The sequence below is a fragment of the Rhinolophus sinicus genome, linkage group LG05 (assembly GCF_036562045.2).
Source record: "Rhinolophus sinicus isolate RSC01 linkage group LG05, ASM3656204v1, whole genome shotgun sequence".
NCBI lineage: Eukaryota > Metazoa > Chordata > Mammalia > Chiroptera > Rhinolophidae > Rhinolophus > Rhinolophus sinicus.
Window position 1 is genome coordinate 75,007,864 of NC_133755.1, and position 575,486 is coordinate 75,583,349.

General features: G+C 46.7%; 6 protein-coding genes, 4 long non-coding RNA genes and 1 pseudogene across 30 annotated transcripts; 7 read left to right on the plus strand and 4 right to left on the minus strand.

Moving 5' to 3' along the window:
• Positions 1 to 53,661: 53,661 nt before the first annotated feature.
• On the minus strand, positions 53,662 to 92,901 carry BCL2L11 (BCL2 like 11). Of its 17 annotated transcripts, XR_012496463.1 has the most exons (6): positions 91,064 to 91,736; positions 89,879 to 90,273; positions 67,920 to 68,029; positions 59,159 to 59,938; positions 58,496 to 59,065; positions 53,662 to 57,789 (listed from the first exon to the last, which is right to left on the minus strand). XR_012496463.1 is itself a non-coding variant. In XM_019717574.2 (5 exons), the coding sequence occupies exons 2-5, from the start codon at positions 90,258 to 90,260 to the stop codon at positions 57,691 to 57,693; spliced, it is 423 nt and encodes a 140-aa protein (XP_019573133.1). In that variant the 5' UTR covers positions 90,261 to 90,273; positions 92,652 to 92,895; the 3' UTR covers positions 53,662 to 57,690. The 17 variants fall into 17 exon arrangements, 13 of the variants coding, with proteins under 13 accessions (XP_019573133.1, XP_074188598.1, XP_074188607.1 ...); XR_012496465.1 differs by lacking the exon at positions 58,496 to 59,065 and having other exon boundaries at positions 90,137 to 90,273; XR_012496462.1 differs by lacking the exon at positions 58,496 to 59,065.
• On the plus strand, positions 92,762 to 95,032 carry LOC141571780 (uncharacterized). The gene is made up of 3 exons (XM_074333922.1): positions 92,762 to 92,777; positions 92,846 to 93,598; positions 94,321 to 95,032. Exons 1-3 carry the CDS (start codon positions 92,762 to 92,764, stop codon positions 94,497 to 94,499), a joined length of 948 nt encoding a protein of 315 aa, XP_074190023.1. The 3' UTR covers positions 94,500 to 95,032.
• A 403-nt stretch (positions 95,033 to 95,435) lies between these two features.
• On the minus strand, positions 95,436 to 384,100 carry ACOXL (acyl-CoA oxidase like). Its single transcript, XM_074333923.1, has 18 exons — positions 383,962 to 384,100; positions 372,056 to 372,152; positions 359,530 to 359,613; positions 354,505 to 354,591; positions 354,073 to 354,171; positions 350,132 to 350,246; positions 349,766 to 349,852; positions 346,865 to 347,172; positions 301,224 to 301,258; positions 256,370 to 256,486; positions 240,510 to 240,663; positions 219,166 to 219,255; positions 201,105 to 201,214; positions 186,261 to 186,372; positions 149,283 to 149,370; positions 133,038 to 133,108; positions 114,904 to 115,005; positions 95,436 to 95,796 (listed from the first exon to the last, which is right to left on the minus strand). Exons 1-18 carry the CDS (start codon positions 384,084 to 384,086, stop codon positions 95,596 to 95,598), a joined length of 2,082 nt encoding a protein of 693 aa, XP_074190024.1. The 5' UTR covers positions 384,087 to 384,100; the 3' UTR covers positions 95,436 to 95,595.
• On the plus strand, positions 256,903 to 273,237 carry LOC141571756 (lysine--tRNA ligase-like; annotated as a pseudogene).
• Positions 384,101 to 384,544: 444 nt separating the features above from the next.
• On the minus strand, positions 384,545 to 394,638 carry LOC109444463 (uncharacterized). The gene is made up of 3 exons (XR_002136864.2): positions 394,357 to 394,638; positions 391,400 to 391,547; positions 384,545 to 386,061 (listed from the first exon to the last, which is right to left on the minus strand). It is a non-coding gene; the product is annotated as an uncharacterized LOC109444463 (long non-coding RNA).
• A 126-nt stretch (positions 394,639 to 394,764) lies between these two features.
• BUB1 (BUB1 mitotic checkpoint serine/threonine kinase) lies at positions 394,765 to 445,475 on the plus strand. Of its 3 annotated transcripts, XM_019725844.2 has the most exons (25): positions 394,765 to 394,907; positions 398,363 to 398,422; positions 398,502 to 398,640; positions 399,452 to 399,648; positions 407,919 to 407,962; positions 408,630 to 408,730; positions 410,226 to 410,278; positions 410,371 to 410,555; positions 413,086 to 413,237; positions 419,245 to 419,492; positions 421,240 to 421,298; positions 422,501 to 422,629; positions 422,724 to 422,834; positions 423,611 to 423,710; positions 424,488 to 424,569; positions 426,770 to 426,944; positions 428,715 to 428,799; positions 433,029 to 433,267; positions 434,315 to 434,458; positions 441,576 to 441,691; positions 442,005 to 442,166; positions 442,342 to 442,499; positions 442,596 to 442,770; positions 443,321 to 443,427; positions 444,887 to 445,475. In XM_019725844.2, exons 1-25 carry the CDS (start codon positions 394,882 to 394,884, stop codon positions 445,080 to 445,082), a joined length of 3,243 nt encoding a protein of 1,080 aa, XP_019581403.2. In that variant the 5' UTR covers positions 394,765 to 394,881; the 3' UTR covers positions 445,083 to 445,475. The 3 variants fall into 3 exon arrangements, with proteins under 3 accessions (XP_019581403.2, XP_074188608.1, XP_019581405.2); XM_074332507.1 differs by lacking the exon at positions 398,363 to 398,422; XM_019725846.2 differs by lacking the exons at positions 394,765 to 394,907; positions 398,363 to 398,422; positions 398,502 to 398,640 and adding an exon at positions 399,108 to 399,242.
• Positions 445,476 to 449,401: 3,926 nt separating this feature from the next.
• LOC109444462 (uncharacterized) lies at positions 449,402 to 456,608 on the minus strand. 2 transcript variants are annotated; one of them, XR_002136863.2, is made up of 3 exons: positions 456,473 to 456,593; positions 453,981 to 455,200; positions 449,402 to 453,763 (listed from the first exon to the last, which is right to left on the minus strand). It is a non-coding gene; the product is annotated as an uncharacterized LOC109444462 (long non-coding RNA). The 2 variants fall into 2 exon arrangements; XR_012496467.1 differs by lacking the exon at positions 453,981 to 455,200 and having other exon boundaries at positions 456,473 to 456,608.
• On the plus strand, positions 454,006 to 454,974 carry LOC109444461 (mitoregulin). The gene is made up of 2 exons (XR_002136862.2): positions 454,006 to 454,304; positions 454,880 to 454,974. It is a non-coding gene; the product is annotated as a mitoregulin (long non-coding RNA).
• Positions 456,609 to 456,687: 79 nt separating the features above from the next.
• Positions 456,688 to 478,628, plus strand: LOC109444556 (uncharacterized). Its single transcript, XR_012496466.1, has 4 exons — positions 456,688 to 456,824; positions 458,416 to 458,516; positions 474,713 to 474,813; positions 475,677 to 478,628. It is a non-coding gene; the product is annotated as an uncharacterized LOC109444556 (long non-coding RNA).
• A 34,493-nt stretch (positions 478,629 to 513,121) lies between these two features.
• LOC109444464 (mal, T cell differentiation protein like) lies at positions 513,122 to 536,767 on the plus strand. The gene is made up of 4 exons (XM_019725850.2): positions 513,122 to 513,394; positions 530,734 to 530,901; positions 533,186 to 533,308; positions 535,359 to 536,767. The coding sequence occupies exons 1-4, from the start codon at positions 513,287 to 513,289 to the stop codon at positions 535,419 to 535,421; spliced, it is 462 nt and encodes a 153-aa protein (XP_019581409.1). The 5' UTR covers positions 513,122 to 513,286; the 3' UTR covers positions 535,422 to 536,767.
• A 10,782-nt stretch (positions 536,768 to 547,549) lies between these two features.
• Positions 547,550 to 568,658, plus strand: MAL (mal, T cell differentiation protein (MAL blood group)). Of its 2 annotated transcripts, XM_019725852.2 has the most exons (4): positions 547,572 to 547,827; positions 563,300 to 563,467; positions 564,324 to 564,449; positions 568,066 to 568,658. In XM_019725852.2, exons 1-4 carry the CDS (start codon positions 547,735 to 547,737, stop codon positions 568,138 to 568,140), a joined length of 462 nt encoding a protein of 153 aa, XP_019581411.1. In that variant the 5' UTR covers positions 547,572 to 547,734; the 3' UTR covers positions 568,141 to 568,658. The 2 variants fall into 2 exon arrangements, with proteins under 2 accessions (XP_074188610.1, XP_019581411.1); XM_074332509.1 differs by lacking the exon at positions 563,300 to 563,467 and having other exon boundaries at positions 547,550 to 547,827.
• Positions 568,659 to 575,486: the final 6,828 nt, after the last annotated feature.

Here is a 575,486-nt window from a genome sequence, read left to right on the forward strand (position 1 = left end):
AGGACAGAGAGCACCGACTTTACAGAATGACATCAGAAAAGTCACTAAACAAACAAACAACAAGCAGCAACACCAATAAGCCCTGGAGAGTGGAGAGGAGAATCTGATTTCCAGAGTTGCCACATTATGCTACTTTAAGTGTCCAGTGTTAAAGAAAAGTGAAAACAAATCCTCGACAAACTCTTCAAAAAATGGAAGAGGTGGGACTATTTCTCAAATTATTCTATGAGACCAGTATCACCAGTAAAAGCAGGCAAAGATGTCACAAGAAAACTACAGACTAAGATCCCTATAAATAAACATGCAGAAATCCTCAACCAAATATTAGCAAACTGAATCCGGAAACAAATAAAAAAGATGACACACTGTGCCAAATGGGATTTATTCCTGGAATGCAAGGATGATTCAATATCTGAGACTCAATCAATGTAATACACCAGATTAACAGAATAAAGGACAAAACCCACATGATTATTTCAATAGGCCAGAAAAGCATTTGACAATATCTAACACCCCTTCATGATTAAAACACTCAACAATTTAGGAGTAGAAGGGAAGTCTCTTAACCTGATAAAGGACACCTAGGAAAAGCTGACAACTAACATCAGACTTAATGATGGAAAACTGAAAGCTTTCTGCCTTTCTGAGATCAGAGATAAGACAAAAACAGCCACACTCACTATTTCTATTCAACTTTGAGTAAGGTTCTCAGCAAGAGCATTTATACAAGAAAAAGAAATAAAAGTCATCCATACTGAAAACAAAGAAGTAAAATTACCTCCAATCTTGTATATAGAAAATCCCAAGGAATCCACTAAAGAAACCTATTAGAGCTAATAAAGGAGTTCAGCAAGATTGCCAGATACAAGATCAATACAAAAAAATCAATTGTATTTCTATGCATTAGCAATGAACAATGCAAGAACTAAGAAAATAATTCAATTTACAATAGTATCACAAAAAATAAAATACTTAGAAATAAATTTAATTAAGAAGTGCAAAACTTAATCTGTAAAGTGCAAAACATGTTGAAAGAAATTAAAAATGGCCCAAATAAATGGAAAAACATTCTTTGTTTGTGGATTATAAAACAATCGTTTTAAGATGGCAATACTCTCCAAACTGATCAACAAATTAACACAATCCCTACCTAAATCCAGCTGCCTCTTTGGAGAAATTGACAGGTCATCTCTAAAGTTCATATGGAAATACAAGGAACTCAGAAAAGTCAAAATAATCTTGAAAAGAACAAAGTTAAGGAACTTGGACTTGATGATTTTCAAACTTCCTACTACTTAGTAATCAAGACTGTGTGGTATTGCATAAGGATAGATGTACAGATCAGTGGAATAGAATTGACAGTCTAAAACTAAACAGAAGTGATAGTCTAAAAATAAACCCAAATATTTATGGTCAATTGATACTCAAAGAGTTCCAAGACAATTAAATGTGAAAAGAATAGTGTTTTTAACAAATGGTGCTAAGACAACTGGATAGCCACATGAGGAAGGATGAATGTGACCTCATCCTCACATCATGCACAAAAATTAACTGCAAATCGACAAAAGACCAAATGTAAGAGCTAAAACGATAAAATGTTTAGGAAAAAAAGCGTTAAGTCCTTACGACGGCGGATTAGGCAATGATTTCTAAGCTGTAACACCAAAAGCACAAGCAACTAAAGAAAAGAAATTTGATACATTTAACTTTGTAAAATCTAAATGAAAGGACATTATCAAGAAAGTGAAAAGACAGCTCACAGTATGGGGAAAAGACTTACAAACCATTTATTTGACAAGAGCCTGGTATCCAGAATACATGAAGAATTATTACAATGCAACAATAAAATGACAAATATCCCAGTTTAAAAATGGATGAGGGATATGAACAGACGCTTCTGCAAAGAAGTATATAAATAGCTGATAATAAAATTAAAAGAGGCTCAACATCACTGGTCAGTAGATAAGTGCAAATCACAACCACAGTGAAATGCCACTTTACATCCACTCGGATGATTACAATCACAAAAGATAAGCAGATGTTGTCAACCCCTCAGCACACTGACGGTGGGAGTGCAAAATTAGTGCCATCTCTCTGAAAAAGAGTTCAGCAGTTCAAAATGCTAGGCAGACAGTTCTCAGATGGCCCAGCCACGCCATTCCTTAGATACATACAGGTCCAAAGGAATTGCAAACATGTCCACACAAAAATTCGTACAGGACTGTTCCGAGCTGCATTATTTAGAATAGCCAAAAGGTGTGGCAACCCAAATGTCCCTCACATGATAAATGAAAATACACAGTGAAATATTACTCCTCTATAAAAAGGAATGAAGGGCTGACGCGCATGAAAACATGACTGAACCTTGAAAACACTGCTAAGTGAAGAAGCCAGTCTCAAAAGGCCACAAAATTTATGGTTCTGTTTATATGAAATGCCGAGGTCCATACACACAGAAAGTAGATTCATGGTTGTCAGGAGTTGGAGGAGAGGGGACAGGGGAGTGATGGCTACAGGGTGTCAGGTTTTTCTGGGGGGTGGTGCAAACACCCCAGAATTATTTAGAGACCATGAATTCACTAAAAACCTTGCATTGTACACTCCAAAGGGGTAGATTGGATGGCATGTGAACTGTAACTCAATTTTCTAAAAGAGGTGATGCAGTTTAATGGTTCAAAACTCAAGACAGAAGAGTCAGCCATAAAAAGATATCAGAGATAGCAGCCACCCGTTGCTCCTGAAGCCCTTGTGAAGCTGCAGGAATCAGAGCTCTCATCTTCAATGCAGTGGTTCTGTGCACATACTGTCCCTTTTTATTCTGCACACACACGCTGTCCTTTTTTATACTGCACACACACGCACATACTGTCCCTTTTTATAAATTAAAGTTTATTGGAGTGACAATTGTTAGTAAAGTTACATAGATTTCACGTATACAATTCTGTATTACATCATCTATAAATCCCATTGTGTGTTCACCACCCAGAGTCAGTTCTCCTTCCATCACCATATATTTGATCCACTTTACCCTCATCTACCACCCCCCTCCCCCCTTACCCTCTGGTAACCACTAAACTATTGTCTATGTCTATATGTTTTTGTTTCTTTATTTGTTTGTCATGTTCCTTTGTTGCTTTCAGTTTTATATCCCACATATCAGTGAAGTCACATGGTTCTCGACTTTTCTGTCTTATTTCACTTAGCATAATAATCTCAAGATCCATCCATGTTGTCACAAATGGCACTATTTCATTTTTTCTTATAGCAGAGTAGTATTCCATTGTGTATATATACCACAACTTCTTTATCCAATCATCTATCAAAGGACACTTTGGTTGTTTCCATGTCTTGGCCACCGTAAACAAAGCTACAGTGAACATTGGAGCACACGTGTCTTTATGTATAAATGTTTTCAGATTTTTTGGGTAGATGCCCAGGAGAGGGATTGCTGGGTCATATGGTAATTCTATTCGTAATTTTTTGAGGAACCTCCACACTGCCTTCCATAACGGCTGCACCAGTCTGCATTCCCACCAACAGTGTGTGAGGGTTCCTTTTTCTCCACAGCCTCTCCAACACTTGTTACTATCTGTCTTGTTGATGATAGCCATTCTGACTGGGGTGAGGTGATATCTCATTGTGGTTTTTATTTGCATCTCTCTGATGATGAGTGATGTTGAGTATCTTTTCATATGTCTATTGGCCATTTGTTATGCCCTCTTTTATACTGCACACACACACACTGTCCCTCTTTTATTGCACACACACGCACGCACAATATCCCTTTTTAACTGCACACACACACACACACACACACACGCACACACACACATACATTGTCCCTTTTTGTACTGCACACACTGCTTTGCATTTTGCTGTCTCCTTAGGAAATATTCTGGACTCGAGTCTGTGAGTCCCACCCTGGGACCATCCACTGCAGAGGACCTTCTGCTGTCCATCAATAATCTGTGTGCTGAGGTCTGGTCCTGCGGTGTAATGGTCACCTGTGAGTGGTCCTTATCCAGCCCAGTGTAGATCAAGGAGCCTGCATTTAGTTTGGGACCCCCGAGTGTTGGCAGGGTGTTGATTTTAGTAGAGTTTTGGCTCTAGGGTTCCTGGTGAAGATGTGCACAGCCAGGTGACAAATCCCTCTCCGAACATGTCTGTTTCTGCAAAATTCTGAGGGAACCCTTAACTTGGTTATGGAGGTCCAGGGACAGACTGTTCTGCCTTGGCCCATAGCAGCCGGAATCCAAGCCCCTTATCCTGGGGCCCAGCAGAGACGCCCGCAGACCTCATGGATTCTGAGTTGGAGCTGGAAGTAGCAGCAGGGAACCCCTGCTCCTCTCCCAGGAGCAGGTCACTGACACAATGCTGGACTCCTTAAATCGTACACAGCTGACGTCCTGGGGCCTGCTTTGTTGGTTGGTTGGTAGGATAAAAGTCGCTATATAAACAAACCATGAAAAAGGGAGCTGCCATGGGTCCAGCTCTCCTCCCTGCAGTGTCGCTGTCACTGTTCCTGCTGGTGCTACTCCCAGAAGGGTCTCCAAAGTTCTTCTTTGATTATGAAGTTAGTGAGGCAGGTAGCCTGAGCGCTGGTCTCATCAGCTTTATCATCAGTCCCCAGTGATGGGCCCTCTAAGCCCTGACACGACTGCCAGGAGCACGCAGGGTGGCAGGCTGCTCTTCCAAGCAGAATTGCTCAGCCCTGCAGGAGAAGACTGGAGGAGGTCTCCACGTGCCCGGACAGGAGGCTATGGAAGGGGATGGAGTCAGCGATGCTGTGGGTTTTTAAGCTGGGGAGGCAGAGCCAAGTGGGGTGCTCTGCATATTAACAGAGCCCTCTCATGCTTTGCGCACAGGATCAAATGAAATCATGTAGTCATGTACCAAACATGCTTAGAATAGCTGCTGCTCAAGAAATGTTGGCCCCAGCAATGAAACGGCGGAACAACATGGCTGTTTGCACAGACAACGCCCGTTGAGGAAATTTTTGCAGAAAACGTAGGGACCATCTGGCTTTGGATTAAGGGCCTGGTGAGTGGTTGGGCTACTGGGAATGCAACAGGGGGTCCACTGGGAAGAGACAGCAGCTTGGCAGCTGCAAGAAGGGCTTGCTTGAGGGGGCGGCTGGTTAGCTCAGTTGGTTAGAGCACGATGTTCGATGTTCGTAACACCAGGGTCGCCGGTTTGATCCCTGCATGGGCCAGCGTGAGCTGCACCCTCCACAACTGGATTGAACCAACTACTTGGCTTGGGGCTGATGGGTCCTGGAAAAACACACTTACAATAAATAAAAGTTTTTTTTTTTTTTTTTTTTTTTTTAAAAGAAGGGCCTGCTTGAGGTCAGTGGACACAGTGGAGTGGACACTGTCTGATGGCCAGTGACTCAGAACTCTAGTGTTCTCGCCCACTCAGTGGGAGTGAATGTATTCTCTAACTCAGAAGACCGTTGCATTGATATCTGTCAATGCCAAGTGCTTTGCGTGACACAACATGAGCGCTGGATAAATGGGGGGTAATGGAGGTTGCTGAGAGGAAGATTTCATGGCAACTCAGCTGGTTGGGCAGGTGTTTCGAGAGTCTTCCTTAGGTAAGAGCCAGAGGCCAGGCACCTGGGCTGCAGAGGCATGGAGGAACGACTTTATGGAAGAGAGTAGAGACTTAATTTTCCTGGGTGAGGATGGAAATTCTGGAAGGTGAAAGGTCAGGGATGAGGTCTCAAAAGAGAAAGAATTTTGGAAAATAAGAAAATTATGAAATAGGGCTTTTTTTTTTTTTTGGCATTGGCGTATTCACGGTTAACCATGTCCTCAGTCTCCTCCCTGTCACCTGTGAAGTCCACGCTTCTCACAAACAGTTTTGGAAAACAGGACACTTCTTGGTTATCTTAAAGCGAGTTTGAGTCCTGTGTTGCGTTCGGCATGTGATGAAAACCAGAGGGACCTCATGGATGCAGGATCCAGAACACAGGGCACTGCTAACCTCTGGGACATATTATTATTATTGCTATGATCACAGTGAGCCTGGAAAAGGGGTTGCTGGTGGGGCACAGGAGCTGTGGGTGCGGGCTAAGTGGAGGAAAGAAGTTCGTGACTGCGTTCCCTGGACAAACCTCTGAGGGAGTCGTATCAGGAAGAAAGGACCGACCGTGGAGGAACAAGTGAAGCCAAACAGAGGCAGACAGAACACTGCACCCAGGGAGGCGCATGGCGGCCGCGCCTGAGAAGCCTGGTCTTGGGTCAGGACACCACACCACGAGTGTGCACTGGGAGACTTTTTATGGTGGTCTTGGACGGGGGGCCACATCTCGAAGCTCCAGCGACGGACGTGTTCCTGCACTCTCGTGACATAAAGTAAGTTGACTCTCACGTCTGAAGTGTCCACTGGAGAAACGTAGAGGTTAAGAAAGAGCTCTGGGCTAAGAGGAGCTGGCAAGGCCTTTTTATTCAGGCTTGGAGTTCAGCACAAGAAGTATTTATCAAGGGCCTACTGTGTGTTTAGCTCTGTACCCTTGTTTCCAAACTGGAAATGCCGGACCCCCTTCCTCCAATCAGCGAACATGATTAAAGCACCCACTGTATGTAGTTTTAGGTTCCACACATGGGAAACTGCCTGAGACTCCTGGCATGTTCTCCTTCCCTTTACCTTCTCGTAACTCCCCTGGCTATCAAGACCCATTTATAATTCCCTCAGCATCCCCTGAGCCAAAACCAACATGAGACTGCATATACTTTCATCAGTCTGAGAGTGGAAAATCAAAATGTGACTTCTTATGATCTATGACATCGTCCCAGCCTGGTCCCATGGGCCCATGAAGAAGAGAGTCTGGTGACCATTTTTCCTCAGTGGTGCCATGAGGCCGTAATCTGAAGTACAGCCAATACAGGTGATAGGATTTGTTTAAATTACATTGTCTTTCACTTTGTTTTATCCAGGAGGCTGTGAAATCATCGACTTGGTCTTGTCTTTTCATCTGCAAAGTGAAGCCTGTGCTCTTGTAGATGGTCTGTAATGGCTACTGGGGCTTTCATGTTTGAGCTTCTATAAGGGGCAGGTGTCCTTTACATGCCGCTTACTGGTACGACTTTAATGAGATGTATTTTATGGCCTAGCCTATGGCATATCCTGACGAAAGCTCCACCTGCACCTGAAGACAGTGTATATTCCGCTGTTGTGGGGCAGTGTTCCGTAATGACCCACTAGTCAAGGTGGTGATGGTTTTGTATAGGTTTTCTATGACTCTACTGTTAGGCCTTGTCTTTTTCCCAACGACAGAGAACAAAAGGTGTTAACATCCCCAGCTGTCTGCTTCTCCTTTTGTTTCAGATACTTTGAAACAAAATATTGTTATTAGGCCCAAACACCTTTGTAATGATGTCTTTGGGATGAATTGACGCTTTGCATTAGGACGCGCCCCTCTCTAGGTCTGTAGCTCTCTGTATCTTGATGTTGACTCCATCTGATATTGATACAGCTACCCCAGCACTGTTATGCTTACTGTTTTCATGGTGTTTTTTCCCCCATTCAGTCTCTCAATATATCTGTTTATTTCTGTTTATAGTGTGTTTCTCATAAAAAGCTTTTTTCATTCATTTTCACTTTTTCTGCTTTTAATTGGTGTTTTTAGTCCATTAGCATTTAATGTAATTACTGATATATTTGGAGATAGGGCTCCCATTTTGCTATTTGTTTGCTGTTTATAGCCTGTAATTTCTGTTCCTCTGTACTTCTAAACTATATTGAAATATTTCCTGCTTTCTTTTTAAAATATTTCAATATAGTTTAGAATTACTTCTTAATTTACCTCTTGGTTCTTTGGCTATACTTTGCATTTTTTATTGGTTGCCTACAGATTACAATGCATTTTCTTTCTCTTTTACAATCTATGACAGTTAAGATTGTGGCATGTCACGTAAAATGTAGAAATCTTACAATCGCATAGATCCATTTACCCCAAAACATTCTTTCCACTATAATTTTCATATGCATTACATCTACACAGTTACAAACCCCACAAAGACAGCATTACAAATGTTGCTTTAAACAATCATATGCATTTTAAATAAGTTAAGAGAAAACATAGTCTTTCACATTTATCCTGAAATTCACCATTTCCAATGGGATCATTTTTCTTCAGCCTGAAGAACTTCCTGTTTTTTCTTACAGTACAGAGCTACTGGTGATGAATTCTCTTAGTATCTGAAATGTCTTTATTTTGCCTTCATTCCTGAAGGATGTTTTCTCTGTATATAAAATTCTGGGCTGACAATTTTTTTCCTCATGGCATTCTAAAGATGTTTCACTACCTTCTGGTCAATTTGTTTCTGAAGAGAACTCAGCAGACATTGGTCCTGTGTTTAATGTAATTCAGCAGTGATGGCCCTAGGTGTGGTCTTCTGTGTATTTATTCTGCTTGGGGTTTGATGAGCTTCTTGAATCTCAAATTTTGTATCTTTCATCATGTTTGAGACCTTTTTTCTTGCCCCATTCCCTCTGTTCTCCTTTAAAATTGCAGTTACTCATATGTTAGACATTTGTATATTTTCACACCAGTCTTTGGAACCGTTCATTTTTCTCACTCATGTTTTCCTCTTTGTTGTTTAGATTGGATGACTGTATTTGATCTATTTTCAAGTTCAGTGACTCCCCTATGTCAACTGCATTCTGCTATTAAGCCTAGGATGATTTCTTATTTCAAATATTTTATTTTTTAGTGTAGAAATTTTTTTTTATAGCTTCTATTTCTCTGATGAGATTTCCTAACTTTTCATTCATTGGGAACACCTTTTCTTTTACACAATTGAGCATAGTTAAAATCCATACCTGCTGCCTCCAACACCTGGGTCATCTGATCTCCCCGCTCAACTGTTGACTCTCCTCCAGAATCTGCCTGTTTTATTCATTCCCCAGTGCCTTTAGGCAGTTGTCCTTCCCACAACCAGGGCACGTGGTTGCTATATGCACAAGGGTGCTCTGGTGAGAGTTCACTCTTTCATATCAGACATGAAGATCTTGACAACTTCATTTCCACTAAATGAGAATTTAAAAAAGAATTTCATTTTTAAGTGCGAATTTTTCTCATTTGGATACAAATTCTCATTTAGTCAATTACAAATAAAGTAGCCATGTTTCAGTTGGGTAGAGGATGCATATAAAAGTACTGATAAACAGTAAGGTGCTTTACAAATATTAGCTGTTATTCTTATTTACATGAGTATTCACATATGTAAACACACATTTATATAAATATTCTGCCAACTCCCTCTATCACTTATTCTTTTCCTTCTGTTACGTGTACTAAGCCACCTTCAATTCTTTCTGGGGATGAAATAGTTTTTTATGTTACTTAGTTTTAGCTCTTGAATGGGATCACATTTTCACAGTGCTTATGTTATTTTTATATCTGTGGTTCAGAGCATTTAAAATTAAATTCTACAGATCAAGAAAATATATCATATGGAGGGCAGTATCTGACAACAGCATACTTGGACAGTTTCACAGATATGAGATCTGAAAATTATGTTTGAGAACTCATCCTAGAAAAAGTGCTACATATTTCATTGCTGAGTATCATTATGGTCACCTTCAAAGTACTCCCGTTGGGAAGTTATGCACCAATGCCAATGCCTAGTCCATCCTTCAAAGCAATTTTGGAACTCTCTTTCTGGAATGGCCATCAGAGATGTCATTGTATTACCCTTGATGTCCTGAATGTCATCAAAATGTCTTCCTTTCAATATATCCTTTATCTTTGGGTAAAGAAAAAGATAAGTCATTGGGGGCCACATCAGATGAGTAGGTAGGGTGTTCCAATACAGTTATTTGTTTACTGGCTAAAAACTCCCTCACAGACAGTGCTGTGTGAGCTGGTGCATTGTCATGATGGGAGAGCCATGAATTGTTGCCAAAAAGTTCAGGTTATTTTCATTTAGCTTTTTCATGCAGCCTTTTCAGCACTTCCAAATAGTAAACTTGGTTAACTGTTTGTCCAATTGGTACAAATTCATAATGAATAATCCCTCTGATATCAAAAAGGGTTAGGAATATCATTTTGACTCTTGATTTGGACTGACGGAATTTTTTGGTTGTGGAGAATTGGCTGACTTCCATTGTGCATTTTGATGCTTTGTTTCAGCGTCCTATTGGTACACCCATGTTTCATCACCAGTGATAACACGGCCCAAAACATCGTCTTGCCTCTCCAAAAGGTCTTGGCAAACTTCATCTCTCCTTTGCTTTTGTTCATCAGTGAGCTCCTTTGGGACCATTTTTGCACACACCTTTCTCATGCCAAGATGTTCAGTTAAGATTTTCCTGTTTCCCTATCAATGTTTACTTAGTCTGCTATGCTTTTCACAGTCAGCTGGTGATTTTGACGCACAATTCGACAAATTTTTGCAATGTTTTCATCAGTTCTGCTCGTTATTGGCCGCCCTGACCTCTCTTCATCAGTGACATGTTCTCTCCCCTCAGAAAAACGTTTAATCCATTTGTACACTGCCATTTTCTTCATGGCATTATCCCCATAAACTTGGATTAAGAAGTCCCTGATTTCACTTTCACTCTTGCCAAATTTAACAAGAAATTTAATGCTTGTTCATTGCTCTAATTCAAGCTCAGACATTCTCGTGACATCACACAAAAACATGCAACAATAATGAACACCACTCAGCAAGACACTGCCACATGTAGACACGAACACAGCTGTGAGACACTGATATACCAAGGTTATGAAACATTACCGAGCTGTTTGTACAGTGCTGCCAAGGTAAGCGCATGGTGGCAAGTTCGTGAACTTAATTGTTAGACCTTGTACATCCAATCTCATGTTTCTGGAGCTCAGCTATTTAGTCAAGTCAGTACTAAAATCATTTAGTAGCTGGGGTCCCAGATCAGCTTTAGAACTTGAGATTTCTTTGGGTACTAAATGTACTTCTTATCATTACGCTTTCTGGATGATTTTAGCTCCCAAATCTAAAACAAAAGACACAGTCTAAAGAACAAAAGAATCTGCTGGCCATTATCTTGACTCTTCTGAGGAAGTTCTTGGTTTTAATGTCCTTAGCAAGAAGATTTGTTTATATTATTTTTTGAATTAATGATTCACCCCACAAATAGAATTCTGAGCATTTTAACTTGTTTTTATAAAGATGTTATTCAGACTAAAATCTAAATATGCATGTGTGTGGTGTGTATGTATATTTTCAAACTCTGAAATTTCTCAGGAGTCAATGATGGCTAACCTAAGGGTGGGAGCTTTGAAAAGAGAAAGTAAAAATGTTCGCTCTGCTAGTTTTACCCACGGAGCTGCAGAAGTTTGGCACCATCGTCTCCTGGAGGCCTTGTGTGCAGACAGACGTAGCACTCACATACGGGGGACGAGCCCACCATCTCTGCTGACGGTGACATGCAGCATGTAAAATCTCTCTAGTCAGACCCAGTGCCTGAAAAAGTTGGACCTGACCTTCCTTTGGCCCAGTGAGGACCTTGGTTGGAAATTACAGTTCATAGCCCAGAGCTATCTTCCAAAGGTCTTTAATGCTCATCAACAATGACAGTGATGACAATAATGATAATCACAGTGACATCGTCACCAATAGCTGCTGCGACCTACTGACTGCGTATCTGTGGTCATACATGTTACTACCTTCATCCTTACAACCCACTTCATAGATGAAGAAACTGAGACTCAATGAGTGTTGATCACTTCTCGGGACTACAGGGGCCAGGTACAGTCCATGTGGTCCTAGGGCCCCTTTCTTCCACTGAACCACAAAATCACCCTGGGCCGGGATGCCACCACCTCAGACGGTGACCACATGGTGATAGCCCAATAGCCATTTCCTCAAATGGGCCTGAGGATTCCTTCCTTCCTTTCAGACGGGGGTTATTTCCCCACCTCAGAAGTGGAGAAAGGGTTTGTTTTGTGAGTCCGAGGCCCTGTGCTGCCCTTCTAGGGGTGGGTCTGGAAGAAAACGGTCTCCACTTAAAGGTGGCCTAGACAGCCCCCTTCTCTCTCATCTCCAGAGCTCAGCTTCCAGGCGAGAGCTCTGTTCTCAGATCACAGCTGTGGCACTGGGAACAAGGGGACAGAACGTCAAGGAAAGAGGGATGGGCCAAGATACGAGGTTTTGAGGTGAGCAGTAGTTAGTCCATGTGACTGGATATGGGGACGTGACACATGGGCCCACAGGGCTCAGCTGAAACCCTGACCGTGCTGGAAGTGTCCCACTCACAGTGGCCTCCAGGTCTGACTGAAAGAGGAGACTCAGTAAACATGGTCACCAGGGCGCTGGCTCATTCTTGGAAAAGGGATTTCCAGAGAGTTCTCAGAGTACATAAATAGCAGGACCATAGGCACAAAAGTGACCATTCAAGGAATGGAGAAGTATATTCTCAACAGTGACGTCCCAAGCCCATGCTGTGGTTCAGAGTGGGGGTTTTACGTTGCTGTTGTTGTTTCACTTTGGGCCTCAGAGAGGATGTGCTGCTGGGCTATGAACAGTGTCCCAGCAGCAGGCAGGGGCCTTCACAGGGGACAGACATCAAGGCCCTGGCACAGACAGAGAAATGCTGAGGACCCTCCAGAGCAAGTCTTGGGATGCCTTCAAAACAGCCCTGACTCAAGAGAGGGGCATCTTTTGAGAGGCAAGCATCTAGGAGCCGTTGCAAGGGACGGTGTAGTGATGGCAGTGCAGCTTGCCCCTGGCCTCCTGCAGCGGGTGCTGTGCCTGACGGGCTGAGAGCCCAAGTCTGAGCTGAATCCACACACACTGAGCGCAGTCCTGCCAGGGCACCTGGGGCCTCAGAGCCCACCACGCCCACGGCCGCAGCCTTGGACTCCTGGGTTAGTCTCACACCTCGTCAGTGGCCTCCCCCATGACTCCCTCAGTGACACGTTGACAGGAATTGTTAATGGGAGCCCATGTCAGAAAAGCAATGGACAGAAGGGTCCGTCAAATGTATTACAATAGGGGCTTATCTCTGGGGACCCGGATGTGGGAGAAAAATGAGATGTGATCTGTGAGGAGCCTGCTGGTCTGCTCAGCAGCCTCGGAGCCAGAAAATGTGCCTGCAGGGAAAGTCTCGTTTGGGGAAGTTCTGAGGCCAAAGTTCTTTATTTTGAAAATAGAGAACCACCTCCTCACAACCCTGTCCCCCTTTCTCCTTTCCCCCCTGATGAGAAGAGCCAGTCAAATTTCAGGGACAACTGGGTGACAGTGAAGCAACAGCTGGAGGGCAAACTTTGTCCCATGAGCTGTGGGTCTCGGCACCTGAGGGACAGCTGTTTCCCAGGACAGATACCGGGTTTTCCTCACCCACTCACCACCCAACATGCCCGAGGGCCTGGAGTCCTTTATGGATGGACGCCAGCCCTGAGGCAGGAGGAAGAGGACAGAAAGGACCCGCATGCGTGTTGCCATTCCCTGTTGCCGGGCACTTTGGGGACAGCCAGCCTGTCTTCCTTCCACCACCTCCAATCTCACATGCACCTGCACTCGGGCCCAGGGCCCCTGGGTGGCATCAGTCTGACAGGCCATCTTGCGTCTGGTGCTCATAAACCTGTCACCACATCGTCTGGATATCCTGCCACAAGAACAGTAGGGACAGGCAGCTGATGACAGGGCGGGGGCCACTCTGAAGTGTGGTGCCCTGAGGTCTGGGCCCAGGGCTGGCGGGGCTCTGGCGGCTGTGCATGTGGGTGGTCGCCTTCTGGGCAGCTGCTCATCTGGGGGGTCCCAGGGAGGTCCACACGGAGTGCCTAACCAGACGTCTTGGTCCTCTGCTAGACCCAACAGTATAGCATACGCTGACTTTAAGATTCACTCTGTACATGACTGTCTTAATCAGAAATTTTTAAAGCAACATTTCAACCAACATTTAGGAATGTACAGAGGACAAATATTTACTTAACTAGTGCTACAGTGGCACGTACATATTTGAAATGATATATGGGTTTGGCAATGTCACTTGTGTATGCACATTCCTGACAGCACCACTATCTTTATCATCTCCAGGTCCCATTTTGCTTATGTCACAGTCTGTCCACAAACAGCTCACTTTAGCTGCACCGTTTCAGTCACTGTGACTCAGAGTCTGAGGGACACACCTCAGAAGAACCGAGTGGCACAGACACTGACAGAGCGGAGCACAGGGTGACACTGCAGTGGTTACCAGCAGGGTGACAACACCTTGCAGCACGGCTTCAAAGGATCCTGCAAAGGCTGGGTGACCCCATTTGACCCTTTAAATGCCAGGCTGGGTGTGACAGTGATAGCTGCCTGCTTTCATGACCCCATCTACATCTAAAACACCTCTTTGAGGATGTGGCAGCCAGAGGTTGTTTCCCAGACACGACTTTGTGCTTCAATAGGAATTGTTCAAAATCACCCGTGCTCTGTAATCTGAGGAGTTTTATGAGGATTTGACTCCACAGTGACTTCCTCTCTCCTGCAGGGACAGTTCAGGAAGCAAGGCCAGCCTTCTGAAGGTTTGGGGACATTTCAGAAACAGTGTGTGTGGGGGAGTGGGTGGCTCGATGCTGATAAGTCACTGGGAAGGCGGCAGTGCCTTACAAGCCCACGCCCCAGAAGCCAGACCTCTTAAGCCCAGAAGAGCCAACTGGGCTGGGCCGGTCCGGCTGCCAGTCACAGGCACAAGGCACAGATGGCTGCCTGAGGCTGGAGAGCAGAGGACCACCAGGCTCAACCCAGGCCTCCTGACTCAGCCTTTTCCCAGCTTGCCCTGCCCCCTAAGTCATGTGACCCAAACTGTCACCAGATCTCAGGAAAGCACTGGCTTTGTCTGGGACAAACACCAACCCCATAGCACACCCAGTCATTACAGGTCGGCCGTTTTTGTCCCACTCTTGGCAGCTTTCTCAGGTGTCTCTCTCCTAAATGTTCCCCTTCGCTTTGATTATACTGACGCAAACATTCTGCCTAAGAGCCCCAGTGCTCTCCCACACATCACTCGGGGTGCCCACCTGGGTTCCCCTCAGTAGTACCTGTCAGCTACTGTCTGGGGTCCATGCCCAGCTGCTCCAGCCTGTCCTGGCTCCACCTTCTCATCTTTCTCCTTCCCCTCTCCGCCCCTGGGAAGGTCCAGCTGAGGGTCCTGAAGGAGGAGACCTGAGGTTCTTCACTTGGGTCAACAGGGCTGGCTGGTTGGTATAATCCTTTGCCATCATAAAAAACAACCATGTGGCTCTTGGGTCCCTCGGCTGCCTCCCTCGGCTGCCTCAGGGCACCGAGTGGAAGGCCAGGGGGACCAACTCCCACAAAGAGGCCTGCAGAGCCTCTGGGAGCTGCTGCCTGCTCCCCGAGTCGAGGCCTCTGGCCTTCCGAGCCCTGAAGCTCTGAAACAGGCCCCCAACACCTGCCAGTGCTTCGTCACACACTGCTTCCTGCTGCTGACTTCCCCTTCCACTCCTTGAATGTTTTGACTGATGACTTAACCTTCTAATGTCACAGGGTAGGTCGCTGCTGCTCAAGAAAGGGCAGGTGTGTGGAAGGCTGAACACCTATCGTTTGGGATCATTTTATCAAAGTAATTGAGGTTTTTTGTTTGTTTGTTTGTTTGTTTAAGGAGGGCACAGCTCACAGTGGCCCATACGGGGATCTAACCGGCAACTGTGGTGTTATCAGCACCACGTTCTAACCAACTGAGCTAACCGGTCAACCCTGGGCTCATTTTAAAGAAAAGTGAGCTATCTTGAAGAAAAATGGATGAAACACTGAAGGGTGCTGAATTTACAAAACTTCAGGGGGAAAAGCCCAAACGTCCCTCGGGTGTGGAATGGATCAGCAGATCCTGGGACCTTCACGCAGCTGGAACAGTGCTCCGCAGCCTAATGAACGAGCTACACACAGACACAAAGACACGCTGAGTCCACCAGATGCCATGTGTGAACGAACCCTGATCAAGGAGCACACGCTCTGTGGTTGCCTTTCTGTCACATTCTAGAGCAGACTGGACAGTCCAGGCTGCTGGGGGGCAGAGACTGGCCGAGAAAGAACACAAGGGACTTTGGAAACACTGCCTATGTCCCTCAGGGAGATGGTATCGAATACACACGTGTGTCAAACTCCATCAAGCTCTACCCCCAACAATCATCTACTTCACTGTGTGCTTGCCAAAGCCACACAACAATTTATAAGATCTCATAGTTCTTTGTAAGTTCTATATATGAGTCCTTTATTGCAAAATATTGGAACTATTTAGACATCTTTTCTTCTAATCTATAGCTTGTCTTTTCATTCCTTTAACAGGATACTTCACCAACAAATGTTCTTAGTTTTCACAAACTCCAACTAAACAATTTTTATTTTATGAAACATGCTTTTAGTGTCAAGTCTAGCCCAGCGCTAGGTTCTAAAGATTTGCTCCTAAGTTGTTTTTCTAAAAATTTTATGGTTTTATATATATGTTTAAGTCTGTGATCCATTTTAATTTTTTTACAATGTAGGAGGTATAGATTTAGGTTTCTTTTGCCTGTGGATAACTAGTTACTCCAGCACTTTTGCTTGAAATGGCTCCTGTCCTTCATCTACTGAATTCCTTTTGCACCTCAGTCAAAAATCAGTTAGTTGGTCATATTTTTGTGGGTCTATTTTTGGATTCTCTGTTCTAGTCCATTAATCTATGCTTCTGTCGCTCTGCCACCATCACACTGTCTTGATTACTGTTACTATATAGGATGCCTTCACTTTGGGGAAAGTCATTCTTACTTTATTCTTCTCATTCAGAACTGTTTTAGTTACCTTAGTTCCTTCAATTTTCCCTATAAATGTTACCATAAGCTTCTCTGAAGCTACAGAAAATGTTGCTGCCAATTTTATACAAATTTATTACGCCGATATAACAATTTAGGGAAAACTGACATCTTTACTATGTTCAATGTTCCAATCCATGAATGGAATATTTGATTTCTTTGATCAGCATTGTGTAGGCTTTAGCATACAAGTTCTGTACACGCGTCCCTAGATTTGCACCTAAGTTTTTCTTTTTTCGTGATTATAAGTGGTATTGTGTTTTTAAATTAGGTTTCCATGTGTTGTTAGTGTATAGACATATAACTGATTTTTGTTATGTTAATCCTGTGACCTTGCTGAACTCACTCATTAGTTCTGAGTCTTTTGGTAAACTCCTTGGAATTTTCAATACATACCTTTACATAATCTGCAAACGGGGACAGTTTTATTTCTTCCCTTCTGATATGCACGTCTTCTATTTCCCTTTCTTGCTTTATTGCACTGGCTAGAATTTCCAGTGCTAGGTGAATTTGCCTTGCCTTGTCCATGGTCTTGGGGAAAAGCATTAAATTTTTCTTTGCTGAGTATCATGTTAGCTGTAAGTTTTCTGTAAATGTTTTTATCAAGTCAAGGAAGCTTCCCTTTATTCCTATTTTCTGAGTTTTTATCAAGAATAGGTATTGGATGTTGTGTTAATCTTATCTGTATCACTGAAGTGACTGGGTGAATTTTCTTCATGTCTGTTAATGTGGGGGATTACATTGATTGATTCTAGAATATTGCACCAGTTCTGTGTCCCTGGGATAAAACCCACTGGACTGTGGAGTATTATTCTTTTCTATAGTGCTGAATTCTACTTGCTAATATTTTCTTAAGAATTTTTGTCTATATTCATGAGAGGTATTAGACTGTAATTTTTTTGTACTGTCTTTGTTTGGTTTTAGTATCAGGGTCCTACTGGCCATATAAAATGAATTAAGCAGTGTTCCTTCCTTTCTCTACAATTTTCTGAATGACACTGTGTAAAATTAGTGTTAATTCTTCTTTAAACATTTGGTAGAATTCTCCAATAAAACCCTCTGAGCCTGGAAATTTCTTTTATGGAGTTTTTAAATAATGAATTGAATTTTCTTAATACTCACAAAGCTGTTCAAACGATCTACGCGTATTTCATGTTGATGAGTTGTGGTAGTCTGTGCTTTTCAACCAATGGGTCCATATCATATAAGTTGCCAATTTATATATGCAGTTATTCATAGTATTTTCCAACCTTTTGATGTCTGCAGCATCTGTAGTGATGACCCCTGTTTCTTGATAATTTGTGTCTTCTGTCCCTTTTATTTGGTAAGTCTTGCTCAAGGTTTGTCAATTTTATTGACCTTTTCAAGGACCAGCTTTTGTTACATAGATTTTTCTCCATAGTTTTTTTTTTTTAGATTATCATTGTTTTCTGTTTATATATGTTTTTCTTCTTCCTCCCACTTGCTTTGAGGTTATGTTGCTCTTCTTTTTCCAGTTTCCTGTGGTGAGAGTTTAGATTATTGATTTGAAACTTTTTCCTGTTGTCTAATGAAAACATCAGTGGCATAAATTTGCCTGTTAGCACTGCAAATCACAGATGTTGATTTTCATTCAATTCTGTCTCTGTTTCCCTTGAGACTCCCTCTTTGATCCATGGCTTAGTTAGTGGGTTGTTTAGTTTCTAATATTTGTGATCTCCCTGCTATATTTCTGCTCCTGACTTCTACTTTGATTTTACTGTAGTCAGACAACACACTCTGAATGATTTAAATTCTTGTACATTTGCTAAAGTTTGTTTTATGGCCCAAGATCTGATACACCCTGGTGTATGATGTGTGGGCATGTGAAAACAATGTCTATTCTGTAGGTCTGGGGTAGTGCGTTCTGTAAATGCCAATTAAATCCTGTTGGGTGATACTGTTGAGTTGCATGTCATTGCTGACTTTCTGTCTGGTTTTCTATCAGTTGTAGAGAGAGCAGTTCTGAAGTATCCCACTATAATTGTGAACTTGTCTGTTTCTTTTTGTGGGGTTCTTAGTTTTGATTCACAAATTTTGGATGTCCGAGCTCCCCCATGTGTTCTCCTCATACAATGCTGGGCGGGAGGGCAGCACCTCGGACTGTCCTGCCAGGATGAAACCTCAGTCCTCTCTCTCCCTTTGGCCTCCCTGACACCACCCCAGTGGGGGTGGATTGTGGGGTGCTAAAGTCCCAGTCTGCCTTCTTCTCTGTTCCTTTCAGAGTCTTCTTATGCTTGTTTTATGTGATGCCCAGGGCTTCTGTTGTACTTAGTGGGAAGAATAAGGAAAAGTACATCCACCATCTTCCCAGAGGCAGAAGTCTCAGGGTTGCAGTTTTAAAACCCCTACTTCAGTCAGTTTTATGGTGCTAGACTTGAGTGGTGAACAGGGCTGCTGTGTCCCCACCTCTCAGAGGCAGCAGACTGAAGAGGAGGTGTATGGTAAATAATTGATTGCCGTAGAGTGTGGTGTGTCTGGATGGCAGGCTGGACTCTGGGCCCTGAGGTGTGAGAAGTGTTAGCTGGGCTGGTGGTGGTGGGGGTGGCATGGCGGGAGGGGGTGAGGGTACAAGGTGCTGAAAACCACTCAGCTTCCTGCAGGCCTGGAGCTGCACTCCTTAGGACTGTGGTCCTGACTGGGGAGCAGCAGCTGCCAAATCCCTGAGACCTGCTGGGCTCTGGGTGGCACCTGGCCTTCAGAGTGACAACAGAACCTACGGATCATAGCAGGTGAAGATCAGGTAGAAACATCACTGACCTGTTAGTGCCGTACCCCCAGATTGCACAAAGCAGGAGGAGCTGGGAGTTGGGTGTTCAGTGCTGTCCTAAGGCTTCACCCCTTCAGATGTCATATTAGCATTTTAATAGGACTTTCCCCGTCTCCACCCCGGGAGGCATCATGCGCTGTGGCTGAGATCAGAGAAGGGAGGATATGGAGCTGCAGTCAGAGGCTCCCCAGAGGCAGTGTCACCTGCAGGGGCTGATGCTGCCTCCAGGGCAGATGGAGAGTGAGAGCTGGAAAGGAACTCGAGGTGTGTGGGGCGTGGGGGTGCTGTCCCCCAGGACTGAGAAGGAAGACAGACGAGGCGGCACTAAGACAGAAATAGATTAATTTTATTCTTCTCTCATGGATGAATGGCTCTGTGTGCCCGGAAAGAGAGGAGAGTTCCAGAGTTGTGACTGTGTTAATTGCCATCCAGGCAGGGACACGGAGGAAGGACACAAGGATGGGGACACAGAGGGGGAGCCAAGGGATAGTGTGCACAAGCCTGTTAACTATGGGAAAAGAGCTGGTGGTGGTGATGGTGGTGGTGGTGTGTGTGTGTGTGTGTACGTGAATGTGTGCGTGCGTGTGTGTGTGCATGCGTGCATGCATGTACGTGTGTGTGTGTGTGTGTGTGTGTGTGTGTAGGAGCGGTGGAGCTGGGCCTGCAAATGGCACTAAGTATTCCTTCATGTCCTTAACCTTGGCAACTTCAGAGTCTGTGTGGTGGACTCAGCCAACGCCACGGCCTCCCGTGCCCCTAAGCCTAAGTTCCAGGCCCCACCCCAACCCCACCCCATCCTTGCCCCAGTTCCCCCAAGGCCACAGGAGACCCTTGTGCCCCCAGTGCAGGTCCACCTGGCAAGTCTGAGCCCCTTTGTCACTTTTCTCACCCACTGTCCTTGTCCCCAGCCATTCCTGCACTCACTCCCAGCAGACCTGCCCTGCCCGGCCTAGAGACCTTGGGCCTAGCCGCCATGTCCTCCCACAGGCTTGGCCCCTTCTGTGCTCATGACCATCCTGACCCCCAAGGCTTGTCATTTAGTCCTAGTGCATCACCACTCAGCCATGAACTTCTTGTCTTCCCATAGCACCTGCCCAGAAAAACCCCAACGCCTAGAGCAACCCATCTGGTCACTCCCAGGGTGTGGAGTGCTGTGAGGAACATGACACTGGTGTGTGGCCAAAGGTCACAGGCTTGGCCCCAGCTGGACCAGTGCCCGGTGCCAGCGGCTGCTTCCTCATGGCCCCAGCATGCCACCTCCCAGGCCGTCCTCAGCCCTCTCGTTAAGGGCGCTGCTCTCCGCACCTCTGGGACTGTCCTCTCATGCCACCTCTGTGCATGTCTTTACCTCCTCCTTCCCCTCCTTTACAGCAGAATCGAATTCTTCGGATAACACCCCCATCCCCTCCCAGAGCCAGCCAATCTCTCCATCAGCCTCTCTCTCCCTCCTTCGGAAACAGAGCAGTTTGCTGAAAGACAACTTGCCAAACACCAAACCCCACAGTGACTAAAAGCCGTTGTGTGAAACATCAATTTGCCAAGTGACCAACTCCACAGATTGCCAAACCCCCAAACTGAGTTCTGTTTACCAAAAGTGTGATGATGTGCTGCATAGGGAGCTCAAAGCCATTAATGGTGTTTGTCAGCATCACGGCCTTGGCTTTTCCTCTCGTCTAGAAGTTTTACTTGGTTCTCCAGCTCTGTTTTCTCTTGAGTGTGTGGGCACGTGATTCCCATTTCTGAAGCTGACTGTTTCTCCAAAGGTACTTAACAAAGGTTTTAGTAATGCGTGGGCCTTTTGTAATTTTAACCTTCGGTTGGCCAAAACGATGATCTTGCTCTTCAAGTGTAACTTTACACCCATTTGCATCTTCTCTATTTTTTCAGAGCGGTTTAGCAGTTGGCCAAATGCAAGTCTCTTCTGCATGTTCATTGCCACATATTCATGACAATTTCCCAATGGCAAAATCGCAGTTTGGGAGCCAGAGTCCTACTTAGGCACAAGTGTTTCACATGGAGTTAACACTAAATGCACTTGAGGGTAAACCTTTTCATTGGAGCAAATATATATATATCGGAGATATATATCTTGGGGATGCCAAAAAATGTATACACATTTTAAGAAAGAAAAACTATTAAAATTGTAATACTCAATATATACTGATAACAAAAGATAAATACAAGTCACGTTTGACTTCCGTAATTACAAGAGGCGCTCAAAGTGGTTACCATCAGCGTCCAGACACTTCTGATTACGGCGAACTACTGCTTGAGCAACATTGACCAAAGTGTCCACTTGTGTACATTGCACTCAAGAAGTGACCCGATCCTAAAATATGGAAACCCCTATAAAACTGACCTTTACCAGAGCTGGACTGAGAAATCCAGAGAAAGATGTCTGGTAAAAATAGCCCCGACAGTTTGTAAACCAAACTAAACAGCTCAACGCAGGTGAAATAGAAAACCAAACCTACAGGAAACTTTCAGACTTTAGGAACCACAGCACACAAAATGTTGTAACTTTTAAAGTAATTCGTCAAAATAACCTGTGAGTGAGTTCCTGGGATCACCTATCGGGAAACTGGTTCTTTAGCAAATTGATTTCAGCTAATTGGCTCTTCGTAAATGGTCATTGGTTATTTGGCAAATTGACCTATTTCTTCAACCTCTCCATCCTCCTGGGTCTTTCCCTCTGTGAGTTATGCGTCAGGCACCTGGGGCTTCCAAACCTGCCCGCTGCAGTGAGATGGGCTGGACCCTCCCCACCATCAGCAGCACTTTTCTGGTGACACACCTGTCACTCTGTCCTGCTCTTTACTTCCACACACATGGGAGAAATGCACTTGCCAGAGTCAAGCAGGCTTCAGAAGGTGCTGAGCCAAGCAAAAGAAACCACGAAACTCCCTTGCAAGTCAGAAAAGACAGCAGCGTTTCTCTAAGTTCTCAAAGGAGAACAGTTTCCAGGCTCTTGGCCTCACGTGGAAAGGTGCTGGCTTGGGTAGTAGATGGCCATCAGTTGTGATTAATTAGCCATCAGCTGTTACAGGTGAGCCATTAGCCACTGATATAACTGCTGTGGCTAAGCTAGCAAGCGCGGATTGCAGTTAGCAAGCGGGGTCGGTTGGCAGAGAAGCAGACAGCAGATTGCGGATCGTGTGGCTCCTGCTTCTTGTGTCTCCAACCCAGCTGTCAGGGAGACTATCGTAGTATGACCCCCCTATCTATGGCTCCGTGGGTGTTCCTTTTTGGCCTCACCATATCCTGCGTTTTTACATGGGGAGGGGGACCAGAGACCCCGCATGAGTCCCTGCATGACACATGGCACAGCGAGCAGGGTACAGCGCCGGCAAGAATGCCCGGAGGGGTAATGGAGCAGTTTATATGTGTGAAAGCTCCGCTTCGGGAGGTCCGTGAGGAGCGGCACTGGGAATGGGAGGCACGGTCGGCCTGGGAGACTCGAGCCTCCAGCTGGCACACCACCCTTTTGGCCATAGAAGGTGTGGGGACAGAGTCCCAGAGAGCAGTTTCCAGGCTCTCGGCCTCACATGGAAAGGTGCTGGCTCAGGTAGTAGATGGCCATCAGCTGTTACCGGTTACCCATTAGCCACTGATATAACAGCCATGGCTAAGTTAGTAAGCACGGATTGCAGTTAGCAAGGAATTGGTTGGCTGTCAGAGAAGCGGATGGCAGGCTGCGGGTCGTGTGAATCCTGCTTCCTGTGTCTCTAACCCAGCCGCCAGTGAGAATACAGTAGTATGACTCCCTTATCTGTGGCTCCGTGGGTGTTCCTTTTTGGCCTCACCACATCCTGTGTTCTTACGTGGGGAGTGGGACCAGAGACCCCGCATGACACCCTGTGTGACAGAAGGTGTCGCCTTCCTTTTGGTAATCTGCTGCTGCTGTAGGCTCTGAGGGTTGTGGACATCTTGCACCGAGGCCACCACCCACTCAGACACCTGGCACGGCGAGCAGGATTCCGACCAGGTAGGAATGGAGTCTGACTCTGGGCAGGAGGATGTGTGGCCCCCACACAGTGTGTGGTACCCGGTAGCCACTGTTCTCAGGAGTTGGACCCCCGAGGAGGGGTGGGAGGAGATGGACGGCTCTCCGGCCAGTGTGGAGAGGGCCCTGCAGGCTCTGGCTGAGCGGTTGCCAGAGGAGAAGGCTACAGCCGGCCGTGTGGGCTGGATGTTCCTCACCACGTTGTGTCGTAACACGGAAAACGCGTTTAATGACATATCTCAGGTGCGGGACCAGCAGCCCCGTGGGGAGGCACTGGAAGCTCAGGTCCGCCTGTTAGAGCATGAGCCCCACAGTGGAGACTCTGAGGCAGAGGCGGACGGACGACTTGAGTGGAGACAAATGTAGCTCCCAACCCCCAAGCCTGGCCACTCTTGAAGCAAAGGGTAAAACATGAGCAACCTTTGGGAACAGGTGGCATTGCTGCCGGCAACCCAGCTGTGACTGAGTTCACGACCTACACCCCTTACACTTCCACTGAGTTGCAGGAGCTGGGGAGGCGGTACCGACAGCGCCCTGGAGAGCCAGTCTCGGCTTGGCTACTGCGTTTATGGGATGAGGGAGCAGACAACATTCTCTGCTCCCCAGGCAAGATGGAAAAGCTAGCCTTCGTGACAGCACATCCGTCCCTGCGACAAAGGTTACAGAACTGCCATAGGTTGGCCCAAAACCAGGGCAACCACTCTCTAATGCAGTGGCTCACTGCTGCGGTACGCACAGTATGGGGACAGGCTGTCGAGCTGCCAGACACTGTGAGTCAATGGCAGTCATATACAGAACTTACACAAATCACCGTGAAATGGGTATGAGACATGCTATGTTCAACCTGGATGACGAACGTTTTACAGCCAACATGAGAGATCTGGTTTTGGATACTGCACCTGCAAGTGCTTTTGGATCCTTGGTTGCCATTCTTACGCCCTATGTGGGGCAGTGGATCCATGAAATTACAATTGCCATGGCCACCCTAGGGGATGTTGAAAGCCGGAGGCAAAGGAAGTTAAGACAGGAGGTCCGCACAGTTGAGACCTGGAAGCCCAAACCAAAGGTAAAGGGGCGAGGTCGCGGGCCTCAGAGAGTAACACGTGCACAGATGTGGCGTGATCTCGTGGCAGCAGGGCTCGATAGGAAGAAAATAGACCAACAACCTAATGCACTCCTGCTGGAACTTTGGAAACAGTTGCGTCCGGAACAACAATTCCGGAGAATAAAGGAGGAGTCTGGGAAAGCGTGACCCGTGTCCCTCCAGGACTTCATGCAGCCGCTTGAGGCCGACTCCTTGCAGCTTGATTAGTGGTGGGGCCAAGGTACCCGGTCAGAGGGGACGAGCAGGGACCGGAGGCCCCATGTGGAACTGTCCACACATTGGTCCCCTTCTAACGTGCAGAGGGTTTAGGCCCTAGTTGACACTGGCACCGACTGTAGTCTCATTTATGAGAATCCAGAACTGTTCCCTGGACCAGCAATCTGCATTGATGGCTACGGGGGAAAGACTGTGACTGTGAAAGCCGTTTCCTTACCACTGGGTATAGGAAGGCTTCCTCCTCGTACCTACAAGGTTTATGTCTCCCCCGTTACGGAGTATATTCTAGGGGTGGTCGTGCTACATGGCCTCAGCTTACAGACGTCAGTAGGAGAGTTCCGTCTCCGGATCCGGGTGGTGAAAGTGGTGACACGCGGGCATGCTCACCACCCTCCTCAAGTGTTGCCACAGCCCTGGCGCGTGGTTACAGTGCGACAGTACCGCCTGCCAGGAGGGCAGGAGGAGATTGGTCGTACAATATTGGAATTGGAGAAGGCACATATTGTGAGGCCAACGCACAGTCCCTTTAACTCCCCAGTATGGCCCGTCAAGAAGCCAGATGGGACCTGGCGAATGACTGTGGTATGTGGAGGTCCCGATACCGGGATAATTTTGCAGGGAAACTATGTGCTCTTGCTATGGCCTATTATGGGGTCCCCTGTTCTGTTACATGTTGAAACTACACAAGGGACTGCAAGCACTGCCATGAAGGTCTGGTATCACAAACCTGGAAAGGTGCCGGTGGCAGCGACCCTCCTTTCCCAGGACAAAAAGTTAGCATGTGTCCTCCCAGATGGAAGGGAGTTGCCATTGTTGGTTCCTAAGACTACTATTTCTTTCCGCCCATAGGTTCCTATAGGCTAATACTGCACAGGGCCCCTCGCAGAAGATGCTTGTCACGTAGATTGTGAGGCGAGACCCTGGGGGGTGGAGTGTGGGGACAGAGCCCTAGAGAGCAGTTTCCAGGCTTTCGGCCTCATGTGGAACGGTGCTGGCTTGGGTAGTAGGTGGCCATCAGCTGTGACTAGTTGGCCATCAGCTGTTACCGTTCAGCCATTAGCCACTGATATAACTGCCACTGCTGAGCTAGCAAGCGCGGATTGCAGTTAGCAAGTGGGATTGGTTGGCAGAGAAGCAGACCACAGATTGCAGATCGTGTGGCTCCTGCTTCCTGTGCCTCCAACCCAGCCACCAGTGAGACTATAGTGATGTGACTCCCCTACCTATGGCTCCGTGGCTGTTCCTTTTTGGCCTCACCATATCCTGCATTCTTATGTGGGGAGCAGGAGCAGAGACCCCGCATGACACCCTGCATGACAGTCCCTGTCATCCTGACTTCTTTTCACGGCCACACTTCCTGAACAAGCTACTGATACTCACTGTTTCTCCTTTGTCCCAATCAGTAGACCTGCCTGATCTTTTTCTTACCTAACCTCCTTGCAACATTTGACCCAGTAGACACCTCTTTCCAAAAACTCTTTTTTGTCCAAGCACTGTGGCCAGGGCTTCTCAATCTCTTTTGCAGTGTCCTTTTCTCCTGTTACCATCTGAGAGGCCAGTGACCCCAGCTCTGGCCTTGGGACTCACCTCTCCCGTAAGCAGGATGCACTTGGTCCCATCCACCACCCATTTAACCGCCTCTTATATGCTTCTGTGGAGGCTGAAGTCACTGTTCTGAGCTTTGAGCCCCTCAGGAGAAACTTAGATGTCTCCTCAGTGCCCAGAATTCAACACTTACAAAACTGAACTCTTCTTCCCCGCAAATGTGAGTCCATTGCCTAAGCCAGGAAGCTCCGTTTCCCAGCGCCACCAGATCCGAGGTGGGCAGCACCTCCTCTTCAACGCCTCTCAAAGCCACTCTGTCCTTCCTGCCCCGCTGCTCTTGCTTGGGCACAGGACTCAGCACTTCTCCCTGGGGGTAAGACCACTGCTGTTGGCCTTCCCATCTTCTCATCTATACCCAACACAGCGGCCAAAGAGATCTTTCCTAAATGCAATTAACCACACCTCCCTGCCCGGCTTGCCTCGAATCTTTCAAGAGACTCGGAACGTTCAAGATAACATTTCAAGCATGCAGGGCCTTTTGTCATTTAACATCATCTCTCGCCAGCTCCAAAGTCCAGCTTCTGCTCCATGTCTTCTGGGAAACTTGCTGGACCCCTGCTGCCGTCCCGTGTCTGACTGGGAGAACAGTCTGCCACATGGCTATGATCACGGGCTCCGCTGTCTGAGTTCCTGGAGGGCAGGCCAGCTCTAACCTGGCGTCATCTCTCTGCAATCTGGTGCATGGCAGGCATTCAATAAAGCCTGATTAAGAGGGCAGGGACATCTCAGACGTCTTGGCTCATGATGTCCCAGTACGGACCTTGACAGTATGTGGGAGGGAGAGGCAGGGAGCCCTTCAAGGAAGCCAGTGTGGCCGAGTGACTTCTGAGGGCAGAGGCTATTGGGGAGTGGGAAGTACAGCCTGTCCTCCTAATTTGGGAAGATGTGATTTGCTTGGCTCTGTCTCTCCAGGACTCTGCCCAAGGAGGCTGCTGCCTGCAAGTGAAGGTACATCCATGGGCAGGGTCTGTCCTGCCATGGGCATCACCAGCAGGTACTCAGACAGCATGAAGTTGCCACAAACATCTGTCAGTCGCACAGAGAATGCATTTGGCTCTGCCTTGAGGCAAGGGCCAGGAGTTTCCCTTCAGCACCATCATGCTTGAGTTAAGGAGACTCTGGCCCCCTCTTGACTTACCTTCTCAGCGGAGGGGCCTAGCATGGTGCTGTGGTGGCAGCTGAAGGAGACAGGGTTTTAGAATCTTTGGTGAGGCCACCAGCCCTCTCACTGCTGGGCCACTCCTTACATGCCACCAATGTGACATGTAGATCAAATGCTCTCCAAATGCTCTGCCCAAATGCCCTTGGGCACTCCAGGTATAGATGTCACCAAGAGGGCACCTTCCCTAGTCCAATCCAACAGGCCGATTCCTCAAGACAAGGGACATGGGTGCCTAATTTACCACAACAGGACAGAACCCTTGCCAAGTTCCCATTGAGAGAGGGGAGGCCACTTCAAAACCAAAATAAAGCTGTGTCTACAAGACATGGCATGACGAGCCTGCCATGGCTCTATGCAGCATCGACGCTAGCGATGATAAGCTTGCAAAAGTTCTGTGAAAAACAGCTTTTAAAGGTATAGAAACCAAAGGGAAAGACAGCCTGGCACTACTGGCTTAGCCGCAGTGACTTGACTAGTCTACAGAGTCATTTAACATTCACACTGGTAATCAAATTGAAAAATCAATGAAGAACCACACTTTGGCCTTATACATTAACAAAAATTAACATTTTAGCGACAACTTGCAATGTTGGCAAGGACATGGTAAAACTGCTATCTCCACCCATTGTTCTTGACAGTTTATATTTGTACGATCTCCCACAGAGGGCAATTTATCATTATGTGTCAAGAATTGCAAGAGTTCATGACCCTCTCTCCAAAGAAAATAATCCAGGATGTGGGGAATGTTTCATCAGAGTGTTCACTGTCATTTTGATAGACGTATCAAGTGCTCAAATTATAGTTGATGACAATGTTTTAATATTGTGTTACATACTGAGATGACGACGGTGAGAACAATGCAGCAACGTGGAGGGGTGCTTGTGACACCAACAGGACACAGCACTGTGGGTATATAAGGATGACAAGTGAGTGCAATGACCTCATCAGGAGAGGGGAGCCCGAGTAAATCCACCAAAATGATAACTGTGGTTGTGTCTGGGTGTGGGGGAGGAGGGGCTTATTTTTCACTTTCAAATTTAGTATAATGTGACAATAAAAAATATATTTTTTAGAGACTTGAGGGTTCCCAGGTGGAAATGAAAAGGGCAACTGGGACTCCTCCCAGGTGAGTGGCCTAACCTCCTAGGGCCTGGATTCTGCTCTGCTTTCTGGACACAGAAGCAAGGACAGGCCTGCACTACAGCATTTTCCTGGGATCCTAAGAAGTGGGGCAGTGATAAGGTGACCTTAAGTGGGGAAGGGCTGGAGACTTCCCAAAAGGCCTCTTTGGGAAGTCTTCTGGCTCTGAAATGAGTGACCTTTTGACTGCATCTGGAATGAGCACCTAGGAGTCCCAAGGGGAATCTGAGGAGGTCCTGGCATCAACTCTGAAGAGGCTCTGAGGCGCTGGGGAGGGAAGAGGCTCGAGAGAACGGGGTGTGGCGGGCTTTGAGGCCGTCATGGGCCGTGACAGTCACAGTGCCTGGGCTTGGGGACCTGAACAAGGCATTCCAGTTCTGAGGCAGCACGAAGATGGAGCATGGTTTTGAGATGTGTTCACAACTGTATCTTCAGAGGACAGACTCATGTTCAAGGGGTCACTGGACCAGGAATATAGGGCACATGTGTAGTCAGAAGGTTGTATAGTAAGAATTAGTGAATAAATGGATGTATGGATGGAGGGAGGGAGGGAGGGATGGATACGTGAATGCATGCATGAGGCTTTACGCCAAACACTGTGGTACAATTACATGGTCTCAACTGGACCTGACACTGTCCCATCAGAACTCACTGTTCACCAAGCGTCACTGCAACTAGCTCTTAGAAAATGAAGACATTTTTCCTACTGAGCAAATCCATCACTCAACCAGAAAGCACAAATGGATGTGCTTAGAACTCCTTAGAGCTAAGCCTGCTGGGATGCAAAAGAAGCTGAGGCAGCTGTGCTCCAAGGGGTGCCCCAGCTACTCCCATCCTCCCACCAACGGGCTTCTCCTGGGGTCTTGTCCCTACTCTATCACAGCCAGTGCTACAAAATCAGGGGCATCAGATTCGAAATGGGCATGAGCAATAATCTGTTGGGCAACAGAGACGGGTCCATCTACCAGTGAGAAACACGTCTGAATGGAAATCAGGTGAAGGCAAGTATCTTTTCAGGTGAAGAGCAGATAAGAAAATATGCAAAATCAAGGGGAAACGATTTCACCTCCCTGACACATGGTCTATACTCCCCTCTGCCCTGGGACAGACTTTAACTCACCAGTTTATTTGCATAGGGATAAAGAGGAACCCAAAGCATTTTCATCATCTTAAAAGAGCAATTGGTCAGCTGAAAAGAATGTTCTTCCAGAAAGCAATTCATGTGGTCAGCTGCCTCTAAGTTCCCAAGTTATTCTGGGCTGGGGTTCCAGCTTAGCCCCTCCAAGGAGCCCAGCCACTGCCCTGGGCTCACCCAGGCCCAGGGCCAGACCTCCCTGAGGGGGCTGTTTCATGGCTTTCAGTTTTTGTTTTTTGTCCTTAAATAAATAGTATAATATTTATGTAAAAGTACGTATTTAGGTAAAAACCCTTTTTAAAGATCATGTCAGATCTTAAAACATGGAAAAAACTGGCATAATCTTGGAACCCAAAGAGAAAGGACATTCCTTTTTATATGGTTTTAACTTCTGCTTCTAAATAGCTGCTTATTCTGTTTTATAAAGATCTCCAAGTAGAATGCTTAAGTACCAAAGAGGAAGCAGACGAGTAGGTGTACTATAAAGCCAGTCTTGTCCACATACACACACACACACAAATCTGAAGGGCTTACTAAACCCTGAAGGCAGTGATCTCTAGGGCTGTGACTATGAACTCATTTCCTAAATTTTGCTTACCTCCAATGTGCGATCATTTGCCATTGGGGTTTTTTTACTTTTGCAACTGAAACCAATAAAGATCAAATGTTAAAGACAATTAGGAACCCGAAAATGCCCGTTGTGTGGGAGGTTTTCCTAGTGATGCAATCTTCCTAGTCAAGCCATAGCCGCTCTCTGTCGCAGCAAGTTACTCTCTTTTTCTCCTTGTTTTTGTTTTAAATGAAGACAATGGTCAGCACCCTCTCTAGGTCAGAGGGACTATGTGTGTGTTTCCACCTTTTACTGTGAAAATTTCAAACATACACAGTGAACAGCAGAGTCTAATGAACCCTGTGTACCTTTCACCAGCTTCCATAATTATCCAGTTTCTGCCATTCTGCTTTTATCTTTACTTCACCTACTTCCTACCCCCACCTCAACCCAATTAATTTATATACATTTCTTTTTGGTTTTGAGGTAAAATGTAGAGATCATGAAATACACAAATCTTAACATTAAATTTTTGAAAAAAAGATATGCCTGTGTAACCCACACTCCATCAGGATACAAAAAAATTCCTATCATCCAAAAAAAGTGTCCTGGTGCCCTTTGCAGCATCTCACTTCTCCTGAGGCAACCACTGTTCTGACTTTTCACCACAGTTAATTTAGTTGCCTGTCCTAGAACTTGTGTTTACTGTCTCTTTAATATAATATTTTATTAGGTTCGTGCAAAAGTAATTGCGGTTTTTGAAATTATTTTTAACTTTTTAAATGCAATTACTTTTGTACCAACCTAATAAAATTATTTCCATTATAAAAGCTGTACATGTTAGAAAAAATAAATCTACAAAAATAGAAAGAAAGTGGGTAATTAATAGTCCCACCATATAAAGGGAAAAGAGTTAAAATTTCATTTCCTTTTGGTCTCTTTCTAGGTATAAATATTGGTTGTTTTACATATCTGTGATTGTTTATTAAATTCTGTAGCATACTTTTATCTTCACATTGACCCCATGATAATTTCTTATGATAAGCATATCTCCTATATTTTCAAAGGAAAAATAAATCTGTCAACCTAGAATTTAACCTAGAATTTAATAACAGAATTTAATATCCCCCCCCAAAATCTCTAAAAAACGCAGAGGAAATAAAGACTTTTGCAGACATATAAAAGTTGAAAGAATTCTTCAGCAGCAGATTCACACAAGAAATGGTAAAAGAAGTCCTCCAGGCCGAAGGAAAATGACATCAGGTGGAACCATGGATCTGCACAGAGAAAAAAAAGAGCACCGGAAATGGTAACCACTCGAGTAGATACACAGGAATTTTACCTTATTATTTAATATCTTTGAAAAATCATTGCGGACTTCCAGTTCCAGCTGACAAGGAGCAGCCCCATCCCTCCCAGGTCTTGTCTTCTTACAACTAAAAATCCCTGCACAGCAAACAGGAAGACTTGGGAAGGGATAAAGAATAAAGCCAACTGCCTAGACCGCAGACTTGAAGAACAACATGATAAGTTCTCTGTTTGATTTTTTTTTTTTAATTTTGTTTGTTTGTGTCATCTCCTCCACATCACAGATGGGGTACCTGTAACCCAAAACTGTCAACAGACACAGAGAAAAAAAACTCCAAGGGAAGCCTGCTTCCCCAGCAAAGAATCAGTAAAAGGTGACATAACTACAGAAACTCATTTGATCACACTTGCCCTACTCAGCCAAAATGGATCCCATGAGAGTTTCTTCTCCCTTGGGAGTTTTTGTTCCCAGATGTGATCATCTTGACTTGCTTCCCTGTCTTTCCAATTTGTGGGGCAGTGGTTTGCCCTGTGACCTCACCTCTCTGACAGATCTCAGAAGAGTTGTTTATTTTTCAGTTTGTTCAGCTTTTTGCTTGCTGTTAGGACAGAGTAATAACATCCAAGTTCCTTATATGACAGACTGGAAGCAAGAAGTCAAATTATTCTTTAGGAATAAAGGATAGGCATTCTCAGATGAAGGGAAACTAAGAGAATATGTTACCAGAAGGCCTGCTCTCAAGGAATGATTAAAGGAACTGCTCTAAGCAGAAAGGAATGATAACAGAAGACTTCAGCACCTCAGGAAGAAATAAGGAAAAGTAGGCATGACTATAAAACATGATGTTTAAACAAAAATAATAATTATGGAGAATGATGTTTATAACATGTGCATAAGTACAATGAATGACAACAATATCAATGCCAGGAGAAGAGCCATGGAAATGTACTGTTGTAAGCTTCTTATACTATATGTGAGGTACAATACCACTGGAAAGTAGGCTGTGATAAGTTAAAGATGTATTCTGTAATCCGAAAGAAATATTAAAATAACACAACAAAGAGTTATAGCAAATAAGGCAACAAAAGAGATCAAGTTTAGTTATAAAAATACTCAATCCAAAATAAGGCAAAGAAGAGAAAAAGGGGTGCAAAGAACAGATGGGATAATTTTTTTAAAAAAAGTAAGAGGACAGGATTAACTCTAATTATAGCAATAACTACACTAAATGTAAAGGGTGTATAAACACCTCCAATAAAAGGCAGAGTTTGTCAAATTGGATTTTTTTTAAAAAAGCAGTTCCAACCACATGCTACTTATAAGAAATGTACTTTAAATATAAAGACAAAAATGGGTTAAAAGAAAAAAAATAGTATATATACAATGTGAACATTAATAAAAAGAATGGAACATTAATTCCAGAATGGCTATAGGAATATAAAAGCAGATTTCAAGCAAAGAATATCATCAAGGATAAAGAAGGAAATTTCAAATGACAAAGATTCAGTTTATCAACAGAACATAAAAATCCTAAATATTTATGCATCTAATAACAGAGCTTCAAAACTCTGAAGCAGAAATTGATAGAACTGTAAGGAGAAATACACAGAGACATTTGTAGTTTTCAATACCTCTCTCTGAATAATTGATAGAACAAGTAAACAGAAAATCAGCAAGTATGTAGAAGACTTAAATAACACTATTAACAAAATTCACCTACTTGGCATTTATAGAACACTTCACCCAGAAAGAGGAGAATACACATTTTTTTTCACAAAGGCACTTAGGACATTTTCCAAGATGAAATATATTCTGAACCATAAAACAATGCTTAATAAAATTTAAGGAATTCAAGTTATACAGAGGATATTTTCTGAACAAATTGCAATTAAAATAGAAATCATTAACAAAAATGTATCTGAAAAATTCCCAAAAATTTGGAAAATTAAGTAATTAATTTCTCAACAACCCAAATAAGAAATCAAAGGTTAAAAAAACTTATTTTGAACATAATGAAAATGAGAACACATGATATCAACATTTGTAAGATGCCACTATAGAAATCTTAGCAGAAAATTTATAGCACTAAATGTCTAAAAAAAAAAAAAGGAAAGATCTTTAGTTGATGACCTCAACTTACACTGAAACAAGTAGAAAAAGAAGAGCAAATTAAAGCCGACTAAGCATTAGAAGAAAAATAATAAAAATTAAAGTGAAAAATCAATGAAATAGAAAACAATAAATCAATACAGAAAAATCAACAAACCAAAAGCTAGTTCTTTAAGTAGGTCAATAAAATTTTAAAACTTCTAGACAGACTGATCAGGAAACATTACTGAAGACACAAATTAATATCAGGAATGACAGAGCTGATATCACTCAGATTCTACAGATATTAAAAGGATAATAAAATATTACAAACAACTTTATTCTTATAAATTTAGAAAACTTAGATGAAATGGACAAATTCCTTTATTTGCATTTCTCTGATGCTTAGTGATGTTGAACATTTTTTCATATGTCTATTTGCCATTTGTTTGTCCTCTTTGGAGAAATGTCTCTTCAGGTCCTCTGCCCATTTTTCAATTGGGTTGTTTGTTTTTTTGGTGTTGAGTTGCATGAGTTCCTTGTATATTTTGGATATTAGCCCCTTATCGGAGGTATTGTTTGCAAAAATCTTCTCCCATTCAGTTGATTGCCTCTTTATTTTGTCGATGGTTTCTTTTGCTGTGCAGAAGCTTTTAAGTTTCATATAGTCTCATTTGTTTATTTTAGCTTTTACTTCCCTTGCCTTTGGAGTCAAATTCATAAAATGCTCTTTGAACCCAAGGTCCATAAGTTTAGTACCTATGTTTCCTTCTATGCAGTTTGTTGTGTCAGGTCTTATGCTTAAGTCTTTGATCTGACAAATTCGTTTAAAGACACAAACTACCAGAGCTCACTCAAAAAGAAGTAACCTGAATATCCCTCTATCTATGGAATAATTTGAATCTGTAGTTATAATGTACTCATAATGAAAACTGCAGGCTGATATGGCTTTACTTGTGAACTCTACCAAACATTAGAGAAGAGGAATAACGATTCTCAAAAACTCTTCAGAAAACTGAAGAGAATAGTTCTAACCCATTTTATGAGACTAGCATTGCCCTGATTCCAAAGCCAGATAAAACTATAGACTAATAACTTTAATGACCAAAAATGCAACATTTCTAAAGAAAATTTAGCAAATCAAATTCAACTATATATGAAAATAATAAAATCATGACCAAATGGGTTTTATCCCAGTAACACAAGGTTGATTTGATATGCAAAACCCAATCAATGTAAGTCACTAAGTTAATTTACAAAAGAAAAACCATGTGACCATCTCAATAGACGTAGGTAAAACTTGGCAAAATCTAACATCCATTCCTGATTAAAAACTCTTAGAAAACTAGGACTAGAAGAGCACTTCTCATCCTATTTAAGGGCAGCTATGAAAACCCTACAGTTAATATCATATTTCATGGTAAAAGATAGAATCTTCTCACCCTAAGATCATGAACAAGGTAAGAACATCTGTTCTCATTCAATGTAGTACTGGAAGTGCTAGCCAGCACAATAAGTCAAGAAAAAGAAATAAATGGCATAGACTGGAAGAATCACAGCTGGCAAAACCATGTATGTATAAAATTGTCAGGAATCTACAAATAAAATACTAAAACATAAATTAAAAAGTGAATTTAGCAAGGTTGCAGGACACAAGAAAATATAAAATATTATTGTACCTGACACTTGAAATACACACACACACACACACACACACACACACACACACACACTAATTTGGACAGCTTATTTTTGACAAAGGTGCAAAGCAGTTCAATGGAGGAGAAACAGCCTTTTCAACGAATGGCCCTGGAAAAATTGAATGTGTATGTGCCAAAAAATCAACTTGAGCCCATAACTTGTATCATATTTAAAAAATAATTCAGGATGGATTATAGCTCTCTATATAAAATCTGAAAATATAAACCTCTAGAGGAAATCACAGGAGAAAATCTCTGTGATCCTGGTTTACACAAAGAGTTTTTAGCTATGACACCAAATCCATAGATAATAAATTGATAAACTGGATTTTATCATAATTAAAAACTTCTGCTCTTTGAAAGACACTATTAAGGAAATGAAAAGATAAATCACAGATTGGGAGAAATTTTTGCCAAGCACATATCTGATAATGCATTTATCTCTAGAATATATAATGAACTCTCAAAACTCAATAATAAGAAAACAGACAGCCCAACTAAAAATAAAATGGACAAAAGATTTAAACAGACATTTTCCTAAAGAAGATATGTGGAAGCCAATAAGCACATGAAAGCATGTTCAACATCTTTAGTCATTGGAAAATGCAAATTAAAATCACGAGATTCCACTACACATATTTTAGAATGGCTAAAATTAAAAAGACTGAGCATAGCAAGTGTTGACAAGAATGTGGAGGAACTGGAACCCTCATACACTGCTGGTGGGGATGCAAAGTGATGTAACCACTCTGGGAAAACAGCTTAGAGCTCCTCAAAAAGTTAAACATGCACCTACCACATGCCCTACATATTCAATTACAAGACAAAAGGAAGTAAGTGTCTCCACAAAGACTTCAGTTCCAACGTCCATTATGCCATAACTCACAATGACCAATCAGTGGAAACAGACCAAATGTCCACCCACAGATGAATGGAAAAACAAACTGGCATATCCATTCAACAAACTACTACTCAGGAAAAAAAGAAAGAAAGAAATTATTTATTCATACACACAATATGAATGAATCTCTGAAATAATTACACTGAGTGAAAGAAGTCAGACAAAAGAAGACTACACATTGAATATCCCCTTTAGAAATGAAAATATAGTGATGTGAAGCAAATAATTAGGGATGGAGGGAAAAAAAGGGATACCTGGGAGAGATTATAAAGGTGCATGAGGGAACTTTTAGAGGAGGGATGGAGACATCCACTGTATTGGCTGATGTGACTGTTTTGTCGACCTATGCATACGTGAAAACTTGTATACTTTAAGTGTGGCTTTTCTTTTTTCTTTTCTTTTTTTTTTTTCAACAAGAGAAAATAACCAAATTTAATTACATACATATGTATGGGAACCCCACATACATAAGCAAGTCAGACACCCCTCATACAGGAGAGGTTCAGAGACAGAAAGTTAAAATAAGGTACAGATGACATTCTGAGCTAATGATGAGGTAAGGCACCTTGGGGCTTCAGAGGGGAGAAGGTCATTTGCAGGAGTACAAGAGCAGATGTTCCGTAATTAGAAGTTTGCCCTGCCATACAGATAAATCATAAAAGTTATTTCTAGTAATAACTCTTATTATGGGAGTAGGTATGGCTTTTTCACATGTCAATTCTACTGTGATAAAGCTACTTTAGAAAAATAAGGAAGGCAGTGGAAGGTGTCAGGACTTTCCTTTCAAGTAACTGTTCTCTCTCTGGCCTCAAACAGTGCGCAGAAAGTCTACACACTTACCTGGCCTGCCGGGCAGCAGCCTGCAACATTATAGCCATCACCGTGTGCGAGCACATCGGAATGCAGCCGCTCCCCACCCGTCTCTTATTCTTCAGATCCGGGCTGCCTGTAGCATGCAGCCACCAGTTAAACCAACTTGGGGCTTTTCTCTTGGCTTTAGAGACTGGAACAGAGTTCTCCCAGAGTCATGTCCCTGTGGTGGTTCACGGGCGGAAAGTACCTCAGGCTGCCCACAGACCAGAGTTCCCTCCGACGACCTTGGTATCAGAACCAACTGCTGTGTCCTGGGTTGTTTGCTTCAGAAAATCCCATTGTCTTCATTTTGATCACTTTGAAGTACTCTATACAACATATTTTTTTTTTCTGTTTGGGTAATTTCCTAACGTTTAAGGCTTTTTTTTTGTCACCCTGTGGGAGATCTTGGTCTTACCAGAGAATGACTCCAACAGTCTACTCAGTGTCTCCTTCCCCGTTCTGATTCCCTCAGCAGACCTGCCAACCCAGCTGCTGTGAAGGGGCTCCGATTGCAGGGCTGCTGTTGGCACCCCAAATGTGCTAGTCATTGTCGCTGAGGCGGCCCCGCCTAGGTACAGCCACCTAAAGCAGCAGTCTACTTGTTGTCAGAAAATCTGTGCCTGTGCAAAGCCTCTTCCAGAATTAACTACATCATGGGAGGAGGACAGAGCACCCGCAGGCCAGTTTCTAGAAGTGCTCATCAGCTAGGCACCTCACCCCTGTCTGTGACACCCATGGGGGAAGCCCTGGATGCTGTATCTGAAGGAGAGGGGAAGAATATCACTGCCGGCCTGCCCCGTGCTAAGAGGGTGCTCTCAGAGGAACACTGCAACCAACTTCTAAGGTCACTGTCACTCCATGTTACAGATGAAGCTCAGGCCCTGGCAGCTCATGTGTCCCAGGTCTCAATAGGATGGGGCAGAGCACACATGTGGACGTAGGTCACCCTAGCCAGAGGACCCACATGCTCTCCTCAACTCAGCGTGCTGCCTCACCACGGCCACCAGGTCACCGCCACTCACCACGACTGCCAGAGTGGGCTGTCCACTCAGGCCAGGGATTAAGGACAATCCAACCTGCATGTAGGTAGGGTGGAGGCATGGCCATCCTAGGCAGACACATCCTTTGGTGTCACCTGCAAATGGGGTCTCAGAGAAGCCTATTCTGTGCTAGGCTGTAGGAATTAAGGTGTGTGTGGAAAGTGTCCCAACACCCAAACCTTGCTGTTATCCAATTACACAGTTAGTTGCTGGAGAACAGACAAAATGCGACCGCTCACTTGAAGATGACTTCTCAGGGGTGGGATTTGGGTCTGTTTTGTTCACCGCTGTCTTGCAGTGGCTGGCACAGAATGGGCACCTAATGACTATTTTCATCATTGGATGAATGAATGAATGAATGAATGAACAAACGAACTTGCTCCTAATCCAAGAAATGCACACAACAATGTGGCATTCTTTTGTGGATTAAGCTGCTAAAAAATAGCTCAACAAGAAATACCCTATCCCAGTGGAATGTTGCCCATAACAGTGGCAACATGTTAATGTAACTCTTTCAAGAAACAGTTTGGTAATAAGAGCCTTTTAAAAGTTCTTACTTGCTAATTCCACTTTGATAAATTTATGTTAAATGAATAATCTAGGAAAAAAAGCAACATGCATGAAATATTCCTTAACATGTAATTTATAACAATGAAGGGCCAGAGGCCGTCGGAGTGGCTAGCAAGAGTGGGTGGTCAGATAAGCTGTGGTTATCCCGCCCGAGTAGCAGTGAGGCCGAGTGGTTCAAGTTAAAAAGAGCTGGGTGCCCAAGTGTCTGTTTACAACAAGGCGACCATAAATACATTTGGGGAAAAAGCCTGTACGAATGGATAGTTTACGGATTTCCCCCCCTCTAACTTTTGTATCAAAACCTTTTTATCCAAAGAGAGCTCAACCAAATGAGACCTGCCTACAGTACCCCACGCACCAGTAAGCACGCACGTGGCAACTGGCCCAGGATTCACCCGCTTCGCGTCTTCCCAGGACAGTGGTCCGCCATCCCCGCTGCCCTCCTGGCTTGGCTGGACCCCCAGCCCCCAAGGTCAGCACACTGGACGGGGGAGCCAGGGAGGTTTCGAGGCAGTGTGTCGGGGTCAGTTGCCCGCCAAGCAGGTGCAGCTGTGGGAACAGCATTCTTTAGCACCATCTGATCACAGACTGCACGACGTTTGCCAGAAGCAGGTATTGAGCTGTACTTTCTGGTGGGGGTGAAACAAGCATCCCAGCTGCGTTTCGATGGCAAAACCACGCAGGCGTCAAGACTCACTTCCCTTCCAGCTGCGGGAGGCAGGCGGCCGCCCGCACACAAGGGTGTCAGCTGGTTAAAATGTCAGGAGGTGACGCTGATCTGGCTGATTCGGCAACAGGTGTGGTTCTCAGCCTCCCGGCACTTAGGACTTCCCTGCAAAGCTTTCAGAGTCCTTGCTTCCCCGCTGCTTCTTCCAGGGATCTCGACTGAGTTGGTTTGGTGAAGCGTCCCGGGCACTGGGCTGTAAAACTCCCGTGTGGTCCATATGAGCAGCCAGGTGATATCCACCGTCTGTGGTTTCAGTGGTCGCAATCCACACGGTACACACTGACACCGAGCGCAGAGAGGGGCTTGCTGTCAGCGCAGGCCGGCAAGAACCCACGGCGCGCTTGGCAGAGATGCCCTGTGCTCCGAGCTTCTCTGGGAGCGGAGCCCCTGTCCGGCGCCCCTAGGGTGGAGGCTTAGAGACCCACCGGCTGGGTGCAAACTGTGACTCCGTCACCTACCATCTCTGCAGCCTGTGGGCCTCCAAGTCCAGCCTGCAAAGGGGATGCTGGTCATCATGCCGTCCTTCCAATGGGAAGAGCCAGTCCAGGCGAAGGTAGATTCCTCAGGAAACTGGAGCGCACTTGTGGCAAACAGGGCGGGTACCACACGCATTCACTGGAATGTGCCTGCGTCTTGTCAGTGCGTCCTGAACCCATTGGAGAGCCTCATACGTGCGGCTTACCTGTTAAGTGAATTAGAAACCTCGTGAATCAGTGGGCCGGGAACTTGTAGGAAATAGGAAATAGGGAGAGTGGAAATCGGGCAGACGTGGGTGTGAACTACTCCCAAAATCACCACCATCGCAGTTAGTTCAAATACATTTAGCAAGAGTCACGGCCTACCCTCGAAGAGAACCCAACCCATGTAAGAGCAAACAGCTCTCTTTAGAGCACAGAGGCAGCATAACATTTCTGGGACTCATCCAAGGGCAGAGCTCCGACTCCACACAATGACGGGAAACCCCAGGGGCCAGGAAGCTGGCTCTGGTATATTCCTGAATCTGCATGTGTCCTAATAATGAGATAAAACGTCCTTAAATCCTCTGACATTGGAGGAAGCACACCAAGGACTGACACTCCGAGGAGCATGGAGCCAGCCCCACGGGGAGCTCCTTGCTGACGCTCAGCCCTGACGTGCACCCTCCAGAGAGTGGGTTCACCGACAGGAATCGCTCTTCCTTCGGTCACTTAAATTGAAGAGCAAAGAAGTAAACATGGTACATTTTAGGAACCTTGTGAAGGCCGCTGGCCACACAGATGCTAATTTCTTCGCCATCACTGAAGCTGGGCTGAGGGTCACAGCTGACTCAAATGAATAGGAGAACCACAGCCTGTCTCTGGTGTGGCCTCTGGCACTGTGGCTGACAACCACTGCCTGAGGCCTCCTGCTTCCTGGTTCAACCGTGGAAGTGGCTGCAAGTCAAGGCCACGTTGAGGGGACTGTGGTGGGCAGCCGCCCTGCTGTGGCTTCCAGCCTCTTTGCCTCCCTGCCTCCCTGTGGCTAGTGGACTGCAACCAATCTTTAGGCTGTGTTTGCTTCTGTCTTGTCTTTTAAAACCAAAACAGAAAAAAAAAATCTTTTTTTTAAGTGTGTGTGTAGTAACCATGGAAACCCTCGGTGTGTGCACTTGTATCTGTCTGGGCTCCCAGGGGAAAGGCTGTGTCTCAGAGAGGAGTCTGACAGAGGCGCCTGCCTTCCCCACACAGGTGGGGCCAAGGTTCCAGCTTCACTATCTCAGGGAACCCAAAGTAGGTAGACAAAACTAAAGACAACCCTCCCCCCCTCCCCCCCAACTAACCCTGCTTTGGAGGACGTTTGTGGTAAGCCGAGGCTTTGATGCAGCCAGTCATTTCATCATGTGACAACACTCTGATGGCCCTCCATCATGATCTCCATTTTACAGATAATAAAATTGAGGCACAGGGGTCCAAGTAACACATCAAGGTGCCACAACTACTAAAGGTGCAGAAGCAGATGGAAACCCAGGCCGCGGAACGTCAGAGCCCAGGGTCATACCCACTCTGCCAGGCTGCTGCGCTCCTATGCTGGGTGGACCTAGGGTCCCTGGGAGATTTGACATGTAGATGTCCACCCTCATTCCTCACCCCCACACACACCTGCTGAGTCAGCTTCTTGCAGGGTTTTGGGCCCACAGGTCTGCACTTTAATTCTCTAGGTGATTCAGCATTGGCAGGACCCCAGAAAGATATCCAGCTTCTCGAGGACCTACTACCTGGTCCCACTTCTCCTGGACACAGACTCGCTCCTGAGAAGACTGGGTATAAAGCTGCTGTGCCCGGGGAAGCGAAGTCTGAACTGCAGTGTTTCCAGTCCAGCTGGTTCTGGAGAGCTCGGGCCCGGAGGCTGTCACTTCCATCAGCACACTTGGCAGAGCCTTCCCGGGAGCAGGCAAATAGCAGGTCCTGCTCCATGAGCAGAAAAGGCAGCTCCTTGGCTGGGCATGGCGCTCTGGGCACAGTGCCCAGCGCAGGGAACTGCTGACGGGACAGCCAGTGGCCTGGCCGAGTCCTGGCTTTCCTCGTGCGTGAGATGCAGGTGTTGATAACCACAATGCCGGCCTGGTCTGCTTTGCAAAGCAGCAGGGAGATGGGCCCATTCTGCCATCATCATTAGACCTTTTCACTTTGCCTGCTCGGTGATCCTGAGGCCAGAGGTCCCCATGTCCATGGTATGGAGAAGGCAGCTGAGGGTGAGCGCAGAGCTGTGGTCACACCTGAGTGTGCAGTGCACAGCATTTTCACTGTGCTGTTCCAGGTGGGACAGTAATGCTGATGGTGATGGGGTTGGGGCCTGCCCGAGGCGGGAGGTGTAGGTCTGTGGACTCTGGGTTGAGGCCCCTGGGGCTGGGGTGCAGAGGGGTCAGAGCAGGGTGTGTATTTCTCATTTCCAGTGAGTAAGGAAGAGAGAATACAATGTACAAAGGAGCCCCACATACACACACATTTTTGTTAGTGTGTGTTGCGCAAGTGAGCTGATGGTGGGGTCAACAGGCCACCCTGGCCAGACCCTGCTACCTGCTTTCTCCCTGGCTCCCCGTTTCTTCCAGGCTGGGGACCCCGCCGGGGCACAAGCCACAGAGCTGCCCTCACCGGCCCTGTTCTCAGCAGCTCCAGGCTTCCCTCCACTGTCCGGACAGCAAAGGCCATACGAGGTCCTGGGCACCGTGGGCCCACTTTCTCCCTTTCTTGGTCTCTTCCTGTCTTGGTCCCCGCTTTGTCCTCCTGCCTTCTTTCTTTGCCCTGTCTCTCCCTCTCTCCGTTTTGGGACAAATTTTTGGAAGACATGGGCACATCCTCACTGTCTTGACTTCTCATCCCCCTATCCTTTTGCCCACATGCTTTTCATTAGTTCACAGCTGCCTGTGCTCTCATCCTGCGTGTGTCTGACGTGGAGAGGAGGGCATGTCAGCAACACTAGGCAATGAGCAACCAGTCTGCTAAATAAGTGGAAATGAGAATGACGCCAGCATGGGAGAAAGGTGCCTCAGTTTGGTTTGTGTGGGGGCTCCTCCCTCCAAAGCTTGTCCACTGAGAGCTGGGCAGGGGATGCGTGGCTGCGTGGGGCAGGGTAGGGCGTCCCACCCTGAGAGCTGCCCTAGCTGAACTGTCGGGGAGGGAGCAGCCCGGGCTGCATGGCGAGGCCAAGAGCAGGACCTCCTGCCAACCTTTCCATGCAAGACTCTGGTGGGGGCGGGGGTGGTGTCTGTTGGTGTCTGTATATTAGGGGGCCAGAGGAACTGAAAGAGCCTTTGGCTGGATTTATCTGAGGCTTAAACAGAAAATGTCAGTCTGGTTAATCCCTTCTCACCCACCAAGAGCCCGAGGCCATGCAGAACCCCTTCCTTGTACTCAGCTCTAGGGCATTCTGGCCAGAGGGCTCTGACTACTTGTTCTAGGCTTCTGTACCCACCCCAGCCCAGCCCTGAGACACACGCACACACACACACACACGCTGGGTGGTGTCCAACTGCAGAGGCCCCCCATGCTGGTCACACTCAGACACCTTAATGAGGGTGGTCAGCTCTGTCAGGAGCGAGGGCAGACCCTGAGGGGCCCCGGGCTCTACCAGGCCAAGGGCAGAACTTCCCGGTGGGCTCTCCCCTCCAGTTCTGCAGGGGACAAGGTTATACATAGACAGACCCCAACATTCCCTTGACACCATAGGCCTCTATTGTTGACACACACACCTCTGCACAGGGCACACGGGGACGGGATGTCCTGACTCTGCCTGGCTGGGCATGTCACCATGCTAGGTGCCAGCCTTGCCCAGGCCTGGCTCAGAGGGGAACGGAGGGGACCTGTGCTCTGTTCCTCCACAGATTTTCTCTCCAAGCAAGCCAGCCAGCCCGTGTGAAGCCTGAAGGACCTCGAGCCCAGCTTTCTCTCCTGCATTGAGGAAAGGACTCCCAGAAGGCTCATGGCGGGTGGAATGGCTCAGTGATCCCAGGAACCAGCCTGCTGTTTTGGGGTCTTTGCCTTGAGCGTAGCCTGGGCCTTGGGGCCAAAGTCAGGAGAAGACCAGCCTGGGCCTGAAGGCGATAAGAGGAAATGCCATTGGGAGGGAGAGAGTTAGTGTTCACAGTGGGGCTGCAGTGAGCCACTATTTCACTCAGCTCACAGTGTCATTGATGAGCCACACTCTGGAGACGAGGAGATGGCAGCTCCGGGAGGCCACACGTCCAGTCACCCAACTGAGAGGGGACTGATTGGACCCCTGTCTGCTCCTCTACACCACTAATGCCTGGCACATGGCAGGCATTTCATGCACATGGTTGACGATATAAATGAATAAGTGAATGAACAAATGAATGAATGAACTGACTAACTACATGTTCTTAAACTGGGCTTTAAGTGGACAGGGAGGGCAATTGAGTGCATCCCCTGCTGGGCACATGAGAAGCAGTACGCAGAACTGTGCCAGGCTGGAGGGAACAGTGCTGGCCAGCAGAGTGCCAAGGGGTGCCTCAGGCTGGGGAGCTGTGCCGAGCAGAGTCTGCCTCAGTGGGATCCTGGGAGGGTCATCCCCCAGCAACCCTGCCTAGGGGCTCTCTCTTAGGCTGCGGCTTCACAATGCTCCCTGGGGAGGAAATGGGACTGACTGGGGAAGGGGTTACATATACTCACCTAGTGCCTTTCCCCTGCACGTGAACCCACTCCTCCCCTGTGGCTGGGCTGCCAAGGAAGGCATGGGCTTCAGTGAGCCTGAGAACGGGGCGCTAACCAGCAAAGAATGTAGGGCCATCAGGCATCAGCACCACCCCCACCACCCCACCATCCCCACCATCTTTGTCATCACCACCATCTCTCGCACCCATGTCTGGTATTTTCACTGTAAGCATGTTTGCTGTGAACATCTTTGCCATAAGCACTTTCACAAAACAACTAACTAATTGGCTGAAAGGCAATTTCTCCATAAAAGATAAAAGAACAAAAAGTAGAAGAGGGACATTAAAAAGAACATACTGAAACCTGAAAAATTAATAATAAAATTTAAGACTTTATTGCAAAAATTAAAAAGCATTGTCTTCAAAGTCTTTCGTTTATAGTATTATGCATTTTTTTTTTTTTTTTTTTTGCTTGTTGGTTTGTCTCTTTGTTCAGCATTGCACTTTTTCTTTTTCACAGCAGTTTCCTCCCTCATGAAGAGCAGTATCAGCTTCCAAGGAAAGGGTCGATATTAATGCTCTTGAAGACGATTGTGAATTAGTAGTTGCCTCCTTCATATTTGCATAGCTCGGTGAACTTGGTGTTGAAAGGTAGGAGGGAGGCTGTGCTCGCGAAGGGTCTGCAAACTGAGATGGGATTGTTGTGTTGCAGAGGCTGCAACCTGGCATCACATGTCACTTTGCAGTCTACTTCATAGGCACTTGATGTCATCCATGATTTCACACCATCATGCCTGCTTGTAACTGTATAGAGCACTAATAATATAAAAGTGGGGGTACTGCGAGGACCTCATCAATGGAGAAATGAAACCATACTGACAAAATACATGAAGTCTGCCAAATGTAAATTGAACTGTCAACCAGTCATTTTATCTTTTATAGCAAAATGGCCACACAGCCACTTAGCCATGCAGCGAAAACGCTTGTGGCAGAGATGTTCACGGCAAACATGCGTATGGTGAAAACTCCGAGACCCTCCACATTATCCTCATCACCACCCCACCGCGCAGCTTGGTGGCTCAGTTTGGCCCGGGAAATTTCGCTGGGCCTCCAGCTGTCACTAACTGAGCTCGAGCACATTTTTTAACTTGCCTAAGCCTCGCTTTCCTGATGTATGAAATGGGATAAGTCAAGAAGAGACTACATGACATTCTTAGCATTTTGTCTGGCACTCGATGTCAGTACAACTTAGCTATAGTTATCATTTTTCTCTTTATTGTGAATCAGCCTTCTAAGTGGGTCGTTACCCAGTCTGATTTACAGAGTGGAAATGAGTCCTCCCCACACTTTTCAGATGACAAAGGGAAGCTCTAAGAAGCAAAGGCCGTCATCCAGGTCGCCTCGCTGGGGGGCCTGGGCAGCGGGTGGGACAATCTGCGCAGCCACTCCCTCCGTGTCTGCCTTTTTCAGTCTCCCTTTGGCACAGACCCAGGACACTGACACTTTATCGTTGGTCTGTTTACTCCTAAAGACATAGATGCAAGCTTATCAAACAAAAGTCACACTTAGCCCTGATGTCTCGAGCGGTAAGTTTCACCATTATCTGTGCTCTTCAGCCCCCACAAAGAACACAGTTCCCACAGAGCTGGTGACATGCTTCGAGGTTGACCTTTGGCATTACCAGCCTAGGCAACATCACAAGGCAGGTGGGGTGGGAGTCGGACAGGTGGGGACAAGCCCAGAGGTCCTGTCCACCAGCTGCACATCTCAGGTCAGTGTTTAAACATCTCTGGCCTCAATGTCCTCATCTGTAAAAATGGACATAATGATAGGGCTCCTTACCTGCTAGTGACAAGAATTAATCAAATGACATGACAAAGCACTTAAGCCAGTGCCTCGCCTCTGAGAAGGGCTCAACATATTATAACCAAAGAAAGGTGCTATTGGGTGTGTGTCCTCTGGGTCAGGCAGGAGACTGTCCAGCCCGTGCATGTGACATGGCACAGCCAGAGCTGGCCCAGGCTCGAGAGACACCAGGCTGGAGGTGGCAGGGCAGGTGGGGTGGCAGGCACTAAGAAGGAGGGAAATGGGGTCTGTGGCAAAGAAGCAGAGCTCACACAGTATTCAGCTCCCATAAACTGTATCCCAAACTCCTCTAGAGGCTCAGCTCTCCTGACAGCTGCAGCCAGACCACTCACACCCCAGGACCCATTCTCGAGGACAGGGAGATGGTTTCTGGGTCTGGACATGGGGCACTTGGTCATCCAACAGCTGGGCCCAAGCTTTAGGCTGCACTTCAGGGAGGAGAAAGTGTGAGGTGACAAAAGCCCCTGGCCTTTTGAAACTGTGGCTTACCTGGGGTGGTGGCCCTGAGGGGTAGTCACCGCTGCCAGGCTCCTGCCCACTGCAGGACTAGACGTCCTTCTCCCCAGGTTAGGTGTGACCAGGGCCTCACTTCAGTCTGTCAGATGGAAGCAGGAGGAAGCAGGAGGGACACATAGCACCTCTGTGTGTACACTTAAAGGGCCGATGCCACATGCCCTTCCACCACCCGAATGCCTGGCAACACTCCCATGAGACGATGGCCAGTTTCCCACCAACCATGGCTGACTTCAGTATGAGGCCTGTCCTTTGCCTGCAATGTCCCCTGCTCAGTGTTAAGCCACTGAGCCTAGGGCTTTATTGGTTCCTGTAGCACAACCGAACCCACCCTGACAAGCTACTGAGCCAAAGCCAGTGTGTGGGAGACAAGTAGAGATAGTAGACGGTAGGACATGCCTGAGCAGCTAGGAACCCCGCAAAGGACTGGGGAAGCAGTCCTGGAGAGGGCATGGGTGTAGGACTGAGGTGTCTCAAAATATGGAGCGTTGTCATGATGGAGGATGATTTACGGCACACTTTAAAACATACTTTCTCTCAACCATGGCTCACACCCAACTTGCACCCAACAAGTTGAAACTTGTCACACACTGTTACTAAGGTTCAACGTGCCACTTCCTATATTGAAGATCCTTGCCTTTCCGTTGGATGGCACTTGGCAGCAGCGTGCACTGTAGTTTTGATCACACCTCAGACAGACAGCATTTTGATGGTTGCGAGATGGGGGTGGGTGAAAAGGGGAAGGAATTAAGAAGTACAAATTGGTTGTTACACAGTAGTCACGGGGATGCAGAGTACAGCATAGGACTATAGTCAATAACAATATGGTAGCAAGACTATGTGTGGTGCCAGGTGGGCACTAGCTTCACCGGGGGGATCACTTCATAAGCTATACAAATGTGTAACCACTATGCTGTACACCTGAAACTAACATAATTTTGAATGTAAACTGTAATTGAAAACCAAATTTTAAAAAATACATTTAAAAACAGAAGGAAAAAGAGAAATACTGCTAGGAACAATCAGATGTGCAAATGGCACAAGTGCACACGCACACGAAATGACAGACAACATCCACACCAAGAGCAGCCCCCAGCATCACCAGGTGATGCCAGAAAGGAGAGGACGCGTGTCCTCAACCTGCGTCCACAGTGAGGACAATGGGGAGAGAGGCCCTGTCCAGTGTTAATAACTGGACAAGTGGGGGCTGCAGGCGGTGTGATGAAGGAACGCAGGTCAGCACGCAGTGGGCACTGCTGTGCTGCCCCCGTCATTTCAGTCCCTCTCTGAATCACGGGAAGTCGGGCTCCTGCACCAAGTCTGCTCACACTGGGCAAGCGTCCTTCCATTTCGGGTGTTTTCAACTGGAAATCGTGGCAAGCTCAAGGAAAGTAACTTTCACAGAAAGCATAAAAAACGGAGTTCCTGGCATTTGGGAACATGGGTAAAGGATTCTGTTTGCCTGAAATGGGTTGGATGCGATGTTCCTTGGAAAGAAACACTTGACTTACTTTGTGGAGTCCTTCAGCCCTTCAAAGGGTTCAAAATTAGATGGAAAAAAGCATAGTCCTCCCCCCTCCCAAAATGATGCTCCATCTCACACTCCATTTCCTTCCTCCTCACAAGGTGTATTTATAAACTCCGAAAAGTAATTTCAGGGGGAAAATGTGACCTTCGTCCAGTTTCATTAACAATGAAAGTACTCTGCTCCTGCCTTGACGATGGATGACTTTTAAGTCGGTGTGGTGTTATTTGCACAGGCTGACATACACGACTCGTGGAGGCCAGAGACCCTCAGATGTCACATGGGCTTCTTGGTGTGGATGCTCCAAGAAAGGGGCTTGCTGGCTGGGGACAATGTCCAGTTACTCCATCAGGGCTCCTGTCCGCTGTCGCCCACCCAGGTGTTAGACCCTACCTGTGCCTGCCCTCCCTGGCAGCATACACCGGGTTTCAGCTATGGGGGGCAAGCGCCCTCTCCCACCTCAGCCTGTCTGCCTGTCTAAACTTTCCCAGTCCCGCTCAGTAGGGCAGTCCCATGGGCTGGATCCAGGCAGAGGCAGAAGGGCTGTGACCTGTGAGGGTGGCACAGGTGGCACAGAGCTCAGTCCTTCTGATGCTGTGAGAATAGCGCCCAGAGGCCTCTTGGCAGCCGCCTCAGGTAAGAGACGCAGTGCCCAGGGCTGCCCTGCCCGTCTGATGGCTGAGGATTTTAAGCCTGATTTCTGCTGGAAGAGAAACTTCTGCCTGGGCGCACCCATCTGTGCGTAGTAGGGCCCCATATGCCAGGTCTCACAAATGGATGCTGTTGGGGTCTGCAGTGGATGGGGAGCCTCCTCTCAGAACTTGTCCAGGTGCGAGGCGTGACCCAGCCTTGTGCATGAACTATGTAATCCCAACCATGTTCCTTGAGCACCTACTAGGTGCTGATGCTGGGGATAAAGGAATGGGGTCACATAGCCCTTGCTCTCACGGAGCATATGGTCCAGGCCTCCCCAATCACTGAGCCTGGGATTAGGACCTGAGTCCTTCCGATGGAAAGGGGACAGCAAGGCCACCATGCGGGACTGTTCCGGAAAACGCCCACACTGTTGGATTTATTTCCCCAAAGGGTCCTTTTCTGAGCACTAAGGAAGACAGCAGCTCACTTGCCCAAAATGCATGTGCCACCAAGTGGCAGAAGGCTGCCCCACCAAGGCATTCACAGCCACTGGTCCTCTAGGGGAACCTCCCCCTCCGGACCCGGCCAGCACCAGGCTCTGGGCAGAGGCTGTTCAAGGAAGGGCCACGGGGCCCGAGCAGGTGGGGTGTGGAAGGACGAAGGGGCCACCAAGAAGCAACGGAGGGGCCCTCAGAAGGAGAACCATCTGCGCAAGGCTGGACCTGCCTGCTTAGATAGACGTCTGTAATTTGGATAGGCCCCGTGTTCTCACTACTCATTCCTAAGTGGCAATAAGGACAAATCATGGTCAAAGAGCCAAGCACAGACTTGGGTTTTCTTAACAGGTGATTTGCCATGAATCCTAATCAGACATTTAACTGCAGCCACCTACCCCTCGGTCATGTATTGATGGCCTACTAAGTGCCAGGCACAAGGCTGGACGCTGCTGAACCAGAGGGATGTTGCCTTGACCCTTGTAGTTCGGAGGCCAGAGAGACACAACTTCAGATGTAGTTACTAAAACCCCCTAGCAGGGGGGAACATTTACCTGCAAGCCAACGGGAGGCCAGCCCCAGGCTCGGTGACAGGCAGCCCGAACGGCTGGGTGTCCTGCACTGGGAAGGGCTGACACAGAAGCAGGTCATGACTGTTCAATAATTTTGCCGTCCTGAGTCCCTTTCAGTAATGCACGTAAATAGTATGTGGTAACAGGCCTAGAAAGCAGTGCCTTCTACATTCTAATAGATTATATCTTCTCCTTGGTGACAAATTCTTCTAAGGACCTAGAACTTGCCTCAGGAAAGATAGTTTCCAGAGGAAAGAGATGCAGTGGCAGAAGTTACCCAAATGAAGACTAGAGACCATTATCTTGCCTCGTCACTTTCCATCTTCTCAAAGCCCATCAGGGAATTTGAACAATCATCCAAGACCATCACCTCACATCTTCTCAGTTGGGATTGTTTACAGAGAATTTTTATTCAGTCCTTCCTGACAGGTAGGAAAGAAGTCAGGCTGACGGCTGCTAGCAACAGAAATCCTCTCTGGCTAACACAGCACAAGAAGTAGCTGAGAGGTGGGCAGCTACTGAGCCCACAGAACAAACAGGAAGCTGGGGCACCAGTAGGCCCCCCCAGTCTCAAGGCCTCCTGGCAGCCCGCACGCCCCCCTTGCTCCAGACCCCAAGTGCTGGGTAGAGCGCTGGACAAGCCAAGCATGAGCCATGGGTCGGCTTGGGGCACCAGGAGCAGGAAAGGTCAAAGGCAGGAGGTGGCAGAGGGTGGCAGGCATACGAAGGCGACTGTGGTGGGAATAAGAATGGGCTGCATGCTGGGTAATCCCCACCCCTCCCTAGAGAAAAGTTCACATGAAATGTGCGGGATCCATGGGAAGAAAAGACAAGTGCGATGAAGGAACAAAAACTCATAGACACAGACAATAGTTCAGGGGTTACCAGAGGGCAAGGGGGGAGGGAGGCTCTAGAAGAGGTAAACGGGATCTAATATATGGTGATAGAAAGAGAACTGACTCTGGGTGGTGAACGCACAATGGGATTTATAGATGATGTAATACAGAATTGTACACCTGAAATCTATGTAACTTTACTAACAATTGTCACCCCAATAAACTTTAATTGAAAAAAAGAAGTGTACTAAAAGCATCAAAACACAAGCCTAATAGATGGATAAAAATACTGCCCACCTCAGAAAACATCTTGGAAAAATGGCAATGCCTCCCTTACATTAATAGAGTCACTATCATCCTAAGCGAGACCCCCGAAGAGATTTTCAAGAAAACTGATTCAAAAGTTCACATGAAAGACAAAATGTAGAATGGTCCTGACAATCTTGAAAAATAAGGACAAGAAATTCAAAACGATGGTAACTAGAGTAACAGGTTAAACAAAAAGATCCACAGCAAAGGGAAGAGCTGAGAAACAGAACCACATGAGTGAGAATTCAGTGCCCAGGGGCCACTGCAGGTGGAGGACAGACCACAGTCTCAGCTGGGTTCAGGGGAAAGAAAACAAACTTAAGAGTCATACTGCATACCACTGAAAAATGAAATTCAGGAGGAATAAAGATTAAAAACAAAAACTGTAGGGTTCCCATGCATAAAATGTAAAAAAATATACTTAAAACTTTGGCTTAGGGAAGGGCTCTAAATATACGAAATACAGAAACCTAAGAATGATCGCTTAGAGGAAGCAACAGCTACGCGTGAACAGCAGCAGCCAGAAGACCCGCAGCGAAACAAGACACATTGACCAAGACGCATCCATGGACCCAAGGATATTCGGATATTCACGGCAGCTTCGCTCACCCCATCCCCCGTGGTGAGAGCTTAGGCGTTTGTTCGTTGAGACAACTTGTAGTGTGCTGTTCATAAGACGGATACAACTTGGCATAAAAAGGAAATTATGTATCATTTTGACATGGTTCTCCAAAAAAAGAAACCACATGGGACACCACCCCCGCCATGATCCCAAATGATCCATAAAAATCCACTCTATGGAGGTTAAAAATCAGAACAGAGGTCACCCCTGGGGGCAGGCGGGGAGGTAAAAGACTGAGGGAACTTTCTGAAGCAATGGGGGTTTAGGTGACAGCTGTATCCTTGGTCAAAACTTAGCAAATGCACTTAGGATTTGTATGTTTTATTGTATGTAAATTTCATCTAAAAATAAATTTAAAAAACGAAATGAACTCTAAACAATATGCATGCTGCAGTATTTAGAGTAGGATGCTGACGACTATGATTTACTTTGAAATGCATCATCGCAAAGTAAGATGGATTAATGGGAGGGGCGGCAGGTGACACAGCAGGTACCCTGAAATGTGACAGGTAGTCCGGGCAGAGGGTGAGTTGTGCTTTCTGTAAAATCCTGCAACTTTTCTGTATGTTTGCAAATCTTCATATGAAAATGTTGGGGGAGGGAAGATAAGCAACAGACTGATGGAGAACTATTTCCAACATGTGAGGTATTTTTTTACCCAGAATATATACAGAACCACCTGTCAACAGAAAAACTGAAAACCCCAATTGAAAATAATTGAAACCTCTGTACAAGTAAACAACCCCCCCGCCCCGCCCACCCCAGAGACAAGTCTGGAAAAATCCTATCTCCTGCCTTGGAGAGGAAGTAGGCTGGGAGCCGGACCACCTAAAGTAGGGTTTGAAATAAGAAATGTATACACACACACGTGTGTTTAATTGCATCCATGTATGACTCGACTAACTCGAGAGAGCAGAGCTCAGCTCGTGTTCTTTCCCCGCACTCACCTGAGAAGTGGTGACCCACGTGCTCACTCACTCACTAGGGTTCTGCAGCCGGAACCCGTGCCAGCCTTGAATTTGTCCCCGCGCACAGCAGCGGCCGGCACTCGGTGGCCTGCTCCCACGCAGGGTGGCAGCCCCGGGGCTCTGAGCAGGTGCTGTGGACAAGTTCTTGCTAGAGCCAAGCGGACTGCCCACTTCTGGGCTTTCCTGCGGCGATGAGCGGGTGACATGGCAGGGTCTCGGCCTTTGTCACTGATCAGCAGTTCGGAGCTGGCTCCCCACGCCCCACCGGGTGCCGAGTCCTATCTGGTCTTCTGGGTGGACACTCTGCCTGGGCCGAGCCAGCCACTGCAAACCTCTCAAGAGTGGAGTTCTTTCTATGCCACACAGGGCCGTCTCAGGGTGAGAACTCAAGAGAACCTGCTTGGGGCGTCACCCACGCTGTGACCAACCCAGAGCGGACAGACATGGGCGCGTACAAATTGGAACACGATTGTCAGCTGTTCCACCACCATCTTGTGAAACAAATCAAACAGCTCACCAAAACTAGTTGAAAGTTTTATTTATATAAAATTCATTAAGAACATAAAAGATTGAGTTTCTTAAAAATCTGCAGGTATTTACAGCAGTATTGCACAATAAAGTGGCAATTACCCTGTCAAAATTCATCAGTGCAAAACACAAGTCAGCCAGGGGAATCGCAATACAAATGCTACATATGCTGGGTCCTCGGGACAGGGTGACAAGTCAGCACACACGGGTCAGTGCTCGTTCTGGTGAGTACCTGATGCGTTCCGATACAGTAACTAGTGGTCACAGGACCTGGACACAGACTGAGGGGCTTCAAAGGCTGGACATGCCCAGTGCAAGCGGTCAAGTTACTATGCCGGGAGCACGGATGTGCTCCTTGCACACAAGCCACCCAGCTGGTTTGCATCACGTGGGGACACATCCCCGCATAGGCACCAGGCTAAATCAGTATTGACGACAGAACCACATGCCCGGGACCACAGGAAGTCTCTCTAAGGCGTCCACGTCTTAATACCCACCCCAGTGGGGCCCCCAGCCTCTCGTAGGTGATGGACAAACAAGCAGGACACCAACTTGAACAAGCTGACAAGTGGTTTGGGGCCTGAGGGCCTGGACAATTAGCTCCTGAAGACAATTTAGTCCACTCCTCAAGGCATAGGAAGCCACACAGCAGATGGGGAAATGCCACCGAGGGGTCAGTGGCGGGGCGGGGGGTATCCTAGAAGCAGGAGCAGCCGCTCCCACCTGCCCCCTGCCCTCAAAGGTCCCAGGCAGCTCCTCCAGCACAGGCATGATTTTATTTCTCTCAACACGGACTCATCAGGGGTAAATTTTCAATGGAAACATCTGCCCCAACTGCCGATAATGCTTTTTGTAAAGACATGGCCTAGAGTTCCTGGGACATGCTTCCACGAGAAGCTAGCTGTTTGGGAACAAAGTCACTGGGTGTTTGCTGCAGAATTTTGTAGCCTGCCAGATTTATGGTCTCTCATTGGTGTCTAAACACGGGCTTCCTCATTAGGACAGCAAGCCTCAAGAATCGAAGGCCACTTGACCAGAAATACCAAAACCAGGGCTGGAGGGCCACCCCCGGAAGACGGCACGGCACGGCCTGCAGAGGGTTGAGGGTCACCACCTCAGAGTTAAAGCAACTGACAGGGGATGGCAGGGGTGGGGAGTGTCAGGGAGGTGAACACTTTCCAGAACTTAAGACATTAAATAAGCAGGAAATAAATATACAATATTTCTACAAGTTACAGCACTATGAACCAGTAGGACACATTACACAGAAAAACAATCTACAATATTTACAATTCTTAATTCTGAAAAAGTTTAGTAAAAACAGTGATTGTTTTCCTCATTCATACTGTACAAAATTTTACAAGAAAGGTAAAGGAAACACAATTGCACACAGACATTTGGCTCAGTTGATAAGGAAAATATGATCTCCTAATCTAATAAATAGTCAAAATATATACAATATTAAGACGGGGAAGCAGGAGAAAGTTGTATTGGACTGTGTACATTTTTTGTTTAATCAGAAGGAATTTTCACCTGGTTTCTCAACAACCAAAAAACAATAACAATAATCTTCATGAACTCATGTCTAGGCAGGAGTACAGGTAACTTGAAGAATCACTCATGAAGTTATTTTGGGTGTGTTTATTGCATTTCTGTGATAATCACAGGACACTTTCTATAAACCTCATGTGAGAAGAGGTGGTCAAGGCACAAAACCCGCATTTCATACGTCTTCCAAGAGGGAGCTAGTCATTATTTTCTACAAGAAAATAAAAGCAGTAACAAATAAAAAGCCGAAGGTATACCCCAGGAGGCACCCTTCCTGCAGGAGGCATTTTGATAAACAGACACGTACAGTGCAGAGACATCCGGTCATCTCAAGTCCTGGAGTAACACCCTGTTCTGAGGACAGACAGCCCAGAATCCCCTACTTCCTCACGAGCCGCGGCAGCCAGCAGCGAAGCCAGAGGTAAACTGGCGGGTGGCGCACCCCAAGCCCCAGAAGCAGGTAAAGTGCTCCAGTCCAAGGGACTGGCACGTGAGCACGGAGACCCTGGGAGGGGCGGGCCCAGAACCAAATACGTCTTTGGCGTGTGTGTCCAGCAGGCCCACGGCTGCAATTCTACCGTGACCTTACAACCGTGTGGCCTCTGTGACCTGGCAAGGGGTTCCAGACCTGTCAAGAACACAAGCTGAGACTCAACACAGCTTTAAAGATATTCAAGACCCCAAAAACATATTCGGGGAAAAGGAGATTTAATAAAAGAATATTTGGGCTCACCTCTACCTAAAGGAAGAAGTGTATATACACACATACATATATATGTATACACATATATTTATGTGAAATTATGAAGATACACACGAATTAATTTTCCACTTCATTTTAGCCTTCAAGGGCCAAAAACAAATACAACAGTTGTTGGTACTGCTGACACCTTTGAAAAATCATTTATTTCTTTTGAAAAGCTGCTTCCTGATCTGAAGTTTCCAAAACTGCCGGACGTACGGGGCTCACAGAATGGGCTGCACCTCCCCCCGGCCTCGCTCCCTAACTTGTCTCTCTTAGCTCTCCCCAGTTGTTGAACTGCCTCCAGATGGCCCGCCACCCACGGCTGGGACGGAGGAAGAAGTGGATGCACAAAGGGGGGGCCTGACAGACAAACCCAACTGTCCTAAGAGAAACGAACGAGTGAAACAGACATCTGCCAGAAGGGACTGTCTCCGACTTGTGCCAGTGGAGGTCTGGATGCCAGGGCTGAAAGCAGAATGGAGCCTGTATTTCAAAGTGGATATGAGAGAGGTTGCCAAAGGCCAGAGGAACTCTGAGTTGGACAAAAAGCCAGGATGCCCAAGAAACAGCTGCCTAAAGCCCCACCCAGGGCCTGTGCCATTCCCTCCCCCCCACCAGGGCTCAAGCCTGGACACCTGCAGCTCAACGCAGCTGCAGGTGGGCACGTGGGCCACCTGGGCCTCCTGCTGAGTGCATCCTGTGATGGGGGGAAAGCCTCAACTGGAAGAGCCAACAGCACCCAGGGGCCTAACACTGTGCTATTACGGCTATTACCCCCTCAGAACATTTGTGAAATCAAGCCCACCAAACCCCATGGAAACCAGCACCAAGCACTTCCCAGCTAGTAAACGACCAACGCAGTGACTGAGCTGTGGATGACACAGGCCAGTGCTAAGCCACATCCTGACCCAGTCACACTTTATCATGAAGATACACTGGACCCAACTGCATCGGCCTCCAGACGGATGAGAGGAACGTCACTAAAGGAGATCAGGAAAAACACACAGAAAGAGACCAAAATTTTGCCACAGAAGCAACTGAATTTAAGGCGGAAGTAAATATTTACAAAACGGGAGCGGCGTATTAATACAGGCTGACAAAGGACCCCTGCCCCTTTCGTCAGTTCCCTTTCATAAGAACTTTTTGGTATTAATAGTAATGATTAAAAAAAAAAAACAGGTGGAAGAGGCAATGGCAGGGAGGGGCCGTATCATACCTCTCCCGTTGAAAAATTCTGTACAGTAGCCTCTAAAAATAAACTAAGGCAGCTTTACAAATTAGCTGGCTCAGTTTCCACTGCCGTTTACATAATCCTCTGAGAATAGGCAATAGGTTTTTAAAATTTTAGTACAAAAATCATTCACAAGTTGGTTAAAAATTTCCATTTCCTTTTTGAAAAAAACCTGTTCTTATTAAAGAAGGTGGAAAAAACACACACCACATGTAAACACCATTCTTGCATAAAATCCTGCTCCAGAAAGCCACGGTTTGTATACGTTTTGAGCTCCTCTCGTTTACATTCACAACAAACTGCATCCGAGACTCCCGTGTGGTGAGCAACAGACATGGCCAAGTCCGCACGCAGTGCCTGCCGCCCGCCGGGGCGTCAGCCGGCCCCTCGGGAAAGAACCGTGGGCTGCGTGGCAACGGTGGCAATGGGGCCGGGAGGCTTGTTGGCTTGAACACGTGAAATGTCTGCACACACCTCTGCGTCGTGGGGACCCCGCCGTCACTGCATCCTCCACAACAGACGGAGGATGTAACGCAACAGCCGTAGGACCGCCATCCGCGGGTGGGCTCCCGCTGCTCGGTAATTATTCAGGAAGACCTGAAACGACACAAGGAAAGCGCCTTACTTTCTGGCCCTCACCAACGTGCACAACCACCCCTCTCGCAGCCACGGCAGGCACCGCTGGCAAGCACCACACCACCGAGCACTGCGCAGCTGGGGCCCATTCTCCCTGGGACGGGGGCGAAGGGCAGGCCTTCCCGTGTCCCCTGCAAAGGACAGTGTCACTCCGTAAAGGGCAGGTACGCCCAGTGACCTCCTCCCCTTTCCAAGATGCCGCACCATTTCAACAGCAACCAAAAGATTGTTTGGAAAACTGAGAGAGAATCCCCGCGGCGCTGTGGCCCCTCTGAAAATCACATGTCCTTGTCACAGACCATGCCATCACTGGCCTTCAGCCACCAGGAAAGCAGCAGACCACCAGCTCCGTGCTGGAGAAACGTCACCCCAGCCACTGGAGCGGGAGTCCCGTGAAAGGGGCGGGGTACAGGGAACAGAGAGGAAGTTGGGAACTTGTAGAGGCACTAAGTATGTTGCAGACCCCCAGGGGTATAGTTCCAGGGGCTGTGATTTGCTTGAGGAACCAGTGATTTGGGGTAATTTGCACCAGGAAGCTAAATAAAGTGGTGCCCTGATGCATCACTGAGCCTTGGCTGCTGGCACGTGCCCTCACTAGATAAACACTGTGACTGGCACCATGCCCTCAGTCACAGACACAGGCAAGTCCCCCCAGCCACCCCCGCACCTGCTGTGGAGAGCAGCTTGGACAGGCCCCTCCATCAGGCGAGCCCCATGTTTACGACACACTGAGAAATTATGCAGAAGGGAGTTGCCAGGTTGACAGGTCTGAGGCCACAGGTCTTCCTGAGGGGCTCACTCCCTCCAGTTCTAATCCACTTTGCAGGAAGTTCAAGGTGTAAATTTGAGTAGCCAGGGTGCTAACGGACCACATCCGCCTCCACCCGTGTCCCCCATCAGCTCGGCAGGCCACCTGGTTGGCTCCTTAATAGGAGCCAGCAAGGAGAGCTGCTCCCAACGCCCCCTGAGCACAGGCTCGTCAGCCCCCACACCGCCCACAGACAGTGGCTGCCAGTACAGCTCCCTTCGAGACTGTTTCCACAAGCTCGATCGCCTGTAGGACACACAGGCCGTGGTACGACCAAGGCACTTCCCTTCTCCTTCCAGAACAGACCGGAGGAAACCAGCTCTCTGTCAGCGATTCCTGCAGCGGCTGTGACCACAGCCTGTGATTTTATCGCTGTCACACACCAGATTGCTTTGTTTTGATTTAACTTTCAAAATTACTTTGCTGCTTCTGTGTGAGGAGAATTTAGGGGAAGGTTAATTTTAGTTTAGACTAACACTAATACGTTGAAAGAGGCTTATTCAAAATAAAACCACGACTTACTAAAATGAAGAAAGGGTGTCCAGTGCCGGACTCGGCAATCACTTCGAGGTGGGAAATCTCATGTCAACCAGGTGTCACTGTGGCCTCAGCAGGACCAGAGAACAGGGTCAAAAAGACACCAATCAGGGGATGGGTCACATCAGGGACCAACCCCAACCACTCCCTTAGCCAATTTTATGTTCCAGAACCAGCAGCATCTGAGACATTTTCCACCCCCCATTGAGGACAGCAGGCGGAAGACAGTGGCTGTGATGGTGGAGAAGGAAAAGTCACCTCATGAAAGAGGTCTGTCCCAGGGTGTAGAGTTCTGCTTCCATCTCAAATGTAAAGGGCATGGGAGGTGTCCACGGCAGGCTGGGGAGGGGACACGGGTTGTGGCAGATGGGGCACCCACCCAAACCCTGACAGGTGAGAAGATGCCGCACCATTTCAGCAGGGACACAGGGGTGCCCGCCCTCTTAGAGGACACAGGTGACAACACAGCATGTGCTTTTCGGCCAGCAAACGATTGCTTTTGGACAATATTCAGCGGAAGAAGCCATTACCACCAAGTCCAAGAGCCGTGCCAGCCCAGAGGAGCCCCGACGGACACCTGTGCACACAGGCCTGCTGCCTTCTGTGGGCACGGCCAGGCGCAGCCACGGCCCCTGCTGGCACGCGATCTCAGCCTTCTGGCCTCCAGGACTGTGGGGACACACTCCTGGTGTTTGGGCCCCCTCGGGGATGACAGTCCGAGCTGACTCACACGCCCTCTCATTTAACTATCGCTCCAGGTCCTTCCTGTAAGTGAAAAATAGCACTTCTTAGGCCAGAGGTGCACAACACAGCTTTTGTCTAAATCACAAAAGTGCTTCAGAAAGATCTATCATGATGATTCATTTGGGCAAAGGAGGTTCTCACTGGAAGAGCTAAATAAGTGACTAAGCGCAAGGACTGTGCATCACGGTTCCTTCCGTCGCTCACGCGTGGGCACGGGTGCCTGAGTGCGGGGCCCCAGCCTGCGGGCCGTTTCATCTCCGTGGTCTAGGTCAGGGGCTGTTACGTCGGGAAGCTGACTATGGCCAACCCATGTGTCCACAGCAGACCCCTTCACCATACAGCTTGTGTGTCCCTCCAGGAACCCGTCCCTGCCCCGTGTTCCTCCTGCAGGGTGGGGGCTCCTGCAGGCCTGGGCCTGCCTGGGGTGGGTGGGGGAGTGGGGGGGCAGCTGCATCTCAGAAGCGCAGGCCTGCCCCACTAGGTCTGATGGCAGATAATACCTGTGTCACCACAACGACGCTCTGCCCATCCTAAGGGCACCTGCGATGCTGCCATCAGCGGGAATGGCTGTAGGAAGCCACTGCCGCTCCCCGTGTTGGGAACCAGGAGGAAGCCTGTGCAAGTTCCCATCTCGAGGACAGAAAAAGTCTACCCATTCCAGAGAAATACGGGCCGACGGCAAGATGGAGTCAGGACTTGGAGGCTCCTTCCTGTCAAAGGAGAAACGCAACAGCACCTCCAAGAACAGGTGAGGGACAGAGCCAAACAAACAAGATCTGAAGAAGGCAGCAGAGGGAAATCAGATAGCTGGGGGGGATGCATGGCCAAAGGCGGGCTGGGGCCCAGGGCCAGTCCCTACGCTGCATCCCCAAGGAGAAGAATCACTCAGAAATCATCCTTGGAGGAGGCGGGGTGAGTGGGGGCAGGACGGCCACGGAGCCCTGCACTGGGGGGGCAGACATCGCAGTCAAAACCATTTTAGATGGAGCAGTATTTGATTTCTCATAATAAACCACATGGAAAACATGCCAAATTCAGGGTGTTCACTCCAACAGCAGTCCCATAAAAGTAGGAAGACGGGGGCTGTGGGCTCCACGTTTCCCTGGGACAGACATGAAAAGTGCCCTGGGAAACAGAGCCAGGAGTACAAGGCAGGGATGGCCACGACCCCAGAGACACAGCCCACCTGGGGGGGGGGCACACGCTGGAGTGGGTCCATGCTGACTCACCAGGGGCTGGGTGCAGCCGGCCAGGGGGGCCACCACAGCCCCACACCCTGCGTGCAGCAGCCAGGAGGCAGGGGGTGGGGGACTGCACAGAGTGACCCCACTACTGAGGCTTCAGCACCAGGGCCACCAAGTTGTACCCGAGTAATATGTCCCCATTTACACTAGACAACCAAATGCTAGGGAACTTCATTACATGTTAATGCCAAAACAAGCACCCCAAACATGCCCTCTTGCCCAACCCAGGGAAGCAGGTGTGCAGGAAACCAGAGGCCATGACCCAAGGCTGCCTGGGGATTGGTCGGCCGGCCATTGCACACCTGTCAGGACATATCCCGGGAACCAGCGTCGGGATCTATCACAGTCCAGGGGAGAGCTTCCTGGCAGTCAAGGTAACGAGAGGAACAGGACACTGTATCCATCAGCACAGCCGAGGGAGCTCAGTCCCGGCTTCTGACGACCCAAACAGCAGGGCACACGCACCCAAAGAAGCCTAAGACTGGGGACTTTTTGACCCGTTCAAATCTCCTTTGCTACAGAATTTCAACTCTGAATGCCCCAGATATCCTACACTTTTTTTTAATAAATAGTTGTGTCTTTAAGTGGTGATGTCACAGAGACTGAATTCTGACGGTGAGACCAAAAGAAAACTGACAAAGAGGGGACGCAGCAAGTAAGATGCGGTGTCTGTGTCTGGTGTTTGCTCCCCTGGGGCTGTCATGGCATTTTCTGGGACAGGGCTGAGCGCTGTTGCCATAATCAGAGGTGACAAGGTGGGGCAGGGGACAGACTGCGACCCCAGTGGTCCTGATGGGAGACCACCGCTCCTCTACCCACTCAGAACCCATCAATCTCAACACCAAGTGAGTGAGAGGTGGGAGGACCAGGGCCCCATGTGACGAGCACAGCGTGGGGACCTCTGGTCTGCCTCCCGGAATCTCAGACTTTACACGGCTGCTGCCCACTGCTGTCCTCAGGAGTCAGGCCCATGCTGCTGCAAAGAGCTCAAACACCAAGTTCACTTCCCACTTGTCACCCAGGCCACATGGCATTTGCATAATTGTGCCCCATAGCTGTCACAGGCTCTGCCATCAGCACAGCTGTGGACAGAGTGCGGGAGCCCCTGTGCCGGATGCGGGCTCCCAAGGACGCCAGGATGGAGCGTGCCCAGTGCCCACGGGACTCCCGCACCCGCAGCTGACCTGCCACAGCAGCCGTGTGACGTGCAGGTGTCAGAGCTAAACATTTGCATGAATGCCACTTTCCTCCCGTTTTCAATGCATCGTTCAGAGACACTATTATAGTCAGGACCTTTTGCAGGATAATCACCCCTCCAGTCACCTCCAGTCGAGGCTGCCAGGCACTGGGCTTCGTTCCTGTTACACCCGTGTCCACCTGCAGGTCACCGTCAGCCCCAGTCCCAGCCCACGCAGCTGGAGGGAAAGGTCTGGCCGTCACAGAACGAGGGCCAATGGGGATGGCCCCGGCATGCCCAGTGTGGGCGCCACGGGACAAAGCAGGACATGCAGGGCAGGGAGAGTGCCCCCAGACGCCCAGCCTCAGGGAACGCGGACGGGATGCACTTAACCACAGCCCCCCCTCTGGGAGGTCTGCGAGGGCCCTGCCGCTCGCTCGGTGCGTCATTTCCTCCCCCAGATATTAAACCCCAGGAGACCTCTCTGAATCCCCTCGGGGCACCTGCCTCTCCTAATGGCTACGTGTTCATGACCCACATCCCCCAAAAGCAAGGCGGCCGTGCAGGTGTCCCCACCTGGCTGGCTGAAGGAGCACTCAGACGGTCACCAGCATGCCACCACCCAGGTGTTCAGCATGCACCAGTGCTCAGCCTGTCGCACTGGCTCACCAGATGGACAGCAGGGGAGAGCGTACAGTGTGTCTACAGGTAGAGAACGTAAAGAAGAGATGGGGGAACAGTTACTGGCATCTGAAGACCAACTGAAACGTTTAAATTCCAGTTCAAAGTGACAGAAAACCATGCCAGGGACAGCTGGTGACAGCGTCTTCTAGCCCCATGTCTAAATGCTTTCTTTAGTTCAGCCTTCACTACTCTTGCCCTTCAGCAGTGTCCCCTCTTTGTCACTTCTCTTTTGGTCTCACTGTCAGAATTCAGTCTCTATGACATCACCACTTAAAGACACAGCTATTTATTTAAAAAGTGTAGAACATCTGGGGCATTCAGTGTTGAAATTCTGTGACAAAGGAATTTGTGAATGAGTTAAAAGTTGCCCTGAGTGACAGGGCTGCCCTGAGGGACCGAGTGACAAGGGGGCTCCCAGTGAGCTAAGGGAGTCAGGGTGCAGGTGTGACCCAAGGTCCCTGTACTTGGCCCTGAGCTGTGTTTTCCTACAAGGTCACACTTCCTCCCCAATGCGTCACAGAGACCCTCACTCAGAAAACGTGCGATCTGCTGTCTGCATCACCCTCAAAGGTCCAACCCCAAGGAAGACACTTGAACCCGGGTGCCCAGTCTGGGTCCACGGGAGCGAAGTGCGGGACAACTGGTCTCCGGAGGCAGACAGACGTCTCCTTCCTCTCATCTCGGTAAGAACGCAGCTCATGTGGTTGGGCTCCACCACGCTGGGTTATGTCCTTTGTGCTGGCCGCACAGGCTGCGTACAGCACGACCCCTGCACATCACCTACAGGAGAGTATTGTTTATAAAACAGGAATCAGGCAGCACGGAAAGATGTCAGGGTCACACGGAGCACATGAAAATGCGAACGTGGGAACAAGCCAGCCAGAACCGCAGTGTGAGCCCTTCTTCTCCGCTTCAGTTCCAGGCACTTCTGTGTGGGACCCAAGTACGAAGTGAGCCTGGGGAAGGGAAGACACTCTGTTTCTCGTGATCACACAACGGAAGCGCCGTTACCCCGTGTCTGGCCCCCGCAGAGTCTGTCACAGCTCCGTGTACTGCCGTCCACTGCAGTCCGACACCAGGACACCCGAGTCACCGTCACCAAGAGCAGGTGGCCTGGCAGTTACTCAGGCTGGACAGCCCTGCCCAGCCCACGAGCCATCCGTGCTGGCGGGACACCACGTGGGTGGGTCACTCAGCAACACGTCCCAGAGATCCACCCCCTGTACGGTCCTGACACGCTGTCCATGGGCCACTACCCAGGCAGGTATGCTTAGGGATAGGCTGCAAATGCAGGGACAGCTGGCCCGGGCCCAGCGGGGACAACCTGAGCATCAAAGTAGGTACGAGTGATGCAGAATAACCCACGACTTAAGCTGATGAATGAAACCCACACTGGGGACAGAGGAAAGCTCGGCTCCTTCCCACCCCACAGCCCCCGTCACCAACGGCAAGGTGTCGATTGACCCAAGGATACCACCTTCAACCAGAGTCCCAGCAATGGGCCACACCGACACCTGCGCATGCTGACGAGATGCACTGAGGAGAACATGGTGTCACACTGTTGGGACAATCGGTAACCTGTGACTAAGGTACAGATTACACAACACAACTGTGCCAGTGTTTGTTTCTGACTCTGAGGTTCAGGCTTGGGCTACAACAGTGCTCTCGTCCTCAGGAGACACGCGCGGCGTGTGTCAGAGTAAAGGAGTGTCACTGGCACGCCTGTAGTTCATTCCCAAATCATTCAGAAAAGAACGTGCACACATGTGTAAAGAGGGAAAGCTGGAGCAAATGCGGCGGAATGGTGCCAGTGGGAGTGGCAGTGGCAGGTACAAGAGGGGTCTCCGTACCTTTCTCACAACTTCTGTGTAAGCCTGAAATTATTTCCAAAGCAGAAAGTTATAAAAACACCCTCAACGTGGAGTGATGAGGCTACTGTCAGATGGGGGTCATTCCACCCTGACGGGTTGTCTGGGGCAGTTACAGCGAGTCAGGGGAAGGGGACATGCCGTGAGCTCAGGCTCACCTGGGCCTCCTGCCCTGCGTCCAGGATCCAGAGTCCAGCCCCGTCTCGTATGCTGCCCCATGACAACTACACGACAACTTCCTCTACTGCCCGAACTGGAAAAAACGGGAGTATATCTGGTCGGGCTGCATCAGGCTCATGGCAATCAAAGACCAGCACTTCAGAAAGGGTACTTTCTGGCATCACACTAAATATTTACAGCGCTAAAACCCGTCATAAAGCAGTGCAGGTGGCAAGGCACACACTCACCGAGGTGACAGCTCCTGTGTGGGGCCAGCGCGTCACTGAAGGGAGGCATGACTTCCTGGTTTCCTGCCAGATGTCCACCCCAGCAGTCAGCTATGGACCGTCAGTCTGACTGCAGACAAGGGACTGTCTAACCTAACAACTGGCAATGCCTGTGACTTCGGGTCATTGTGTCACTACCCTGAGTCTCAGTCTGATGTTTTGAATTGGCTACTTATAAAATCTGGAGAACATATTTAGCTCCATTTTAGAACAATCAGTTTATAACCTGGAATCTGTCCCTACGTCCCTCCTGCCCCACAATATTCCAGTGACTTAGAACATGAGTCCCTTAAATTATTAGCAGTTGCATTTTCACACGGGTTCATTTTTTAAAGAGATGCAAAGTAAGGTTTACAATTAGAAAATATAGCAAAATACTGCAATGAGACTTACAGTTCCTCTACCGAGAACAAACAGATTACATTTCCTCTGAAAAGGCAGAGCTGACTGACAGTGGTTACCCCAGATCAGCACTGGGAGGAAGGCGGACGCTGTCACGTCCCCTTCAGTGGAGAGGCGAGTGAGGCAGACAACCCAATGGCCCAAGTCTCATCTGCACGTGACAACTGCTTGCCACCTCGACAGCCTAAATGAGAGGATGGCTGTCTGTGCTCCAACCCCCATGCCACCCCTGGCCCGTGTCCTGTCACTGACCATGTAAAGCCCCATGGAGGGGCGTCAAGCAGACCCGTGTGGGCAGGCTCAGGGGAACACCTGGGAGAGCCATTGATACTTCACGTGAGGTTAGAGAAAAACATTTACAGAATGTCCTTAAACACACCCAGCTCTGTGGGCAAAGGCTCTGATCCGTCCCTGGGAACGGAGCTGTGCAGACCTGAAGGCACCCGGGCAGTTCCACCCACGTCATATCTGACCCCGGGGCCATCGACAAAGCCCCTTGAGCCGGGGCAGGAGGCAGGCCCAGCCTGGCAGTCAGTTCATTACCTAGACTCACCCTGAGAAGCCCCCTGCCCACCAGTGACCTCTGCATGCAGGATTATGAGCACGATCCCAGGCCCAGGTCTCGGATATATTCAGCTCCCCCCTTGAACGGACGTGTGGCCCCACCTCAGCATGGGGACCGACACTACCTATCTTGGGGCCCTGTCGCTGATGAGTCCCTCCTAGTCCAACCACACACATAACACTGAAACCCCTTCAGAAAAACCAAGGCACAGGAACTGGGGGAAACGGTGACTTCAGCGGCACGTTACGAAACCATCAACCTTGCAAAACACAAGTGCCTTTCAGATCTAGGCCGAGAAGGAAGTCATGTTCTGTGAACTGGTCCGTGTCAGGTGTAGGCTGCCAGGCAGTCTGCCAACTGAAGACAGTATAACAAATCCCTAAGCCCATTCAACAAACTGTCCACATAACATTTCCCATCAAATGCCCACACCCCCGCCCCACTGAAGGTATAAAGAGGATCCAATGTGATTTTCTGGAAGTCCCCAACCCAATGGAGATTCTGCACTGAAGAAATGATACACTGTGCAATGGGGAACTGCCTGTGTGTAAGAAAAGATTGGAAGGCATTGTAGATGCACAGGAAAAAAAGAACGACTGAAAGCAATTAGCCATTTCCTTAGCGACAGCACGGACACTAGTGCAGCAGGGTAGCACTATGCGGGTGTCCTAAGCACGACCTCCTTCCAGAAGCAAAAAGAGATTAAAACAGTATCTGTAAGAGCCACTTAGAGGAAACAACAGTGTGCGGAAAGAAAGGGGCCAGAAGGGAAGGGACACAATAAGAAAGACTGATATGAACAGTTACTTTCTACAAAATAAGATTTAAGTGTCTTCCTTTGGATAATCAAGAGAATTGTCTTTGTACATGGTTTACTGAAAAAATGTAAACCAGCCAGAATTGCACGGTGTCACAATGGCTAGTGCGCCCCTCCCAGCAAGGCATCACACTTGCTCAAGTTCAAGCCCACACATTTTAAATGTCTTTGTGGGAAAAAAGGTGTCTGAATAGCAATATACCAACACCGGGCAAAACACACCATGTCTACAGAACAAGACATGGGGCTGAATTAAAACCATCCGTAGCACGCCCCAGTCATTCAGGTCGCAGTCCATGTGGGGTGTCAGTTTCAGGCTGTTAATAAGTGGCCTCTGGATACATTTCAATAACTGAAATGTCCCGGGGCAGCCGTGGGGCCGAGGGACAAGTCCCTGCTCGGATCCAGGAGCAGGCACATCGCCACACGCCCTCAGAGTTGGTGCCAGTGTCGCTCCCTCTGATGAGCGGAAGTTAAACATTTCTCGAACCTGGACCCAAACTGCCCAAGAGGGTGCAGACGCGCCCCACAGGGACCAAGAACCACGCTCACAGTCACGCAGGACAGCTGTGAGGCATAGCAACAGCCCGCTTTCCACACGATGGCTTACGGCTTGTGCTCACGACCCCTGGGGCCACCTCACAGTGGGTCCTGCTCACTGGCCATGACTTCCATTCAGCCATAAAGCAGATGGGAAGCGGGAAGGGAGCAGGAAAGTCACCCGGGCAGGACCCGTCACGGTCTCTATGCTCGGGAGCGGGAGGGCAGGCGGGCAGGGGTAGGTGAGAAAACCTCATACCCTCCGTGGGTAACAGGCGTTGAACTCGTCCCCGATCCGCCGAAGCTCCTGTGCGATCCAGATCTCCGGGCGCAGGTCCGCGGGGAGGGCCTGGGGCTGCCGCCGGGAGGCTGCACCAGAACAGACAGACACAGTCACCGCCATTCCAGGGACTGCTTGGCCACAGGCAGCAAGCCCCCCACAAGCCCAGGCCTGCCGTCTGCACCTCGGAGGTGGTGGCAGGCTGCTGCCTCCCTTGGCCTTAAGCCGGGGGTGCGGGGTCATTTCCCTTCCCATGCTGGACACTCGGAGCCGCAGAATTCAAAGGCATCCTGGCCGAGTCATCACAGGCACACATACAAATGGTGCCCTGGCCGGTTACTCGAACACACAACGTAGAAAATGAGGTTGTCGGTGGAGTAACTGATCATATGAGGTCAAATTCCCAGGGAAATTCCAGTATCACAGAGGACCATGGGATGAAATACTCATCCCATTCAAAGCAAAACAGGCAAAAACCCTGTGAAATGAGCACGGACAACGTGAGTGACTTCGATTCTATGCAAGTGGGAGCAGTGACACAGGGTCCTCAGGAGTGCCCACAGGACCCAATTAAAGCGTGACTGCACGTGGTCTCAATAGTAATGCAGCCAACGAGGACAGGTTCAAGTCTGCACCCTGTCCAGACAAGCAAAGGCACTTTCATTAAGGTGTCTCCAATGTTCACACCCACTCAGTAGAAGCCATGAAAGCCGTGTGACAGCCAAAAATGAGGGGGAACAAAAGCGAGTTATCGAACCCCCCACCACGCATAGGAAGAGGCTGTGCACTCAGGGAGCAGCAGACACGTGCGTGGCCCAGGAAGCGCTGAGGCTCGTGGGCTGCAAAGGCCCTCACGCATGACACGGCCACTCACTGTTCAGCCCGGCATGCTGAGCTCGTGACTCAGCTCGCGCCTCCCACTCTGGCCACTGCAGAGTATTTAAACACCTACCATAGTTGGGTCTCGCAACACGTGAATGTCACTTTCTGTTTTGTATTTCTGTTGAAAGGGTTTTGGTTTTTTGTATTGTATTTATTGTTATAAATAAAAGTGATGTCAAGTCATAGCTTCTATGAAAGAACTTGAAAGGGAACTCTTGGAAGAGTTTTTATCAAAGTCTTCTCAGAACTCCTGCCCCATCTTCTCCACCCTCAGCCACCACCCAAGGGAATTCCACCATGGCCCCAGAAATACAGCACCCAGAGGGGGAGGGCAACCTGTGTGGGGTGAGCACTGGGACATGTGAACTAGGACGACACATGGACCCTTTCCAGAAGTGTCTGTACTCTGACTGAGCCAGAGGCATGGTGGACAACACAAAGGCTGGTGTGGGGATACTTTTAGGATAAGTCAGGCTTGTGACCTGAACACACATCTGACCATATAAAAATTGCTTTGACCAAACCAAAGCGATTTGTCATGCAAACATTTCTAGCATTACTCTGTAAAAGTCTATTCAATTTCCATTTTAAGTGCCTAAGCTGACAGGACAGAAAAGTGCAGGGCAGCTGTGACGGCAGGTGGCAATGTGCTGCCCGGGTACTTCTGCCCAGGTCCGCAGCTCTGAGGAGCAACCTCATCAGTCACAGGCACGAGTCGCAATGTTCTTTTTACACCGTCAGCCTGAGATCAGGCGCTGTCCTGACTCCAGGAGCTTTTCAAGGGAACTCAACTCATCCCAAGGAATGGTAGCATCTTCTCTCAGAAGGCCCAGACGCACCACAGCCTGCAGACTGCGTCCCACATGGTACCTCGCAACTCTGCTGAGGACCTCGCAGGGACGCACCTGCCCCCAAGTGCAGGTGACCAGGCCAGCCAGCAGATGCCCCTCGGCCGCTCAGAGCCACCCCCCACCACCTCTCCAGAGGAACTTGCTTCCAAGCTTAGACTCAAAAACAAAGAAAATGCCAGTGATCCAAAGAAAACTGGAAAATACAAAGGTGTCAGGCTGGCGGGAACCACTGCCTGGCACCTGGTGCGACATGAGTGAAGCACCCCCGGCTGGCCCGGTGATGACAGGCACCCGTGTGCAGGCATCGCTGTGGGGGCCCGGGCACAGCCCAGGGACCACCCCTGGCCCACGGAGCTTGCATTCCTGTGAATTAAAAGCTACATTTTAACTAAATGTTGGGTTTCTCCTGGACAAGGATATTTATAAGTACAACTGACTTGTAAAGAAACGAAACTGTTCCACTGGGTCCCTTCCCCAGAGGCAGTGGAAACCTCCCGTATCTCATCAACACTCCAACATGGCCACGTGAGTCGTAGGGATTCTGGCTCACGCTGGGGCTGGCAACCAGTGTACCATCAAGGGAGCCAGTCCAGGCGGAAGTCAGCTTGTCAAGACTAGCATCCAGGGAACACGTCATCCTCGCCAAATCATGGAAGCTTGGTGGCCAGATTCAACCGATCCTCTTAGAGATAAGGGCCCAGCTGTTTTGGGGGAAGGAGGTGAAGGAGATAAAGCAGACGTGTCTTCTACAGGAAAGAAAAGTTCAGAAGACTAAATAAGCTCCATTATCATAAATAAACATACAGAAACACATCCCCGAAGTGAAGCAGGGTGACATGAAGGGGTTTCTGTGGGAGGCCCAGAGCTGCACTGGACAAGCTCCCAGGGCAGCCCAGTACAGACGGTCCCCAGACCACACCTTGCGAAATACTGAGAGGGGCAGAGGTCCTGGAGCCAGACGTGTGTCTCACAGGACGTTTAGGCCGGAGAGTCGTGGTGACCAGGGATGGCGGGTCAGACAGGCCGAGCGCGTGCTAACTGCCCAGTCCCAGGTCAGGAAGAGGCCGTCAAGTGTCCTCAGGTGACTGAAGCTGATACAGAACAGTGACATACAGTGTAAGTCAACTCTGCAAAGGGGACTGACCTGTCCGAGCTACTCTAACAGCACCCATCACCGCTTGGCTTTTTAAAGAACTGGGTTTATGTTTTGGAGAGGCAAATACTGTTGTTGTTCCTTGAATCTGTAAACCTAGAATTAACCACCAACAGTCACCCTGCAATAAAACCTAGTGAGTATGGGCCAGAAATGTGGTTATAAAATAAGAGTGTAACACAAAAATTGTTTTGAGTATTTCAAACGGCCTCCTATTCCTGTATTTTAAAAGGGTCGTCTCAATCTCAGTTAATGAATACAGGGCATTTTTCAACATAAAGTTCAAAGACTATTTAGAAAGCGACAAAAGACCTTGTGTTTTTCAGGGTGGGGGAAGGTTTTCCTTAACTTCACCACGAGTTTAATCTTAGTGACTGTCCTATTTGGCTCACATCACTTGAGAACACACCAGAACAAAAGACGGATGCTAGAGAGTAGAGTGTCAGCCCCACGGAGGTACTGGTCAGACCAGAACTGAGCTTGCTCACGTCTGTCCCACCATCAGGGACCATGATGGTATGTATTTCCGGAGGTGTGCCCAGCACCAGTGGGGTCCACCCCCACCCCCCAAATCCTATCTATAGTCCACGTGTCAAGGAGAGAACTTCTGTTTCCATTTCTAGCCTGTAGGAAAGCCAGGTATCCAATCCAGCATAATCGTTTTCCTTATTTATCTGCAAGGTGCCCGGTGATCAAAAATGCTGATCAATAAAACAGGTCTTTATTTGAAACAAAAGCTCTTATTTCTATGTAGGAAGATCAAATTTTTAACTTCTAAGGCAATTTTAGGTGGACACAAAATCTTCATCAAAGGAGAAGTTCTGATGACTGTCTTTACCCACAGAAAATGCAGTTTCTGCATTTAAGAAAGCATTTTATTCCGTAAACCTGGCACCGCTAACAAAAACAACAAAAAAAAGGTACGATGAAATATGAACCGATCTTAATGTAAAGTCACCCAGGGGCTGTCACCTGAAGTCCACACAAGGCTGGCTCCGTGGGGTGCTGTGAAAAGCTACCTAGCAGGGCATGCCACGTCACACCTGCAGCCTCGTCTGAGGAACGGGACCAGGGCACCTCTCACTGCCGATGGGCGGCAGGGTTCCTAGCACGTCCCTGCTGGCGTGTCAAGTGCGGAACCAGAAACCAAATTAAGATTCACGGAAACACCCCAGATGCTCAATAATCTACAAATGCTGGGCTAGACTCAAGATTAGATTTTAGAGGAATCAACATGGATTAAGCTGCAAATCAACACAACTCAGAACGGAGACAGGCTTTCTGTCCCCAAAGAGACATGGACTGTAGGGCTTGGAAGATTTTAAACACACAGCAGACAGAAGGCACTTGGGGCGAGGAAGTGCACTCACAGCAGGTACTGAGGGGCTGCCCACCTTCACCCCTGAGCAGAGTCGGGTTTGCCCAAAGCCGTGGAGGACTCTCTAGGGACCAGCTTTGCAGGTCCGGAAAGAAGACAGTGCTAAGCCAATCTTAAAGGAACTACTCTAAAAGCATTTGGAGGAAACGCTACCTCTGCAGTTCATGTAGAGAGGCACCAATCCTGGGGTGTCTGTTCCACCCGACAGCCTACGTACTTAGGTGACGGAAACCTTCAGAAACATCTATCTATTCAGAGCTATAGACAGCTTACAAATGACCAGCCAGCCCCTTCCATGGCCCTTGGGAAACTCTCCAAAAGGTCTGGGCCGTGTCGCCAGCCCTATCCCAGGAAGTTTTGCTGCAGAGAAGCCCCGAGCAGCCAGGTTTCAAGGACCCCGTGAGCAAGGACCCCGTTTCACACATATACTTTCCTCCCTTTGGGTCTAATTCTCACTGTGTTCTTTTATTTTTGGATAAATCCTCTATCAAGCCCACCAAGCTAATGGATGAAAACAGAAGCAACTAGAAGTGAAATAAAGCGACGGCAGTTATCACAGGTGCCCACGTTTTCCCCAGTACATGGGGTCAGGTCTAGGCAGTCCATGAGCTCAGACAGCGCGTGACAGCTGCAAGGATGGAACCGCACAACAAGGGTCTGACACAACGCCATGGTCTCTACACCTAACTCCTGTGACAGGCTCACTCATTGCCTTTATGTGGGCAGGAGTTAGACAGTGAAAACACGAGGCTCTGATCAATTTCCAGGCTGCCCACTGGGAAAATGCCAGCAAAGCCAAGCCCCAGTGTAGGACAGAAGCCTGGAACTGAGCATGTGGGTGTCCCCCTCCCACTGCCATCTGTCTCCTGCAAGAATCCAGAGGCATCACCACCAAGGTGCTCACCTGGTACTCAGTGGAAGAAGACCTAGGTATCTACTTCTCCTGCATGGCCCCCACACACGTGACGTACGTGCTAGAAGCCAGTGACGTGCCAGGAGCAAACCCAGACCCCGAGGACATACCTGGCTAAGTCCCGGTCACAGTAGGAGACCAGCATCTCACCTGCCCCCACCCGCCACCCCTGCAGGAGCCTCTGCGCCCCGACACATGGTGGCCTGGCCTAGGTGCCCACTTCCTGGGACGGGCACACTTCTTCCTGAAGCACCAAAGTCCTTGCTAAAGGGTATCAGGTACCACAGAGTTCTTCCTTGCAAGGGATGGAATCATTCCCTTCTGACCCCTGGGGCTACAAAGAAGCCTAGAATCTCTCTCAATCGTTATTCCTCTTTTCAGTCAATGAAGGGGCCACTGCAAACCTCTCCTTCCATGTGCCCTTCACGACGAGCTGTGGGAAGACCCCTCCGCATGCTGTCCCCTAGGGGAGCTCCAGAAGCGCGCTGCTCCAGACGGCGCGTCAGGGACACAGGACGCAACTCTGTTCTCGCCTTCCCCACTGACCGGTCCCACTGGGTTCCCAGGACAGCTGCCTTTCTACTCCTATAGTCTCCGATTCCTGTCACAGGCCTACAGAGGACCTGACCACTGTCCCACCTGATTTTAAAAAATAAAAATAACCGCAGTCAAATGAAGACCAACCTGAACTTGCTTTAACACATAAACCCCACCCCTTCTACTGCCAGTGCAAGTCCTATCAGAGAACTCACTCACTTCACACTCACTCCAGCAAAACTGCAAAAACGAAGGCTTTGTAGCCACCTCGTAAAGAAACATGCAGCTCCACACATTAGCTCATTTAAGTCCACTCCTTGGAAATAAAGTGTTAAAACATTGGAAGCTACTAGCTTTTGGTAACTGTACGCTGCTGACAGCCAAAAAAGCAGGTCTTAGGGAGGAAACGAGAATTTAAAACTACAAATGTCAAAATTCCTGACTACAGAACAAGTGTGGCTTCCGCTACGAAATGCAACACCGGCAGTAGGAAAACAGGTGACAAAAAGCTCTCCTAGATTCACACTAAGGTCTTCTCACACGTGAATGTACTTCGTCTCAGTGACAGTGAGGACAAAGGTATGGGGCACACACAGAACCCTCAAAAGCTATGCCACGAACAGGTTTTAAATTACGTCAACGTCTACCCAATCTATTTGTGCAGAACGTGAGGCACTCGTGTGTGAGGACATGCGTGGTCAGCACCTGTTAGTAACACACCGGCAGGATGAGACGTAGCAAAGTCTTCCCTCTTAAACACTTACAACTGGACAAACCCACTGCCTCTCTTTTTACCCCAAATTGAAGAAAAGAGAAACTTTACACCTCAATTCCAGGCAGAATCACAAAGACATAATCATCTTTCTGTTTGGACACTCAATGGTTTAAATGTTTGTCCCAAAGGCATATGTCAGGCCCATCTAGCTGTCTGGCCTGGGGCAGGGGAGTGGGAGGAACAGACGGAAGACCCGGCAGACCGCAGACCTTAGGCTCCTGCTTGCCCACAGGTGCCGGAGCCCCCACTCTTTCCGTGTGGCGGACGGGGCACCGTCACATACATGACATTTTGCGGTCTGCAGACTGGGCCTAGGATCCTCCCAGAGACCTGCCACCCCGAGCGGAGGTTAGACAGTGGCCTCGCTGTGGGCACGGGCTGCTCAGTGGTGTTAGGACCTGGGCCTCAGGCACCCTCGTGGTCGACCTTCTAGGGAACCACCCAGGTGTTGTTCTGTGGTGGCTTCCTGTTTCCCCTTTTCTTACGACTGTGTTCCCTGGGTTTCCCTTGGTCCCCACTTTCAGCATAACTATGCTCCATCAGGACGCACAAGCTTTGCAAGTATTCTAGGAGCCAGACAGCCCCACGGGGACAAGGGGCTGCTGGCCCAGCTCATACTGGGCCAAGAGGACCGAGGAGCCCACTATGCAAACAGATGAGATGGGCTGTTTCCCTACAGTGCTCTGACCACGACAGAATCAGGTCAGGACACTGGGCCCCAGCCGGGTGGAGGGACTTGCCCCCAGAGTCTAACCGGTCACTGGAAGGACCAAGAGTAGACAGGGTGACCTGCTGGAACTTTCCAAGCCCACAATCGCACCAAGGCACCAGGGGAGGGGCTGGAGAGAAGGCTGAGCCGGGCTACTGTGTGCACCAGGCTTTCCTCACAGAGAAGACCCAGCTCCATGAGCACATGCCAAAAGCCAGTGCAGGGATGGGTTGTGGGTACTCGGGCTGCCTTAGATGTCACCCCAATTCTCATTAAACTTACAAAGGTCTGTGCTCCTGCCAAGGACCAAACCAGTCTCTCAAGCTGGTGAGCTACTGTGACGAGCTTAGAAGAACAGGGGCTGAGGGCCAGTAAAACTGACATCTCCATTCAAATGCAGCCCCACGGAGCACATCTCATAGCGCAGTGTAAACCCAGAGCCGCACTTTGTGTGGAGAAACTTCTCAAGGGATGAGAAACAGACAGATAAACAAAAGAAACCTCTTGGTCTTTTCTCCAGCACTCTTCTCCCACAGACAAATAACTCAGTCAGCAAACAGGAGGTCAAGTGTGGCTCACACGAAACCCTTTCACACACACATTCGTGAGAGAAACAGGACTCCACTTAAGCAAGCTTCTTTCACAAAATCTCAAACTATTCATCCAATCTACACATTGCTTATGTTCAAGTGTTTTAGGAACTAGAATGGGCAGCATGCTCTGGTCAGAAATGTGACATATTTTCGGGGGGGGGGGGGAGGTCCCAGAGTGACTCAGATCGTCCACAATGTTGTAGAATCTGTCAGTGTTAACACACACCCCCTCAGACTGAAACAGTAGATTCCATTTTTTTGTTTTTAAATTTCAGCTACCAAACCATCTTCCCTCCTGAGGAAGGGCTACAAAGCCCGAGCCAAAGCACTATGGTCTGTGCAGAGCGAACAAGGGCCCATCAAGTCCCACTGCAACACCAGCCGTAGGCCATTTGCACCAGGTTGTTTCCTCACCCCGACAGTGGCACAAAGCCCCCACTCTCAGGTTTGCAGCTACACCCTGTGCAGTCTACTGGCCTGTGCCCACAGTGACAGAAGTCGGAGGAAGGGGACACGCTGACCAGCAGCCCTCACCCTCAGCCCGGTGCTCAGGGCTGGCTCCCATCACCACCAAGCCAAGACTGCTCATGAACCACGCATGTGATCCAGGGCAGAGAGGGAAATAGAGTGAACCTGGTTTTCCCACGGGAAACAGAAGACGCCAACTCATCCTAAGCAAATACTTCAAGCCACAAAGGCCCCGCCACTTACAAACGGGGGGTTAGCTTGCCCACAGGTAATGGCATCAGTACTGACAGGGGACACCCTCCAGTCGTGTGATGAAAAGTTCCCAGGAAGGATGTGAGATCCACTCACCCAGAAGTAAAAACCATAATTTAAGTTACCGATGGCCAGAGTATAACTCCCTCAGGGAAAAGCTGTTTTTAAATTCTTGACTCTATTCAGGCAAAGACTGTTTCTAATGTAAAATTCGCAGCGACAATCTGCCTCAATTATGGAAGTAGCTGCATTTCTTTTGATGGCAGGAAAAAGCAGTTCAGCTTGTGTCTGAAGTCTCCAGACCTCTCCTTCAAATACAAGTCTTGAACTGGAGTCAAGTTTCTGCCAGGTCAAGTGGGCCGAGGTGCCCCACTGGGGCCCCACAAGGTGCCCCCCTGGAACACCCCACAAGTGCCCTGCCATGACACTCCACAGGCGCCCCAACAGGGGCTGAATGCAGACAGGCGGGTGGGGTGCAAATTTCCACGTGCCTCCAGGGCCTGCAATTTCCCACTGGAGCCAAGGTTCTGCTCAGGGTCACTGGCAGATCAGGGGTGATTGGGACCCCCTCTCCCCACCAGCCCAGTTTCTAGAGAAGACTTTTTCCTTCGTTTTTGCTTTTTGTTTTGGGACCTGAAGGTTAGAATAATGGTAGCATTTCCAGACAAATTCCCTTCCCCACGGGCCTCCTGTACTCCTGGCACAACAGCTCCTTCCAGTGGGAAGCAGGAGAGAACAATCCATCAGTGTCACACGGCCTGACCCACTATGGCTGGGACAGGTCAAGAGCAAGGAGAGATGAGTCACTGAGCTCCTACCTGACCCTTTGCATCCATCAGCTCATGCGAAAGCTCCCCGTGCCCCTCAGAGGTGGGCACTAGTGCCCTCGCTTGGTGGAGGTGGACACGGGGGCTCAGACACTAGCATATCTACCCGGGTGGCTCGCCAGGCTGCAGGGACGGCCGGGATCCCATCCAGACCCTGCTCCGGACCAGCCACAGCCCCGGTGCTGAATCCACCTGGGACCCCTGTCGAATGGAGGGGATTCTGTAAAACGTCCACTCTGCTAAAATAAAAACAGACCCCCAAAGAGGAGATCAAGGGCCAATGTCCATCTGGAATACTGGTAATGGGCCCCAAAACTGGACCTCACCAGGGTGAAATCTCTACCGACATAAAGGCTGTGGCAGTTAATACTGAGTCACACAAATGAGACATAGGTACCATACTGACCCCACTGGGCATGTCACGAGAGAGCAATGAAAAGCAAAAATTAAATAGGCCATTTTTATTAATTTGTTCTATTATAAATGCTACTTATGACAATTTTGCAAATACAAAAAGGCACACTGAAAAAATCACCTATAACTCGAAAGCAAAAAGATCCACTATTAACAGTGTCATATATTTTCCTTCTAATCTTTTTGTTAGGCTCATGAACTTACTGAACACCAAGTAGTTACAGACTAGATGTCTATGCCCCCACTAAACTCCTAGGATGACATGAGGAGGTGGGGCCTTTGGGGTGATCAGGTCATGAGGATGGGGCCCCCATGAGGGGTTAGCGCCGTGACAAGACGTGATTGGAGAGCTAGCCTGCTCTTTCCATCCTGAGGACACAGTGAGAAGGCGGCGGCTGTCACCAGAACCTGACATGGTGGCACTCAGACCTCAGACTCCAGCTTACAGACGTGTGGGGCAGACGCTGTCTAAGCCTCCAGTATATAGTAATTTTGTTATAGCATAAATGGACTAAGACCTAGGTCTCGACAACTTTGAAACCTTTTAAAGTAACATTATACCAAAAGCATTTCCCGGTCACTATTCTCTTTAACAGCATTAAGAAGATGGCACCAGTCTGTCAAAGCAGGAGTAGTAATTTAGAGGTTTTCCTAGACCAGGAGGGCTGTCAATAGTTGTTTGGCTGGTACAGTCCCCGCCAGGATGACACAGATGCCACCATTTTCTGCAGAAGGGCCATCAGGCCTGTGCTCTGTGCCCGCAGAGCAGGTCTGAGGGCAGTGGGGCACGATGCCTACAGCCCAGGACCCGGTATGCGAGGGACCCCCCCCCCCCGCAGAAAAGGGATGTAAGCGCTTTGGTCACGTGCCCGAGCCCAGGTCTCACCAGGGAGGAAGCACAATGACCAGAGGACAGAAATCAGAGGAGACAAGGGCTGGACATTTTGTCACATGAAGATTATGTCAAGAAACTGAGGCTGACCGAACAAAGAATGGAGACGTCCAAGTCCTGGTGGGGGGGGGGGGGGCAGCGGCAGGGAGGGGGGTGGTCCACGGGGAGTCGTGGCCTGCACAGGTACCGTGACACACACCAGGGCACGAGGAGACTCTGGTCCCAGGTGATAGCGCCAATCCTGGGGCTTTAAAGGTGGGCAGGGGGCAGGGCTGCAGGGAGCAGGCAGCAGGGGGCAGGGCGGCAGGGGGCAGGGCGACAGAGGGCAGGCGGCAGGCTAGCAATCACCTCCACGTGCATGTCCTCAAGTCTAACTCCACATGTCCCTACGCAGAAAACTACAGACCCAGGGGTGTGCAGGCCAATCACACAGAAGCACGGGACCTACTGTTCTCTTTAGTAAGATGTCCCCACACGCGGGCGCTAGCATGAGCTACCCAGACGTTTTCAGGGGCTGTTTGTGAGCAGCTCAGCGCATGGCCCAGGGGCCACACACAGGGTTACACACAGCTCACCGGGGTAGGTGCTGCCGTCAGCAGCTGTAAAGGGCGCCCAGATGATGGCTGCAGCTCTTCCCAATGTTAGGAACACATTATTCCTAACACAGAGTAAAAACAGGGTGAAAGAGGTGAGCCTAAAATTCTGGGCAGTGGACTGCAGCCAGAGCCACTGCCAGTCATAAAGGCCCCCTTATAAGAAAATGGAAATTTTTCATTGAACTCAACACCCCCTTACTACTAAAGCCCCCCCTTACTACTAAAACCCTGGCCCGAACACAAGAAACAAGAAACAATGACAGGGCAATGAGGACAGCGGGCTGCTGGGGACCCAGGGCTGGGCCCCTGGTGTCCTTATCACCAGCCACATGGCCGGGATAGGGCTGTGGAGGCCTCGACTGAGAGCCCCAACGGGCGGCCGAGGGGTAGCCTGCTCTTCCAGCAGAAGGACCAGGGGAAGGTGTCCATTCTGGGCAGACACTCCTGACTCCAGAATCCTACACCTGCGGCTCCTGCGTGGTGAGTGGGCGGCTGACCTTCCAGCGGCTCCCAGCCCAGGGCCCAGGACTCTGACCCCACGGCCAGGTCGTCAGCAGGCTAAGCAGGATGCGGGTTTCCCAGCCCTGCCAGAGAAGTGCTGGGGGTTGCTGCTCTCCATCCCCAGCCAGGGGCGCAATGATGCCCCAATTCCCCCTCCAGGGTTGCAGGAGTGGGCCCCCCCCCGACCCCAGCACCACCCTAAGCCTATACCCCGACCGGCATTAAGGAGACTGGAGAAGCCCCACCCAGCATCAGTGAAGGGAATAGGGTGCTGGGAGGGGGGCCGACTGCTGTAAACAGGGAGCAGAGGGGAGTCAAGTGTGCACCCCAGTTGGACGATGAAGCCACGTGTGTCGGTGCCTGCCTTTTGCTGGGAAGGACCAGCAAAGCCTGGGGCCATGGGGTGGGGAGGTCTGAACCTCTACCTCACCTGGCAGAAGCAGGCACAAGTTTTAGAATTGAAAAGTACAATTAAAAGAAGGAAACCTCACTGGATGTGCTAAGAGTGGGCGTGTCCTGAAGGCAGACTGATGGGATTTACTCCGTCGGAAGAGACTGAAAATACAATGAAAATGAGCAGAATCCTGGGGCCTGCAAGATTTTTAAAAAGTCTCCAAAGAGAAAGGAAGGGACCGAAAAGTGTTCAAAGACACAAAGGCTGAAAACTTCCCAAATTCAGCACAAAACATAAAACTACAGATTCAAGAAGCTGAGTGAACCTCGAAAAGGATAAGCCCAAAAGAAATCCAACACAAGACATGCATCATAATTACACTTCTGGAAACTAAAACACAAAGAAAATAATTTGAAAGCAGCTGGAAAGAAATGACATTATTATAGGGGAGCAACTGGAAAAACAGCAGATTCTTATCTGAAACCCTGAAGGTTAGACGAAGTGACATGTTTCTCCAGCACTGCAAAAACAAACAAACAAACAGCCAATGATGAATTCTATATCCAGTGAAAATATCCTCTGGAACAAAGGAGAAATGAAGACATTCTCACAAACGAGAACTAAGAGGGTTGCTGCCAGCAAGCCTGTCACTAAAAAAATGACCAAAGAAAGTTCTCCAAGCAGAAATGGTGACAGAAGGCTTAGGACTCCAGAAAGGAAAGAATACTGGAATGGAGAAAAAAGGGAGTAAACAGATACAACAAACTAGCCTACTTCTCATGTAAGATGGTGGAAGCAAAACAATGTACCACCAGCTGACATGGTGGCTCAACGTATTTGGAGAAAATATTTAAGGCAACTGTATTTGAGAAGTGAGGCAGGTAAGAGGTCCTGGTGGAAAGTGTGGTGACTACACTGAGAGGAATTCCTAAAATACTGACATCATTCATTCTGGTGGACTACAGTAAGTGACATCTGCATATTGTAATACCTGGAACGACCACCAAAAAAGCTATAAAGAGCAATACATTAAAAATACTATAAATAAAGATGGTATCCTAGAAATTGTTCAAATAAAAATAAAAGCAGAAACATATCAACAATTACCTTAAATATAAATGGTCTAAATACACCATTTAAAATACAAATTTGGCGGAGTAAATAAAGAATGTCATCCGATGATACACTGCTACAAAAACTTACTTCAAATATAGGTTGGAAGTGAAAGGATGCAAAAAGACACACCCACGTAAACATTACACTAATTTTGTTTTACAGAAAGCAAGCGCGGCTATATTACTATCAGATAAAACGGACTTTACAGCAACGATAAAAGGATCAATCCAACAGGAAGACAGAACAATTCTAAGCACCAAACAACAGTGTCTCAAAAAACATGAAGCACAATCTGACAGATTTTACAGGGAAAACAGACCAAGGCACCGTCACAGTTGGGGATTTCAACTCCACATTGTCAGCAATTGACAGACCTGCCAGAACAAGTCAGCAAGGAAGGGCTGGGCTGGATGCAGAAGGAGAAGTGAAAACGGGTGGAAGAAATATCAATAACTGACACCAATTCACTGCAGAAAGTTGCAAGGATCTGAGGTAACTTCTGATGAAAGGGGAGAAAGAAAGGGCCAAAGCAGGGCTGCATGTGAACATCAAGAGGACAAGAATGATGATTAGAGAAGAAACACACGGCTTTATCAGGCAAAGAAGATACTGCAATTGTTAAAGATTTTACTGGTTCTGTCACCGATTCCATCAGATGCAGCCAAGAAGTCACGTGGAGGCCGAGACTGGGAAGGGCAGCAATGGAAGAACTAGCAAAGGTCACCAAGAGCACAGATGTGTCATTAGGACCAAGGCCGAGACCAGCCACCCCCTCGTGCTCCCAATTCCTCTGCACGGAATTTCGTGAAAGCTGGACAGTGCAGAGGCTGAGAGGAATAAAATGATTCATTTGAAATTCGCGCTGGGGGAGAGCTCTGCGGACCCCCTGGACCCCCAGAAAGACGCACCAGTGGGTCAGAGCAAACAAACTAAGCCTGGAACACCACTGGAGGCAAAGGGACAAGATGAAGCTGTCCTACTTCGGACACATCGTGACAAGGCCAGGTTCTCCGGGAAAGACAAGAATGCTGGGAAAATGGGAGGCAGAGGGGAGACGAAGGCCAAACGTGAGATGGACTAACTCCATAAAAGAAGCCAGAGGCTGAGACTCCAAGAGCTGAGCGGGGCTGTTGGGGACAGGACACTGTGGATGTCACTCATTCGTGGGGTCACCAGGAGGCACAGCCGACTCAATGGCACGTCACACACACACACACACACACACACACACACACACACACACAATGTGTGAAAAGAATTACCCTCTGACCAAGCAGGACTTATCCGAGGCACGTGAGGTGATAACACTGAAAAACCCATGCATGTACCAGCTTAACCAACAGGCTCGTGTTAACTCACGTGACTGTATCAGTTCACGTCGAATAAACATTTTGTAAAATCTAACACCCCTTCCATCCACGATAACAACTCTCAGCAATGCAGAAATAAAGAGAAACTACATCTTTTTAAAGAGTATCTACAAAATACCTAGAGCTGACGTGCTTACTAATGGTTCAAGACAGAAAGCTTTCCCCCACAACTGGGAAGACTGGCAAGGACGTCTGCCTTCACCACCCTCACTCAACACAGCACTAGAAGCTCCAACTAGTGAAATAGGGCAAAAAAAAGAAAATGCACACTGATCAGAAAGGAAGAAATAAAATCGTCCCTGTTTGCAGACTACACGACTGTCTGGACTGAACTCCCAAGGAATTTACAAAACACTTGAGAATTAATGAGTTCATCAAGGATGCAGGATACAAGACCAACAGGCAAGAATGAACTGCATTTCTATGTAGTAAAGATGAACACATGGAAATGGAAATTAGACATACAATCCTATTGACAATTGCTCCAAAGTAAATGACATCTAGCAAAAAACAGGTATAATATCTGTGTGCTGAAAGTCACCAAAATGTAAAGATGTAAACACTCGAAGAGACCTATCTATTTATGGAACGGAGGACACACCAGTGAAGATGCATCTTCCCCTCCCAGTTGGCCTATAGGTTTAATACTATTCTTATAAAAGTCCCAAGAGGGTGTTTTTTTTTTTTTTTTGAAGGCACAGACAAGCTTATTCTAAAATTCCCATGAAAAGGCACAGGGCGAGGCTAAAACAACTTTGAAAAAAACAAAAAGCATAAGGTCTGGAATCACTGCATCCACTATCACAGCCTGGCATACAACCAGTCAGGTTGGCAGTGTGGTGTTGGCAGAGGGGCAGACACCTAGTACAGGGGGACACAAAATGGAACCGGAAATAGACCCAAACATGCCCACTGATTTTTGACCAAAGTATCAAAAGCAGTTACCTGGGACACCTTTTCAACAGGTGGTACTGGAAAGAATAAACACTGATCTGAACCTCACCCATTACACACAAATGAACAGTGTGAATCACAGATCTCACGTCACACGCAAATCTGTACAACTTTTAGAAGGAAAAAAGAGGCGAAAGTCTCTGGGACCTACGGCTTAATGGAGACACTAAACATGTGATCCAGAAAAGGAAAAACGCACAAACTAGACTTCATCCAAAGTGAAAAATTCTGCTCTATGAAGAGGATGCAAAGACAAGCTACAGACTGGGGGGGAATATGACAAAGGCATCGACTCTAGAATACACAAAAGCTCTCAAAACTTAAGAGTGAAAAATCCAAACAACCCAATCAAACGATGAGCAACAGGCATGAATGGCCATTTCACCGAGGAGGGGGTACAGATTCAAACGCATGAAAAATAGTCACCGTTAGCCATGGGGAAGTGCAAATTAAAACTACAACCGATGCCACTCCTGTGTGCCGGAATGGCTCCCATAAACACTGGTGGTGACACCCAGGGCTGGTTGTGGAGAAGCTGATGTCGCACACTGATGGGAATACGAACGGGACAGCCACGTTGGCAAACACCTCAGCAGTTTATTCAAGAACGCGTCACCCTATGACCCAACAATCACAATTCTGGGTATCTATCCCAAAGAAGCGACAATGCGTACTCACACAACAGGCCTATTCACACATCAGCTCAGTGCCCTGGTGAATCCATGGTGGCCGGTCACCGATGGGGGGGCCTCACAAGGGAAGTCTGCTCTCGGCCTCGACTGACTGGCAGCTGCCCGAAGACAGAGCAGGAGCCAACAGGTGACATGCAGCGAGGGCCGGCTGTACAGGTCTCTGCCAGAGCCCGCAAGCAATCCAGATGTCCTTTGACGGGTCAACAGTGACACCATGGTGCAGCCGCGTGCAGTGGTACTCAGCAATAAGCACCGTGCAACTCCTGGCACACACACGCCACGGGTGGTTCACCAAAAATCATGCTGAGTGAACACAGCCAACCCCAAAAGGTCACGCATGGTCCGATGCTACTTGTCCAGTGAGCATGAAACAAGTGTAACAGTACAACCAGAGATGCTGTCAGGGGTCACAGTGGCTGTAAAGAGGCAGCGTGAGACATGCTCCGGACGGGGCTCTCCTGTTTGACTATGTGGTGGCGACACAGACCTGTGCACGTGGCAAACAGCACAGAAGGAAACACACACACGTGTGTGCACATGAAGTGAGCGTGGAACTGGTGAAATCTGAAGAAGGGAGGTGGACACTATCAACACCGTTTGCTGATTGTGACACTACACTGCTCTGCACGGTGCTGTGACAGTGGGAAATTGGGTAGAAGGTACACAGCACCTGTGCACTGTTCTTACAAATGCACGTGAGTGTGTACTCAGCTCAATATAGTGTTTGGTGAAAAGATACAAAATTAAAACAGTCTAGACAGCTGTCGGTCACTGAAGTTTGTTTGGAACCAGTGAAGAAAATGTCCTTTTTCTTGTCACTCCCTATCCTCACTCAGGACCTACAAGGTGACTGGACTGCCCTGGTGTCCACACTAGTGATGGCCAGGGTCCTCACCAACGACAATGGGGTGGCCTCGAGGCGTCCGAGGCAGCACACCACCCGCCCTCCACCTTTTCAAGGCCGTGTGTGCCCAGAGATTAAAGAGGTGAGACAACACTGAGTCTCACACTTGTCTGGAGAACGCGGCCCCCACATAGCTGGCAGGTGTTGGCTGCTCGGACGTTCACTCCCCAAGTCAACCATAGCAACCAAAGGACTAAGTTCCACGGAAATGGTGTGTTTTGAGGAGGAAGAATCAGGTCTGGCTGCTAAACAACGCCAGCAACAAACCTCATTTGACATTTTTCTAGTAGCCACACTTAAAAAAGTAGAAATAAACAGGTACAATTAACAGCAAAAACACATGTGATTTAACGGCCGACACACACGTGGAAAGGTAAGGCACACAACGATCACCGGGGAAACGCCTGTCGGAAACAGGGAGATGCACCCCACACCCACCAGGTGGCTGCTGCCGAACAAGAAAACACACCGCGCTGGTGAGGACGTGGAGAAAAGGGAACCCCCGTGCAGTGTTGGTGGGAATGTAAACTGGATGTGGCCTCTGCGGTGAATAGAATGGAGGGGCCTCAGAAAACTAAAAGTACAACCATGACAGGATCCAGCAATCCCACTGCCGAGTTATGCACCCAAGAGAAACGAAGCAGGATCTCACAGACATCTGCACCCCCACGTTCATAGACAGCGGCGTAATGCACGATGGCCACGAGATGAATGCAACCCAAGTGCCCAACGACAGATGAGTGGCTAAAGAAGTGGTCTATACACAGTGGGATATCATTCAGCCTTGAAAAAGGACATTCCAACACCTGGATGGACCTCGAGGACATTGTGCTCAGTGAAATAAGCCGGGCACAAAGGACAAATACTACAGGATTCCATTTCTGAGGTCCCCAGAACAGTCAAAATCTCAGACACAGATTAACTGCCAGGACCTGGGGGAGCAGCTACGGGGAGCTGCTGCCTGATAGGGTATAGTTTGGGTTTTAGGAGATGAGAAAGTTTGGAAATCGGCTGCACAACGATGTGAGTGTACTTCACACCACGGAAATGTGCACTTAGAAATGGTTAAGATGGTCAATCTTATGTTACAAATTTTTTTTTACCATAATAAAAAAAATGTATCTTTATTTTAACTACCCCAACATATAATCAGTATGAAAATGACCAGCAGGACACTTACACTCTTCTTCCTGGACTAAGGCTTCGATTCCCATATGAACTGGCACTGACAGCACATCTGTGTTAGATGAGTCCCACCTGAAGGCTCAATGACACCTGTGACTTCCCTACAAAGCCTGTGCTCAGCTAGACCTGACCTGTCACCCCTACGTGACAAACATCATAGCTAGATCCAAATAACAAACTAGTAGGGGAGGGTCTTTTTCTGGCTACCAGACATTTTTGGAAATGTGTCCTCAGGCAGCTCTCTGGAAGTCTCTGGAAGGGCTAATGGGCAGAGCTCCCAGCGTCAGGTCCTCATGGGGATTTGCAGGACATCCCCTTAGAGAGCTGACAACCTAAGGACCAGCTCCAAGGGGAGCAACGCGGGAGACAGGGAGGGACACGGAGAACACTATTAACTCCAACCTGGGAATTCCCATGTGCCAAGCACAGGTATAAAGTTCAACTCACTCACCGAAGTGACACATGGGAGTAAACAATGAGCATGCACCCACCCTGACCTTCCTCAACCCCTACTCGCAATGGCCTCGACTGCACCTTCAAATGAGACTTTGCACAGCGTTTCATGCAGTTTCTTTAAAAACACACCCGACGTAAGCACCTCACCAGAAAAGGCACTCAGCCAACCAACTCCCATGTGATCTCGATGACAATCACCAGGTCTTCACTGAGAGAACATTCGTCCACTCCATCCTCCCAGGAGCAAGGGCGCTGACGCCTGGTCACGTGGACAGATGCGCACGTCTCACTGACACACACAACATCCCTGAGCACATCAGCACAGAAGTCGGGGGTGTGGAGGAAAAGAGAAGGCGTTCTAGTGGGACACCCAGCTGCTGTGACTCCCACACAGGACGACTTTCTCAGCAGGACAAAGATGTCGGACGATACTGACATACGCTGTTCTCTACCGCGAGTCGCGGGGCAGGATGTTTGTGGACAAAGGTGCTCCTAGGTTAAGGGGAACCCCTTCCAAACCTCACATCTGCGCCCCATTGCTGGGAACCCATCACAAAGACTGCTTTGTGAAAAGCGAATTCTGCAATAAATTATCAAAAGCTTCATTGACGATCTTAATGGATGTGGTTGAGTAAGGAACACTGAACACGGCCAAAAAGAGAACAGAACCAAATCTGCCAAGCAAGCACATTTCAAGGGCCTTCAGGCACCGAGCTATTGTCACGTCAACCAGGGAGAACGGGATGGACCACAAAGTCTCCAAACTTCCTCTCCTCCCCACGCCCACATCTGACTATCCTGTCCCCACCAGCCTGCCTGGGGGCCCCACCCCAGCACAGCCCCTCCCCACCAATTTCCCAAGAACTAATCCTGAAACTTAACTTGGTGTGTTAACTTCAGACACACTCCTCACACAACTTATCATTTAATCCAACATGCTCAGTTATCACACCCACCCACTGAAACATACTTAACGCGATAAAAATCACACCTCGGAACCCATCACTGTACTTTGCAGGCACAACCATAACTGTGCCTAATAATTTACATTGTGATCTCTAAAGCTCTTCATCTGTTGTCTCAAGTAACGGTGCTTACACCTTATAATTAGCTGGTTACAGAGTATGTCACCTGCCCTTCCATTAGAAAACACTCTACCTCAAGCACTGCTCTAGTCACAGGGCAGGAGGGGCCATTTCTGTGCGGTAAGCCACCACCTACAGAGAACAGCTCATTGGCCGGCAGTGGAAAAACACGCTTCCGAAGGCCCCTTAGACATTTGGTTTACACAGACCGTTAACACTGAGCCCTGCCAACACACTTAGGGAGCAAGACCAGTGTGGGTTTACACACTCGGTGGCATTTGCACGGGCAGAGAAACGTACTTCTAAGGCACCAGGGAGTTCCAAGGCTGAACTGAGTGCAGGAGCAGCGCCAACAGCAACAACTAAGGTCATCATACTGGTAACACCTCCAGCGCCTTTCCCTAAGGGGGGACCCCAGTAAAGCGCAGTTGCAGCTCCGTGTCCTGGAGAATTGGTTCCAGGACCCCCACGGACACCCAAATCAGCGGTGCTCAAGTCTCTTCTATAAAATGGTACGGAACCTGTACTTGCACACAGGTGACAGCAGGGCGTGCCTGCATGTCACCTCATGTGCATGGACCCCGCTCAGGGCTCGGCACGTGGCAAGTTCAAGCTTTGCTTTTGGGAACTTTTTGTTTTACCCCCAAATATTTTTGATCCACAGGTGGTTCATCCCTCGGATGCAAAAGCTATGAATACGGAGGCTGACTGCATCTCTCAGCCTTTAGTAGGAGACGCACAGCCAACATATGCAGATGTTGCTGTTTTCGTCACAGGTGCCTACCATGTCCCAGGTGTGCCCAGCCTCTGACAAGTGACCAACCCTCTGAGGTTCTCTCTCTCTGTGACACAGGGACAGACCTGCAATGGCTGTCATCTCACTGAAGGTTATGGAGACAGAGCCCTACAGAATTTGCAAATGCAAGATTTGTCATTGTGTTCCGGCAGCTAGGTGTCTCCTTGGTGACTCTGTGTCACCTACAATTTAATAGAATCGATACTGGATTTCTTAATCGATAATGCTGCCTGTCCACTTGCTGTTATCTTGTTCACACAGGAGGTGCTGGTCTGGACCAGTGGAGAATGAGAACCTGGTGGGTCCTGATGAAGACACGGACTTTCCAATTAGGTGAGAACGGCGACTTGACCCGCATGCTTACCCTTTCACTGCCCGTACTCAGTCACATGCAGAAGGTCAAGCGTCTAATGGAGACAGCAGATGTTTTTATCTGGCTTGCAGTGTTTTCAAATTTCTAAGTCAGTTGCCAATGTTTAAACATCAGGACTTTTGGCACCAGAATCTGCATTTTTGGATTATCTTGCAATATAAGAAAACCTAGCACTGAGCCCACATACCCTCAGGACCACCCTGGGGGCCGCCCTAACTCAGGCAAATGCTCTGCAGTGCACCCCAATCCCACCAGGTCAGCCCTCTCGCTGATAGCACTGCCAGGTTTTTCTGAGCACTGACTTTTGCCACTTCTGGTTCATTCAGACCCCAAAACTGCCTTTAATCCCTGAAATAAAAACCTACAATCTGATCTCATTAGGACTATGCCCAAACTGTCTAACAAAATAAACCCAAAGATGAATCTGAATAGAAAACAAATCATGTTCATGGTTCTCTGCCAGCACTGCCTGTATGAATGAGTTCACTTTTTTAAAATGTCATTTTTTTAAATTGATTAACTTGTCTCATCTCCACACTTTTGGTTATGCTGTCTGCTGTAACTGACCGATGCCCTTCCTGGTGGAATGTCATCAATAAGCAAGAACGCGCCATGTCATACTCTTACAAGGCAGCAGGTTCCAGCTCTGCAGCCCAACAACCTGATGCTTGGACCTCACCTCATCGTTTCCACAAAACGTGGTAATTTTTTTAAAAATGGGGGTTTGATGTTTTATTGGACACAATCTCCATTCCTATCAAAACATGGACTACAGCAGAACAATTTTAAAGGGTGTATAAATGCTACATGCAGCCTTTCAGCAGAGATTCAAACAACCACACGTCCACAGTCCCTTATCCAGAGGGGCTTACCCATTGCACTGAGATAATGGTTGAAGGCCTGGCAAGGAGGACTCGGCGTTTGTGTTGATTTGTCACAACTCATGGGTGCTGGGCTCCTGTCTGTGTCAAAAGAGAAATACCCACTGGAGGAGCGGGACAGCAGGGAGGATCTTCTCACAAAGATGAAGAGCGGGGATCTGGTGGCAAAAGGCCCGGGGCTGGCAGGCGGGGCCAGCGGGCCCTGAGGGCTGCCGTGGGGGCAGCGGTCCCCTTCACCTTCAGGATTACCTTGCCGCTCTATCTGTACAGAGGTCGGAGCCCCGGGCCTGAGCTGAGGAGGTCTCTCAGCAGGCTGCAATTGTCCACCTTCTCTGTTACACTCAGAACTTGCATCGGAAGGTTGCTTTGCCATTTGGTCTTTTTTTCTGCAAGTAAAATAAAACTAAGATTACCTTAAGCAAAATAATAATCACGAGTAACTCAATTAGTGACCTTTCACCTACTCGTTAAAAATGAATACCAAACACCTTAACTTCGTTAAAGTAACTTCATTACTTCGCATATGTCTGACAATCCTCTAAATAAGAATAAAAATACACCAAAAATAACAAAGGCATCATTTTCTGTGTTGGGGGTGGGAGAGCTAAACTTCTGGCTACCAAACAAAACAGCGAGAACGTCAATGACTTGTGGAACTGCTGCTGGAACACACACACGTTGTAAGGCAGGTAGCGTGTCCGAAGTCAATCCCAGGGCTCTGCTCCGAATGGCTGGACTACGCCAGAAGCCCGGCGGGCGGGTTCCCGGGGCCAGAAGCTGCGCTGGGGCTCAGGAGCGCGCGCAGAGGCAGCGACTGCAGGCGGCTGGCCGCGTTCCCCGCTCCGGCCCCATTGTTCTGCCGAAAGTGCTGAGGGCAGCAAGTCTGGGGAGGTTTGGCAAGGGCCGTCCGTCGTAGTAAGTGCGTCACAATAGTTTGTAACTCCGAGCCCGCCCGGCCCGCTCCCGCCCGCGATCCCTCCAGCGGGGGCAGCGCGGCGCACACCCCGGCAAAACTTCCCCCAAGTCCACCGCACTGTTATCTGCACACCTCCAAATACGGATCCCCGAAACCGGCCCGGGCGCCCCTGTAAGTTCACGGTAACCCCGCGCGATAGGCGACCCCGAGCGGGCGTCCTCTTCACCCCGTAGACCCTCCCTCTGCAGGCCGAAACTCACGTCCGCCCCTTCACTTCCGAGCGTCGCGTCCGGGCCCGGGCCCCGCGGCGTCCGGCCCGCGCCTTTCGCCGAACCGGAGCCCCCAGACCGTCACCGCGAAGGCGGTTCGCAAGACAAAGCCCGGGACCCGCGCTCAGAGCCCGCGGGGCGGCGCAGAGCCCGCAGCTGGCCGCGCGCCCGCCGCCGCGCTCCGCCGGGCCGCCCAGGGCTCCGCGCGCCGGGAACATCCTCCCTCCGCCGCTCCTCCCCTCGCGCTGTGCGCCCGCCGCCGCCGCCGGCTCCGCCGCCTCCCAGCGCCTCTGGCGCCGGTGCCTTCGCTCCCGATTGGCCCGTGCGCGCTCGCTCCCCACCCCAGCCAATCGCCGACCACGGAGGGGGCGGCGCCTACCGGCCAGGCCGCCAGAGGCGACGCGATTGTTGACAAACTCGACTCCGAGCGCCGCGCGGCCAGTGGCAGCGGCGGCATCGGGGCCTCCGGGCCCGGGCGGCTCAGCCACCTCTCCTGCCCCTCGGCCCATCCCGACTCCGCGCGCGCCTCGGCGGCTCCGGCCGCCGGGAGGAGCCGGTCAACTTGAAACAAAGCAGGAGCCGCAGGCCGACTTCAGACCCCAGTCCTTGTCGCCTGCCGCCGCCCCCTGCCCAGGCCCTCCGCAGAAAGCGCACTAGAGGCCTCCCTTCCCCAGTTGCAGCACCCATCCTTCCCAACTTCCTCCCTCTACGTTCCCGTGTGCCGCGGTCACGCACCAAAGCCGAGCGGCCACCGCCGGCCCCGGGCGCGCATATTCACGCGCACCGTGACCACAGCAGACAACCAGCACATCCACACCCCCAAGCCCGGCGTCCCAGCGCCAACCCCGAGGGGTCGCACCGCCATCAGCCCCGGTCATCAGCAAACGATCGGGCTGCGCTCGGGCACGCCCAGGGCGCTAAAACCGCCGGGCCCCACGAACGAAGCAGGTCCACGCTCGTCCACCGCGTGGCCCCGGCGGTAGAGGAATCCCTTGGTCCCTCGCTGTCCGTGACTCGTGCGCTCGGCATCGTCGCAGGGCGCCTACGGACGAGACGTCCCCAGGACACGTCCGAGAGGTTGGACGCAGCGGCTGCCTGGACCCCCCCTCGGCCTGCATGTGCACAAGGTAAAGCCGAGTCTCGTCAGCGAATCCCCAGCAATTCCGCAAATCCTCCGCACTCAGCCCGCACACCCGAGACCGGCTCGTACCGCGCGACCGGTGAGACTCCGCGGCCGGGCGCGCAGCTCACAAGGGAGAGTGGCCTCAGCTCCCGGGCCGACGCCGAGAGCACGCGCTGCCTTTCCAGCGGCCCGAGACGCTGCACCACCCCACGCGCCTCATCCCGGCCCGCGCCGCACATCCACTAAGAGCTTACGGCCTCTGGGAGCACGACTCCTCCCCAAGTAGACCTGCCTGGGGAGGGAGGGACCCGACCCGCTCCGATCGCCGCCTCCCGCCGGTAGACAAGCGGGACGGGGACGAGTGTCTAGCCCAGCACGTGCGCGGGAAGCGGGCAGAAGGTGCAGCGTGTGGCTCCAGCGCGTCTTCCACCCGTCCCGGATCCGGAGATATTTTACCTTGCGTTTCTCAGTCCGAGAGTCAGAGTCAGACATTGGGGGAGCGCGGTCCAGGGGAAGGCGCCAAGGCGGTGGCGGCGGAAGCGGAGCGAACCGAGCAGCCCGAGGCGATGCTGACCGCAGTGGGCAGGACGCGCCCGGCAGCTGCGAGGACCCGGCGGCGGCGGCGACACGGGCCGGAGCGATCTGAAGAGCACGAGACCTGGAGACTGCGCGGAGCGAAGTGAAACCCGCGACCCTGCAGCCCAGCTCCAGCCCGCGGCCCCGCGCCGGCGCCCAATCACCGTGGGCCCCGCCCCCGCCAAGGCCCGCCCCGCGCTGGTACCCCGCCCCTCCTTGGCGCTGCGGCCCCGGCGCGTGCGGGCCGCAGCAGGTAAAGGCGGGGCGGCGTGTAGGGTTCCCGCTGCGCGCGCCGCCCGCCCTGCCCTGCCCGGCGTGTTTACCGAGTGACTTAGGCTGCTGGCAGCGGTGTGCGCGCCCATCCCCCACCCCAATATGCAACCTCGCCTCTCCCCCAGCCAGCAGCGGCGACCGCCGCGGCAAGCGCGTGGAACAGAGGGGGCCTCAGGAGGCGCCGCTGAGCTCTGGACCGGCTGCGGGAGTTTCTGTCAGCCGCCCTGGGGCAGACGCAAGGACCGTTGGTCCCCAAGAACGCGCGGTTAAACAGTATAGCAGGGGGCCTCTGCGCAATCTCCCCTCCCAGAGTCCGGGTTCCCGGCCGGACTCGATCTGCAGGCTGCTCATCTTCCTCGCCCTAGCCCCCGCGGCTCTCTGGGGCGCCCTCCTCATGGCACTCGCAAGGGCACCCAGCTTTTTTCCCCCGCGCCGAACCTCCGCTAAGCGGCGGAGCCCTTACGGGGAAGAGACCAAAATAGGGCGCGGAGCAACCCCCAAGGCCTCTTTCTGCGGTTCGGGTGTAAGGCGGAAAGCGAGCGCGCACGGAGCAGGTAAAATAGGGAAATGAAAAATGAACTCGGGAAAAAAAATACTTTTAAGAAAAAAAAGAAAAGACCGAGAAGAGCCGCTGCCTCCAGGTGGGGGAGAGGGTGGTGCGTCCGCTGGATGGGATCCTCGAGGTTTGTTGGGCTCAGAGACCCGCCCAGGAACCATCCCTCGGCGTGCTGGGGCCGGTACAGGCAGCTCGGGGTTCGGGCCCGCGTGGAGAGCGCTGTGGTGGTGCAGGTACGCCCCACCTCTCCACCGGGTCTTCTATCTCCCTCCTTCTCGAGATCCGCACCCCCACCTGTCCTCCCAGTGCGCGTCCTGCGATGCCCGGGCTCTGAGATACTGTGGTGCCGGAGTTGGGGCGAGGCCAGTGGGGAGATGGGACATTTTGTCGCGGGGGAGCCCAGGCTGGACAGCTTAAAGAAACTCAATTTAGGTACCGCCCTAATCGGCACCCCGAAACAGAGAAGGAAAGGTACCCAGTGTTGTCCCGCCGTCTGGCCACCTTGGTCAGTTTTTGTTTGTAACCAAATACAGGGCAGTGTGATAGCACAGCCCGATTGGTCTCAGCGCGTCCTCCCGCGAGTCCTGAGAGAGCGGCCAGGGGTTCCTGGAGGGCATTTCGCTGCAGGAGCGAAAGGACGGGGCCATGCATGCGACCGGGTGTATGCAGAGGCCGGAGGGCTATCCTGACGCGGCTTCGGGCGTTCGCCCGTGACCACAGGTGGCGGCTGCAGGCGAACTCTGCTCGGTAGCCGCCCAGCATGGCACCCGGAACCAGCCACGGAACCGACTGCACCTGCTGGGAGCCCCAACCCGCCGCGCTCCATGGTGCTCGGCGCTCTCCGTGGGGCTGGGCGAGGCAGGCAGGGGCCGGAACAGAAACGCGCCCTGGCGGTGTAGTCTGCTCCGGTGCTGCTCTGTCGCCCCCGCGCCGCCCGCTCTAGCGACCCGCTGAACACCAGAAAACACAGGCGTCGGCGAAGCAAGCGGTTAAGCGCTCTTACCCGTTCACGCCACACAGACTGTGCTGCGGAGCTTGGGCCTAGCGCCCGCACCGTTGACCGCGAGCCCTTCCCGCCCTGTCCCAGGAGCCTTCCCGCAGCGTCGGGAGGTCCTCCCGAAACCGGGCCCGGAGCCTAGAGGTAGGGGCAGCGTAAGAAGGGCAACAGGCATCAGGTCTCCGCTCCGGTCCCAGATGGCGCCTTTGCGGACACCAGCGGAGCGGAGCGGAGCCCCCTCCACGACAAGTGGAGCGGGGGCACTGAAGATGGCTGGGACCAAAAGGGCCACCGGGACCTGAGGCAAGGAAAGTCCGCGGCCCTCGCCCAGCGCACGGGCGTCGCCGGGTGATGTCTCCCCGCCCTCGGCAAACCGCTGGAGCGCCTTCGCGTAGCGTCATTTCTTTATTAAACGTGGTGTCTGCGCTCTGCTCGAGAACAGTATAATTGCGCTTGGTAAAGACGTTTCTCGCGCGCTGTCCTGCGACCGGGAAGTCCAGCCGAGCTGGCGCCGTGCGGAGCCGGCCCCGGCGCAGGCTCCCGACGGGTCGCGCGCTTCCTCGCAGAGCCGGGGAGGTTGTGACTCACCATAGCCATGTCGATCGCTGAGCTGAACCTCTGCCTGCGGGGGTTGATTTCTGTGCTTTGATTTTTTTTTTCACTCAACACCACAGTTTTTCAAAATCACTGGGAATCTGAGTCACCTCTGCCAGTGGGAGACCTTGGGTGGCACGGGGCCGTACGCTCGCAGGGGCCCCATTCTGTGGAGGGGGTCCCGCCGAAGCCAGAGAGGTGGCGCCGGCGGGAGGGTTACAGCGAGAGGGCGCAGCACCGCAAGCACTCCCTTCCCGACAGCCCCGCGCGCACCTCGAGAGCCTCGGCGGGACCCCCACATTACAGCCACGCGCGCCCCAGCAGGGCCTCAGCCCCAGCTCGGGTCGCCAGAGAAGCGACTTGGTGGCAGCTGTGGGCGGGCCACCACCCTGCTGCCATGCCCTCTATAACTTGGCTCCAGGTTTGGCCCGCGGAGAGCGCGCCCCTTCCCCGGCCCCGGGCTGCAGCGGCGCTGGGTAGAAGGCCCAGGCGGCCAGCGGGTTGCTGATCCCCGCAATCGGCGCGTGTAGGAAGGTGTGCGGAATGTTAAAGGCGGAGGTCACCCGCAGGGCATCGTTCTTCACCGAGTCACACAAATCCAGCAACTGTAAAACATGACGCAAAGGGACGGTCAGATGCCATATCACTCACAGGGGCTGGACGCCCACCCCCAGGCACGCGCACACCCAGAGGCTGGATTTCCTGGGACCAGGAGGGTAGAGGCCGTTGTTCATGAATAACCCTAGCAAGCCTTTTTCATCTTAGAAATTCCTGGGTCTGTGACACTTAGCCTGGCAGGAGCCCGCTTATTCCGGAAAGAGGTGGGTGGGCTCCAAATCCGCTGTGAGCTCCAGACCTGAGCCTGAGAAGCGATCGGCTCCCCACCCCTTGCAGTGCTCTCCCTCCCGCCTCTCCCCTTCGAATGCCTGGGGTGCCACCCTCTGGCGCTCACAGGCAAGTGACCCGGCAGAGCGTCGGAGCAGGTGGACAGCGGGACCTGCCCGGTGCCGGGTTCTCCCGGACCAGTGACCGCAGCAAGCCACGTCAGTCGTGGGACTGGGTGGGGGCCAGGGATCGACACCTTTGTGCACCTTCCACCTGGCTGCTGCAGGAAGTCACCTGCAGTTAACACCAAAGAACCCCACCCCCCCACACGCACCCCAGCCCTACCTGTTCTGATGACCATTGGAAAGCAGGATAAAGCATCTGGCAGAAGTGAGGGGGAGATGCATCCAGTGATTTTGGAGGTGCTGCATTGGGTATATTTTATTTCATTTTCCATGGTTTAGGTGCCAGTGCATTGTTTTTTGTTTGTTTTTGTTTTTTAGTCCCAGGAAGAAAAAGCTAGCAAAAATAATAGATTGTTTTTCTAAAACCCAGCAAGGACTGGGCAGAGGGACTGCTGTCCTTTGCAATAACCAACTACACACTATATTCCCCCGTTTTTCAAGTTTTCAGTCAGCCATAAATTTCATCCACTCACAAGTTACAGTTAGCCCCAGGTTTTCATGGTTTATGTTTATAGTTTTTAAACATATCACTTAACCAGCCCTACCTTTCCCCTCATGGGGATGGTCATCCCTGGGCTACACTAAAATGCTGTTGAGACCACAGTCCCTTTGCAGAGGTCCAAAATGCCATTTCAGGTGTTCAGAGACAGTGTGTGTGTGTGGGGGGGGTCCCCAAGAAAGGGGCAGGGGTACCGTGGGCAAAAAGCAAGAATTTTAATATTCCAACAATATCGCCTCCTTTCAAATGTGTTCTATTACATCAGAATTTCTAATGAAAACCTTCATTCTTTATGCACTGTGGTTAAGCATCATCAAATCAGTACTGAAAAGACTTTGATCATATTGCAAGATGCACTGTGATGAACTTTCACCAACCAAGATTTCAAAGTTTGTAACTAATACTCTTGACAAATTCCTGAGTAATCTGTCAACCGTCAGAGTCTAACCACAACCCCGAGCCCCGAGGTGGTGTACGGGGCCTCTACTGTAGCATCCTCATTCGAGGTCATTTTTCCTCTGGGTTTGTGTTAGGAAACACATTCATCTTTGTCAGACATTCAACAATGGGGGAAATTCCATTATTTGAATGAGTGTTGTGTGGACGAGAGTATGGGTTTGGTGCCAAACACAGAAGAAGCAGCCAAGGAAAAAGTTACAGGAGGCAGATTTCTATTCAGTATTTTTACAACTTTAAAAGTAAGAATCAAATAGCCTTAAAAAAAGAAGGAATCAGACGGCTGGTACAGAGGAGGGCTTCCTTTCTGACATGTCTCCTGGGAGTGACCCTGCAATGGCACTCTGAAGAGGAATGACCTGTTGACTGGAAGGCCAGATGTTGACAGCTAAGATTCTTTCTACATCTAAATTGTGGGGCTGTCTAAAATACTCCTCCTCTGGCTTTCCCCTTTTGTCGCAGATGGCAACAGGTACTCCGAAACGAGTAGGGTCTAGATAGATGGAGCAGGCTTCATTCCTCTTACACCATCTTTGACTCTGATCCCAGGTATTTTCCCACCTCTGCTTGCGTGATAACGAGAATGACCATCCTTTCACTTACAAGTATGCACTGGGGTCCACACTGCGTTAGGGATGGAGCCGGGCGCTGGAGGCTTCGTGGTGTGCACTGGGGGACTTTTCACAAATATATTAATACAAAATAAACTGAAGTCACTGATGGAGCACAGCCTATTATACAGTTACAGCAGTTTGTATTACCAGGGAGCCCTTGAGGGCTAAGCAAAGTACTACAAAAGTTTACTTTCCTTACCAAACATACGCTTCTATATTATAAGCATAAACATGGAACATATGGGGCCCCCTGTCCTTCTGGTATGTGACCCACTGTCTCTTTACAAAGAAAATTATTCACCAGCTTTTGAAAACAAGTCAACAAAGAGGTACCCTTTCAAAATAAAAGAACATGAACAAGTTATAAATTCTTGCAGAAAATTTTTAAAAGGACAGTCCCAAAGCAGGGGCAGCATTGCTCTACAAACAGTAAGAACATAAGAGATACTGGAACTTTGTTTCCAGGGAGTGGGTTTGAGAATATCTACTTTAAACAAAGCAAAAACACTCAGCCCACAGAGGGCACTACTGGACATGTTAATACTATATTTTCCCGGGGTGGGGATGGGGGTATTATCATTTCAGTTTGGCTTCCCATTCCTACTGAGTTGCAGGAGGTTCTTTTCCTCCTCTATTTGGCTCTCCCTGCGTTTTCCTTGTTCTGGTGGGGAGAATAGGATGGCCCAGGATGGGTGATGACTAAGCTTGGCAGCCATCTAAGCAAATCCTACTTCTCCACGGTGCCAGTGTAAATGACACAGCAGATGCTTAGGGCACACTTGCAGCAACACCCCGCTATTCCTAGGACTCTGACACAGGTCTCCCTCCTTCCATACCCTCTCCCCCATTCTGTTTGTGTAAAGTCCCTTTCCCCAACTTGAAATGGCCCCCAATCAGCCCTTTCTTGTTCAGGCACTGGGATAGTCTTTTCTCCACCCCCTGCTGCCTGTGACTTGCCTCGACCAATAGAATGTGGGGAAAGCAACCCTGTGCGAGTTCCAAAGATGGGATCTTCAGAAGCCCTGCAACAGACACCTCGCTCTCCTGTGACCCCGAGACCCCTTGCTGGACAGAAGCCTGGTCCAGCCTGCGGGAGGATGACAGGCCATCTGGAGATGGACTGAGGGCCTCAGCCAACAGCCAGGCCCACTGCCAGATAGGTCAGTGAAGTCATCATTTTGGCCCCCCAGTTGTGTTGAACTCAAACGACCACAGCCACAGTGTAACCACGCAACCTGGTCCTATCCTGTTTCTAGCATGACCTGGAACCAGTTTCAACATTGGCTACACCACTCACGAGCAGCACTTATGAAACACCACTCACAGGTAACACGTGTGAACCCCTTAAAACCCTGCCCTGAATCCTGGAGCAGGAGAGACACCTGAGCCTTGCCTCCTGGGTCCTTGTAAGTCGACTCCCAAATAGAGCTCCTTTCTCCCCTCAAAAGCTGGTGTCAGGCTAGTATGTGAATTGGGCAGTGGACCCTTGTTCGCTAACAGGAGTGATCCAACCTAAGACCAGCCAGAGAACTGCAACACATAAACAATAGTTACTCGGTGCCACTAAGTTTCAGGGCACTATGTGCCAGCAATCGGTGACTGAAACGGATGGTACCACACGATGCTACCTTCAAATTGCTATCAGTGGGGCCATCGTCAGCTGTGTTCTACCTCTTAATTATCTGAGGACAATTCTATAATCACAGAACTAAAGCAGTTGATAGTGAAGGGTAGCTGACAGGCTTAACTGTAAGACAGAATATGGCTTTTATAAAGCCAAATGAGAGTCCGGTTGGTGGGGGACTTGGGAGAGAACCTCAGCACAGGCTGGAAGTCCCTCTGCAGGCCACTTTTCATCCCACTTCCCTAATGTGATCGAGAAGGCAAATCACAGGGCTTGCCCTGCAGCCGTTTGCCAGTCCTGTGGTCTCTGTGGGGCTTTAATCTCCAACAAAAACACTCAGTGAAAACCAAGTAACAAGGATGGGAAAGAAAGCAGAAAGTGCTTGTACCCAGTGATGGAGTCTGGCAAATGCTTAGGTTCTCCTGACCGTTAGTGGCCCCACCAGAGCCAGCTGGTATGATGAATGGGCTCACACCTCTTTGTCACCTGACTTCATGGGACTGCAGTGTTTCCCTACACCCAGGGATTTCATAAACAAGGGTAGCCAATAGGGGTTCATCTCCAAGGCCTGGGGTCTGTCTGCTGTACCATGTGGGTAAGAAGTGGTGGGTCAGAGGTGGTTTGGGAGGGTGGAGACGTAATTATGTAAAGGCCACACTGTAAACTACAAAAGGTAGCAAAATGAAGCATTGTCAACTCATTTTCCCCAAAATACCATCATCAAGGCCTTAAAAGGTTCCCAAGAAACTCATATCCAGTAAGTTCCTCCATGAATCAGGGTGTTTACACAGAAACTTGGGGGTCAGTGTGACGGGATGTGGAGGCAAGCACGCGTATGTACATGGGTGTGACTTGCCACTTCTATCCAGTTGAATATTCTTACTATTCTATGACACAAAGGTATTTCTCATTTAAAACAGCTGCGAGGAGCGTCCTCCTTAAGGAGAAGGTACAGGACACATGACCACACACGCCCTCATCAGCTGAGCTGGGGGCCTCTGCCTGCGATGCAATGGCAGCCTGAAAATGACACCAGGGACCAAGTAGCAAAACCCTCCTCATTTGATGGCCAGACGCTTCTATGTGTCTGAAACCTTTCACAATGACTGTGTGTGAATGCCGCCTTCTCCATCTGGTTGCTAATCAATGGTGTCAGATAAAAGGACCACCTGCCTCTGTCACTCGGGCATATGGTTCACAGTCCTCCTCAAGAGGAAGGTTGATGTGTCACACTTTGTCAAGGAAACACACTTGAACTTAGTGTTTCCACAGCACTGGACTGATGGGGTGGCCGTCACCAGGGCCTCGTCCACCACTCGGCACAAGCTGCTTGTCCATGGGGGCCAAGGAATGCATGCTGCCATCACGTGATAGAGTCCCCATATTTGTCATGCTCCCTCACTCGACACTGTAACTGAATCAGCTTTCTTCCAAGCTTTCAGGGCTTGGTTACGGGTTTACTACACCCCCCCCCCCCCCTGAAAGCCATCGCAAAGTAGTCCCAGTGAAAGAATACAGGCAGGTCACTGAGCTTTCCTAAGCCTCCGTGCCTTCATCTGTGGAAAGGGGATGTTCTCTCTCTTAGGGTTTTGTCAGGATTAAATGAAATAATAAATGTGTAACAATACGTTCATGCTATGTGATAAGTGTAACACTAACAAAGCATTTAGCACTCCCGACCTTGTGTCCGAGTCAATACTTGCTACATCTTGCGCCTATTTGTTCTCCCTATCACTTTTCTTTTTCCTGAACTCCAGTTCCTATCTGTATATCTATATATAACTATTCTGTTTATATAAATGTATATATGTATGTATATTTTTTCAGTTTGAAAATTTCCATTTGGCTCCGCATTATAGTTTCAGTTTCTTTGCTGAGACTTCCTATTTTTTTATTTGTTTCGCGTGTGTTCCTATTTGCTCACTGAAGCACTTTTATGGTGGCCATTTTAAAATCACCAAATAATTTGAAGATCTTTCACCTCAGTATTATCTACTGATTCTCCTTTTCACTCAGTTTGAGATGTCCCTCATTCTTGCTCTGAAGACTTGCAGTGACTTGCGCTGGAAACCTGGACCTTTGGGGGTGTTACGTTATGAGACTGGTTCTTAGTTAAATCTTGGGTCAGCTGACCTCCAGTGCTCGCCTGTTTTGGACAGAAAAAGAATGTATCTCTCCAGGTGCTTTTTAAGCACCTCCAAGCTCTCTCTTGGGTCCATAGGGCGATGTCAGGCCACAGGAGAACACGCTATCTTGGGAGGTGGCATGTCACCGTTCGGGCTGCTGCACTGCCTGCCAAGGGACAGCAATGGCAGAGCGCCTGCACTTGAGACCTTCTGGCTTTGGCTGCCTGAAGGTGCCACCCATCACCTTTACCCACAGTCTGAGGGTGGCCTCCTGTGTCTAAGCTGTCCTTGGGGAGAGGACAAACTGCCTGACAAAAAGGTGCTAAACCCACTGGGAAAATAGTAATTTTAAAGAGTGAGATTTTGGAGCACATCATTCAGGGGGTCCCAATTGGATCAAATAAAAGCATAATACCTGCTCTTCCGTATCCACACGCCATGGTACCACACAGGTGCCCCTCAGGTAAGTCCCTCCAATGGCAGAGCCAGGCACACAGGTCAGCATGTACTGTGGGGGTGACAGAGGAAACGTCCCCATGGAGCTGACCCCTGGGTGCCTGGGAAGCCAGGGGTGCAGAGGGCTCCCTCACAGACGCTCCCCAGGGAGCCAGGCTGGGGCTGTGGCCAGCACCCTTCCCCCACCTGTTCCTTCCATGTGCAGGGACAGAATGTGTGTCCCAGGCGAGTGTGCCCTGCCTGGTCGTCATCACGATGGCTGCTTCACGCACAGAAATGAAGACTTTGTGGCTAGAAACGCTCTAAGACCTGAATTACGCCTAATGTTTCGGAGGAATCTGTGTGGCCGACTTACTTTCCAAGGGATATTAACGTTGGTGGCTAGTCCTGCAATTTTCTGCCCATTCTTATCCAACTGACTTAATTTTGGATTAACTAGATATTGAGCCAGAAACTTTAAAAGAAGGAGAGCCTTAAAACAACCAACAGATAGTTTTTCATCTGAAAGCTGTGATGAGGGGATAAGATTGAAGTGACTGGTGAAATGAGGTTTTGTATTCCTTATGGCTGTCATGCCTGGCTTTCTGTGACAGGTAACAAAGTTTGCCAGGTACCTCAGCCACCTCTGCCTGTCTTTATCCCCCCTCCCCCATCCCTGTGTTATTCCATGCTTGTGTTGGCCAACTCTAGCACTCAGTGGTCGTGTCATAGATTGGTCCCCCAGCCAATAATCTGTCTCTCCCATGCAGTGTCTGTCTGTGCCACCACAGCCTGTCCCAGATGGTGGGGCATGAAAAGGCCACAAGGTATGAAGGGAACCACTGGGCTGCCTGGTCTGGCCGCCGACCTGCAAGCCCCAGCATCTTTATCGCTGCATCATGCAGCAACATACGGGCCTTTACACACGTCACTCAGGCTCTCTGTGCCCTGCTCCCTGCTGCCCGGGAGTGCCCTTCGCTGCACACCCACTGTGTGCCAGGTGACAGAGGAGATCTTTATGTTAATCGCCTCACACAGTCCTCACAACTCCATCAGGTGTCACCCCGTTTTACAGATGAGCAAGACAAGGCTGCAGCAACCGGTGGGCCTGGTGCTCCCCCTAAGTCAAATGAACGTCCCGTGTGTGCTGGTATGGAGAACGAGGGTCTACCCAGCCACACAGACCCTCCAGGAGGACTAGGGCAGCAGTGGGGTCCCAGGGAGCCCCTAGGATGTGGCTATAGAAGGGAGGGGCCGAGGACTCCGGCTTCAGAACCAGCTACCATGATGCGGAAGGGCCAGCCTGACACTCTGGCCCTTCCGGAGGGTCAGATAGGAGGGTATTCAAGGGACAACAGACTCTGCCCTGTGGCTGGAAGGCCACTCACCCACACACTCCCCTTCGGGAGGTAGATGAGCCCTCCTGCCCAATCCTCCAGTCCACACCTTAAGTCACCAAACAATTCAGATCCCTTCCAAAGATCAATGTGCTGTCACATAATGGTTGGTGACAACAGCCACGATCAAGCAATTTACCTGCTGCTATCACTACTTCTTGTGAAGACTGCCAAATTCACTGCACACACAGATTTCATATTACTTCTCTCCCACCCACCAGCTCCCCCAAAGGTTTTGCTACCTCTGCACACACTCATTCTCTAAGGGGTCAGAGTGGCAGGTCTGTAACAGCTAATTAGCCCCCAATGTCTGGCTGGTGGTCAACAGAGAAAAACACACCGGAAACAGTCCCATGAGGCACGACTGCACTCTGTCTGCTGTCATTCTAGCTCTCTTCGTTTACCCAGCAAGCACCGGGGAAGGGCGCCCTGCTCCTGGATTACTGAGCACAAAGCAGGGCCAGACAGTAGTTTGTTGGGCCTCCTGGTCCCAAGAACACATACATTCTCACAGTTTCTACAGCCAAGTTTCATTAGCATGCAGTGCAACTCCAGGGTTCTGTTAAATCAGGACTCCAGCTCCATATTTTCTCTTAACTGGCATAAGTTACATTTTATGTGGATTAGCTCTTCAGCTGATAAAAATATTTAGCATAATCTGAGACGTTAGAATGGAGAAATGTCCTTCTTTACCAAATAACAAACACTTTCATTTAGCCTAATAAGTGAGTTTATTTTGAGAAGAGACAAATTTGCCTTCAAAGTGTTCTTCCTATTGCCATTTTTAAACACACACACACAATTCTGTTGTTTGCTAAGTATTACTAAAAATGCCCATTTAACTAAAGGAGTGGGACCTTGAACCTTGATGTCACCTCCAAGCCATTATATCTTCCTCACCTCTAAAACGTAAGGATTAAATGCGTTTGACACAGAGTATTTATAAATATTATTATCGTGTGTTCTTCAGTTAGTAATGAAAATAATTTCTTTATAAGTCTGGTATTTTCCATTACAAAGTCTGCTTAGTCATCATCACCTAAAACAAAAATGCTGAGACAGAGGCCTCCATTTAACCACTTAATAAGAACTTCTGACATGTATTCACACTGCTACTGATTCATAAGAGGAGAAGTTTAAAAAGACGACGAGGGCATATAGCCTTCCCTTTAGAATACAGGAAACCATATAAAAGTATTGGCAATGGAATTAAAGTAACCACAATGCCGCTCTTGGTAGCATTTTGTACAAAGACATTGACATGAAACGAGACAGAATGTGAAATTAGGTGTCGGCAATAAAGCTTCTTGATTAGCTTCATATCTTTTCATACAAAAGAATATGGTCTTTTCATCAACTGGTAGTTCAGTCTTGTAAGTACAGACTCAAAGAAATATGAAAATACCCAAGAAGGGATCATTTTCAGTCAATTTATTTTCTTTTTTTTTTTCCAGACATTGTGCATAACAGATTTTGTACAGAAGAAGCAGAAGCCCCACATATGCCAGAACTAAATATACAGTAAGAGTCCAAAGTTATTCTGGAGAAATTCTGCGTCACTGCATCCAGCCATTTTGAATTTCATGGACCCAAATGATTTCAAAATTTGAAAGGACTTCTACTTGTAGTTAGGATGTAGAAAGGTTTGAGAGAACCTTGTTCCCATGATAATAACCAGACGTTGAACCCAAAGATGAACCAAAGATTTCTGAGACTCTAGTCCAACATCTTCCCAGTTCAACTGCTGAGAGGACCAGAAAAGCAGAATGGGAGTGGGGGTGGGGCTGAGCTTAGTGCCCTGAGCTCAGTCTAATTAAAGCAATCTCCAGTCAATTTGACTCGGGTGGAATCTTAACTCTCAGCCCCTCACCCTAACCACAGACAAAAGAGAATGTAATAAACAAAACAAAATAAAATCTGTTATGCACAATGTCTGGAGTACAATAAAAACTTATGATATCAGCAAAGCAGGAAAATGTCACCCAAAAGTGTCACCACAATGGGGAAAGCACAATCGGAAAAGCAGACTTACAGATGACCAGCTATTAGAATTAATAGATAAGGATTTTAAAACCATTATTAGCAATGTATTCAAGAATTTGTAAGAAAAAAAAAGGACTATAATGGATTAAAATGGGATAATTCATGAGATAAACATAACCTCTAAAAAAAATGAAAGGAAAATTCTAGAACTGAAAAATGGAATATTTGAGATAAAAATTCACTGATGGATTTAACAGCAGAATGGACATTGTAGAACAAAGATCAGTGAACTTGAAAACAGAAAAGTAGAGATTATTTTAAGTGGGGCAGAGAGAAAAAAGAAAAACGAAAAGAGCGTCAGGCCCTGTGAGATTCCATTGGCAACCTTACTTCCATGCAGTTGGAATTCCAGAAGTCAGAGCAAATAAAAAACAAAATTCTAGGAGACGTAATGGTTGAAATACTCCCAAATTTGATATAAAACATCCTCTACATGACAAAAAATTTGGATTGATAAACTGGACTTCATCAAAGCTAAGAACTTTCACTCTCTAAAGCACTGTATTGAGAGGATGAAAGGACTGGCTACAGCCTGGGGGAAAATATTTGCAAACTCTGTAGTCACAAAGGACTAATATCTAGAGTATACGAAGAACTCTAAATATTCAACATTAAAAGAACAATCCAATTACAACATGGGCAAAAATGAACAGATATTTCACCAATGAGAACACATAGATGGCACACAAACATGTGAAAAGATGGTCAACATTACTAGCAATTAGGGAAACGAAAATTAAAACCACAGTGAAATATTACTACATACCTATCAGAGCGGCTAACACAGAAAATAGTGACACCACCAAATGCTGGTGGGGTGTAAAATGGTACACCACTCTGAGAAATGGTTTGGCAGTTTCAACATGCACCCACCATATGACCCAGCAATGATATTTCTGGATATTCAGTCTAGAGAAATTCCTGCACATGAGTGTTTATAACAGCTTTATTCCTAATAGTCAAAAACTGGAAGAAAACCAGATGTCTTATAATGAGTGAATGGCTAAACTGTGGCACTACTCAGCAATGAAAAAGAAACAGACTGTGAAACAAGCTGGGAAAATCCCCCCAAAATTCTGCTGAGTGGAAAAAGCCAGTCCCCAGAGTTGCGTATTGTGTGATCCCCTTTACATAACATTCTTGAAATGACAAAATTACACAAATAAAGCCTACATTAGAGGCTGCTAAGGATTAAAGGGGAGGTGGGGGCGGGGAAGGGTGTGGCTATATAAAGAGCCACAAGAGGACGCCTGTGGTGATGAAGAATCTCTGTGCCCACTGTGTCCACCGGGAAATGCTGCAGTGACGTCCTGCTACAGCTGTGCAGATGCTACCACCGGAGAAAAGCGGTAGGTAAAAGGAGGTGAAAAAGGGATACAAAGTCTCTGTTTCTTACAACCGCACATGGCTCTGTGATTCTCTCCAAAGGAACAGGGTGACTTACCATCAGAAAAAAGAAAAGCAACTACAAACACATTTTGTGTACATAAAAAATTTGATTTCTAGCTAGAATATTAATTTCTACCAAAACGGATGGAGTATGGATCGTTTCTGCTTCAACCTCCACAATTCACTTAAATTTTATTATTATGGAATCATAATAAAACCCACCTTGCCCTTAACTGTGACTCGAGTCTGACCTGTCTGCTTGGACATAGCTGAATTTCATCACCTGAGAGGTTGTGGTTGTGTATGTAACACAGCTACTCTTAGGAACAAATGCCACCAGTGGGAAATTCTCACCAAGCGTCCTGGAGAAGGGGACGAACTCCAGACTCTTGTGGAGGATGCCCCAGGGCAGAACAGCTGCCAGGAGAACGGGGCTGGAGCTCAGCACAGCAGGCGCTCTCTCCTGAGCTTGGAATGAGAGTTATCCTTGAGTGAGTGGGTGCGTGCCCCATGTACACAAAGCCGCACTATGGGGCAAAGCCCAGGGGTCGACCAGGTGGCTGCCACGCGGAAACCAGCACTGGAGGGGTGGTGACCTTCGGGTCTCTTTTACTGATCAAACTGAAGAAACCAAGCCCCACTTGTATTTTCTTAACCTCACTTGAATGGCCTGCATTTATAGGTTCAATCATGTATTTTACGACACTGAGAGCAGGGGAGAAGGGGGGAAGGGAGAAGCGATCCCCCCTCCAAGGGCGACAATCTGTCTGTACTGATCCTTTCCTGCCTCTGGTGGGTCCCTGGCTCAGGGAAGAGAAGGTGGACCAGGGTACATTCATATTCCAGATGGTGCCTGCTGTCTCCTGGAGGTATGGGAGGGGTCCCACAGAAGTGACAGGAGGAGGAACCCACTTCTGGGGGTGCTTTCAAATCAAAGATTTTAAAATTCCACTCAGCTGCGTCCCCTGGGTGACCACTCCATTGCAATGTCTTTTCAGTAATACTCCTAGCCTCCTGTCCCTGGACGAGCGAGCAGATGTCTGCCCTGCCCCACCCCCCACCCCCATGGGAGGGTGCCTATGCTTGCACCTCACAGCAGCTTGCCCACTCAGCCTGCAGGACACAGCCACGTTCTCACAATGTCACCACTTGCTCGTAGCCAAGCCAGACCGGGGTGGGGGCGGGGGTGGAGGCTCTTTTCTCGAATTCCTTACAGAGACAAAACTAGCAAGTGTGTGTGGGTAGTAGGCGAGGCCAAGGGACGAGAAACCCCACGTCTCTTCCCCAGTGCACTGAGTGTTGTCAACATCCTGTGCCCAAAACATTAGTTCACGTGCCTTTTGATTTCGGCATCTGAATGTCTGCTAAGCTGCCACCGTCCAGGTGGTTGGGGGAAGGGAGCTAGAAGGTTGGGAAATCAGAGTGTCCACTTCCCTCAGCATGGGAAACAGCCATCGTTGCCCCTGCGGGAAGTGAAGGGCCCCGTTCCAAAGCCTCACGGGTACAGGTATGGGCTGTGTGTTCCTGAAGTGAAGATGTGAGGAGAAGAGGCTAACGTCCCAGCACCACCTTTCCGGCTTGGAATGCTTCCCTCCGCTCCCCCTGTTGTGTTTCTTCCACCCCAAAGGCAATGACTGCACTTATATTCTACACTTAGTTTGAAATAGTAAATGAGTGTAATTCACCTTCTAAATTTGAGGCAGCCAACTAGTGTCCTGGCTTTTGGGGTCTGGAGTCTCCACACTTCTGCACATCCTTACTCCAAGCCATATTTCCTAAGAATAAACCACTGTGTCAGGGGCCATGGCTGCTTGCACGGCCCACCCCACAGTGGGCTTGCCCGCGTTCCCCTCAATGACTCCACCATTTGACTGACAACTGACAGCAAAACCCAAACCTTAGTGGTTATTTTAGATTTCAACAGATACAGCCTACGAGACAAAGTCACTTGCCATTGACAGGCTCCCATGGCCTCCTGGCGGCAGCTGGGTCCCTGAGCGGCCCCCACTCAGGGAGAAAAGGGACTGTCCCTTTCTAGGTGCCCTCTTGCCGGCAAGGGTGCAAACAGACCTTGGGTTGCGCTGGCGGACCTGGCTTCACACTGACATGAACCCAGCCTCAGAGGCATGGGGGGCACAACTCAGGGGGATGACACAGCCGTCACCTGCTGCTCCAACAGAAACAGCACTCAGGAAGAAACTGACAGGTCACTATGACACAAACCACAGGACAACGTGTGGGGGAAGGGATAACAGGTGTGGGTTTAAAGTGACCACATATCAGAGGGATGTCAAGACAGCTTGGATGTGGTCGTGATCCGTGCTCATTTTCTCTCCTCCTGAGTGAGTTTTCCTTTTTTTAACACTGTTACTCTTACGGGCAGTCCCACCACCCGAGGGAGGAGGAGCGGTGAGCCCTCCCGGTTGCTGCTGGCTGGCTCACACAGCCCCCACCTCCCCTCCCTGCAGGACCTTTACAAGCTGCCTTCTCACGCAGTTCCATTATTTGGGTTCTGGGCAGGAAGTAGAACCTGATTCAGGATTTCGCTAAGTATTATTTCTACCACACTGAAGAGGGTCTTTTTTGATCTACAACCCACAGCTGGGCTGTGGTTCTTTCAACATATAGACTGAAAAGCTCCCTTCTGTGCTGAGTTCTTAGTGTGAGCTGACCACACGTCCACATGAATTTGCTGCTTCTCTACACGTCGCCAGGAGCCACTGTCGCAAGATGGGCGCTGACAGAGCCGGACAGCTGTGCCCAGGAATTCAGGAAGCAAGCACGCCGACGAGAAAAAATGAGGCTACTCTATTTAAAATTTAAGTTTACTTTAAGAGCTGGTGTGAAATACAGTAGAGGACTTGGGGCAAATATTCACTGGCATTAAAATATGCCATTTTAAGAAGCTGCAATACTTGTTTCGTCTTTTTTTAAAGCAAAACAAAGTTGATTTTCGTGGAGATGCACAATTGTTAACTGTTAGGTTATTTTGAAAGGCTTTCCTCCCTCAAAAGAGCCTCAGTTGATTATTACTCCCTAATGCTGGTAATTACCTAAAGTCAAATAAACACAAATGTCCAGGTTAATGAAGAGTGAAACAGGATAATGCCTGGACACTCAATTTTCCAGGAACAAAGCACGCAATTGTTCTGTACGGCCCTGCAAAGGTCTTAATGGGAAGGGCAGAGCTGGTATGATGGAGGGGGTGGGGAGGGGGCACCGCCACCAGACCGCCTTGGAACCAGGATCCTCCAGCGAGGACAATCCAGGCCTGGGGACAGGAAAACGGCGGGAACCGGAGCACAGGAGCCCCACCTCCAGCACTCAGAAATCAGCAGCTTCCAACTCCACAAAGTGGATTAGCAGCTATTCACACACAGGGTACTCAGTGTGGACCAGCTCTGTCAACACTGAAGTTCAGACAAAAGAGTTAGTTATCACAGCCAAGAAAGAAGGGCTGGCTCTGGGGGATTGGCTTGAATTGAAAAAAGAAACAAAACCCAGCCCAAGCCCCTCTCTTGTGGGCCTCAGTTGGACCACTGGGCACTCCCGCTGCTTCCTGGATACGTGGGATGGTTTCACCCACTCTGGGATGGCAGGTGGGCCTTCGTGAAGCTTTGGAACCCAGGCCTTCCGCACGCCAGGACCCATGCAGACAGGTAGGGCCACAAATGGAGCTGCCTTCTCTGAATCCACCTCCATCTGGGATTAGTTCTGGTTTCTGGGCTCAGCTAGAATCCTGGGCAGTCGTGTAACTTCCCTCTTTCTTACTTTTACTCATTTGTTGCATGGGGATTACTCGGCCTCACTGTCCTTGAAGAGCTCTTTGAGAATGAAACGAGATGTTTTTTAAGTGTAAATATGTGCATTGCTAACTGTCATTGGACTGTACATAACTGCTTGGCGTTCCAAAACATTTTATTGTCTAGAATCAGCCCAGGCTGATAGCTATTTTCGGATTCTGACTTTTTATTTTTTTTAAATAAATTTCTTTTTTTTTGAATACTTTGAGATTTACAGAAAAGTTCCAACAGAAAGCTCTCATTTGCCTTCACCCAGTTTCTCCTAATGTCAACATCTTATTTACCTATGATCTGTTGTAAAACCTAAGAAGCCAATGTTGGTACATTCATGTTAACAAACTACAGACCATTCAGATTTTCCCAGTTTATCTGGTAATGTCCTATTTCTGTTCCAGGACTCAACCCAGGACACCACATTGCATTCAGTCACCACGTCACCCTGCTGTCCTTAGGTTTGCAGTGGGCCCTCAGCCTTTCCTTATCTTTCATTCATTGACAGTTTGAGGCCAGGGATTATGTAGACCATCCCTCAGTTTGGTTTTGTCTGACATTTTTTCTCATGAGTGGACTGGGCTGTGGGTTTTGAGGAAGAGTGAAGTGCTGTTCTCAACACATCGGACCCGATCAACATGACTTATTACTGATGATATTAACCTTAATCACTTGGTGACAATGGGATCGACCAGATTTGTCCACTGTGAAGTGACTATCTTCCCTTTCCATACTCTATTCTTTAAAATACAAGGAGGTCACCAAGTCCAACCCACACCCAAGGGAAGGGGACTTGAGCTTGAGCTGCTGAAGGGGGCGTATCTACATCTATTATTTGGAATTCTTCTGTAAGACAGACTTGTCTCCATCACTCTATTTATTTACCTACTTAATCATTTATTTATATCATTAAGGACTTGTGTTTATTTTATACTTGGGGTTATAATTCAATACTACGTTATTTATCTTCTTGCTCAAATCATTCTGGCTTTGGCCATTAGAATTCCTTCTTTCAGTTACTCCTTCCAGTGTCCCCTTGACATGCCCTCATAACTGTTGTGGGTTTTTTGTTGTTGTTGTTGCTTGTTTGTTTATTTTGAGCACTTTCTGACTTCCTGGTTCTATAAGATGCTCCAGGTTCATCTTAGATATTCATTGTCCCAGCCCTAGAATCAGTCATTTCTCCAAGGACCCTGGTTCCTTTTACTGGAAAACGGTATGAGAAACCAAGAACTGGGCACTGGGTGTGCTTGTTGTTACTGACTGATGGTGCTTTTTATCCAAGTAAGTGAAATATTCAGTGTTAGAGAGGTATAGGTTTTTACTAGCTGTGTTACTTTGGGCAAGTTACTCCATCCTGTTGGGTCTATTTCCTCATTCATGTGTAAGGATAATGAAAATCACTCAAAGGGTTGTTGTGGGGTCTGGAGGGACAATATTGAAGGAACTTTCTGTTTCTGATATTAGAGGGCTAGATTTTTTTTTTTTTTTTTTACATCTTCAAAGCATCAGTGACCTGACAAAACAATAACATCAAAAATGATAGAAAAATGGGAACCAAGAGAAATAAACAAGTAAGAAGATTGCATTTGCCCTGAAGGCGTTTGCTGTTTCCAGCAAATCTGAATTTTCATTTTGAGAGCCTCATGAAGGTTGAGGTGGGGTAGGGAGTGAGGATAGTCAAAACCAGGGCCAGCACTAGGCAAGAAATCTACCAGACAATAATCTGGATGCCAAACAGCTATAACCCTGGGGCACTCTCCTCGTCTTCCATGAAACCTCAAGCCTTGAATTTAGTCTAAGGTGTGTCTCAAACTGACAGCATCTTCAGATGCTTTGCAAGGGGAAGGACAAGGTGCCTTCCATTTGGCCTTTATATACATCTTACAAATCATTTTTCAATAACAATGACTAGCACACATTAAAAGATTAACTAGACACATAGCAGGAGCAATGGAAAACAGTAGACCTGTAAAGACTTATAATACTGGAATTATTAGCTACAGACTATAAAACAACTATGCTTCAATGCATAAAGAAATTAAAGACAAAATTGAACATATCTTTGGGGAACAGAAAACTGAAAAGTGACATGGATGATATGAAAAAGAAAACCAAAAAAAATTTTTTTAATAAAAATCTTAACAAGTGGGATTTAAAAATTATTATGGGATGAACTAAGAAGCACATTACATGCACCTAAAGAAAGAATTAGTGAACTTGAAGCATTACCATGTGAAAGCATCCAGTTTCAGTAATATAAGTCATCCTGGCACCTTTTCACCCCTTCACAAGCGCACTCCTATTTAGCACCTCTGATTGACCCAGGGTCCCAGGCATTTTAGTGAAGAGAAGCTGCTAATAATATTTCTGAAACCTTGAGATTCTTGCAAAGGGGTGTGGTAAAATGGGAAAGGAAGCATCTGTGCCAGCTACATGACCCTCTTCTAGGAATTCCAGGAATGGCCAGAGGAGGGGGAGTGCTCATGGCTGGCTGCTCAGTCTGCAGAAGGAGGCCTCAGGATGTCACACAGGCCTGAGCAGCCCAGATTAGCCCCACAGAGGAAGCTTGTTCCCAAGTGGCTGGCTGCTCCTTGCTCTCCTCCCAGGCGACTATGAAGATCCAGAAATGAAACGTGTAGAAAGCATGTTGCGCTCTAAGAATACAAAAGCACTACAATGCTTTACGTAAAAGCTGGTTTCTTTTACTCATCATTCTTCTGATGTATTACTTATCTAATTCAATATCACTGAAATATGGTCTCATGGATTTAAGGTCTTCCCTTGTGTCTTTTTTTTTTTTTTTTTTTTAATATTAAGAAGTATTCTGTCCTCTTTCCAAAGTGGGCATTCTCTTTGTGGAGGGTGTTCTCCAAAGATAGCTGCCAACGATTCTTTCCTTCCCTAGATGTCCATGCTGTTCCTCACAGTGACAGGTGAGCTCTCCCTGCAGCCAGAGTCTGTGCTGGCCTGGTGACTTCCTCTGGCTGACGGAATGCAGCTGACCTTTCTGGGCCCAGCCTTTACAATGACTGGCATCTCCCACTTTCTCCGTGGATGCCAGCCATCGTGGGAAACATTTGGCCACCATGAGCCTACCATGCTGTGAGGAAGCCCATGCTAGGCCACACAGAGGACAGTGGCCCAGCAGCCCCAGCTGTGCCTGCTGCCCCAGCTGAGGAGACCGCCATGAGAGTGAAGATGCCATCCTGAGCACACAGACCCCGCCGACCCCACATGGAGCAGAAAAGCCATCTGGCTGAGCCTGTCCAGACCGCAGAATCATGTGAAATAATAAATGGTTTGTGCTTTAAGCTACTAATTTTGGGGGTCATTTATTATGTAGCATAAATAACTGGACATCTTTACATACCCTTTTCATTAGTCTCTGTTCTCTTGAAAAGGAAAAAGATTCTTCAAGGTTCCTGAGGGCCCGTGATTGCCTAGCTCCTGCAGACCCCTCAGGTTTTTCTGTCACTAGACTTCAGTTATTTAGTGTGTATGTCCTACGTGTTCCCATTTCTATGATTCTGCTCATGTCACCAACACTGTCTGAGGGCTCAGCTGCATCGCCCCCTTCTCAACGGAACCACCACCTCCTCTTTGAATTGTCCCCCTTCAAGGTCTAGTACAAGAATCACATTCACTCCTAAGTGACATCTGTCCTGTGAGCTCTGAGCTTATTCTTGTGGCCCAGGTCTGCTCCCTCATGTTGTCCTTTGTGTTTTGGAAGTCAGTTTTGTGTCCCCAAAGACACTGAGCTCCCTTGAGTGCAGAGGCTGAGTGTACAGCGCTGTGTGTCAGCCTCTCAGAGGCCGAGAGGGTGTCCTCAGAGCGTCACAGATGATTATGCCATTTTACAGTCTCTCTCTATAGAGCAGCATTTTGGTGGCGATTCACAGGACCCACCGTCATTTTCAGGTGCCCTATGACTGTCATTGAATTCCTGTTGCTACCACTGACATAAAAATACCACAAGTCTTTTTTTTTAATGTGAAGAATGACTTAATAGGTTTTGGTAAGAAGTAGGAAAATGAAAATCACTTGACACTTTTTTTCTTTTTTTGCCAAGACAAGGAAAACACTTTTGATTCCCTCCTCTTCTTCTCATGTCAGAAAGTTCACGCACAGTGAATCATTTCTTTGTCACTTAAACTCTGACGTGTAATATGATCATTCCAGGCAACGAAAACACATATGTAAGTCTCAGAGGCATAAAAACCTATGGGTGGAAACTGAAAAAAGATTGGCAGGCCTGTTTTCTAAGAAAGCCAAGCGCTGACAGCTCGTCCACAAAAGTTCCTTCTGCACATCAGACCACTTACCTGAGTCCTCATCCTCGTGCTGGCCTCAGGAGTCAAATATTTATGTTCCAGATACCAGGCTCGCTCCTCGAACACCAGTTTGGTTCCATACAGCAGACAAAACTAAGGGTGGGGGAGAGGAGAGACACAGACACATCGCAACATATTAGAAAATGCAGACTCTACGGGGGTGAAGGAGAAAGCACGTTGTTACAGTCCACACAATCATAAAAGCTGATACTTCTGTGATGTTGTACATCACAGTTTGGTCCCATTTTGGACTTGCAGTATGTGTTTTATTTTTTTAAATCTTCCTATGGAAAATTGAAAACATATATACAAGTAGAAGAAAAGCACAGCCAACTCCCCATGTCTCCATCCTCCCAATTCAGCACATAGTAACTCATGGCCAGTCTTGTTTCATCTGTAACCTCACTTAGTTCCCCACACCCCGACGGGTTATTTAAAAGCAAAGTCCACCCATAAGGTATTTGAAAACATAAATTAGTATTTCTCTTTGCTTTCCTTCTCAGTTCAAGATGGTAATATTCGGAAAGTGCATTTAGAAGATAGTTTCATGAATGAAAAGGCAGGCAAACATTTGAGCACGTTTTCATTAAACTTTCATAAAAATAGTATCTCATTTACATTTTGTTTTAACATGTTTTTCCTATGACAGCTCTGAAAGCTACACACCGAACTCCTTTGTGACCTCCTCAGTGGCATCAGGCAATACTACAGGAGTTTTCCTGGATCAACCAGTAACTCAGAAACTAAGTATCCATTTAGCATTTAATAGTTAATAATTCCGAAATGACACAAAAGTAGAGGGGATGGTATAATGTACCTCCAAGGCTTCAAAGGCCATCACCTCGTGGCCAGTCTTGTTTTGTTTCTACTCCCCCCTGTTGCCCTCTGTGTTATCGTGAAGCACAGCTCAGTCATACGTGTCATTTCATGCACGCGCATTTCCACATGTCACTGTGTATCTCTAAAAGATAATGACTCTGTAGAAGTAAGGTGATCTCAAGGTCAACCCAGGCCACTGCAACAAATTCCTCTTATTCAGAGTCACATGGAGATGGTCGCCACATCAGAAGAAAGACCCTATGTCCTCTGTGGGTCCCCAGACTCAGAAATTACACAGCTTGTAATCATGCAGACAATTCAGGCACTTCTTTCCTTTCCCGAGGTTCTGGGACATCCTGGAAAAAGCATCATTATGAAGACCCTGAACTCTTCAGTCTTCCCCGAAAGGGTCACAGTGTCGGTTAGCAGCTTGTCTACGAAGTATATTTAAGATTAATTACAGCCCATTTCTGACCTTGCCCAAGTTCTGGGCAGCAGTTGCTTGGCCAACGTAAGGGTCCTTTGGCTCTTTTCTATAACAAAGGTGTTAGCATGAAAGATGTGAGCTGACCCTGCAGACCTGGTGAGAGCCGCTGTAAGACCGCAGCACATCCTGCAAACAGGCATCGGATAAAAGTAACACAGTGAGAGTACATGGTGAAACTGAATCACAAGTCTCTGATGAACTTCCTACAAAAATCTTTACTGTGGATTCCTAGGTGCAGAAAGCTAATCCTCATTCCTCTGGGATATACAACAGAAAGGTCAATGACAAGGAATCCAGAGCCACACAAGTACAAGTAAGCTTTTCTTCCCTTAAAAATCATCTAGTTCACCTTCTGCTCAATACAGACTCCTGTATCCGCCAAGGTCCAACCAAGGAATGGATGGCACATTCACATTGGGATGATTCCAGAAGAGCTTAGTAATTATTTTATTACGGTGTTGGAGAGCCATGCAGAGCTAGCGACTCTGCACCTGCTACCACCTCTAGGTTTGGAATGAGGGGCAGGGAGTGGCCCCTGGACCTGGAAGAGAGCTGTGTAGACAGGGACAGTTTAAGACAGCTGTGACCTTCAGCCCAGGAACACAGAAACCCAAGGTGATCCCACAGGAAGGCAGGCAGGGGGCAGGGAGATCACACCTCACTCTCCTCCCCTCTCCAATTTCTAGCTGGAGCTTCTTGTTCAGAATCCAACTGGATCCAGAGGGCAAGGATTCCACTGATGCAAGTATGTGAGTCAACTTCCTGGGCCCAGAGCAGGGTAGAGAAGGGTGGAGAGTAGAGCTGGAGAGACAGGGAGAGGATGTCCTGCACAATCCCATCTCAAACATTAGGGACAAACGGTCATCTGGCTTTTACAGTCCATCTGACTCAAGCCCAAGCCCACTTGACCCCACAGAGCTCCCAAGGAGCCCCTGACCACTGATACCATTTCCAGGCTTTGTTCCCAACTGCTGGCTGTAACCAGGCTTATGCAATTTACAATGGGCAAAAGATTTAACAGACTTCATTCATTACAGAGCATATACAGATGGCAAAGAAGCATGTGAAAAGATGTTTCAATATCGGTAGCCATTAGGGAAACGCAAATTAAAACCATGATGAGACACCCTTCCTACATCCCTCTTGGAAGAGCAAAAAATAAAAAATACTGACAGCACCAAGTATTGGTGAGGATACTGGATCTCTCAGACACTGGGAATGTAGAGTTTCTGATAAGGTTAAACTCACATTTACCATGTGACACAGTAAATTCACTCATAGGCATTTACCCCAGAGCAGTGGTTCTCAGTTGTGGATTTGTGTCCCTCAACAGACACTAGCAATGTCTGCAGGCGTCTGGTTTGTCGTGACTGGGAGAATTCTGTGGGCATCTAGTAAGCAGAGGCCAGGGATATAGCTAAAAACACCCTACAAACCACAAGGCAGCCCAATAATGAAGTAGCTGGGCCAAAATGCCAACAGTGCCAGCTGAGAAACACCCTAGAGAAAGAAAACTTATGTTTCCATAATACAATAACCTGTGTGTGCATATGTATAGCAGCTGTCCTCACAATCACCATAAACTGGAAACCACCTGACTCTCCTTCAGTGGTGAGGGGATAAACAGATGTGGCCCGCTCACCGCAGGGAGCACTCCTCAGCGTGAGGAGGAATCGCTGCTGGTGTGTGCGACAACGTGGCCAGATCTCAAAGACGCGAGTAGAGGCTGTTAACATCCAAAGATTCCTTACTGTATGAACCCATTTGTAAACATTCTCAAAAAGACAAAGCTATAGTGATGGACAAGTTACTGGTTGCCAGGGATTCCTGGAAGGGGGAGAGGATGGTTCTAAGGAACAATTTTAGGATGGTCAAATTGTTCTGTATCTTGACTGGGGTGGTGGTTACAGGATCCTATTCATGTGCAAAAATTCATAGAACTGTAGACACCTACACGAGGTCATTTTGCTGTGTAACAATGAAAATGTATCGTCTTGCTGTGTCCACACTCCACCTTTTTGGTCCTAGCAAATTCCAGCTGAAATGGTTACATTCCCTCAGGGTTCCTGGAATTGAAACCTTGTCCACGGAACCGCTCCCTCATCTCCCACTGAAAGTTGCCCCTAACCTTCCTGGCTTCCCAATGCAGCGTGCGTTTCTCCCTGTGACATGTTCTGCCTCTTGGTGTAATTATGTGTCCACGTGACCTTCTCTCTGGCCACCGTGTGCTCAGGAAGGAAGGACCTGTGGCTCGTGCACTCTGGAATGCCTATAGTGCCCAGCCGGCATCAGAGATCAAGGTGCCTTTGTGGGACTGAGTTGCTCAGAGGCCTGGGTTCCCAGGAGCAGAAGCCCACTGGGACCAAGAACAGACAAAAGGGACGTTGCCAGCGATTTATGACAAGTAGGCAGCCCATACGTGGTCCAGGCTGCATAATAAGCAAGGAACGGAAGCAAAAGGACCGAGTTGGACCTCTAGTGTCAGACAAGATGAACAAAGCTTATTAATGCAGGGGAAGACCAGCGTGATATCGGAACAGCTTCCCCAGCAACAACCCAGTTCTCTCACTGTGATGAAGTGCTCTGCCTTCGGCCTCAGACGTTAGCCCCGTGGGATCTGCATTACTGCCTGGGAAAATTGATGGGCAGTGGCATCATCTCTTAGTTTAAGGAAATTCTGCCAACATTAGCAAAAAGCATTGGCTGTGCAATTTCTAAGGGCATCTCTTGCAGTAGGAAAGCAATGAAAAATAGGACCAGACAGGCACGCTGCCCATCCCTAATGCATATAACTCACCTGCCCAGTCTCCTCCAGGTGTGAGCTCATCACCTTCCACAGGTGAGGAACTCTTATTTATGCTTCACTGGACAAGTATAGTGTCCTTTTCTTTGTTCACCCAAGGAAGTCATTCGGGCGTTCGGGTCGGTCTTTTTTCCTTCCAAACTGCCTGAGATGTTAATTTTTTTTTTTTCCCCAACCTGCTCAATATTTCTTTAGGCTCCTTAAAAGCCTCTCTTCTTGAGAAAGGTGACAGGCGTGGCAGCTGGCTCTTTCTGGTGGCTCTGAGTGCTCTCGGAAGGGACAGTCAGGATGAAGATGACCAGAGCTTGGACACTGAGGGGTCTTCATGCCACATCCTGTGGCAGAGGAACCTCTTTTCATGGGGGCTGAGTATCCCAGCGAAGTGATGGTGGGGCTCGTGCTGGTGTCATGGCAGATCAAAGTGGAGGGCATGGTAGGCGGCAGGGATGGGCCACAGAGATGGCCAGACCCAAGGCACGTCCTATTTTATGCCACATTGGAAAAGCCTAGACATACCTACTCATAGATCCTGGCCTCCCCAGATGTCAGGAAATAAAACATGCAGAAAATTCATCTGCAGAAAACAAAAGTTCAGCAAGTCGAAAAGGAGACCGAAGGGAGCTCTGCAGGAGGTAGCCTGAGACATCCTTTAGAAGCCTGCTGGATGCACAGGAGGGAGGGGAGACCAGAGCTCGCTGCTTCTGAATCCTGAGGGCAGACCAACAGGGAAACGCTTTCCCTTCTATCTGGGGATGACAGCTGGTTGCAGAACCCAAGCTTTCCTGCGATCCCGTACTCTGGCAAACCCACCTTCTGTCTGCTGGTGTTGCAGGGCATTGGTCAGCCCATGTCCCGCGGGAGGGCGTTCAGAAAGCACAGCTTTGCAGGCAGAGACAGGCTCTTCCCTCCTTACACAATCCACTCAGCAGACTTGCTCTGAGCACAACCCACTTTATGCAGGCAGCCTAGGCAGCTTGTTAGGAACCATTCTGCTAGTGCTAGGTTGTCTCTCTGACTTGTTTTAACCCAGAATCGACCCCAACTTCCTACCACTCCCAAGTTCCCACCTGCCTTTGGCTTTGCAACCATCACCACCAGCCATCTCCAGAACTTTCCTCATCTTGCAAAAATTAAACTCTGTACCCATTCACTAACTTCCCATTCTCCCCTTTCCCAGGTCCCTGGCACACCCATTCTAATTTCTGTCTCTATGAATTTGATAACTCTGCATACTTCATATAAGTGGAGTCGTAGAGTATTTGTCCTTTTGTGACTGGCTTATGTCACTTAGCATAATGTCTTCAAGGTTCATCCATGCTGTAGCATGTGTCAGAATTTTCTTCCTTTTTAAGGTTGAATAATATTTCATTGTACATGTACACCACATTTTGTTTATCCATTCATCCGTCAATGGACACTTGGGTTGCTTCCACGTTTGGGAAATTGTGAATAGTGCTGCTATGAACATGGGTCTGCAGATAACTGTTTGACTTCCTGCTTTCATTCTTTGGGATATATTCCCAGCAGTGGGGTTGCTGTATCACATGGTAATTCTATGTTTAATTTTTTCAGGAATCAGCCTTCTGTTCACCACAGTGGCTACATCATTTCCCATTCCCACCAACAGCATTCCAAGTTCCAGTTTCTCCACATCCTCTCCAACACTTGCTGGTTGTTGTTTTTTTGTTTTTTTGTTTTTTGATAGCAGTCATCCCAATGGGTGTGAAGTGCTATTTCCTTGTGGTTTTGATCTGCATTTCTCTAATGATGAGTGATGTTGAGCATATTTTCATGTGCTTATTGGCCATTTGTAGATCTTCTTTGGAGAAATATTTATTTAAGTTCTTTGCCTATTTTTGAACCTGGTTTTTTGTTTTTGTTGTTGAGTTTTAGGAGTTCTCTATATATTCTGGATGTTAATCTCTTATCAGATTTGTGATGGGTCAATATTTTCTCTCATTCTGAGGGTTGCCTTTTTAATGGTATCATTTGATGCACAAAAGTTTTAAATTTTGATGAATTCCAATGTGTTTGTTTTTGTTGTTGCCTGTGCTTTTGATGTCATATTAAGAACTCATTGGAAACCAATGTCATGAGGATTCCCCCCATGTCTTCTTCTAAAAGTTTTGTAGTTTTAGCTCTTATATGTAAGTCTTTGGTCTATTGTGAGTTAAATTTTTTATATCATTTTAGGTAAGGGTCCAACGTCATTCTTTTGCAGGTGGAGATCCAGTTTTCCCAGCACCGTTTGATGCAAAGCACCATTGAATGACTGACCTTGGTGCCCTTGTCCAAACTCATTGCCCACATATGCAAGCGTTTATTTCTGGGCTCTGGATTCTATGCCATCAGTTTATACGTCTGTCTTTATGCCACTACCACACTGTCTTGATCACTTTAGCTTTGTAATAAATCAAATCAGAAAGTATGAGACCTCCAACTTTTCTTCTTTTTTTCAAGATTGTTTTGGCTATTCAGGGACCCTTGAGATTCCATATGAATTTTAGGATGGATTTATCTATTTCTGAAAAAAGAAAAAAGTCATTGGTATTTTGAAAGAGATTACATTGAAACTGTAGATTGCTTTAGGTAATATGGACATCTTAAAAACATTGTCTTTCAATCCATGAACACATAATTTCTTTCCATTTATTTATGTCTTCTTTAATTTCTTTCAGCAGCATTGTATAGTTTTCAGGGTACAAGTCTTTCACCTCCTTGGTTAAGTTCATTTCTAAGTATGTTATTGTTTTTAATGCTATTGTAAATGGACTTGTTTTCTTTCCTTTTTTTAACTTTTATTTATTTGTGTTTTTCCAGGACCCATCAGCTCCAAGTCAAGTAGTTGTTTCAATCTAGTTGTGGAGGGTGCAGCTCACAGTGCCCATGTGGAGATCGAACCGGCAACATTGTTGTTAAGAGCACCGCACTCTAACCAACTGAGCTAACTGGGTGCTCCTGGAATTGTCTTCTTAATTTCCTTTTTGGATTGTTCATCATCAGTGTATAAAAATGCAACTGATTTCTGCATGTTGATTTTTGTATCCTATAATTTGAATTAACCAGTTTATTAGTTAAGTGTGTGTGTATGTAAGTTTTAGAGTCTTTATATATAAGATCACATCATCTGTGAATAGAGAGAACTTTACCTCTTCCTTTCCAGTTTGGATGCCTTTTATTTCTTTTTCTTGCCTAATTACTCTGGCTATACCTTCTAATACTATATTAAATAAAGTGGCTATAACTTCTAATACTATATTGAATAAAAGTGGTGAAAGTTTTGTTTCTGATACAGGGAAAACTTTCATTATTTCACCATTGAGTGTAATGTTAGTAGTGGGGTTTTCATATATGGCATTTATTATTCTGATGTAGTTTTCTTCTATTCCTAGTTTGCTGAGTGGTTTTTGTTGTTGTTGTTGTTATTGTTGTTGTTGTTGTTTTTAACATGAGTAATGGTGCTGAATTTTGTCAAATGCTGTTTCTGCATCAATTGAGATGATCATGTGTTTTTCTTCCCCTTCATTCTATTAATGTGGTATATAATATTGACCAATTTTTGTTTGTTGACCTATCCTCGCATTCTAGGAATAAAACCTACTTGGTCATGGTGTATAATCCTTTCAATATGCTGAATTTGGCTTGCTAGTATTTTGTTGAGGATTAGCATTTTCTATAATAATTTTAAGCATACAAGTCCTATACATGTTTTGTTAGATGTATACATACCTAAGCATTTGTTTTTGAGAAATTGTACATGATGTTAATTTAATTTTTTTCTTTCCAAGTGTATAGAGAAATTAATTAAAAAATTTTTTTTTCTGTCCAGGCTAGTATATAGAAATTCAGTTAAGTTTTGTATGTTGATCTTGTATCTTATGACCTTGCTGAACTAATTTCGTAGTTCTAGGAGGGTTTTTTGCTTGTTAGTTTGTTGTTTGTTTTGTAGATTCCTTGGGATTTTCTAAATAAACAATCATTCCATCTATAAATAGGAACTGTTTTATTTCTTCCTTTCGGATCTGAAAGGATATGCCTTTTATTTCCATTTCTTGCTTGATTGCACTGGCTAGAACTTCTAGTATTATGTTGAATAAGAATGATGAGACCAAACATTCTTGCCTTATTTCTGATTTTAGGGGAAAACATTCATTCTTTCACCACTATGCATGCTGTTAGCTGTAAGATTTTTGTATAAAGTTAAGGAAGTTCCAGTCTCTTCCTATTTGTCTAAGAGTTGTTATGAATTGGTGTTAAATTTTGTCAAATGCTTTTTCTGCATTAATTGACATAATCATGTGTTTTTTTCCCCTCTAGATAATTAATATGGATAATTGATTTTTGAATATTGAACAACTCTTGCATCCTTGGAGTAAATCACACTTGATCATGGTGTATAATTTTTTTATATATTGCTGAATTTAATTTCCTAAAACTTTTGTGTCTATATTCATAAGGAAAGGTGGTCTGTAACTTTCACTTTTTGTTCTATCTCCAATGTGGTATTAGGGGAAAACTAGCATCATAAAATTAATGGTAAGCACTTCTTCCTCTTGCACTTTCTGGAAGTGATTGTATAGAATTGTAGTTAATTCTTTAAATGTTTAATAGAATTCTCCAGTGAATTCTGGAGGCTGTAGTTTTTTTAATAGAATTTAAAATTACAAATTCAATTTTCTTAATAGTTATAGGGCTATTCAAATGATGTATTTCATGTTGAGTATGGTAATTTGTGTTTTTAACGGATTAGTCCATTTCATATAAGTTGTCAAATTTGTGTGTGTAGAGTTTTCGTAGTAGTCCCTTATCATTTTGATATCTGCAGGGTATGTACTGACATCATCTGTTTCATTCCTAATATTAGCAATTTTTGTCTTCTCTTTGTTAGTCTTGTGAGTGGGTTGTCAATTTTATTGATCTTTTCAAAGATCCAACTCTTTTCTTCACTGTTTTTCTCCATTTTTTTTGTTTGTTTGTTTTTAATTGTACTGATTCTTGCGCTTGTATTTACTATTTCCTTCTTTCTGCTTTCTTGGGTTTATTTTGCTCATCATTTTTTTAAGCTCTTGAGGTGGGGTTATTGATTTAAGACTTTCTCCCCTATTTAATGTAAGCTATAAATTCCTCTTTCAGTGCTGTTTTAGCTGTGTTCCACAAATTTGAAATATCGCACTTTTATTTTCATCCAATTCAATGCATTTTTTAAATTTCCTTTGAAACGAGAAATTTTTGAGATTTACTTTGTGTTCAAGTTGAGTCTATCTTGGTTTATGTTCCATGAACACTTGAAAGTAATGTAATCTACTGTTGTTGGGTGGAGTGTCTTATAAATGTCTATTAGATCCTCTTTGTCAACGGTGTTGAGTTTTTCTATATGTTCTAGTTTTCTGTCTCATTGTTCTATCAATTGCTGAGAGAGGGGTGTTGAAATCTCCAACTATAATTATGTATTTGTGTTTACTTTCAGTTCTATCAGTTTTTGCTTCACATATTTTATAGCTCTGATATTTGCTGTGTGAACATTTAACAAGTCTACTTTATCGTGTGTGTGTGTGTGTGTGTATTATGCCACTTTTGCTTTCACAGAAAGGCAAGGAAAACAGAAATGAAAAACAGAGAGAACAAACAGAAAACAAAAATAAAATGGAAGTCTTAAGTCTTAGTGTATCAATAATTACATTAAATGTAAATGTTCTACATGCAACAATTAAAGACAGAGATTGGCAGAGTGGATTTAAAAAACGTGAACCATCTATGTGCTATCTACAAAATCACATACATATGTGTATATATAAAGTAAAAGGGTGGAAAACCATTTCCAGTTCTCAATCTGGGCACAGGTGTGGCTGGCTGTGGGCAGGGAGCTGCCTGAGTGTGAGTGCTGAGTGGCCTTGGTCAGCCCCATCCAGCATAGTTCCCACGTGACCTCAGTGCTCACGTACCCTTACTGTGTGTAGGGGAATCTGCTATCCCTCCACCACTCGGTAATATCTGGTAGCCTGGATTCATGTCACTGAAACTCCCAGCTAGAATTTCTCCAATTCCAGGTAAGTCACTCAAGAAAAGTCTCCTGGGCACATCAGCATCTTGACAGCCAGGCCTTCCTCTCTTCTCCCATTAACATCAGCCCCTTAGGGCCACGGATTGCGCTCAGTTTCCCACACATGGCTTTCACCAAATCCTTCTAATTTTCTTATTCATCTCAACTAATTTCCTCTCCTGCTCTGCCCTGTCTTCTAGAACAGCCTGAAATGAAATCTGCTCCCTAGAGCTGTGTGCAGAGGAAAGAGCAGGCAGAGTTTGGGGAGGGAGCCTCTCCACGTGACCTGTGCCAGGCCTGCAGGGCTGGGCACTCCACAGCGTGTGCCTCCATGCTCTGGGAGGCTCACTATTGTCTGAACACTGGGATTTCCACTCCCCACTGGGTTCTCCACTTAGATACTCATTCAGATGCTTGATGAGGACGTGTCAAGGCCAGTGCAGCTGTAATGTTCTCACAAGTCCTGACATCCATTCGTGTGACTGTGTGCACAGGTGACCAGACACAGATAGAGCTTGCGCCTGATGGAGTTTGGTCCAGTTCCCCTGACAGGAGAGCTTTGTGAAGGTCATGGATGAAGTTCGGACTCTCAAAGAGCAGAGCAGGAATCCTTCTGCCTTTCTCTTCCTGATCCCCACCACCCATCTCACTCGCTGTCCCTGGCCCCTGGACTGGGGACCACACTTGCACAACAATTCTAGACCAACTATTAGCTGATGATGGCTTCTGCTGGCTTCCTCTCAGACATGCTTTGACGTTAACCTCGAGAAGTCAAGGAAGTCTTCCAAGCTTCCAAGGGAGGGAAAGTGGAATGCTCTCATTGCAAGATAGCTATAGCGTGCTGGGGAACTGTGCACAGCACAGCAAGAAGGGAAGCTCTGGGACCCCACCCCTAGAGAGACAATTGTCTGTATGTCCTGCCTTGGCCGCCAGCTCTCAGGGCACGCACCAGTGCACCTGAAACATGCTATAAATGGAACATAGCTTCTCACGATGACCCACCGGTAAGCACAGTGCAGCCCACACAATTGGCTAATTTTGTTTCCTGCAAAGACTTAGAAACTTCACTCAAATGCCATTTCCTCTGGCAAGGCTGCCGTAAACCCATGTTGAGTAAGGCATCCAGGTGAGTGCTCCGTTAGCAACCCTGATTCCCCATCTCAGTACCTAGCCCACTGTGGCGTGCTTGCTTACTGCGGTGCAGTGAAGTAACTGTCTTACCTACTAGTCAGGGAGCTGCCTGAGGATGAGGGCAGGGTTTACTGACATTAGCACCCAGGGCCTGGCACAAGGCCTGGCACAGAGTAGGCACTCATCAGTGTTTCTGAAGAGGCACTGTGGCACATACGAGCAGACAGCCACCAAAATAACCCTTCTGTTGACTTACGATGGAACCTAAAATTCTACCATTAAGTATTTATTTCTTTGACTTAAAAAGTCAGTCCTGGGGGCTGGCCCGGTGGCTCAGTCAGTTAGAGCTCCATGCTCCTAACTCCGAAGGCTGCCAGTTCGATTCCCACATGGGCCAGTGGGCTCTCAACCACAAGGTTGCTGGTTCAACTCCTCAAGTCCCGCAAGGGATGGTGGGCAGTACCCCTACAACTAAAATTGAACATGGCACCTTGAGCTGAGCTGTCGCTGAGCTCCTGGATGGCTCAGTTGGTTGGAGCGCGTCCTCCCAACCACAAGGTTGGCGGTTTGACTCCCGCAAGGGATGGTGGGCTGTGCCCCCTGCAACTAGCAATGGCAACTGGACCTGGAGCTGAGCTGTGCCCTCCACAACTAAGACTAAAAGGACAACTTGAAGCTGAACGGCACCCTCCATAACTAAGATTGAAAGGACAACAATTTGACTTGGAAAAAAAGGCCTGGAAGTACACACTGTTCCCCAATAAAGTCCTGTTCCCCTTCCCCAATAAAATCTTAAAAAAAAAAAAAAGTCAGTCCTATGCACCAACAATTCCTTTCCACAAACTACATTTCATTGAGGGGGATAACTGTCATGGAGATTTTGGGGGGCTGATTTGAGATGAGCCCTGCACAGCCTTAGCACAGGCTTGGAACTTGTGAGGAGAGTACCAGAATGAAGGGAGGCAGGCATTCTAGGGTCCCAATGGCACAGAGATACAGGAATGAGAGAAAACCATTTGGTGCTAGAAGACTAGGTGTGAAACTTGATTTCTAAGTCACTCGTAGCTCTTTTCCCTTGTTAAGAGTAAAAAAATTGGAAGATGTTCTTCAAATGAGCCAAGTACTAGACAAACATTGCCTGGTACATAATAGGCGCTCAGTAAACATGTATGGGATGATTCATCTCAGGGGCACTGCCAGCACATGCTCACTGCTCTCTGTGGGGCTCTAGCTTGCAAGGAGCAGAGAAGGTGGCAGGAAAAGAACGGGGGCAGGGACGGCACTTGACCACCACGGACCTGCCACCTTCCTGAGCTGAGCGATGGAACCCACAAATGGGACGGCACTACTCGTCCTGACTGGTTTAGAAACGCAGTCACACCCAAGATGAGGACCCTCTTCTTCTGTGTGGGAGGCCGATCCCATGACCAGCCCCAGATGGCTGAGAGGTGGCTATGGGCACGCACAGTGCACACACAGGATGTCGGCTCCTGCCTGCTGCTCAGGGGCCCAGGACACTGACAGGCAAGGTAGGGGCCCACGATGGGGTCTGTGGGTATGAAAAGGGCCACCTGCGGAAATGGGACATCACAGTCCTCCCATCCCAGGAGGGGCGGTGCTTGTAACTAAGTACGGGCTGCTAGGTTTGGGGCTTGAACTGGCTACCACCCACACATGGTGAGAAAAGGAAGAAAGAGCACTTAGAGTGCAGGAAAGAGGGGAAAACCCACCTCGCCCACTTGACAGGCGCAAACTGCCACTGCCAGCCACTGTGAGAGGGGACAGTCCCCTGCAATGCCCTGCTTCGGCGCTGGGTCCATCAGGCTGAAGGAGCCGAGGCCTCCTCTACAGCAGAACCAGAACCCCCATGAGGGTATGCAGGCCCGTTCTGGGCCCAGCTACTCAGAGGGAGTGGGTGCTGAGGGGGACAGTAGGACCTGTGAAGCGGAAAGAGTCTTTGTGACAGTGACAATTTAAGGAATGCTAGATAATCAGCCTGTGGGGTTTTTCTAAAACTTCTAGGGGAGGTGAACCAGTGGAGCAGTCATGGGAAGAAAACCTTTTCTCCTCAAACTCAGCTATTCCCAGGCTGGGGTAAAGCTGCCTTTTTCTTGTGAAAAACAAGCAGGATTCTAACAGGTGGGATTCCATGCGGCTAGGAGGAAATACCTGCTTCTTAGAAGAAGTTGTATGTCATAAACTTGGAGAACTGAAGGGCTGTGACACATTGTTCACTGGGGACTTTTGGTTTCAAGGAGGACTCAAGTGTGTCCAATTTCCTAGGACATCGTGAAACAGAGAAAGGACTCGGTCCGGCCAGACTGGTGGGGAGGGGACCTGGGGGGAGCAAGGCCTGGGCCCCTGCTGCCCACATCTACCCAGCGTCCCCTGCGCTTGGGGCAGCATTTCCATGGCGGCTGGTCAGGAATGCTCTGGAAGCTTCTGGCAGCACCCCAGCCCTGCTCCACAGTCTGCAGGGACTTCCTGGGGGCTGTCTGCAGCTTGCCTCCACCTGGATCTCAGCACCTGGCACTGGGCCCACCAGCTCCGACCCAACGGGCCCTGCACGTGCCAGCTGGGCAGACAGCAGATGCAGAGCTGCTCTCAGACCCGCCCCAGACAGTCGCTCCTCTGCCATCGCCACGGGCTGGGGCATTGTCACTGTACGGCTGTGACAGCTCTGCTGAAGTCTGCAGTTTAGGCAGCACAGATTCAAGACAGGGCGGCCCGGATCTTGGATCTCAGGCGTGATACTGGGTCCCACACACAGACGGATGGCCTTGAGCATCACATGGTGTCTCCAGCAGAGGCCTCGGGCCGTGGGGCCTGCCCTGGGGCTGCAGCTTGTGGAACGCTCCGGGCACTCGCTCAGCATCCCTGCAGTGGGGAAGCTTTGCTCTGAGCCAAGCCTGGCCTTGCTGTCCTGCTCTAATTCTAACACATCAGCCAGAGCTCCTCCAACTAGCTCTTGTCTGCTGCCCTGGGACTGTACCCCTGCCCCCTGCCTCCGACTTGCTTTTCTAAGGGAGGCAGGGAGGTCTAGCAAGTGCCGGCCTCGGGAGGCTCATGGCAGCAGTGGTCCTGCTTGGGCAGCTACCTCCCACCCAGATGGGACACAGCAGCCACCACATGTGTGACAAACTCCCTGAGAACAAAATAAGGAAGCTGATCACTTCTATTTGGTTAGAAAATGATGGTCAAGATGCAGACTGGCAACGAGAGGCCTGTCTTGCTGACAACTTTCATCACATGACTTTGAAGAGGAGGCAATTCTGGTGGGGGTGGGGGCAGGGACGGGGAGCCCGTAGGCAAGGCAATGCCGTCTGTTGGAGGAAGGGGTTTGGACGTGACTCCAAACCAGGCTAACTGGACGCCCTGCCCTGGTTTGCCTCCAGTCAGGAGTCCTGCCTGCCATCCAAGCTCCATTTGTAATCATGCCCCCTTTCACTCAAAAAAGTGCAGGTTTGGATGACAAGTTCTGTGACCACCAGTCATACAGGAGACAGGAGTTATGGCTGGAAACTAATGCAGAGAGTGGCACACAGAACTCCGGGCTTCGAGTAGGTTAATTTGGAGAAGGACAGAACAGGCAGCTGAGGGCCAGGTTGGTGCTCTCCCGGGTCGTCAGCCATGTCCAGGCATGGACTTTGCTTTGCAGAGTGTGGATGCTGGAAGGGTCTTCCGAGTAATCGAATTTACCTCCTCTTTTAGCAGAAAAGGACACTGAGCTAAAACAGAGGACAGTGACCTGCCCATAGCCACAACAGGTGCCTGGCAGAGTAGGAACAGGACATACTGCTGAGGATCAGGTGCTTTTTTCTGGGACAGAGGAAAAGGCATGACTCTGAAAGATGCTACAAGGATAAACAGGTAGATGTCCAGATCTGGTGTGGCAGCCCCAGGACAGGAGACAGTCCCAGGCTGTACTGTGGCTGAAGAGGGAGGGCAGAGGCGGGGACCGCTGAGCATGCCTGGGTGTGGGCAGAGCTTAGATCTGGAGTCACCACAGAGTGGTCAGCTGGCTCTGCAGGGCAGTGACAGCAAGGGACCTAAGAGATTAATTGTCCATTAGAAGTAAGCACGAGTGAAGAAACAGGGAAGTGTGGAGATGAAAAGTAAATGGGGTCAAATAAGCAACTGACAGAATCTAAATCTTTTCTACGGTTCAGGTAATGGTGAAATTTCGCTAAAAGGGAAATCCATGGCCCACCTGAATTGTCTCCTCTTAAAAATTATGTGATGGAAATTGTTTGCAAGACAGCTGTCTCAGCCCTCGGTACCTCTTTCCTAGTCCCTTAACAGGGATGCAGGGGGAGAACCTCAAGAAGTCAGTAGTGGCCTTGGCCTCTACTTGGTAAGTGGAGAAACTGAGTCGTGGAGAAGGGAGCGCCTTTCTGTCCACAGCATCTGTGCCAACGGGCTGTGACTGACAGCGAGCTATGACTGACTCCACGAGCCAGCCACAGTGGTACCTCTGAGTTTTCACCATCTTCATAGTCTTCCCGCCCGGGGGGCTCTGATGTGGCAGGGAGCAGGGAGGACCTGGTCACCTGGGTGCAGGTCCCAGGAGCAAGACCAGCCTGGGCGTCCCGAGACACGCTGGCCCCAGGCCCACGGACAGCTAACCTGCGGTGCTCTTCCCGGTTGTCGTCGTCAGAGGCTCCTGCCTCTGTTATCTCCAGAGTCTCAGACTGTGGGTCCAGTTTTCCAGCGGTGTCTGACCTGGCTCGATGGCAGGCACAGATGGCCTCGTCCACTGGTCCGAGTGAATACACTGGTCCTCAGGTCTCACTTAGCTGTGACAAGGCAGGGATGCAGCAGTTGGCTGCAAAACGTCATCTTTCAAACCATCACATTGACTCCAGATTAGCCCTTTTGCCTGCAACCACTTTTCACCCAGCGAGGCTGAGTTAAATAGTTACGTTGGCTGCAGAGAGTCTGCAAAGTGAATCGCTCACAGAGCAAACAAACACATGGCTGCAGGCTGATCGTGGCCACCATGTCCTGCTGTCATCCTGAGCACGTTCTCCCACATAACAGCTACAGAAGTCCTGCACACCACTGTCACACCCACATGGCACTCTCTGATATGTGACATTAAAAAAACCTCAATCTCCTGAGAAAAATCACCAAATAGTTTCAGTATATGTGAACTGAGCACACGTTTTTGTTCACTGAAACTTCTTTGATGGTGCCTGTTCAAATATCTGTGAATACAGAGAAAACGCCCACAGACACCATCCTCGGTGGCTACAGTGTCACAGTCTGCAGAAACCAACAATGGGGACATAAATACTGATGTCACTGCAGAGGGTTCAGTGCAGGACTGGAGGCCTGGTCCCACGACACCAGCTCCAGGCTCTACCCTCTCCACCCCACGCGGCCCCCAAGACGCCCAGACCGTCCAGGTGGGCTCCACGGCCACCCAAGCACCACTCGGGAGTGTGCTCAGCATACACAGGCGCTGTGGAGACGGGAGGATGGGGAGAGACGGGCAAGAGGAGGAGACAAGAGAGAAGCAAGAGGGGCAGATGGCAGGAGGCAGTGCTGGCCAGAACAGGAAGGAAGCGCCAAAGGCTGTGTGCTCCCGTCATCTGGGGTAAAGAGGTGAGCATCTGGAGCCCACGGCCACTTCAAGGCCACTGGAATACAGCCTAAACCTGGCCGGTAAGGTCCTTGGGGAACGGACCCCAGGGCAGGGAACTGAGAGTTAAGTATGGAAAACCTCAAAATACCGAGAAAAGCTTATGTGCCAGAATTTATGCCAATCAAAGTGGGTGTGTTGTACCCAGGACCCTGGCAGACCAGGTCTCTCAGACGATCCCGGCAGATTTGGTATCAGCACTCCTTTATTACACAGTAACATAATTGAAAGCTAAAAGCAAGGGGAAAAAAAAAAAGACAGACCAGAAATATCACACCTTATGCAAATGAGTTGAATTTCCCTTGGAGTAACGCCCTGTATTTTCCACCCATTTCTAAAGTTAGAGGACACCTGGCACGGTGTTTAGGCAAAGAAACGGAATTCCTGGTACACACGGTTTCCCTAGGGTGCAGCCCTGAGGTGACATCATAGCAACGTGTGCCTGCTTCCAGGTGGGTCTAAGTACAGATTCTAGGAGGAAATGGGAGTCTTGGTCATGGGTGGGAAAGCACGTGTACCTTTATGATTTGTTGGCACCTACTGTTTTCTGCCTCCGAGACCACATTTTACTGCAATGCATGCTGGCCGCTGGCAGGTTCCCCGCACTTTGGCTCACCTGGGTGTTACAGCTCAAAGGCAGGTTCCACCCCACCTGTGCTCCTTGGTGATCCAGAAGGAAGTGAAACGATTGTTCCCAAGCAAACATGAGCTCTGTCTTCCACTGAAGGTCAGGGAATCTATGGCCTAAGACACCCTTTCCAGGGGTGAGGACGAGCAGTATCATTTGTGTAGCATTCCCCAGGTGACATACGTGAGGCTGCGGCAGACATAGGGCCTAGGGAATCCTTTGTCTTAATTAACAAGAACAGGGAGAGTCATGGAATTTGGCCAAGCCTCATAAATCTGCTGGAAGAATCAAGACTCTGTCAGAGAAGCTTAACTGGAACCACTGAGCCCCTGGGAGGATTAGTACATCCCTGCCAGTGGCTGACACCCACTCTCCTGTCACTCGGCGTTGCTCTACGGCCGCGCCTGTGCTCATTAGCCAGCAGCCCTCCTACCGGCCGGTGACAAGTTTATCCCCGCTGAGCACAAAATTCAGACATGATAAATTTACTCCCGCTTGTACAAATGAAGCTGTCCTCGGGGCAGCGCAAATGCTGCGGCCTTTACGGAAACAGGACTTTGTGGGACAACCTACCTTCATTAACAGAGCCCGATCGTCGCGGTCGGGACAGCACCTCACTGCCAGGGAGAACTGCTCGAAGGTGACTGGAAGGCAAGAAGCAGAGACGGTGAGTGGCCGCCCGGAGACCTGAGCACGTCTGCTATGGAGGAGAACGTAGTGGTCCTTCCTGGGTCGCACGACAGAGCTCCCGCCTGCCCTAAGTGCGGTGGGGCCACCATTGTCAGCTGCTGCAATTACATCAGCACACTTGGCCGTGATCCTACACTCATCCTACACGGTAGGATGCAAAGCTCTGTCCTACACTGTCGGGGAGTCCTGGCTTCACTGTCATATGGCCCTTCCTGTCCCCCAAAGGCCACACACCATCCCCACACCCTGTAACCTCCAGCTAGAGGACCCACCTGTCCTCGTAAATAGGGCCATGCTACATTTTCTATCTCAGTCTTCCATCACAATTCCCATAGCTTTAAATCTTCTCTTGGTGTGAACATGATATGGCCCCCAGTGTTGACGCAAGCAAACCCCATAAACTCCCCCGAATATTTAAGTCGTGTTTCCCCAGCCACCCTTCTCCCACAGCATGGCAGAGAGAAACACAGGAAGGCTTACCAAGAAAAAAAAATGCTAATGATCCATTTAAATTGGCCATAAAGCTCTAGTAATATTAACCTAAACGACCAACACAAATTACACGCTTCTTTGTATAGTGTCCTGCTACTATCAAAGGCCCACTCATGTGAGCACCCTTCATCTGGGCCTAAGGAAGCCCCAAATTGCAGACACTTCCTGCACCGTGTTGCCCTCGAAAATGCTCCCATGAGACCCTGCCACCCTCAGAGTTAAATCTCCTCCTCTCCACAGGCATCAAAGACTTTGACTTGGTCGACCGTTAGACAAGCCTCTTACTTCTACACTCAAGGCTGCGATCCTGCTTTCCCTGTCACAACCCTTCACTGCTGTCTGCTGGGCACTGCCCTGCCTCTCACCTTCAGGCACCGCGGACCTCGCCGCTGCCTGGACGCCCATCAGACCACTCAAAGCCCTTGACCGCTGGGGGTCCAGCCCAGCTCCAGGGGCCCACAAAGGCGGGAAGAGCTACATCCAGCTTTGTGACAGAGGGACATTCCAAGTTCACTGTTCTGAACCCAAAGGTCTGGATGTCATGTTTACAAACGCAGATATTTTCATGAGATTATATCAGTGGTAATGAATTTTCATCAAGTAAGCACTGTCTGAGTCATTTTCGTGTGTGGTTTTCAGTGTTACCTATAAAACACATTTCTTTAGACAGTTTTCATCTGCAATTAAATTATGCTGTGCAGTCTTAACTGTTGTCAGTTGTATCTTGTGTAGTTGTTTCTTCCAAGTTTACACAGACACGTACAGTTTTTAAAAAAGTAAAAACTTTGAAAAGAGTTGAGAACTGAAGCACGATACTGTGCCCACAAAAGGGGTGCAGCAGAAACTTGCTGCATGAGATGACAGCCCGAGGTCTGCTGAGTGGTCCTCACCCACGAGAACACAGCAGCCTGTGCCACACCCTGGAAGTGACAGTCCCCTCTCCCGGGACACCACCACCAGCTCTGCTTTGGGCTTCTGCTGTGACATCATTTAGTGAAGGTCTGTGCTGTGAGCGGCCATAGAAATGTAAGCGCTTGCTTCATGCCTGCTCCGACGGCGGCTGCCTTCTCGCCCTCCCCGCGCCCGTCGGTGGCGACCCCACCTCCACGCTGCTGCTTGTGACTGGACTCCACTGTGACAGTTCTAGCTCACGATGTGGCACCCAGTCGAGCAGCTGTTACCTTGAACGCTGTGCCTCCCACCCAAACCTGTGGGCCTCCATGCCTCGCCCACTCTTTCCCGAGTTGTCCCCTTCCTGCCGTGCTGCCACTCACCAGCCACAGGTCTGCATCTTCAATTCTTCCCTCGCGTCCCCATGCCTGCTGGCTTTGCTTGCACCCTGTCTTTCAGATGGCCCCTTCCCCAGACACAGGTGCCACTCTAAGTCCTGCGGGACACTTCTAACCTGATGTGCAGCCTCGAAGCCCCGCCCTCCTCTCCGTCGCCCATGCTGCCCCCGAGGGAGGCCTGGCCCACCAGGACCCGGCTGGCCTCTCCTTGCCCCGCCTCCCTGGTGCAAACCACCTTGTCCCACGGCTCCTCGTATCACCAATCAGTCCTCGGCCCACGCGATCCCTCCGTCACCTTCCTATCTGTTCAAATCCTGCCCTTCTCCTGGGCCAGTGGGTGAGTATTCACCAGCACAGGCCTAGTGTCAGAGGGCCCAGGCTTGAAATCACCACTCTGCCGCCGTGAGGCGCGTGTGCTTGTGGCTGGTGACAAGTTACACCCTCTGGCTGAGCCTCAGCTTCCTCATCTGTCCCATGTGGGGACCAGGGCCTGTCTCCGGGATGGGCATGAGGCTGAATGCGGTGCAGGGTGGGCAGCGAGCCACGACTGGCATGGAGCTGGGACCCCGTGCACCTTTAAGAAGCTTTCTCTGACTCTTCCTACCATGCTGACTGGTTCCCATCGATGTCTTGGTGTGACATGTACACACTGGCTTTTCCTTTATAAATCGTTCTTTGGTTTCTAGGTGCAGAGGCTGGCCTGTCTCAGGGGTGAGACTGTGGGCTCCAGAAGACAGCCTGCGTCCTGGCCCGACTCTGCCCTGCGCCCGTCGCGTCCAGCGTGCCCACAGTCGTGGCCGGTTTTGTGGAACCAAACTGTACTGTGCTGTGGGGGTCAGGCCCGCAGGTGGCGCTTCCCTTCACTGGCTAGCTGAGGTTTGGGGTGCACCTGCCACTCATCCTGCATGCATAACCGAAGCCAGCCGGACGCCAAGCAGAGGCAGGGCAGCCAGACGCGGGGTTCTCCCCTCGCCTCGGATGTCCGTGAGGCCAGCAGAGGTAAACCTCACAGCCACCCGCTCTGGTCCCCATGGAGCCCCGAAACGGGGAGGGCACAGACACAGTCGGTGCCCACTCTGCCTCACTCCCCACGACAAGGCTGACATCTCACTGCCTGTTCCCTCTTCCCTCCCTGACTTGAGCGGGGAAAACCCTCAGAATGAAAGCCTCTGTGGTATGTGATCGGCCTTTGCTGGCTGCCTGGTGAGAGCAGGGGGCCGGCCCCAGGCCTGGGACACGCTTCTCCTTAACGCTCTGTCCTGATGCAATGTGATGGTTCCTGCTGCTCTTAAGTGTCCCAGGGCCCCTCATCAGTAGGGGACGCAGGGGCTTCCACCTGTGTGACAAAAAGACTGTCCTGACAACAGAGGGAAAAGGCAGGTGTGTAGACAAGTGGCTCTGAGGTGGGGGGAGGTGGCGGTAGGGGTAGGGGAGCACAGAAATAAATGCCTGATTGAAGTAAATAAAACATGATAGTTTCGGTGAAAAAAATTACAGGCCAGCATGAAAGGCACGGTCCCTTTCTAACATGAGCTGCGATGGCTGGTACCCGGGATATACAACAGCCCCCATGCTGTAGCCACTCTGGGAGGGACCCAGGACTTTGTACCATGGGAGCAGCGTACCACTGGCCATGGCTGTACCACAAAGGCCTTCATTGTGACACTGATGCAAACAAGGGGACAGTCAGACAAACCAGATGCCCCACGTGCTTATCTTCTCTTTGAAAGGTGGTTGGTGACGTTGGGAAACTACCATGGTTTGCAGGCAGAGCTGACCTTGAGATATGGCACAGGGGGTTGGATTGTTCAGAAATCCTGTCCCAGAATATTTTTTCTGCTTCTCTCTCAATCCCTATGACAGGGTCCTGCCCAGGTGCCAAGCTTCAGAGAGCCCTGCCCTGGCATTCCTCTGGCTGCAGCCTTCCCGGTAGGTCACCGGCAACGCCCACCTGGAGCCCACACCCCACTTCTCCTGGCTGCCAGGGCCCACTGGGGCATGCATCCCCTGCGTCCTCCACACAAACAGCTCAAGCCTCTTCCCTGGGGACACGGTTCTCCTGGGTGGCCATGTGGCAGCTGTTGGTGAAGAGCAGGCAGACCTTGGGCATCTACACGGGAGGACACACTAGGCATGGGGTGACGCCGCGGTGGGCGGGGAGGGTTGTCTCCCTGCTGCAGAGCCTGCACACTTCCGCCAGTTGGAGAACTCTCGATTGGAACCTGGCGTCCCGGGTGGACAAAGCCACATGTACCTGGGCAGGTGGGCAGAGCGTGGTCGTGAGCACTCCGTAAGCTCGTCCTGGCCTCTGGCCATGGGCCCCACTGAGCAGGGCAGGCTCCCGCTGGAGAAAGAAGGCCCGCTGCTGAAACACAGGCTTGCCCAAACCCCTTCACAGCCAGGCCCTCCATTGGTCCATCCCTGGAAAGGGCGCTCTCCCGGGCGAACGTGCAGTCTGGCAGGACAGCGAGGAAGTCACCTCACACCTGCAGTGAAAGTGAGGAGCCAGCAGCAACTTGGAGGCCGACACCTGCCCCGAGACCAAAGGTTCCACCTGGAGGAGCCAACCGGCTGAGCTCTGGGGACTGTGTCCTGCTTTGCTGAGGCTTTCCTGGCACCAGCACAGCAGGTCCCACGTCCCTCTGGGAGCCCCGAGGCTCCTGGCCGGCCGGGGCCGTTGCTTACTCTGGAAAACAAGGTGGAATTGGGCGGCCACTGGCCCTGATCCCTCTGCCCTCCCCTGTGTGTGACAGAGGTACTCTCAGCTCACTTTGCAGAACTGTCACTCTAGGCTTCTGAAGTCCCCCACCCACCTCCTCAACAACAGGGAGACGTTGAAAGAGCAGGTGACAGAAGGGCCTCATCTTAGCAGGAAGAAGCCTGGCTTTGTTTTCAGAAGCACCACAGGAGCAGCAGGGGCTGGTAGCTTCTTGGCAACTGGCAGTTGTGGGGCTCTAGCCTCCTGCCCATCGCAGTGCCATGGTAGGTGAGGAGCTGGCCCTCGGGCCTCCTCGCCAGGCCAGGGCTGAGGCCCCATTCCTGCTGTCTCCACCATGGCCGCTGGCTACCTCCTGGCTCCAGCTCACACAAGCCATTGCAGAGAGCAGGCAGAACACGTGTGGGCCACACGGCCCTTCGCCGGGACCATGTCTGGGAGCACCGAGGGGGCTCAGAGGGCACCTTTTCTCTGCAGACACATCTGGTCCTCTGGAACTAAGTCTGTCTGCCTGAGTACTGGGCCCTCAGCACTTCCAAAGGGCCAGCTGCCCCCAGGATGGGGAGGGGACCCTGCTTTTGTCGTGCAGACCCTCCTTTCAATCCCCACCATCACCAGCTCTGTGCAGGTCTTTGTCCTCTCTGGTGATCACACTGTCTTGTGTGGTCTGCCCCCTCTACCCACCCCACCCAGGGTTTCTTTCTTGAAGGCATTATGGCCCAGGGCCAGGAGGATCTCCGTCAGTGAGCCTGGGTGTGAGGTCACTGTCCAGCTCAGTCCCTTCACAGCTTCCTGCTGTCGACCAGCAAAGGCCACGCTCCCAAACGAGGGGTCCAGCACACCCACCCCCCGCCCAGCCCGCCCTCCCGAACTTCACTATTGTTTCCCGCCTCTCCCCAAACGTTCCATCTGGTGGAACAGGCCAGAACAAGCCCTTCACTTGGTCACCTTCCCCTTTGTCCACACTGCAGCTCCTCTGAGAATGCACTTCACATTTCCACCTCTGGGATCCTAGTCATACTACAAGTCAGTCCCAAGGGACATTCTGTGAAGTCATCTCAGAGTCCTGTGAGGTCTGCAGGTTCCTGTACCACTCATGGGCTCATCACCACTCACGTACGTGGGCACTCACACTCATCTTATTCCCGCTGCGACACTGAAAAGCATCCTGTGTCCTCCTAGCCCAAAGTCGTGCAGATAGGAGGCACTGAAAACTTTGTGAGCAAATAAATATTTTCCCCACTCCTTTGCCCCCTGTAAGGACTCTGCCCACAGAGAGAAGAGTGTGGATGAGCAGGGACCCGTTTGGCCAGGACCTGGGATGGAGCAGCCACAGGGTCTCACTGCCATCCTGGAAGCCTCAGCCCTTATCTGAGCCATGGCAGTGAGATGTGGATGACCGGCTACCAAATTCCAGCGTGAGCCGCTCCCGCGGTGGTGGTGGTGGTGGTGGTGGGCGGGGGGCGGGGGGAACAGTGTGGGAGGGGCCGGACCCTGTCCCAGCTTCTGGGCCTCAGGACAACAGTGTCTTCTCGCGGCTGCACATTGCATGCCCATCCCAACCCATCCCCACAGCTCTTTTCTACAAAGCTGGCTCCAAAGGGGACCCATCTGTGGTCTTTGGCTCAGGTCAAGCATGACCCACGAGAGAGCACAGGCGTCCCTGACTCCCCGCTAGACGCCTCTCAGCCCAGGGCCAATGTGGCCATTCACTCCACAGGACATAGGCGCAGCTGCCCTGGGCTCTCTCTCTGGCCCAGAAGGTGGGGCGCCCCAGCACTCACTCCACAGGTCCCGCTCAGCATGGCCACTGGGCTCTGGATCAGGAGGCAGAGCGAGAGGCAGCCATCAGCGGTGACCACCGCGGCCACATCTTCTCCCGCAGAGACTCCCCACCAGCCTGTCCCACCACCTGCCTGCAGAGACAACTCCGAGAATGACGCTCAGCTGGCGGTCCCGATCCACCAAGAGAACAGGAGTTGGCCAATTCTGGAAAACCATGACCGGGTCCGTCATTTAAGTCAGGTGGGTCACAGACAGGACGGCTGTTCCCGACACAGGAGATATTCAATGCTGATGGATGAGGGTGGCTGATAGTGTTCTACTCACACGTTGTGTGTATCTGAAGGACACAGGCAATGCTGGGCTGACTGGGTAGAGTGGTCTGACGCGACACCTGGACCCCATTCCTTCCAACCCACGCGCTTGCATGTCCCTTGCATGAAGAAAAGACCAGATGCATGGAGCTACAGTCACAGCCACGACTGGTTCTGGGCCACAGGGACACGGGCACTTCTGATGTTTGGGACACACGTTGAATGTCTCCTTCATCATGTGTTGGAAAAAGCTTTTGGTAACAATTACCAGAAAAACTCAGCTGCATGCCCGTGGCCGGGATGGGTTTGCATCAAATGTAGTTTCTTAAACTTCCAGGAATGAAGGATTATAAAATATTCACAAGCAAGGAACTCTTTAATATTGACTCCATCAAGAAACTGCATTCTATATGAAAAAACAGCTATTTTAAACATTTCCAATGGGCCATTTTTCCTGCCATGTCTTCTTGACCAACTTACTTTTTTGGCTCCTGAACTTTTATCTCCAGATCACAGAAGTCAGAGGTTAGCCGCCGTCTGTACTAAACTCCTTCCTGCTGCACTGCTGGACACAGAGTAATTTTCACCTCTAATTATAGAAATCTATGGGCCTGTTTATGTTTTTCCAGGCCGCTAATTAAGAGAGAATTACTGAGTGATTTTTCAGGGGTGCGGGGGGAGGGGGGGGAACCACAACACAATAAATAGCTTCATCAATCTTTACTTACACTGATGTTAAGTGAAATTTCCCTGCCGAGTTTTCAGTATCCACTGTGATGCATGAGACCAGGGGTGCCCCGTGTCAGAAAGGAGGGGACACTGATGAGAACTTGCTTTTCATTACCTTGCGATCACTTGGCCATGTACCCCCCCGGGCCACTTTAAGCATATCTCCAAGCTTGCTAAACGATTACCTCTCAGGGGCTTCAATGCTTCTCTTTTTCTTTGCTGTTCTCACGTTTCTGAGTAAAAGCCATCATTTTCAAGTTAATAGAGCATTATGTTTTCTCTGCAAATAAACTCCCATAACTCATAAGCAGAGAGAGAGGCAAATTCACCAACAGGAGACACAGCACTATTTTTCCTCCTGACATTTGGGATCTACGATAGGTTAAAAATGATGTTTTTATCTCTGGTGATTTATCAAACTCCAGATTTCATAAAAGATAAACAGATGCACCGAAGAAAGAATATATCATCTTAATGCTTCATGTTGACACTTTTGGTATCTAAAAAGCATGTGTATCAAAGTTCTCCCCTCCCAAAACTCAATAGTTCCCATGGTTTACACACTTAATCCTTGTTTTTAAAACACACTGAAGTGAGGACATTCCAGGAGGCACCTTTAGAGAAAATGGTCACATTTGAAACATACAGATTATTTATAGACAAAAAACTCAAAAGAACCGAAAGAAAATCTGGTTGTCAACAGACAGTTGCTTTTTCTGTGTTTTTCTGTCCTTCGTTTTGGTTTTTGCGTGGGTGGCTCATGTGAACTCAAAGGTTATTTTGTGAGATCAGAACATGTTGTCCTTTCAAACCTAAATGTAAGCATATGCTTATTGCAAATACGTTTAACTTTGTGATATGGGGTGTGGGACCATACCTTTTATATAAAATCATACCTGGAATTGCTGATAGATGAGAGTTCTTACGCTTCTGTTGTTAGTCACAGTTTAGGTCTTATTATAACCATATTTGTAACAGAAAACTCACTATATAAGCTACGCAGCACAAACTGTTTCTTACTCTGTGTTACTGTTGCCTGCCTACCTGGGCGCTGATTAACCTTGTTTTGAAACTACCGTATTTCCCTGAAAACAAGAGCGAACTGGAAAATAAGCCCTAGCATGATTTTTCAGGATACTCGTAATATAAACCCTACCCCAAAAATAAGCCCCAGTTAAGATCGTCAGCCAGACGGATGCATTTAGTACATCCGTTGCAACACACGACAGAAGTATTGAATATAAAATAATATTAATATATAATTAAATATAAATAAATAATATTATTCACATTAATACTTAAATGATAATATAAATATAATTAAGTATTTGTAAATACCCAAGCGGGCACCTTTAGATGACAGGTAAATGCCTATGTAAACAGATGAACTCGAGACTTATTGCCGAATGACCGATTGGAGTACAGACACAACACACGAATAACGTGCACACTTGATAACGAACGGACGTGGTTGTGTCCAATGTGAATCTTCATAATTCAATATATCGTATGTTGTAACGGACGTACATTAATGCACTCATGTGAAATAAAGAAACGTTTTCTGAATTTTGGTGCCTGCAATTTTTCGTCGCTTCTGTGTGGACCATCATTCTTTTTTTTTAAAGATTTTATTGGGGAAGGGGAACAGGACTTTATTGGGGAACAATGTGTACTTCCAGGCCTTTTTTCCAAGTCAAGTTGTTGTCCTTTCAGTCTTAGTTGTGGAGGGCGCAGCTCAGCTCCAGGTCCAGTTGCCGTTGCTAGTTGCAGGGCGTGCAGCCCACCATCCCTTGCGGGACTCGATTGAACCGGCAACCTTGTGGTTGAGAGCCCACTGGCCCATGTGGGAATCGAACCGGCAGCCTTCGGAGTTAGGAGCACGGACCTCCAACTGCCTGAGCCACCGGGCCGGCCCCGGACCATCATTCTTAACTGTCATCATTTTTGTTGCCACTCCTGTCTTGTAAGTCTTCAATTAACACTTGATTTAATGGCAGATTTAAAGGGAATAATATTTTGACCCCCAGACAAGATGAGTGCAAAAAGAAAGAGTTATTCCATCGAGTACAAGAAAGGAAATGTGGAGGACTCCCGGGGCAAGAATCTTAGGCTTTCTGCAAAGAAAAGAAGTGGGATCTCCAAATGGTCCAAAAATGGCGAGCAGAGTACGATAACCTCAGTTAACAGCTGGATGAGGGAAGTGCTAAGAAGCGCAAGTGTGGATCAGGTCAGCAACCATTATTTCCTGAGCAGAAAAACATCATCTGTGAATGGATTGCTGACAGGAGAGCAAAGGCTTTGGTTGTGCGCAGGGCTGATATTCAAGCATTTGCCCTTGCAATGGCACCACAGTTAGAAATATCCCAGAAGAATTCAAAGCATCACAACACTGGCTGGATGGCTTCCTTCAGCGATATGAACTGTCTCTAAGATCGACAACATTGTTCAAGCTGGAAGATACTGAACTTATTAAACGTGCATTTGCATTCAAGTCCTTTGTTGACGGCATCAACTTTTCTAAATACCAACTCTCCAACGTGATTGCTATGGATGAAACTGCAGTGTTTATGGGCCAAGGATCTCAAACAACAATTGATCAGAGGGGTGCCTCATCAATCTACATTCCCTCCACTGGTTACAAAAGTGCATGTGTTACCTGTATTTTGGCAATTCATCTGGATGGAAAGAAAGCTCACCTCTAATCATCACTAAGGGCAAGAAAGATAAGGTTGAATGTGTCTCAGGTATTTATGTTCTTGAAACCGAAAAAGCCTGGTGCACAAAAGCAGTTATAAGGAAGTGGGTCAATTTATGCTGCCACTTGTTTTGCAGGGTGGTCAAAGAGGTCCGCTAGTCTGGGATTCAGCCAGCACTCACCGCACTAAAGACATGAAGAATTTCCTTGCAGAGAGAAGAATAGATCAAATAATGATTCCCACAGGAATGACTGCCTATCTCCAGACTCTCAATATTGCAATAAACAAGCCATTCAGGGACCATTTGCACATGGAAATCAATGACTACATTGAAAATAGAATGGAGAGAAATCAGCGTGGAGCCTAGCCTGCAAGGGGTCCTGACTTGGGTGAAGAATTCATGGGATAAAATCACTGACAGCTGTGTTGCCAATGCACTACGAGCAGGCTACATGGACAAGAAGGGCTCATTTAAGGAGAGCTCTATTGCTGGACATGAGAGATTGGAGCCAATGCTTCTACAGGAAATGGAAGCGCAAGAAATTCAAGCTGGAATTCGGGGTTTGGAGAATTATGACGATGTTCTGGAAGAAGATGACATGACTGTATTTGAATAAATGTAGATTTTTGTACATGAATAAATGAATAAATGTAGATTGTTGTACATGAATAAATGTAGATTTTTATACATGAAAAAATAAGACATCCCCTGAAAATAAACCCTAATGCATCTTTTGGAGCAAAAATTAATATAAGACCCGGTGTTATTTTCGGGGAAATCTGGTATGTAGGTTCCAGAAGTCAGCATGGACTGTACAGATCCTCCACAGGGAGAGTGTTCAACCACACAGTGGGAAACCAAGGAGTGAAAAACACGTTTGCAGAATAGAGAGGGCTGATTTTTCTCACCTCCCTGGCCATGCTGAGCTACCAGATGGGGACCCACAAGTACTTAGCAGCCTAATGGGCAGAGGGCCTCCTGCCTCTGCTGGGGTGTGCATTTCCTCCTGCTGTGTGACCCTGGGAACTCACTTAACCTCTCTGTGCCTGGGCTTCCTCAGATGGGTGGCGACCCCCTCCTTGTTGCCTTGGTGAGGAAGAAGGGGGTGGTCCGTCCCTTACATCTTGCTCAGGGCTGTGTGTTACTGTCCCATGGTTCTAAGGCCGTAGTGCGTCCGCAGATGGTTTTTCATTTGGTGCTCACAGAAAGCCGTGAGATAGAAGAAACAAGAAGCATTACTCAGAGACAAGAAGAAGAGTCCTGAAAGGCAGTACATGCCCACTTTAATATAGGAAAGTATGTGTTAAATAAATACACAAAGGAAAACCTCCAAAAGCTCGGGAACACCAGAATTCCCGTTCTTCTGTGCTCATGGATGAGAAGGAAGCCCTGGGGAGCTGGGGACGGGCAGGCTCCACTCAACCCTGAGGCCTCAGAGGCTTGTGAGCACAGCTTTGGGCTCACCGGCCTCGTATGGGGCCAGGGCCGTCCTGCACCCCTAAGCCTCCGTTTCCTCAAAAGGTGCTGAGAGGTTATGGAGATTAAAGAAATGACGAGCCATGCGCTCAGCAATGGGGCTGCAGCCATCATCACAGCGGCCGCTGTCCTGGGCCTGAATGGTGAGTGACATCTTATTAGCACCTGGGCCAGGCGCAGTGGGGTGCTGGGCAGCCTGCCTTCCAGAACGTCCTCTTTTCCTGTGTCCACATCCACATGCTGATGGGGCACAGTGGCAGGCTGTCCCAAGGCTCACACGCAGCAAAGCCTGGGCTCGGTCGACTTCCTTGTTTTCAGAGCCGCCTCCTGTGTGGGCACGAAGGCACCCCACACCCTCCGAGGCCACCGCCCCTCACCGGGCGCCTCCCCAGACTCCCACCGCCCCACCCTGGGCTCTCCCTGCAGGGTCCTGCCGGTGCAGGCGGAAGCAGTTCTCACTTCCTGGTCTCCCTCATGTTGCCACCTCCTGGGTTCCTAAAGGGCTCCTGTCCGTGGTCCCCAGTGTGGGCACGAGTGTCCCCACTCCTACAGAGCACTCACTGTGGCCATTGTGCACCTGAAATGGAGACTGTCAACCCCGGACTCCGGAGCCCAGGGCTCTGAGGCTCGGCCATGTGACCAAGACAGAGGAAACGAAGCCGAGCAGCACGTTCCCTCTCCTCCCCAACGGGGGGCCTCCGAGATGTTGATTCATGGGACCCATTTTTGGCCTGCCAGACCCCCTCACCTGCTCATGTCACCCACAAATTCAAGGGGTGCAGACCAGCAGTAGGGACAGCTGACTCTCAGACCACCTTCTCAGGGCACTGGGACTGCTCTAAAGATCGTCCGCCCCCTGCAGAGGGTGCCCACGGGAAAGGAAGGCACAGGGGTATCACAGCCAGCACAGTAGGTGTGGTCCCCACCTGCCAGGGCTCCTCATCCAGCAGTGACAACAAAGCACTGCAGACCCATTACTCAAAGAATAAGGCGCATGGATTTGTGACTTCTGGTTCCACCAAGAGGTCAGGTTCGCCTGTCAGGCTGGGGGACACAGGTCTCTGGGGCTTCTGCACCTGAGTGTAAGACAACAGGTACCTAAGCTCAGGTGGGACTTGCAATAAAGTCAGGTTTTATTTTTCTGAGCTCACATGATGTAATGCACATTCCGGGAGGTGGTAAGTATATGCCCATAATTGCCCAGAAGACCATTACCAAAGCTGAAACAAAATCAGGGTGAATAATGTTACCAACGGGGAGGGAGGTGCTGGTCCCGTGAAAAACACTGGAACAAGCCCTCGTGGATTGCATACAGAAGTGACGCTCTAATAACGCCAGAGATCACATTTTTATTAGCAGAGGAAGTCCTGTTTGCAAACAAAACATCCCTGAGAGGGGTCTAAAACTAATCCTCCAACAGGCAGAAATCCACACTCTTTCTTCATTTGAATTATAATTACAACCTGCTTGTAGCATGAACATTCTAAATTATTAGTCCCTTTATTACGAACCAAAAAAAGGGACTTCCTGCAGCATAATGAGAAGTCATCAGAGGTTTCAAGCAGGAAAAACCAAGAGACAGTTGTGCATGAGCTGGAGGACGGCGGGTGTAATTTATCAAATAAAAGTGCTCAGCTGAGAGGCTGGTGCACCCTTAGGGGTTCAGAGAGCTGCACGCGTCAGGACGGCTCTTTCTAGGGCAAGATAAAAACGTGTAGCGTAGGCAAATAATGTATCACTGTAACGGTCACATCCACTCCAGAAACCACTAGAGACTGCTTAACATTTTTATTTCAAACATGGTTTTCTCGAGGCCTCCAGTGACACCCGTGTACTGATGCCAGAAGGCTTTTTCCCATTTGTTCCCGAGAAAAGTGCCGAGACCCTGAGCTCGTCTGCACCAGGATGGCGTGAAGGTCTGCGTGTTCGCACACTGACCCTTCCCTCCCCTCTGTTCTGTGCTCCCCCCCTCAAACGGGTCCAAAGGCACTGCCGGGCTGTCGCCCAAGGCGGAGGCTCCTGTGCCCCCACACCCCCCAGGCTTCTGCCAGGGGCCACGTGCCATTTGAATGCAATGACGTGCTGACCACATTCTTCGGGCAGCCTGTGCTCAGCGCTCGGTCCCGGAGCCCATTCTGCGCCTACCAGGCCTCCTCCTTATCAATGCATTTCTGTTTCAAAACGCTCCCAGGGTTTGCAAATGCTGCCATCAAACTAATTCTGATTATTTTTCTCCTGTTACTTTACCGGCCAAGTCCTCTTCATCTGACAGTGAACCTGAGGCCAATTTCCCGAAAATAATCCCCTTTGCTACTGTGGTTATTACCCAGCCCGAGGCCGGGAGTTCTGTGCTGTGGCAGCTTCAAGTCCCTGCTGTTTCTTCCCGGTGTTAAGACTTCATCCGTTGGAACCTCACCTGTTGAACTTTTCTCTTTTCCTGCATCTTAAGCAGCAAGGATCTGAAAATCTCTCTGGGTTGGGGAACTAAGGTTTTTGCAGAGTCGTAACTAACAGGCATAAAACACTTTCACTGAACACTAACTAACACTTTCAAGTTATCTTTTCAATAGACCTACAAGGTGAGTACCACATTAGCTACATTTTATAAGAGACTAAAGCTCAGAGAGGTTGATTAGCTCACCGAGGGTCACAAAGCGGGGTGTGCGGGGTCGTAAATACAGCCTCCGAATTCAGAGAGCCTGACTGGAGCCAGTTCTCCACCCACACACTGAGCTGAACTTGACACGTGGGATGATTAGCTCCACATGGGATGGCCAGTCCTCTAAGGTGAAGGGTGACAGCTGTGGTCAGTACCCAGGGCCTAGGGGGAGGGGCCCGGGAGTCAGGGCCACAGCCCGAAAACAGCCGTAAAAGTCTACACAGCGTGGACGAGGAGGCCTGTGACATCTCGAATGCTGGTTCATATCCCACAGAAGTTTCAGCCTGATCAATAAATCTGGAAGCATAACCCACTGACAGAAGAGGGGAGGTTTACACAAACGTCCAGGGGATGAGGCTGTGCTGGGCAGCAGGATGGTCCGGGAGGCAGACCCCTGGGCTCCAGCGTGCAGCCTCCCGGCCGGCTGGCCAGCGAGAGCCCTCAGACAGCCCACCAAGAACTGTGGGGACAGTGTGAGCCTCAGTCCTGGGATCACGGATGGATCCCACATAGAGATCTCCTACAGAGAGGATGGAGCAGCTATGTGTCATCCATAGCTGGGTTTCGATTTGTGGTGAAGACACCGGCACTCCATTTTGTACGTTTGCCACACGGGGTTGCGTAAGGCGAGACGTCCCGAGCCTCACACACAGTGGGCCGCGGGCAAATGAAAGATTGTGGGTCTGCAAACAGGGGAGCCTCATCCTGTTCCTGAAAGGCCCATAGGAGGGACTGGTGGCCCAGGGAGCAGGAGGTGGGAGTCAACCCAAGTCAGGGACGCAGCGAGGCGCAGTGTTACAGGTGTGTCGTTGTATAAAACGGCAGCCCCCGACCCCATGAGGAGCCTGTGCTCTTGGCACACTCTCACTCTGGTCCTAACTCGGTGTCCTGAGCCCACCGAGGTCCCACGCACTGGGAGAGGGACAAGCAGCCTGCGCCTACTCTGCTCCTGCAGTCAGCCCTGGTCAGCTCTGCGGGAGGGTCCTGGGCATGCCCTGGGGAGGGGTGTCGGCAACCTGCCTGGCAGGCGCTCATTCCTGTGTCGCTGGCTTGACTCTTGACAGAGTCCCTCAAGGAAGTCTGCTCCCGAGACAGTGCCCAGGGCACAAGGCCTGGAAGCCATGACCACACCGGCCTACGTTCCAGGCCCAGCAGTGACCTGGGTGATGGGGACCCCCACACAGCAAATACATTGGGCACGCCCCTCTCTCTCATACTCCTCACAGGATCCAGCCATGATGAGGAACCAGCCAATGAGTCTTGAGAGTACACAATACTTTCAAGAATAATTTGCCATATCTTCACGGACCCTACTCTATTTTCAAGGTTTTGTTTTATGTGATTCTGGTCTTTCGAGGTCACAATGAACATTCCGGCTTTCTCACCCACAGCAGGACTAGCATGTGGGACGGGCCCACCCTTGGGCTGCAGGGTGCTTCAAGGGAATGCTGGCCTCCACCCACTAGCATCCCCTGCTCAGTTGTGACAACCAAAAATGTCCCTGAACAGCACTGCATGTCCCCTGCAGGGGGACACACAGCTTTAAAAGGCCAAACCAGTTTCTCGGTGCTTTGGGGATTAGGTTTCATTTCGCTAGCTCTGACGCTTGACATTCTCCAGGCAGCGATCCTATTAAAACACTCTCCCTTTATCTGTGCACACCCCACCCGTTTGTTTATTTGGGAACGCAGCCACAGCTGGGCAGACGGCCCCTGCTGTGGGCCAGGCTGCCAGCTGGCTCCTGCCAGGTGCGGTTGGCGACTGTGGGCATGTGAAGCACCCTGCTCCTGGGGTTCAGCGTGGGCCTCTGTGGGTGTCGTTAAGTCAGGGTTGCTAGTAAGCTGGGAGTTATTGGGGTGGCCTCAATTCAACACAAGGCTCAGACTAGTGTGGGGACTGCCCTCCTCTTCAGAGTCCCATTGCCAGGTAACCTTTGAGTCACTCAATTATGAATATTCAAGCAGAGCCACTGACCTCTGTGAATGTGTGCCAGTGACAGGGAGGTGACGTGATGCAGACACGAGTTCCAGGCACTGAAAAAGTCCTCCTTCTTGGTCACCACCTGTCATATGGGCAGAAGAAAAGGAACCACCGATGACGTTCTGAGATCATGGCACTTAGGAGCAAGGCAGGGGGCAAATGCACACACTTTCAACACACCCTTATGCAGTGTGTCTCAGGGCCAGTCGCTGTGACCTGCAGATGCCGCGCGGTAGCTGAGGCAACGCCCTGGCGCACTGTGTGACCAGCTTATGGCATGTGACTTCCTCACACATGCTGACGTGGCCATTACCAGTTGCCAATTTCAGAGATGTAATGGGCGTTCAAGAAACAATTTGAAGGCAGAGTGCATGCACGGACAGAGCGAGATGGTAAATCGTCACTGGCTGCCTGAGGAGTCCGAAAAGCCAGAGCCGTCAGGAACGTGTAACCAGCAGAAAGGCAGTGCCCCGTCGCCCTCCTCACTTCCACTGTAGTCAGATGCTTCCACTTGTTTGCCAGTTGTCACTTCACCCACCGCCTGTCACAGCTCCGGAGTTGGCATTTGGTGGCAGCCTGTTTGCTGTGGGGTAGGAATTCACCGTAAACACGGAACCTGTGGAGGTACGTTGATGTCATGTGCTCATCTAATGAATGCGGGTCGCTGCCGGTCACTCTAACCAATGGAGGGGTTTTGTTTTCATGGGTTCTTTTGCTTGGTTTTGGTTTCCAGATGGAGGGAAGTGAGGAAATATAACTGGAATAAAATACAAACGATGAAAATACACGGAGAAGAGAAAGATGCCAAATCACAGAGCTGACAGTCACGCAGGTGAAGTGAAAGGCAGATTCTTATCTGACCAGAGTGTTAAATTTGGCACTTCTGACTTGTCTGTTTCTTCCTGCCCTTCTGTGTTTTGAAACCTAACAGTTTGATAAGTTAAGCTTTTAACACTGCGTTTTGTTTTGTCGTTTTTTGTACATAGAAGTCACATTCAGATTGAAGATTGGACTGGTATTATCTGCTTCCCATTGGTTGTGAGTGCAGCCTGGGTCCTGTTGGTAGGTAACCCACCTCCTGCCACTCCCCGTCCATTCCCCAGGCCAAGGTTCCGCCTGTGACCTGGGCTTTGTGCACCAGTGCAGAGTCGGTGCGTGGATAACAGCAGTCAGCTGGGGCAGCAGGTACAGTTTGGAGGAGCCTGTCACATGTGCCTTGGAGTCCCACCCAATGGGGACATGTCAGGACAGTGGAGGGACAGGATAATGCCTGTCCCCCGATCGGTCTCTCTCTGCATTTGTGTCACAGTTACAGTTGAAAAGGCTGGAGATTTGCAACTCACAAGGGATAGCCTGCAGGACACCTCTGGCAGAGGTGAGGGCAAGAGCTGGCCCAACATTTTATCCCGAAACTCTCCCAGGGCACCAGAGAGGAACAGGCCGGTAGTCATGCCAGCATCTGGGGACAGGCCCTCTGCACTGCGTCAGCTGGCCCAGCACTGCATGGGGAGGAGACAGGAGGAGGGGAGGGCAAAATACTGTGCAGATGTGTCTAAGGAGGATCCAGGCACTGCTAATGGTTTTAAACACTACTGTGCACTTTCACTGTCCTGGTCTAGAGACAGGCAGGCAGACACAGCTGGCTGGACTGTGTAGAACCTGCCAGAGAAGGGACTCAGGTAGGGAGACCTTGTAGAGGGCCCCTTGTAAAGCCTGCTGTGACTGCACGCCTCAAAGAGTGTGAGCAAAAAGAGAAAAGCAAGTCCAAGTTCAGGGGAACGCCCCTTGAAGGCTGCCAGCCAGCTCTGAAGAGCTTTTCCTTCTCTGTCAACCTCACAGTGCTGCTGTGGACCAGCTCAAGCAGCTCAGAGAGAACTCCCTGCTGGCAAGTGTCCCTGTCATCCCCTACTCCACAAGCAGGAAGGCTGGCACGACTTCCCAATCACCGCAGGATGGCACCCAGGACTTGGGACACACTGAGAGAAAGGCAGCTCTGCGGTCTTGTGCCCAGGACAGCGACTGGCCGAGAAGCCTCTGTCCCCTGAATTCAAGTTTATTGGCAGTAAATAATAGACTGACGCCAACTGGAGGCTGCACAGGGGTCCACATGTCCCGGCGTGGTGGCCCCGGAGCCGTGTGTGGGGTTGCATGCCATCCCACCATCACGTGGTCAAAACAGGCAGATCAGAGGGTCCAAGTGGTTCAGCCTCCAGGTGCAGACTCAGCACGAACTCCAGAGTGTGTGCCCACCACCGAGACCCAGCTTTACTGCCTGTGCACAGCACATTACACAGCACTGGGCTGCTGCACAGACAACACTGTGGAGCAGCAGAAACCAAACATGCAACCCGCCCACCTTACTTACAGAATCTTACCACGAGGTTTCAGGAGAGGACTTTTCAGTGCTTTGGCTGTTCTTCACTTCAAGCCAGAAACCAGCTACTGAAAACGTGCATGTGGAATAGCCTTATGCAAAGCAAATCCTTCTTAAAGCATACCAGACAGCTGACCCTGTTCTGACCCCTTTATTGCATTCCCTCTCCTAGTCTCCAGAATTCATGAAAGCAGGTGCTATTGTGCGATTAATACCTTAGATGTCTTCACTGTGCAGGTGGAAAGTGGTGACACAGAAAGGTTGAGGAAGCTGCCCACGGTTGCAGGGCAGGGTTTGAACTGGGCGCCCAGGTTTCTGAGCCTGTGCTCCTAACTGCGGGCTGCAGTGCCTCCCGATGGTCTAACGGGGAGTTAGTTCCTGGCAACACCTGTCCCTCCCAAGCACACACAGTGGGCGTGAATGCACGCATGCAAGCCACACCCCGCACTTACAGCCTCTAAGGAAAATAAATGCTTACTTCCTAACGCATCATACATGGCAAAGACAGAGCTGAACTCATAAAGAAACCCCTGCCAGTCTCGCCTTTGGGGGCTGCCCACATCCGTCTCCCCTTCGTTTTTTCTAGAAAAACCCAAAGAGCTTTGCGCAGCAATACAGCCAGTTAATAATACTCACCTCTCTCAAAGGACCTACAGAAAACCTCAGCTGATGCCCTATTTAAGTAAAAGCCTGGGTGCTTTTCCTCCATGACTGGGAAGAGGGCAAGGCTGTCATCCCTGCATTTCTGTTCAACACTGTCCTGCAGGTTCCAGCCAGGGCAATAAGGCAAGAAAAAGAAATTCAAGGTGTAGACATTGGAAAGGAGTAACTAAAAGTGTCTTCATCCCAAAAGATATGATTTTCTATGTAGAAAAGCCTAAGGAATGTATAAGCTTCTAGAACTAATAAGCAAATTAAGCAGAGGCACAAGACAAGATTTCAGTATACAAAAATCACTTCTATTTCTATATTCTAGCAATGAGTAACAGTGACTTGAAATAAAAGTGCCACTGCAATGGCACAAAAGCATGAAATACAGATACATTTTACAAAACACTGCAATAGCTGTTCACGAAATCTAAAAGACATCGCAGAAGGAAATCTGAAAGGAGCAGGCAAAGGGAGAGAGATGCTGTATTCCTGGGGCAGAAAACTCTGTCTTGTGAAGATGTCAGTTTGTGTCACACTGATCTACAGATTCAACAGAATGCCAGTCAAAAACCCAGCAGACTTCTTTTTGTTAGAAATTAACAAGCTGACTGTAAATTTATGTGGACATACACGGGAGCTAGAATAGTCAAAAATTTTTGAGAAAACCGGATGATTCACACTGATTTCAAGGCTTAGGAGAAAGCCATAGCAAGCACAGCAGGATTATACTGGGATAAAGATAGAAATACAGATGAATAAAAAAAGGTAGAGAGTCCCCAGATAGGGTGACACATGTATGCTCAACGGATGTTCGACAAAAGTACCACGGTAACACACCAGGGAGAAAAGTCTTTTCAACAAATGGTGTGGGAAATGAACACCCACATGCAAAACAAACAAACAAACAAACAAATGAACCTCGATCCTTACTCCACCCCATTTACAAAAGTGAACTCAAAGTGGATCCGTGAACCTGAATATAAGAGGTAAATCTACAAAATTTCTAGAAGAAACCATGGGAGAAAATTTTAGTGACGTTGAGTTAGGCAAAGATACTGTGAGCTAAGACAAAAAAAGGTTGAATTTCATCAAAATTAAAATTCTTCTCTTTAAAGACACTATGAAGAAAATGAAAAGGCAGGTAACGGGTTAAGGAGAAAATATCTGCCCCCAGAGAGGGCTGTGTCCCGGCTTTGGGGCCTGTGGGGTTCGTGTCTGGTCTCAGGGCCTGGGTCCGTTTAAATCAAGGCCCTTTGTGTCCCAGCTCTGCCCCAGGAACCCCTTCCCTTAGAAGGGACAGATGGCAGCACAGTGGGCCCAGCAATGACTAGGCCTTGCTGGGGAGATGAGCCCTGGATACAGGGCTGCGACTCCTGGAGATGCATGGCCTAAGAACAACGAGTGACGTGACCGCGTGAAGGGGCTCCGCCATGAGGACACGTTCCTGTGTGGAGAAGACACTAACTTTACAGAGAGTCTCAGGAAAGGTGGTAACAGTTCCTGGGTCATACACTGGAACAGACATCTGCCAGGGGGCCTCCTGCCGGCCCTCCTCATCCCCAGCCCCCAAAGGAGCATGGACACAGCCCACGGCCCTCCTGGCTCACACAGGGGCCTCCCAAGCAGACAGCCTGGCCCAAGACAGCAGTGTGCATGTTCTTGGTATGCGTGCATTCAGACACACGCACAGGGTACACACATGGCCCCCCCGGCCCTGAGCTACGTCCAGACCTAGCACACATACCCTCTCCTGCTTCCCACACTAGCACATGTAGCTCTCCCCACCTGCCTTCTGCCTCCTCCTGGTTTCAAGAAGCCCCCTGACAGCTCCCCCTTCCCTGTGTAGCCTAGGTGCCCTCCTCGGGGCTCCCACCCAGTGGGCACGTCCCCCCATGGAAGCCCCTGCCGCACTGCAGTATGGGCGCTGCTCTGACCTGGGCAGGGTCAATGCCCACAGGAAGGAACCCCTTCACCAAGATGGGAGCGACAGTACACACAGACACATGGGGGGAGTAGAAAGGAAACGACTCGGGGCAGAGGAATCAGGAGAGGAACTCAGCAGAAAGGGACCCGGTCAGTGTCTCACTGCCAGGGCCAGGGTCTCAGTGACCTCTTCTCTCACCTTTACTGTCGTCCAAGCTCTGGCCTGGGGCCTGGCAGTATGAGCAGACCCCAGGACACAGTCCATTCCCAGCCCCAACCTGACTCTTTGTGTCACACACACACACATGAGCTCCAGGAGTGGGGGGCCCACGTGTTTGATCTGACCCATTCCTGAATCTTTTCCCCGCTAAGGCCTAACCTAAATTGTCAGAACATGAAATCAATAGAGTCTTGGCAAAGGGCTCCTGTAATTGAATATATTACTTCCTAATTTCTCCTCCTTTCCCCTTTTCAAGCCAAACGGACAGTCTGCTTTTCATTACTAGCCTTTCAGAATAGAAAATGATTGTGGGGTGATTCTCTCTCTTTGGTCCTTTAGTGTTCATTGGAACCCATGCTCCTGAAATCAACATTGATAATTTTCAACAATAGATACATAAATAAACAAATGTTTGATAGCATCTCCCTTCCTTAACAGCTTCCTCATTTTAAACGTTCCTCCTAACTGTTCTGGTGGATGGGGGAAGGGAAGGGGGGACCCGGGAGGCCCTAAATAGACTTTGCAGGCACCAACCGTGCAGCTGGAGCATGGTCAGCTGGAGGGATCTTGTTTCAATCACAGATCTTTGCGTGTAGCTGAAGACTGTGCTATGGAACCTGACTGCCCTAGCGACAGCTCCGTGCTGACATAAGGCAGAGTGACATGCATTTAATATGTGAGAGAAATGAGCCTAGTTCTGTTTCCCGAGTCTTGAGGCTGCTCAGCTGGTGCTCTGCCCATGAGATGCTGGAGGAGGCTTTCTGGGGGCTGAGTGAAAGGCAGTAGGTTTGGCACACAGCCCATGGGGGTTCGGACTGAACCCAACTAACAGGCGATCGGGATGGAGGGCAGGGAGCCCAGTGCCATTTGGGATCCGCCGGGGCTCTGCGTTTCCGCGCCCACGAATGGCATCCTATCTTCCCAGTGCATGAGCTGGAGTGTGGGGTCATCCTTGACTCCACCTTTAGGGTTCTCCCCATCCAACTGTCCCAAGTCTCACCAAACGCCCCCACGCTCATGGCCACGACCCCACAGCTCAGGCTGTCTCCTAAGTCTTCCAGGGCTGTGGGTCCCATGGCCTTCCACGGGGTGACTCCAGAATGATCTTTCTGATGCCACGTGCTCGGGGCATGGCCCCCATCACCTGCAGGGAAGGTGGAAGGCTGCCCAAGGCTCACCACAGTGAGGACCCACCAGCCGTTGCAGTCATCCTGTCACCAGCCTCGTTAACCGGGACCTGGATGTCGACTGGCTTGATGCTCAGCCAGAACATGCCAGGCACTTGCTCACATCCATGCTCTACCTCGAAGGGCCTGTCCCCAAATGGCACACTCTGCCACTTATCACACAAGACTCAGCTCAAGGAAACTGCTCCTTGTGCCATCTCCCTCTGCTCAGTCCCCCCTGACCCGTGTCATGACTGCCCAGCCCTCCCGTCTGAGAGTCCATGGAGGACGGCCATCGTGTCTATCACCATTACAGCCCCAGAACTCAGGGAGTGTCAGGCACGCTATGTCACTGGGAGTGAACCAGTCAGTAAGAATAAAAATGGTTACACGTCTTCTTTCTGCTTCTCTATTGTGCATTTAAATATATATCTGAGGCTCCAACAAAGTGTTTTTATTTCACTATCGCTAAGAAACTTAATTTTCAGCTAAGCTTTGAGGCATTCTAAAACAGCCCACATTTCAGAACATGAGGCAATCTCTGTGAGGTCTGCATGCTCGTCAGGGACAGGGTGTGAGTTACTGGTGAGTAAGGGGAGAATAACATTGGGGATGAACAAACAACAACAAAATAGCCTATTCAAACTGGGAAGGAAGGGCGGTCACCAAGACCTGCCACATGGATTCAAGGTCAATAAGTGACCCCAGCACCAAGCCACTAAGCTGGCAGGCAGTGGAGGACTTAAGTACTACGTTAGCGGAGAGGCCAAGCAGGGAGGTGTTAAGCTCTTTGTGGAGACGTATGTGACTCCCTCCTTTGCATTTTGCTATTTCCCAATGTCATCTGCCAGCCACCCTGTGCTTTGTCCCAAGTGCCTCATCCTGCCGGAGGCTCCTGCAGTCTGACAACTTCGCTGTTTCCCTCGTAGTCCTGCCGTCAGGTTGATGGCTATATGGCAGAGTGCTGGGCCCTGGGCTGCGCCTCATTACAGCAGGAACACAGATGTCCTTGATCCCAGCTGACTGTGAGGGGCTGCACACTGGCCTTGTGGACAGGCGGAATTAAATAGAATGATAGGCTTATTCCTGTTTACCCCAATACTGCAGTCTGCAGCGGCATCAAGCCCCAGGACGAGCCTACCCCCTAATCACAGAGAACTTTAAGAAACTGTCATTCAAGCCCACAGCTAAAAGCATACTCAACAGTGAAAAGCTGAAACCTTTTCCTGTAGGATCAGGAACAAGACAAGGGTGCCTACTGTTCCCACTCCTATTTAACATAGCCCTGGGAGTCCTGGCCAAAACACTCAGGCAAGGAAAAGAAATAAGAGGCATCAGAATTGTAAAGGAACAAGTAAATTTGTATCTATTTGCAGATGATATGATCTTATATAGAGAAAATCCTAAAGACTCCATCAAAAAACCATTAGAACTAATAAACGAATTCAGTAAAGTTGCAGGATACAAAATCAACATACAGAAATCAGTTGCTTTTCTATATACTAACAAAAAATATCTGAAAAAGAAATAAAAATAATCCCATTTACAATAGCATCAAAAACCAATAAACTTCTCAGGAATAAATTTAACCAAATAGGTGAAAGGTTGAACACTGAAAACCATAAGACAATGATGAAAGAAATGAAGGAAAACACAAATAAATGAAGACATATCCATGTTCATGGATCAGAAGAATTAATATTGTTAAAATGTTATATCTATAGATCAATGCAACCCTTATCAAAATTTCAATGGCATTTTCCCCAGAAATAGATAAAACACTCCTAAAATTTATATGGAACCACAAATAACCCCAAATAACCAAAACAATTGTGAAAAAAAAAAAAAGCTGGGTATATCGCACTTTCTGATTTCAAACTACATTCTAAAGCCACAGTAATCAAAACAGGGTGGTATTGGCATAAAAATAGACACATATCAATAGAACAGAATTGAGAGCCCAGAAATAAACCCACACATATACAGTCAACTAACATTTGACAAGGGAGCCAAAAACACTCAATGGGGAATAGACAGTCTCATCAGTAAGTGATGCTAGGAAAATTAGAAAACCACATGTGGGAGCATGAAACTGGACTCTTATCTTACACAAACTACAAAATTAACTCAAAATGGATTAAAAACTTAAATATCAGATCGGAAACCGGTCATCAAAATGGTGGCGTGAGGTGAGACTGGAAATCTCCCCTGGAATGTACAACAAATTGAAAAATTATAACTCCACAAGGACTCCCTGCACAGCAGACAAGCAAGACGAAGATGCCCACTACTGAATTCACCAAAAGGAGGGCAAATTGCGCAAGCAGGGGAGGAGGGAAGGAAGAAGTGCAGGGACAGAGCCCCGCTTGTACAGACGAAGACCTAGCTCAGTGCTCCTAGCTCGTTGCATCCTGGAACTACTGCAGCTGTGGAAGAGGGAAAAACTCGAACTGCTAGGGCTCCATTTATGGCCCACAGGGCTGAGGGGACAGCACATAACACGGCTGAACCCAACGCTCACGGCAGAGACCTTGGAACAAAGACTGAGGGAAGAAGGCTGAAAACTGTGGTTTAAGTCCTCACTGCCACAGAGAACGGAAGCCGTAGGCACTGAGACTAGCCGTCCCCTCCCTACCCTCCCAGAGCTCGCCCTGCCCCCACCTGCCCAGTGCTAGAAGTGGAACAGTAGCAGTGTCAGATCAAAAGAACAGAATATTTGCTGTTCTGAGAACTGTGGTCCACAGACACAGATTCGCAGCCCAACTAATTCCTACAAAAGGAAGGGAGCTGTGGAAGCAGGACCGGCTGTGGTGGTGATCGCCACCATTGATCTGGGCCAATTCTCACAACTCACCCCACCCCTGTCCTCACTTATCTGGGCAAATCCCTGCAGGAGTAAACAGAACTGCTGAAGCATACGGGCTCTGAATCTGGTGCAGGAAGAGCTTTGGAACTTCAAAAGCTCTCGGCATCCCCACAGTAACCCGGTGCCCTACAACCCAGGCAAAATATTAACAGAGGAGAAGCCCACCTTCCAGGGAATCCCCTCATTGTCTGAGAAGATGGAATAGTGCAGAAAAAACATAACACTACAGTGTAAGAGAGAAAAAAAGGCTGCAGTCAGAGAGAAAATAAAACAGTCTACCAACACGTACTGGAAAACAAAAGAAAGACCTCTTCCTATCAACCTCTTGCAGAACCCACTCCTGTAGATGTCTAGGAAGAGAAATAATAAATCACTAATTGCCAGGAATAACCAAGGCAAAAAACAGCTCAGAAAGAAAGTGAAAAGTCTCCAGAAAATGAACTTAAAGATATGGAAATATGTGACTTAAATGACAGAGAATTCAAGATGGCAGTTCTGGAAAAACTCAATGAGACGCAAGAAAACACAGAAAGGCAGTTTGATGAACTCAGAAACACAATCAAAGCACAACATGAACATTTTACCAAAGAGATTGAAATTTTAAAAAAGAACCAAATAGAATTGCTGGAGATTAAGAACTCAATAGAAGAAATGAAGAATGAAATAGCCAGCTTAGGTAGTAAAGCTGACCAGATGGAAGAAAGAATCGAAGACATCGAAGATAGAAACCTGGAAATGCCACAGACGGAAGAAAAAAGAGATTTGAGACTTAAAAGAAATGAAAGAACTCTACAAAAACACTCTGACTCCATCAGAAAGAGCAATATAAGAATAATGGGCATATTATTATGGGCAGAAGGAGAAGAAAGAGAGAAGGGAACAGAGAGTATATTCAAACAAATAATGGATGAGAACTTCCCAAACTTGTGGAAAGAACTGGATCCTCGAATCCAAGAAGCAAATAGAACACCTAATTACCTCAACCCCAACAGGCCTTCTCCAAGGCACATTGTATTGAAGCTGTCTAAAATCAACGACAAAGAAAGAATCCTCAAGGCAGCCAGGGAAAAGAAGACGGTAACCTACAAAGGAAAGCCCATTAGATTATCATCAGATTTCTCAGCAGAAACTCTACAAGCCAGGAGGGAGTGGAACCAAATATTCAAACTATTGAAAGAGAGAAATTATGAGCCAAGAATAATATACCCAGCAAAGATATCCTTTAGATATGAAGGAGGAATAAAGACCTTACCAGACATATGGAAGCTGAGAGAATTTTCTAATACATGAACTGCACTACAAGAAATACTAAAGGAGGGTATTCGACCACCATCAACAGGGACAATTTGTGGCAACTGAAACATAAAAAGGGAGAGAGTAAAGGCCTGAACCGGAATATGGGAAGGGAGAAAGTAAGCATGCTGAAGAAAATGGAATACTCTCAATATGAAACTTTCTTTTACATAAACTTAAGGGTAACCACTCAAAAAAAATCCAGAACTGAAATATATACTGTAATAAAAGAAGAAACAGAGGGAAACGTCATAGAATACCAGCACACAGAAGTAATAGACAGCAACAGAAAGGCAAAGAAACAATGGAGACACAGCCTTACCAGAAAACTAAAGATAGGATGATAGGACATCCTCACATATCAATAATCACCCTAAATGTAAATGGACTGAACTCACCAATAAAAAGGCACAGAGTAGCAGATTGGATCAAAAAACTCAACCCAACCATATGCTGTCTCCAAGAGACACATCTCAGCTACAAGGACAAGCATAGAATCAAAGTGAAAGGGTGGAAATTGACACTCCAAGCAAGTGGTATCCAGAGAAAATCAGGTGTAGCTAGACTGATATCAGATGAAACAGACTTCAGGGTGAAAAAGGTAACAGGAGACAATGATGGACATATTCTCTGACTAAAGGCTTTGAAATTGGATATCAACTGCAAAAAGAGAGCAGGAAAAACCACACATACACGGAGATTAAACAACATACTTTTAAAGAACGACCGGGTCAAAGAAGAAATTAAACAAATTACAATGAAAATACATCCTACCAAAATTTTGGGGATGCAGCCAAAGCAGTTTTAAGAGGGAAATTTATATCATTACAGGCCTATCTCAAGATACAAGAAAAATCCCAAATAAATAACCTCACATTACACCTTAAAGAACTAGAAAAAGAAGAACAAATGAAACCCAAGGTCAGCAGAAGAAAGGAAATAACAAAAATCAGAGCAGAACTAAGTGAAAGAGAACAAAAAGACAATAGAAAAAATTAATGTGACAAAGAGCTGGTTCTTTGAAAAGATTAACAAAATTGACAAACCCTTGGCTAGGCTCACTAAGATAAATAGAGAGAAGACACTAATAAACTAAATCAGAAATGAAAAGGGGAAGTTATCATGGATGCCACAGAAATACAAAGGATCATCCAAGAATACTATGAAGGACTATATGCCACCAAATTCAATAACCTAGAAGAAATGGACAAGTTCTGAGAAACATATAGCCTTCCAAGGCTGAACCATGAAGAACTGGAAAACCTAAACAGACCGATCACCAGTAACAAAATTGAATCAGTCATCCAAAACCTTCCCAAAAGCAAAAGTCCGGGACCAGATGGCTTCACTAGTGAATTCTACCAGACCTTCAAAGAGGATCTAATACCAATCCTGCTCAAACTCTTCCAAAAAATTGAAGAAGAGACACTACTCCCTAACTCATTTTATGAGGCCAACATTACCCTGATACCAAAACCTGGTAAGGACAACACAAAAAAAGAGAACTACAGACCAATATCACTGATGAATACAGATGCAAAAATCCTGAACAAAATTCTAGTAAATCAAATGCAACAATGCATTAAAAAGATTATTCATCATGACCAAGTGGGGTTCATCCCGGGGGCACAAGGATGGTTCAACATACGCAAATCCATCAATGTGATACATCACATAAACAGAATAAAGGACAAAGACCATATGATTATATCAATTGATGCAGAAAAAGCATTTGGCAAGATACAACATTCATTTATGATTAAAACACTTTATAAAATAGGTATAGAAGGAAAATACCTTAACATAATGAAGGCCATATATGACACACCCTCAGCTAATCTCATAATTAACGGTGAAAAACTGAAGCCCTTTGCTCTACGTTCAGGATCACGACAGGGCTGTCCCCTATCACCTCTGCTTTTGAACATAGTGTCGGAAGTCCTCGCCAGAGCAATCAGGCAAGAGAAAGAAATAAAAGGCATCCAAATCGGGAATTAAGTAGTTAAATTGTCACTCTTTGCAGATGACATGATGCTGTATATAGAAAACCCTAAAGACTCCACCAAAAAGCTATTAGAAACAATCAACGAATACAGTAAAGTTGCTGGCTACAAAATCAACGTACAAAAGTCCATTCATTGCATTCCTATATACTAACATGAAATCTCAGAAAAAGAAATTAAAAAAACAATTCCTTTTGCCATTGCAGCAGAAAGAATAAAATGCCTAGGAATAAACTTAACCAAGGATGTGAAAGACCTATATGCTGAAACCTATAAGACATTTTTAAAAGAAATTGAAGAAGACACAAAGAAATGGAAAGACATTCCGTGCTCATGGATTGGAAGAATCAACATTGTTATAATGGCCATATTACTCAAAGCAATATACAGATTTAATGCAATCCCCATCAAAATCCCAATGGCATTTTTTAAAGCAATAGAACAAAAAATCTTCAGATTTGTTTGGAAGCACAAAAGACACCGAATAGCCCAAGCAATCTTAAGAAAAAAGAACAGTGCTGGAGGTATCACACTCCCTGACGTTAACTTGTACTACAGGGCAACAGTAATCAAAACAGCATTGTGCTGGCAAAAAAAACCCCAGACACGTAGACCAATGGAATAGAATTGAGAACTCAGAAATAAAACCACATATATATGGACAGATAATTTTTGACAAAGAAGCAAAAAACATACAATGGAGAAAAGACAGCCTCTTCAATAAATGGTGCTGGCAGAGTTGGAAAGCCACGTGCAAAAGAATGAAACTGGACTGCTATCTGTCACCATGTACCAAAATTAATTCAAAATGGATCAAAGACTTAAGCAAAAGACCTGAAACAATAAAGTGCATAGAAGAAAACATAGGTACTAAACTTATGGACCTTGGGTTCAAAGAGCATTTTATGAATTTGACTCCAAAGGCAAGGGATGTAAAAGCTGAAATAAATGAGTGGGACTATATCAAACTAAAAAGCTTCTGTGCAGCAAAAGAAACCATCAACAAAATAAAGAGGCAACCAACTAATTGGGAGAAGATTTTTGCTAACAGTGCCTCCGATAAGGGGCTAATATCCAAAATATACAAGGAACTCATGCAACTCAACAACAAAAAAACAATCAACCCAATTGAAAAATGGACAGAGGATCTGAAGAGACATTTCTCCAAAGAATACATACAAATGGCAAATAGACATGAAAAAATGCTCAACATCACTAATCATCAGAGAAATGCAAATCAAAACCACAATGAGATATCACCTCACCCCAGTCAGAATGGCTATCATCAACAAGACAGATAGTAACAAGTGTTGGAGAGGCTGTGGAGAAAAAGGAACCCTCATACACTGTAGGTGGGAATGCACAGTGGTGCAGCCGCTATGGAAGGCAGTGTGGAGGTTCCTCAAAAAATTACGAATAGAATTACCATATGACCCAGCAATCCCACTCCTAGATATCTACCCAAAAAATCTGAAAACATTTATCCATAAAGACATGTGTGCTCCAATGTTCATTGCAGCTTTATTTACAGTGGCCAAGACAAGGAAACAACCAAAATGTCCCTCGATAGATGAATGGATAAAGAAGTTGTGGTATATATACACAATGGAATACTATTCGACGGTAAGAAAAGATGATATAGGAACATTTGTGACAACATGGATGGATGTTGAGAGTATGATGCTAACCGAAATAAGTCTGACAGAAAGAGCAGAGAACCATATGATTTCACTGATATGTGGTATATAAACCAAAAACAACGAAAGAACAAGACAAACAAATGAGAAACAAAAATTCATAGACACAGACAATAGTTTAGTGGTTACCAGAGGGTAAGGGGGGAGGGGGGTGGTACATGAGGGTAAAGTGGATCAAATATATGGTGATGGAAGGAGAACTGACTCTGGGTGGTGAACACACAATGGGATTTATAGATGATGTAATACAGAATTGTATACGTGAAATCTATGTAACTTTACTAACAATTGTCACCCCAATAAACTTTAATTTTAAAAAAAAGACCGGAAACCATAACTCTCCTAGAAGGAAACATAATGGAAAAAGCTCCGAGGCATTGGTCTCAGCAACAATTTTTTTTTTGGATATGACACCAAAAGCACAAGCAACAGAAGCAAAAACAAACAAACAAAAAACAACAAAAAACACAAATGGGACTATATCAAATTCAAAAGCTTCTGCACAGCAAAAGAAATAATCAGTAAAATGAAAAGGTAACCTATCAATGGGAGAAAATGTTTGCAGAGCACCTGTGTGATAGAGATTAATATCTAAAATATGTATGGAACTCATACAAATGAATAGTAAAAAGGAAATTCAACGTAAAAATGGGCAGAGGATCTGAATAGACATTTTTCCAAAGAAGAAATACAAATTGCCAACAGGTAGATGAAAAGATGGTCAACATCACCAATAATCAAGGAAATGCAAATCATAACCTCAATGAGATGTCATCTCACACCTGTTTGAATGGCCATCATCCAAAAGAGATAACAAATGTTGGCAAGGACGTGGAGAATAGAGAAGTGTCATGCACTGCTGGTGGGAATGTAAATTGGTGTAGCTGCTATGGAAAACAGTGTGGAGGTTCCTCAAAAAATTAAAAATAGAATTACCTTATGACCCAGTAATCCGACTTCTGGGTATTTATCTGAAGGAAATGAAATCACTATTTAAAATATTTGAAAGAGATATCTGTTCATTGCCATGTTATTAATAATAGTCAAGATATGGAAGCAATCTAAGTGTCCATCTATGTATAAGTGGATAAAAAAAAATGTGTGTATATACACAGAGGAATATTATTCAGCCAGGAAAAAGAAGGAAATCCTGCCATCTGCGACAATATGGATGGGCCTAGAGGGCAGTATGCTAAGTGAAATAAGTCAGACAGAAAAAGAAAAATACAGTACGAGCTCACTTATACGTGGAATCTGAAAAAGCTACAGTCACAGAAACAGGCTGCTGGGGGCTGGGGGTGGGTGAGTGGGGAGATGTTGGTCAAAGGGTACAAACTTCCAGCTATAAGAGAGTAAGTTCTGAGGATCTAAGGTACAGCATGGTGACTATGTTAACGATACTGCATTGTGAACTTCGAAGTTGCTAAGAGAGTGGATCTTAAATGTCTCAGCCGTCACCCTCAAAAAAGATAATGATGTGAGGTGATGGAAGTGTTATTTTACTATAAGACCCGGTCTTTATAATATAATATAATATAATATAATATAATATAATATAATATAATATAATATAATATAATATAATATAATATAATATAATATAATATATATAATATAATAATATAATATAATATAAATATTGGGTTTTATATTAATTTTTGCTCCAAAAGACGCATTAGAGCTGATGGTCTGGCTAGGTCTTATTTTCAGGGAAACACAGTGTCAAAGCTGAGGCCTCCTGCTGGAAAGTCCTTAAGTTTCCAATTTGCTATGTGTAAAGATGATGAAGTGCCTGTCATACAAACAACGTGTTGGAACGCTGTGAGGCGCTACTTAAGTTATAACACTAAGTGTTCTAATGGATACAGTCAGATGTGTCACATGCACAGATCTCAAGTTTACAGTGTGGTGCTGTTTTACGTGTGTGTACCCATGTGACCACCTAGACCTAGGCAGAGATTCCCACACCCAGAATACGCCCTCCCTCACCCAGTCAATACCACACTCTCCCCCTCTGCGACCCCCAAGTCACCATCCCCTAACTTCACCTCTTCTTCAGTGAATGTCCTATAAATGGGATCATAGATTATTAACTCTTCTGTGTCAGGTTTCTGTCACTAAAGGTAACGTCTATAAAATTCACTTGTGCTGTTGCTTCTAATGGTAGTTTATCCTTTTTTATTGCTGAGTAGAATGCCATTGTATGAATATAGTCTAATTGGTTTTTCTAATCTCCAGTTGTTGAACATTTGGGTTGTTTCGGTTTGGGGCTAACGCTGATACAAGTCTCCTGGGGAGCATGAGTTCACGCTGGTCAGAAGGTAGGTATATATTTAACCTGATGAAAAACCGCCAAACTGTTTTCCAGAGTGGTTATTACCACTTGACACTACCAACAGCAATTATGAAAGTTCTCCTTGCTCCATACTGTTACCCGATCGAGTGCCATCAGTCGTTTTCGTTTAAACCACTTCAGTGGGTGTGTTGTGGTATTTCATTGTGGTTTTAATTTCTATTTCCCTGATGACTAATAAGATTGTGCAAAGTTTCATGTGCTCGTTACCTTTCTTTTATCTTCTTTTGTGAAGTGTCTTTTCAAGTCTTTTGTGTAATTTTTCTTGAATTGTGTCTTTTTATTATTGAATTGTAGTTCTTTATATATTTTGGATAAAAGTCTTTTGTCAGATACATGCATGAAAATAATTTCTCCAAGGTTATGCTTTGCTTTTTTGTTTTTTTACTGGTGTTTTTTGGAGAACAAAAATTTTTTTAATTTTGAAAAAAAATCCAGTCAATCAATATTTAATTTAATGGTTAGTGCTTTTTATCTCCTTCCTAAAAAAAAAAAAATCATAGATTATCCAACTCCACAAAGATATTCTCCTGGGCTTTCTTCTGAAAGGTTTAGAGTTTTCACTTTCACTTTAAGTCTATGATTAATCTCAAATTAATTTTTGTGTATTATATGGGGACTAGGTCAAGGTTCATTGTTTTCCATTCAAATATCTAGTTGTTTCCTGCACAATTTGTTGAGAAAGTGATCTTTTCATCATTTCATTTTCTTGGTACCTTTGCCAAAAATCAAATGAACATACATGACAAGTCAATCTCTGGACTCTATAGTGGTCCATGGTACTTGTTTATCTGAATCCCAGTCCCAAACTGTCTGCATTATTGGAGCATCAGCAGAAACCTTAAGCCAGGTAGTGCGAAGCCTGCACATTTCTTCAACTGTCTTCACAGTTGTTTTGGTTGTTTTAGACCATTTGCATTCCCCTATGAGTTGTCAAATCAGCTTGTAAGTTTCCACAAAAACTCCTGCTGACATTCTGATGGTAAATTCTTTCATATTTTCTATGCAAATGATTATTTCATCCACAAACTAAGACAGACTTATTTCTTCCTTTACGATCTTTATGTCTCTTATTTCTTTTTGTCCTACCTTGTCACACATCTAGGACCCCCAGTGTAACGACAAATACAGATGGAGAAAACGTACATTCTTGCCTTGCTTTCTATCTTAAGGCGGAAAGTGTGCACTGTTTCTTCATTAGATATGATGTTAACTATAGATTGATTTTAGATGTGCTCTTTCAAAATTGAGGAAATTACTTTTATTCCTACTTTTCCAAGATTTTTTAACCATGAACTGCTGTTAAATGTTGTCAAAAAAATTTTTTTGCATTATAGAATCATATCATTTTCTCCTTTATTTTGTTAATGTTGTACATTTCACTGACTAATATTTGAATGTTAGATCAATCTTGCATTCCTGGAATAAACACCACCTAGTGATGTATTTTCCTTTTTATATGTTGTTGGATTCGATCATTAATATTTTATGATACATTTCTACCTATAGTCATGAAGAATATTGGTTTATATTTTTTCTTTGTAATATACTTATTAGTTCTTGGTATCAGTCTTACGCTGGTTTTTGACAGAGTTTTGTGTAAGTTGATATTATTTTGTCTTTAAATGTTTGATAGTACTCAACAGAAAAGCCGTCTGGACTTGGAGCTTTCCTTGTGGCATGTTTCATTACAAACTAAATTCATTTAATAGATATTTTTAGATTTTTTTTGCTTGCTTTTGAAAATTGCGGTGTTTTTCTTTTTGAAAGGAATTTGTTCTAAGGTCTTGAATTTATTTGCATAAAGTTGTTCATAATATTCCCTTGTATTTTTAATGTCTATACTATATGTTATGATGTCCTCTTTCATTTTTTATATTGTTAGTACTTTATTTTTTGCTTGATCAGCGTTGGTAGGGATCAATCAATTTATTAATGATTTCATAGAACAAACTTTTAGGTTTGTTGATTTTCTCTATCGTTTCTCTTCAACTTTATTGATTTCTCTTTAAATTTATTATTACCTTTATTCTACTTGCTCTGTTCTTCTTTTTCAAGCTTCTTAAGGTGGAGGCTTACATCATTTATTTGAAACCTTTTTTTATTTTCTAAGGTAAGCATTTCAAGCTATAAATTTCCCTCTGAAGACTCCTTTCACTATAGCTCACAAAATTTGATATGTTATGTTTTCATTATTACTCAGTTTGAAATATTTTCTAATTCCTTTAGTGATTCCTTCTTTGATTCACAGATTATTTAGACATGTGTTGCTTAATATTCATATATTTGGGAGATTTCCCAGATAACTTTTTCTTATTGATCTGTAATTTAATTCCACTATCAATGGAGAATATATTCTATATTGTTTTGGTCTTTTAAAAAAATTTTGAGGTTTGTTTTATGGACAGCACAGCATTTCTGGGTATAGTTTTCAATAAATGTCTATAAATGTTAACTAGGTTGAGTTAGGTGATAGTGTTGTTCATATTTTTATTGCCATATGGAATTTTTATCTACTTGTTCCATTAATTACTGGATTTGTCTGGTTTCTTCCTTTGCTCTGTCAGTTTCTGCTTCATGTATTTTAGATGTCTGTTAGGCTGCACACCTATTTTACATTATTCTGTCTTCTTGATGCAATGACGTTTTACCCATCATGAAATGACCTTCTTTATCCTTGGTAATACTCCTTGTCTTAAAGTTTGCTTTATCCAATATTAAAATAGGCTCTCTTATGTTCTAGTTGCACACTTCATCTTTTTCTTGTCTGTGTCTTTAACTCTAAAGAATACAGATGGGAATTGCTTGTTTTTAACCCTCTATGACAATGTCTGCATTTTAATTGGAAAGTTCAGTCCATTTACATTTAATGTAATTATTGATAGTGTTTGGTTAGAGTATACTATACTGCTACTTGCAGTCTGTCTTCTTAGGGCTTTAATTTTTGTTCCTCCTTCCATGACTTCCTCTGGATTAACTAAAGATTTTTAATTTGTCTCAGTCTACCTTCCCTTTCTCTCTCTCTCTCTCTCTCTCTCTCTCTCTCTCTATATATATATATATATATATATATACAGTCTGCTGCTAATTAATAACACTTCATGTATAATATAAGATCCTCATAATAGAATAATTCCATGTACATTACATCCCATCTTTTGTGCTATTGTTGCCATATATTTTGATTCTATTTATTATCAACCCGAAGTAATTATTTTTGCTTTAAATAGCCAATTGAATACTAAAAGGGTTAAGACAAGAAGTAAAAGTGTCAATATTTACCCACACATTTTGCAATTTCAGGGTTTATCTTTACTTTAGAGTTGAATTTCCATGTGATTTGACTTTGTTCAGCTTGAACAACTTTCCTTAACATTTCTTGTAGTACAGGTCTGCTGATTACAGAGTTTCTCAGCTTTCCTTTACCTGAAAATGCCTTTAATTCATTTTTTTAAATTAAAGTTTATTGGGGTGACAATTGTTAGTAAAATTACATAGATTTCAGGAGTACAATTCTGTATTACATCATCTATAAATCCCATTGTGTGTTCACCACCCAGAGTCAGTTCTCCTTCCAACACCATATATTTGATCCACTTTACCCTCATCTCCCACCCCCCACCCCCCGCCCCCCTTACCCTCTGGTAACCACTAAACTATTGTCTGTGTCTATGAGTTTCTGTTTCTCATTTGTTTGTCTTGTTCTTTTGTTGTTTTTGGTTTATATACCACATATCAGTGAAATCACATGGTTCTCTGCTTTTTCTGCTTGACTTATTTCGCTCAGCATTACACTCTCAAGATCCATCCATGTTGTCACAAATGTTCCTATATCATCTTTTCTTACCGCCGAATAGTATTCCATTGTGTATATACACCACAACTTCTTTATCCATTCATCTATCGAGGGACATTTTGGTTGTTTCCTTGTCTTGGCCACTGTAAATAAAGCTGCAATGAACATTGGAGCACACATGTCTTTATGGATAAATGTTTTCAGATTTTTTGGGTAGATATCTAGGAGTGGGATTGCTGGGTCATATGATAATGCTATTCGTAATTTTTTGAGGAACCTCCACACTGCTTTCCATAGCGGCTGCACCAGTCTGCATTCCCACCTACAGTGTATGAGGGTTCCTTTTTCTCCACAGCCTCTCCAACACTTGTTACTATCTGTCTTGTTGATGATAGCCATTCTGACTGGGGTGAGGTGATATCTCATTGTGGTTTTGATTTGCATTTCTCTGATGATTAGTGATGTTGAGCATTTTTTCATATGTCTATTTGCCATTTGTATATCTTCTTTGGAGAAATGTCTCTTCAGGTCCTCTGCCCATTTTTCAATTGGGTTTTTTGTTTTTTGTTGTTGTTGTTGTTGAGTTGCATGAGTTCCTTGTATATTTTGGATATTAGCCCCTTATCGGAGGCACTGTTAGCAAAAATCTTCTCCCATTCAGTTGGTGGCCTCTTTCTTTTCTCGATGGTTTCTTTTGCTGTGCAGAACTGTTAAGTTTGATATAGTCCCATTCATTTATTTCAGCTTTTACTTCCATTGCCTTTGGAGTCAAATTCATAAAATGCTCTTTGAACCCAAGGTCCATAAGTTTAGTACCTATGTTTTCTTCTATGCACTTTATTGTTTCAGGTCTTTTGCTTAAGTCTTTGATCCATTTTGAATTAATCTTGGTACATGGTGACAGATAGCAGTCCAGTTTCATTCTTTTGCACGTGGCTTTCCAACTCTGCCAGCACCATTTATTGAAGAGGCTGTCTTTTCTCCATTGTATGTTTTTTGCTTCTTTGTCAAAAATTATCTGCCCATATATATGTGGTTTTATTTCTGAGTTCTCAATTCTATTCCATTGGTCTACGTGTCTGTTTTTTTGCCAGTACAATGCTGTTTTGATTACTGTTGCCCTGTAGTACAAGCTAACGTCAGGGAGTGTGATACCTCCAGCACTGTTCTTTTTTCTTAAGATTGCTTGGGCTATTCGGTGTCTTTTGTGCTTCCAAACAAATCTGAAGATTTTTTGTTCTATTGCTTTAAAAAATGCCATTGGGATTTTGATGGGGATTGCATTAAATCTGTATATTGCTTTGAGTAATATGGCCATTATAACAATGTTGATTCTTCCAATCCATGAGCACGGAATGTCTTTCCATTTCTTTGTGTCTTCTTCAATTTCTTTTAAAAATGTCTTATAGGTTTCAGCATATAGGTCTTTCACATCCTTGGTTAAGTTTATTCCTAGGTATTTTATTCTTTTTGCTGCAATTGCAAAAGGAATTGTTTTTTAATTTCTTTTTCTGAGATTTCATTGTTAGTATATAGGAATGCAATGAATGGACTTTTGTACGTTGATTTTGTAGCCAGCAACTTTACTGTATTCGTTGATTGTTTCTAATAGCTTTTTGGTGGAGTCTTTAGGGTTTTCTATATACAGCATCATGTCATCTGCAAAGAGTGACAATTTAACTTCTTCATTCCCAATTTGGATGCCTTTTATTTCTTTCTCTTGCCTGATTGCTCTGGCGAGGACTTCCAACACTATGTTGAAAAGCAGAGGTGATAGGGGACAGCCCTGTCGTGTTCCTGAACGTAGAGCAAAGGGCTTCAGTTTTTCACCATTAATTATGAGATTAGCTGAGGGTTTGTCATATATGGCCTTTATTATGTTAAGGTATTTTCCTTCTATACCTATTTTATTAAGTGTTTTAATCATAAATGGATGTTGTATCTTGTCAAATGCTTTTTCTGCATCAATTGATATAATCATATGATTTTGTCCTTTATTTTGTTTATGTGATGTATCACATTGATGGATTTGTGTATGTTGAAACATCCTTGTGCCCCAGGGATGAGCCCCACTTGGTCGTGATGAATAATCTTTTTAATGCATTGTTGCATTTGATTTACTAGAATTTTGTTCAGGATTTTTGCATCTGTATTCATCAGTGATATTGGTCTGTAGTTCTCTTTTTTTGTGTTGTCCTTACCAGGTTTTGGTATCAGGGTAATGTTGGCCTCATAAAATGAGTTAGGGAGTAGTGTCTCTTCTTCAATTTTTTGGAAGAGTTTGAGCAGGATTGGTATTAGATCCTCTTTGAAGGTCTGGTAGAATTCACTAGTGAAGCCATCTGGTCCTGGACTTTTGCTTTTGGGAAGGTTTTGGATGACTGATTCAATTTTGTTACTGGTGATCGGTCTGTTTAGGTTTTCCAGTTCTTCATGGTTCAGCCTTGGAAGGCTATATGTTTCTAAGAACTTGTCCATTTCTTCTAGGTTATTGAATTTGGTGGCATATAGTCCTTCATAGTATTCTTGGATGATCCTTTGTATTTCTGTGGCATCCATGATAACTTCCCCTTTTCATTTCTGATTTAGTTTATTAGTGTCTTCTCTCTTTTTATCTTAGTGAGCCTAGCCAAGGGTTTGTCAATTTTGTTAATCTTTTCAAAGAACCAGCTCTTTGTCACATTAATTTTTTCTATTGTCTTTTTGTTCTCTTTCACTTAGTTCTGCTCTGATTTTTGTTATTTCCTTTCTTCTGCTGACCTTGGGTTTCATTTGTTCTTCTTTTTCTAGTTCTTTAAGGTGTAATGTGAGGTTATTTATTTGGGATTTTTCTTGTATCTTGAGATAGGCCTGTAATGATATAAATTTCCCTCTTAAAACTGCTTTGGCTGCATCCCCAAAATTTTGGTAGGATGTATTTTCATTGTAATTTGTTTAATTTCTTCTTTGACCCGGTCGTTCTTTAAAAGTATGTTGTTTAATCTCCGTGTATGTGTGGTTTTTCCTGCTCTCTTTTTGCAGTTGATATCCAATTTCAAAGCCTTTAGTCAGAGAATATGTCCATCATTGTCTCCTGTTACCTTTTTCACCCTGAAGTCTGTTTCATCTGATATCAGTCTAGCTACACCTGATTTTCTCTGGATACCACTTGCTTGGAGTGTCAATTTCCACCCTTTCACTTTGATTCTATGCTTGTCCTTGTAGCTGAGATGTGTCTCTTGGAGACAGCATATGGTTGGGTTGAGTTTTTTGATCCAATCTGCTACTCTGTGCCTTTTTATTGGTGAGTTCAGTCCATTTACATTTAGGGTGATTATTGATATGTGAGGATGTCCTATCATCCTATCTTTAGTTTTCTGGTAAGGCTGTGTCTCCATTGTTTCTTTGCCTTTCTGTTGCTGTCTATTACTTCTGTGTGCTGGTATTCTATGACGTTTCCCTCTGTTTCTTCTTTTATTACAGTATATATTTCAGTTCTGGATTTTTTTTGAGTGGTTACCCTTAAGTTTATGTAAAAGAAAGTTTCATATTGAGAGTATTCCATTTTCTTCAGCATGCTTACTTTCTCCCTTCCCATATTCCCGTTCAGGCCTTTACTCTCCCCCTTTTTATGTTTCAGTTGCCACAAATTGTCCCTGTTGATGGTGGTCGAATACCCTCCTTTAGTATTTCTTGTAGTGCAGTTCATGTATTAGAAAATTCTCTCAGCTTCCATATGTCTGGTAAGGTCTTTATTCCTCCTTCATATCTAAAGGATATCTTTGCTGGGTATATTATTCTTGGCTCATAATTTCTCTCTTTCAATAGTTTGAATATTTGGTTCCACTCCCTCCTGGCTTGTAGAGTTTCTGCTGAGAAATCTGAAGATAATCTAATGGGCTTTCCTTTGTAGGTTACCGTCTTCTTTTCCCTGGCTGCCTTGAGGATTCTTTCTTTGTCGTTGATTTTAGACAGCTTCAATACAATGTGCCTTGGAGAAGGCCTGTTGGGGTTGAGGTAATTAGGTGTTCTATTTGCTTCTTGGATTCGAGGATCCAGTTCTTTCCACAAGTTTGGGAAGTTCTCATCCATTATTTGTTTGAATATACTCTCTGTTCCCTTCTCTCTTTCTTCTCCTTCTGCCCATAATAATATGCCCATTATTCTTATATTGCTCTTTCTGATGGAGTCAGAGTGTTTTTGTAGAGTTCTTTCATTTCTTTTAAGTCTCAAATCTCTTTTTTCTTCCGTCTGTGGCATTTCCAGGTTTCTATCTTCGATGTCACTGATTCTTTCCTCCATCTGGTCAACTCTACTACCTAAGCTGGCTATTTCATTCTTCATTTCTTCTATTGAGTTCTTAATCTCCAGAAATTCTATTTGGTTCTCTTTTGAAATTTCAATCTCTTTGGTAAAATGTTCATGTTGTTCTTTGATTGTGTTTCTGAGTTCATTAAACTGCCTTTCTGTGTTTTCTTGCATCTCATTGAGTTTTTCCAGAACTGCCATCTTGAATTCTCTGTCATTTAAGTCACATATTTCCATATCTTTAAGTTCATTTTCTGGAGACTTTTCACTTTCTTTCTGAGCTGTTTTTTGCCTTGGTTATTCCTGGCAATTAGTGATTTATTATTTCTCTTCCTAGACATCTACAGGAGTGGGTTCTGCAAGAGGTTGATAGGAAGAGGTCTTTCTTTTGTTTTCCAGTACGTGTTGGTAGACTGTTTTATTTTCTCTCTGACTGCAGCCTTTTTTTCTCTCTTACACTGTAGTGTTATGTTTTCTCTGCACTATTCCAGCTTCTCAGACAATGAGGGGATTCCCTGGAAGGTGGGCTTCTCCTCTGTTAACATTTTGCCTGGGTTGTAGGGCACTGGGTTACTGTGGGGATGCCGAGAGCTTTTGAAGTTCCAAAGCTCTTCCTGCACCAGATTCAGAGCCTGTATGTTTCAGCAGTTCTGTTTACTCCTGCAGGGATCCACCCAGATAGGTGGGGCCAGGGTCAGGGTGAGTTGTGAGAGGTGGCCCAGAGCAATGGCGGCGACCACCACCACAGCCTGTCCTGCTTCCACAGCTCCCTCCCCTTTGCCGGAACTAGTTGGGCTGGGAATCTGTGTCTGCAGACCACAGTTCTCAGAACTGCAAATATTCTGTGCTTTTGATCTACCACTACTGTTCCACTTCTAGCACTGGGCAGGTGGGGACGGGCAAGCTCTGGGAGGGTAGAGAGGGGGTGGCTAGTCTCAGTGCCTAAGGTTTCTGCTCTTTGGCATTGAGGGCTTAAACCACCATTTTCAGCCTTCTTCCGTCAGTCTTTGCTCTGAGGTCTCTGCCATGACCGTTGGGTTCAGCCGTGTTACATGCTGTCCACTCAGCCCTGTGGGCCATAAATGGAGCCCTAGCAGTCCGAGTTCTTCCCTCTCCTGCAGCTGCGGTAGTTCTGGGATACAGCGATCCTGGAGCACTGAGCTAGGTCTGCGTCCTGTGCCCTCGCATCCCCGTCTCCGCACTTCTCCATTCTCTCCTTCCCTGCTTGTGCAATTTGCCCACCTTTAGGTGAATTCAGTAGTTAGACTTTTCGTCCTGCCTGTCTGCTGTACAGGGAGTCCTTTTGGAGTTATAGTTGTTCAATTTGTTGTAAATTCCAGAGGAGATTTCCAGAGGCTCACCTCACACCGCCATTTTGATGACATCTGCCTTTTATTCATTTTGATATGTATCTTTGCTGGGTCTTGAATTCTAGATAGACAGTTTTGTGGGGGTTTCTTGTTTGTTTGTTTTCTTCCAGCTGCCCTTTAGACATATCTTTTTCACTGTCTTCTGGCTCTACATTTTCTAACAAAAGTCAACCATCATTCTTATCATTGCTTCTCAGCTTCTAATATTTTTTCTTCTCTGGCTACTTTTAAAATTTATTCTTTATCTTTGGTTTCCAGCAGTTTAACTATGATGTGCTCCTGTTCTTGCATTTGTTTGTGTGTTGTTAATGCTCTCTGTTTGAATCTTGTTGAACTTCCGGAAATTGTGTACTGTGATTGAAAAAAAAATGGCTAATACTTTTTCTGTTCCATTTTCTCATCTTTTTTTGAAACTCCAATTAGATGTATATTCAAATGTGTGGCCTTGTCCCATGGGTCACTGAGGCTCTGGTCATTTAATCATTGTTTTTTTCACTCTGTGCTTTAGTTCAAATTATTTCTATTGCTCTATCTTCATGTTCACTGGCCCTTTCCTCTCTTGTGTCTAATCTGTGGTTAACCCCATTCTGTTAATTTTTTTTTACTTACAGTATTGTATTTTTCAGTTCAATCTTATTTGATTCCCCTTTTTTTACAGCTTCTAAAAGTCTCCTGAAATTTTAATGTATTATATCCTGTTCACTCTTTAGTAAAGCTGTCGTAATTATAAAAAGCCCTTGTCTTCAGATTTCAATATCTGGGTCATATTTTTGGTCTTTTTCTATTGATTGATTTTTATCTTATCATGGATTGCATGTTCTTATTTGTTCACAGGTCTGGTAATATTTTATTGTATATTGGACACTGAATAGTACTCATTCTAAATCCTGTTATCTTCCTCTAAAAAGTGTTGTTTTATCCCAGCATGCAATTAAATCTAGCAGATAAACTTGAATTTGTGGAGGCTTTGTTTTATGCTTTGTCAGGGATAATCTTTTCAGTTTTGTCTTTAGTGTTGTTTAATTTTACCTTTAGTCCCTAGGCAAATTCCTTTTCCTGAGGACATAGTTTTATACCTAAGGCATAGTCCTTCAGGGTTTCAATGGTAAACCTAGTGACATTACCATACCACTCTAACTTGGCAGGATTCAAACTACAAATTCTGCTTCCTATGTGGTAGGAAAGAGTTGAATCCTCTGCTCAGCTCTTTAAGTCTTCCAGATTAAAGATGCCTTGAGCTCTTGGGAGTCTTGTACACACATGCATATTTCAGAGCTCAGTTAAGGATCTGACTGGTGTTCATACATATGGTTTGAAGTTTCCCCCTCTGTGGTTCTCTTCTCCTTCTCCTTCCTCTCCTTCTCCTTCCTCTCCTTCTCCTTCTTCTTCTTCTTCTTCTTCTTCTTCTTCTTCTTCTTCTTCTTCTTCTTTTTATTTTCCTCCTCAATTTTCAGTCTTTCTGACAGTTCCAAAGTCTATCTGCTGACTCATCAGGATATTAAGATTAAGATTTCCATGTGGTAACATCCTCTTTAACCTAAATGTAGGAACACACTTTCTAACTGTCAGTTAAAATCCAGAGGCAATAAAAGAAAATATTACTACATTTGAGCACATAAAAGTTCAAAAAAAAATTTTATGCATGGCAAAAATCACCATGAACAAAGTCAAAAGACAAATGACAAACTGGTAGAAAAATTCTACAACATGACAAAAAGCTAAGATCTTTAATATAGAAACTATACTTAAAAATTCATGGACAAAATACCAAATCTTAAGGGAAAATGATATGAACCAATAATACATAAAAATATGTTAAAATGGCCCTCACACAGATGAAAAAGTTCAAACTCACTCTTACTTAGAGAAATGTAAATTAAAGCAACACAGAGATAGCATTCTTCACCCACCAAATTGGCAAAAATAAAAAAAGTATGAGAACACATTCTGTTAATGACACTGTGAGGAAACAAACTTTGCTGCAGGAAATGCAAATTAGTACAATCCTCCCAAAGGAGAATTTAACAATATCTAACCAAATTACATATGTACCTACCTTTGGACCCAGCAAACACATTTTTAGAAATCTGCCCTGAAGATACACCTTAAGCAATACTAAAATTCATATGCAACAGGTTATTCATTGTAGCATTATTTCTGATTGAAAAATACTAGGAAAAAAATTAATGCACATGTATTAGAGAGGGTTGAGTAAGGTACAGTATACCCACAAAACGTAGTATTCTTTTGCTATTTTTTTAAAAAGAGGTAGATCTCTATGAACTGATACAGAGTGATTTCCAAGACACAGTTAAATGGAACGAAAGCACAGAGTATCTATAGTATGCTACCCTTCGTGTAAGACAGAAAGCAACGTAAGAAAACACACGTGCTTCTGTTTTGTTTTGTTTTGTTTTTTGTATAAAAGGAATACAGGAAAGATAACCCCCCAGATTAAAAATACTGGATATCTATAGGAGGTGTGTGGGGAAACAGGAAGGAATAGAAATGAGGTGCATGGGTGAGGAGGGGTATATCTTTGAGTCCTAGAAACTTAGTAACATTTCTCAAAGCTAAAACAGGAAGGACTAAAATCAACCAGGAAGGAGGGGATCCCAAAATAGAAGACAAATAGGAACAAGGAAACCTAACTGTGTTGCAAATGAATAAAATAACCCCTGAAGAGTGTAGAGAAGGAAAAATGAATCAAAGTTGAAAATACTTCAGAATTAGAATTTTGATTAGATGCTGGAAGCTGGATTCACAAACAAAACCACTGTATTCTAGTTAATAAATGTGTTTCTCAGGGAGTATGGTTAGCATTCCTGACACGACTAATGTGTGTACTTGGGAAGGTCAAATAAGTGAACACATCGTAGACAGTGAAAGTCAACGTTCTCACTTTTTCAGAGAAAGAAGTTACAAATGGGAGAGAAGGGGGACTTGCCATTTGGAATTGGAATCAGAGCTCCCAGTATGAACTCGTGGTTTCTAATAAACATGCAGATCTGTGGGAGAACGTGTGTGTGAGTTAGGAAACACACATCTTCTCTCGCTCAAAGCAGGCCTAGATGCAGTGACGCCCCAGTAGGAATTAGCACACCAAGAAACCAGATATTGGCTCTTAAATACCTTTTTCCGGTAAAAGGAACCAGAGGTTCTTGGAGAAATGGTTGATTAAAGGTCTGGCAGGGAAAATGCAAGATGCACCTGGAACATTTTGTGGTACCAGAAAATAAGGATATGCTAAGAAAAGGCGTGGGGACATAGCCAAGGGACATAGGGGTTAACCTGAAGGAGCTCTCAATGGCCAAAGATGGAACAATTTGAGAAAGAAAATAAATAATGATAGCATTGGATTGTAGTCAAAATATAGAATAACTATCTGTGAACCCACACTGATATAAATGGAATAAATAGGTAACTAGAGGAGAAGGGACAGTTCTTGTTTCTGTAATTAATAAGTGTAGTAGAAATAAGGGACACAGAAAGTCCCCACCAGGCAAACACCACAGAAGTAATTGTTTCCAGGAAGATCCATAGATGGATACAAAAAACAGTGGGCAAAGTGGGAGGATAACCAGGATATTTGCACAATCAAATAGCAGTCTCATCTTCATTCTTGGTGACTGTGTGACCTTGATGAAACCACTAACCTACCTGGTCCTCAGGTTGTCTTCCTGTAAGTGGGGGGGTTGACTAGATCACCTCGAGGGACCCTTCCAGCTCTCCACTCCAAAGAAATGACTGCAGCTCCTTGCGGTTATCAGCAATAAAACTTCCTTTGCCTTTCCCTTCTCTTCTCTTCACTTCCCTTTCCTTCTTTCTTTTCCATTCCTTACCCATAATAGGCTTCACTAGAAAGAGAACTAGGGTGCTCTCTAAGATAGAAAGATGGAGAGAGTTAGAAGTGAGGGATAAGAGATAATGCAACTCCTAATATTAACGGGGTTGCTAATATTAATATTAATATTAAGGGGGATGGAAAGGAAAATATCACAGAATGGAAACATGTCCCGCAACCAGCCAACAAGAGGGAAGCGCCAAGCTAAGGCTTGGGGACACCACACACCAGGAGGCGGGCATCTCAGCCTTAGGGCTTCCTGCCTGTCTGCTCTGGGGTCTCTCCAGACCTCCATCTGCCCCTTCCTCCAGCACCACGCAGAGCTTCCAGTGAGGTACAGCCAGGCATTGCCCTCCTCTCTCTGCAGCTTCCCGAGTTCAAGCCTTACCTCTCGCTGAGGGATGGGATCATGTTCCCCACTAAAGGCATTTCGAGCACCAGGCAGCAGAGAGGGGGACACAGTAGCCTTTGCTCAGGCAGCACCCACGCTCTGAAGATACAAAGTCCCCGTCCCCCACCCAATCAGGTTTTCCCGGTCTTCTGGTCATCCGTCTTCCCAACCCCAGTTGACCACAGGAGTCAGAAGATGTATGAAGATCAAGGTGAACTATGAACTCAGGAAATTTGGTTTCTAATCCTGCTTCCTGGCTTTGATGATCTGCCTCTGGAACAAAGCTCTTCATATTTCTGTGCCAGGAGATTTTCAGTAAAACATCTGCCGATCAGGCCACTGTGTTAGCTTTAAAAAATGTAACAGACACAACCCAGCTGCCGTTAACTCTCTGTGCCTGTCCCCACCCTCAGACTCTCAGAGGCTCTGTACCAGCAAATCAGCACCAGATTTCTTCTCTGGTTTCAGGACAATGGCCTTTGCTAGCTCCTCTCTGCTCTATCAGCTCCCATGGGGCCAAAGCCATCAGGACCCGTGCCTGATGGGGACTATGACAGCCTTCTCTCCAGCATGTGCCATGTGTGTGCCACCAATCTGCCCACATAGGCAGCTCATACTTTCCCGATAAGAACTCAGATAAGATTCCAAACCCCAACACGGTGACCTGAGCGAAGACGCTGTCAGCCTGTAACAAACAGAATAACTGCGTCGTCTGTTACAAAGACAGCATTTACAGAAGCACTATGGTCGTACGGTGTTTGAAAGATCTAAATTAGGAGCTTTGAAGTACATACACACAAGAGTCTTCAGATTGCACACTGACCACAACAATAAAAATTGGAGGTGACAGTAAGTTTTCTAACAGAAAGCTCTAGAAAGTTACATCTCTGGTAACCTTATTTCCAGCCTCTACCAATTCTTTCCCATCCAAATCTCAAATTCTGAAAAAGGGAAAGTAACTTAGGGGAGCTGTTTCCAGGCTTGCTTGCTGGCCCTGGATTTTGAGCGTGATTCATGACATCTACTTGCAAAGTGCCTCCCTTTGCCTTGAGACTCAGCCTACAGTGTGGTGGAGGAGAGCCCCACACCTGCACGTGGGGGAACACGTGTGGTGGGAGTCAGAGCACCAGTCAACTCCCGGGTAACTACACGATTTTCATGCCACTGTATTCTCATCCCTCACCTGCCCAATTTTTGTGACACACATTTGAAAATAGTCATTTGTTAAACAAATTGATTACTGAGGGTCTATATTTTTCTCCACAGATTTTTTCCATAAAACAATAGAAATCCTTAATAGAAGATTCTCAAAGTCGCAGAAGATTCTCAAAGTGGTGAGCCAGTGTTTGTTTTTTCTTCCCACTAATGAGGAAGTGATGCGGCCACCGTGATGACTGACGTTTGCAACACGATTATGGAAAATTGGGGAGGAGGAGGTTCCAAAGGAGCTATGGGGCTGGGCTCCCTTCAAGACCACTCACACACCGAAGGCCATTTCCTGGCCCCATTTTGAGTTTAACTTTGGCTACACTGAAGAGGGGAAGGCATGTTATTTCACGAGGACTAGCCCTGGCTGTGAGCTGCCAGCCCTTAGCACTCACTCCCGTGTAAGAGACAGGTGGACCACCTAGTCTGCACGGAAGGGTCAGCCAAGCATCTCCAAAATAAAATGTGCTTTTGAAGAAAACTAAAGAGCCTTACTGAAAAGCTGAGAAGAAAAGCAGATTTCTAAAGCCCGCTCATGTTTTTGCCTCTTTAAAGATTCTCAACCGAATCACATGGTTATTTTTATAAGATCTTGGCACTCTAGATGAAATCACCCACCTTTGGACACTGTCCAAAGACTCTTGTCCAGACTCTGTTTGGGTCAGATGTTCAGTGTGCTGAACAGACCATTTTATTTCAAGATACACAAAATTAATGTAGGCAGACATAAGCCAACATACAGCTAGCTGAACAAAAAAGCTGAGCCAAAATACAAACTCAAATATAGAAGAAGTCAATATCCTTTCCTCTAAGCTTGTAGGTTTTGTCATAATGTAGCACTTATCTCATTTTTCCTTGGGCTGAAGCTAGTGGGCTTATCCAAAGGCAGGAGCGTATCTTAATAATCTTGGGGGTCCCCGCATGCTTAGCCCTAGAAAACTGGATTGCTTAATGAATATTTAATTGAATCAACTATTAAAATGCTTACTTAATGGTAGTAACTAAGACAGTTAACATGAGTGCAAAGTTTGCCATTTTTGAAAATGCCTCGTAAAAAAACACATTCTAGCTTATTCGGTCTTTGCAACACATTTGTATTGTGCCTACTTTTACTATCCCAAATTTATAGACACAGATGCAGAGGCTAAGAAGTGGTCAAATGTAACTATCTGATTCTAAAACCCTGTATTTCTTTGCCACACCACCTGCCTAAATTTTTTCGTATGTTCAAAAAACACACTCGTGTGTGTGTGTGTGTGTGTGTGTGTGTGTGTGTAAAGGCTTTCTTTTTCTCAAAATCAGAGAACAATTTGTTCTCTGGCAGAGAACAATTATAAGCAGAAAATCATTCTGAATATTTAATAAGTACCAGACAGCATCGAATATCATGCTGAAAATGGAATTAAAAGTAAATATTTTACCATGGACCTAGGCTTCTAATGTTAATAAAATATGAAAAGAAGATGACAGACTCCCAAATCTTGAAGATAAGAAGTGAGAAAGTTGGAGAAATAAAGTGATAGGAAAATGAGTGTGCAGAAATGTGGCCCTAGGGAAGTACAATTTGGTTCAGCACTTGTAGAGAACAACCTGGCAGCAGGTCAAGTCTAAAACCTGCATACTGTCAGGCTGTTCGCTGCGCACTGTCTATAATCACTGAAAAACTAGAAGCATCGGGACATTGTGAGGTCATGTTCTTACTGACATAGAAAGAACGCCACCTTGTATTATTACATAGAAATATTGGTGAAAACCTTATAATCTCCTTTTAGTATTTTGTTTACAAAATGTGTGTATCAAGGCTAACACTTCTGAACAAATTTTGCTTTCAGAGGCTATATTCATTATCCGTTGTTGTGCAACAACTTATCTCCAAATTTAACATCTGAAAAAAAAAGAACTTTTATTCTCTGACATGGTTTCTGAGGGTTAGGAATCTGGCCATGCCTCCACTGGGTGCTTCTGGCTCAGTCTCTTTCAGGAGTTCACCGTCAAGTTGTAGACTGCCCCAGTCCTTGCCACCCCCGAAGACACAAGCAGGGCTGGAGGAAACACTTCCACACTCATTTCTGCAGCTTTTGGCAAGAAGGTACAGTTCCTTGCCACATGCGCTGCTCATGATATGGCTTCTCCCAGAGTGAAGAATGGGGGAGGGAGGGAGGGACGAAGAGAGAGAGAGAGAGAGAGAGAGAGAGAGAGAGAGAGAGAGAGGCTAACGCACAGAAGCCTCTTAGAAGACATGTACTATCTTCTGCTGTACTCTGCTGGCTACACAGACCAGCCCTGGTACCATGTGGGGAGTGGGGACTTTACTAAAGGCTGTGACTACCCAGAGGCAGGCGGTGGGCCTCACAGAAGTCCATCTTGGACCCTGCCTACCGCAGCCCATCCTCACCCCGTCCAAGGCCCACAGAAGTCTCATCCCAGTACAGCACTCATCTGAATTCCAGAACCTCATCATCTAACCCAGTCTAGGTGCAGAGAAGGTGCCTCAGATGCCATTCCTTAAATACAGTTCCTCTTGATTTGATGGCTGTTAAAGGAAGAGACAAGTCACCTGTCCCTTAACTGCCAACATACAGCAGTGGGACAGCACTAGAATACCCAGCACACACTCTTGCTCAGAAAGGAAGGACATGGGGGGTCTACAGGGCCAGTGACCCTTAGCAGTTCTGAGATCCAGCTGAGCAAATGCCAGGACTTCCGTGACAGGGTGCATCCTCCCCATGCCCAGGACTTTGCATTATCCACGGCTCTGGGCCACATCCTCTGAGCTTGTGGTTCTGCCCTCTAGGACGTCCGGCCTCCGGAACTGTGAAAATATAACTTTCTGTTGTTTAAGCCCCAATCTCTGGTATTTTGTTACAGTGGCTCAGGTACACTAACACATCAGTCTTCCAAAAGACATCCGAAAATGGCCTGCTGTTGCCCAATCCGTATTTACTCTTTGTTTTATATATCCTTTTGTTTGATGTATATAAGTACACATCACTGTATATAATTAGATTTGTGTCTACACAAAATGTGTACTATTACTTTTGTTTCTAAGCTAATCTGACAGCCTATGCTTTCACTAGGAGACCTGAAACCTCCTTCATTTCATGTTATAGCCCATTTCACACGTAACCCTTCACCTTCTAGAGGTGGAAGCTGAAGGGATTTACAGCTCTGGGTCCATAGGATGCAAATGTGTCAGAAGAGGCCTCTGCATGGCTTCCTGTGAATTGAATTTAGGGATCCTGTTGTAATGGAAAAGTTGTGTTCCAGGAATCACCAGATCGGTGCCTTTCAAGATCAAATCATCCCTCTTCCAAGGCATGGGAAGGGGACTTGCACTTAACCACATTAGACAAGGGACAAAGGGCATATCACAATGCATGGGAACCAAGTTTGAGGACACATCCCCAGGGAAATTCTCAAAGCAAGGAGCAAGTGGCAGTGGGACCCTACAACAGCCCCAGGCTCGGTGTGGGTCCAGCAGGAGCGGCCTGGGGTCTCCCAGGCCTCCGAGAGTGCCAGCTGACACATTCTTCATTGCTCTCCCTCTGATCACACAAACTTCCGCTCACTTATCTTCACTGTGTCTTCTGCAGTGATCTGGATAACAAGTGTCCTGTGTTTAGAACTCACAGTAACGTTCGATTTAGTGAAACATATATTTTAATCAATGTTTCTCTGATGATCAGTCAGAGCAAAACAATGTCTTCTCCCTACCCTGCAATCAAAGTAAGAAACCGAGCATGCTTTTCGGTCAATCTCACCTTAAGATGTATCTCAAACCCAATCTATTACAGAACCAATTAGTCAAGGTTATTTTTAAATTCATGTTCCCCCCAACCCACACCCCTAAAAAACACATTTTTAGCTCTGAATGCATTGGTTGGCTTCACAGGGACCATCGATAGGAAGTTTCAACTTCCTTATTTTTTGACTTAATAACTTTGATTCTTTTTAAAGTCCTATGGAGTAGGCCTTTGAATAACTTTGAATAAGGAAGGCCAGATGTCATTCACTGACTTCGGATTCTTAGCTCTCTGAAAGCATCTTTCCACTGCCTATAGTTTGAATTAAATTTGGCTTGGGAAAATATGCTTAAATCATGAAATTTTTTCTGTAGAGAAGCAGGTATCACCCCATTTGCAGCTGGTGAATAAAAATGGAAGCTAGCTTCCCCCCCCCCCTTTGTGGGTAAACTATTATTTTTTGTCTGGTTGCTTATATGATAATCTCTTTTCTCTAGATTTGCAGGCAACATCCGGTTATGGGCATTTTTTTCACCATCAAAATCTTGATTTCTTTTTTCTATACTGAGGAAAATACTTTTCTAGCATGTCTGTGATTATTATTTCTGATCCGTTTGCTTCAGTATTTTCAGGAATATTTGTTACCCACAGGTTAGACCTTTACTCCTCTTGCTCTAGATCCATTATGATCTCTTGCCATTCCATCTTCAGACTTCACAATCTTGGGAAGCACGTTCACAGATGACATTTTACCCACTGCTGATTGCGCTTGCTGGTGCAGCTGTACCATTTTCACCTTTGATTGCATCCTTCTTTCATTTTGGCCGGCTCCATGTTTGATTAGGGCAGGGAACGTGGAGTGACTTGGTGTCTAGCAGGGCCTCACCTCAGATCTGCACGTGGGAGGCATGGCCTGATTTGCACCACCCTGACCCAGCTCACAGCAGATACTGTCTCTGCTCCAGAAGGGTAGATCATGACCATGTTCTGCTCCTAGGGCCACTGTGCTTCCAGAGCATTTCCTAAGGGAATACCTGTCCCCACGTGCCACTCATCCCTCCCTCTAGTGCTCTGTGCTATACTGGGAGATGTGATCTTGGAATCAGTATGAAGACTCAAGGAGAGTTGCCCAGGGCCCAGTTTTGTCATGCAGCAGGGAGCAGTGCTCTGATTTCAGGCTGTGGAAGCCCGGAGCCCCTGAGCCTGGCAGAGAGTCGGGTAAGCAAAGCCTTCTCTGGGGGTCTTGCTGTCTCATCCATGTTGGGATTAGAAGAGAAAATAGGTGTTCTGAGGTGGAGGCTGCTTCCTCAAGCCAACCCCACAGGCACTGTAGTCGGAAATTCCCTTTAGATTTCTAGGTTTTGTGTCTTTGCAGAGTGTCAACAGGTATTTTAATAGGAAAGAGAGTGCATCTCAGGCTAGTCCAATGGTTAATTTTTACACATTCCTGGTGTACTACCCTCCCCCAAAGAGAACAATGTATTCATTATACATTCAGACAAAGATATTTCCCATAAGGGCTAAAAATTACCCCACTCATCAACCCCATGGCAGCCAAATGATGCCTTTGGGTGGAATTCCAAAAGACGGATGCAGAAGAATTACACAGTAGCATCTGGGTCTCCAAAGTAGACAAGGCGGCCATGCAAAGTGGCCTGTAGGACTCTAGCCATTTCCAGAAGCTTATGATGGCGCTGACTTATCCTCTTGTCCATTTAGCAAATAGTACACAAGCAAAAATACACCATAAACACATCAAGAGGAAAAATATAACACTATGTGTCCTTACCTTATAATAAATTCGGGCCACCAAACTCCGCTGAAGAGCCCTTTCACGGAAATTCACTGCTTTCAACAGAAAGGTGAGATTACTGACTGTGTCCATGTTAAATGCCAGGAAACTGAAGGAAAAGCAGAGTGACCATCATTACTATTTTGTCCTCACCAAATTTCATTTGAAAGAAACAGACAGGGTTTGTTTTTTTCCAAAACAATTTTCTTGACCTAGAAAAGTACTGTCAGTACACATAACCGGCCCTCACACATCTAACATTGATTGGTGTTTCCTTCAGTACTTGTTTTATGAACGTTTGGCTCTGGTTTTCCTACATGGTGGTCCTTGTAATAGAAAGATAATTTGGGCTCCTGGCCTTTCCACTTATAACTGTATTATAAGTAGTGTTCAATCATTTATATTAGGTTGGTGCAAAAGTAACTGCAGTTTAAAAGGTTAAAAATAATTGCAAAAATCACAATCACTTTTGCACCAACCTAATATATATAATTGCCATCAAGTGGGTTTATCATAATTTACTCAGCCATTGGTGAGCATATGTTCCCATAATGATGGTAAGTGAATATTAGTGATCCAATATATCTGTCACAAAGTATTTGTCAATGGATCCTATTTCTTAGATACATTACGTATGAGGAACTGTGCTAATTATTGCTGTGGACTTTTCAATGATCTCCATAATTCTATGATGAAGATACTATAATTATCCAACGCACAGTTTGAGAGTCTGAGGCTCAGCAAGATGCAGTAACCTACTCCAGGTCCTCCAGGCAGAACACGTGCAAGCTCGAGTGTTTGTTAGGGGACACTCATATTCCGAGGAGGAGCTGAAGGGCAGCGATAGGGGTGCGGGCAAGCACAGGGGAGGGTATGCCACGGAGATGGAGACTTTCTTCAGCAGATAGAAATTTCCATCTTCCCCATCTGGCAAAGGAGGAAACTGAGGTGCAGCGGCGTTAAGAAAGTTAGGCACAAACAGACTCAAAACACCCAAGTCGCCTTCCAGCCTTGTGGCTTTTTCATCCTGCAACTCTGCCTTTTGTGCTAATCTGCCCTCCCTCCCTCACATGAAACTTCCATCTTTACAACTGAGCAATCAATTCACACTTAAGGGCCCCCACAGCTTGGCCACCCCTTTGCCCATGTCCTTGGGAAGTAAGTTATTATAAGACCCAAGTCATTAATTAATTAAAATAAAAAGCCATTGCTGCTTAATCAGAAGCCACGAGAGAAACACAAAGAAGCAACTGATACAGTGCTTTTGAAACAGGAAAGGTGGGGGGTTATTTACCACATGCCAATTTCCATGAAACTTAAATTCTATCAATCCTCATTCTGATTCTGGTCTTTAGAAGGTTGAGTCTCTGTCTCAGTCTATGTAACAACAGGTGTAAAGAGCATTCATATTTTATTGAAAAGTATGTTTCAGTCATTCCAGGGACGGTGCCCATGAAACCTGGAGACTGAATATTGTTATCAGAAATGACCTTTCTTGGGGTGTTTATTGTAGAACATTGTCCACCTGAGGCTTGTGAACTGCTTGTGCTACAGGAAGTGGACTTCATCCACCCATGAGTGACATGACTCTATGAGTCACAAGCCAAACATGCCCACACCACAGAGCTCTAGAAATCCATCCAGCACAGACTCTCAAAGAAAGGAATACCGCTAAAGGCAACCTCTTTGTATTTCACAAGGTCAAAATGACTATAACTTTAAATTAAATTGGAAGGCACATGATTATTCATCAGGGAAATGCCAATGAGAACCACATGAGGCAGCATTATATGCCTACCAGAATGACTAAAAGGAAATACACTGACAACATCAAATGCTGACAAAGACATGGAGCATCTAGAACTCACGTACTTGTTGACAGAATGTAACATGGCAAAACTGCTTTGGCAAAAGGTGTCATAAAACTAAACAAACACATACATCATGACCCCCATGATTCCACTTCTACTATTGGCCTTAGATAAATAAAAATATATATTCACAAAAAGGCATATAGCTGAATGTTCATAGCAGTTCTGCTCAGAGGAGTGAAAAACTGGAAGCACTCCAGGATTCTGTCCATCAATATGAGAATGGAAAACAAATCCTACTACAGCCATCAAGTAGACTACTACTCAGCAATAAAAAGGAACAAACTAACACACAGGACAAGATGAATGCATCTCAGAAAGCATTGTAGAGAGTTAGTAAGGCAGCTCAAAAAGAGGACATACAGCATGGTTTCACTTAGATGGAGTTCTCAGACAGGAAAACTAACCTGTGGGAGAAAACTATCAGAAAAGTAGCTGCATCTGGGGTGGTGGCCATAGGGATTGACTGAGAAGGGACATAGTAGAACTTTCTGGAGTGATGTTGATGGCCTTTAACTTATAAGAGTTTTGGACACACAGGTGTATGCATTTGTCAAAACTCAGTGAATGCACTTGTAAGACTTGTGCATTGCATTGTATTCAAATTCTGCATAAGAAGAAAAAACTGTAACCAAATATGGAGCTCTAGTTAACGACGTAGCCAGTACAGTGATGTCAATAGTAGAATCTTGATGGTAGGCACTCGAATGTTCACCAAAATTCTTTCAATGTTGCTGAATATTTGAAAACGTCCATAATGTAATATGACAAAGCATTCAAGTGCAATGCATAACCTTGACTTTCCCCGGCCCACAGCCTCCTCCCTAGGAAGAGGATCCAGGGTGAATGAGAGCCTGAGGGCTCAGTGGCAGCCCCTTGGGGAAAGGGAAATGGAGGGGGAGAGGGAGGAAGCACTCACCAGCCGAGAGCGGGCTGAATGGAGCTGTTGGCAGAGCCAGGTGCAGCTCACCTCAGAGCCACGCTCGCCCTCCTCACTTAGTCTCATGGGCCTTTCAGGGCGATGCCTGAACCTCCCACAGTCCACGTGAGGGGAGCCCCTGGGAGTCCACACAATGGCTACAAGTCGGAGAGACTTCAGGGCAGCAGGAAGTTCCCAGGCAATCTTTCCTCACGTTTCTATCTTCTCATGTACATTGTCACTGTGACTGCTGTCCAACTGCCCTACTAGAGTGTAAGCTCCACACGGCTGAGACCCCCGCCAGTCACCGCAGTCAATGCCCAGAGAAGTACCCAGGACACAGTATGGGTGACAAAGGCTTGTCTTACTGTACATAAAAACCAGAGCAATAAGGTTTTAGGTCTTAAGTAGATAAACACAGACAGACTGAATCAGTAAACCTGGATGTGTGGGAGAGAGATGTGTACTGTTTTGGAGGTTAATAACCGAGACAAAAATAAATGGACTGGAACTTTCCAAATATTTACAATTGGAATACTGCCTTTGGCGCCTCTCAAGTCTGTCCTGGAAAATTTGCTGGGAGCAGACATTTGCATGTGAGTGAGAGTCTGTTATGCTTTCTGAGTGACAGGACAAGCCCCTCTCTGCCATCTGGAAAAGAAATGAAAGGGCAGATGTGCATGGCTAGTTTGGGGAACAAGGCCCCTGAATGGATGGAACTAACTGATTTTGATGGGAACTATACTGTTCTTTCAACTTATGTGTTGGAAAGTTTCCAAACTAACAAGTTGGGGGGAAAGCTATTGGAATCATAAAATACCCACTCAGGGCAAGAAATATTAAAAGATGCACTGACTACATAGTGTGCTGGGACAGGTTGAGACATTAAAACTAAGAAAAACAGTCGGAGGTCATGGGAGCTGATAAGACACTGCAGTCGGAGGAAACAGGAACCTGAGCAGTAGTAAAAATTGGGGGGAATAAAGGACAAAGTGTAGCTCCTTAATTCCCTTCATACCGACAGACATGAAAAGCCCTTACTATCATTTATGTGTTTCCCATGTTTTTAATCAGGATTGTAAATGATGTTTCCTAATTAACAGTTCCCTTGGAAATTAGCTCAGTATGTTTGGGTTATAGAGACAAATAATCTGCCTCCAAATAAAAATAATAATAATAAAATACACAAAAGGGAAAAAGTATAATAAGCTCCTTAGAAGTAGAATAAAGGAAACTACACACTTACGAGCATAAATCAATGAAGCAGGAAATAGAGGTATGACCGAGAAGATCCATAAAGGGAAAAGCTGGGTGTCTGAGAAAAAAAAATAAGCCAGATAAAATCTGCTGATATTAAACAACAATACAGAAGAAAGAAGGCACAGAAATAATTTTAAGCATGACAAATGGGACATTCGTCCACAAATGGGACATTTGAACTACAGATTTAGCGGAAGTGAAAAAGATACTTAGAGAATAGTATGAAATATCTTACACCAATAAATTCAGAACCACATGGATAAAGTCCTAGAAAAATACCGTTTACCAAAACTGACGTGAGAAAGTCTAAGCGCTCTTAAAACAATTAAACTAATTGAATCAGTAATTTATATTCCCCCAGGCCCAGATAGTGTTCAAATAACATCAAATTCTTCCACAGAACAAGACACTACTCCCAACGTGACTTTATGAGACCAGTAAAACTTGATATAAATCCAAATCAGGGAAGTACAAGAAAGGAAAACAATATGTCAGTGAGGATACAACATGTGCCCCGCCACCCCGCCCCACGGCCCCAATACAAGCCAGCCAAACCCAGGAAAATAGAAACATGATAACACAGGATAACAAAATTGAGTGTTCCTCAAGCACGCAAGGGTAGTTTAACATCAAAATATTCATAACGGTTATTTATCATATTAGCAGGCTCAAGAAGAAATATCATACGATCGCTTCAATAGATGCAAGAAAATTGTTTGCAGTAAAGTCAATAAGATGTATCATCTAGTAGTGACAAAAATATGTTAAAATAAAAATAAATGGAGCTTTGTTAGGGTTAAAGTCCATCTATTAAAAAGTTCAGCAAATACCATTCTTAATAGTGAAATATTAAACTAATTCTTTTTAAAACCAGGAACAAGACAAAAGATCACCTTCTACACAAAAAAGAATAAAAGGAATAACAACTGGAAAGGAATAAATAGTAAATCATTATTTGCAGATGGTATGATTATCTATGGAAAAAACCCACAAAGAATATATAGATACATTTAGAATAATTTTTTATCGACAGATTTACATACAAAAGTCGAATGCTTTTATAATAAACCAGCAACCACAAAATACATAGTTAAATATATTGTTTTTACTACAACAACAACAACAAAATGATAAGCGCCTAACAACTCTATCAAAGTATGTACTATATATGCAGAAAATTATTGAAAGCTGGAAGAAAATTCTGAGATTAAAATATTTGAGAGGAAGATCATTTTGTCAATATGTCAACTTTTCTGCAAATCTATAGATTTAATACACTTTCAAAGAAAATCTCACCAGATTTTTTAATTTGTGGTAAAATATACATAAAAGCTACCATTGTAATCATTTTTAAGTGTCCAGTTCAGTGACATTAAGCACATTCAAAGTACTGGGCAGCCACACCCACCGTCCATCTCCCGAACCTGCCCATCTTCCCAAACAGAAACTCTGTCTTCATGAAACAGTAACTCGCCATTCTCCCCTCTCCCTGTCCCCAGGCATGGCAACCACCATCCTACTTTCTTTTTTTTTTTTTCTTTTAATTTATTTTTTAAATTTATTGGGGTGACAATTGTTAGTAAAATTACATAGATTTCAGGTGTACAATTCTGTATTACATCATCTATAAATCCCATTGTGTGTTCACCACCCAGAGTCAGTTCTCCTTCCATCACCATATATTTGATCCCCCTTACCCTCATCTCCCACCCCCCACACCCCTTACCCTCTGGTAACCACTAAACTATTGTCTATGTCCATGAGTTTCTGTTTCTCATTTGTTTGTCTTGTTCTTTTGTTGTTTTTGGTTTATATACCACATATCAGTGAAATCACATGGTTCTCTGCTTTTTCTGTCTGACTTATTTCGCTCAGCATTACACTCTCAAGATCCATCCATGTTGTCACAAATGTTCCTATATCATCTTTTCTTACTGCCGAATAGTATTCCATTGTGTACATATACCACAACTTCTTTATCCATTCATCTATTGAAGGACATTTTGGTTGTTTCCATGTCTTGGCCACCGTAAACAAAGCTGCAGTGAACATAGGAGCACACGTGTCTTTATCTATAAATGTTTTCAGATTTTTTGGGTAGATACCCAGGAGAGGGATTGCTGGGTCATATGGTAATTCTATTCGTAATTTTTGAGGAACCTCCACACTGCCTTCCATAACGGCTGCACCAGTCTGCATTCCCACCAACAGTGTATGAGGGTTCCTTTTACCCACAGCCTCTCCAAACATTGTTACTATTTGTCTTGTTGATGATAGCCATTCTGACTGGGGTGAGGTGATATCTCATTGTGGTTTTGATTTGCATTTCTCTGATGATTAGTGATGTTGAGCATTTTTCATATGTCTATTTGCCATTTGTATGTCCTCTTTGGAGAAATGTCTCTTCAAGTCCTCTGCCCATTTTTCAATTGGGTTGTTTGTTTTTTGTTGTTGAGTTGCATGAGTTCCTTGTATATTCTGGATACTAGCCCCTTATCGGAGGCACTGTTTGCAAAAATCTTCTCCCATTCAGTTGGTAGCCTCTTTATTTTGTCAATGGTTTCTTTTGCTGTGCAGAAGCTTTTAAGTTTCATATAGTCCCATTCGTTTATTTTAGCTTTTACTTCCATTGCCTTTGGAGTCAAGTTCATAAAATGCTCTTTGAACCCAAGGTCCATAAGTTTAGTACCTATGTTTTCTTCTATGCAGTTTATTGTGTCAGGTCTTATGCTTAAGTCTTTGATCCATTTTGAATTAACTTTGGTACATGGTGACAAATAGCAGTCCAGTTTCATTCTTTTGCACGTGGTTATCCAATTCTCCCAGCACCATTTATTGAAGAGGCTGTTTTTCCTCCATTGTATGTTTTTAGCTTCTTTGTCAAAAATTATCTGTCCATATTTATGTGGTTTTATTTCTGGGTTCTCAATTCTATTCCATTGGTCTATGTGTCTGTTTTTCTGCCAATACCATGCTGTTTTGATTATTGTAGCCCTGTAGTACAAGCCAAAGTCAGGAAGTGTGATACCTCCAGTATTGTTCTGTTTTCTTAAGATTGCTTTGGCTATTCAGGGTCTTTTGTGGTTCCAAACAAATCTGATAATTTTTTGTTCTATTTCTTTAAAATATGCCATTGGGATTTTGATGGGGATTGCATTGAATCTGTATATTGCTTTGGGTAATATGGCCATTTTAACTATGTTGATTCTTCCAATCCATGAGCACGGAATGTCTTTCCATTTCTTTGTGTCTTCTTCAATTTCTTTAAAAAATGTCTTATAGTTTTCAGCATATAGGTCCTTCACATCCTTGGTTAAGTTTATTCCTAGGTATTTTATTCTTTTTCCTGCAATTGCAAAAGGAATTGTTTTTTGTATTTCTTTTTCTGAGATTTCATTGTTAGTATAGGAATGCAATGGACTTTTGTACGTTGATTTTGTAGCCAGCAAGTTTACTGTATTCGTTGATTGTTTCCAATAGCTTTTTGGTGGAGTCTTTAGGGTTTTCTATATATAGCATCACGTCATCTGCAAAGAGTGATAATTTAACTTCTTCATTCCCAATTTAGATGCCTTTTATTTCTTTATCTTGCATGATTGCTCTGGCAAGGACTTCCAACACTGTGTTGAAAAGCAGAGGTGATAGGGTCAGCCCTGTTGTGTTCCTGAACGTAGAGCAAAGGGCTTCAGTTTCTCACCATTAATTATGAGATTAGCAGAGGGCTTCTCATATATGGTCTTTATTATGGTAAGGTATTTTCCTTCTATATCTGTTTTATTAAGATTTTTAATCAAATGGATATTGCATCTTGTCAAATGCTTTTTCTACATCAATTGATATAATCATATAATTTTTGTCCTTTATTTTGTTTATGTGATGTATCACATTGATGGATTTGCGGATGTTGAACCATCCTTGTGCCCCGGGGATGAACCCCACTTGGTCATGATGAATAATCTTTTTAATGCATTGTTGTATTCGATTTGCTAGAATTTTATTTAGGATTTTTGCATCGGTATTCATCAGAGATATTGGTCTGTAGTTTTCTTTTTTTGTGCTGTCCTTACCAGGTTTTGGTATCAGGGTAATGTTGGCCTCATAAAATGAGTTAGGGAGTACTGTCTCTTCTTCAATTTTTTGGAAGAGTTTGAGCAGGATTGGTATTAGATCCTCTTTGAAGGTTTGGTAGAATTCACTAGTGAAGCCATCTGGTCCCGGACTTTTGCTTTTGGGAAGGTTTTGGATGACTGATTCAATTTTGTTACTGGTGATCGGTCTGTTTAAATTTTCCAGTTATTCATGGTTCAGCTTTGGAAGGCTATATGTTTCTAAGAACTTGTCCATTTCTTCTAGATTGTTGAATTTTGTGGCATATAGTCCTTTATAGTATTCTTGGATGATCCTTTGTATTTCTGTGGTGTCCGTGATAACTTCCCCTCTTTCGTTTCTGATTTTGTTAATTAGTGTCTTCTCTCTTTTATCTTAGTAAGTCTAGCCAAGGTTTTGTCAATCTGGTTAAGCTTTTCAAAGAACCAGCTCTTTGTCACATTAGTTTTTGCTATTGTGTTTTTGTTCTCTATTTCATTTAGTTCTGCTCTAATTTTTGTTATTTCCTTTCTTCTGCTGACCTTGGGTTTTACTTGTTGTTCTTTTTCTAGTTCTTTAAGGTGTAACATGAGGTTATTTATTTGGGAGTTTTCTTGTTTCTTGAGATAGGCCTGTAATGAGATAAATTTCCCTCTTAAAACTGCTTTCGCTGCATCCCAAAAATTTTGGTAGGATGTATTTTCATTGTCATTTGTTTCTATGTATCTTTTGATCTCTCCTCTAATTTCTTCTTTGACCCAGTCCTTCTTTAAAAGTATGTTGTTTAATCTCCATGTATTTGTGTTTTTCCGCTTTCTTTTTCAGTTGATATCCAATTTCAAAGCCTTGTGATCAGAGAATATGCATGGTATGATTTCAATCTTCTTAAATTTGTTGAGACTGATTTTATGTCCCAATATATGGTCTATCCTTGAGAATGTTCCATGTACACTAGAAAAGAATGTATAGTCTGATGTTTTAGGATGAAGTGCTCTATAAATGTCAATTATGTCCATTTCATCTAATGTGTCATTTAGGGCTACTATTTCGTTATTTATTTTCTGTTTGGATGATCTATCCATAGCTGTCAATGATGTATTTAAGTCCCCTAGTATAATTGTGTTTTGGTCAATTTCTCCCTTTAGTTCTGTTAGTAGTTGCTTGGTGTATTTCGGTGCTCCCTGATTGGGGGCATAAATATTGATGACTGTTATGTCTTCTTGTTGTACAGTCCACTTCACCATTATGAAATGTCCATCTTTGTCTCTTGTTATCTTTTTCACCTTGAAGTCTGTTTCATCTGATATCATTATGGCTACACCTGATTTTCTCTGGGTACCATTTGCTTGGAGTGTCAATTTCCACCCTTTCACTTTGAGTCTATGCTTGTCCTTGTAGCTGAGATGTGTCTCTTGGAGACAGCATATGGTTGGGTTTAGTTTTTGATCCAATCTGCTACTCTGTGCCTTTTTATTGGTGAGTTCAGTCCATTTACATTTAGGGTGATTATTGATATGTGAGGATTTCCTGTCATTCTATCTAGTTTTCTGGTAAGGCTGTGTCTCCATTGTTTCTTTGCCTTTTTGTTGTTGTCTATTATTTCTGTGTGGTGGTATTCTATGATGTTTCCCTCTGTTTCTTCTCTTATTTCAGTATATATTTCAGTTCTGGATTTTTTTTGAGTGGTTACCCTTAAGTTTATGTAAAAGAAAGTTTCATATTGAGAGTATTCCATTTTCTTCAGCACGCTTACTTTCTCCCTTCCCATTATCCGGTTCAGGCCTTTACTCTCCCCCTTTTTGAGTTCTGGTTGCCACAAATTGTCCCTGTTGATGGTGGTCGAATACCCTCCTTTAGTATTTCTTGTAGTGCAGGTCGTGTATTAGAAAATTCCCTCAGCTTCTGTATGTTTGGAAAGGTCTTTATTCCTCCTTCATATCTAAAGGATATCTTTGCTGGATATATTATTCTTGGCTCAAGATTTCTCTCTTTCAATAGTTTGAATATTTGGTTCCACTCCCTCCTGGCTTGTAGAGTTTCTGCTGAAAAATCTGATGATAATCTAATGGGCTTTCCTTTGTAAGTTACCGTCTTCTTTTCCCTGGCTGCCTTGAGGATTCTTTCTTTGTCGTTGATTTTAGACAGCTTCAATACAATGTGCCTTGGAGAAGGCCTGTTGGGATTGAGGTAACTAGGTGTTCTATTTGCTTCTTGGATTCGAGGGTCCAGTTCTGTCCACAAGTTTGGGAAGTTCTCATCGACAATTTGTTTGAATATATTCTCTGTTCCCTTCTCTCTTTCTTCTCCTTCTGGTATGCCCATTATTCTTATATTGCTCTTTCTGATGGAGTCAGAAAGTTCTTGTAGAGTTCTTTCATTTCTTTTAAGTCTCAAGTCTCTTTCTTCTTCTATCTGTGTCATTTCCAGGTTTCTATCTTCGATGTCACTGATTCTTTCCTCCATCTGGTCAACTCTACTACCTAAGCTTGTTATTTCATTCTTGATTTCTTATATTGAGTTCTTAGTCTCCAGAAATTCTATTTGGTTCTTTTTAAAATTTTAATCTCTTTCGTAAAATGCTCATGCTGTTCTTTGATTGTGTTTCTGAGTTCATTTAACTGCCTATCTGTGTTGTCTTGCATCTCGTTGAGTTTTTTCAGAACTGCAATCTTGAATTCTCTGTCATTTAAGTCACATATTTCTGTATCTTTAAGTGCCTTTCTGGAAATTTTTCACTTTTTTTCTGAGCTGTCTTGTTGCCTTGGTTATTCATGGCAATTACTCGTTTACTATTTCTCTTCCTAGACATCTACAGGAGTGGCTTCTGCAACAGGGTGATAGGAAGAGGTCTTTCTTTTCTTTTCCAGTACTTGTTGGTAGAATGTTTTATTTTTTCTCCAACTGCAGCTTATTTTTCTTCTCCCACACGGTAGTGCTATGTTTTCTCTGCACTATTCCAGCTTCTCACACAATGGGGGGATTCCCTGGGAGACGGGCTTCTCCTCTGTTAATAGTTCGTCTAGGTCACAGGGCGCAGTGTCCCGGTGGGTATGCGGAGAGCTTTTGATGTTCCAAAGCTCTTCCAGCTCCTGATTCAGAGCCCGTATGTTTCAGCAGTTCTGTTTACTCCTGCAGGGATCCGCCCAGATAGGTGGGGTCAGGGGCGGGGTGAGTTGTGAGAGGTGGCCCAGAGCAATGGCGGTGACCACCACCACAGCCGGTCCTGCTTCCACAGCTCCCTCCCCTTTGCCGGAACTAGTTGGGCTGCGAATTTGTGTCTGCGGTCACAGTTCTCAAAACAGCAAATTTTCTGTTGTTTTGATCTGACACTGCTACTGTTCCGCTTCTAGCACCGGGCAGGTGGGGGCGGGGCGAGCTCTGGGAGGGGAGGGAGGGGGCGGCTAGTCTCAGTGCCTAAGGCTCCGTTCTCTGCTCAGCAGTGCGGGCTTAAATGCCGTTTTCAGCCGTCTTCCCTCAGTCTTTTCTCCGAGGTCTCTGCCGTGAGCGTTGGGTTCAGCCGTGTTATATGCTGTCCCCTCAGCCCTGTGGAGCCCTGGCGGAGCCCTAGCAGTCCGATCTCCCGCAGCTGCGGTAGTTCCGGGAAGCAGCGAGCTCGGAGCACTGAGCTAGGTCTGCGTCCTGCGCCCGCGCGGCTCGGTCTCCGCACATCTCCCTTCCCTCCTCCTCCCCTGGCTCGCGCGAATCTCCCACCTGTAGGTGATTTCAGTCGGTAGTGGGCCTCTTTGTCTTGCCTGTCTGCTGTGCAAGGAGTCCTTTGTGGAGTTTTTGTTGTTCGATTCATTGTAAATTCCAGGGGAGCTTTACAGAGGCTCACCTCACGCCGCCATTTTTCCTCCGGTATTCACCATCCTACTTTCTGTCTATGAATTTGACTCTTCTAGATACCTGATCTAAGCAGATTGTTGTTGTTGTTGTTGTTCTTATTGTTGTTTTCCTGAGGAACTCAACAAACTGATTCCAAAACTTACATGGAAGTGCAGAAGACCCAGAAGAGTCGACACAATTCTGATTTATATTTCAGATATTATAATATAATACGAGGTCAGACAATTAAGTTCACAAACTCATCCTAGAAAAAGTGCTACACACCTCAGTGCTGAAATCACTACAGTCACCTTCGAGGTACTCCCCTTGGGAAGCTATGCACTGACACCAGCACCTAGTCCACCCTTCAAAGCAATTTTGGAAGTCTTTTTCTGGAATGGCCATCAGAGCTGTAATCATATTACCCTGATGTCCTGAATGTCATCAAAATGCCTTCCTTTCAATATTTCCTTTATCTTTGGGTAAAGAAAGAAGTCATTGGGGGCCAGATCAGGTGAGTAGGGAGGGTGTTCCAATACAGTTATTTGTTTACTGGCTAAAAACTCCCTCATAGGCAGTGCTGTGTGAGCTGGTGCATTGTCGTGATGGGAGAGCCATGAATTGTGGGAGAAAAGTTCAGGTCGTCTAACTTGTTCATGCAGCCTTTTTAGCACTTCCAAATAGTAAACTTGATTAAATGTTTGTCCAGTTGTTACAAATTCGTAATGAATAATCCCTCTGATATCAAAATAGGTTAGCAACCTCATTGCAGCAAGTTCACAAACTTATTTGTCAGAGCTCATTGATATAATATAATGTAATATAATATAGTATAATATAATATTATATATGATATATGATAATATTATACTATTATAAACCTAGTGTAATTGTAACAGTGTATTGTTGGATTAAGGATATACAAACAGACTAGGAACAAAATAGCCCCAAAATGGACTTCTACAAATACAGAATTTAATAAAGTCCAGAGGGGGCACTGCCGATCCCTGGGAAGAGACAGTTGCTTCAGGAAATGGTGCTGGAACATTGGACAATCCCTACGGGAGGAAAAAATAAAGTAGATCCCTTCCTCACACCACAGATAAAAATTTCTAGTGAATTCAAGAATGAAATGTGAAAGGTGAAACACTCAAACTTTTTTTAAAAAGTATATTTCAATATCTCAAAGTAAAAAAGGCACAGAAAGTGTGGCATATAAATGATGAGTAAATTCAATCGTAATTTAAGAATTTATGTTGATCAAAAGACACCATGAAGAAAATATAAGAGAAGCCACAAACTTGGCCAAGATAATTGTAACATCTATGCCAACAAAGGATAAAGAACCCCTAAAAGTGAGTAAGAATAAGACCAAAAAAAGAAAAAAAGGAAAACTGGCAAAACACATGAACAGACATTTCACATATGAAGAAATGTGAATGGCCAGTCAACAAGTGGAAGCAGGCTCTACCTGAACTGTAATAGGGAAAATACAATTTAAGTCAGTGAGGGGGGTGGGGGGGGTGGGGGGTGGGAGATGAGGGTAAGGGGGATCGAATATATGGTGATGGAAGGAGAACTGACTCTGGGTGATGAACACACATGGGATTTATAGATGATGTAATACAGAATTGTACACCTGAAATCTATGTAATTTTACTAATAATTGTCACCCCAATAAATTTAATAAAATACAATTTTAAAAAAAAAGAGAGAGATCTTTTTCTTATACTGTATTGATGAAAATTAAGTCTGCTAATACCAAATGCTGGAAGGATATGGTTCCACAGAATCCGTGCGGCTGGCGGGGTATGTTTTGTACAATCACGTTGGAAAACAACCTGGCACTTTCCAGTAAATGTGGATACCCACAACACAGCAGTTTCACTCCTAGGTGATCTGCACTATTCAGGAGTGGTTTTCAAACAGATTGCAAATCACTAATGAGTCATGAAATCAACTTAAAGAATTGAGATCAGAATTTTTTTTAAATTTAAATATCAGAGAACATATGAGTAAAAGGATAAGCAGCGTTTCATGAAACGGGCACTTCAGTTGTGCCTCTTGGGTGGGATGCTTGATGACGTGTAGGGATGTAAACTTTATTTCTTACTCTGAGTCATGGTAACTCAATTTGAAAGCCCTATAGAAACGCTCACACATATTCCCCTGAAAACACGTACCAGACTTCTCATATAAAAGCTTTGTGCTGAATATCAGAAACACAGCCCAAATGCCCACTGATACTGGAGATTAGAATGGATGAGTGAACTGTGCCACGCACACGGAAAGTGTCATGGCAAGGAGGACAGCTCTCCAGTTCACGTAAGAAGTGGGATGAATCTTAGGAACTAAATACTGAGTGATAACAGGAAACTACAGAATACCACATACATCACACTTTATTTTCAAGCTTCAAGTCAATAAAAACAACCACAACATGATTCTGAAGCCAGACTATCTGTTCAAATCCTAGCTCTGTCACTCATTTGCCCTAATGTCAGACAAAACACTTCACCTCTGTGCCTCAGTTTCCTCATCCATGAAGTGGAAATAACAGCCTACCCCATGGGGTTTTTATAATTAAAACCTGCAAGGTAAAAACAAAACAAAACAAAAAAAACCCTGCAAGGTGCTTGGAACAGTGAACATGCAATAAAGAAGGAACACAAGAAAGGACAGAATTAGCATGTTTTAGCTATAAATTGGGGGAGTGGGTGCGCGAGCATTAGTTTTACATAGTCGTGTATTTTTATGTATGTATCAAATATTAAGCTTTGGAAACAAGAGAGAGCTGTGCCGGGACAAAGCTCTACACTCTCGGGCTCAGTAACAGGACACTGAGGACCACGGCTGCTGACAGCCTGAGCAGTTACGTACCTGGTTCTCAGCTTGTCGCCCCCAGACTCAGCCCAGCTCTGGAGCAGGCCAACAAGCGGTCTTTCTTCATACTGTTTGGCGTGTTGAGCCAGCAGTTCCCGAGCTACAACCTGTGCACAGAGTTTACCATTCGTCAGTCATTTGTCAAAAACACAGAAAATGCCTGAGTGTCTTCAATGCTGCAGCCAGACAAGGTCAAGCAGCTTCTAGGAAACTCCTTGGAAGGAACCAAACTCCTTGGAAAGATCTCTTCCTTTCAGGGGCCCTGACTTCCCCGCAGCAAACCGGTGGCACATCCCCTCCACTCTCAGTCCCTTCCCCGTGGTCAGCAGGAGTGGCCAACAAGCTAGTGACATATTGCTCCCTCTCCCCCTTGAGACACCAGCTTCGAATACCGGTCCCGGGATCAGCTAAGTCAGCTGACAGTTCACATGAAACCAACTTGCCTTCTCTGGACCAGACAGATGTCTGGTCTGTTTTCTTCTTTGCCTCTGATAGCCTGTGGTTGATTGGGCCTTTGGGGAATATCATTCAAATACACGTGGAAAACCATCCCCATCAATCTCCTCCCTCAGCAGCTTTCAAGTTATACTTTGGGCCAAAAACTCAGCGTGCTTTTCCAGGTTGGTTAAAAGATTCCCATGGCCAGCCTGCTGCAGGGAGGGGTCTGCTGATGGCAGCAGGAGCCAGATACGAGTGAGACCACCTCTGCCCAACCTGCCTGCCAGCCTCCGGCTGACTGCAAGCCCAATCCAAACTGCCAACCCACAGAACCACCAGCTAACGACTGCATGTTGTTTTAAGCTACAAGATTTTGGGGTGGTTGGTTACACAGCAATAAACAGCTGATTCATTGCCCTACCAAACCAACTTAGAATATTTCCTTCTTTGTTTGGTATACATTCATGTCTTTATAAAGATTGTATAAAATGCACATGCTTTTAATCAACAGCGTATCATAAGTGGTCTTTCCAGTTCACATCGCTGTTTCAGATTCTGTTTTTCTGCTTGGTGGCTGTATAGTGTCTTTTATTTGGAAAAATCATAGGTAAATCAACATTTCCGTTCATTTAGATGTTTAGGTTGTTTCCAATTTTACAGTGTCACCAATAACCTTAATATCAGATACTCAGACAAATAGCACTATCCTCCTTTTGCTTATTACCTGAGAATAAACCCATGAGCCCACTGCTGCAGAGGTTTTTATAAAGGCTGCCCTGCCTACATGAGGGATTCTGGAGATGCTTGAGACCTGTGTGCCCGGGGGAGGGGGCACAGCCAGGCGTACAATGCAGGGGGCATAGTCACATCCAGTGTTCGGCCGAATGCCACGTGGCCAAATGCAAGCTGCCGACTGACGGCCCAGAGCCTCACTCAGTTACACCGCAGCTCTGAGGCCCTCCAGCCCCCGGCCTGTGGGAGGACTACACTCACTGTCCCCTTGAGCTCAGAGGCGGCCAGTGGCACACACACTGTGCGATGTCCGCAGCTGTGACTGGCCCGTGACTCTGGGCTTCAGTCTGCGTCGGGGCTGCCAGATGCAGTACTGCGAGAGCCGGCCATGTCGTTACATTCATTATACATTACACTCCTTTTGTTTCTTTGAACTATTGTCCTGACTTCTTGAAATTCGGCTTCTACATAAGTTATTTCATCTATGATTTCATTTACAGATAACAAAGGGCTGTGGCGAAAGACTGTTTTATAGAAAAGATGGCATTCGAAGCAATGTTTACGAATCACTACAGTATGGGTCCAAGGATGTGAACATTTTTCTGGCTGCTGCTACCCAAAATGAGTGTGGAAATCAAAACACCTCCAGTGGCGGAAAACATGGGGGGAGCCACTAGCTTTAACTAGAATGTCAATTGAAATGCTACAGCACTCAGGCCCGTTTCTCCCCACAGCACAAGGATTAACGTTTGCATTCTTCCTTTTGCTCATCTGTGAAGCTTATGATGGTGGTCACTCTGGCTTGCTCTTGTTGCAAGAGTGATATCATCCCAGGAATTAAAAATTGCCATTCCTGCCCCTCTGTCCATGCCTTCCCTTCATACCATTTCTTCAGCACCATTTACTGATGACACAGAGCACAGCTTGTTTACTGCTCTCCTGTCTTTCTACTGCCTGGAAGGTAAGTGCTGAGAGGTGAGCCCATCCACTCTGCACCATCTGAACCAAGCGACACCCAGCTGGAAGCTTTCCTGAATGAGTGAATGCACAAACAAAACCCTTCCTGTTTTCAACACTCACCCAACCTGTTCAATTCCTTAACAACTTCCTTCAATTTATTCACTACTCCCTCCTTTCCCAGTTGAGCAACTTAAATTGGGCAAATTAACTCATTCTAACTAGAATTAAAGTTAGAATGAAATAACCATCCTGTTAGGTTGCTAACCATAAGCAGAAAGACACACAATTGGGCCCTGGCTAATATCACAAAAACAGATTTGTTTTTGCTCCTTTTTTCTTCCCTTTTTGCTCCTTGCTTTTGGCATCTTTCCTCCTTTTCTAGGTCATGAGTTAAGAAAACATGATTTAAAAAATGAGTTTATTCTCTGCTGTTGATGCCCCCTTGGTGGAAGACACAATGGTGGACGCCATCAGCTGCCGTGGGGATCGGGCGCTACAGTGTCTAAACCCAGTATTTCATTTGATGAATGACCAGGGAGAGGCACAGGTAGGTCAGTCACCATCCCGATGGGCGCGCAATGAACATGAGCTGGTTTCACGCCATCGCCGTGACCCTGACGCATTACAATATACTGTGTGTGTATACTAGGTACTAATATATACTATATACTGTACACACACATATACTGGGGTGCCAAAAATGTATACACATGACTTGTATTCATCTTTTGTTGTCAGTATATATTGAATATTACAATTTTAATACAGTGTTTTCCTTTCTTAAAATGTGTATACATTTTTTTGGCACCCTCTGTATATAAATTTTTTAACTTTCTATTTCAAAATAATTATTGACCCACAAAAGCTTGAAAAGTTAAAATAGTACAGAGGGCTTTCATCTGTTTTTGTCTTTGTCTAGTCATCACCAAGCTTCCCCCAAAGTGGTCTCTTACATAGTAATCATCGAAACCAGGAAATTTAATAAAACTTTTATACATTGAACCTTTCAGTTGTGGTAGAGATGCCATTATTTAAAAACGAACCCAGCTGTAGGTCATTCTGCAAAGTGAAATATCGTTTTTGCAGAACAAGTAATTACATCCTTCTCTAAGTCTAGGGTTGTGAATACTTACACCAAAGTTTCCTAAGACAACATTTGACGTTCTTTCTTTCCAGGTGGTAGTTTCTGTGGCCATAGCTCTCCGGGCCACAGAGGCACACTTCTGACCTTCCTATACACACACTCGATGGTGCCGAGTGGGCCTGAGTGCGCCTGCCCACAAGCACTTCCTTCAGGGAACTCTGGGGACTGAAGTCAGAACAGCGACATCCTCCCCTCAGGGAAAAGGTCCATCTGCAGGCGGAGTCAAGCTAATCTGCAGCCAACGTTTGGACACTGGGTCTAAGCAGTTGTGCAGAAAAATGGCACAAGAAACACACATCCATAATGGCTATCATGTGGCGCAGGCAACATCGACTAGGTAACGTCCATAACAGGTAGTTTTTAGGTCAAATGGCTTTTCAAGGCATCTAGGAGGCACCTAGCATTTCTATACACAAAGTACCTCACTGATTTATGCCAGGTGCGGTGGACTTGGACTAAGCCTAAGTAGTGCCTGTTGCCAAGGCAGAGATACTCAGAGCAAATTAGAATAGAAAACACGGTATCCAAGGAAAAGCCACCAGACGTCACCCATTCTACATCAAGGACGAGCCAAGCCGTGGGGCCACACTCAGTTTAGTGCCATGCAGGTTGAGGGAGTCTCTCAAAGTGGCAGTACTCATGGCATTAGGGTCCCAAACCACGGCCTGGCAGGACCGGCTATGTAACCTGGGGCCAGTGCAAAATGAAAATGCAGGGCTCTGGTTCCAAAATCATTTAGGACTTCAGAATGGTGAGAGCAGAGCATTAAAGCAAGCATGGCCTTTCTGAGCACGAGGTACGCACCACTGTCTAGCATTCACTCCACGAAACTGGCCCTGGCCCTCAGGGTCCCAGTGGGACCGCCAGACACAAATGCACCTGCACACCCTGGATTCTCATTACATCCACATGTGGCCACCTTAGGTTCCTGAGGACAGCTCAAGTGCCACCAGGTGTAAGGTTGAAGAAAAGACCAAGTGGGCATGATTCTTCACTAAGTCTCCTAACTTTTCACCTGCTTAGAGGCTGAACATCCCATCTAGGTAAATTCCTTCCAGGAGAATCTTTAAAGAGTTCCAGCTAGAAGAAATGAATGTGGAGGGAGAAGGGAGAGAGAAGGAGGGATAAAAGAAGGGAGGGAGGGAGGAGTGGGGACGTAGAGAGAGAGAGAAGGAGAGAAAGAGTGAGGGAGACAGGGAGGGAGGGAAACAGAGAAGAAGAGAGGGAGAAAAAAGAGAGCTGAGGAGCAAGAACCACTTTAAACTAACCCATCAACCAACGTGCGCAATGCTCTGCGTCATGGCTGGACCTTGAATGTGGACTTGTATTTTGTATTTAGCAGGGTGGATGGTCCAAGTGATTTAAGCCCAGGAAAGATTTATGCTCAGCTGAACTTAGGAGTGGTTAATTTTTTGTTTGTGTGTTTTTTGAGTTAGATCTGGACCAAATTTAAATTTTTCCCCAGTGTCTCTTCCCTACAGAACCTGAAGTCACCTTGGGGTTCTCCTCCTTCGTTCCACCCATGCTATGGAGCAGCTCCTATGTACAAGGCGTTACTGTCTATACTGAGTGCAGCTTGGATAAAACACTGAATAAGAAACCTCTGTCCCTCTGGGGCTTCCAGGCGGATAGGAGAGGTCAGCCCAGGCACAAACACTGCAGGCGGGCATCTGTCAGGGCTCGACAGGCAGGGAACACCACCGGCCAGAGGAGACACTTTTCCATGAGTATCAGGGAAGGCTGCTCTGTCCCCCTCCCCCTCCCCCTCCCCCTCCCCCTCCCCCTCCCCCTCCCCCTCCCTCTCCCTCTGTATCTGCTCACTGACCTGTCTCAAAGGTACCTTTGAATGATCAGGCGACCACCACCCCACGCACTGGGACCACGTGGAATCAGACATCCTCCAGCCATGGACGTGGCCTTGGCCCTGGCTGTTGGGCCGGCCCCAGGTGCACACAGCCCCCTCCCGACCCTTCTCTCCTTCCAAGATTCCACTCAAGCCTCTGCTCTGGTGCTGGGCACAACCTGACACTTTCTGCCTCCTTCCTGGCCCACATTCTGCTTCTGGAAACGCTGCCCACAGCTGCAGGGAAAGGCCCTGGCGTGGTCCAGGCCAAGCCGACATCCACCGTGCTTCTGCTGAGCACCTGTCACGTGCCCTACAGGACACAGCAACAGGTGCCCACAACTGCGCTGTGCATCACGTGTACAGGCTCGCCTCATAGACACTGAGCGCTGGGGTCCAGGCGCCGTGAGGCGAGGGCCACAGTCCCGCGAGTCGTAATCTTGCTGTGGATGGTCTTGTCTTCAATGTGTAAAACACGCAACATTTGAGAAGTGCAATAAAGGGAAGCTCAATAAAACTGATACCTGTGCTCAGCACTGGGCCTGTGTCCCTCCCTTAGCCCTGAGGACATCTCGGAAGAGTGCACAGAGCCACTTCTCACACCATTTAGGGGCCTCGGAGAGAGAAGGAACCCTTCTGGCTGTCGCACGGGGTAGTGGGACGGAGCCGGCGCCTGGAAATCAGACCATCACAGCATACACCCCAGAGCGGTACCGGGTCTGGGGACTGGGACAGCGGACATGCCAACGAGGGAGCTCAGAATGGACGGAGAATCAGCCACAACAGAATGCAGCTCTGAGTGTGGCCTCACTGTGTGCCCAGCGCACCATGGCACCGGTGACAAGTCCTGCCCGGCCTCCAGGAGGTCCAGTGATGGCTCGTGTGGGGACTTCCTGTATTGCTAGAGGTGGGCAGACAAACACCCAGGAACAAACCAGCCTGCAGGCATGAACGGGCTGCTTATCCTTTCTGCTCAGGCCTCCCCAGGGCTTCTGGGGCCATGTTTTCTGGAGCAGAAACTGTCGGAGGAGGCGAGCAGGCCAGGGCTCCATGGACGGAGCGTCACACTGTGTGCTCGTCCCACCCACAGACATTTCCTCGGAGCTATCCCTGCCCCTCCACATGAAAGCACGCTGTGTGCCCCTCCTCCTGGAAGACTGACATTTCTGCAGAGCCTGAACCCATGTTCCACTGAGGCAATGGTCAGTGGGAGGTTGGACTACTGACTGGGACACCCTGGTCCAAGGTCTTACACAGCTGGTGTGAGGCACCTGGCAGTGACCCCTACCTCCACCCCTCCCCACTGCCCACTCTGATGGGTCAGCCATCTGTGACCAGCCTCGTTCACCCTGAACGGTGGGGCCCAGCCCAGGGACACCCCACCCTGCGGCACAGCTGCTGGTTGTCTGTCTGCTCCGGGCTGCCACAACCCCACGCCCCCCACTGACTTTTCTTTCTGGCCCACAGCTGCTCTCATTGGGGTTGGGAAATGCCCAGTGCCCACCCCCAGCTCCCGTGCAGCCAGGACATAGCCAATGGCACAGTGCTGGCCCTGGGACCTGGGGAGGTCCGGCCAGGGCTCTGGGGCAGCGTGACAAGACACCCAGGAACCACGGCAATGTCACAGGGGGAATGTGAGAAGGAGGCCGAACTTTGAGGGCAGTGGGCCCTTAGCCAGGCCTGGCGTCGCCGTGAGGGCCAGACATGTTCCTAGGGTGTGGGCCACACTGGTTGGGATTCTGCAGGCGCTGTGTGCTGACTGGTAACCCCAGCGGCACCTGGGTCCAAGTCGAACTTCCTGAAGCTAACAGGCCCACTTTCCCAGAGCCGGGCCACTGCTGCCATCAGCCCAGGTTTCTCCCCCTCCCCCAACCCCTCCAGTCTCCCTTTCCAGAGGTTTCCCTGCGTGCATGTCTGTCAGGCCCCTCCTGAAGCCCAGCTCCTAACAACAAAAACAGCAGCGTACACTGTCATTGGACTAGATATGAATTGTTCAAAAGACGTGGCAATGAGGAGAATGTTAAAAGAGAAATCGTATGAAGTGTTCTACAACTTGACTAATGTCCAAACACCTTCTGAGGAAAAAAAATAAATTCCCCTGCCCTCAGTTGTTTCAAATTAGAATGTACTTAACATAAAACTAGATGTAAACACCTTGTGCTTACGGCTTTCTCCGCTGTAAACTAGAACATTAAATGCAGGCCAAGCTACGAAACCCACAAGAGTCCATCGAGGCCCTGATGACACGGGACAGCTGTGTTCTGCAGCCTGGACACGCCCCTCAGGTGGTGCTGCCTGTGCCTCTGAGGGCTGGCCAGGGGCCCTTGTCATCTGGTCCCCCAGGGTCTGTGAGACCTTCCGCCCAGCCATACACCCTGCCAACCCTCGGCCTTCACTCGGCACAGACTCAGGATTTTAGTCACAGAAAACCAACGTCACTTCTTTCCTGGTTGGTTCCTGGCGACCTAGGGGATGTTAGTGGGTGCTGAAGGGCTTATAAATACAGGCCCCAGGGCTGGAACCCCACAGCACTCCCTGCTTGTATGGTTGTTAACCAGATAACCTGCACAACTCACTCAGACAATTTCTGTTTAGATTATTGTCAAAATTAAAACAAACAATTAATCCACTCCTGCAAAGAAGTCATAGGTCCCAGTTTGAAAAACAACGCCCAAGTCCATCTCGCTATACAGAAACGGCAGATGTAACTTTGGGGCACGGAGAAGTAAAGATAAACAGTCTGGCCCAGGTCCAGGAAGCTCCCTTCCTCCAAAACTCTCCCACATGGAGTCTGTGAGGAGAGTTTTCACTATTTTGATGCTGCCACATCCGGTTTTCAAAATGTAGTGCCAGTGTTGTATGTCAGAAAGAGAAAAATGGAACGCTATTCAAACTACCATGGTCAGCTTTTCTCTGAGTACACTGCCAAAGTCCCTCTAAGTCCCCAAATGATCCCATTCTGTCAATGTTTCATATCAATTCTGTCCCCAAAGCAGATTTTCCAGCTGCCGCCTCACCCCATTTCCAATGCCACTAGCCTGGCCTGGGCTCCACCCCCTGCCCTCGACTGCGACTGGGTCCCAACCCAGTCCTGCTGCCCTGCCATGTGCCCACAGCCCTCACTAGGCAGGCCTTAATGTCCCCGCCATCATCGGGGGTGACTGCAGGGTAACTCCCCATCTGTCGGTCTTGGCGACAGATGCCTGGAACATGTGCTCCTGGCTTTGCTGGGTCAGGCAGCCCTCAGCCCGCCCTGCTGTGTCAGAAGAGGCCCTCAGAAGAGGAGGGCACCTTTCCAGCAAGCAGAGTGGTCATGCACAGTCCGTCAGCCCACTGCCAGCTGCACCTCACATCCGTGCTGTGGCTGTGGGGTCCTAGGCCTCTTAGAGCTCGTGCTTCATGGCCCTGCCATTGGGCTCACCCCCACCCCCACCTCCACTGCAGGGCAGTCTGCGCTTCTGTGCTCTGGCCTCTCAACATCTCCCCCTGCTGCTGATGGGGGTCCCCACAGCCAGGAGGCCAGCCTGGAGAAGAGGTTCCTTCAGGTTCATGGTGCTGAGGTTCCTGGCGGGAACGGAGGGAGTCCAACCTCACCCAATACCACGCCCGTCCCCAGGCCCCATTCCAGCACCTGCGTCCTGCTTGCCAGGAGAAGAATTTGGAATTATCCCCAGTGGTGTATGTATGTACGTGCGTGTGTGCGTGCGTGAGAGAGAGAGATACACTCACCGTTGTTCTCTCTTGAGGTCTTCCTTTCTTTGCTACCCTTCATTCCTTCCCTTCCCTCCTTCACGTTTTACATTTAAAAGAGGGACTATTTTAAAATGGTTTTAAATATACTTGATTTTTAAAATTCAAGCCATATTAAATGGTCTTAAATAAAAAGTAAATGTCTCCTACCCAACCCCATACTTTGAGGACCTCACTCCAAAATAACCGTGCTTGAGCCGTTTTTGTCCTGCTGGAAGGGGACGCGTCATTTCAAGGCCAGCCAGACTCCTGTGCTGTGCCAGTTTGCTTCGTATTTGGGCCGGTTTTGTTTTTCCTGGAGGCTCAATGGATCTTTTTTCGCTTGTTTCAAGAAGAAACATGCCTTTTCCATCACATCACTAAGACCTTCATGCTTCTTAATTGTTCTATTTTTGAACCCAAATCACTTCCTTCCTGAAGTCCTTCCTTTGATCCCTCTGACTTCCTGTTCCGTTTACACTCACCGTGTCCGGGCTCCCCACACCACATCCAGCCACGTGCTTCTCTAGATGTCCTCCTCTTGGGTTAGCTCCAGAAAGCACACATGCCCTCTCATCCTTAATTCCTTGTATGCTTCCATGCATCTCACCTACAAGTAACATTTTTCAGGAAGTGCATGGCAGGTAAGTTTACAGAACATTCGAAGACCTGTTGTCTTTTTTTTGCTGTATACTTGATCAATAATTTGCCCAGCTATGAGATTTTGCATTCAAGGTAACTTTCTTCTGAATTCGCAAGACATTGTTCCAGTCTATTCCAGCCCCTTGCCTGCCACTCATGGTGTGGCCCCCAGACAGCAACCTGGGCACTTGCTAGGAATGCAGACCCCAGGCCCATTCTGGAACCTGGTGGGAATAAGCCACCTGGGGACGGATGGGTGGGCCAGCGTTGAGAAGTGCTGTTCCGGCCTTCACGCAGCCCCTCAGAGAATCAATCGGATCCTCTTTTCTTAGTGAATAATCTGTTTTTCTCAGTCTGAGGTCTCTCTGTCCTTACTTGGTGATCTGAAATTCACCAGGCTGCTTTTAGGTTCTGACCTTGTCCTGTGGGTCCCGGCAACTCACGACGTGTGCCTTTCTTCAGCTCTGGGAAATTTTCTCCTTTTATTTCTCTGATTTTGTCTGCCTCTCTGTATTCTCTGTTCCCTCTTTTAGGAATGTTGTTGATTTCCTAGATTGCTCTTAGCCTTTTATTTCCCTTTACTTGGTTTTTCTGATCTTCATTCTGAGACGTTTTCTCAAATTTATCCTTTAGCCCTTATACTAAACTTTTTAAATTTGGTGGACGTATATTTTTAATGTACTATAGTTCTCGGAACTGCGGTGACTGTGGCTTAATGAACCGTGGTTCTCTGAATGCTCATTTTTCACAGCGGGCTGTCCCTGCTTTATGAATGCCAAGTTGTCACACATCTCTAGGGACACTACTTGGTTTTCGTTTCTCTGTTTTGTTTCCTCCAGCACCAGTAGTTCTGTTTGTTCATCTTGCTCCTTCTTTTTCATGCTGTTGACTTTCCTTAAGTGTCTGATCATCCTTATTAGATAATATTACAGAACTACTGTTCATTTGCTTAGGCATGATGATGGTATGGTGCTTATGTATGAAAATGTCCTTATTTTAAACAATGAATGTTGAAGCTTTTACGGATGATGTGTCTGATATCCACAATTTACTTTCAAATGGTTATGCACTTGAGCATGGGGGTGGGGTGGAGAGGAGGGCGGGAAGGGAGAGGGGAAAGAGAACATTTATATTCTCAAGGGTTATTGTACCAGACTTACCATTTTTCTCTCAAAATTTCTGTTTGAAAATTTTTATAGTAAAAGTTGGAAATAAGAAAAACAAAAGTCTCTGACTATCCTAGAGAAAGTACCCCTGGGACCTGAACTCCCTAAGGAGTCAGCTTCCTTCCATGTTTCCCCGAAAATAAGACCTAGCTGGACAATCAGCTCTAATGCATCTTTTGGAGCAAAAATTAATATAAGACCTGGTATTATATTACACTATATTATATTACGTTATATTGTATTATATTATATAAGACCCGGTCTTATAATAAAGTAAGACCGGGTCTTATATTAATTTTTGCTCCAAAAGACACATTAGAGCTGATGGTCCGTTTAAGTCTTATTTTCAGGGAAACACAATTGTAGGAAACCAGACACCTGCCTGGTCTCTAAGCACCTCAGGCTACAGGTCATTTGCATGCGTGCATATTCACTCTGCTTGCAGTGCTGGCCAATGTGCGCAGCCGCAGCTCGGGGCTGATACTCAGGACAGCAGCCCGAGCAAGACACCTGTCCTGGCCAATCTCTAATGAAGCAAAAAAAGCGACAATGGGATTTCATGGGTGTGAGCAGTAATTGGATTTCCTGCAGGATGTGATTAAATTTCACCAAGGGCCTCCACCCCCTGCCCCCAGACAATAACGAAAGGGTCAAAAGACCTTCCCTCTTGCTGAAAGGGAAGTCTGAGGCCTGCAGAGCACATGCCTGCTCTGTCCCCATGTCCTCAGTCACGTGACAGCAGCCTTCCCAATCAACCCTAGTCTCTCCTGTAAGGCAGAGGGCTGAGAGCCTGGGTGTTAATACTGGGAGACTCTGAAACTCACCGACCAGCTTCTGACCCCGTCTCCTGAACTTCTACTACTTGAGTAAGTGGGATCAAAGTAGGATCCAGCCCAGACCGGGGAGCGTCCCCAGTGTGGGCAGATCCCAACCCTCAAGAGCAAGGGCAGCTGACTGCAGGCAGCCAGTGCCAGCTTCCCATCATCAGGGGGTACCGGGCAGCCTGAAAGCTCTGGGGACAAAGTGGGGCATGTCAACTGACAGGTTTCCTGTTGGGGGTGTTGACAGTGGACAAGCCGGCTGCTGACCCCACCCCGGCGCAAAGCTAACTTACCCACGAGTCTGGGGGCTCTCACCTCAGGAGACCACGCCCTCCCTGGGCCCGCGGTCCAGCGTCCTTCCCAGGGTGGTTTCTAGAGCTGGTCGGTCAGGCGCTCTGAGGTGGGAGGCTGGCCGTCCTGCTGACAACAGCAGACCTTCACAGAAACACCTACTCTATGCAAACCGCTCTCCTGCTGTCCATCCCCAAGACTCAGCGCCCCTCCAGAGACACCCACAAGAACCAGCTCCCACCTTGGCCATGTCCATGTGTTGGCCCATCCCATCGTTTCCATTCCCCAGAAATCAGTAAAGTCCCGTTCCTCCGACAGCCCCTCCATGGTCAGGGCCCCTGCAGACTCCTGCCTTCTGTTCTTTCCTCCATTTACTTCACAGGGTGTGACGACGGACGAGTGGCATGGTGCTCGTGCCATCGCCCAAACCACAAGTCCTTCCCTGGCTCCTAGTCCCCCGTTCGTGCTGCCGTGTCCTCTTTCCTTCTGGTCCTACCCACACCACCCTCACCTGCTCTCCTTAGCAATACATCAAGGGGGGCATGGGCATGGCGAATGGCACCATCGTATGAAAGACTTAACACAGCAAGCCTGACACTGCTCTTCTCCCAAGGCCTGCTTGCAAGGACGGCCCTTGGTGGCATCTGGGAGCTGGGACATGCAGAGGGTCCCCACACTGCCTGACTGATCAGAGTGGCCCACTGTGCCTAAACTGTTTGTGCAAACAATATGCTTTACGCGATCACCCGCTTTCCGTCTGGAAGGTTAGAAGTTTGGTATTTGCGAGGCAGAGGGTGCCCACATGACCAGCCCCCAATAAAAGCCTTCATGTGGCGTCTCTGAGGAGCCTCCTGCTAAACAACGGTTCACACATGCTATCACACGCGTCACTGGGGAACTAAGCCTGTCCTGTGTGACTACACTGGGGGCAGGGGCATCTTGGAAGCTCTGCTGCTTTCCTTCCCACTTTGCCCCTCGCCTTTCCGCTCGCTGATTCTGTCTTATCCTTTTGCTGCCACACATCATGACCATGAGTCTGACTATATGCAGAGCCCTGTGAGCCCCCTGGAGAACTGTTAAACCAGGGGATGGCCCTGGGGACCCTGACACAGACCACTTACACAGTAAGTGTTTCCAGCTCTGGATAAGCTTCCATCGCGGCTTGAGGTACTAGCCCAGTACATATCTATAAACTGTCTGTCTGGGAAATTGGCCAAAGAAGGTCTACACAACCTGGGCTTCAGGTCTTCGGTGATCACCCTCTGGCAGCTTGGGCCCTGAAGACCTGTGGGCCTTCTTGCTGCCCCTGGGCTGTGCCCGCCCTTCTGCTGGCACATGTCCCCCAAGCAGGCTGCCCAGCATCTGCACTACTGCCCTCCATGCACAGTCTTGCCCTGGCACCGCCCGAGGTCCCCTTACAGGATGGACGGCAAGGAGTCCCTGTTTCTTAGAAACTGTGACTGCTCCCACAGCTAAATTAAACACCCTTTCTGAGACACCCACAGAGAGAGCTTGCAATTGAAGCTCTGAGTCACAAGTTCAGGGTCAAGCAACGTGGGCAGCACGCTCGAATGCCCTAAGGGAAAGCTGTTGGGAAACCTCACACACTTGGATCAGCGCCCAAGAGGGAGGATGTGAATTAGTACAACGTCTCAATTACTGAATCATCTTAATCAGTGTTTTTTTAAACAACATTTGAGAGTAAAAGGGACACAAAAGAACAGGCAATTTTTAACCGAGCCCAAATTAAATGGTAATTCTTAAAAAATTTCCCCCAAATCATTTACTTCACTATAGAGTTCTCTAAAAGTTAAAATAATGAGTGGGCAGGAGAGAGCTGTCACTGAGTACCACGAAACATTTTAGTTTTCAATGGACTAAGCTATATATCTGAATAGCATTCTAAAAATTTCCATATTACTTTTTAAGATAGCAATTTTTCATTATGAAAATTCTTACTATAAAAATTTATCTCAATGTAATTTTTTTCAACCATCCAGAGCCCTTGTAACATAGAGATAAGTGTATCTAGTATTTGGATATATTTCCCTTCTAAACTTCTCCATGCGTAGGTTTTGATTTGTTTTCTGTTTTTAACGTTTTCTTTTTATATAATTGTAGTTGTGAGGTATGATTCAGAGATCCCACGTACCCTTTTCCCAGTTTCTCCCAAAAGTAAATCTTGCATAATTACAGTCCACAACCAGCAAAGTGATGTTGGTACAATCCACAGATCTTACTCAGGTTTCACCAGTTATAGACGTAGGTGTGTGTGTGTTTACTTCTGCGCCGTGTTGTCACGTGCGTAGGTCTGTGTGGCCACCATAGTCAAACACAAAACAGCTCCATCCCAAGCAAATCTCATGCTGCCTTTTTACAGCCACAGCCACCTCCATGCCTTCTCTCCCCCTCTCTCCTGGCAACACCAATCTCCTCACCATCACTGTCATTCTGTCATTTCAAGACTGTTATATACATGGAATCCTACCAGGGCTCAGACCTATATACATGAAACTGTTATATACATGGAATCTTTCAGCACGAGACCTCCCAGGGCTGGTTTTTTTGCATGCAGCATCCAAGTCGTTGTATCAACAGCTATTCTTTTTCTTTGCTGAGTAATACTCCATGGTATGGATGGATGACATTTATTCAGCCCCTCACCCGCTGACGGAGAGTTGGGTTGTTTCCAGCTCGGGGCTATTAGAAATAAAGTGGCTATGAACATTCACGGGCAGATGAGTGAACAGTTTTCATTTCTCACAGATTAGATGCCCAAGAACATAACTGCTAGGTTTCATGGTAAGCTCATGTTTAGTTTTTTTCTAGAGTAGCTGTAACTTTTTGTACACCCACTAGTGATAGACTCGTATGAGTGATGTAGTTTCTCTGCTTCCTGGCCAACATCACAAAAATGTGACTCACATTTTAAATTTTCGTTATTTTGATTGGTGTATAGTGTTAGCTCATAGTGGCTTTAATTTGCCTTTGCCTGATGTCTGATGGTGTTGACTATCTTTTCGTGTTCATGTTTGCCATTGGTACTTCCTCTCCGGTGAGATTTCTGTTTGTGTCTTTTGCCTGTTTTATAATTAGATAGTTTGCTTTCTACTGTTGAGTTTTGAGAGTTCTTTATACCTCCCAGACTCAGGTACTTGTTCAGATATGCGGTGTGCAATTATTTTCTCCCTGTCTTCAGCTTGTCTTTTCATCCCCATTGAGAGTCTAAAAGTAATGCACTGTTTCTCTGTCTGATTTTGAGACTTTTTCCTCCCCTTTAGCTTTCAGAAGTTTAATTTTGATGCATCTTGTGGTGAATTTCTTCGGGATTATCCTATTTGGGATTCACTCAGCACCTTGGGTTTTCGGTTTCCTGCCTTTCAACATATGGGAAGTTTTCAGGCATTGTTTTCTCAAATACTTGTTCAACCTCATCTGCTTTCTTCTCCTTCAGAGACTGTCATACAAATGCTCTTTGTTCTTGTTCTCAGGGCCCTGAGAACACTCCTTTTCCCCCACTCTGTTCAGATGGGATAAATTCTATTGCTCTGTCCTGAATTTCTCAGATTCTATTCCCTATCATCTCTCCTCTACTAGCACTGTCATTCTGCAAATTTGCTATTTCAGTTATTGTATTTTTCAGTACTATAATTTCCATTAAGTCACTTTTTATTTCTACTATCTTTGCTGAAATGTTCTATTATGTTAAGAGTATTTGGAATTACCTTTGAATTGTTTTTATGATGAGCACTTTAAAATCTTTGTCAGATAATTCCAACATGTGATTTTTCTCAGAGTTGTCATCTATGGATTTTTCATTCAAGTTGGTCCTTTGTATCATGAGTGATTTTTGTATTATATCCAGGGTGTTTGGATATTGTGTTATGAGATTGCATTTAGTCCTGAGCACAGGTCTAGGTATATGTATATGTTCAGCTTCCCAGTGGGTGCTGCCAATCCCCCCATGGAAAAGTGGTGCACTGCCTCCCATTGCCTTGTTGCCAACAGGTGGGCGGAAGCATCCTCGTGGTCCTCTGATACCAGGGGAAGGGGTGGGGAAGCAGAGTGCCAACTACACCATTTCTTATCACCTCTTCCCACCTCGCTGATGCTGGATGAGGCTACCGGCTTAGCATCCCACTGGCTCCTACTTAAACTAGGGGAGGGGGAAGAGGAGTGAGTATTAACTACCGCAGCTCATTCCACCATTGATGCCAAGTGTGGCTGGAGGCTCGGCTCCCATTGGGCTCCTTTCGTATGGGGGTGAAAGGCAGGGAGAGAAGGGATCAAAGTGCCCCCAGTGCTGCTTCGTGCTGAGCTGCTTCTTGCTGCTGTGCGGGTGTGCAGCTTCGCTCCTCACTGGACCCACTGACACCAGGGATCGGGGGAATGTGCATGGTGACAGCCCTGACTCACGCGTCCTGGTTCAGTCTAGTTGACATCAGGGTAGGTAGGGGCTCATCTCTCCAGTGGACCCTGCTGACACTGGAGAAGAGGGCTGAAGCATACTGGTAATTAGCTCTACCTCACCTCACCTCACCTGGGTCCAGTTGCTGCTGGTGGAGGTGAAGGCTGAGCTCATCAACGGGCCCTGATGACATGATTCTGATGGGAGAATCTGAGCTCCACTTGATTCCAGACACAGGAGGTGGAAAATTAGTTCCCTGCTCAGCCCAGCATCACCACCAGGTGGAGGACCGGATAGCTGCCGGCTACCTGTTTCTGCCTGCTTCCTCACATTGGAGGGCAGGGAGAAGAGCAGTTCCTGCCAGGCCCTGCTGAAACTGGGGTGTGTGTGTGTTGTACAGAGAGTATTGCTCAAAGGGTTTTCTGTTGTTAAACCCCCCTCTTCCCTGTCCTTTGATCAGGGGAAACAGGCTTTTCTTGGAGCACTGTCATGCAGGGTGTCATTCGTGGTCTCTGGTCCCGCTCCCCACATAAGAACGCAGGATATGGTGAGGCCAAAAAGGAACACCCACGGAGCCATAGGTAGGGGAGTCATACCACTACGGTCTCACTGGAGGCTGGGTTCACTGGACGTGCGACCTGCTGTCCGTTTTGTCTGCAACCCACCGACGACTCTCTTTCACTCTCCTCCACTCTCCTCGGCTCTCCTTCGTAGCCGCAGCAGTTATATTAGTGGCCAATGGCTCAATGGCTACAGCTGACGGCCAACCAGCCCCAGCTGATGGCCATCTACTACCCGAAACAGCACCCCTCCACGTGAGGCCGAGAGCCTGTAAACTACTTTCTGGGGCTCTGCCCCCACAAGCACATTTTGTCTGAGCCTGGTAGAGATTCATGGCGTATATGCCGTGTTCAGGGTTTATGGGAAGCAATAAGGAAACCCAGAGAACCGACTGCCATTTCCTTCCTGTAGGCAGCCTGCCTCTTTCTTCCCCCTTTTAGAGTCTTCCTGTGCTTGTTGTGTTATGTCCAGGGTGTTTCACTGTTAAGAGGTAGGCCCTGGGAGGAGTGCGGCCACTTCTTAGCAGAACCTGAAGTCCCATTCTTCTTTTTTTAATAACACCAAATTGTGATCACATTCTATAGACAATTTTATATCATTTTTACTTACCATATCAGAAGTTTTTTATTTCTGTAACAAAATCTTTGTAAGTACAATTTTAAAGGCAATATAATTCCCCAGTGAGTGGCCAGACATGATTACATAATCATTTTCCTACTGCTGGAAATTTAGATTGCAACATTCTTGCTGTAATAAATAAGGTACTAATGAAAACGTTTGCGCCCTCCAGTTTCTCTGTATTTAGGGTTATTACCCTAGATAGAGTCCTAGAAATAGAACCCCACATGGACCAATAGCAACATAGAGGAGGCCCCGTTCGTTCTCACCAAACTTGGGGCTCCAACACGCTCTTAAACACAAGTCAACTTGACAGAGAAAAGAAAGCAGCACTGCAGACGCCTCGTGCGCATTTCTCTGCTTACTAGTGAGGCTGATCAATCGCCTGCCTTTTGCAAACCAGCTTTTCATGTCTCTGCCTGCCTGTCTCCTGGGCCTCACGCACTCTCGGGGAATAGCCTTCCCAGTAGAAGACTCTGATTCAATATGTACATGCAGCTTTCTTAAACCAGAAAAGATAGAATTCAGTGTCAAAAATCAGTGAGGCAAGAAATAACTGAATCCTTGTTCAAAAATCCAGTGCCTGACAGGAAAACACCTGCCAATCAAGGAAGATAAACCACATGAAACACTTCAGATTTTTGGAAAATTCTTGATCTTGAAAATGATGCTGTTTAAGAAGGATAAACATTTCCTGAATCTTACCTGCAGCATAACCACATTGTCACCTTCAAAAGTTACAAACACGTCGGTGTCACATTTTAAGCCTGAGATGCGGTTTTCCATCATGTAACCCTATAGCAAAAAAAAAAAAAAAGAAGAAAAAGAAAAACAGAAACATATTTTAAATTTGCAATCCCATCATTATAAAGGACCTACATTTTCTTTGGAAAAAAAATACAGAAAGTTAAAAAGAATAACGTTTGTCCTACCCACAATAACCATTCCAAGAATTCTGATCCATCACAGTAGCTTGTGGCACATAAATATTATTTTGGGTGTTGCCTTTATTAGTAGCAAAAACATTTGAAAATAATCATATCATATTTTCCCAAAATATTTCAACAAATAATGCTGATTTTTTCCCCCTCTCTCTCTCTTCCAAACCTTATGGATTCTAATAAATGTCAAAGTATTAGTGATTCGACATACAACACATAGGAGAAGGATACTGCCTCTCCCCTCAACCCTTTCCTAAAGGTAAAATTAGCAAATAGACTTATGATTCTAGGAAACAACACAGAAACCCTAAATTGCCACATCATCAACTACTCGGCATCGTAACTGTGCACGCCAGCTTCTGGCTAGCTTTTTTCCTTTTTCTCTTGTGTACTTCCTGAAACCCTTACTTGACTGGCAGGAGCCTGCGGCTCATTTTCAAAGTGTTGATAGAGAGTGTTTCTGCATACAGACCGGGAGAATCAGCTGCTCAGGAGAAAGGCAGCCAGCCCCAGGCAAACCAAGCAGGGAGCAGAGTTTGCCTTTGTTTGGCCTCAGGCTGTCCCCTCCTGAAGGCATGTGTGCTCTGTTTTTTCCAGGACCTTGTTCTCCCCATCAAATCCCCACAACCCTCCCCATGCTCAAAATCTGCTTCCACTAATCCATCCTGCCTCAGGAAGTCCCATCAGAGGCCACTGTCACATTACTTCTCCCACGAGCCTCTGCACTGAGACTTCAGCTCTGCCTAGGGCATGACAAAGTTTCCCCCTATTGACATTTTCAAGCCACCAAGCTATGCAGGGTCCCAGAGGTGCTCCAATCTCCAGGGACCCTGAACACTTTGGGGGACTGGCTTCACTTCTGGAAATGTCACTTGCGTCACAGAAGCCAGTGCTTCCTGCTGGGCCTGAAGTCCTGTGAGCAGCAGCGTTTCCCGGCCCAGGGACGCCCCACTTTCCCTGTGCCCAGCATCAGGGCAGTCCAGGCGGGCGACTAGAAGTGTCAGTACAGTCTCCAGAAGCAAAGGCGTCTTCACAAGCCCACAGGAATCCTGAATTACTTTCCTAAAGGTAAACGGACTGCATTTATGGGTAAATAAATCAGCAACATTTCCCCCATAACCCCAGGGTCCAAGCCGCCCCACAGGCCAACCACGTGACATTCAGTGTGACTGACTGAACGTGACCTGCCACCAAGCATGTCCCCACAGGGCTGACTTACACTCATCGCCCTCTTTCTGCCATTCGTCGAGTATCCAGCACAAGCCAGATTCTCTGCTGGGCCTTTACCCAGACTTCACTTATTATCTCACTTAGGTCTTTTCATGCTCACAGCAGCCCCATGGGGCAGGCAGTATCCATCTTACAGATGAAGAAAGTGGGGCTCAAGGGCTATTTTGGGGTGTCCCTGTATAATCTCTTAGATTCAGGTGTGGACAAGGGCAACAGTAAACACAGCACCTCAGTGTCAGGAGAAGTGTTGTAACAGAAGCACAGCTGCTCCACACTCCACACGTTTTCTTGGCGCATCTGCTGCAATGTCACCTCTAAGGGCGGAAGGACAGTTTCTCTGCGGCTGTCTGCCCTCACTGCAGCCTGCTCACACTGCCCAGAAGCAGGCCCCAGCACTTCAAAATGACCAGACAGATCACCTAGTCCAAGGCCAGCAGAATCAGAACATGACACTCACAGCCTCTCAGAGAACCGGCCTGCCACCCTGCGCACACAGAAGGAGTGTCTCCTGTAACTTCACAAATACAGCATAACCGATTTCTCTGCTAGGTCATGAAACCCAGCTTTGAGTTCCTTTTCTATGTTCAGTAAAACATCAGTCTTTGTAAGAAGGGGAGATTAGGACATAGACACACACACAGAGGAGAAACCTCACCTCCGACTTCCACCTCCACAATTGTGGGAAAATACATTTCTGTTGTTTCAGCCCCAGTCTGAGGGACTTGGTTATGGCAGCCCCAGCAAACTAATTGTGTGAGTGTGTGTGTGTGTGTGTGTGTGTGTGTGTGTGTGTGTGTGTGTGAAGTGTTAGCCAGAATCTTGCTAGTTCACCACCAGAAGTAAATCAATGTGAACTGCTTCTCCGATGTGAATAACCTTCAGAGTCTTAGGCAATCCTTCCCGAAGGCACCCCCTCAGGGCACAAGGCAGCCCCCAAGGTTCTCGTTGCGAGATGAAATGGCAGTGCCCGCCATTTTTCTTCTTTCCAGCTTGGACTCTTCAGTGCGGACGTTTGCTTAGACATTTCAGGTTGGGGATGAGGAGCTGAGAAAGAAGAGGGGAGTAAGGGAAGAAAAAGGTTCATTCAAAAAAAAAAAGTGAATAATATTTTCCATTAGCTTACCTCACTCTTAATAAAAAAAAAAAAAAAAAGGAAAAGAAAGAAACAAGGAAAAAGAAAGGAAGGAAGAAAGCAACGTGGAGCAGACAGCGGAGACTATAAATTCCACGCTCCCGAAGCCAGCAGAGTGCTTGGGAGATGCCGCCAGAGTCTGGTTTCGGCGCAGAGCGTGCTGGGCAGATGGTTCCTCTCCCTCTGCCTCTGGGTTACATCGGGCCTCTTAGCACATAATTGTGAATGTCATTAGGTTGTGTCCCATTTCATGGAGGGCCTCACAAAATGTATTTTATGATTTAAACTTTGTACGTCAAAAGTTTAATATTTTCCTGCTGTTTATACCATCTCTGAATTTTTTTTACTGTATGATTACATTTAATAAGTGTACCAGAATAAATTAGAAACAGGCTTTCTTCCCCCCTTTTAAACAAATTGAGGGTTAATTTTGTTAATTTGAGGAAGGCGAAACAGACAAAATCAATCTTATTTGTGAGGGGAGGATCCAATAGAGACCAACAAAAAGGGACTGTACGTGAGAGGTGTATTCATTTTATGCCTGTGTAGCTCTACCTCCCCAAGTGGGGAGAACCCATAGGTATGACAGCAGAGTGTGTGACATTCACTGCACCCTCTCCCAGGACAGCCGTGATCTGGAGGGGTGTCCTGACAGCCCGAGTTCTGGGCTTACAGAAGCTGGATGTCCAGATGGATGAGATGACATGTTGTCCCACCCTGCCCCGTATGCTTTGAGGTGACCTTGCAGTCCGGGGCTCATGAATTGGGAAGAGTGGGTGGGAGAGATTCATTCGTGGGCCCCTTCACCAAACATATACAGAGGGTCTCATGTCGTAGGCACGATGCTATACATTGCAAACCAAACACATGGTCCTGTCCTCCAGAGAGACAGGCATTAATCAGGTACACAAATGAAATAGGTAATTAAAAATCTGTGGTAAGTACCAGAAAGCAAAAGATCTGGGTTCCATGAGAAAAAAATAACAAGAAAGACCTCTTTTAACCCAGAGCCAGAGAAGGTGTTCAGAGGACTATTTAACTTGGAACTGTAAAGACAAGTCAGCTAGGCCAGGAACGGGAAAGCTGTTCCTGCTGAGCGAATGGCCTGTGCCAACATGAGGCCATAGAGGGTCACAGAATGTGTGGGGACTGGAGGGAAAGAGGGCTGGGGCTGCTGGGGGCACTGGCCCAGAGACAAGGGTGGAGAGGCAGACGGGGGTCAAGTGACTTGGGGCCCCTGTAGCCATCTTGGGGATTCGGTCTGTTAGTTTAGGTGCAATGTGAAGTCATAAGGAATTTTAAGCTTTGGAGTAAGATGACTTGTGGTTTTAAAAGATGGCTCTAGCTGCTGAGTGAGCACAGCCCAGGAGGTGGGAGAGAAGGAGTTGGAGCAGTTGGTGGCGTGGAAATGGGGCCTGGCGGCACGGAGGGAGGAGAAGGCTGAACAGGGGTTGGGTGTGTGTGAGAGAAGCAGAAAGGCCAGCCATGTGCACAGCGGGTGGGGTGGCGTGCATTGGGAGGAGACCCCGGGAGGATGAGCATGTTTGTGAGGAAGAGGGAACATTCGCATCTGTAACTGCTAGACGTGAGAATCAGTGAGACACCTAGCAGGACCAGTCACAATGAAAGTCAGATACAAGACTGGAGATGTGAAAAGATGCCTGGGATGAGACAGAGTGAGAGTCCTCACCCTATGCTCAGTATTTAAAAGCTCGGGAGGGACAATCATAAAGAGTAGACGACTCCGAGAAGAGAGGACGCAGACTCTCATGCGGACAATGCCCACATTCAGGGGTCAGGAAGAGGAACACTGGGGTCAGAAGACAAAGCAGTGGGAAGAAAACCAGAGTGCCGGGGTCTGCAAGCTGGCAGGCTGTCTGGGAGGGTGAGGTCTGCCATGATGATGCAGCTGACGCTGGGACAGGGCGGACTGAGAAGGGTCCTTCGCACTGAGTCCCAGGAAGCAACAGGGACTGGACCGAAACAGTTTCGGTAGCATGGAGGAGGGGACACCAGACTTACGTGAGACGTCTGTCTCTGGCAGTATGGCAGAATAGATAGTCTGTATAACAAACAAACGAAAAAAACAAAAAAACTAACTCTCCAGTAGAAACCATTGAAAATATGCTTGATAAAATATTTTAAAAATCACGCTGACTGCATATTAAGCTGATAAAGAGAACTATTCAGAGGCCAGACATGAAAAAACACAAATCCAAAAAGGGCGGCAGGTGGTGAGGCCAGGTAGGAGGTTACGCAAAGATGCCATGCAACACAGTCCTCAGGAAAACGATGCCCGGCAGGGCTAACGTCACGCCACCCTCACCCGAGGAGAAGCTCAGGAGATTTGCTAATCACAGCCATGGCTGTGGGTGGAGGGGAAACCCCACTCCTTAGAATTTCTGACCAGAGCCTGCATTCATTCACATGGTTCTGCAGCCTGAGACCCTGCATCCTACAAGCCTGGAAGCCCAGGCAGGAGCCGGGCTGAAGTGTAGACTGGTCTCAGGGACCCACACACCTAATGCAGATCCAGTCTGGACTGAAAGAACCACCCAGATAAAGTTCCAAAGTCATGGGCTTCAGAAAAAAAATCACAAAACACAATGGGGAAATAAAGGGCGATCAGAAGAGACAGATAACCAACAGAGCCAAAGCCTTGGAGACACTGAGGTCAGCCTAACACACCTACAAGGAGAAAACAGAGAACACAGGGAGACCATTTTCAAAATGACAGTGGCCTAAAAGTTTCCAGAACTGTTGACAGACACAAATCCAAACACTCAGCAAACCCAAATGACCCCAAATAGGAAGAGTGAAAAAGAAATTCATACTTAGACACGTGATAGTGGAACTATAAATCACCAAAAACATAAAATGTATTTTAAAAAATAGAGAGAGAAAAATAGATTGCCATGAAAAATTACAATAAGACAGACAGTCTATTGCTCAGCAAAGGGGGAGCTGGAATAATAGTAAAAACGTCAAAGTGCTGAGAGAAAGTGACTGCCCACCGGGAGCTCCTTTAGGATTTAAAACCCTGCTCCTACTCACAGAATGCACACCCCTGAAACACGCGTGGAAACTGTGGTCTAGGTCACAAAGATGGTCATAACAGATTTCAAAAGATCCCTATCACACTGGCCCTTTTCTCTGACTACAGTGGAATGAAGCGGAAAAACCAACATACTGTTAGTGACGACTACAGCGAGAACGCTTACTGACAAGACCGCCATGTTGTGCAGTGATCACACTGTAGCCAAAATGCCTGGGCCTATAGTCATGTCAGGAGCTGCGTGAGCTTATGCCAACTGATTCATCTCTCACTGTCTCATTTTTCACATACAGAATATTGGGGTCATAATAGTCCTACTTTGTGGGGTTGTTGTGAAGATAATAAAGTTAATGTGAAATGTGAAGACTGCTGCCTGACATGTAGCAAGAATTCAACAAAGTTGGTTATGATTATTTTTAAATACTAGACATTATGAAATTAAAAAAAACATACTCAGCTAATTCATAGTTCAAATAAGTCATGATGAAAATTAAAATATGCTTAGAATAAATAAAGAGAAAGTCTTAAATATCAAATCATGGTAAATCAGCTATAGAAGTATTTTTTTTAAGTTATAACTTTAAATATTTAGAATAGAAAAGGAGCAATGGTGAAAACTAATGAGATAACAACATCCCAGTGACGGTACTAGAAGACGAGGAGGAAAACAAACCCAAAGAAAGTAGACGGAAACAGATAATGAAGATAAAAATCAATGAAATAGAAAAAGCAGATAAAACTTGGAGAGGATCAACAGAAACAAAAGTTTACTATTTGAAAAGAAAATGTGAAAATAGGTCAAGTGACATAAGGATGGGAAAATAAACAATATTAGGGATGGCAAACAGAGCATAACTACCGATAGAGCAGGGATGAAAAAGATACGAGGGTATTATGAACTTTACGCCAATAAAGTTTAAAACTAAGAAGAAATGGAGAAATTACTAGAAAAATATAAATTACTAAAACAGACTCAAAAATAGAAAGCCTGACTAGCCATAACCACTAAAGAAAGAAAATCAATTATTTAAAATGTTCCCAGAAAGAAACTAAAGCCTAATAAGGCTTTATGGGTACTCACAGCAAACAATCAAGGAACAGAGAATTCAATTTTACACAAACTCTTCAAGAGAATAAACAAGAAGGACCGCCCACCCCCAATCATCTAGATGGTGGTGGAACTTTGATACCCAAATTAGACAAGGGCAGTACCAGAGGGAACCCAGCCAACTTCACTGACGATCATAGATGGGAAATCCTGAATGAGTATTGGCAGACAGAATCAACTGTATTACATACACACCCAAGTGTATTACATACACTTGTACACGCGTATATCCCCAAACTCAAGTTTTGTTAAACAGTAGAAAATCTCTGAATGTAAATTCACCATATTAGCAGATTAAAGGAAGGAAAAGGAGCAATTATCTCAATAAAACAAATGCACATAAGTAATCCCATAAAATTCATATATATTCATAATTTAAAAACCCACCAAAAAACAATCTCTCTCTCTCTCTCTCTCTCTCTCTCTCTCTCTCTCTCTCTCTCTCACACACACACACACACTCATGCATGCGTGTACACGTCTCTTCATAAACTAAGGGTAGAACAGCCCTTCCTTCACATCATAAAAGGTGTCTGGAAAATATCGACCCCAGATAGCACCATCAATGGTGAAAGAGTGAGCACACTGCCTCCAAGGTCAAGAATAATACAGGTGCCTGCTATCAACCTCTGCAACACTATGACAAAGAAATAAGTATAAGTACTCACAAAGGAAGAAACAAGATATAGAAAATGCAAAAGAACTACCAACAGATTATTCATTATTACGACAGTTTAACAAGGTTTCTGGGTATAAGATCAACATATAAAATTCAACTCCATTTCTATACAGCAGTTGCAAAGGATTGTTAGAAAACACTTTAAAACCTATCACATATAATGTGATAGATGCCTGCGCCGCTCCTGGTCTCATCACCCATAGAAGGGACATCAGCAGGCATGTTCATGACATGTGACCCACCCCCAAACCAAAGAGGACTGAGCCCCAAAATCAGCCCTGGGTCCTCGAGACACCCTCAGTGCAGCTGCACTGCAGCTGTAGACACCACAGCCAAAGCACAGCCTCAAATGCAGCTGAGCAAGGAGACTGGGCAGACCCCAGAGAGGCAGAGGCAGAGATCGTGGACCTGGGGGGACCGCAGCAGAGCTACACCCCAGTTGCGGGTCTCCTGAGACCTGCATTCCAGAACACACCTCTCCCTGTCCTGCTTGAGCATTGAGTCTGCAGTGGTTCCTTTCTTGTAACCAGCAGAACCTTAAATAAGATGACCATGAATTTAGAGGCCAACGTGTGAAGCTTCCTTTCTCCCCCTCCTTATTTCCTTGATGCGACAATATAGTAATGACAATACAGTAGATTCAAAATCTGGCAAATTGGCCCAGGGTGGACACCAGAGCAAGCCGTATGTTCTCAGATGTCTGGACACTATCCATTCCACACAAAATTTACACTCACCTTCTTTATGCCCTTTGTGCTGAGATCTTCAGAGGAATGTTGCCAACAAAATGGATTGTCCTTGGGTTATTTTAGTAATCTCTTTTTTTTGTCAATGACGAAGGTTGGTTTTATGGCCCAGCACTCTCCCACTCTAATTTGCCTGACAAGATAAAACCTGCTAACATAAGACGCTCACAAATATGACATGAGAATTCTCTCACTGGGAGATGATGTTTTCCAGTGACCACACGTTAACAGCAAAGCACAGAGGCTTGTTAAAAAATCGTGGGTTATGTTAAATGAGGGTTAAGGGCAGAACATGGATTAATGTGGAACCCAGGGGCCAGAAATAGTTATCATTCCCTCACCCCTCAAAAAGCAAGGCCCTGAATCAGGCTCAAGAGCCTTGGATCTGTAAAACCTGAGTTAGAACTGCTGCCTCCACCCTGTACAAGACCTGGACAACAGCATGTGATTTCCGGTCTTAGTCCTGCTATCCACCGGAAACCACAGCACAGTAATTCCAACTCATAGGACTGTCGGAGCGTTAAGGGCAGCCACACCCATACAGACCCTGACACTTTCCCTAGCAGGGGCTCAAACCTCAGGGGGTCAAAAACAGATACCTCTTTTGAAAAATAATCGCTGGTTCCTCTCATCTTGGAGCAAGGTTCTTTGAACGTCGAGAAATAATTTATCATCACACAGTGACTTTTACTGCGCTATCTTTCTGAATCCCTACAACCGAACAAAGATTGTCCGCATGGCAGTCTCAAAGTGGCAGCACAGATGAGGGCCTAGAAGTTAACCTGGAGCCCCAGAATGGTGGCATTCTTTGTGAAGGCCCTCCTTCTGTCCAAAGAACGGGGTCTCTGATCAATGCAATGGAAACGGAAGAAGTTGGCAAGAGACCCATTGGTGCCCTAGAAAAGTTGGGTTGAGGCTGAGCAAAGGATCTGGCTGATAATGTTGTCATAGTAACCACTGAGAAGGCCCTTCTACTGGGGTGAACACTTGGACCCCAGCCAGGCCCTTCTCAAGTTTCCCACATCCAACCTTGCACCTTTTCTGAGGAGGGGCTGTGCCAGAACCCCTTCCTGTCCGCTACCTAGCTACTTGGCCTATAGTGAAGCCCAGCTTGCCCCTCCCCTGCCCACAAGGGCAGTCCTAGCCAGCTGGCCCCGCGACCTCAGACTTAGAATCCTCCACCAACATCACTGGCTGTACGTGGCCCAGGCACCGGCCAGGAGTTTTCTTGGCTCTGTTTCTTAAGAAATTGGATGGGGAGCAAAATGGTCTCTGCCATATTAGATCCAAGTCAAGCTGACCTACTTATCTGTTCTGAGAGATACATGTCCAGGGGATTGCAGTGGAAGGCTGGGCAGTTAAACAAACACTGTCTGTTTTGTTCCAGGGACCAGTAAATCTGTAGCATCCAGGACGGAGGGGTAATCCCCCCAGTGGCTCTCCTCCTAGGCCAGCCACCTCCTGCAAGAGCCCAGTCCGCCTGTAGGACGTCAGGTTCCAGAAGAACTATGACTCCTTCTCAGGGCTGGGCAGGGGCCCACTGTGCTCTTGGACGTTTCAGTCTGGTTTCTCCAGTTCTCCTGGCTCTTTCCCTTGGTCACCAGCACTCTTAGCTGCTCGCCTTGGAGACCCTCTGTCCTTTCTACTCTGTAGTACCCCAGGAGACCAGGAACTGTTCAGGTGAGAGTGAACCGAACGCACGAGCGGGCTCCCAGAGGAAGCTGGCAGGCGCCCTCAGGAAGGGACTCAGGCTTGAGCTTCAGCATACGACCTCATGTCACCTCTCTGGAGCCCCAGAGTTCTGCTTTGCTTATTTCGGGCCCTGGTTCTGCTCCAGGAAACTAGTCTTGGACTGCGTTGACTAAATAACCGGGGGGCTCACCATCACACTTGCTTTTTATAATTTACAAACACTTGTAATTGCTTTAGTGTTCTCTTATGCAACCTTTACAACATAAAGCCTCAGTCGTTGTCCAGCTGGATCACATCTCCAAGCAGCCAACAGCAGCTCTGCATCTAATGGGAAGGGATCGGCCAGCGCATGCTCGCTGATAACCTTATCAGCAGGCTGGCCGTAGATCTCTCCTGGGACTTCATCATGCCCCAGTTCTGTACACATATTTCTTTACACTGCGTCAGCCAGTTCGGCTCTTCATGTGGGATTCTGAAACTCACTGGGGAGAAACGGAGCAGCCCGGGGCTGACATGAGAAGGCTCCCACAAAGGGGCCATGATGGAGGGGGCCCCAAATCCTGCCCAGTGACACCAGGAGTGGCATCTTGCAGTGTGGATATGTCAACATGCAGGAACAGTCCCTGGCCATGGGCATCCAGGTTCAGGTGGTACTCAAGGGCCAAGGGATGCTGTGACAGGCCCCTGTGAAGAACATGTGTGTGCCAAGGCCAGCAGCTGGGGCTCCAGGCACAGCTCTACCCCAGGGGCAGGGGCAGGCGCACATGCAGCTGTCCAGCCTCCCAGCTGTCTTAGACCCTGGTGCCTTAACATCAGACTCACTGAGAACGTGACTTGCTACCATGGTCCAAAGCCGCGCACTGAGGAGCCCCAAGCAAGCAGCTTCCACACGTGTCTAATGGGTCCTGGTGGGGGAGGGGAGAGAGCTGGGGTCCGTCATCATTCTGGCCTCAGAGAGGCCATGGGCTTGGTTCCAGACCACTGTGTTCCAGTGAATACCTCAATAAAGTGAGACATGTGCATTTCTTTGGTTTCCCAGTACCTGTAAAAGTTATGTTTACACTCTACTGTAGGTTATTAAGTGTGCAATAGCATTATGTCTAAAATAAAACACTGTGCATAGCTTAATTTAAAAATACGTTATTGCTAAAAAATGCTAACCATCATCTGAGCCTTCAGTGAGTTGTATCTTTTTGCCGGTGGAGGGTCTCGCCTCAATGTTGATGAAAACATGCTGTCTGCAAAGTGCAATAAAGTGAGGGGCAGTGAAAGGAGGTGTGCCTGTGACACCCAGGAAAAGGGAAGAGAAAGAGAGTCAAATGTTTCTTGGGTGCCAACCATGTGCTAGACTTCCAGACAGAAGGACACTGAGGCTCCCAGCAGTGAGGTCCAAGGTCACAGAGATCCCACCCCTTCCATGATGGGTGCACCCCACCTCTCAGAATGCCCCACATAAGGGGCAGAAATGTAATCTGGGTTCCGCTGGCCTACTCCTCACTCAGGCAACTGTAGGAAATGCCACTGGCTTTGTGGGATGAGGAGAAAAAAGAGGCAACGTGCAACTACAGTTAAGTATCAACAGTCTCAAGGACTTGGGTGAGCCTGTCAATCCTAAGAGAAAGGAAGTGGGAAGCTGAGAGAAGAGCAGAGGCCGAGTCACGTGCCTAGCCAGAGCTGCAGAGCTCCCGCTCAGTGTTCCCCACATGGGCCGGTGAAGGGTTTGCCCCACATCCAGAGGAGGCCAGAAGGGTTCTCACTCACACACTGAGACTAGAAGCCAAAATGCAGATCACGTGTAAGCACAGCCCTGGCCACAGGGAGGGTCTGGCTGCAGGCCAGGAGCAGGTTTTGCTTTCCCGGCTCCCATTCCAGTCCCTCCTGGGCTCGGAGAGGCTGGGTGACTAACTTAACATCATCCCCCTCACTTCCTCAGCGGTCCAGCAGAGGCAAAGAGCTGGGTGACCTCACAGGCTCCGACGGGACAAGAAGGGCCTGGTCCTGCCAGCCAACCTCCACTATCACAGCAGGAGCCACTTGAGCTAACACTCATGTCTGGGCAGCTGCAAACGGGCTCAGGAAGGAGAGACCTGCCCAAGGTCACACGGCTGCAAAGTGGAGGGTTAGATTCATCTGGTGCCCATCCCACTAAAATGAACCTGGCCATTTTCTGGAGTGTAAGTGCAGAGACCAGCACACTCAGTTTGCATGTGGCACAGAGGTTTGTGTGTGGGCTCTGAGCACAGACTCTCTGGGGTCAGAACCTGGCTCCGCCACTTGGGCAACTTCTTTCATCTCTCTCTGGCCTCAGCTTCCTCCTGTAAGCCTAATAATAATACTCATTCAGGAGACGTCATCAAAATGGCAGCGTGAGGTGAACCTCTGTAAAGCTCCCCTGGAATTTACAAATAATTGAACAACAATAACTCCACAAAGGATTCCCTGCACAGCAGACAGGCAAGACGAAGAGGCCCACTACTGAATTCATCTAAAGGTGGGCGAATCCCGCAAGCGGGGGAGGAGGGAAGGGAGAAGTGTGGAGACAGAGCTGTACATACGCAGGACACAGACCTAGCTCAGTGTTCCAAGCTCGCTGCACCCCGGAACTACCACAGCTGTGGGAGAGGGAAGAACTTGGACTGCTAGGGCTCCGCTTATGGCCCACAGGGCTGAGGGGGCAGCATATAACACGGCTGAACCCAACGCTCACGGCAGAGACCTCGGAGAAAAGACTGAGAGAAGAAGGCTGAAAACAGTGGTTTAAGCCCTCACTGCCAAACAGAGAACGGAAGCCTTAGGCACTGAGACTAGCCGCCCCCTCCTTACCCTCCCAGAGCTCTCCCCACCCCCACCTGCCCAGTGCTAGAAGCGGAACAGTAGCAGTGTCAGAGCAAAAGAACAGAATATTTGCTGTTCTGAGAACTGTGAGCCGCAGACACAGATTCGCAGCCCAACTAGTTCCGGCAAAGGGGAGGGAGCTGAGGAAGCAGGACCGGCTGTGGTGGTGGTCACCGCCATTGCTCTGGGCCACCTCTCACAACTCACCTTGACCTTGGCCCCACCTATCTGGGCAGATCCCTGCAGGAGTAAACAGAACTGCTGAAACATACAGGCTCGGAATCTGGTGCAGGAAGAGCTTTGGAACTTCAAAAGCTCTCGCATACCGACACGGACACTGCACCCTGTGACCCAGGTGAACTATTAACCGAGGAAAAGCCCATATCCCAGGGAATCCCCCCATTGTGTGAGAAGCTGGAATAGTGCAGAGAAAACAGCACTACCGTGTGAGAGAAGAAAAAAAAGGCTTCAGTCAGAGACAAAATAAAACATTCTACCAACAAATACTAGAAAACAAAAGAAAGACCTCTTCCTACCAACCAGTTGCAGAAGCCACTCCTGTAGATGTCTAGGAAGAGAAATAATAATCAGTAATTGCCATGAATAACCAAGGCAACAAGACAGCTCAGAAAGAAAGTGAAAAGTCTCCAGAAAAGGAACTTAAAGACATGGAAATATGGGACTTAAATGACAGAGAATTCAAGATTGCAGTTCTGAAAAAATTCAACGAGATGCAAGACAACACAGAAAGGCAGTTTAATGAACTCAGAAACACAATCAAAGAACAACATGAGCATTTTACGAAAGAGATTGAAATTTTAAAAAGAACCAAATAAAATTTCTGGAGATTAAGAACTCAATAGAAGAAATTAAGAATGAAATAACCAGCTTAGGTAGTAGAGTTGACCAGATGGAGGAAAGAGCCAGTGACATTGAAGATAGAAACATGGAAATTATACAGATGGAAGAAGAAAGAGACTTGAGACTTAAAAGAAATGAAAGAACTCTACAAGAACTTTCTGACTCCATCAGAAAGAGCAATCTAAGAATAATGGGCATACCAGAAGGAGAAGAAAGAGAGAAGGGAACAGAGAATATGTTCAAACAAATAGTCGATGAGAATTTCCCAAACTTGTGGACAGAACTGGATCCTCGAATCCAAGAAGCAAATAGAACACCTAATTACCTCAACCCCAACAGGCCTTCTCCAAGGCACATTGTATTGAAGCTGTCTAAAATCAATGACAAACAAAGAATCATCAGATTTGTTTGGAACCACAAAAGACCCCGAATAGCCAAAGCAATCTTAAGAAAAAAGAACAATACTGGACGTATCACACTCCCTGGCTTTAGCTTGTACTACAGGGCTACAATCATCAAAACAGCATGGTATTGGCAGAAAAACAGACACATAAACCAATGGAATAGAATTGAGAACCCAGAAATAAAACCACATAAATATGGACAGACAATTTTTGACAAAGAAGCTAAAAACATACAATGGAGGAAAGACAGCTTCTTCAATTAATGGTGTTGGGAGAATTGGATAGCCACGTGCGAAAGAATGAAACTGGACTGCTATCTGTCACCATGTACCAAAATTAATTCAAAATGGATCAAAGACTTAAGCACAAGACCTGAAACAATAAACTGCATAGAAGAAAACATAGGTACTAAACTTATGGACCTTGGTTTCAAAGAGCATTTTATGAATTTGACTCTAAAGGCAATGGAAGTAAAAGCTAAAATAAATTAATGGGACTATATGAAACTTAAAAGCTTCTGCACAGCAAAAGAAACCATCGACAAAATAAAGAGGCCACCAACTGAATGGGAGAAGATTTTTGCAAACAGTGCCTCCGATAAGGGGCTAATATCCAGAATATACAAGGAACTCATGCAACTCAACAATGAAAAAACAAACAACCCAACTGAAAAATGGACAGAGGACCTGAAGAGACATTTCTCCAAAGAGGACATACAAATGGCAAATAGACATATGAAAAAATGCTCAACATCACTAATCAGCAGAGAAATGCAAACAAAAAACCACAATGAGATATCATCTCACCCCAGTCAGAATGGCTATCATCAACAAGACAGATAGTAACAAATGTTGGAGAGGCTGTGGAGAAAAAGGAACCCTCATACACTGTTGGTGGGAATGCAGACTGGTGCAGCCGTTATGGAAGGCAGTGTGGAGGTTCCTCAAAAAATTACGAATAGAATTGCCATATGACCCAGCGATCCCTCTCCTGGGTATCTACCCAAAGAATCTGAAAATATGTCTACATAAAGACACGTGAGTTCCAATGTTCACTGCAGCTTTGTTTACGGTGGCCAAGACATGGAAACAACCAAAATGTCCTTTGATAGATGAATGGATGAAGAAGTTGTAGTATATATACACAATGGAATACTATTTGGCGGTAAGAAAAAATGATATAGGAACACTTGTGACAACATGGATGGATCTTGAGAGTATAATGCTAAGCCAAATAAGTCAGACAGAAAAAGCAAAGAACCATATGATTTCAGTGACATGTGGTATATAAACCAAAAACAACAAAAGAACAAGACAAACAAATGAGAAACAAAAACTCATAGACACAGACAATAGTTTAGTGGTTACCAGAGGGTAAGGAGGGAGGGGGGTGGGAGATGAGTGTAAGGGGGATCAAATATATGGTGATGGAAGGAGAACTGACTCTGGGTGGTGAACACAGTGGGATTTATAGATGATGTAATACAGAATTGTACACTTGAAATCCATGTAATTTCACTAACAATTGTCACCCCAATAAATTTAAAAAATAATAATAATAATACTCATTCAACTTTAAATTAGCTAAGTTACTACAGGCAACGCACTTATAAAGGTGCCTACACATATAAGAAGTACTTTCTTGCTGTTAACAGAAACTAGTGAAAAGCAGAGACTGCCCAGCCCCTGGTTCCTGGGCCATGTGTGCACTGTCTGCCATGGGAAAGGCTGCCTTTCCACCAGCAGCACGCTGGTTGGAGTTGCAGGTCTGGAATACCCCGTGGAACTCAGTACCTGATCAGTGGTCAGCCTGGGGCTCCTAACATTGAGAGGCTCGTTAGGTGGGGCAATGCGGTCTCGTTAGCCCAGTGATGTCCGCTTATTCCACACAGCGGATTTGAGCCTTGCCACCCTGGGGAGCTCCCACCCACCGGCACTCCAGTGTGATTTCCCGTCTCCTCCTCTGGACATAGCTTTAACCTATCAACGTGGGTTCTAGGGCCTGAGAAATCAGTCCTCCACCCCCTGGCAAACTATCCAACTGCTCTGAGCCCGTTTCCTCATCTGCAAAGTAGGGCTAATCAAAGTAGCTTAACTCCGAGGGTTGTCACTGCATTTAGGACTGTTATGTCCTTTCGATGAATTGGCCCTTTGGTCACTATGAAATGACCTTATTTGTCCCTGGTGATATTCTTTGCTCTGAAATCTACATTGTCTGGTATTAAGGCACTCCAGCTTTTTACTGATGAGTGTTAGCAGGGTATATCTTTTTCCATCCTTTAACTTTTAACCCATTTGTGCCTTTACATTATATATTTTTTTAATTTTATTTTATTAAATTTATTGGGGTGACAATTGTTAGTAAAATTACATAGATTTCAGGTGTACAATTCTGTATTAGGAACTCATGCAACTCAACAACAAAAAAACAAACAACCCAATTGAAAAATGGGCAGAGGACTTGAAGAGACATTTACATTATATTTGAGGTGTGTTTCCCTAGTCTAGCTTTTTCAATCCCATCTGACGATCTCTGCTTTTTAATTGGGATATTTGTGGCATTTAATGTGTTTATTAATATGGCTGGGTTTACACCTGTCATCTGGGTATTCCTTTTCTATTTGAACTATCTCCATTCTTCCACATTTCCTCTTTTCCTGGCTCCCTTTGTTATAATTCCATTTTAACTACTTTGTTGACTTACTAGCTATAACTCTGTTATTTTCGCGGTCGCTTGAGGGTTCAAAGTAGAAAGTTCCAGCTGCTCACAGTCTACTTCTAGGTGATATTATATTTCACGTAGAGTGTGAGAACCGTACAACAATACACTTCCTCTTCTCCCCTCCTGGCCTGTATGCTGTAGTCATACATTTTACTTTCACAAGTGTTATAAACCTCACACTATATTGTTCTGATTCTTGTTTAAAAGTTCATTACCTTTTAAAGAGATTTAAAGACTAAGAAAAGCAATCTTATATGTTGACTCATAGACTACTTTTAGAGACTTTCATTCCTTTGTATAGATCTGTATTTCTAGCTGGTATCATTTCCTTCTACCTGAAGAATTTCCTTTGATGTTTCTTATTAGTGAAGGTCTGTTGGTGATGAGTCCTTTCAACTTTTGCATGAACATGTCTTTATTTTACTTTTCTTCCTGAAACATAACTTTACTGAGTACAGGATTTTAGATTGACTGTATCTTTTGGTACTGTGGTTCCACTGTCTTCTTGCTTGCATTTTCTCCAGTGGTAAGTCTGCTGTCATCCTTTACTTTGTTCTTTTATACATAACATTCCTTTTTCCCTCTGGCTATGAGTCTTAAGGTATTCCTGACTTGCTGGTGGGAAAGGCACTGTTCCCTGTCCCATGTGAGCTCCAACTACTGCTTCCTCTGGCCCTTTCAGGTGACTCTTTCCTCACACACACACAGCAATTGGTTCTCAGCCAAACATTCGAAGGGAACCACTGCCCATCTCCAAGTTCTCTCTCTGTCCAGTTCTCTTTTCTTTGATCCTCTATCCTGTGAATTGTAGATGCTTTGATCTCCCTGGACTTTCTGCTCCAGGTCTTCAAATCAGTTTGCTGGGCTCTGCCTCAGTTCCCCCTCCTGAGGCACAGCACGGAGACCCTCTCAGGCAGTAAACTCCGGGCAATTATAGGGCTCATCTGGTTATTTCCTCTCTCTCAGAGAGCACTGTCCTTCCATGACTGATGTACAGTGTAATATATGAATTACACACACACACACACACACACACACACACACACACACAATCTAGTGTCCATTTCTGGTTGTTTCAGTTAGGACGGTATATCTGCTGCATGTCACTTCCACCTGGTCAGAAGCAGAAGTCCCCTAGCACTCATTTGACCAAAATTGTAGGGCCTACCAGGTCCAGCAGTGTGTAGTGTGCCCGCTCATATCACCTGGCTCTGAGAACAGGGAACGTGTCCCTAGTGCACTGCCCCACACAGAGAGAGAACTTAGAAATACTTAACAGTGACTTTTAATCTGCAGTCAACCAGGCAATGAAGTGTTTGCATGAACATTAATTATGAAAGTTCCAACCAGCATTGTTCATTTGATGATCTGATTTTGTGGGAGAAATCTTTTTCATATGAAATCTCATTTGTCCCAGGCTTTATGCACAAAAAGTAACAGACTATGCTGAAAAGGGACAGACAGTGGTTGAAAGTTTAAGCTGGAAACAAAGGAGTTAAAAGACAAAAATGTAATTTAATTCCAAAGTTCCACTTCCATGTGTATTCTGCATTCATCTACTTCACTACTAAAAATGTTCTTTAAGCAACTAAATGTCACTCTGGCAGCATTCAGCCTACCACCTATAGAAAGCGGTAATAGCCAAGGCTCCTATCAAAACAGCCAACCACAGATTTTCTCGTGACTTCCTGACACAGTGATAATGTTACTAAAACCCATCACCAAGTACTAGGCAAACACTGATTTGTGGGGAGAATATACTCCTCAATCCAATGGTTCCCAAAGAAGATTTGAGAGAAACAATGTGGGAGCAGGAACTCCCACGTGGACCAAATGCTGGGTGGCTGTGTGTTGATTCTTCCCCTCAGATCCACAACCAGCCAAGCAGACAGGACAAACCGATCACTCTTTGTAAGTGTCAGTGCTTAGGAGACGTTTAAAGGCCCTTATCTCTTTCCCATTTTCAAACACATAATCGCAAGTCCCAAAGGGCCAAATTAGTAACATTCCAGTGAAAACTGAACTATCAGAGATTTGGGTCTCAGCAAACACACCCCCCAGTCTGAACTAGAAAATGTATCACCTGAAACCCCCACTTCGTTGTATCATATGGACACTCTCTGTGAACCGCAGCTCTCAGTTCCACAAAACAAGGTCCTTCTGTCGGATCAGTGAGTCTGAGCTATGTTTTGAAAATGACAGGCTGTAACACACTACAGGTCATGCAATCAGTTTAATGCATCATGACTAGCTTTTCTTAAAATGACATCAACTAAAAAGAAAATACTAGAGCATAGCTCAATAGTGAGGCAAGCATTGCTTCATGAAATTTCCCTTTTTGATTTCATGTATGTAGGTTTGTATGTACAGGGTGATAATGAAAAGTATATCTTTTACTTTGGGTTGTGGTCAAAAGAGTTGGAAGTCACTGGTCCAACAACTATTAAGACTCTGTGTTCAACTCCCGGTGGGAGTGGGAATGGGTATAACCGTTGTAGGTCTTGCTTCTAAACAAGGTGGTTTTCCGTGTTGTCTCAGCAGCCCCCAGACTCAAGTCCACATGTCCCCACCCCTGGAGACCCGCCTAAAGAAGAGAGTGTGTGTAAATATGAACTGACAACAATTAGAAGATGCTCATGCTTGTCATTCAACAAATATTTGTGTGTCTACAAATAGCCTTGCGCTAGGTGTTGGGTGGATATGGGGTGAGCAAGAGAAGGGAGGGAACAGAAATGGGAACCAGAACCCCTGTACCCAGGAAGGCCCTGGTGGGGTTCAGGGCTGGCACCTAGCCTAGAAGAGCAGCCCTCCAACGTCATGTCTCTATGGCAAAGGGGTCATGTCTATCCTGGTGGTGCTGGGCAGTAAGGGGACATGACTGGGCAGGGCCACTGGACAGTGGGGCAAGCAAGAACCAGTTGTTTAGTGCAGGCCCACCAAGGCTCAGAATTGACTGAGGGAAAACATGGCCTCCCAAAATGAAGCACCAGGACACATCTGAGGACAGAGGGTCATGCTGACCAAGAGAAGGGCAAGAGGGCCTCTGTGTAGGGATGGTCCTCAGGCCTGGGGACAGGAGACCACTGGGCACACCAGCCCCTGAGTGCATCAGAGGAATGAGCCATGGGAAGAAGACTAGGAGACTTACAACCACAGCCTCTTTGCACCCTCTGGCAGAGTTACCTGCCACAGGCCACCTCATCTGAGTGCCCAGCACCCCCCGCAGTGCCTAGCTGCCCTGCCTGAGGGTCACTGCAGGCCTCACTCCCCAGCTGCCGGCCCAACCTTTCTTGCTGTGCCCGGGACCCCTGAGCCCTGCTCTCAGGAGCTGCTGCCAAGTTCTGTTGAGGGGCAGACACCTGTCAGGAGCTGCAGGTGGAATCAAGTCCCCCCAGGCCTCCCGACAGGTTGGGGCACTAGGGACAGTCACAGTGAGTCATTGCCTCTGGCCACCCAGAGGGACTCAGAGCGCCCCAGCGCCAGCGGTCACTTTCTTCACCACCCTCCTTCTCCATGTGGACTCCACAGGAGCAAAGCAAGTGTGTCCACCGTCCTCATGGCCGTGAGTAAACGCTTGACTAACAGCAGCACCCCTCCCCATCATGAGCGCGTCTCCACTCAGCCTCCTTCAGACACATGATCACGGGAGGTGCTCATTCCCACCCCCACTGTCCATGTGGGGGGATCCTGGGGCCTGCCTGTGTGAAGGCCCTGCCCCTCTGTGGGCCCCACTGATACAGAGAGGCGGGGGGTCTGCCTTCCAGACACTTAGCCTTTCTCTTTTTTCCTCCACAGCTGCCCTTGACCTCCTCTTAACCCCTTCTTACTGAGGCTAAAACTCTTCATCAGCCCCTCCAGGGGCAGAGCTGCTGTTTGGAGGCAAATGTTCAGCCAAGCTCAGGATTAAGCTCCAGCCGAAGGCCCTGCTGTCCTCCAGGAGGCAGGGGAATGGGACTGTCCTCGGGCTGCTGACTCAGGGCTGCCGTCTGGAGCCGAGCCCCAGGTGCCACCACAGCTGATGCCTGTAGTCTGGCCATGCAACCAAGTCACAGCTGTCCTGCCCTCAGAGAACCCCTGGGTCCCCTACTCCGCGGCTCTGCCCCACCCCCCCAGGGTGCAGACTCCCATGTGTCACACAGGTGCCTCTGCTCTCAGGGTGGTGGGGAACAGGCACGGGTCCCTGGTATCCCCAGTCCCCCCAGCTCCCCGAAGATTCACATGGGGGTTCCTCACCCCTGGTGCCCCTCACCACACCGTCCAGCCTGAGGCCCAGAGCTGGGGACACACCAAGCCGTCTAAACACTGGCATGTCCCATGTGCCCCCTCCCCAGGCTAGAAACTCCTGGGGTCAGTTCCTACCCTCTCCCCGCGGGACTAAAACACTCGAGCCGAGCTCTGGTCACCTGACCTTCACTGGCCCCTTCCCATAGTGTCACCACCACCACAAGAAGTCGAATGACATGAACCACGGGCTCCATGGGCCAGGCCCTGTGGCCGTGCGTTTCACACACCCAGCACAGTGCATGCATGGACGACAAGGCTGAGCGACGCACCAAGGGTCACAAGGGCAGTCGGCATGTCTGCCTGGCACTATTGGCACAGGCGCTCCCCCAGACGTGCTGTGACACGGGGACTGTGGACTCACCATGCCTCCGGTGCCCTCGCGGCAGTCCTGCAGACAGCGGACGTTCTCCCAGGTGCTGTAGGCTTTCAGCCCCGCCACCAGCGCCTGCAGCGCGCGGCTGTCCACCAGCTCCTTCCCCTGGAAAATGTCCTTGTCCAGGAGGCCCCCGGCATACCTGCAGGACCAGCAGAGACATGTGCTGCATGCATCACACAGGTGGGGGACCAGCTCAGGGCACCTCCTGCATTTCCCTTGGCGCCCTCAGAACCATCCCCTGCATCCTGAGCCCCCACTCCTCCTCCTTCGCCTCCACTCACAGTCACAGGCCTCTGCTTGGCTTAACCCTCTTCCCGCTTTTGTCTACACAAACAGCATCATATTCCAAATTATTTCTCCCACCCCTCACACAAAACACATCACGTGTCTCCTGTGTTTTAATTGTTTAAATGCGACGTGCATGGAAAGTTCTGAAATGGACTGCATGCCAGGCAGATGCACAGCCCCAAAGAAGTGCAGACGCCCATGTTAGGGCCTCAGACTTTGTTACCCACATGGCAAAGGAGCTTGAGATGGAGAACTTATCCTGGGTTGTCCAGACGGGTGCAATGTCATCACCCCGGTCCTTCTAAGTGAAAGGGAGGCAAGAGGAGATGTGACAACGAAGTGGGCAGGGTGATGCAGGATAAGCAAGACTCAGCTGGCAATGCTGGCTTTGGAGATGGAGGAAGAGGCCACGAGCCACGTGATGAGGAACCTTCTAGAAGCTGGAAAGGCAGAGAAGTTAGGTCTCCCCCAGAGCATCCAGGACTGCAGCCTCGGTTTTCATCAATGGGCACCTTTCGGACTTCTGACTTCCAGACCGCAAAGGTACTACATTTGTGTTATTTTAAGCCACCAAGTTTGTGACAATTAGTTACAGCACCAACAGCACACTACTACAGATTACGAACCATTTCTTCCTTCGAAATGATGACCCCGTTTTCCTTGTGTCTCAGCCACCTGTGGGCACGGCTACTGTGCAGCAAACAGCGATGTCCAGAGGTCTTCTTCCCTCAGCAGATCTTCCCCTCTGTTCTGGTTTTCCTCTTTGCCATATGTATCTTTCGAGAAACTTGTCTATTTCGTATATATTGTCAAATGTATTGGCATTACATGGGCATTACATCAATAACAATAATAATATTTAATTTCAAAACACCACAGTGGAGGGCACAGCTTTCCTCACCCCCTTCTTCTGAACACCTTCCTGCTAGCCTAGCTTATAAAGTCTCTTTTACAGTCAGGCCTTGTCTATCACCACTGCTAGGAATAAAGTTTCATTGAACTCTTTCTGTGCCCAGCCAAACTCCAGGACACACAGGAAGCCCCAGGACCAGACACTAAGGTCAAGGGTGGTCCACACACGGCTGGGCACTGTCGTCCAAGCACCTTAAACTTGCTGGCAGGATCCAGGAGAGTGCCATGAAGCCTGGACTCACTGGTGTCAGCTGAAGCCCCTGCACTGGAGACTGAAAACAGTGACAGCAGTTAGAGGTGTTGGCTCACTGATCACTCTCCATCAACTGAGTGTCATCTATTGAGATGATTATATGGCTCTTCACCTTTATAGTGTTAATATGATCAATAATATAGATTGACTTTCAAATGTTAAACCAACCTGATATTCCTGGGGTTGGTCATTATGTACTATCCATCTTACATTTTACTGTGGGATCTACTAATATTTTGTGCTTAATGGGTACTGGTCTCATAATGTCATTCAGTTTTGGTGTCAGGGTAATCCTCCTAAAATTATTTGGAAAGTTTTCCCTTCTTCTTTATTTTCTGAAAGAATTTATGTAAAATTAGTATGTTTTCTTTTCTTAAAAATTTGGTAATGCCAGGTAAGGCTATTCAAATTTTCTATTTCTTTTTGAGTCACTCTTGGTCATATGTATCTTTCGAGAAACTTGTCTATTTCGTATATATTGTCAAATGTATTGGCATTACATGGGCATTACATCAATAACAATAATAATATTTAATTCTATCCTTTCAACATCTGTAGGATCTGTAGTGATGTCCTCTCTTTTATTCCAAATACTGGTAATTTGTGTCTCTTTTTTCTTGATCAATAATTTCTAATTTAACTTTATTCTAATCAGAGAACATGCTTTATGTGATTTTAATCTTTTTAAATTGACATGGTCTGTCCTGGTAAATATTCATGCTGTTGTTGAGTAGAGTGTTCAATAAACGTCATTTAGGTCAAGCTCATTGGTGATGTTCATATCTTTTATATTATTACTGGTTTCATGTCTGTTTATTATGTCAGGTACTCAGAGAGGAGGATGCATGTCCACAAGCATAATTTTTAATTTGTTAATTTCTCCTTTCAGTACTTTCCATTTTTGCTTCATGTATTTTGAGGCTATTATGTTGAGTTCATACACATTTCGATCATTACGTCTTCTTGATGAGTAGACTGCTTCATCATTATGAAGTGTTGCTCTTTATCTCAGGTAATATTCCTTTTTCTGAAGTCCACTTTATCTGATATTAATGTATCCACCCAAGCTCTCTCATGGTTAGTGTTTGTAGGGGTAAATTTTTTGCATACTTTTAACTTATTTGTCTTTATATTATAAGTGGGTTTCTTATAGAAAGCATCTAATTCAGTCTTGACTTATCATGTCTGACATTCTGCAGATAGGAATGTTTGAATCACTTACACTTAATGTAGTTATCAACATGATTGAGTTTAAACTATTATCTTGCAGCTTTTCTCTATTCATCCCATATGTTCTTTGTTCCCTTCCCCTCTGCTCCTTTCTTCTTTTAATTGAATTTTTTTCTTTAGTATTCCACTGTTAGATTTTTAACTATACTACTCTTATTTTTTCAGGGATTTTTCTGTGGTCTAAAATATGCATCTTTAACTGATCACACATTTCCCTCAAATGTTATACCACTTCACGGATAATGTAAGAGCCTTACAATAAAACAGTATACTTCCATTTCATTCTCCCATCCATTGTGTTACTATAGAATATCTATATAGATGGATGTTCATACATATATATGAATACATATATACATATGTATGTATATACATATAGATAGTCTACATATGTTATAAATTTCATTGCTCCTTTTACTTTAAACAATTTGTCTTTTTTCCTTATCAATATTCTTAAGGAATAAATTATTCACAACAGATTGCATTCACCCAAAGCACATTTAAAGAGTTTTGACAACTATACATGACCATGAGAACACGACCACAACCAAGCTACAGAGTATTTCTAACACCTTCCAAAACACATCTCTGCCTTTTTGCAATCCATCCCCTCCCCCTCCCTCAACCCCGCCTCTAGGTAATCACTGTCCCATTCTGTCACTACAGGTTAGTTTGCATATTATGTACGTGAGAGTATGCACTATGTGTTATGTGCTGCTTCTTTATGTGCATATTGTTTTGAAATTCATCATATTGTAGCACATATTCATAGTTCCTTCTTTTTATTGCTGACTAGAATTCCACTCTGTGTAATGCATATATCACATTTCATTTATGCATTTACTTACTGATAAACATTGGTCCTATCCAGTGAGAGCTATGACAAATAAAACTGCTATGAAAATTCACATAAAAATCTTAGAGGAGACATATATCTTCATTTGTCTTGCATAAATATGCAGGAGTGAAATGGCTGGGTCGCATGGTAGATGTGTTGTTAACTTTTTAAGAAACTGCCAGACAGTTTTCCAAAGTGATTGTGCAATTTTACATTCTCACCAGCAGTGGAAGAGAGTTCTAGTTGTCCCACATGCCAGCCAACAAATGGTCTTTGCAGTCTTTAATTTCAGTCATCCAGTGGATAAGTAATGGTATATCCTCATGGTTTGAATTTGCATTTGCCTGATAATTAATGATCATCTTGTCATGCATCTATTGACTGACCATTCATATGTCTTCTTTCTTAAATGTCTCCTAAAAGCTCCTGCCCATTTTCTATAGGCTTGCTCATCTTATTTTTAATTGAATGTCTTCTTTACATATGCTGGATAAACACCACACTGTCAGACATATGGATTGCAAATAGTTCCCCCGTTCTGTGGCTTGCCTTTCATCCTTAATAACAAAAACCAATTTTGGTTCAAGGTATTTACCTTCTTCCATCCATACAATAATCTTGTAAATTTCTGAATATCCCTGTTTGCTCTGTGAAATCTGCACATGCTAAAGATGTAACATTGGACCTCATCCTACACAAACAGGAAAGACTGTGATCCAACCACAGACCTGAGACCACTGAACTGAGCTGGGGTAAACTGACAAAACATGGGAACCGTAATTTGTGTAACTGGCACTTGGACAAAAAGAAACCTAACTGCACTGAGCAGCTACTGTAAGCAAATGGCTTCTGCATTCATCATCTAACAGTCTGTGCTACAACCCCATGAAATAGGAAATCATAGCCCCACTTTACAGATGGGGAAACCGAGGCTCAACTGAGGTTACATAGATAAATCAAGGTCTGGCATGTGTTAGGCTGGGCTAACGTTCAAACTCAGTGCTCTCTAGTCCTAAATCCCAAGCTCTTTTCATTATAAATCATGTGCGTGTCAGTGTCCTTGTGAGTTCATAGCATTCTGACTCTGTGCCATGGTCATCTGGGTCCTGGGCTGTGGCTGCGACGTAGTGACTCAGAATTCCACATCTGATCATTTTTTAAAATGTGTATATGATTCCCTGCTGATCTGCCCAACCACACACATTATCACACACAAACACATTCACATACACACACTCACATACACTCACATACACACACACATACACACTTACACACTCACATACACAGTCACACACCCACTCACATCACACATACACACACACTCTCACACACTCACACTTACACGCACATTCATACACATAGTCACACACCCACTCACACCACACACACTCACATACACACACACTCACACACAGTCACACACACTGACATACACTTACACTCACATACACACACTCACATACACACATAGTCACACACCCACTCACAGCACACACACCCTCACACACTCACATACACACACACTCACATACATACACAGTCACACGCACTCACATACACTTACACTCACATACACACACTCACATACACACATAGTCACACCTACTCACAGCACACACACACACACACTCACATACACACATAGTCACACACCCACTCACAGCACACACACCCTCTCACACACTCACATACACACATCACATACACACACAGTCACACACACTCACATACACTTACACTCACATACACACACTCACATACACACAGTCACACACACTCACATACACTTACACTCACATACACACAGTCACACATCCACTCACAGCACACACACACTCACATACACATACATTCACAGCACACACACACTCACACACACTCACATACACACACTCACATACACACACAGTCACACACACTCACATACGCTTATACTCACATACACACAGTCACACACCCACTCACAGCACACACACACTCACATACACAGTCACACACCCACTCACAGCACACACACACTCACACACACTCACATACACACACAGAGTCTCACACTCTCCCCCACACTCACACGCCGCCCTGTCTGCTCCCCGGGGTGGGAATGGGTGGCAAATAAGAAATGGACCAGCAGAAAAGAGCGACTCATCAGGGTCTCCCGTAGCAGAGATGTGGTGAGACTTCTTGGCAACGCTGGCCTGTGATTTTACTTAACACTGACCAGACACGGAGGGAGGGCCTCCATCTGCCAGACGGAGAGGAGCCTCGTGGTCCTATTCTCTGTCACATGCTCACGCCTGCTCGCAAAAGGGATCTGAAAAATCACCGGTGTTCGAGGGGGTGGGTAGACTCCAGGAGGTAGAGATCTTAAGAAAATCTGGCATAAGAAACTCAGAGTGGCTCAGAAGATAAATTAGGAAATAGGGATTCTGTGGCAAAATTATTCCTTATTTCTAAACATGTTTATTTAATAAGCAATGCCTCTAGAAATGCAAAGTATTTTGTTACAGTTATGTCCTTGAAATATTAGAACTCACCATCAAGGTAAGATTCAGGGGAAATGCAGATAGAATATCTCTAAGACCACTAAAGCAGCATGAGAGCAGCATTCGATTACACAAATCTGTTTTACATAAAAAGAGCAAACAAGACTTTCTGGCAATAAGATATCAGTATTATGTTAGAACCCCAGTCTGGTGCACAAACAGTAGAGCTCACTTGGGGAGGGATAGCTAAAGAGCTGAACGATCCTCAATTCCAGTTTTTGACAAGGAGAAGACTTTGAGGAATGTTTGCAAATGATGAAGTGCCACCCATTCACTTATTCAACAAGTGCTAACGAGATCTTACTTTGAGCCAGGCACAGTTCTAGGTGCTATAGAAACACCAATTCAAATCAAAGAGAGAAACTTGTTGACTCATTATGAGGCATTAAATGAGTTACTGCACATAAGATCTTAGCACGATGCCCGGTACACGGTAAGCAACTGAATACGTGTTAGCTATTATCTTAGTTGAACCCTTCCAGGTGTTGGGCCAAAGGAGATGACCAGAGACAGTGCCTGGATGCAGTGGAAAGAGCAGCGCAATGGTGCTGGGGGCCCTTCTGGCCAGGACCCAGCCCAATGTTTGAGTTGCCTGTTTGGCCTGGAATCGATAAGAGAGGCAGACCCAGAACACTCCTTTTGGCGGGCACACTGCAAACATTGATATTCTTTGCAAGTTGTTAGTCACTTTCTAAGCCAACCCTGCTAGATGATTCCGAAGGGAGATACTAGCTGCCACCTGCCCCGCCAGCCGGCTCCTGGCCTTTTCCCCAACATGTAGCTTCTGCTTCAGAGACCACCAGAATATCTGAAAGCGAAGTTCCAGACGACCTCATGGCCAAGTGTGATGTAATTATACAAGGTGATTTCATTCAGTTGAAGCAACCTGTGCAGAGCCAGGCATGCTCAGATGTGGAGATGCTTAAGCAAGGACCACAATTTCTCTGCTCAAAGAATTCACAACCACAAACCAAGAGTAATGGGGTAATGATCAGAGGGGCCCAAATTGGTGTTTCAAGAAGCTTATAAAGGCTCCTTTTCCAGGAGGTGCTTGGGAAAGCTGTCTTGGAGGAGATGACAACCTGAACTGTATCCCCAAAGATGACTGAACTACCAGGTGAAGGAAAGCAAGGGTGTGAGAGGTAACTGCTGGAAGCAAGGTGGGGTGCCTGTAAGGAAGGTCAAGGCAGGGAAGAGCCTGAGCTCAGAGCCCCGTGGTGGGGAACAGGAGAGACGAGACGTGGGGTGGAGGCTGGTGGGGCCACATGAGGAGCTGGAGTTTTACCCAGGATGGAAGCCCCTGGAAGTCTGCCTGAGGGTTCCCGCAGGCAAGTGAGAATTCAGATTCTGTGTCAGATACGGTGGCTTGCGAAGACCAGATCCAAGGAGACCCAGGCTGGGTGTGGGGAGCTGGGAGAGGCCAGGCCAGACGATGGGCGACGGGGGCTTGTGTGGTTTCAGTGTAGGAGGAAAACTCACCAGAATGCGACCCTGGTGGGATGGAGCAGAAAGCTTGAGGAGTCTTGGGGATGACAACAACTAACTTCACTGAGCATCTGCCACGACCACAGGAGGGCTCGCTGTCCCAGTCAGTGGGTGAGGACCCAAAGGACACCGGCCAGGCGGTGCAGCACGGTGAGACCTGGTATCAGTCACCCACCGACATGGCAACAGGCCAGGAAGCACACAGGACACTGTCAGCACTCAGCAGTGGGAAGGAGGCCCTTGGTACCCTGGGCCCCAAAGCAGGAGGTTAACAAGACACCCCAGAATAGGCACCCACAGCCAAAGGCAGGAAACAGGAGTCCCACCAGGCCACATTGGCTACCACACGGGGCTGTGACCTTTCTGTTGGCTGCCTGATTCTCGGGCCTGAAACGGTGCCTGGTGCACAAGTGGATGAGTAGGGGAGGGGGGGCTGACTCCCCAGCCCTACGGAGGGTCAGCAGGAGCACGGCCCGGGCAGATTCCTTGGGACACATCATCTCTCGCGGAGGCCCCTCCGAGCCCACCTGTCCTACCAAGTGGGTACCGCCCAGCAGCGGAGCAGCCACTGGGCAGCAGAGGCCCAACTCCTCCTGGACCCAACAGGCCTGCTGAGGGCAAGAGAATGTGAGTGGTACAGGGTGGGAGTGGGACGCACTAAGGGCCTCACAGGGCCCCGATCTCCAGGCTGATGGCAGCAATGGGAAGGAAGGGGACAAGAAACCTGGTCTGCTTGCCCACCAGCTCCTGACAAACCCCAGACAAGGCATCGCAAGCTCCAGGTGGCAGGGTCCATGTCTGACTGAAGCACCACCGTACGTCCAGGGCCTAGCGAGCTGGACTTCCCGAGGTAGCAAACAGAAACAGGGTCGCTGAGTTCAATTTGAACTTCAGAGAAGCAATGTATCATTCTTAGTTCAAATGTTGGGAGATACTTAGACTAAAAAATTATGTATTAAATATCTGAAATTCAAATTTAATTGGGTGACTGCATTTTATCAGGCAACCGTACTACTAGCAAGGGACCATGTTGATGCTGGACAGATAAACACGTGTGCATAAGAAGCCAGCCACCCCACTTCTATTGCCTGTGATGTGAAGGTCCAACTACTCACATTTTTGTCACACTGGGTGCGAGGAGAGGCAGGGCCAGCCGACACTGGCTGGCAGCCTGTTTTTCCCACTCACCTGCCTCCAAACTCGTACACCTAAGGTCTGGGTTACTCTCACATGCGTCTCTGTGTGCTTAAGTGGACCCAGTGAATTTAACAAACATCCAGCTCATCACACCTCAAGCTGCCCAGACCTGGCACCCAGGCAGCTGGTAGTGGTCGGTCAACAGGAACTGGGAGATGGTACCTGCAATCATGATTCAGTAACCTGAGTTTTAAAAAGTGAGGTGTGTGTCAGGGAAGAGGTACTAGCATAAATGTTGTCATGTAACAACCAACTTCATTAAAGTATCTCCTCACAAGTTGGGGGACAGGGAACAGGGGCAGTGAACTAGAGAGAAACAAGAAAGCAAGAAGATGTCCCAGAAAACACCAGCTTCTCCCTGGGCTTGTTTTGGGACAGGGACAACCTCTCCCCCCATTGAGACACCTCTTCCTGGGGACTCCTCCAGGCAGATTTTCAGTGGGTCACTGGCAGCCACCACGGGGGAACAGAGGGAAAGAAAGGAAGGGGAAAGGGTGGCAGAGCGGCAATGGGGACGCTGAGACCCAGACGGCTCAGGGAGGTGGACGTCAAGACAATCGGGACGGTCCCGGAACAACTGAAGCCTAGTGAGGCCGTGGTCTGACCTGTCCTGTTCCGTGCCGTCTCACCCACGCGCGGCCCATGGTCAGTGCGCCGGGGCTTATTAATTAACTAATTTCACCCCTTGAAACCTAAAGCTAGAACTGTGACCTCTCTTTATTTCTCTGATGTTGGCATTTGGGGTGTGTCTCCAAAAATCAAGAGAAACTTTTATTAAGAGTGGCAAAACAGCTCTTACAAAACCAAGATATGTTAAGCATAAATCAAGCTAAAAATAAAAAAGAAGATGAAGAATCAGGAAACGTGTTGGTACATGTGGTACTTTCGTTCCACACAAAGATGCAGGCACAGACTTACAAATGTGGGATGAACAGCCACCTTTTGCTGGGTGGTCTAGTAACACTTTGTGTCATGGTTGTAAATAGTGTGGAAAGATGGCAGGAAGCCTTGGTGAACTGAGTTCCACAGAGGAGACAAGCACTTCTTAGCTTGTAGATTGGACATTGCATAAGGAAGGAACAGAGAATGCAAGCTAGATCCATGAACGCTATCCAAATGGAAGCACAGAGAAAAAAGATAGGAAAAAAAGAACATCACTTTAGTGACGTGTGGGACAATATGAAGCAGTTTAACATCTGTATAATTAGAGACCCAGAAGGAAAGGAAAGAAAGCACAGGGCAGAAAAAAGAAAATTAAAGAAATAATGGCCAAAAGATTTCTAAATTTGATGAAAAACTTCAGCCCACACATCCTAGAGGCTCCACGAACAGTACAGACACACAAAACCACAAAACTACACCTAGGCCAATACAACCAAACTTTGAAAACCAAAGAAAAAGAGAAAATCTTAAAAGCAGGTAGAGTGGGAATACATAGGGAATATAAGAAAACAGCCAGAAAAATGAGGGCTGTTTTCTCACAAGAATTAAGGAATCAAAAAGGCAATAGAGTGACATCTTTAGTGCTCAAAAAAATCCCAAAAACTGTCAGCCCAGAATTCTGCATCTATGGGCCATTATCTTTTAAAACAAACTGAGAGAGAGAGAGAGAGTGAGGTTCTCAAAAACCAAAAAAAATAGAATGGGGAGAATTTATTGCTAGCAGTTATACTCTGCAAGAAATGTTTAAAGTTCAAATACAGTGTCCCTTAGAAACTTGAATATACACAGAAAAATTCACAGTGTTAGAAATGAAATAAATGGAGGTAAAGTAAAATTCAATTTTCCTTATTTTTAATTGCTCAAAACATAACTTTGTAGAAGAAAAAGAGTAGTGATGTATTATGGTTTGTAGCATATTTAGAAGTAAATTGCATGAGAACAATAACAGAAAAAAGGATGGTGGGATGGAATTGGGAATAGTGTTTAAGATCCTTACACCACATGCGAAGCAGTATAATATCATTTAAAGGTAGTCTCTGATTCACTAAAGATTTATTCTATTAATCCTGAGTAAACAGTTAAAATATTTTAAAAGAAATATGACTAATAAATCAATAAAAGAGATAAAATAGAATAATAAACAATGTTCAATTAACTCAAGAGAAGACAGGAAAAAAAGAGACCAAAAAAAAGAACCCAGGAAAATTAAAAATCAGCTATTAATGTGGATTTTAATCCCAAAATACCAATAATCACTTTAAATGCAATTGGTCTAAACACACCAGTTAAAAGTCAGAGATTTTCAAATTGGAATAAAAAAGCAAGACCCAATTATATGTTGTTTTATAAGAAACCCACTTAAAAAATATAGGTAGGTTTAAAAGAAAAGTATGAAGTAAGATGCACCATGGAAACACTAAATGAAAGAAACCTAGAATATCTATATTAGTATGACAAATAGGCTTTAGGACAAGGAATATTTTCAAGAAGTAAGAGAGAAGTTATATAATGATAAAAGTCAATTCTCCATGAAGTTATAACAAGCCTACATGTGTATGCATCTTTAAAAAAAAGATTCAAAATACTTGAGGCAAAAACTGATAAAACTGAACAAAGAAATACAGAAATACATAATTATAATTGGAAATGCCAACCCTCTCCTCTCGATCATTGATGGAACTAGTAGGCAGAAAATTAGTAAGGGGCACAGCCAATCATTTATTGAATAGACATTTACAGAACTGTCCTCCTGACTACAACAGATTATGCATTCTTCTCAATGAGTGCGTGTGTGTGTGTGTGTGTGTGTGTGTGTACTCGTATTCTGGGCCACACATTTAAAGGAATAGAATTCAGATGAAGGATGTTTTTGGCCCATGACTTCTACATAACCAGAGAAGTCAAAGCAGATGTCTCAAGGACCATTTTAAAGTATTTGCACTGAATGAAAGTGATAAATGAAAGTACAACATATCAAAAGCAGAAGGATGCAGCTCAAGCCATGCTTAGGGAGAAATGTTAGTACGAAATGATTAGATTAGGCTAAAGACAAGAAGAGTTATACACTAATAGTGTAGGCGGGTTGGTAAGTGTTTTCTCACAGCGGTCCAGATTTGCAATTCTGAAACTAATTTGTATGCATACTATGGTCAAACAAGAAAATGTATTGTAGCCCCATGGCTATTAACTGGCAATTTGTAAAAATAGTCATGGGGATATATTTTCTCATTTGACCGTAGTATGCATGCAAATTAAAGTACAGGATAGGAATTATAGTCAATAATATTGTAATAACTGTGTGGTGACAGGTGGGTACTAGACTCATGGGGGGGATCAGGTCATAAGGTACATAAGTGTCTGACCACTACGCTATATACCTGAAACTAATATAATATTTTATGTCAATTATAATTTAAAATTTCTTTTTAATTTAAAAAAAATATTAGAAACTGAAAACAAAAGAAAAAAATGTATTATGGATACTAAAAGTCAGATTTCTCACAGTCTAAGAAAGAAGTTGCAATATGGAAAGGGGAAAATGCTAGAATAAATCCTGTGGTGCTGGACTGGAGTCAGAGATATCAATAAGAACTCATTTTTAAATTCTTATTATATATACTGGTAGATACAGACATTTCCCACCCATGTCCTCTAAGAGGGACTAGAACAGTTACACCCCAGCAGCAGCCAGGACGCCCATCTCTCAGGCCTCTGGCTCTAAACATCTTTCTCCAATAAAAGCAACCAGGAATTCTGGGCACGGCAGAAAAAGTACAGGACCCTGCAGCATCTCTGTGGACATAAATTAAGGAAGTGCTAAAGGTGGGGGGGGGAGGGTTCATCAAAAGGATACAGGCGTGAGGTCAGTGGAAAACAGAATAGTGATCACGCACTGATGTCTGCTACGGGTGTGGGATAAACAGTGGCCGTGGGGACACACACCAGGCGTTTGACAATTCTGCCCTAGGTAATGCTTGCGCGGGAGCTGTCGCTCTCCATACGTGTGTGTGATCTACTCTGTAGTCCAGCTTATGTCATGCCTTTGTGACCATATTTTGCCAGACCAATACCAGAACACATGGTCTGTTGCTTAACAGAAATTCCTTAATTTATACTTTGTTAAAAGATCCAGGCTGTATGATTTGTGGGAAACAAGGATGAGCCTTGAATTTCCCATAAGAAACTGGTGGTTCAGAGAGGGTGTGAGACCAACAGGAAGCAGCAAATCAGTGAAAAAAGTGTGAGCAAACCTTTAAGCATTAGCTATGTGTTTTCTGACATATCATTCTTAAAAGAATTCAGGTTTTAAAAAGTAGTCTTAAAAATATTAAGACTAGGACAGAGCAGCCTTGTCCAGAGACAAGGGAGTTAATTCAGAGTTTGAGACAAAAAAAAAACACAAAAACAACTCAGCAGGAACTGAGCAAAGAGATTCAAGGAAAAAAAAGAGGATTTGGGAGTCTTCCTAAAAGAGCTTCCAGTGGCCAAAGCTGGAACAATCAAAGCAACTAAATAAATGAAATGAACAGGAGAGGGAAAACTTTAGTCAAAATTCAACATCTATGATAAACACATTCAGCCAACGAAGAACCTCCTTGATGTAACAAAAGGCACCTGCAAAAATTCCGCAGTGAACCTTCATGCTTAATGGGGAAATACCACAGTGCTTTCCTGTAAAATCACGACCACTGCGGTTCAGTATTGTAGTGGAGGTTTCAGCCAGTCCAATAAGGCAAGAAAAAAAGAGGGGGGAAAAAGCCTAGATATTGCCAAGGAAGAAGTCAAACTGTATGCACATATGATATGACTGTGTACACAGAAAATCTTACAGTCTATAAAGAAACCCCTATATCTAATAAGTGAATTTAGTGAAAATACAAGGTCAATATTAAAAAATCAGGTACCTTTCCACGTGACATTAACAAACAGCTGTTAATTCAATTTTTAAAGCAATCCCATTCAAATAAATTTAGTAAGAAATGTGAAAGATCTCTACACTGTAAATTATAGAGTACTGCTGAGAAAAATGAAAGACCTATGTGAGTGGAGAGACACACCATCTTCTGGATTTGAAAGACCCAATACTGCCTGGGTTGCTTTCTAGATTCAGGACAATCACAAATAAATCCAAGCAAGCTTTTTTAGTAAAAATAATAATAATAATCAAAATTGTATATGGAAATGCAAAAGACCTAGACTAGTCAGGACAAGTTTGACAAAGAACAAACTTCGATAACTCACACAGTCTGATTTCCTTTTTTAGTAACAGCTTTATTGAGCTATAGTTCACATACCACAGTGTTCACACTTTCAAAGTGTGTAATTCCGTGACTTTAAGTATATTGACAGAGTTGTGAGACCACCACGTCCAATTTTAGAACATTTCATCACCCCATACAGAAGCCTCATCCCCGTTAGCTGGCATTCCTCACTCCCTGCCTTAACCCCCAGGCCCTGGCAACCACCCATCTACTTTCTGTGTCTCTGATCCTGACTATTCTGGAAATTTCATATCGATGGAATCATATCATATGATCCTTGCGACGAGCGTTTCACTTAGCACAACATGTTCCAGGTCCATCCCTGCTGCAGCGCCTACCAGCACTGCATCCCTTTTCATGGCTGAACACTATTCCGCTGTGTGGCTGGACCACATCTGTGCATCTGTTTATTAGCTGACCGACCTTTAGGACTGTTTCCACATTTGGGGGATTATGAAGAATGCTGCTATGAACACTCACGTCCAAGTTTTTGCACATACATATGTTCTCATTTCTCTGTGCATATACCTAGAAGGGGGATTGCTGGGTCATGGTAATTTTGTGTTTAACATTTTGAAGAACTGCAAACGGTTTTCCTATGTGGCTGCACCATTTCACATTCCCACCAGCTGTGTATGAAGTTTCCATTTCACCACATCCTCAATAACACCTTTATTATCTGTCTTCTTTCATTACAGCCATTGAACAGATGTGGTCTCTCATTGTCATTTTGATTTACATTTTTCTGATGAATAATGATTTTTAGCCCCTTTTTCATGTGTTTATTGACATCTGAAACTTTCTTTGGAGAAATGCCTATTCAGGTCTTGCCCGTTTTTCAATTGGTTTATTTGTCATTTTATTGTTGAATCGCAAGAATTTTTTCTATGTTCTAGATACAAGTCCCTTATCCCATATATGATTTGTAAGTATTTTCTCCCATGCTGTGGATTGGCTATCAATTTTCTTGATGTCCTTTGAAGCACAAAAAGACTCTACTTCTAATGAAGTCGTTTATTGTAAAAGGATGTGATGAAGGACATGGTGGACATCCAGATGGCAGAGGCATGTGCCAGGGGCACGGAGCTTCCACGCCCTCTCTGGGCACCGCTCTCCCAGCACCTTCACATGTACACCAACCCGGGAGCTCCCCGAACCCCGTATGTGGGACTTTAAGGAGCTCCCTCACAGAGGCATGATCCATCATTAACTCCATTTCCAGCCCCTCCCCTCTCTGGAGAATCGGGGGTGGGGCTGAAAATCCCAAGTTTCTAATCATGGTTGGTCTTTCTGGTGACCAGCCACCACCCAGGAGCCACCCAGAGTCACCTCATTAGAACAAAAGACAATGCGGTCACCCAGGAAATTACGAGTTTCAGGAGCTCTGTGCCAGGAACCAGGAATCAGCAAGTCCCCAACTTTCTGATCTTGAGAATGAAGAGACAGCCCGTAGCTGCCCAGGCAACCTCCTGGGGCGTGAGGAGGAGATGTGCCGTAGAAGTTCCGAGCGAATTGATAGCACCGTTACTGCATGTTGTTATACCCGACTGCTCCTCTGCTCCCAATATATTCACACGGCTTCACCTATTTTTGAAAACCTTACCGTAAATTAGAACCTTTATCCAAGGTAGAGAAACTATCAGTATTCGAGTCTGTTTCTCTTGGAAACTCAGGAGAAACTCTGGTCCAAGTCTCAAATTCTCTGAGCGTCCCATTCATCTGGACACAGGTGTAAAAATGCGGACACCGCTTTTAACCCGAGGACAGATTTTAACCACACATCCTTCCTGCTCACATCAGAAAATGAAGCTCACCCCTGCCTCTCCTCTCGCTCCTATCAACGCCAGGGCGTCCACTCACCAGGAGACAGCAAATCCCGAGGGCCATCTCACCTGCTGACGAAGACCAGGGCTAAGGTTGTAGCCAGGTGAGGCATCAGTCGAAGGGTCTGCGTTTGGTGCTCAATGATCTTGACCTCTTCCTGGGCCTTGGGCCCAAACTGCCTCCGGCTAGAGAGAGTCAAGCAAGACACAGTTTTACCAAAATCCAGTAGGCAACTCCTCCCCAGAGCTGAAAAGCCAAGCAGCCATTTGTACGGAAGCCTTTCAGATACTTCAGAATACAGAATACCCAAGTCTCTGGAAATGTGGGTAAGACAAGATATAAAAAGTTCCTGAAGATAGTACAACAGAGAGCTTCTCAGCCCTTCTGGAAATTAACCTTCCCACCACGGAATATTTTGAAAGCCATGTAACTATTTAATAACACAGAGTAATTTTACTCCTTAACATTCGCATGGCATTTCATAGTGCCGAGTATCCCACAATCATTAATTACTCCGCTTTACTAAGTGTGTGACTTAATTAACAGGATGGAAGCGATATCCGAGAACATATTTCAAAAAAACATTCTCTGCAAGGAGGTAATGCGAATCCTGGTGCTCCTGCCAGACGCACAGGCGGGGCGCTCTCTTCAGCCCACTACGGCTGCCCGGCCACCCCGCACGGAGAAGGTACTGCCCTCATCCTGCCCTGCTCCCACGCCTGTGGGCAGTGCGGTGCCTGGCTCTGAGGCAGCTGTTTCCCATGAACTGAGGCCGTCCTTGGAGCAGCTTATAACGTGGTGCGTCTGGGGCTGTCCCCACAGGCAACGCCTGTAGACCGTTTCACAGCATCCCTCGGCCTGTGGCAGGTCACCCTCTGCCCGATCCTGGGCAGGACTGCATCCTGTCGTGAACACCTCTGACCTTCATGTGGAGTTCTGAAAGAGCATTTCACACACGTGCATGTGTGCACACCCACGCATGCACACAGGCACGTGTGCACACATGCACACCCACACACACGTGTCCAACATGTGCATGCGTGCACACCCATGCACACACTGGCATATACGCACAGGTACACACGTGCTACATTATCAAACAGGCACACCTGTGCTTCAGACACCACTGAAGTGAGGCTATCCACCCAGCACTCAGAGAGGGGAAGCAGCCATCTGTCCTAATTTTTGTTTGCTAAAGATTTCTTAAATATAATTTTATACTTTAGTAATTGTCTTGTACTTTTTAAAGGGCACCATAGTCCTTTCAGTGAATAGGCGTCTAGAATTCATGCCCACACGGCCCTGTCGTGTGGTGGGAGGGGACACACATGTGACAACGGGCACACAGGGCAGCCACTGTGAGCACTATGAGCACAGGCCTGTTCTCTACAAGGGCGGACTCCCCAGGCACAGTCTGCCCCCCACAGATGGCTGTGCGGGGAATACTGCCCCGACGCCACCCACACAGCAGGGCAGGGCAGCACCCCATGAGGCCTGACAGTCTGGGGAAACCTCTCAGCTTCGGCTGGATCGCTGCGGATCCAGTTAAAAATCCACAGACCCAATAATGGTGTCATCATAATGTCAGGCCACTTTACAAATTCCATTTGTCCCCACCCTCCTGACTCTCATTTTTAAATGCTGTGATTATAGTGTAGCTTTTTCTATGGCTGTGTGGCTAAAATCTTGTCGACTAAAAGCAGATGTTGCCATATGTGAGTCACTGTCCTGGGAAACATTGGCACCACACTGGGCGGCGCTGGACGTCCACCAGGGTCAGGAAGGCCAGGCCCAGCCCCTGCGCACACAGCCTGGGACACAGAAGCAGACCAGGTGGTATGAGCAGGAGGGCCCCGTGCATGGGCCCCGCCCACCCACACATCAATTACCGTATTTCCTCTGTGTGGTCAGACCATTTCAGGAGCCTTTGTCCCTGGTGACAGCAAAAGAGGAGACTGATCACAGCACCTTTTAGTTTTCTTTTGTTGAAAAATAGTTACAATAACAATTTTCGACAATGTCCCATCAAATAGCCCATTTTTGAGTTGCAGCCTCAGTCTTAGCCCGGCACACAGCAGACACACGATGTCTGTGTAATGAATGAGTTTTGCTGAGGACGACGGGCAGATGACACAGGCCAAGTGGCTCACTCACGACCTCATGGAGCATCTTTGATGCTAGATCTGCCCCCTGCCTAGTGTGCCTCAGTTTCCCAATTTAGGCACACCTTGTCATCATCCCATTTCCTCTTTAGCCCACACAGTTCAATTGGGGTGACAGGTGCAGAGCAGAAAGAGGCCACCAAAGGTCCAGGTGGCAGGCCTCCCAGTACCTTCTGTCATGCTGATAAGAAGGGGAGAGTTTAGCTAAGGAGCCACGGACAGGCCAGGTGACTTCACAACAGTCTGTCTTGAAAACAAGGAGGATCTGGCAACTCCGGACACCATTCTCATGATGTGACCCCTGGAACACAGAGGCTGCCAACCGCTTGCCTGGGGCCTGGCTGTCCCCTGCATCTAGAATAAATTCAACTTCAGGACCCTCACTGGCTGATTAAGTTCTGTGACCGTGAGCCTATGAACGCACTAGAACTCCCAGAGGGCAAACCAGCTCTGCTCAGCTTACAGAGTGACACCCAGGTGCCGCAGCTGGGCACTCAGGAGCCAACTTTGGCCTTACTTGAGTGTCCCAACTGTTTGTTGATCCCTAAAAAAAATATACCTGCCAAGAAGGACTCCTTGTGGTTAACTGGGTTCAAATTCACCATCAGAGTCTAGCAACCATTGCTAAAAGAGGCCTGCTTCTCACACAGGCTACACCTTCAGGAAAAAGCCACAGACTGGGCTGCCAGCCTCCTACACTGTGTTCCTGCCTGCCTAGCCAACCCTTATAAAGGGGTTGCTGGTATGGTCTTTCCACCAATGGGCTGAGACCTGCCCCATCCAATCAGAGCTGCACAGCTATATCCTCACTTGCATCGTTACTAACCAATCAGAGCAGCTCCATAACAACCAATCAGAATGAACTATTCTAATCAATTAGTACAGTGCTATTTGGACCAATCAGACTGTGCAAATTTGTGTTCCTCATCTGCATAACAATGGACCAATCAGGTACCAGGGCAGGTACTTTCTCTACAAAATGCATCCTCCCCTTTTTCTTTTTTTTTGGGGGGAGGGGAGGGTGAGGGGGCTGGTGGTGTACTTTCTGTTTCCTCTGAAAGCTGCGTTTCCCCGTTTGCAAACTATTCATGTCAACAGTCTCTCCTTTTATGGCACCCCAGATTGGGGACACCTGTTGGCCTTAAATTGATGGCAGTGACCTTTTGTTGACATGTTTTTCCTGCTAAGCCCCTTCAGACATCTTGCCATCCAGGGCTTCTGTCCAGGCAGGGCTCTCTGCCTGCAAGCAACCTCACCCCTAAGGGCCACTTGTTGGTGGCTCAGCCAAATGTCCTCCCCTACTGAGACCGTCCCCTTCCTCAGCACACTCCTCAAAACCCAAACCAGTCTAAGCAGGAAGCTGCTTCAGCTCAGAATGCCCAAGTGTGTCTTCTGCTATTCCTCCCACATGGGAGCACTTTTCCCTTCAAGCTGGCACGTGTGCACCTGTAGTAACCACAGGTTTCGATGCTTTGACATCTGGGCCCTTGCTGACACTGGAGGGACAGTCCCTCCCAGAGCCAGCCAGTTCCTAGAGTGAGGAAATAACTCCTCTCCGAACCCATCTTCCAGCACAAACTAACCAATGCAGAGCCATACCCCCAGCCAATACCTTTGTCTGGCTCTTCCACTCTGGGCCATTGTCCCCAGCCCTAACCTTCCTAGGGCCAGGTACCAGACAACCAGGGACAGCCCCATGTACCAGAACCTTCGAAATTATTCAAATGAGCCAGTACCAACCAGCTTAGCCTGCTGACCGTGCCTCAGCCAGTCCTTCCCGTGGAAACCAGAAACAGGGCTGTCGCCCACGTCTCCCCTCGCTCCCTCGGCTTCCTGACTGCACCTGGGCTTCCTGTGTGACTCTGTGACAGGTGGCTGCCCCCTCCTCCTGGGAACTGTGATAGCAAGTTATCTTCTCAGTGGCAGGCATTTCCTGATCTGTTGGCCTCACCATCCCTGAACAATAATAAAACCTGGGTTTCCAAACAACACTTGGGGCAGGAAGCGCAGCTCACTGAGGGCAGGCCTATCCTGCCATCAGGAGCTCCAGCCTGGCCACGTGTGGGAGCCCAAGAAAGAGGAAGGAAGGGTGACAGAGGGAAGTTCTGACACCTCTCAGTAGCTCCACACAGATCCCTCCTCACATCCCCTCTGCCTGCTCCCCTCCTCGTGTCCCTCTCCTCATGTGCCCCCTCCGCCCACACCCCTCCTCCCATAGCCCCCTCCACACACCCCCTCCACCTGCCCCATCCACATTCCCCCTCCTTACGTCCCCTCCTCACGAGCCCCTCCGCCCACACCCCTCCTCTAGCCCCCCTCTGCCTGCCCCCCTCCTCACATCCCGCGTCTTCATGCCCCCCTCTGCCTGCCCCCCTCTACTGCTCCTTGGAATGCTTGCTTGTTACTCAATGTTCCAATAGAAGAACAGCGAGTGTCTGCATGGGAGCAGTGGGCAGTGAGGACAGGGGTGGAGGACGCAAATATGAGGACCCACCCTGCCACCAGCCCCACCTACCGCTGGTTTGTTTGCCTTGTGCTGGACTAGAAGGAAACAAAGGAGTGGGCAGGAGGCAGCACCCACACTCTTTCCCTCCCTCCCTCTGGCCCAAGACACTGACTATCCCCAAAGCACTGAGCCAGGGTTCCCCCCAGCTTCTCACCCATAAGATGTGTTCTTTGGCTTCTCGGGAGAAAGCATGACTCTAAAAGCTCCTGCCCAGAGATGCACCAGAGGTCATCCCACAATGGTCACCATCTGCCCCCAAGCTGGCAGCCTGGCTCCAGCAGAGGCAGCAGAGAAAGGGGCCTCAAGACGGTGCCCTGAAAGGGTATGGTCAGTGCAGGAACCCTGCCTGCCACTTTGTGGTCACCCTCTGATTTATGCTCTCGGGCCCTAGCTGACCACACTGGGGACCATGAGGGTGCAGGCCCATCCTCGGGTTGCATGTCCTGGCAAGCTGCCCTGGACAAGGTCACAGGCCTGCAAGCCTGCAGCTGGTCAACATCCCCGCCTGCCAGACGTCCTAACTGCTCCATGTCACCATCCATACGCACAAGCTCCTTCCTGTCCTCTTCCTCTGCTGGGTTACTATTTTTCTTTAAAACACATGTAAAGGCTATATTTTTCTCTGTAAACATAATTTTTATTTCAGCGCCGAGAAAAACCTCAAAGTCACTGAGCTTGAATTCTTCATAGTCTTTAAAAACAAGTGACGTGTATATGCATGGCATCCGTGTGAGGACAAAGCTGGAGCTCTGAGCTGCTGGGGATGATGCCCTTTAAAATCATAGATCTGAAAAGCCATTTCTGGATCCCAGCAACTCGTAAGGAAGAGAGGAAACGTTTATTTTGGGTTGTTTTATTTCATTCCCACTCAATTTCGAACACGGCTGCTTAAAGCAACATTCATGGGAAGTGACACAGCTATTAATCACCAGCACAGCTACTGCACACGCAGCCTCTGCGGCAGCCGCGTGCCCACCTTCCCCACGCTCCCTCCTCTCTTCTCCCAACGGAGGCCAGTGACCTACTAAAAAGAGAATTGCTTCGTGTGTTTCCTGCTCTGCGGCATCATTGCATCAGTCTACTCTGAGTGACATCCCGTCATCGAAAGAAGGAGAGGAGCTTCTTGGCCAGGCCTCCACTTTCACCTCAAGACTTCTTGGGGTACAAGCTGTTTTGTAGGCATCCATGCTGCCAGAGGGAGGGAAGACAGAACACTCACCCTTCACTGTCCACGTGCTGACCTCTGCAGACAAAAGCTGAGCAAATCCCTGGGCACAGGCCACATTCCTTGTGGCCTCCTTCCCTCATCAATAACTCAGCCACAAGCAGGATTTAAGGGAGCCTGTGAGAGCCCCACAGCTAGACCACTGCACCTCATTCCCACTGACTCAGGTGGAGACCCTCCCACCTCTCAGTGAGCCTAAGCCTTTCTGTTCCTGTGTCTTCCCCTTCTCTGGGATGGCTTGGACATTGAAGCTCAGAAAGAAAATATGTACAAAGCAGGCTATTTTACGCCACTGGGTGGACCAGGCAGATTTGGTCCAGCTGGCCAACCAGGATGCAAAATGTTGGCTGCTTATTATCAAGCGATGCATGCAACGGACACCCAACTTCTAGCCCCAAGCCTCAGCACACCCAGCCCAACCAATCCCTTGGATCAAGTTTGGGACCTCAGAAGGGCCAGCCTGCACACAACTCTTCCTATATGTTTTTTTAAAAAGTTGAACATTCAACGGTTTGCCCTTGGGCTTTGACAAAGCAACCCTGACAAAGCATTGAAATATCAGACGCAACATGTCACATCACCATGTTTTAGCTGTCATACTTCAAATGTATGCATGTGTGTGTGGCATATAGGTAAATGTTCCTTTAATTGTAGTCCAAATTGTGATTAATATGTAAAACAGCCCCAAGGAAAAGCTCTCAGAGTGCCTTTCCAATCCTGCAGGATTCCCAACAAATAACGTGTACCTTCCAGATGCCTTTCTTTCTCCCAGCCCTCAACAGTCCAACCTTCCACAGACTAGACTAGACAAGTCCTCAGGGGTTGTGATGGGTCAGTGATGAGGACACTTTTTAAACATGAGAATATTTCAGAAATAGAAAGAAATGAAGGTGCTTTCCTGTCAGTGTCGAAAAGTCTATATCAAGAACAGGGAGTCACCCCGAACTCGCAGACGCAAACATAGGGCCCATGTTTTCTTGGCCAGACTCTGCAGACAGAAGGAGCCTTTGCCATTCATTTTCCTCTTTCTCAAGGGTCACACCAAATCAAGGTACCAGGAACATAAATGTCCTCCCCAACAAGAAATCTGTGGGTCACAACGCAACACGAAACCCGTGGGTCTCACCCCAACACGAAACCCGTGGGTCTCACCCCAACACGAAACCCGTGGGTCTCACCCCAACACAAAAGCCGTGGGTCTCACCCCAACACAAAACCCGTGGGTCTCACCCCAACACGAAACCCGTGGGTCTCACCCCAACACGAAAGCTGTGGGTCTCCTGCTGCGGTGCCCGGTGGGGCCGCCATTCTGCAGACTGTCTACCCAGCCACAACACTGAGTAGTGCCACGCGGAGCAGGCAGCTGACCCACAGGGCTGGGAGCCAGGACACATGCTCCCACAAGCAGATGGATGGCCCCAGTGGAGACCCCAGAGCCTTCAGACAAGGGACACCACAGGCAGAGGAACCTGCTGTGCTGTCTCCAGGTCTGCACTGAGCGGGGCACTTCTGGACAACCTTACAAACCTGGGTGATAACCCGTGTCACCCTGCCCTTCAACAGCCAGTAGTGAGGCAGGCCTGGGTCGCCTGGATCTGACAGTTGGCCAATTCCAGCTTCTTTGAGGGTTCAGTGACACAAACAAGAGTGGGTCTGACCCAGCACACAAGGGCTCTGACCCCTCACAATGAACACCAGCAAACCGGCTGCCTCACTGTTGAGTTTGCTCTGGATACTCTTCTGGTGCCTAATGCTGCCCGAGTGAGGCCGTCCTGGGACCAGGTCAGCATCACGTCATCACGTCACCCCAGGCGTCACAGGGGGCGGGAGGCAGGAGGTGGTGGTAAAAACCCAGGCTGTGGATCAGACCCCCTGGTGTACACACAGACTCTGACACCTGCTGTGTTATCCTGGGCAACTGACACAAACCTGCTGTGCCTCAAATTTCTCAGCTGTAAGACGGGGCTGGCCATGATGGTGAGGGTCAAGTGACATTTGCCGGACACATAGTAGGTACTCAAGGTGTGGCCGCTGTCATCCTCACAATCATTACCATTGTCCCCAGCCCCTAGGATTACCCTCCATTCTACTCATCCTTGATCTAGAAAAGCCATTTAAAAATTTCCCAAAAGAAGCGCTCTTTCTTCTTCTTTAAGCTGAACAAAGCACTAACTTTTTCTGCATCACTAAAACTGTTACAGAAAGTTTCAGGGTAAAGAGGAAAGTCTCTTCCACCCAACCTTAAAGGCAATGAAACTGCTGACAGAGAAGAAAACAGGCTGCCTATTGATGTATGTGTGTGTGTGTGTGTGTGTGTGTGTGTGTGTGTGTGTGTGTGTGTGTGTGTTAAAAGCATAGGAAGCTTCCTAGAAGCACCCGCCCCTTTTATGTACCCAGAAACACCAACCGACTCTCTTCTTCTCAAATTCCAGGGAGGGATAAGAATTTTGTCTCTGAACAAAATAAAGCTGGAAAAGGTGCTGGCAACCTTCGCGTTGCCATAGAAGCAGCCGCTTCCTTGCATAGTCAATCCGCCTACCCTAGAGAGGAGTCTAAGCGTTGTGCACGTGGTCCCCACACAAGGGAAATTACTTTACTTTTCAGAATTACAGCCTTAGTGATACGTGTGAGTGACACGGTGGTTAATCTTAGTCGTTGGAATTGTGATTCCTTGAGATTCCTCCTTTTAAAAACTCGTGTCCTAATGAATGCAAAACAAAATTACAGTGGTGGGAGACACGGAGCCATGAGTTATAGCTGAGACTGCCTGCGGTGGGCTAATGACTCCACTGAGGAATTATTTTCGTATTTTAAAAAATTGTATGCAGGGAGAAGTCTTCCATCATCAGCACCACTGCAGAGATCCTGCAGAGCCCCTTTGCTGCAGCCAGGAGAGTGAGGAAGCAGGACGGCAGCCCCGGGACAGCCAGCACTCCCTTCTCTTCTCCCCTCCATCCTCCGGCAGGTGCAGGGTCTGTGTGCATCTTGCTGCCCCACAGCCAGCCAGAGCCTGCCACACCCCGGAGGCTGCAAGCCTGACCACGTGTGTGTGCAGTGAGAGCAAAGAGGCAGACACTGACGCCCCAACACGCGCCAGGTCCCCCTCACTGAGCATGAGCGGCAGATGAAAGCCACCTTAGGGCTGGCACCCACTTCCTAATGCTTCAGGCTGGCTTTAGATTGTCCCTGACGATGGGACATGTCTGAGGACTTACGGGTTGGCTGCTGCCTCCACTTTCCCTCTTAATCCACAGCCTTAAAGGTAAAGGGTGCTCTGTACACTCTTAAAACAACGGCAGAGTCGTTCAATCCATTAACATGGTGTGCCCTTGCGTGTCTTTAGATCATCTCTCATCAATGTTTTGTAGCTTTCAGCATGTTAGTCCTGCACCTGTTTTGTTAAATTTGCACCTATTTCAATTTTTATGAACAACTGCAAATCGTACTGTATTTTAAATTTTGGTACCCTTGTGTTTGTTGCTAATATATAAAACTACAGTTGATTTTTTGTTATGTATCCTGTGACCTTGCTGAACCCTCTTCTTATTTGTAGCACTTTTCTGGAAATAACTTGGGATTTTCTATATAAACAATTATACCATCTTATGAAATAATAGAAAATATACATATTGGTCTTTGACTCCAGTTCCTGGCACAGAGCTCCTGAAACCCTTGTAATTTCCTGGGTGACAGGCCTGTCTTTTGTTCTAATGAGGTGACTCTGGGAGGGCTCGTGGATCAACCCTGGATGAGGGCTGGTCGCCCAAAAGACCACCTGAAGCTTGGGATTTTCAGCCCCAACCTCCCTCCTCCCGCTATTCTCCAGAGAGGAAGAGGGGCTGGAAACGGAGTTAACGATGGGTCATACCTTCACCATGAAGCCTCCATAAAGTCCCAAAGTATGGGGTTCAGAGAGCTTCCAGGCTGGCGAACACACCCACACCAGGAGCTCCACGGGGACTGAAGTTCCTGTGTGTGCTCAGGAACCTCCCAGACCCCGTCTTGTGTGTGTCTTCATCTGACTGGTCACTGTGGCCTTCATCCTGTCCTTTAGTAAGCATGTTTTCCTGAGTTCTGTGAGCTGCTCCAGCGAATTACTCAAACTGAGGAGGGGGTCATGGTGACCTCTGATCCGCAGCTGGTTGGCCAAAGCACAGATGATAACCTGAGGTTACAAGTGGTGTCTGAAGTGGGGGCAGGGGACAGTCTGTGGGACTGAACCCTTAGTCTGCAAGAATTGACGCTGTCTCCAAGTAGTGTCAGAACTGAGTGAAATTATGGCACTCAGAGAGAAATTGTGGCTGGCATCAGAGACTGTAGTGAAGTGTTCTGTGTGAGCTGTGAAAGAGATTCACACACACACACACACACACACACACACACTAAACAGTAGGGAAGAACAGGGTTTTTCCCTACATAGGAAAGAAAAAATTGAGTTTTTCCTTTTCTACATCTGAATATAGGAACAGTTTTATTACTTCCTTCCCAATATATGTGGCTTTATTTCTTTTTCTTGCCTTATTGCACTGGCTACAAGTGCTATCACTATAGTGAATAAGAATGGTGAGAGCGGACACCCTTGCCTTGTTCCCAGTCTTACGAAGGGAGCATCCAGTCTTTCACCATCTTTATGTTTTCCTTATGTGCTCTTTATCAAATTGAGCACATTTATCACTATTTCTATTTGAAAGAGAGTTTTTATCAAGAATGTATGTTGAGCCTTTCAGGTGGTACGTGGGGCTTAGGTAAATGTGGAGGGCGGTGAGCCCAAACTGAGCTAAAGAGTCACTTGAAACTTGAGAAGAAGGTAGAGAGAAGTAGGCTGAGAAGAAGGAGCTCAGTGAGGGAGAACTAAACCAGGCCAATGCTGTTGCCACCAACCACACCACTGATAAATATGTGGGTGCCAAGGAAGACAGCCTGGACCCAAGCCAATATGAGATCCGCAGCCAAGCAGTCCACCAACTAAAGGTCAACGGGGAAGACCCACACAAGGTCCATGTAGACATCTTGCTCACTCACTTCATCCAGAATACATCACCTACAGCCTGGGAAACACCTGAGTGACATCACCTTAAAGGTGGCAAGTAGGATCCATGCCAAAAGACCTTCTGGGGAAAAGCTCATCTTCTGTGACCTTCGAGGAGAGGGGGTCAATGTGCAAGTCACGGCCAATCCCAGGAGTTACAAATCAGAAAAAGAATGTATTCAATCAATAACAAACTGCACTGGGGAAACATAATGGAGCTCAGGGAAGTCCTGGGAAAACCAAGAGGATGAGCTGAGCATCGTTCCCTATGAGACTGCACTGCCATCTCCTTCCTTGCATATGTTAGTTCATCTTCACTTTGGCCTCAAAGACAAGGAAACACGATATTGTCAGCAATACTTGAACTTGATCCTGAATGATTTTGTGAGGCAAAAATTTATCGTCTGCTCTAAGTCATCACATATATAAGAAGTTTCTTGGATGAGTTGGGATTCCTAGCGGCTGAAACTCTCATGATGAACATCATCCCAGGGGGAGCTGTGGCCAAGCTTTTTACTACCTACCACAGTGAGATGGACATGGATTAATGTTACGAGAATGCTCCAGAACTGTACCATGAGATGCTGCTGGTTGGAGGCATTGACCAGATTTATGAAATTGGATGCCAGTTCCAGCATGAAGGAGTTGATTTGACTCAAAGTCCTGAGCTCACCACCTGTGAGTTTTAGATGGTATTCGCAGACTATCACAATCTCAAGGAAATCACGGAGATGATTTCAGGGATGGTGAAGCACATTACAGGCAGTTACAAGGTCACCTACCATCCAGATGACCCTGAGATTGACTTCACCCGACCCTTCAGAAGAATCAGCATGGTAGATGAGTGGCCAGAACTAACCTCTACGAGACTGAAGAAACTTAAAAAATTCTTGATGACATCTGTGTGGCAGACACTAAATGCCCGCTACCTCAGACCACAGCCTGGCTCCTTGATAAGCTTGTTGGGGAGTTGCTGAAATTGATATGTGTCAATCTTACAGTCATCTGTGATCACCCACACGTAATGAACCCTTTGGCCAAATAGCACCTCTCTAAAGAGGGTCTGAGCTCTTTGAGCTGTTTGCCATGAAGAGGAAAATATGCAATGCCTACACTGAGCTGAATGACTCCATGTGGCAGCGGCACCTTTTCCAAGAACGGGCCAAGGCCAAGGCCCCTGGCAAAGATGAGGCCATGTTCATAGATGAAAACATCTGCACTACCCTGGAATACGGGCTGCCCCTACAGCTGGCTGGGACATCGACCGAGACGCCATGGCTCTTACAGACTCCAGTAACATCAAGGAAGTACGTCTGTTTCCTGCCATGAAACCCGAAAACGAGAAGGAAAATGTAGCAACTGCTGATACACTGGAAAGCACAACAGCTGGCACATCTGTCTAGAAAATAGTGGCAAGCCACATAACTCAGGCATCTTTGCATTTCTGCAAAATTGCAATGACTGCAAGGGGATGCTGGTATGTTGCTATCCATTTAACTATCATAGTTCAGTCACCAGAAGTGAGAAAAGGAATGGAGAATTCCTCTTGTACTCCTTGCTACAGAAAAAAAAAAAAAAAAAAGTGTGTTTCTTAAAATAAAAGTATGTTGAATTGTTCAATTGCCTTTTCTGTACCAATTGATAATGATTATGTGGTTATTCTAATATGATGGATTACATTGATTTTTTAATATTAAACCAGCATTGCATCCCTGGAATAAGCCCCACTTAGTCATGCTGTATAATTCTTTTTATATATTGCTCAATTCTATTTACTAAAATTTTACTAAGGATTTTTATGTCTATATTCATGAGGGATGTTGCTTTATAGTTTCCTTCTATTATATTGTCTCTATTTGGTTTGGGAATCAGGATATGACTACCTCCATGAAATGAATTGGAAAGTGTTTCTTCCTCTACTACTTCTAGAAGAGTTGTATAGAATTCGTTTTTTGTTTGTTTGTTTGTTTTTTAATGTTTGGCAGACTTCTCCAACAAAACCATCTGGTCTGGGGATTTTTTAGGAGTTTTTAAATAATTCAATTTTCTTAATAGTTATAGGTTTATTCAAATGTCTTGCATACTGGGCGAGTTATGGTATTTTGTGTTTTTTTGAAGCATTGGTCCATTTCATCTAATGTTTTCAGGTTTATATGTAAAGTTGTTCCTAGTATTCTCTTATTACCCTTTTGGTATTTTCAGTGTCTACAGTATTATCCTCTATTTCATTCCTGATATTAGGAATTGGTGTTTTCTCCCTTTTTTCTTTGACAGTCTTGTTAATTATATTAATCTTTTCAAAGAACCAGCTCTTTGCTTTATTCTCTATTGTTGTTCTGTTTCAATTTCATTGATTTCTGCTCTTATATTTATTATTTCATTCCTTGTCCTTCCTTTCAGCTTATTTTATTCTTTTTCTAGGTTAAAGGAGAGCTTAGATACTGATTTGAGGTTTTTCCTCTCTACTGGTGTATTCATTTAGTGCTATAACTTTTGCTCTTAGAACTGCTTCAGCTATGTCCCACAAATTTTGATATATTGTATTTTCATTTCCATCCAGTTCAATGTATTTTTTAAATTTTTTCTTGAGAATTTCTCTTTTTAATATGGTTATGTAGAAGTGTGTTGTTTGTTTTGGAAGAATTTGGAGACTTTTTTTCTGTTATCTTTCTGTTAGTTTTCTAGCTTGAATCCATTGTGGTCAGAGAACATACTCTGTGTAATTTCAATTTTAATAATTTGTTGCAGTTTCTTTTATGTCACAGGATATGGTCTATTTTGGTAACGTAGTGTAGGCATTTGAAAGGAACGTGGACTCTGTTTTTGTTTGGTGGAATGTTCTATAAATGTCAGTTAGATCCTGTTGGTTAGTGGTGTTGTCGAGTTTTTCTACATCATTGCTGATTTTCTGTCTAGTTGTCATATCAATTGTTGAAAGATGGATGTTGAAGTCTCTCACTATAATTGTGGATTGGTCTATTTCTCCTTTCGGTTCTGCCACATTTTACTTCACATACACAGTTAAGGTTGCTACATCTTTTTGATGAATTGACCCTTTTCATCATTATTGAATGTCCTTCCTTGTCTCTGGCAATTTTCTTTTCTCTGAAGTCTACTTTATATGAAATTAATATAGCCACTCCTGCTTTTCTTTGCAAGATATATTTTTTCTATCATTTTCCATTTTATATTATTATATTTGAAGTGAGTTTCTTCTGGACAGCATAGAGTATGGTCATGTTTTTTTTAATCCACTTTGCCAAACTCGGTTTTTTAACTGAATTATTTAGACCACTTACATTTAGTGTAATTATTGATGTATTAGGACCTAAATCTGACCTTTTTTTTTTTTAATTGTTTCCTCTGTTTTTCACTTCTCTGTTTTATTTTTCTTGCCTTTCTTTAGGTTATTTGAACTTTTTAAAAATTACATTTTGGTATGTAGTGTTCATGAGTGTATCTCTCTGTATAGTTTCTTCAGTGGTTGTTCTAGGTATGACGTTATGTCTACATTACTTATAGCCTACTCGTGTCATCATTTTACCAGCTTAAGAGAAGTACAGAAACCTTACCTCTCTAGCATCCCTTTACCCTCCTCTGTGTATAACATAATTGTCTTAAATGTTTACTCTACTTTCATTTAGAATCATATCAGACTGCTGTAACTTTAGCTTCAAATGTCAAACATAATTTAGAGAATTCAAGAGGAAAAGAAAACTCTATTGCATTTATCTATAATTTTTTAAACATGCTCTTCATTCCTTCCCAATGTTCCAAGTTTCCTTCTTTTATTGTTTCCTTTCTGTTTAGAGAATTTTCTTTAGCTATTCTTTTAGGATAAGTCCGCTGACGACCAATTCTTTTAGTTTTCATTCATCTGAAAATGTCTTGATTTCCTTTTCGTTCCTATGTGACACTTTTGCTGGCAAATGATTCTAACCTGATAGTTCCTGTCTCTCAGTATTTGAAAAATGTCATGCCTCCTTCTGGCCTCCATAGTTTCTCATGATAAATCTATGATTCAAATTGTTTCTCTCTCACTGATTTCAAGATTTTTTCTTTATCATTAGTTTTCAAGTTTCACTATAATGTGTGTTGGAGTGACTTTCTATGGGTTTACCCTCTTTGGAATTTGCTCAGCTTCTTGAATCTGTAGGCTATGTCTTGTGACAAATTTGGGGAGTTTTCAACCATTATTTCTTTGAGTGCTTTTTCAGCCCTACTCTGTCTCATTTTCTTCTGGGACATCAGGAAATGAATGTTAGATCTTTTATTATAGCCCCACAGGTTCCTGAGGCTCTGCTCCTTTTTAACAAATTTTTATTAGTCTATTTTCTATATGTTGTTCAGATTGGGTAATTTCCATTGTTTTATCTTCTAGTTCACTGATTCTATCCTCTGTTCCCTCCATTCTGTTGTTGAGACCATCTACTGAGATTTCTATTTAGGTTATTGTATTTTTCTGTTCTAATGTTTCCATTTGGTTCTCTTTTATAGCTTCCATTTCTTTGCTTAGACTTTCTATTCTTTATCAATACTTTCTATTTTTTCATATTTCAAGTTGTTTGTAATTGCCCTTTAAAGCATTTTTATGATGACTGCTTTAAAATATTTTTTCAGATTATTCTAACATCTCTGTCATCTTGGTGTTGGCATCTACTGATTACCTTTTTCTTCATTCAGTTTTTTTCTTCCTGGTCCTTTGTGTGACAAGTGAGTTTTGATTGAAACAGATACATTTTCATGTTATATTGTGAGACTCTGGATCTTATTTAAATCTTCAGCATTTTTCTGACACTAAGTGGCAGGGAAAGGAGTCATTGCTGACCCGTGGAGATAGAAGTATTATTCCCACACCCAGTGATGGGGATGAGTTCCTCATTATTGTTGAGTAAAGATGGGGGTTCTGGCTCCCCACAGAGTCCCCACTGACAGGGCAGTGGGTGGAGTGTCATTACTGCTGAGTGGCAGTGAAAGTTCTAATTTTCCACTTGGCTTCCTCTGACACCACCACAGGGGAAGGTGGGAGGAGGTGCTGGGTGAAGACAGAGGTCCAGTCTGTCCACATGGTCTCCACTGACCCCACAGGGGTATGGGGCTGTATCCTCCTGCCAGGGGTGAAAGTCTCAGTTCCCTGCTTGGCCTTCTTTGACAACACCATGGGGGTGCAGTTGGGGCACCTCATTACAGCATGGGCTGGGCAGAAGTCTAGGCTCCCCATTTGGTCTCTGCTGGCACGGGAGGGGTGGGGCCACAGTGCTTTTTGTGGCATTTGACTAATGTACAACAATATTATCTAAAAGTTTTCTGTCTTGCTAAGTGTCCTTTCCTACTCCTTTAGCTAGAGAAAGCAGACTTGGTTGGGAATATTTTTTTTCTGGTGTTTCTGGGTTGTCAGCTTCATCAGTTCCCAGTCTGGGATCGATGAGGCAAAAAGGAAACGAGATTTCCCACGATGCTATTCCTGGGGCCTCAAGGTCCTTGCTGGTCTGCTTTCTTGTCTCCACCTTTCAGAGTCTTCTTATGTTTGTTTCACATGTAATGTCCAGGCCGTTTAGTTGTCCTTAGTGGGACGAATAGGGAAAAGTACGTCTACTCCAGCTTCCTAGAAGTATAAATCCTATTGTAAGTTTCTAAACATATTTAGATTTGAATTTTAGTAAGTTCATCTGGCAGAAGTGTGATGACTGACTGATAACAATAGATTTATTTAGCTTCCATATACATAAAGAGAAATAGAGAGAGACAAAAAGAGAAAGACAGCAGGTTATGCGTTGATGTTAATATATATGTCATATTTCCTTCCTTTTAAAAATCTCTTATAGATGTAGTACTGATTTAATAATAAGCTATCATGAATAAGGAGATAGTACATGTAAATGTATACAAAATTACAGACACCTCAATGTTGCAAAAACTAGAAAGTACAAGTATGTGTGTTACTATCAATGGATAATGAATATCTCCAACATATATTATAATAGTATATTCAATTAGCAATATATCATGAAGAGTTCTATATCCTGCTTTTCTACTTACCTAATAATATTTCATTGTAAATATCCTTGAAGTCACCATTTTAATGATTTCCTTAAGGTGAATTTCTAGAAAAAAAACTACTACTGGATAAAAAAAAAAAAAAAATATTTAACCCTTTTAAAGCCCTTGACACATCACCAATTCAGTTTCCAGAAAGATTGTATCAATTTTTATTCCTTCTCCTAGTGTATAAGCTCGCCTGTCTTAAGACATTTTACTAGAGCTGAGTATTATTCTTTCAAAAGTTTTTGCTAATTTAACAAAGTAAAAAATTATCTGATTTTAACTTGCTTTCCTTTGATCACTAATAATTTAGTTTGTTTACATATTCATTAGCCATGCATATGTCTTCTTCAAATTGTTATATATTGTTCCCATTTATATACTCTGATGTTAGTATTTTTCTTATTTATTTATAGAGAGTTTTTATATAGGAAGGAAATTAAACCATTTTCAGTCATATTTGTTTAGATATTCCTCTACTGTGTCACATTTTTAGCTTTTGAAATCAGTAGATCTTTAATTTTTACATAATCACTTTAATCTAACACTTTTGCTTGGGGATTTTTTTTTCCTATTAGAAATGTTTTTTAAACTACACAAAAGGATGAGTCATTTTTTTCCTTCATCTGTGTTATTTTGTGGTTTGTTTTAACTTTAGAGATAAGCAAAGGTGAGAGATGCAGGTCTACCCCAGTGAGATACAGGAATAAATCTACTAACACAGTTAACTGTAGCAAGTGCCACCAGGCTGACCTGACCCAAGAAGAATCTGTGAAGGTGAACAGACTCTGGTTCATATCTGCTTAAAATAGCCATTCCCTGGTCCCAGACAATTCCCTTGATCTTCCTCCTCCAATCAAGTTGGCAGACAAGTCCTTGCTTTAACCTCTCTCCCACTTTATTCTCTAATCTGCCAGGAAATTAATGCAAGCCCCGAGCCTCCCTAAACACAGCCTTTTCCAAGCATCCTTTTTCATCTTTGATTTTCAAATTGAAATAATATGTAAAAGCAAACTTTGCTATTCTGTTGGCAACAGAGTATGTGCCTTCAAGGAATATTTATTTTAGGAAAACAATCTCTTTGAGTGGGTCTGTATTGTAATAACCACCCCTCCCAACAGAAACTAAACATGTCATTGTCCATCTAACAGTTTCTATCTACCCAGTCCTTGGGCCTCATTTATATCCAGCATCTGAATGTCAGTTGTCAGATGAACACATCTGTCCTTAAAGCTCCAACACAGCAATGAAAAGTTCCCTCAGCTGCAAAGAACCCGCCCCCACCCCCCACGTCAGTTTGCTGCCCTCGGCCCCAAATGGACCTGCATGGTGCCTATTACACGTGCAGTTTCCCAGGGATCCGTCTCAGGGTATTCGTCCTTCGCCACCCAGATTTCATTACCACACTTTGCCCAAGAATGTCTGCCTAATCTGTTACCTGGCTCCTGCCCTCTTCCTACCCCAGGGAGCATTCCCAAAGGGCAGTGCCGTCATCTGGGTTATGACAAGCCCATCTCATTTCTTTGTACTGATGTATCCTTGCAAATAATTGAAAGTCTAAAAGAAAATAACCCCACGGTTGTTTTCTTTACAAAAAACATTTCCAAAGTTAACAATTTATTATGCCTGTGACAAAAATAATTCATCGGCTTTGCAAGGAGACTGCCTGGAAATAAACTTCCACAAGGTCATTTGAGTTTTTGTGTATGATCTTAGGAAACTGGAAATTATCCAAATCATGGGGTGCCAAAGAATACAACACAAGGTGCAGCCCTGGTGAGCGCATTGCTCAGAGGTGCGGGACGCGAGTGCTGGTTGGACCCCGAGAACCTGCCGGGCTTCAGGAGGCCAGGGTCCCTGCACCACCTCTCCCAGGTCTGAACCTGAGACAACTGCACACTTGTGAACTTGGCTCATAAAGGAAAAACCTATGTCATCCCTGGCTGGATGCCACCACTTTTGCTGACCCACACACCATGGGCTGATACCCAAACACTTTCATTAACCACTGAGTAATCTGTCACACCAGATTGAAACAAGATTCAACAATGCTCTCTCGATAAGAGATACACTTTAGATTCAAAGACACAAATAAGTTCAAAGTGAAACAATGAGAACAGATACATCATGCAAACAGCAACCACAGAGCGGGAATGGATATACTAAAATTAGAAAATAGACTTAGAAACAAAAATCTTAGAGATGCAGAGGAACGCTTTATAATTGTCCTTTAGGTGTGCAGATTAGAAAGGAAGAAGTAAAGCTATCTCTGTTTGCAAACGCCATGATTTATATAGAGAAAATCCTAAGGAATCCACTAAAAATCTGTTGGAACTAAAAAACTAGTTCAGCGAGGTTGCAGGATATAAGACGAACATGCCAAAATTAATTTTACGAGATGTGATCAAACAATATGGTGAATGTTTAAATTAAAAAATTTATTACAGTAAAAGTCATATTGCCTTTAACATCCCTCAAAATACTCATCCTTGCTTCAAACACACTTATCCCATCATTCTTGCCACTTTCTGAAGTTCTGGAAGTCCTCTTTCGTGAGTGTCTTTAGTTGCACTGTCGTGGCTGCATGGATGTCCTGAATCATTTTGACTTTGGGGAAGAGCCAGAAGTCGCACGGTGCCAGATCCGGTGAATAAGGTGGATGAGGACACACCGTAATGTTTTTCTTTGACAGAAATTGCCATATAGCAGAAGCGATGTGACACCGGAGTGTTGTCATGATAGAGGATGATTTATGGCATATTTTAAAACACACTTTATTTCAATGGTAGCTCACACATGACAGCACCGAACAAGTTGAAACAGTTGAAACTTGTCACACCCTGTTACTAAGGTTCGACATGCCACTTCCCGTATTGAAGTTCCCTGCCTTTCTTTTGGATGGCACTCGGCAGCAGCGTGCACCATATTTATTGATCACAATGGAAAGGCTCCACCATGTCACACATCGCTTCTGATACAGTAATTTCTGCCAAATAAAAACATTTACCTTATTCACTGGATCTGGCACCGTGCAACTTCTGGCTCTTCCCCAAAGTCAAAATGACCATGAAAGGTAAACGTTGTGAATCGATTCAAAACATCGAGGCAGCTACGACGGCACAACTAAAGACACTCACGAAAGAGGACGTCCAGAACTGCTTCAGAAAGTGGCAAGAACGATGGGGGAGAATGTTCAAAGCGAGGGGGCGTATATTGAGGGGAATTAATGGCAATGTGTCTTTTACTGTAATAATTTTTTTAAATTTAGACATTCACTGTATTTTTTAATCACACCTCATACTTCTATACATTAACAATGAACAATCCAAAAATGAAACTAAGAAAACAACTGCATTTATAATAGCACCAAAGAGAATGAAACACTTAGGGAAAAAATGTAACAAAAAAAAGTGTACCATATGGCTCCGTTGGTTGGAGCGCGTGCTCTCAACCACAAGGTTGCCAGTTCAACTTCCGCAAGGGATGGTGGACTGCGCCCCCTGCAACTAAGATTGAACAATGGCGACTGGACTTGGAGCTGAGCTGCGCCATCTACAACTAAGATTGAAAGGACAACAACTTAACTTGGGGCTGATGGGTCCTGGGATATATACCCTGTTCCCCAATAAAGTTCTGTTCCCCTTCCCCAATAAAATCTTTTTTAAAAAAAGTGTAAGACTTGTACACTGAAAACCACAAAATATGTTGAAAGAAATTAAACATCTAAATAAACGGAAACACATCCCATGTTCATTGATAAAAGATTTAATATTGTTAAGATGGCAACACTCCCCAAACTGATCTGCAGATTTAATGAAATCCCCATCAGAATCCAAGCTGCCTGTTTCTCAGAAATTGACACAATGCTCCTAAAATTCACATGAAAGTAGAAGGGACCCAGAATAGCCAAAATAAACTTCAAAAACATAATAATGTTGTAAGACTGACACTTTTCAATGTGAAAACTTACCGCATAACTACAGTAACCAGGACAGTGTGGTGTGATGTAGGAGAGACATGTGGACCGTCCAGAAGTAAATCCTGACATTTGTGGCCCATTGCTCTTCCCACAAGGTGCTGAGACAAGTCAATGGGGAAAGACTAGTCTTCAGCAATGAGTGCTGGGATGATGGCATCCGCACGCAAAGAAGGAAGTCCGAGTCCTTCCTCACACCAAACACAAATGAATCACAGACCTAAATATAGGGGCTAAAAGTATAATGCTCTTAGAAGAAAGCATAAGAGTAAATCTTCATGACCTTGGTTTGGGCAATGGTTTCTTAGATATGATACCAAAAGCAACAAGAGAAAAAATTACATATGTTGGACTTCATCAAAATTCAAAACTTTTGTGCTTCAAAGGACATCATCAAGAAAGAGAAAAGACAGCCCACAGAATGGGAGAAAATATTTTCTGATCATATATCTGATAAGGGACTTGTATTCAGGATATAAAGAACACTTGCAGCTCACTAGTAAAAATAACCCCGTTTTACAAATGGGTCAAGGACCTGAACAGACATTTCTCCAAAGAAGATCTACAGATGGCCAATAAGCACACAAAACAGTGCTCAACATTATTCATCATTAGAGAAACACAAATCAAGAGCCCACTCAGACACCACTGCACCGCCACTCGGAGGCTTTAAGAAGAGACAGACAATAACAAGTGTTGGCGAGGACATGAAGAAACAGGAACCTTAGGCACTGCGAAGGGATGTGCTGGTGCAGCCGCTCTGGAAAGCAGAGAGGCAGTTCCTCGAAATGTTAAACATACAGTTACCACACGTCCCATCAAACCCACTCTTAGAGAAATGAAAACAGATATCCACACCAAAAACTTGTGCACGACTGTTGATAGCATTTTTCACAATAGCCAAAAAGTAGAAACAACTCAAGGTTCATCGACTGATGAATGGTTAAAAAAAATGTAGCATACCCATACAGGGGATAGTATTTGGAATGTAAAAAGGAATGGAATTCTGATACAGACTATGACACGCGTAAATCTGGAAAACATTATGTTACATGAAGATGTCAATCACAAAATGCCACCTATTGTATAATTTTATTCACATGAAATGGCCAGAATAGGCAAATCTGAAGGAGACAAAAAGTCGACTGGGTCTTGCCTAAGGTTGGGGGAGGGTAGTAATGAGTACAGGATTTCTTTGGGGGGTTTGACAGAAATTTTATTAAATTAGACTGTGGTGATGGATGCACAACTCTGAATATACTAGAAAGCATTGAATTGTATATTTTAAATGGGCAAATATTATGGTGTGTGAATTAGATCTCAACGAGGCTCTTTTAAAAAAAAAAAATCCGAGGCATTTCATTTTACTTTATCACAAGTTCTTGAATTTCCAGGTCTACACAGTCAGAAACTCGCTGTGTCTGCATGTCTGCCTAGACGGACAGACAGTGTGAGGTGGTGTGTGAGGCATGTAAATGCAAAGTACCCAAAGAGTCTACAGGGTGATAGCAAAACAGCATCTCAGATGTCCCCAGATGGCCACCTTGAAGATAAAATAGAGGGTTTCTAAAACCTAAGGCAGAACCCACTTCCAAAACAGTCCATGCAGAAAGTGCTCTAGACTTAGCTGTATGATCAATCAGTCTGCTCAACACACAGCACTGGGCTGGCATCTTCAGTTTGCACTGTGATTCTCTTTACACAGACAGGTTTGGTCCCATCACTATGAATTTCCCTCTGCTTGGACATTATTCGTAAGTTTTAAGTGGCGCCCAGACACTGGAAACTTCCTTCCAGTTATATTATTATTTGAAGATGCAATTTCCTCCTCATGAGTAAACCACTGAAGGAACTGAAGTCCCCATGACAGCATCCCTCGTCCTCCCTGTCCTGCAGGGGCAGCCGTGTCTCTAGATGGCCATCCATCCAGATCAAGCGCAGGATTTGAGGCTGGCACCAATTAGAACAACTTCTACACTACTAACAAGAATGAGAATCTCAGCCCCATCCACTGACTTTCTCTCTGGGGCTAGGAAGGGACGGGGTGGAGAAGGTTCTGGTTCTTACCGGGGTGTTACATGTAAGCATATTTGGGATAAAGAAAGGAAACGAGAATTCACGGAGCAGCTGCTCTAACTGCCTGGTGCATTCACGTGGGTTACAGCAGTTGCTTCACAAAACCTTCTGGACGGGAGGTACTGTGTCATAAACCCAAATTTCTGGACGGAAGCAAAACCTAGCAGAGCTACGTCGTGTAGCCTGAGGTCACAGGACCAGGCAGGTCGCCTTGGAACTCGGTCCTCGCTCCTCCTGTCCTTTCTAGCCTCTGCTGGGTGGTTTGGTGGAGGCAGGGGACCCGATGGCCAGTAACCAGTGAAGGGCACTGGGTTTGGGTCAGCCACACAACCATTACCTCTGAGGGGATGCAAGTGTCTCAGACTTTACTGACTCTAAAAGCTCTGGCTGAAAAGAGAGAGAAGGCAGATGCAGTCTCTCCGTTATAAGTATGCTAAATATTTGTCCAGGTAAAGTCTTGTGGGAATCATTTAAAATATTATTTATCCAAGTAGTCATGTTTCTCTTCAAACGAATGTTGTGAGTTTTATGTCCCTACAAGGAGAGGTGAATAGATGGCCTCCACTGTCAGCAACCAAGTGAGCCAAGCTTGCCATGATGGAAAGAGAGAAAGAAAGAACAAATCTTGAGGATTATCCAACATGTGAATGCGGGACTTCTTGCCCAAACTAGAAAGGCAACACATACTTTAAAGAAATGGGAAATTAACCCCCGAAGTTGAATTATCAGAAACGAGGTCTAGTCATGGGTTACCACTGCGTCCCACTCAGAGGGGCCCCTGGAAGTGGGGGTAAGGCTGGGCCCAGGCCTGCGTTTTGCTGTCTGTTCTCACTGGGGGCCGAGCGTCCGTGCTCTGCCCTTTATACCGGCCGTCTGGTCCTGTACCAGAGCACTTTGATGTACTTTAAAAGAAGCCCAATCGCCACTCCTCACAAGATCTACAAATTCAGCGCATGCTGACACGTTGAACAATTTCACTTTCAGATCCAAGTTCACGCATCCCAGGCTGTCCTGAACGTGTGGAGGCCGCCGTCTGCCTGGAGACACGACACCACACCCCCACTTCCTACACTGCATTCTGCAGACCTCTCACAAAACAACATCCTGGATCGCAGGCCAGGAAACCCTGAAAACAGTTGAGGGTAACGCAGTGGCAAGCCTGTTTGAGCATGTCGCCCGGATCCAGCCAGTGACTGGCAGATTTCATGAGCAAGTGTGAGAAACGTTAGCCAAACACCACTTTTCAGGCAGCAGGCCGGCCTGCCCTGGGGGCGCGGCAAGCCCCAGCTGCAAGCCAGACGGCCCTTCTGGAAGATGACTCCGAGCCCAGAAGAGAGTTGGACACCTGAGAAGGAACGCACTCCGTTCTTGAGAGAGGCCAACTCTGGGCGAACAGAGATCCACGGCGTGCAGCACTGGGCTCAGGGAAAGCTGAGGCTGCTGGGGACACTGGGATGCACGGGCCAGGGCCACCGGAGGAAACTCCTCAATGGTCGCTAACCATGCTGACCCAGGTGCTATAGTAACGCAAGCACGTGGAGGCTGAGAGGGCCTCCCTCTGCACCCCTGCCCATGACCAGCGACAGGCTTGATCGCGCATGCGTGTGTCCGCGCGCACTCGTGTCTGTGCGTCCTCCCAGCCTTTCCTTCACACAAACAGGGGCACGCAGTGATCATCCTCCCTGCTGCTCCACGTGCCCGGCTCCCGAGGACCACACACTGACACTGGGGTCACGAGGCCCCCGTCCCACCGGCCGCAGGCAAGCACCGCCCTGGCTGCCCCTCCTCTCCTGTGAATCGTACTTTTTTTTACTGATTCCTTCCTTTGAAAATAGTACCCACCGCTCTGGGTGGAAGAAAAATTGATTTTGTTGCTGAAACAGAGCTTGACTTAGAGACACTGAGAAATACAAGCATTTTCCATCTATCAAGAAATAAATCTAGCACTGAGCATGTCAGTGATTTAAATAAGGCGGCTCCTTAATGACAGAATGACCTCCAAGATAGATCATTCTGTGGGAAAAACAGTTGTAGAACAATATATGGATTAGGCTACTACTCGTGCAAAACTACACACACATAAAACTCTCTGTTTCTCTATACACATACACACACATAAACGCATGCAAATCACATGCAAAGACACCCATCAAATTGTTAACAGTGGTGACCTCGGGGAGGGGGCCTGGTCAGGGCGGTGGGGGGGGGGGGCAGGGAGGACTGAATTTTATAAGAAGAATGTGCTCCATGTATTACTTATGTAATTGGAAATAAAAGTTAAAAATAGATACAAATATAACAAATGTTTATTTCCTTATTGCCTCTTAGGTGGAGTCTTTTCATTTGGGCTCAAAATAAAAGTTGAGTCATCACTCCTCCGAAACACCTTTCTTCACAGAATTGAGACACATGCTTTGTTTCAGAATGTGAAGTCAGGCCAAAGTTCAATGAGCTGGTAATTCCAAGTCAAAGTAAAGTGAAAACAGAGGTGCTTGAGAGGCAGATCTGAGACGGGAGCTTCAGGGCCAGCTCCAGCCCAACCCCACCGGGCACACGCAGTGTCCTGCTCCGACCCCACCGTCCTGCTCCACCCCTGCCATGCACAGACAACATCCTGCTGTGACCCACACCAGCCAGGCCTAGGGCCGCCAGGCCAAGAGGCCCCACCCCTTCCTTCACCAATTATATTTTTTTAACAGGTAAACTTAGGTTTGGGTATCTTGATTCCTTTATTTCTGATTTGTATTCCTTTTCCCAACAGCCAGAAGTTCTCCCAGAGGCCCTGATTTTAGAAGTCCTTTCAGAAGCATAGAAAAATAATCTTCCACCATACAGAAGTACGTAAGACATGAAACCATCAGTCAGCACCGTGGGAAGGCACCTGCCTGCCTAGCCGCCAGCTCACCCGACTGCCCCCAGGACACCATCTGCACGTCCTCCCACTGGCTAGAAACACTGACCAGCAGGTGCCTGATCAGAACAAGATTTGTTGGCCACGAGGCCACAGTGAGACACTGGCCCTGGGACCCTGGGCACGAGGCTGCTGACTGGCAAAGTCTACCCAGCACCAGAGCTCCAACCGGGACAGCAGGCTTGTTCCCCAGGCCCGGGGCCAAGAATTGGACTGCATTACGGAAGCAAAAGCTGATTAATCCACAGACGCACGCTGGAAGAGAGAGACACTGGGCCTGGAAAACACAGGAAGGGACAGCACTGGCTGTTCCCAGGTGGGTCCGAGGGCCTCACATTCCCATGGCTGAGAGGCACTTGTGAACACATGGTATCTCCACAAGCCTGAAGCGAGTGCGACTTCCCAAGGACGTGTCTACAAGATGGAGTGGCCTTCTGGGTCACTGCACAGCCCAATGTCCTGCCATAGGAAAATGAAAAATGAACAGCTTTGGGTCCCTGTGATCTCGGCTCAACATGAGCCCACCTTCAGGCGGTGGGGCTCCCTTGTGTTCAGGTCTGCGCTCTTCCTCCTGGGTAACCACGAAAACCTTTACTGAGCGCCTCGCATCAGACCTGTCCCACAGGCCCGGGAGACAGCTGTGCAGCAGAAATATTTTCCTCCCATTTTACACCGGGGGAGATGCTCTGAGAAAGAAAGAACAGATGTGAGCAATTTCCCCAGAGCAGGTGGTCACAGGGGTTAGGAGAGGACTCGGATCTTCCCGAAACAGCTACCATGGTGATGGAGTCGGAGAAGCACTCGGGGGCTCTTCTAAGCACCGTGTCACCTCCCTCCCACTGAAGGGGTCTGGCCTTCTCCCTAATGCAGAAGAAGTAGAGCAAGAGGAAGAAATAACAGAAATGGGAGACAGTCCAGCCTAAGTGCACCCCAAGGAAACACACCACAGGTCACAGGAGCAGTGAACCTAGCTGAGCGGAGTAACACCTAAATGAGCCCTGACCTCTGCTCAAGGCCACAGCTGTCTGGCTCTCACAGACCACTCACCGCTGAAGGCAAAACAATGACCTAAAGTTAAATGTGCCCTGCACAGATGAGTGTACCCCAGAGAACGCTCAGATCCCCGGTGAGAGAGGGGGCCGTCCCGAAATGCCGGGTGCACAGCTGTGGGCAGCCTGACCCTCAGGAGTGGGTCGAGTCCCTCTCAGGATTGGGAAATTTGGGTTGTGTTCCTATCCTGTCCCCAACCAGCTGGGTGACCTGGGGAAAATCCCCTCATCTCCTCGGCTTCTGTTTCTGCCTTGTTTATTAATGGTTTTGTGGGGGTTTTTTCTGAATATAAAAGCTCTGCACTTTCATTGTAGAAAATTGTAGAAAACGTGGAAAGCCTAGAATGAAATAAAGAGGAAATTATCATGGATACTTCCATTGTCAAACCACTCTTACTGTTTTGACAAATTTGCTTCCAGTCTTACTTTACGCACGTTGACAACTGCTTTTACATTTGGGGAGATAACTGGCGTGTGCTGCAAGCACAACTAATGTCACACTTTTTTTTTAACTCAACTTGGTATCATGAGCATCTTTCTGTGTTATCAAAACTCTGCCTGAGCACCACGCTCATAGCCACATAATATTCCATTATTGTAATGAAGTCAGCCTGCTCCTCCTATTACATTGCTTCCAATTTGTATATTATGAATAACAGAGAATAATCTTTGTAACATGACCTGTTTCCTGCGTCTTGGATTATTTTATTAGGATGGATTCTAGGGGTCCTTGTTCCATATTTACATTTCAGATTATCTGAGGGGTTTAGAACAAATAAGAGATTTGCAAACCCAAATGCCTACGGGGGTTAGTCAGGGAAGGGAGTATAGTTGGCTGGTACAAGAAGGAAAAACACCCAGGGAGTGTGAGCCTGTCAAAGGTGGCAGCGCCCCAGGGCTCCAGCTGGTGGCTGCCACATGGGACAGGGCCAGGTGCTGCTGGGCTGCACAGTCTTCCAAAGAAGCCAGAAATCCACAATTTCTACTAATGTGTAAATACGGGCAGCAGAGACCTACTTGCCCTTCGGCCTGGCCAGTGGACGGCCACAGCCTCTGTACAACGGGTGACTGCTTCCTGGTTTAACTCGACGTGAGGAGCTTTGTGTCCCCATTGGGGCGCTAGAAAGAAGCGACAAGGAACACATGTCCAGGGGGGACACCGAGGGCCATACACAGCGCTTTGGAGCTTGCACCAGTTTTAAAACTCTGTTTTTCCTTCTGTCTGTACCTCTGGGCTTTTCCACATGGAAACAGCCTCAGCACCGACCTCTAGGTCCAGCCGGCACCCGAGAAGCAGCTCATTACAAATGCCCGTTCATAAGCAGAGCCAGAGGCCCCCTCTGCCCTCCTTCTTCATAACTCTGGTTCCCTCAGCTCCAGCGATCAGGCGAGTTCCTGTCCAGTGGAACCCCAGTGTCTGGGAGCCAGACTGCCGAGGAGCTCTCCCACCAGAGCACTTGGCTGCAGCCCTCGGGTTGGCCGAGGCTTGGCCGGGAGGACGGGAGGAGTGGAGTCTGCGAGCCGATGGGTGCGACATGCGAGGGCCTCACTGTCCTAATCGGGCCATGTCACAGCTCTGGCAGCAACCACAGCCGTGCCTCCAGAACGAGAGAGAAAAAGGGATTCTAAACACCAAATGCCTTGTCACAAAGCCCAGAGAAGTGCCTTTCATGCCTCTGCCATCTGTCATCGCAAACTTCACAACAGCCCCCGAGCTGCACGGTGAGGACCGTCCTGCAGGATCCCGGAGCGGTTCAGACCCGACAGCAAAACAATGTGCGGCCAGGTGAAGACCGGGGAGAAAATCCTGCCAAACAAACCTGGGGGTCAACGGCTCAGAGAGCAAGAGCCACTTAAACCCACTAATTGGAAATAATTCCAAGTTTTTCAGACATGACGTAGTGACAATAAGGGGCAAACACCGGATTAGTGACCACCAAAAGACAGGGCGCTTTTGTTCCCTCTTTGTAAGAGCAGGATTTCACCCTGTTTTCAAATTCCCACCACCTACCCTGTGTGGATTTGAATTTAAAGTTTACAATTTAATAACAGCGAGGGTTAGCTTCTGAGTTCCTCGTTCCAGGTCAAGGAGCAGGACGTATGCGGAGGGGTGTGGGGAGGGACCAACGGGCAGTAGCCAGGAACATAACCTTCTGGTCTCTCCAGAGGCAGCTCACCACAGCACACCTTCAAATGTTGTCCCTAAGGGAGAAGCCACAGGCTTTTCAGTGGCTTGGGGTTTGCCTGCTGCTTTTTTTTTAGTCACTCAACCATATGTGTCAAGGACCTCAGTCCTAGATGACAGTTTTATGTTTTGTTTTTGCTGTTTTTGGTGTTTTAATGTGCTGTAGAAATTCATTGAGCTTTATAGCAACACAGAAGAAAACAAAAGGTTTCTGAAATGAGGCTGGCACCTGGTTTGGTTTGGGAGCTATGAAACATTTTATAGAACGCAATACTGAGACAAAACCATTTAAAAAAAAGAAAGGCACCTTGCCACTCCTTGAAGCCCTTGCAGAATTTGCAGGCGACTTTGGTTCAACAGAGTGACAGTAACTTCCAGCATCAGTCCCACCTGGGAGAACAGTGCAGCCCATGGGAACGGTTGGGGGGGCATTTAATAAGCAGCCCCCGTCTGGTCCCCAAGATGCAGCCCACTACCACTTCCTGGGGGCTCTTTGCCGGGCTCTCTGTGAGGGCTGGACTTACACAAACACCCAGCTATGGAGTGGAGGAGCTGGCCTCAAGCCCAAGTCCGTCTGTCCGTCTCCAAAGCTCGTGGTCTCTACAGTGCAGACCTGTGTGGAGCTTCTGGCCAAGAGGAAGGAGCTCAGGTGCCCCAGCTTTCTGTCTCCTGCACCAACTCCATAATTGAGTGAAGTACATGCTGGGCCAGCAAGCCACACCCCAGCCCAGGCCTGGCTCCCTGTGGCCACTCCGGAAAGCTTGAGTGACAGGCACTCAGCCTCTTACTGCAGCTGGGGTGGCGAGGGGCCTTCCCCAAGCCGTTACACAGGAATGCAAAGGGCTGTTGAGGTGACAAGCTCACTTGCACACACAAATGGGAAGCTTGCTGTCCGGGGAGAAGGGCAGGGTGTGAAACCAGCTGCAAATCGCAGATGCAAGCAGGAAGAGGCAGGTGGACTGGGGCCAGGCAGGGGTGTGAACCAGGCTGGGGTGACTGGACCTGTGGTCAAAAAAAGGCTTCCCAAGGGTTCCAGAAGCTGCCTCCTCTCCTCCCTCTTTGGGGAGATGGAGGGGGTGGTCCCACAGGTCAGGAACCGGGTGCCTCCTTCAGATGCAAGCTGGCCTTTTCCTGCCTTGGTTGCCACTGGGTGCCAGGCCCCTGGTGCGGCCATCTGCTCCTCCTGACTGCAGAGCTCCCGGAAATCAGATTCCACGGGTTGGAAATGCGATCCACTTTCACCTTTGGCCAAGCCCCTGGCCATGGGAGGCATCAGAGGTCAACAGCAGCTGTGTCTCCTCTGCCTTCTCCCTGGGCCCGGTTGATCTTATTCCTCCTGCTTCCTGCAGGTGCACTCCTGCCGGAGCTGCCCCAGTGTCCCCCTGTCACAGCGTTCTGATGAATAGATTGTCTGTGTTTTCTTTCATGGCCTGGACTGCACGCCAGCGGCCCAGCTGTGCTTGTCAAGTTAAATGTGTTGGGGTCGGCAGAGTCTCACGTAGCACCGAAGTGCACAGCACACAACACAACGCAAAGGGCATCCAACCACAACTCGCACGTTCTAGAAAGCTCCACTCAGAGCAGCGTAACTGCTGCAGAAGCCACCCGCACCACACACACATTGAGGCAAATGGCACCATTTCATGCCATTACTCCATTCTCTTTCTCTCACTCTGTCTGTCTTTTTTTTCAGATTTTTTCAAATATAGTTATGCAAAAGACTTCTGTTTTTAAACCCACTGTGCCAACACTAACATCTTACAAAGCCCAGGCAGATAAAATCAGTTCAGGTCGAGTATATCCTGAACACGAAGCTCTAACTGATTCAGCGCCGTGAGGTGACCTTTAGTTGTCGTGTCAAAATGGGGACTAGCATTTAGAGAAATGGTGAGTTTCTTTTCATGTCACACACAAAGGTGCTGCCCCTCCTGAGGCATGAAAAACTCTCGTCAAAGGAGCAGTGTTTAAAAACTGCAGGAAAATCTGAAGACAGGCTTCCTATTTCGTACACACAGAAGGAGACGGTTCCCTTCAACCTGCACTAAAACTGGTGGGCTCAAGGGATGCAGAAAGGGTGTGTGGAAACACGCTCTCACTGCCACCATGCTATTTTAAAGAAATAACATTTCTATTTTGTTCCACAACTAATTCAAATAAACTCAGGCCACAGGGAAAGTACATGTGTTTACAGCCCAGCCTGGAGTCAACCTGCAACATCTGACATTCTGCTCTGGTTGAAAACATCTCTGTCCTCAGCCTGCTGGGGCTGTGCTCTCACAGCAGAGGACAGATGTGGCTAGCAACGCCTTGTGAAACAAATGCCACACAGCAGACCGCCACCACAGGCTCACACACCTGCAGGTGACATCAGCGGCTCTATCTCAGCCCAGCAATCTATTAACATGCAGAAACAGGTGTCACCCAACCAAAACCCACTCTTAGAAAGCGCTCACCTCATCCGCCTGGGAGTGGAAATGACAAACGAGATGCTCAACTTCCACTCACCTTCCTTGTCCGCCTTGAACGCCCCTCACACCCAAGGGCTGCAGGTGCAGCCAAACAAAAGCTTGGCAGGAACCCTGCTCCCTGGATACCGCATTTTCCTTTGTTTCAGGGAATTTACTCTGTTCTCTTCAGCAAAAGGTAGTTAATACCGTGTCAGCCTTCACTGATTTCTTGTCCCAGAGCTTTTCTCTTTGGACCTGCAACCGGGCCTCTAGAAGGTACTCGGTATATGTACAGAGCCCATTTATGAGACATGAAGCATCTGGAATTCATTTCAAAATACTTGAGTAGGAGCTGAAGGGCAGGACAGAGATGAACTACAACTGTCAAAACTTGATAACTCTAGAAACTGGGAGCTGAGTAATTGGAAATCCACTATGCGCTTCCCCCTTGTGTTTGACATTTCCCATAATAAATACATTCTTAAAAATGTGTGGCCACATTTCCAGTTGTTGGTCCAACTCTTCTCCCCTCACTCCGTAGTGAAAGGATCCCAGTTTTGTTCATGTAACCCACCCTCCTCCACGGAGCCCACCGCGCTTCCCTCAGCCAGTCGCCATCACCCCAGTTCTCCTCACTAGCAGACAGCTCGTAGACCTGGCCAACGAGAGACAAGGGAAAGTCTCTTGAAAAGTTTCTGGGAAAAAAGTTTCCATGCTGCTACCAAGTGACATGCAGGAAGAGCTGGGTCCTCCTCTTCTGACAGATCTGCTTGTACCTGCATGTGACAGCAAGAACCTCAGCAGCCATTTTGTGACCATGAGGGAGTCAGCCAAAGACAAAACCAATATGCTGAGGGTTACAGAGAGGGAAAGTCAAGCACCCATGGTCCTAGGGGATGTCAGTGAGCTCCTCAAACAACCACTCTAAAATGTTCTCACTCCAGGAATCATTAAGTGAGAAAACAACCCACTCACTATTTAGAACATTTTGCGGGGTGGGGTTCCTGTTACTCATAGCTAAAGGCATCCTACCTGATACAAAGTAACTGCTCAGTGAACAAGGGAAAGAACAGATGAAGAGAAGAGAAAGGAGGAGCCCCTGATGTACAGAGAGGATTATCAGGCAGGCTTAGCCCCATCATTTGGGTCTTAGGAAAGCCAATATTATAATTCCATGCAAGGACTGAGATTGGCCCCTGTCCCCTTAGCACACAGGGCCCTCTGCTTTTCATTTTGCAACACACCTTGTATATTTCATTTCTTTGGCAGCCAGTCAGTTTGTCCCCTGTATCTCCACAAGCTGCTCTTTCATTTGTTGCCTAAATGGTCTCTCATAGTCACAGCTATGCCCAGGTTACTGGGGGCTCCCTGTGGACTGGAAATGGCATGTTCTTTTGGAAGTGGCTGGAAGTGGCTGTGTGGCCTGGGACAAATTCCTCAGCCTCTCTGCACATTAGTGCCCTTATGTATAAGACAGAATTGGTGATGCCCATCGTAGGGACTGAGACAGTTAAATGGGGGAAGCAAAGCTCCCAGCCGTTTCATCCACATCAAGACGGGTTTTAAGATCAGGGGTGACTGCTGGCAACTGGCAGAATCCCTGTTTTTTCTTCTACCCTTGCTTTCAGGTATACCAGAAGGAAAGTAAGAAGTATGAAAGAAGAAACAACAGAAGTTCCCTCTTTATGAGCAGTTTTGTCTCCTACACCTAACGTTTCTTTCTTCCTACTTACTTTCATCACAGAGACATGTGATTAAAAAGAAGATGCTTAAAGGCTTCCTTTCAAACGAAGCAGGCCCTTGGCATCAGTCAGCCCCTCATCGCGGGGAAGGTTTCTTGGAACACAGGTTGGTAACTTCTTCCCTTGCTCCAACTCCAGCAGCCATCGGACGTAACAGATCCTAGGAGAGGGGGTAGGCTGAGGGGAGCAGTGGCCTCTGAAGCCTTGACCCCACATCAACAGGGGCCACTGTCTCCCTTCTTTTCTCAAGGAAGGAAATAAAATTCAGAGAATCCTGCTTCTTCCTGGTCACCCAAGGAAGGCCGCCGCCCCTGGGTTTGAGCCACACGTTCCTCTGCCATGTGGACGTCCCTCAATGCTTTCTGCCACATCACCACACCTCCTGAAGTCTCTCAACACTCTTCCATAAATCTACTCCATTTTTACTTAAATAAATCTATTTTAAAGAGAAATTGTCCATCGGCATTGCCTGCCTTCCAGCGCAAATATCACGTAATTGTTCTCCCACAGGCTATAGCCACTTCCGGTGACCCCACACAAGCCCCCCGTCCCAGGGCTGGGGCTGGACCGTGGCTGCCAGCCACATGAAGTCACCCCAGGATGCCTCCTCTGAGTCGGGGCCACCAAAAGTCTCACGAAATGTTCCTGGAAGGCAAAGCTCACCCGTCAGGCTAGAACCGCTTATCTGGGGGGGGTAAATAAATAACCACGAGACGCGCCCCCTGTAAGAGGCCGACACTATAGGACTACGGATGAGGAGCAATGCATGCTGAGAGGAGGTGCCCACACAAGTGACACGCGGCTCCGTTGTGCCTCTGAGCACCCCCACACTGTCTGCACCCACCATGGACGCTAAGGAGGCGGACACTGTCGTACAGCAGCAGGGGCCCCTGTGACAAGCAGCCACATCCACCTTATGAAAGATCTGGGATGGTAAAGTGACACATTTACTTGTCTACAGGGCACTTGGCTCTCCCAGCCTCCGCAGGAAGCTAACTCTAAGTGTTATATAAGATGCCTCAGGAAAAAGAAAAAGCAGGAGGCACAATTCCCTTTGCACTGGGCCACAGCGAGGCATATGTGCCACCCCTTCAGGACCCCCTGGTGCCCTACAGGCCCATTCCTCGGAGAAATTCAGAGTCTGTAGGGTGTTCCTGGGGGCAGGTGGTGTGAGCGACAAGAGGCCAAAGTGTCACTCATACAGCAAAACCTGCCTGTCAGCGAGGCACCTTGGCAACTGGAAGGAAGTAAATCTAGACTTTTCTGTGGTTAAGACTATGTCTTCCCAACTGAACTGTACCCTGAGACATTTTCAGAAGGAGGGAGTCTCGAACTGTGGGCCACGCTTGCAGGGAAAGCAGCAGAGGATGAGCCTGTGATGCAGCCCTGCCGCCCCCAGGCAGCCTGCCAGGGAGCCTGTGGCTCCGCACCCACCAGCAGGGCCTTGGTAAACTCTTCTCCTATCAAATGGGGACACCCACGTGAGTGCTCACTGTGCCATGATCCACTGGGCTGGGCAGTATGGCCCGGGTCAGGGCCATATGTTAAGTGCCCGGCACTCCCCTCGTCCTGCTGCTCTGTCATAAACCCGGGCCTGCACAGCGGCCCATGAGCTGGCCCGGTCCTGGCAGAATGACAGCTCCTTAGCACAGTGAGGAAGTTGCTAGTGGTCTTCGTCCAGGCTCACTTCTCCATCTGCCCTTAGCCCCAGTGGCCCGTTCGCTGGGTGCCTGGTGCCCTGCCGCTGCCCACCACTCAGCATCCATCAACCGAGTGAAAGTTAGGTGACACCTGCCACATTCCCCTCGGCAGCCAGGGGTGAGCACGGAGCTGCCTTCTCACTACCTTATCACTGGTGACATCTGCAAACAGCTGCACCCACTCCCTGGGTCTCCGGGCAGGGACAAGCCATCCAGTGAGTTTTCCAGATGGATGAGATCAGCAAGGCCTCCTGGAACATGACCTCAGGCAACTGTGCCCAGGACCTGCACTCCATGGAGGGGACCACGGCAAGCCCACATGCATCCCAGCCCCTGCAGGCTCAGTGGGCCACAGACGCAGAACCGGCCCTGGCAGCCCCTCAAGGGCCCCCTGCCCCGGCAGCAGCCTTTGGTGAAGAAAACCAAGTCAAGCCCAGTTGCACTTGAGCACCTTTCTAGCTGCAAAGTCCACAGCTGATGAAATGCCTGCTTGCACCTGTGCGCTGGTTCACACAGAAAGCCTTCGACAGACCCAAGAGTAAAGTGCATGCAGTTAACACACCCAGCAACTGGTCTCCACTGGAAATGCCAAAGTAAGCAAAAGTAGGAAATCCATGGCCCATGCTGGCCATGCCGAACACAACAGAATTCCACATGTGACTTCCCTGAGACTTTACCCGGAAGCACGCGGGCGCAAGCCTCGCAGCGCAGCCTCAGACACGGTGGGCTCAGCATGCGGCGGGAGAACAGGCTCCCCCTACCTTAGCTCTCTTTAATTCCAGTTCACTGCAGTGAAATTCAATTAAGGTTCAGCCTTTATAGGTGGCACAGTCCTAAGAGTTTTGACAAACACATACAGCAGCCCCCCTTATCCATGGGGAACACGTTTCAAGACCCCCCAGTGGACGCCTGAGACCACAGACAGTACCAAACTCTGTATATACTGTTTTTTCCTACACATACATACCTAGGATAGTTTCATTTATAAATCAGGCACAGTAAGAGATTGACAACAGTAACTACTGATAAATAGAACTGTAACAATCTACTGTAATAAAGTTATGGGAATGTGGTCACTGTTTGGGGCCCATTGCTGAAGTCTTTCTAGAGGCTCCATGCTTTCTGGGAAACATGTTGCCGTCACTCAGAACACGTTTCTGGTCATGTCTCCCACCCACAAACTGAATGCCTTTTCCATCCTAACTAGTACTTCACACGTCCTGTGGCCCAAACCTTTGCAGTTTGAGGGGCGACAGCAGAACTAGAACAAATTTCTTTTTTCTTCTTCAGTTTCACAGATGGAAGATTCGTCTCATCGTAGATCTCAGCAACCTCAGCATATAATGTTTTACTTTCCTTAAGTTGAGAACTTCTGCCTTGCCACACTGAAAGGAAGCACCTCACGGCTTCTCTCTGGCATCCCTGAATGGCCAGCGTCACTGCTCCTGCACTTTGGGGCCATTGTTAAGAAAAATAAGGTGCCTTGAGCCAAGGCCATGATACCAGGACAGTGGATCTAACAAGAGGCATCGCCTAAGTGACTAGCAGCGGGGAGTGTCTACAACCAGGGGACTCTGGACAAAGGGATGAGTCACGTCCTGGGTGGGACGGAGCGGGACAGCATGAGATTTCATCACACTCCTCAAATGGCACACAACTTAAGACGTATGAATTATTTATTTCTGGAATCTTCCATTTAATATTTTCAAACCACAGTTGACCACAGATAACTGGAACCATGGAAAGCGAAACGTGGATAAGAAGGGACCACTCTACAGCCACATAACCCCACAGTCTAGATTTGGAATATGTCCATCACCCGTCAAAAAAATCCCTCATGATACTTTCTAGTCAACTCCCCACCCCCACCCAGGCAACCGCTGATCTGTTTTCTTCCCCACAGCTTCCCTTTTCCGGAACGTCATATACATGGACTCACACGGTGTGTACATTTCAAGTCTGGCTTAGCTCACTTGGCCTAACACCCTTCTACTGCTGAGCAGTATTTCACTTCTGCGGAAAGGACATCTGGGCTCCCCCTTTTCAGTTTGGGGCTACTATGAATAGAGCCTCTATGGTCATTGGCACACACGTCTCTGTGTGGACGAACGTTTCCATGTCTCAGTGTCACAACTCCCTGGCAATGGAGTCACCAGGTCACACCGTAAGGTGCTGTTTCATCCTGTAAGAAACCACCAGGGAGTTATCCAGAGTGGCTGCTCCGTTTGGCCTCCCCCCAGCAACGTACAGGACCTGGATTTACTCCATATCCTCCCAGCAACTTCACATTGTCAGGGTTTGGAGTCCTGTGTTTTGCTGTTGTTGTTTGGGGATTTTTTTTTTTTTTTTTTTTTTTTTTTTAGTGTGTGGTTTTCTTTAAGCCACTCTGATATATGTATAGTGGTATCTCGTTTCCTTAATGACTAATGATTGAACATCTCTTCATATATTTAACCTGTTGTCTGTAGCTCTTCTTCAGTAAAATACTGGTCCAAGACTTTGTTGCCCTTCCATTAAATTGCTTTTTTGTTAACGCGTTATACGAGTTTGACACATATTCTGGATATGAGTCCGTTATCAGATCTGTGTTTTGAAATTCTTTTCTCCTGGTTTGTGGCTTGTCATTTAGTTTCTCAACAGTGTTTTTTTTAAGAGCAGATGTTTTTAATTTTGATAAAAATCCATTTTACCAACCTTTTTGTTCATAGTTTATGCTTTTTTGTATCCAAAGCAATTTTTGCCTGGCCCAAGGTTACAAAGATTTTTCTGCTGTTTTCTTCTATCAAGTTTTCAGTTTTACCTTCTACTTTAGCCCATGATCCATTTTTGTTCATTGTTGTACATATTACAAAGTATGGATTGAGAGCTTGGGTTGTTTTGGGGTGTTGTTGTTTTTGTTTTTTTCTCAATGGATACCCAATTATTTCAGTACCATTTATTGAAAATATTATCCTTTTCCATTGAACTACCATGGCATTTTTGTTAAAAATCAACTGGTCATTTATGTATGGGTCTGGACTCTATTCTGTTCCACTGTCCGACACGTCTGTCTTTTCACCACTACCACACTGTGTGGAATTCTGTAGCTTTACAACAAGTCTCAAAGTCTGGTAGTGTAAGTCTTCCAACCTGATCATTTTCAAAATTGCTTTGGCCTTTACATATAAATTTTTGAATTAGCTTGTCATTTTTTGAATAAGTTTGTCATACATAAAAATTTACATTCATATTTCTACATTTTAATTTGGGCTGTGTTGAATTTCTAGAAATTGGGTGGCTTCTCCTTTTGGAAGTAAAGAAGTGGTCATTTTTTAGAGACATTATAAAAGAAAGACTAACCAGTTCTCCCAGACCCACTCACACAGAACGGCTTTGCCAGATGGCTTTGGCTCTGAGGGCTGGGTTGTGGCGTCCACATGTTCTGATGTGGAGGGGCGTGGGGAGACGTGGGGGCAAGAATGCAGTCTGCCTCTCCAACCTGCTGCCTGAGACAGAAAGGAAAAGACATGGAGTTAGGGTCTGGCCTGCAAAGTAGCCCTGAGACCTAACAACAGAAAGGAGCATGGTTCCTTGACAAACATTTGAAAAGGAGGTGACACCTAGGGGCCGTTGGAGGGTGAGTAGGAGTTCACTACTGCAGAAGAGAAGAAGGAAGTTAATTCCTGAAAGGAAATAGCAAGACCAAAGGGTGGGGGAGGCAGGAAGCTGCTAAGTGGGAGGCAGGGGTTGGGGGTGAGGTCTGGAATCCCATTTTAAGGGTCAGAATTCTGTTGCCTGGGCATGGGAGCCCATGGAAGTTTCTGTGGGGGAGAGGCAGGATCAGATCTGTGTTTGAGAAAAACCCCCTTGGCGGCAGGCAGAAGACGGCTCCATGGAGGTGGCAACTGACGTGATGGGCAGGTCTGACAGGGAAAATGGCCAAGAGCCTGGACCAAAAGATCCCTAGAGGTCAAGGCCACCGACGTGATACCAGACATGGGGTGAAAAGGGGGTGGGAGAGGCCCAGGAAGACATATGTATCTTCTCCTTACTCCCTGGACCCTGGAAGCACCTACCAGTTGCCCAGCACAGCCCCCGCACCAGGCCACGCTCACCACAGCGGGCCCTCAGGAGGTCGTAGGTAAGAGCACAGAACTCAGACACCCGCGAATATTCACATTCTGCTCTCTGGGGGCAATGTTCTGTGTCAAGGTCATCTGAAAAATTCAACCTCCCGAAAGATGGCTTTGCTTTTAAGACTATACCATCAGGGTTGAATAAAGCTCTTGGCAACCCCGAGTCTAAATCTCGTTGGGGCCTCACTGTGAAGTCTGTAAAAGAGACAGACAGAACAGTCAGCAGAGAACCCAGTGACAGAAACAACTATTCCCTGGAAGAGGGAAAAAGGGCAGAAAGGCATCTTTGTTTATTTTTCAAAAATGTGGAGAACACAGTCTCCCCCAGCTGTCTCCACAAGATCAAACCAGCCCCAAATGGCCATGGCGAGGTGTTTGCCAACACTCCAAATCAAAGTCCAACGGACCCGATGGCCTGTTTCTTGTCGTGTCCTCCCTTGCGATTTCAAGATGGCAATTTCATTTGTGCATTGATGCCTCCTGTCCGTTCAACAAGCATTCTGATTCATCTCTGAAGCTCAAACGCCACTTCTGGTCTAAATCAGAGCACAGAAGCACACGGCCCTCTGCTTCCTGCGCAGCCCACGGGCCCCTTCAGACCCAACAGCGGAGGCAGCCTGTGCGTGCCCATTTATCCAGGGGCCACACTTGGGCGGACACGCTTTCCCACCACAGTGCAGCTCAGACACGGCCAAACCACGCACAGGAGCCTGCCCGCTTCTGACCACATGCAGGCTGCCCATTTCTCCCTTCCGCTCGCCAGCGCACGGAGGACCCCGGGGACTCTTAGGGGGTTGATACCTGGAACTCCAATGTCAGGGCCAGGGCCTGGGCCTGAACGAGGTTCTGCATTTGGCCTTCCTCAGGGCCACTGAGAACCAACAGAAAGAAGGCAGCTATGGGAAGGAAACACCTCTAGGCTCGTGGAAAAATCAAGCCAGGGAACTAGAGCCAAATGGAAACTCTGCTTCCGTTCTCATTTATTAAAGAAAGACAACCAACAAAATGATACAATCACAGCAAAATAATTCTGTTGGGGACTAGTCTGCTGTCTCACACCCTGCTTTCATGAGCTTTTCTTAGAAATGTGGGCTTATGTGCCACGTGAAAAACCCCGCACCGTTGTTTTCTGTGGCCTCTCATTTGTGTCAGAGAAGCATGCTAAGGTGACACGATCACATCTGGGCCCCGTTGTTCCCTGCCAGGGTCCCCACCAAGGGCAGCAGGGTTCTTCGGGTTGCTGCACTGTGACAGGCAGGAAGATCATCTAAGCTCTCAATCTTGCAGAAAAAGAAAAAACAAAACACCCACACAGTGGGGAACAATTTCCCCGCTGTGTGGGCGGTGGGGCCCCGAGAGCTGTTATCTGCAAAGGGCACTTCTGGGGGTTACCCAGCTGTCACCACCGTGTGGATTCCACCCGAAAACCTCAAGCCAAACAGTGGGGAATGAACAGCAAGAGACAATTTTCCACTCTGTGAAAATGACTTGACTTTACAAAAATAAATGAAAACGCCATGATAATAAACGAAATGTGTGCAGGACCTGTTGTTACACGTCCGGTCAGTCACGGCTGATGCTCTTCCTCGTTCAGAATGTCTGTACAGTTGGAATAGGATGACGTCATTCACCACTTCCCAACCCCTGACCCCTACCCCACACGATGTCTCACACACACACACACACACACACACACACACACACACTTCCATAGCCCACGGATAGGCCTGAGCAACAGGCCCAGCAGGAGGGAGAGGCTGACCCCACGACCGGGGGCAAGAGGGGGAAAGGTTGGGTGTGCATGTGTTATGGGCCGGGGTGTTCTTACCCTGAATATGTCAACATAACAAGGGATTTGCCAGCTGAGGCATCAGTGCACGGTCACAGCAATGAAACCAGACCTCCCTTCTCAGGCCTTGAGCCTTCTCGCCACACAAGGGCCACCCTCTCGCTCCCGGCAGCACCGCCCCACGTGTGTGCACAGCCTGATCGCCAGACTTACAGGGTGTTAGTGACTTCCTCTCCTCCACTCCACACGCCTGTCCTTTAAGTTCCCTCAGTCTGATCCTCTTCATAAGTGAACCCCCCCCCCAGTATTGTTATCCTGGAACCACGGTTGCCTCCTCCCACCCCTTCATCCCGCCCCCGCCGACCACGGGAGTCTGCTGGGTCTTCTCCACCATCTCTCTTGGCTCTAGTCCCCCCGTTAGCCTTTTGGAAACAGCCCTGGTGATCAGAACCTAAAGTCCAACCTTGCTTCCACAGGTATCCCCACCCACAGCAAGAGGACCCAATTCCATTGCGTGGGTTGTGGATCAGCATGACGAGGGACATGGAAACCATTTCTCGGTAACAGCCGTGAGCCTTTGGAATGACCCAGAGTGGTACAGACACAGGCTGCAGCCATTTACAAAGTGACTGACAGTAAAACAGCATGGCGGTTCCTCAAAAACCTAAACACAGAACTACCTTCTGCCCCAGCAATCCCACTGGTGGGTAGGTACCCCAAAGAACTGAAAGCTGGCTCTCAGGGAGACACACAGGTTCACAGCAGGGTTACTCACAGCAGCCAGAAGGTGGACACAGCCCAGGTGCCCTTCAACAGCTGACTGGGTAACAAAATGTGACGTAGACATACAGTGGAATATTATTCAGCCTTAAGAAGGGAAGGGCAGTCTGACACCTGCTACAGCGTGGATGGACCTGGAGGACATCACGCTCAGTGACAGAAGACAGTCACAAAAGGACAAGCGCTGTGACTCCACCTGTATGAGGTATTCACATCATACCTTATATAGCAGAATGGGGGTTTCCAGGAGCTAGGACAGGGAGAACGGGCACTTAGTGTCCAGTGGGGACAGTTTCAGTTTGGGAAGGTGAAAGGTTCTGGAGGGAGACGGTGGTGAGGGCTGCTCAGCAGTGTGAACGTACGGTCACCAGTCCTCGTACCCAAGGGTCTTGCATCCAAGGAGTCAACCAACCGCAGATCAAAAGATTTAAAAAAAAAAAAAAATCCCCGAAACTTCCCAAAAGCAAAGCTTGAACTTGCAACATGCCAAGTCCTAAGCGGGGTCCATGCACGTGAGGTGACAGGCAGGCACGCCCTGCTGTCACCTGTGTGCAAGTACCTGTTCCACACCATTTTATAGAAGAGACTCGAGCACCGCAGATTTGGGTGTCCGTGGGGGTCCTGGAACCAATCCTCCAGAACACCGAGCCGCAAGCGCACTTAATACTACTGAAATATACACTTTTTTACCTTTTTGAAGGGTTAAAATCGTAAGTTTTATATTAGGTATTTTTTACCAAAAAAGAAGTAGTCGAAGAAAGGATGGAGGTTTCCATTCATCTAAATAAGCTGGTAGGGTTTCGAAAGGGAGCACAACCAGAAACCCACAGCCTTCACCTTCCTCCTCGTCCATGAGGACAGATGGAGGTGACAGGGCCAGATGGCAGCGGGACCACAAGAGCAAGCACCCGGCAGCACAGTGACCTGCAGGAGTCTGACAGGGAAGGCAGATGCCCACTGCACCCGCGGACCGCAGAGAGGACACGGGCCGGGCAGAGGGCACGTGGTGCGGGCCTTGACTGCGAACGGCTCTGTGACACGTGCGTGAGCATCATCAGTTCAGACTGCGTCCCCCACCCCGCCCTGCTATTTACAGAAGCTGCTGCGCTTCCTAGCACTTTAAGTAAGAATTCCTCATATGCCAGAAGTCATTTTTGGGAAACACACCTCATGATGCCTTTGTTACTTTAAGATGCCAGATGCGGACAGGTCAAATGGTCCTTGCCACACTCCCCCCTTGGGTCGTGTAAATCAGGTGTGTAAATTGGACACAGACACTTTGTTAGAGCCCCGGCCAAGCCAACAGGAAGCCTGCACATCACCCCTGAGTTACAGCAACCTCTTCCTAATTGCTGCCACTGCGCCGAAGGCCATCCGACTCTGAGCAGGGGACACACACCGGCTTCTGTGCATGCTGGCTTCGTGGGGCCAGCACTCGCTCGGGGTCCCCAGGCCCCAAGGCAGAGGGTGAAGGAGCATGGAGCTTACAGGGGAGTCTCAGGAGACGCCCTCACTTGCCTCCTCCTCAATCTCATTACTTTCCTGTGCAACTTCCTTAGATTTTTGCTCTCTTTTTGCTACATTTATGAAATACCCATGACTCCCTGCTCTGAACTTTACACCCCAGAGCCAGGACAGGGGACAAGACAGCCTGGAGCAAACATCCCTGGAAACACAGCAGAGGAGTGGCCTGGCTGGAGGGCGGGGACATTGCTGCGCTGCCTGTCTCTCTCACACACACATGTGCACATGCGACACACCCAGGGTCCAGCAGGCAGTCACGTCCAGGGGCCATGATCCACCCCAGGCTTCATCAGTGCAGGGCAGCTGTGCAGGTCATCGGCGGCAGCGGTCTGGCTGTGCTCATAAGGGACTGGTGTGTGCAGCCATCGGGCACACTTATGACTCCAACGCCCAACACGAACCCTTTTCTTCATTCATCCCCAGGGTTTCACTCCACCCCTGCCCTCTCCTGCTCTAACCTACACAGCTCACGGCCGCCATCCCAGGTTTGGGGACCGCCCACTTTACCGCCCACTTCACACTAAAATGCAAGCCTTGTGCACAACTGGGCACAAGCATTGTTAGAAGGCAAGCTTATTGTGAAATCAGGCAGCCAGGGCTTGTTTGTGGAGGGCTGGCTAATGTCCCAAGCTATCGTCAGGGAGGGTGAGTTGAGGCCTGTGATGGATGGTAGCACTCTGGGGCGGCTGTGAGCACAGCTGGTGTAAGGACAGGAGCCACGTGGCTTACGGCCCCTCTACTGGGGCTGGATCTTTAATTAATTCAACATCTTGTAACCAAGAACCAGCTCAAACTGGCCCCATTCTGTTTCCAACAAGAACTCAAACCAAAGTTTAAACCTGGGATACACCACTCACAAGTCACACTTGTGAATCTTTAACTGTCCCCCTCCCAGCCCCACACAGAACCAGAGGACAGGGACATGGCCAGAACCTGAGCACCAGAACCAGTTCAGAAGGAAGGAAGATCCGATGCTGAAACCCCTCACATCTGTCCAGAACCCTGGATGGGGAGGCAGACATGAGCCCCGCCTCCTGTCTCCTTGCCCGCTGACTTCTCAATAAAGCTTTTCTTTACTTTTCTCAGGAGCCAGTGCCACAGTACTGGCACTATGCGTGTCACACAGTGGGCACTCGCTCCGTAACCATCTTAATACATTTTGATGCGTGCAAAGGGGAAAGGTTGATACCAGTTCAAGAAACAAACATTCTTTATGCACATGAAGCAACTGAGGCAAAGGCAGAAATCATGAAGCAAGACAAACACAGGGCCTTCCCTGCTCTCAGAAGTACCCACGACAAGGGGAGGCTGCAGGGGGAGGGGCTGGGCTGCCCCCACCTCTCGCCACTCACGCAGGACACCCCTGACTGACTTCAGTTCTCACTCTTGCACAGAGTACATTACCCACTTCTGTGTCCCTGCTCTGAATGTTATGTTTTCTGTTCTGAAAGCAATGTGCTACCTTCCCCGACTTGTACGTAAAAACCTTATTCCTGCAAACAGCGATGAACTCTCACCAATCAACTAGAACAGTTTCCTCTAACTGCTGTGATACTAAAATCATGGGGAGAGCAGTCCCAAGGGGAAGCTCACAAACCTGTAGATGAGAGCAAACGATACTATAAACGGGGGCGTGCACGGCGTTAAAAAGATGGAAGCCTTACCTGTGGCTGTAACGAATGGCTATCGTCAACCCAAGCTGCAATTAAAACAGAAAAATACATGTTAAATGCTATCAAGAATATGCTGATTCACCAGAAAATTAACTTAATATGGTCAGTGTTTTCAAACGTTTCCTAGACGCGCTTCTGCTAACGTCTCATAAAAAACACATTTTAATGATAGATGTTTCGTTTCAGCTGAGTTCCCAGAGGGTCGTCACATTCTGAAAGGGTCTTAAAGAGGCCTACGGATTAAACAGAAGGTGTCTCTCCTCGGGGATGACTTCCAAAACAGGGCTCTTCCCCCCTGCTTTTCCTTTTCTAAAAGTTTTAAAAGTTTTCCATTGAGGTGTAATTGACAAATAACTGTATATATTTAAAGTGCACTAGCTGGTGACCTGATACATGCATATATTGTGAAACCATGACCTCACGTTACCATGTTAACACCTCCATCACCTCAGAGTTGCCTCGTTTTCTTTTCTTGGTGAGAACACTTAAGATCTGCTCTCAGCAGCTTCCAAGTTTCTAGTGCAGCATTGTCAGCCGTAGTCACCGTGCTGGACACTGTGTCCCGGAACTCACTCATCTTACAGCTGGCACTTTGTACCTCTGACCAGCAGCCTCCCTCCCCTCAAGCCCTAGTCGTTAGTGACCATCACTCTACCCTCTGTCTCTGTGAGCAAAACAGGGTTTCTGGACTCAGAGAAAGCGCGAAAGGGTGTGTGTGCTGCTTGTGGGATTTGCATTAGGACAGCACCACACTCCTTCAACCCCCAGCCCCGGGGGACTGACCACCTGGGCCAGAGCATCCCTGGGGGGGGCAGTCAGTCACAATGACCCCGTAAGCTCGAGGCCAGCAGGCCACCGCTCTGAGAACAGCAAGGCATCAAGCCTGTGATCCACGTGTGACAGCAAGAGAAAGTGTGCACGGCCGCTGGGGCCTGGGTGACCCCGTGACTTCCCCTTATTCCACGGGAGACCTCTCAGGCATAACCAGCGGTCCAGTCCTATGCCTGGACCCCAGCTCGCTTACGCAGGGTCTGTAGTTGATCACAGAAGACTTAGGCCAGCCACTTCAACAGCTAACGGCATGGGTGTCAGCAAGTCATTTAAACTCAGAGCCTCCGTGCTCATAAAGTGGGCAAAATAATTATTTTTCCATAGGATGAACGTAAAGATTAAGCAAGTTTCTATACTTGTGTTCATATCTTTGTGTGTGCATTGTGTGCAAGCTGCCTGATAGGAAAAACTATAAATAATAACTACCCCTCTATATAGGCAATACCTCATTCATGGAAATGTTGTCACATTCTGAAATGTAATTTTTAAGTTTGCTTTTGGAACTTTGAAAGTATTTCACCATGTAAAAAACACTGTCAGCCACGGCCACGACGATGTAAGTCTCATAACCCAGTTGTTTAAGGAACTCACGGAGGTTAAAGCCTAAGCATCATCGGTAATACTTCCAGTGAGAAGTTGACCTATGATAAGTTTCACCTTAACATCCTAAACGCGTGTGGCTGGTTCCCTTGATGTCACCCTGGAGGCGGGGGTGGAGGGACTTCTGTGGTGCTATGCTGGGTGCTGTGAGATAGCAGGAGGGTCCCCAGGCAATGCAAGGTAAAAGGGTGGGGAAGAGAGAGTTAGGAGAGAAAACTTCACCGCTGAGATAAGAAAGCCCAGCACCTTGGCCAGTCCGACAAAGACTGCCTCCCCCGCTACTGTGTGAACAGCTGGGCTCCAGGAGAACCTGGCTGCTGTCAGCCGTGCATACACCCCAGGACAGAGCCAGTGACAAGCCATCGCAGTCTCAGAGGACTGGCTCAGCTTTACAAAACACGCATGTCAAAGTGAGGCCTGAGGTATGTGGCTTCAAGGTGACGTGTCACACTCGCCTGAATTCATGCGGTTATCTGGCTCAGCTAAGCCAGGAGGATATTTTCTCTGCGACTTAAGCAAACAGCAGAGGAAGGAGCCTCGGGATAATCAAGAATTTAAAGAACAAGGAGGAAATTATTTGGGGAATGAAATGAAAACGGAAACTGTAACCAAAGGGTTAGGATGAGCAATTTGCAGATCTCACACACTAGGTAACTTTACATGTCCTGGGATTAAAAAGTTCTGGCTTACAGTTAGGCTGATTCTAAGATAATTTCACCGAATGGATATTTTGATAAGTTGTTTAATTGGTGGCGTTTTCACAGTTGAAAGATAAGCCCTTGCTGGAGCAGGGAGGATGTGAGCATGGAAGGGACGGGAATCAGGAAAAGGCAAAACAGGCTGTTAAATGGCAGCTGTGCTGGTTTCTATGGGGCTCGGAGATAAACCCTTCACAGAGGTGAATTTCAATTCAGCATTTTTATTAGTCTTTTCCTGGCTTCTGAATCAAATATGTTTTACTGTCATTCTTAAAAGGACACCTGTGTTAAGGAAGGAAGTGTGAATCTTGGACTCATGCAGGCTGACTACAGCACGTGCAGGCAGACCTCTGCGTGCATAGGCCTGGTAAAGCCACACCAGGGGACAAGATGACCGGAACCCACACCAACGCCCCGGAGCCACGTGGGAACCAGCATACGTGGTGGATGGGAACAGAGCACTCACAGTCATTCTATAAACATGACTGAAGCCCCACAAAACCCCACACAGAATACACTGGGTACAATTCGGCAGCACTAAGGCTGGAACAGTGTGGGACAGTCCCGTGAGCCTCACCATGAAATGCAGGCTGGGACAGGCAAAGAGGCCGGCGAGCTATGGAAGGAACCTCCTGCGCCTCTCCTCACTGCTGCATTTATCTCACCCTGGAGGAGGCAGAGGACGTAGAACATTCCGAGGTGTGTGTACCACAGCACATACCAGATAAAGGCAACTATGTCATCTCCTGAGAGACGGGAAGGAGGCACTTCTCCCTCAGCCTCAGGAACCTCCATCAGCCAGTCAGGGTCCACTAAGGAGCGTCAGCAATGCAGAAATGCTTTAAGCAACTCCCACACGTGCACGTGTGCCCATGTTTACACCCAGCCCACACATATGCACACAGACAGGGACACACTCGTGTGCATGCACACCCACACTCACGTATGCATGCATGCATGCATGTATATGTGCACACCCGTGTGCATACACACATGCATGCAAGCATGTGCACTCATGTGTGCATGCACACTCACACATATGCATGCACACATGCACACTGTGTGCATGCGCATGTACACATGCATTCATATGTGTGCACATACTGATAGGCATGTGTCCGTGTGTGCACACAACCATGCACATATGTACACAATACTCGAATGCACACACCTGCACACATACACACACATACGCATTCACACCCAACGTGCACAGACACTGGCATTCAGAGAGGCCCACAGAGCCCCTGAGACAAAGGGGGCCTCAGACAATTGACCTTTTGTTGCTGGTCTCAGCAGGGACCCAGAGGAGATGGAGGAGGGGGCTGAGAGTTGGCCCCTGACCCCAGCCCAGCTGGGCTGAGGCCCAGGGACCTGGAGGTCAGAGGGAGTTCTGAGCTGCACCCCCCCCTCCCCAGAGGACATGCCCCAGGACCCACTGCAAGCATTGCCGAGAGCACTTAACAAACTCATCTGGAACACTTCTTTTTAGATTTACACAATTATTAACAAAATTAAATCACACTTTAATGGCAAGGAAAGAGTAACTTAACATTTTTCAAAATCTCCATCAGCTACAAAAACCTTTCTCCTACTCCTTTTTTGGAACAGCTGACTGAGGCAGCTGTTTTGTATCAAGTCCAAGGGTTTTCTATATGACCCAGGGAGCTCAGACAACAGGCAGGCCTTCCTACATTAGAGGGTAATCTGAGAATCATTTGCCATAAAACACCCAGAAGTGCGCCAGCTGGGGCCGGATACGCCCTATAGAGCACCTCATACACTGCATGGATCTCGTAAAATAATCATAATCATTTTAGAAAACACATTTTTAAAGGAAAGAAATGATTGACACTGCCGCAGAAGGCTGCAGGGAACTTCCCGTACGTGCCCAGGGACTGTCCGCAAGCGTCTCTCCCCTCGTGCCCAGCAGCGCCTCATTACTGCGAGTCCATTTCTGAGGGTCGCCGTGCTTCATGTTTATGAGGTGCTCTCACGCACACAGGCTGCCAGGGGCACAGGCGGGGGGAGGGGCCCAGGGAGTGCCGGCCTCAAAGTCACCCAGCTGGTGACCCATCTGAGTGCAAGTCCAGAACTTTCTAGACCAGGCGTGCTGGCAGGGGCACCTTTCACAGGGCCAAACCCCACCAGCCACAGCCCTGACACTAGCGCTCCCCGTCCCTCAAGAAAAGCTGCAAACTGGCGGTGGGTTTTTTTTGTGTGTGTTTTTTTAATGAAAACTCCCACATTTTAAACTGATTTGAATATTTTTCAAATGCTGTGTGAGCCAAAGAAAACACGCCAGTGGAAGTTGGCCACCAGTCGGCACCCTGGCTTTATAGCTTTCCGTGCTGCCAGCCTCTCCTCAGGGTTTCAGAGCTTCAGATCCGAATCAATGAGTTTGTGACAAATGTGGAAAAAGCCTACATGTTATTCCTGAGTCTTCAGTCCCTTTCCTATACTTATATAGACCTTTTTTGTTCATTTCTTTTGTTAATTTCAGGGGTTCAAAGATTTATAGTATAAATAACTAAAAATAAACTCAAAAAGAAAAGCTTGTTTATTTTCTTCCTGCAATTTCCTCTTTTTACTATTCCTTCCCGTTTTATGGGCAATATGGGAAATATGAAGGGGAGAAGAAGGGGTACAACATGGACAGAATCCCACATAAACAGAGCCAGGTGTGCTGGCGCCAAGGGTGGGGGCTGGAGAAAGTGACCACTAGGCCCTCCTTCTGGCACCTCTGTTTCCTGATAACACGCATGCCCCTGTCTCCCCCCCGCACCTCCAGGGCCGGTCCTCCCCCAGGCATCGCCCCACAGAGGTCTTCCTGGTCCTCTGTGCCCGACTCTCAAAGCCCCATCAGTAGCAATGAGCTTTGTGATCAGGTCCCCTGACTTTTCTTGCTGTCTCCGCATTGTAAACTGGGGGTAATGTTATGTAGCTCATGGGTTGTTTCAGGCAGATTAACTCAGAGCTCAGAGATGAAGCCCAGCCGTGTCAGTGTCTCGAGGGATCTGACCCAAAGCTACCGAGTCGGGGGGTATTTCAGCCAGTCCTCCAGGGGTCAAGTGCAGGATGCACTGGCTGAGACCATGTATGGAAAGAACTTAGCAGCACACTCAGCACACATGAAATCTTATTTGGTGCTATGATGACGATGGTGGCGATGATGGTACAGCTCACAGTAAAACCATTTTCATAACACCTTTTCAGAGTCCTCCACTCAATGTCAGGGATCGTAACCACTGTGAGTTCAGGCCCCCTGGCAGGCCCAGTGATCACCCATGCGGCAGGGAGAGCTGTCTGCATCTGCTTGCTGTGGCCGAGCCAGGACAGTGCAGGGCCAGCCTCACAGACCACCTCCGGCCCTCTGTCATTCCCATCAGAAGGTGGAGAAGATAGCAGGAAAGGCAGGAGGAAGAAAACCAGCACCCTGTTTTCATTATTGAGTTTATTTCATGATGTTTATTTCATTATGGAGTTTACTTCACCATTCTTCCTTGTCCCATAAAATTAAAAAAAACACACAAAAACTAAAGAAAATAAAGAGAAAGCCACACCTAAGTTTAGGAAAAGGAGGGGCTATGTATACTACGTAGGCTCTTTCCAGATTTGTCAGAAATCTGATAATTCAGATCAGAGACTTTCACAGACCTGATGTGGAAGACAAGTGGCCAAATCAACGGAAATTAACATTGAACTGACATTGAACCACAGGCGGTGGTTGTTCAACCAGCCTCAGAGAGCACGTTGTTTCTAAGCCTCTAAGCCCCAAATGACAAGAAGTCAGACCACTGATGCTGCGGCCCCTCCCGCTGTCCCCAAGAACCTGAGCCAGGCACTGCCTTTGTGGACTAAAAGTTACAGCACTGCTGGGGAGGCATGGGGAGGGCTTCACAAGCACTTGCTGTGTCCCCCAATTTTCCCAAATTGAAAACATCTGTGAGTCTTGAGTTGCTGTCCCCACAGCGACAGCCCCTTGGACCCCATCTGTGAGGTGTTTTCCAGGGACCAGAGCCCCGGGGTGCTGGAAGGTGGAGGGACCCCTTGCTCTCAACCTCAGTGCCCCCTCTGCAGAGAGAGGACAGTACACACACACCCAGGAGACAAGGGGGCGCTCACAGGCCCCGCAATGGTAAGGGCTTCAGGAAGCCGCTGTCGTCTTTGTCAGTGTCACTACATGGCCGAGGTCTGTCCCCTGGGTGGCAGCACAGGGAGCCTGCAGCAGGACCTGGGTGGCAGCTCCCAGAGCTGCACTGTCAGGGCTGCCCACCACTGGCTTCAGGAAACGCTGGATCGTACCGCTTGTCTGTGAATGAATTTTATTAGGTCTTAGGTTACAAACGAAAGAATTGTGCGTTTTGGTTTCCTTGCTTCTCTCGATCTGAGTGCGTGGGTATTTGATAACATGAATAAAGCACACACTCTATCCTAGTAGGCTGACCTTCCATTTAAAGGGACCCAGCGTTACGTGGGGGTGGGTGCACCTACAGCACAGAATGCCCAACCTGGGACATTCAGGGACTTCCAGTGGCAAAGACCGCTTTCGTGAGAACTTGATTAATTCAGAGTGGGGGTGGGGGAGGAAGAGGCTGAAGAGAAGAAAGGAAACGTGCATGGGACTGAAGGGAAAAAATAGGTGACACCCTCAAATGCAGTCAATAACAAAAGCATTTTAGGGCATTTCTAAGGTGGATTTGGGGCTGTTAAATACCAGAAAGTGAAGGCCTTTCACAGCCTGTCACACAGCTTAGAGAGCCCACCACAGCTTGCTGACCCATGCTGACCCCCGGACCCCCATCAGAGTCAAGAAGAAAACTCCCAGAAAAGGACGTCTCATTTTAATGTAAAACACAAAATCGTTTTAAAGAACTTTTTCACAGAAAGAAGAACACTTTACCTCCTTCTAGCTTTTACCTACTTTCTCTTTTAATTTCTCCAAAAAAGAAAAATTAATAGTTCTTACACAAAAGAAATAGATAAACACAAATTCCCTCCAGCCAGGCATATGGGCCCATGGGCTACAAAGAGGAATTCCAGGACAATGACAGCAGCTGTTTAAAAAGTGCAGTAGATCCATTATTGAAAAAGAAATAATATATTTTTGAAGTGTCTATTATGAGCTAACTGCACAGTGACGTGCAGGTGTGGGAACCAAGTAGAGAAAGAAAACAGAGAGGTCCTGGGCATTGTCACCCAGCGTCCTCCTCCGGGAACACTCTCAACACTGCAGGACAAGCTCACAAAGATTGTGACGCTGACACTACAGAGCGACAGTTGCGCTACAGCACCTTTCTGTTCTTGTGCTGCCCTATTATAAACGCACCCACTTCCCTCCCACGCTAACCCTCCATTTGGCCCCTGGCTGTCATCAATCTGTGCTCCATTCCTGTCATTTCCTCATTTCAAGAATGTTGTAGAAAAGGAATTATACAGTGTGGGACCTTTGGGGATTAGAGCTTTGCATTCAGCAGAATTCTCTGGAGACTTGACCGGGTGGTCATAGGCACCAGTGGTTCACTCCTAATGGCTGCTGAGTGCTATTCCACGGCTTGGGGGAACCACCGTCCAGCAACCTGTGGAAGGCATGTGGGGCTGTAATAACGAAAGGAACATTTGTGTGCAGGCGTGTTCATTTCTCGAGGTAAATGCCATGTAATTCCTATACCTGTTTTGTTAGATTAATGTGCTATATTTTTGTCCAAAGATAACTTTCATTCTTTGTTGATAAATAACCAAATTAGAAATGGAAGATTAAACAAAACACCCAGTTTGGCTGGGGCTGCACCTGACTGCTCAGCTGAGGGCTCCGGGGCAGTCTCCACAGCTTGTGAAATACTCATCACTCCCTATAGTCTCTCCTCTCCGACACCTTCCTGCCACTGCATGTGCCCAGAAACATGGCCCAGGCCTTCAGGCGACCACAGAAGGAAGCAGATATCATGCCACTCCCAAGCAAATGAATGTTTTTCAGGATTCCAAGAAAAACCTTGGCTGAGGGCCCAAGACATTTCTCCACCAAGACCTCAGAGCAGTGTGTAAGGGGACAAGGACATTTGATGCAGCACTGTCCCTAAAAGCAAAAGTTTGGAAACATAAATGTCCACCAGGAGGGGTCTGATTATAGTGGACGACTGTGCACTATTAAAAAGACTGAGGAAGTTCCAGTTGTCCAGATTACTAACTTGGAAAGATCCCCTAGAAATTGTGTTAGCAGAAAAAAGCAGGCAGAAATTCACTCCCAATATAGCAGTGTGGGCCCTCTCCACCCACCCCTCCCCAGGTAACAGCTATAAACTCTGGGCAAAATACAGCGACAATGACTAATTGCTGAGAACTCCGAAGAGTAAAACTAGCAGTCAGACTCTTGAAGAGTGTCAAAACATTTGGAGTAGCAACTGGCACAGGATGCATTTCCTGCATTTTTTATTGGCTTTTTCCTGGGTTTTGCCCTGAAAGTATGGGTGGCTAAAACTTGGAAAGAAAACCTGTTGCCTTTCTGGCTAGAGAAACTAGGAAAAGAAGCAGAGGCAACTATGGTCACTGGAAGAACCCCAGAGAGGCAAGGGTAGAAGAAGGGGACCCCTGATTCTGTGCATGGACTCTGGGTGAAGTCTCAGGTGACCACTAACCAACACGCACGGAACAAAGCAGTACAGCAAAGGCTTAAAGAATTGAACTAAGACTTGAACCTGCAGAAGACAAGGCAGAGCTCAAGGTAAGGCTTTGAGTCTAACCAGGTCAATTGCCTATTAATATAAACCATCAATGTTATTCAGGAGAAACATAATATAACTCAGAGTCCCTAAAACATAACATTCATAATGACCAGGATATAACCCCAAATCATTCAATTTATAAAGGACCAGGAAAATGTGACCCATTCCCAAGAGAAAAGGTGATCCAGACGTTGGAATCATCAGGTAGGACATTCAAGCACACATTACAACCATACCCCATGGGGTCAAGGAAAGTACGCTCTATTAATGAAAAGATAGGAAATCTCAGCAGAGAAATCAAAGATAAAAACAAGAAACAACATGGATGGATCTTGAGAATATAATGCTAAGCGAAATAAGTCAGACAGAAAAGGCAGAGAACCATATGATTTCACTGATATGTGGTATATGAACCAAAAACAACAAAAGAACAAGACAAACAAATGAGAAACAAAAACTCATAGACACAGACAATAGTTTAGTGGTTACCAGAGGTTAACGGGGGAGGGGGGTGGTAGATGAGGGTAAAGGGGATCAAATACATGGTGATGGAAGGAGAACTGACTCTGGGTGGTGAACACACAATGGGATTTATAGATGATGTAATACAGAATTGTACACCTGAAATCTATATAACTTTACTAACAATTGTCACCCCAATAAACTTTAATTTAAAAAATAAGAAAAAAAGCAACAAGAAACAAATAAAAACTTTAGCATCGAAAAATACCGTATCTGAAAATAAAAGTTCACTTAGCAGGCTTAATAGCAAACTGCAGGTGTCAAAAGGAACAGTTGTTAATCTTGAAGATAGGTCAATATAAAATATCCAAAAGAGAGAAAAAATATTTTTAAATGGATGTCAAAAAAGATATTAATAAATGGAGAGAGAGACCCAGTGGGAGAGCTCATCTAGCGTGCCACGCTCAGGCAGAAAGAGGACAGGTATGTGAACTATATGGACAATGCAAAGAGAGAGCACCTCTAGAACATGGCAGGTTTTCACACCTGTGGAGACATGTATGTGACCGCCTCTGTGACCTCAGAGATTGCACTAAGAACATTTGGATGTTTTCAGACGCCAGCATTGCAGGAGTCTATGGATTCTAACCTCATCACCATTTCCCTCTGGCCCCTGGGACATGCTATTCAGTCCTCCTGAGCCTCAGGCCTCAGTCCCCTCGTCTGTATTTAGGGCATCGTACTAGTACCCACCTGCTAACATTGGGTGAGGGCTAAATGAACCACTACATGTAGGCGGCTTGGAACATCACCTGGCACGTAGCGTGCTGATTGTGATAAGTGTCCTTCATTACCAGTGCAGACCAGGTTCCCGATGGCCTGCCCTATGCAGTCTATTTTTCTCATGAGAAAGCCACTTGGAATGCCATTGCAGGATGAGGGTCATGGTGGTGTTGGCTTAACTACACATACCCGAGTGGAGAATGAGGGTTGATGGGTTGCTGCCTTTGTAAGGTGTAGCTCTCCCTAAGATGCCTGAGATTGCAGGTGACTAAAGGTTCCTCAAAGCTAGATGGGGGTCATAGGAATGGTGGCAGCGAGGTGGTCTTCTTGAGTTCTCCTCCGGAACTTACCACAAATTGAACATCTGTAACCCATGAAAGGACTTTCTACTCATCACACAGAACAGCTGAGACTCATACGAGGATTACTTGAAGGGTCCAGCCCAAGATTTAACACACCCAGAGGCTAACTCCAGACCAAACCAGAGTATTACCGGGTTTGACCTACAAGTGACACACCCAGAGGGAATTCCCTACAGGCACAAGAGCCCATAGGGGCCAAGCCTCATCTGAGGGGTCAACCCTCACGCAGCAGTTCATCCACTGTGGGCAGAGCCAATTCTCACAACTAGTTAGCCTAGGAGTCAATCCCATCTACTGACAAGCCAGAAGTAATTAAAGCTCAACTTTAACAGGAGAATACACACAAGAGTCACCTTTGGAGCACACACACAGGAGAATAGGGAAGTGGTGCAAGTCAAGTGTAAAGGACACATACTACGTAAGATCACCCAGCAAGGACCAAGAACCCTAGGGGATCTACCTAATACATTGAAGCAAACACAGGGAGTCAGCCAAAATGGGGAAACAAAGAAACATGTCCCAAATAAAAGAACAAGAGAAACCTCCAGAATTGGAACCAAATGAAATAGAGGTAACCAGCAATTCAGAGACAGAATTCAGAACACTGATGATAAGAATGTTTAAGGAGCTTAGTGACGACATAAAGAAGGATAGAGAAATCATAAAGAACAACAAGTTAGAACTAAAGAACACAATAACTGAAATAAAGAACACACTTGAAGGAATTACCAGCAGGTTAGATGAAGCAGAGGATCGAATCAGTGACTTAGAAGACAAGTTAGCAAAGATCACTTAAACGGAACAACAAAAAGGAAAAAGTATAAAAAACAATGAAAATGATTTAAGAGACCTTTGGGATAACATCAAGCGGAACAACATGTGCATCATAGGAATACCAGAAGGTGAAGAGAGGGAGCAAGGGATCGAGAACATATTTGAAGTAATAATGACCGAAATCTTCCCTAATCTGGTGAAGGAAACCAACATACAAGACCAGGAAGCGCAGAGAGTTCCAACCAAGATGAACCCTAACAGGCCCACACCAAGACACATTATACTTAAAGTGGCAAAGGTTAAAGACAAAGAGAGAATTCTAAAAGCAGCGAGAGACAGACAGTGAGTTACTTACAAGGGTGCTCTCATAAGACTATCAGAAGCTGACTTTCCTACAGAAACTTTGCAGGCCAGAAGGGAGCAGCAGGAGGTATTCAAAGTGATGAAAAACAAAGGCCTACAACCTAGATTGTTTTATCCAGCAAGGCTATCATTTAAAATTGAAGGAGAGATAAAGAGCTTCCCAGGAAAGAATAAGCTAAAGGAATTCATTACCACCAAGATAGCATTGCAGGAAATGTTAAAAGGGCTTCTGTAAACAGAAGAAAGATGAAAACAATCTAACTGATGAAGACCAGAAATACAAATAACAAAACAGCAATAACTATGTACCTATCAATAATCACTTTAAATGTAAATGGATTAAATGCTCCAATCAAAAGACATAGGGTGGTTGACTGGATAAAAAAACAAGACCCTTGCATATGTTGTATACAAGAGACTCACCTCAGATCAAAAGACACACAGGCTGAAAGTGAAGGGTTGGAGTAAGATATTTCATGATAATGGAAATGAGAAAAAAAACTGGAGTAGCAATACTTATATCTGACAAAATAGACTTTAAAATGAAAAATATATTAAAGACAAAGATGGGCACTACATAATAATAAAGGGATCAATCCAAAAAGAAGACATTACCCTAGTAAACATCTATGCTCCCAATATAGGATCACCTAAATATATAAAACAGATACTAACTGACAAAGAGATCAACAGTAACACTATCATAGTAGGGGACTTCAACACACCTCTGACAACAAGGGACAGGTCCTCCAGAAGGAAAATAAATATGTAAGTAGTGGCCTTAAATGACACATTGGACCAGTTGGACTTAATCGATATTTTTAGAGCATTTCACACCAAAGCTGCAGAATACACATTCTTCTCAAGCACACATGGAACATTTTCCAAGATAAACCACATGTTAGGCCACAAAACAAGTCTTAATAAATTTAAGAAACTTGAAATCATACCAGTGTCTTCTCTGACCACAGCGCTATGAAATTAGAAAATAACTACAGGAAAAAAATTGGAAGACACACAAATACATAGAGTCTGAATAACATGTTACTAAGTAATGAATGGGTCAACAATGAGATCAAAGAAGAAATCAAAAGATATCTTGAGATAAACGAAAATGAAAACGCAATGACCCAAAATCTACGAGATGCAGCAAAAGCAGTCCTAAGAGGGAAATGCATAGCAATGCTGGCCTAGCCAAAGAAACAAGAAAAATCACAAATCAACAGGTTATCCTTACCCTTAAGGGATCTGGGGAAAGAACAGCAAAATAAGCCCAAAGGAAGTACAAGGAAGAAGATAATAAAGATCAGAGCAGAAAGAAATGAAATAGAGACCAAAAAAACAATACGAAAGATCAACGAATCCAAGAGCTGGTTTTTCGAGAAGATAAACAAAATCGACAAACCTTTAGCCAGACTCATCAAAAAAGAGAGAGGACCCAAATTAATAAAATCAGAAATGAAAGAGAAGTGACAACAGACACCACAGAAATACAAAAAATTTTAAGAAATTACTATGAGCAACTATATGCCAACAAATTAGACAATCTGGAAGAAATGGACAATTTTCTAGAAGCATACAACCTTCCAAGACTAACTCAAAAAGAAACAGAAAACCTGAATAGACTGATTACTACCAGGGAAACTGAATCAGTAATCAACAAGCTCCCAACAAACAAAAGCCCTGGACCAGATGGCTTTACAGCGGAATTTTACAAAACATTCAAAAAAGGATTATCACCTATTCTCCTCAAACTATTCCAAAAAATCCAGAAGGACGGAAAGTTCCCAAACACTTTTTACGAGGTCACCATCACCCTGATCCCAAAATCAGACAAAGCCATTACAAAAAAAGAAAACTACAGGCCCATATTCCTAATGAACATACACGCAAAAATCCTCAACAAAATATTAGCGAACAGAATTCAGCAATACATTAAAAAGATCACACACCATGATCAAGTGGGATTCATTCCTGGTATGCAAGTTTGGTTCAACATCCGCAAATCAATTCATGTGATACACCACGTTAATAATATGAAAAATAAAAATCTTACGATCATATCCATAGATACGGAAAAAGCATTTGACAAAATCCAGCAGCCATTTATGATTAAAATAACTCTTAAGAAAGTGGGAATAGAGGGACCATATCTCAACATAATAAAGGCCATATATGATAAACCCACAGCTAACATCATACTCAATGGGGAAAAGCTAAAACCATTCCCCTTAATCCAGGAACAAGGCAACGTTGCCCACTTTCTCCACTTCTATTCAACATAGTTTTGGAAATTCTAGCCAGAGCAGACAAGAAAAAGAAATAAAAGGCATCCAAATTGGTAAGAAGGAAGTAAAATTATCATCATATGCCGATGACATGATACTATATAGAGAGAACCCCAAAGACTCCACCAAAAAACTATTAGAACTGATAAATGAATTTAGTAAAGTAGCACGATACAAAATTAATATTCAGAAATAAGGTGCATTTGTATATACCAATAATAAAATATCAAAAGGAGAAATTAAGAAAACAATCCCATTTACAATTGCTTCAAAGACTATAAAATACCTAGGAATAAATTTAACCAAAGAAGTAAAACACCTGTACTCAGAACATTATAAGACACTGAAGAGAGAAATTAAAGAAGACACAAATAGATGGAAACACATACCATGCTCATAGATAGGAAGAATATCATTAAAATGTCTATACTGTCTAAGTCAATATACAGATTCAACGTAATTCCTTTCAAACTACCAACAAAATTTTTCACATAAATAGAACATATAATCCTCAAATTTATATGGAACCATAAAAGACCCCGGATAGCCTCGGCAATCTTGAGAAATAAGAACAAAGTGGGTGGTATCATGATACCTGACATCAAATTATACTACAAGGCTATAGTAATCAAAACAGCATGGTACTGGCATAAAAACAGACCCATAGATCAATGGAACAGAATAGAGAGCCCAGAAATAAATCCATGTCTATATGGCCATTTAATCTACGACAATGGAAGCAAGAATGTATGGTGGGGTAAAGACAGTCTATTCAATAAATGGTGCTGGGAAACCTGGACAGATACATGCAAAAAAATAAAGCTGGGCCACCTCCTTACACTACATAGAAGAATTCAAAATGGATTAAAAACTTAAATGTAAGATCTGAAACCATAAAAAACTCCTAGAAGAAAATATAGGAAGAAAGTTTACAGACATTACCTGGAGTAATATTTTCACTGATATATCCCCTCGGGCAAGGGATGTAAGAGAAAAAATAAACAAATGGGATTACATCAAACTAAAAAGTTTTTTCACAGCAAAGGCATCAATAAAACAAAAAGGGAGCCTACTGAATGGGAGAAGATATTTGTCAATGATACATCTGATAAGAGGTTAATATCCAAAATTTATAGAAAACTCATTCAACTCAACACCAAAAAAACAAACTATCCAATTAAAAAATGGGCAGAGGACATGAAGAGACATTTTTCTAAAGAGGACATACAGATGGCAAACAGACATATGAAAAAAAGCTCAACCTCACTAATCATTAGAGAAAGGCAAATAAAAACCACAATGAGATACCACCTCACTCCGGTCAGAATGGCTATCATCAATAAATCAACAAACGACAAGTGCTGGTGAGGCTGTGGAGAAAAGGGAACCCTCGTGCACTGTTGGTGGGATTGCAGATTGGTGCAGCCACTATGGAAAATAATATGGAGGTATCTCAAAAAATTGAAAATGGAACTACCTTTGACCCAGCAATTCCACTCTTAGGTATCTATCCAGAGAATTCCAAAATGTTAATTCAAAAAAATCTATGCACCCCTATGTGTATTGCAGTGCTACTCACAATAGCCAAGACATGGAAACAACCTAAATGCCCATCAGTAGACGACTGGATTAAGAAACTGTGGTACATTTATACAATGGAGTATTACTCAGCTATAAAGAAGAAAGAAATCTTACCATTTGCAATAATATGGATGGACCTAGAGAACATTATGCTAAGTGAAATAAGTCAGACAAAGAAAGACAAGTACCATATGACCTCACTTGTAGGTGGAATCTAAAGAATAGAATAAATGAACAAACTAATCAGAAACCATCTCAGAGACATAGAGGAAAAACTGAGGGTTGCTAGATGGGAGGGGTGTGGGGATAAGGTGAGGGGATTAGAAAGCACAATCGGTAACCACAAGATTGCCACGGGGATACGAAAGTCAATGTGGGGAATATAATCGATAATGTTGTAAAGATTTTGTAGGGTATCCGATGGACAGTTGTCTTGTTAGGGAGACCACGTCAGGGATGATGTAGATGCCTGAGCATTGCGCTGTACACCTGAAACTGAACAATAATGAATGTCAACTATAATTTTATACATATATATATACACATATATATAAATACATATATATATATATATATATATATATATATATATATATATATATATATGGTCACAAGAAGCAGAGTACAGCATAAGGAATAGAGACAGTGGAATGTAATGGCTGTGTGCGAAGTCAGAGGGGTAGCAGATTGGGGGAGGGGGGTTATCACTTTGTGAGGGGTATAAATGATAAATGTCTAACTATTACAGTGTTTTGTACACATGAAACTAATAAAAATAAATTTTAAAAAACTTTTTTTAAAGACCCAGTCTTATATTATAGTAAAATAAGACCAGGTCTTATATTAATTTTTGCTCCAAAAAAAAAAAGGAAAGATATTCTGTGTTTGTGTATTGGAAGACTTGATATTGTTAATTCTTGAGATCCCAACACAATCCCAACCACGTTAGTTTATAGATATTGATAAACTGATTCTAAAATTTGTATGAAAAGAAAAAGGAGCTAGAATACCCAAAACAAAAAGGAAGAAGAACAAAGTTGAAGGATCACACACCCAATTTCAAGAAAGATTCGTATTAGAGAAAAACATAGACACAGAGGTCAAAGGAACTGAACAGATAGCCCAGAAATAGCCCCACAAAAACTGACGAGTGACAAAGCTGCAAAGGTAATTCATCAGAGAAAGGATCATCTTTTCAGCAAATGGTACTGGAACAGTGGGACATCTGAATGCGACAGGGGAAAAAAAAGGAACTAGACACAGACCTTGGACATGAAACAAAACAAACGTAAAATGGCTCACAAACCTAAAACAAACTACAAAGCCACAAAATTACTAGAAGGCATAAGAGAAAATCTACATGACCTGGGTTGAGTGATAAGTTTAGATATTCCACCAAAAGCAATTCACAAAATAAAACAATAAATTAAACTTTATTAAAATTAAAAATTTCTGTTCTGTCAAAGACTTTGTTAAGAGAATGAAAAGCCACAAATTGGGGAAAAAATTTTTGCAAAACAGATACCTGATAAAGAACCGATTTTCAAAATATCCAAAGAACTCCTATAGAGTAAGAACTCCTATAAGTAAGAAAACAAACAACTCAATTAAAAAATGGGCAAAAGATCTGAAGAGACTTCACCAAAACAACAACAACAACAAAATAAATATATATACACACATATATATACATATATATGTACATATATATGTATATATACACACAAATATACACACACACATATATATGTGTGTGTGTGTGTATGTATATATATATATATATATATATATATATATATATATATATATATATATATATATACATACACACACACATACACACACACACGGCAAATAAGTACATGAAAAGATGCTCAACCTTACATGTCATCAGGAAAAGCAAATTAAGACAACTCAATACCACCACACACTTACTAGAACGGCTAAAATCCAGCACACAGCCAAAGGCTGGCAAAGATCCAGAGTACCAGGAACTCTCTCATTCATTGCTAGTGAGAATACAAATTGATAGTCACTTCGGAAGACAGTTAAGAAGTTTCTTTGAAAGATAAACATAGTTTTATCATATAATCCAGCAATAGCACTCCTAGGTATTTACCCAAATGACTGGAAAACTCATGTCCACACAAAACCTGCATGCAAATGTTTATTGCAAACTTACCCATAATCACCAGACTCTGGAAACAACCAAGATGCATATCACTACCATGTTTCCCCGAAAATAAGACCTAGTCGGACCATCAGCTCTAATGCGTCTTGTGGAGCAAAAATTAATATAAGACCCGGTCTTATTTTACTATAACATAAGACCAAGTATAATATAATATAATATAATATAATATAATATAATATAATATAATATAATATAATATAATATAATATAATATAATAAATATAATATAATATAATATAATATAATATATATATAATACCAGGTCTTATATTAATTTTTGCTCCAAAAGATGCATTAGAGCTGACTGGCCGGCTAGGTCTTATTTTCGGGGCAATACGGTAGGTGAATGGGGAAACCAATGGTGGCACATTTATTAATAGAACACTAGTCAGCACTACAAAGGGATGAGATATCAACCAGGCAAAAATGTGGAGGGAGCTTCAGTGCATACCTCTAAAGAAAGAAGCAGTCTGGAAAGGCTCCATATTGTATGATTCTACTTCTATGACCTTCTGGAAAAAGTGAGCCCACAGAGCTGGTAAACAGATCAGCGGCTGCCAGGGTTTGGGGAGACAAGAAGATTGATGAGTGAAGAAGGGGTATTATTTGGGAATGGTGGACTATTCTGTGTCATACCGTCATGACAGATATATGAAACTATATATTTGTCAAAACTCATAAAACTGTGCAGCACAAAGAGTGAAACTTAATGTATGCAACTTTTTTTAAATCACTTAAAAATTGACAAGGGGATCCAGGAATGGAATGCAGACGGTAACAAAATAATCTGTGTCACAAATGTATGAAACAATCTTTCTGAAGGGGGTGGGGAATAAAGGCACGTACTGAACTAAGCAACATCGGAGCTGAGGGAAAGGCAAAACGAACTGAACGCAAGCACTGTACTCCAGAAGATAAGGCTGTTTCCTGTGGGGATGCGTCAACAATTCTGAAACCACTGTACGCATGTTGTGGAATTGACCAATTAAGTAAGTAGATGGCAGGTGGCTCGACAGGTTCCTCACTGTCGGAGCAGGACATTACAGACAAGCAAAGGGAGAAGTCTAGAATGATCTACACAATGATGGATTAGAGTGGAGACCTCACTATGAACTCATGTTTAGTGTAACATAAATGAAAAATGGATATATATTTATAGATACCTATAGATACACAGATTAGCACACAAATGCATGTTCCCACTGACAAGACCTACAAGTAACAACACTCCAGTAGCAACAAAAGCACCTAGCACCCAAATCTTGGTTTCTACAGCCATTCTTCAGTAAAAGGAACCAGGGCTCCTTGGGAAATTGCCTGAGCTGGGGTACATTACCCTGAGACCGGGGTACTGAGAGCCCAGCTTTAACAGGTTGCACTTGAGGTCGCAGTTTGGGTAAAATCCAGCTAATATTGATATCTATAGATGAGGGATGATGTGTGCTACCATTCTCGCCGTCAAGTTTTCCATCGGGTGCCTTCCATCTGTCGGGAAATGAGACCTGTAAGTGGGTCGCACGCGTTTTTCATTAGAAGTTTAATCATACTCGGGCTATCCAACCACAGTGGAAGAAGGGACATCGTCACGGTGACCACAGTGTCACTTCCTCCCACCCTCGTCTCCTGGGCTACCTTGATGCACGTCTTCCCAGCAGCCGTCATCTCACTGCTACACTCTGTCCTTCTGTAACCCACTCAGTGAATTTCGAAACCTGGGCCAACCCTGCCGTCCTGTGCGCGGCCCCAGGGACAAAGGACATCGTCACACTGCCAGTGCCGCCAGAGGTCCGGGTTGGACCGCAGCCCTCCACTCCAGATGGCGTCTCCATGGCCTCACCAAGCCCTCTTCTTCTCCCCTCTCTGCTCCCCACCCTGTCACCTTCAACGACTGCGCAGACCCAGCCTCCTCTTCCCAAGTTCCCATGCAAACCCCCGCTCCCACTCCACAGACGCTGACCTCCCTCACATTCCTGAGACTAGAAATCGCTGTTAGAATGCTGAGACCTTCCTGCCCCTGCCTGAGACTCTCTGTCTCCTCCTCCCTTCATACTTCCTGTCCCTCCTGTCTCTGAGGGAAAAGCATGTGCTTTGGTTTCAGGGCCACCCCTCACCTGTGTCTGAACCTCTGAATGTCACGTGTCTCCGGTGACCTTGCCACCCTCACCCCGGCTCCATGGCAGCACCACTCTCTCCCTTTCTATGATGCTTCCCCTTCCCCTCTGCACTCAGACGTGCTCCTCAGCCCTCAACCCCACAAGCATTCAGACCCCCGAGTCGCACCACCTCCCTGGTGGAAGGCATGAGCACAGCCTACGTATTCAACTCTGGGTTCAAACGTCAGCTCCACCACTGACTGGCTGGATGACACAGCCAGGAAACAGCCAAGACCACACTGAAGTCTGGGGGTGGGGGCTCCCTCACGTTGGCCACCACGTGAGGGGCTTCACACCCTCGGAATCCCATCAACATCCTCTGGAAACTGGGCCATTATAGCTCGTTTAGAGAAGAGGAACCAATTGACTTGTACAAGTTCGTACAGCTCGTGAGGGCAGAGGTGAGCCTGAAGGCAGCCTGCTCACGCCAGAGCCACACTGCGCCGCCCAGAAGGCTAAGGCTCTGCCTTATCTGTCCATGTCAGCGCCTTCCTGTGGCGCTCCTGTAAGAACTGAAGGAAATGACGCAGGAGGAGTGTCAGCATCACGTCTGGCACCCCCATGGCAGCAGTCCTTGGGGGGGTCACAGACCTCATGCTCCTGAAATGGTCTCCTCTTGGTTTACATGTAGCTGTGATCTTCTGGTTTTCTTCCCGCTTCTCTGACCCACCTCTCGCATTCCCCAACATGCCCTTCAGCTGACCGTTTGTAGGCTTTGCCCAGCGTCCCTCACACTCCCTCTTCCTGCACAATCCCACTCCCACAGTTTCAGCCAATGCCCCCCACAGCCCCCAACCCACTGCCTGACGCTTCCGCAAACACGCCGCCGTCCCTAGACCTGTCCCTACACTATGTTCTCCACTCCGAACTGAGCTGCTCCCTGAGCCACAGGCTAGATCTCATTTCCCTCCTTGTAACCCATCAGTAGCGCCCACTACCAACAGAATAAAATACGGAGTCTTCAGCAAGGCAAGAAAGGCCGTCCGTCACCTGGCCCAACCATCTTCCCAGCTGCCTCCAACAGCCCCAGCCTGCTGGGGGCTGCCGTCGTGCCTCTACACCCCAGATCTGCTCTTCTCCCCACTAAGCACCCCCAGACGCCCCAGCAGGCCTCAGCATGGCACCGTGTCAGAACCCTTCCTGTCCTGAGGACCATCTCCAGACTGGCTCCATGAATCTGGGTCTCTACTTAAAAACAAAGCCCAGAAATCAACCACACCCCAGGCACTGAGAGGAACTATGCACTCCAGTGTTCCAAAAACGCCATGGTGTGCTCATCGCGCCTGCCCAGCCACCCACGGCAGGCTGGCTTCCCACCCAGCACGGCAGACACGAGCCTCCGCATGCTCCCAGGACACCAACAGTGGCCCAGGGCCCTCCCAGGTCTACACTCTGCTCTGTTGGGACTGAAAGCCCCGTACGGGAGGGACTGGCAACTTACAATACTGTCGCGCCTTCAGTCCATCGGTGGTGAAAACACCAGAGGATCTGTAAGGTCACGTACAGGTGGGGTTTGCCAGAGGAAAGGCCTAGGTAAAGGAACGCCTTTCCCTTTACAAAAATCCTACAGACTTTAAAAATGGAGTATAGGCAGACAGTATACTTTGTGTGTTAAGCTTCTCTAGTGATTTGCTGCCCAGAGTCAGGCTGCGACACTGACAAATGGTCCTCAAAGTGTAAGATATTTCACTCAATACAAAGTATCATTTGGCTGACAAGATAGGTTTTTTAAAGGAAAAGTCTGGAGCATAGATGGAAACAAAGCTCAAGTGAGGTGCCAAACAGGAGAAAGGTTTGGCGCACTGGGGAGAGCCAGCCCCTTAACGCCTCACACCAGGACAGTTATTATTCAAGCGTGGAAACCGGGACATCATTCTCACATGTTAATTATACAAAGAAATGAGATATACAAATATTTTGTAAAAGTTTACTCACTGCAACATTCTCCTCACCCCGTGAAAGTTAATAAAGAAAACATGACCCACTGGGGTCACTCTGGCGCTAATACCATCACCCTGAAGACCTGACCTGTGACACCCCCGGGAACAAAAGTCAAGTTTGAGACTAGGGCCTCCCCCACAACCTGGAGACAGACAGTTTAATTCTCATAATGTCACATGGGATAGGTCAGCTCAGAGGTCAGAGGTTACCCAAGCAAGAGCCATGGAAGTTTCCAGAAATCTAAGCTGCTGCACTTTGAAGCCCTATGTCCAGCACCCTTCTCCAGTGCAGCCTCAAAACAGTGAGTTCAAGGGGGGACTCCCTGGGGCACACTACCTCCCTGCCCCGCACACTTTGTCCTTGCCAAGTCACCTGAACTCACGAGCCTGTCTTCTCATCTGTAAAGCGGGAGCCGCAATGGATCTGCTGTGAGCCCCAGATGAGAACAAGCACATCGAGCATCACAGGCCCGCCCTCTGTGGGCCCTCAGCTCAGGCCAGCTCCCTTCCCCTCCTCCTGGACTTCGTTACAGTGAAGACACCTGTGACGGACTGGGGCACCCACAGGATCGAAGAGTTCACAAGTAGTCACCGAGGGCCTCCCACACTCCTGGTAGCTGACAGTCTGACAGGCAAAGGAGAAACAGACCATAGTTCACACCTGGGACTGAGCTAAACAAGGTGCTGCGAGAGCGGTGTGCAGGGAGGGCAGCCACAAGAGTGGGGATTTCCTGGGGAAACAACTGACCAGGTGAAGGGAAAGAGATTGAGAGCGTGGGCACAGGAACTGTCTGTGCAGACCTGGGAGGGGACAAGGCCTGTTTGAGGAACTACAAGCAGGTCTGTATTGCCGGATTATGACATCAGTTTCTCTCACCCAGAAAGAATTCGCCCTTAACCCAGCTCCGGTGCAGTTTGGAAGCTTGAATCCTATTACACAGCTGTCTTTAGAGAATGAGAGCTACCCGGACCCGCAAGTCATCTGCCCAGAATAGCACTTGAGTCACACTGACAATGTCGTCAGACCCCTGAGGCTCACCCATGAGCCATCTGCAAACATGAGCCAGGGAGCAAGTGAAACTGCAGGAAATAAAACAAAACCGTTTCTGACCAAACACACACCTGCCTGGACTGAAAATACCCTGGTGTGGGCAAGTTCAAAGTTATAAGACAAAGGTCTGGATACACACATAAGAAATGGAAAATGTTTGCTTTTATTCTTTTTAAAGATTCAGATCAGGATTCCAGTGCCCTTAATACATTTAAAATGCCACCAAATGACCCATATCGGTGTCCATGAAGCTGTGATCTGGACTGACTTTTTTCCTCCACCAAAGAAGCCTTCCTATCATCACTGTATCCATCCATCTAGCCATCTATCCACCTATCCATCTATCAACCCTCCACCCATCCATCCATCTGTCCATCTATCTAGCCATCCATCTATCCACCATCCATCCATCCATCCACCATCCATCAATCCATCCATCCACCATCAATCCTCCCATCTATCCATCTACCATCCATCCACCTATCAATCCACCCGTTCACCATTCACCTATCCATCCACCAGCTATATATCCATCTGTCCATCTATCTACCTATCCACCATCCATCGATCCAGCCAGCCACCCATCCATCCATCCATCCATCAATCCAACCATTCACACATCCATCCATCCAATCACCCACTCATCCACCAAGTATTCAACTAAGAGCCAGTCCAGAGTGGACAACAGGAACCAAGAAGAGACAGGTCCTACCTACTCTCTTAAAGCTGCCATTCCTAATTACCAGCCTCAGAAATTGGGGACCCTAGGCAATACCTAGTTACCCAAGTCTTCTGAGTAGCAAATAAAGGTGGTTCCACAGAAGCCCTCCCTGCCCAAGGCCAATCTTGCAGACAGGAAGCACCTGTTCCTCAATTTACCTTCTCCTGCTCCCACCACTTCTCCCAACTCAGGTCAAGTCTGACCCAGAGGGAATTCCCTATAACATAGGCAGGATTCACCCCACCCCTAACTATGCAGTAATGTAGTAAGGCCACACATCCTCCAGGGGCAAGGGACTGGACTTCTCACTGGGGATGTAGCAGCACATACACTTGAAATGCGAACACTATCTCCTCCTTCTGGGGTCCCTTTATTGAGGTTTCTGAGTCACCCCCATCTGGCATCTGTACAAACTGAGAGATAAGCCAAAAACAGCAGACATAGGCCAAAATATTACCTTTCTTACTGATTCAAGTCAGGCTGGAGGAAGTGACTGAGGGAATTAATGGAAGGGCTTGCTTTTGACACAGTTGCCCATGCTGTCCTGCAGCTCTGGACAGGAAGACCTCCTCACGGGAAGGAGCCTTCTCTAGGGCCAGCCCCTCATACCTGCTCCTTGAGGAAGGAAACAGAGGGAGAACAGGTCTCCAAAAGCCCCAGATCTTGCTATCAAACTTCCCAAATAGGTGGGTTAGTGAGTAAAGGGTAGAGGAAGCCAGTTACATATTTCAAGGTAAATCTCTATTGATGGAAGCAGAGGAGGTGCCCCATTCTAAACTTCTGGATGAGTTCAAGCCACACAGTCACCAAATCCTTGGTATGCCGTCATCATTTGTCTCTCACAGCCAACCAGCCCCCACGTGCTCTCCATCTGTCCTCTGCACAGGCGCCATATTCTCTCCCCAACCCTTCCACACCAGCTATGTCTCATGTCTTCCTTGGACCACTATCATCATCCCAATTGCCAATGCTTCACCCCCTATTATCTACCTACCTGCCATGACAGTCCGTCTACAATGCAAACCTGATCATGTTCTTATCTTGCATGTAATCCTTCCCTGACAGACTCTCCACAGCTTGTGAGTCCTTTTCTGTGCTGGCGCTGGCTCTCCTGTCAGCTGGTCAGTGTGGTGAATGACCACCATGACCTCACAAGCAGGCCATGGCAGCTCTGGCCACGTTAAGCCCTCTGTTCATCCACAACGGGCTGCACTGGTTCACCCCTCCATGCCTTCAGACATGGTCTCCCTCTGCCTAGAATGTCCTTCCCCCACTTTCTTTGCCAACCAATTTCTACTTGCCCTTCAAGTCATATAAGGTTTTTGGGGGTCTCCACTGAATGGCTTACCTCATCGTGTGGCCCTTGGTCTGGCCCTGATCATAGCTCCATTACAGCACTAACCTCACATTGACTGCAATTGCTGGTTTCCAGCCTCCCTGCCCCCCCAACCCTCTCTATCCCTTTAATCGACCCCAAGGGACCCTAGAGTAAAAATAGATAGTTCAGGGAGCAGAACTCTGAGAAACAATCTCATTGATATCTACAGAGAGATTACAGAAGCAACTGTATCTAAAAAAGAAAAACACATTCCTATAGGAAAGGGATACATTAGAGAAAGAGCTCTTGAAAATTAAAAATAATTGTACAAATAAAAATGTGTAATCAGGAAAATGTCCAGAACATGGAGAAAATCCTATTGAGAAATATAAGTGAAAAAATAAAAGAAAGGTAATCAAGACAAAAAAAAAAAAAAAATCCAACCGCCAAATAATTAGAGTTCTGAGAAAACAGAGATAAATGAGAAAAACAGAATTATCCCAAAAACTAGGAGAAAACAAATACCCAGAATGAAAAGAGATACCAGTTTTCAAATTGAAAGAGCCTACTAAGTGCCATGCAGGATAAATGAAAAACCAGACCTAGACACCTTATTGAGAAATTTCCACAAACCCAAGACAGACAGCTTCCAGAAATGAAGTATAGGTCTCATACAGGGAGCTATATGACCTTCCACTAGCACACTTTATGCTAAAAGACAACGGAGCAACACCTTAAAGTTTGGAAAAAGATCTTCAACTTAGAAGCCTCAGCTAAACTATCGACTAAATGTGAGGACAATATACAGACCATTTCATACGTAAAAAGAATCAAAATATGACCATTCATACACCTTCCAGAGGAAATTAATTGAGGCTATACTACAACAAAACCAGAGGGAAACCAAGCAAAAGGACAATAGGGGATATAAGAAAAAGTTGAACTACTCCCAGGAATCCAGTGGGGAAAAAATATTTTAGGAACAATAGCTCAAAATTAAAATAAGAAATCAGTGGGCTCAACAGACCTTCAAGAAGTGTGGGATAGATTCCACATAGCACACAAAATGAGCAAGAAGCTGGAAGATGTTACTCACATAGTGATACGGTGATGAAGACACATGTTTCTGCTCCCAACAAGAGAAAAAAGGCAATTGGAAACTCCAGGAGAAACTGACAACCCTCCAGAAACATAATGATCTAAGTATGAAGCAAACAAAAATGTGATGTGATTTTGAGTAATTTATAGACTGTAAGAAGTGACTCCACTTGACCTTGATGCTAAGAATATTGTTCTTCAAATTGTAAAGGTGTTGATACCAAAACCTGGTAAGGACAGCACAAAAAAAGAAAACTACAGACCAATATCTCTGATGAATACCGATGCAAAAATCCTAAATAAAATTCTAGCAAATCGAATACAACAATGCATTAAAAAGATTATTCATCACGACCAAGTGGGGTTCATCCCCGGGGCACAAGGATGGTTCAACATCCGCAAATCCATCAATGTGATACATCACATAAACAAAATAAAGGACAAAAATCATATGATTATATCAATTGATGCAGAAAAAGCATTTGACAAGATACAACATCCATTTATGATTAAAACACTTAATAAAATAGGTATAGAAGGAAAATACCTTAACATAATAAAGGCCATATATGACAAGCCCTCAGCTAATCTCATAATTAATGGTGAAAAACTGAAGCCCTTTGCTCTACGTTCAGGAACATGACAGGGCTGTCCCCTATCACCTCTGCTTTTCAACATAGTGTTGGAAGTCCTTGCCAGAGCAATCAGGCAAGAGAAAGAAATAAAAGGCATCCAAATTGGGAATGAAGAAGTTAAATTGTCACTCTTTGCAGATGACATGATGCTATATATAGAAAACCCTAAGGACTCCACCAAAAAGGTATTAGAAACAATCAACAAATACATTAAAGTTGCTGGGTACAAAATCAACGTACCAAAGTCCTTTGCTTTCCTATAAACCAACAGTGAAATCTCAGAAAAAGAAATACAAAAAACAATTCCTTTTGCAATTGCAGCAAAAAGAATAAAATACCTAGGAATAAACTTAACCAAGGATGTGAAAGACCTATATGCTGAAAACTGTAAGACATTTTTGAAAGAAATTGAAGAAGACACAAAGAAATGGAAAGACATTCCATGCTCATGGATTGGAAGAATCAACATAGTTAAAATAGCCATATTACCCAAAGCAATACACAGATTCAATGCAATCCCCATCAAAATCCCAATGGCATTTATTAAAGAAATAAAACAAAAAATCATCAGATTTGTTTGGAACCACAAAAGACCCTGAATAGCCAAAGCAATCTTAAGAAAAAAGAACAATAATGGAGGTATCACACTTCCTGACTTTGGCTTGTATTACAGGGCTACAATAATCAAAACAGCATGGTATTGGCAGAAAAACAGACACATAGACCAATGGAACATAATTGAGAATCCAGAAATAAAACCACGTAAATATGGACAGATAACTTTTGACAAAGAAGCTGAAAACATACAATGAAGGAAAGACAGCCTCTTCAATAAATGGTGCTGGGAGAATTGGATAACCACGTGCAAAAGAATGAAACTGGACTGCTATTTGTCACCATGTACCAAAATTAATTCAAAATGGATCAAAGACTTAAGCATAAGACCTGACACAATAGACTGCATAGAAGAAAACACAGGTACTAAACTTATGGACCTTGGGTTCAAAGAGCATTTTATGAACTTGACTCCAAAGGCAATGGAAGTAAAAGCTAAAATAAACGAATGGGACTATATGAAACTTAAAAGCTTCTGCACAGCAAAAGAAACCATCAACAAAATAAAGAGGCCACCAACTGAATGGGAAAAGATTTTTGCAAACAGTGCCTCCGATAAGGGGCTAATATCCAGACTATACAAGGAACTCATGCAACTCAACAACAAAAAAACAAACAACCCAACTGAAAAATGGGCAGAGGACCTGAAGAGACATTTCTCCAAAGAGGACATACAAATGGCAAATAGACATATGAAAAAATGCTCAACATCACTAATTATCAGAGAAATGTAAATAAAAACCACAATAAGATATCACCTCACCCCAGTCAGAATGGCTATCATCAACAAGACAAATAGTAACAAGTGTTGGAGAGGCTGTGGAGAAAAAGGAACCCTCATACACTGCTGGTGGGAATGCAGACTGGTGCAGCCGTTATGGAAGGCAGTGTGGAGGTTCCTCAAAAAATTACGAATAGAATTACCATATGACCCAGCAATCCCTCTCCTGGGTATCTACCCAAAAAATCTGAAAACATTTATCCATAAAGACACGTGTGCTCCAATGTTCACTGCAGCTTTGTTTACGGTGGCCAAGACATGGAAACAACCAAAATGTCCTTCGATAGATGAATGGATAAAGAAGTTGTGGCATATATACACAATGGAATACTATTTGGTGGTAAGAAAAGATGATATAGGAACATTTGTGACAACATGGATGGATCTTGAGAGTATAATGCTGAGCGAAATAAGTCAGACAGAAAAAGCAGAGAACCATGTGATTTCACTGATATGTGGTATATAAACCAAAAACAACAAAAGAACAAGACAAACAAATGAGAAACAGAAACTCATAGACACAGACAATAGTTTAGTGGTTACCAGAGGGTAAGGGGGGTGGGGGGTGGGAGATGAGGGTAAGGGGATCAAATATATGGTGATGGAAGGAGAACTGACTCTGGGTGGTGAACACACAATGGGATTTATAGATGATGTAATACAGAATTGTACACCTGAAATCTATGTAATTTTACTAACAATTGTCACCCCAATATATTTAAAAAATAAATTTAAAAAAAAATTGTAAAGGTGTTGTGACTTTGAACCTGTAGAGAGAAAATACAGTCCTCGTATACAACATGGTTCTACGGTGAACAATGCTTCACCACCCTGGCCAGAATAATGCAACCTAAAGTCCAGAGTTAGATTATGATTACAGAATAAAACGTAAATGCCTCAGCCTTGATAATATAAAAGTCATGATCCAGACAACCGAGGTGGGATGCAAATGGAAAGGAGTCAAGAAATAGGGTGGCCCCAGTCCGGTTATTTATAGGAACTGTGGCAATCCTTGGGAGAATTTAAAATAATGTGAAAATCACAAACTGAAAGAGGGGACAGAGGTGGGCTGTTGTATAAGTGAACTAAACTCTCACCTCTCATAGCAGAGACGTAGAAATGTCTAGAGCTGATAAATAGGAGAGTTGTCATATACAAATATTCCACCAATCATCATTTTGCTTCTCTTCTTAGACCCTATAAGGGATACATGGAGACACATTTTAAACAATGCAGTTTAATGTTTAAATTTACCTAAGGAAGTGCAAACTTTTTTGGTTTATTAAATTTTGTTGTGATAGGCATAGGTATTCAAAATCACTCCACTGGATTGAGCTCAAAGTTGAATGCACTGAGTCAGTGCTCATCATAAACAGACCTTTTCCCCATAAAAGGACAGTGAATGTAAAGGCCAGAGCAGCCCATCGCCCCTACCCCCCTGCTCCCAGCACACAGATGCCCAGGAGCACAGTGACACACAGTTATAGGCAAGGTCGGCAGTGCCACTACAAATCAGTCGGGCCCCAGGTCACAGTGGGGAAGGAAGCCTGGATCCTGGCCCAGCGGCTAAACATTTGGCATCTACCAAATCCCAGTTTAGGTGGAATCTCTGCATTTTTTAATGTTGACAACAAAATTTTTAAATCTTTGGTTTGCTTTGCTTTGCTTTGGTTACCAAAGCAAATACAACTGAGTGCCATAGTGGTCTGGAGTACCAGCGAGCAGGGTCTAAGCTGAACTCAAACAACGGCTCCTGGAGAATTACGAAAGCAGCCCCAGTGTGGGTCAGGGCCCGTCTGGGGCTGGCGGCACAGTGTGAGGCCCAGAAAACTGCGCAAGTTGCTACCTGTTCCCATATATCAATTTTCTCCTCTTGAAATGGGAATCGTGGCAGCACCTGTCTCATAGGGCCGCTGTGACAATTAAAGGGACGATGATGTGTAAAACGCTCAGAAAACGCCCCTCGTACGGGACAGACTCAGTACAAGTCAGTTACGTGTTGGCCGTGGTTGAGCTGCTGCTGTCACTCTCTGTGGGAAACTATTGAAAGGTGGGTTCATCATGGGGACAAAGGAATGGAGGAACAGAATGTGGAGTGAGGAGAGGGACAGGGACTTGTACAAGCACCTGTGCTACATGGAATATCAAGTGTCAGGCAGGACAGTTCCTAAGGCCAGCAAGTCGACCACTAATCATCCATCTCTGACCTTCCAGGTGGCACAGACGATCCTCCCAGAGGTGGGCAAGAGGGCTCCCGAGGAGAGGAGAATGACGCGCCTCACAGCTGCAGCCTGGCAGCCTTTCTGCCTGACGCAGGTGAGCGGGCTGCTGGAGCCGACGAGGAAAGGCAAGCCCCTCCCCCAGCAGGACCCAGGCCCAGAACTCGCAAATAGTCTACACTGGCCACAGTATCACCACCCCCTCACACTGCACAGCCATAACCCAGGGTTCCAGGACACTGCAGCCTCCTACACACCTTGCTCAGCCTCTGATGGCTTAGATGAAGAGAAGGGAAGGGAAAGGAAGAAAGAAAGTGAAAGGCTGCTCCTTGAAATACTGTCACAGTCCCAGACATCTAACATTCCTGGGCCACATCACATGGGAGGTGTGGGGACAGAGCCCCAGGGAGTAGTTTACAGGCTCTCGGCCTCACGTGGCAGGGTGCTGGCTCGGGTGGTGAATGGCCGTCGGCTGTGGCTGATTGGCCGTCAGCTGTGGCTGGTTAGCCGATTGGCCGCTGGTATAACTGCTGCGGCTATGAAGGATTGCCGAGGATTGCCGAGCAGAGCCGAGCAGAGCCAAAGAGAGCGGAAGAGGAGAGCGGAGAGAGAGGAACAGAGTCGAGAGAGTGGAGGAGAGTCGTCGGTCGGTCGGTTGGCGGAAAAGCGGACGGCAGGTCACGCGTCCGGTGGGCCCAGCCTCCAGTGAGACCATAGCGGTATGACTCCCCTACCTATGGCTCCGTGGGTGTTCCTTTTCGGCCTCACCATATCCTGCGTTCTTGTGTGGGGAGCGGGAGCAGAGACCCCGCAGGCCGCCCCGCCTGAAAGATGGCATGGCGAGAAGGCCTCCGCGCACGACAAATGGCGCAGCGAGCAGGGTCTCCCGCATGACAGGAGGGTTCCCCAAGACTTTCCTCTGCTATGGCACAGAACAACTCTCACACCGTGTGTCCACCTGCAAACCTGACCTGGACATCTCACTCGATGGGGAAGGGCGGGATGCCAAGTCCTAGGGCTTTGTGCCAGCAAGACCCAGACGCCTCGTTTGGAAATGTCTCTGTAAAAGGTGTGCTGACTCTGTAATTTCGGAGGCCCCTTCCACCACGAAAGCCCGACGCCCCCCACTTTATGAAGTGTTCTCCACACCTCCCCTAACCCTCCTGCCAGCACAGGCCAGGAGGCTTCCTCGCTGCAGCCCCTCGCAGAGCTGCAGTGGCTTTGCGGCTGGACACACCCGGAGGCAACACCACCCCAGGCCATCTCTGCTCATGGCCCACGTCTCCTTCCAGGAAAGCATTCAACACACGCTGCTCACGGAATCGAGGTAAACTTAAACTGCAGATTCTTCCACATCTCCACATCAGATAGTCATGCCACGTGAAATCCCCATTTCACATAGTTATCTATGGTTCTTGAGCACTTCGGTCTTTGGAGAAAAAGGTAGCAGACGTATCTTTTTAAAAATAAATGTTTAAACTGCAGTTGTTGAAAATGTAAATAGATATCCAGATCAAAATGATGGTGTGAGGTGAGCCTCTGTAAAGCTCCCCTGGAATTTACAACTAATCGAATAACAACTCCACAAAGGACTCCCTGCACAGCAGACAGGCAAGACGAAGAGGGCGACTACCGAAATCACCTACAGGTGGGAGAATCGCGTGGCCGGGGGGAGGAGGGAAGGGAGAAGTGCGGAGATGGAGCCACACGGGCGCAGGACGCAGACCTAGCTCAGTGCTCCCAGCTCGCTGCTTCCCAGAACCACCGCAGCTGCGGGAGAGGGAAGAACTCGGACGGCTAGGGCTCCGCTTATGGTCCACAGGGCTGAGGGGGCAGCATATAACACGGCTGAACCCAACACTCACGGAAGAGACCTCGGAGAAAAGACTGAGGGAAAAAGGCTGAAAACGGTGGTTTAAGCCCTCACTGCCGAGCAGAGAACGGAAGCCTTAGGCACTGAGACGAGCTGCCCCCTCCCTACCCTCCCAGAGCTCGCCCCGCCCCCACCTGCCCGGTGCCAGAAGCGGAACAGTAGCAGTGTCAGAGCAAAAGAACAGAATATTTGCTGTTCTGAGAACTGTGAGCCGCAGACACAGATTCGCAGCCCAACTAGTTCCGGCAAAGGGGAGAGAGCTGTGGAAGCAGGACCGGCTGTGGTGGTGGTCGCCGCCATTGCTCTGGGCCACCTCTCACAACTCACCCTGACCCTGGCCCCACCTATCTGGGCGGATCCCTACAGGAGTCAACAGATCTGCTGAAACATACAGGCTCTGAATCAGGAGCTGGAAGAGCTTTGGAACATCAGAAGCTCTCCGCATACCCACCGGGACACTGCGTGTGCCCTGTGACCCAGGCAAACTATTAACAGAGGAGAAGCCCGTCTCCCAGGGAATCCCCCCCATTGTGTGAAGCTGGAATAGTGCAGAGAAAACATAGCACTACCGTGTGAAAGGGGGAAAAATGCTGCAGTTGGAGAGAAAATAAAACATTCTACCAACAAGTACTGGAAAACAAAAGAAAGACCTTTTCCTATCAACCTGTTGCAGAAGCCACTCGTGTAGATGTCTAGGAAGAGAAATAATAAATCAGTAATTGCCATGAATAATCAAGGCAACAAGACAGCTCAGAAAGAAAGTGAAAAGTCTCCAGAAAAGGAACTTAAAGATATGGAAATATGGGACTTAAATGACAGAGAATTCAACATTGCAGTTCTGAAAAAACTCAACGAGATGCAAGAAAACACAGATAGGCAGTTAAATGAACTCAGAAACACAATCAAAGAACAACATGAGCATTTTACGAAAGAGATTGAAATTTTAAAAAAGAACCAAATAGAATTTCTGGAGATTAAGAACTCAATAGAAGAAATTAAGAATGAAATAACCAGCTTAGGTAGTAGAGTTGACCAGATGGAGGAAAGAATCAGTGACATCGAAGATAGAAACCTGGAAATGACACAGATGGAAGAAGAAAGAGACTTGAGACTTAAAAGAAATGAAAGAACTCTACAAGAACTTTCTGACTCCATCAGAGAGCAATATAAGAATAATGGGCATACCAGAAGGAGAAGAAAGAGAGAAAGGAACAGAGAATATGTTCAAACAAATTGTTGATGAGAACTTCCCAATCTTGTGGACAGAACTGGACCCTCGAATCCAAGAAGCAAATAGAACACCTAGTTACCTCAATCCCAACAGGCCTTCTACAAGGCACATTGTATTGAAGCTGTCTAAAATCAACGACAAAGAAAGAATCCTCAAGGCAGCCAGGGAAAAGAAGATGGTAACCTACAAAGGAAAGCCCATTAGATTATCATCAGATTTTTCAGCAGAAACTCTACAAGCCAGGAGGGAGTGGAACCAAATATTCAAACTATTGAAAGAGAGAAATTATGAGCCAAGAATAATATATCCAGCAAAGATATCCTTTAGATATGAAGGAGGAATAAAGACCTTTCCAGACATACAGAAGCTGAGGAATTTTCTAATACACGACCTGCACTACAAAAGATACTAAAGGAGGCTATTTGACCACCATCAACAGGGACAATTTGTGGCAACCAAAACATAAAAAGGGGGAGAGTAAAGGGCTGAACTGGAATATGGGAATGGAGAAAGTAAGCATGCTGAAGAAAATGGAATACTCTAAATATGAAACTTTCTTTTACATAAACTTAAGGGTAACCACACACACAAAAAATCCAGACCTGAAATATATACTGTAATAAAAGAAGAAACAGAGGAAAACATCATAGAATACCACCACACAGAAATAATAGACAACAACAAAAAGGCAAAGAAACAATGGAGACACAGCCTTACCAGAAAACTAAAGATAGAATGACAGGAAATCCTCAAATATCAATAATCACCCTAAATGTAAATGGACTGAACACACCAATAAAAAGACACAGAGTAGCAGATTGGATCAAAAAACGAAAACCAACCGTATGCTGTCTCCAAGGGACACATCTCAGCTACAAGCACAAGCATAGACTCAAAGTGAAAGGGTGGAAATTGACACTCCAAGCAAATGGTACCAAGAGAAAATCAGGTGTAGCCATAATGATATCAGATGAAACAGACTTCAGGGTGAAAAAGATAACAAGAGACAAAGATCGACATTTCATAATGGTAAAGGGGACTGTACAACAAGAAGACATAACAGTCATCAATATTTATGCCCCCAATCAGGGAGCACCGAAATATACCAAGCAACTACTAACAGAATTAAAGGGAGAAATTGACCGAAACACAATTATACTAGGGGACTTAAATACATCATTGACAGCTATGGATAGGTCATCCAAACAAAAAATAAATAACGAAATAGCAGCCCTAAATGACACATTAGATGAAATGGACATAATTGACATTTATAGAGCACTTCATCCTAAAACATCAGACTATACATTCTTTTCTAGTGTATACGGAACATTCTCAAGGATAGACGATATAGTGGGACATAAAATCAGCCTCAGCAAATTTAAGAAGATTGAAATCATACCAAGCATATTCTCTGATCACAAGGCTTTGAAACTGGATACCAACTGCAAAAAGAAAGCAGGAAAAAACACAAATACATGGAGATTAAACAACATACTTTTAAAGAACGACCGGGTCAAAGAAGAAATTAGAGGAGAGATCAAAAGATACATAGAAACAAATGACAATGAAAATACATCCTACCAAAATTTTTGGGATGCAGCGAAAGCAGCTTTAAGAGGGAAATTTATATCATTACAGGCCTATCTCAAGAAACAAGAAAAATCGCAAATAAATAACCTCATGTTACACCTTAAAGAACTAGAAAAAGAAGAACAAGTGAAACCCAAGATCAGCAGAAGAAAGGAAATAACAAAAATCAGAGCAGAACTAAATGAAATAGAGACCAAAAGACAATAGAAAAAATTAATGTGACAAAGAGCTGGTTCTTTGAAAAGATTAACAAAATTGACAAACCCTTGGCTAGACTCACTAAGATAAAAAGAGAGAAGACACTAATTAACCAAATCAGAAACGAAAACAGGGAAGTTATCACGGACACCACAGAAATACAAAGGATCATCCAAGAATACTATGAAGGACTATATGCCACCAAATTCAATAACCTAGAAGAAATGGACAAGTTCTTAGAAACATATAGCCTTCTAAGGCTGAACCATGAAGAACTGGAAAATCTAAACAGACCGATCACCAATGTGAAATTGAATCAGTCATCCAAAACCTTCCCAAAAGCAAAAGTCCGGGACCAGATGGCTTCACTAGTGAATTCTACCAAACCTTCAAAGAGGATCTAATACCAATCCTGCTCAAACTCTTCCAAAAAATTGAAGAAGAGACAGTACTCCCTAACTCATTTTATGAGGCCAACATTACCCTGATACCAAAACCTGGTAAGGACAGCACAAAAAAAGAAAACTACAGACCAATATCTCTGATGAATACAGATGCAAAAATCCTAAACAAAATTCTAGCAAATCGAATACAACAATGCATTAAAAAGATTATTCATCACGACCAAGTGGGGTTCATCCCCGGGGCACAAGGATGGTTCAACATCTGCAAATCCATCAATGTGATACATCACATAAACAAAATAAAGGACAAAAATCATATGATTATATCAATTGATGCAGAAAAAGCATTTGACAAGATACAACATCCATTTATGATTAAAACACTTAATAAAATAGGTATAGAAGGAAAATACCTTAACATAATAAAGGCCATATATGACAAGCCCTCAGCTAATCTCATAATTAATGGTGAAAAACTGAAGCCCTTTGCTCTACGTTCAGGAACATGACAGGGCTGTCCCCTATCACCTCTGCTTTTCAACATAGTGTTTGAAGTCCTTGCCAGAGCAATCAGGCAAGAGAAAGAAATAAAAGGCATCCAAATTGGGAATGAAGAAGTTAAATTATCACTCTTTGCAGATGACATGATGCTATATATAGAAAACCCTAAAGACTCCACCAAAAAGCTATTAGAAACAATCAACGAATACAGTAAAGTTGCTGGCTACAAAATCAACGCACAAAAGTCCATTGCTTTCCTATATACTAACAATGAAATCTCAGAAAAAGAAATACAAAAGCAATTCCTTTTGCAATTGCAGCAAAAAGAATAAAATACCTAGGAATAAACTTAACCAAGGATGTGAAGGACCTATATGCTGAAAACTGTAAGACATTTTTGAAAGAAATTGAAGAAGACACAAAGAAATGGAAAGACATTCCGTGCTCATGGATTGGAAGAATCAACATAGTTAAAATGGGCATATTACCCAAAGCAATATACAGATTTAATGCAATCCCCATCAAAATCCCAATGGCATTTTTTAAAGAAATAGAACAAAAAAATCATGAGATTTGTTTGGAACCACAAAAGACCCCGAATAGCCAAAGCAATCTTAAGAATAAAGAAAAATACTGGACGTATCACACTCCCTGGCTTTAGCTTGTACTACAGGGCTACAATCATCAAAACAGCATGGTATTGGCAGAAAAACAGACACATAGACCAATGGAATAGAATTGAGAACCCAGAAATAAAACCACATAAATATGGTCAGATAATTTTTGACAAAGAAGCTAAAAACATGCAATGGAGGAAAGACAGCCTCTTCAATAAATGTTGCTGGGAGAACTGGATAGCCACGTGCAAAAGAATGAAACTGGACTGCTATCTGTCACCATGTATCAAAATTAATTCAAAATGGATCAAAGACTTAAGCATAAGACCTGAAACAATACACTGCATAGAAGAAAACATAGGTATACTAAACTTATGGACCTTGGGTTCAAAGAGCATTTTATGAATTTGACTCCAAAGGCAATGGAAGTAAAAGCTAAAATAAACGAATGGGACTATATGAAACTTAAAAGCTTCTGCACAGCAAAAGAAACCATCAACAAAATAAAGAGGCCACCAACTGAATGGGAGAAGATTTTTGCAAACAGTGCCTCCAATAAGGGCTAATAGCCAGAATATACAAGGAACTCATGCAACTCAACAACAAAAAAACAAACAACCCAATTGAAAAATGGGCAGAGGACTTGAAGAGACATTTCTCCAAAGAGGACATACAAATGGCAAATAGACATATGAAAAAATGCTCAACATCACTAATCATCAGAGAAATGCAAATCAAAACCACAATGAGATATCACCTCACCCCAGTCAGAATGGCTATCATCAACAAGACAAATAGTAACAAGTGTTGGAGAGGCTGTGGAGAAAAGGAACCCTCATACACTGTTGGTGGGAATGCAGACTGGTGCAGCCGTTATGGAAGGCAGTGTGGAGGTTCCTCAAAAAATTACGAATAGAATTACCATATGACCCAGCAATCCCTCTCCTGGGTATCTACCCAAAAAATCTGAAAACATTTATCCATAAAGACACGTGTGCTCCAATGTTCACTGCAGCTTTGTTTACGGTGGCCAAGACATGGAAACAACCAAAATGTCCTTCGATAGATGAATGGATAAAGAAGTTGTGGCATATATACACAATGGAATACTATTCGGCAGTAAGAAAAGATGATATAGGAACATTTGTGACAACATGGATGGATCTTGAGAGTGTAATGCTGAGCGAAATAAGTCAGACAGAAAAAGCAGAGAACCATATGCTTTCATTGATATGTGGTATATAAACCAAAAACAGCAAAAGAACAAGACAAACAAATGAGAAACAAAAACTCATAGGCACAGACAATAGTTTAGTGGTTACCAGAGGGTAAGGGGGGAGGGGGGTGGGAGATGAGGGTTAGGGGGATCAAATATATGGTGATGGAAGGAGAACTGACTCTGGGTGGTGAACACACAATGGGATTTATAGATGATGTAATACAGAATTGTACACCTGAAATCTATGTAATTTTACTAACAATTGTCACCCCAATAAATTAAAAAAGAGAGAGAAAGTGTAAATAACTGCCATGGAAACACCACGCACACAAAAAAAATTTAACCATTTTTACACCCACCCAAAACGCTGCAAACTTAGACATTTGTGAGTCAAAGTACATCCTGAAAAGTCATCAAGATAACACCACATCCTATTCAGTCTTGGTCTTGACCCAGACAAGTCCCTGGCTGATGTAGCCCCATTCTCCTTAGATTGACCACTCTGTGAAATCAACAGTCCCTGCTGAGAAGAAGCCAAACTGATGAGAACAGCAAACCCCTCCACCACCACTCCTTAAGTTCAGAAGTAAATACAAGGAAAAACCGTCGGCCAGTCATTGCTGGTATTTGCTGCCCTCTGGTGGTCATCCTCGGGAAGTCTCTCCACCAGAAAACCAAACTACTTCACAGATGGCCCCTCTGAGGATGGCTCAGGCCAAAGCCTTCACCCGGTGGGACTTGTCCAGCCTCGAGCAAATCCTGCTGCTCTGCTCTCCATGTGTGTGAGTGTGAGTGTGTGTGAGTGTGTGTGTGTGTGTGTGTCTGTGTGTGGATACACTAAAGAAAGAATAACGTCAACCCCAGTAGGAGATGAGTTGTGTGAACCTGCTTCCTCAAAGCATACATAATGCATCTAAAAAAACATACAACCAACACAGGATGAGCCTCCATGAGAACAGAAGACTGGCCATGTCACAAAAGTGTCAACAGAATAAACATCAGTCAACTTTCCAAGACATTACTCTTGGGGACCCATACCCGCCTCACTCCACCCTCCGTTGTGCCCCCGTTTGAGGCGCCGAAGCCTCACTGTGCTCACTACCAGTGTTTCCCTCTCTGCCCAACCCATTCAATCCAGTTCTCTCACCGAGCCGTCGGGCACAAGGCCCATGGGGACGCTCCTTACTCAGCCCTCACCACTGGGAGAGGGCCACCCATCCATCCACCCACCACCATCTACCATCCACCCATTAATCCACCTGGAAGATGGTGGGTGCCTCTGGGCTCTCCTTACACATTCCTGCCTGGGGAATTTTTCTAACATATGGTGTCCATCAGGTAGGTGACTGTTGTTCTCTAGAACATTCCATAGCTCCTCATTAACTACTAAATCATACACGATCTAATCACCCTATGTTCAGAGTCTTTATAATGGGATGAGTGGCTGGATGGGTAGCTAGATGGTGGATGGGTGGGTGGGTGGGTGGATGGTGGGTGGGAGGGTGGGTGAATGATGAATGAATGGGTGAATGGGTGGGTGGATGGTGGATGGATGGATAGAAGAGTAAAAACACTTCCATGACATTTAGTGCCCTACGAGGCTCTGTGCTAAGACAGAATAAAAAGACATGCTCTCGGCCCACTAAATGTTCTGTTAATAATGATAAAAATGGGATCAATCTAAGTGACAAGAATAAGAGATGAACATAAAATGATTCTTGAACAAAATAAAAGTAGGTGACCTCCTATCAAGAATTAAAACAAAAACCTGATAGTTTTATTGTGGTAGCCACAGAAATTGAGGTCATTCATTTAAGGGGACTGAGTGAGCTTCACCTCAGAGAAAAGGTTCATGGTCACCCAGGTAGGTAGGTTGTCACACTCATACAAGCTGGCCATCCCCTGCTGCCACCAGTGACTGAAGCACACATGCACAGACTGACGCAGGAGCCAGACGGCAGAGTGAGAGCAGTGATGCTGGGGACATCTCAGGGGTGAGTCAGAGTCTGGGTGAAGGGGACGCTCCACAGCAAGAGCAGGGGTGGCAGGGACACAGCCTCACCCAGCACAGGGCAGGCCCGCGTCACTGCACCGCCACGGCCCTGTGGGTTAAAGGGCCACCTCTGCTTCCGAAGGAGACTCAGACGCCCTGACCTTCTCTTTGTTCTAATTCTCCATGAACATTTACAGTCAGGTCTTAGAAAGGTCTCCAATAGGGGGAGAGACTTTCTTGAAAAAGTGGACTCTACCACCTTCCATAGACCCTTTTTCATGTCCAACCATGCTCCCCAATGTCAGAAAAGGCCGTGTGTCTATTGTGAGTCCTGAGTGTCCCACCTGAAACTAGTTCCTTCCCTTCACTCTCCCCTCAGCCCCAGGAGATCAGAAAAGCTGGCCCATCTTACATACTGCAACCTTTTCACTCTAAGGTGGTATTTCAGTCTCTCTCCTCTCCTCTCAAGGCCATGTGTCCTTCCCTGAACCCCAGGAGGACAGCCACGCAGCACAAACCCACTGCTCCCTCCCCGCACACACGGCTGACTATGACTGCAGCCACTTTTCGGCTGCATCCAGACTCAGCCTCATAATTCCCCACCCTCAGCTCCGAGCAGCCACTTCCAACGAGAGGTGAGCATGTGACATAAACCCTACTTGTTCCCCTCACAACCTCACGTGTCATGTAACCATCAGCGCACCTGAACGTGACCATACAAGTGTGTACATCCCTTGTGATGACAGTAACAGCCTGCACGTACTGAGGATTTATACAGCAGGCACAGGTACAAGGCGCCCACGGGCAGACTCACTCAGGTGCTCCAACAGCTCTGTGAGGAAGTGCTGTCGTGACTTTAGGTTCCATAACTTGCCTGGGCCATGGACGCAGGACGCAAATCCAGAGGCCAATTCCAGAGTCGAGCTCGTCACAGCCTCACTGTGGAGTCTGGAGCAGGCACACATTCCATCTGTTCTCATGCCTGCTGATGCCCCTCATGTCACCTGACCACACCACATGGGGTACCTGCTCCTTGCCTGCGTTGGCACTGGACACGGGGACAGGCTCCCAGCAGCGGCAGCCCTGGTGGACGCCCAGGTGCCGTGCTTCCTACCTGGGGACTCACGGGCCAGCCCGTGGCCTTCCACAACTCAAAGCTGTACACCAAGTAACCCAGCACCTCCCGCATCCACGCACTCACGTGCGGACGGGCCGCCCCATTCCCTCTTCCCTCTGCACTTTCTCTCGCTCGCTCGCTCACTCTCTCGCGCACGCGCGTTCTCTCTCTCGGTAATGCCTACACATCAATCTTGTCTACACAACATGGGGCCATGTACTTCCTTCACAAGGACCACAGTGCCCACCTCAGGCAAATCCCTTTATTTCCTCATGCCTCAGTTTCCCCATATGTAAGACATATGGGTATAGTAATGGAAATGAGTTAACACCTGTAAAGCACTTATTACAGGCATGGCTCACAGTAAGGGCTCAACAAATATTACCTGCTCATAATAGTTGTGGTGCTGATGGTGGCAAAAAGACATTAGCTCATTGAATTGTCACAATGCTTCCATGAGACAGTTATTTATTCATTTATTTATTTATTTTGCCTCGTTTTTAGCACTGAGAAAACTAAAGCTCACAGCAACTGAAGTTAAGCCCCAGGTCACAGCAGCCACAGACCCCAAGCCTGTCCCTGGGGGGCCATCACCATCAGGCCCACAGCTGGGAATGGTGGCCTCGCCGGGCAGAACAGTCACACAACCCCTGGCACCTGTCCTCTGCAGGGTGTTCCGTGGCCTGGGAGGCCCAAAGACCTTCCAGCTGGGCCCCAGGTTGCCCTGGACGACCGTCCAGCCCCAGGGAAGATCTGAGCATCCCCTCACCACTGAGATGTCACCAGGCACGCGGCAGAGCGGCCAAGCTGGTGACACAGGAAAGAGCCGACTGACCATCTTGCTCAACGAGATGAGAGAAGAAGGCGCTTGCCAGCAGCCTGCTGGGGGGACATCATCGCCACACCCCGAGTCCAGACCGGGTGGGGAGTGTCTTCGCCTCCCACACCCCATAGGCCTGTGATCAACACACAGATCCTGCAGTGTGTTCCCTGTGTGTCACTGCTGTGCTGTGGGAGGTGCACACCCCCAGGGTCAGCTCCCTGACCAGCAGGGCCTCGGTCCCACCTGCAAACAGGTGAGCACAGGCCCCCGCACAGCGCTGTGAGCAAACAGGAGCATACAAAGCCAACACAAAGGACAGTGGCCTGGACAGGACAATAGAGCTGAAGGAAGATGGAAAGCCCATGGCTCATGGGGGAACGGGGGGAGCGCACAGACACAGAAGAGGCAGCAACGTCCTTCTTCCCAGTCCCCTGGGAACGGCCGGGGGGGTGGGGAGCACAAGCACATGTCTGTGCTAAGAGCCCTGCCGGGTACCTCCCATGTGATTTCTGACTCATCCGCATTCATTCCCTCACGGACTATTTGCTGTGCACCTACTATGTGCTGGCACCATGTGGGAAGCTGGACTGAGCAGTGCAGGAAGCCAGCAGGGCCCTGGCTGCCGGGAGCTTCTCAGTTAGCAGGGTGACAGCTGCACCATGTACTGTCATCACCCTAATGATGAAGCTAGGAGGGGGTGCACTGCCTCGGGAAGGAACATGTCAGGAGCGCGTGCCGGCTGTGAACGTTCTGAAGGGACACTTGTCTGAGCTCTGAGTGGACGTGAAAACAAGCCACGGAAAGGTGGAGGTGGGCTTGGTGGCCTGTGAGAAGGGGACAGGGTCACAGGTCAGGGAAGGTGCTGGTGACTGGGAGAGAACTGGGGCCTTGGCCCTGGAGGCTCTGGGAGGCCACAGAGGTGACAGGTGGCTGGGATGACGCCGGGAATATAGAACTGTATTCACCTGCTCTGGGCAGGGCTTCTCCAAGCACAGTCCCCACCAGTAGCACCAGCGCCACCCAGGAACTGTGCAGAAAGCACATTCTCCGCCTCACCCCAGACCTGCTGAATCAGAAACACAGGTCTTCAGAAACACCTACTTTGAAAGACGAGGGCAACTCCTGAGAGTGGGGACCAGCTGGTCTTATGCTACAATGTTACATCCATGCAAAACCAACACAAAACAGCCGCTAGATATGCCTCTTTACATTTCACACTCCCTCCCTCCACTTGGACTCCCAAACTCAGTGACCCCCCCCCCCCAGCCTCCTTCCTCCTTTGTAGAGGCCGCCCCGCTTCCCCACTTGCCCCCACCTCTCACCCCTGCCAATCATCATTGTTTCCCGTTCCTTTTGTTCCTGCTAATCACCTAATTTGACAGTTTGGACATAAATCAGAGGACAGCTATTATGGCAAGCCTTTAAGAGAAAAATCTGAAAGTACTGAGAAACGCCATGGACATGAGAGATGACCATGAGAGTAAGACATCTGGGCAACGTTTCAAAGGACCCTGCCTGCTCAGCCTTGACCGAATGTCACCGTGGGGAGCCATGGTGACAGTTTTCTAATACACAAGGAATGCACATCAGAGAAAGGGATCCGTTCCGTACTCACCAGCGAGAGCAGAACAGCAGGACGGGCTCAGGTTTCCCCCATCATGTGTTTGGGCCGTAGGCGCTGCCAGGCGGGCTGGTGACATCACTTGTGTCCAGATGCTGGCAATGAGGTCACAGTGGTCAGGGCCAACTATGCAGGGTCCAGGCCCACCAGGCTCTGCCAGGGGTCACCCTGGCACCTGCAAATCTGCCTCCCAGGCAGGGCTGGTGCCAACTGGGGGTCACTTGTTTTGCTTCAGATACTCAGGAGTCTGAGGGACATCGTGGGCCTGTACAAACGTGTCAGATCGACTTGCCAGCTGGAGGTCAGTATTCCAGGCATTTGTTTCATGGAAATGCCCACTTGGTCTTTCCTACAGCCAACTCCTATCTTCCTAATATTAGCAGAGGCGACAGCAGCTATCCCCTCAGTATGAGCTCTGAGCTACTGAGCATTTGCCTGGTGTCAGCGTGGCACACATCCCCTCACCACCAGCAGAAGGCCCATTTCACAGAGCAAGAAACTGAGACAGAAGGCTGCTGATTCACCCACAGCCCCACTTCTGGGCACGTCCAGGCTGAGACTGCCACCCAGGGCTTCACTTTCAGAGCCCATGGTCATGAAGAGGGTGATACATTGCCAGGAACAAAGTACGCACGTCAGATACCCAACAAGGAATCAAGCCCGTGTGGTCCCCCAAGACCCTCTGGGATCGACAGGGGCTGGCCCCTCGGTGATGCCCAGCAGAATGGGGAAGGATTACCTTTTAAATGTCACCGACTCTGCCTCCTGTTGCTGCGCCTGCCCTGCTGCCCAGATCTGGCGATGCTGAGCGTCACTCTTCCCTAGAAGTCCCCACCGCCCACATGTCCCCACGCAGCCCACAGGACTCCACCACCACCTGCCTGGATGAGCCGATAGGGCTGTGGGTGCCCACTGTCCACAGGCACTGTCACCCACGCCACCTCCACCCCACCAGCGAGCATGTGCTTTCACAGTCACCCAGCGCTGTCCTCACAGGGACTCCAAAGGCCACTGTGATGAGCGGGCCACCACACAGGGACGGCTGTCATGGCTTCACGTGACCCTGGACCCGATTTCTGTTCTATCTTCTCTATGGTACAATTCTAGGCTCCCCTGGCTTCTCTCCTTTCACCTGTCTGGAGTCCTGATAAGGCTTCTATGACAGATTTGAAGAAGTGCTTTCCTCAGCACTTTGAAGCCACACAGGCACCTGTGTCACAAGCTTCTCTGGGGACCTTGTCACCCCTCAGCCGGTCCAGCCAAGGGGCCCAGCTGAGTCCCCCTTCACATGGGACCTCAGCACTGCACACCCACCTGACCCTGTGAGGGCCCCTGGAACACAGGCCCAGGGCGCCGTCCCCACCGCAGGCACTAGGTCGTTGGCCAGCACTGAGCGTGCTCTCAGCGTCACAGCTGTGCCCACTGGCGGGAAGGGAAGCTGGTGTCAGGCAGGCTTCCTGGGAACGGCACAGACCTGGGAGACATGAGCTAAGGCTGTTCCTGCTATTCAGACGCCTGTGAGCTGACATCAGGGCTGGAGTCGGGAATAAAATATACTCCTTATTGACAGAAATGCTGGATTAAGCCACAAATGTGTATTCACGGGTGTCTTACGTTTTCTTCCACCTTAAAGCAGGCTTCTCCCTCAGACAGATGGGGAAGGCCCAGAGAACACAGCACTGACGGGCCAGGGGCCTTCCAGAACTTTCTTGCCTGGCTGCTCTTTACAAACCAATATATGGGAGGGTGGGTGAGGAGGGCAGAGATGGCCTCGGGGACTCCTGCCTCTGGTGCTGAGGGCACACCCCAAAATGGCCCAGTGAGCATTGGCGCTCCCCAGTGAATTCGCCAAGACATGCCCCTGAGCCACACCAGGCAGCTCTGAGCTGCTTTTCCAGCAGACCGGCTTGCTCTGGGCCACCCATTCTCCCAGGGTCATCTTTGGTGGCTCTGTCACCACAATGCCTGTGTCCCACCCACCGTGATCAGTAGTACACATCTGGGCTGCAGCTGGATGGGACCCCGAAGTAAGACGATGCAGGAATGATCCCTATGTGTGGCCAACTGCACCCCTAGTCTGTACGCAGTAACCCAGCACATTACACCAACTGTGGCTCAGGAAGCATGGCCCCCGGCTGCACTACCCACCCTTGGACATGCAGGGAATAAACAACGCAGCACCCCGCAGTGCGACCCACCCTGGGGACACACAGAAAATGAACAGTGAGGTACAGTAAAACCAGCATGCACTACCTTCATGGCTCCCAGAGCTTGGAAGGTCACTGCCAATCTCGAAGGGGTCAGTGTAGCCAGCATCGCATTGAATCTTGCACCCTTATTCTTGATAGGGGAACGGTACTGCCCATCTGGACCCACGGAACCGAACCTGTGGGGGAGGGGAGACAGGCCAGTGCAGAGACAGGCAGGGTTAACACAAAAGAAGATCACAGCACCAGCAGCACTGAGCTCAGGAAGCCCCACCTGCCCACACAGGGAAGTATCATGGGTCCCACACCCTGCAGCTTCCCAAAGGCGACAGCAGGGGGGCGGGGAAGGGCCTCCTCAGAAGGGACCGACAAAGGGAAAAGCAGGTTTTCTGGCCCCTGACAAAGACAGGTGTGAGGACCGCAGTGTCAAACGGACACTGGAACCTGAGTGTGAAGTCTGCCCTGCAAGCCACTTTGTTGAGTCTAATTCACATACCATAAAACTCTCCCTTTCAAAGCCTACAATTCAGTGTTTAGTACAGGTCTGATATTTAAGTTTGTGAACTTGTTGCAACAATGTTGCTCACCTTTTTTGGTATCAGAGGGATTATTCATTATGAATTTGTGCCAACTGGACAAACAGTTAACCAAGTTTACTATTTGGAAGTGCTGAAAAGACTGCGTGGAAAAGTTAGACAAAAATAACCTGAACTTTTCACCAGCAATTCATGGCTCTTGCATCACGACAATGCACCAGCTCACACGGCACTGTCTGTGAGGGAGTTTTTAGCCAGTAAACAAATAAACGCATTGGAACACCCTCCCTGGCCCCCAATGACTCCTTTCTTTACCCGAAGATAAAGGAAATATTGAAAGGAAGACATTATGATGACATTCAGGACATTAAGGGTAATATGATGACAGCTCTGATGGCCATTCCAGAAAGAGAGTTCCAAAATTGCTTCGAAGGGTGGACTAAGCGCTGGCATCGGTGCACAGCTTCCCAAGGGGAGTACCTCAAAGGTGACTGTAGTGATTTCAGCAATGAGGTGTGTAGCACATTTTCTAGGATGAGTTCGCGAACTTAATTGTCAGGCCTCATATATTCACTAAGTTGTGCAGCCATCACCACTGTCTGATCCCAAAACACCTCATCACCCCTAAAAGAAACCCCGTGCCATACTTTTGACCCTCCAGGCCCCAGCGACCATTGAGCGACTTTCTGTGTCTACAGACTTGTCCGTTCTGGACACTTCTCATCAGTGGCTCACGAGTCCAGCTCTCCTCACTTAGCACATTGTTTTTGAGGTTCATGCTCGCAGTGGCTTCATTCTTTTCTTATGGCTGAATAATAGTCCACTGTGTGGATGGACCACATTTGGGTATCCATTCCACAGCTGATGGGCATTTGGGTTGCTTCCATTTTTTGGCTGTCAAGAATAATTGTGTGGTGAACACTTGTGTACAAATTTTTGTGTGGACATGTGTTTTCCATTCTCTTTTGGACAATGTTTTCATGCATACCCACGAGTAAGCTCACTGGGTCACATGAGAACTTCCAAGTTTGGAAGAACTGCCAGTCTTTTCCAAATCGGTAAGACCATGTCACATCCCACTGGCAGTGCCAACACTTGCCATCATCTGTCTCTTTTATCACAGCCACTGGAGTAGGTGTGAGGCAGTATCTCACTGTGGTTTTGATTGGCATTTCCCTAATGACAATGACGGGTAGCATCTTTTCATGTGCTTATTAGCCATGGGTAGGTCTTTGGAGAAATGTCTATTCAGATGTGTGCCCATTTTCGATTGGGTCATCTGTCTTTTATATTGTTGAACTATAATAGTTCTTTCTGTGTTCTGGATACTAGACTGTTATTATCTTCTCCCATTCTGAGGATTGTCTTTTCACATTCTTCATGATGTCCTTTGAAGCACAAAAGTTTTTTTTTAATTTGGATGAAGTCCAATGTATTTATTTCTTTTCTTTGGTTGCTGTGCTTTTGGGCATCACATCTAATAATAAATTACATTTAGAGCTGTGATCCATTTTGAGTTAATTTTTGTATATAGTATGAGGTAAAGGTCCAACTTTATACTTTTGCATGTAGACGTCCAGTCGTCCAGCACCATTTGTTGAAAACATGGGTCTTTTCCCATTAAATTGTCTTGTCACCCTTGAGTATGGCTGGGGACAACCTGTGGAGCCCACGGGTATGGCTGCCTTCACTGAGTGGAATGGGTTGAATTGTGCCCACCCCAGTCAGATGTTGGAGACCTGCCCCCAGTACGTGTAAATGGGGAATTGTTTGGAAACAGGGTCTTTACAGAGGCGATCTCTTTAAAATGGGCACATGAGGGTGGGCCCTCACCCACTGGGGTCCTTACAGAAGGGGACATTAAGACACACACACAGGCACGGGGAGAATGCCAGGTGAAAAGGAAGGCCTGGCCACCTACAAGCCGAGGACAGAGGCCTGGAACACAGCCTCCCCCACAGCCCTCCAAGGAACCAACCCTGCGATTCCTGGATCTCAGACTTGTCACCTCCAGAACCAGGAGATTCAGTCTGGGGTACAACAGCCCTGGCACAGTGGTCCACCAAGTAAAGCTGAGGACTTGTCAGGGGCCGGGTGGCTCAGGACAGGAGAGGGAGAGCCTCCGCCTGCCCTCTGAGAACCTCCAGGTCCAAGGGGAGAGGGGATGGTACACCACAGGGCACAGGGGCCTCCTCATGAGGAAGTCTGAGGGGCTGGGCAGACACGAGCCCAACGCACACTCCTACATGGCACTCTGTGACGGTCCCGAGCAGTCCCACGGGAAACACTAGCCAGGCCTCAGTCAGTCTTCCTTCCTGACTGTTTGGGAGAGCTCGGTGGGAGCCCGCGCGTGGGGTGGGCAGCAGGCAGGAAGTGCAGATGAGGGCAGGAGGGGTCTGCTGGGGCCTCACCTTCTTTGTGCATCATATCAATCACGGTCACTCCTGGATACAAGCTCCCGCTTTCGTCACGGACGGGAACAATGAAGCAGTGCGGCCCTAAGGAAGGTGAAGACACGGTGACCGCTCTCCCCTGAAGACACTCGTGTGATGAAAGCTTTATTTACTTTCTGGGTGGCACACAATTACGTGGGTCCCCACATTCACTCCGTTCCATGCCTGCACCGCCCGGAACAGTGCATCACGTCTAAATGGCACGATAAACTCTATCGCCCTGCACAGGCAGGAGGCGAGGTAGTGCTGGTGCTGTACAACAGCAACACAGCCCTGTGAGGGGGGTTTCAGTGTCAAGTGCTCACTTCTGTGTCGTTGACCGACCTTGAGACCTTCCGCCGATGGTGAGCTGGGCGAAGACGGCGGCGTAGTTCCTGTGGGTGGCATTTCCGATGTACATCTTCTGGGCGTCTTCACACGGGGTGTGGATTACAAACTCCTGCAGAAACAGCAGAGCAACAGGGTCCCTGTGGCAGCATTTCAGGGCCTCGGCTGTTGCAAGGACGGCTGTGAAACAGCCCCGCCCACCCCCGGGGCACTTCACAATGAAGGCGGAGACCGCCAGAGTCACCAGACTGGGCTTGTGAGGTCCACGCTCTGGTTCACACGGCTCACCTCCACCTCCTCTGTGAAAATGGCTGCAAGTTAAAGCGCTTTTCAGTGACTTGCCCACTTGGGAAGATAAGGTGGCAGTTTTCAATGGATTGAGGCGCTCGTCCCCCTTCCTGGTCTCTCCATTATAATGTTGAGCTATATAACGCATGCTATCCGCTGCCACCACCCAGCTTCAATGCCTAAGGACTCTTCAATTATCAGCTCTTTCTCTCTCAGCTCCTTCGCCCAGAGACTGTGGCTTCTACATAATCCAACCCCTAAACCCTTAAAAGCCGTGGTGATACCTATTCAGCTCTCCACACGCTCCTCGCCCCCAAGCACCCCACCTGCGAGGTTCACAAGACAGGATGGACGTCCAACCACCCCTGGTCGGATGAGTGCGTGTCTGTGTGTCTCATTTTGTCTGCTAGGCACCTCCCCTTCGGCACAAATGGCTTGGTTCCTCATGCCCGCCACTGCTCCCAGGGCCTGTAAACACCCCTGCCTCCATAAGAAAGGCCTCTTGTTCCGATGGCAACCAACGAACCCAAAACCAAAACAGCTCAATGCCAGCAAGACCAACGGGCACCCAGGACCTGTGCCCCCCACTGCTTAGACTCTCGGCCCATACACTTTTGATTTTTTTGTAAAAAGAAATAAGTCAGTGAACACTCTGGATGACTGGCTCAGAACCTGCCTCTCTCTTTTCCTGATGGATGACTATAATAATAAAAGGTTTCCCAAGAAGGCTCATACATACATCACTTGTAAATGATTCTCTGTCTTAGGGAAATAATCTTAGAATACGCCGTCCAGGTCGTCTCCATAAGGTGATCAGGATTCCGGCTCAAAATAGTCGCAAACTAACACTGGTCAGAAAGGAGCAGGAAGAAAATGCAGGGTTTTCGTTTTTGAAGTCTCTGCTGAGAACTCTCTGGAAGCTGGTACAGAATCACAGTGGAAATGCTCCCCTTTACTTCTGGGTTCTCCCTAGCTCGGCTCGGCCCCTGGGTCACCCTCACACCTCTCGTCCAGGAAGAACTGACCATAACTGCCAGCTCTGAATCCTGGGCACGTGGGGTAGGTCAGGCCAACCGGGGGAGATGCACATTTCTCCAGAGCTGATAATACTGAAGATGTGGCTGAACTAAACCAACAAGCTATCGATCATGAAAGATTAGCTCGGGTTTCAGATTTTAAAGTATATAGGAACCACTGTCCCTCTGGCCAAGAAATACAGTGTTGAAGCCTAAGAAAACCTGCTCTGACATATGTTTGCACAGGGAAACTGACATGTGCCAGGACTTTCCAGAGACATAAAGGGACACGCTGAGTCCTTTTAAGAGAAGTCTCCGGAGGCTGCCCTGGTTGTCACGGGTCAGCCAGGACTTCACAAAGAAAGGAGGTATCTGAGGCTAGGTGCAATGACAAACAAACAAACAAACAACAACAGCCTGTGTGGTGAGGGGATGCTTACACCTTGAGGGAGGAGAAACAGAGTAGCAGAAAGCCACTGGCCCAGCAGGAAAGGTCTGGTGGGGTGGGGAAGAGACAGGAGGCCACTCGTCCCCATAAATCTCTGATACGCTCTGGGAAAGGAGGTCTGTCACTTTTGGCAAAAACACTTGACTTGGAAAGTTTGCGTCAGCCAAACGCTTGCATTAAAGCTGCAGCTCCGTAACACACACCATGTGCGTCGGCTCCTGTTATGACTCTTTGTCAAAGGCCAGAGGAACGGTCACTGCTGGAAGCACTCAAAATTAAGATGGCTTCTGCCTGAGAGATTTTAGCTTCATTTATTTTCATTATTTAGAGTCAAGTGTAAAAATAAAATTCTCTCTTACTGCTTAACTAGCCGTACCACCAGCCAATCCCCCTCCAAAAATAAAAATAAAACAACTAACACATGGGAATGAATAACCAAACAATGGGAGAGGCTGAAACAGTCCTTGAAGGAGTGAGGGCTCATCTAATATGCTCTCACGGTCCTAGGGGAAATGAAGGGGAAGACACGCCACGCAGGAGAAGTGCAGCCCCTTTCTGTCATCCTCGGGAGGCTCAGTGGCCACCAAAGTCCCCTCATCATGGTTCCTACTGCAGCTCCCGTGCTGACAGTGGGTGGCCAGGGGGCTAAATCATTTATGCTGTTGGGGGGAAATGGGACCAACACAGAAAACGGTTTTTGTGGGGAAAAAATAATTGTAAACAGAGACAAATAAATAAGAGTTGTGGGTGAAGTTTTTTTCCCCCTTTAGTGATAGCACGGTGACCTCAATACCATGGTTTAGGAAGAGAAAAACTTGGCCAGCCCAAACCCAAAAGACGTCCGGTCAGCACCCATCACTGCAGGAAAGCTAAGGGCAGTCCCGCCACAAGCCGAGACTTGCTCGTGAACTGCATAGCCACAGTCAGTTTCTTAACCTCTGTGAGCCTCAGTTTCTCCACCTGTAAAACAGGAACAGTAGTATCTTCCTATGAGACTGCAGAACAGTCAGAAGTGTGACCTGTGCAGGCCTAAGCCTGCTGCCCAGCTCGATCCACAGAAGCAGCTCACTGACTGTTCGTGGGACTGCTGTGAGGGAACACGGGACCCGACACAGAGCAGGTCTGACGCAGAGCTGGGCTCATGGCGGCAGCCCTCACTCTCGTTAGTGTCATGACCTTGGACACCCCTGGCTACTGTAGTGAACTAGGCAGGAGGAAAGGCAGGGTGTCCTCCAACACTGCCTCCCCTCAACCTGCCATTCCAAACACTGAGCACCTCCGGGGGTCAGGAAGGCCGCTACTGACACCCAGACTCGAAGGGACACACTCAGTAACAATGAAGACCAGCGGGAGGAGCCACATGCATGCACAGGGCCCCACCCACAACTCACACTCTTGCTTGCACACTTACGTTTACACACACTCATTTCTAGAAAGAACTTCAAAATGCATTTATTCCTTTCTAGTTCCTAGGGGGTACCCTGGGGACCTCAATATTAAACAAGACACTATGGTGGGGGGAATCAGTAAACAGGGGCTCATTTTATTCAGCAGGAGTAGGCGCTAAAGAATGAGGGCGGGGTGTGCAGAGTAAGGACTCACGGGACAGGCTGCCACCCAGCCATGGGTTGATGACACAGGTCAGGTGAGAGGGTCTCGAGCCACATTTTTCATTAAGGAGAAGTGAAGGGAAACTCTTGCAGTAAGATGGTTCTGTGACATGTTTGCTCCGGTCGTCCTGTGAATTTTTGTGCAGGTGAAGAACATGGCACAGTGCCGGGACAGAGGCCCTGGCTGCTGGGAAGGAAGACGCAGCACAGACAGTGCCCTCCTGCCACCTGGTACCATGAACAATGCCAACGACGGCTCTCCCAGTCACTCACCTGCTACCGCGAGGAGGGACACGAAAGTGGCCCCGGTGCTGTTCTCGCGGGGCTGTCACGTGCATTGAGGCAATGAGTGCGCGGAAGGTGCCGACAGCAGTGCCCGCACACAGTAGGTGCTGCCTACATGTCAAAGGGCCGCGCACGCCCACCTCCCCGGAAGCACGCACACGTTGGTGTGAGCCTGCATGCCTCGCCCCAGAGGACACACACAGAGGGTGGAGCTGCACAGGGACAGCGGGGCAGCAGGCTCTGTGCGGTGTCCTGCTGTCCAGACTGTGGGCCGCCAGCCACAGTCCTCACCTGTGCAGAGAAGTCCAAGGTGGCTTCGGTCTGGATGCCTCTCGCGTTGCTCCCGTGGCCCCTCTCAGTCATTGCAAACATCCCCGTGTATTTCTGCTCCTGGAGTTTACCAGACATCAGAAGGGAATGAGCTGGGCAGGTGGCCACTCCACCTGCAGACCTCTCAGGTCATGAAGGATGTTGGTGAGACAGGGAGAGGTGAGTTGGAGATGACAGAAATCCAAGCGGGTGACAGCTAATGTGCCCCTAACAACATGACAGGCTCAACGCAACATACAAAAAAGTAGTCTTGAAATTCTCATTCCAAACAAGACTCTTGCTGACACTAATTCTGTTTTATTTTCCTGCACATGCACACACACACACCCCTAGTTACTGAGTATCTTTAAGGCTTGCCACAGACGAAGACATCATTTGAGGTGCCTGCCATACCTGAAGTGGCTTCAGCCACTTAGCTACATGTCTTGGGCTTCCGAGATTCCGGACCACGCCACCAAATAGCCAGTAAATGATTCCACACTAGAAGGAAGGACAGTACAGACCATTGTTAGTGACAGCCAACAATTGAGTGACAGCTAACCCCACCGGTCAAACTCCATTCGAGGAGGCCCTGTTGAGGTCATGGCACAGTGGCACAGCTTCCGGCCTCCCCGTCACCGCCTGTCGGGCTCCAGGTCCTCCACAGACATGGCTCCCGGTTGTCTCACACCCCAGAGGGTCAGGCCTCCACCCTCGCTCACCCCATCCAGTGACTGTCCTGAGGGCTCATCCTGCTCCAGGGCCAGCTCAGTGCCTGGGGAGGGAGACGTGCAACCAAGTGTTTGTGCACGAAGCCTGCGAGCTGAGTCCCGCTGTGAGGACGTAGCAGAAACAGCAAGCGATGAAAGATGGGGTGCTGTGAGAGGGACGAGACAGGCTGGGCGCAGACCCCAGTTCGGCTACGAACTGCTGTGGGACCCTGGACAAATGACACAGGAGCCTCAGTTCCCACGTGTGACAGTGGAGTGCGCGATGAGCCCCCACACCTTCCGGGCACTGAGCTCCATACACACAAGGCCATTGGTTCTCGCGACAACCCGGAGAAGAAAACACCATCACCCCACATGACAGATGAGGTCTCTGAGGTTCAGAAGGAAGTGGCCTGCCCCAGACTGCACCCCAAGGAATTGGGGTTCAAACTCAAGCCGTCTGACATCTAACAGCACCTCATGAGTCTGCTGCAGGTCTCGGTGAGGGTCAGCAGTGAAAACTTTGTCTGGTCTCTTCTAAACCCTGGGAAGCGCTGCTGACAGGAGGAGGGGAGAAAGAAAGGATGGGATCTCAGCAGGGCATCTCAACTTCAGATCGGGACTAGAAAGAGAGACGTCCCATGGAGCCAGGGAACTCGGGGCTAGAGCTGGAGCACAGGTGACTTCACCTTATACACCAGGTCAGCCACAGCCTGGACACAGCTGGGAGGGCTCGGGCGTCTCAGGAGTGACAGCCGCAGAACTCGCCCTGGCCTGGCCTGCACCTCCTCACAGGCCTCACCAATTATGTGTGAACATGACCTACAAGTGGGCACAGGCTACTCATCATAACCTCAGATGCACAAGGAACATGCCGGACCTGTGACGAAATGCCAGAGGCTGAACATGCACCCATGTTATTCTGTCTCCCTGCCGCGATGCACTGGTGAGATCTGTCCTACATGCCAGGAAGCCAGCAGTGCTACGTTGGTGGCAGGCTAGGGCCCTCCTACACAACAGTAGGATCGCAGGTCCCCAAGAACCTTCCAGTGCATTCAGGTTCTTTTCATTCCAAGAGCAAAGGGGATATACTGAGGCCCTGCAGGTGCTTTCTGAGACAGTGGAGCCCCAGAAAGGATAGTGCTGTGGACTGAATTGCATCCCTCCCAATTCATGGGCTGAAGCCTAACCCCCAATGTGGTGGTAACAGGACACAGAGTTGGGAGCTAATTAGGGTTAGATGAGGTCATGGGGGGTGTGGGGGACATGATGAAATTAGTGTTCCTGCGAGAGATGAGAGCTTGCTTCCCATCCCTCCCTCTCTCCTTCTCTCCCTCTCTCTCCCCACTTCTCTTTCTCCCTCTTTGTCTCTCTCTCCCTCCCTCTCTCTGTCCACCCCCCAACCCTCATGTGAGGTCCCAGCGAGAAGGTGGCCTTCTATGGGAAGAGAGCCCTCCCCAGAAACTGGGTCAGCTGGCACCTTGATCCGGAACTGAGAAATACATTTCGATCGCCTCAGCCCCACCCCCACCCCACCCCGATCTATAGAATTATCATGGCAGCCCAGACAAACTAAGACAGATAGTAAGATGACTCAACTAAGAAAGGAAGGGGACAGTCATGGGAAGAAGGAAAGGAAGCAGCTCATGTTTCTTTTGACCTTGAGTCCCTCCAGATCACTCCAAGCTTTTGGCAGAGGCGTTGGGCGGCCGCCATGCTACCTCAGGAGTCCAGGCCTTCGGCAGAGAAGGTCTCTTTCCCTGGCACTGCTCTCTCACTCCCGTCCCCCGGCTGGAAGCTGCTCTCGGAGCCAGAGCCGGCCCAGCACTTGGCTTGTGAGTGCAACCGTGTTTGTCCAAAGGGCTCAGGGACACCAGAGAATAACACAGACCTGGGGAAGAGAGGAAGGAGCCCGGCCTGCGGGGCACAGGTGACTGTGGTGAGCTGCTGCTGCTGCCAGCTCAGGTGAAGGTGTCAAGGACAGTGGGCAGAGGCCACCAGCTGCTCTGGGCTGGCAGCGAGATCTGGGGACGCCCTGCCTGGCCCCGAGCTAAGAGGACATCTCCCTCTACTGCCGGGGAAGCGGTTTAAGCAGAGCAATGATCACAGAAGCATTATAAAATATTTATTGCTTTAAATCTATTCGAATTTTCTTCCAGGATACTCAGGAAGTAACATTTTTTTAAAAGCTTTTCTTTGTGGAAAATTTCAAACAAAATAGAAGAGTGTGTGATGAACAAACGAGGACCAGCTCACGGTTCATTTGCTTCATCTTTCCTCTAATCCATGTTCCCATTTCACACCCCAGGTAGTCATGACTTTTATCCCAGACACCCTGTCATTTTCATCCCTAAACACATCCCATATATCTGTAAAAGGGAATTACTCTTTTTAAAGGCATAACCCTAAAACCATTATCCCACCTAAAAATGTACAAGGTGTGATCAAAAAAATAAGGTGAATGTTTAAATTTTTTTAAATTTATTATGGTAAAAGACACATGGCCATTAACCCCCCTCAAAATACTCCCCTTGCTTTGAACACACTTATCCCATCGTTCTTGCCACTTTCTGAAGCAGTTCTGGAAGTCCTCTTTCATGAGTGTCGTTAGTTGTGCTGTTGTGGCTGCCTCAGTGTCCTGAATCGATTCAAAACATTTACCTTTCATGGTCATTTTGACTTTGGGGAAGAGCCAGAAGTCACATGGTGCCAGATCTGGTGAATAAGGTGAATGAGGACACACCCTAATGTTTTTATTTGACAGAAATTGCCGTACCAGAAGCGATGTGTGACACAGAGTATTGTCATGATGGAGGATGAAGTAAAGACACTCATGAAAGAGGACTTCCAGGGCTGCTTCAGAAAGTGGCAAGAACAATGGGATAAGTGTGTTCAAAGCGAGGGGGAGTATTTTGAGGGGGATTAATGGCAATGTATCTTTTACTGTAATTGTTTTTTTATTTAAACATTCACCATATTTTTCTACCACACCTCACACTAATTCATTAATATCACCAAATAGCCAATGTGCAGAGTTCCCCAACTGACATGTAATTTTTCTTTATAGTCTGTTGCTTGAACCAGGGTCTAAATAATGTGCACCATTGCAGCTGGTCAGAATGTCCCCAAGTCTGCTTGAACCGCAGGCTGCCCCCTCGTTCAGTCAAACATTCCCTACAGGACTCAATGCACCAGGCTCAGTGCTAGACCTTGGAGAGGCACAGAAGAAGGCCCTGCCCAGAAAGTGGGAATAGCCATAGAGATTCCCCAAGACACACCCCTCCTGGCTGAAGAGAAGGTGGGTAGGGGGCAAAATGGTACAAGCGCAAACTGAGGGTCCTGAGTGTAGACCAGGGTCCCCAGTGTTTCTGAGAGGGGGGCTGTTTGGTGCATCTCAGCTGAATTTCTTCTTCCTGGAGCCACAGCCACCCGTCCAGGAGGAAAGAGACCCTGCCAGCTCAAGTCACTGGGAAGCCAGCCTGCCCCGAAGGACCTCACTACCAGTGGCACACACAGATTTCTTAAATTCCCATCCATTTTTAAATGTCTGCACTGCAGAATGGCAATAACTGCTACCTTGGACACACCAATGACCCACCTGGCCTCCTGTCTGATCAGTCTTGCTTCACGTTCTAGTTATAACTTCCCCTTGTGGGGACGTCAGACTGAAGGCTTGGGTGCAGGGTTTATTCTGAGGCCCAGGAGTGGCCCCAGAGGGAAAGGAGGGCAGAGGCAGGGCCACACGAATGACCTGCTGGGGGCTGAGGGCGCCTCCGAGCCATTCCGGTCAGCATGCTTGGCGAGCTGGGGTGCACAAAGCAAGCCCACAGTGCGGCGCCATCTTATAGCCACTGGTGCAAAACGGGGAAGTCTGTGGGTTCCAAGTGCTGGGCACATCCACACAGGAATACAGACAGCAGGCAAAAGTGGACGAATCCCATTCATATATCACACTCAAAATGGCAAAACTATGAAGGCGGAGAACAGATGAGTGGCTGCCAGCGGACAGGGATGGGGGGTTCAGGCGAGGGTCTCGGGTGGCACTAGGAGTTCCTGTGACAATGACTCAGCTCTATAACTCGGCTGTGGTGGTGGAACTTTCTCTCTCTCTCTCTCTCTCTCTCTCTCTCTCTCTCACACACACACACACACACACACACACACACACACACACACACACACGGTGAACTCTGAAGAAAGTCTGCCATCTAGTTAACATAATATATGTACCAAGGCTGATTTCCTGGTTTCATATTACATTACAGCTACGAATGGTGTCACCCCTGAGGGAAACTGTGTGAAGAGTTCTTATGACTCTATGTACTATTTTTGTAACTTCCTGTGAGCTTTATTACTTCAAAATAAAAACATCTTTTAAAAATCAATATGAATGCAGTGCCATGCAGCCATATGGACCCATCAGTGATAATATTTAAGTGAAGAGAGTAAATATGAATGACTATGAGACTGTTTTTCTACAATGAGACAAATGAAAACAACTGATTGACACCATGCAATAAAAGTAAACAAAAAGAAAAGCAATGAGGAAAAAAAAAAACATAGGATTGAATGTAATGGTTACAGAGGACGTGGGGGGATGGGTTGTAAGCTGCAGGTTTTACAAACATCTGTTCCTGTAAACAGATTGATGCCTGCAGGATTCTGATTTCACACCAGGCCATTCAAAACCAAGGTAGGTTCGCAAAGGGCAGGTGCCCACGCCACTTACCTTCACTCCTGTGGCCATGTCTGCTGTGGAGAGGACTTCTCCAATGACGAGGCTTCGACTGACAAAATTCTTTGTTTTCTCTGCCTAAAAACATGACAAACCCAATGTCAAAGTTTCTTTATGGTCTACTGACCTTCTAGATTAATATTTTTTATAACAAGCATATGTTACTTTTTCAATAAAAAATGCAACACAGAGCAATTTTTAAATGAAAATTAATCGCATCACCCTACTGAAGTGAACGTTTTTGTCCTTTTATGATATGACCGTCTATTCTCTGCCCACATATAAAGCGCCTGAAGACGCTTTTCTTACACCAAAGTAGACCTCATCTGCTTGCAGGCCAGGCTCCAGACAGACTCCACTCTGGCCTCCAATCGCCTCCATCAGGCTTGTCCCTAGCTCTCTCCAAAGGGCATCTCTTCAGCCCTGCCTGCAGCCTCTCTGTGCCGACCTCGAACCAGCAGAGAATACCTGGCTCATGTCCAGGTGACCATCTTCATGAAGACAGAGGACTGGGAAGGTTTGGGAACATTCTGGACACAGAAAGAGCAACAGTCTTCACTTTCCTCTCTAACCTGGACCATCTCAGGCTTTGATCATTTAAAGCCCCATCATCACCCTCATCTCACTCCCTGTACACAAAAGCCACAAATCTCAAAGCTACCTGAGCACACACCTCTCCAGCAGCGACAAGTGAGACCCGCAAAGCATTGTTTCTGTGCTCTCTTAAAATGTCCCCTTACCCATTTTTGGAGTCAATGCTCGTCTTCCTGACTCACCAGTCTGCCCTGAGCCCCGACTAACAAAGCTGCTGGTCGCCCGTGCGCACGTCTGTATGTATGGGCTTGTGTGTGTGCATGCCTGTGTCTGTGCATATGTCCATGTGTTCATGTGTGTGTGCATATAAGCATGTGCACCCATGTCTACACACGTGTGTGATTGTGTACCTTTGTGCACATGAGCACACGTTCCCTGTGCACGTGTGTGATGCATGTACATTGCACATGAGTATGTGTGCCCACGTGCACATGTGTGATGTGTATAAGTGTGTACATATGAGCATGTGTATCCATGTATACATGTGTATGATGTGTGTATGTGTGTGCACGTGAGTGTGTGTGTCCATGTGCACACATGCTTGCATGTACATGGAATCTGCCCACTGGCAGCAGGACCATAGCTGATGGTTCTCAGTTTCCACACTGGCTTCAGCTCTCTCTCACCAAACACACTCTCTTTTCCCTCCCGTGGGCTTTTACAATGTTCCTTTCAAGCATTATTAGCTTTATCAAACAGCAGACTGTCAAGATTTATGACTCTGATCGTGGCTCCGACCCAGGGCATCTTGTATTGATTATTTCCTAAAATATCTCCAGGCTTCAGCATGAGCCATTGCGTGGCTCTGGTCCCGGCTGTCACTGGAGAGTTAGTTACCAGCAAATAATAAAAAACAACTGGAGCAGATATTTGCAGACTTTTTTGGAGGGTCCATGTATCCTCTGTCCCCCAGTTCCTCACAACCACTATCCATGAGGCCAAGCAAGACAGGAAGTACCGATCCCACGTAACGGATGGAAAAGTCTAGGCTTGGGGCGGTCCGAAGACTTGTCCAACCAGGGTCACACAGGAAGTGGCAGAACAAAATCCAGAAACCAGATCTTCAGATTCCTCTCGGATGTCTGCCCGCCCCCCACCCACCCCCCGGCTGCCCTTTATTGTTAAGCTGGAGGAGACCTGGGACTCTGGTGGCCCAGCCTTTGTCACCAGTCCAACCCTACTTTGTACCACCAGGCTCGTCCCCAGAGAGCTCGTGACATCAACACGTCCCGGTGCCCAGGTGATCTTCCTGAGTGTCACCGCACCCTGCATGGTTACAAGTGTGTCCTCACTTTACACCTCGCCACGGCTGTAGCCAAATGTAAAGCACCCGGGCTAAGTAAATCCATCAGAATCTCCGACTGTTGAGTGTTCTTCATATTAATCTCTCTCCGTTTACACTGTTGAGGCAGGCGTATGACCTTGTCATGACTGTATCCAACTGGGGTCATTTACCCACCAGTTTAAAATAAATTGCAATTACATTTGCCAAAGAATCGACCCCAAATCTAGCCATCTTGGAGTGTATAAATTGTTTCTGATGCTTACTTTCCTTCCCCAGACTCCACACAAGACAGCGATCTCAGCTAATAGGCCAGATGGCAAAGCCAGCAAGAGTTTGCCTCACCCTGTGGTGTTGGTTTAAGCACCCATTCGGCTTGGTCTTTTCCAAGAAGTCAAGCAAAAGCTCCAGGACCAAGATTTGGCTTAATCTAATTGACTGCCTCACTGGCATATATTTTTAACATCTTCCCCCCACAGAAATGCTCCCTTTTCTTCACGTCTTTCATTTCTGACCCATTAATTGTTCTTAGTTAAGGAATGTCTAATGCTAACAGGTTCCCCTCTCATTCAATTGGCAACATAATGAATTGTCTGTATTGATAACGATCAATCAATAATTGACACGTGTTTTGTCATACCTTTCTGCAGTATTTCTACTGGGTCAATAGCTGCCTTCATTTAGATTTGATATATTCAAACCAAACTCAATTCCCATATCTGAATGTTAGTTTGTAGTAATCTTAAATGATGCTGATTCCATAAATATATGGGGAATATACTTAGGTTTGTATACCATCCCTCATTACATCCCATGCTCTTTACATTTCTGCTTAATAAATCCAGTCCCAAACAGAAGGAAGGTAGTGTTCCCTAAAATAGCTGCCATTTCTTTGCAGAGCACTTGACATGCCAGACCTTTATAATACAATATTCTGTTACAAATCCAAACCTGCAAAAATGTATATTTTGGGTTTTATAAGCCCAGAGAGTCTCTAAAAGGCATGTATCTTCTTCTTCCACTAAAGTCAACTTGCTTGGTCTATAACCTGAGCTGTCTTTCCCCTGATGTTAAAAAAACCCTGATCGGGCCGGCCCAGTGGCTCAGGCGGTTAGAGCTCCATGCTCCTAACTCCGAAGGCTGCTGGTTCGATTCCCACATGGGCCAGTGGGCTCTCAACCACAAGATTGCCAGTTCAATTCCTTGAGTCCCGCAACGGATGGTGGACTCTGCCCCCTGAAACTAAGATTGAACACGGCACCTTGAGTTGAGCTGCCGCTGAGCTCCCAGATGGCTCAGTTGGTTGGAGCATGTCCTCTCAACCACAAGGTTGCCGGTTCGACTCCCGCAGGGGATGGTGGGCTCTGCCCCCTGCAACTAGCAATGGCAACTGGACCTGGAGCTGAGCTGCACCCTCCACAACTAAGACTGGAAGGACAACAACTTGAAGCTGAACAAAACCCTCCACAACTAAGATTGAAAGGACAACAACTTGACTTGGAAAAAAGTCCTGGAAGTACACACTGTTCCCCAATAAAGTCCTGTTCCCCTTCCCCAATAAAATCTTTAAAAAAAAAAGGAAATACCCTGATTGCCGCCTTGTGACCCATCGGCACCCCAGGTTAGTGCCAGCCAAGAGGGCTGGGCAGAACATTTCTGGATCCTAGCTTTCTAATATCAGTCCCCAAGCTTTCATATTTGCTTCTTCTGTCTTCTCGTCTCAATTTTCAATTTTAGTTATGTCTTCTCGGTCTTACTGAATACAAGCCCTTTGTTATAATTAGCCCCAAATTATTTTAGAAAGAGAAAGGGTCTGTCGTGCAGGGGACCCTGCTCGCTGCGCCATTTGTCGTGCAGGGCGTCCGGCGGGGTCTCTGCTCCCGCTCCCCATACAAGAACGCAGGATATGGTGAGGCCAAAAAGGAACACCCACGGAGCCATAGGTAGGGGAGTCATACCACTTTATTCTCTCTGGCGGCACTATACTCTCACTGGAGGCTGGATACACACTGTCCGCAAACCGCCATCCACGCTTGCCAGCCCAGCCGCCATCTTCTTGCTAGCCCCATCCTTCTTCTCTTTCTCTTCCTTCTCTCTCCGTAGCCACAGCAGTTATATTGTGGCCAATGGCTCACTGGTTACAGCTGACGGCCAACTAGCCACAGCTGATGGCCATGCAATCACAGTTGGCCATTTACTACCTGAGCCAGCACCTGTCTATGTGAGGCCGAGAGCCTGGAAACTACTCTCTGGGGCTCCGCCCCCACACTCCACCCCTACAGGCTCTCGCCTCACAATCTACGTGACAAGCGTCTTCCGCGAGGGACCTGTGCGAGGAGCCTGGGGTGAATGCAATATCCTGGACACAGCCAGGCTCTCTGGGCACAGCCAGGGTTTCTCAGGGCACCACCAGTGCTTCTGGGCACAGCCAGACTTCCTGGACTTCTTAGGGTACCACCTGTCTTCCCGGACACAGCCAGGGTTTCTCAGGGCACCACCAGTACTCCTGGGCACTGCCAGACTTCCTGGACTTCTTAGGGTACCACCTGTCTTCCCGGACACAGCCAGGGTTTCTCAGGGCACCACCAGTACTCCTGGGCACAGCCAGACTTCCTGGACTTCTTAGGGTACCACCTGTCTTCCCGGACACAGCCAGGGTTTCTCAGGGCACCACCAGTACTCCTGGGCACTGCCAGACTTCCTGGACTTCTTAGGGTACCACCTGTCTTCCCGGACACAGCCAGGGTTTCTCAGGGCACCACCAGTACTCCTGGGCACAGCCAGACTTCCTGGACTTCTTAGGGTACCACTAGTTTCCCCGGGCACAGCTAGGATTTCTCAGGGCACTGCCACTCTCTCTGTGCCTCTCAGGGTACCCTGCTGGAACAACAGCGACTCACAATCAAGGTGCTTACATATTCTCAATGGCGGCCAGTCAAGAGACAAAAGCAAATATCCCCCAGTTCCACTAACAACAGTTCCCAAACAAACAGTCAAGCAGTCCATTAAATTAGGGATGGAAGGCAATTCCCCATAGTCCATAGTCATTCGCCAGGACTGTCCTGGGGGTGAGGGACGACCTTGACCTCACCCTCATCTCCCACAGAGGACTCAGCAAGCGTTACCTCCTGGGACTACAAGTCCTGCATCCGGGCTGCCTGAGCAGGAACTTCCTGGCCCACAGGGCCGCAACGACCTTCGCTTTCTCCGGCCTGTGCTGGTTGGGGAACCGTCCACATCTTTCCATCTTTCCACGGGGCTCCATCTCTCCAGCAGCTGCATGGCTTTTCCTGTGCTGGTGGGAGAACCGTCCACGTCCTCCCACCCCTCCACGGGGGTCCAGCTCTCCGGCAGCTGCTCCTCCTGGTCTTCCTCAGACTGAGTGTTCATACACACAAACTGCTCCACCACTCTTTGGGGAGCTTTGGCCAGCACCATACCCTGCTCGCTATACTCTCACTGGAGGCTGGATACACACTGTCCGCAAACCGCCATCCACGCTTGCCAGCCCAGCCGCCATCTTCTTGCTAGCCCCATCCTTCTTCTCTTTTTCTCCCTCTTTCTCTCCGTAGCCACAGCAGTTATATTGTGGCCAATGGCTCACTGGTTACAGCTGACGGCCAACTAGCCACAGCTGCTGGCCATGCAATCACAGTTGGCCATTTACTACCTGAGCCAGCACCTGTCTATGTGAGGCCGAGAGCCTGGAAACTACTCTCTGGGGCTCCGCCCCCACAGGGTCAGAGTCAAAATATACAAATAAATAAATGGGCTTCAAGGATTCAGTCATTCTGCTCTAATGAGACTCTCCCTCTGGGCTAACCAGTCCTGCCCCTCCTTCTAAGAGATGCCAAGTCTGGCCCCTTCCTGACCTCCACTACCACCTCATGCCTGGACTCATAACAGCCTCCCCACTGGCCTCCAAAACATCTTCCCTCTGCCCCAAACATCGGACAGTATGGTCTTTTCAAAATTACTAAGGTAAAATTTACATTCAGTGAAATGCACACAGCTGAAGTGCATGCGTTCTGGTCAATTATCTACCTGTGTAACCATCGCACCAATTACGATTACAGAATGTTCCCATCCCCCAGAAAGTGCCCCTTTCAGCGAGTCCCCAACCCCACAAGGAACTGCTCTTTTTATCACCATCGTTAGCTTTGCCTGTTCCTGAACTTACATAAATGGAATTGTACAGGAAGTACTCTTTTCTTTCTGCCTTCTTCCATGCAAATAAGGCACCCGTGCTCTGTATGTTAGCAGTTCCTTCTTTTTCATGACTGAGTCCTTCCCTGTCTATGAATGTTCCACAACTTGTCCAGTCCTTTACTGATGAACATTTGTATTATTTCCAGCTTAGGGTGATTCTGAATAAAGCTGATATAAACATTCACAGCCCAGTCCCTTCATGGACATGTGTTTCCATTTCTCTTTTGTAAATCCCCAGGAATACACTTGCTGGGTTAAAGGGTAGGTTTCTGTTTAATATTGTAAGGAACTGCCAAACAGGTTTCCAAAATGATTGTACCATTCACTCTCCTACCACCAGTGTATGAGAGTTCTAGCTGCTCAGCGTCCTCATCTGGACTGTAAGTCTTTTCCATTTTTAGGTGTTCAGGAGGGAGTGCAATGAGACCTTGTTATGGTTTGAATATGTGTCTCTCAGATGACTACAGATGCTTGGTGCCCATTTGTATAGTTTTATAAAATGTCTCCACGTCTTTTGCCCATTTTTTAAAATTGCGTTCTTTTTATCATTGATCTCTAAGAATTCTTTATATATTCTGGGTACAAACCCCTGTATCTGGACATAAATTTTTGTCAGATAAAGCACTGCAGATATTTTTTCCTAGTTTGGGGATTGTTTTTTCTCTTAACGATGTCTTTTGATGAAGAGTTTTCAATTTTGATAAAGACCCATTTACCAGTTTTATCATTTACGTGTTTAGCACTTCGGGGGTCTTCTCTAAGAAATCTCTGCCTATCCTAAAGTCAAAAGGACAGTCTCCTTTGGTTTCCTACGTTTGTAATTACAGAATATATGTGTAGGTGTACCACACATCTCAACTTATTTCTGTGTGTAGCGTGAGATAGGGATCAAGGTTGACTTCTTCTATGTTCACCTAGTTGTTCAGGCAGCATTTGTTGAAAAGACTTTTATTTTCCCATCACATTGCCTTGGCAACATTGCCAGAAAAATCCGCTGATTATATATGTGTGGTTTTACGAGTATTTCAGGACTCTCCAGCTGTCTCATTCATCCGTTTGTCTATCCTGTGCCAACACCACATAATCTTGAGTGCTTTTGTAATAAGTCTTGAAATCAAGGAAAGTCCTCCAAATTTGTTTCAGGATTGTTTTAACGAGTCTAAGATTTTGTGTGTGTGGTTTTTTTTATGCATTTTTTTAATCAAGTTGTAAATTTTGATGAAGGCAGGACAATATTTTAAAAATAAGCATCATGCTGAGCTTCCCCAACCCCACCTCCACGGTGAAAACCCTCCGGTGACTCCAAAAGCAAGACAATCCAACCGTGTCACCGTGGCCTTCTCTTACTTTCTGCTGATTCTCTGCTGGGGCCACAGATTTGGGTGCCTGAGCAGAGTGCTGGAGGATTCTGTCACAGAGGCCATGTGTTGCTCCTACTCTCCCAGGGGCCATGATGACTCCAGGCAAGCCCAATGTAGGAATGATGCAAGGTGACAGTCCCATGGCTCTAAGGATATTTTTCTCATTTTACAACAACAATATTGCAGTATTCTGACAGCTTAGGATTTTCCAATTCTTGCCTTAAATATAATACTTCTTCCTACCAAATTCCTGTTTTGGAAAGTTTTCTGATTGTTAGTGTAATCACATAACTTAATATCGACAGCACGTAATGATGAATGTATTGTAGTAACATTAGCAGTTTGAAGCATAAGCTTACTTTTCTGATGAAGGAAGGTGCATTATTTTACATTCATTTTCATAGAAAATAATGGTCCGTGTTGTATGCTGCAACTTTCCTGAATTTATTATTAATAGTTTTAAGTTTCTTTGTGGACTCTTTAGGGTTTTCTACACACAAGACTGTGCATCTGTGAATAGCGAGTTTTACTTCTTTTCCAGTTTCCCACGATTGATTCTTATGCACAGCACCTACAACATCTGACATACTGTAAATTTACTTGTTTCTTAGCCTATTATCTCCCTCCTCCCAGACTCACATCCAGCTCCATAAAGACAGGTCTTTTTTGCCCGTTTTGTTCACTGCTTCTCGAACCATGCCTGGCTCATAGTAGGTGGTTAATAGACAATTGTAAAATGAATTCTTCTCTTTACCTGGCATATAGAAGGATCTTAGCAAAGGATAGCAAGTAATAATTATTGTTACTTTTAACAAAGTGTTTCACTGCAAGAATAAAGAAGACTTGAAATGAGAGCTGCACCGGAGTCCCTGCGTGGGACCCTGGCACTCCCTGTCAAGTAATCCCCGTGGCCATCACAGGTGACAACTCATTCAGATACCAATCTACACAGAGGAACTTCTGTAAACAGCCTGTTCTATCCTGTTGTCTCTGCTCAAATCCCCCACGGCCCCCCTTGGGGTCAGGGCTGGCCTGGCCAGAGTACTGGCCAAGTGGCCAGTGTCCAAGTCCATGGAACTGGAGCTGGGACAGGGCTCCTGCCAAAGGCAGCACACAGGACAGAGCCAGGGGCAGCCTGTCACAGCCCACAAGGAAAGGCCTGGGTTCCAGTACAAACAGAAGCCAGAGGGTCCAGGACAGAGCCAAGACCAGGGTGTCGGAGCCAGGAGCTCAGAGCGGGTCAGGAGCCAGGGCTGGGGAGGCGGCGGGCACTCGTCAGGGCCCACAGGTGTTTGTGGGCAGCAAGGCGGGGCCCGCGAGACGGGCCAGCGTAAAGGGCCAGTGACAGGGTGGACAGCCTCTGCCTCTTGGCACATTTCCTGCTCAGCTCCCTTTCGGCGGCACCCCGGCTTCAGTGTCACTGCTTCCTGGGAAAGGTGGGTCCTTCCAGGGTTAATGAGGAAAGCCACCATCTTCCCCAGTCCCAGATGCCTTCTAAGGGGAGCTGACCTTAGAATCTCATTCCATTTTAGGTCTGATCACCCACCTGGTAGCTCTCTAAATACAAAAACAAAAACCATCCCAAACTAAGACTATCTAAAATTCTAATCAAAATAATAGACAATTATAGCATAATAAGTATGATGTAAATTAAAGCCACCCATCTTCTGCCAGTTGTCCCCACAGCTGAGCTGAGATTGGGTTTCCTGAGAAAACAATGGTTAATTTAAATCAATGGTTCTCAAACTTTATAGTCTCTGGACCCCTTTACACTCTTCAAAATTATCAAGGATTGCACAAAGCATTTTTTAATGTGGGTTATATCTATCAACTTACCATCCTAATAATTAAAATTGGGAATTTTAAAAAGTTATTCATTTCAAAATCACAATAAACCCATTACATGTTAACATAAATTATATAATTCCTATGAAAAATAACCATAATTTCCAACTCCCCAAAAAAATCCGTGAAAAGAATGGCATTGTTTACATTTTTGCTATTGCTTTAACATCTGGCTTAATAAAAGACAGCTAGACTGTCATATCTGCTTCTGTATTCAGTCTGTTGCGAGATATTGTTTTGGTGGAAGTTTATGATGAAAATCTGGTGTCCTGCACGCAGGTCATTGGGCATCTACTTTTCATGGTCCTGTGTGGACCATGGGGATGAAGACGAGCAGAGCTCAGGAGGGGTGGGATGACAGCTGGGGACAGTCATGGAGTGGGGGCCTCATCATCCGACATCCCCATGCCTCACTACCCTTGGCCAGGGGCAGCCTGACCCCAGTGGCTCCCTCCTGGGGAAAGAAGTGTTGGGATGGAGTGTTCCTATGAGTCAGGCTTGAACCATGATTGGCAGGGACCAAATGCTGAATGGGAGCGATTTGGGGGAGACAGTACAGAGTCGCGGGACAGAGGGTAGTGCACCAGCACTCGGGCCGGCATGCACAGACGTCACCCACCTGGGAGGTGTCAAAGCTGACTGGATTGGCCTGAGCAGAAGCTCAGGTAGCAGGAGTTCAGAAGACTCCCCAGTTGATTCTAATGTGCAGCCAGGGCCGAGACCCACCAGATTTAAGGGGCTCAGGCAGCAGAACACCTGGGCTTGAACTCGTGCTCCACGAGTTAGATATGCAGCTCACTAGTTGTACCAGCTTAGGCCACTGAGCTTCAGCTGTAACCTGGACGCACCATGAGGGATGTGCCTAGTAAATGAGCTCATCCATTTACAGTTCTTAGCACTGTGACAAGCATAAAATGTGCACTCGGTGAGTTTGAGCTGTTACTATTGGTTACAGGGATTTGGGTGCAGGTTGTCAGCCTGCCAGCTTCTAGGGAGCAGTGTCTCCAAGGAATTGTTCACACACAGGACGAGGCGCCTGAGGGGGGTGCAGGCTCCAGTCCCAGCACGGCCGCAAGTAAATATCACACCTGGTTCCTGTCTCATCTGGAAATTCAGGGAGTCAGTGACTTCCCCCACAGGATCCACTCCTAGAATCCTCGGGCACAGAATGGGACAGGTGGCTGAGGCACAAAAGTGACATCAATGGAGACAGGTGCAGGCAAAGTGAATGAGGTGCAATGACGGTGCTTGCACTGTGCGTGTGGATGTACGTGCACACTCTGTAGTCACACTCACTGTTTTTTCCTTTGAAAGTTATTGGAACATCCCAAATCTATTGCAGATGGCAAAGGGGAAAACACAGAATGGAAATATTTTAATGGCTTATTCTTGGCCCGTGAACCGTCCACAGAGACCTGGAACGAGTGAGGCTCACTCCTCATTTGTCCTGAGAACATCGTCATTACACACGACACCGTGCTCTGCCTCAGAGCTCATCGGATCAGCCATGCAAGTTATCAGCGACACGAAACGGGGCCAGGGAAGGACCTGGACCGCTCTCTGAACAGGCAGTACAGCCACGACTCACCATTTTTATTAAGAGGCAGCATGAATCATGTAACACTTCTTCTAGAATTACTGGACCTGGACAGCTCCCCCAGCTGTTCATAGGGGGGAACTTGAGAGCCTTCAAACACAGATTTGCTGCTGAGTTCCCTGACCTCTGCCAGATGAGATGAGCCTGCAGCACTGAGGAGTTTAATTTCCTTCGAGTTCATTGGCTTTATGCGAATTCACACAGAAAGAAGCTCCAAACGGCTGAGATAACCAACAGAAATGAACTGGAGGGGTCGTGTAGGGCCTCCTGGAGGAATTATAGCTAATCACCCAAGACAGACTTGTCCAGGCTGCCCGGGGCCATGGAGGGTGCCTTCAAAACAGAAGATAATTGGATCTAGGGCTTCACACGCCTTGTCAGAGCAAGACTCACCAGCTAATCCCTCAGACTCGATGGCTAGGGCAGCAATTAGTCAACCTCATTAAAGGGTCGACCCTCTCATCCAGGTCTCGAGTTCTGACCCTGAGTGAGGCCACAGACATATTGGGCTGATTAAGGGAGCAGGAGACACGCCACATGTCAGGATTTCACCTTCCAGCCAGCCCCCCAATGCACTTGGGGACCAGACTGATAGAGAAACTGGCTGGAAGCAGACGGTTTGGGTTTGCTTTTTTCTCTTTATTGGTTATATTCTAAATGTATGTTCCATTGAGAGGCAATTTACTAGCCCGAAAATCTGTTTTGCCAGACAGCTTGTGTGAAATGATTTTTTTGGCTTTGCAAGCACACTTCCCTCGGTTAGGTGAGTGCTTTCCTCCCAAAGGCTCTGCATCTACATGTGACTATGCTGTGCCCTTGTCACCTTGGAGCTGGCTACAGTCCCTCAACAGGAAGTGCCTAAGCTCTGCCTGCAATTCCTTCCTGAAGAGAAGATGCTGATTTCTGTCCTTGCATCCTCAGGATGGCCAACCACACAGGGTGACAGGGTGGCAGTCTGTTCTAAAATGGACCCCAGGCCCCACACCAGCTCTGACCCACACTCCATGGAGAAGTGAGCCCACAGTGGTCTCCTGAATGGGAAGACCCCACCCCCTTCCTCAGACCCCGCAGGACAGGAAGGGGTGGGCTCACTGCAGGCAGTTCATCCCTAGTTCAGGCCACTGGGGGGGTGGGGGGGTCCTCACCAGAAAAGCTGTTTTTTTCCTATGTAAAGTGTTAGGTTTAAGGAAGCCATGAAGCTGAGTGAGATGGAAATGGATTTACGCTTGACTAAAATGCAGTTCCTAATTCCTCACAAAGGACCTCTCTCACCACATGTTCTTTTTAATGAGGCTAAATTGACTAAAGTAACATAACTGAAGTTAGAAAGGCAATTTTTAGACAAATAAGGCTCATACGCTTCTGACAAGTCTAAAATGCCTTAAAAGCCTCTAAAACCAGTTATTTACATTCCTCAGATATTTGAATTTTATGCCTAAAATTATATTCGTTTTGTAAACAAATATTTCATTATTTCTACTGCTTCCTTTATTCCTTTGCCTGTGAGCCTGGGAAAGATGTGTGAGCCAAAGGCAGGAAAGAGCAGGGCAGAAAAGCGGGGTGAAGGCACCTCCCATACAGACAACACAGTCAGTTCCCCAGAACACACAACAGCAGAACAATGGCACTTACCTGTTCCTGAATTGCTCGTCTTAACAGAGGTAGACCCATGGTGAACTTCACTCTCTCAAAAGTCAAAGCTCTCATTTCATCCAGGTTTAAGTCATAACTGTGAAGAAGAAGGTCACAATGGGTGTCGAGAAGTTGAATTGATGGAATTGCTAGGGACTGTGAACAAAGCCTCTGAGACAACAGACGTGTCTTTGTGTCTCGTTTAATTCTGTGCATCAAAGAAAGGCCCCTGCGTGTATAACAGACTATGTGGTCAACACAGGGGGTCAAAATGGAAGGAAAGGATTTCCTGACAAGATGGCCTTCAAACAAGACTCCAAGTAGAGGGCTGGCCCGGTGGCTCAAGCGGTTAGAGCTCCGTGCTCCTAACTCCGAAGGCTGCTGGTTCGATTCCCACATGGGCCAGTGGGCTCTCAACCACAAGGTTGCCAGTTCAATTCCTCGACTCCCACAAGGGATGGTGGGCAGCGCCCCCTGCAACTAAGATTGAACACGGCACCTTGAGCTGAGCTGCTGCTGAGCTCCTGGATGGCTCAGTTGGTTGGAGCGCGTCCTCTCAACCACAAGGTTGCCGGTTCGACTCCCAGAGATGGTGAGCTCGCCCCTGCAACTAGCAACGGCAACTGGACCTGGAGCTGAGCTGTGCCCTCCACCACTAAGATTGAAAGGACAACAACTTGACTTGGGAAAAAAAAGTCCTGGAAGTACACACTGTTCCCCAATAAAGTCCTGTAAAAAAAAAAAAAAAGAATGGATTTGAATTAATAAAAAAAAAAAAAAAAAGACTCCAAGTATAAAAGACATTTTCATGTGTCTGTGATGACCCAAGAGCAGCGTTTGGGGACTTGAGGGAAAAGGTGGGCTGTAGTGGCCACAGGGAGTGTCGCTTAGCTGTAGGGAACAGAGCTTACCAGCAACCTGAGGCTCCCAGCGGGCGGCTAAGTATGGCAAGGTTCTGGAATCAGTTCATTCCTGCTCACAGGCAACGTTTGCTCAGGGACCCCCCTTACGGCCCACTGAGACTTTCTCACAACTGCACTCTGCCCTTCCTCCCCCTTCTCACGGTGTCAACTCTGCCTGCTCACATTCTGAAGGTCCTCCCCACTCCCCACCCCCTACCTCTTCCAGCTCCCTCCTGGTGACCATTGTCAACCACAGTCATTGGTACTAACTCAAAGCCAACAGGAATCCCCAGTTTGGGGTTTGGTGAAGGAGGAAACTATTCAGTGCGAACAGCTCAATTATGAAACCACATGGCTATTGAGGCTGATGCTCTCTAGCTAGCCAGGTCTTCTCCACCTGCTTGGCTCTGGTCCACCCATATGTCCTCAGTGCTAGAGCCCTGATAATACAAGCTCCTACCTCCTGTGAAAAGGAAAGTCTGGTCCTGGGACCAGAGGGGAGCTGACTTATATAGACAGAAGTCCACACCCCTAGTCCCTGATTGGTCCATCCTCATGCAAATAAGGACTCCAAATCTTCACTGTTTGACTGGTCAAAAAAGCACTGTTCTGATTGGTTGGAGAGGAGATACTCTGATTGGTCAATGAAGATGCTAGTGAGGCTATAGTTGCATGGCTTTGATTGGACAGGGACGTCTCAGTCCTACTGGTTGAAATAGGATTCCAGGAACTCCTTTATAAGGGTTGGCTCAGCCCTCAGGAATACAGGGCAGGCTTCTCCATGAAGTGTGGCTTGCTTGAGAGGCCCCTGTGTAGAAGTGGCTACTAGGCACTTTTGAAAAATTTGAGCCCACTGAGCCACCAGGAGCCTTTCTTGGTAGGTGTCTTCTTTTTGGAGATCAACACCCTTCACAGATGTTTCCTCAATAAGTTGCTTGCATGGCTAGTCCCATCCTGGTGTCTGCTTCTCAAAGAACCTAAACTGTCACAGGAGGGGAGGTTCCACTCTGCCACCTAATGATAAGGAGCTATGATCTCTATCAAATAATCAGATGTGTATAAAGGCCTCAGTAATTCCACTGGTGTCGAATGGGCAAATAGGCCAATGGAATAAATAGAATGTAAAGAAACAGAAGCAAAAACATGTGGAAATTCAGCATACGTCCGTGTTTCCCCGAAAATAAGACTTTGCTCCAAAAGACGCATTAGGGCTTATGTTCAGGGGATATCATCCTGAAAAATCATGCTCAGGCTTACTTTCCGGTTAGGTCTTATTTTTTATTTTCGGGGCAATACGGTACGTCAAACCTGGGATATCAAATCATTGGGGAAAACAAAACAACAAGACACTCTAGTTGGATATCCACCTGGGAAAAAATATAAAGTTGGATTCCAATCTCACACCACATACCAGAATAAATTCCAAACAGAGTAATGGTTTACATGGAGAAAAACAAAACCACAAAGTACATAAATAAAACATGAAAAATTATTTCATAATCTTAATGCAAAAAAAACTCTTCATAATATAATATAACATAATATAATATGTAGAAGCCATAAAGAAAACATTTATAAATTTGACTGCCTAATAACAGAAACTTCTGGATGACAAAAACGCCATAAGAATAATCAAGAGATAAATGACAAAATATTGTCATTTATTTACTGGGACAAAATATTTGTTACTGATGTCACTGCAAAGGGGCCAATCTCCCTATAATTCATTACAAACAGACCAACAAGTGGGCCAATGAGATGATCCACAGGATGAGAAATACAAATGACACTTAAATACATTTTTAAATCTCTGCTTCCACATGCAATAAGAGAAGCACAGATTAAAACTACATTGAAACGCTGATTTTTACCTACTACATGAACAAAATCCAGACAATCTGATAACACATTATACGGTGCAGCAACCAGACAATAGCTGTCAAAATTATAAATGACCCTATCTTTTGACTTAGCCATTCCACTTCTAGAGACTTATCCTTTGATGCCCTCACCCATGTGAGGAGTACATATAAGTTAGAGAGTAACATAAACCATGGATCCTCTTTTTTTTAATAAATTGTAGTATTTATTAATCACAAATTCTGCAATCAAAAAAGAAAAATGTGGATCAAGAGAAACCTCAACCTGCAAAGGCCAGATAGCAAAGCCTGTGGGAACGCCTTGAAGTGTGTTATTCAAACAAGATTTTAAAACATAAGTTATTAGCTATTTTCTTTACATTTCCACTCCAATAACTTTTCAATGAAATGGTTGTTATTGGTCTATTTTTAAATCCCAAATCCATATCTGTTCTCACATAAATAAAGCGTCCTGCTCACATTGGCACCAAGCATCTCATAGGTAATTATTTTATGTCAATCTAGTCAGAAAAACAAGACACAACACCAGGGCAGGTGAGGACCCTTAATACACAGAGAATATACATACTGGCCAAGGAACTGAGAAATTATCAAAAACTATAAAATAAACAGACCTCAAGAAAACTGGGTTACTACTAAACAGCTCTCAACTATTAATCCCCACGTTCCTTCCATTAAAGAAAATTTCTCAACAGAGACAAGTCAGATGTTTTAATAATTATGGGTGTAGCTTTCCCATTCCCTTCCCACCCTCACCCCCAAACTGCACCATTGGGATGAGTTTAACATTACATGGACAGAACTAGCTATTCAGTATAGTGTTGTAACAGCACCACATTGAAACCTCTAAAAGTCCATCCATAGAAAAGCGGGTAAAATATGGTGTGCAGCCATGTAATGGGGTATTACATAAAAAGAAAACTCTTACATGCCAACATGGGGAAACTGCCAACACATGTTTTAAATAAAGAAAGCAAAGTGCAAGTAAGTGAATATATTACTTTTACTGCTGCACTAAATTACCTTTTTAAATGTGTGGAGATTATATATTTGCTTGCATATGTGCTGTTGTTGTTTTACTCTCTTAAGGACACACCAGAAACTATTAACAGTGTTTGTCTTTTGTGTATGTCGGGAAGAGTTGGGGGAAATGTGGCAAATGGGAGCAATACTCTACCTTTTTATACGTTCTGAATTTTGAACCATGTTAAAATAAATCCTCGCCTCCCCCATAACCCGCAATAAAAGTTTTAAAATTATTTTAAATTGTACACTTAAAATAGCCACTAGATGGCGCCCTTCTTCATTGAACGGCCACCGTAAGGAATTCCTAGTTAACAATGAAAGCTGGATGAAAACATCTTAGGACCGTCTGCCTGAAAGCCTGAACATCTGATTATCTTAATAAGAATATCTAACTTACTAACATTTTTCAAGAAAAAGGGTAACAATCTTTGCAAATGAGAAGTCAGGGTTTTAAGAAGGGCCCCCAAGCTCTTCCAAATTCCTATACAACATGCCTATCTGTTTGACTATCTTAGCTTTAAATATCAGCCTCCACATTTCACAACCCTAGTAGGTCACCTCAAATAACACCAGTATAACAATGGGCATGAATCCTAAACAATAACGTTCTTAGTATTTTAACAGACATAATTTCTCTTTTCTGTTTTCTTGGGTCTGTAATATACGAAGACGTGGCAAATACTGTTCTCCAGGCCTTAGATTGCAGTCAGAGACCTTAGGGCATTAAGAGAATGGCAGGTCCTGGGTGGATGGCCTTAGTGTCAAGATTAGGGACTGAGCTTCATAGGTTGGGGGCCACCTCGGGGACAACTGTGGGGGTATTAAGAAAGCCCAGCTGGACCCCCAGCAACTCCACCATCATCTGACTTATCTATTGATGTTCTGTGTAGGATTTAGCTTGAAGACAAAACACCAGTTCCCATTACTAAGAACAAGCTTGCAAACCTCTGAGCTAGGACTGAGACAAAAGATGTTAATGTCACCTTTCCTCAGAGAGGTGCCAGGTGTGGGCCTCCAGCATGAGTAAGACATCTCATCAGGAGATCTCACACATGGAATCAGGGCCAAACTACAAGGTCCTCAGTAAAAAATAACAGCAAAATTTTAAAACACCATTATCCTCTATTAGAATGGCTAAAATCAAAACTACTGACAGCACTAAGTGTTAAGGAGGATGCAGAGCAACGGACTCTCTCATTCGCTGAATAAAAACGTGGTGCCTCCCCTCGGGAAAGTTTGACTGTGTCTTCCAAAGGTAAACATACACTTATCTCCAACCTAGCAACCCCAATTCTGGGCATTTACCCAGGAGAAATGAAACCCTTCATCTACACAAACACTTATTATACTTAAAACTGGAAGCATCCAATGTCCCTCAACAGGGGACAGATCAACAAACTGTGGTGCCTGCATACAAAGGAATACTACTCAGCAATGACAAGAGTGAACTAGTGGGACACACAACAACCTGGATGGATCACAAAGACTCTGTTGAATGAAAGAAAAGCTAACCTCAGAAGGTTGCACACCATGTGATTCCAGTGGTATGACATTCTCAAAATGACAAATTTATAGAAATGACAAACAGATCAGTGGCTGCTGGGGGTTAGGGTTATGGGGAGAATGTGACTCTAAAGGGGAAGCACAGGAAGTTCTCTCTGTGCTGATGGAACAGTTCTGTATCTTGAGTGTGGTGATGGCTACACAACACTACACATGTGAGCTACACACACACACACACACACACACACACACACACATCCTCCAAAAGATGTGAACAGACACTTTACAAAAGAAGGTATACAAATGGCCAATGAGAAAGTGCTCAATGTCATTAAACCACACAAGACACCACTACACACTCACCCGAATGCCAAAAAAATTCAAATCACAAAACCAACTGTGAACAATGATATGGAGCAACAGAAACTCTCATACTTTGCTGTGAAACATAAGATGGTACAATCAGTTCGGAAAATGTCTGGCGATTTCTCATGAAACTAAACATACCTACCCTATGGCCTAACAATTACACTCCTAAGTATTCACCCAAGAGAAACAAAATGACCTGCCCACAAAAGTTCTTGCAGAAGAATGTTCAGATCAGCTTTATTCATAATCTCTCCAAACTAGAAACAGCCCAGGCATTCATCACTAAGAGAACAGACAAATAAATGATGTTCTAGTCATAGAGTGGGATACTACTTAGCCATCCAAAGGAATATATTACCAATACATATGAATGACACATATTAATCTAGAAAACTGATTCAAAAGCAGTCAAACATAATGTACAGAGTCACAAACTAACACTGGGGAGAAGCTTTCCTGATCCTTGCTCTGGAGGAAGCCAGCTGACGTGATGTGAGGACACTCCAAGCCACCTTGTGAAGAGGTCCCCATGGGGAGGAAGAACTGAGGGCCCCACCAACAGCCATGTGAATGGGCCATCTTGAAAGTGGTTCTTCCAGCCCAGTCAAGCCTTTATACTCGTATGACTTCACCTCGATCAACATCCTAAATGCAACCTCATGAGAAACCCAGAGTCACCCAGCTGAGAAGCTCTGAAGTTCCAGACCCACAGAAACTATGTGAGATAATATGTATTACTGCTGTAGGCTGTTGAGTTTTGAGGTAATTTGTCACAAATCAATAGATAACTAGTAGACATGGTATTATTACACACACACACAAACACACACACACACACACACACCTGATGAGCATAAACTAGTATCTTATTTTTAAAACACTTTAATGATATGTAATACACTAAAAACAAAGCATGAGTCAAAAATATAGCCAGTGAATTATCACGAAAAAAACTCACCTGTATAACCCTACCCAAGTCGAGGAAGGTGACATCACATCACCGGCACCCGGAATCACCCATCAGTCACCATTCCCTCTCCCCTGCCCCGTGCTAGCTGTCCGCCTGGCTGCTGACTCCACAAATTATGTTTTACTGCTTTTGAGCATTCAAGAAGTGGGATTAGACATTATGTATTCTTTTGCATCTGGCTTTTTTCACTCAACATGGCCAGTAAGATTCATCTTTAGTGTCTATTGTAGCTGTGGTACATTCATTTCCTTTGCTGTATAGATTGAACTGAATGAATTCACCACTAAAAATATGCTGAGTGAACATATTGTGTGATTCCACTTATGTCAAACTCCAGAACAGACCGAACTAAAACATAGTAGGGGAAACACTACAGCAGCAGTCACTTCTGGGGGGTGGGCCAGGGATTGACTGGGAAGGGCACCGGGGAACTTTCTGAGGTGACGGTAATGTTCTACGTTTTGGTAAGGGTTTGGGTCACATAGGCATATTTATCAAAACTCAGACCGAGCACAATTAAGATTTTTGCATTTCATTGTCTTTTACAGAAAAAAAAAAAAAAAGAGAGACCTGAACACATATTAAGTCTTGTTAATGATACGCATACTGACCTATTTAGGGGGTGTTGGTTTGCAAATTGGCACCCATCCACAGAGGGCGGGAGAGACAGAAGAAAGGCAGCCAGCTCCAGGTGGTAGGCTGAACAAGCAAGGGAACGTCCTGACAAGGCTTGTCCTGCAGGACAAGTACACCTCCATGCCCGCCACCAACTCTTAAAGTTTACACAGAGGCCTTCAGCGTTCAGCCACCTACACGGTCCAGTGTCAGCGGTGTCAGCACCACATGGCTCTCTCAAGGCTGCGTCCCTGAAAACCACTCCAGCTGTGGGAACTGCAGGCGGCATGTGCATTCTGAGGACAGGAACCGGGGAGGAGCCTCGGATCCCCCCGGGTCTAGCTCGAGGGTCAATCAGCAGCCGTTTTCTCTCCACGACCTCCCCCAACAGCCAGATTACTTATTTATGTGTGCTACTTTGAACTCCACCCAGAAGCTGGAGTGTGAGGGTGCACAGAGGGATGGACAAATGAACCAATATGTGATATAACAAACATATAGGAATGAGCTTATAATCGAATCTAGTGGTGGGGATGCCTTATGTTTATAATTTCTAAAAATAACAAACAAACAAAAAACAAACAAACAAAAAAATAACAAATGAATGAATGGCGGCTGCTAAGAATAGCCCCCCAGAAGCAGCCGCTCAGAAACCACCTCCTTCTAGCAAACACCACAGCTAGATCCCAGTCCGCCAAAAGCCTGGACGCCACTGAGGCCTGTGCCAACTGACTGAGAATGGAAACAAAGCACTAAATCATCTTGTAGTCACCATCAAGGACGACAGGCCCTGAACCAACAAGGTTGACTGAGGAAGCACTAGGGGTGAGACCTCTGCATTGTGTCTTCATGGCTTCATTCGGCTGGGAGACACATTCACCTGCGGGGATACCCACTTGAAACTGGTGGGTCTGAAAAGGTGGCAGGAGGACGGAGACTAGGAAGGAACAGTGTTCGTACATGTATATGAGCTCGTAGAAAAATAGAAAAAGAAGGAGGAAAAAACCCTACAATACACTAAAGTATTAAAAGTGGTTGGGGGACCAGATGTCCCTCGAAGGATGAATGGATAAACACAATGTGGGCCATCCATACAATGGAATATTATTCAGCCTTAAAAAGGAAGGACGTTCTGATGCCTGCTACGGCATGGATGGACTTTGTTATTGCCACTTAGTATAAGACATTTGCTAAGTGCAATAAACCAGACACAAAAGGACAAATACTGCGTGATTCCACTTATATGAGCTTCCTAGAATAGTCAAGAGACAGAAAATAGAACCGTGGGTGCTAGGGGCTGGGAGTAGGGACGATGGGGAGTTAGTGCTTAATGGGGACAGAGTTTCAATTTGGGAGTATGAAAAAGGTCTGGAGGTGGGTGGTGGTGATGGTTGTACAACACTGTGAATGTACTTAATGCCACTGAACTGGACACTGAAAAATGGTTAAAATGGTACATTTTGTTTTGTTGTATTGTATTTTACCACAATAATAAAGCAGTTGAGGGAGAGGAGAGTTTAGGACACTTTCAAGTTTTCTATATTATTTCACTCTTTACAGTGACAATGTCTTCATGAAATACTTGTGTGTGTAAATAAGACTGGGGAGGGAGGGGCGTAAACCTCCGAAAAAGCCAGGAAGAGAAATGTGTGTCATTCTAGGGAAGGAAAAAAAAGGGAGTGATGAGAGAAGGGGAGCTAGCCAGGCCCTCACAGCCAGAGGGGAGCCTGTGGGAGGCAGGCGAGAGGTCTGGGAGACTAAACATCCAGCGGGCTTTTTAGGCTGTTTTTCTGAGAGATGTGTGCCACCCCTGCAAGCCAGTAACCCCTCACCAGCCAGGCCCTCATGAGAGAGCTTCAGTTTGCCAAGAAACAAACTCAAACACTTCAGAAGCTTATCTTGTTTCAGATGCTGTTTTTAAATACTCCCTGCAGACTCCGGTGAATAGCCTCAGGTCTTCCAGAATCCCCCTGCTGCCACAATACGAGGTGTGCTGCCCTGTCCACAACAGGACGACTGGACAGGCATGACCCTCAGCTCCCAGGGAGTGCCCAGAGTCTGGGGGACTCCCTGACAGAGTGGGACAGTGAGGACTCAGCCAGAAGCTCATGTCTGCGGCAGGAGCATGCCATTCCTTAGAGGGACCTGGCTGTGCCTACCACACCTGGGAGCAGCGGCGAAGAAGCCCTGCCCTGAGGCAGGGCTATGTGCATGGGAAATTGCACAATCTCTTTTCTTTTGGAGGAGAACCGTTTCCTGGGCTCTTATGTCCTAGGAGTGCCACACACAGTGCAAACTTCCCACTAGACTCACAGGGCACTTACAGAACTGTGTGACCTCAGCCACCTCCCCGAAGACCCACTTAACTTCAAAGGCCTGCTGGTGGGGGACCGGCCACAGGAGGCCTCACTGTGCCTCCAGGAATCCATGAATGCAGAGATTTTGTTTCTGGTCTCCTGTGGAGCATTTTACTCTGGCAGAATAAGAAGTCAGGATCACCTGTCTTTTTATTTGTGATAAGATCAAATCTGATTGTAATGTGAACTTTCAAATAACAGCTTGAGGAAAACAATATGACCTTTTGTGTTCTTACTATACAACTCTGAAATTGTGAAATCAATAAACAAGAACTGGAAAGAATGAAAAAGTGTTGGTTAGGGTAGTGGAATTTTTATCTTTTTGTTGTTAGTTAGGGGTTTTTGGTGTTATACCACAGCCAGTCTTACTGAATTCCTAACAGCTTCTCATTTAAGCATCACAGCAACCCCGCAGGGCGGATCCAGGATCCTGGTCTGTGGAGGAGCAAATGTAAGCTCAGTGAGATAAACTCAAATGATGACAACCACGTAGCAAATAAGCTGCCTGCTGGCTCTCCAGCCCCAGCTGCCTCTCCCTCTGTCCCTGAGTGGTTTGATCAATTCACAAGAAAGTGCCTTCTACTTGGCACTTTCTCTGTATCTCCATGTCAGTTTTGTTGTAAACAAAAAATTATTGACGCCCCCAAAATCTATTTATATTTACCATATTAAAAATGATAACAGAAAAAAATGGTTAAGTATATGTTAAATCATTTGAAAATACCAGTAACAAGCTCATGAAGTGTTTTTTATGAAAATAACTATTTTCCAAAATAAAAAAGAAAATTTAGTAAGAGAGTGGAAATGTTCTGCATTTTTACAAGTCCCTTCTAGGTCTGTCTTAAGATAGCCAGCTCCTCATATCTGCTTTCACACTTAATCTGCTGGAATATTCCATACCATGCAGTCTCTTGAAAGCACCACTGTACAATCATGAGAAAATGAGAATGAAAAGGCCAATTACATCATATTATTATAAAAACAGTAAGCTTAGTTTTAATACTGTTTTATAATAGTGTTATAATAATAATACTTAAATAAAATTTTTAGATTGTGAATGTTCTGAAACAGTCTTGGGTACCACAGGGAGTCCTTGGAACACACTTTGAGAACCACGACACAAAGAAGAATGTATGAGAGAGAGGGAAACAGAAGGAGGGAGACACTCAAGGAAAAGACCACCATCTCCCAAGTCTCACCTTTAATCTTCCCTAAGTCCCCCCAACACACTAGGTACCTCCAAGGCAGGAAACCCAGCTTCTTTCCCAAGGACACCTTGCTTTTACTCAAGGCATCTCTTCCCTCCAGCCCAAGATGGGCTAACTGGCATGGCTAACTTGGGAACCACTGGTGTTTTTCTACCAGGGGCTGTCTTAAGCTAAAACTCCAAGGCGAGTTCTAGGAGTGGGCTCTTCCCATGGCCTGTGAGGGGTCAGCAGCCCGCAGAGCACAGGAGCAAGAGCCCCAGGGACACAATGTGCTGTCTGGAACTGTCTGGCCGGTCACTGCGCCACTTTATCCCTCTGTCAACAGGGACTGTCCAGTCAGTCCACCCACTCCTCGGGCTGTCCTCGCATTAGGTGACCTTGAGGACCTGGGCTCACTGTACAACCGAAGACCCCTGCTGCTGTTCCGACGCCCACGCTGTACCCAGGCCTTCTGAGGGGCCCTGGAGTCTGCCCCACACACACGCCCTGACCCAGCGGCGCAGGCCAGCGGGTCCCGGTGCGGAGTCAGCGCGCTCCCTCCCCGCAGGCACACCCGGTATGCTGTCCTGCCGGGGTTCCCGGGGGCTGTTCCCGACACCGGTATCCCGTGACCCTGGGCGACGTCCATGTCCACCCATTCCGGTTTTTCTGCCTTCTCCCCACCCCGTGGGGCACCGACAGGAGGGAACTCGGAAACAGGTTTCTAAGCACGACTCTCCGCCGAGCAGCACGCCCGCGGGGGCCACCCATCACCCCGAATCTTCCGGCTAAAATGCACGGGGGTGGGAAGGGGACACCCTCCGGGGAGCCAGTGAGGTCGGCGGTCTGCGGCACCTGCACGTCTAGAAGGGGGTCCGTCTCGGGCGTGGCTCATGGCCTTCCGCGCCCTCGCCTGGGGTGCGCCAGGCGGTGCCCCCAAGGACGCGCGGAAACCGAGGGGACAAGGCCGGCTGGGGCGCGGAGACCGAGGGGACACGGTCTAGAGAGTGGGGGCTGAGGGGACACGGTCGGGCGCGAGGGCTGAGGGGACAAGGCCTGGGTCGCGGGGGCTGAGGGGACACCGCCGGGCGCGGTACCTGGGCCGGAAGAGCGGGCAGCCGCCCAGGGACCCACGTAGCGCGTTCTTGAGGCGCCAGTACTCGCCGTCCAGGTAGCGGTGCAGGGCCGAGTCCCCGAGCTCCTGCTCCGGTGCCGGCTCCATCGCGCCCCAGTCTCCGCGAGGCTGGCACAGGTTGGCGGGTTACGCTCTCCAGCCCCGCCCTGAACCCGCCCGGCCCCGCCCTCCTCACCTGGTACCCGGGCCCCCACGCCAGCCCCCACGCAAAGAGCAGAACCTCCCGCTTGGGCTCCTGCAGTGAGTGGTCTCCTCCCAGGTCCCACCGCCTTGCCTTGTAACTGTACTTTCTGCCGCCCCTGCCCTCTCCTCTACTGTGCCTGTGGGCTGTCCTTGCAGCCCTCAGGAAGCAAGGATTACGGGAAGCCTGGCTGCGCAGAGCTGACCTCGCGGGCCAGCCTGTTGCCAGGTTCCGGAGATCCAAGACCGCCTGCCTGGTCCTTGCTCTGGTCCCAGCTCAGCTGCAGCTCCCGGCAGCTGAGCTCAAGTCCCGCAACCCCGACACTGGGCGGTTCGGGGGACTTGAATATTCCTGTCAGCTGGGGTGGCCGAGGCCCGCGGCCCCGCAGCCCCGCAGCCCCGGGTCGCTGGGAAATGCAGACAGGACAATGACGGTGAACACTGATCTCCCAGGACCCTCCTTTTATTGTGTAGCCAGTAGGAAATGCGTTACAGCCTAAGTGGCACAGGTTCTCTCCTTTCCTGTAACTCATGCATGTTATTGATTCTCCTTGCAAATACCCTAGCAGTTCCCTTCCAAATACCACTCTGTTGGGGAGAAGACTGTGGGGGGTGCAGTCAGCTGTCATTAGGTTAGCGGACGCCACCTGCTTCAGTGCCCTATGGCTGTGTAACAAATTACCACAAAGCCAGTGGCTGAAGACATGTTAGTCTCTTACACTTCTGAAGGTCAGAAGTCCAAAATGGACTGAAATCAAGGTGTTGGCAGAGCTGGATTCCTTCTGGAAGCTTCAGGGAAACCTCCCTTTCCTTGTTTCCAGCTTCAAGATGCTGCCCGCACTTGCTGGGGCCTGGTCCGTGCTCTGTCTTCAGAGGGCATCACAACCCTGCTGCCATCGCCCAGTTCCTTCCGACTTCGACCCTTTGGCCTCACTCTGGTAAGGACTGTTGTGATGACATGGGCTGGCCCAGATAATCCAGGATGACTCTTCATCTCAAAATCTGTAACTTAGTCTCACCAAATACATCCCTGTTCCCATGGGAGATAATGTTCGGGCTCTGGGGATTAGGGCATGAACGTCCTTGGGGTGCCAATACCCACCCCAGTGCAATGAGTAGGGGCTTTGTTTTCTCCAGGAGTGGAGGCCTGAAGCGGGGGAGTCCCAAGCCTAATTCAGGGGTGCGACTGCAGGGACCCAGCTTTTCTTTCCTACTTTCTGCCCCCCATCCTCTCTGTGTCTTATCTTTCTCTCTTTCTAACTTGTCTCCTCTCAGTCATAACATGGACACTGCAGCTCCAAGCACATCTCGTGCCCAGCAGAAGGCTGGGTAGGGGCGTGGGGTGCTTCCTTCTGTATCAGTCGGGATAGGACAGTGTTAGAAGCAACCCTAAAATGAGTCCATGTACACTGTGGTCACAAACAACCCCCCAACCTTAGGGTGTACAAAGACAAGAGTTTATTTGTCACCCACGCTAGATGGGGTTCTCCTCCTTATCCTCTCACTCCAGGTCCCAGCTGACAGAGCAGCCACCAATGTGTGGCCACACAGTCTTTTAAAACTTCCAGCTGGAAAGAACACAAGTAACTTCCACTCACAGCCCGTTGGCCACAGTAGTTCTGTCCTGACTGTACGGGGGAAGGAAGGTACCACTCTGGACACATCAGGAGGCCAACAGCCTACTCGTCTCTGAGCAGCACACTACTGACATTCAAATGTTTATCTCACTCCCCCTTCCACTGGCAAAATGCACTCTCCCTCCTCCAGGGAGGCAACGGCATTCCCATATTGTCACCGCACCAAGTCCAAGGCCGCTGGGGGATACACCGTGGTCTTTGCCTCAAGTCACGATGTGGCTTCTCCTGACTCAGAGACCTAGAAGCTAAAAACGTAAGTCACCAAGTTACCTTCCAATCGCATGTAGCTTGAGTGACAACAAAAGCTTTGTTGTTATAAGCCCCTGAGACTTTATGGAGGATTGTTTGTTACCCAACTGTAACATAGCCTATCTGGAAAGATACTGGAAGAATGTCGGTGCTGAAATAAAAATCCCAACTACATGCACTGGCTTGGGGTCGGCAAGGGACAGTGAGGATGCTGCCAACCTCAATGGAAGGGGTTGATGTTGTGAGGTGGCAAATGTCTGATAAAATTGTTGCTGACAGATGGCATAGCCAGTGGACACTGCTGCAGGAGATGCTGAAGACACGGGGTCAGCATTGCATGTTGGCTGCGATTGGCTGCGTTTCACAGGCTGTTATAAGAAAGAGATGAGCTTAGAAAAGAACTGACCCGTTTGTAAGCAGGGATGGAAGGGGACAGAGGACACAAACTCAGGGACTTTCGCAGCTGCTTGCTAAGCCCCATCAGCAAGAGATAAAACTGGAGAGCACTTGAAGCAACAAAGGCCAACTGAAACTCAGATTCCTCCCCTTTGCCCAGTGACCAGGACAGAACTGTGAATTTGACCTGCACCCAGGCTGAGACCTGTCAGTGGATTTGGGGGTGCCCAGCAAGTCACTCTCACTCTACCTGAAGCTTCACTGATGCAGCATCAGAGGATAGCAGTGAATCACACCAGTGCTGTGGAAGTGACAAGCACCACTCTGGGTCACTTCTGCCATGCCTGCACCAAGGCCTGGAGAAGTGTAACCCTCCCAGGTGCCCAGAGTGGGGAGAGGGAAGAAAAGAGGGAGGGAGGGGGAAGAAATAAAACATGGCTTCGCTGGACTGTCTGTGTTACCCAGGACTTTCTATTGTATGTAATTAAAACCAATTTGAACTCTCTTCAGCAAAATGGAAGAGCTGTACCACTGCAGCCCACTTCTCAGGGCAGACGTAACTCCTCTACCAGGCAGAAAAAGGCAGGGGTAAGAGCCCGGGTTCTTCAGAGGGAACCCAGCAGTCACAGGCCTCTGAGGAGGAGGCACTGGGGATGGCATCTGGGTTGGTGCCCGGGGGCCACCCTGCAGTCCCAGGCCCTCCGTAGGAGGGTGAGGCTGTGAACTTCTGCCAACTGCTCTCTGTGCTCCTAGACCCTGGGCCCTGGGCGAGAGGTGGGCCCTCAGCTAAAACACTTAGCAGTCCCACGACCCCACCCGTGGTGGCGCTCTGCATCGACATGGCCGTGTGCGCCAGGCGGGCAAGGTCCTTCAAGCTCCTGGTGCACGAGCGACCAGCAGTGTTAACTGGCCTGCCCAGGGGCACACAGCTCTCGATGGCAGGGGACCCAAGGCTCACAGGGTTCCGCCATGTAACACATCGCCCAGGCAGGACTGGCCTGGGGCCGGGGAATTTTATGGACGCTGCTTTCATGGACCCTGCGGTATGAACATCACAGTCTGGGGCTCCGGGTGCTGTGGTGAGGCACACACTGTTCTCAGGGGACTTGAGAGTGTCCTGTAGAAACCATAGGCCCATAAAAAGTCAGAGCTGGGAGCCCCTGGAGTTTGTCCTGTTAGTCCCTTCTTTTCAGACAAGGACACTGGAGGGTGTGGCCTCTGACAGAGTAATCGGCCACTGGGCTGGAGTTTCAGAAGGGAAACGGGCGATTTGGAAAGCTGATTTACAGGGTCCCTGTGAGTCCATGGGGAGCCCCACTAAAGGTACCAGCTCAGTTATCTGGCCCCGTCTCACCTGTCAACACAGATCCTCAGCCCCCATAAGCCCTCCTTCCTCTCTCATGGATGTTTCCAGGATCCCTGAGAAGTTTCTCGCATGTGATTGTGAACAGCTCCATTGCCTCACCCCACATGGAGCCCTGGGGTGGGACAAAAAGGTGGGTGTGGACAGGGAAGCCAGGAGGCATGGCTCCCCGTGTGTGGTCACTGTGTAAACAAGGCCTTCAAGCAGAATCTGCAATGGGAAAACTCTGGCAGCGCACTGCCTCTCTTACCCCAGGGGCTAGATTCCAGAAGAGCCACCACACCATCCTCAGCGTGCCCTCCCTGCAAACAGGCAGGGCTTCACTGTGGGGTCACTCACCCCTGACGTGCCTGCCGCCCTTCCCCCTGGGATAAAGTCTGCCGATAGACTCCATGGGCTTCCTGCAGCCTCACCCACATGCTGGCAGCACCCCAGCGGGCAGTCTGGCATCGGGATTCCCAGGTGGCACCCATGGACTCCCATTCTTGGCAGCAGTAGGGCTGTGGCCTGTGATGTGACTTTCCCTGGCGCCCAGAGCAAGACCAGTTTTTAGGCCAGCTCCATTTTCCAAATCCTTCCTCCAAGAGACAAATCCCTGGTCCAGGGCAGAGCCACCCTTGTGAAGTTCATGGACCAACCTTGGGACACTGAGGATTGTGTCTGTGTGGTGCCACGCAGAGGTCACCAGGAGGTACCGTTGTTTGAAAAGCAAGTAAAGATTGGTGTGTAAAATCTGCTACCTTCTGTAGGAGGATGGAGAAAGTGGGAATAAAAGGGAAACCTCTCCGAATATACCTTGTTTTATAATTTTGACTTTGGAACTGGGTATTTTACATAGCTTTAAAATGTTAAATATATAACAGGAAAAAAAGCAGTCCCTGAAAATCAAAAGCAAACTGAAACAAATTCATTCAATTCTGATTCAGCTTGGTGGCATAACCACAAGAGAAAAATTATTTCAATTAACTTGAAGTTCATTGCTTGGCTGGCATAGCCCATTAGGAACATAACACCCCAAAGGCAAAAAAGAACAGAAATTTTATGTGATCGTCTCAATAGTAATAGCAATGTTGGTGTTCTTTGGAAACTATTTGGTGTATGTTGTAACAGAAAGCAAATAAATAACCAGATCAATGGCGTTAGAATCCAATGTCTTCAGTATCAACAAAGTAACAAAGAGAAAACCAAAGAAGTTAAGGCAAAATCCTTAACTTAATAAATCCTTATCTTGAGTTCCAATTGGAGACAGTATAACTTTATGGTTTGTTTAACTTCTATTTCTGTGGTGTCTCAAGTCTCATATGGAGAGAAAGCTAGTCTGAATACGAATGCATGAGGGGAGTACTGGGACACATAAGCTCAGCTTGGGGGTGCTGGGACGTGAAGGCCAAGCAGAACCTAACCAAGGGAAAAGGGGGCAGGAGAGTGTTCTCAGAACCAAAGGCCAAGGCAATAGGGCAGGGCCATGTGCAGTTGTTTCGGTTGTGCACTGCACGAGGGCAGCACATCTAGGACACATCACAGTCTTCTATAAGGAAGTGCACAGATGGCTTATGAGGTCCTGGTGCCCTGTCTCTGCCACACACGCACATAAACCCATACTGTCAACATGGTATGCACGCATTAGGACAGCATGCACATACATATGCTCAATGACACGCGGGTATGAACTGCATCCTGTCCTGACCGGGCTTGGGCTGTCCTCAGGTTACCTTTCTCCCTCCCTTGCCACAGAGACAAATTTCCACCCCTGTTATATTTCAAACAAACCTGACAGTTATCTCCTCTGGGAGTGGGTGGGGGAGAGGTAGAGAGTGCTTTCCTGTGGTAAGTGGGAGGTGTGTGGTGTGTGTGTGTGTGTGTGTGTGTGTGTGTGAATAGACCTTCGGAACTGAGAATTAAAGAGGGGTAACTCTGCTAAGGGACTTGAAAATTATTGCCAGGACACAAGAGTGGAAACTGGAGGGGCAAATAGCAAGTGTCCACTATGTCATGCAAAGGCTTGGCACAGTGCTTAGTGCATGGTACGCACTCAACCAAGTAGCCCCTGGTACTGCCAAGCACAATGCCACCAGCATCTTCCCTCAAACCAAGGGCCACACTCAGAGCCCCCTTGATGGGCCAGGTCCCTGCCCCAGTGTATCTTCCTGCGCTGCCACAGCTGGGGAAGCCCTCCTCTCTTTGACCCAGGAGCCCCCTAGGGTGACCGACCACCCCAGTTTGCCTGGGCTGTCCCAGCCTTGGCACTGAAGGTCCCACCTCCCAGGAAGCTCCTCAGTCCTGGGCAAACCAGGATGTTTGTCATTCTGTTCCTCTTCTTCAGTTAGGAGATGATGTTAGGAGGGCGTAGCGTTCCCAGTTCCCAGGCGGGAATTCCCGCCCGTTCTCAGGAACTTTTTTCGCTTTCTGGTTCCCAAATCCCGAGAAAAGTTAGTTGGGAAATAGGGAAAATCAGCTCCTTGAACCCAGGTGGTTGGTAGTAGCAGCCGTCACTTTGTGGAAACGATTCATCGTGCAGAACAGAAAACAGTTTATATCTCAGGATTCGGGAAAAGGAAAGCGAAAAAAATTCCCGAGAACAGGCGGGAATTCCCACCTGGAAACCCAAGGAGGGAGCCCTTGGTCTATCACTCAGAGTTTCTGCTGAGGCCTTCTACTGTTGTCATTTTTTGCCATTACTTCCTGGAATACTTTTTCTGTCCCTTCCTCTCTCTCCTCTCCTTCTGATACTCCCGTGACGTGTATGTTCGTACACTAATTATGTCCCACATTTCTGAGGCTCTGTTCATTTTTTTTTCATTTTTTAAATTTCTGTTCTTCAGCTTCCATAATCTGTACTGCTCTGTCTTTGAGTTCACTGATTCTTTCTTCTGCCAACTTAACTGTTGAGTCCCTGTAATACATCTTTCATTTTGGTTATTGTACTTTTCAACTCCATGATTCCCATTTGGTCCTCCTTTACAATTTCTATCTCTTTATTGACATTCTTTATTTGATGACTCATCATTATGATGTTGAAATAACAAGTCACTGAAAGCCCAAACACAGATACAAGTACTTGATTTACTGTACTTCCTAATAATTTAGATATTATTTAGATATAATATTAGTCATTTTAGATAGGAAGAAATTTACTACTGAAGTCAGCAGATAAGGCAACTTACAGTTTTAAAGGAAGAGAGAGCCGTACCTTGCTTCTCCTTCTGAAGCAAGAAAGGCAAAAACATTAGACATGGCTGGGTTGGCTGCTGGCACCCAGCTCAAAACAAGCCTCCCCTCTCACACTGTGGTGTGGGTTAGGGGAGGGGAGGAAACAGAAGCACTATGGCAACAGGAGCGCCAAAAACAAAAGGGAGGCATCTATCAATGAAGCAAGGATGAACATTTAGTGGGTTTTCAGATACTCCATCATAACTGCTGCGCTCTGAAGCACAGGCCTGAGGAAAAGGGCAGGGGGAGAAGACGGGGGTTAGGACACATGGAAGTTCAAGTGCTGTCATGGCATGAGCTTCCAATTAGCAACTGTTTACACAATTGTTAGACCATACTTAGGCCATGAGCAGAAACTTTCTTACCTTAAAAGCCATCTTGTCTTGCTTTGTACTTTGTACCTACTGGCTCCAGTTCGTCTCCCAGGGGCTTACGATCAGCGGCTTGGGTGGTCCGGATGGCAGCCTGGGGGCCAGGATGTGGAACCAGAGGGCTTGGTCAGGCCCCGAAACCCTTGGTTGTGAGAGACAATGCAATGAAAACCCCCTGAAGCATTGAAGGGGGAACAGCCTCGTTTACCCCCTCCTATAAAACTCCGTACCCCTTTTTGCTCCGAAAGGTTATGGTCTTTTCTAGCCTGACCTCCCACAGCTCAAACATGCCAAATAAATTCTAATAGACCAATTCTGGTCTCCCGTGACTCATTCCTCCAGCCGTGCCTAACAAAAATGAACAACACTTCTGCCAGCCTTTTGATATTTTCTGCTTATACTGATTTATGTAAATTGCCAGCATTTGGGGGTTTACAAATTTTCTTCATCAAAGTGTCAAACTATTTCTTCACCAAACGATTTGGAAGCTCTTCATTTACCCCTGACATGTAGAGATAATGTGAAGCTCTTAAAAGGAAACAGCACATGAAACTTCCTTCAATAAGCTCCTCCATGAAGGCTTGGAACCCCCGTCTGTCTTCCTTCCACTGTGCCATGTCTTGTCCTGTACAAGGGCACACGCTTGGTAACCCCTCCCACTCAGGACGTCTAAAAGCAAAGTAGCTTCAGTGGATTCTCCGATACCCCCACATTATCTTTCTTTTCTTTTCCTGACATGCTGAAGATGTCATTGTGTTCTGAGAGCTCTCTCTCCTTGAGATCTGATTCCCTACTTTACCTTCCGTTCCCTCTGCCTCTAAACCCAGTTTAAAGCCAGCAAATTACTGCTCTCTGCCTCTACTGCCCACCCCTCCCCCTGTTGCCAATAAACCCTGACCACCACTAGGTTAATTAACCTAATGGGGACATTCAGATGAATACACTGTATAGGAGGATCATTGTAATTCTCCTTCAGAATAAGAGGGACTTCCATAAGTAAGGACCAGGAGAACTCACTGAGTAAACAGGGAATCATTCCTAGAAACATTTCAGTTTCTGATCACTGCTGACAACCCCAGGACTTATTTCTATGACTCCTACATATTCCCACAGTGGTTGTCATCCGGGCTTTATAGAGGGTCCCTGTGCCTTTCATTAGGGGCAGTGTGGAAGAAGCACCCAGAATACCTTCCCCTACTCCACAAACAAGCCTGGTGGGGGAGGTACCCCTATGGTAGTAGCAGAAGTGAAGGAGGGCAATTTCTGGGGCTTTTAGAAAACAGGGTAGAGCTGAGTATAACTACCATGAGGTCCCATGGCGACAACACGGTTTGCTCCAAAAAGGCCCAGTTGTGACCACGATCAAGTACAAACTCCTTAATCTAGCATGGAACACTTGAAATCAAAATATTAAACAATTCTTTCAAAAAGAATCTCCACTACTCATTCACAAGAGTCAAGGGTGATCTCCCTCAGTAATCCTGATATTCACCAGGAATGACCTCCCCCAGACCCCCCCACTGCCCACATCCACGGTCACTTCAAGGCCCAATTCAAGCTCCACCTTCCCCATGAAGCTTTATCTGACCAGCAGGCCACATTTCCCCTTTCTCCTCCAGACTCCTCCAGCAGATAGTTTGAATATTCATGTGGCACTTAATACACATATATACTCTCTTTAAACAGTTTTCTAGGACTGTCTTCATCTCCCAGACAAAACCACTAGTTTTGTAAGGACAGGATCTGTTTGCATTAGACGAGGTTATAAACCCAGTAGCACCCAGCACACGATGGGTGCTCAATTAACATTTCCCAACTGATGACTGATAGAACCGCAATGAAGCACAAGTTGAAAATTTGAGTTGGTGGAGCCAAAAATATCTTAATTCCTGTGATGGTTGGCAGAACCTAATACTTGTCTAAAAGACCCCAGAGCGAGCATCCTTTGAGTAATAAGCCCCATGAATCGGATACTTGTGTAGAACCAAATTGATCACCCTGGAAGAAATTCTGGACTCTGAAAGCGTCAGGATTTCCAGAAGCCGCTAATTATTATGATTCTATTTTTAGGCATTTAATTTAACAGTGCTAAGAAAGCAAAACATCCACACAGCCTCTCTAAAAGGAATAATCACGTGAATAGCTCTTTATATTTTCCTTGCATTGTCAAGTGGCTCTTGAAACAACCTTGAGAGGTAGAATGGGCAGTTAGGAAAGACCAAGGGCAGAGAGGACTAGGCTAACTCTAGTCACTCTTAGGTAGAAAGCATCCGCAGGTTACATACTTCTTGGACACCTGGACTCCTTTACAAAGAGGTCTCTTTATTTTTTATTTTATACTTCCTGAGAACTCAGTCTCGAGAGCTCCTAGGTCCACAAGATGCTGAAAACTGGCATTCCAGGACAGCCACACAGCCTTTCAGATGAGCTCAATCAATCAGATCAATTCAATCGAGGCCAGAGGTCTCCAAGCCCACCTAGCCCGCGTGTAACTTACGTCACCAGCCCTGAAGCCCAGCGACATGCTGCCCGTGAGCTGTAGCCGTTAAGACAAGGGTCTTCCCAAGGGTCGCTGACGAACCACTTGCTAACTCTTTGCATTGCATTTTGGGATGTGGGACAAGACTTGCACAGGGTCAGCCACCGGGTTCTTTTTCAGAAGAGGACGCTGAACACTAGCTGAAGGAAGCGGCTGGAGCGCGTGCCCTCGCGGGTGCTGGGTTCACCCCACCTGCCCGTCCATCGCCTACGCCCCCGGCTCCGCGGCCTCAAAACAACAGTCTGGACCCTACGCACGTGTTATTTTTCTTACTTCTATGAACCAGGCATAACAATTTTGGTTCATATATTTGAGGAAAGGGGTAGAAGAAGCACGACTTTCGGAACTGAGGGCCCAAGCCCCATTTTTCCGCCTGGGGTACCTCAGGTTAGGTATTTATTTCCGACAGTACCTTCCCTGGGATGATCCTGCGTAAGATGTTGCAACTTGGACGGCGAAGAAAAAGACGCACTCCTGAAGCCTGGCCAACCTACAGCCGGCTCGTCGCGACGGTATCAGAACATGAAATGTTTACCTCGGATTTGCCATTGTAGGGATTGATCTGCTATGAGGCGTGAGAGAGAGATTCAAGATTTAGAAGTAATTATTTTTTAATTTTTAAAAATAAGTAATATATAGTTACAAAAAAGATTATCCGCCGCGCTGCAGGAAGAAACCCAATCCTATCTGCCGGCTGCGAGCTTCGGAATCAAATCCGAGCAAGAGGAGGAGGAGGAGCTGCAGCGCGCGGGGGAGGCGGGACTTGGTCTCCTGGCAACGACCCTGGCGATTGGCCAGTCCGTCTGCAGCCGTGACCAATGGCCAGGTTCCTGGTAAACGCTCGTCCCGGCGACTGCGGCTGCGCGGGAGATTCGAATCGGCGGCGGCTCTTCGTTTTGGGCGCTGGTGAAACTGTTACTGGCAGCGTCTTTTCGCCATGGACGACCCGGAAAATATCTTCCAGTGAGTGTGGATCTGGTGGGTGGGCGGGCGGACGCTGGGGCATCTCGGGGTCGCGCCTGGGGCCCGCAGGCCCGGGATCGCGGGGTCTCGCTTCCTTTACCCTTCCTGCCCCTTTCCTGGGCCATGGGGGTTGTCCTCCGCGTCACCCCATTCAGGCTGTGGGCCACTCGGGGTCGGGGACCGACTCCCACCGTGTGGCCGGCACTCTCGCCCAGACCCCGCCCTCGTCGGTGGGCCGTGGCAGTTTGGAAGGATTTGGGCGATTCTGAGGAGCCCGCACTGGGCATGCGCCGCTGAGGGGGGAAAAAAGCCCAACCCAGCAAAAATCCTAAACCTATCTAGGTTTCCTGAGAAATTTTCAAAGCCACTAATTTAAAAAATTCTACACAGCAGGGAGGGAACTTAAAATTGCTCTTACCCATCACCCCACAGTCAACTTTTAAAAGTCTTTGAATGATGTGTACTTTAAGAAAAAAAAAACTATACGTATTATCATTTATGTCAGCCTGCTAACAGTTTTTTAAATTCCCACTCCTTTGCTTTGTGGCTTCGAAGATTTATCCCCACGGTTTCAAAAGCATTTAAAACAGTGGAACCGTATGTGACAGGAGGTACGCTGGTGAGTTTTGTCAACACCAGGGCGATCTTACTCTGGGATCAAATGACAGATGGCGTTAGGTGTAGTCAAAACAAAACTATTTGCTCTAAGACTTTCTTTAGGCTTCAATTGAGCCAGCCAAGGATTTCACCTTCAGAAGCTAATTTTTCTCCACTTTAAAGGAGAAATCAGGCATTTCTGACCTTATTTTGACTTTCTAAAGACTTATTTGCTCTACTGAACTGAGTGTTTTAGTATTAACTTGGAGTAACTTGGCCATGTTTCTAGGGAGATGGGGTCGGTATCAGAACATGAAATGTTTACGCTGGGTCTGCCATTCTAGGGATTTATATGCTGTGAGGCATGTGAGAGAGAGAGATTCAAAATTTAGAAGTAATCATTTTTTAATTTTTAAAAATAAGTAATAATAGTTACGAAAAAGATTTAGAAAAGTATTCACTAGGATCGCTCCCTGTCTACTCTCCCACCTTCTGATACGTCACCATTTTTCTAGTTTATTTTTCAAGTGTTCCTTTTTGCAAATATAAATATATTATAACCATATATTAACATACATATATGTGTTTGTGCGTGTGTACAGTTCCTGCCTTTATCTCACATAGAATGTAGCACAGTACGTGCTGCTTTTTTACTTAACCACTATCCTTGGAGATACCTGTCAATACATAGAGCTCTTTCTCATTCTTTATAACTGCATAATATTTCAGGTACCATAATTGACCTAAAAAGCCCCCCGTTGGTAGATACTTGGGTTGATGACAGCCTTTTGCTATTACAAATAGTGTCACAGTGAAAAGTCTAGTACCTGTGGCTTGGCACATACACAGATAGATCTGTCTCCTAGATTCCCAGAAGCAGATTTGCTAAATCAAAGAGTAAATCTGTTGGTAATTTTGGTAGATATTAGCAATTCCCTTGGCAGGATTGAGAGCACGCCCACCTGAAGCCAGATGTGAGTACCTGCTGCCACTGCTCCATCTATGCACTTTCACATTTGTGTCAGTCTGGTGAGTGAGAGAGTGTACCTCGCAGAGGTGACTTTCTCTTCTCAGAGAAGCTGAGTAGTTTTCTGTGGAATGCAACTTTCAATTGGGTTGATTCCCGCCCCCCTTCCCAATTTCTAGAAGCTCTGTCTTGTTATCCAGTTTATCATTTCTCTTGTGACTCTGCTTGGTGTTTTACTGGCTTGTTCAGTTTATTTTATAAGGAGAAAATCCTGAGAAGTTCTGAATTAAATTACAGCAAGCCAGAGGGTGGAAGGAAGGGACAGAAAGGGGTTACTCAGCTAACGACCGACCAAAGACTGCTTTCACTCTTGAGTATGTGTTGGAATTATTAGTTAACTTCCAGGTGGCTATTTCCGAGATGATCTGTAAAGAGAGAGTGGCCGCGCGCCCGGAGCTTTGGGGCTCTGCTACCCCATCCCAGAAGTGGCCCTGCTTCACCTCCCCCCACCCGGCCCCCTTTGTCTACAGCTTCATGAATCCTTTCACAACTGGAAGGATATGTCTTTCCTACCTAGCCACGCTGCTGGTGGTTTAGACTTCGGGCCCCAGGACCAGTCTTTTTTTGTTAGCACTGGTCTAATAAACGCGTTCTTTTAATAACAAGACTTTTAGCCATGGAAGTTAAAATTTTTGTCAGCTTTTCTTTTGTGGCTTCTGGATGTTGAGTCATAAGATACATTGATTTCATTTGTATACTGAGATGATAACTAGAAGAAAGTATTGCTTTTAAATCCTTTTTTCCGAAAAATCGTAGTAATTTATCTGGCAGAAAACGTTGAAGTCTTCCTTAACTTGACTCTCTCACACCATTTGCAATCCCATCAACAGGTCCCATTGTCTCTTTCTGCAAAGCACCCCAGTTCCACACTCGTTTCCACCCAGTCCCTGGGACTGCAGTAGCTTCCTTACTGGTTCCCCACTTCTAGTCTCAATTCCCTCCCCTTCACGTGGAGACTGAGTGGATGTTTTAGGTGCAAATTAGATCTTGTCACCCCGGGGCCCTCTAGCTCAGTACTCGTAAACAGCTGCTTGGCTCCCTGGCAGTGATCAAATGCCACCCCTCAGAGGGACAGGCCTCCCCTGACCACTCTCCTGAAATAGGAAGTCTTGTCACACTCTTACCCCTTCTCCCGGGTTGTAGTTGTCCCGTCCTGTCCCCCACCCCTGCCAGCCAGTGCTTAATACTGCCTGAGTGATCTTACGGGTTTCTGTTTGTTTACCCACTAGCATCTGAGCGCCCATGGAGAACTTGCTTTGCCCGGTTGGTTTTTTTGAAGCTGTGGTTGAGTATGTGGAAGTAGGGCCAGCAGGGCTCACTGACGATGAGCATTGCCTTCGTGTTCTTCCACAGGGACGTGGTTCCATTGAGGCCAGGGAAGCAAACTGTCTGGAACCCCCATTAGTGGTTCCCTGGCCGTCACATCCACTCACAAGCCCTCTTTAAATCTTCCGAGAAGCAAGGAGAGGGACTGAGCCCAAGCCAGCTCCCAGTGTAGGAGGGGAAGCTGCAAGCTTGTGGTTACTGCTCCCTGGTGGTGGCGGTGGTGGTGACATTGGGATAAGTGAGAGGAGGAGGAGACTCGTAGGGGTAGAGCTGGGGACCCTCTTCCAGCTGTGTCTTTCTAGTCCGTGGGTCTTACTTTCCTTGGAAAAACATCGACTGCTTCTGCCCACTCCGAGTGAGTGCTCCTTTAATTTGTATGTAACATTTGAATTCATGTGTAAGATTTCCATTTTAAGATGTGTAAGTGATAAATATAAAATAAAATATATCTTTTACTTTTAGGAATTATGCTAACATTCCATGTACATACTTTTCTCTTTTCTAGAATGTTTGAGGCCCATATGCAGTGCTACAAGGGTGGTGACCCACTTGGTGAATGGGAAAGGTCAGCATTTAGCCTAGTTCTTTCCTTTAAACAAAACTGTTTGCTGCCCTGAAAATTAATATTATCCATATTTTCCTAGTTACATGCGGTGGGTAGAAGAGAATTTTCCTGAGAATAAAGAATATTTGACAACTCTATTAGAACATTTAATGAAGGAATTCTTAGATAAGAAGCGATACCACAATGACCCAAGGTTCATCAATTACTGTTTAAAATTTGTAAGTATACTTTCGGGTATAATCAAATCATAATTGTACTTTTGCTTATTTCCCCCAGATTATAAGATCATTTTAAACTGTTTTTTCTTTTAATTTCTTATGTTTTCAGTCATAAATTTTTTAAAGTTTTATGGTCAGAGATGTGTATTTTAGAACCTTTTGGTTTCTGTATTGTGGAGTCAGTGATTTAATTTTAGAACCCTCTTTCTCTGTGTATCAAGTCTGTAAATGTTACAACATAAGTTACAATTCAATAAAAAGGTTTGTTGGATGAGAAGTGTGTTTGGGGGAGGGGAGAAGCAGGCACTCCCTAGTACTAAGAGTTGGTAAGGATAAACTAAGTTTGTTGTGAATAATTAACAAAATATATTAACTCAGAAACTAAATTTAGTACTAAAAGGTGAAGGTTACCTCAGGCTAGGCTTTAAAAGGTTGGGTCTCTTCGATCTTGAAGTAAAGGCTTGGGGATGAGTTCTAAGAATAAAATCATGAATGATGGGTAAACAAGGACTGGTTCACTAAATTACAAAATACCAGCATAGAGGCACAGTATGGAACGTGAGCAAGCTCAGATTAAGACAGAGTACTACTTCATAGAGTGGGTTAGTAGAGCATCTGCTAGTACCTTGGGAAATAGTTTGGGTAATTATGGGGACATTGAGTGTCACAGAAAGGAATGAGCTTGACTTTTCCGTTTGTGATCAGGACACCCCACTCCCCGCCCCCACCTTCCCCCACGTGGTATAGCCTGAAGCCTCTGGCTGTGTCTGGTTCCTTGGTTTTCATGCCTGTTGGCTTTGGGTTTTTGTAGGCTGAGTGCAACAGTGACCGTCACCAGTTTTTTGAGTTTCTGTACAACCATGGGATTGGGACGCTGTCTTCACCTCTGTATGTGGCCTGGGCTGGGCACCTGGAGGGCCAGGGAGAGCTGCAATGTGCCAGCGCCGTCTTCCGGAGAGGAATTCAGAACCGGGCAGAACCTGGAGAGCTGCTGCAGCAACAGTACAGGTAGTTTGGGGTAGAGCTCGGTGTGGGGCCTCTGACTTTGAAATAGGATGTTCGCTGAGAGGACTCTTAGTGTCATCGTCTCGTTGTGGAAAATGTGGATAATACAGAGAGTGACATGGAAAGAAGCTGCCCAGAAATGCTACTGTTAACATTTTGGTGCATTTCCTGCCAATATCTTTTCTCCTCTGCCTCTGTGTGCCTTTGTGTTTTAACAGTAAACCATACTGTACGTCTGCTTGTATACACTGAGCTCTATACTGCTTTTAAGAAATTAGGAACTTTTATATCCTCATAAAGTGACTGTAAAGTCTATCCCAGCATTATGTCACTATTTAACTGCTCCCCAATCGAATGCTATGTTTTTATAAAGAACAACATAATACCTTAATGAACAATTTTGGTTTTCACAATTTTTTACTTTACCTATGATTAAATACGCCTCATTTAGGGAATTTGAAAAATACAGAAAACTAAAGCAGAAGAAGCCTGGTGTTTTGCTTGGCACTTTTCTCTGCTTGTTAGAGGATTGCAGTCATGCTTTACGTACATAAGCAGTTTTGTATCAAGATCTTTTTCCTGCATCATAAAAGCATCTCCTAGTGTATTTCCTGTTGTGTCATTGGAATTAATCCCTGGTCATTCGCAAAAGGTGAGTGAATTCACAGCCTCAAAAAGCTAAGGAAAGTTTATTCAAGAAGAAAAATGTCGGCATAGAAGTTGCCAGGGCAAACTGCACCTAACTTTAGGTTCGCTTTTTCTTATAAAGGAAAGGGTAGGTAAATTTCCTTACAGCAGGAGATGTGACGTATAGACTGAGGTCATTTGATTGATATATGTTGGTTATATAACTGGTTTCTTTCTGCACATGCTCTTACCCAGAATGCATGCATACAGAAAAACCCACGGAGGGGGGAAGAGGGGAACCTTAATGTTAATTTTATTTTAATTGTATTATAATGAGGCTAGAATTCAAGTAACGGACAGGTTTTAACAGTTTGAACATGTGTGAGGAACCAGTTAATACCAGTTGGGTCTTATCTCCTCTTGTTAGGAGTATTTGGACACCTTTGATTTATTTCTAGGGGATGAGCCTGGCCGGTTCCTGGGGAGGGGATGCAGGCCTGGGCGTCCCCCATCAGGCTCACTTTTATTAACCCTTTTCTGCCTTATCATTCCCCCATCTCTGATCGGCAATGAAAAATCTTTGGGAAATGGATGAAGGTCAGTCTTCTGTACTTGCTTCAGGCTGGGTAGGGAAGTAGAGCTGTCGCTACCTATGAGATTGTCGGTTAGGGATGGTGGAACCAGTGGGCCCCAAAAATCTGGGCAGCCTCGTCTGTGGACTGAACTAAGTTAAGGACATTGAGCTGGAAGTTAAAGTTCTGATCCCAGCGGCTGACGGTGGTTACAGAGTCGCTCATGGGCATGGGCAGGAAGCCTTGCACAAGAGCCATCTGTAGCTTAACAGACTGGATTCTGGAAGAGATAAACTTGACAAGAAGATGAAAAAGGCAAGGTCCAAATAGGAGTAGCCCAAGGATAATGAGAAGAGGAACGAGTAAAGGAGACCCCTGGTGGGCTGTAAGTAAAGACAAAACTAGAGCTCTGAAGACAAAGGTAATAAAGAGCAGATCCAGGAGATGGGCTAGTTATTAGTACTTATCAGTCCTGGGAGATCGACTTCTTTGTTCAAAGAGGAGCTTCAGGTCTTCAGTTGGCTCATAGGAACAGAAGCAATAGCCTCTTGGGGGAGTCCTGTGGAGTCTTTAATAAAACAGGGTTGATTCAAGGGAAGGGGACCCAGCTGCTGACTCTCTGCAGCCTGACAGTAGTTGGGGTGCTTGGGAGAATTGCGAAGGGCCCCTTCCGTTCAGGAGTTAACTGGGCTGTTAGAGATCCCTCCCTTTCTAGGCTTTTAACAGTAGTTGGTTCTGACTTTATGGGGCTGTAACGTGTGGAGGAGTCGGCCTGGGAGAGCTGCTGGTCCCTATATTTTGAGTGCCTGCTGGCCTTCTTCCCAAGTTAATAACATAGGAAATCACAGAAAGGAGGTCAGAACCCAAAGCAATGTGTAGCATTTAGAGCCAGGGCTTAGAGGTCGCCTGACAAAACTTTTTCAGACTCCTTTTTAAGTCTGATTTATCTGTTTTACATTTCCTCTAGTGTATAGACCAAACGTAAGGAACAGGCTGAGTAAAATGAGCCCAAATCTAGGGACTTTTTGTCTTTACAACTGAATAGGTTTTAGAGGAAATAAATAGGTCCAGAGTGAGCAGTCAAGAAAGGAATAATGGCTTTTATATTAACCAGAAAATTAACAGGCTTACCTGCCATGTCAAGGGTCACCCACAGTTCCACCCCTGTGATGAGAACAGCTATTTGTGGTAAGGGAGTTGGTCCCTACTCCCTTCAGAGCCGGGGCAATCCCTCCTGCAATGCCCTTTAGTTTGCACAGGGGACACAAGTTCTTTGGAGGGTTAAGATACTCCTTATTCCTGTGATCTGGGCTTCCATGTCCAAAGCAGGCTCCTTTATCTGGCATTTCCTCTTCTGGGGTTTCTGGGGTGCCCTGAGGTGGATTCAGCCCTGGGTTGTCTATAACTATGGCCAAAAGTCTGGCCTGTCTCTGGCCTCGTCTCTAGTCTCACTGTTACTTTATTCCTCATTTCCCCTGCCTCAGTGTTAAAGATATTAAAACAAATTTCCTGGCCTTCTCTAGGTTCTGTGCCTTTTCATTAAGATGCAACAATGGGTCAGAATTCGTATACTAGCCTGCTAGGTTAGGGAAAATATTAGACCAAGCTTAATAAATTTACCCTAACTTATCTAGGTTTTTGGTAAAAACAGTTAAATTATTCTTCATACTGGCTTATATCTGACATGAGAGGAGACATACATTCCAGCAGTCTTAAAATATAGAAATTTGATAACAAAAGATGAACACAAGTCACGTTTGACTTCTGCAATTACAAGAGATGCTCAGAGTGGTTACCATCAGCATCCAGACACTTCTGATGACAGCGAACTACTGTTTGAGCAACGTTGACCAAAGTGTCCACTTGTATGCATTTTTTTGGTGTCCCTGGTATATGTGTACATATACTGTGTTTCCCCGAAAATAAGCCCTAGTTAAGATAGTCAGCCAGACGGACTCATTTAGTACATTATAACGATGTTCCAGAAGAAGGTGACATGACTGTATTTAAATAAATGTAGATTGTTGTACATAAAAAAATAAGACATCCCCTGAAAATATGCCCTAATGCGTCTTTTGGAGCAAAAATTAATATAAGACCCGGTCTTTTGGGGGAAATAAGGTATAAGACCCAGCTTATTTTCAGGGAAACACTGTAGTAATACAGACAATTCATAGAAGTTAGTCGTAACCAAAGGTTGTTTTATTCTATTCAGTAATATATCAAAATAGTAACTGAAAAAATAATTTTTGTTCTCTTATAAAATATGCAAAATGAAAGAATAAAAGAAACATTTACCTAATCTTATATTGGTGTAGATATAAGAATTCTTTATCAAGAAAAATTACTATTACATCCTTGCTATCAACATACTATTTTTAACAAATTTATTTGTTTGATCAATCTTTAAATTTCCTTCTTTACTGTCTAAGTATTTACTCAGTCCTTAACTTGAGCAGGCATTTTATACTAACTTTACCTGGCAATATTTCCCCATTGCATTGTGGACTTTGTTTTTACTTGGATTTGTTTCTGATACTCTTGTTATAATTTTCTGAACTTGTACCTATACACATACATACACCAGTATATAGAATTAAAATGCTGGTAAAATCAAACAGTTCTTTGGGCTAATTTAACTAGATTATTCTGTTATAATAATGGAATTTCTTGGTCATAAATTATATACTTTATTGATGTTTCTCCCTTTAATTTAACAAGTGTTTGTTGAGTAACCATTTTGTACTTGAAACGATATGTATACACAGTAGCTGTTTGAGTTTACATCTGTACTTTTTATTTTTGTGATATGGTTGTATTTCTTCACTCAACCTTACCCTTATGCTTTCTAAGATAAACTTTTTATTCAAATAGCTAATTTGTTGAAAATTTAAAATTTAAAAATAATGATTAATAGCTCTTGTCTAGATAACTCAAACATCTGAAATTTGTGGTTTAAATAAAATAACAGGATTTCAAATAAAAATATATAGAGAAATTCATATAATTATTAGCAAAACTTAGTTCTTAGATTTAATTTTCTTGTGTAATTAAAGACCTAATTAAGATGATATAAAACATAGAAATTATTTTGATGATACATGTAATCTTTGTTTTTTAGGCAGAAAACTTTTTCATAATAGTAGTAGTAGACCAATAGTCTAACAAATTTTGTCTTACTTAGCAGAGGGAGAAAACTCAATTCGAATTTTGTACTAGCTTACCTTTGATATTTAAATTTACTTAGTTAATCGTATTTAACTTAACCATATATAAAATTCTCTCAAGATTTTCTTTTATAAGCCTTCTACAACTTTCCCAGTCTTTAGTTTGTCTCTTTCCACTCATTCAGAAATAACTATCTTTAAGACAAACTACTTTGTTTCAGTTCCTTCAAAAATGTATTTCCATACCTTTTTATCTTCCTTGAAAACACACATCATCCTTTCCTTTTATATTAATTAGAATCCATAACCTTCACAACCTTAATTTTTACTGATAACCAAAAGCAAGTAATTAGCACTTCCACTGGTAAATCGAGGAATATATTTTGTAACCTTCAAAAGCATAGGCTTTTATAATACAATACAAGATATATTTATAAACAAATCTTAATTTATCTTTTAATGTTCCGTGACAAGCCAGAATTAGATAAACTCAGACCTATCCAATAATTGAAATTTCAGTATTTTGTTATTTTGAAATACCTAGATAGTTAATAACTTTTATCATTCAACACAACTTAGCAAAACCAAGATCTTAAGTCACCAATAGATGATGAGAAACCACGTCCAACATCCATATTATATAATTATTACTGAAAAGTTTCATCTAAACCTTATTTCAGTTACTTCTTATTAGTTCTTAACCCTGAGATTTCGAAGTTAATTATTACCCAAGCTATTTTCTTGACAAATTCTGTAAAAGAGATAACATGAATTTATTTTTGCAAACTCAGGTAAAATAAAAGATACCATATTTAATGTTAATAACCTTAAAAGACACGTCTATTTAACTGAAAGTTAAACTAACCTTAGTATCAAATATTTTCTTAGACCATGTGATCCTGAGAAGTACTTGAGTCAGTTTTTATTATCTTAATTAATATAAGCGCTGGTGATTTTAGGCCAATCATGTATTATAAACTGGTAATACCATCCAGAAGCAAAAACTTTATATTATATATAAAACACAGACAAATACAGATATTAGAGACCAGATATATAAACAGAACCACCAATAATTGCAGAGAGGACCTAAGATCTTATAGTTGCCCTTACAACTTCAAAGAGGTGGGGAGGTGGAGGAGGGTAGGGCTTGCCTCCTGTGCTTAAAAGTACCTCTTTTTTTTCTCTTCAGTTACCTCAGCCTCAAGCAGCTGCTACAGCAGCCCTTTGTTTACATTTCATGTTATCTGCAAGATCCTGAAAGTTACTGAGAGTTAGAAAAACCTTTTAAGACTTGCTTTTGCCAAGTTTCTGAATATAGAGTTGGTGTACAAAACAATTTTAACTTCAAAAATAGTATAATAACTTAAAGACCCATGGAGAGGCTACCTTTCCTTAGAATTAGAGCGTATATGTGGGCCAAACTGTGCTACAATAAAACATCGTTGGCTTCTAATTATAAGGTAATCAGTTTGCTAATACACAACCTAGGGGGCTCTCAGAAGGTATAGGTGCAGAGCTCTTGATCAGCTTGGTGTCTCAGACACGAATAGAAAAGGGAAAGAAAAAGAGAAAAGAAATACTAGAGGCAAATAAAACAAAACAAATAAGTGAACTAGAGTACTTACAGAACCAAATACTGAAATGAGCTGGGGTTCAAAATCTGGTCTCTGAGCAGTGCGCCACTGCAGAGGGGCCTCAGACAGAGAGGCCCGGTTGGCATGAAGCCCAGACGGCGTACAAGCCTGGAACAGGTGCCTGAGAGAGGTTCCGACGGCAAAGACCTGGGAGTACAAGTTCCCAGCTTGCAGAACAGAGGGGCCACCTCCTATGGCTGCGTGGGGCAGTGGTTTGTGGTAGCTGGGCCAGGAAATCGAAGGGCGTCCCCCTGATTTTCCACTAGTTTCTGAGTGGTCTCTATCTCTGGAGTTTCGGAATTAGTGCACATTACCGTGTACTTCAGAGAGAGAGAGAGAGAGAGAATGAGAGTGACTTAGGTGTGAGAGCTTCCTCAGCACGCCTAGGTCAGGGGTCGTGGACCCAATCTGTGGAATTCCTGGCACCCTACAGACGTCCCAGGCATATCCACTTACCGAGCTAGACCATCGGAGGTGCCTCATGGAAAGCTAAAGTAAAGCACACAGGGAGTAAGAGGAGTGGGAGGGTTTAACATCCTTCCGTGAGAGGCTCCTGAGGGAGAGAGAAGGAGGCAGAGTTGAACTACTGAGGGGGAGAGGGAGGCAGAGTCGAATTCCCAAGTTTCGGCTGAATGTTGTGTCTTTGGCATTAACCCCCTGGTTGTTCACAAAAGGTAAATGAATTCACAACCTCGAAAAGTTAAGGATAGTTTATTCAAGAAGAAAGATGTTGGCATAAAAATTTCGGAGGCAGACACGTACACCTAACTTTAGGTTCGCTTTCCTATATAGATAGGTTCTAGGTAAATTTCCTTACAAAGCAGGAGATACGACAGATAGACTGAGGTCATTTGATTGACATATGTTGGTTATATAACTAGTTTCTTTCTGCACATGCTCTTACACATAATGCATACAGAAAAAACCCCGGGGGCCCAAGCCTTAATGTTTGTTTCATTTTAATTGTATTATAATAAGATTAGAGGTCAAGTAACAGATAGGTTTTAACAGTTTGTGCAAGTGTGAGGAACCAGTTAATACCAGTTGGGTTTTATGTCTTCTTTTTAGGAGTGTTTGGACACCTTTGATTTATTTCTAGGGGATGAGCCTGGCCGGTTCCTGGGTAGGGGGTGCAGGCCTGGGCATCCCCCTTCAGGCCTCACTTTTATTAACCCTTTTTTGCCTCATCATTTCCTATTTTTAGCTAGTTTCTTCTAATAGAGTCTCAGAATTGAGACTGAGTCAAAGATGGTGTATGAAGAGTTTTCAGGCTTGTGGTACACGTCACCAAATTACCTACTGGAACGCTCATACCAGCGTTCGGCCCCTCTTTGCTGGACGGCCTCTGAGGCAGCTTATCTCACCGTAGCCCTTCCAGTATTTCATACACTCCATTTTCTTCAACTTTGCTATAGTGCTCATGCTCTTTATAATAATAATTTTGACATTTGAACTTATTCTTTCTATGCAGAATTTAAAGCACATCTGAGACAGCAAAATATTTTACCCCAAACGCTTCTTTAAACATCTCTAAAAGGTGATTTCTTACAGAACTTACACCGTTTTTGTACTAACAAAATTACCAATAATAATCACTCAATTTTCAGTCATTCCTCATAATGTAATTTTTTTTAAATGGTTGGTTTGTTTGAACTAAGAGTCAAGTCTGAATTGGCATCTGGTTGCCTTTGGCTGTACGTCTTTTAGCCTCTTTATACAGTGCACCCTTGCCGACATCATCCCAAACTGTCAGGCATGGAAGTTGCATGTTACTTGACAGATTGGGTTGATGTGCAAAGGTGCCGTGAAATGACGTAAATTTAAGTTCTGGCATCATGAACAGCTCTGTGTCTGCCTTTGTGAGTAGTAGTCTGAGTTTGTGCTTGAACGTCTTTCTTCCGTACATTATATTCATCATGTTCCAGGTCTGTAGAATGCTTAAATGTAGGGTTCAAAGACCCCATGTCGTCTGGCGTATGTGGTACACGAAGAAGGAGGGTGCGTTTGTTGGGTGGGTTTGAGAAATACTGATATAAACTAGGCAAATGGAGGAATTTCCTAATCTGAGTGTACTAGGTATGAAGATAATACCAGAATTTTTTTTTTTTAATTTTAAAGCAACTTTAAAATTCTCCATTTTCTCTTGACCTCAGTCTTTACTAGCTTCGAATAAGCTGTTTATTGTATTTAGTTTTTGTTTTAGTGCAAGTATGTATTAAACTGAAGTCTATAATCTATATTGATTATTATGCCTCTCTACTGTCATTTAGGTTATTTCAGACACGTGTCACCGAAACCCATTTGCCAGCTCAAGGTAAAATAATGCTTTCTAAAATGTCTAAATTGTTGATAATTTAGTCTCTGATTTGCACTGCTTTTTCTTTTTCTTCTTTAAAAAACAAATCCATCCGATATTTATTGATTGTACTGTCATAGGTAACAGGAAAGGCACTCTGATCGTTAAGGCAGCTGAACAGCCCTGGAGAGCAGCAGCTCTGTCTTAGCACTTTAAAAGGGCAAACCCACATGAAAATCTTGGTGATTTCATTATATGCTTAGAATGTAAAAAAAAAAATCAAAATTGCTCCAAATGGAGAACAGTACTTACTCTGGAGGCCATCTGCTTTGAATTGAATCAAATGTTTTTAATGCAACTTTTAAAGAAATGTAGTTATTTTCTTCCTTAGAAATAAAGATAACATTTTAGCAGTAAGCATGGATTCTCCTATCCTGTTGTTTAACTCTTTAAAGTTCACATTTCTTTTGGGTATTTCCTTGGTCATTTTGAATTGATCAGAAAATTGTCTCTACAATATTCCTCTTATCTAAAAAGTGTTTTAGTTACACTTTGTGAGACAGTGTTGGATGAGCTGGTTTATTTCTTAATGCTACTTATTGAAAGACCAGGGGACTGTATTTGTAGTAATTTTATTTACTTTGATTTTATACTTATTTCTCTTTCTTTCACCCCCACCCAATAGCTAGAACCTCAGAACCTCTGCATAATGCTCAGATTTTAAACCAAACGATGACATCAAAATCAAATCCAGGAAATGACTCAGCTTGCATTTCTCAGAATCAGGTAATAATATTTGTGGAAACTGAGAATGGTATTGAATGGTCAGTCGTCTGCTTCCTTCCACTCCCATTTTGTCATCTCGTTTCCTTGACCTTGTCCTTCATTACTGACCTTTATCTCAACCACCTGCACCTGTGGGGACATTCTGGCCTGTCATCATTCCCCACTGCTCACGTCCAGTATTGGATTTAATTAAATAACTTACCGGCCAACCACACCCTCTGCATTAACCTGACCTACGCACCCCACTACACAACGTCCTGTCTCCTCGTGCTGAGACGCTGCCCCAGCTGCTGTTCTCCTCTGGGCTGCTGGCCGCCTCCTCATAGGCCAGGGACCCCACACTGGACCACAGCCACCTGGAGGCTTCTGAGCCCTGCTTCCAAACTCAGAGCTCTGGATGTTGGTGACTAACCTCAACCCAGGCTCTACTACTCCAGGCAATCCTGGTTCGTTTCCCAGTCACTGTACATTTCGTGTATGTCTCATGTTCCTGTTTCACTCTAATGCCAAATTATAGTGAGTTTAAATTCCTTTTCACGCTCTTCACACTGGGGCCTTGACTGTTTCAGTGAGCCAGCAGAAGCCCTCAGATGACATCTGTCAGTTTTCTGCCACCCACCAATAAATGGAACCACCATTGCGGTGGGGAAAGGTGGCCTTCCACCTGAGTTGTCTTTTATCATCCTCAAGGTTTTTGCCCCATCGAGATCTCTTCTGCCTAATGGTTTGCTGGTGTGTAAAATGCTCGCCTGTCCTCTGCTCAGCCTTGTTTGATCCCAGCATCTTTCTTGATACAACTGCCCCTTCAAACTTTGCCGGACCTCCTTTAAGCTAAATCCAGTGGGAATGGCTCTGTTGTTTGTGCACACATGCAAGTTGTAGTGAGTGACACATTCTTAGAAGTAGGGTACGCATTCACATCCCGACAGACACTCCACCTCGCCTGACTGACACCCTGCGTGTGCTCACCAGGCTCCTTGCTTCCTGTCGCCCTGGCTGAACTCTTAGCCAGCAGCTAAATGATGGGTCTTGTTTACGGTCACATTCCCAGGACCCAGCTCAGGACATGACATATATGAGGTCTTCAGTAAATACTTGTGCAGTGAATAAATGCCAGCACTGTGAGTTCCTGGGGATAAGAAGTGCCAGAAGAAAATCTTAATGATTTTTTTTTTTAATGTGGCGTTTTGGAATGTTAATCCTATAACACTTAGGCACTGTGGCCCCTCCCCAGATTATGGATCAAAGGGAAATAAATGCCCTTCTCTATTCCCAAGTAGACAATTTTAAGTCACTTTCTTATCAGACTTTAGCAGAAGCTATCATTAAGATTAATAATGCAAACTAAAGCTTCAGCTATTATAATGGAAAAGAACATAAATCTACTCGATGGCGAAGAACCAGTCAGCATTTTTATATTGTCTTGTGAAGTAATTTGGGTGACGGTGTGTTTTCAGGTAAATGATTGCTTACACTTCTTTTTTTGTCTTTTTAGGGTTCAGAAGTTTCTGGAGTACCATCTTCAGCTTGTGACAAAGAGCCGAATATGCAAGTACAATGACTGCATTGATCGATTCCTTAGCTTCTGTCAAGAGCTGCTGTTGTACAGTGTTGTAAATGATGTTTTCTTCCCTTTGTAGGGAACAGCGGGTGATCATGATTTCTAAGTCAGAATGCTCCGCAAAGCCCTGTCTGGCAGCCAGAGCTGACGTTCAGCAGGTTGTTATGTACTGCAAGGAGAAGCTCATTCGTGGAGACTCAGAATTCTCCTTTGAAGAGCTGAGAGCCCAAAAGTACAATCAACGGAGAAAGCATGAGCAGTGGGGTACTGCAGTCTTCTTGTCTGAGTTATTCTTATGTCGCTAAAATAATGGTCATTCCTGAGTGATTAACATTTTTAAGCATATAGTTGCCTGTGCTGAAAGAATGCCAAAAAGTCTCGAGCTCATCCTATCAGAAGCCTATACATCCTTGTTCAATGCTGGTGGGGCCCCCTTGTCATCCAAGGGCATGGAGGTGAAACAGCACTGGTAGATACCCACACCAGTGCTGCCTTAGCTTTAGAATAGGTATTTTAAAACATTTAAACACCTCTTGTGTGTATTTGATCTTCTGTATACAGCAACTCTAAACCACTGGGCCACTTATTTTACTGTGGAAGGATTCAGTTAGGAACTAGAGTTGAGATTTTCTAAGATCTGCAACTATTATAGATAAGACATTTAGAAGGAGTCTCTGACCCATTGCCATGTCATTTATGGCTATGGAGTGGGTCAAAGCTTCCTCACAGGGAAAACCATGAATATTGTTAATACCAATGTTTGCACTTCCTTTGCTATCACAGGGTTGACCTCAGGAAAATGAGTCTTTGTCCCACTGAGGACTTTCACCATCTCAGTTATTTGTACTATAGTCACTCTGTTGGCCTCTCTTTTTTGTTTGTTATTGCTCGTTCAGTTGATACGTGAGGGAGCCATCAGCTAACATGCATGGAAGACCCATTTTGTGCCACGTACAGGTCCATTTTTCTTACACACACCGTGACCTAAAGTTTTAGCCAGGCGATTTGATTTGTATGTGACATGACTACGTTAACTAGCCATTGGAAGTGAGCCTGCCGCCATGTGCTTGAAATACCTTTCAGAGCGCTTTACTTATTTCTTCTTAGAAAGCACCTAAAAATGTATATCTTTTAAAAACTGGTCCATTTTCAAATGATTTCCATAGTCATGTTTGTTTTAGAAGAAATGTTTAGTATCATATTATTACCAAATATTATTCTTGATCAACATGTACATTTTTGTAACTTATATTCCCTGGACTTAAAAGTAACCATGCCAAAGGCAGGTAAAAATTATAATTAAAAGGTGAATTCTAACCAACTTCACTAGTGAATTCTAACAAACATTCACAGGATAATTAATACCAAATCTTCTCAAACTCTTCAAAAAATAGAAAAGGAGGGAACACTTAAACTCGTGTTATGACACCAGCATTACTCTGATACCAAAATCAGACAAGGACACCACAAGAAAAAATGACAGGCCAATGTCCCTGATGCAAATAGATGCAAAAATCCTCAACAAAATATTAGCAAACTGAATTTAACAGTACATTAAAAAGCTCATGCACCATGATCAATGGTAATTAGTCCAGCAATACAGTAATGGTTCAACATGGGCAAATCAGTCAATGTGATACATCACATAACAAAATGGATAAAAATCATAGCTTCAGAAAAACCATTTGACAAAATTCAACATCTATTTATGATAAAATCTCTCAATCTAGTGGGTATAGGGGGATATTACCTCATCATAATAAAGACCATATGTGACAAACCCACAGCTACCATCACATGTAATGGTGAGAAGCTGAAAGCTTTTCCTCTAAGAACAGGAACAAGATGAAGATGCCCATTCTTATTCATCATAGTATTGAAGTTCTAGCCAGAGCAATTAGACAGGAAATAGAAATAAAAGGCATCCAGATTGGAAAGGAAGAAGTAAAACACTATTTGCAGATGATATGACGTGTATATATATAGAAAAACTCCATTAAAAAAGTGGTAGAATTAAACAAAATCAGTAAAGTTGCAGGATACAAAATCAATATACAAAACACTACAAAATGAAAATATCCAAAAAGATACATACACCCCTATGTTCATTGCAGCATTATTAATATCCAAGATATGGAAACAACCTAAGTGTCCATCAATGGAAGAATGGATAAAGAAATTGTGATTGTTATACACACAGCAAAATATTCAGCCTTGAAGAAGAATGTAATCTTGCCATTTGTGACAACATGAATGGACCTTGAGGGCACTATGCTCAGTGAAATAAGTCAGACAGAGAAAGACAAATACTATATGATCTTACGTATACGTGGAATTTTTTAAAAATGTCATAGATAAAACAGATTGGCGGAGGAGTGAAATGGGTAAAGGAGTTGGAAAGGTACAAACTAGCAATTATAAAATAAGTCATGGGGACATAATGTACCGCATGGTGACTAGTTAATAAAATCGTGTTGTATATTTTCAAGTTGCTAAGAGCAGATCTTAAAAGTCCTCATCACAAGGAAAAACATTTTTTTTTGTAACCATGTATGGTGACAGATGTTAACTACACTTAACTGTGATCATTTCATAATATATATAAACATAGAATCATGTACTTCTGAAACTAATGTTATATGTGGATTATACTTTAATATAAATAGCTAGCAAAGTAAAGGTAATACATATTTCAGTTCTGATAACCTAATGCATATGGAAAAGACTAGTAAAAAATTTGCAGTTCTATGGCCTGAATTTAAACTTAGTGTGCAAACCATCATCTTTCCTAAAGTAAACGAAGACAGACATTATATGATAAGGAAAGAAGCTAATGCTTTTGAAGAACAGCTATTGAAAGAGAAAATGGATGAACTTCATAAGAGGTTGCATCAAGTGACGGAGCCGTCCCGGGAGAGCCTGCCCGCGTCCCAGCACAGTCCTGAGGTGTGTGCCCATCATTGACTTCTCGTGCCTCTGGTTCTCTTCTCTTTGCTCCTTTCTGTGCCCTAATTTTAGTGTTAATTCAATTCTGATGTTCAGTGTGTCTGTACATGTTTATTTATTTGTGTGTTTATATAGTTACGTTTCCATTAGATTGTTTTGTTTATTCTTGCTTACTTGGATTTCCTTTTTGCATGATTTGTTTTCCCTGGAGAGTTCCAAGACATTGTTAAAAGAATTGTCTCATTTTCTCTTGCTGTATTTTCTTGGTACTTAACCAGTTATATATCCCCACACTCTGAAGAAACTGGACGTATCCTTTCATCAGGTTCAGATGCATCAGATACGCTCTTAGTTTCACTTTTCTTGGCCACATGCCCTCCACAGTTTTCTGGCTCCCTCCTCCAGGTCGGCTGGGGCAGCTGACCTCCCTTTGGCTCCCCGCTGTGCTGTGTCCCTGCTTGTTTTCTCATTCCTTTGTCATCATTGCTCTGCAGTATCCCTATTTGGCTGGTGCATAGTCTCCGAGAGCTTTTTTGTAGAAAATTACCTGGGAGGGTTAATTTTCTGCCCTCACACTTGGCTGATCATTGACCGGCCTTGATGTTCTGGGAGGGAGGTCGGAAGGCTCTGCTCCTCTGTGTGGGGCTCCGTGTTTGAGAAGCCCGGAGTCATTCTGATTCCTGGCTCTAAACATGCCATCTGCTCTCTGACAGCGTGCTGGGTCGTCTCTCCCCAGTTGTGACCTGGTGATGTGCTTTCCCTCTGCACTTGCTACCCATTACATTCAGTGTTTGAACATTCCAGTCCTGCGATTTTGGGGAATTTTCTTTAGTTTTTAAGTACTTCTTGCCCATACACATTCTCTTATTTGTTGTAATCATACTGGATAGTGGAGATCCCAGATTGATCCTCTAATTTTCTTCACTTTTTTTCCTCCTATTTTTCTACTTTTGTGCTTTCCCCCCCTAACTTTCTGTTAGATTTCCTTAACTTTTTATGACCCTTTTATTTCAGATGACATTTTTAAGATCAGATAGCTTTTTTACTGTGAATGTTTATTTTCATAGCTGCCTGTTCTTATTATGTGAATGTAATATTCTACCTGTCATTTGTTTTGTTTTTGTCTTTGTTCTTCACATTGAAATCTGATCACCCTGTCCTATCTGGTGACCTTCACTATCTACTCATCCGAGAGCCTGCAGAGACTGACTGCACGTCCTAGGAGCCTTGGGGCCTTGTTGGCGTCTGTTTGATTTGAGGATGTACACCCGGGCTGCTGGCTTGGGAGCCAAGCAAAGGGGCGAGGGGTCCTGCTGTTCAGGAAGCAGACCACTCAGTCCTCGTCTCTGTCACCACCACCCTCTGCCTTGGCCCCGCGTCCTTTTGATTCAGTTTGTCCAGAAAGGAAACCCAGTCTGCTGCCAGGTGGACGTATACCTGTAAGAATGGATCTCAGGATCTTCACTGTAAACAGACTCACTACTGCCACATACCTGTCCTAGTCCCACCTTCTATTCGATGTGTCTAAATTCTCACCTTCTCCAGAGGTCAGCCTTCACCTGCTGTTTTATATGCTAGGATTCCTTTACTGTCGTGCTGGGGAGGTTTGGTTTGAGGAGGGTGTAAATAATAAAACACATGTTTAAGCCACTGTTTTTAACCAGAGTCCTCCTTTCATGGGGCTTATTTTTGTATGTCGGTGGCATAAGGATATATTTTCCAAATGGATTGCCGATTTCCCTTAAATCATTTATTGACCAGCTCAGCCTTTCCCCATTCATTTAAAATATCTTTATCAGGTACTAAATTTTTAATACACAAGATCGTTTCTAAAATATTTGTACTTTGTTTGGGCAACAGGTTTCTTCTTGATCATTCTATGTTGTGTACTTACCACAGCATTGTTATATGTTTTGATACCTGATAAAGTCTGATTTTTTTTTTCAAAATGTTTCTTCAGAATTGAATATTATGATTATTTTTAGATAGGTTATTTTTAACTACTTTTTTGATGACTGATAAGTATGTTTTTGTTGTTGTGTTGTTTTAAGGAGGGTGCAGCTCACAGTGGCCCATATCAGGGATCAAACTGGCAACCTTGGTGTTGTCTGCACGACGCCCTAACCAGTTGAGCTAACCGGCCACCCCAACTTTTTTCTTTTTTTAATTACAGTTGACATTCAATATTATATTAGTTTCACATGTACAGCATAGTGGTTACACATTTATATAACTTACAGAAGTGATCTCCCTGATAAGTCTCGCCACCCACCCGCATCATACATAGTTATTACAATATTACTGACTGTATTCCCTATTCTGTACTTTACATCCCTGTGACTGTTTTGTAACAACCAATTTGTACTTCATAAGCCCTTCCCAACCCTCTAACTCCCCTCCCCTCTGGCAAACATCAGTTTGTTCTCTGTATCTACGAGTTTATTTGTTTTGTTTGTTTGTTTATTTTGTTTTTTAGATTCCACATATAAATGAATTCATGTGGTATTTGTCTTTCTCTGTTTGGCTTGTTTCACTTAGCAATTATTGATAGGCATGTAGTTATTGCCATTTTATTAATTGTTTTCTGACCTTTTGTAGTTCTCTGTTCCTTTCTTGCTCTCTTTTCTTGTATGTTGATGACTTTCTATAGTGCTGTATATGGATTCCTTTTTCTATATTTCTTGGATATTTCTTGTAGATTTTTGGTTTCTGGTTACCATGTGCTTCACATATAACAAGCTATGTTTATAGCACTCTGTTTTTAGTTGATGTTTTCTTAAGTTTGAATACATTCTAAAATCACTATCATTTTTACTCACCCCCTCCACATTTTTGTTTTTATTATATGATGTTTTTACTTCGTGTGTGTGTGTGTGTGTGTGTGTATTCATTCCTTAATTTACTGTTGTAATTACACATGATCTTCCTACTTCTGTCTTTTAACCCTTGTTCTAACTGTAGCATTGGTTGATCCAGTGCTTTTATGTATTTGTTAGTGAGAAATTTTTTCTTTGTGATATTTTCTTACTCATACTTTTAATTTTTTCCCTCTTTTTCTTAAAGACGTCTCTCTAACATTCCTTGTAATTCTGGTTTGGTGGTGATGAACTCCTTTAGCTTTTTCTTGACTGGGAAGCTCCTTATCTGTCCTTTGATTCTAAGTGATAGCCTTGCTGAGTAGAATCATCTAGGCTGTAGTTCCTTGCTTTTCATCACGTTCAGTATTTTCTGTCAGTCTCTTCTGGCCTGCAAAGTTTCTGTAGAAAAATCAGATAGTCTATGGGAGCTCTTTTGTAGGTAACTAACTGCTTTTCTCTTGCTGCTTTTAAGATTCTCTCTTTGTCTTTAACATTTGACATTTTCATTATGATGTGTCTTGGTGTTGGCCTCTTTGTGTTCATCTTGTTTGGGACTCTGTGCTTTCTGGGCTTGTATGTTCATTTCCTTCTCCAGGTTAGGGAAGTTTTTTGTCTTTATTTCCTCAAATAGGTTTTCAATTCCTTGCTCTCTCTCTTCTGCCTCTGGTACCTCTGTGATGTGAATGTTGTTATCCTTGATGTTGTTCCAGAGGCCCCTTAAACTCTACTCATTTCTTTCATTCTTGTTGCTGTTCCAATTGGGTGTTTTCCACTACCTTGTTTTCCAAATTGCTGATTCAGTCCTCTGCTTCATCTAATCTACTGTTGATTCCCTCTAATGTATTCTTCATTTCAGTTATTGTATTCTTCATTTCTGACTGGTCCTTTTAATGTTTTCTATCTCCATTTTTATGTTTCCTATCTCTTTGTTGAAGTTCTCACTGAGATCATTGACCATCCTTATAACCAGTGTTTTGAACTCTATCTGGTAGATTGCTTGTCTCCATTTCATTTCTTTTTCTGGCGTTTTTCTCCTGTTACTTCATTTGGAACATGTTTCTCTGTCTCTCCATTTTCGCTGCCTCCCTGTGTTTGTTTCTGCATAGGTAGGGCTGCTTTGTCTCTTGTCTTAGTAGAGTGGCCTTATGTAGTAAATGTGCTTTGTGGCCAATGGCACAGTCTCCCTGGTCACCTGAGCAGGGTGCTCCAGCATGTCCCTTGTGTGGGTTGTGTGTGCCCTCCTGTTGTAGTTGAGCCTTGACTGCTGTTGGCATGTCAGTGGAAATTGACCCTCAGGCTGTCTGTGAGAACTAGAGGTGACTATAGCAGATGAGCTGTTGGGCGGACGGGGTGGGGGGGGGTTGACCGCATGGTGGATTATTCACTTTAGTGGGGCTCTGGTGCCTGCCAGTCCACCCTTTGGATGTGTCATTTGTGGCGTTAATTTGGTGGTGTTCTGCTGTGGTCTGAAGCCAGGCACCAGGGGTGTTGGCTCTGGGTCCTCTTGGGAGGGGTCTGGTGAAGCCGAGTTCAGCTGTTGCCTGTGCCCAGCCCGGGACCACCTGGTGGAAGCTACAGAGTGATCTGTGGTGGTAGCTGCCTGTGCTGGGCTTAGAGGTGCCTGGGAAAGGCTATGCTGTGAACTGAGGCTGGCCACCACTAGTGTCCAGTGGGGGTCAACTTAGCAGGAGGTACAGGGCATGCCAAGGCCGCCACTGCTTGTTTGAGGTTTGTGGACCTTTGAGAGATTTTAGGGAAGTCTGCAGTGCTGGCAGAGGCTGGCACTTACTTGTGAGGAACAGCCCCTGAAAGAGTCAGGTGAGCCAGGATCTCAGAGAATCACCAGGGTGGGGCAAGAACTGTATTAGCCAGGTGTATGGAGACTCAGATTTGGTGCCCACCTGCACCTTCCAGCTGTGCTGAGGGAGGGCTCCACAGAGGAACAATGGCACCTTCTGGCACTTTAGACTCCAAGAGAGCTGCCCCTCCAGTCCTCATCCTGAGTCAGACAATCCGTTTCTCCCTGAATGTCCCTGGTGCTTTTAGAGCTGCTATCCTTCACTGGAGCCCAGGGCAAGTGTTTGTGAGTGATTGAGCCTGTGTGTAGGACCTTTAAGAGAATTCCTGGATCTCCAGCCACCTTCTGGCTCACCTTGACTGAATCCCTGCTGATTTTTACAGCCAGGCATTGTGGGGGCCCCTCTTTCCCAGCACTGGTGGTCTGGGCTGGGGAACCGTTGCTCCTGCGGGGGGGGGGGGGTCTCCGCAGCCAAGATATCCCTCCCAATTTTTAATGGTTGCACACAGGTGTGGGACCCGCCCATTTGGCATCTCTGCCCCTCCTACCAGTCTCAGCATGGCTTCTTCTGTATGTCCTTAGTTATAGGACTTCTGTTCAGCTAAACTTCAGACGATTCTCAATGATGGTTGCTCTGTAATTTAGTTATAATTTTGATGTGCTCATGGGAGAGGCGAGCACAGCGTACATCTACTCCGCCATCTTGACCGGAAGCCATGAGTAGGAACTTTTTATATTTTGTCCATTTGTGAAATAACTATTTTTGCCCTAGATATTTGGTGCTTTTCTTAACAAATTGTGAGAATACTTTTATATGGTGAGGAATTTACTCCATGTTTTTTAACTTGGTAACATGAGAGTGTACAGTTATAGTCTAAGTACAATGAGTAGAAAAGCAAAGATTTTAAGTGTAGAGCCTGTTATCCATCCCGTGTGAGCCACGCTTGTGTGGAAGTTATAATTGGAACTTATACTCACGTTTACTATTCATCAAAGAGGAAACAGCGCCCCGGGGCGTTTGAACGGAAGGAGCATCGTTGTGAGCGTTTCATTACATTGACTCGTTGGTCTTTTCCCAAAATTAGGTGAGAGAAATAAGACAGTTCTCAGAGACTGATGAAACTGTAGGGGTGTTTCAGTGGTCAGAGGCATGAGCTACCAGTGTGTCTGGTTTAGTGCAAAGCCCCGCTTGTGGAGAGTGGTCTTTTTGTTGCTGTCGACGGTTCATTTCAGAATAGCTGTAGGGGAAAGAGGCCAGTGTATAATGCCTAATACTGAAAAGCTGTAATACCCCATTACTAATATTCTGGACTTCATTGCTTTGTTTTTGTTCGTTTGTTCTACACGGAAGGTGAATCCAGCGTGCATGGGGCCAAGTGTCAGCTCCCAGCAGGAAGTGAATGCTCCGTCCCTGCCAGTGGCCACTCTACGCACCTCATGGCACCTGGGAGAGAGGCCAAGAGAGGCACCTCTTGAGGCAAATGCTGTTACTATCGCTTTGGTGTCCCCAGCCATCAGCCAGAGTGTCACTCCTCCTGTTCCTTTGACAGCCCAGCCAGTGACAGACTCCATGTTTGCGTCGGCCGGAGAAGATGCCAGGTGAGCCGAAGCTGCTGGTGGATCTGGCGGGAGTGTGAAGGTGTCTGCCAGCTCCTGCACTATCTGCAGCATCAGGAGCAGATGTAACCCAGCCAGGCCCCCAAAATAGTAGCCCAAGTCTTGTAGGTCTACTTATTTCAGGCTTCTTTTAGAGTATTTATTTTAGTTCGTGCTTCTCTTTTGAGTTAAAAATTTTTAGTATGCTGATATGTAACAATCTTTTTATAACTGAAGGATATACAGTTGTTATAGCAAACTGCCTTTGCTTTCTGGTTTTGACGGAGTACCATAAGGACTGTTACGGTCCAGACGGTTCCTTGCCACGTGTTCTTCTCATCTTCCCTCTGTCTTCCCAGCAGGAGCGGTTTGAGATTGACATCCATTACACAATATGCCAGGCTCCAACTGCACGCTGCTGGGGAGGTGTCCCCAGTTGTGAGGCGTTTGCCTGGAGTTCTGAAATTAGTGGCACACCACTTGTTTTGTATAAATTTTTATCTTCAGTCTCTCTCTCTCTCTCTCTCTCTCTCTCTCTCTCTCTCTCTCTCTCTCTCTCACTCAACATACAATTTTATTGATCCATTAGGAAAAATAAAAGCCACAGTGTAGCTCACACCCTCCCCTTAGGCTAAGCCTCTGAGCACAGATTATGGTTCTTAAGCGTTGGTTCCCTTCAGTGCCCAAGTTAACTTGGATCACTGATTTCTGCTGGAAATGAGATTTAAATCCTCATGCTCCTTCACTCACATTAAGATAATAACTGTCCTGGGGCCTATATTGCACCCTGTGTGTAAGAAGAGGGCTGTGTGGGAGCCATGGCTCCATTAGCTCTTCATAGTTCATTTATGCAGCTGTCATGGTAAGAGCGGCAACAGCGACAGCCCTGTGAAAGTGATGTGTGGCCAGCTGCCCCTGCACAGATGGAGTAGTGAGGCTGTGAGAGCCAGAGATGGCTGCCCCTTATACAACTGTAACACTCTTTCCCCTAATAGACATTTAGGTCTCCATCAGAAGCACGTCAGATTTATCCTGACCCTGGCCCATGCAAGCGACTGAATGGACCCCCATGACATTCTCAGCAGCTTGGACTGCTGACCATGGCAGAGAAAGGGTACCTTTCTCTGAAACCTCATATAAAAACTTATGTTTTTATGACAGTTTAGTGGGGATTTATAAAATTTCAAGTGCTTTGCAGTTTCTCTTTTACGTTTTACCAGGGTCCACTAAGAGAATTCTAGCAAAGATAAATAGACGAGGTCCACTGTCACAACTGTGCTTAAAACAAACTGACGTGAACATCTTCTGTGCCATGTTTTCCTTTCTTAATAATTAGAACTCTGGGGAACAGTGCCCTTGTGCCCACTGGCTCGCCACGATGGGGGCCGTGCTGACAAAGCATGGTGGTGCTTCCCTCACTGTGACCAGGGAGCTGCATGCTGGTCCTTCAGCCATGTGATAAATGGGGGCGTTTGAATTAGGGAGCCACTTTCCCACCCTACCCCAAAAAGGCACGATTAGTATGCTGTTAAAATACACAACCACTGTGTTAAGCGAATGTTAGCACCTGGCCTGTGTCTGTAAGAATTCTTTTCTTCAAAAGGAAATGAAAGAAAAAAATGAAACATTTTATTTACTTACACTACAGACCTAAGCAGTTTCATCCATACTGTAACAACAGGCTTGTGATTGCTGACATTTTTTCACTGTTCATTCTTGAGAGTTAATGTCTAGAGTTTTTTTCTTCCAGATGTGTGACTCAAGGTACTCATGAATTCAAGCCACATGGTGGGGCCAACATGAAAGAAGGTAATGTGTAGTTACTGTACGTGTGTTCTGACACGTTAACCAGACTCCCAGGTCACTCTGAGATGTGTGTGGTGGCCGTGGTTTGTGAAGGCTTCACGCCTCGAAGAAGCCGTCTGTTAGCTTTCTTATTCTGAATGCAGAGGTTAGAGGAGCTCTGGGCCATTTCCAACTCAGGCAGAAATCCGCCTATTAGTCACATCTTATTAGTTAGAATCTCTGGGAAACTTGCTATGTGCATTTCTTAGCAGGTTTATCTAAAATAAGAGTCATCTTTAATACGTCGTGAGGAGGTAATGGTGATTAAAAATTTAATTAGGAGTGTTAGATTTCTGTTTGGTACTACTCCGTTAGATGCATTTACACTGAAGGAAAGTTTTATAAATAAAATGAGACACACAGATTGGACATACCCCCTCCCGCCACATGATTGTGACATCCTTTTCCAGTGACAGTTCAGTGGGTATAGAGCTACTTGAAATAGCTGGAGACCCCTGCATTGAACCCAGACTTCCTGAGCACTGGCTGGGTGCACCGAGTTAGGGGTGCAGTCATGAACAGAAAGGACAAAACCCACCTGCGTGGAGGCGGGGTGGAGGGGGATCAAGAATGCAGAGGTGACTACGGATGATGCCACCAAGAAAGTGATATTGGGTCAAGGCCATTTCGGAAGATCTGCTCCAGGCCCATGCATACATTCCAGGTGGGATTGTCCCCGGGGTGTCTGAGCACGGCTGAGGCTGAGGGGTGCAGGGAGGACAAGGTGCAGTCCGGGCCGGCTGGGCCCAGGTGAGCAGGGCCCGGTGCACCATCGTCTGGACTCCAGCTGAGGGAGCCGGAAGGCCAGTCTGAACCTTTACAGTGGGACTGTCGGGACTGTCACCGTGTATTTCTTGGGATATATTGGAGCTGGGGGTCGTTTATGACAAGGCTGCTAGTTTGGTACAATTTTAGACCAAACCACTTATTCTCTTGAAGCTCTCATTTCCTTTTCTGTAAAAGGATAATTCTTGCCGTACCTACCTCACGTGACTGTTATGAAGATAACAATGAAAGCTCTGAAAGCATTATCATAATGGAAGTCCTTGGTGATGACCATCAGTAATAATAAGTGTTTCAATGTAATAAATGTCTTATATTGTGCGCCTTTTAAATTCTTCTGATTTCCCTACTGATTCTGTATTTTGTCCCCATTTCTTTAATAGGCTGTGAAACACATAAGGTTGTTAGTGCAAGCTCTTTGCACACAACCCCAAACACGTCACTGGGCATGGTCCAGGCGACGCCCTCCACAGTGCAGCCATCGCCCACCGTGCACACAAAAGAAGCGCTAGGTAAGCCTTTCACTGGGATGTGTAGCCTCTGACAACACATTTGTGAAAGGTCGTTTGCAGCCTTGTTTACAATTACTCTTTCTACTGTTTTAAGGTTTCATCATGAATATGTTCCAGGTTCCTACACTCCCTGACATTGCTGATGACAAAGATGAATGGCAACCTCTAGATCAAAATGAAGATGCATTTGAAGCCCAGTTTCAAAGTAATAACAATTTGTTTAAAAGCTACCAGATGCAAGGCATTGTGGGTGGTTGCCACAGGAACTAGGATTATACAAGAAGTGGCCCTGCCCTTGATGGGCTTGCCACATAAAGGCAGGAGATGCATGAAATAGCAAATCTGACAATGGTTGACAGGGTTCTCAATGTGTGTCATAGGTCTGTTTTGTTTCTTAGAAAATAATAGTGCTAAAGAAAGACAAGGTCCCCGTGGATAGGACCGTCCGGGAATGGCTGAGTACTTGAGGTCTGACCTGAGCCTTGCCGGGTAGAAGAATGGCGGGGGAGAAGAGCTGGAGGCCGGCAGGTAGCCCACATTAGTCTAGCGGCAGGATCCCTGCAGGAAGCCAGAGGGATCATGATAAAGCTGAACAGTGTCCAGTTAGACTCAGGAGGATATGAAAAGCAAAGTTGAAGGGTTAATTCTTCCTTCTACAAAAGGGAAAACAAAGCCACTAGAGCTTTATTCAGTGAATCAAGGGACAATAGCAGTATTTTAGGAGAATGGTGAGTACCATGCTTTACATGGGGGCAGGAGGTCGGGACCTGGGGGCTTGAGCGTGAGGTGCCATGAGTGTGGTTATTATGTCACTTCCTCTCAGACGAGGTGGCTTAGCTCATTCCCTAGTGTTTGAAACGCTGACCTCTCTTCTTCCCTATAAGCTGTTGTTCTACTTTCTTATTTAATGTTAAAGTTTATCATAAAGGATAATTTTTTTTTCCAATGCAATAATTCAATGCTATTTTTTCTCTATTGCAGAAAACCCAAGTTCTTCTGGGTCCTGGGGAGTCAATAAGGTTATCTCTTCTTTGTCATCTGCTTTTTCTGTGTTTGAAGATGGGAACAAAGAAAATTATGGGTAAAGAAACACTTGGGGGAGATACCTGTGGTCACAGTGACGTGGGATTCCACACAGTTTGCTCTGGGACACAGGGCAGTGAGGTGGCAGGAGAGTGGCCTGCCGATCAGCTGGTCTGACTTCCAATCCCAGCCCCGCCGCTGATGAGCCTTTGGCCACGGGAGAGGGATTCTGTGGGTTTGAACTTGTATTAGATGTGAGTGAATTCACTGGTCCAGGTAGCCATATGTGCTGTTTATTTTTTCAGGATCAATGAAATAGAAAAGGCTTTGGTGGGGTCATGCTGTGGAGAGAGTGTTTTAAGGTTGAGGGAAATCATATTGGAGTGCTCCAGGAATTTTCAGTATTAATAGTTGAAACCTAGAAGGAGAGTGCTGGTGTGAATGACAGGTGTCGCAGTGTGGAAGAGATTCCTACTGAGGCACGGAGGACAAAGGCCTGACCTGCTCTCAGAAACCCACAGCTACACCCAGCACTGGGGATAAAGAATGCATGGTTTCTGTGACCCTCTGTGGCCACGTGGCGGCCCTCGCTCTTTGTTTCTAAAACTTATAACTCAGTGTTGTAGAGAGCTCTGTATTTTCCACCCTCCCTTTTATATATGTCATCATGTGAATTCAGTTTTGCTACCAGTGCTGTGAAGGTAAGGAACATGTATGTAAATATTAACTGATTGGACAGGACAACTGGAGGATGTTTCTAACACTCAACCTGAAGAGGTCGCATTTACTTCCTTGGCATATTTTACTATTTATAATTTTGCAAATCTTTCCTTAGGTTACCACAGCCTAAAAATAAACCCACGGGAGCCAGGACCTTTGGAGAGCGCTCTGTAAGCAGATTTTCTCCAAAGTCAAAGGTAGGTCAGTCTCTGCTTCCTCTTGGTTTTATGAGGTAGCTGTGCAGACAAAGGAGATGATATGCGCCGGAGCGTAGTGGAAAGCACAGTGTCATATGGAGAGTGCCGTGGGGACATTCTTATCCAGTTATTTGGCTGTCTAGTATGTGCCAGGCCCTGTGATGGGTGCGGAAACTGAAGAAGGAATTTTCTATGGTCCTTGTGCTCAGAGGGCCTTTGCGCTGGACAGGAGGCCCCGCGGGGTAAATGTGTTTCCAAGACCTGGGGAATGAGGCCTGTGGTGACTTAGAGAGAATTAAACTGGAAGGGCCCATCGTTGGCACCTCTGCAGACACGTGTCACCTGTTTGCTGGCCCGGCAGTTCCTCGGTGACAGCAACTGTTGCGTCCAGCCCACACGCAGCTTCCAGCTGCCCTTTCTCCATCCTGGCCTTGCCTCTGCTGGGCTATGTCAGTGTGCTGCAGAAAGTCTGCTCACCCCAGGCACGGTTCTTACCCCTCAGCAGATTCTTCTGAGTAAATTGTCACACAGCTCTCTAACTCTTCTGGTGAACCTTTGACCTTAAAATTTCCCAAATAATGGGCTGGATTTCAGATGCAGTGGCGCCATTTCCTAGGTGCATTTTACTGAACTATCCAGCTACACGTGCTCTGGCTAAGAAACCGCAACGGAGTTTCCATGTACCTGGCCCAGAGCATATGCCACTTGCTTTGTCCTGTGTCCCCTGACGAAACAACCAGCCAGCTCTGCCTGCAGTGTTGGAAGAGATGAGGTGGAATTGATGAAGAATGCAGGAACAGGAAAACCAGGGCTGGCATTTTATGGGCAACTGAGGGCTCTGGTCAGGTGTGATTCTGACTGAGTAGTTTCTGCCTTTGCCCTAGACTCTGAAACTTGACCTTTGCGTTCATGGAGAAATAGCTCATTCTAGGGCTGGGGCAGGAAAGAGACAAATGAGTCTAGAGCGCCTTATAGTGCCAGAAAGCAAGGAAGTGCTTCGCAGGAGCCAGCCAGCATAGCCCCTGGCCAGACCTGGCGTGATGTGAGCAAGAAAGTAAGTAGGAAAGGGTAGCATTAGATTCTAACCCAAGAACCAAAATAAATACCCTTATTGCTAAATAAAGGGAGAGAGGACGAAACATCCTTACAGAATTCCAAGGAAGGTAGACGAATGTGTGGCGGTAGAAAGCGGCCATTGGAACCACATAATAGTAGCTGCTGCAGGCAAGACCCATGGGTGAATACTAAAATTAGCCAGCGAACTTTAAGAAGAAACAGGATTTTTGTATGGCCTCCAAGTATCTCACCCAAATTATTTATTAATTACTGTGGTGGTTTTAACCTTTGTTTGTGAATTCTCTGGTACTCCTCTGGCCAGGGGATGGAGCTTAGATCACCGTCGTCCTAGTGCAGGCTGGACTTAGTGACTTGTCTGGAACACGTGCAGCAGGGAGACAGGAAACTGTCCCTTACAGTGGAGAGGCCTGGCAGACACCTTCTTAGCCAAGGGTTCATTGAGCCTCACCAGAGATCACGTGTGTTCCTGTCATGTGTCTTCCAACATGACGTAATGAGAAAGGGCACTTTACCCTGCTATCCTTCCCCAAAATCTATAGCCCTGGTCTAATCCTGAGAAAACATCAAGTAAACCTAAACTAGAGGGGCATTCTACAGTCCCTGACCGGTATTCGCTGGTGTGGGTATGAGAAAGACTAGGCGGGACCAGTGAGCTGGCCTGGATTGGAGGAGGCTAAGGAGGCGCCCGCACTGGAGCCGCAACAAAAGCGACCTGAGTGGGAAATCCAAACACTGCCTACAGTTCATAGTCCTTCTCAAGTGTACTCTAAGGTATGAGCGTGAGAAGCCTGATAAAGGGCACATGGGAACTTTGTACTATCTTCGTAGTTCCTTTGTAAATCTAGACTTTTCAAATTAAAACAAAATGTAAACATTGAAAGACAAAACTGTGACCCTTGTGTGTGGTGTTACCCCAGTGGAGTGTGCAGACATAAGTAGAGTCCAGTTGTGGGGAAAAGAACAGAACCATGACGTCTGTGGCTGTGTGGCAGCCAAGGTTCCATCTGTTTCTTCTGTAATTCCTCATTTTTTTTTACTCTTTAAAAGGTATTAATGTGTTAAATTTCATGGACAGCACAGGGAGATAGATGACTGCTTTTCTTCCATTCACCTTTTGTTGCAGGAAGTGCCTTATCCTGAGGAGTGTTTGGATGACTCTACTGTATGGGGCATCCGCTACACCAAGACCCTGGCACCCAGTCCTACGAGCCCAGGAGACTTCACGGCTGCCGCTCGGTTTGCATCCACACCTTTCCAGAAACTTCCGGTGGATGCAGGGCATGCTCTGGAAGACAAAGGTGTGTGTGACACTGCTTGTGTAGGGTGTGGGTTCATTTTGTGATTTACAACAAACAAAAAGGCCAGCATGAACAGAGTAAATGATTTGAATGCTAAAAGCTGAACATTTATATTTTCTAATTTGATAAAAGTAACAAATAGCAAATTTCAGTCCTTGATATTTGTCTACAAGTCTCATTACTTTGGAATCATAGCCAAGTATTAGCTCAGAAAATCATATTTTCTTATTTTTTAGCGCCCTGACTCCAAGAGCATCATGAGAAAACTCACAAATAGTCCTTATTTTCCCCCAAACATAACACTCCTATATCAAAGATCTTCATATAACTGAATTGAACCTGAACACATTACATTGTCATCAAGCACAGATAATTGTCACCTATTAAGGACCAACCTACAGAGTATACACTGTGAGACCTGGGCCCACTAGATAGACCATTTTGATGACTAATGATTTACTAGCCAAACTCTTACCACTGTTGGCACGTTTTTGTTTTGTTTTTTTAAAGATTTTCTTGGGGAAGGGGAACAGGACTGTATTGGGGAACAGTGTGTATTTCCAGGACTTTTGTATTGGGCAACAGTAGTGTGTTTTTCCCAGGACTCATCAGCTCCATCCAAGTCGAGTTGTTGTCCTTTCAGTCTTAGTTGTGGAGGGCACAGCTCAGCTCCAGGTCCAGTTGCCGTTGTTAGTTGCAGGGGCACAGCCCACCATCCCTTGCAGGAGTCGAACCAGCAGCCTTGTGGTTGAGAGCCCAAGTTCCAATCAACTGAGCCATCTGGCCACCCGCACGTTTTAAAAATAGCAATTTTTCACCAAATCATGCCAATGAAAAGACTGCCAAAGAGTTTCGCTCCCCGAAATGGAAGAATATTTGAGCCCATAGACCTAAAAATGTTTGTTTAATAAGGGGTGAATTTTTTTTTCATATAGTACTAAACCAATATGGTATATTTCTTCTCTGAATTTTAAAGGAGAGTTCAGTTGAAACTTGGACAATTGCCAAGTACTATCACAAGCTTGCCACTTTAACAAAAAAATATTTTAAGCCTTTTTTTATCAAGAAAACTAATCAGTCCAGTCTTTCAAAATATAGAAACTTAGTCAATATTGGCTGTACTTAAGAGTATTTGCCACTTTGGTTCTGTAAATAGAAACTAATATTCTAGAACTAAAGTATGAGCTCCTGTTCAGTGAAGCAACATCTGATAAAACCAAATGCAGTATATTCTTAGTGTTACGTCACTTTAGAGGTTTCTTCTATATTTCTGCCCTGTCTGTAGTTGTTACTATTTTTAGTTAAAGGGTGTGATAAGTGTTGCCAGGGAGTGCTCTGACGTAAACACTACATCATTCAAGCGGCTAAACACCAGCCGACTGACTGAAGGACACCTCTGCCCTCCAGAGCACAGCAGCCTTTTACTCTCTGTTCCTGTTGTCAGGTTCTCCCAAAGAGTGTGGCCTGCCACCCACACCAGTCACCTCCCCTGGTCTGCTCATCCCACCCCTCTGCAGGCCCTGTTCTCTGAAAGGATTGTATGGATTAGATGTAGCGAGTTGAAATGCTCACACATATTAGTAGTAGAATTTTTTTTGGTGATTTTTTTCCCCCATCTTTAAAGTCTTAAAGCATACTTTACCATGGAACACGATTTTGAAATTATAATGAAAGTCATATAAAAAAAAATCCTGGACTTGATAACTATGTAAAGTCATATGTGTATACGTGTGTGTACATAATGTCTGTCTCTAATTTTCTACATTTCAGAAAATGTGGCAGCAACACTGTGTACCCATGTGACTTTGGATTCGTGTGAAGAAAATGTGGGACCCTCAAAAGACAGAAAGTTCAGGTATTATGTGCATGTACATGGCCTTGTCACTCCATTTTCATTCTAGTTTTCCCTTTAAGAAGTAATGATATTCTAGCCTTTAAAGGCTAACAGAGTTTTTTATTGACTCTCAACTTTAAGTCAGAAAGTCCTCACGTGGATAAATATGACTGTTAACCTGAACACGGGCTACGTGGGAGCCGTGAGAGAAGCAGTTGGTCGCAGATCCCTGTGGGTGGTTTCTGTTCTGATTCCCTCTGCAGACACTTACCAGCCAATTAGAAGATGCATGATTGTAGGTAATTAATTTAGTCTTCTAGACCTGGTTGCCCCATCTTATGATGATGGAAAAGAATAGTTCCAACAACTAAAGTTATTGTGAGATTAATCAAAGGATACAGTACATGAAAAGCATAGGTGCTGTGCTAGAGTGTAATAAATAGTCCAAAGGTTGGCGTTATTTACAGTGTCTATTACAATCACCAGACTATTCAAATATGGTGGAATTTGATGTCTGCAAAGCATTACTGTATGGTAAGTCTGCTTTTTGCATCAATACCTAAGAGGCTTAAACACACTACTTTCCTCCTCGTAAAAGAAAGTTACTGATTTTCTCAATTATAATGGGTGTAAAGAAAGAATTATGTCTGCTCAGTTGTGCAGTAGTCCTCCTATGTCAGGGCCTTCGGCTGGTAAGTAGGTGGGTGACACACTGGGTATTCTTTAGCAGGATGTTGGGAGGAACAGGTTTAATTCCGCCAAGCTGTCGTCTGAGCGTCAGTACTGTCACTGAGACTGAACACATTTCTAACAATACAACAAACAGGACGTGTCAACCACCATCCAACTGCCTACCATTGGTACAACGCCCCCCCTCCACACACACACACACACACACACACGCATCTGTACAGTTGGCCTTCATCACTCATGGGCCCTACATTTATGAACTCACCTGCATGCTAAAATGTATCTGTAACCCCCAAATTAACGCTCATGGTGCTTCTGCAGTCACCTGCAGACATGAGAGAGATGACAAATCCGAGTCTCAGCGTGTGTTCCCTGGGGAGGCTGGGTAGCCACATCCCTCACGCTCTAAGTGTCCTTGGCAGTGTACCTACTTAGTGGTGCCTTTTTTTTTTTACATTTTTGTGCTGTTGATAGCAATTTCACTGTTTAAAATGTTCTCCAAGTATGGAGCTGACGTGCTATCTAGTGTTTCTGAGTGCCAGAAAGCCATGATGTGTTGCAGGGAGAACATGTGCTAGATGAGCTTTGTTCAGGCAGGAGTTACAGCACTCTTGGCCGTGAGTTCAATGGCAATGAGTTCAACAATACATATTAAATAAGGTGTCTTTAAATACGACATTGTGACCAGAGGCTCGCAGGAACCTCAGTGTGTATTTCTCCTGGGAGCAGTGGTTCAGTGTTTGCAATGACTTTAGAGAGAAGATCCAACGCGGTAATAAGACCGACTGTATACACAGCTCCACACGCATACAGCCCCACCTTTCATCCAATATACACAAACACGTGGATAAGTATATTTTTATACAGATGGATTTATACATGCAACTTCTACCTCTTTCTTTTTTCCCCTTTCTTCCACCTCCCCCCCGCCACTCCGATTCAAGCCGTTGTTTCTCAGTCTAGTTGTGTAGGACACAGCTCCCTGGCCCATGCTGGTGGCGGCTCACGGCAGCACACAGCAGCCTGCAGCAGCCCACACCACCCGTGGCTGCTCCCTGCAGCCCAGGGGGAGCTGTTGTTCACAATCTTAGCTGTAGAGGGCGCAGCTCACTGGCCCATGTGGGAATCGAGCCGAGGACCTCGGCGTTAGGAGCACGGTGCTCCAACCGCCTAAGCCACACCGGGCCGGCCCAACTTCCACCTCTTGACACAGGCATTTTCCCTGTGAATTTTTTTAAAAACAAACTAATTTTGGAAGGATTTTAGATTTTTAAAAATGTTGCAAAGATAACAGAGAATTCCCATATACTCCTCATCTAATTTCCTGTAAAGTCTTAGATTATAGTTGCACTGTTGTCAAGACCAACAAAGCAGCACTGGTTATATATACACTCTTAACTGCCATCCAGACTGCACGTGGGTCTCCCGGCTTGCCACCTGCCCTTCCTCTGCCCTGGACACCATGCTGCATCTGCTTGTCATGTCTCCTCATTCCCTCCTGACATAGGAGGACTACTGCACAACTGAGCAGACATAATTCCTTCTTTACACCCATTATAATTGAGAAAATCAGTAACTTTCTTTTACGAGGAGGAAAGTAGTGTGTTTAAGCCTCTTAGGTATTGATGCAAAAAGCAGACTTACCATACAGTAACGCTTTGCAGACGTCAAATTCCACCATATTTGAATAGTCTGGTGATTGTAATAGACACTGTAAATAACGCCAACCTTTGGAGTATTTATTACACTCTAGCACAGCACCTATGATTTTCATGTACTTTGTCCTTTGATTAATCTTGCAATAACTTTAGTTGTCGGAACTATTCTTTTCTACCATCGTAAGGTGGGGAAACCAGGTCTAGAAGATTAAATTAATGACATACATCTTCTAATGGGCAGCACTGGGATTTGAACCTGTATCTCTGATCTCAGAACCCTTGCTCTCACCACTATGCTGTACTGGCTCTTGTTATCAAAAAACCCTTCTTAAACTAAGACTCTAGTAAATAAATGATTGGATGAAAGACATGGGCAGAATTTACAAAAGAAAAAATAATGACTAAACATGGAGAAAATAGTTGTCATGAATAATAATTAATGCAAATTAAATGGCTTCTGCCATTTAATTTAAAGTCCTGCCCAATGGGCATAGTCTGTACTACCCACCAGGCATCTTCCTACATGCAATAAACGTCTGACGCACAAGGCTCCATAAGCCACACTTGGCATACAGTTAACTTAGCAGGATGTAGGACGACAGTCACAGTTGCCAGCAGGGTCGTCCTCTCCAGGAAACGACTGTCTTGGACCCCTGCAGGACAGTTAAGTTCCAAGGAAACTTCACCCAGGTACAGAGGCTTCCCTGCCTGGAAGCTTTATTTCAACGGAAGTCAGTGGCTCTTGAAACACTCCATAGATTGAGTTTCCAGCGTCCCCACAAGGGACAAACCCTTTACGAGACTCATGGTACCCAAAGCCTGAAGCAGTGGGTTCCCAGCACATATTTCTAATTCTTCCAGTTTAGATACGGTTACCAGTGAAGGTGACATTTTACCATAAGCAATGATGACAGTGATAGTCTTACCTTTTCAGTTTACAGGGGAAAAGAGCTAGAAAGTTAATCAAAATGTCCTCATGGAGAGGTAAAAGGGGTTTTATAATCACTTATGCCCCTGTGGTAATTCAGGCACGCATGTGGCTCATAGCAACGTATACGGTTTGGAGACAACTTTTTCTATGTATGTAGAAACCCCTGGTTTCTTATAAAATTCTGGAAATATTTCATATCTAAGAACCATTGGCTTGTGATATTCCAGCATACAGCCGCTGGATCAAACGGCGTGCAGTCATTAAAATCCATGCTGGGTCTGTGCAGAAAGCCGCAGACACAACCTGACCAAATGATCAAGGTCAGTGTCACAGGTGGTAATGCATGGTGGTGTCATGTGATGAGAAGGGCACTTCACCTCTGATCTTCTCCCCCAAACCAATACTCACAGTCCCAACCTGAGGAAGACCTCAGAGAAACCCAAACTGAGGTGCACCCTGCAGCACGCCTGGCTGGTACTCCCCAGTACTGACAGGGTCTTGGGCAGCTGGACGAGACTGGGAAAGTGTCACAGATGTGCTTGTATGTGTGTGTGTGGGAGGGGACTATACCGGCAGTAGGCGGTTGAATGGTGGTTGACGCGTCCTGTTTATTGCAGTGTTAGAAATGTGTTCAGTCTCAGTGACAGTACTGACGCTCAGACGACAGCTTGGTAGAATTAAACCCATTCCTCCCAACATCCTGCTAAAGAATACCCAGTGTGTCACCCACCTACTTGATACATGCACTACCATGGCTTTGATTTCTTTCTGTTCATGTTGTACTAGCTGTCTGTATTTGCATGCATCTGTTTATCTGAAGAAAATGGCTTTAGTCAACTCTTTGTTAAGCAACTTTGAAATGTCATTCCTAGAATGAAAAGGAAACTGCTGTGTGGGACTTGACGTGATCAGATCCAGGAGGGTTGTAATCACGTGTTTGTTTCCTCCTCTCTCATCCCTTTCACCATCAGTCCCATTCAGGAGGAAGGTCTGGAACCAGCAGTCCCTGCAGATGTGTGTTCAGTGTCCTTGCTGCATCCTCGCCCACCAGCTGCAGGTGGTGTGCTGACCCGGGAGGCGGAGCGGGGCCTGGAGGCTTGTACACTCGCCGACACTGACCTTGCCGCTGCAGGGGGGCCGGCAGACGCCAGCGCTGGGCCCCAGGCAGAACGGACGCAGACTTGCCCACTTGGGAGTGGCCCTGCCCCCGGTAGGAATGATGCTCAGTCTTCTTGTCCCCTTATAAGGACAGTGGCCTGGTAAAAGCTGCTCTGCACACAGCTCGCCGAGCAGGACAGGAGCTCAGGCAGGACTTACGTGAAAGTCCCGGTATATACAGCAGTAGCACGCCTGCGGGCTCATTCACCCATTGTGATCTTAGAAGGTGCCAAGTCACCACTCTTGGAAGAGGGGATTGAGATTGGGGGGCCCACTGTGCTAGGCATTTACTATGATATGGTTGTTCCCATTTTACAGGAAAGTAAACAGGCTCAGGGTTGGGGGACCCCACTCCCAGGCTAGTCAGAACTGGTCTTGTATTATATTTAAGAGCACAGCCCCTGGAGGAGACTGGCTAGGTTCTCATCCTGGCTCCCCCTCATAGGAGGTCATTACCCTCCTCTGTGGCCCTCTTTAAAGTGGAGATGGTGGTCATACCTATGTCAGTCTTACTTTAAGGACCAGGTGACTTACTAACTAAAGTTCTCAGATCAGTGTCCTCTGTACGCTTGGCGCTGAGTAAAAGTGTTCATTATGCTGTTATGCTGGGTTAGTCTTTGATAACTGCCCCCAGCTTCTGTGTTCCCATTAGAAATAATTCTCTTTTGTGGACCCAAAGTATCTCCTACATGCACATTGCACATAGGTAGTACAAGTGTTAAGAAGCCATGTGTTTTGTAGACCGAATGGAAAAGCAATTTAAAGACATATCTGAGCATGTGAGTAGCCCGTGAATACCCCGTCTGCCTCAGACACGGGCACCCACACCTGTGCTCAAGGCAGAATCCAGCAGCACTGGGTGCCTGAAGTGTCCCTTTGTCTCAACCGAGCACTGGTCTAAATTTGTAGACCTAAAATGACAGGTAATGAGCTGTGCAGAACTACCCATTTTGACTTTTGGAAATTGTTCTTTATTATTTGAATCAATGTCTTGAAAGATGAGGCTTTTGAAAGCTTACCTAATGTGTGCCTCCACTTGCTTTATTTGTCATTTCTTGGGTACTGAGTTTACTTTGCTTCTGTTTCCATTCCTTTTAAGACCTCACTATTGTGAATCCATGGGATGATGAACTGACTCTCAAACTTTTAGCGGGGCTTTCTCAGCCAGTGCACTCCCGTCCAGATGCCTTTGAATGGCCGCGCAAACTTCCTGCCATCAAGCCCAAGAGCGAGTTCCAGCTGGGTGAGAACCGTGGTAGTGAACGTCCAAGTCTGATTTCCCTGCAGGAAGATGGGGCTTACTGAGTGCACGTGACTGCTCCTGGCACCTCCACCCATGGATGGATGGATGGATGGATGGATGGATGGATGGATGGATGGATGGATGGGTGGGGGGGTGGATGGGTGGGTGGGTGGATGGATGGATGGATGGATGGATGGATGGATGGATGGATGAGACTCCCCCATTATTAACGTCCACAGGCCTAAGCTGAGAACGTTCTGTGAAGCCATGACACTAGCCTTTTGATTGCTGCTGTGGCTGTAACTTACAGAGGCAAGCTGGCCACCTAGCACCATGTAAAGTGCACACCTGCGTCTAAGACTTTCTGCGACACTCGCACACATTCACAAGGGCGTGTGCATGTAAAAGCAGGTTGGAAGCTGCAGGTGTCAGCGGGGACATGCAGTGACATGCAGTCTCGGTACGCACAGGGGATGGCCTCCAAGCATGCTATTAAGTAAAAGGACTGTTAGTGGGACACGGTGATTATAGACAACGATGGGAGCAAGACTTCTCGCAACATGCCCCCGACACACACAGACTCCCCCATTATTAACGTCTTGCGTTAGTGTGTCCATTTGTTGAGTTGAGCCAATATTGTTACAGTATTACTAACTAAAGTCCACAGTTTACATCAGGGTTCACTGTTGGTGTCATACATTCTGTGGCTTTGGGCAAATGTATAGTGATATGTATTATTACAGTATCAAAATTAGTACCCATCTAATTGTAAAATGCACATCCACGTCTAAGAACAGTGGTCTCACGGCCCTCAAAGTGCCCTGTGCCCCACCTGTTCATTCCTTCCACCGCCACCTGAAACCCTGGCAACCACTAGTCTTTACTACTGTCCCCATCACTGTGCCTTTTCCAGGATGTCATAGAGTTATAATTGCACAGAATGTAGCTTTTCAGATTGGCTTCTCTTACTTACCAATATGCATTTAAGTCCTCTGTGTCTTTCAATGGCTGACTCTTTAGTAGCTGAGTAATATTGTCTTGTGTGGAAATACCATAGTTTGTTTATCCATCACCTGTTGAGGGCCATCTTTGTTGCTTCTAAATTTTGACAAATATGAAGAAAGCGGCTATGAACATTCCAGTGCAGTCTTTGTGTGGACACAAGTTTTCAGTTCGTTGGGTGAATACCAAGGAGTGTGACTGCTGGATCACATGGTAAGGGTGTGCTTACTTTTATAAGAAACTGCCGAACTGTCCTCCAGAGGGCTGTGTACCGCTTTGCATCCCGCCTGCAGCAGTGAGCTCTGCGGTTCCCCACCCTCACAGCACTTGCTGTTGTCAGTGTTTTTGGGTTCAGCCATTCTAATAGGTGTAGAGTGGGATCTCATTATTGTTTTAATTTACAGTTCCCTAATGACATGTGATACTGAACATTGGTGTGTTTATTTACCATCTGCTTATCCTCTTTGGTGAGGTATATGTTTAGGCTTTATGTCCATTTTTTAATTAGTTGTTCATTTTCTTAATGTTGAGTTTTAAGAGTTCACTGTGTATTTTGGATAACAGTCCTTTATTATTAGATAAGTATTTTGTGAAGATTTTCTCTCAATCTCTGGCTTGTCTTCTCATTCTATTAACTGTGTCTTTTGCAGAGCAGAAGTTCTTAATTTTAAATTTTAATAACATCCAGTTTATCAATTTTTCCTTTCACGGATCATGCTATTGGTATTGTATCTAAGAGGTCATCAGTTTCTCCTGTGTTACCTTTTAGGACTTACCATGTTTCCCCGAAAATAAGACCTAGCCGGACCATCAGCTCTAATGCATCTTTTGGAGCAAAAATTAATATAAGACCCGGTGTTATGTTATGTGATGTGATGTTATGTTATGTATATAACAGGCTAGGTCTTATATTAATTTTTGTGCCAAAAGACGCATTAGAGCTGATGGTCCGGCTAGGTCTTATTTTGGGGGAAACACGGTATAGTTTGTGTTCTACATTTAGGTCTGTGATCCACTTTGACTTAACTTTTGTGAAGGTTCTGTGTCTAGATTTATTTTTGCCTATTGATGTTCTATCACCTTTTGTTGAAAAACCTCCTTTCTTAATTGAATTGCTTTTGCTCCTTTGTTAGTGAGCAGCTGACTATTTTGGTCTATTCCTGGTCTATTCCTCTCTCTGTTCCATTGACCTATCTGTCTATTCTTTCACCAGTTCTAGTATCCTGATTACTGTAGCTTTTATAGTAAATCTTGATGTTGGATAGTATCAGTCCTCTGATTTGTTCTTCAATATTGTGTTGGCTATTGTGGGTCTTTTTCCTCCATATAAACTTTAGAATCAGTTTGTCAATATGTATGAAATTACTTGCTGGGATTTTGATTGGGATGGCGTTGAAATCTATAGATCAAGTTGAGAAGAACTGACATCTTGATAATATTGTATCTTCCTATCCATGTACATGGAATATCTCTGTTTATTTAGATCTTTAATTTCTTTCATCAGAGTTTTGTCATTTTCCTCATACCGATCTTGTACATATTTTGTTAGGTTTATACCTAAGTGTTTTAATTCTTAGGTAAGCCTTGCAAACCTGGGTGCTAATGTAAATGGTCTTGTGTTTTTAATTTCAAATTCCACTTACTCATTTCTGGTACAAAGGAGAGCAATGGACTTTTGTGTATTAATCTTGTATCCTGCAACCTTACTATGATCGCTTATTAGGTACAGGAGATTTTTTTGTTGATTCTTTGGGATTTTCTGGATAGAACATGTACAAAGACAGTTTTATTTCATCCTGCCCAATCTGTATACCTTCTATTTCCTTTTCTTATACGGTTGCATTAGCTAGGACTTCCAGTAGATGTTGAATGGGAGTGGTGAGGGGACGTCTTGCCTTGTTCCTGATCTTAGCGAGGAAACATCTGTCTAGTTTTTCACCATTATGTGTGACGTTAGCTGCAGGTGTTAGTAAACACTCTTTATTGAGTTGAGGAAACTCCCGCCTCTTCTTAGTTTGCAGACAGTGAAATAGGGGTTGGATTTTGTTAAATACTTTTCTGCATCTATTGATATGATCATGTGATTTCTATTTTCAATCTGTTGACGTGATGGATTACATTGATTGATTTTTTAATGTTGGACCAGCCTTGCATCCCTGGATTAAATCCCACATGGTTATGGTATTTTATACTTTTTTGGATTCAATTTGCTAATATTTTGTGGAGAATTTTTGCATCTATGTTCTTGAAAGATACTGGTCTGTAGTTTTCTTTTCTTGTAATGTGTTTGCCTGGTTTTGGTATTAGGGTGATGCTGATCTCATAGAATGAGTTATTCTTCGAAAGAGATTGTAGAAAATGGGTATAATTTCTTCCTTAAATATTTGGTGGAATTCATCAGTGCACCCATCTGAGATGGGCTCAGTGCTTTCTCTTTGGGAAGGCTATTAATTACTGATTCAGTTTCTTTACTAGCTATATATAGGCATATTCAGATTGTCTATTTCTTCCTGTGATTGTTTCTTTTAAAGAATTGGTCTATTTCCTCTAGGTTTTCAAATTTGTGGGCATAGAATTGTTCATAGTATTTCTTTATTATCTTTTTAATGTCCATAGGCTCTGTAGCGATGCCTCTTGTTTCACTTCTGATATTTGTAATGTGTCCTTCTCCCCTCCTCCCCTTAGGTAACCTGGCTAGAAGCCTATTGGCTTTATTGATCGTTTGAAACAATCAGCTTTTGCTTTTGTTTATATTCTTTACTGATTTTCTGTTTTCAATTTCATTGATTTCTGCTCTTATTCTGATTTTGTCTTTTTTCTGTTTACTTTGGAGTTTTTTTTTTAATTTGGTAAAGGTGTGTGTTATGGCCCAGAATGTGGTCTGTCTGGGTGAATGTTCCATGTGAGTTTGAAAAGAATGTATATCCTGCTGTTGTTAAATGAGGTGTTCTATAAATGTCAATTAGATCCAGTTCAACCATGTCCTTACCGATTTTCTGTCGGATCTGCCACATTACTGATAAAGGGCTATAGAAATCTCCAACTACAGTAATGAATTCATCTATTCTTCTTGTAGTCTGTCAATTTTCGCCTCACCATTTTAATGCCGTGTTGTTGGACACATGCACATTTAGGACTGTTATGTATTCTTTGAGAATTGACACTTTGTCATCATTTAATACCTCTTTTTATCCCTGACAATTTTCCTTGCTCTGAAGTCTGCTCTATCTGAAATTAACATAGCTACTCCAGCTTCTGGTCATTAATGTTAGCATGGCATATCTTTCTCCATCACTTACTTTTAATCTATCTATGTCTTTATATTTAAGATGTGTTTCTTATAGACAACATATAGTCGGGTCTTAGGTTTTTATGTACTGTGACAGTCTGTCTTCATTGGTATATTTATCCTAGAGATTGTTGATGTGGTTGGATTAATATCTTCTACAGTCGTTTACTGTTTTCTAGTCATTACCCTTATTCTTTGTTTCCTTTTGTCTTCCACTCTCTGCCTTCTCTGGTTTTAGTTGAGTATATATGTAATTTCATTTTCTCTCTTCTCATAGCATATCAATTATACTTTTTCTTTTTTTTTACTTTTTTTAGTGGTTCCCCAACGTTTGCAATACTCATTTACAACTAATCCATGTCCACCTTCCAATAGCATGTTACCACTTCACAAGTAGTGTGTGTGCTAATAACAGAATATCAGCGTCCCTCCCTCCTGTCCCTTATAACATGACTGCCGCTCATTTCACTAATCCACAAGCTAAATACACAGATTTGATTTTGTCCCTTCTCCTACTCTTTTAACATTTCTTGAAAGGCAGGGTTACTGGTGACTGATTGCCTGAATGTTTGTTTGTCTCAGAAAGTCTTTATTTCCTCCTCACCTTTGAGGGATCACCTGTGGACACAGAATCCTTGGTGGGTAGTCTTTCCTTCCATACTTACTGTGCTCTCTGAAGAGAGGTGAGAGGTCCTGTGACTCTTGTCCTGGCAGGTGGTTTTGTCCCGGCTTCTTTCAGTATTTTCTCCTTGTCTCATTTCCTGCAGTTTGACTATCACATGGTCACATGGTGAGGTGTAGGGTTTTTGGTACTTCTCTTACTTGGTGTTATAAGATTCCTGGATCTCTGACTGTCTGTCACTAATTTTGGAAATTTCTCAACTATTATTACTCCAATATTTCTTTGTTTCTTTCTCTTTTTATTCCTCCTAATATTTTCATTATACATGTTAACACCTTTTATAATTGTCCCACAGTTCTGGAACATGTTTTTTCTCTTTGCATTTCAGTTTTGAAAGTTTCTATCAACACATCCTCAGGCTCAGAGATCCTTTCCTCGGCTTTGTACAGCCTGTTAATGAGCACATCAGACAGTCTTCCTTTCTCTTAGTGTTTTGTAGCCAGCATTTCCTGTGGATTCTTTCTCAGAGTTTGGTTGTCTGCTTACATGACCCATCTGTCCTTGTACATTGTACGTTTTTCATTAGAGCCCGTACCATGTTAATCATAATTCTCTTTAATTCCTGGTCTGATGATATCAGAATCTTTGCTGTATCCCTGTCTGGTTCTGATGTTCACTCTGTCTCTTCAAGCTGTGTTTGTCTTTTAGTTTGCCTTGTAACCTTTATAAGAAGCCACCTGGTATGCTGGGTCAGAGGAACTGAGGTAAATGGGCCTTTGTGGAAGGCTTGTGGTTTCCTGGGATCAGGCTATTTACTGTTAGCTGTCGCTGTAGGATGTCTATCAGCTAGTTTCCCTTGTGTCCTTCTTTCTGTCTCCCTTGTTATCGTTGGGTTTCCCTAGACACTTGTCCTTAAACATAGCCTGATATGTCAGTTCTTTCTGTCATAATCTGCCTGGTACCGGGATTCCTCCTCCTGGACCTCTGCTCTGGCCAGCTGTGGTTCTCTCTGTCCGCCTGTCTGTCTCCTCAGTTTGGGGACAGCACTTTGCCCTGTGACCTCAGTTATCTAATGGATCTAAAGGAGTTGTTGATTTTCCTTTTTTTCCACTTTTTTCTCATGGTGAGAGTAGAGTGATGACTTCCGTGCTCCTTAGATGCCAGATGAGAAACCAGAAGTCTACTTTTTTATATTTGGTTTTGCATATGTGAATTCTTTTTTTAAAATTAATTTTAAAATGTATTACAACTTCACCTCTGTGGTCTTTCTCCCCAAACCAATAACCCCAGTGTTATTGAAAAATAACAAGACAACTCCAGTTTGAGGGACATTCCATAGCCCACCTGACCAGTACTCTATGAAACTGTCGTGGTTGTCAAAAACAGGAGCTTAGAAACTGTCACAGCCAGGCGGAGGCTGAGGAGACTTGATGACTGTGTTCTGGAACATTAGGGGGAAACAAGTGACATCTGAGTAACATACCAGTGTTGGTCCTTTATTTGTGGTAAGTGTCCCACGGTTATGTGAGTTAGCTATAGGAGCGACTGGGTATAGAACATATGGACACTGTCCTGTCTGCAGCTTTTCTGTACATCGAACACTATTCTGAAATACAAGGTTTATTTCAATTAAAAAGTTTAGTTATCTATTAGAAATATTGGTACAATTACACTTAGCCCTTTTGATTCTGGTATAAAACACTTGGCGTTTTTCAAAGGCACGTTAGAGCTTTGTTTGCCACTTTGCAGAAGATTTTTACACATTCTTTCTGACATCACAGCAATCTTGCCATGTAGGCAGCACAGGTGTGGCCCCTTTAAATAGGAGCACATTGGTGAGGAGAGGAGCCCGGGTTCCTGCTGCTCAGTGACAGGCCCGGCCGCAGTGCGGCCCATGCCGCTCCGTCGTGCCATGTAAAAGGGGGGCATATGGCAGTGGGATCTGTTTAACTTTCATGCAAGATGGGGAAAGCGTCTCCTAGGGGGCTGTATCCATGTGTATTTGTTAAAGCAATTTAAGCACCGAGAAAATTTGAAACTGTCTTCCTTTCTCTTAGTGTTTTGTAGCCAGCATTTCCTGTGGATTCTTTCTCAGAGTTTGGTTGTCTGCTTACATGACCCATCTGTCCTTGTACATTGTACTTCCTTTTGATGAATTCTAATGTGTTGAGCCCTAGTTTCACCTCTACGCATATATCTCTAAGGTTCTCTGCTAGTCTACATTGATCGTCTTCTTGGAGAAGGGGCTTTTGCCCAGGTCTATGAAGTTACCCGCGGAGACGTGAAGGACACCAACAGTAAACAGAAGTTTATTCTGAAGGTAAATAATCTGAGCAGAGTTTTGTACACTATAGAAATGCATTTTAGAACTGGAATTGCTGGCCTATTTTTTTCTTTTTTTGAAGACTGGGGTGGTTTTTTTTTGAGGTCTATAATGAGCCCTTAAGAAACAAAACTCTCCTACAAGGACCCAGAATTGCCTTGCCTCTAGAATTAGGTTGTGGCAAGTCCAGAACTGCAGCAGCTTGTCACCACTTCCCACCCCGCATCCTTCACTATGATGAAAGTTGCTTTCTGGCCACCATTTTGCAGAATGTGAGAGTGGACGTGACTGTCATGTGCCTGGTTTGCAGGTCCAGAAGCCCGCCAACCCCTGGGAATTCTACATTGGGACTCAGCTGATGGAGAGGCTGAAGCCCAGCGTGCGGCACCTGTTTATCAAGTTCTATTCTGCCCACTTCTTCCAGGACGGCAGCGTGCTGGTGGGAGACCTGTACAGTTATGGGACACTCCTGGTAGGTGTGTCACGTCGACAGTGTGGACATGGGTGCAGGGTGCACACTTGGCTTGTCCTTGCACATGGGTGTGTTGTGAGCCTTTACTGGAGGGGCAAGCAGGGCTGAGCTCTTAACTTGGAATGTCACTGAAGCTGTGTAGCCAACTCAGGATTCCACTTTCCGTGGTTTCTAGAATGCCATCAACCTCTATAAGAACACCCCTGAGAAGGTGATGCCTCAGGCTCTGGTGCTGTCCTTTGCTGTCAGCATGCTCCACATGGTGGAACAAGTCCACAGCTGTGAAATCATCCACGGGGACATTAAGCCAGACAACTTCATACTCGGGAGCAGGTGAGTGTCGCACCTGTAACAGGGCCCCACTTCCCGTTTCCCCAGCAGACTTACTTTTGTGCTCATGCAGCCTGGCCCTGTTTATGTTTAATACAGATTCTTGGAACAGGACAGCAAAGATGACGATTTATCTGCTGGCTTGGCACTGATTGACCTGGGTCAGAGTATAGATATGAAACTTTTCCCAAAAGGGACTACTTTTACAGGAAAGTGTGAAACCTCCGGTTTCCAGTGTACTGAGATGCTCAGTAACAAATCATGGAACTACCAGGTATGGAACAACGCCAGAGATTTGAAAACACTTTCCTGTATGACACTTACTACATTTTCAAGATGAGTTTGGGCATCTAGTTAGTTTGAGCTGCTCTGGTGCCCTGTCTGGGGATGTAGGACGTGCTCAAGTGTTGCGTTCGGTTATGAGCTCATCCCACAGCAGCGGCCTTGAAGTGCAGTGGGAGCAGTGGCCAGGGTCCCCGGGAAAGGAGTCAGAGGCCTTCCAAGCTGTCTGTGCTGAAGGGGATTAGAGTGTTGTGTTTGCCTCTGAGTGACAAAAGACTTGGAAGGACGCTGTAGTTCAAGGAGAACCAAGCTTTCCAGGGGGCTACCTCAGAGGGCAGTGGGCAATCTGTCAGTGGACGAAGCTTCTAGCAAAGCCTGGACAGGTATTCAGTAGGGCACATCAGTGGGATGGTTGAACAGATGGCTTCCAAAATTGTTTTAAAAGTTATCTCCTGTGATTATTTACTTTGCTGCATAAGTTAGACATCTTAATATACCATGTAAATTACTGTTAGTAAGATAGGCCTATATTTTCTTTACAGATTGATTACTTTGGAGTTGCTGCAACAGTATACTGCATGCTTTTTGGCTCTTACATGAAAGTGAAAAATGAAGGCGGAGTCTGGAAGCCGGAAGGTCTCTTTAGAAGGTGGGTATCAGTGTTGGTGCTGCTGTGAAAAGAGGCTAAATATAGTAGATTGGGCTCCATCTGGGGAAAATGGATCTCTGCCACCGCGTGGAAAAACCACCTTGGAAAGTGTGGTGACATGAGAGTCCTGGGTGCTGGGTACAGTGAGCAAGTTCCACAGCCTCACAACTTCTGTTCCCGTTGGTGGCAGCGGGGTAGCCAGTGCCTCATAGAAGCAGCAGGAGCGCCTGGCTGAGTGGTTGGCGTCCTGTACGCTCCAGACACCTGGCTTCCCTGAGCCTCTGGTGTCGGTTTGTCTTCTCCCTGTGTAAATGGGAATAATAATGGCCCTACTTTCCCTGGATGTGTCTTACAAGAAGCAAAGGAAATAATGCACGTGAAAGTGCTTTGAAGGTTATAAAGTAATATGATGAGGCCGCCATCCATCACTGGGTAGGGTTTGAAGTCCCACCCCAGTATGACTGGCGTGTTTCTGTTATCTGTAAAATCACAGTGAAAACTGGACTGGGATTCTACCTATAAACAGAGATGGCCCTCAATACAATGTCATGTGAATAAACTTGATAATGTTTAAGCTGAGCATCAGTACATGTATGTTCATATCATTTTTACTTTTTCTTAACTGCTTTTGAAGTATAAAAACATACACAGAAAAGTACACTCATCCAGTGTACAGCTGAATGGATTTTTCACATACCCTGACAACAAGCACAGTCAGCAGTAATTTTCTAAAATGTAGTGTCTGTAACACAAGTATGTTAGATTCTGGCCCCAGAGGGAAACTTACAACAACTATGCTTTATTTTGCATTATGAGTTATCAAATTTAGCAACCATTTATTCTTTCTCTCGCTCATAATGGAAGGACCAGAGCGTGATCAGAAGGCTTCCATCTCTGACCACCAGTGTAGAGAGAAGTGTGATAACGGGCTGAATTTCCTGTCTAGAACACAAATTTAGTTATGCTCTTCTTTCCCAGTGCCTTCTCTCCAGGTTCTGGAGGTTTTGCACTGTTTTACTTTCAACAGTGCAGCAGTTGGAACTCTAAATCTGAGCTCTGTTCTGGGCAGCGCCGCCTGTCCACCTGGTCCTGGCACATACGAAGTAGGCTCGTCAGAACTGGTGGCCAGAGGATCAGCTCCTGGCATTACAGCAGATACAGCCGGCCAAAGCAGATCAGTTTTCTTTACAAAAAAAAAATTTGAGAGTTTTTCCACTGATGATCTATTATTAAGACTACTTCAACTGCTTTTTGGGAACAACGTATTGATAGACATTTGATAAGATGTTTAATTTCTCTTATTTATAATAGATTCAACATTTCTCCCTTGACACATTAGTTGTGTTTAGGTGCACGTTGTTACATTCAGCTGTCCAAGCCTGTGGAAGTCAGATGCAGGAGTGGGGTTACCCTGGTTGAACACTACATTTTATCTTTTATTTATGCTCTTTTTCTCCAGGCTTCCTCATTTGGACATGTGGGATGAATTTTTTCACATCATGTTGAATATACCAGACTGTCATCATCTTCCATCTTTGGATATGTTAAGGCAAAAGCTGAAGAAAGTATTTCAACAACACTACGCAAACAAGATTAAGACCCTACGTAACAGGCTAATTGTACTGCTCTTAGAATACAAGCGTTCTCGAAAATGAGATATGACACTCCCTAAAATCTGCTTTGTAAATGCTGGTCTGCTCACCTTAAACCTTGATGTCTTCACATTTATTGTTTATGTAAATGTTTCTTTTTAAAAAGTCTGCAAAATATATCTGTGTGAAGACTTAGTTGTATTTCAACCAAATGCTGCATGTGCCACAGTCCCAATGTGGCAGACCCTTGGGACACAAGAATTTACGAGAATCACGTGGAAGTGAACATTCTCTGGACTCACTTTTTAAACAGTGACCTGTTCACTTTAAGCCAAACAAGGGCCAAGACAGCTTTTTTCCAAATTTGAGGATTTGCATTTGTGTAGAATAAACAAAAATTCCTCAAATATATCCAAGGGACTCAAGTTTTTATGAATAAAGTTTGCCTGTCCTTTATTGCCTGTTCTTCATTGCTATCTATGGGAAGGAATAAAGGTATAAATCTTAAGTCTCTCTGTTTTTTAAAATTACCATTCAAAGGAAAATCTCACATCTTGAAAGTAGTCTTAACAAGCTGTACAAATCATTAAGTCAGGCCTGTAATCATAGCAGCCTACTTAGCATATACTGACTTTGAAAGCTGGAAGGGTCCTATAATCTGAACTGACCCTGCTCCATTAGCATTATGGTGAAAAAGGTGAGGCAACACCCAGTTCAAGAATATAAGGCTACAGACTGAATTGCTTCCACCTATACTTCGCCCCACATTTTGTGACTTTACAGAAATGATTTTATGCATATTTCTATGTATTTTTGAACATGCATTCAACATTTTGTATCAGTATTTGCAAATAACTCCCCCCTCCCCCACCAGGGGCTATGCCATGCTGCATCAAAGTCTGTTCCCCACACATATCTCTGCTAACATCACAGGCCAGGCACTGCGATCCTTGCCACTCTGCCGGGTGAAAAAATGGGATTTGCTTATGGTCTTTATTTCCTTATTTTCTGAATTATGCAAAATATATTCATACATTCATCAGCTGTCTTACTATACCTAGTACAATACCCTCTAGGTCTATCCATGTCGCAGATGGCAAGATTTCATTCTTTTTTATGGATAATATTTCATTGTATATATGTATCACCTCTTTATCCATTCATTCATCGACAGACACCCATGTTGCCTTCATATCCTGGCTTATGTAAATAATGCTATAATGAACATATGGATGAGCACGTCCCCTGGAAGTACCATTTTGGGTTTCTTCGGGTAAATACCCAGAAGTGGGATTATAGGGTCCTCCTTTGTCTCTTGTTATAGTCATTGTTTTAAAGTCTATTTTGTCTGGTATAAGTATTGCTACCACAGCTTTTTGTTTGTTTCCATTTTCATGAAATAATCTTTTTCCATCCCTTTCAGTTTATGTGTGTTGCGAACTGTATTGAGTCTCTTGTAGGCAGCATATGTAAGGGGATTGTTTTCTTATCGATCCAGCCCCCTGGTCTTTTGATTGGAGCATTCAACCCATTTACATTGAAAATAAATGTTGATAGGTAAGTAGTTATTGCCATTTTATCCATATTTTTAATCTTCCCCACCCCCCCATCTTAAAGAAGTCCATCTAAGATTCCTTGTAATACTGGTTTGGTGGTGATGAACTCTTAGCTTTGTCTTGTCTGGGAAGTTCTTTATCTGTCCTTCCATTCTAAATAATAGCTTTGCTGGGTGATATTGGCTGTAGGTCTTTGCTTTTCATCACTTTGACTATTTCCTGCCAATCCCTTCTGGCCGCAAAGTTTCTGGTGAGAAGTCAGCTGATAGCCTCATGGGAACTCCCTTGTAAGTAACTGCTTTTCTCTTGGTGCTCTTAGGATTCTCTTTGTCCTTAACATTTGCCATTTTAATTATGATGTGTCTTAATGTAGGCCTCTGATTTCATCTTGTTTGGGACTCTGCACTTCCTGGGCTTGTATGTCTATTTCTTTTGCCAGGTTAGGGGAGTTTTCCATCATTGAAATAGGTTTTCAATTCCTTGTTCTCTCCTGATACCCCTATGATGTGAACATGGGTACACTTCATCTTGTCCCAAAGGCCCCTTAAACTCTCCTCAATTTTTTGGATTCTTTGTTCTGATTGGGTGTTTTCTACTACCTCATCTTCTAAATCATCGATTTGATCCTCTGCTTCATCTAATCTATTGATTCCATGTAATTATTCATTTCAGTTATTGTAGTCTTACTTCTGACTGGTTCTTTTTTATGTTTTCTGTCTCCCTTTCTATGTTTCCTATCTCTGTCGAAGTTCTCCCTGAGATCATCGAGCATACTTATAACCAGTGTTTGGAACTCTACATCTGCTAGATTACTTGTCTCCATTTTGTTTAGTTCTTTTTCTGGAGCTTTGTTCTGTTCTTTTATTTGGGACATGTTTCTTTATCTCCCCATGGTTGCTATTTTAAATCACATCTATTTTTTTCCTATTTTTTCTACCTGATAGGGTACTATAACCTGAACTGACCCTCCTCCTTCCACCCCTGGTAGTTTGAATATACGAGGCCTAACAAGTTCACAAACTTGCAACGATGTTGCTAACCTTTTTTGATATCAGAGGGATTATTCATTATGAATTTGTATCAACTGGACAGTTAAACAAGTTTACTATTTGGAGGTGCTGAAAAAGCTGCATGAAAAAGACAACCTGAACTTTTCACCAACAATTCATGGCTCTTGCATCATGGTAATGCACCAGCTCACACAGCACTGTCTGTGAGGGAGTTTTTAGCCAACAAATAACTTGGAACACCCTCCCTACTCACCTGATCTGGCCCCCAATGACTTCTTTCTTTACCTGAAGATAAAGGAAATACTGAAAGGAAGACATTTTGATGACATTCAGGATATCAAGGATAATATAACGACAGCTCTGAGGGCCATTCCAGAAAGAGTTCCAAAACTGCTTTGAAGGGTGGACTAGGCACTGGCATCGGTGCATAGCTTCCCAAGGGGATTACGTCGAAGATGACCATAGTGATATTCAGCGATGAGATATGTAGCACTTTTTCTAGGATGAGTTTGCGAACTTGTCATACCTCATATGAAGCCTATTTATTTCTACAAAAAGCTTTTCAGTTAATTATTCTGAAGTTTTCAAATAAATTTCACCATGAAAATAATGCCTATTTTATGTCTTTCCCAGGTATTAGCTGGTGAGTTTTCTCTTGTCATTGCATAGGATCTTGAGAGGACTGAGCAGTGGTGATGCTGACATCCCTGTCATCGACTTTATTAGCTCTTCCAGCTTACCCAGTAAGCTCACCATGCGACCTGAGGTAGGCATCCTAAATCATGTGCAAGAAGTATCCATCCATTTCCTTATACAAACTGAATTAGAACACTGTTCACAGCTTTCTTTCCATCCGTATTGGTCCAGCTATATGCCATTCCCCTACATGAATGTGCCATAACTTATTAAACAATCCTCTATTTAGAAACACTTAATTGGTTTCATAATTGCATTGCTACAAAAAAAGTGAGTGCAGGTCCAAGTGTGTCTGCAGGATAAATTAATGGAATGGGATTCCACAATGTTTTCACATACGCAACTTGGAAGGACACTGAAAATAGTCCAGGGACAGACCTCGTCAGATGAACCAACATGAAATTTGCTCTTAATGTCAACACCCAAGCACTGAAAAGATTGTCCTTTCCCTATTGAGTATTCTAGGCTTCCTTGTCAAACAGTTGTTGAACATATATGCATGGGTTTGTTTCTGGGCTCTCAATTTTGTTCCATTGGTCTGTGTCTGGTTTTATGCCATACCATTTTCATTATTAAAGTTTTGTAACATAGTTTGAAATCAGGAAGTGTGGTGCTTGTATCTTTGGCTATTTCGGGTCTTACATGGTTCATAAGAACTTTAGGGTTGTTGTTTTTTTATTTTGTTTTATGTGAAAAATGCCACTGGAATTTTGATAGGGATTGCACTGAACTATACATGACTCTGGTTACTATGGGTATTTCAGTAATGTTAATTCTTCTGACCCATAAACATAGCACATCTTTCCATTTATTTGCATCTTCTTCAATTTCCACCATCAATGTCATGGTTTTCAGTGTACAGATCTTTTAATCCGTTGGTTAAATTTATCCCCAAGTATTTTATTGTTTTTGATGCTACTGTAAATGGGATTGTTTTCTGTATTTCTTTTTCAGATAGTTCATTGTTAGTGTATGGAAAGGCACCTGATGTTTCTATGTTTATTTTGAATCCTGCAACTGCTGAGTTTGTTTAATAGTTCTAACAGCTGGGTAGTGGAGTCTTAGGATTCTCTACATATAAAAGTCAGATCATCTGCAAACAGACAACTTTATTTCTTCCTTTGTGATTTAGATGTTTTTTATTTCTCTTTATTGCCTAGTTGCTTTAGCTAGGACTTCCAATAGGACACTGAGTAAAGTGGTAAGAGTGGGAACCCTGTCTTTTTCCAGATCTTAAAGACTTAGATCACAGGGCATGGAGATTGTAAGAAACTCTCTGAGGTACCTTTTAATCCCAAACATAGGCTCCCTAATCACCATTGCTGAGTAGCAGAAGGAGTCCTTTGTTCCAGAGTAATATGAAAGCTATAGACAGTCTGCTTTGGATGTAAAGATTTATAAAACTCGGGGGGAAACTTGACAGAAAAGTAGGGTCGTCTTTTTTTCATCTTTCTCTGCACTGAATCCAACTAAACAGTTAAGGCAGAGGATACCCAAAGCATCACAGGCATCAGGCAGGTGTGCTGTCCTGCCATGGGTTCACAGGAGCAGATTGCATGATCTCTACACCTGTTGGAGATGCATGCAGCCAAAGCTACCCAAGGGCTAAGAATTACAGTCACAGTAGTGCCACTCATTCAAACTTTTTAGCATGTGCTTCTGCTCCTGTCTTAAGCAGTCATTCTCTGAGATGCACTCTCTGAAGATTCTAGTAATGATAATGATCACTATCACTGCAGACGACTTCATACCTGCTAAGCAACATGACTGGTAAATGCTGCACGCGTCATCTCAGTTATGCGCACTGTCCTCGAGCTTTATTCCCATTTTATCACTACAGATAGGGAGGCTGAGACACAACAAGGAAGAAAAATCAGTTACTTCAAACCTAAAATAAATACAGCCAAACTATCTGTCAGAGATAAAGACATTTTCTAACATATAGACACATTCAAAATTGACCTCCCACAAGCCTCCAGTGAAAGAACCAATAAAGAATATACATCAGAAAGAAGAAATAAGAGACATTAAGAAAAAATAATGAGGACAGGAAAAAATAGTATATCTAAATTAGTAACTAAACTCGTTCAAATTAAAATTCCGTATGACAAACATATGGGAGAAGAGAGAAGATTCAATTAAATAACTAATTTTAGGGAACACATGAATACTATAGATAGTCTATTACTTAACACATCACTCTAAGAGACTGATAAATCTGTCAGACAAAAGCAGGCAATGACAGAGGATTTGAACACAGCACACTTGATCAGGCAAACTGATGATCACACCAAGCAGTGGCTTCTTGTTAACGATGCTGAAGACAGTCTGTTGACAGCATGATCTCCCAAATGGCATGTCAGTTTTCATGAATCAAATTTCAAACACATATAGATCTTACAAAATGAGGGAAAATCTGGTGTTTCCTCACATGCAACTTTGTACTCACATGCAGCAACGAACAGAAAAAGACCTAGAAGTAAATACCTTATTTGAGAATATAGATAAAAAGCTCTGAGATACTATTTTGTAATTTACTGGAATATTACACAAAGAGCAATCAGTTCTGGACAGGTAGGTTTCACTCTGACTGTGAGGGAAAACGAGTAAATAATCCCATGAATTTGATAACTCTGTTGTCTTTAAAATACAAATAACACAGTAAAGGAAAATTAAAAACAACATGAAAGGAAAAATCTCCTCCTCTGAAATCCAATCTCTCACCTCAGAAAGATCACTGTCTATATGGACTCTGCAAAGAGACATTAATAAAATGCCAAGCCCACACCATCTGCACCACCTTCTTTTCGTAGTGTGTTTCAGGACATCTTTCTTGTCCCCTCACTTTCTCTACCTCGCTGGGAGTCTGTCACCAAAAATTGTTTGCACAGAAACTGTGGGATGCCCAGACCAGCTCCTGGAATCATCTCTGCCAAATCTGAAGACTGACAGGGTGGGCACGGGGCTGGAGTGCAGACACCTGTAAGAACACCCGGCAGGGATTTTCCTGTGTGACTAGGTACACATTTTTGCGAAGCTTTGGAAAGGTTCCAAGCACTTCACAGTCGTCCTGTCCCACTGCCAGCCTGGAGTCCTAGCTGTCCTTGAAGGCACTGGCAGGGTGGCATGTGGTTCTAGTAACTGACCTCTAGCATATATAACTGGACATCCTCAAAAGATGTCTTTGGTTTGGATTGGTTTTCACAGTCATGTTGCTTCCTCTGTAAGGTCTTCACCATCAGACTTTCCCTCTTACCCTCTAAAAATAAATCGTGAATTGGGTCAGAATGGTAAATAAAGCCTGTCATCTTAGGACAATTATGAGCCCTTTTTGTACTTCCACCCTCCGTCTGTCCTCTGGGGCTAGATCTGATGTGCATCCTGGGATATCATGAAACTGATGTGGGTGAAGGACAGCTCAAGGGCAAAACTCGGGACTACTCAAGATCATTTCTCCTCTGCCATTTTGTAAGATCACCCTCGTTTGACTTTATTCTCTGGGCCTGAGCACATTGCCACTGGCATGTCCCTCAGTGGCAATGCCCAGACAGGCCCTGATGCTTCAGGGCCCGGTACCAGGCTCTCTGTTTGTAGAGCTCCACCCCGGAAATCGTGGAGATGCTGGCTGATGGGTTCTCCTACGATCTCTCCCAGTACAAGGTGCTGGTGCGCCAGGCCACCAACACCATCCAGTGCTGGTCTGAGGTGAGAGCTGGCCCAGAGTGGTCTCCACAGCCAGGATCCCAAGATGACTGGGTGGCTCAGAACCCAGACTCAAATCAGGGGACTCCCCTAGGGCCCAAGCCTTTCCCATGTGAGTGTTTCACAGGCACACTCCCAAAAAAATCTGGACCGCCATTCTTACTAGCTGCCTGGTGGGGTAGAAATACACTCTTCATATGTTTGTTGGAATCGTGGAAGAAAACATTTGTCCTGTCTTTGCATTTTGCTAGTTTTGACTGTTTAACTACCTATGGAACAGTCAGCTTTGCAGACTTCTCCAAGCCTTACGCATCATCACACTTGATAGGATGGTTTGTACAAAAATGGGATTGGGATTAAGGTATTGGATACATTTCTCTGCAACATGTCATCACTCAGAACACAGCGAACTGTGGTAGGCAGGCCAGGTAAGGAGCTGTGGCCTCATTCATCTCCTTCGTAGCCCTTCAAGGAGGTCGTCTTCCTCAGCGACTCAGCCTTTCAGTGCTGTGGGACCCTGATATGATTCAATTCTGCCATTTCCACAGTGCTGCCGGGAACCTCTTCCCTATGTCCCAACAGGCTGTGTTAGTGTGCGAGGGCTGCTGTAACATAGGAGCACAGACGGTGTGGATGGCCCCCGATGCAGATCGGGGTGGGGTGGGGTGGGGGGTGAGGGTGCCCAAAGGGTTTCCACTGTGGGACTGGGAAGCTCCTAAGTGCCGATCCTGCAACACTTGTATATGTAGCAATATTTGATGTAGCCGAGGGGGGGCAACTCCACATCTTTGGGCATCCAGTGGCCCGAAGTGAACTCATTGAGTCACCCTGAAGAGACACACGTTTACAGCAAGGGTTGAATATCACCAAATCTGTTTTTTTACATTTATGTAGATTTAACTAACACAAAATACACAAAAACACTCAAACTTATTCCCAAATGAATACGTAAAATACAACAATGAAATCCATGCTTTTGCAGCTGGTACTTAACCTACCTTCTAACATTGCCCACTTTAGTCACTTTGTTCCCAGCGAGCACCTCAGCTGGTGGTGCTTTTTGCCTGGTGGGATGACCCTGACCTTCACTTCCGAAGGTTGGACCATCAGTAGTCCCGCCTGGATTGGTTCCCTGTAGTTTTCCATGGACTTCATCACAGGGCGGGGTGATGCTAAGTCCTGAGGAGTGTCCTGTGCTACTGACCTGCACTGCACAGCCGTCCTATGTCCCCTTGGTATTCACCTCTACATTCCCACTGCCTGCTGCAGCATTCCATAAATATTTGCTGAATAAATGATCATTAAGTATGGCAGATTCACAATGGACCCAATACTATATCACCTCTCTACTAAGTTAGGTTTTTGCCTCAAGTATGAAAGCCCATTTGCTGATGCCTGTAGAGAGGCTGGTCAGGCCCCACGGGTGGTCTCCCTTCCGCGTCTGGCTTCGTTTCTATTGCTGTGCAACAAATTAACCACAGCTCCCATGGGTTAGGAGTGGGGCAGGTCCTCCAGCAGGGTCACACAGGGCTGCAGTGTAGGCCTCAGCCCCGCGGGGTTCTCACCTGGGGGCTGGGCTGGGGAAGAATCTGTTTGCAAGCTTACTCACGTGGTAGGCAGTTAATCTCCCTGTGGTTGTAGGACGGAGGGCTCCAGCTCTTTGCTGGCTGTTACGTGGCTGGACGGTGCGGCCCTTCCTAGAGGCCACCGCAGTTCTTTGCTATTTGAGCTTCTCCAACATGCTTACTTGCTTCATCAAGCCCACAGGAGAGTCTTCAGTCTGTAAAGAAGTTTCACATATCATAAAGTGAGCACAGGAGTGACATAACTAACAAGTCACAGATCCAGTCCACGATCACAGACGCCCTCTCTGCCACCTACGTGAACGCACCGCACCACCTGACCCCGCCCCCCGCCGTAGGCCGCGCTGGGACGCCCCGCCCCGTCCGCTGCGCCAGTGCGCGCGCCGCGCCGTGTGACCCCGCCCCCCGCCGTACCCCTCCTGCACGCCTGCTGGCCGCAATGGCGGACGTGTCCGAGAGGAAGCTGCAGCTGTCCGTGCTGTTGGCCTTCGTCTCCGGAGTGCTCGTGGGTTGGCAGGCGAACCGGCTGCGGAGGCGCTACCTGGACTGGAGGAAGCGGAGACTGCAGGACAAGCTGGCGGTGACGCAGAAAAAGCTGGACCTGTCCTGAACCCGGTGCCGTTGGCCCTTGCCGACCCCAGTGCTGCCACCTCGTCTTCGCCCGCGCGGGGGCTTCTGCCTAAGCCGGTTTTGCCTCACACTCCCCGCCTGCCGAGCCAGCCTCTTCCCGGAGTGGCGGTGAGCAGTGCTTAGAGTGGTGGCACTCAGGGGTGACTTTGGAGTGGGGCGGATGTCTGGAGGCAGGGGGCCTTGCACAGCTCCCAGGAGGTGGCTGGCTCCCACAGGCACCAGAAGAGGAAGTTTTGTCTTGCCAGTAATTTGCACTTTGGTGTCGTCCAGTTCCTTGCACATGTGTAAGGGGAATGCCTTACTGCGTGCACTGTCGCAGGTTGACAGCATTCAACTTCAGAATGTAAATAGTGGAAAGAAAGAACCGACTGTGGAAGTGCGCCACTTCCCCTTTATCATTGTTTTCAGTAATCTCCTTGGTAGCCCCGCAGGACATCTTTACATTCCTGTTTCATAATCTCCAATCTGAATTATTAGGCTATTGGCAGCCTGGTAAAGTGGAAAGAGCAGTGGCCTGGAAGTCAGGAGCCTTACATCTAGTCCTGGCTTTTTCATCAGAGCTGTACAGATTTTCAGGATCTCAGATTTCTTACCTTCTAGTTCATGGTGTAACTCTACAATAGGATAATTTGAAGTTAATGACTATGTATTTGTAATTTTTTTCCCTTTTCTGTTGCCAACAGCTTGTCGAAGATGGATGTAGAGCATGGACAGAAATCATTTCTCCTAGCACTTTCTGAATCAATTTTATTTTTAAAATAAAAATATTTTAAAATTTTTTGGACCTTTTTTATTAAAAGTAAAATTGGCAATGAGGAGGTTGGGAAACTCCTGCCATGCAGTTTACTGCGTCAAGAGGTCTGGAGCCTTAAAACTGATTTATTTGTGTTTTTGAGCAGATACCTTGTTTCTTAAGGAATCTATGCTAGTTCCTTGGTAGGACTGCAAAGCAGGGTTGGTCTGGGGACCATTATGAGTCATGTTGGTCAGTTCTTTTGCTGTACCTGTTCAGGAAGGCAAGAAGCTGTGTCAGTAACTGAGGCAAGGATGATGCGTATAAGACCTTTGCACTGCTGAGAGTGACAGCATGTTCCCAGCACAGTGGAAGGTTTTATTGGCAAAAATGTCATTGGTGTCACTATGGAGTACACATGTTAAGGAGAAACCCTCTTGAATAGAGCTTAGTGACAAATCCCAACTGAATCTGGAAATCAAGAGTGAGTGAGCAGGTCCCTGGTGATTTTTGAGTTCCTGAACTTTTAATGGTAACCTTTCCATCCTCCTCTGATTAGAACACTGCCCTTGTTCATACCTGTAAAGATTAATTTTGTGTCTTAGCATATTTAATAGCACCATGTTAACATAAGACAATTCAGAAAAGCTGTTTCCACGGAAAGCTTTTAATTTTTCCCCGAATGCTGTGTTACTTTTGGCGTGGGAGGTGGAGGTGAATAGAGTCTAGAAGGAGGGGGAGACTGCCAGAGTGCTGGTAGTGTCCTGTATCCTAATCTGGGTGGTCACGTGGGGGTGTGTTCACTGTGCGAATTCAGGGAGGTGGACGCTTGTCTGTTACATTTGTTTACATTGAAGATGAAAGTACACAGCATGGCAGTTGGGCCTGTGGTACTGAAGAGCACTGATTTATATTAGCGTGCTTCATCATTTGAAAAGAGCTCAGATCATCAGCTTTCTTTTTTAGTGTAGTGGAAACACTCTGGGAATTGGGTTTATAGAATTCAGTCCCACTTGGGGAAATGTTATTACAATGCCCCTGAGAAAAGGTGTAAAATGGGACCATAATTATTTGCTCACAGGCTTGCTGTAGAACACACAGAATCTCCATCTTCACAGAACTCAGGATGGACAATGTACAAAACGAATGAAATGAAACTTGAACACCCCAAGTGGCAAAGAACTAAAAACTGCTTTTTGAAATGAGAGTATGCAACAGACTCGTGCACCTCATGAAGGCCATATTGGGAAGCTACCCTTGCAGTTGCTTTAAGATGGGGGGGTGGGGGGGGGCGTTTGGCTCAGTTGGTTAGCGGGAGCTGCCCACCTCCACAACTAGAGTGAAAAACAGCGACTTGACTTGGAGCTGATGGGTCCTGGAAAAACACACTGTTCCCCAATAAAAAAATTTTTTTTTAAAGTTTAAGATGCTTAAGTGGTATGTTAAGGTCTGTTTAACAAGCTGGCACCCGAAAACCAATGCCGGACACCGAATGCCCAAGCAGGTATGTGGCAGTAATGCCGCACCGCGCGATATACAGTACCGTGGGATATGCAGTTTCGGGCTCCGCGGGTTCCCCCACCCGTGCTGTGGAAGTGTTCACTCAGTGCTTTGTATTGGCCGGAAAGAGAGGAGCACCTGGGCAGGGAGTGCCCCTCCCTCTCCTCCGGGCCAGCGACACATGACGAGCCCGGCACTCACCAGCCAGCCCACCTGGCCTCGAGCTGATGGCGTCAGCTGGTGACGTCAGTAACCGGGGCCGCCGTTGCGGTTTCCGTGGCGACCGGCGCTGGCGTCCCCCCCACCTCCCCGCGGGAGATGTGGAGATGCTGGCGCAGTGTCCCCGCGACTCCCAGCGCTTCCCGCAGCGCCGCTGCAGGGAGCTGAAGCAGCAGGTACCGTGTGGCTGTCCCTCGGGGCCTGGACCGTGCGGGTGCCCGGGCGCTGGCGGGGCAAGCCGGGCGCCCGAATCCTAGGAGCTCGCCCCGACCCACTGGCCTTCCCGACAATAGCGCTCGCATCCCAGCATCCTCCCAACCCGACCCCAGGGACCAAACCTCCCGTAATCGTGACCTTAGACTGAGTGCCCAACCCCTAACATCTCAGTCTCCACCCTAACACCTCCCTTAACCCACCTCACCTCCAAACCTAAACTTTTAACGCTAACTTTCCACCCACCTCTGCGCCCAACGCCACTCTGTAGCCCCTTTTCCGCCAGCCTTCCTCCAGGGGAAGCTGTCCTTGCTTCATGTGAACAGGAGCGAAATAGGAATAGCGAAAGAAGAGTCCTAATGTATAAGATTTGAACTAAATAAGAAATAGAAGTAACTCATACGTGAGAAAAGTTAACCTCACGTAATTGCGAAGGAATACGATACCACAGACATTTTAAAATTACAATACTCAGCCCTGCGGAGGGTGACAAAACAGGCACCCACACTCACACTCTCCAGGGTATAAGGTACAGCATTTTTGGAAAGCAGTTTGTAGCAAATATTCATGCTTTTAGGCTGGGTGATTACATTTCCAAGAATTCATAATAAATAATCATTCCTAATAAAAAATTTGGACATATATATAAATACTGTTCATCCCAGTATTATATTAGAAAAGACTTGATACGACTTACATAATCAGTAATAGGGGAATGGACACGTATGATGGGATAGAAGACTGATTAAAATTTTGTTAAAGAGATTTTAATGTTAGGGAAAATATTTGTGATAAAATGTCAGTTTAGAAAAAATATAAAATTAAACACAGTATTTCAATAATTTTTTTTTTTATATGTAGAAAACAGAAGGAAACATGCTAGGGTGGTAACTGGTAGCATGTTGACTGATGATTCTTGTTTCTCTTCATGCCATTTGATATTTTCATAGTTTTGAACACCAAATACATATTGCTTTTAAAAATAAGAAAGTAGGTAGTAATTAATGAGTTGTTAATTTATTTTCTGAAATTCTTATTTCACTTTGCTAATTTTACTTTTCAGTTTTCATATGATCCATTACCAAGTGTTGTTTCCACTAAATAAGATCATTTTGTAATCATTGGTAGACGAGAGATTTACCAAATGCTCATACTTTTTCTAGTTTTGGACTCTTGTTTGAAAAGCACCAAAGATTTGATGGATAAATATCTCTTAAGTGACTCTGTTGGAATTATAGTGGTGGTGCAACAAAAACAAAATAGTCGTCTGGTAGAAATAAAATAAAACTCAATGAGACATTGATTTAAGCTGAGCTTTGACTAGCTGCTTAATATGGTTCTGTACCTAATTTTGAACTTAGTTGGACGTTGAGAGAACCAGGAAATATTTAAGAAGTAAACTACAAAAATTGTTATTAAAACAAAGATGAAACAAAACAAAGTATAACAAGGACTACTCAGCCTGGTAAAGAACTGGCTCAGGAGCCTGTGATACCCGGAATGTCTGGGGAGGTCTCTATGATAGTGTGAACAAATTCCTCCTTGTCCCCGCAGAGGACACCTGAAGTGAAACACGGACCAGATCTCCAGCCTGGTGTCCAGGGGACAAGTAAGAGCCCATCAGGGTCATGCCTGTGATGACTGACTGTCGCCGGGTATGTGAATTTTGTAAATAACAGACGCAAAATTGCAAAAGTAGAGAAGATGCTAGGAAACGTTTTCTTTTCCCATAGTCACTGTTTTATTTCACAACCAAATTAATTTTTTTTACATTTATTTATTTTGACATTTGATATTATTTTATATTAATTTCAGGTATACAGCATAGTGGTTAGACATATATATATATATATATATATATATATATATATATATATATATATATATATATATATATATATATCAATTTATTGGGATGACAATTGTTAGTGAAATTACATAGATTTCAGGTGTACAATTCTGTATTACATCATCTATAAATCCCATTGTGTGTTCACCACCCAGAGTCAGTTCTCCTTCCCTCACCATATATTTGATCCCCCTTTACCCTCATCTCCCACCCCCATCCCCCTTACCCTCTGGTAACCACTAAACTATTGTCTGTGCCTATGAGTTTTTGTTTCTCATTTGTTTGTCTTGTTCTTTTGCTGTTTTTGGTTTATATACCACATATCAGTGAAATCATATAGGTCTCTGCTTTATCTGTCTGACTTATTTCGGTTAGCATCATACCCTCAAGATCCATCCATGTTGTCACAAATGTTCCTATAACATCTTTTCTTACTGCCGAATAGTATTCCATTGTGTATATATACCACAACTTCTTTATCCATTCATCTATCGAAGGACATTTTGGTTGTTTCCATGTCTTGGCCACCGTAAACAAAGCTGCAATGAACATTGGAGCACACGTGTCTTTATGGATAAATGTTTTCAGATTTTTTGGGTAGATACCCAGGAGAGGGATTGCTGGGTCATATGGTAATTCTATTCGTAATTTTTTGAGGAACCTCCACACTGCCTTCCATAACGGCTGCACCAGTCTGCATTCCCACCAACAGTGTATGAGGGTTCCTTTTTCTCCACAGCCTCTCCAACACTTGTTACTATTTGTCTTGTTGATGATAGCCATTCTGACTGGGGTGAGGTGATATCTCATTGTGGTTTTTATTTGCATTTCTCTGATGATTAGTGATGTTGAGCATTTTTTCATGTCTATTTGCCATTTGTATGTCCTCTTTGGAGAAATGTCTCTTCAGGTCGTCTGCCCGTTTTTCAATTGGGTTGTTTGTTTATTTGTTGTTGAGTTTCATGAATGCCTTGTATATTTTGGATATTAGCCCCTTATCAGAGGCACTGTTTGCAAAAATCTTCTCCCAATCAGTTGGTTGCTTCTTTATTTTGTCTATGGTTTCTTTTGCTGTGCAGAAGCTTTTAAATTTCATATAATCCCATTCATTTATTTTAGCTTTTACTTCCATTGCCTTTGGAGTCAAATTCATAAAATGCTCTTTGAACCCAAGGTCCATAAGTTTAGTACCTACGTTTTCTTCTATGCAGTTTATTGTGTTAGGTTTTATGCTTAAGTCTTTGATCCATTTTGAATTAATTTTGGTACATGGTGACAGAGAGCAGTCCAGTTTCATTCTTTTGCACTTGGCTTTCCAGATCTCCCAGCATCATTTATTCAAGAGGCTGTCTTTCCTCCATTGTATGTTTTTAGCTTCTTTGTCAAAAATTATCTGTCCATATTTATTTATAATTTATAATTATCTGAGTTTTATTTCTGAGTTCTCAATTATATTCCATTGGTCTATGTGTCTGTTTTTCTGCCAATACCATGCTGTTTTGATTATTGTAGCCCTGTAGTACAAGCTAAAGTCAGGAAGTGTGATACCTCCAGTATTGTTCTTTTTCCTTAAGATTGCTTTGGCTATTTAGGGTCTTTTGTGGTTCCAAACAAATCTGATGATTTTTTTTGTTCTATTTCCTTAAAAAATGCCATTGGGATTTGGATGGGGAGTGCATTAAATCTGTATATTGCTTTGGGTAATATGGCCATTTTAACTATGTTGATTCTTCCAATCCATGAGCACGGAATGTCTTTCCATTTCTTTGTGTCTTCTTCAATTTCTTTCAAAAATGTCTTATAGTTTTCAGCATATAGGTCTTTCACATCCTTGGTTAAGTTTATTCCTAGGTATTTTATTCTTTTTGCTGCAATTGCAAAAGGAATTGATTTTGTATTTCTTTTTCTGAGATTTCATTGTTAGTATATAGGAATGCAATGGACTTTTGTGCGTTGATTTTGTAGCCAGCAACTTTACTGTATTCATTGATTGTTTCTAATAGCTTTTTGGTGGAGTCTTTAGGGTTTTCTATATATAGCATCATGTCATCTGCAAAGAGTGATAATTTAACTTCTTAATTCCCAATTTGGATGCCTTTTATTTCTTTCTCTTACCTGATTGCTCTGGCAAGGACTTCCAACACTGTGTTGAAAAGCAGAGGTGATAGGGGACAGCCCTGTCGTGTTCCTGAACGTAGAGCAAAGGGCTTCAGTTTTTCACCATTAATTATGAGATTAGCTGAGGGCTTGTCATATATGGCCTTTATTATGTTAAGGTATTTTCCTTCTATACCTATTTTATTAAGTGTTTTAATCATAAATGGATGTTGTATCTTGTCAAATGCTTTTTCTGCATCAATTGATATAATCATATGATTTTTGTCCTTTATTTTGTTTATGTGATGTATCACATTGATGGATTTGTGGATGTTGAACCATCCTTGTGCCCCGGGGATGAACCCCACTTGGTCGTGATGAATAATCTTTTTAATGCATTGTTGTATTCGATTTGCTAGAATTTTATTTAGGATTTTTGCATCTGTATTCATCAGTGATATTGGTCTGTAGTTCTCTTTTTGTGTGTTGTCCTTACCAGGTTTTAGTATCAGGGTAATGTAGGCCTCATAAAATGAGTTAGGGAGTAGTGTCTCTTCTTCAATTTTTTGGAAGAGTTTGAGCAGGATTGGTATTAGATCCTCTTTGAAGGTCTGGTAGAATTCACTAGTGAAGCCATCTGGTCCTGGACTTTTGCTTTTGGGAAGGTTTTGGATGACTGATTCAATTTTGTTACTGGTGATCAGTCTGTTTAGATTTTCCAGTTCTTCATGGTTCAGCCTTCGAAAGCTATATGTTTCTAAGAACTTGTCCATTTCTTCTAGGTTATTGAATTTGGTTGTATATAGTCCTTCATAGTATTCTTGGGTGATCCTTTGTATTTCTGTGGCATTCATGATAACTTCCCCTTTTTTGTTTCTGATTTTGTTAATTATTGTCTTCTCTCTTTTTATCTTAGTGAGTCTAGTCAAGGGTTTGTCAATTTTATTAATCTTTTGAAAGAACCAGTTCTTTTTCACATTCATTTTTTCTATTATTTTAGCTCTACTTCATTTAGTTCTGCTCTGATTTTTGTTATTTCCTTTCTTCAGCTGACCTTGGTTTCATATATTCTTCTTTTTCTAGTTCTTTAAGGTGTAACATAAGGTCATTTATTTGGGATTTTTCTTGTTTCTTGAGATTGGCCTATAATGATATAAATTACCCTCTTAAAACTGCTTTCGCTGCATTCCAAAAATTCTGGTAGGATGTATTTTCATTGTCATTTGTTTCTATGTATCTTTTGATCTCTCCTCTAATTTCTTCTTTGACCCAGTCGTTTTTTAAAAGTATGTTGTTTAATCTCCATGTATTTGTGTTTTTTCCTGCTTTCTTTTTGCAGTTGATATCCAGTTTCAAAGCCTTGTGATCAGAGAATATGCTTGGTATGATTTCAATCTTCTTAAATTTGCTGAAGCTCATTTTATGTCCCAATATATGGTCTATCCTTGAGAATGTTCCACGTACACTAGAAAAGAATGTATAGTCTGATGTTTTAGGATGAAGTGTTCTATATATGTCTATTTTGTCCATTTCATCTAATGTGTCATTTAGGGCTGCTTTTGTTATTTATTTTCTGTTTGGATGATCTATCCATAGCTGTCAATGATGTATTTAAGTCCCCTAGTATAATTGTGTTTTGGTCAATTTCTCTCTTTAGTTTGTTAGTAGTTGCTTGGTATATTTCGGTGCTCCCTGATTGGGGGCATAAATATTGATGACTGTTATGTCTTCTTGTTGTATAGTCCCCTTTACCATTATGAAATGTCCATCTTTGTCTCTTGTTATCTTTTTCACCCTGAAGTCTGTTTCATCTGATATCATGATGGCTACACCTGATTTTCTCTGGGTACCATTTGCTTGGAGTGTCAATTTCCACCCTTTCACTTTGAGTCTATGCTTGTCCTTGTAGCTGAGATGTGTCTCTTGGAGGCAGCATATGGTTGGGTTTAGTTTTTTGATCCAATCTTCTTCTCTGTGCCTTTTTATTGGTGAGTTCAGTCCATTTACATTTAGGGTGATTATTGATATGTGAGGATTTCCTGTCATTCTATCTTTAATTTTCTGGTAAGGCTGTGTCTCCATTGTTTCTTTGCCTTTTTGTTGTTGTCTATTATTTCTGTGTGGAGGTATTCTATGATGTTTCCCTCTGTTTCTTCTTTTATTACAGTGTATATTTCAGTTCTGGATTTATTTTTGAGTGGTTACCCTTAAATTTATGTAAAAGAGAGTTTGATATTTAGAGTATTCTATTCAGGAGCTTACTTTCTCCATTCCCATATTCCAGTTCAGGCCTTTACTCTCCCCCTTTTCATGTTTTGGTTACCACAAATTGTCCCTGTTGATGGTGGTCGAATAGCCTCCTTTAGTATTTCTTGTAGTGCAGGTCGTGTATTAGAAAATTCCCTCAGCTTCTGTATGTCTGGAAAGGTCTTTATTCCTCCTTCATATCTAAAGGATATCTTTGCTGGATATATTATTCTTGGCTCATGATTTCTCTCTTTCAATAGTTTGAATGTTTGGTTCCACTCCCTCCTGGCTTGTAGAGTTTCTGCTGAAAAATCTGATGATAATCTCATGGGCTTCCTTTGTATGTTACCGTCTTGTTTTCCCTGGCTGCCTTGAGGATTCTTTCTTTGTCGTTGATTTTAGACAGCTTCAATACAATGTGCCTTGGAGAAGGCCTGTTGGGATTGAGGTAATTAGGTGTTCTATTTGCTCTTGGATTCAAGGATCCAGTTCTGTCCACAAGTTTGGGAAGTTCTCATCAACAATTTGTTGGAATATATTCTCCGTTCCCTTCTCTCTTTGTTCTCCTTGTGGTATGCCCATTATTCTTATATTGCTCTTTCTGATGGAGTCAGAAAGTTCTTGAAGAGTTCGTTCATTTCTTTTAAGTCTCAAGTCTCTTTCTTCTTCCAGCTGTGTAATTTCCAGGTTTCTATCTTCGATGTCACTGATTCTTTCCTCCATCTGGTCAACTCTACTACCTAAGCTGGTTATTTCATTCTTAATTTCTTCTATTGAGTTCTTAATCTCCAGAAATTCTATTTGGTTCTTTTTTAAAATTTCAATATCTTTCGTAAAATGCTCATGTTATTCTTTGATTGTGTTTCTGAGTTCATTAAACTGCCTTTCTGTGTTGTCTTGCATCTCGTTGAGTTTTTTCAGAACTGCAATCTTGAATTCTCTGTCATTGAAGTCTCATATTTTCATATTTTTAAGTTCCTTTTCTGGAGACTTTTCACTTTCTTTGTGAGCTGTCTTGTTGCCTTGGTTATTCATGGCAATTACTGATTTATTATTTCTCTTCCTAGATATCTACAAGAGTGGCTTCTGCAACAGGTTGATAGGAAGAGGTCTTTCTTTTGTTTTCCAGTACTTGTTGGTAGAATGTTTTATTTTCTCTCAGACTGCAGCCTTTTTTTCCTCTCTCACACGGTAGTGCTATGTTTCCTCTGGACTATTCCAGCTTCTCACACAATGGGGGGATTCCCTGGGAAACGGGCTTCTCCTCTGTTAATAGTTCACCTGGGTCACAGGGCGCAGTGTCCGTGTGGGTATGCGAGAGCTTTTGAATTTCCAAAGCTCTTCCTGCACCAGATTCAGAGCCTGTATGTTTCAGCAGTTCTGTTTACTCCTGCAGGGATCCGCCCAGATAGGTGGGGCCAGGGGCGGGGTGAGTTGTACGAGATGGCCCAGAGCAATGGCGGCAACCACCACCAGAGCCGGTCCTGCTTCCACAGCTCCCTCCCCTTTGCCGGAACTAGTTGGGCTGCGAATCTGTGTCTGCGGTCCACAGTTCTCAGAACAGTAAATATTCTTTTATTTTGATCTGACACTGCTACTGTTCCGCTTCTAGCACCGGGGACGTGAGGGCAGGGCGAGCTCTGGGAGGGTAGGGAGAGGGCGGCTAGTCTCAGTGCCTAAGGCTTCCATTCTCTGCTCGGCAGTGAGGGCTTAAACCACTGTTTTCAGCCTTCTTCCCTCAGTCTTTTCTCCAAGGTCTGTGCCGTGAGCATTGGGTTCAGCTGTGTTTTATGCTGTCCCCTCAGCCCTGTGGGCCATAAATGGAGCCCTCGCAGTCTAAGTTCTTCCCTCTCCTGCAGCTGTGGTAGTTCTGGGATGCAGCGAGCTTGGAGCACTGAGCAAGGTCTGCGTCCTGCGCCCGCGCTGCTCTGTCTCTGCACTTCTCCCTCTTCTCCTCCCCCACTCGTGCGATTCGCCCACCTTTAGGTGAATTCAGTAGTGGGCCTCTTCGTCTTGCCTGTCTGCTGCAGGGAGTCCTTTGTGGAGTTATTGTTGTTCAATTAGTTATAATTTCCAGGGGAGCTTTACAGAGGCTCACCTCACGCCGCCATTTTGATGACATCAACATTTATATATTTTAAGAAGTGATTCCCCCTGACCAGTCTACTACCCATCTGACACCGTACATGGTTATTACAATATTATTGCCTGTATTCCTTATGCTATAACCATCACCATGACTACTGTGCAACAACCAACCTGTACTTCTTAATCTCTTCCCCTTTTTCACTTACCTTCAACCCCCCTCCCATCTGGCAAGCATCAAAATATTTTCTGGATCTATGAGTTTGTTTCTATTTTGTTTGTTTATTTTGTTCTTTAGATTCCACATATAGGTGACATCATATTGCATCTTTCTCTGTCTGACATACTCCACTAGGCACAATACCCCCCAGGTCCATCCATACTGCTGCAAATGGCAAGAACCCATCCCCTTCCATGGCTAAGCAATATTCCACCTCTTCTTTATCCATTCTTCCATCAACAGACACCTGGGCTGCCTCCACATCTTGGCCATTGTAAATAATGCTGCAATGAACATATGGATGCGCACATCTCCTCGAAGTAGCATTTGGGTTTCTTCAGATAAATACCCTGAAGTGACATTACTGGGTCCTTCGTTGTCTCTTATTATAGCCTTTGTTTTAAAGTCATTTTGTCTGGTATTGAGTACTCATATCACTACCTCAGCTGTTTATTTTTGTTTCCATTCTCATGAAATATGTTTTTCCCAACCCTTTACTTTCAGTTTGTGTGTGTCTTTCGGTCTGAAGTGAGTCTCTTGTAGGCAGCATATTTAAGGGTCTAGTTTTCTTATCCATTCAGCCACCCTGTCTTTTAATTGGAGCATTTAATCCATTTACATTGAAAGTAACTTTTGATAGACATGTGGTTATTGCCATTTTATTCATATTTTTGTCTTATTTACATCTTAAGAAGTCTAAGATTCCTTGTAATACTGGTTTGGTGGTGATGAACTCCTTTAGCTTTTTCTTGTCTCAGAAGATCTTTATCTGTCCTTCAATTCTAAATGATAGCTTTTTGTTTTGTTTTTGTTTTTTTAACATTTTTTTATTAGTTTCAGGTGCACAAAACAATGTAATAGTTAGATATTTATCATTTATATCCCTCACACAGTGACAACCCCCCTCCCCCCCATCCACTATGCCTCTGACATCGTACACAGCCATTACATTTCCACTATCTCTATTCCTAATGCTGTACTCCACTTCATATATATATATATATATATATATATATATATATATATATATATAAATTGTAGTTAACATACATTATTGTTTAACTACATAATTGTAGTTAAAAAAATATATATATATATATAATTGTAGTTAACATTCATTATTGTTCAGCTTCAGCTTTGCTGGGTAGAATAATCTTAGTCGTAGGTCCTTGCTTTTCATCACTTTGAATATTTTCTGCCAACTCCTGCAAAGTTTCTGTTGAGAAATCAGCTGACAGTCTTATGGGAGCTCCCTTATAGGTAACTAACTGCTTTTCTCTTGCTCCTTTTAAGATTATCTTTTTGTTTTGTTTTGGAACTGCATCTTTATTTAAATGAAATATGCCTACACAAGTGTTTCTTTAATAAAGTCATTCATTTGCAAATGTACATGAATGTGGGCATTTTGATATATACTTGATTTTTTTTAAATTATGCATTTAGAGTTGTACTTTCAAACACACACTAAAATATTTTTTCCAAATATTCACATAGCTGTCACAGATATTTTAAAATTGAAGATAAGGCCTTTATTTACTTTGTCTTTTTCACCACCATCCTAATACATATCTTCATTTTTGAGATAACAGCTATTCTCACTTTGGTGTTTATTCTTCTAGACCTTTTTCTTTGCATTTGTACACATAACTATACCCATACTCATAAGAAATTTGTGGTACTATTTTGTGGACTTCTCCCTGCCACCCTTTCATTCTTTTTCTTTTTAAAAATATTTTTATTAAAATATAGCTAACATACAGTATTATATTAGTTGCAGTTATTCAACATTTATGTACCAAAAAAAGTGACCACCATAAGTACAGCAACCATCTGACACTGTACCTTGTTATCACCATATTATTGACTATATTCTCTATGCTATACACTACATCCCCATGACTTATTTGTTTTATACCTGGAGACTTGAACCTCTTATTCCCCGTCACCTCCACCCCTTTTTAATTTTTCAATTACAGTTGACATTCAGTATTATTTTATATTAATTTCAGGTGTATAGCATAGTGATTAGACATTTGTATAATTTAAGCAATGATCCCCCTGACTTGTACCCACCTGGCACTATATTGTTATTACCATGATATTGACTATATTTCCTATGCTTTAATATACATCCCCATGACTATTTTGTTAAGTATCAGTTTATACTTCTTACTCCCTTCACCTTTTATACCTTGCCCCCCAACCCCCTCCCATCTATCACCCCAACAAATCTCACACCTATCTGACACCATATAGATATTACAATATTATTGACTATATTCCTTATGAAATATCCTATATGCCCCTGACTACTGTGTAACAACCAATTTGTACTTCTTAATCCTTCACCTTTTTTCACCTTGCCCCCAACCCCCTCCCATCTATCACCCCAATAAACCTAGTACCAATATGACAAAATACATATGAGTAGTTATTACAGTAATTATTGACTATATTCCTTATGCTATACCCTACACCCTCATGATTACTGTGTAACAACCAATTTGTACTTCTTAATCCCTTCCCCTTTTTCACTCACCCCCAACCCCCCTCCCATCTGGCAACCATCAAAATGTTCTCTATATCTATGAGTTTGCTTCTGTTTTGTTTGTTTATTTTGTTCTTTAGATTCCACATATAAGTGACATCACATTGCATCTGTCTTTCTCTGTCTGACACTACACTCAGCACAATTCCCTCCAGGTTCATTCATGCCATCCCAGATGGCAAGAACCCATTCCCTTCCATGGCCGAGCAATACTCCATTGTATATATGTACCACCTCCTCTTTATCCATTCTTCCATGCATGGACAGCCAGGCTGCCTCCACATCTTGGCCATTGTAAAAAATGCTGCAATGAACATATGGATGCACACATTCCCGCAAGGTAGCATTTGGGTTTCTTTGGATAAATACCTTGAAGTGGTATTACTGGGTACTTCTTTGTCTCTTGCTATACTTTGTTTTACAGTCTATTTTGTCTGGTATAATTATTGCTACCCCAGCTTTTTTTTTTTTTCATTTCCATTTTCATGAAATATTTTTTTCCATCCCTTTACTTTCCATTTGTGTATGTCTTTCAATCTGAAATTAGTCCCTTGTAGGCAGCATATGTAAGGGTCTTTTTTCTTATCCATTCAGCCCTCCTATAGCTTTTGAGTGGAGCATTTAATCTATTTACATTGAAAGTAATTGTTGATAGATATGTAGTTATTGCCATTTTATTATTCGTAATTTTGGTCTTTTTTTTCTTTCCACATCTTAAAGAAGTCCCTCTATCATTCCTTGTAATTGGTTTGGTGATGATGAACTCCTTTAGCTTTTTCTTGTCTGGGAATCTCTTTATCAGTCCTTCGATTCTAAATGATAGTTTTGCTGTGTAGAGTAATCTTAGTTGTAGGTCCTTTCTTTTCATTCTGTTGAATATTTTGTGTGAATCCCTCTGGCCTGCAAAGGTTCTGTTGAGAAGTCAGCTGACAGTCTTATGGGAGCTCCCTTATAAGTTACAAGTTAACTTTCTCTTGCTGCTTTTGAGATTCTCTCTTTGTGTCTTGGTGTGGGCCTCTTTGGGTTCATCTTGTTTGGGGCTCTCTGTGCTTCCAGGGCCTGTATGTCTATTTTCTTTGCCAGGTCAGAAAAGTTTTCTGTCATTATTTCTTCAAATGGGTTCTCAATCCCTTGCTTTCTCTCTTCTCCTTCTGGTACCCTATGATATGAATGTGGTTATGTTTGATGTTATCCCACAGGTCTCTTACACTACCCTCATTTTTTTTGGATTCTTTTTTCTTTTTGCTGTTCTGATTGGGTGTCTTATGCTACTTTGTCTTCCAAATTGCTTATTCGATCCTCTGCTTCATCTAGTCTGCTGGTGATTCCTTCTAGTGCAATCTTCATTTCAGTTATTTTTCACTTCTGACTGGTTCTTTTTTATGGTTTCTATGTCCTTTTTTATGCTCGCTGTCTCTTTATTGAAGTTCTTACTAAGTTCCTTGCTCATCCTTAAGACAATTGTTTTGAACTCTGTCTTTAGCAGGTTGCTTGCCTTCATTTTGTTTAGTTCTTTTTCTGGAGTTTTGTCGTGTTCTTTCATTTGGGATGTATTTCTCTGTTTCCTCATTTTGGCTGCCTCTCTGTTTTTATGTAGTGGGTAGATCTGCTATGTCCCCCAGTCTTGTCCAGGTGACCTTATGTAATAGGTGCCCTGTGGAGCCCAGTGGCACAGTTTCCCTCATCACCTGCACTGGGTGCTCCAGGAGTTTCCCTGTGTTGGTCATGTGTGCTCTTCAGTTATAGTTGAGCCTTGATTGCTATTGGCCCATCAGTGGGTGGGACTGACCCTCAGGCTGATGGACTGTGGGATTGGGCCACATCCACAGCTTATGGGCTGCTGTGTGGGGGGCTTACCCCACTGAGTGGGATTTGCCTCAGTGGGCTCTGGTGCCTGTTGAGACCACCCTTTGTGTGTGCCACTTGTGGGGCTGATTGGGTGGTGCTCTGCATAGCTAACTTCCAAGTATGTTGTTCTGGGTCCTCTTGGGAGGGGCTCCCATGCAGGCCCAGGCCACCTACTATCTGTGACCAATGGGGGCTACCTGGTAAAAGCTACAAAGTGATCCACAGTGTTCACTGACTGTGCTAACCCTAGAGGAGTGTGGGGGAGGCCACGCTGTGAACCAAGGATGTCTGCCACCGATACCAGGCCTGGGGTATCTCTGCAAAATGCATGGAGACCCCAAGGCTTGCTGCCACCTTCCAGCTCCCTTAAGTTTCAGCCACTGATAGAGCCTCATGCAGTATGCAAGTTGGGTGAGGCAGGGTCTCAGGGAGTCACTAGAGTGGGAAGGGTCATGGTCACCAGGTTAATGCAAATGCTGGTGTGGTGCCAGTGCTGCACTTGAAGCTACTCAGCAAAAGTCTCAGAGCACACTGAGGCCAGTTACCACCTGCCTGGGGTCTCTCTGACTCTGATAGCTTTCTAAGAAAGAGCACAATGCAGGGAGGGTTGGCTGCTCACAAGAAAGTGCCTCCAGTGTTGGGGGAGTTGAGTGGGGTGGGGTCTCAGTGAGTCAGCAGTGTGGAGCTGCGGAGCTCACTAGACCCATCAGATTCAAATTTGGACATAAGTGTAGGGAGCCGGCTCAACACCAGAAAGATGGTGCCTGCCTGCCGGCTGCACAGGAGCAGGACCCCACACAGGGAAAATGCTGACTGTCCTCCAGCTGTCCTCCTGAAGCCACACAACTCAGCCTGTCCCCCTTATGTCTCTGACACCCCCCAAGTCACCGTCCCTCCACCGGACACAGGGTGAGTGCATGCGAGCGAATGAGTCTATGTGCTGGCCCTTTAAGAGGACACTTGGGTTTCCTGCCACCTTCTGTCCCACCCGGATGATTGGAATCCCCACTATTTTTCACAGCCAGATATTGTGGGGGCTCTTCTTACTGGCACCAGTACTCTGGGTTGGGGAAGCCAGTGTGGGTCTGGGGTCCCTTGCTTCCCTGGGGGGAACTTCCATGACCGAGATATCCCTCCTGGTTCTCATCTGCCACACAGAGGTTTGGGGTTAGCCAGTTTCACATCTCTGCCCCTCCTACCAGTCTCAATATGGCTTCTTCTTTATATCTATAGTAATAAAACTTCTGTTCAGGGAGATTTCAGATGGTTCTCCAGGATGATTGTTCTATAATTTAGTTGTAATTTTACTTTGTTCATGGAAGGAAGCAGCCACAGTGTTTATCTATTCTGCCATCTTGGATCTCCCAAGATTCTCTTTTTATCTTTAACCTTTGGCATTTTGATTATGATGTGTCTTGGTGTGGGCCTCTTTGGGTTCATCTTATTTGGAACTCCTGGCACTTCCTGGGCTTGTATGTCTATTTCCTTCACCAGGTTAAGGAAGTTTCTGTCATTATTTCTTCAAGTAGGTTTTCATTCCTTGCTCTCTCTCTCTTTTCCTTCTCATACTCCCCTGATGTGAAAGTTGGTATGCTTGGTGTTGTCTCAGAGGCCCCTTAAACGATCCTCATTTTTGGGGGGCTGGGGAAATTCTTTTTTTCTTTTTGCTGTTCTGATTGGGTGTTTTCTGTTACCTTATCTTCCAAATTGCTGATTTGAACCTCTGCTTCATCTAATCTACTCTTGATTCCTTCTAATGTATTCTTCATTTCAGTTATTGTATTCTTTATTTCTGACTGGTTCTTTTTTATATTTTCTATCTCCATTTTTATGTTTCCTATCTCTTTGTTCACGTTCTCACTGAGATCATTGAGCATCCTTATAACCAGTGTTTTGAACTCTGCATCTGGCAGATTGCTTATCTCCATTTTGTTTAGTTTTTTTTTTGTTTTGTTTTGTTTTGTTTTTTTTCTGGAGCTTTATTCTGTTCTTTTATTTGGGACACATTTCTTTTTATCCCCATTTTGACTGCCTTCCTGTGTTTGTTTCTATGTATTAGATAGAGCTGCTTTATCTCCTGGTCTTAGTAGAGTGGCCTTAGATAGTAGGTGTCCTGGGGGATTCAGTGGCACAGTCTTTCTGAGCTGGGTGCTCAAGGTTTGTCCCTTGTATGGGTTGTGTGTGTCCTCCTTGTTGTAGTTGAGACTTGACTGCTGTTTTCATGTTAATGGGAAGGATTGACCCTCGGGCTGATTGGTTGTGAGGATTGGCCTTGACTACAGTGGAGGAACTGTTGTGTAGGGGCTGACCTTATGGAGCAGGATTCACTTTAACAGGGGTCTGGTGACTTCCCAGTTTGTCCTTTGGGTTTGTCATCTGTGAAGATGGCCTGGTGGTGGTCCAGCAGAGTCTGAAGCCAGGCACTGGTTGTGCTGGCCTGGGGGCTGCCACCTGTGCCCTGCACAGGGCCCCCTGGCATGAGCCATAGAGTGATCCACAAAGGCCTTTCACCTCTGTTGGGCTTGCAGGTACCTTGAGAGGCCAAGCTACAAACCAAAGCCAGCTGCCTCTAGTGCCAGGCTTGCAGCTGTTTAGCAAGCAGCATGCCAAAGCCAGATGCTGTTTATTTGGGGTTTGTGAACCTGCAAAAGATTGTAGGAAAGTCCGAAGAATGAGCCATGGCATGCCTTTTGTATGGAAAAGCCACTGGAATTAGCTCGGGTGGGCCTGCAAGTTGGGTGAAGCAGGATCTCAGGGAATCACTAGGGTGGGGCAAACAGTGTTAGCCAGGTTAATGGAGACTCAGCTGTGGTGCCTGCCTGCATTTGCACATTGGGTGGGGGGCGGGCTCAACAAAGAAACAATGGCTGCTACCAGCTCCTCTGACCATCTGGGAGAAAGCTGCCCCTCCAGCCTTCACTCTGCAGCCAGACAATTCAGTTTCTTCCTGTATGTCCCTGGTGCCTTTCAAGCAAGCAGCTGACCCAGCGCTAGAGCTCAGAGCAAGTGAGTCTGAAAGCAAGTCCATGCCTGGCCCCTTTAAGAGGAATGCCTGGGACTTCAGCATCCCTCCATCTCACTCAGCCACAATCTCCACTGGTTTTCACAGCCAGAAGTTTATGGGGAATTCTCTTCCCAGCACTGGAACCCTGGGCTGAGGAAGGGCTGAGAGCCCTCGCTCCTCAGGGGGTACCTCTGCAGCCCGGATATCCCTCCCAATCTTCAATGGCCACACACGAGTGTGGGACCAGTCCGTTCCACATCTCCACCCCTCCTACCAGTCTTGAGGTGGCTTCTTTTTATATCCTTAATTGTAGGGCTTCGGTTAAGCTAGACTCAGGTGATTCTCAATGGTGGTTGTTTTGTAGTTTAGTTGCAAATTTTGAGGTGGTTGTGGGAAGAGGTGATCACAGCATTTACCTACTCCACCATTTTGACTGGAAGTAAGTATCTTGCCTTTGGATGTCTGTTTCCTATGTTTGTAGAGAACATCATGGATTTTGGTTTTGAATTTTATTCCTTTCTAGGAAAATAAAGGAGAATTATTTTTGCAGGGAATCAGTTTTGAGCAAGTTACTTCTTACAAGCATATCTTGCTCCTTCACAGCTGGCTTCAGAGATCTCATGTGGGATGCTAAGACAAGCACTATAATTACAGTTACTACCAGTATAGGATTGTGACTTTTCCAGATTGTGTCATGGTTGCAAGCATAACAATAACATGTAAATTGATTAATGCATTATGCAAAACATGAAACACTCGGTAGTTTCATAGCCAACACAAAACTTGGGTTTGTTACTGTGACTTTACCTAGTTTCCCTTTGTTGCTCTCTTCTCCTATTGTTACAGATGAAATAATACTATGTACCTATCTTAATCGTTCTTTGCCCCAATTTCTTCATCTGTGAAAAGGGAATAATAATAATACTTCTAACAGGATTCTTGTGAAAATTACATCATATGTATGAAGGAGCTGAGAACAGTGTCTGGCTCATGATGATAACTCAGGAAATGTTAACTGGTATTATTATTAGTCGTAGTAGGAGTAATATTATTTTAATTAAGTAGGATTGAGGATTGGCAGTACTTTATGATTATACTTCTTTGGGGATAGCTTAGAGTAAAGGATTCCTGTATCCCAGTATTTGAAGTAGGAAATACTCTTGATATCTATTTCTATTCTGCAACTTTTAAGCAGATGTAAACCACATCAGAGCATATAACTCCCCATCCTTTTTACCTTCTATTTTTAATCTCTTCCTCACCCAGAGCCTCAAGGGAAGAATAAGAGGACCCAGTGTGGTCAGGTTTTGTGGGGAGGAGTGGCGCAGAATTTTAGTGTCCTTTTCCCTGTCAACATGAGCATTGTCTGGAACCTTGTTTGTATTAAGTATCTTTCATTGCAAGTCAACAAAGATGTTGTATTTGGTCTGTTTCAAGTACTAATACTGGAATAAGTGTCATTTAATTTTATGTACTTGTACCCAGAGAACTAAATATTCAGCTTCCATTCCTTACATTGAAAAGGTAACAAGCTTTTACGTGTTGTCTTATTTTTTCAATGATCTAAGTTATTTAAATGGAAAGGCCCATGACCGTAAAGCAAGGTATTAACTGTGGAGGAATGATTGTGAAGGAGCCTGCAGCACCATGATTCCATGGTCAGGTTTCACATTTCATCTGATTGTACTGACTGTTCATCACAATGTTTATGTTTGCCCCCAAAATACAAATATTTCAAAGACAAATATGTACGAAAAATTCACCTAAAGTTTTGACTTAAACTGAACATGCTATTGACACTTTTCTTGTGGGTGTATATTTGTGTGTAAAATGTTTCCTTTTGTTCTTATTTGATGTACATTTTCTTAAGTATTTATAAAAGATGCTTTGAAAATGAATTTGTCTTATAAATCATAAAAGTAAACCTTCTTTTGTAACTAATTTCTCACTTAGATTAGGTTGAGACCAAGTGGTGTTTCATTGATTGTGCCCCTCGGGAGTGAGCATCCAGGTTCTCAGCAGACACCCCACCTTCATCGTTTGATGGCAGTAAGGTGAGCTCACTGAGGAGGACACTGGTTCACATCAGGATGGAAAATGTTTTGTTCGTGCTACATGCTAAACATGTACTGCATGGGGTCCATCTGTTTCTGTGTCCCTCAGTTTCTCCCTTTCATTGTGTGTATATGTGTGTGTGTGTGTGTGTGTGTGTGTGTGTGTGTGCGTGCGTGCACGTGCCCACACATGTGCATGCATGTGTACTAATATGTGGTAGGGTGCAAACCACATGGGTTCTGTTGATATAGGCTTAACTCCTGGCTCTTGCAGTTGCTAAGTATGTGATGTTGGCATACATATTGCAGTTAACTCCTCTAAGCTTTAGATTTTTCACTTATAAAAAGGTGCTGATGCCTGTCTTCTAGTATTGTATACAATTCAGGTCTTAAGTGCACAGTGTCACACTCTTGACAAATGTACTCCCCTGTGTAACCAACACCCCTGTCAGGATGTGGACATTACCCTCACCTTACAACGTTTCTTGCTTCCTTTTCCTTTTTTTTTTCACTTTAATAATTATTTTTATTTTATTTTTTTAATTTATTTTTAAAATTTATTGGGGTGACAATTGTTAGTAAAATTACATAGATTTCAGGTGTACAATTCTGTATTACAGAATTGTAATCCCATTGTGTGTTCACCACCCAGAGTCAGTTCTCTTTCCATCACCATATATTGGATCCCCTTTACCCTCATCTCCCACCCCCCAAACCCCTTACTCTCTGGTAACCACTAAACTATTGTCTGTGTCTATGAGTTTCTGTTTCTCATTTGTTTGTCTTGTTCTCTTGTTGTTTTTGGTTTATATACCACATATCAATGAAATCACATGGTTCTCTGCTTTTTCTGTTCACTGCAGCTTTGTTTACAGTGGCCAAGACATGGAAACAACCAAAATGTCCTTCGATAGATGAATGGATAAAGAAGTTGTGGTATATATACACAATGGAATACTATTCGGCTGTAAGAAAAGATGATATAGGAACATTTGTGACAACATGGATGGATCTTGAGAGTATGATGCTGAGCAAAATATGTCCTTTTCCATTTTACACCTCCATGATTCCTAAGAGAATGTTTTTCACCCAGTACCAAAGAAAGAATTTGAATACTCTTTAAAATTTAATTGATCTGTTTGTGAGCTACAACTTAAACACTGCTTAGGTGGAAATTAATAACTTTAATTGCATATACTAGACAAGAAGAAAGATTTAAAATCGTGTTCTGGGCCGGCCTAGTGGCTCAGGCGGTTAGAGCTCCATGCTCCTAACTCCGAAGGCTGCAGTTCGATTCCCACATGGGCCAGTGGGCTCTCAACCACAAGGTTGCCAGTTCAACTACTCGAGTCCTGCAAGGGATGGTGGGCAGTGCCCCCTGCAACTAAAATTGAACACGGCACCTTGAGTTGAGCTTCGGCTGAGCTCCCGGATAGCTCAGTTGGTTGGAGTGCGCCCTCTCAACCACAAGGTTGCCGGTGTGACTCCCGCAAGGGATGGTGGGCTGTGCCCCCTGCAACTAGCAACGGCAACTGGACCTGGAGCTGAGCTGCGCCCTCCATAACTAAGACTGAAAGGACAACAACTTGAAACTGAACGGCACCCTCCACAACTACGATTGAAAGGACAACAACTTGACTTGGAAAAAAAAAAAAAAAAAGACCTGGAAATACACAGTGTTCCCCAATAAAGTCCTGTACCCCTTCCCCAATAAAATCTTTTTTAAAAAAAATTGTGTTCTAAGCTATCAACTCAAAAGGCTGAAAAAGGAAAAGTGAGTTAAACAGGAAGGAAATAGAATGGAAGAAATAAGGAACAGAAATTAATGAAATAGAAAATAGATAAACAAAAGAGAAAATCAAAACAGGCAAAAGTTTATTTTTTGAAACGATTAGTAAAATTGAGAGATGCCTAGTAAAACTAGTCAATAAATTTTAAAAAGGGATAGAGAAGGAAAACAAATGATCAATATCTGACATGAACATGGAAGCCTCCCCACAGGTCTCGCACACATTAAGAGGACAATTAGGGATATTATAAACATCTTTATGCCAATAAATTTGATAGCATAGACAAATTCCTTGAAAATCCATAATTTACTGAAACTAATACAAGAAAAAATAGAAATTTAAATGACCTCTGTTAAAGAAATTGAAACTTCCAACAAAGGAAACTCTAGGACCAGTAGCCTTCACTGGTGAATCCCTCCCAACATTTAAGGAAGAAACAATACCAGTAGTACACACACTCTTCCAAAGAATAGATAAAGAGGAAATGCTTCCCAACTCATAAGGCCAGGAAAAACATGATTCCAAAATATGACAAGACATAACAAGAAAGAAAAATTACAAGACTAATATCCCTCATGAGTATCAAAACTAAAATCCTAAACAAAATATTAGCAAATTGAATATCACGACTAATTAGGGAATACTGAATTTGAATTCCAGGAATGCAAATGCATGCACATGTGTAACCGACATTTAACATTTAAATATGGATCATTGTAATATGCCATATTAACAGAACTAAAGAAGAAAAATTGTATGGTCAGCTCAATTGATATAGAAAAAGTACTTGACAAACTTCAAGACCCATTCATGACTTTGTAAAAATTCTCAACAAACTAGGAACAGAAGGGGACTTCCTCACATTGCTAAAGGGTAACAAGAGAAAACTAAAGTTAGCATCATCATACCTAACGGTGAAATACTCAACACTTTCTCCCTAAGATCAGGAACAAGACAAGGATGTCCAAGAAATAAACAGGTAACTCCATTTTTTAAATGGGCAAAAGACTGAACAAACACTCAAAAAAAGAAAATATGTGAAAAACCAAGAGGTATATAAAAAAGATACTCAACATATAATAAGTCATCAGTGAAACACCATAGGCTACTTACAAGAAACGTCCCTTAAATATAATACTATGGGCAGGCTAAAAGCAGAAGGATGGAAAAAGGTAGCGCCCTCAAAAGATATTACTATCAGACAAAGTAACCTTTAGAACAAGGACAATTACCAGGAATGAAGAGGTACACTGCATGATAAAAGTGACAATTCACCAAGAAGACATAACAATCCTAAATGTATGTATACCTAACATCAGAGCTTCCATACGGGAAGTAAACATTGACACAATGAAAGGAGAAACGGGCAAAGCCACAGTTATGGTTGGAAACTTGAACACGTCTCTCTCCGTAATCTACAGAACCAGCAGACAGAAAATTAGTAAGGACATAAAGGGACTGAATGACACCATTAACAAGCTGGATCTAATTGTCTTTTGTACAATACCTCACCCCAAAATAGTAAATCCTCATTCTCTTCAGTGCACATGGAACATTCAGCAAGCTAGGGGAACCTGAACAAATTCAAAGGACTGAAATCATGCACTGGCTGGCTTTTGATCACATGAATGGAGTTACAAATCAGTTACAGATAGCTGGAGAAATCCTTAAATATTTGGAAATGAAACAACAAGTTGTAAATAATCAAAGGGTTAAAAGGAAATTTCAAGGGAAATTAGAAAAGATTTTGAACTGAACACAAGAGAAATGTGTGCAATCTGTGGGACCTGGGCTGAAGCACTGCTCAGAGGGACGTTGATGGCAGCAGGTGCTCACTGCAGAGAGGTCTCCAGTGGGTGCTTGGCCCCCTGAGGGGGAGGCAAGGCTTGACTTGAGGTCTGAGGGGTGAGCAGGCCTTAGGAGGTGAAGACAAGGGAAGGAGCAGGCCCAAGGAGCAGCACAGGTGACGTTTTGGAGGGAGGGACTTGGGAAGTGGGAGGCTAGTGTGGCTGAGTGGGCAGAGAGAAGGACAATGCAGATTGGGGTGAAACAGGAGACGTCGGGGCAAGGGGGGCACAATGTAAGCCGTGGTGTGAGGGGGCTTTGTCTTCACCCTAAAAACAGAGGAGTACTGGGGGAAGTCACGTGATTTAGACTTATGTTTTGGGAAGATGTCTGGCTCCTCTCTGGAAGTGGATTAGAGGGGACAGAAGAGGCATGAGCAGACCATGGGGGGTCATGGCACAGTGTGGTGCTCAAAGTGTTGCCTTCAAGAAAAACTCTGGGGCCACCCTGGTGCCACCGTCTGCTAAGTGTGGGACACTGACCAGAGGCCTGGACCTTGTTCTCACATCTCTCAGGGTCAGTGTGAGGAATAAATGAGGTAACACAGTGTGGGGACAGAGTCCCAGAGAGCAGTTTCCAGGCTCTCAGCCTCGAGTGGGAAGGTGCTGGCTCGGGTGGTGAATGACCATCAACTGTGATTGGTTGGCCATCAGCTGTAACCAGTTAGCCAGTTGGCTACTGATGTAACTGCAGGGCTGCGTTGATTGGTTGGTTGGTTGGCAGGCAGAGAAGTGAATGGCGGACTGCGGATCGTGTGGCTACTACTGCGTGTGTCTCCCCCAGCCTCCAGTGAGACTATAGTGATATGACTCCCCTACCTATGGCTCCGTGGGTGTTCCTTTTTGGCCTAGCCATATCCTGGGTTCTTATGTGGGGAGCGGGACCAGAGGCCCCGCTGGCAGCCCCAGACAACACATGGCGCAGCGAGCAGCGTCTCCTGCACGACACACAGATAAAGCCCTTAGAGCGATGCATGGAGCATAGTACGTGTGCGAGAGACGATGACAGATAGGGAAGTGGAGGTGGAGAAGAGAGAAGTAACAACCAGCACAGTTTGGTGATGGATTGGAAATGGCGGGTGAGGGAGAGCGGGTGTCAGTGGTGGTGACATTCAGTGAGATCGGGAACACCGGAAGCAGCTCACGCCTGGAGAAGCTTGTGGATCTAGCTCACTCACACCAGGTGTACTCCTCACTCGTGCGAGGAGAGTGCCTGCCTTCCTTTCATCAGAACTGGGAGGCAGTAGATGATCTTGTCATTACCATGATCCTGCTTCACGGCCACTCTGCACAAAACCACCTCCACAGAGGAGCCAGTAGGTGTCGTCAGTGGCCCAGCAAGCAAGAGCAGCCATTTCCTAGGGTCTGGTTTCAGACTCTGCTATACCTCCCTGTTCTCATAGATGAGAACATCAAACAAAGATTGGAATTTTATCTTGAATAACATATCAAAATGATAGAAGTTATTTTACATAAAGATAATAGAAGTGTATTTATGAAACTAATTTATGTCAACTTTCCTGAGAAATTATAGAACAAATACTCATGCTATTTACTTAAAAGTGCTTCTTTAATACATCTAAGCCTCATTACAAATAAAAAGCATTTTTATAAAACTAATTAACAAGACACTGTTTCCAGTAACAGCTGAGTAAGGTCCCCACAGAACAACTTGCCCAGCGGTCACAACTGTAAATTCTGGGTGACATACAAAAAGCAGCTTTCTGAAGGTCCTGAAAACACCCAGCAGCAAGTGGACACTGGGAGAGGTCTGAAGTCGTTAGTCCACTGGGGTTTTCTCTCTTTATTTCCTCTTTTTAGCTCCTCTGTTTCTTTTTCCTGCCTTGGTGTGTGTTACTTGAACATTTCTTAGCTCTCCATTCTGAATTTTCTATGCTGTTGTTGAGTGACTCCCTCTGTACGGCTCCTGTGGTTGCTCCCCTTGTCACTTGTATGTACATGACTCACCACAGTCTACTGGTGTCACCTTTCCAGTTTGAGTCACGTAGGGAAACCTTACTTCCCTTTAATTGTCCTTGCCCTCTCTCCTTTATAATATAATTATCTTAAATGTTTCCCATACATACATTGAGAACCACATCAGACATGGTTATAATTCTTGCGTAGAATATCGAGCATAATTTAGAAAACTCAAGAGAAAATGTGTTGTACTTGCCCTTATTTTTATTCTTCCCATTGTTCTTCCTTCCTTCCTGATGTTCAGACATGCCTTCTTTTCTCGTGTCCTTCCTATTTAGAGAATGTCCATTAATGATTCTTTTTGGGAAGGCCTGCTGGCTGCAGACTCTCTTAGTTTTTCTTTGTCGGAGAATGTCTCATTCCACTCATTCCTGAAGGGTATTTTCACTAGATACAGAATTCTGGGTTGGCGACTCTTTCCTTTGGCACTTGACAAACATCTTGCCACTTTCTCCTGGCCTCTGGTTTGTGATGAGAACACTGTCACTTGAATTGGCCCCCATCAGGTAATTGTTTCTCTCTTGCTACTTTCCAGATGTTTGTGTTTAGTTTTCAGAAGTTCATGTCACATCTTGGAGTGGATTCCTCAGCTTGTCCTATTTGAGGTTTGTTCAGTTTCTTCAATCTGTAGGCTGGAGTCTTTTGCCAAATTTGGGGAGTTTTCAGCCAGTATTTTCTCTCTAGCACTTTTCAGCTGCAAACTCTCCTGTCGTCCAGAGCTCAGAATAAATAAGAAGCCGTCACACATTAGACAGCAGGTGATAATCAGGAGTTTGCTCTCCAGAAGTCCAGGTTGACAATATATATTATTATAGGAAGAGTTTAAGTTAGCTCATACACATTAGGTGTTGGAGGTAATGGGGCTTTCTTTATGAGTATGTGCAAAACTCCTGGCTGCCCATAAGCTACTCCTAGATGCCTACCAGTGCTGACTTAGAGGGCAGAGAATTGAATTTGACTTAATATGTCATGTTCAGGATAATTTCCAATTACTTTAAAGTGGCGTTTTACAAATGCTATACTGAAATATTTTTATTGAAAACAAAAATTTTGTTATCTGTTCCTTTGGAAGATACCGATTTTGGCCATGACTTTATAGAATTTGGACTCTACATTTTTTGCTCCTACTGTTCTATGTTTATAATTCACTGTTTTATGTATATTGTAGGACTAACTTCTTGTAGTAGCATTTGATGAGATTAGATTGCAGGAAGGCTATGACTCAAGGGCCTAGACATCTTGGAGGAGATGGAACCTTCTGAGTATCTGAGCTGTTAGCATTGTCTACAGGCAGGGTAATGAGCTACTCATGAAATGCTCTTACGGGTCACATTTCTTAAAAGATCATTTGTACTTGAAATTTCACTTACTTTTCTGGTAAACCTATCTCAGATATTAAATATTTCACTTACTGTAGTTCATTACTAGCACAAAGATCTGAGTCTGAATTCATTTTATTAGTTCCTTCACTGTTTTATAAATAAGTGATATGACATGTGTTTTTTTGTTAATCATTTTAAAAGTTATGTATGACTTGATGTTAAAAAAGAATTAGACTTGCGTAGAGTAAGAAGTGGAGACCCGTCTCCGTCTGCTCCACACAATGTAGCTGCTGTTATGTTTGGGGCGTGAGGTGGCAACGTTTCAGGCAGCTTTGTGTGTGACTCCAAATGGGGGGACCTCATTTCAGGTTCTGAGTAACATTCATACAGTCAGAGCCACATGGTAACATAAAAAGTCCGAAACTCGGACCTTTCCTCCAGGTGAGTCACCTGCTGCGGGAGTGGCATGAACATGATTCTCTTACCTATCAGTGTCATGCAATTACTTTCTAAAGTGAGGCTGTCAAAGTGTATTTCTGAAATAACATATTATGTTTAGCACAGACTGTATGGGATCAGATTTGAAGTTTTAAATTATTCAATGTTCTTTAAGGACTTTGGAAAAAAGTACTCATGTTTCTGACTCACCAAAGTTATAATTCCTATGAATCATCTCATTCGATGGATTTCAGGGTTCAGATCTAGAAAATGCCCTCTAGAAAACGAAAACAAAAATATAACATTTAGGAAGTGTTTTTCAAAAATAAAATCTCCAGCTGTGTTAGTGAGAGCTGTACTTTCTTCAGATAAAATCAAGCGTGACGCCTAGGGGACTTGGCAGCACCCTGGGACTGCCAAGACTGGAACAAAAGGGATCGAAGTCAAGTGAAGTGGTTCCAGACCACTGAGTCGGTACTGCGGAAGGGCCACAAAGATGATGTCTACATTCTTTTGGTAAAATTAGATGTCCGTAGTTTATTTTACTTTATTTTTTTCTTCCTCCAAGTTTTCATTGCCTTAGTATTTACTTTCTTTCCTCCCATACCAGCTCTGCTGTGTCACTATATCCTAAGAACCTTCATTAACTTCCTCTTGTGGCATCAAAAGATCTTAAAGCAAGACAGAGGTTCAGTGAGGGAGCACCCACCGGATATGGAGGAGGCCAGGCCACTGTGCTTATCCACAGTGCTGTGTATATTCACACATAGCTAGAGCACAACTCCCGGAAGTCCAGTGTGATCTTCTAAGCACCCTACTGCTTATATTTGGCACAACACTTCATACTTCTGATATGGCATCTGTGTATGTGACGTATAAGGACACAACTTTCTAATATTTTCCCAGATATAAAGATGAGCTGTTTGGAAGGGTGCATAATAAGTGGTTGTTACTTTGCTGAGTGAAATTAAGCATCTGTTGGGTATGAGGCAGTCTTCCTAAGTATCAGGGGAACTTACGTGGTACTAGAGAAGAAACATACAGACATATTATAACAGTATCTCTATTTATGGCGCTCTGCCCACATGTGCCATCTCATGGAGTCCTTAGTGCAGCCCTGTGGGGTGGGCACTGCTGATAACTGTAACAAAGGCAGAATGGGATGGTTATGGGGCTCCAGGTGGAAGCAGAGAGGAGGGGGAAAGTAACTCTAGGCTCAGGAAGACTTTTCAGAAGAGAAGCTAGACCTCGAAGGGTGGGTGTGGCTTTATAGGCAGGAAAGAAGGATGGTTATCCATGCAGAGGAAATGGAATGAGCAGAAGGTGGGGGGGAGAAGGGGACTCACAAGGCGCAGGTTGGGAAAGTTGAGCAATGTGTGTGAAGTCTTCCATTTTGGTTCTGTTTACAAGGAACAGTGTCTAATATAAATATCTTATTACACATGCAGGTGGTTTTTGTCCTCCTCTGGGGTCCCAGGTGTAGGACTCGCTGCACATTAGCCTCTCTTCTAAACAAAGAGTAAGTAAACACAACGGTATTTCCCTTTAACACAAAGTTAATTTTTAAATTTCAAATTGTTGGTATAGATGAGTCCAATCCATCTGCCTTTTCTTTCCTTTAAAAGACCTTTACTATGATGCAAGGGCATAAACCATTTACAGGTGAATGGAGCTGAAACCTCCCTCCCAGTTTAACTTTTATTGATAACGTTGTTTCTGGCATCTTATGGTGCTTGTTTGATGGTGGTTTTCTCAGGCCCAATTCTTCATCTCCAGATCTTGGAATATTATTTGAACTTGGAATTTCTTACATTCACAATGTATGTCAGTTGAAAGATAAAGCTTTGTAATGTATCATTTAAAAGGGAAGTTTGTTTGTTTTTAAAGCCTGTATATACACATAAAATAATTGAGATTTGTATGTGTAATAGAATTTAAATCCTTGAGGAATGAGAATGGCAGTGATTCTGTTTATATATATTGCTGTTTACTCAGTAGCATTTAAAATTAAAGTGTGGGAAGTGCTCAATGTCAATAATCACAGGAGAAATGCAAATTAAACCCACAAAATATCACCCCACACCTGCCAGAATGGCCGTCATCAAAAAGACAAGACAAGAACAAGTGTTGGCGAGGATGTGGAGGAAATGGAACCCTTGTGCACTATTGGGATTGCAAATGGGTGCAGCCACTATGGAAAACAGGATGGAGGTTCCTCAAAAAATTAAAAAATAGGGGTGGCGGATGGCTCAGCTGGTTAGAGTGCGAGCTCTCAAGGTTGCCAGTTCAATTCCCACATGGGATGGTGGGCTGCGCCCCCTGCAATTAAAGATTGAAAACAGAGACTGGACTTGGAGCTGAGCTGCGCCCTCCACAACTAGATTAAAGGACAACAACTTGGAGCTGGTGGGCCCTGGAGAAACACACTGTTCCCCAATAAAAATGAAAAAACAACGTTTAAAAAAAGATTAAAAATAGTACTACCTTATAACCCAGCAATTCTATTTCTGGTAGTTACCCAAAGAAAACTAAACCACTAACTCCGAAAGACACATGTATCCCTATTTTCATTGCAGTACTATTTACAATCGCCAAGATAGAAGCAACCTAAGTGTCCATCAATAGACGATTGGATAAAGAAGAGGTGGTACATATATACAATGGAATATTAGCCAGAAAAAAGAATGAAATCTTACCATTTGCAACTACATGGATGGACTGAGAAGTATTATGCTGAGTGAAATAAGTCAGACAGACAAATACTGCATGATTTCACTTATATGTGGAATCTTAAAATAAATAAAAAAAAGCAAGCTCATAGATACAACAGACTGGTGCTTGCTGGGGGTGGGGAATAGAAGAAATTACTGAACATCACCAGAAAAGCTTACTATTGTTAGTGATTTGTGACCAAAAAGAAAAAAAGAAAAAGTCCAAGAAGAAAAACAACCTTAAATTGGATGTAAACTACAGATATACTAAAACTAATCAGTGGCGACAAAGGTACTGCAAGTTCTAAAGATTATCTGCCGATAACATACAGTTTATACCTAGAGGAAGTACACCACAATTCAACAACTATTACCTGTAGTCCTAAATATGACGAAGAGCTTAGAAGGTGAAAAAATCCTTGAAGAGCTTAGAAGGTCAAACAAACAAACAAACAAAGAAACAAAGAACAATTGATTCCATTGAAAGGATTTTCCTGTGGACCTGCTCAGAAATTTTCATCTGTATCTCAATAGCTAGGCTTAGCTGGGTCATATAGCCATCCATAGCTGAAAAGGAAGCATTTTTAAGCTGGGCATATTGCCCTTTCCTCCCTGGGGAAAAAAAAGTGAGGTTCTCATAGCGAAGAAAAGGGGGGAAATATTAAGCAGGAAAACAATGAAAAATAAAGTGCATTTGTTAATATTTATAGTTTGAGTGACCCCAGTTCTTTTAAAGAATGAAGATATGGAAAGGATGTGACTGCAGAAAGTAATAGAAGATGCCCAGTGGCATTCCAGCACAGTGGTTTCCCTATGTCCTAGAGCCACAGTCCTTTAACCCTGTGAATGAGTGTTCTAGTTAAGGGACCTGGCACAGGGGTGGTTTTTTAAAGGGAACACCAGAAACTTGGATTAATTTAATACAAACTATTGAGCCAGTGGGTGTGGTTCTGTAATAGTAATTGTACGTCTCCATAGTCTAATAACTTGAAAGGTGTAGTATATATTCTTGGCCTCATAGTAACCCAGAGAGCCCACTGTTCTTACATGAACAGTATTACAACATCTTTCCATTTCTTTACTGCAAATTCATCCATATGTTTTGCGGGTGGGTAGGACAGGAGAGGCTTGGTCCCTGAGTGAGTCCCAGTTGACAGTGGGGACAAGCCCGTTCCATCTGTCCATGAGTCAAGGCTTTGATGGGATCGAGCTTATGCTGTCGATGTGATCTGAGCTCATTGCACTACATGTTTATATCAGTCAGACACCGGTAATAGTTGCCTCATCATCAGGGCTTTTCAAGAGCAAGTTACACGATGGGATTTGCACTTGACTGTGTGGCCTGCAAGAAAGGGACTCCTCTGTGTTTCACTTTATTTTCTTGTGAAGAAATGTTTAGTTTGCAAGGCAAAGACCAATTTTACTCCTTTCAAAGGACATGGTATGTGCTTACAATTCTGACTGCTTCAGACGTTACATTTCGTCTACTAAAACTGGGCTGTGGTTGGGTATTTCTAAAACTTTTTGATGCCAGTGGAATTCCCATTCCAGAAAAGTAAGTTTGCTGTATATTCCTTCCAAACGGGTAACTTTGTAGAAATTCATTTTTAGGAATCTAGATACCTCAGATTTACAGAATGTATGTTCTATTAGCATTTCAATAACTTTTAGGGGGAGGGCTTTTAATGTTGATTTTAATGTTCTTTTACAAGGTATGATCAAACAATATGGTGAATGTTTAAATTAAAAAATGCATTACAGTAATAGACGTATTGCCATTAATCTCCCTCACTTCGAACACGCATATTCCTTCATTCTTGCCACTTTCTGAGGCAGTTCTGGAAGTCCTCTTTCATGTCTTTATTTCATCCTCCATCGTGACAATGCTCCATGTCACACATTGCTTCTGGTACAGCAATTTCTGTCAAATAAAACATGACACTGTGTCTTCATCCACCTTATTCACAGGATCTGGCACTGTGCAACTTCTGGCTCTTCCCCAAAGTCAAAATGACCGTGAGAGGTAAACACTGTGAGTCAATTCAGGACATTGAGGCAGCTACGACAGCGCAACTAAAGACACTCATGAAAGAGGACGTCCAGAACTGCTTCAGAAAGTGGCAAGAATGATGGGATGTGTTCGAAGCAAAGGGGAAGATTTTGAGGGGGATTATTGGAATTGATTATTGGAATTTTTACTGTAATTTTTTTTTATTTAAACATTCACCGTATTGTTTGATCACACCTCATAGGTAGTGTGTGAAAACAGCATGTACAGTCTCATCCTAGGGACGGAGAAGTGACACATAGAAAAGAGATTTTAAAAGATGTTTGCACCAGCTTCCTGCTGAGAATGTCCTTTCAGTAATTTCCTATGGGATTAGCACATTTCACAATGCTGAAACAGCCTGATTCTCTCCAAAGAGGGAAGGCTGAGTCTGGGGTCCCTAGGTCTTCTGTTACTCTGCCTTTCTTCTGTAGGGGAGACACTAAAATTGTCCTGGTAACTACTAGAAACAAATTTAAAATTTAAGACTAAAGGCAGACTTGTAGCAAATGTTTGCAATATATACATAACAGTCAGAAGACTGTCATCTCTAATATCAAAAGAGCTCTCAAAATTGAGAAGACAATCTAAATTTTAAGAAGGGCACACTGTTATCTAAGTCTAGGATATAAACCAGAAATGCACAGAGACATGAATGGGAGGTCAGCAGGGTGATGAGGAAGGTCTCAGATTTGCAATTATAAAAGTCAGCGCTCTAGTCCCCGTTCCAGCTGTGTAACTGTAGGCAGGTTCCTCAGTGTCTCCAAGCCTCAGTTTCCCCTGACTTTAAAATGGGGGATTGCAATAGCCTAACCCCAAAGATTTAATTCAGACAATGCTTCCCTCTCCGCCTCTACTGACACCACAGAGTGGTGTGACCTCCTTACCACAGGATAGAGGTGAAAGTCCTGACTCCACTAGTCCTCTGACATCACCCAGCGGAAGGGGGAGGGGCTCTTTATTACAAGCACCACCTCCACCCTACCCCACCCCTGTAGATGTAGAAGCCCAGGCTTCTTACGATTTTGAGGGGGTTTTGTTTTTAAGAATGTTCAGGGTTTTTAGTTGTACTTAGTGGGAAGAAAAGCTGTGTCTACTTAATCTTTCCTAAAGCAAAGCTATGATTTATGAGTTGGAGGCCTGTGTATTGACACAAAACATTTCCAATGTATATTAATAAGTGAAAAAGGCAAGTAACAGATAGTACGTATAAAGGAGCAGAACGGTATGTATAAAGGAGTATAATAGTACGTATAAAGGAATAGAACAGTACATATAAAGGAGTAGAATAGTACGTATACAGGAGGAGATAGTACATATAAAAGAACAGAGTGGTACACATACTGTGACTCCACCTTGGTTCATGAAAAACTGTGCTTATCTGTGGGCAGGTTTATGTAAACTGTTCCCGGAGGTTGGCTTCGGAGCCAGAGTGGGGAGCTGGTGCAGTAGGATGGAAGAGGCCTTTTACCTTCTGTTTTCTACACTTCCATGGTTTGCAGCTTTTAAAGAAAACATGTTTGTTTTGAGATTTACTCTGTGTATGTATTTGTTTGCATTTGCATAGAAAAAGACAGGGCAGGGGACTACCAAACTGGGGGTGAGGGGGGGAGTGTTTTCATTTTTTACTTATTATTTCTATGCCATTCAAACTTTTCACGACAATCCACATGTTACTTTCATATTTTAAAACCAATATAAAGTCATAATGGGTTTAATGGGTTTATTTCAAATGATGATTCAAAACATTTAAAAAATACATTTTAAATAACACAAGTTATTAGAGCCAAAATACTTTAATGACTTCAATTAATCTTTCTCATTTTGATGCGGAAAATATATTTCTACAGTTCATAGTAAGAAAGAAAGACTTTGTTTACTGAGATGATACATCACAGAAGGATCAACACGTTCATTCTCGTTTATCAGTGAAACTTAAATAAAACATCTATGAACATATCTGTGCTGAAAAAGAATTGACCAGTGACCCCAGTGTTTCAAAATGTCCATCACAGGCCTCCGTCACAGCACACCCCTCTTTTGCAGACCTTACCCACTCTTCCTGCATGGGGCACCCTTAAGGTGTTGAAGAGGGCCCTTCAGCGCCCAGAAGAGGTACAGCTCTCACGGGTCACCTTCCTTCCTTTTCTTACAGATCAAACAAATGAAGGGGCACCAGAGAAGACAGCTATATGCTAATAGGTAAATAACAAATTTACATTTAAAACGATGTCATTCGATATTAAAATCTGAGTAGCACCTATGAGACTGTAGGAAACGAGGAGGCTGTACTAGCTGCCCATGGACATGGGCTAAAGTAACAGAAGAGGCTAGTTCAGAGTGAGCGTGGGTTTGAGGCTGTGATGGACATACCAGGTGCGCTGCAGTCCTGTGATCACTGACCAGGCACTGTGCCAAGTCAGGGGCATGGAGACTCAGGGAGGCACATGGGTCCTTGCGGCGTGCAGCGCCCTCTGCCCCTTGGCCTGCCCCTCCTTGTTTCAGGGCTCAGGGCACAGCACCGCTGTCCCGGTTGTACCAGCCCTGTACCTTGGAACAGTAAGGAGTTTGGTGGGTCTCCATGCAGCTGGTTTTGACCTAAATGCTTTTTAAAACTCCTCCCTTTTTTTTGGTAACCGGGCAACACAGACACTGTTGATGTGTCTGAGGTGCAGCGGTCCCTGGGGTGGGCGCCGGTAAATACTTCGTTTTGTTTTTTTCCCCTTTCTTCTGCTTCCCCCACCCTCACTCCAGTTCAAGCCATTGCTTCTCAGCCTAGTTGTGTAGGACACAGCTCCCTGGCCCATGCTGGTGTTGTGAGCCTTGTGCTCCTGCCCGGCTGAGGCAGTCGGTCGCTCATGCTGGCTGCCGGCCACTCACGCTCGCTACTGGCTGCTCTTGGCAGCACACAGGTAGCACACAGCAGCACTCGCTGTCCTCTGGCTAATCACGGCAGCCCAGCTCCAGGGAGAGCCATTGTTCACAATCTTAGCTGTAGAAGGCACAGCTCACTGGCCCATGTGGGAATCAAACCGGAGACCTCGGCCTTAGGAGCTCGGGGCTCCAACCACCTGAGTCACCAGGCCAGCCCCTCTTCATTTTCTTATGAAAAGCTTTTGCTTTGTTATACTCACTGTCCCAAGCACTTGAAGTTTTGACATTTATTAACTTTTTTAAAGCACATTAGAGTGTTTTCCATTAGATGATGGCAGCCTCGGCTTCTAGTGAAACAGATCTTTGAACAGATCTAGAGATGCTCAGGTTGGTCCCGTGAACTCGGGTCACTCAGCCTGTGTAGACCATCTCTGCTTGCGGCTTCCTTTCCTGCTTGGTCACCTTTTGTTGCATGTTTTTCCTCGTTAACTTGTCTGCCAAAGATTAGTAGGGAAATGGAATACTACCAAAATTCAGATTAGCTTACTCTCCTATTTACTAGTTAGCGCAAATGATGGCTTTGGTCAGAAACAGTGCAGAAACTTCTGACCAAGTGGGGCTTACGGATCCAGGGAACGTTTTTTAATGTTAAGTTTGCTTAGGTGCAATTTAAGTACAATAAAGTTACTCCCTTTAGTTTACAGTTCTTTGAGTTTTGACAAATGTGTACAGTCATGTTACTACCATCACAATCAAGGCAGGGAGTGTGTCCATCTAAACAATCCCTCTGTCACTTTGTGCACATGAAAGTTATGTTTACATGACACCGGGGTCTATTAGGTGTGCAGTAGTATTGTGTCTAAAAAATAATGTGCATACCTTAATTAAAAATTACTTTATTGCTAAAAACTGCCAACCATCATCTGAGCCTATTGGAAAAATGGTGCTGATGGACAAACCTTCACTTTGCAAAAAAACCGCAGGGTCTGCAAGGCACTGTAAAACGACATGTGCCTGTGTCCCGTTTGCTGGCTGTCCAGTGCTCACCCACTCACTAGCTGATGGACGTCTGCTTGTTTTTAAATGTGGGCAGTCATGAAGAAAGCTCCTCTAAATACTTGCGTCCGAGGTTTTTGTATGGGGACATACGTCTTCATTTCTCATGGGTGTAGACACCTACGAGTGGGGCTGCTGGGACATCTGGGGTTTGTTTATAAGAAGCTGCCAGCCTCTTTTCCAAACGACTATACAATTTTGTGCTCTCACCAGCAATGTATGAGCATTCCAATTACTCCATATTGTTGACAGGACTTGGTATTATCAGGTTTTTTTCTGTTTTGGCCATTTTAATAAGGGAGTAGTGGTCTCTCATGGTGGTTTGATTTGCATTTTCTTCAGGGAGCTTTTACACTAGCAGAATCCCAGGTCTACCAATTTCTAACTCAGGAATTTCTTGGACAAGTCGTGAACCATGTCTCCCAGGGTCTCAATATCTACATCTTTCAAATGGGCACACTAGAAATATCAAACCCCTAAGATGTAGTGAGGTTTAATGAAACAAAAGCATATAAAACACTTAGCTGGTATTCCTAGAGCATGGCACACAGTACAGCACAGAAAGTGTGAGCGGTAACCGTTGACCACTATTATGATTGTATGTAGAGATAAAGGCAAATACAAAGCCAGGTGCCTGGTGCTCTGTGTCACAAAACCTGTCCAAATGAAGACACGCTGTGTATTTGCTAAGCTCAGGGGCATCTGAAATAGGCTTTGAAGGGTTGGAGAGATGTGCTGTGTGAAGATGTGAGGGCGTGGAAGAAAGGTCTTTCCACAGAGGCGCAGAGGATGGGAGCAGGGGGAGTGTGGCCCGGGGACAAGACCAATGCACTGGGGCTGTCCCTCCACCACCCGTGTGTTGTTGCAATGACCAAGAAGCGGGGTAATGAACGAAAACTTGGCCTACGCCTCTGAGTGGTTGCTTTTCTCATTCTGATCATGCTCTTAGTTTAAACGTCCCTGGTTCTTATCTCTAATAATGAAATGTGCTTTATAATTACAGTATTAACAGTTAAACCTTTCAGTAACCCTTAATAATGTGCTCATGGGTATTATTCATTCTCTTGGCTTTTTTTCCCCCCTTGGATGTTCATAGATCCCGTACATTCCCTTTTTTTGGCCAATCTTTCCTTGGGAAATTGTTATTTTTCAAGGTTTAAAAAAAAGCAGCACAGTAGCAGCCTTTGTGACAGAAAAGCCAGCCTCCTGCTTGGCCTCGTTCCTCCTGTTCCTTCCCCTCCCAGCGCCCACCACTGAGAAGTCTGCACCTCCCCCGGGCATATCTTTCAGCGCAGCTCCTAATGTTTCTTTGGCCCCAAATGCCGGTTTGCAGATATGTTTTACAATCTAGTGATCAAATCTGACTGGGGGTACAGAGGTCGGATAGGCAGGCCCTTCTTCCAAGGCAGGGAACATTCTGCACGCTGGGCTGGTGAGGAGGGCTCCTGAGTCCTTGCCCCCCAGGCCTCGGAACGGGCCTTTGTTGGATTACAGCAGCAGCAGACACCCAAGTGTTCCTGTGTGTTTTCAAGGGCAAGTCTCCTCGGGGCTCTGCCCCACACTGGCTGCAGTCTCCAGGTCTCCCTGCCCCACCTCAGCTCCCTAGGTGCTCTCCTCTCCTCTCAGAACCCACACACACACTTGAGTGCTGTCTTGAAATGTCCACTCTGCGTGGACTCCTGGCATCCAGTGTAGGTTCGGGCACCCTGCTGCTGGGCCCCAGGCTCAGGCTGGCTCCCACAGAAAGCCGGCCATGGGGACCCGGTGTTGCTGCAGGGTGGGGCCTGTCCTGCGTGTTCCAGGTGAAAGGCTGGGCACTGCCATGGGAGCTTTGGGACATCAGTGCTCGAGCCTGTATGTCCTCAGTCTCCCTCCCCTGACCCGCCACCTTCAGTGGATGGAGAAGGCGGCAAATAAAGGGACCATCAGCCCTCCTCCTCTCCTTCAAAAGTACCTCCCACCTCTGTCCCCGCCCACCCTGGCTGAGGAACTTCACCAAACTTCACTGTTTAAAGAAGGAGTGACAGCGGAGACTCTTTGCATTAAGTCAGGGGACAAACAGCAGTGTGTCAGGGCCGTGGGTGGGCAGCCCGGCTGGAGCGTGCTCTCATGCCCATTTTCACCCAGATCCTGGCTGGTTGGCCCCCTGCTGCTCTCTATCCCATGAGCCCCTTGGGTGTCTGGAGTGAATCAATGTCCATGTCCCTTTACCAAAGATACCACAGCAGAGTTCTGCCCACGGGTCTTGTTTTGCAGACAGTGTGATCATGGTGACCCTATCAGCATGAGACAAAAATGGGGGGAAATAGATCCCTCAGTTTCACCAAGATTTGCCTGTCTAATTTTGAGGCTGTTTTCCAAAGGGGTTGAGGTTGATATAGTTTGTGCAAAGGCTCCTGATGAGGGAAAGGCCTGAATGCAGACAGGCTGTAGGAATAGGTGGTGCGCATCAATTTGCTGTAAAGCTCTTTATTTTCCTTTGCCTTTTTTATGCGTTCCATCTTTTATCTCTTTTGCTTCCATTGTATTGTTGCTAAGAATAAATGAGGCAATAGTATTACTTGCTTTGCACTTCTGCCACCAGAGCTGGCTGGTCCATCTGTGAGGGCAGAAAGTATAGTTTTACTTCTTCAGCTCAGCCAACCTTTCAGAGCTCAGAGCTTTCTAGTCATCTCAGGCTTGGGAAAACCAGAGGGTTTCCGTAAAAAAAAGTCTAGAGCGAGCAGCATTACATCATGTTATGGGGAAGGTACTGGAAGGAAAAGGAGTGCCCGCACTGTGGGAGGAGCAAGTGGGTGATGCCTGCCAGCCAGAGGGTAACTGGAGGGAAAGAAGGTCCAGCCCTACCCCCAGGCAAAACCAATGGCTGTTCTTTAAGACAAACAGTAAATACTTGCTGCGAGTATACTGAGACCATGGATTTTAAAGCACTCACTTGTCATGTTTCTGGATTATTATTTTGAAATTTCAGTATTGAAATTTTGTTTCTATTTTTTATTCTTAAGCATTTTCTTCTTTTTGATGCTATTGTAAATGGAATTGTTTTAATTTCCTTTTCAAATTGTTCATTGTTAGTGTACAGGAGCATGACTGATTTTTGAATGTTGATTTTATATCCTGAAACTTTGCTGAATTTGTTTATTAGTTCTAGCAGCTTTTTTGTGGTTTAGGGTTTTCTCCACATGAGATCATTTCTATGGACAGAGATGATTTTACTTCTTCCTTCCCATTTGGATGCATTTTATTTCTTTTTTCCTTGCCTGATTGCTCTGGTTAGGACTTCCAGTGATATGTTGAATAAAAGGGGTAAAACCAGACATCCTTTTCTTGGTCATGATCTTAGACGAAAAGATTTCAGTCTTTCCCCATTAAGCACGGATGTAAGCCGTGAGGTTTTCATATATGACCTTTATTACGTTGAGCTATTTTCCTTCTATTCCTAGTTTGTTGAATCTTTTTATTATGAAAAACTGTTGAATTTTATCAAATGCTTTTTTGGCATCAATTGAGAAGATCATGTGGGGTTTTTTTCCTTCATTCTATTAATGCAGGGTATTACATTGATTAAATTTTTCATGTTGAACCATCCATGCATTCCAGGAATAAATCCCACTTGGTCATGGTGTATAAACCTTTTAATGTGCTGTTGAATTCAGTTTGCTAGTATTAGGTTGGTGCAAAAGTAATTGTGGTTTTTGCAATTATTTTTAACCTTTTAAACCACAATTACTTTTGCACCAACCTAATATTTTGTTGAAGATTTTTGCATCAGTGTTCATAAGGGTTATTGATAGGTCTGTAGTTTCCTTCTCTTGTAAGTCTTTGTCTGGCTTTGGTATCAGGGTAATGCTGGCCTCATTGAACGGGTTGGGAAGTGTTCCCTCCTTTTCTACTTTTTTGGAAAAGTTTGAAAAGGATTGATACTTCTTTAAATGTTTAGTAGAGTTCACCAGTGAAGCCACCAGGTGCAAGACTTTTCTTTGTTGGTAGGTTTTTTGTTACTGATCCAATTTCCTTACTAGTAATAGGTGTATTCAGATTTTCTGTTAATTTGTGATTCGGTCTTAGTAGATTTTGTGTTTCTAGAAGTTTGTCTATTTCATCTAAATTATCCAATTTTTTTACTTACAACTGTTCTTTGTCTTCTTATAATCCTTTTTATTTCTGTAGAATTAGAAGTAATATCTTCATTTTCAGTTCTGATTTTAGTAATTTGAGTCTTTTCTCTTTTCTTCTTAGCCTACCTAGCTAAAGTTTTGTCAATGTGGTGCAGGCAGCCCGAGCCCCGAACTCGGTTGCCCTCCGGTTTCATATATAGCTATACATTTCCCCCTTATCACCGCTTTCGCTGTGTCCCATAAGTTTAGGTATGTTGTGTTTTCTTTTTCATTTATCTATAAGTATTTTCTAATTTTTCTTGTGATTTCTTTTTTGATCTATTGGTTGTGTAAGAGTATGGTGTTTAATCTCAACATGTTTGTGATTTTTCCAGTTTTCCTTCTGCTATTGATTTTCTACTTCCATTCTACTGTGAACAGAAAAGATACTTTGTATGATTTATTTAAGGCTTCTAATGTTTGGTGTATATATATTTATAATTGTTATACCTTCTTGGTGAAGTGATCCCTTTTTCATTATATAATATCCTTCTTTGTTTCTTGTAACAGTTTTTTGGCTTAAAAACTGTTTTGTCTGATATTATTATTATTAGCCATCATTGCTGTCTTTTGTTTACTATTTGCATGGAATGTCTTTTCTAGTTTTCAACCTCTGAGTGTCCTTAGATCTAAAGTGAGTCTTTGTAGGGCCAGCCCAGTGGCTCAGGCGGTTGGAGCTCCATGCTCCTAACTCTGAAGGCTGCTGGTTCGATTCCCACATGGGCCAGAGGGCTCTCAACCACAAGGTTGCCAGTTCGATTCCTCAAGTCCCACAAGGGATGGTGGGCTCTGCCCCCTGCAACTAAGATTGAACATGGCACCTTGAGCTGAGCTACCTCCCGGATGGCTCAGTTGGTTGGAGCGCAGGTTCTCAACCACAAGGTTGCCAGTTCGACTCCCACAAGGGATGGTGGGCTGTGCCCCCTGCAACTAGCAACAGCAACTGGACCTGGAGCTGAGCTGCACCCTCCACAACTAAGACTGAAAGGACAACAACTTGAAGCTGAACAGCACCCTCCACAACTAAGATTGAAGGACAACAACTTGACTTGGAAAAAAGTTCTGAATGTACACACTGTTCCCCAATAAAGTCCTGTTCCCCTTCCCCAATTAAAATCTTTAAAAAAATAAAAATAAAGAAAAATAATAATAAAGTGGGTCTTTGTAGCCGATACAGAGTTGGATCCTGTTACTCATCCTGCCAATCTATATCTTTTGATTAGGGGTTTAATCCATTTACATTTAAAGTAATTACTAATCGGGATGGACTTACTATTGCCATGTTGTTATTTGTTTTCTGTGTGTCTCGTAGATTGTTTTTGTCCCTCATTCCCTCCCTTACTGCCATTCGTTGTGTTTGATTTTTTTTGTGGTGTAGTATTTATTCCCTTTTCATTTCCTTTGTGTATATTCTATAGATATTTTTCTTTGTGATTACTATGGTGATTACACATAACATCCTAAAGTTGTAACAATCTATTTTAAACTGGTACTAACTTAACTTTAATACTGAAATTTATTTTCTGTTTTTGAGTCCTTTCTGTGTACCAGGCATTACATTCAGCACTCCACAATTCTCTCATTTTAATCCTTCTAGTAACCTTCTAAAATGCAGGTGTTACTGTCTGCATTCTACAAACAAGGAAACCAAAACACAAGGAGAATAATTAATTAGCCCAAAGTCTCATAGCTAGGAAGTAGCAAAGTCAGAATTCAGTCCAGGCCTGCCACGCCCTGCCGTATTCCACCTGGCCCGAACTCACGTTTTCTCAGCATTCATAACATCAGGTGGGGTGGCCACGTAACTTTGTTAAAACTTGTAACTGACTAGTCCCTTTCTTTCCAAAACATGCAATTGATGACTTTTCTTTTTTATTTGACATTTAACATGGGTGTACATGCTAAAATGGAAGCATAGGAATGGCAACACCGAGTTGAGACTTGAAAATGTGCACATAAAAATGTAAATGATCTGAAGTTTAACCTAGAGTGACAATTTACCTTATAATTGTCACAATTTTTCCAATAATCAAACAAAACTTGGAATTGTTCATTAAAGTAATAAACATACGCTTAAAAAACATTGTGGTTTGGATTGTAGAAGGTTGTTTAATGAAACCTTTTTCTTCTTTATAGTCTACTGCCAGAAACATTAATTGGGGTATGTGCTTCATTCATTTGTTGGTATTTTATCACCAAATTTTTAGAGATGTACTCCTGAAAGATAGCATGAACATGCAAAGTGCTGGTAAGGGGTCTTTGCAATGTCCTTTTGTATAACAACGCATCATGCTTTGAGTAAATATAACCTGTGTCAGCCTATATCTTCTGCTTCTGAAAGTGACATTTGAAATAAAAATTGTAAAATATCATCAAAGCCAATGAATTACTGCTAGTGCAAAGCACTGTGCTCAGTGTGTAGCCTGTGTGAGCTCAGCATGTGTTTAATTCTTTACAATAAGCCTATTTCACATTTTAAATTCTAGAGATTTGAGATGCTGAAACTCAGATATAGTCATATTTTCCCTTAATGTCTCTGAATAGTCTGTTTTTACTGTGTGTGTGGTATGCACATCATCTTTTGGGGAAGAGACTGGTAAGAACCACGATAACTGGTTCTTAATGCACAAAGTTTAAATATCAATGGATTAGTTAAAATTGGTGAATGCAGATAAGAGGTATTCAGGAGTTTTGTGTACTGTTTTTACTCTTGCAATTTTTTTAAGCTTAAATTCTTTTCCAAGTAAAATGTTTAAAAATGTTTTTAATGACTTGTCACACATGATTGAACTTGCAAAGAGTAATGCATGTGTTATAAAAATTGCCTCCAAAAAAACCAGTTTAACTTTATTGGACATTCTTTGAATTCCATAAAACAGTGAGCAGGTATATACTGAGCATCTACCGTATGCCAGGCACTGTGAGACAGGCATGGCCATCCTTACCTTAGTGGAGTGACAGAGCTTAAACACAAAATGACATGAGTAATCTGTCTCACCTTTTAAGTGTTGTGAAGGGAAATAGACAGTGAGAGCATACAGTAGGATGTGTATTCACGCATAGGATGAAGGAAGCCTTCCCTGGGCAAGGCATGTTTGAGATAAGACATGAGAGAGGAGTTAGCGATAAAGGGGGACGTGGGTAGGGGCAAATCTTTCTGGAGAGAGAGACCAGCATGTCTGAGACAAGAAAATGTGAGTGTGCCAGAGGGACTGAAATGAAAGCAGGCCAGTGTGGCTAGAACAGAGGGAATGAGAGAGAGAGCCCTGCGATGGCTTCCCACTCGTGGACAAGCAGAGTTCATGGTTAGACAAGGATCCCCTTCCCAGCCACTTACCACCTGGACAGGTAAGTAAGATGGATCTCAAGTCAGAGAAGCACAGACATTTCCCAAGGAGTAATTACAATTCTAAGAGAAGGTCAGTTAAGACTTACTCATCACTTGCCTTTGGACTTATTTCAATGAGTCTAGAAAAACTTCATAAATGACATGATTGCTTAAGGAGGATAAGACTTATTACTTGTCCTGTAGGTAAGGAGAAGGTTACTCAGAATTAGTGACTTCATTTGAGCTTGACCATCAGAATAATCCTAGTAACATCTGGAGAAAAGATTTTTCTTTACTAAGGACACAAGGTTATTTCCAATGTGTCTTTCCCGGTGTGTTCCTTTCACATGCCATTACCTGTTGTGGAATATCAGTGTTCTCCTACACAGTATTTAGACACGTGGCCAGAATCCCCAACTCCCAGTTCCTTCCGTTTTCACCCGCCGCCATTCCCTGAGAGCTGGGGGCTGGAGTCAGGCCTGAGCAGCCACCTGCTGCTGGAGTCTGCTGGCTCCTCTTACAATACCACAGACACAGGAGGAAAGACAGGTTAAAAAGAAACAAAGACGGAAGAACAAAATTGTCTGGCCTTATTCCGTCTGGAGCCACTTTACTCCCACCCCAAATGCTCCAACGACTTGGTACAAGACTTATTCCAGAGCCTGCGAGGTTTCGGTGTAGGGGCAGGTGGAGGGGAGGGGCCAGCATGGAGCTCCTAGAGGTTAAAGTGAGAGAATGTGTGAGCAACAAATTACGTGACCCACTAATTGTTATGTGAATGAATGTTTTTATGTCTATTACAGTAAAATAAATGGGGTGAATGTTTTTGGTCTGTGTATTTCAGCTTCAATCACTAATCCCGGGCTGGCCACCTCCCCAAGCTCCTGGAGCAGCCTGACGTGCTGGATGCACTTGGGGAGGGTAGGATGCATCATGATGGGAGCCTGGTGTGCTCTGGAAGCAGCTAAACACACCACGCCATGACTTCTGACACCTGCGCTGGGGGTCTTGTCCTGTTTGGATGATGCCTCCCAATCCTTGTCCATTTTCCGGCTGACTTGGGCTCATTCTTCCTCTCTTAGCTTGATGGTTACTTTGCCAGGCTGCCTTCCCAGATGGAGCGCCTGCTACATACACTATTGCAAATCCTTTGTCTGTTGTTCGAGCCTTGACTTACAATGGCCACTAATCGTGCTCTAAGAGCAGAAATCCAAAAGGGTTGTTAGATAAATGAACTGAGTTCTCAGGGGAAGGTCAGAGCATCCATATCATTTTTTATTTAATTCAACATATGCTGTCTGCTGTATGAAATAGCAGCTGGCCAAACCATATGAAATCTCCAATTTCCAGCCATGTTTTTGACCTTCAAAAAAGGTCAATTTTATAAACTTCAACTTAATATATCAGGGTCATCGGCTGTTACAAGACCTGTATGCTTACAAGCAGATTCTCAGATCCCATGACGAGTGCCAGGGGAAGTATGACCCACATCCTTGGAGACTTAAAGAGGGCAGCAAGTGAGGACCAGGAGCTGTTCCATTAAAGAGGTCCTGGGTGACAGGTCTAACACAAGGCTGGGGCCAAGTCGGATTTCAGCACACTGAGATGGGTGTGGGCGGTACCACAGGCGGAGGGATCAGCACAGCAAACATCTGGGGCAGGAAGGGCTGGCAGTGTCCTAGAGCTAAGCAGTGACCCATGTGGCCGGTCGGATGTCGTCGGTGGATGGGCATGGCCGCTGAGTCGGGTTCAGGGAGGAATGGGTCGTGGGTGACCCATGAAGGTTTTGTGTAAGGAAAACTCCCGAGGTATGGAGGTAGGAAAGCACACGAGCAGGAGGGAGGGGAGCTGTGTGGGACAGGACTCCTGTTCGTAAGGGGTGGTCCTACGGGCTGACAGAAATGCAAGTTTGAAACTGATCTCGTGAGCTTGTTTGGCTGGGATGGGGGTGTCAGCAGTAACAATGATGTTTTCAGCAAAAACACTGGGGAGAATGTTCATGGCATGTGATTACCCACAATTCCAGTCAAATTCACTTGGCACTATACCTAGGTAATGCAGAATTTCCCTTATAAAGTCGTTAGTATCATAGTGTTATTATACAGAGCATACATACCTGAGTCATTCAACAAAGATTTCAGGAAAGCCACTGTGGCTGAGGCACTGCTGGGTGCTAGAATGTGTCCTTCGTGTGTAAGTCACAGATCTGGAGGCTGGTGTCAGGAGGAGTCTAAGGGCTCATCTAGTCTCAATTCTGCACTTCCTGATGAGCAGGCGGCTCAGAGAAGTGCCGTGACCCAGCTAGCCATGCAGCTCTGCGCTGTCACTGCGGGTCAGCTCTGGGCGCGTCCAGATACGCCACGGGCTCTTCAAGAAAAGGCATGTGGGTGAAGTTGTTGACATATATTATTAAGTGGGGAAAAAAGCCCATTTGTGGTATGACAAGTCTATTTAAGTATATATATATATATATACATTTATATTTGTATATGTGCCTGTGAAAAGATCTGGAAGAATGGACCCTAGAAAGGTGACAGTGATTACCTATGGATGTCATGGCTTGTTTTGTTTATCCATGTTTCTTAATTGGTGCACAGTGAGTTATTTGTGTCATAAATGATAAGATGGAGAGTGGTTAGTTCCTATAGTCTTGCGTCTACTCTTGCTGGCACCCGCTATGCCATAGGGGAAGCCAGGCTGTGTGGCATAGCTAACTCAGCTTTCTCTGTCACACAGAGCTGTGGAGGGCCCTGCCCCATGGTTACCCAAGGGCACAGGCTGAGAGTGTCATCTGAACGACTGGTTCCCACTGTCACCAGCTGCCCCTTGGGAAGGGAGAGAACGGGGACCAGCCTGTCTTTGGGCTTCCCACTGCCCATGACCTACAGCCCCTCTGAGCTTCCAAGGACCTGGAGGTGGCATGGCCTGTGCTCTCCTGAGGAGGGAGGGGCGGGCTGGGTGCACAGCAGTGAGTTCCCCTCCCACACACTGTCTCTGATCCACGCTGTTATAGCAGGTCAAACCCCATTGCTTGCTGGTGACTCAGTGACTTGGCACGTAACTAGTACATGGTGTGCACACGTCACCAGCCGGTGAGTCTGAGAGGCTGAGTGATCTCCATGTTAAGCCAGAGTCCTTTTAAAGTTTACATCGTGCCATGTGTGAGCCTCCTCGTGGTAACTTAGCTCGTTCAGTTTGTTGCTGGCACGTTGGTAATAATGGCACCTGGCATGTTTGGTGAAGCACTGTGGACTCTAGGGGTCCTCCCTAAACTGTGGGACCCTCGGGCGTGGTGGTGAGGAGGTGGAGGGCCATCTGCTCTTCCCAGGAGTGACTGACCGTCCCGGGACCTGGCTCCAGAGGCCACTGCAGGCTCCTGGCAGGAAACTTCTTTATTTCGTGGAGAATCTGTGTCTTGGTGCCATATTCATATTCACCCCGGGGCGTCCCCACTGACAGGCTGAGGCTTCCAGGGAACCCATGAAATCAGGCTCCAGCAGCACAGCCCGTGGCCCAGGAACGGGCACCTCGGAGCCTGGATGCCCCCTGGCTCACACGGTGCGGAGCTGGCACTGAGATGCTTCGATTCAGGCCTCTGTGGGATTAGTGGGACTCGGGTTTGATTTCTTTCCAGAAACGTTGGTGAAGCCTCGTGGACACATTGAAAATGTTTACCGCAAAGCTGTGCTGCATTTGTGTCACCCTGACTGTGTCAGTGTCACGGCACCAGACTTGCAGACAAGTGTGGCATTGGCAGTTTTCTATTGTCGCTGCTGTCTGACCTTCAAGGCTGGCTCGTGTCTCATTGGTGGGGTGCTGTCTCTGCGGTTTGAGAGAGTGTATTAGTGCTTCACTGATTCTGTTCTGAAATTAGCTTCAAGTTGGAAAAGCACGGGACCTGGGGTGTCCCCCCCTCACAGTCCGGGGGCTGCATAAGACGCCCCCAGGCTCACTTGCTATGAGGGTGGCTCTGTGCAGCGTTTAAACCCGTCTGCAGGCTGAAGTCCCGTGAAGCTGGGGGAGGAAGTGTGGCCGACACTTGTGAACCCTCAGATTAACGTCATAGCCCTGCTTCCTTTTCAGCCCTCATGGGCCAAGACAGAAGGCACATGGAAAAGATCGGGGAGGTGATACCCGACCTAGTGTGAGGCTTCTGGCTTTGCCCTAAAGCCCCACACAGACAGCATTGGCTTCACAGCAGAAACGAGCGGCGCTGAGGCTTCCCAGCCACAAGGGGACAGGACGACTGGGCTGGACAGGAGGATGTTCCATCTCCAAGAGCTGGTTTCCTGAGACTCCGCCTCTGTCTCCTCCGCCCTCGGTGACACAGGTGACACATGGGAAGCTGTTGGCCCCACTCACTGGGCCTACCACCCTCCCTGGCTCCTGCTGGGTGCAGGTGGCAAGAGCGTGCAGGGACTTTCAGCCACCCTGTCCCTGAGTGGCATCCTCTTAGGTCCCTGAAGTCTTGTCTGAAGGAATGTGAAACCATGTCACTCCCCATTGTGGAGGCCGTTTTTCTGTAGACTCTTTAATTCCCAAGTTCCATTTTATTTTTCAGTCATTTAGCTTATTGTTAGCATTAAACAAGAGTTGGGGCATTTTGGATGAAAGAAACTCTTGCTGGTGAATTCCTTTTAGTGAATGAAGTGTGTGAGCTTTCTTGTTTTCATAGACTGTCTGCTGTGTTCCTGTGAGTATGTTGTGATTTACGAGTGTGGGCGATGTCACAGTTTCTGACACGTGAGGAGAACACGGGGTCATGAGAAGAGACAGTCTCAGTGATGCTCAGGCCACAAAGTGAGGCCCCAGCAGTCAGTGTAAGTGTGACAGGGACAGTTCCTGGGGTGAGGGTGGCTCTCTCCTCAGTCTGTGCAATCTTTCTTTTTAAATTAAACAATGAAACCTCTCTAGCTTTTAAATGCCACTTTTTAGCTTCTAAAACAGGAAAAGGTTGTCAAGGAGCCAAACACATCCTGGAAATGAGTCCTGAGGGCTGCATCAAGGAGTGTGACTTGGGAACGTGCCAAATTAATGATGCCAGCCACACTGGGGGTTAGCAGCAGGGCCCCTGGACACAGTGCCCACCTGTGAGGCTGGAGACCCCACATTAGAACCATGGGAGGCAGGCGCTTTCCACGCCCCCCACCTCCCAGCTTCTTGTAACTGTCTGAGTGTCATGTTCTGCACGCCGGGTGGAGCTGAAAGACATTGCAATTCACTCGCCTGGGTGCTTGACTGTATGGCGAGGAGCCGGGTGTGCACCAAAGGGCAGGCACAACCTCTATCTTCAGGGTTTTATGGTCTAAGGTGTGAGCAAGCAGCGCGCCCCACAAGGAAGCAGTGCACATAACAGCACATGCGCACGGGGCAGGTTTGACCCGCCAGCCCAGTAGGACCTCGTGTGACGAGGGAGGGAGCTGGAGGGCTCGGTCTGTCTGCAGCACCGTAGGACATCCTGGACTGGCTCAGCGTCCTCTGCTGTGCAGCAGCCAACTGGCCCATCTTCTCACTGCGGGGAGGTGACCAGAGCTGGCTGTCCCCTCGCTGCTCTGGCTCATTTCCTCTAACCAGACTCAGACAGAACACTGCTTCCTGAAGGCGCTGAGCGTCTGCACTTGATGTTGTCCCCCGTCCATTCTCTGTCCAGTGACCTATGATGCATTCGTCCAGCACCTATGATGCTCGCGCACAGCATCAGGCTCGGAGGACCCGGTGGGAGCAGCCCTGACCTGGTCCCTGTCCCAACTCCTTGCGCAAGGTGGGCGGTCACACGGTCGTCCCACAAAGGAAGGGCGCATACTACACAAGGGGCTGTCACTGTGACGTTCCGTTGCTGCTGTTGCATTTACAGCAGCGAGGGTGTGGCCCGGTGTGTTAGTAGCACTGGACAGGCACAGAGTAAGTGGTCCATGGCCGTTGCTTCTTGTCCACACTCCACACTCCACTGTCCGGCATTGGGGACCTACTAGTTCAGATGGGTTTTTGGATGGGTCCCTCACTATCTGAGCTCCCAGCATTCGCTGTCTGAATCCCAGAACTCAAAGACGAGCCACCTGCCCCCCTCAACACCCCACCTTGCTACTTGGATGTCTGAGCGCAGTAATCAGTAGACTTGGAGAGGGAAGGAGGGCTGGGTAGGGCTGTAAGTGCGGGCAAGTGAAGGGCTGAGCCTCTGGGGTAGGAAAATAGGGCGTTGGGCTCTGTGACTCCGTGGTGACTAACGCAGAATGGGGACGTTCAGGTCTGCGGGCAGTGGTGCGGAACGGAAATCATTAATGAAACACAACTCAGTCTCAGGACTTCGGTCTATGTCTGTTGTGTAGCCTGCTTCTCAGACTCTGAGACAGGCTGAACCTTAACCTGTTCATTTGTGTCCGGCTTTGCCAGCAAAGATAAGTTTGCAGAACTTTGTCCTTTCAAGGAAGCCACCTTTGGGGAAGACAGAAAAGGCTCCCACTTTTCCCAGCTGTCCTCCAGGTGGGCATCTCTGGATGGCTTTACCCATTAAGTCTTCCCTCTCTCTTGGCAGCTGTGTGTACATGGGGAGTGGCACTGAGTGAGGTAAGAATGAAGGCACCTGCAGTGGCAGTGTCAGGCAGAGCGGACGAAGGGAGGATCTAGGTCCTTGGTGGCACTGTTTGAGTCCCTGGCTCGAGTCTCAGCTGAAGCCAGCATGCCTCTGAGCTTCTCCCTTCTCCAAGGCAGAAAACTCCCTCCAGGGTCAAAGCTGGAATGGGTTCTTTTAATCCTTGCAGTGGGAAGGCTCCTGGTGGACACAACTGTCCGTCCTTTCCCCGAGCCTCTCAGGATTCGCTCTGGCCTGCCCCCCGTTTGTCAGGAGACCCATAAATCTTTTGTGGAAAGTGTATAAAGCAGTTTATGGTGGGGACAGAGTTTGAAGAGGAGGAGTCAAAAAAGAGATAAGCAGTTGTTCCAGAGTCTATGACTGAAAGGGTAGATTCAGTCGTTCGGAAATGTGTGTTGAATGCCTACTGTGTGCCAGGCAGTATTCAGTCTGCACCAAGTTACTACTCTCCTGAAGCCAGCATCCTGGGAGTGGCAGGATGACAATGTGCAGGCGAATCAATAAACAGATATTAGGGAGTGGCAGTGCTGCAGAGACTCAAAACAGGCTGGTGCCGTTTCGGTTCTGGCCCAGTGGGGACAGGCGTGCCCCTCTCTCCTCCCACAGAAGGCAGCCAGACGCCCTGGACAGCAAGCATGGGGCAGTTATCTGAGGAATCTAAACAGTACATGGGAGGCAGCAAGAAGGTTTGGGAAGGAAACTGGAATTCAAAATACTACCAGACTGGTGCTGTTTCCCATATTCCTTCCTCTGGTGTCTCCAGGCCCTGGCTCAGCGACAGCGTGGAACCCAGAACTGCACGGGAGACAAAGCCATCTCCCAAAGAAGCCCTCAATTGCTGGTCTGAGGCATGGGAAAGAGCCTCAACAGTCAGAGTGTAGAAAACCCTGTTTATTTGTGTGTTTTCCATCTTTCCTGCCCAGCCCCCAGGCAGTCTAGTGACAGTAAGTAGTGCTGGCAAGGGAAATGGCAGCCAGACAGGTGACCAGAATGCTGTAGTCCCAACAGGGAATACCTGTCTCTCTCTCTCTCTCTCTCTCTCTCTCTCACACACACACACACACACACACACACACACACACACACACGCAGGGTGCCAAAAAATGTATACACATTTTAAGAAAGGAAAAGACTGTATTAAAATTGTAATACTCAATATATACCAATAACAAAAGGTGAATACAAGTCACGTTTGACTTCTGCAATTACAAGAGGTGCTCAAAGTGGTTACCATCAGTGTAATTTTAATACAGTTTTTTTCCTTAAAATGTGTATATTTTTGGCACTCTGTGTGTGTGTATATCCAGCCATACTATATATATATATATGGTATATTTGCTTATTTGCTTTTGGGAACAGCAGAGCAGGGAAAGCAAAATCCTGGCTTTTTAACCAGAAGACCAAGGTGAGGTTGGAGGGGACAGGATCTCCTGGGAATGGGAAAGTGTTGGGGAGGTCATGGAAAGGGGGAGCTAAAGGAAGTGATCCTGTAGTGTGTGAATGTCTGAGCTCACCCCAAAACCTACCGTACAGAGCATAGCTGTGGACATTGGAATTGAGCTCCCAGGTCCAAGGCTAGCACACACGCTGAACAGATTGGAATAGCGCTGTGAAGCCTTAAAACTGAACTGACACTATTTAGTAGTTTCAGCCCAGAGAAGGCAAACAGAAACTTGCATCCTGAACCTAACCAGACTGATTGCCTGATAAAGAAAGAAAGAAAGAAAGAAAGAAAGAAAGAAAGAAAGAAAGAAAGAAAGAAAGAAAGAAAGAAAGAAAGAAAGAAAGAAAGAAAGAAAGAAAGAAAGAAAAGAAAAGAAAAGAAAAGAAAAGAAAAGAAAAGAAAGAAAGAAAAGAAAGAGAGAGAAAGAAAGATCTACATTTTCCATAGGATTTAAGGCCCATAATACCATAACAACATTCAAATTGTCCAGGATTCAAAATTACTTGATTTTTGAAGACCCGAGGAAATATCTTTCAAGGAAAAAGACAATCAAGAGAAAAAACTCTAAGATGACATAGTTGTTGGAGCTGAGACATTAAAGCAGCTGTTGTAACCATGCTTCAAGAAGTAAGGGCAAATCTCCCTGAAATTAGTAGAAAGATAGTCTCATCAGAGAAATAGATGATACCAAAATTTGGAAAGAACCAAATTGAAGTTTTAGAAATAAAAAATATAATAACCAAAATGAAAACAGTCATTTGATAGACTCAGTAACAGAAAGCAGATAATAGTGTCAGTGAACCTAAAGATAATTCAGTAGATCAATATTGATAAATCAATGTAAACTGATCTACAGATCAGTATAAATTATCTATCTGAACAACAGAAAGACAATAGATTGAAAAAAATAGTCCTCAGGAAACTGTAGGACCACACCAAAAGATATAACATTCTTGTCATCAGAGCCTAGGAGTAGGGGGAAAAGTGTGTAGTGCAAAACATTTTTTGAAGAAATAATGGCTGAAAACTTCTTAAATTTGGTGAAAGACATAAAGTTACAGATTCAAGAAACTCCACGGGCACCAAACAAAATAAGCTCAGGGAAATCCATGCCCATATCATAATCAAACTACTAAAAGTAAAGACGCCGAAAAAATCTTGAAAGCAGCCAGAGAAAAACAATGCATCTAATATAGGGAACAACAAGTGGAATGACAGAATTTCTCATCAGAAACCAGAGGCCAGAAGGTAATAAACATTTTTAAAGTGTGAGAGAAAGGAAAAAACAAAAACAATAAAACTGTTAACCCAGAATTCTATATTCTGCAAAAATATCCTTGAGGAATGAAGGTGAATAAAGAGTATCTGATTATGCTCAATTCCACAACACGTACTAAATCGGAACAATGCTGATGTGCTATAATGACGACCAGGGAAAAGAAAGGGGAGGGACATGCTAGAGAGGGGATTAATCAATTTATTTGTTTAGCAATAGCTAATCAATTTAGTTAGCAATATCCAATAGCAAAGACAAAGGCAATTAATAGAATGTGCTAATGAATGACAGAAAGTAAAAGTGGTTAAGACTGAACTATATGCATTGGTAACGATGTCATGTCAAAGGAGTAGACATACATATAAGTTTAAGAGACCTCAACATATGTTTACTATTGATCAAAAATCACTTGGCTAAATACACAAATAACATTAATAAGGCATATTCAAAAGCAGTAATAAGCTTTATAGGATAGTAACTATTACAGTAGATGCCAAAATCTCACCAAACTGGGGGAGAACAACACTGGAAAGTCATAAATCAAAACTTTGCCAGGTCTGTAGCTGAGAGAAATTCTGGTGTCTCCCACACCACTACTTGCTAGTTCCCAAGAATGCTGCTGCTATTGTTGTTGTTGCTAGAAGTCAAAGCGTCTCCTGATGCTGTAAGCTGCAAGTTGCATACAAGTTTTCAAGATGCTAACAAGTTCTCAAGAAGGCTAACCATGCGGAACAACACTGGAGAGGCCGGGAACCAGCCAGACCTCACCAGGTTTGTGGCTGGAAGTCAGGACATCCCAGTTGTAAACTGCATGTTGCTAGAAGTCTTCAAAATGTTAGAATGATGAGAAATCACCAATGACAAATGACCAAATGACAAAATAATAATCACACTGTCAACTGAGGTCTGTTTTATATATTTTCTCAGATGTACCTTAGAGCCAAGCTTCTTGTTCCTGCCTCCCCATCCAGGAATGGCCAGTTCTGGGAGGGTCCGGCAGTTACTGATATGAATGCTGCCCATCCAACCAAAGGGCCAATTCATCCAGATAAGCAACAAGGCCTGGCAATGTGTCTGTCAGGTCATCCTGATATAACTTAGCTACTTCTTCACTTCATCTGCTGATGTGGGCGAAACAGACAGAAAGCAACATCATCTTGTATCTCCCCTACTCTGGAGGATGAGAGTAAAACGGGAATTCTCTCAACCCCTAATCATAGAAGTTTTTTTAACCCTATCACCTCACAGCACAGACAGAACAGTAGCCTCATCTCATGTCTCCCCTGCTCGGGAGAATGAGACCAAAGGGGGACAGAAAAGCAACCTCAGGCCGGCCCGGTGGCTCAGGTGGTTGGAGCGCCATGCTCCTAATGCTGAGGTCACTGGTTCGATGCCCACATGGGCCAGTGAGCTGTGCCCTCTACAGCTAAGATTGTGAACAACAGCTGTCTCTGGAGCTGGGCTGTCGTGAGCAGCCGGAGGTTGGCGTGAGCTACCATGAGCTGCCATGAGCTGCCAGTGGCCATCGTGAGCAACTGCCGTGAGCTACTATGAACAGCTGACCTATGACTAGCAACCGACTGCCTCAGCCGGGGGGAGCTCAAGGCTCATAATACCTGCATAGGCCAGGGAGCTGTGTCCTACACAACTAGACTGAGAAACAATGGCTTAAACCAGAGTGGGGTGGGGGGAAGCAGAAAAAGGAGAAATTAAAAAAAACAGCAACCTCATCCGATATCTCCCCTGTTCAGGAGAATGAGACCAAAAGGGGGAATTTACTCAACCCCTGATCACAGGACAGAAATCACCTCACATGCAGGAACAGATAAAAACTAATAGACACATCAACCAATGAAGGCAAATTTTCCTCAACATCTACCCTACACATGTAAATCCATATTTTTTAATGTACAGCATAGTGACTATAGTTGATAATACTGTGTTGCACATTTGAAAGTTGTTACGGGAGTAGATCTCAAAAGTTGTCATCACAAGAAAAAAGTTCTCATCACAAGAAAAAATGTTCTGTAACTATGTGCTGTGATGGATGTTAACTAGACTTGTGATCATTTCACATTATTTATAGATATATATGGAATTATTAGGTTGTACACCTGAAACTAATATAATGTTGTATGTCAATAAAAATAAAAGACATTCTCAGATGAAGAAAAAGTAGAACTCATTGTCAATGACATGCTCTAGGAGAGATGCCTACGGAAGCTTTCAAACAGAAGGGAATGATACCAGAGGGAAGCTTGGGATGTTAGGAGTGAAGGGACAGCTACAGAAATGGTATATGTCTGGGTAAACTTAATAGATTATTTTTTTCTCTTAAGTTCTTGAAAATATATATGGTGGTTGAAAGCAAAAATCATAACATTGCTTGGTGGGGTTTTCAATTTATATATATGTAACACATAAGACAACCTGGAAAGCAGAAGAGTAGAGGGACCCATAGGGTCATAAGGTTTCTACATTCTTTTTGAAGTGGCAAAATACTAATTCTGAGTAGAATGGAAAGTTAACTATGTATATCATAACTTCTAGAGCAACTTCTAAACAAACAATACTAAGAGGCATAGTCAAAAACTCAATAGGTGAATTAAAAAAGAAATACTAAAAATATTTGAAAAATCCCAAAAAATGCAGGAAAGAGAAAACAAAGAAATGAAACACAGAGCAAACAAAAAATAAAACGGTAGACCTAAATCCAAACATCAATAATTACATTAAATGTAAATGGTCTAAACACACCAATTTAAAGACAGCAAATTTGAGGAGGATTGGCAGGGGGAGGACCCAAATATATCATAATCACAAATGAAACCATTATAAATATAGTTATATAGGTAAGTTAAAAGTGAAAGGGTGGAAAAATACATGCCATGCAAATACCCAGTGTGTGATAATATACATGCAAACATCAATTACAAGCAGTGGGACTGCATTGTTGCTGGGACTGTAAATGGTTTTACCATTTTGTAAAATAGCTTGATATTATCTGCTAAAAACACATACCACATCACCCATAGTATCACTCCTAAGATATTCCCAATAGAAATGCACACATAGATGTACCAAAAGACTCGTTCTAGAAAGTTCATAGCTGTTATTAATTAATTCATATGCCAAATTGAAAGAACTCAAGGGTCAATAATCAATGGAATGTGTAAATAATGCAGTGTGTCTGTGCGCTGGGGTACTGTGCAGCAGTGACTACAGCAACACACAATGACGTGGGCGGGTGTCACAGGCGGCATTTTGAGTAAAAGGAGCCAGACACAAAGGAGCCCACTCAGAAACAGGCAAAACAAGCCTTTGGGTTTAGATATCAGGAGAGCAGGTGTTTGAGGAGGAATCTGCAATGTTCTACTTCTTGCTCTAGGTGGTGGTTTCATGGTCTGTATGTTTTGTGCACTTTTCTGTAAGTGTATTATAGATCAATCAAAATTTTGAAATAATTTTTTAAAATCAGAATTAAGAGAGGAGGTGCTGGTCTTGCTGTGGAAAGAAAGAGAGCCAAAAGAGAAGTGATTTCAGGCGGAATGGAAAACAAGTACTTGTGAAGCACCTGCTACATGCCAGAAGCATCCTCTAGAATTTCATCTATATCATCGCATTTAACCTGCCCCCACTAACAAACAAGAAAACGGACATGATGCTCGTGATGTTCAGTATTCACTAATTCTCAGGCCATGATCTGGAAACCAGGGGGCCCTTTTGTAGAGGCCCTGGCCTCTTCTCCTGGGCCTGACATCCCCTCCACACCACCCACATCTCACAGGACTCTGACCTTGTGTCCGAGAGCATTCACACCCCGGCCCTGGCCTGGAAGGTGGAGATGGTCTTGCCGTTCTAACCTCCTCCCTTCTGGCATCTCGCTCTCATTGTCTTGTGAATCCTGTAGTGTTCTTTTAAATAGCCTGAGGAGAGTGCACTATACTTTGTCGCATACGATAAAACATCACTTGGTTAAATGTAAACATTTAAAATATGCTGGATTTTTTTGTAACCGGATTTTTCATAACCATCTTCTCTGAATATACGAAGTGCCTGAGAAGGTGGAAGGGGCTCCTTTCCCATTTTCCCCTCTGCTTCGGAAACCCAGGATGAGCCTGACAAAGCTCTTCGTGTTGCTTTCCCTTCAGCTATTCCCGCTGACCACCTTGTCGGTGGTGGTCACGTCAGGTGGATCCTGCAGCCTGTAAGCGTGCACAGGGCTTGTTATAACATTCAGGAAGGAGGCAAGGGCGGGACTCCTGGGGCAGTGCCTGCGCTGGGTCCATCCTACCAAGGAGATGGGTGGGTGGCAGGTGAGCCCTGGCCTCACGTCTTCCCTGGACCTCCAGCAGACTGGCTTGAGGTGCGCTTGGTGAGCCCATTGCCACTCCTTGCAGTGCCTTTGCTCTTGGCTTTGTTTGTCCAAACCCCCCTCCCCTGGCTGTCCCCAGACCAGGCTAAGGCCCAGGTGGCTGCTCCACCCACCTGTGCTGGAGGGCAGGCCTGGACCCAGCACTCTTGCTAAGGAGCAGACACTGGCCTCTTGTGGAGGATAGTGAATTCCCCGAGTCCTCCCCACACCCCTCCAGATGGAGCACTGAGGAGGAGGCCATGAGGGCAGGGAGAAGGGACCCATCCTCCAACCCCCAAGCAGACTGTGGGTGCCAGGCCTTTCTACAGATGGTCGATTCATTCTAAGGTAGAGAGGAAAAGGGCTCAAATCTCCAGGACCTGTGTAGAGTGAAAGGAGTTGCCTGGCTCCTGGGTCACAGCCCCTGTGCTGGGCCAGCAGGCAGGCCTGGAAGGAGGCAGGAAGGAGCTGCCTGGCTCCAAGCCCAGCTCCTGGCTGCACTGGCTGGGGGGCCAGCCCCCGAGGGAGGAGGGCTGGGGCTTGGGGCAGCACCCAGCCAGCAGGCCTTTCTCCAGTGCCTGCTAGGGCAAATTTCTCCCACAGAGGGCGTCCTCCTCATCTGCTGTGTGGGGCAAGAGGAGAGGACCACAGGACGCTGCAAAGAAAGAAGGAGTCACCAAGTCCCTGGGGACAGGAGCTGGAAATGAGTGCTGTTCCTCCCCTTCTGGTTTGAGGCTGAGGGTGGCCCCCTGGGGTGGACAAGGAAGGAGCAGGGGAGACCCATAGGAGACCCTGCCTTGACCGCACAGATTCTTTGTCCCTGCCCTTGGGAAAGGTGCGAACTAGCCGCGTGCAGGGCTGTGAGGAACACCAGAGCGGTCTGCAGATTGTCCAGCGCATAGTAGGTGCTAAATAAACGTGTCTGTCATGGCCAGCGGCCTTAGCCGACACTCTGGGCACAGGGTTGGGGGGTAGTGGCTGCTGCTGGCCTAGAATAACACGCTCCAGGATTCAAAAATTCCTAGGAAGGAAGAGCCTGCCTACCCAGCGCCCCCGCCCGGCCCCGCCAGGGAGGCCGGACCGGCCTGGTGCGCAGCCCTCCTTTTGCTGAGGATTTCTGGCTAGAGCGAGTGGAAGGACCTGCTCGGCTGGAACGTTTTTTGTCCCTCCCAGGCGACGTCCGATGGGTGTGTCGGGCAGGAGGTGATATTTGACGGGCAGCGGGAGGGAGCTGCGGAGCCGGGCACCAGGCAGGGTGCGAGCATGGCCTCCCGGGACCCACCGCCCCCCACCACCCACGCGCCGCCCGACGTGCCCACGGGGCTCACTCTGTTCCTCACCATCCCCTACGCCTTCTTCCTGCCGGAGCTGGTGAGTGCGCCCCTGCGGACAGCGGGGAGCAGACGGGGAGCAGCGCTCCCGTCCCCCGTGAGAGGGAGGAAGGGGACTTGCGGGGCTGCTGCGTCCCCATCGCCCAATGGGGCCGCCCAGGAAGCCGCCCAGTCCCTTACGCTCCCCCGGGCTCCTGTAGCGCTGGTGGGTTTCCTCCTTCCCCCACCGTGGGCTGTGATAGGAGGCGGGGGACAGCTGCTGGAATATTCTGAATCCTCAAGATAATGTTGGACACGGACTTTAATTATATCGCTTCTTGTCTCCGACCTCTTGTTTGTGCTTTTCTAAAGTTCCGAATGGGGGGGTGGGTTCTGTCTTTCCTGCGAGAGGACGTCTTGCAGTTCTTCTTAATTGTCTCGTCAGCTGACTTTGAACTTTGACTTGTGTGGGTGCCCCACAGGAGGGAGTTTATGACAACCTCCCATAAAACAGCCGAGCAAGCCGCCCTTGCTGCACAGGAGAACCTGTCCCAGCGTTGGTTACTCTCTGGGGCACCCACCTCTGAATTCTTGTCCCGTTCCTGCCAGGTGCTGGCATGTTCCCATCTACAGACAGTGCTCACCGAGCTCAGCTCTCTCTGAGCTACTGTCACCATCCGCTTTGATGGGGACACTCAAGTCTGGTGAACAAATCAGGGCAAAGGAGTTTGTTTTTCCAACACCTGAAATATCTAGCTTGTGGGCGACATTTCCTAGTACCTCTGAAAGTGGCAGTGCTGCCTCAGGCAGGGATGGACAGATAGGAAGTGGTTCCAACTTTCAGCTGGACCTGGCCAGCCCTCTCACTCTCCTCATCTGCCTGGAAGGCTGGGTTCAATTGAGTGACCTTTTGGCAAATTGGTTAAAGGGCGCCCATTAATGACAGCCAGAAAGGGAGCCAGGCAGGGCGGGCTGAGCACTTGGGTGGCTCCAGCTGAAACCCCACCCAAGAGGCAGGTTTCTGCCAGGGCTGCCCCCCAGGGCACACAAGTGTGGGCATCCTGCCAGGCTGATGACATCTTATTGCTCTTGCAAGGTCTCTGTGCAGGACCTCGGTGTGTCCCTCACCTCAGAACCACCACGTGAATTGCCAGGACTGTGTTTGAGTCAATCATATGCTTTATGTCCATCATGGAAGCCACGGGCAACACTACCTCCCTAGGTCCCTGACTGTTGGAGAGACTGGCGAGCACTTCCCCTCCACAGCCAGCCGGTCCCCAGGCAGGTGAGCATGAGAGTCCGTGGTACCAGCAAGGAGAGGCCACCTGACCTGTCAAGTAGGAGAGGGGTCCAGGCCTGTCACAGAGGCCACTGTGGATTTAGACCTCAAAGGACAGGCTGGACTTCCAGGCTGGGGGGCAGGAGAGGGAAAGGCTCGGAGTCCAGGAGAGACCAGCCAGAGGCAGGGTCTGGGGGCTGGGGCTTCAGGGATCAGGAAACACCTGGGTTCGAGGGGCCATCTCGTGTACCCTCCCCCACAGTGCTGGCTCCTGCAAATGGAGTTCCCAGAGGAGTAAAGTGCATGGGCACTTTACAGATATGTATAGACAGCAGTCTACAGTTTTGCTTCCTGTGGTTTCAGTTACCCATGGTCAACCATGATCTGAAAATACTAAATGGAAAATTCCAGAAATAAACAATTAATAAGTTTTACACTGTGCACCGTTCTGAATAGCATAATGAACTCTCTCTCTGGCCCGCTCTGGCCCGCCCTTGACATGAATCATCCCTTTGTCCAGCGTATCGCTTATACACCACCTCCCATTAGTCACTTAGCAGCCATCTCGGTTATCAGATTGACTGTCATGGTATCATAGTTTATGTGCTCAGGAGACACTTATCGTCCTCAATAGTGGCCAAAGCGCAAGGGTAGTGATGCTGGCTCTTCAGATGTGCCAAGGAGAACCCAGAAAGTGCTTCCTTGAGGTGAAAAAGGTGGAAGTTCTCGATTTAATGAGGAAAGAAAAATTGTATGCTGAGGTTGCTGAGATCTACGGTTAGAACAAATCTTCCATCCGTGAAATTGTGAAGAAGGAAAAATAGTTTCATGCTAGTGTGCTGAGGGAGAGAGACCACATTCCCATAACTTTTATCACAGTAGATTGTTATAATTGCTCTATTTTGTTATTAGTTATTGTTGTTAATTTCTTACTATGCCTAATTTATAAATTAAACTTCATCATAGGTACATATGTATAGGAAAAAACACAGTATATATGGGGTTCGGTACTGGCTGCGGTTTCAGCCATCCACTGGAGTCTTGGACCATGCCCCTCCACAGATAAAGGGAGACCGCCATACACATGGATATATTTAGTTGGGTTATTCTGTATGCGCTGCTGTGCACTGGCTTTTTTCTTCAGTAAGCGTTCCTAGCAAGGCATATAGAATCATGTGTGCCTCTCATCGGGGAAGGAGGAGGGGAGAGCATCACATCATCATCGAGATGAGGGGTGACTCTAACCCCACAGGAGCAGAGGACATGCTGGGCTGGAGAGGGCAGCAGTGTAGAGTCAGCCAGTAGAAGCCCTCTCTGCCCCGTCACCTGGGTATGCTGCCACTGCTGCCCACTCGGCCTGACTGCAGAGCTCCAGCCCTGGCAGTCCCTGCAGATTCCTAGGCTTGGGGCCCAAGGTATCACAGACGAGCAGATGTCATCCTAAGGACGTGAGTCCAGAAAGTGGATTTTAAAACCAGGAGCAGAGGCCAGCAAAATGGGGCAGAGAAAATGAAGTCCATAAGCTGGATTCAGATGTCATCTGTGGCAGCGTGGCCCAGAGTGAACATTGGCAGTGCCTGCAGCCACCCGTCCCTCAGCCACTGTTTCCTAAGCGCCCACTGTGAAGTCTGGAGAGCAGGCCCAGTGCCCAGGGCCTTCCCATGGGGAAGGGGAGAGTAGAACTAAACCAGAGCCTCTGTGGAACCACTGAGGCCCCTGCCCCTCCTGCTGTCTCGGGCTTTTTGCATTTCTGGACCATGACAGACTTGGACAGCACAGACTCCAGGGGCATCTGTTCCCCACCTGCTCTGCTCCCCACAGACCACTCTCACAGGTCTCTGCCTAACTGGCTTTATTTTAGAGTCTTTAACATCAACATGCACGTTTTTAAACTTCTGACTTTACAATACTTATAGATCCGTAGGCAGCTGCAAAGATAGTTCAGGGAGGCCTCCCATCGCCTGCATCCAGCATCCCCTGTGGTCATATCCACCCACACGCTAGGACAATATCAAACCAAGACACCGATGGGGCAAGATGTATCTGTGCACATGTCTCCCGCTTACCCAAAGTTCGCTTTCCACCGCTTCACTTTACGGAAGCCCTACATCACTACTCCTTTCCACTAACCGAAAGAACCCCAAAGAGGACTTTCACTTTTACAAAAAAAGGTGAAAAGTTCAAAGAGCGTCTGTTCTGCAGCGGTCGTCACGGGGCAGCTGCCCAAGCTCCTGAGCTCCTTCCGGGAACCACACTGGGCGTCTCGGCATCCAGCCTCAGAGCCCTCACTGTGTCTGGGAGCAGCTGGGCTTTGTCTCCACTGAGTCTGTGGTCCATTAGCAAGATGGGTCCTCGGGAATCAAAAGGGCCTTAGAGAGCTCGTGAGGGTGTGACACTCGGCATAAAACTACTGTATCCAGTATGATTTGGCAGGTTACTTTGGGGATCTGGGAATGCTCAAAAACATTTCCATATGAATTAATGGTAATCACTTCCTCGCTTTCCGCCATGTCATAGGAACCTTTGGATAGCAGGGGACACATATACGTACATGTCATTTTCTCACATGTGTAGATTCATGGATCAAGACACAAAACTGTTCCGTCCCCACAAAAGCCTCCCTCCTGCTTTCCTTTTACAGATTCCCCCCCACACTCTGCTCCGGCCCGGTGCACCCTCACCCCCTCCTGAAACCCCGGAAACCACTAATTCCATCTCTATAATTTTGTTATTTTGAAAAAGTGAGATAAATAAATGGAATCACACAGTCTGTGGCCTTTTTAGACTGGCTTCTTCCACTCAGCCCTGAGGTTCTCCCAAGCTGGGTGTTGTATGTATCAACAGTTTCTCCCTTTTGATTGCTTTGTAGTAATCCATGGCGTGGATATACATGGTTTGTGTAACCATTGAACCATTGAGAAACCTTTTCGTTGCTTACAGTTTTTTAGCTATTCTAAATAAAGCCGCCACAAGCGTTCCTGTGTAGGCTTTTGTGTGGCGGTAATTTTCACTTCTCTGGGAAAACGCCCAAGCGTGGTTGCCCGGTGGTGTGAGAAGTGCATGTGTGGTTTTTATTGGGAATCTGACAAACCCCTTTCCAGAGTGACTGTACTGTTTGACATTTCCATCAGCAACAGAAAAAGACTTTTCAGATCCTAACATTCAAATTTGTACTTTATTCAGTTTCCAGTGGAATTCAGATTTCTCATTTGAAAACAGTAATTTCAAAACGCAATGTCCCGGTATGAGAAACCGTTGAATCAATGGATTTTAAGGTGAGAGCAGACATAATTTGTTCCCTCTCTGCTTCATTCAGTGAGTGTGGTGCCTGCTGGTGCCAGCGCTGGGCGGGGCCTGGGGACCAGGTGACTCATGCCCCGCCTCTTTCTTTGGAGCAGACAGAGCTGCTTGGCCACATGGGCTGGGGAGGGGGGACTCTGTGATTCCCAGCATGGTTGACCGGTCAGCTGTTTCACAAGCTGAGTGGTGACCCAGGTGGCTAGGACCGCGGGAGTCCTTATGAATGAGAGTCCAGGGAAGTCTTGTAACTTTTGACCTTTTTAATAGTTAACTTACTAACTACATTTTTGACTAATGAGAGAAACAGCTAAGAAGATTTGTAGAGAGTCAGCCAGTTCAGAGGTGAGATGGTTGGAACACCCTGGTGTTTGATATTTTCCTGCCAGCACTGTGGTCAGAGGCAAAGCTCTCATCAGAGCCTTCCTACTGGGGACGCACACCCGCGTGTCACCCATGTCCCACTTCCCCTCAATGTCAGCCCACGTCTGCTGCTTCTCTATTCACATGTAAAAGCCTGTGTGAAAACCTATGGTCCCTGTTGTCTCAGGTCAACTGTGAGGGCTGAGAGCAGGCCTGGGGCTCATCTCGGGCCAGGCTTAGAACAGGCTCCTTCCCCTTTCTTGCAACATTGCCTTAGAAGTTGGGTTTTCCCAAAGGAAAACGCCATCCCCTTGTTGTCCTCTGCTCCCTTCCCGTTCTCCATGCTTCTGGGGAGCAGCGAAGGCTGACTTAGTTTACCCGCCTTCACTCCCACCTCACCACTGCAGGCCTCACCTGGCCTCGCCTGCCATGCACAGGGTACCACTGAGTCCGTCAGAGTGCCCGGGGATGCCCTTGCAGGCATGCGATAGGAAGGGAGAACGGGAGGGAAGTAAAAGGACATGGGGTGTGGGCTGGTGGAGGGCAGGCCTGGTGAGGGTGCTTCTTGGCGCCCCAGGCTGCCTGCACCCTTATGGCCCCCCTTTGCACTGGGCCAGTTCTTACTCTGCCATAAATTGATTCTGTGGGGACGGTTCTCCTAGTTAGTCGCTGGGAGGCCTCGGGCAGGTTGCTGACCCACTGGGAGCCTGAGCAAAGGAGAGAGTAACAGTAGAGATCTCCTAACACAGCTCTGTGGTTTCCATAAGGGCTTTCACTGAAGGCGTCAGCTCATGGGACAGCCCTAGAAATGTCAGCCCTTACTGTTTTATTGTCCTTCGCCATCTGGACCTCTTCACAGAAAGCTGGGTCTCTTGCCAGCAGATTCCAATTGTAAACCCACAAGTATCTTCTGAGACGCTGCCCTAGCGCCAGACTTTGCTCTTGGGGAAGGCAAGAACAAGAGGTGATCAAAAGGGGCTAGTGTCCGGGGGGGAGGGGGTCACCATAATGAGAAGGCAGCTCCATGAATATGACAGAATTTGTTAAGAGTTGAATCTCCTTACAGAGGTGAAGGGTGGGAGAAGACAGGTGACCCAGCGCGCTGCACAGGTTACTCTCCGTAGGCCCATCACAGGACTTTTTAAAAGTGTAACTCAGGTACTGGTGATTGACAAGACAAAGGGGCAAAGAATGCAGTCATGCCAGGGGCCAGTTGATATTTATCTTGGTCATCACACCATTCTGCCATTACTAGCAAAAATATTTATGGCTACATCTTAAGGAACGCAGATAACCATGAACAGGAAGGTTTTGATGTGCTTGCTAAGGACAACAGGGACTCCGGGCTCAGAGATGGTTTTGTTCACATCTGTGACTGGACAGATAAGGTCAGGCATGGCCCTTCTGAAAGGAATGATGCGGGAATATGTGGAAGCACCCCAAAATAGAATCGGGGTGCTCAGCCACAGCTTCCAAGGCCCCCAGAATGCTTACTCAAGGGACAGAGGTATGGCATCCTCAACAGTAGGATTTCCTGGGCCCGGGACGTAATGCACACGGAACATCGGGCCGTGAGGAAAGAGGGAGGCGGCACCACCCAAAGGCCATTTGTTCGGGCAGTTGTTTCGTGAGCCCTGCTCTGTGCCAGGCACGGTGATGCAAAGATGAGAGGGCAGACGTGACCCTGCCCGATGGCGTCTGAAGCCCACCAGGGCAGATGGATGTAGCCAAGGACACTACTGCATGGTGCATGCCCCCCAGGGTGTGGGAGGAGGAGGACACCACAGTGGGTGCTGCACACGGAGCGCGCTCCACACGGACTGTTCACACTGTGTTGAAAGGCTGGAAGAGCAGAGTGGAGACACTGACGCCACCAGGCAGTAATAAGGGGCTGCCGCCTGCCCCCAGGAGGAAGCCCTACCCAGCTGGGAAAAGGCCTATGAGGAGGACGTGCTGTGAGGGAGGGGTCAGCCCAGAGGAGGGGTGCAGGGACCGTCGGATTGGAGCCAACTGCCACTGCTGCTGGAGTGACAGTGATGGGACCTGGAGCCAGGAGCTGTGGTTGGAGTTCCAGCCTGCATCACAGAGACCCTGGAACTCACTGGCACCGTCCACACCCACCTGTCCCTCATGTCTGGACTTCTAGTCCTTTTCTTCCTCTGACCATCCGGCCAAACCACAAGCAACCTTCCCTGAGCCACTGGCCCCTCTCAGGTAGACAGGTCACAAGCCTGCTGAAGGGAGGACCCCCAGCAAGATGCCACTTAAGCAGCAGGTGTCCTGGAGGAGACAACTGGTCCTCCTGAAGGGTGGGAGCAGGGGCCCAGCACATTCTGACCGCTGGCCCCGGGGAGCCCAAGGTAAGCAGCCTCACCGATAAGAGATGCCCCACCTGCCACTAGTGCCCTCGCAGGGCTTTTTACCTGGAGAACTTTCCCGGGCACGGCAGGTCTGCGGGGCAGGAGAGCTTTCCAGAGCTGTCCAGACCTGCAAGCAGCAGGAAGGGCCCGAGGACCTCGCACCCTGTTTCCTGGCCTTTGCCCCTCTTATCTCAAACCACTCCTCCCTCTCATCCTGCCATATCTGCCAGCCGGCCCTGTCACTCAGCTGTCACCACATGGTCAGGTCTGCCTCATCTGGGCCAGAGTGGATGGAGGCTGGGGGCCCACACAGAGCCTGGCCCTGTAGCAACAGAGCCACTGGGATCCACGTTCCACAGCAACTCGAGGCCCAGACCCCACCCTCTGGCCTCCAGCTGCACCTGGAAGGCATCTGCTGGGCCCGGAGTGGGGCCGCAGTAGGCTCCTCACCCAGGGGTCCAGGTATCACGGGGGTGGGACCCAGAGGCTTTCAACCTATTTCAGAGAAGCCCCTTGAGCTTAGCCCGTCACCCTGGCCTATCTCTGAGCACTGCTTTTCTGCCTGTGTGCTATTCACAGCTCCCACCCGCCCCTCTGGACCCTCTCCCTACCCAAGTGATGCTGGCTGGGGGTGGGGGAGTGTTCATTTGAATGCCATCCTCTCTGACGGCACAGTTTTGTGTAGTCCTTCCTGTGTGTGGCTGTGAGGGGTTGTAGGTGGGGTGGGGGGCTGCGGGGAGGTGGGGAAGCCTCTCAGGGGATCCCATCTGTCCTCCGAGAGAAGAAGTTCCTAGGGAGCAGGACATGAGTGGGGATGAAACAATGGCTGTTTGTCCTCATTGGTCCAGGCCGCTGGTGGAAATGCCCATGTGTGGCTGGGCCACAGTGGCTGGCCTAGTGGTGCCACATGGCACCACCTGCATGGGAATCAGGCCCAAGAAGGTGAGACTGAGCAAGCGTGAGTGGAGAGGCCAGTAACCTGCCTCCTGCCTCCTTTCTCAAGTTGGTCAGCAGCTCATAACAGGCACCTGCTTTGAGTCAGGGTCCATGCCCCGCACTGGGGGGACACAAAGACCATAAGGCAGTAAAGAGAGATCGTGACCATGAAGGACGTCCCGGGGTGTGTGCTAGGGGCTTGGTAGTCAGGAGTGGCTTCCTGGAAGAGGTGATATTGGTCTGGTCCCTGCCCTCTGAGGTCTGGTCATAGACAGGATGGAGGGGGTGGAGCTGAGCAGGCAGTTAACTAGAACTGGAGTGAATGGTCACATCCTTGCGTTCTCCATGCATGATGACGGGCAGGGTCATGGTTCCTGGTCACAGAATATCTGTGGGTTCCTGGGAGAAGCAAGAAGTAGGGGGACCTGCCTGAGCCCAACTCCAGGGTTCATCTGGTGACTTCTTGGGGACATATGAAGGGATGTAAGGTTAATAAATATAAGAGCCAAAGAGGGGAAACCTGGGTGGAAGGCCTGGAAAGTGGGGAAGCCGTCCAGAGACCACTGTGGGGACCAGATGCCCCTGCTTGCTTGTTTACACCTTTTCAGTACTTTCTAACTTTTCTAAGGTGCACAGTTAAAAAAACAAAAAAGGTAAAAAAAATTTCCCCCAATAATGTTTAGTTTTTGTTTTTTTTAAGACTTGAAGGAAAAGCCCTTTAGACTTTGGATGGATTGGAATGTTTTGATTATTCTATTTTATGTCTCACTGTAAATCTGTACTGTTTAGTCAGGAGAAAGCTGGGTCTGAATGGGTGGGTGCGGTCCCGGGGAGGAAACAGTGGAGGAGACCTGGAGGTGACTCACCGCCCTGCCTGCTGTGGCATCCTGCCCCTCCTGCCAGCCAAGCACACCCGAGGTGGGCCCTGATTTCCCTGGCTGGCGGCCAGCCTGTCCTGATTGCTCCTGAGGACACCAAGGGCTCCTTATATGACCTGGTCATCCAGGGGCGGTCTGGCCAGCACTGTTGTTCCTGGAGTGGACCGGATGAGACAAGGGCCCTCACTGGGGAGCAGAGACCAGGCCAGCCATTTCCTGCAAGCCTTAAAGCCACAGAGCAATATTTTCACTCTGTAAGTCAGGACGGGTGACTGGGTGCTTAGAGGTGTCCTAGGTTGGATTACGGAGCATAGAACTTGCACATAAGGCTAGTTGCCTGGGGCCCTAAATTCCCATGCAGGCCTGCCATGCTCCCCACGGGTAACTGGGGAAGTCACTTGGCCTCTCAGAACTGGTCGGTTTAGGAGGTAACAATGCCCAGAAAGCTATCCAAGGCTGCCGGCCCCCAGACACAATGGTCTCCAAGCTGCCACAGGGAGGCCTGCCGCGGAGGAGGGTTGCCCAGAGCACCTGGTTCCCAGGCTTGACTTGGGCCTTTTCCTCCCAGCCAGACGTCTCTGAGGCTTCGTGGTATAGCCTGTGCTCAGCGTGTGTGAGGGAGGGGACAGAGGTGAAGCTGTCAGGGAAATTAAGACAAGTGGTAAGAAGAGGAATGCAGTGTTGGTGGTGGGTGAGACCCGCCATGCTGAAATCCCGCCAGCTATGCAGGAAAACCTGCTATGGGTGTCAGATGTCTCTGTTCCTGGCCAGCCCCACCCAAGCCCACCTCCCAACCTCAGCCGAGTCCTGCCCTGCAGAACTGAGAGCTGGCATCTTTTGGGCTCCGCCTTTGCCTGTCACACAGGTTCCTGCTCAGGCAGTGTCTGCCTTCATAACCTAGTGGTATGTGAAGTTCATTCTTATGTGGCAGCCCAGCCCCTACCCCTCACCTGCCCCTCACCTGCCCCAGCCCCTTACCTGCCTCAGCTCTTCACCTGCCTCAGCCCCTCACCTGCCCCAGTCCCTCACCTGCCCCAGCCCCTCACCTGCCCCAACCCCTCACCTGTCCCAGCCGCTCACCTGCCTCAGCCCTTCACCTGCCTCAGCCCCTCATCTACCACTCATCTGCCCCAGTCCCTCACCTGCCCCAGTCCCTCACCTGCCCCAGTCCCTCAACTGCCCCAGCCCCTCACCTGCCCTAGTCCCTCACCTGCCCCAGACCCTCACCTGTCCCAACCCCTCACCTGCTCCAGCCCCTCACCTGCCCTAGTCCCTCACCTGCCCCAGACCCTCACCTGTCCCAACCCCTCACCTGCTCCAGCCCCTCACCTGTCCCAGCCCCTCACCTGTCCCAGCCCCTCACCTGTCCCAGCCCCTCACCTGCTCCAGCCCCTCACCTGTCCCAGCCCCTCACCTGTCCCAGACCCTCACCTGTCCCAGACCCTCACCTGCTCCAGCCCCTTACCTGCCTCAGCTCTTCACCTGCCTCAGCCCCTCACCTGCCCAGCCCCTCACCTGCCCCTCACATGTCCCTACCCATCTGAGGCCTCTCATCTCCTAGCTGCTCCATCAGGTGGACGGATCCATCCTCCCAAAGCAAAGGTGGTCCTCGCTTGTCTCTCCCATTCAGTTGTTTTGTGAGCCTCCATCGTCCGGCGCAGCGTCTTTCTTCTTTCTTTTTAAACTTACGTGTTGGTTGTTTTGGGTTAGTTTAAAACCATGTCATCGAGCCAAGCAATTCTTCCCACAGGTCAGGGTGCTGATTGATTGACTGGGTCTCATTCAGATACATTCTGTGCACCTGCAACAAGCACGTGCATACACACACACACACATTTTCTCCTTTTTCTACACAAATCATAGCACACTGGGCTCACTGGTTTGTACCTTCTACAATTCTTAGACTTTGCACCATTTTGTTCTCTTGGAAAGCTGCTGAGTGTCCCACTGTGTGGACCTCAAGGCTTTCAGTGGTCCCTGCTGGGCAAACATGGAGCAGGATTCCTAGCTTTGTTACTGCAAGGCTGCAGTAACAACCCTGTGCATTTGTCATTTTGCTCACGTGCATTATTTGTAGGACAAATTCACAAAAGTGCAATTACTGGGTTGAATAATATGTGCATTTAATATTTTGATTGATAGTCTCAAAATAATAGCACAGTTGATAGCACCACTATTTTCCCAGGAGATGGCAATGGACTTCAACCTGGGGGCTGCAGGTGGGCTTGAGGGGAGGGCTTGGGAGCCCCTAGATTTGTAGACAAACATTGTGCATGTACATAGGTATATTTTTCTAGGTGACCAAAACTTTCATCAACTCCACAGAAGGGTGCCGTCCTACTCACCCTGTTGATTGGTCCCCCAGCTCTCCCAGAGGGAACTTCCCATCCCTCAGGAAGACCAGCCATAGACATTCCCTCATCTGGGTCTTTCTCAGGGAAAGACCCCATCTTCTCTGCCATTCCAAGTGGTTATGGCCACCATGGCCAGCAATGGCTACACAACGCTCACCATTTGCACAAGAAGCAGCTGAGACGGGTCAGTGCGATGCCACCTTTATCAGATGGACAGGGACATAGAGGCACAGATAAGTTATGTCACCTGCCCAGAAGGCAGTGCTGGGATTCGAACCCAGGTGGACCAGTTCTTCCTCTTCTCTGGCAGGAGCGGGAGTGGGAGCGAGGACAGGGGGTCTGAGGTTCTCGTCCTGGCTACAGCATCTGGGGAACTTGTAACAATGCAGCCTCTCTCACCAGCCCAATCAGGCCTGGGGCCTGTCTCAAAGTCCCCAATATTCCAGAAGGAACAGGAGTCCGTGTGCTGCCCTGAGGGAAAGACTCCTTACTCCTGCGCCATATTTTTGGTTTGATTCTTTTCCATTATTAAGCATTTTTTTTCCAAAACAATAAGGATTGATGGTATAGTGGTGAGCACTGCTGCCTCCAAAATAAAATACCCCAAAAGTGACCAAAGTGAACTTTTAAAAAAGTATCATTTTCACGTCATAGGTTTCCACTTAGTTGGTTATTCCAACCCATTGTGGCTGTTATACTTATTTGATGCTCAAATTGTCCCATCTTTTGTTGGCATGGGCCTTCTGAATCCTTTGACCTAACCCAGGAGCTCTTGAAAGAGTTTTCACTATCGGGGGGCTATTATTTCAGTTCTAATAGGTGGGTTTTGCAACCAGTTTCCTAAATGTGAGGGGGCTGCTCTCCATGCTCTAGATGAGAACGAGTGACCAGACTTCTTCTTCAGCTCCATCCTACCTTCAAGATGCTTTCAAGTGCCAGCCCAGCTTTTGGGAAATGCAGTCTGTGTTTGTTCATGAGAACACACTCTGCTCAAACTTGAAAACATAAATACAACCCAAGTGTGGTAAGGCTATAGAGTCACGGAAACAGTGACACCTTGATGTCACTTGATCGCAACACCCAGCTACAACACAGTGTTCTTCTACTTCAAGGATCAGCCCCAAACATCTAAAAATAGGTCCTTCTCTTGGGAAATACAAAATGGGGCTTAAAAGAAGAGAGCCGTGGAGGCTGCCAAGAAAATCTGGAAAACTCAATTTGTAACTCTTTTTTTTTTTAAAAAAAAAAAAAAAAAAAAAAAAAAAAGGAAAGATAAACACTCGAAGTTGCTTTACCTATAAAGAACCAACCCTGGGTTAGCCCGGTGGCTCAGGTGGTTGGAGTGCCATGCTCCTAATGTGGAAGTCACCAGTTCAATTCCAACATGGGCCGGTGAGCTGCGCCCTCTACAGCTAAGATTGTGAACAATGGCTCTCCCTGGAGCTGGGCGGCTGTGAGCAGCCGGAGGTTGCAGTGGGCTGCTGTGTGCTGCCAAGAGCAGCCGGCAGCCAGCGTGAGTGGCCAGCAGCCGGCAAGAGCTGCCGCCTGACAATCAACGACTGGCAACCGACTGCTTCAGCTGGGGGGAGCACAAGGCTCATAATACCAGCATGGTTCAGGGAGCTGTGTCCTACACAACTAGACTGAGAAACAACGGCTTGAACTGGAGTGGGGAGGGGGAGGAGGAAAAAGGGGGGGGGGAAGAACCAACCCAGGTTGCTTGACACAAGATAACACACTCGACTGGGCTTCATTCATTGGGATTTGTCCTTGGTTCTGGTCCCTTCCACTGCTCAGAAGGTGAAAAGAGTGGAAATAAAAGTAAATAGCATCCCTCTATGTCACATTGATTGTGTACAACTGAAGCCAGTTCAGAAGACTCCTGTGCAACCTGAGTGGATTCCCAAATGCTCAGAGGCCCCTGCCCTCAGGTGTGAAGTCTGATTGTGTGGAGAGACCCTCAGGGTCCCATCCTGTGTCCTGTGCTACCTCGGGCCTCAGTCCCCTCCAGCACCCTCCACCTCACAGACTGTGGTGAGAATTAAGTGCAGACGTGCAAGTAATGTGTGTGTGGTAGTGTCTGGCCAGGGCTCTGATGGTAAGAGGGGAAAGGCACCGATAGGCATGGTGGGGCTGAGGTACCCTTGTTCCCCTGGACCTGGCACAGGCTAACTGGCAAAAAGTGGAGGCATGTATCAAGTGCTACTCGCTGGTCTTAGAAAGCCCAAGGGAGATAGAATTGCTTTTCAGACTAAATGAGGCCATCTGAGAGAGTGCATTTTATAAACTGTAAAGTACCTGGTAAATATGAGGGGCTGTTATCTCCATTCATTCAACAGAATGTTCGCAGACCCCATCCCCACCTACTTTGTTCGAGTCCCCGTGCTGGGAACCAGGAGTACAGCAGAAGGGCACAGACTGCCCTCTGCCCTCAGAGTCTAACAGGAGTCTACCATTGTACAAGTTCCAGTATAGTCACTCAGTCCTGACTGCCACCTCACTAATAGCCAGCATCGTTTGGATGTTGGCTGTGTGACAGTATCTGTATGCACCTCCCACAGCGCATGGTGAGGACACTCTGCAGGTGCCCTAAGGCTGAGCCCTAGCACCTCCTGCAGCATCAGCTGTCCTGTCCCTGGGATCAACTTGAAGGGCCCAGTTCAGAGGCGACAGCAGCCCCTACCTCTCCACACCCCCTCCACCCAGCCTGGCACTTCCCAAATCTACCTGGAGGCTGATTGTTAAGGTCTGCCACAGCTGGCACTTCAACAGATGCCAGGCTTCCAGAAGCGTTGCCCAGCCCATACAAGCCTTTGCCTTGTGGTCAACTTCCTGTTCTTTTCTGGCTTCTCACCTGCTCCCTTTCCCTCTTTAAGAGCCCATGAATTCTCCAAAAATTCAAAAGTACGTTTTCTGTCCAGGACAATGGCAGTGAAGCCTCATAAGGGATGGGCAGCATAGCTATGTCTATGGATTGTTTATTTGTAAGATGATAGCATAGCTCAGAAAGCCAGGGGTATGTTATGAAAAGCAGAACCTGAAAGTGCAGAGTAGGACCTTGTAAGTGGGATGCTTTAGTCCAGAGGGTCTCTAGTAGCATCATTCAGAGTCACGTGCTCACACCTGAAGTCCACTCATAGGGGGGAACATGTGAGCAAGAACCACAAACTACAGAATCTGGCTACCAAGACCAAGCGAACGGAATTATCAGATATTAAACATAAAATGAATATCAAGCAAAATTAATAAAAATATACCAACACCTCAACACATTGTATCAGCATTGCACAAACAGAGAGAAGACTCTAAAAGCAGCCAGACACCTAAGGCAGAGTCCAACAAAGGGGTAGCAGCTCATCTGACAGCCACGCTCTCAGCAGTGGAATGATGTAAAAAGAGGCAGAACACAGCGGGAAAGCAGAAGTGCTGAGAGCAAATGAGTGTTGGGGGGAAATGACATTGTCTGACAATTCCAACTGTCTACTACCAACTGAGGTTCCTAAAGAAACAACTAACGGTTGTACTTCAGGAAGAAAGAAAGTAACATCAAAGGAATATCTGAGATGCAAGAATAGTCTCCTGACTCAAGGTAGGGAAGGATTTCTTAAACTTGATCCAAAAAGCACAGACTATAAAGGAAAAGATTAACATATTTAATTACATTAAAATTAAGAACTCAGTTCATCAAAAGACATGATAAAATGTGTGTGGTGTGCTTGCAGAATACAGTTGTAATATTTACAATGAGATCCACACCATTAGAAAGAATTCCTATGAATTAATAAGAAAATGACAAAGCCATAAGGAATTTGGAACCAATAAAAAAGTTCACAGAAGAGGAAATATACAAAAATAAGCTTAATCTTGTTAGTAATCACAAAAATTAAAATCTAATGAGATACATAGAAAATTTCAAGAAATATACCAACCAACCACCAAAAATACCTCCTTGAACTAATAAGTGAGTTTAGCAAGTTGCAGGATACACTGTTGACACATAATATCAATCCTGTTTCTATCCACTAGCAATGAACAATTGGAAAAGTAAAAAATTATTAAAAAGCAATATTATTTACAATAGCACCCCCAACATCAAATACTTAGGTGTAAATGTAAGAAAATGTGCATAGCATCTATAGTGCCTTAAACTACAAAACATTGATAGGAAAAATCAAAGGGCATGTCAACAATCGGAGGGAGAGGTATACCATGTCCATGGAAGACTCAACAAAGAGAAGATGTCGGTTATCTCCAAAATGATCTCCAGATTTAACACAGTCCAAATTGCAGCAGACAGATGTTGACAAGCTGATTTTAAAATATATGTGGAAAGGCACCAGCACTAGGCATGGGGTGAGCTGTCTCCTGAGAAGTGTGAATCACCTGCACTGATGATAACTCTCTTGATTATAGTGACTTTATAGAAAGTTCAAAAACCTGGTAGTCTGATTTCTCCAAGCCGCAAACCCACCCCTATCATCCCAAAACTCCAGTGGTCTCATAACCCAATAAGTTCTTCTTCTTTTTGCAAACTTATCTTCCTACTTCATAGAAGATAGACTCCTGTGCACCCACTGTACCCTGCATGAAATGAAAGATTGTCATTGTCTCTGGAGGCCTCCAGGTATCCGTCCCCAGCCCCATAGCCCTTTCTCCCTCAGGAGGACAATTCTTAGAAGGCACTGAGGAAGCTGGGCTCTGAAGGACTTTGGGAGTGGCATCAAGTTAGGCCTTTGGACCTGTTGGATTTGAGGAGCTTAATGGGCAGGGCCAGGACTGGGGAGAGGCAGGTGAGGTGCCTAGGGTGCAAAATATCATGAGGAACTTGTTGTTAGGGTCATGCAAGGTCAGGGTTGGCTCCTGCAGAGAGCAGAGACATGCAGTGGGCAAGTGGGTGGGTGTGTGGGGCTGAAGCCATGGCGAGAAGTGGGGTGGAGGTGGGTTCCTGGGATCGAGCATCTGTGGTGCTTCCAAGCACAGACGTAAAGGGAGTGAATGGATGGAGAACCCAGAAGGCTCACAAGGACTTTCTAAGGAGGCCCCGGGAAGGAGAGCTGCTCAGAAAGTCAGAGACAAAGCAATAGCAGAACCATTTGGAGCTCACGTCAGTCCCTCTCCCTGCAGGCCTCTAACTGGACATGTGTCTAGTGGACATTTAGTTCCTCCCTGGGGCTCTCCAACAGGGGTACAAAGCCCAGCCCCAAAGCAAACAAAGGCAGAACCCAGAGAAGACAGGGGAAAGGTTGCTTTCTCCACCGCAGGGCTGATAAAGGGCTGGACAGATTTGGGAGGTGATTAAACTGGTAATGGACCTGAGGGTGTCAGACATGATAACCTGGGGGCTCCAAACAAAGTACCCACAGGGCCAGGAAAGCACTGCCAGGGCTGAGGGGATCCAGGAGCAGAAGAGTGCTAGTCCACAGTGAATGTGAACTACAGGGAGCGTGCCACCCAATGGCATGGGGCAGCAGGGGAGGTGATGTGGTCCATTGAGGATGCCAGGTCCTTTTTACAGAGGACATTTTCTATGTCACGGCTCATTTCAGCCTACTCTGGCCTGGGAATGGGTTCACTGTGGCCAGAACTATGGATTTCCCAAGAAATGTCTGAAATATGGATTTCCAATGTGAAATATTGTTTTAAATTGTTGGCAACTTATTCAGAAACGTTTAAAAAACTGTATATGCCAACACCATTTGGGCCAAGAAGACACATCCACATGCCAAATTTAGCCAAGTCCTTCCATTGGCAACCTATGTGTTAACCCCTTGAATTTTCCAACAAAAGTTGCTGTGACTCCGGGCCAGCCTTCTGCCCCACCTACATTCTCCATAACAGCTTTTCACCAAAGCTGAGGAGAGAAGAGACTCTCAAAGGGAAGCACGTCCTCTACTAGCAAACGAAGCCCCTCCTTCTACGGTTTTGTCTTACAGGTGTTTGGGTTCTGGGTCTGGATCCTGGTGGCTTCCACCCAAGTGGCAAACCCGTTGCTGCAAGGATGGGTGATGTACGTCTCGCTGACCTCGTTCTTCTTCTCTCTGATGTTCCTGCTGTCTTACTTGTTTGGATTTTATAAGAGATACGAGTTCTGGAAAGTTCTGGTAAGAACCAGCAAGGGGACCCAGGCCCTCAGGCTCCTGCCAGACCGGTATCCTGGGTGCTGTGGGGATAGTGGGCCTTCTGGGTGGGGAGGGAGAACCAGAGACCTTTTCTGGGATTGGCCCCCACAGAACCAAGACTTCTTATGTTCATGAGTTTTCTGTTAAACCAGAATGAAAGTGTTGCCCTGCCAGAGTTAATCTCTCATTGTATAAACCTCTGATGGCTCCCTTATTGGGAATATACACGTTCTGTATACAGTTGACCCTTGAACAACGTGGGGCCTAAGGGCACGAACCCCCCGCACAGTCAAAAATCCATGTATAACTTTGACTCCCCCCAAAACTTAACTACTAATATCCAAGTGTTAACCAGAAGCCTTACCAATACTATACAGTCAATTAACACATATTTTTTGTGATATATGTATTACATATTGCGTTCTTACAATAGAGTAAGTTAGAGAAAAGAAATTGTTATTAAGAAAATCATAAGGAAGAGAAAATAAATTTACAGTATTGTATGCATTTGGTGAAAAAAAATCGCGTGTTAGTGGCCCTGCCTAATTCAAACCATATTGTTCAGGGGTCAGCTATACTCCCGTATCAAGCATATCGCGACACATTTTCCCCCAATTTTATTTGTGGCAAAAATGTTGGAGCATTACTGAAGGAAATACTGGCAGGACAAAAATCGCCCCAGTCTCAAGGGCCTCTCACGGTCACTAGGCTCATTCTTCCATATTCTTCACAAATTTTATGTGGAATTTATATATATTCTAATCACAGTGAACCAATAATTTGGTGTGTCAATTCTTTCATTTAATATTACATCACTAATTATTTTTCATGTTGTCACATCATCTTGATAACCATTTAAGATTTTTCCATGTTGAACAATTTAAAACACACACAGACGTAGTGAGGATTATATTACGGACCCTTGTGTAACGATGACCCAGAACCCAGCGTTATGGAGACTTTACCACACTTGCTTTCTACTCTTTGCTTTTTCCCCTGAAGAATGTTAAGCAATCTCCATGCATCATGTCAGTCCATTCTACACACTTCAATATGCCTCCCAAACGCATGCATGCGTCTTACGTTTTCACACATATATAAAGTTAATCCCTTGGTGTCATCTGAGACCCAGGTCCCACTCCAATATGTTGGCCCGTTTCGGTCAGGATCCTCACCAGGGCCACACATCACAGTTGGCAGTGAGGTTCCCGGGTACCTTTAGTCTAGAATAGCTTCCTCTGCCAGTGGAAGCCAGGTCAGCTGTCCTGTAGTAGGTCCCCCATTTTGGATTTGCCTGCTTGCTTCTTCCTGGTGTGACTTGACTCCTTCCTTGAGTCCCAAACTCTCTGTAAGCTGGAAGTTAGCACTGCTGGTTATTGAAGATGGGTTAACCCTTTCTGGCAGGAACGCTTCATAAGTGGCTTCAAGTCACATCACACACGCTGACTGGCAGTCCCTCTCTCAGGGAGTGTGACAGCCCTACCCCATTAACTTTTTCTCTAATGTTTTCTTTCATCTACCAATGAATTTTCCTGAACTGAATATTCCATTCAGGCTTGCAAAATGCCTATGATTTGCCTCTGGTGACATTCCTTCCAGAATTGATAACCATTTATAATGGCTGCATGACATTCTTGTTGAACTGAAGGACACTGCTGAGAGTTTCACACAGAGGTTCCAAAATTGAAATCTGGAATCAGGTTAGCAGACTCTGTCAAGTCTACTGTGTGTGAGCCAAGCCTCAGTTTCCTCCTCTGTAAATGGAGATAACAACAGAGCCACCTCAGAAATTTCTCTGTGAAAATGAAATGAGGCAACATGTGTGTGTTAGGACGGTGCCCAGAACACAGGAGGTCTTCATAGTGCCTATGGTTAAGAGCGTAGGCTTGGAGTTAATGTGGCCTGGATTCAAATCCTGTCTCACCCATTTGTTCAGTGACCTTGACCTTGTTTCCTTTCTTCATAATGGCACTAACCATGAACAGAACCTACTTCATAGCTGATAGGGTTGAATGGGATAGGTGAGAGAACAGCTTGGCACGGAATAAGTTCTCAGTCAATGCTGGCTAATGTTGATATCACTATTGCTGTTTATTAACCCACTGTGTTCACTACATAGATATTTCATGAGAAACACTGCAAAAAAAAAAGCAGGAACTGGAGGGCGGGGCATCCCTTTTTCCCACTCTTCCCAGCTGTGTAGTCAAAGGAAAGCACCCACGCGCATAGGTGACCGTGTGACATGGCCTGTGCTCTGCCCTTCCAGGACAGCCTGTACCACGGAACCACCGGCATCCTGTACACTAGTGCGGCTGTCCTGCAGGCGCATGCCACCATCATTTCTGAGACCGACGACCTAAAGAACTACTTCATAAACACCGCAGCCTCGGTGGGTGCTGGACCAGAGCGCTGAGCCCCAGGGACGGAGGGGTGGTGGGAGGCCCTGTGCCCTGGGACTGACGAGCCTGGGGGACAGAGGAAGAGTGTGTGCATGTGTGTGTACACGTGCATGTGTGTCCCGGGCTCAGGTTCAGGTATCACCTCTCTTCTGCTTTTCCACCTCAGCCCTCTGGCATCCACTTCACTACCCTCAGATTTTTTTTTCCAAAACACAATTGGAACACCCCTCTCTCCTATGAAGAATCTTTGATGCCTCCCACTGCTGGTGGAATGGAGCCCAGACTCCTCAGCATGGTTGACTTGTCCAGGTGCCCTTTCACTTCAGTGAGAGAGTCCACAGGGGGAACACGTCAGCTAATGGGACCCAAGTCAAGGTGGCCCAGCCAAATGGTGGGACAAGCAGGACCTCCAGACCTTAGGCCCAGGGGCACAGACTCCTGGCCCCAGCTGCCTGCCTGCTAGTCTCTGCACCACAGCCTCGAGTCTCCATTTGTGCAATAGCGCCCTCATGTGGCAGGGGCTCACAGACGGCAGAGGCCTCCTCCAGTGTGGTCCAACCTTCTTCCTTTACCGGACATTGAAAACTTCCAAGGTGGGACTCGAACACGCAGACTGGGTCTGAGTCCTGTGTTATCTGGGGGTTCCCACAGGGGTGCAGCATGCGGTGCTGTCCCAGCGTAAGAATGGGGTGCCAGGCAAGCACTGTGACCCACTAGGGTAGACTTTACAGCCTGTCTTCTTTCCCTTCTCGTCAAGCTGCTTTAGCTTCTTTCCAGTCGCCACTCCAGCTGCGGCCCCTGGGCCTCAGTGGCCTGGCCCAGCACTCCCGCTGCTCATTCCTGGTCAGCTGCTCTGGCCATACTGGCCTCCTTGCTGCCCCCTGAACACACGACACATCCGCTGGCCTTGGGGCCTTGGCAAGGACACCCTCACTCCAGGAGGCAGCTCCCTCTCCTCCTTCTGTTCTTTCTCAGGTCACCTTCTCAGTGAGGCCTTCCCTGCGCCCCTCCCCCAGGGCCCCCTTTCTTGCTTGATTTTCTCCTGGGCACTTGTCCCCCTCTCACTATCACTTTGCTGGTTTCTGCTGGTTGCTTTCTGCTTCTGCCACTAAATGTAAGCTCCAGGAGGACAGGAGTTCTCAAACTTTCACTGTCATAGCTACTATCATTTTTGAAGTATAACAGGTGCTTAAAAGATATTTGTTTGATGGGTGAATGAATGAATGAACGAACGAACGAATGAGCGAGAGCAGAGTGTGAGTGGACAGCAGGACAAAGGGAAGGCCTAGAAGACATGTTAAGGGTGAGGGCCTCTGTCCTGAGAGGCGGGGTCGTCACACAGTTTCCGCCACATGCTGGTTAGACAGGCCACGGGTTTCTCTCGGGCAGTTTAGATGAGCAGAGCGGGCAGAAGTGCCCAAGTTGAGGCCATGAGAAGTCCTGGTGAGGGATGGTGGCGCTGAGACAAGGGAGAGGTGGGCGTACTAGTCAGTCGACCTTGGATTTGGCCGTGGCGGATGGGGGAGGGCGGAATCGGGGTCACAGGTATGGCTTGGGCAGCTGGACAGGATGAGGGTCCTGGCGCCATCTGAGCTCGTGAGGCTCATGGTGAATCTCAAGAGTCAGCATAGACCTCTGAGAGCTGGCGGGACCTCTGAGGCTCTCATGGCAGCTGAGCAGCCAGTGCTCGGAGCAGAGTCTGGGCTGGCGAGTGAAACTGTGGGAGTCTTCAGGCACTGGTGGTGACAGAAGGTGGCAAGGGCAGATGCCTAGGACCCATGGCAGACGAGCCTCTTTACGAGCCACTTCACAGCAGGTGGAGAAGCACACAGGCATAGATGAGACTTGAGCAGGACACGGTGTGTGGCCTCAGGATGCCCGGATGGAGAGTTTCAAGGAGGATGGGGCAAGTGGCTGGTGGCGTGGGCACACAGAGAACACAGGGGACACAGCGGGGTCAGAGCCAAAGCTGAGTACCCCGTGGAGGGTGGCAGGGCCGGCCCCCGTCGTGTGTAACGCTGTCACTCTCTCTCCTTGCAGTTCTTTGCCTTCATCACCACTCTGCTCTATGTCCTCCACGCCTTCAGCATCTATTACCACTAGGAGCCGGGCCTGCCCCTGTGAGATGCTTGGAAAGCCTGGTCACTGGATGAGAAACACATCAACAAAATGTTGGTGAGACTAACAGACCGTCTTTTCAGACTGAGCGATGGAATCATACTCTGCGTGTCCATTCGGGCATTTTCAATCATCAGGACGAATGTGGAAAAGCTGTTATTGTCTTTTGCCTGGGAAAGTAACTGACTCTTGGACTGACCGCCAACCTCACTCTTCTACATACTAATCTCTAAAGTCCTCACTGGGCCCCCCCATCACGCCTGGCTGGGGACTCTGCGAGGACGGTCCCCAGAACAGGAGCACGGGAATGCTCAGTCTTACTTTCTTAAAACCAAAACGGTGCTGTCACTGCTGCCACGTCTTTGCCTAGATGCACAGACCTTCCCCTGCCCTGTGTTTCTGCTCTGCTTTGCAGTGGGGACCAGCCACATGGCCACCCCGTACCCCATCCCCTTCCTTTTCCTCCCCAGCTTTGGGATCCAAGGAAAATCTGTGTAAAATCAATTTGGGGGGTAGATTTGTGGGAAAATAGTGAGTGACTCTACAAAATTGTTATATCATAAGACCCAGGGAGGGGTTCTCTCAGAAAGCGTGCAGCATGAGGCCTCCAGCACCCCACCCCGGAAGGACTAGAGGCCACCTTGTCCCTCAGAAAAGGTCTTAAGAAAGGAAGCAGAGTGTCATGTGCAATGACACCCTGTCACATTACGTGGGACATCTCAGGAGGCTGGGAAAGGACTCTGTCCCAGGGACATGCTCTCATGTGAGTGCCCACTCCCCTCATGTCCCCCATGCTGCCACCTGGGTGGGGCCTCCTGTAGTGAGGGGTTCCCACGGGCTGATCCCCGCACTGGCATTTGATTTTTGGACCATTCTCAATAAAAAGGCTGGCGTCGCACACACAGGAACCTAAAAATCAGGTGCTTGGTTTCAAAGTAAATGTTTTGAGAGGAAGCTGTGTGTGGGGGGTCTGTGACCTGGGCAGGGGTCCAGCCCTGTCCTCAGCTTCGTGCTGGGTCCCCTGTCCTTGTGGGCAGGGCACAGCCCGTAATTGTATACACTTCTGCCCCTACAATAAGTTAGGACACGGAGGGACTTGTCTCAGCTGATTGGAGAGCTCACAGTTTCTATCAGCTTCTTTCTACTCCTGGGGGGCGGGGAGGGAAAGGGGTACAAGGATTTACCGAAGACAAAACTGGCTTCACTGTCATTCACTGCTCTCTCGAAAAGCTACCATCTATCTCTCCTTCTTGCCTGGCAGCTGTCTGAGATGAGCACTGTCCATATTTACTGAGTCTCCACATCCAAATAAAAGGTGTTTGTACAGCGAACTGCACTGAACCAATCACTTTCGCGATGTCAGCAGCTGGAGCGGCCACTGCTTCGTGGCCCCCTGTGGAGGTTTGAAGGCCCAGCCCACCAGCCAGCAAAGTGGGATGGCCATATTTGTCTCCAGGGCTCAGGCTGGCGGCATTGTTTCCACCTCAGTGAGGATAGTTCCAGAACCAGCTGAGGCAAAGCTGGGGCACACTGGCCCGGCCTGGGGGATAAAGGGCTTTGATGGGCAGGGAGTGGGCCCCTTGCCGGCCCTTTGCCTCATGTCCCTGCTCTTCTTCCTTGGGTGCTGCCCTTCTCTCCCACCACCCTGCAGACCCCCATTTACTACAGACACTGTGGACCCAGCCCTGAGTCCCACGTCCCCCATTTTCCTGCAGCTGACCTGTTCCCAGCTCACCACCACCTCCCAGCTGGCTCGCCTTTGGGGTGGGGGGGTCTCCTCTCTGTCTAGGGCCCTCCCAGGACCACGGAGTCACCAGCAGGAGAGCATCCCGTGGGCTGGGGCACAAGCTTAATTGGCTTTTCTCCTTTGGCTCATCTGTACTCCACTTCCCCATGGGGCTTCTGGGATGCTGCACCCAAATCCTTGGCTCCAAGTCAGCTTTGGGCGACTTCAGACCAAGACATCCCACAGCCATGGCCTGAGCATTAAGCATGTGAGCGCAGGGTCCCACCAGTCACACCCTGTACTGGGCTGAGCAAGTAGACGGCAGGTTGGATGTGCGGCTTCGTCCCAGAAAGTCAGTGATTCTTCCTTGGCCAGTAACTGGGTTAAGATCTTTAAAGGCGAGGAAAAAAAAATAAAATGTTAACATTTGAAAAACAGACAACATACCTATGGGGGCTGGGGCGGAGCAGGACTAGAACAGCCCTGAGTGACATGGTATTAGTCCCCCTCCCGACTCCTGAATCTGTCACTGGCCTTCATGCTGGGAATTTGAAGTGGAGCCGGTCTCAGTGGAAGCTGGACGCTGACTTTGGAGAACCATATGCAGGCTCTTATCAGCGTGCTGGGGGCTGAGGAAGTCGTGCCCATCTGCTGATCTCCCCCCAGAATCTGCAGGGCTAGATTCTCCCACGGTAGGAGCTGGTCCTTTGAGGACCTTGCTCCTGCACACCTGTACCTCTGTCACCGTCCCCAAGGCTTCATGTATCTGAGCCTGCTCAGTACACAGCAGCTGGTCCATCACTTGTCAGCAGGGCACGTGGGGGAAGTGCTACATTCCCACGGTGGCGCTGCACCACCCTGTGCAGAGGCCTAGTGTTTTTGCAGAGGAGTGTTGGACTTGGTGACAGAACACCTGGGAAGACTCAAGGCCCCACCTGGATGCCTCTTTATTGCGATGTACCCTCCAGGGGCATCCAGGCAGCACACTGGTTTCTGCCCGCTTTCTACTGACCTCCCAGCCCTGTCCCAGGGCCAGTAGCTGCATGTCCCAAGGGGTTTGAGTAGCGGGGGCAGCTCCACCTGTGTGCCACAGCCCCTCAGAGCTCCGCCCGCTCCCCAGTCCTCCTTGCAGGCCCAGCTCCTGTGCCAGCCTCAGCATTGTGTCATCGGAGGAAACCCTCGAATTCCACATCCAGACACTGTGCGCCCAGGTCATAGGTCAAGACCTTCCCCATCGCCGCCAGGGTTCTTCCCCCTTTTCTTCCTTGTCTTGACCCTTAGTCATAAGGAGGTGTTTTCGAAGCATAGGAAACAGAAATACATAGCCCAGTTTATGAAAACACACAGAATACGACCCCAGGAAGGTCATCCAGCAGTGCATCGTGCTCTCTCCCTCCTTTCATGTTAGCTCCAGGTTGATAAATTAAGGTGTGTGGCAGTCATGGCCCCTCACACCCGTTTCTGGCCTCCCGCGGTCCTGCTGTTGTCCAGGGCTCAGTTCTGGCCACCAAGAGGGAAGCAGAGATCCGCTGGGGACAGGAAGGAAGGGAAGGGGTCTGGGAAAGCTTTAGCTTTCCTGAGGAAGGGGTCAGACAAGACTGGCTGTCTTAGATTGAGTTCCAGGGACAGACTGAGCCCAGAGCTGTGCGCATGTGGTGGACATTCCATCTCTTCTTCCTGGGCACACGAAGCCCTGACCCTGTCAACATGGACAAGTCTTGTTTGTCTTTGGGGGTCTTCCCTGAGTGCCCTTCCCCAGCCCTGCAGTTAATCACTGCCTCCTGGGTGGCCCTGCACCTGGGTGTGTCTGCGGGGTCTCCCCCACTGGACCATGAGTTTCCAGGTCGGGGAGCCGGCTCTTGGATGTTTCTATCATCTTTGCCCATCCCCAGCCTCCAGCCTGGCACCGCCAACCTCAGCTCCCACTGCTCTGCCTGCACTGTCGACAAGGACAGGGACGTGCATAGGCCGCAGCTGGCCGGCGGGGTCTGCTGGTTCAGCTGGCTCCTGCCCTCCCTGTCCTCACCTCCAATCCATAGTCTGACATCCTGGGAGCCAACGGTGTTCTCTGCCCATCCCTCTACTTCCTGAACTCCACGTGGCAGTCTAACACCTCCCACCTTCAACTCTCATCTACAAGGAGGAGCCCAGCCTGCCATCACCAGGACCCGGTCCCCTCTGGTGGCCTCGCAGGGCCCTGCTGTGGGCTGGCCAGTGTGCACTCCTGTCCAACCCTGGTTCCAGGCCCAGCACACAGTAGGGCTAATAGGAAGGCACTCAGTGCCCCTGAGAGCCTCATGGCCTGCGTGTTCAAGGAGCTCTTCTGAGGGGACTGCTAAAACCGTGCCTTCAAATGACACCCAAACTGCAAAGGCACATTGACATGGGGCCAGCTGGGCACCGTTGCAGGGTGGGTGAGAGGATCCAGCCCCTCTTAGCAGGTGGCGCTGGAATGGGAGATGAGAGATAATCACAGAGGTGGCCTAGAGCCTTCTGGGCTAAAGGCAGCCACTCAGGACCCCAATGAGCCAGGCCTGACCTAAGACAGAGCCCAAGGGGCTGCTAGTGGCAACTGTGCTCTGTCCCCTACTTCCCAGCTGGTGGGCTCCCTCCTACCCCAACAGGCCCGAGAGGCCACTCGAGGGGGAGACCTCTAGAGCAAGCTGGCCAGCAGACTAAAGTCGGGGTAGGCGTGGAGCGTACGTGCAACTGCCATCCGGCCCATGGCATGACGTGGTACCAGCTGATGGCCCAGTGAGAGCACTGGGGGTGAACTACCGAGGAAGGGGTCCACCTACGGGAAAATTCTGGGACCTTTTTAAATTTGCTACCCTTCCCTAGCACTGCAAGGCCGTGAGGACCCCTTTTAAGAGCTCAAAGTCAGGCAGCAGTGTCATCCTCTGCTTTTGTTCTCAGCTGCTGACTGTGGGATTGGCTCTCCAGGCCCTCCCATCTTCTGAGTTACAGGAAATCACAGCTGGTGGCTCCTGCAGTGACCAGAACAGAAACTTCCACTGGCTGAACCAGGAAGGGACAAAAACAGCCTCAGGCCCAGGAGGTGACCGCCCGGAAATGAGGTGGAGACACAGGTGTGTGAGTGAGAGCCAGAATGTTCTCTAATGACTCTGCATTCACAAAGCGGAGAAAACGTTGCTTCTGAGAGTGAAGGTATGTGGAAGATCACACACACGTGTGACAGTGACGACCCTGGAGGGGGTAGTGTTTACTGTAACTGGCTTCCACGTCTTGAAGCTTACGTCACGGCAGGCTCTGCAAAGGGTACTCGGCCCCCATGACCTCATTTCACCCACAATGGCCCTGTGAGTGCGGGATCGTGACTGACATTTTATAGACAAGGTCACCAAGGCACAGCCTCCAAGTAATTTGCCTGAAGTCGTACAGCGAGTAAATAGCAGAAGGGAGATTTTTAACCTGGGTCCCAAATGTTCTCTCTCTAATCTGAGGGCTCTCCAAGGTCCCTCACTAGATGTCTGTTGTCCACTCAACATGGGACCAGAAGGAGGGCGATGACAGTGACAGAATCAGAGGGGAAGCCCTGACCCAGTATGTGTCTGCCTTTGTGGAAGGCAGTTCGTAGGGGACAAAGCCAGAGGCCAGAGTTCAGAAGGGACAGCTGCCTGGGTGCTTCCTGTGGGAAAGAAACCCAAGACAAGAGGGTTGTGACAACCAGGTGACGGAGGCAGCCCAAGCAAGCAAAAGTGTCCATCAGCCAGGGGCTTGACCTGGGAAGCATGCCGCCTTGTCCCCTGGCCTCAGAAGTGTGACCATCTCTGTCCAGTGACGTGTCTCGCCTGTCTCTAGCAGGTTGGAGCCATTCAGGCAGGGGAAGAAAACCAACATTTCCAGAGCGGGAGATCTCAGGTCCAGGGTCTCCTGCCGTAGTGTTCCTGGTGTGGCAGAGCAGGCTGGAGCCAAGACGTGCCTCTTTCAATGGGCTTTCCAATGGCCGGGTCTGTGTTCTACATCCACGATATTTAAAGGACAAGGGACCGCTACCTCCTACCCTCGGCCCCTCCTCTCCCTCACCCACCATCCAGTCCCCCGAGGGGACCACTGTGAAAAGTATGGCTTCTCTCCTTCCAGGTACTTCTTCATTTACACTTTTACAAACTTACAGTTTCTGACGAGAAGAAAAAACATGGGTGATGCTTTATGATTGGTCTGCAACTTCCTTTTTTCACCTCCAAAATACATTCTCCTGGACACCCTCCGTGTCAGCACATGAATGTCTACTGTCCCTTTTCCAGCTGGCCTGAGGTCTCACAGTGTGGTCATAAGCCTCGTGTGTCTGAGTGACTTCTCTGATGCTGAGCTCATGTGGCCACAAGGCCTTCTAGAGAAAGAGTTGTCCTTTCTCACAGAGCTGCTCCCGCTGAGCAATGACCAGAGGTGGGGGCGGCGGGGACAGGACCTGGTAATGCCAGGAGTCTGGTCTCTCTGGTGTTTAAGAGGTTTAGAGGAGGTGATGGATCTGAGAGGTGATGGTTTGGTGGGTCTGGAAGGTCTTGGGTCTGCGAGGTGATGGGTGTGGGAGGTGATGGGCCTGGGAGGTGATGGGCCTGGGAGGTGATGGGCCTGGGAGGTGATGTGAAGGTGATAGGTCTGAATCATCTCCCACAATGCAGTGCCCAGCTCTGCACAGTCAGGGCTGCTCTCCAAACCAGCAAGGCTGGTCAGATGAGGGTCAGCCCACCTCCCCACAGGCTGTGGTTCCTGTTTACCCTCTTGGGCTGGGCTGTTCCCTGCTCACCTCTGGGTGCACCTCTCTGGACCTGCCTCCTCTGTCAGCCACATGAGGCAGTGGCAGGTCCCCTTCCTTCCTTCCAAGGGCTTCGTTGCTCTGAGTCATAGACCAAGACCCAGGGCAACCACGAGCTTTTCCCTCCTCTTACTTTTAGCCCCGCAGTTGGAAAAACGGGTCTGTTTGCCGTGATAAGCATCAATTCACGCAAAGGACACACTTCGTGTCATGGTTGGCAATTTTCGGAAAACAATGGAACACAGTCCCTATGGAGTCTGAGGTTCCTCGCTTTCCAGAAGCCTGCCTGCAGGCTGAATTGTCCCCTCCTCATTCCTCCTCTCCCTTTCCCCTGCCTCTCTCCCTGTCCTTACCACTCACTGTGCTTGGTGCCCCCCACATGCCAGGCAGTGGACACCGACAGATGAATTAGTGAGTCCTACTACTCTCCACAAGAGCATTCCATCTTCTTCTGTACCAACTTTCTCATTCTGCTTGGTGGAGTTTTTATGGTTTTATCATGTTTTCTTATTTCATGCTGATCCACCTCTCCAGGGCTATTTCCAAGACATCTGGGCTGCTCCCTGGCCCCCTGTGTCTTTCAGATCTGTTCCAAGCACTTGGCATTGACCAAGAGTTCCAAGGACTGAAGGAGCATAGGCACCTGTAGGACTCCCCCCCCACCCCTCCAGAAGAGCTCACACTGGCCTTAGAAAGGCCTTAATAGCCCCCACCCAGAAGGCTTGCAAGTACACCAGCCTCACCTCTACTGCCAGGCTCCCACAGACACCTCCCTTTCCAAGCTGGTCAGTGCTCAGCTTGGGCGTAGCACTCAGAGAGTGCATTTGGGGCTGAATGAATGGACAAGTCACTGTGTGGGACCCGGTTACCAGACAGGTCTACCACTTCAATTTGTAGAGATGGAAGCGGTCGCCTTGATTTGGGAGAATCAGGGCTGTGAACACAACTTTCCTTTGTACCTTTCCTAAGTGTAAGTGTATTTTTTCCAACAGAAATGCTAAAAAGAAAAGATAGTGAGACAGGACCCAATGGCACGGCAGATGGGAGGTTAAAGTTTCCCTTACTTTCTAACGACTGAAGGCCGTGTCTTCTCTAGAAGGTGGGCTCCTTCCTGAGGGGTCAGTCCCCATAGGCAGGCCTTCGGAGGAAGCCCGGGTAGAAGCATGAGTTTGAGAGGGAAAGGCCTTGGGCCGAGGCTGTTCCAGGATGTGCCAGCTGAATTCTGGCACTTACTCAGCAATTGCTTCAGTCTAAGAAGCATGCTGCACGGCAAAGGCTGTCAGAGGGGCAAGTAAAACCTCAAAGGAAGGTGCTTCGCACGGAAACAAGCCAGCCCAGCCCCAAACCTGCTGAGACCACATTCCAAGGACCCAGGGGCCCAGCCCTGCTCTGTGCCTCTGATGTTTCTTGCTATTTTGGGCAACTTGGGCCAAATCCCCTGTGCAATTTGCTGGGCAGGTCCTGGCTCTCATATCAGGGTGCAGCCTCCAGCCTTCTCTGGGGCAGACAGAAGGAGACCGATGACTTTCGGGGCTGAACAGGGACAATGACTAAGCTTGATGCACACTTTACACCCTGTGAGTGTTGCCTCTTTCCTCCTGAGCCCAGTCTGCCTGCCTTTGGCCTTTCCAGCTGAGTTCCACAAGCCACCCGGTTCCCTACAGAAATCAAAGCTTTCTGGCCTCCAGGACTCATCTACGCTGGTACACCCTCTCCTTCTTCTCTGCACAGGCCCCCTCTAGCGCTCCTGTCCCCAATGGTTCCAGTCTTCTTCCAGAACTCACTGCCTGTGTCTGTTTCCTTCTGCCCTGGACGCCCCCACCCAAGTGCCTCTGACTCTTAGTATGGATTTCCTTCTTTGTACCTGTAGCCCGGGCAGTGTGTGGATCCGTGACTGACGCTCCTTGCTCCCAAAGACCCTCCCCACTTACCCACGGTTCACTCTCTTTCACGAGCAACCCCAACTCCTAAGCCGAGCCAGGCTTTGCTGGGCTCCCTGCTCCGTCCTTCCAGCACCAAACCTCATTGCACATTTACTTTATGGGTGTCTGGTTGATGTCTGTCTTCCGTACCCTGTGATAAGCTTCACACAGGCAGGGACCATGTCCACACTGCTCCCAAGCTACTCTTGTTGCCTGGCGCTGACGGAACTGAGGTCAAGGGCCCCTGTTACTGTTACATCTTGAGTGCTCCCAAGAGGTGCTCAGAAATGGGGGCTTGTCCCCACCCCAACCTTGTTGTACAGTGACTGGCCCATGTGCCACCTCTCAGCATTTGCAAAGATGGGGAAAGTGCTCAGCCTGGGTGTCTACTGACTGCATGTGATGTACCTTTTCAGTGGAACCCACTTTGGGAGCAGGGGCTCACAGACCCTCGGCCCTAGGTCCCTGTCCTTGAGATACCCAGGCAACGCTAGCCCCCATTGCATGCTCTGAATCCCAGAGCTCAGTGATTACTCTCAGGTGTTGGGGGTGTGCCAAGCCTCCCCAGCACGAGGAAACACGAACCTAGCAGAAGTTGAGAACAAGAGAAAAAGATCACATGTAGTGGCTCATTGTCACTGGAGGCAACAGGTCACAGGTGCCCCCTTGGACCATTAAGGGACTGCTCTATGGGGAGCCGCACTTCTAGTTTTCAAGTGTATGGATTTCAGGCAGTAGGGACGGAGGCAGTGGGGACAGTGCCACTGGAGTCGAGTCCGGTTACTGTCTCTGTGACCTGGGCACACTCCCTCCCCACTCTGGGCCTGTATGGTGGGTGACACCTACCAGAAAGGCTCTGTGGGATCACGTCATATAGGCAAAGTGCTTGAGTGCCTAGGGCAGGTCGGGCACTTAGTCGGCTCGGGCCAAGGCCGCTGTGACTGCCATTAACCCATCTGTCCAGCAGGCGCCCTCATTGATTCACACCATGGGTGGAAATCCAGGCTGTGGTGACTGAAACAAGTAAGATCCCCTGGGATAAATGCTGGCCCAGGGCAGTTCTGAGCTCAACCTTCATCCTGCTTCCCCAGTCATACACAGGGATGGGGACCTCCAAATATCTTTTCCCTGTCAGGGTCCAGAGCTCTGACAGCCGGGAAGGGGTGCCTCGGGGAACAAGCCCCGCGCCATGCTTGAGATGACCACCAAGACTGGATTTGGGCGGCTGCCAATGGTCTTCGTGGAGCACAGCATCTGATGGCCATTGCCCACCCTAAGCATGGTTGCAAGTGCTTGTAGCTTTGGAGGCACAGCAGCAGCACTCAGGCTCCAGGCTGAGCTCCACCGCTCAGCAGCTGTGTGGCCTTGGGCAACTACTTCTTAACCTTTCTGAGCCTCCATTACCCCATCGGTCAAATGGGAGTCATTCTACAGACCTCGAGAGCAAATCACCTGCTATTATTTATTGGCAATTCCTGTCCCCTGGATCTTTCCCAGAACACGTTCCTCTCCCCCAATCCCCTCCCATCCACAGTGGGGTGGTGACATCCTCTGCCCTCAGGCTGGCACAGCTATGTCACTTTCCACTTTCTACTTCGTATACACCCACTCTGGGCTGTGTTAGTATATTGACCGAAGCCCCAGATCCAGCCCAGGCTGACCCCCCCACACACTCACACCCACTCTGCAGCTGGGAAGACTGAGCATACTGCAGTGACTTATTGTTGGCTGGGGTTGTTTTTCATACCTGCTGGAAACCAAAGTGTGGTCCTGTGCTTCGTATCAAAATGAACCATCAGCAAGTGGCCCAGAGCCTCCTGGGGAAGCTCTGCTGTGACATCAAGACAGATCTGTCACTGCTTCCAACACTCTTTATGTCCAAACAGAATCATCCCACTTCCTCGTCTCTGGTCAGGCACAGGCCAGGCTGGGGCCGCAATGGCACTGCACAAGCATGTATTGAGCCCCTCCCAGGGGCTGGGTTCTTGGTTAGGTGCCGAGGATATGACATACCTGGGAGCACACAGGCTGATGGGGTGGGGCGGGGCCTCCCTGCACAGGGTAAAGCATGGTCAGGACAACATGGGAGTGGCGGGGGCACAGGGAAAGGGACAAGGCCAGGCTGCTTCCTAAGACTCTGTAGCCTCTTAGGCCTTATCAGAGGAGGTCTGTGGTCAACAATCAGCTTTGCTGAGGGACAGCAGGCAGACTTTCCCCAAGGCCCACGTTTGAAGGACTTAGCAATAAAAGTTAGAAATACCAAAAAAACAAACCAAAAAATCCCTCAAGGCCAGGCAAAGAAATTATTAAGAATTCATATGACCTTTATGTTTTTTAATTAGTGAATACAGATAGAGAAATTGCCAAGGAGCTGGATTTGCTTCCAAAGGTTGTCTCACTTCCTGTGGCCTTGCTTGGAGGCTTGTCCCACTAAAGTTCCCTCAGGAGGAAGAAGATGTCTTCCCAGGGCCAGCAGGCCCAACTGACACCATGTAAGATGCGTGGGTGGGGACCTGGGGGGAGGCCCCTCACTCTCAAGGCCATGTGCCCATGAAGGCTCATCCAGGCAGAGTTCCTGCCCTGGGGGCCTGGCAGGGGGCAACAAGCCTTGGCACAATGGCCCCCGGGCCTCCAGCCACTAAGGCTAGCAGCCCCTAGGAAGCTCACAGAGGCACAGAGGGATTTTCTCATCTCACATGCCTGGTCTCTCTCCAAAGTGGTCAGAACGCACTGCTCACAGCAAAGGATCTGCTTCTTTCTGGAGGGACTGGGAAGGAAAGAGCTGTGTAAAGGGGAAAGGGTGAGAGTGCCAGGGGGGAGAGGGGAGGGTTGTAGGTGAAGCCACAGAAGGCCCGGGGAGTCTGATCTGGGACATGCCCTGGTAATAGTGCCTAAATTAAAATAAACAGGCAATGACTCTAGTGTGATACTTGTTTAAAAATAAAGTCAAAATAAGAATAAAGAAATTTTGGCCAAGGGGAAAAAAAAAAAAGAAAGCCCCTCAGTTAATCCACAGTCTAAAGGGGGGGGGGGGTCGGGGAGAGTCCTCCCATCACAGAGGCTCCTGCTGCCCCCTCTGAGTGGAGAGGACAGACCTGCTCTAAGAGCTCCCCCTGTCCCTTGGACTCAATGCAGATCTGTCCCAGCACCTCCTATAGTTCTGGGACAACTGAGAGCGACCTCCTTCCCTCAGCGGGACAGACTCTGTCAGCTCCAGCTCACAGTGGAGGGGACCATGGGCGATGGTCCCCCGCAGGCAGGGAGAAGGGGTGGGTGGTCAGAGCTGGTCTCAGCACCCGCTCGGCAGACCCCCAGGGGGCAGGAGTAGGAGCTGGTCCACCTGAGCGTGGACGCTGAGGTCGCTAATATTAACGCACCCCGCGGAAAGGTGAAGGGACATCAGAACAGTTAAAGCAACGGTTACTCCGTGACTCGTGGCGCGCCATGCTGGAGAATTTGAGGGGCTTAATTATTGATGGTTGTCATTCCTAAGGGATGGTGATGACCTGCGAAGAATGCACAACTTAAATGGCTTTGTCCTGCCCCCTCAGGAGGTGGCTCGGGAGGTGGGAGCGCGGGGGCTTGGCCCTGCATCCGAGCCCCCGCCCTCCCTCGGCAGGCCTGCAGCGTGCCCTCCCAGTGGGTCAGGGCGGCGCCCGCAGCGCGCCCTTCTGCCAGGTCCCCTGGGGCGCGCCCGGCGGGAGGGCGGGCAGGGCAGGCGAAGGCCGGGGCTCCTCCCTCCTGGGCCCTGCGCCCCTACTCTTAACCCGCGCGCGGGGACGCCTGGCCACTGGGCTCCACTGAGCCAGAGAGCGGTCATCGCGGAGCCGGAGCTGCGCGTCCCGACCCAAGTCAACGCAGCCCGCAGGCATGGCCCCCGCAGCGGCGTCAGGAGGCAGCTCCTTGCCCAGCGGCTTCGCGGTCTTCACCACTTTCCCCGACCTGCTCTTCATTCTCGAGTTTGTGAGTGGCGGGTGCGCCCGCGCCGGAGAGGGGCGGGATGGGCAGTTCGTACCAGAGCTGCAAGCTGCGCGTGTCCCGGGAGCATCCGGGGAGCGGGGCCAGGGTGTTGAGGGTCTCCCCCGACCCGCCCACCTCTCCGGTCGCTTGGCCCCTTCTAGACTAACGACAATGGGGGACACAGTCGCCAGGACTTAGGGGGAAGCAAACGCTCAGCCTGGGGCAGATGTGCGAAGCGGACCAGGTCCCTTGGTTGCGCGCGTTCCGAAGCTGCGTCCCCCACCCGCTGGGCATGGGCGGCACGGAGGAAGCTCTGCCAGGAGAGCGACGTCCGCCTAGAGGTGGCCAGCTTTCTGCAGGGTTAGGATTTCGGGTTTGAAAACCAGCAGAAGAAATCTGAGCAGCAGCCGCCGGGGCCTGGTGTGGTGGGAGGGGCTGGAGCCGGGTGGGTCTCCTCCGGCCTTTGAAAGTTTCCAGCCAGTGAAGGTATTGAAGACAACTTTGATCTGGAAATAATAAAACAGGCCGGGTGATTTGCTCCACCACAGTCATCCCGCCCTGTGGGGGTGGGGGGTAGAGGCTGGCAGAGCCTTCCAGTCTGGGCTGACCTTGAGCAGCCGTCAGAGCCCCCACACCTGCGGTGGATCCCTCCTTGCCCTGGAGCGTTGAGCTCCTCAGTGGCTGCGGGATGGTAAGGCCTCCCCAGGGGCCACCAGCTCGAACCTGGGAGGTAGTGTGCTGTGTTTATTCTGTGGGTGCAGAGCGTTGCCCCTGGAATCTCCTTTCCTGCACCCCCACCACAGAGGGGGCTGCCTGGAGAGTTGGTTGGAAAAGAAAATGGTCAAACCTGATTGTTTAAAAACCGGACCCCGGCTTCTTCATGCCTGACTGATGGAGGTGGGAGGGTGACCACCAAAGGGAGCAGGTTCTGTCATCCATGGAGTGTTTGGGGGGAGGCCAAAGGGGGCCCAGGTTGCCTGGTACCACCGGATCTCTGAACTTGTGAGAGCTGAGTTGAGCCCAAATCTGGGTGTATCCAGAGGTACTTCAAACCCTGGGGTGAGCCAGAATCAAGGAAGTGACATCTAGGAGAAGCCCTGGACACCACTAAGCCCTGCCCCCCGTTTATAGAGAGGGACACCCCCACCCGGAGAGGGGAGGGGCTCTCGCACCCACTGGAACATTCTTTCCCCTCATGTCTCATTCCATGGTTCTATGCAGCACTCAGCCTGTGCTTGCCTGAGGCTGGATTTCTGAAATCGAGTGTGCTGTGCCCTCAGTTTGGGAACAAGAACCTCACCCCTCCTTCCGAGGCTACTGTACTGCTTTCACGAAGGCAGGGTGTGCTGGCTAAGGGTGAGGTGTGACGGGGCAGGGACGTTTTTAAGCAACAGGAGGTCTTCCTAGCATCTCTTCAGTGGCCCTAATGCATGGCTCACTAAGCCTGTGTAGCTACTTGGGCAGCATTAGAACAAGAATCATGAGAGAGTGTGCCAGGTGGGTTCCACGCGAAGGGTCCTGGGGGCCCTCCCACTCTTGCCTTCATGAGAGGGCTCTGATGACAGCAGGTGGTGGCAGGTGTCAGCTCCTGGCTTCACAGAGGGGACTGCTGTCTGGTGGTATCACAGCTTAGGGTAAGGGATGCCCCTGAGGGTAGGAACATTCCAGCCAGACAGGGAGATATTCAGATGTGGCGACAGGAGGACCCCACGCCACCCCACCTAGTGAAAGGCAAAAACACGATGCGGAAAGTATAATCGGCCAGGAATTAGTGGAAACTTACTCCTCCAGGATGGTGTGTGACCTGTGGCGGTGGGGGCTTCCAGAAGAAATTATTTTCCTTTGCTGGGACACTTCCCCCTCAACTGTCTTAGAAGATTTCTTGTCCTCCACCTCAGCCCCTGCTCCCCACCCACCCCCATTTCCTGAGAGCTCTGTATGGCTTTTTCTAACTCTCTGGATTGGGGGTGGTCTCACAGGGGTTCTCGGGGAACAGAGAAGAAAGCACACACAGCCCTATAAGACTCCTTCTGCACGGATTATAAACACAAAGCTGTCTGCATCTTGAGTCTTGACGTGCTGGGAGGGTAGAGGGTTAAAGGGCCGAGGAGGTGCTGCCACCCTGGGAGTTCTTTTTAATTATGGACTATTACAACTCAACAACAGAAAGATAAACAGCCCAATTAAAAAATGGGCAAAGGACTTGAACAGACACTTCTCCAAAGGAGACATACAAATGGCCAACCAGCATATGAAAAGATGGTCAACACCATCAGTCATTAGTAAAATGACATCAAAACCACAGTGAGGGGCCACTTCACACGAAATTAGGATGACTATTATATAAAAGAGAAAAAAAAAAGAGAAAATAACCAGTGCTGTCCAGTATGTGGAGTTGGAACCCTCATACATTCAAGGCGGGGCTGTAAAATAATTCCCCTGCGGTGGAAAACAGTTTGGTGGTCCCTCAAAAAAACTGCCATGTGATCCAGCAATTCCACACCTAGGTTTATAACCCAAAGAAATGAAAGCAGGGACCTGCCCAGGTACAAGGACATATGGCTCACCATCTGGGCTGTGGAAACAGCTCAGATGTCTGTCAGAGAATGAACAAATTGTGGCCTATCCACTCAATGGCATATTTTTCAGCCATCGAAAGGGATCAAGTGCTAACACATACTACAAAGTCAATAAACCTTGAAAACTCTATGCTAAGGCAAGGAAGCCAGGCCGAAAAGGCACCTATTGTCCGATTCCATTTATATAAAATAAACAGAGTGGGTAAATCCATAGAGACAGAACAGAAACTGGTGGTTGCAAGGGCCTGCGAGGAGAAAAAACAGGGAGCAATTGCTTAATGGGGACAGGTTTTCCTGGAGGGTGATGGAGAACTAGATAGAGACGGTGATAACACAACACTGTGGGTGTATTAAATGCCATTGAATCAGTTTGAAATGGTTAGTTTTGTGTTGTTTGAACTTTACGTCAATTAAATTTTTTTGAATATTTCAAGTATTGCGGAAAAGTATATGAAATAACTTAATAGGCACCCGGGTAATTATTACTCAACTTTGTCAAATCTTAATATTTCTCCTTATTACTTGTAGTGTTAAGGAAATAGAGCTTTTCAGATGGCCGTGAGGCCGCCTGGACATTCCATTACTACTGTCCTCCTTGTGTCCTCAGGATGACCCCTAGGCCATGGTGAACTACAATTAGCCCTGCTTTATGTTTGCACACTTTATGAAAACAGTATCGTCCTACAAGTTTGTACACGCTCACACTGTGTTATCCCGAGGTACACACCTCGGGAGCAGACATGCGGGGAGGCCGACTGTCTCTTAATTAAGCTCAGGATCCCCACTTGCTCAGCCCCTTCCCGGCCCCTACCCCATTTTGTATTCTTTTATAAAGAAGGTCCCCAAATTGTATCAGCTTCAGGCTAAATCTGGACCTTCCCGGCCCTCACCAGCAGCCTATGAAAGTCACCATTGTTCCTCGTTCTTGCCACACTTGGTAGCATCAGATTTTGTAATTTTCTGCTCATCTAAGGGGTATGAAATGCTTGACTATTTTTTAAATCTCGTCCAGCGAGTGTCTGGCTGATCACTCACAGTTGACTGTCCCATGCCTGACCTCCTGGTAGCCTGGGAGGCGCAGGTGTCACATCCCAGCCTCCAGGAGTCACCAGGATGGAGCTCACCCCGCTCCCAAGGCAGGGAAGGGAAGGGAGGTGGCTCGGGTGGGGCATAGCAGCCTCCCCAGGGCCCAGCAACCCTCCCCAAAGCTGACCTCTGACCAGAAGTGAGCACCCCCAGACCCACACGGGCCGTGCTGCTGTCACAGGCAGTGGGGGCATAGGTGCACCCCATGGGCCTGGAACATTCAATGTCTCCCCTCCCCCAGCAGCTCAACCCAGGCTCTGCTTCTGGCCTGTCCTGGTCCCCTTCCTATGGGGACTTCTACTTTTGAAGTCACAGTCTGTTTCCTCTTCCTCCTCCTCCTCCTCCTAATTCAAGACCTTCATGATAGTTGGCCACCATTCACAGAACAGGATACTGACACAGGATGCTTTTCGTCTCAGCTCTGGCCAGAACCCCAAGAGGAAACCTCACACAGTGCCAGGACCCCCTCTCCCCCCACCCCCAGCCTATAAGAGAGGTGAAGCCACTCACATCCCAAGGATGGGGTTAAGAGAACATGTGTGAGGGGATGCCAGCACCTCTCCCTGCATGGGGAAAGGCATCATTCTGGGGGGGCGATGGGGGTGGGGGGGCCACCTGGAATTGGTTACAGTGAACTGGGTATAGTAGTTACTCAAATGAGACCGTTTCTGTGACCCAAAGTGACTGGGGAACTTTTATTACTTGAGAGTGACCAGACAAGTCCTGTGACCTGCCCTAGATTTTCACCTGCCAGGATTGGGCACTGGGGGTCGGGTGGGGCAGGATGATAAGCCATTTTCTGGCAGGTGGACCACATTCTGGCTACGTGGAGAAGGCAGCCTCTGGGAGAGGAGAGATGCAGAGTCATAGAACCCCAATTTTGCAGAGCTGAGAGGAAACTGAGGCTCAGAAAGGAGAGGCAGCTTCTCGGGTAACAGGGTCTGCAGGGTGGCACTTCCTGCAGTGACAGCAAGTCACATCCAGGCTCCTGTATTTCCTGAGGCACTAAGGCGAGGGCAGGTCATGGGTAGCCAGCCTACCCTCTCTGATGTTTCTATTGGGGGACAGTGCTCAGTGAAAGGCACCCTGTCTGCTCCTGGGGAAATTTCGTGCTGCGCCAGCCAGGGACCTCGTCTACAGTCACCAGAGTGTGGGGGCTGGCACTGCTGGCCAGTGCAGGACGGTGGCTGAGCGTGGCCTTCCCTGGCTGTGTCCACAGGCTCCTGGCCTTGTCCTTGCCCTCTCTGTCCTGTTTAGAAGGGGGGAGGGCACTGCCCGGGTTTCTCCTTTCCTTCTCTCAAAGGGAGGGAAGAATTCTAGGTAGAGGTCTCAGGGGGTTGTTCTCGGTTGAGAAGTGACTTTTCCGGTTTGTCAAGAGCCAGAGGCCTGCTTTGATCGGTGACTTTGAGCTGTTCTCTGCAAACTGCTAAGTGTGTTGGTGGGGCTGGGCTCGGGGGTGGGTGCACATGGCATCAACCAAGCTGCCTTGGAAAGAGTTGCTCTTAAGCTGGCCAGGGGAGGTCCTAGGCACCCTCTCTCTCCAAGTGCTTTCCAGAGACAGTAAAGGGGTTCCAGATGCCGCTGCGTGGGTGGCTCACGCCAGGGAGAGAGGCTGACCATTTGCACCTGCACCCACCGTGCCCTGGAGACTGGGCCAGCGGCCGAGGTGGGTTCTGAAGCCTTAGGAATGGCGGGGGGTGGGGCCTGGGCCACCTGAGGCCACCCCGTGCAGACCAGGCCCGGATGGAGTTGGGGGCTGACACGGGGATTCAGCTCAGAACCCGCCTCCCCACCCACAAGCCTGGTGGCGGCTTCCTCCCTATCAAGTATCAGTTCCTGGACATAGTGATTTGGACCAAAGGCCACCAGGGGCAGGCGACAATAAGATCCCCCAGCTGGCGTTCTGTTCAGTGCTGATGGTTGTGAGCACAGTGGGTGAGAGGCAGCCTTGGTGTCTGAAGCACAAAAGCCATGGGGACCTGTAGGCTGATTACTTGCAGGTCCTGGCTTTGTCCATATTACGGGCCCCACCTGCCTTCCACGTTTTTGTGGAAGAAAGGGCTTGGTTCCTGGTAGCTCCTGCTGGCACCAGGGTGGCGTGAGCATGGATCTTTGCCAGCCTTAGCTGCAGGCTCTCTACCGCTCTCATCTCATTCAGAGCTCGTGTTCTGCCTGCATTGGGGCAAAGCAACCCCTGTGTTGAACCACGTTAATACACCAAGGCCATAGGGCCTGAGAAAAACATGTAGGGACTAAAAGAAAAGCCTTGTCACCAGCCATCGCACACTGGTATGCAGGGCAGTGGGAAGAGGAAGGCCCAGGGCCAGCTGACCTGAAATTCCATGCCAGAGCCCCGTCCTAGCAGAATGCAGTTGGGTGGGAGGGGAGGGGCAGGAGGGAGGGAGGACCCCAGAAACTGCTGGGTCCACCTCTGAAGGAGGACCTGAGGGGGCCAAGGGTACAGGCTTGGGGGTGGGGCTCTAGGAAAAGAGCTACTGGGGAAGGACAAGAGATGAAGCTGCACCCCCACACCTGTTAGTGGGGTGCAGGTGGTGACACAGGTCTTGTTGATGCACTCAGCGGTGAGGACCTGAGGACCGCAGAGGGGGAGGTGTCCTGCAGAGTTCTGGTCTTTTGTCCTTAAACACAGATCTTGCAATTCTTTCCCTGAAAGAACTGAGCCTATTGAGCAGGGGAGGGGTGGGGGCAGGCCCCTCTCCCTGTGATGACTCTGCAGCCTCCTCTCCCAGCCCTGGACAGGCAGTGGCGTGGGCAAGGTGAAGGCTGGTGGGCTCTGGGCTCATCCGCTCTCCCTCCACCTTCCTGTCCTTATGCGGGACTTCAGGCGGCCTGCCTGTGGGTCGCCTTGGGGACCTGCCACAGACACGGAGGCCTGACCTGGGCCCTTGGAGCTGCAGGCCCTGCATCTGCAAAATGGGGACATGGTAGCACCTATCACCAGGGTCTCTGTGAGAAACAGGAGAGTGTAAGATGCAAAGCTCTTACAGCACGGGATGCACTTGGTCACTGCTCAGTAGCTGTTAGGGGCAATTATTAGCAATTCACCAATAACGCAAACAGCGGCTCTGAGACCAGCTGGCTGGTCCCTGCTGAAAGGGGGCTGTGAGGCTCATCCCGCACCCCCTTTTGCCTTGGATGCCCTGCTTGGCAGGGTGTGCAAGGCAGGGGGTGAGTGAGGTTTGGGAGTGTGTGGGGCTGTGGAAGGCGCACTTGACTTGTCCCCAGGGTCACCAAGTACTGCAGACCCCACTCTCTGTGGGGTTTTCCCAGGGCTCCTTGGCTTGGAGCTGCCCTGGCCAGTGAAACATGGCAGCTCTGTCCTGCCTCTGTCTGGGGGGCAGGGGACTTCCTGAGCCTCTCTCCTGCCAGCCTGGTGCCAGGACAGGTGGGGAGAGCTTTGTGAATTCTAAGTGTGACAAAAATTGCTGTATCTGCCCAAAGGCGAGGGAACCAAATACCTGTGAGCCTGGGTTTAGACCTTTCAAAAACGATTTGTCACCCTCTGTGTCAGTGCATCACCATCTGGAAGGGCATCAGTCCAGGGGGAGGGGCAGGCCCCCACTTCCTCAGCCTCCATCCTGCCCTGTGCTGCTTGCTGCTAAGCCAGGCAGTTGGACTGGGGGGCCTTCTAGGCACGGAACCCCCAGCTCTGTGTCTAAGGACCCTTTCCAGAACCAGCCCCGCCCTCCTTGCTGGTCTCCATCCAGGGTGCTCCTTTGGTGCGGGTGGTATGGTGGGGCTCAGTCCTCTATCCTTCAGGCCTGGGCTCCCCCAACACCTCCACCTTCCACCTGGAAGCCCACTCTGAGAACACCCCCTTACTGGCTCTCAGCACCCGTCCTGCTGGCCCCTGCTGCGGTCTGCCACCTGCCCGGACAGTGAGTTTGTCCACGTCCCAGCACAGACTATGCACCCAAGCAGCGTTTGTGGTCAGCGTGTTCTGGTAGGACAGGGGCCAGCATCTGGTCTCCCACCTGGCTAGTGTTTCTGAGTCACAGGATGAGTCCTAGACCCCAAGGGCAGACTGAATGTGAAACTAACAATCACCACTGATTCCCAGGAGATCCCACAGGACCCTTGGGAGAAGTGCTGGCCCTGTAGGGGCAGTTTGCAGGTACACACTTGTTCTGTGTGTGCTGTCATTGCCAATAGACTCTGTGACTCCCATTAGATTCCCATTACTGCCTTTGTGGTTTTTTGGGGGTTGTTTTTGCCTGAAGTACTCCCACCTCGTCTAGCGTGTCCCCGGATTGTCTTTCACAGGCGGCTTACCTGCATTTTCCACAGAACCTCCTGTTTCTGTTTATCCTGCTGGGCAAAGCCAGTGGGTATGGGCGTGGTTGGGAAATTTTCCATCCTACAAAGGACATGCCTGAGGCAAGCCCCTCGTTTTGGGGTCTGAGAGGCCTTCTCATTCATTCAGTGACTGTCCTCTGCCTGGAGAGGGAGGTCATGTCAGCCATCGTGCTCACGGCCGAGGTGTGGTGGGTGTGACGGGGCAGAAGGCTTCCCTGCCACCTGAGGGAAGTGGGGTACAGGACCAAGCAGGGGCCTCCCCCAGGCCACACTCGCCCTGTTCACATCAACTATGTACGTGAACTCACCCTCCAGCTCTTTCAATCCCCAAACTTCACACACAGACTCCAGGGCCCCTAAGTCTTGGTCTTGCCTTCAGATGAAATGAAGGGACACCCTCTAAGCCTGGCTTGGACAGGATGATGGCATGATGGGTGCTCCCTGGGAGGGAGGGGCCTGCTGGTCATGTGGCCAGGAGGACAAAGTAGCTAGTACAGGTAAACTGAGTCGGGAACCTCAGCACCACCCCCAGTGCGAGCCTTGGGAGAGCATCCACGGTCAGACTCCCAATAGGCTGCGTTGTTAGCTGCCAGAGGGGGTGGGGGTGCCCTCAGACACCTCCCCATGAGTCAGAGTAAGGCATCCTGTACAAATTGCTGAGCTCTGTCCCTGTCCTGGATGTGGGAGTTTAGCTGGGAACCCTCACCAGGGCCCAGATACCTTCACCAGGACCTGACACTGCCCTTGGACCCTGAGCTACTCCAGTGGGCCTGGTGGCAAGAGAGAGGACAGGCTCTGTTCAGCAGTGTGTCTTTGGATAAGGCCTGTTGCCTGGGTGCAGCTGCCCTCAGGGCTGACCATGCTCCTGGTCGCTGTCTTAAATGCATGAGTGACAGGGTGGTGACCAAGTGAAGAAAGTGTCTCCTTGGACTTTCTGGGAGCTGAGTTTTTCCACACGAGGGAGGTGACGCTCATGTAAGAACCAGACAGGCGGCGTGAGCCCCTCTGTGTCTGCTTCCTGCCATTTGCACCCCTCAGAGCAGGCGAGTCCCCAGCCTCCCTCTCAGACCGGTTTTCTGAAGGGAAGAGCCAAGGGACCCTGGGGAAGGCTTCAGGATTTGGGGGTCTTGGGTCTTTCCCCTCGGACTCCCTCTGTGCGTCCTCCTACCACCTAGTGCTAACGTCCTATTCTGGACAAATCGCCTTATGCCCTCCAGCATTGCAGTTACCCCTGAATGCTAGACAGTCCAGTGAGTGTGGACAGTTCCAGCATCACAGAGTGGGGCTGCTGTTTCTGGTGGCCCCCAGAGAGTGCCCATGGGCTTGGTGACGAGTCTCCCCTGCTATGGCCGTCCTTTCTTTTCCTTCCTGGGCAGACCTGACCCAAGTGGCAGGATGGCTTATTGCTGGGTGCACAGCCCACAGTCTGCAGCATTTCCTTTACTTCTCAGAAGCTCAGGGCACACACTTCCCTGCACATGAGCCTCCAGGCCCTCTGAGCTGTAGGGGCCACACCACCAGGTATGTCTGTGGAAAGCCCCGTGTGGGGAGTCCTCTTTGGTTCACGTCTTGACACATTACTGGAAGAGCATCTGGTGGTGGAGACCCTGACAGAGTAGAGTGGAGACCCAGGAAAATATCCAGAGAATCTGAGCAATGCCTCTGCACTGAGCTCAGCTGTCCGGGGCCTGTAGCAGAGACAGTGGGTGATTGTGGACTCCGAGCCGGTCAGCCCAGCACGAGCAAGGGCACCACCCTGCGAATCTCAGGAATGTGCATGAGATTCCATTCCCCCTTTGTAACCAAGGCTCATTGTTTGAAGGAAGGCTTCTCATACTTTCATGTCCTTCGTGTTTTTTCCGCAAAGGCGGACACATTGTTCTCCACTTTCGATTTCTGGGAGATCATAGGTTTTTGTCCTTTTGATGCTTTTGAAGTTATTTTTAAATCCTGGGTCCCAACAAGGTTTGGAGTGGATAATTGTGCACGTGGAGATCCTAGACCTCCTGGGAGTCTCACGTGGTTACAGGTGAGGCTTTGCCCCATCACAGGACAGTTGTGACAGCTCACAGTGTGACAGGTGTCTGCAGGTATACACTCATTTCACCCCAGCTGCACGGGTGGGTGCTGTCGTTACCATTATTGGTCACATAGGAAACAGAGAGGCTAAGTAACTTGCCCGGGGACAACAGGCCACCCAGCTGGTGAGTGGTGGAGCTGGGATTCAAGGTCTTCTCTAAAGTGACCCAGAACCATCCTTGCCTGCCCGCTGCAGATTAATGCAGAAAGGGAAAGAGAACCTTCTCTGAGTTTACACGACAGGTACCCCCAAGATGATCTCCCAAAGAAATTGTTTCCACAAAAATCGTTCGATTCCGTAGACCACAGAGGTAAACTCTTAAGTCTTTGAGAATTCTATTGTCTCATTTTGTACATTATCTTTGGTTCTGGGACAACCACTACTCAGCACTCTGATGGGTCTGAATTGAAGATGGGTTTCCAGTCCTGAAACGCTGGGGTAGGTAAGGGCCCAGACCACCAGCTCAGCCCATGTTTACAGACACTGAGGCTGTGTCCTGGTGAGGCCACTGGAGGATGAGCTCACGCTCAAGGTAAGACAGGGACTGAGGCTTAAAGAGAGGAGAGGAAAGGAGAGGGAACGGTACAGCCAGAACCCAGGCAAGAACTGGAGTGGTGTCCTCGCTGGTGTCACCAGACAATGGGACAGGCACTGGGGACAGAGGTTACCACGAGCTGTGTGCCAAGGAGCACGTTAAAACACCTTCCAAGGCCTTTGACAAGAGCTTGGATGTCCGTTTCTTGTTCTGTAACTGCCTCTCCTCGGTCGCGTCAGACCCTGGACATTGGTGTTTTATTCAAGGTGTCTCGGCGATTCTAGCGCAGAGTGAGGGCTGAGAACAACAGAGTGTTAGCCCAGGGCCCACCCCACTTTTAAAGCTAGGGGACCTGGGGCCCAGAGACAGAGTTCCATGCAGGGGACTTAAAGATCTTTGTCTAAGACCTTCTCTGTCATGGCAGATGGTGAGCTGGGTGCAGGCAGGGCTGGTGGGAAGTCCGGCCCGTTGACAGAGATGAGCAGAAACTGGGACCAGACCACCAGCTGTGACAGTACGATTTCAAGGTGATGACCTCTGAGTATGTGCCTCCTGGATGCTGGGAGGCACTTAGAGTGTTCTTTACAAAGGGAAATGCTTGAACCCTCACCTACCCCCTTGCTCTTGACAAATATTTGGCCAGTGGGGTCCTGCGGCTGGGAGAGAGTGACTGCTCCCTGCCCAGGATGCCTTATCTGCTGGGTGTGGGTGCGGCCCTGCGGCTCTGTTTGCTCTCTGGGCCCTGGTGGGTGGAGAGCGGCTTGGTCGCATGATTCACACCAAATCTCAGCTCTGCACTGAGCAGCCTGGGAGGCTTCCCGCCGGCCCAGTGGTCGGTTCTGTCTCGAGGCTCACCCTCCTTTGAGCCCCATGTCCTGCCGTCCTTGCCCCTGGCTCCGTGCACAGCTCCCCAGCCTCCTTACTGGTGCTTCAGTGAGTCCTCTTTCTTCCCCGCCAGAAAGCTACTTCTTGGCCCTTTGGCCAGGCTAACCAGCTCAGTCCACTGCTCCTGCAGGACTTATTGGGGCCCTGCCCCAGCCCACTCGGGGCTGGTGAGCTTCCACCAGTGTAACTGCGTTTGTTTCCACTGGGTGCAGGCCTCCTGAGTGAGCGTGTCTCACCCCAGCTGTAGGGTGCTGCTGCACCCAGAAGCTTCCCACTCACATCCCTAGTTTTAGCTAGTTTGCACCCGCGGCAACGTGGGGAGACAGCTGCAAATTGCCACTTAGGAAGCGGCAAGGAGGCTGGATCACTCCTATAGCCTCCACCAGGGAGGCTGTGGCGCCCTGCTCAGGGCTCAGTTGCAAATGCCCTGTGGTGCGGCGCTGCGGGAGTCTCAAGTGCGGGAGCAGAGCCCTCATGGTGGTTACAGCTTCTGACACAGATCTGCACTACGATTCTCACGACAGCGGAGTTTGGGTCCAGGGCCCTTACCCTACTGTTCCACCTCAGGGGCCCGTGTGGCTTCCTCCCGCAGCAGCCTCCCTGCCTTTCTCCCCTGGGCATCTCCTGGGCAGGCCCACTGCCCATCTCCTGGGAGCAAAGCCCCGGGTTTTAATCATTTCTTGCACTGCGGACATTCCCTTCATCACGTGATGTGTAACTTAAAATGTTTCTGGGATAGGCGGAGTCTGAGGCATCTTGCCTATACAGACTTCCCTGGGAACCACGGTTCCCCCACTCTTCCCACCTTGGAGGCCCCAGAGAGATGAGACACGTTCACTCAGTGCCCCCCAGGTGGTGGGGGTCAGAATGGGCTATGGGATGCTCTGTGATGATAGAGGCATTTTATAAAAGTGCCCTTGAGAGAAAATTTCTCACCTTGAAAGACATTATGCTGAATGAAAGAAGCCAGTCACAGAGTCCACATATTATATGGTCCCACTTGTGTGGAAGCTGAGGCCAGGGACATCTACAGAGATAGAAAGTCGGTGAGTGGGGGCTTAAGGATGGCTGTGGAGGGGAGAGACAGCTAAAGGCTACAGGGTTTCTTCTGAAGTGATAGAAATGGTCTAAATGGACTTGGGATGATGTTTGCACAGCTCTGTGAATATGCAAAAAACCACCGAATTGTGCATAGTAAATGGATGAACTGGATGCCATGTGAATGATATCTTATTAAAGCTGTTTAAAAAAATAGTTTCTCCCCACCATCTTATGGTGAAACCTACTGCTATAGATAGAACATGCAACTGAAAGAAAGCATAATTTTCTAAAGGACCTTTGAAAGGTGGGCTACACCCACAGGGGGGCTGGGGGCTTGAGCTCTGAGGTGGGGGGAGGCAGGGGCTGGGATTGAACACAGTGGCGCTTGTTCCTCTGGACACGTTCTTACCACAGACTCCAAGAATCTGCGTGAGAAAGAGGTGGGTCAGAGAGTGAGGGAGAGAGAGGAGAAGGGCGGGAGGGGAAACGGTAGGGGGGAGGGAGGGACAGAGAGAGAGGGAAGGAGGGAGAGAGAGATGGAGAGGGAGACAGAGAGAAGGTATTTTCTAGGGAGCGGGAGCGTAGTCTTGGTCAGAGAGGTAAAAGCACACACCTGAAGCAGGAGTCTGGATTAACCTCGAAGCTTCCCTCTGCCCCTGGGTGCCGGGAGCTGGGTGCCAAAGCTCTGGCCATGTTCAGCGAGTGCACGCTCAGGAATCCATGGCAAACATTCAAGATGGTGACCTCACTGTGACCTTATGTGTGTGGCCTTTGGTCCCTTACCCAGCCACGTGGGGAAGTGTGGAGCTGGAAGAGGCCCAGTTAACTGGCCTGCAGACCGGGATGTAACAGCCACCTCCTCAGGTGTTGCCGCCAGGTACCACCTGTGCATTCATTTACCTCATATGTATTTTACAGTTACTTCTTTTCCAGAACAACTGTCTTGTAAATAAAAAGTCTCATTATCCATCTCCCCTCTGCCCGCCCGCCCTTGGGGCCCATGCGCCAGGGGAGCCCCAGACCCCTGGCCCCGCCCCGAGCTCGGCTCCTTGTCTTAGTCAGAAAAAACAGACAGTGAAACAGAGAGTCGTCTTCCCAATGTGGCATGCAGTGTTCCTCAATGCCATTGTCCATGGGCCACAAGCGCCTCTGGCCCCCGGGGCCCACACGGGTTCCATCATGAGTGTGTTCCCCTCCACGGGCATTGCAAGCTGTTCCTTTGGGATTGGGTCACACATGGCTGTAGGTCACCACAGGACCCTGAGGCTAGTTAGCTAACTCAGAGACTGATGCACTCTGGGCAGGTGTCCCACCCCCGGGCTTAGCCATGAGCAAGTCCATCACCTGGTCAGGGAAAGTGCCATTTTGTCACTAACAAATACTCCCATTTTGTGCTCAGTGCTACAAAGGACAAGTGCAGGGCTCTCTAATGCCTGTCCCTGACTTAGACTGGTCCCCCTGGGAAGGTCACCCCGTGCCCAGGCAGAAAACGCTTAGGAGAAGAGTGTCCCAGCCCTTGTCTGCCCACCAGCCCAGCGCGAGACTGTCCCTCTTCTCCATGTGGCACTCTGGTGCCTCCCCAGTCCACATCCTGGGTGAAATCTGCACACACATCTGACTCTGTGGCTGTGTGAGGACTTGTATTTAAGTGATTTTGCTCTGGTTGTTATACGGTGTGGACTGCGTCCTCCTGGCTCTGTGACGTGCTTTCAGGAAACCTCAGGTTCATTGGTAAGAAAGCTTTCTGGGCACAGACGCCCATGTCTGATTCATTAGCCAGCTTGGTTTCCGTAAGTCCAGATTCCTCACTGCACTGATTTTCCACCCAACGTGATTCACTCAGCTGAGAGGCTCAGAGAGCACCTGTGAGGACAGTGTACTTACCCAGCAGGTGGGCAGGGACTTCAATGAATGACGGGCCCAGATACTCAGGACAATGGTGCCATGCAGCCCTGAGTGCCAAGCTACCACAGTAGCTTGGAGCCTTTGACTACAAAGCCATGTCTACCCATGTCTAGCTCCGAGCCAGGCCTTGTCTGAATGGGGGCGGTGCGTGGGGCTGAGCAGATGTCACTGGGATGCAGGGTGACAGGGCGAAGGCAAGATGTTCAGAGAATCTCAGTGTGGGTTTGTGCGCTCTTGTCCGTGGGGGAGTGGCACTGAGGGGCATTACTGACCACAAGGCCTCCTTGAAAACAGGGGTCTCACTGTCCCTGTGGACATCAAGGGGGGTGGGTGCCTGCTTCTTTCATGCCTGTCCTAGGCCACCTGGGGACACTGGGCTGATCCGGACTCTCCACTGCAGCCCGGACTCCAGTCGTCAGAGCACCTCCTGGATGTGGGAATTTCAGGGGCCAAATTTCAAAAAATAAAAAATAAAAAAGGTAATGATGTAGTGTACCTAATTTATTTTGCTGGTCACTACCATTTCATAAAAGAAAGGACACTTGAACATCAAAATAGTAGGAAGGCTATAACCTCAGAATAAAGGACAACCCTTCTAATGACGATACTGGATGAATGACGTAAAGTCATTTCTTGGGGTTATGAGTTACCTAACGTCCTGTGCCTCAGTTTCCCCATTTGGGTCAGTACCTTGCTCAGAAGGTTGTGAGGATTAACTGAGTTCATATTTTTAAAGCGCTTAGGACACTGCCTGGCAGTGTCCTAAGCGCTTTAAAAATATGATAAATACAAAAAATATGATAAATACAATAAATGGGATCTAAGCATTTGTTAAATAAAAAAATTGTAATTGTATATTTTTTTCAAACAAAAAGGCAAGCAAGCAGGGGACTGGGAAGATTGGGCTGGATCCAGGGGGAGCGCTGGGAGGATGGGAGTCTCCCCAGAAAGGAAACTGCCCACCGCTGGTCCCTAACTCCTCCTGTTCCCTGCCCAGCGTGGCCTCTGGTCTGCCCACTCCCAGCTCATCCCTCCTCCCCTCTGCAGGTCTTTGGGGGCCTGGTGTGGATCCTGGTCGCCTCGGCACTGGTGCCCATGCCCCTCATCCAGGGCTGGGTGATGTTCGTGTCTGTGTTCTGCTTCGTGGCCACCACTGTCCTGCTCATCCTGTACATAATTGGCGCCCACGGCGGGGAGGCTTCCTGGGTCACCCTGGTGAGTGCCAGCTCCTCATGTCTGGGGGTGAGCAGTGTTGGACCCCATCCTCTGGGAGGCTGCCCCGGAGACATTCCAAGGCCAAGCTGGCCAGGCCTTCAGCTCTGAGCTGCCCAGGTGGCCAGGTAACAGTAGGATGAGGTGGCTGTGCTCACTGCCTGCTTTGCTTTCTCCTGTGTGACTGCCTTCTACATGGATAACCAGCAGCCCAGCCCCCCCTCTGCCCTGCCAGGTGCCCACTGGCCCCTGCCACCACCCCAGGAGGGCTGGTCTCCATCTGGTCCTGGGGGCTGTTTTTGGCTGCCCAGTGTGAGATGCTTACTGCCCAGCTCCCAGTCACGCCTTCTAAAGCAGGGTCACCAGAGAGGCAGTAGGAGAGGGGAGAGGGATAACCTATGGTGTCCAGTCTGTATAAATTCTGCCTTGGGCCCCATTACCTGGAAGGGGGTGGGTGCGTATGGCTGGGCCTCTCTCTCAAAAGGCCTCTTACTGAGACTTTAAAATCACTTCCAAATTACAGCTTCTCAAAACTCTGTTTGCTTTTAAACATACCTGGGCCCCCTCACCCTAAAAAAAACAAACAATGAAACAACAGTGGAAATGGCCTGGGCCTCTATCTCTCTGCACTGGCCAGTGAGGCCACATCCAAACCAGGACTGCAACCACGTGTGACCTTTCTCAGATCCACGGAGAGAAAAATGCATTCACTGGGCAGTGCTGGTTAGACAGCTGAGGGGAGGGGGCTGGCGGCTGTGGGGATGGGCAGGTGGGGGGACAGGGACCTGAGCCCTGCTGGGCCACAGCCACCCTGTCTGCATGTCGGGGCCCATCCCCCATGCCCCTTCTGACCCTGCAGGACGCTGCCTACCACTGTACCGCCGCCCTGTTTTACCTGAGCGCCTCGGTCCTGGAAGCCCTGGCCACCATCCAGATGCACAACGGCTTCACCTACAAGCAGTACCACGAGAACATCTCCGCAGTGGTGAGTCCCACACACCCACGTGCTCACGGCTCCCGCCTCCCTGACCGTTCTGGCCGAAGGCTACCCGGCACCTCCCCGCTCCCCATTTTCTTAGCTCACTAAGGTTTGAATGAGGTAAACCTTCCCCTGGCTTCTGAAGAAGCAAAGCCCCGAAGAAGGGCAGCAATGTGCCCAAGACCCCCAGGCATCAGTCAGGGCTGTGCTGCCCAGGCGTCCATGCCTAGGGGGCTGTCCAGAGGGCGGCTGTGTCAGGAGACATGAGAGCTGAGTCTCCAGGAACAATCTCATTTCATAGTCCCAGCAGCCCTAGGACGTAGGCAGTTATTGCACCTGTTCCACAGATGGACAGCCGGTGCACCGAGAGCGTGGACAGCTCCGAGACCACAGGCATTGGGGGGTCCTGGTGTCCAGCCACTCGGGTCCCTAGGCTGTCAATGAGCGGCTGGTCTGCTGTGGAAGCACAGTCAGGCACAGGGAGCACTGACACCAAGGGGGCAAAACTGAGTGGCCAGTATGTCGCCAGGCCCCGGCTCTGGGGCTGGGGCTGTGGGGTGGCCCTTCCAGGCCCAGCAGATCCAGACGCCCTCTGCTGTGGGTGTTTGCTGCTTCAAAGGCCTTTGTGATGTGAGGCTCTGTCCTGCCTGACAGCTGAGCCCCTGTGGGAGGAGGAGAGGCCAGAGTCACATCCCTTGTGCAGGTAGGTCCCTCGCGGCCTCTGAGCCTTGGCTTGCTCATCTGTGAAATGGGTGCACTTCCTGTCCGGTTCCCTGGAGGACCACGGACATAGTAAGCAACTTCCTCTGAGTTCTTCCAGTGAGCAGTGGGTGGGACAAGAGCTTGCACTCCCTCAGCCCATCAGCGGGACAAGTAGGGATGCCTGCTGTGTGTAATTTGGGGGGCAGGTCTCTGAGCTCTAACAGGGACACTGTCTGATGGTAGAGCCAGACCATCAGTGGACAGATGGTAAGGTCCTTTTAGTGGAAAGGATGAGAATGGCAGGGAGCCGAGAACAGATTGTTTCATAACACTTTTCCCAGGGTCCCACGTACTTACTCATGGTGTCAATGAGTTTTGAACTGTGGGGATCGTTTAAAATGTAAGACAACGGTTCAGAAATAGCACTCGTCAGATTTCTAGTGGTCGACTATGGATTATGCAAATGTGATGATAGCCAGCTCCAGCTGCCAACGAGGAAACCCGCACGGATGGCCACATTAGGCTCTGGCAAGGGCTTTGGCGAGGGTGCTGCTCCTGCTCCCAGAGCAAGGGGTCTGTTGCTCAAAGCCTTGCCCGCTGTACCTCTGGGACTGTCCCCCGCCCTGGGGAAGCCACACACTCCCCTTAAGCTCCCAGTCCCATAAACACGGCCACCTCATGGTCCCTGGCACCCCTCACTGTCCCACAGTGAGAAATGGCTCCCATGCTGGCCCATCTCCCCAGATGGCTGGTTCATAGACAGCAGCACAGCTGGGCAGCACTTTGGTCACTCTCCCTTTCCTTGGGAGGCTGGTCACCGTTCTAATGACACTGGTCATCTCCCGTTCTCCTCAAGAGCCTCATATCTCCCGCACCCCAACCCAGAAGCCGTTTCTCCAGGCAGACATCACCAGGGCATGTGGCAACCATTTCCGTCAAAGCGCAGCAAACAGCTGAGATTGGAGCCAGGATGTGGCCAGTGACTTGGTGGAGCCGCCCAGATGGGGGGCATTCATGCCCCTGCCGGCTGGACAGGCCTCCAGTTGAGACCCACTGGCCCCTACCGTGTTCCGACATTTTTACTTTTTTACTGAATGCAACAAACACCCAGAGAAGTGGGCAAGCGCACAGCTTGATGTGTTTCCACAAAGGGGACTCCGCTGTGTAACCAACATCCCGACCACGAAACAGAGCAGAAGGAACAGCTCCCAGGGCCCCTTTCTTATCCTGCCGCCATCCCTGTGCACCCCACCAAGGACAGCCCCTGCCCTGACTTCTGGCTGCCGGGTTCAAGTCCGCTTGCTTTTAAACTCCCTGTAAATGGGGTTCTTTCATGCCCAGCTCCTTTCTCTCAACCTCAGGCCTGTGAGGCGACCCACATGGTTGGGTGACATGTATGGTGTCCATTCTCATCGCTGCATGCCCCACGTTTTCGTTAGTTGAGCTACAGCTCCATGAGTGTGCCCAGGCAAAGTTAGTAGTGCCAGAATCAAGACGAAGCTGTCCTCCGCAGGCAGACGCCCTGGGCTGAAACCACCACGTGAAACACGAGCCTAGTTCCGTGTAAAGTCACGCCTTTCTATGCCAAGTATCAGTGGCACCAATGCACAAGGCAGGGGTCACAAATACTTGGGATTCAGCCCCAGCCCCCACCCAACCACAAGCTGCCCTTTGGAGGGGACCCCTGGCCTGTGGGCCCCCAGGACTGCTGGACTTGACTGAGGGTAGCTAGAAATTTCTGCAGACCATCTGGAGGTTTCTGAGTCTGTGGAGAGCACTAAAGTCAGCTGCTTAGCGAGAGAGGTTTCTGAAAGCTTAAGAATGTCCCTTAATGTCCTTGCCTGTCAATGTCTGTCCCCAGCGTGTCATTTTTTGGCTTCACTTGGAAAACAAGCCCCTGTTTCTTGTGGGGACTTCCGAGGTGCTTCTGCAGAGAGTTGTCACTGGGTCTGGAATTGCCCAGATGGTGACCTGCTCCCTGCTGCTGGGGGAGGTGTTTTGGGGTGCTGCTTACTCAGATGTGACTGCTGGTTTCAGGCCGGCAGTTAAGAGTCCCCGGATGAGTTGTCTTACATTTGTTATTAAGTAACTCAGCTCACTCATCGCCTCTGGCCAACGAGGCTGAAGGGCTCGCCCATGTGTGGAGGTGGGGACAGAGCAGCACGGCGTCACCACTGTTTACGGGCATTTTCCAAAGTCAGGGAAGCGTGGCCACTGGGAGTGCTGTGCCTGGCCGGGAAACTCTTGACCCTGCATCCAGGGTCACAAAGCCAGGTGCAGACAGTTGACGAGGGGGCAGGCAGGCCTTTGGGGAGGCAGCCACTGGAGTGGGCTGTTAGGAACAGATGGTGCCCGATGAACACTGCCGGCAGGGCCACTGACAGCCGCCAAGTGGCCCTTTGCCACATTACCAGGACCTCCGTTCCCAGTGCCAAAGTGGCTCTCTCAGTAAGCCCCCCTTTTTTGCAAAAGCTCAAAATCCCTTGTCAGTGTCACAGCCCCTTACTTCCTGTGGCGTCAAGAATCGTAGACTACAATTCTGATAGGGCCTGAAGAGGTCCAGGCAGCATCCAGACCTTCACCAGAGCTAGCAAACCCACGTGCTGAGGCTGCTGGGGTCCCAGCCAGTGGGGGGTAGGGGGTTCTCCACAGGCAGTGCCTGGTGCCCTCCTGCCTCTGAGGCCCCCCTTCCAGTTGGGTGGCACCCACATGGTCATGTGACATGGCTGACGGTTGACCCTGCACACCAAGCCCAGTGGTCACCGGGAGCTCTGGGGCCACATCTGGGCTCTGCGAGGAGGGATGACGCATGCGCAGTGGGAAGCGGTGGTGGCCGCATGCGGCAGGTCTGTCGTCCTGAGCGCCATGGGAAGGGCCCGCCCCCTGCCCACCCACTCACGGTCATCTGTCTTGGTTGTAGGTGTTTTCGTACGTAGCCACTCTGCTGTACGTGGTCCACGCAGTCTTTTCTTTAATCCGATGGAAGTCTTCGTAAAGCCATGGAAGAGCTGTAGCTGAGAACCCAGATGCTGTTAACTGATCGGCCGCCTTCCGGCATCACGTTTAGAATGCAGACATGCTCGCCATGGTGGAAAAAGAAAACCAACCAAAAACAAAAAAACAAAAACAAAAAAAACCAACACTGTTTCTTGTGGGTGATATGTTTACTCTCCTGTAGACCTTCAGTCAGGGTTGGGAACCAGCCACCTTTAACCTCCAAAGACCTGTCTTTCCTGGGTAATTTCCTGTTGTGGGAGAGTGGTGGGGGTGGGAAGTGGGGGCTGTGACCTGAGACACCATGGAACAAAGACCCTCTGCTGACCCCTGGGTGGGTCTCCAGAACTCTCCACTGGAATTTTCCAAGGGCTCTCTGAGCACCCATGTTGTGGTGTGTTTCTAAGTCTTCATGGAAAGTAACACCCACCCAACAAATATAATATTTGCAGATTGCAGATGTCCATGGTGGAAAATGATAAATCTTTGAAACACTTTATAAAGTGCCTTTCTGTTCAATTCCTTTGCGGGTGTTTTTGCATCGTTTTCAATTCCCCCGTGTCAGGAGTGCCATCATGTCATCTTTCTTTCTGAGGAATCCTTGGCTCAGACTGACTCTCTACAAGCTGCATCAAATGGCAGTTCAGGTGACAGCAGCTGTAGAACCCTTACTAGCCAGGAGGCTTTGCTGGGGGTGGGGGTGGGGGGCTTCTCCCACAAGACTTTCTCTTTCCTCCCATCCCATGCCGAGTCAGTTTTACAATGTGCAGTTTCATGTGGCATTTGATTTGCATCTGATTCACATCGAATGTTAAGGGGATCCCTCTCCTGGCCTTGCTTTGTTCCCCCCTTCCTTCCCCACCCCCACTCCCCATGCACCTCATTGCTCAGCTGTCTGCGGTCCAGCTGTAATGGAAGGGTTTGCAGGTCCAAATACAAAGAATGAGCATTGATTGAGGACCTACTGTGTGCTAGGACCACTGGTCCCTCAAGGTGTGGGGTGGTGTATGCCCCCAAAGCTTCTTGTGGCCACCATGCCTCTCCTCCCTGTCTCTAGGTCTTGGGCAGGAGAGAACCTCCTTTTCGGCATACCTGGTGCCACCCCAAGGGCAGGTGGGGCATTCCTGCTCGGCTCTGACTTGGACAAAGACAGGTTGCACCAACACCGCACGACTGCCCAAGGGACCCACATCTGCAGCTGGTAACCCATCCTGCCGCCATCTTTGGAGCTCTCGCTTTGGGCCAGGCCCTGGGTAGGCACCTTACATATCTATAGCATCCTGTCATCCTCCCAGGGGCCACAGGGGCCTTCAGAGGGGGATGAAACTGGGCCTTTGGGACAGACCCCGACCACTCGCAGGGTCTGCAGGAGGCCACATGCTGGGTCCAGGTCTTACTGAAAGGGACTGGCTGCTCTGAGCTGCAGTCGTGACAATGCCAGTTCGGGCAGCTACCAAGTTCCACTTTGCAGCCCCTTCAAAGGCCAAAGGCCCAGCCAACCCAGCTGATGCATGGTAAAGAAGGTGAATAAACAGAAGCTGATGTCCGCGCCATGACCCAGCACCAAAGCCCGCAGAGCAGAACAAATCGTGGTCATCACAGGAGGGCCGGCACCTGAAGGCCGCTGTGGATCAAGTCCAGCCAGGCATGGTAGGGGCTCTTGTTTGTGGCCTCAGTGGCCGTGCCCCCCTTGCTTCATGGGAGCTCTGGGGATACCTCCTGGGGGCCTTCCCTTGCACAGGGCAGGGTGGCCTTGGAAGGGGATTCATCTGTCTTCAGTCCTCTGGGACAGACCCCTGACCCTGCTCTGCTCACGTCGGTCCCCGCTGGATCTGCCCTTCTGCTGGAGAGAACACAGCTTCCAGGAGCCGAGCCTCCGTGACATTCTAGAACAAACTATAAAGAGCACCACTGTCAGAGCCCACAGCCTCCCCACGCTGACCTTCAGGACAGCACAGCGGGCACTGCCAGCTGTGGGCCGAGCCCACAGCCTCTGGGGTCACACAGGGCCTGTTGTTCTGGGGATCACTCGTGCCGGCTCGGGGTCACAATGGGGCCTTTCAGGGGACAAAGTGCCCCAGCCCGGCCGAGTGTCCCCGCACATGTGGGCATCCGCCCAGGGCACTGACAATAACACAGTTTGGAAAAACAGATTTACAGTGATTTCGCCCACTCCTTGAGACAAAGCCCTTTGTTGTGTCTCCATCTCCCCCAGCCGAGGCCGCCCTAAGAGCTGGGGCACTGCAGGCAGGTGCGGGGGCTCCTACTGGGTCCTTCTCATCCCTCACTGTTGACATGGGGACAGTCGCAGTGCCAGGCTGTACAGATGGCAACTTGGGAGATGTGATGCCTGCAGGGTGCTCAGCTTCCAGGACTTTCTTCAGCCAACACGTGGTCAACAAGAGCCTCTAGGAGGCAGACACCAGGGCATGAAGGGGAGAAGCCTTTTGGTGACACTGGGTGCCCGGGGCTGCTGGGAGAGCGTCACTTCTCCTTCAGTCCTCATGACCACTGCATGTGGTGCATACCATTTGGATGGGGCATCTGAGTGAGGCACAGAGGTTAAATGATTTACCCAAGGTCACACAGCCAGTGGGTATGATTCCAGTTCCAGGATTCTGGCTCCATACCCCCCGCCTCGTTACCTGTCATGTGCCACATGTCACCATTACAAGTCCCTGTCCCTCTGGTAACAGGGGGCACAGACATGCCAAGGAAGTCCGTCACACCCACCACACTGACCGGAGAAACTGCAGGTTCCAGATGGCACCTGAGGAGAATCAGGGGAACCCAGCCAGAAGCCCAAGCTGCCTAAGGGGCGCGTCTGAGACGAGGAGACTGTCAGACCAAGAAGATGGTGAGGGCTTTCACGCAGAGCCAGGGGGCTGACCCAGCTGACCCAGCCCAGGTAGAGTGGAGGTCCCAGAAGGCTATGGAGAGCCCGGGGTGTCCCGCTGAGGGTAAGGCTGCAGCCTGGCTTGTACCCAAGGGGCCTCTGCAGGGAACACTGTTGGACAGCGGCAGCTGTCCAGGTGAGACAGGGTCCAGGCAGTGGCAGTGGGCCGGGCAGGCTGGCTGGGCTGGGGACGTGGGACTGCGACAGTGGAAGCGACTGACTGAGAGCCTGGAGCCATGAGCCAGCCCAGGTGTGGCCTCGCACTCGGCCTGGGTGCTTTGCCAGCAGGGATGGGGACATTCATAGCTTGCTAGCAGGATTCTGGACTTGGCTCAGGGAAGCCCCTGGGACAGAAGAAGGCCAGGGAATGATGGGAATGAAGGAAGGAAGGGTCTAGAATGATCCTTAAGTTTCTCACCCAGGCAGGTGATGGTTATTCACAGTGTGTTTGTTCAGTAGTCATGTTCCTGACATTGTCATGAACTTGGATGGGTGGTTTTGCTTTTCCCCACAGAACACGACATTTACTCGGCTGTGACAGTTTAAAATAGCCCCACCTAGTAAAGTGAACTTCAGCCCCTTGGGAGGGAGGCCACATCAGTGAGAGCCCTCTGACCACTAAGTGAGAGCCTGAGACGGTCAGGGTCATTCATCCAGACCCTTCAGTGCCCTCGGTCGCCCCAGCATGAGCCTCACCCCCCCACCCTGGGGACAGTAGTGCTGGGCGGGACTAGGGAAGACAGAAGACCCCGAGGCACCCAGAGCACCCAGCTTCAGTGCTCCCCACACCTTCCATGGCCAGAGCCCCTCGACTCCTGCCCCTGATGCCCTCCTCTTCTTTTCCCAGTTTTATTAAGGTGTGATTGTCATATAACATTGTGTACATTTCAGGTGTACAACATAATGATTCCATATTTGTATATATGGCGAAATGGTCACCACCATTTAAGTCTGGTTACCATCCATCACCGCACATGGTTACACATTTTTGTTCCTTGTAATAAGAACTATTCAGGTTTACTTTCTTAACAACTTTCAAATACACAATCCAATATTGTTAACTAGTCCCCATGCTGTATGTTATTAGGTTGGTGCAAAAGTAATTGCAGTTTAAAAGGTTAAAAATAATTGCAAAAACCTCAATTAGTTTGCACAAACCGCAATTACTTTTGCACCAACTAATATATCCCCAGGACTTATTTACGACTGGGATTTTGTGCCTTTGGCTCCTTAACTCATTCTCCCCCACCCCCTGCTCTGGCAACCACCAATCTGGTCTCTGTTTCTGTGAGTTTGTGGGTTTTTTGGATTCCACATATAGGTGTGATCACAAGCATTTGTCTTTCTCTGCCTTATCTCACTTGGCACAAGAAAATCACTCTCCCAAAGAGGTGCCTACACCCCATGTTCACTGCAGCCAAGATGAGTACAACCTAAGGGGTCATCGATGGATGAATGGAGACAGACGCGGTACATGTTCGACGGAATATTACTCAGCCATAAAAACTATGTCCTGCCATTTGTGACATCGTGGATGGACCTGAGGGTATTATGTCCACTCTTAAGATACCCCGCTTTCTGCCATTGTCACTGAGGCAGACAGAGAGAGGGGTGAATGAGCAAGCTGCCCTATGACATGGCAGGGTGGGGGAACACGGTGCCCAGGCTCTGGGGCCCCTGGGAAGCCTTGTTTCTGGGGCTAGAACTGCTGATGACCCTGTAGGTCACACAGGACATGCACCCACCACAGCTGGGGTGAGGGGCACGGCTGTCCTGAGCATTGTGCACCAATCACCCAGCACACTCTCCCTACACTGTGCTATGGATGCCAGTGGTGACCATGATGTCATCCCCCAGCCTAAACCCTGCCCACCGGGCAGGCCACACCCTCCAGGGAGCGCCCTTCCCCCAGCCACCTTCTGCTCCTGGGGACCCTGCTGTACACACCCTACCAGCAGCCTCCCTGCCCGGGTCTCTGCACAGGCTCACCCATCCCCACCCCAACAGGACAGAGCGAGGGTAGGTGGACAGGGGCTCTCCGCAGCTCCCAAGATGGGAAGTGGCAGCGGGAGAAGGAAGTGAACTGGCCCCGAGAGCTCCCCAAGTCCCGCCCATCACCCAGGCCAGGAAGCACTGGCCAGCAGGGAAGTGCAGGTGGGCAGACAGTGGACCTCTCACTGCTAAGAGAGGGGCTGGGGCTTCCAGTCTCAGCCTGTGCCCTGCCCTGGGCAAACAATGACAGGAATGCATGCTGAGACTGTGTGCCCAGTGAGCAAGCCCGGGCGGCCAGATGCCCCGATAGGGCTGCCTGCCCTTCACCCCACTCCCGAGCAAGCCAGTTTTCTGGCCTCTGGTGCTAACAGGCGAAGCTGCTTGACCCTTTTGGGGTCTACCCCCAGGGTGCCCTCCGTGCCCTGGCACAGACCCCCACAGTAACAAAAGGGGCAAGGGGCTTGTGGCCTCACTAGGCAGGAAGGTGGGGGGGAAAAGGGTGCTGGAGAGGAGACAGATGCCCTGAGGTCAGCATCGCGCCCCATCCTGGCCGCACCCTCTGCTAGCTTTGTTCCCTCCTGCTACATGAGGTCCCCAGTCACTGGCATCCCTCTCAGTGTGATGGACGCTAAGAGGTCCCCACGCGTTCTTTGCTGCCACTTCTCGACCATCCTCCTAGGTGGGTTTGTCATTTCCACTGTGTATGAGGAAGCAGTTTTTTGGACAGTTGTGCTCACAGGAGGCCCTGCCGCCTGGCTAAGCTAGGACTAGAGTCATCCTGCCCACGTCCCGTGGCCAAGTGCTACCCTCATGTCCTCCCACCACGGCCCCCAGGCCTGGCTGAGCAGGCACTTAGCTGCCCCGTTCACTCACCTTTGGACTTAGAGGGGCTACAGCTCCAGACCATGCAAATCTGCGAGGAAGGTCTCAGTGGTGCTGTTCCAAACAAAGAATGCCAGGCTTTCCTGTCCTGAAACTTCTCTCTGCTGGGTGGGAGCACATCCCCCCCCAACCTTCCCACCTCCATATTGAGGAGTCCCCAGCTAGCTTAAGCAAGCTCCCTTCTCTTTGGGCCCAGATATTTCCTAGACAGAACACCCATGAGAAAGAACAGATGTAGCTGCAGGAGCCGGCAGTCAGCACATGGTTAGGTGGCCAGGATGTGTGGACAAAAAGACCCCTTCCTTTCTTGGGCACACATGGTTTTTGTGTCCTGATTTGTGTGGCTTGGTTCCCTCAGTCTCCACGTCAGCACTGGGATCAAGGGGACATGCAAGACCCCTCTTCTGTCACTGCCAGTGAACACCAGAGGCCCTTCCTTTCTCAATGGTCTTCCTGTTTATTTTGGGTTCTTTCATAGCTATGTCTTCCAAGTTTACATGTCTTTGGCAGTGTCCAATCTGTGGCTAACCACATCCAATGTATTTTTCATCTCTAGAAGTTAGATATGCACATTTTTGTTTTCCATGTTATGTTTAGTTTATTTCCTCTAGTTTTTTTGAACATAGGGAATACAGTCCTTGTCTACTAATTTGTTCCAACGATCTTGTTTACTAATTCGATTATGGTATTATTTCTACATCGGTTTCAGTTGGCTGGTTTCCTTTAGTTATGAGTTTTGTCATGATTCTTTGCATCCCTGGTGATTTTTTATCAGAAGCCAGGCACTGTGAATTGTACCTCACCAGCTGTTAGACAATTTTTGTATTCTTACAATTATTCTTGAGCTTTGTTCTGGACCACAGTTACTTGCAAACAGCTGTGTTCTGGTTGGGTCTTGCTTTAAGGCCTGTGAATTGGGACCAGAGCTAGGTCTAGTATAGAGTTAGTTCTTCCAATCTCAGGGTAAGTCTTCCCACTACTCCTCCAGTGCCACATGAATAACGAGGTCTTCCATGGCAGCTGTTGGAAGAGGCACGATTTCGAGCTCTAAACGCCACTCCCTAATCCTTTAGGGTGGGTCTTTCCCTGGCCTTGGGTCGGTGTGTTTCACACACAGCTGAATACTTAGGGAACCCTCTGCAGCCCCCCGCTTCCTGGCTGGGCAGCTGTCCTCTCTAAGGCATCCTCCCTATGAACCTCAGCCACCTTGACCATTCTTGACCCCCAACGCCATCTCCTCAGCTCAGGGGGAACCACCAGGTCTCGACAGGATAACCCTGCCTGGAGCCGTGGACTTTCTCCAGATAGTAAGTGGGGGTGTTTTACTGGTTTCCCGTTTCTAAGCAGTCATTGTCCTTTGTTGTCTGAAGTTCAATGTCTTGGTATTTCTTAGACACGTAAGGAGGGAGGGTAATCTATCAAGACAGAAAACTTTTAGACAATAACTACCTTCCTTGCTCAAGCCGAGTATCACAGAAAAAAATGCGGCCTGCCCTCATCTGATGCCACAGGCTGAGGACTACCCTGCCTGGCAGTGTCTGTCAGTGTCTGTCATTGTGACCCTGGGCTGTTCCTCC

Bases quoted from the DNA above. Each gene is read 5' to 3' on its own strand.
- BCL2L11 (XM_074332496.1), bottom strand. From the start codon at position 91,581: ATGGGCCGAGGGGCAGGAGAGGTGGCTGAGCCGCCCGGGCCCGGAGGC. The intron at 68,030-89,878 runs GTAAGCCCCTCT...GTTCTGGTGCAG, and splicing joins CCATTATCTCAGTGCAATGG to CCTCCCGGCGGCAGCCCCAG. The intron at 57,790-67,919 runs GTATGAGGTTTT...GTGTCGTTTCAG, and splicing joins ACGCCTGTTACCCACGGAGG to GTCTTCCTGAATAATTACCG.
- LOC141571780 (XM_074333922.1), top strand. The intron at 93,599-94,320 runs GTAAAATAGGGA...CCGTGACCACAG, and splicing joins AGCGAGCGCGCACGGAGCAG to GTGGCGGCTGCAGGCGAACT.
- ACOXL (XM_074333923.1), bottom strand. From the start codon at position 384,086: ATGGAGCCGGCACCGGAGCAGGAGCTCGGGGACTCGGCCCTGCACCGC. The intron at 149,371-186,260 runs GTAAGGACACAT...CCCATATGACAG, and splicing joins TGGCCCGAATTTATTATAAG to GTGGTGACCAAGAAGGAGGA. The intron at 133,109-149,282 runs GTCAGTGGCTCT...CTTGCCTTCCAG, and splicing joins ACTGGCACACATTCACAGAG to TCACCTTCGAGCAGTTCTCC.
- BUB1 (XM_019725844.2), top strand. From the start codon at position 394,882: ATGGACGACCCGGAAAATATCTTCCA. The intron at 398,423-398,501 runs GTCAGCATTTAG...ATATTTTCCTAG, and splicing joins CCACTTGGTGAATGGGAAAG to TTACATGCGGTGGGTAGAAG. The intron at 421,299-422,500 runs GTAATGTGTAGT...TTTCTTTAATAG, and splicing joins TGGGGCCAACATGAAAGAAG to GCTGTGAAACACATAAGGTT.
- LOC109444464 (XM_019725850.2), top strand. From the start codon at position 513,287: ATGGCCTCCCGGGACCCACCGCCCCCCACCACCCACGCGCCGCCCGAC. The intron at 513,395-530,733 runs GTGAGTGCGCCC...TTTGTCTTACAG, and splicing joins CCTTCTTCCTGCCGGAGCTG to GTGTTTGGGTTCTGGGTCTG. The intron at 530,902-533,185 runs GTAAGAACCAGC...CTGCCCTTCCAG, and splicing joins ACGAGTTCTGGAAAGTTCTG to GACAGCCTGTACCACGGAAC.
- MAL (XM_019725852.2), top strand. From the start codon at position 547,735: ATGGCCCCCGCAGCGGCGTCAGGAGGCAGCTCCTTGCCCAGCGGCTTC. The intron at 563,468-564,323 runs GTGAGTGCCAGC...CTGACCCTGCAG, and splicing joins AGGCTTCCTGGGTCACCCTG to GACGCTGCCTACCACTGTAC. The intron at 564,450-568,065 runs GTGAGTCCCACA...TCTTGGTTGTAG, and splicing joins ACGAGAACATCTCCGCAGTG to GTGTTTTCGTACGTAGCCAC.